Source organism: Cricetulus griseus, chromosome X (assembly GCF_003668045.3).
Source record: "Cricetulus griseus strain 17A/GY chromosome X, alternate assembly CriGri-PICRH-1.0, whole genome shotgun sequence".
Taxonomy (NCBI): domain Eukaryota; kingdom Metazoa; phylum Chordata; class Mammalia; order Rodentia; family Cricetidae; genus Cricetulus; species Cricetulus griseus.
The window spans coordinates 38998553-39421864 of NC_048604.1; the positions used below are offsets into that span (position 1 = coordinate 38998553).

The 423312-nt window shown below is 40.0% G+C and overlaps 4 protein-coding genes across 12 annotated transcripts; 2 read left to right on the forward strand and 2 right to left on the reverse strand.

Annotated features, from left to right (window-relative positions):
* Positions 1-113428: 113428 nt before the first annotated feature.
* On the forward strand, positions 113429-280233 carry LOC100772869 (collagen alpha-6(IV) chain). Its single transcript, XM_035449710.1, has 44 exons — positions 113429-113512; positions 121163-121246; positions 209411-209545; positions 210658-210702; positions 217194-217310; positions 219682-219750; positions 221874-221909; positions 226076-226138; positions 227192-227227; positions 227405-227446; positions 228423-228515; positions 229975-230028; positions 237095-237154; positions 238248-238292; positions 238846-238899; positions 239572-239641; positions 240617-240724; positions 241742-241891; positions 242895-242999; positions 244227-244387; positions 245080-245259; positions 245768-245951; positions 251795-251866; positions 252122-252229; positions 253216-253437; positions 253804-253965; positions 255594-255764; positions 256478-256621; positions 257536-257661; positions 258089-258270; positions 261256-261319; positions 261985-262059; positions 262513-262620; positions 262714-262821; positions 265313-265384; positions 265707-265832; positions 272042-272158; positions 272494-272655; positions 272803-272901; positions 274806-274952; positions 275424-275540; positions 276815-277006; positions 277698-277984; positions 279947-280233. The coding sequence occupies exons 1-44, from the start codon at positions 113429-113431 to the stop codon at positions 280205-280207; spliced, it is 5097 nt and encodes a 1698-aa protein (XP_035305601.1). The 3' UTR covers positions 280208-280233.
* Positions 280234-283348: 3115 nt separating this feature from the next.
* On the reverse strand, positions 283349-338377 carry Atg4a (autophagy related 4A cysteine peptidase). Of its 7 annotated transcripts, none has more exons than XM_027433579.2 (14): positions 338238-338350; positions 311549-311764; positions 309097-309207; positions 305789-305874; positions 303923-304021; positions 298879-298980; positions 298632-298704; positions 294489-294568; positions 293707-293894; positions 293507-293585; positions 288851-288996; positions 287484-287540; positions 284944-285052; positions 283349-284303 (listed from the first exon to the last, which is right to left on the reverse strand). In XM_027433579.2, exons 5-14 carry the CDS (start codon positions 303981-303983, stop codon positions 284233-284235), a joined length of 966 nt encoding a protein of 321 aa, XP_027289380.1. In that variant the 5' UTR covers positions 303984-304021; positions 305789-305874; positions 309097-309207; positions 311549-311764; positions 338238-338350; the 3' UTR covers positions 283349-284232. The 7 variants fall into 7 exon arrangements, with proteins under 7 accessions (XP_027289380.1, XP_027289375.1, XP_027289378.1 ...); XM_027433574.2 differs by lacking the exon at positions 305789-305874 and adding an exon at positions 305916-305987 and having other exon boundaries at positions 338238-338349; XM_027433577.2 differs by lacking the exons at positions 305789-305874; positions 311549-311764 and adding exons at positions 305916-305987; positions 331818-331860 and having other exon boundaries at positions 338238-338307.
* Positions 338378-338399: 22 nt separating this feature from the next.
* Psmd10 (proteasome 26S subunit, non-ATPase 10) lies at positions 338400-347285 on the forward strand. Of its 2 annotated transcripts, none has more exons than XM_027433581.2 (5): positions 338400-338655; positions 341415-341513; positions 342665-342811; positions 342902-343068; positions 346474-347285. In XM_027433581.2, exons 1-5 carry the CDS (start codon positions 338542-338544, stop codon positions 346625-346627), a joined length of 681 nt encoding a protein of 226 aa, XP_027289382.1. In that variant the 5' UTR covers positions 338400-338541; the 3' UTR covers positions 346628-347285. The 2 variants fall into 2 exon arrangements, with proteins under 2 accessions (XP_027289382.1, XP_027289383.1); XM_027433582.2 differs by having other exon boundaries at positions 342902-342989; positions 346474-346558.
* Positions 347286-359596: 12311 nt separating this feature from the next.
* Vsig1 (V-set and immunoglobulin domain containing 1) lies at positions 359597-393831 on the reverse strand. Of its 2 annotated transcripts, XM_027433585.2 has the most exons (8): positions 393780-393831; positions 384220-384383; positions 381729-381836; positions 373497-373695; positions 367544-367699; positions 366831-366950; positions 362370-362511; positions 359597-361040 (listed from the first exon to the last, which is right to left on the reverse strand). In XM_027433585.2, the coding sequence occupies exons 1-8, from the start codon at positions 393829-393831 to the stop codon at positions 360719-360721; spliced, it is 1263 nt and encodes a 420-aa protein (XP_027289386.1). In that variant the 3' UTR covers positions 359597-360718. The 2 variants fall into 2 exon arrangements, with proteins under 2 accessions (XP_027289386.1, XP_027289387.1); XM_027433586.2 differs by lacking the exon at positions 381729-381836.
* Between the last annotated feature and the right edge of the window lie 29481 nt (positions 393832-423312).

Below are 423312 nucleotides of genomic sequence, written 5' to 3' on the forward strand. Positions count from 1 at the left end.
AAAGAAAGTCCTAGCATGTGTCTTGAAGATGGAGAGCTGGAAATATTCAGGGGACAGAACTAATGACCTCACATTGTTCTTTAACTCGCCATGTAGAAAGATTACAGAAGTCAAATAATTTTTATTCATTTGATACCTTTTGTGAATACTGCAGGTTTTGCTATTTAGTGCTAGATGCTTTTGGTCTTTTTTTTTTTCTCAATTTGAATTCTTTCTACCATTTGGTGTTGTGGCTGCTGTGCCTCCCATTGATAAACAGATACATTAGCTTAGAAAATTCAGTGTCAAGGAAGTAGGCTCCCTTTGGCTCTCACTTACCTCCTACTGTTTACTGCTGTGGTAAACGAATAACTATTATTCTGTGATCCTTTGACCATAAAGATAGGATTAAATGATTTGCCCAAAGGTATGTAACTAATTGGTCTTGCATTAGAGGAACCTGAACTGGAACTCAAAATTTCTGAATCATGGTCTGCTTTCCTTTTATTGTGCCAGGCCCTACTATAAAGAAAGTTGTCTAACTGATTGCTGTGATTTACTCCCAAAGACAAGTGGCAACAACAGAATCTGGCCCTTTAATCTTGAACAGAAGAAAATTTACATCTGAATGTCTTCTTTTAAGTATTTAGATGAGTTCCGTGTCATAAAATCAGATTCCCAGAATTCCTATGTCAACAAACTTGTGCTCTTTCTTGAAACAAACAAATAACTGGCCCCATGTGGATCAGCCACAGGATTCAGACATTTGCTAAGACTAAAACAAGTAAGAATTTATATCACCCTTCCTGCATTTCCATAGAATACAAGCCATTGGATATATGGTATTATTCTAGGTTAGTTTCTTACTATTATTTAGGATGTCAAATAATGATCAGGATTAAAATTGTGAATAGAGTCAGTAAACATTTAAAAGCATTATGTAAACATCACTGCATAGTCATACTGTCTCAATTTGGAGTTATGCTTCGTGTGATGTGCTGTTGTATATATCATAAAGTTCTTCAAAGATTCCACTTACCTTAAGTATATTGTCTAAAGATATGTTAGTAATAGAGATGTCTCCTTTATCATCTGTGGTTTTTAGCAATGGTCTAATAAAGCTGGGCCCTTTTCTTAAGCCATTATCAAAAGAAAATATGCTTAAAGTAAGTGGCAGAATCCAAATTATTTTGTGTGCCAGCATGAACCCATGAGAAGAAAACTCTAAACCAGGAAATTTGGTTTCATGTATGAAATTTTAAAAATATATAAAATTACCTTCAGGTTATGAATGTAAGGTATATATGAATGATACATGAATTTGGTACTTAGACTTGAGAGTAATCCCCTAAGATTTCATTATATACACATAAATATTCTATCCCATCCCCTAAAAAAACCCTAAACACTTCTTTTGCTAAGCATCAGGTAAGAGTCACTCAACCTATATCACATCTCTGCCTTCCTCAGGACATAGAGAAGGAATTCGATTTTTATATGATTCAGTGATTATAATTTGTAGACTAGGGACATTGACAGAAAAAAGTCACACAGAAACTGTTCAAATATTGCTCTAATATTTTTCCAAGACTTATCCTGTGGTACCAGGTGATCTCTTTCTTCTCCACTCTGAAATGGGGGCTTTTACATGTAGAACCACAAGGCCACCAGTGCAATGTCAGTTTTGTTCATGGCATGTGTGTGGTAATGGAGATCTCATTCATATTTTCTTAAAGTCCTTTATTATATTCACTTAGTCATAAGGTCACTTTTTTCTTATGGGGAATTTCATACATAAAGCAGAGAGAACGGTGCCATGTGATTCCATGTTCTATCACCCATCTTGAACAATTTTCGACTCTGCCTATCTGCCATGACCTTTGTGAATATTAACATAATCATTTGCATTTTGTGGCCATTGCTTGTCTTTCAGTGCCCTTTTACTTTCTGCAGTGACTATGTATTTAAAAGTTAGGTTTTTGCATAATGAAGGAAATTTGCCCAAACCATTTAAAAATAGTCTCCAAAATTCGCACACCATTAGAACAGCTGGATTATGGATGCTATAAACAATTTTTTACGATAAACTTAGACGTGAATGATCTAGCATTATTCTATTAGACTTACTTATTGTATCAAATCATTTAAGAGCTGGAAAAATATTCTTGCTTCTTATTACTAGAATCTCACATGTAGGTGTCAGCGATGTGTTCATGGAGATCCACATGTTCTTAACTTTAAGAAACAGTCTTGTAATGCCAAGCAAATATTACACACACAACAAAATACAAGTAGAGAGAAGGAAGTATCATTCTTAAATTGATGAGTTAAAAGAATAAGTTAAATTTTAAGTACATATTACCACTGGTTAATATTTTTCTATTCATTAATCTTCCTAAGAGCTCTTCACTACAGAAGGGTCCCGCATATGATTCATAAGGCTACCAAGTGAAGGCACTGGAATTTATGCCAATATTTAACTAGGCTCTAATCAGTGATTAATCATTACCATTCACTGTTTTATTAACGAATGTAAGGAAGGGCAGACAGGAAGAACAGAAAAGTATTCAAAATTCTATGCATGCCAAATATATACTTAGGTCTCTTCAAAGACTGCAAATCTGTGGGTTTAAGTTCAAAGCAGATATTCTAGCATGATTTCCCCTATGTGACTGCCTCTGTTACATTCAAAATTACTGTCCACTTCACTTTTACCAGTCTTACTCAGGATCTTCCTTGGTCCTCAGTGTTCTTTCTCAGGTTGAGCGTGAATATTACAGTCATATATCCTTTAGTTGTCTTATCTCCAAAATGCATCTCAAAATGCATTATGTAGAAATTCTCTAATAGCCAGGCAAGGAAGCATTCTTAGTCACAGCACTTAGGAGGCACAGGCAGGTAGGTCTTTGTGAGTTTGAGACCACAAAGGGCTATACAATCAAACTTTGTAGAAAGAAAGAAAGAAAGAAAGAAAGAAAGAAAGAAAGAAAGAAAGAAAGAAAGAAAGGAGGGAGAGAGGGAGGGAGGGAAGAAAGGAAGGAAGGAAGGAAGGAAGGAAGGAAGGAAGGAAGGAAGGAAGGGGAACTGAAAGAAAAGAGCAAAAAAGAAAGAAGAAATTCTCTTTAGGTTAGGCTTCTAAATTAATAATAACACATAATGGGAAATATTTTAGCAAGTAATGAATTGAAATGATTATGATTCTTCCAGAGGGAATTCTAAGCAACCTATTTTCAAAGACTGAAATGATGAATGTAATAATAATAATATCATCACAAATCTGAGGCGGGTGGTGGTGGGGCATGCCTTTGATCCTAGCACAGGAGAGGCAGATGCAAGCAGGACTCTATGAGTTCGAGGCCAGCATGGTCTACAGAGCGAATTCCAGGACAGCCAGAGCTGTTAGAAACCCCCTCTCAGAAAAAAAAAAAATAGAGAACGAAAGAAAAAGAAAAAAGAAAAGAAATCCCAAATCTGGTTAAAGAACACTCTTTTATCTGATTTTAACTAGGTATGGGTTATGATTCCCATTTTGTAGAAGAAAGGGATTGGAGCTTAACGACAAGTGGAGTTCAATGATATGTCAGCTATAAGACAGACAGAAATATAATTTACACAACCACAAGTTTAATTGTTTTGCTACAATTCTATATTGCTTATTATTTTATCCATCTTGTGACCCAATACATCCCATCTGACAAAAAGGTCTCCTGTTTTATTAAAGCTTCAAGGTCAACCACATTCAACCTTTTGATTTTGTCACATGATGCTGTCATCTACAAAGTCCAAGCTTGAACTGTGTGATCAAGTTCCCAAAGTAAAGTAGTGGAATAAGTTTATAATGTTTTTATTGACATTTATTAATGTTATATAATAATGGGCTTCATTGTGGTATTTTCATGTGTAGATATATTTTGATACAAAATTAATCGTGTTTTAAGTAAGTTTACAAGTTTTTGTTAGGCTGCATTCATAGCAATCCTGGAGCTGCAGGCTAGACATATTTGGGGAACGTTAAGTACAAATACAATTATATTTGTTAGAGTGACTGAGGTAAAACTCAGTTTGAGACCACTATAACTAGAAAAAGTTTTCTTAGCAGGATTTACATTTTAGTTATAGCTTGAAAAAATGGTTTGACAGCTTTCCTCATTCATTTATATAGCTCTTATAGGTGGGAAAAATGATGTTTCCCTGACTCTAAATTAAAGAGATCTTGTAGAGTTGGGTATGTGCTCTTAGAGCGGGGCTTGTATGTGTGGGCTTGTGCACATTCTCTTCAAAGTTCCACAATAAGGTATTATTGACCTTCTATTTTCTTCAACTAGGAACAAATGAATCAAATGCTACAGACTGTGCTTCAGTGACTAATAAATCCTTTCAAAAGAAAGTTGCCTCCTCAGCCTTGATTCTCTGGCATGAATACAGGCCTCCAGGCTGTACAGACTTTTTTTTATTATAGAAGAAATTTGTTAACTGTAGTGGGAAACTCCGGGGAGTGCCTCCTGGTTCTAGGTGGAATTTGTACTATGCAGTGGTTAGTTGATCAGCAGCTGTGTGCCCACTTGACTCATTATAAACTGGCTATCTAAAAGCTCGATGGAGCTCATGGATGCTGGACCAACAGTCAGGGAGCCTGAATGGGACAGACCTAGGCCCTCTGAATGTGTGTGACAATTATGTAACTTGGTCTCTTAGCAAGGCTCCTAGCAGTGAGATCAGGATATCTCCCTGGCGCTTAGCTGGTTTTGGATAACCTGTTCCCCATGTTGGATTACCTGTCCCTGCCTTGATGTAAGGGGAGGAGCTCGGTTCTCACTCAACTTGATGTGCCATGCTTTGTTCATGCCCATGGAATGTCTGCCCCATTCTGAATGGAGGTGGAGATGTGGATGGGAGGGGGGTAGATAGGAAAGGGGAGGGGACAGGAGAGGAGAGGAAGGAGAGGAAACTTGTTGGTATGTAAAATAAATGAAAATGTTACTTAAATAAAAAGTAAAAATAAAAAACCCACCTTCCTATGTCTCCTTTTCCATTCATTGGAATTGGGGAGAGTGAGTTGCTGCTTGATTATCAGGTTACAGTAGAGCCAGAAGCATGTAGGGCTTTTGCCAAATTGGTGGGATGGTAGTAGAATGAAAGGATGGCGCCACAGTTCTGGGTGGCATGTCAGGCTCATGCATCCTTCCCTTCGGCCTTCTGCTTCATGCTCTTTGTGAATTTATGACTGTCCTAACATTGAATGCTTTATAACACAATGTGATTAGTCACAGCAAGCAAGAGGCTGTCTCTCACCATATTCCCAGGGAGGAAGGGTTACAGACTGCCTGGCCAGTGTGCTGTGCTCTATCTGTGAGGATGTAAATCATTGTACTGGTGCTATTCCAGATCCTCTCATATAATTAGAAGCCTGTGTTACATACAATACTTGTTTTAAGAAAGATAGTTATGCCTTTAAATCTACTGACACCATCTATCACTCACAGAACAACCTTTTTGGATGGGGCCCAGAACACATTTCCTGAGTTTCTTTTAAAACAAACACTAAAGCTATTCTTGTGAGACTTTTCTTTCTTTTCCTGATAAGGCTTATCTCTTCCCTGTCTTCATTAAGATCTAGGTTTGCTTTTGTGAAAATGCCTGTTTTTGCCCATAAAATCCAGCCCCCCACAAGAAGCACCCCTGTGGCCTCCCTTGCATAGTCTCCATAAATCTTTTCTCCCTTTGATCCCATCACTATCCTCAACATTGAGCAGCCTTCCTCCGAATAGCATTAGTGGGGGGAAATGAAACTAAAGAGATGCACTTGAAATGCCTTCAGGTTCTGCAATAAAGCTTAATGTTCTAAGCATCAATTTTGGCACACACAGGCACCTGGATTTTCAAGTCTCAGATAACTGCAATTCTAAGAAGTTGAAGTATATATCTCATTTTCTCTTTTTGTTGCCATTATATTAGAACATTGTGAATCAATTAAATTAACAGATGACCTAAAATCCTTATCTAACCCTCTATTTTAGTGGGTTGGGATTAATGGAAACTCAGTACCAATTCGGAAAAACTTTTGACTGCCACTCTGACCCTTCATCACTTTCCAGGTTGCTTCATTTATACCTTCCCTGTTCATCTGCTAAGGTTCTAGCCAAGTTTCCACATTATCGTGGATGAGTACACAAAGCCCTATACATTTTCATAGTCTTATTTAAGACTTTTCCCTTCTATATCCCAGGGAGAACAAATTTACCTAGCTCTTTTATCACCTGGCATATTGAAATTAAAGGGGAGACTTATTAGCATGATCATCAATTTTTGTCCTTTTTGTTATCTCACATTTTAAGATGCTTTGCCAAATGAAACGTAGCTCCTCAAAAAGACGTTGTGACCCTGGTATGTAATTTTGATTTACTGGCAAGATTTTTAAAAGGAGACATTAACTGCTGCCTGCCTTGGTTCACCTCTGATCTTGTTTTTTTCTGAACATTAATCACCACATTCAAGTGCAATTTATTTACTTTTTCATTTACTTCTCCTGTGTCCAAATTTTTCATCTCCTCAGATGCTGATCATTTTACCCTCTGACATGTTTCTCTGCGTTCTTCCTATGAGTTGATGTCTAGACAGATAACTGTTATTAAAAGTTTGGGGAAAATTGTTTTGGAATAAACAGTCTCTGTTTAAGCTTTAGCAACCCAACTCATTTGTCATTCATACAAGGGGAAAATTGAGGTTGTGGTACCAATGTCACTTGGTAACACAGGAGTATGAACTAAAGTGTTTTAAATGGCAGGAGATTTACTATCGAGTGTAAGTTAAAGCCCAGTTCACCTTACATAGTGACAATACATTATTAAAGAGACATTTACTGAGAAGATACAAGAATGACATGATTATAGCCAAAGCAATACAATATAGCATAATTATTTTAAAGTTAAAGCATAGTTCCTGTCTGAAAGAAATTGAGTACAGACAGCCTTTGAATTATCTTCTAACTTTGCTATTTCTCCATTCTCTCATTTTTATGTAAAAACTATTGTCAACCAGTGAACTTAGTGTTTCTTTATTTAAGCCAATATTTTCTTAAAAACTCTAGTAAAGGCCAGTATAGGATAGTGTCTACTTTCTATGTCTACTGAACACTACTTTGAACCCTTAAGCTGTTTTTCTGTGCTCTTACCTATGCACACAATAAAATGCTCTTGCTTAGAATACATGTCCAGTAAAAGTGAAGTTGAATCAACAGGTAAAAATACTAAATTATGAAGGGCCATCAACTTAATGGCTCCTGAACTATGCTTTCCTCTGGCGTTCCTGTTGTTAAGCTTTCTCCACCAGGGTTTGAAAGCATTTCATGGTCTCCACTTTAACCTCTACCCTTGAGATAGGAATCTTCAGAGAACATACTGACCCCTTCTCTAAAATTCTTTGGCCTGTTGTTTGCCAATCACTTGAGGAAGTTCCTTAAAGACTCAGTTTCTCACCTTCTCTAGGTTTATTTTCCTCCTGAATCCCCAAGAGGAAAACCCTGGGGAAGTCCTCAAAGGATGCAACTGGATGAGCTGCTTAACATAAACAGAAAATTGACCATCCTCAGCTTAGGGAAAATATTGTTGGGGACAGTCTCATTAGCCATTCAATGGGAGAATTGTGGGCCGTCTTTACCTTTGATCATACAATGTCACTGATGGCCTTGATACGGGTACAGTCTTCAGCACAAAATTTGCCATCTAGTCTACTCTCAGCCTAATGCCTTCCCTACTATCTTTGACAATCAAAATGAACAGCACACTGGAGTTTTTGGTTAGCTAACTGTTGGGGATTTCCTTTTCTCATAGTACTTAGAAGCACAAAATGTAGTAATAGACACAGGTCCTTCTTGTGCTCCCACTTCCTAGCAGTGAAACCTTGCAAAAGTGACTTCAGTTTTTCCGAACTTATCGAAGCCTGAGATTTGGGCACTGATAAAGTAAGATTCCTTATCTCACAGGATTGAGAGAAAGAATAAATGAGAGAATGCTACGTACTATTTAGCATACTAACTGACTGCTGCTGAGAGTTGTTCCCAACATTATTGTGTCACAATAACAATTATAGTAACAAATAATAATATGTTACCTATCTTTGTGGCCATTACAGTAAGTCTCTAGGATGCTCTATTAGCCATGGTTTAGTGAGATCAGTTTGCTAGATTCATTTCCTCATATACTTAGACCCAGTCATTCTAACCAAAGTAATTGTGTCCTCTGCAAACACAGCCTGCTTAAAGGCTGGATATAGTACATGCAAAGTTCCTAACTAATGAAGACCAAAAATCCCAAGCATTTCATTAATTTCAATAGACATTATCCCTTATTAATTCCAAGAGTCTACACCTTAAGTGGCTCAAATCTGTGATTTTTGAAACTTTTAACTATAACTTTCCCTGTTGTCACCTACTGGAACAGTATACAAAGGCACAATATATAAAGATTGCAAAAGCAATGTATTATTAGCATGGCAATTTTCATATGTTCATGTATGAAGTATTTTATGATATTCTCTACAAAAATGAAACTAGGTGAAAAGAAGGACACTTTCTGTCATTTATCAATGCCTTCAATCAATTTTGTTCTTTGTTTTTTTCTAAATGTAAGTGAAAGAATTAAATTTCATATACATGTGGTAAGTACTAATAGCTAGAGAACCAGGTTTGATACCAGAGAAATCAGTGTTCCCTTTTAGGATTTTTAGTCTCATAAATAAAGAATTTAAAAAATGGACTCAAATGGAAACTTGGGGACATTTTTATTAGTGTTTAAAAGAAGAACACCCTGGGGCAAGCAAGCTGTAAATCTCTGTACTGGCCAGGATGAGGAAAATAGAAGAGAGAAGTAAAAAGCCTTGCTGTTGGAGCTTTCATGGAGGTCAGACACATGGCAGCAGTCAGCCATGTGGTGAGGATGGGGTCTTTAGAGAAAGAGGGACACCCAGGGTGTTATGGAAAAGTGTGCATAGAAAGGCAAAGTTATGCTTAAAGCAAGCCAACTTAAGAAGCTGCTTAACTGTGGACCTGTGAACTAGGCAGGCAGGAATTCTGGGAAGGAAAAGTGTAGTACCTCTTTAAATGATTCATTATTCCACCCATCTCTTTAGCATAGACCTGTTATGTCTCCTTCCAGGCCAGAGATTTTACTCCCTTGACCAGAAATTTTTCCTGAATGGGCCTTTATTGCTACTATAACAATTTCTTTTTAAATAAGTGATATATAATCTTAAGATAATCTAAGATTAAGTATGTATCTTAGTGATAAGATTGCTTAGACTGCCTAGAATTCATGAAGCCCTGTGTCTATGCACTACTACATCCCAAAATACCAATAGAAAAGTGTGGGGTCTAAAATAAGCTACTTAACTTCCTCAGGACTTTCCTGATGGGGAAATCAGGGTCATAAAAACACCAGCTCACACTTTTGTGAAATCACATAAATCATTGTATATATTCTTCGAGGAACATGGTGGACATTGCAGTGTGCTAGGTATAATCATCACTGAATGCCATTTGATACTGTCATGATTTCTCCAATCACCACTCTCACTATCAGCAGCATATGTTTGAATTTCTCAAATTACACTGAAACAAAATTATTATAGATTCCTTAGCCCGATATGTTCTTAGGGTTCACCTGAACACTCCTAAAAATGTTTCCCTTGAGAGGTAAAATGCTTTGCCGGCCATTAAGTTTAGTTTCCATAACGCAAGCTTGGAACATTGGTATAGATGTCTGACTTGGTCTTTGTAAAGGCCTTGAAAGCAAGGACTATGTTTTATTTCCTCATGAACTTCTTGGAGAGCCCTGAATAACTGATGTTCAATAAATATTTCCTGAATTGCATTCAGGTTTACTTCTCTGGATTTTAAAGAAGTTCCTCATTGCCCTGAGCACCTTTCCATTTAAAGGAAAATCTATGCATGGTTCTTTTCTCTATTTCCCCAACATTACTATAAACTGCTAAGTGTTTCCCAATTGAGGGTCTTGAACTCTTGGTGGTAAGGATGTGGCCAGTTCAAACTTCCAGAGTTTGAAAGCTTTAATGTCATCTGAAGAAGGGAAGTAAATTTGCACTGTTTAATAATCACTAAACATTCAGTCCTTCTGCTTTTCAAACTACAGTTTAAGGCTCTCTCAAGAACTCTTCATTTAATATTAATCTCTCATGGGAGAAGCAAGAACCATTTGATTTTAGACTAAATAGTTTCTAGTTATAAAACTCACTTTTAGCACATATCTAAAAGGCATTAGCCAACACAGAAAGCCATTCTCTACCACATAATTTGCTTCCACAGTCAGGATTTCTCATAGCAAAACTCCAGATGCTATTACAACCCTGAGAGTTAGATATTAATATATTTCTTTACATTTTGGTACATAAGATTAGATTGCTATTTCTTAAACACTCAGAGAACACTTCTCTACTTCCTTCCTCCCCTCTCCCTATTTTCTTTCCTTCCTCTCCTCCTTCCTTCCACAAACATTCCATCACCACCAGTTTTTGACCTCAAGAATTTAATCTCTTGGGGGAAAGCAGGCCCACAAATTGTTTCCACATTATCAATGATATTATTGAATTACACAGAACATTGTAAAACCTCAGCACAGATGCATGTAAGGCACCCTTAGTGGGATAACCTAGGGGACAAAGAAGGTTAATGCACAAAACAGGTGAGGGTGAAGATAGGAGTGACTCTGTCAGGTAGAAGTTACTGCACTGAGCCCAAAGTCAAAGTGAGAAACAACATTGGTATATAGGTGAGGAATTTCAAACAATTCAGTGTTTGTAAACCAAGAAGTGGCAGGTAGAAATCACACTATGGAGAATCTTGGATAATAAGATTCTCCTATAAGGCTAAGTACTGGAAGCTGAATAGACTGGTTAAGTAAAAATTCTGTTAAGTATTTCCAATTAAGTAAGAGATTAAGATAAAGCAAGAACAAGGGCAAGGATTATAGGAGTTGAGTGGAAACACACATTAGAAATATTTAGGAGATAAAATTGACTGAATTTTATGATTTAGTACCTTTTGGGTAAAGGCAAGGGTTGTTATTGAGGACAGCTCTCATCTTGGGTTTCTAGCTACGTGATGTCAATGACTAACATGAACAAAATGGGAAAGGGAAAGATTTAGAAAGCATTATGCAGCCTCAGTTTATGTAGGACTCTGATATGTCCACTTGTTCATGCAAGTGGAAATAGAAAACTATTAGAATTAGTAAATTTTGGTACAGATGTGAACTACATATGGATACCAGAATGACAGGGATATTGCTGAAACTAGAAATAGATGAGCTTCCTCAAGCAAAATATGTGGTATTAAAATGAAAGAGAATTAAATTAGGAGGCAACACCAATATTTAACATGTATGTCCTGAATGAGTATGCTAAATATTGTAGGCCCCAGACTTTAATCATGTCCCATTTTAGTTAAAGATGGCAATAAGTTTGAAACTATTCTCCTAAGTGCAATGTTTCTGAGGCGCTTTAGAGAACAAAGATGAGGATAAACAAGCCCTTTTATTAATGATTTAATTGTAACAGTCGCATATGTGTCTGTGAGTACCTCATATGTTCATGCATGTGTATTGTGTGTGCATGTGTGTATGTGCGTGCGTGCGTGCGTGCGTGCGTGCGTGCGTGCGTGCGTGCGTGCGTGCGTGCGTGCGTGCGTGTGTGTGTGTGTGTGTGTGTGTGTGTGTCCATTTTACTACTGTAGGCTTGTTTGGTAGGAAAGGAGATGAGAATGCCCCTGTTTTAAAAGGCATGATTGACAATCATTGGTCTAAAAGATTGACTTAAAATATAGCAAAGTAACAGAATATTCAAGGTGAATATATGGTTTGACCTATAGATGATAAGAAAAATGATTTATATTTTAAAATGGTAGTGATATATGACTAGTGTTCACTTCATTTCATTCACCTTGACATTACTAAATCCACATCTGTTACTAAGTATCAAAGAACACAAGGAGGTTGGGTGTGGTGGCACATGTCTTTAATCCCCACACTCAGGAAGCAAATGTAGATTTCTATGAATTTGAGGTCCAACTGGTCTACATAGCAAGTTCCAGCCCAACCAAGGCTACATAGCAATGCCTTGTATCAGAAAACAAAACAAAATACAACTACAACAGAAGGTGAATTATAAATTGTTTAAGAGGTGGAGGCCCAACCCTCCACAAAGATCTATAGGCAACTGAGAAATGCTAGGAATGGAAAATGTGGCCTTCCCCAAGGAAAAGTACATCAATTAGCTGTCCAGTTCCAAACAGTCAGCCCTTAAAGCACACATACAGGTTATATTTAGGAATATATATGTGATAACAATTAGTTTTTAAAAAGAGGCCATGAATTTGAAGGAGAAAAGCAAGGGAATATTGAAAGGTTTGGAAGTAGGAAAGGGAAGGAGAAATGTATTAAAATTATAATAGCAATTTTTTTTTTTACAGAGGTGGAGGCCAAATGAAGTGTTTGGTCCAGGAAATAGGACCAAATAATGTACATTAGTGTATACTATGCTTCTGAGTTTGACTATAATCAGATGAAGAGCTGTATCTCATTGCTTGCCAGTGAGTTCTGTCAGTATATGTACTTTTGACTCTTTGGTTTTACTGGTTACATGTGATACATGAAGTGAACTTACAGTTGCCATTCCCAAGTGATGAACTTTCTGTAAATTACTCCAGTACATTGGTTAATAGTGCTTCTGATATCCAAGGAGTAGAGGAACTCTGTAGCAGGGTAACAATCTTTGTCTCCTTCCATCCTGCTTCAGTAACCAAATGAAATAGGTTAGATGTGGCATGTCTCCTAAAGGCTTATGTTTTAAAGGCTTGGCCATCAGCCTCAGGTGCTACTGAGAGATTGTGAAACCTTTAGAAGGTGGGGTATATGTAGAGGAAGATAGGTTGCTGTGACGCTTTCCCTTGAAGGAGATAATTGGGATCCTGGTCACTATCTCTTCTCTTTGCTTTCCAGCCAGCAGGAGATGAACATCTTCTCTACACTACTGACTTAACACCAGCATACACTGCCTCTTCACAGGCCTAAAAGGGCCAAGTAACTATGTACCAAAACTTCTAAAACCATGAGCACACAAACTTCTTTTTTCACCTTGGATGTTGTTCATCTCACAAAACTAAAATCTCACTAACATAGGAAATGGCACAATTTATATCAGCTTTTGGATTTACCAATAGAGGAAATAATTCCGAAGAAGTCAAATAGATAGCAATAGTCAAGTTATAGTTATGTGATTGTGTGATAGAGATAAATTAATTAACAATATATTTGACAAGTGAAAAAATGAAGTCAATAATTTCCAGTCATTAATTTTGTTAGTTGAATGAATTGCCTGTGCTGTTATAATGGAATAGCAGACTGGGTAATTTATAAAGACTGGATGTTTATTTCTCAGTTCTGAAAGGTATATGATCTAGTAAAAATGCATACTTAGCATGCCTTCTCCACAAAAACAGTGTGATTGTTAATACAATCTAGTTTTGTGCATTTCTGAGATCAGAAGAAGCACAGAGACAATTTTAAGAACCACCCCCAAGTCAAAAGGAATGAATTGTGAACCAAAGCACAAGCTCAAGAAAGGAAGCAATGGCCAGTTCAGAAATATGCACATTGAGCTGATAGGCCGGCCTAACAGGGCTTTGTTTACAGTTCACTAACACTTCCAACAGCATCAAGGTTGAGAGCACAGGGAAGGGGCCTCCAAACCTAAGACTGTCGTCACTAAATAGGATATGTGAAGGGACAATGGTGATCTCAGGTTGGTATTACATCTTCCTCAGCACAGAAAAATAAGAATATCCCTTAAAAAATTCACAACCTAGACCTGTAATCATAGATAACAGAAAAGGAAAAAGGAAAGTTCACAATAGTAAAAAAAACCATCCAGCACTGAAGAGGTAACCCAACACAAACAGAAACAGTTCATTTGCAGAAACAGTAAACAATTTTCTATCTTCAAAGGTATTCAGAGAGTTTATATGTTTTTAAGAAGTTAAGAACACATCACAAGGATGAGCAAGCACTATGAGAAAATAGCAACCAAGTTCAAAAAATCAACTCAGTTGTACATGAACAATATATATATATATATATATATATATATATATATTTAAAATAACAATGCAATAAATAATTAAAATAAAAGATCACATCACAGGTGAACAGAAAACTTGAAAATTAGAGGAAAAACCATGTAAATATCTACAATGGAAACAGGAAAATGAAGAGTTGAAATAAATATTTTAAAAGAAAGAAATGGAGAATACAGCATTTAATCATCTTAACTCATACTAATTAGAGCCCCGGAAATGGAGAAGAGGAGGAGTTGAGGAAAGGTACTCTATGTAGACATAATTCTTGAGAATTTAGCATCAGAACAGATAAAAGATGTGAATTCTCCAATTGAGGAAATAATATCTTGCAAAATTTGGTGAGAGAAAGAAAGAGCACCCACACTCTGAAAACAGCCCACTGAAATTTCCAGATATCATCAACAAAAAAGAAGACCTTAAAAGCAGATAAAAGCAACAATCCTACAGCTATCATCTTACAAGTGCATTTTAAAATATCTTCAATTATTCATACTTCAATTAGATGGAAAATTAGTAGAAATGTTGTACATTTGAAGAACCCAGCAATTAGAAAATATATATTATTCTTAAACATATGCATAAAAATTGATGTGATGTATTGTATTCTAAAATTGAATGACAACAGAATTAAAATCAATTGTACTCACAGAACAGGATATATAACCACACTGAAATTAAATGAAATGGCAATCACCAAAAGACAACTATCAAAATTCCTATTTGGTGTATTTATATACTAAAACTACATAAAATGTCAAGAAAACTAAACTTTGGAACTAAGTGATGGAAATACTACATAAGAAAGCTTTGACATGAACTAAAATGCAAGCATATAGAGGAAATATATAATATTCAATGCTTATATTAAAAAAGAAAACCAAGAAAATTAAGCATATAGATATTCAGTTAAATTAAGAAAATTATAATGTCTTAAAAATCTAAACAAAATTAAGGTAGGAAAAGGAATCAATGAAATATGGAACATACCTGCAGTGGAGAAGATCATTTACCTAAAAGTTGATTTTTAGAAGAGGTCCCAAATACTCAATATCATAAAGAGAGAACATAACTGTATATGTTCCAGTAATTAAAAATATAGTAAGAGAAGTCTGTGAATGACATTGTGCCAGTAAATTTCAATTCAAATAAAATGAGCAAACTCTAATAATAATAATAATAATAATAATAATAATAATAATAATAATAATTTCAAGATGGAGCTTCTCTGTATAGTCCTGGCTGTCCTGGAACTAGCTCTGTAGACCAGGCTGTCCTCGAACTCAGAGATCCGGCTGTCTCTGCCTCCTAAGTTCTTGGATTAAAGGCTCCATGAATAATTATTAAAGAAATAGTTCTCTAGGGAGTGTTGCCTGTCCTTTATAAAAACAAACTGATTATCCAAGTCTGTATATAAATTCATATGTAATAATTAAGAATATGAAAAATGAGAGGATGCCAACTTTTCATTCTACATGATCAAGAGGAGGGGTGTGAGGAGCTAATGGTAAAAAGAGAAAGACAAACCAATGCTCAGCTTCTTTTAAGTATCCTAACAAAATATTAGGAACCTAATTCAAGCAGGCTATAATAAAAAAAAGTCCACCATGAAATGCAAATTTTTTTCAGAGCTCATATTAATAGATTTAAGGAAGAAAAAAACCTCACTGAAGGTATTTTAAACAGAATCCTGAATTGGCCTCCATAGAGAATGAAACATTTTTAGAGCGGCAAGGGCTTTTCAATATGCATATATAATTCATTTCTTTTTCTTTTTTCTTTTTTAAATTTAAACTAGAAACAAGATTGTTATTGTCAATCCCCGTTCTCTCTCCCTCCCCTCTTCCCCTGCCCTCCATTAACACCCTACCTATCCAATACCATTTCTGCTCCCCAGTGAGGCCTTCCACAGGGGGGTGTCAGAGTTTGTCATATCCTTTGGGATAGGGTCTAGGCCTTGCCCCGTGTGTCTAGGCTGAGGTAGTTTCCCTCTATGTGAAATGGGATCCCAAAGTCCATTCCTACGCTAGGGATAACTACTGATCTACTACAAGAGGCCCCATAGATTTCCGAGGCCTCTACACTGACACCCATATTCATGGGGTCTGGATCAGTTCCATGCTGGTTTCCCAGTTATCAGTCTGGGAGCCAAGAGCTCCCTCTTGTTCAGGTCAGCAGTTTCTGTGGGTTTCACCAGCGTGTTTTTGACCCCTTTGCTCATCACTCCTCCTTCTCTGCAACTGGATTCCAGTTCAGTTCAGTGTTTAGCTGTGGGTATCTGCTTCTACTTCCATCAGCTGCTGGATGAAGGCTCTGGGATGGCATATAAGTTAGTCCTCAATCTCATTATCAAGGGACGGCATTTAAGGTAGCCTCTCTACTGTTGCTTAGATGGCTAGTTGGTATCATCCTTGTAGATCTCTGGACATGTCCCTAGTGGCTGATTTCGCTTTAAACCTATACTGGATCCCTTATGATGGTATCTCTTATTTTGCTCTCCTCTATTCTTCCCCCTACACAACCTTCCTGCTCCCCTATGTCCTCCTCACCCTTCCTATTCTCCCTTTCTTATTTTCCAACCTCCATTTCCCCTCACCCCATGCTCCCAATTTGCTCAGGAGATCTTGTTCCTTTCCCCTTCTCCGGGGACAATGTATGTCTCTCTTAGAGTCCTCCTTGTTCCCTAGCTTCTCTGATTGTAGGCTGGTAATCCTTTGCTCTATGTGTAAAATCCATATATGAGTGAGTGTATACCATGTTTGTCTTGTTTGTCTTTTTGTGACTGGGTTACCTCGCTCAGAATAGTTTCTTCTAGTTCCATCCATTTGCCTGTAAATTTCAATATTCCATTGTTTTTTCCCCCGCTGAGTAGTACTCCATTGTGTAAATGTACCATATTTTCTGTATCCATTCTTCAGTTGAGGGGCATCTAGGTTGCTTCCAGGTTCTGGCTATTACAAATAGTGCTGCTAAGAACATTGTTGAACAGATGTCCTTGTTGTATGAATGTGCTTCTTTTGGGTATATGCCTAGGAGTGGAATTGCTGGATCTTGTGGTAGACTCATTCCCATTTTCCTGAGGAGTCGCCATACTGATTTCCAAAGTGGCTGCATGAGTTTGCACTCCCACCAGCAGTGGAGGAGTGTTCCCCTTTCTCCACATCCTCTACAGCATAAGTTATCATTGGTATTTCTTATTTTAGCCATTCTGACAGGAGTAAGATGGTATCTCAGAGTTGTTTTGATTTTCATTTCCCTGTTGGCTAAGGATGTTGAGCACTTTCTTATGTGTCTTTCAGCCATTTTAGATACCTCTATTGAGAATTCTCTATTTAGTTCTGTACCCCACTTTTTTATTTTTTTAATTTTAATTTTTAAATTTTTTATAATTATTTTTTAGTTCAAATTAGGAACAAGCTTGCTTCACATGTCAATCCCTTCTCCCTCTCCTCCCCTCATCCTTCCCCCACAACTCCTCACCTGCCCTCCACCCCACCCACCCTCCACTCCCCACGCAGGGTAGGGCCCTTGACCGGGCTCCTCAAATTCCACCACATCATCCTGGGCCGGGGCTAGGACCTCCCCCAAGTGTCCAGGTCAAGAGTGCATCCCTTCACGTGGGATGGGTTCCCAAAGTCCCTTCTTACACCAGGTAAAAATACTAGTCCACTACCAGGAGCCCCCTAGAGTGCAGAGGCCTCCTAATTAACATCCATGTTCAGGGGTCTGCATCAGTACTGTACTGGCCTCCCAGACAGCAGTCTGGGGTCCATGTGCTCCCCCTTGTTCAGGCCAGCTGATTCTGTGGGTTTCAACAGCCTGGTAGCAACCCCTTTGATCTTCATTCCTCCCTCTCTGCAACTGGGTTCCAGAGTTCAGTTCAGTATATATCTGTGGATGTTTGCCTCTGATTCCATCAGCCACTGCATGAGGGCTCATGTTTGTACCCCACTTTTTAATTGGATTATTTGGTGTTTTGGAAACTAGCTTCTAGAGTTCTTTGTAAATTTTGGAGCTCAGCCCTCTGTCGGATACGGGGTTGGTGAATATCTTTTCCCAAACTGTGGGCTGTCTTTTGTCTTATTGACATTGTCCTTTGCCTTGCAGACGCTTCTCAGTTTCAGGAGATCCCATTTATTAATTGTTGATTTCAGTGTCTGTGCTACAGGTGTAATGTTCAGGAAGCTGTCTCTTGTACCAATTCGTTCAAGGGTACTTCCCACTTTCTCTTCTAAGAGGTTCAGTGTGGCTGGATTTATATTGAGGTCTTTGATCCATTTGGAGTTAAGTTTTGTGCATGGCAATAGACATGGTTCTATCTGCAGTCTTCTACATGCCAGCATCCAGTCATGCCAGCACCATTTATTGAAGATGCTGTTTTTATTCTATTGTATAGCTTTAGCTTCTTTGTCAAAACTCAGGTGTTTGTAGGTATGTGGGTTAGTTTTAGGGTTTTCAATTGAGTTCCGTTGGTCTACCTGGCTATTTTTGTGCCAATACCAAGCGGTTTTCAGGATAATAGCTCTATAATAGAGCTTGAAGTCAGGGATGGTGATGCCTCGGAAGTTCCTTTATTGTACAGGATTGTTTTGGCTATCCTGGGTCTTTTGTTTCTCCATATAAAGTTGAGTATCGTTCTTTCAATTTCTGTGAAGAATTGTGCTGGGATTTTGATGGGGATTGTATTGAATCTGTAGATTGCTTTTGGCAAGATTGTCATTTTTACTATGTTGATCCTACCTATCCAAGACCATGGGAGATCTTTCCATTTTCTGGTATCTTCTTTAATTTCTTTCTTTAAAGACTCAAAGTTCCAGGAACATGGGTTTCAGTAGGAAACCTTGGAAATCTTGTAGTAGTTCAGTACTTATTCCTAGCAAAGGTGTGGACTTTGGAAGCCTATTCCACATAGAGGGATACTCCCTGAGCCAAGACACTCAGGGGTGGGCCTAGGCCCTATCCCAAAAGACACAATAGACTTTGATGACACCCTATGGAAGGTCTCACCCTCCAGGGGGAGCAGAAAGGATATATGATAGGTAGGGTTTTAGTTGGGGGGTTGTAGGGGAGGAGGGGAGGGAGAGGGAACTGGGATTGACATGTAAAACAATCTTGTTTCTAATTCAAATAAAAAAGATGGAAAATACAAAAAAACCTCTGAAATTGTAAGACAGCCCCAATTAAATGTTTTCCTTCCTTTATAAGAAAAAAAAAGACTTAAAGTTCTTGCTATACAGGTCTTTCACTTGTTTGGTTAGTGTTACCCCAAGATATATTATGCTGTTTGTGGCTATTGTAAAGGGTGACATTTCTCTGATTTCTTTCTCAGCCCTCTTATCGTGTGTATATAGTAGGGCTAATGATTTTTTTTAGTTAATCCTGTATCCTACCTCTTTGCTGAATGTGTTTAACAGTCGTAAGAGTTCCCTGGTAGAGTTTTTAGGGTCACTTATATAAACTATTATATCATTGGCAAATAGTGAATGTTTGACTTCTTCCTTTCTAGTTTGTATCCCCCTGATCTCCTTTTCTTGTCTTATTGCTCTAGCTAGAACTTCAAGGACAATATTGAAGAGATATGAAGGGAGTGGACAGCCTTGTCTTGTTCCTGGTTTTAGAGGAATCAGGAGCAAGACAATCAGGAATCAGTTTCTCTCCATTTAGTTTGATGTTAGCTGTTGGTTATTTTTCTTTTTTAATTAAAAGATTTCATACAATGTACTTTGTTCATGTTTCTATCTTCTCTCAATTCTTCCCAGGTATCCCCCATCTACCTCAACTAACTTTATGATCTTATGTTGTCACTTTGTCTATTTCTGTCTCTCTTTCCCTCTAAATAAACAAAAACAAGAAACAGAAACAAATAAGAAATGCCACCCCCAGAATCACGTAAACAGAGGCAAATAAGAGAAGAAAATGCTTAAATGAAACAAAACCAAATAAAAAGCCAGAAAATTTAACACTGAGTTCAATTTATATTGAGCATGTGTCATGAATTTTATTTATTTTATGCAATGAAGCTGGTTTTCAGCCATCTGTGCTCCTTAAGTAATCCCTTACCCATACTCCTGTAAGTAACGTGGATAAATAAATAAATGAATAAATAAATAAGTTCCTTGGCTACAAAAATATATTAATTGGAGAAAGCAGAGAAACAAAGAAAAAACAGAAAAAAATAAGACTACTCATTATTCTATTATTGTTATTTTGGGAGGATTTGTAGTTGTGTGTGAATTTACAGAAACATGATTGTTTTCATGTATCAAAATTATCAAAAAAGTCTCCATCTTAGATCTAACATCCTTTTAAATTATTTTTAATGGTGACATTATTTCATATCAAATAGCTATGCCATAATTTACTCATTTACTGTATCATTACTCGTTTAGTGTTTTCATCATAGGACCTTTTAAATAATCTCACAAAGAGTATCTTATGGCTGGTGCTTTATATTTTTTTGATCTTCCAAATAATCACATATGAAAGTACTGTCAAAAAATGTGTACATTTCTAATGACTCAAAACATTATCAAAATGAACATATTCTATTGCCTTTTGATCCATTTTTAAATACATTTATTTTTAATTTTATATTATGTGTATGAGCGTCTTGCCTGTGTGTGTGTGTGTGTGTGTGTGTGTGTGTGTGTGGTGCCTGCAGAGGTCAGCATAGCATGTCTGTGTCCCTGAAACTAGAATTATAGATGGTCCAGATCTGCCATGAGTCCTCTACCACTGAACCATCTCTCCAGCCCTTCAGATACCCTTTTATATCCAGCCCTTCCTTTTATATCCAGATGGAAATTTCCTCTCCCTCTTCCCTTTTCTTCTCCTCCCAGTGCCTTTTTCCCTCCCCTCCGCCCCCCATCCACTCTTCCGCTGTTTCTGTTCAGAAAGGTGCAGGCTTCCCATGGACATCAACAAAACATGGCATATCAAGTTGCAGTAAGACTAAGCTCTTCCCCTTGTGGGCAAAGCAAGCCAGTATGAGAAATAGGGTCCCAAAAACCATCAAAAGAGTCAGAGACAGCCCCTGCTTCCACTGTCAGCAGTCCCCCAAGAAAACCAAGCTACACAACTGTAACAGAGTGTAGGTAGAGTGTCTAGGTCAGTCCCATGCAGGCTCCCTGATTATTGGTTCAGTCTCTGCAAGCCTCTATGAACCCCAGTTGTTTGATTCAGATTCATTTCTAAGTACACATATGCACTTAAGATATAGTGGATTACCATCTTAAAAAATACTGTAGGAGAGAGTTGTCTATTAATTTGCATGAAACCAAGATCATAAAATAAAACAGAATGTATGACAGGTATCATAAATTTTAAGTGTAAGAAATAGAAAGTGTGAAGTCTTGAGGTCTACTGAGAGCATGATAAATATGGTTGATAACAATATGCTATATTTTAAAAGTTGTGAGATAGTGAGATAGTATACTTTAAGTGTTCTCAAAACAAAAATGATGAATATGTGTGATATAACATGTTAATTGGTTTAATTTGGCCGTGCCATTGTGAACATACTGTATTGTGTATCATAATTGTGCATGACTTTATTTATGAGCTAAATAAATGAATGAAAAAATAAATAAGAAAAAAAAGAAATAGAAAGTGCAAAAAAATAGACTTGAGCAGGTAATATTCTTTTTTTTTTTTTTCGAGACAGGGTTTCTCTGTGGCTTTGGAGGCTGTCCTGGAACTAGCTCTTGTAGACCAGGCTGGTCTCGAACTCATAGAGATCTGCCTGCCTCTGCCTCCCGAGGGCTGGGACTAAAGGCGTGCGCCACCAACGCCCAGCGAGCAGGTAATATTCTAATGATTGTAGTAAAGGGAACAACTTTCTAAGTATATGTAAACATCTGAACACAAAAAGGAAGTATCAGTATATTGGACCGCTTTTTAAACTTGTTCTTATAAAAAAAGCTTTCATAAAAAGTTTAGTAGAGAAATGTTACATTTAGGGAAACATTTAACACATGTGAAAGAAAGGCTTAAGTTATTACTGTCTGAGGAGGTTATGATTAACTATCATTTATGTGTATATATGTGCTTAAATACAAACACACACACACACACACACACAGGCCTTTAAAAGATAGAATGCAAAGCTTTATCTTTTGGCCCTTTTCAGGCTTGGAATTTCAAAGAGTTCTTTTCAGAGAGCAGTCTGTAAATTGCAAAAGGCTTTTTACTCTGACGTTCAGATGAGATGAGGCAGAGCAATTTCACATAGTTACATTTGGACACCAGATAGAAGGTGCATTCCTTTCATCATTGCTCAGAGAGATAGCTCTAGTTTTAAGTTAAGGGCAAAATAAGTGGGCTATGAAAATCTTGTGGTGACTATTAAAATGCTGAAAATGTATTCCCTGTTAAAATGAGTAATGAGATGGTACTATCTATGTATGATTTATGACTAAAGTCTTTAGCATCGTAGTGAAGAATTCCTGCATTTTAAGAGACTCTGAAAATGAGAGAAACGGAGAAAAGGGGTGAAGGGGTTAGTAAGGAAGATACAAAATTAAACTATGAACTGAAGAACTTCTATTTCTTGCAGTTAATGACAGACAAATATTAGCTCATCAGTAAATGGGATCAAGGAATCACTTCTTAGAAGATTTCCTTAGACACATTTTCCTAGCAAATATGAAACTTTACTGACTTCCATTTTATAATAAAGGAGGCTTAATATTGGTCCTCAGAAAGGATGTTTTATAGGCAGCCAAGTAGTCTGGATAGTACGTCTTCTAGAAATAATAAAGCATGCCTTGACTGGTAGTCACGATGACAAAGACAGAATGACTTTTAAGTGCTAGGTGAAAAACACATACACAGTATACTCCCTGAAATTTGCCATCTCCACTCTGTTTCTCACTGTGAAAATGTCAATCCCTAGCTTACAACTCAGTGTGACCTCCACTTTAGACGAGTGAGATGAAGAACTGGCTGGATATTTTGGAAGCTTCTCTATTATCTTCGCTCATCAATTTGGATGGCTTTTTTCCATGGTCCCTTTTTATTATCAAACATTCAAATTGTTGAATAAGGAAAGATGAATCATCATGTTATTCAATGCTTATTAAAGTCTGATGCTTTCTCTGAGTGTCTCATCCTCCTTCCAGCCCAAGTTTTCTATGTGTTCAAAAGAACGCTGCCTGGAGGGATAACACTTGGACAAACAGTACACTTGGAAACAATCCAATCGAGATCTGTGAGGCATGTTCCTGACCCAAATAGGAACATATCTTATTGTCCTTTTGCCCCAGATTTGCTTGATTTGTAGTATCTAAAGAGTCTTCAGTTTTTAATAAATTAGTCTATTGTATACCAACCCACAATGTAAAAGTCAGTTAGCAATTCTACTTAAAACCATTAACCAGCAAACAGTATTGCATAACATTTAAATGTTTGTTATAACTCATAAAATATTATTCTTTCTTACTATTTTTGCTGTGTGTGTGTGTGTGTGTGAGTGTGTGTGTGTGTGTGTGTGTGTGTGTGTGTGTGTGTGTGTGTGTGTGTGTGTGTGTCCTGCACATATAGAAGTCAGAATACAATCTTTCTCTCCTCTATGTAGATTCCCAGGGTTGAATTCAGGCCACTAGGCTTGGTGGCAAAGCAACTTTACCTTCTGAGTCAGCTAACTGGCCTTCTAACTGCTTTTCTTAAAGCAAAAACAAAAGCAAAATCTGGAGTGATGTTCTACTAGTAAGAAACCAAGAAAATGTTCTTCTTCTTTTATACCAAGACATAAGTACAACTTTATTTCCTACTTATCAATGTGCCTCGGTCACTGTGGTGAAGTAGACATAGGGCTTCCCCAGCATTTTGTTGGATGCACTACCAAAATGATGCTCCCATTTTAACTCCCCTCAAGACTTCATTTCATTCGAATGTGGATTCCACATTCTTCTAATTCTTCTCTAACACTCTAGCTCCTGAGTATTTATTCTCACTGTTCTGTTTGACTTTCCCTCTCAATTGGTTCTTCATGAAATGCCATATACTTAGTGGCACATTTCAGGCTCATCAATGGTCAGATTATTAGTTCATACAATCAAAGAGATCCTGTCTCATACCTTTCTCTTTATCTTGTTTTACCTCTTTAGTCTGGTTTCTTTGTTTCTTTGTTTTGTTTTGTTTTGTTTTTCAAGACAGGGTTTCTCTGTGTAGCCCTGGCTGTCCTGGAGCTCACTTTGTAGACCAAGCTGGCTTCAAACTCAGAGAGATTCACCTGCCTCTACCTCCAGAGTGCTGGGATTTAAGGCATATCCAACACCGCCTGGCTTCATCTGGGTTTGTAATTGAGGGTCTTAATATTCAAAGGAGAGCCCTTATCGTTATGAGTCTAGAACTGCATTTCTTCTTTCTTTCTTTTTTTCTTTCCTTCCTTCTTTCTTTCTTTCTTTCTTTCTTTCTTTATTTTTCTTTCTTTATTCCTTCCTTTCTTCTTTCTTCTTTTCTTTTCTTTTCTTTTCTTTTCTTTTTTTGAGACAGTTCCACCTGCCTCTGCCTCCCAAGTGCTGAGATTAAAGGTGAGCACCACCACATTCAACTTTAGAACTGCATTTCAATGCAATCAATTTTATTTGTAATCTTTCAGTTCTTAGCTAATTTTTTGAATCTTGAAACTATAAAGTAATCAAAAACATGTAGTTCAAAGGAGTTTTATAAGATGATTCTAAGTACAGCTAATAGTCACCCCAAATAAATACCAAAAATGTTATCATCACCCTAGAGAGCAGAGCTGCAACAGGTAAAGCTTACTTGGTCTGAGTCCCTACAGGACATATTGATTTTTCTTCTTATTGACCTTTCAGTATTAGGAATTGCTGTGAAGTGTTTTGCCCCATGCATTTAAAAACATTTTTTTTCAGAAGGTGCCCAAAACCTTCACTGTCAAATGAGTCAGAGACAGAAAGGACAAAGGAGTGCAATGCAATGAACAGTCCTAGCCTCATGATTTTAAAGAGTCTATTCTTTACATAAAACAAGGGGAAATTTGCAGAAGTAATTGCAAAAGTAAAGTGACTCATAATCTGATAATGCCTAAAATAGATGGGCAGCGCCAAGGGCTTGAAAACATTGATTCAGCATTAGTCAGTTCTTACAATGAGGGCAGGGTGGGGAGAGTACCTTTTAGCTAAGCCAAATGAGCTGCATTTAACTTGAAAAAATATATGGCTCATAGTTTTGTGGTTCTTTCTTTTGCAGTAATTTTATGAATTACTGCTTTGTAACTAAATTCTCATCTGCTTTAATACAGGGCACAAAATTATCTCAATAAATACATGCTTATCTTTTGGGACCTTGTTAACCATTTTTAAAACAATAAAATATAATGTAAATACAGCAAATATTTTTAATGTTAAGTCAGTAGCCTCCCTTTACAGAGGTTGAGGAAGGACCCAAGACATTGGATCGTCACTATTGTGGTTAATTCATAAGCTGATTATAGGCTTTGGAATTATGAGACGAAGGCGGAAATGCAGATACATTACCAATTAAATATATGTGGATTACGTCTTTACTTGTACTGAACCTCTAAGTAAAGTTGGCATGGAAAAGAGATGGTCTACTTGCTTCAGGATTTAGACTCCACTGTGTGTGTAGACTCTTTGTGTGGAAGTTGCAATGTCTAAAATATTTTTTAAGGAAAGTTGTACTCGCCTTGGAAAAGAAACATATGCATAAATAGAAAGACCTAACAAATGGAAAGGATGTTGAGCTATGTGTTACTTGGAGGAGAAAGAGAGGTTAACCTTTGCTTTTGTTGCTACAGAAGCTTCCTGAGTTGGATGGAACTTGAGTTAGATTTTAAAGGAAACTGAAAGAAGAGGGAGCCCACGCAGGACTACACTGGTTATCTTCCTTGCATTTCCACTTGAGTCCGTTACTTTGACTAAAATACCTGATATAAACAACTTACAGGAGGGAAAGTTACTTTTAACTCAGTTTTTCACAGAGTTTGAAGGACCTGGTGGAGTGGCCCCAGTGGCGGCAGAGAATGGGACTGGAGCAAGCACAGGGATAGAATCGAACAGTCAGAGGTCTGCCTCTAAGGGACCTACTTCTGCCAGACGGGTACTATTTCCTGAAGGTTCTACGAAACAGCACCATGAGTCAAGGTGTAAATGCTCAAAATTTGAGACTGTGGGGGACAATTGAGATTCACACCACACTAGTCAACACACATTCTCTTCCTGTGGTTCACTACCTGGATGACATCACTTTCTAAACTCTTCAGTGAAATGCATCTCACATTTGTTTTCAACTGCAAGCCTTATTTCCCAACAAGCCTGTTGAATGATAACTAAGAAATAATTCTGCATCATATGTTCCTGCACTGAAAGAGTTAACAGGGCTTCTATTGGTATCTCGCAAACAGGAGTTCAGGCTCTGGGCCCCAGACTGTAGATAAGAGAAATGCCTTTGTGCTGGAGTGCCCATAATAAGAGCCAGGCAACTCTGTCCAGACACATTTGATGAATTTCCTCAATTTGGGGAAACCCAGGCCAATGCACAGATGCTAAGATGAGTGAGGAAGAGGCTCTGTTCACCTTCTTCATTCCAAGGTTGTATATTTATTCTCGGGAAGCCTTGAGACACAAGTATGGAAAAAAAAGGAGGGGTGGAGTTGGGGGATACAGAGACTCTGACCTGAATTCCACAAGAGAGGAATGTGTGAAGAGTGAGAGGCACAGGTACAGGCTAGTGCTTTCACATACTTGGGGAAAACAGCTTTCATCCACCTCCCATTACTGCACAGACAGTCGGCAGTTTGCTGCAAAGTGGTACTGCCTTTAGCTTTTGAATTATTTTAGGGATTGTATTCATTAATATGTATTCGTATTTTCATTTCACGGTTTGCACAATAGGAAAGGAGAGAGAAAATTAACATCTTAAATACTTAAGCACTTACAAAAATTGGCTATAATAAGGGCCATGAGAATGATTTAATTGGTTAAAGCTGTCCTGGATCAGACATGCTTAAATGAGTAATATGAAGAACAAGCATCACGTTTGCTCTGGCTCCTTGGAAAACTACAGGAGGGTTAAGGATGAGGCCAGCTTCTCTTGCTATAGAACTCTTGGAAAAGTGATTAATGTCTGTCTTGCCAAGGGACTCTTCAGGCATAAGTTACGTTCAGAAAATGTCAAATTTTGGCTGGCAACAACAACATAATTTATTTGTTCAACTTGTTATGAAAGCTGGAGGATCAAACTTCAAATAGACACATGTGACATGGCTCGATGGGTTAAGGCCCTTGCCATTAAGCCTGTAAACCTACATTCAACTTCCTGAGACTCACATGGTAAAAGGAAGAAGTCAACACATGCCAAGCTGTCCTCTGATCTCCATATATTCAAATGTGCATGATGGCGTGTGCACATGCACACACACACACACACACACACACACACACACACACACACACACACACACACACACACACACACACACACACACACACACACACACACACACACACACACACACACACACACACACACACACACACACACACACACACACACACACACACACACACACACGTCATTTTAAAACTTTTTGGAGACAGGGTCTCTCTGTATATCCCTAATTGTCCTCGAACTCAGAGACCCACCTGCCTCTTCCCCCTGAGTGCTGGGATTAAAGGCGTGCGCCACCACTGCCCACTCATAATTAACTTTACTTTCTTAAAAAAATCAGACAATATGATTTAGAAATGTAAAGAAGAGGAAACTGGTTCTTCTGCTTAAATCTCAAGCCCAGAAAAATCATCCATTCTCTTTTCTCAAATGTGAAGCTTTCTAGATATTAAAGAACAAAGTAACATAACTTTAGTTATAGTAACTATTAACAACAACAAAAACAAAAACTAGATTCGAGGGGCTGGGGATATAACTGACTTGGTACAGTGCCTGACTATCATGCATCAAGCCTTGGGTTTGAACCCTAGTACCTCATAAAAAAGGCATAGTGCTAGAAGCCTGTAACCCCAGCACTCTAGGGTAATCAAAAAAATTAAAAATCAAGGTCATAGTTAGACCACTAAGCAGTTTAAAGTCTGCCTGGTATATGTACGACTTTCTCAAAAAAAAATAGACACAAAAGAATATACCTTGCTGAACAGCAATGGAGAAGTGGATGGGGTGGGTGGATATAGGTAGGAGAGGGAACAGGAGGAGAGGAGGGAGGGGAAACTCTGGTATGCATGTAAAATAAATGAGAAAAATAATTAATATAAATTATTAAGAGGGAATATACCTTGTTATGATTGCATTCTCATGAATTCAAGAATAGGTAAAATCAACTTAGGGTGACCAATACAAGCCTGTTGCAATTCTGGAAATGCCCTACATGTTGATTTAGGTGGTTATTTTATATATATTGTGGAATAATTATTGTTTGTATGCATTCAAGTATATCATTTGTAGGTTTTAAAACAGTGAAGATGATGCTTACATGAATACAGGCTTGGGGTTTGATGCTGCCAGCAGTACTTTCTCTGTGAGGGTGTATTCAATGAGATTGTTGGATGATATTTTTAGTACTAATATTACCATTCTAACCAAGCCACAACAGATTTACCATTTGACCCAGGCCTTTGTTACTCACTGTACTCCAAAAAGAAAAATAAAGACCAAAGTACTTTTCCAAGAAACATTTCTAACAGTTTTTATCAAAGGCTAAATCTGTGTTCCTGCATAGTCTTCCATATGCTATCTCTGGAACATCAGATTCTGGCAGGGAGTTTAAAGCAGGAAAAATATCAGTTTTAGGCTGTTTTGGTCCATTTTCCATTGCTATAAAAGATTTGATGCGTGCTAATGTTAAAAGAAAAGGAGCTTATTTAACTTGCAATTTCTGTGGTTCAAAGGGCATGGTGCCAGCATCAGCTCAGCTGCGGTGGGGACCTCATGGCCAACAGTGTTATCATGTGCAGTGAATGATGACATGCTAACAATCCCTCCCATGTGCAGTGTTTCCAATGACCTTTGCAGTAGACTCCACCACCTTAGTATCACCACACTGAAGTTTAAGCCTCTCATGCATGAGCCACTGCGAGATAAAGTGTATCCAAGCTATTACAAGGGGCTTAGCCGACACAGTGTCTGTGATAGCATATCCAGTGTGCATTATGAAACACACTCCATTAGCTGAAGGAATCACTTATTAGTTGGCAATAAGAATTACCACATATATATTGAAATAAATAAACTTCACTCCAAGTACTGTTTGAGCTATATCATAAAAATTGTGGTGGTTGTGTTAACCATTTTATTCATGTTCCTATTCCTCTATTCCAATATTTCTTGCCTTACATTTTAAAATGGCCTGGCTTTGTCTTTATGTAAAATGTAAGTCTTATGGACTATGAGATAGCCTAGCAGGGTAAAGGTGCTTGCTTGAAGCCTGACAACCCAAGTGTGATCCTCCACACCAACATAAGGGAAATTCTGGCTATACTTATATTCACAGTTCATAGGAGGCTGAGTGTAGTAGATCAATCATGAGTTCAAGGCAAGATTATACTACAGCATGGCAACCTGTTTCAAAGAAAGAAAGAGAGAGGGAGGGAGGGAGGGAGGGAGGGAGGAGGAAGGAAGGAAAGGAAGGAAGGAAGGAAGGAGGAGGAGGGAGGGAGGGAGGGAGGAAGGAAGGAAGGAAGGAAGGAAGGAAGGAAGGAAGGAAGGAAGGAAGGAAGGAAGGGAGGAGGATAGTGGCAGGGAGGGAGGAAGGACAGAAAGAGTTGGAGGAAAGAAGGAAGAAAGGAGGGATTGAGGGAAGAATGGAGGAAAAAAGGCTTTTAATTTTCTGTTTTGCTTGTTTTACTTTTCCATTCTCTCATTCATATTACCCTTTAAACAGTAATTTTTGGTTGTTTTTTTTTTCAGGAGATTATTGGGAGATAAGTTCTGCAGTGCTTATCCTCAGAATTATAACTAGTCAGTCACAGTGAAACCTGGTTATAGGCATGGAAGTGTGAAATATTTTCATATGTTTAAGACAGATTTCTTTGTGCCCAAATCTTAGGGATTAATGTAAGCAATGAGAAGACTACAGTGAAGGTACTATTTCCATATATCAAATTATATGCCAGAAAATTGTGGAGATTTTCTTCATATTGTGGTGTTTTGAGTGAGAATAAACACCATAGGTTCATATATTTGAATGTTCAGTGTCCAGTTGGTGAAACTGTCTGTGAAGGATTAAGAGGTGTGGCCTTTCTGGAGGAGGTCTGTCACTAGGGGTGGGCTTTGAAGTTTCAAAAGAGCCAATCTTACTCTCTGTCTCCTGCTTGTAAAACAGACATAAACTCTCAGCTACTGCTCCAGCACCATGTCTGTCTGCCTGCCTGCTGCCATGCTGTCCACCTTGATGGTCATGGACTCTAATCCTCTGTAGCTGTGAGCCTCGAATAAATTCTTATTTTTCTATAAGTTGTCTAGGTCAAGGTATTTTATCACAGCAATAGCAAAGTTGCTAAGGCACATATTAAATTAAATCATATAGTCCTTACAAAAACCCATTGGAATAGATATAAAAAACAAGGCTCAGTAACTTCCCACATGTTACTTAGCAATTAAGATCCAAGGTTAAATCCCTAGCAGATGCAATGGATACCAGAAAGAAATGGTATCATGTTGTTGTGGCACATTTGCAGATATCTGGATGGAAACAAGATGTGTGTAAATTTGTATGTTAGCACCATCTCCCTGGCTGCTGTGGAAATGGAAAGGGTACCAAATCCATTTTCACAACAGCCAGAAAAGCCAAAGAAATATAGTCACCAAAAGGCCAGTGAAAAAATGCTATTGTTGCAGTTTTCTGGAGAAATGATGAAGACCTAAGATGAAGCCATTATAGTAAGGATGATAGAAGAGAAAGTTCCTGTTCAAGAAAAAAGAGAATGTGTTTTAAAAAATTAGTATTGCCTGATATTAAATTAGCCATAACAAAAAAGAAATGGGGAAAGAACTGAAAGCAAAAGTTTCCACTTTGTACCTATTACTGTACTACCCTTAGGAAGAAGGAACTAAAAGTGTTATTAATAAAAAATCACCAATGTCTTATGATTGTAAATACACATTAGGCTGTATGTTCATGCTATCAATATTAATGACAACATTTATCGTTGTCCTGTTAATGATCCTCTTGCTGCCAATAACTTTTTCATTGGTTATTATTTTGGACATTCCAGTGGTCACTATCTAGTAGGCACTACTATAATTTTTCTTTATGTATTTTACCATATTTAATCCCCATACAGTCTTGTTAATTAGACACTAGTATATGCATCTTGTAAGTGTGGAAGCTGTGGTACAATTAAGAAGGTAAGTAGCTTCCCATTCACACAAGCCACTAAAATGTACATAAACAATCTGGCATGAACCTATTCTTGTATTTTAGTTAATCCATACAGCACTTTTTATATAAAGGGTTTCAACATGTATGTCTTAAAAGAATTCACATTTTAAATTGCATTTTAAGATTATTTTAGAAAATATGCTAGAATCTGGTTATATTTGGCAGGCTTTTGTAAGTAAGAATGCTCCCTTGGACTTAACGGATTGTCCCTCTAGGCTTTTAAGTCATATAGCCCAGTTCTACTCACTTAATATTACTTTACCTTCCCCATGGAGATACAAATTGCAACCCATGTGGTATAAGATATACTCACAATTCTCAGAGAATTTAGAGAAAGACAGACAAAATGAGAATAAATTATAAGACCTATAATTTAAATATATATCATGCTTGATGATATATCATTTCAAGGGAACATTGACAAATGGAGCATTTTTACCAGATAGTTTATATTTTGAAAACGATAGCAGATAGAATTGTAAGGATGGTATTGATGTACTTTTTATAGTTTATATTTTGAAAAAATTACAGCAAATAGAATTGTAAAGATGGTGTTGATCTACTTTAGAGTGAATAATCCACTAATAATATCATAACAGTTTCATTGCACCTCCAACGTTGTAGTGATTTACATCAATACAATTCCTTGAATACTGTTACCAACCCTTTGAAGGAGATTATCATTATCCTCTTTCTTTGCATGAAGAACATAAGGCCAGTGCCAGTTTAGTGATTTATTCAAGAACACACAAATATTTGGGAATTCAAGAGCCTGTGTTTCTAAATTCTGGATCAGTGTCCTTTATAGTGTAGTTTCAAAAAGTCCTGAAAACTGCATGGCTTCCTGGTTCCCTAAGGAGCATTTGTAAATGGAGGAAGTAAGTGTTGGCAAGAACTCACAAGTGTGATTTGCCTCGGGTGTTCTACTATTGCCTCGAAATTTCTTCCTGGGAGCTGTTTAATAAAAGATGAGACAGATCAGTAATGGTAAAAGAGATCCCCAAAGTTAATCAATACTTCAGATTGTTCTGGATTGAAATTGATGTCATTGCCATACGGAAAAGCTTCTAGGTTCAATGTGTATCCTCTCCCCTATCTACTACAAAACTCAGTAAATAACCTGCAGGCCAATGGAGACTTCACTTTTTACTCTGGCCAGTGTATGATCTATGCCTCTAGCCCTGAAGAAAACCCAGTTATAAAAAAAAAGTGATTCAGTTAAACTTTTTTAAAAGGCACTTCAGCCATTTCAGCCATTTGTGAACTAGTTTCCTGAAATAATCTTGTTAAGCTGTAGAGAGCAGTTTCTATGGAAAGAATATAAACAACCTTTTTGACTCATAGAGGTAAACAATAGCCTTCTTATATTTAACCTATGTTAATTAAATAAAAGAAGCTCTATTAGCTTGTGTTCTTAAAATAGTGGATAGCAGGAACTCCCCTGCTTAAGAATTTCAATGAATGCATAACTCCAGGACATCCCATGTTGAAACTTCAACAGATTAGATTGTGGATTCTTCGACTCATTATCAAATCTTAGGGACAAGGGACTTTAAACCTTTAAAACCTGTTACATTTACTACAGAAATTATTGTACATAAGCAATCTAACAGGTAAATGCATATATATTCATACATCTTTACATATATAAAATATCTGTTTTAAAGAGGAAAGGTCTTGTCCAGTCAAGACACAGTCTTTCGATCATTGGTAATAGTGAATGAAATGACAGAACCAGAAGAGTCAAGGGCAGAGCAACATGTTGGGCTCTACAACACCTGGAGGGAGTGTTCTTTCTCTACCATCTGTCTTAGTTACATTTTTATTTCTGCGATGAAACATATAACCAAAAGGCAAAGGGCTTATTTGGTTTATTATTCAGCATTGCTGTTCAACATTGAAGGAAGTGAAAGGCAGGAACTCAAACAGGTGGAAGCTGATGTATCGGCCCAGGAGGGGAGACACTTACTGGCTTGCTTACCATTGCTTGCTCAACTTACCTTCTTATAGAACGCAGGACTAGCGCACCACCCACCATAGTCTGGGCCCTCCATTTGATCACTAAGTGAGAAAATGCCTTACAGCTAGATCTCAAGGAGGCATTTCCTCAGCTGAGGCTCCTTCTTCTCTGATGACTCTATAGGCTGTGTCAAGTTGACCCACAAACCCAGTACACCATCCAATCTTGAAAACTTAAAAAAAAAAAAGTTAATATGGTGCTGGGAATGTAGCTCAGTGGTAGAGCACTTACCCCACACATGTGGAATCTAGAGTTCAATCTTCAACACTGCAAAAACAAAAAAAAATCATTTTAAATGTGAAACAGAGCAGAAACTAGTTATTTCCTCACCTTCAAGGCACTAAAATTGCATCCCCATCAGCTGTGACATATGCTGTAGGTATCATATTAACAATACAGACTGAAACTTCATGGGGCTTTTTTTTTGTATGAGTACTTCTTTTAGAGATCTTTTGTTTTTGTTTTTTTGCTTTTTGTTTTTTTGGGGTTTTTTGGTGTTATTTGGAGACAGGGTCTTATTGTGTAGCTCAGGCTGGTCTTCAACTCTTGATACTCCTCCTCAGCTTCTAAGCACTGGGTTTTGGATTTTATCACCATGCCAAGTTTAAATTTATAGATATTTAAGAATATAAATGAAATACACTTCACTGTATCACATACACCAATGAGGTTCCCAGCAGGAAGCAAATAGAATATGCAAAAGACTAAAAATAGTTCATTGGTGTGGGTGTCCTTCTTCCTCAGGGTCCATAGGTCAATGAGGGAATGGGGTTCAGAATGCTTTCAAGTATATTGGTAACAGCTTTTGGGAACACAGTTTTCAGGGTTACAGCTCAGCTTCATTCCAGAGTGAGGGGAGATATTTAGTATTGGTACAGCTGCTAGGGCATCACCTAATTTGCATTTAGCAGCATGTTCCTATCATACAGCTAGGACATGATACCTAGTTGTTATATGGATAGCAGGGGCAGAGTATCTGCAGGGATCTGTGGCAAAGGTCAGGCATCCAGGCTTAGGGACAGCATCCATATAAGGTCAGGCCTCAGGGCACTGGGACGTTTCCTTAATTGGTGATTAATGCAGGAGAACCCAGGTGGCCTTCCCTAGGCTAATAGTTCTGTGTTCAATAAAAAAAGTTGGTTGAGCAAGTCATGGAAAGCAGACAGTAAGCACTATTCCTCTCTTCCATGGCCTCTGAATCAATTCCTGCCTCCAGAAATTGACTTCTTTCAATAATGAAAAGTGATATTGAAATATAGGTGGAAAAAGAAAACATTTCCTCCCCTAGTTGACTTGGTCATGTTGATTCATCAAAGCAATGGTAACCCTAACTAAAACAAATCCTAGAGTAACATATGAGGAGTCTAACCATACGTCATTAGCCAAAATTCTGTCTAGTGCCTTTTTTATTTTGAGAATTTCATATATACATACAATGAAATATGATCATATCTACCCACCATTTCTCCTTTCTTACTCTCTCATGCCTCTTCCAACCTGTCCTCTCTCAACGTCATGACTTCTTTTTCTTTTTTGATGACCCACTAAGTCCAGTTAGTGCTGTCCATATTTGCATGGGTGTGGTGGGGCCATCCACAAGAGCATGTGGAACCCACTAGATGTCACATCATCAGTAAACAACAATTCTACAACCCCAGCAAGTATCCACTGCCAATAGTTCCTTAGGATGGAGTGAGGCCTGGAGATCATCTACCTCATCTATGCCAGAATTTGGGCAGTCTTGATCTTAGGTGGGTCTTGAGCAGGTAACTGAAGCTTCTGTGAGTGCATAATTGCAATAGATACACCATGTCCAGAAGGCCGCATTCCACAGCACCCCTCCTCTACCCTCCAGGTCTTAAATTCTTTCTGCCTCCTCTTTCACAACCTTGGTTAATACATTAGCATACCAAGAAATGGATTTCATTATGTTATTTTTACACTCACAGGTCATTATTCATTCTTCTTATTTGTCCTCCTATCACACTGCACTCCCATTGACTCCTTTTCTCCCATTGATGGTCTTTTTCCTCTCCCCAATTGGTCCCTCCTCTGCTTTCATGTCATATGAATTCAATTTCACACTAATTCTCCCCCTCCCTTCAGATCCCTTCTTCCTCTTTTCATAATCTGCTTTATTGTTTCATTCCTTATATATACATACAAATTGAGATTCTGCATATAAGAAAAAACATGTAATTTGTCTGAGACTAGCTTAATTTACTTAGCAAAATGATTTCTTTTTTGTATTTTTTTAATTCAAATTAGGAACAAGCTTGTTTCACATGTCAATCTCTTCTCCCTCTCCTTCCCCTTCCCCACCCCTCTCCCCTACGCCGACCTCCCCCACCCCATCCACCCTCCACTCCCCAGGCAGGGTAGGACCCTCAACGGGGACTCTGCAAAGTCCACCACATCATCCTGGGCCTGGCGTAGGCCCTCTCCCATGTGTCCAGGCCGAGAGAGCATCCCTTCACATGGGATGGGCTCTCAAAGTCCCTTCTTACACCAGGGAAAAATACTAATCTACTACCAGGGCCCCCCTAGAGTGCCGAGGCCTCCTCATTGACATCCATGTTCAGGGGTCTGGATCAGTCCTGTACTGGCCTCCCAGACAGCAGTCTGGGGTACATGTGCTCCCCCTTGTACAGGCCAGCTGTCTCTGTGGGTTTCACCAGCCTAGTACCGACCCCTTTGATCTTCATTCTTCCCTCTCTGCAACTAAGTTCCAGAGTTCAGTTCAGTGTATATCTGTGGGTGTCTGCCTCTGCTTCCATCAGCCACTGGATGAGGGCTCTAGGATAGCATAAAAAGTAGTCATCAGTCTCATTAAAGGGGAAGGGCATTTAGGGTAGCCTCTCCACCATTGCTTAGATTGTCAGTTGGTGTCATCCTTGTAGATCTCTGGAAATCTCCCTTGTGCCAGATCTCTCCTCCGACCTATAATTGCTCCCTCTGTTATATCTCTCATCCTGCTCTCCTCTATTCTTCCCCCAACTCAACCTTTCTGCTCCTCCATTTCCTCCTCTCCCCTCCTCTTCTCCTCACATTCTGGCAGCTCCCTCTCCCCTACCCTCATGCTCCCAATTAGCTCAGGAGTTCCTGCCCCTTTCCATTCCTGGGGTCCATGAATTTTTCCCTTAGAGTCCTTCTTGTTTCCTAGTTTCTTTGGTGAAGAGGATTGTAGGGTGGTAATCCTTTGCTCTATGTCTAAAATTCATATAAGAGTGAGTACATACTATGTTTGTCTTTTTGTGACTGGGTTACCTCACTCAGGATGGTTTCTTCTAGTTCCATCCATTTGCCTGTTAATTTCAAGATTCCATTGCTTTTTTTCTGCTGAGTAGTACTCCATTGTATAAATGTACCACATTTTCTCAATCCATTCTTCTGTTGAGGGGCATCTAGGTTGCTCCAAGGTTCTGGCTATTACAAACAATGCTGCTATGAACATGGTTGAACATATGTCCTTGTTGTATGGACATGCATTATTTGGATATATGTCCAAGAGAAGAATTGATGGATCTTGAGGTAGACTGATTCCTATTTTTCTGAACAACTGTCATACTGATTTCCAGAGTGGTCTTACAAGTTTGCACTCTCACCAGCAATGGAAGAGTGTTCCTTTTTCTCCATATCCTCTCCAGCACAGATTGTTATTGGTGTTTTTTATTTTAGCCATTCTGACAGGTGTTAGGTGGTATCTCAGAGTTAGCATAATGATTTCTGGTTCTATCTATTTTCCTGCAAATATCATTAATTCATTTTTCTTTGACAATAAAATTCCATTATATATATGTATCATATTTTCTTCTATATATCTATTAGTAAATTTCATTCATTTACTGATGAACATGTAGGCTGGTTCCATTCCCTAATGATTGTTAGCAATTTCCCAGTAAGCATAGCTGATAATCTTTTAGCTATATGCCAAGAAGCGGCATCATATGATAATCTTATCTTCAGTTTTTTGAGGAACCTCCATGATGATTTCTATAGTGGCTATGCCAGATTACAATCCCACCAGTAATGAATAAGGGATCTTCTCTTGCTCACATCCACAATCTTTCTTTTCATTTGTTTTCTTGATGATGTACATTCTGACTGGAGTGAGATGAACATAGAACAGTTTTGATTTGTATCTCCCTGGTGACTATGGACATGCAATTTTTTCATTTTTTTTAATTCTGGGATTTTTTTATTTGAATTACAAACAAGATAGAATTACATGACAATCCCAGTTCCCTTCTCCCTCCCTTCCTCCCCTACCACCCTCCCAACTAAAACCCTACCTATCACAGGATATGCAATTTTTTTCAAGTATTTACTGGCTATGTCTATTTCTTCTTTTGAGAACAGTCTATTCAATACATTGGTCCATTAATTTATTGTATGATTTGGGGAGTTTTATTTTTTAAATATTTACATGTTCTAGATATTAACCCACAGTTTTTCACCACTCTGATGGAAGCCTTTTAACTTTATGCTGTCACATTTGCCGATTCTTGAGGTTATTTCCAGGGATATTCAGTGTCTTTTTCAGCTAGTCCTTGTCTAGATCTATATTTGGAAGTGTTTTGCTTAAGTTTTCCTCTGGTTTCTGGTCTCTCAATTGAGTCTGTGATCCTAAGTGGAGATACACATCTAGCTTCATTCTTACTCATTTAGAAACCCACTTTTCCAGCACCATTCGTTTCAGAGTCATCTTTCTTTTTTCAATGTATATCTTTGTCATCTTTATTTAAAAAATGAAGGGCTGAAACTATGTGGATTTATTTCCGCATTCTCTATTCTGTTCCACAAATCTGCATGTCTCTTTTCTACCACTATCACATAGGTCTTCGTTCCTATGGCTCTGTAGTATAATTTTTTCTCTTTTTTTATTAATTTGTTTTTTACATTCCAATCCCAGTTCCCCCCCCTTTCTTCCCACTCCCTCCACTCCCCCTCTTCCCATCTACTCCATGGAGAGGATAAGGCCTCTCATAGGAAGTCTACTAAGGGTGTCCCATCATCTAGTTGAGGCAGGACCAAGGCACCTCTCCATCCCCACACCCCTGTGTCTGTAGTACAATTTGAGAGCATATATTATAATATCTCTAGCTTTGATCTCTCTGCTTATTTAATTTGGATATTCAGGGGCTACACCAAACTTCAAGTAAAAGTGACAGATATAGCCCAGCCATTTTCCCAGAAAGAAGAAGAAATGAGGCTGTTTAATTTGTAGTAAGTCTCTTAGCTTAAAACTCTAATGTTGACCCCAATGTGGTGATGTGTGCCTTTAATGCCAGCACTCTAGAGGCAGAAAGAGAAAGATCTCTGTGAGTTCAATGTCAGCTTGACCTATGTAGGGGAACCTGTAGCCAGTCCCTAAGCAGGCGTGACAACAGGTTCCCCTACAATTCCCCTTTTAGTCTAAAAGAGGATTAAAACTTAACAGTGCAAAGTATCCAAAATTAACAATCATAAAGGTGAAATATAAGAAGATACAACAATCTGCTTATGTCACATTCTAACTATCTAGTTTAACTAAACCCTAAAGTCATCTTAAAGAGGTGTCCAAGCCTGAACACCTCCTTCCAATCCCAAAGGGGAATTGTAGGGGAACCTGTAGCCATGCCTGCTTAGGGGCTGGCTACAGGTTCCCCTACAGACCTACATAGTGAGTTCTAGCCCAGTCAGTGCTATATAGTAAGACCTTAATCTAAGTCAGCATTTCCCAAAGAATATTATGTATATGCAGCACATATACTGAAGAGTTTCCCAGAGGAAAGGTAAGTTTATTGAATTCTCTACATGGAGATTCACATGCATATTAACACATCAAAGCTTCTAAAATGCTCAGCAGTATAAAACAAAACAAAGTTTCCCAAATGCTTAAGTGTAAACAGTACTTTTTTTTTTTTTACTAAAGTTGCTGGTATTCATGTGCATTCCAAGTAGAAGATAGAAAGGTTAGAGTCTAGATTGTACTGGAGGAATCATTATTCAATGCATACTCAAAGCATTTCTTGTGCACAGAACTCATAACACATATATACAGAGGGTGCATTGTTGGTAGTATAGCAGTGAGTATAGCTTCTTTCAAAACACAAATACAAAGTCAGTATGTAGCATAAAATTGTACCATCCCTTTCAATCCATCTCTATTGCCTACAGCAACAGAGTGTTTCCTTCCTTCAGTATGTTGTCTGTGTGTCTACTGCTGTGCCTCATATGATGCTGCACACTGTCCACCATGCCCCCTTCACTTTCCTGCCTTCCCCCACCTTTCTAGTCTCTCTGATATTAAGCCCTCTTTATTTTGCTCTGTGTCTGTGGAAGACAGTCTCTGAGCTGATGAGGATCCTCAACTCTGCCTATTCAAACCTCTCTGTGGTCTCCTCCCACTTTGACTCGAGACTCATTTGTATGACCAATAAAATGTTGCAGAAAGAAGTGTGTGACATTTGTTAGGGTATTACGATATTGCAGCTTCAACATTAGTGTGAACACTCCAAAGGCCACATGAAGACGCCTTCATGGAAGAAGAGATGAGATCTTCTGGTAACTGTCACTGTTAGATTATGTGAGTCAGCTAGCTACCTTAGAAGTAAGCCTTTCCATGAGGATTACAGTCCTTTGATAACTCTACAGTGTTCATACATATTATGTTCATACATAATTTTTGTATCAACTAAGAAATAATTAGACCCTCCAGCCTTAGGCAAGCTTTCAAATAGCTGCAGTCCTGGCCTAAAACATCAAGATAAGCTTTTTCCAAATCCCCCACTCAAAGAAGCTATAACACACATATGATTTTTTTTAAATTTAGTGTAACTGAGTTTCACACATGCTAGGTAAATGTTCTACCAGCAAGTTATATTTCCAACCCCCCTTTTTTTCTTTTTTAGACTTTAACAATTTCAAGATGTTGCTTTTTTTTTTAAAGCCAGGCTTAAACTTGTTATCTCCTTTGTCTCAGGCTCCAGACTACCTAGCAACGTATACTATGATATATGTATCACTATGTTATACGTACCACAAGGCCTAGAAACATAAAATATAACACATTTACTAAACATATGTTTATATTCCTAAAATATGAAGTTAAGGTATGTCTGTAACCCTCCAACCCTACAAATACTAATGGACTCAGCTAAGGGTACTTGGAGGCTCAGGCAATATGAGCAATTGATAGTCGGGTAGAGGACTCCATTATTAGTGAACACAAAAGGTGATGACTAAGTCCTTCTTAGACTAACAGCACCCTGGATATAACTTTATGTCAGGACAAAGGCTATTACATTTTAAGATTACATCTCAGAACTCTGACTAAGCTGTGCTATCTCCTCGTGCTGACTAGGGGGCCTGGCACAGAAGTGATGCTCATTAAAGCTTTCTGAAATGAATTGAATAGATGAACCCTCAATTATGAGAACTGGAGTACAGACATGCAGTTAGCCTAGCAAGGGCAGTGATTCCTAAGTGGCATTAACTATAGAGAGTTGGATTGTGGTTCTTTAAATGCTCCCGTCCTCCACAATGATTTAGACTCAACCTAGGGCTCAAAGCATGATTGAAGCTGCAGGTGGGAAGCAAATAACTGTGGAAATGCAGACTGCAAATGCTGGAAATCAGGCAGGGGTCTGACTCACATGTTAAGATGCCCCGAGAAAAGGTAGCATTGGAATAGGTAAAGGCACTTATTCTGTATCAGAATACAAAGAAATGGCTTAAAAGCAAGGGACTAACAGCATTCCTCAAGATTGTCAGATGCTGTGTTAAGTTTTTAAACTCTCACTGATTCTGGTTAGGAAATGTCTTTTCCACACACAGCCCAGGGGAAAAATACTATTTTAGCACAATGCTATTTCCCTTCGTCATTCAACAGTTTCAGTAGATTCTGGAGCCTCACAATGTGTAGCCACTGAAATGTTAAGGAGAAGCATGCTTTTCAGCACAGAATGGTGATATTCACTAAGAAGGGAGATTGTTGCACAGACCCAGAGAAGCCAATGTCTTTCATTAAATAACAAGTTGGGGCCATTCAGAGAACACCTTAATTTCTGAGATAAGCATCATTAAAATGACTGAAAAATCTACGGTTCAAATCACTTCCTACTTCCTAGAGATGCTCTTTCTCTTCAACCTAGCTGAGTGAAGAAGGCACTTCCCTGGAGATGGCAATTAGATTAGAAAGCCTGGAGTCTTCCCCTTGATTACTTAAAATGATACTAAGCCCTTGAGCTAACTTAGATGGATGATAATGGCTTCCAGGGGACAGACAACTCTGAAAAGACAATGCCATTACACTTTCTTTTTCATTTACTCACTTAATACTTCGAAAATACTTTTGTAAATTTTATTAAAGAGACTGCATGCCTTTTAAAAATAAATCAGAGTGTTCTCTCCACATTTCAAATAAATGAATGAAATTCTGCCAGGAACTAATAACGACAATCCTTCTGTTGTGGAGGGTCAAGCCTTAACTCTCATCCTTAAAGTGAGTGTGAGGTCTAATCAGTATAATGAATCAAGTAATCATTAACATTTTGGAAAAACACACCTTAAATTGCAGCAATTCTGAGATTATAACTGGGCTTTCTGGCTCTTTTTCTTGGTCATGCTGCTTGTCAAGGGACTTTGTGATTGAAAAGGAAGACCACTCTTTACCAAATGTATAAATGAGAGACTTGCTTACCAAGAGATTAGCCTACTACTGAGAACATTATCTGTGTGTTGAAAATAGGATTTGACTTATACCCTCATTTTGTTTTGTTAGGGATCAAACACAGGGTGTTTTATGGACTAAGTAAGTGATCTATCACTGAGTTTCATCCTCATCACTACATCCCTTTTGAACTTATCCTAGAAGATGAAAGTGTCATAAATACTTGTATTTAAGGACAATTCTTCTAGTACTTTGTGAACATTTATACAGGAATAGAAAATCCATTCCACATCTAATGTACCTCAGATATCCACATGTCACTTGGCCTGGTAGTCTTAGTTTCTCCATTTTCCAATATCCAAGTTGTGATTTGAGAAGTAAGTATTTAGTGAGCTATGCAGTTGCTATAGTAGTTACTATAATGAAGAAGATGGTGTGTGCCAGATGGACTTTGGGGTTGAGGAGATGTAATGTGCATTGTGGAGAGAGTTTAACTTGAGAAGGTAGTAGGAATTAATGAAAGGGGGATTGCAAGAAAGAGGGTTGATTTGGGGTTCAGGCACCTGGCTTTAGTTCTAACACAAACTTCATCATTCGGTAGTTCTTTGACCATGTGCTTGTATGTAATATTGTAAATGTATGTTTGGTTTTCATGGGAGTATATTCTTGAAAACAACATTTGCTTAACGTATTTTCCTACTTCTCTGCTTTTGGTGTACAAAGGGCTTGTGATTAATTGGCATTATTAATTAATAAGTCTTAATGTCAGCCTTTGCTAAGGGCTAATTAACTAGTGTGTACTTTGTCAAATTGTAATGAGAACTGATAGTCTTTTTACCATTTTGTTTTGTTTGGGGGAAGATATATTATTTTAGCAAACATTTGTTTTGTTTTTTTTTTACCGAGATAATACTTTTTAATTTAACCAGTGTTTACTAGACAATTTTAAGCCCAGCAGAGCACACATAGAAAATAAAGAAAACAATGTAAAGAGCTTATGTATCTGAAGAGCATACATCAGTCGTAAAAATATGTAAACCTGCAAACAACATATACCTACATATACAAGTGCCACTAGAGTAAATGAACACTGACATGAACTCAAGTTGACAGCCTGGACTGTAATAGAGCCTCTGCTTTGGATAGTAATGAAGAAGATGGTGTGTGAAAGATGGACTTGGGGGATGACATGATGTAATGTCTAATCTTAGGAGGTAGTGAGAAATAGTGAGAGGAAGGCACCAAGGAAAAGCATGTTGGCCTGGGATCAAGGTTACCTGGCTTTGGTCCTGATACATATATTTGATAGCTCTTTAATCTTAGACTTGTCACTTCTTAGCTCCAAATGTTAGGGCTCCTTAGTGCAGGAGTCTGCAGTTAAGGAAGTTCCAATCAGGGATTCTAGAATTTGAAAACTTCTTTGAGAGACATGAACTGTAAATTTTAAATCTTGTACATCTTTTAAGTTGCCAACAGGCTCAAGAATGAAGAGAAAGAGAAAAGATTATAGGGAAGGGTGATAATCTTACATTCATGAGGGCCTAGAGCCAGAATAAAGAAGTCTGACAGGACAAAACACATATGAGATAGAAAATTTTGTATCAAATGTTTTTTTTCAAATGTTTTAAATAGCTTCCTGGAGAGATAGGACAGTTTTAGCTTCCCTAACTCCAAATCTAAATCCCCAAAGGATCCCAAACCCAAAACTTTTTGAGTACTGACATGATGTCACAAATGGAAAATTCCAAACTTGATTTCATGTGATGAGTAGAATTCAAAACGTAGGTACATTTAAAAATATATAATTATCTTCAGGATATTTATATAAGTTATAAATGAAACATAAATGAATTCCGTGTTTAGAATTCTGTCTCATCCCCAAGATAACCAATTGGGAATACGTAAATACACTGAAATGAGAATAAATGAAAAAATAACTACTTCTGGGCCTGAGCACTTCAGATAAGGTGTACTGATTATGTTCAGCTTGTCTCATGTGGTAGGACAAACACAACCTTCGTAATTGAATAGCCAAGGTTTTAAACTCCTTTGCCTATTTAGTTATGGTTTCAGGCAAGTTCCTTACCAGAATTTTCTAAGGCATACCTTGTTTTTTATTGTGCTTCGTTTTATGAAACTTCCCATATACTTTGAATTTAAGAGAGAGAGAGAGAGAGAGAGAGAGAGAGAGAGAGAGAGAGAGAGAGAGATTTGTAAGAAACCTGGATCACCCAGGTCTGTTGACACCATTTTTCCCAACAACACTATCTCTGTATTTATGTCTCAAGCTTTTTAACTATTTCATATCTGGTATGGTAAGATGTAATTTTTTTCATTTTTTCTAGATAATCACTGTACTTGATTTGCCATACCACAAACCACACCCTTATTAAAATGTAAACTTTATTATTAGTCAACAAATACAGTATGTTCTGACTGCTCCACCTACTGGTTGGTCCCCAGTCTTTCCCTCTTTCCCAGGCCTCCCTATTCCCAGGGACACACATTATTGAATTATGGACACACAGTATTGAATTATGGCAATCAACTCTGCAATGGCCTTCAAGTGTTCAAGTGAATGGAAGATTTCAGTTCTCTCACTTTAAATCAAAATCTAGAGACAACTAAGCATGGTAAAGAAGGCAATTGAAAGATGAGGCAGACAGAAATTGGGCTTCTCCTTGCTCCATAGTCAAGTTGTGAAGTTTCTGAGAGAAATCAAAAATACTATTTCACTGAACACAAGTATGGTAAGAAAATGAAACATCCTCATTTGCATAGATGGAGACCTTTATAAATTTTTATTAATTATTTTTTTCATTTATTTTACATTCCAACCATAGTCTCTCCTCTCCCCTCTCCTCCTATTATCTCCCCCTTACCTCTCTTCTATCCCCCCATCCACTCTTCTCCAGCTCCAGTTCCGAAAGGGGCAGGTCTCTCATAGGCTTCAACAAAGTATGGCACACCAAGCTGAGGCAGGACCAAGCTCCTCTTTCTGCATCAAGGCTGGGCAAGGCAACCCTGCTTGGGGAATAGGTTTCCAAAAGCCAGTTCAAGTGCCAGGGACAGGTCCTGATCCCACTGCTAGGAGCCCCACAGACAGATCAAGCTACATAACTGTCACCTACATGTAGAGGGCCTAGGTTCCATGCAGGCTCCCTAGCTGTTGGTCCAGAGTAGGTGAGCTCGCATGAGCCCACGTCAGCTGCCTCTGTGGGTTTCCCGTCATGAACTTGACCCCCCCATACAATCCCAGATGAAAACATTTTTAATGCTATTTATAGAAGACCAAACTAGCCACACCATTACTTTAAGAAACTCAATTATGTAAAGGCTGAAGGAAATAAGGATACTTAGGAAACTTAAAGCTAACCAAAGTCTGTTCATAGGATTCTTTTTAAGAATTTATTTATGTGTATGGGTATTTTGCCTGTCCACTATGTACATGCCTGGGGCACTCAGAGACCAGAAGACGGTGTCAGATGCCTTATGACTGGAGTCTCAGAAGGCTGTGCATTGCCATGTGCATGCTAAGTTTTGAAGCTGGGTCCTCTGGAAAATCAACCTGTGCTCCTACCCACTGAGCCATCTCTCCAGTCCCTGGTTTAGTGATTTAAGTAAAACAAGGGATTCTGAGAGTCTGCAAGGTGAAGCGGTATGTCTTTGAAGAGGTTGCAGCCATTATACAGACGATGTAGTAAGATAATAGATGAAGATGGTTACAACATTCCAGTATATATGAGACACCTTTATACTAGAAAAAGATCCAGCCTAGGACTTCTGCATTTAGAGAGGAGAAGCCAGTGCTGAGTTTCTAAGCCTTCAAATACCAGAGGGCCCTCTTTTTAAGGAATGAATCACAATGGATGACTTTTAGAGGTAACCAATGCTCATAGTCTTTGTTACTATTCTATTGTTGGAAAGAAACTCTGTAACTAAGACAATTCTTATCAAAAAACATTTTTATTATTTTATTTTTTATTTGAATTAGAAACAAGATTGTTCTACATGTCAATCCCCGTTCCCTCTTTCTCCCCTCCTCCCCTACCACCCCCCAACTAAAACCCTACCTATTACATATCCTTTCTGCTCCCCAGGGAGGGTGAGGCCTTCCATAGGTACCATCAGATTCTATCATATTCTTTGGGATAGGGCGTAGGCCCACCCCCGTGTGTCTAGGCTCAGGGAGTATTCCTCTATATGGAATGGGCTCCCAATGTCCACACCTATGCTAGGGATAAGTACTGAACTACTACAGGAGGTCCCATAGATTTCCGAGGTCTCCTCACTGAAACCCACGTTCCTGGGCTCTGGATCAGTCCCATGCTGGTTTCCCAGCTTTCAGTCTGGGAACCAAGAGCTCCCTGTTGTTCAGGTCAGCTGTTTCTGAGGGTTTCACCAGCCTGGTCTGGACCCCTTTGCTCATCACCAAAGAAAACATTTAATTGGAGGCTTGCCTACCATTTTGGAGGGTTAGTTCATGATTGTCATGGTGGGAAACATGCAGGCATGGTGATGGAGCTTTGCATCCTTATTCACAGGTATCAGGTAGAGAAAGACAGAGACAAACACAGACACAGGGTTTTTGAAACCTCAAAGGCCACCCTCACCAGTGACACACCTTCTCCATCAAGGCCATACCTCCTAATCCTCCCCAAACAGTACAAACAACTGGGGACCAAGCATTCAAAAATATGAGCCTATGGGGACTATTCTCATTCAAACCACCACATTCATTTACCATTCCAAAATGCTAGGTTATTAAGACTTACACTGAAACTACTCTGCCAGTGCTTTTTTAAATAAATGGAATAACAATGCTTCTATGACAGTACTTCTGTTTGTGACATGGCTTACTGAATATTTTAAGCCCACAGTTGAGACCTACTGCTTATTCACAATGCCCCTGGCCACCTGAGAGTTTTAATGGGAATGTACAATAAGATTAATGTACCTGCCAATACAACATTTATAATATAGCCCATGGTTCAAGGAATAATTTTGAATTTAGGGTTTTTTTCCTCAAAAAATACATTCTATAAGGCTGTAGCTGACATAGAGAGATATGCCACTGATGGATATGTGAAGAGTAGATTGAAAAATATTGTAGAAAGCCTTCATCATTATAGATGCTATCGAGAACATTTTTTTTAATTCATGGGAGGGGGTCAAAATGAACATTAACAGGAAATATGGGGAAAATTTGTTTCCAATCCTCATAAGTGACTTCAAGGGATCTAAGACTTAGAAGGAAAATGTAGCTGAAGATAATGGTAGAAATGACAGTCAAGCTAGAAGTAAGAGTGCTGCCTAAAACTGACTGAGCTGTTGAACTCCAATAACAAAATGTTAACAGACATATAAATTAGTCATCAATCTCATCAGTGGAGGGCATTTAAGGTAGCATATCCTTTGTTGCTTAGATTGTTAGTTGGTGTCATCTTTGTAGATATCCAGAAATTTCCCAAAAATCTGTAAACCTAAAATGTCTCCCTCTATTATGGTATCTCCATTCTTGTTTTCTTCAACACTACTGAGATGGCAAGAAAGCATTTAGACTATCAAACAGACTTAGTCGGCCAAGCAGAAGTAGGCTTTTAAATAACTGACTCCAATTTTGAAAGTTCTATTGTGTATAAATGCTGGGAAACAACATTTTGTGCTGCAGGAAAATATTTCATGAAAGGAAGAGTCATTTGATGTAATGGACTCTATTGTTGTCTTATTTGAAAATATTTCCAAAGCCACCCCATCTTTTAACATCCACTACCCTGATCAGTCAGCATCCACCACCATCAGAGTAAGACCCTCTACCAGCAATAAGATTATGCCCTTTTTGGAGACTCAGTTGATATCATTTTAGCAAGAAAATGTTAAATAAAAGCATACAGTATTTTAATGATATTGCATACTCACTGGATGAATATAAATTAAACACAATGTTTATATGTTCTGTAAAACTAAAAAAATATCCTATTTGTTTTGGTGGTCTGGAACTGAGACCAAAGTCTCTCCAAGGTACACCTATATTAAGTTGCCATAATAGTATAAAATATCCTTAATAAGATCATTTTGAAGACTAAATGATTTATTTTGAACCATGTTGCTACACTTCTTGTAACCTTCCATAAACATTTAATACATGTCAACCATTTATCGGTCCAGATTGGCAGGGCCCTTGTTTGGCTGGAGTGTTTTGCTAGACAAGTCAGCATATACAAAAGAGTCTGCTTTAGCTCCTCTTTAGAACCTGAGATTTTATCTGTGGACTTTGGTATTGGTTTATGCACTAGCCCTCTTCCCCATACTATGAGACTTCTTCAACCTCTGGACCAGAAAACAAGGTTTGAGGCATCTCTGCTATTTTCAATTTGTCACTACCTCGATTTGTATGGCCCTAGTCATTCTAAATGAAGAGAATTCAGCTGTATCTGTGTTTTCAAAATGCTGTTAGATGGATCTGATTTAACTTCTGTCAGCAAAGAATTTTCACAGAATACTAAGGAAGACTTTTCCCAAAGACAGGCTCCAGAGCCACACTTCCTCTCATTCAAGGGGGCTTCCCAGGAGCCCCTGCCATGGTTAACAACCACAGGTCCTTTATTCAGATATGCCCAGCAAGATTTGTCTCATGATTAGTTTTGATTAGATAGGATTTCCAAACAAAAGGAGATGCTTTATCACTCTGGAGGTGGTGGAACCTGGGAGAATGGAGGTGGCCTGAAGTCACATCAATAGCCAACTTTATTCAAAGCATCAGACAATTTATACTCTGAAGGTTAAGAAGAGTCACCTGAGTAAAGTATACAACCACAAGGGCAAGGAACATATGGAAAAAGAAACAGATTTTTCCACAGAGGCATATAAACAGATAACAATAACCAGTTGTAATGAATAATCTGAAGTAAACTCACTCCTATCCACTATACCTGAGAAGCACAAAAACACATTCAAGAACAATTCTGTGTTTTTGAAGAAACTGAGGTCACAGGACACTTGTCTTGTTTTCTTGACGTTTTGTTCAAAAGCACTCAGAATCTCCTCACACAATCTCATAGTTGGACCAGGTTCTGACAGAAGACTAATGAATTTATTGTAGATATTTAGATTGTGAGAGGCAGGTACTGTTTTGGGAAGATGCTCCTTTAAAGAGGGCTCATCCTTTGGTGTTGGGCAGCATAAACTTCCCCAATGAGGAAAAAAAATTATTCCTTTCTTTGATGATGCAAAGCATTTTAAAGGTGTTTTAATCACCCCCTTAGTTTGTTAACTCTCATTTCAGATAAGGGATATAATTGTGTGTGGGGAAAGCAGAGACTGTTTTTCCTTGTTTTCTGTAATTTCCGCAGCAGCTCAGCTGAATTGGTCCTCCATCATTCCTATTCCTTGTCTCCTTTGCTTGTCTCTCCCTGCAAGTACCACTTCTGTCATGCTCCACATTGTTTCAATTCCATCTCTTTCGACACAGTTCTTACTCCTATGGCATTCGCTGAATATGTATCTGCTATTCACTGGGGCATTTGATTAAGCATTTACTGTGTCAACGACATCCATGAGCTCATTTCTCCCAAGACAGAAGCAGTTCCAGACAGCCTCCTTACCCTTGGTAACAGTGTAATCCATATGAAGGCAAAAAGTCACCTGGCCCAACACAAGGCAACAAAAAAGCCATCCAAAGGATTATTGCAAATGAATTTGCAACAATGTCTAGGGCCAGTTTGTGTTATCTAGCTGTCACTGTGAATGGTTATAGTGAAAGAACACTTTCTGAGCAAAGGCAGATCTTTTTGCAGTGGATACATGATTTGGTGGTTAGTTGAAAAACAACAGCCCCAAAACAGGAGAAGACAAGCAGCTAAGCAAGGTCAGTAAACAAGGCAGAGCTAGCTGAATTCTGGCCTCAATTCTGAGTGGTCTCAGCTGCATCTGTGGAAGGAGAGCAATGTTTTTCTTGTATTCAGTACCCAACACTGCACATGTCCTCTTTTTTTCTTCCTGTTCTTTAGCCTAGAATTGCAGCTCTGGATAGAAAATTTTCTTTTTGGATGGACTTGTACTTGAAAACTTCTAATTTCTGAATCCAATAGTTGCTGGAATTCTACAGTATATCAGAGCTCTCCAATCTGGAAAACTGGGAAAGTGTTTAATGCATTGATCCTCCAATCATACTTCATTAATGAAAGCTAAGTACCACTGCTTTCCTTATCAATTAAGGAGTTGGCTATTGCCAACTAATTGCATAATATTAACAAGAGTGTAGGGAAATGGTTCTTTCCAATCTTGGTGAGAATAAAACTTTATGTAGCCATTTAACAACTTTGTCAAAAATTCAGTTCTCTTTTATTCATCAATTCTATTTCTTGGTGAATGGTCTGCCAACATAAAATATTTAATTGAGTATATAATACATATTTATTATATAAATGAACTTGTATGTAAATTTGAATAACTTGGAAATCAGGATGCATCTTTGATATGGTATAAGCTCACATTCACAAGGAGAAATTTTTATAGCTTTTTGTTGAAGTGTCAGTTATAATGGTAAGATTTAGAAAAGCCTAATATGCAGAAATAGAAGCCTGGATAAGTAACATATCCATACCAAATAATATCCCATGTATCTATGAAAAAGAATGAGATTATGCTATGTGTGATGATTTGAATAAGGTGCCACGAAATATATAATTAATGGAAAACATTAAGGCATATAGCATTAAGCTTAAAATTGAAATTTTTTAATAAGGCACAACATATACATAGTTTATGATATGTATGTATATGATTTTCTGATGTAACAGGTAAGAAACTATTGTCCAGAATTCTTCTTGAGTGAAGGTTAGCTAGTAGGAGGCATTTAATTTTCATTTTGTATGTTTTTGAACAATTTGAATTTTCCTACTATGCTCACATATTGAATTTTTCTTTAAAGGCCACAAGAGGTTTCTTGGAGATAAATTACTATTCGTTTTTTTCCCTCTTTTTTATGCTTCCCTGTATTAAAAACACACAATAGATGTTATTTTAAAAAGGAAATCAATAAGACAGGCTCTGTCTCGGTAGAGTTCATAATGAGTGTGATAAACCAGAGAACAGATGGTTTCCTAGATCCAAGAATAAAGGCTTGAACAAAGTGCCTGGGGGGTGCATGGAAGAGAAACTTACACTGTCTCTCTAGAGACATGAATAAAGTGTCAGGGAAGATGTCATATTTGAGTTGAGGCTTGGTAGAGCAGAGGATGTTGGTGGGAAGCAGTCCAGAAAGCACAGACAGCCCATCAAACACAACAGTCTGGGGGCTATAACTGGGTCAGGGAATTTGGAGGGATACAGTTGGGGCAGAGAAACAATAATGTGTGGGCCCGAGTTAGCATGTGAACAGAAGTATGTATATATAGCATGTGCTCTGTTCTTGGAGCTTCCAGTTCTTCATCTCTAAGCATTAAGGAGTCCCTGGCCCTAAGAACAGCAGTAATAACAGAGACAGCCCAGAGTTTGAAGGTCTGTCTGATTCTTTCCTACAGTGGTAAGTTGGAGTTCTAGAGAATCTGTACAGACTGTATTTTACATGCAAACAGAACTCCCAAAACACTGGTAGTTGTTAATATTCTTATCTATAGCATTCCTGTTTCTAGACTCTGCCAATATAGTGGGGACTCAGTAAATCTCTATTGCACAATGATCTGTGGGAGATTTAGTAAGATGTCTGAAGAGATACGTTATGAGAGGTCTTACTTCCTAATTATCCACCCACCCCACAATAACACAAGATCTAGAACATTTACAACTCCAGATGGCATACCATCCCATAGATACAATACACAGAAATACATATGATTAAATGGGAAGTAAAAATTTTAAAATAAGAAAACTGATTTTTTTAAGTTAATCTTGTATCCTGCCACTTTGCTGAAGGTGTTTATCAGCTGTAAGAGTTCCCTGGTAGAATTTTTCGGGTCACTTATGTAGACTATCATATCATCTGCAAATAGTGAAAGTTTGACTTCTTCCTTTCCAATCTGTATCCCCTTGATCTCCTTTTGTTGTCTTATTGCTATAGTTAGAACTCCAAGTACAATGTTGAAGAGATATGGAGAGAGTGGACAGCCTTGCCTTGTTCCTGATTTTAGAGGAATCACATTAAGTTTCTCTTCATTTAGTTTGATATTGGCTGGTTTTTTTGCTGTATAGTGACTTTATCATGTTTAGGTATGTTCCTGTTATCCCTGATCTCTCCAAGACCTTTATCATGAAGGGGTGTTGGATTTTGTCAAAGGCTTTTTCAGTATCTAGTGAGATGATCATGTGTTTTTTTTTTTCTCAGTCTGTTTATATGGTGGATTACATTGATGGATTTTCATATGTTGAACTATCCTTGCATCCCTGGGATGAAGCCTACTTGATCATGGTGGATGATTTTTCTGATATGTTCTTGGATTCGATTGCCAGTATTTTATTGAGTATTTTTGCGTCAATATTCATAAGGGATACTAGTCTGTAGTTCTGTTTCTTAGTTGTGTCTTTGTGTGGTTTAGGCACCAAGGTAATTGCATCCTCCTAAAAAAGAGTTTGGGAATGACCCTTCTACTTCTATTTTGTGGAACACTTTGAGGAAAATTGGTATTAGCTGTTGTTTGAATTTTTGGTAGAATTCTGCACTGAAACCATCTGGCTCTGGGCTTTTTTTGGTTAGACTTTTGATGACTGCTTCTATTTCATTAGGGGTTATAGGTCTATTTGAATTGCTTATCTGTTCTTGACTTAATTTTGGCACGTGATATCCATCCAGAAAATTGTCCATTTCTTTTAAGTTTTCCAGTTTTGTTGAGTACAGGTTTCCAAAGTACGACCTGATGACTTTCTGGATTTCCTCGGTGTCCGTTGTTATGTCCCCCTTTTCATTTCTGACTTTGTTAATTTGTGTTTTCTCTCTCTCTCTGCCTTTTGGTTGGTTTGGACTATTACTCAGTGGAAATAAAAACAAAGAAATCTTGAAATTCACAGGCAAATGGATGGAACTGGAAGAAGCCATCCTGAGTGAGGTAACCCAGTCACAGAAAGACAAACATGGTACGTACTCACTCATATATGGATATTAGACATAGAGAAAAGGATTACCAGCCTACAATCCACACTTCCCGAGAAACTAGGTAACAAGGAGGACCCTAAGACAGAAATACGTGGTCCCCTGGAGAAGAAGAAAGGGACAAGAACTCCTGAGAAATTTGGGAGCATGCCGGGGAGGGAGGAAAAAAAGAAGGATAGAAGAGGATGGGGGAGGAGAACATGAGGGATCAGGAAGTCTGAGTCAGAGGAGGAATAGAGGAGAGCAAGAAAAGAGATACCTTAATAGAGGGAGCCATTGTAGGCTTAAAGAGAAATATAGCACTAGGGAAATGCTCAGAGATCCACAAGGATGATGCCAACCAAGTATCCAGGAAGTATAGGAGAGGCTTCCTTAGATGCCCTTCCCCTATAATGAGATTGATGACTACCTTAAATGCCATCCTAGTGCCTTCATCCAGTAGCTGATGGAAGCAGAAGTAGCCTAAGCAATGAACCATACTTCTGGAATCCAGTTGTAGAATTGGAGGAGGGATGCACAAAGGGGTCAAGACCATGTTGGAGAAACCCATAGAAATTGCTGACCTGACCAAGTGAGAGCACAGGGACCCAAGTCGTAAAGCTGGGGAACCAGCATTGGACCAAACTAAGCCCTCAGAATGTGGGTGCTAGTTAGGAGGCCTGGGCAGTCTATGGGACCTCTGACAGTAGAACCGGTATTTATCCCTAGTGCACAAACGGACCTTTGGTGCCCATTCCCTATGGAGGGATATTCTTTCAGCATAGATATACGAAGGAGGCCCTCCTCCAAATGATGTGACAGACTTTAATGATCCCCATAGAAGGACTCACCATCCTTGGTGAGTGGGTAGGTGGTGAGATGGGGAAGTCTGGGGGGGGGCATGGGACGATGGTAAGGAGAGGGAACTTGGAATGATATGTAAAATAAGATTATTTCCAAATTAAATAAATGAATTTTAAAAAAGACTCTTCCAGAAGCTATTAAATTCTAGTAGGTTTTAGGAAAGTGTTTTGTTTTTGTTTTAACATAAATGCAGCAAATATTTCAGTACCCCAAACAAATTGTGTCATGATAGGTTGCCTGATTGACTGGGTTTATATCTGGGTCTTCGAGCACCTTTAGTTCTGCACACATGTGTTAGTTTCTTCCTCCATACAGATGGAGTACTTATTATGTCCTAGGAGCTAGTCTGGACTAAAAGCTAAAATATACTACTGAAAAGGATAGACAAAATCTTTGTCTTTTGCATCTTACATTCTAGTGGGAGGGATACAAATCAATAAGAAATCACACGAACCCAAACTTATCAATTGTAGTAATGGATCCAAGGAAAGGAATGTGATCATATGGCTAGATGAAACATGAATATGGTCAGTTCTTGGGAAGTCCTGGGGTGCTTTCTATGGAAGCGCTGCAGCTGCAATTTGAAAGGATAAGTAGAACCACTAGCCTCCGTAGCTCTGAAAACAGCTGTTTCTTTTCTTGATCCACAGAAACGGAGTCTGGGGACCTGTAAATCAGTGTTCTGCAAACCACGGTTTGAAACCTCTGTTTAAAACTCACTGGTATAGATCTTGGCCAGCATTTGTTGACTAATGCAGTGTATAACCAAGTGGATAAGGTTGAAATAGAATGGAATGAAATTTTCTAGTATCATTCCTGAGAATAATTATCTTGTGAAACAATGTAAAACGAATATGTTTCTCTAGATCTCAGTCCAAATACTGCAAATCGCTGATCCAGATGCCGTGCCTTCCCTTCACACAATTATACCTTGTTGGATAACAGCTGGCTTCTCTAGTTCCTTTCTTTTACAAACAGTAGTCCTTCTATGTCTCTGCTCATATTCTTTTCAGTAATAATGAAAGTAAGTAAGACGGTATCTATCACCATTGACTGAGTACCTACCTACACTTTGTGCAGTCACACAAAGTGCCTTGTAAACACAATATTACTCATTTGTCACAGTAACCCCATGAGGTAGGCACAATTCATCATCCCACTGTAGGAATTAATAAGCCTCAAAGGCTGCTTAAGAACCTGTTAGGTCTCTATTACTAATATTTGATGATCCAAGTTTTGTAGCGCTTTGAATTGAGTTGATCTTTTTCTAGAAAAATCATTTCCTCATTCCTGAGTTACTGTGTATGGACTTCAAAGGCATTTCATTCTGAAGCAACAAAACACATTGTTTTCAGCTAAAAGCCAGCAAATATAGGACACTAGTGGCATATACTATCAGAACCTCACCATGCTTATATGTAAATAAGAAATATCTGAAGAAGGGAATTTTGAAGTTCAATAAACTTCCTTGATGACGTTAGCCAGAAACTGAATGATACTTCTCGAGGTTGGGAGACATAGTGCTCTGCAAGTGACACCTCAAGAGCAAAGCCTCAATGAAAAGACACCAATGCTATCAGGGAGTCAAACTATGTCCTGCGCGATAGTCTTGCCGGCAAGAACCACACAGGACATTCGGATCCTTCTGCAGTAAAGCTTTAATGCGTCTTGAGAGGAGAGCATAAGCTTACCAGAGCGGAGACCCCGAGCCAAGAATCCCGTCCCCTAATAAAGGCTGGCAACCGCCGCCTTGGACGTGTCACCCCATGATTGGCTGTAGCTCATCGGACCATATGACGCCACGGAATAGGCAGAGATCAAGGAATGGAAAGTTACCCAGCGCCTGCGCGCATTAACTTGTTTACATTCGGTGCCTGCTGGATGCAGGCGCCATCTTGTAATGGAGAATGCAGGGACGGCTCCCTACAAAACTAGCTTTATGAGTTCCCCCTCACACACACACACTGAACAAAATAGGTGAGCAGGTGCCTCTGTACATTTGTACTCCAATTACTTCATTCTTCCTCAGCAAACAATGACAACAGATGGAGGCCAGAGTGAAACCCCTCAATGACTAAGTAGAAGGAAATTAATAGTCTGGGGGGGTCACAGAATTAAAACTCCAAAGGCAAATTTTCCTTAGCCATATAATGAGCTGTAGTTAAAGAGTTGATTGGAATAATGTGAAGATACTTTCACAAGGGGAAACCTGCAGGATGATATGATGAAAAATCCCTTTGGCATGGGAGTCATAAAATTCTGGTTATGGTACTGACTCTGATCCAGGTTTGGAGAAAGAATCTTCAGTTCTGTGGACCTTAGTTTCCCTAACCTATAACGTGAAAATGACAAAAGAACTGACCTAACTCTTAGGGTTGTGTGGGACAGATATTGGGATTATATGGGGAAATATGCCTTTATATGCTGAACAGTTCTACAAGAATATAAAGTATGAGTATGATAGCCAAGTTCTTGCACCAGGACTTACAGTGCAAGTCCAAGTTCTTGGAAGAGTTTTCAATGAAGCCCATAACTTGCCTTACCTAAGCTCTCTAGAATGATCATGATGGTCATGAGTGACACCCTCTGCTCCATTGTGTGGTTCTCTCCACTTTTCTCTGAATCCAACATTCTTCCTGCTTCTGCTACTTTATTTGTACTGTCCTCCATGCTTAGGTTGCCCTTTCATCTAACTTAAACAGGTAGGTGCACCTTAGATAAGCATCCTCTCCAACAAGGCTTTGTGTACCTTCCTTGCTACTCAAAGTATGGTTAGCATGTCCTGGGAGTCTCATCAGACCTTTAGCAGACCTATTGAATCAGCTTTGCATGTTAACAAATTACCCGATGATTCATCTGCATGTTGCAATTTGAGAAAATTCCCTAAGCACTTTCACTCCACTCTCCGTTCTCTGAATATCTTGAGCATTTGGGCTTATAAATCTTGTTGTTGAGTTTCTTCCCAGTTGATTCTTTTCAACTTTGAAACTATAGACATTTGGGTGGCAACTAAACATTCAGCGATTTTTTTGTTACAAGAAAATTTTAATTGTCTTTCAATTCCACACAGGTTTATTATGAGTATGCAGAGTGCAAGCCCCAGTGGGCATAAAAAGTAAGATGTAGTACCTACACCTAAAGGGGCTCAAGGTCTAATAGAGAACTGGCTTGCCCGCTTCCTTCCAGCCATTGTTCACCATTTCCCAAACCTTACTTTGCCCCAGACCCTTGAACAGTTGTTAAGAAGATGAGGCCTCACATCGATAACCTTTCACTTCTGAATCTAGTGGAAGTATATTTGAGCATTTACAAAGTAGCTTTAACAAACAACTTACCAACGCTGTAATACCATTACATTGGGAGTGCATTCAGAGACTGCCTAATTGGGGGCCTGGTAGTGAGGCAGGAAAAGCTACAGAAAGTAATTAGGGTTGAATTTGGAGTTTAGTGTGAACTTACAAGTAGGTAGTGATTTCCCACATAGATGGCATGGCATGAGCACATATATACTAAATACGTGGTTTTGTTTAGAAAACATCAAGTCATAAGATGTGAGTTTGACATGAAGACATATATGAGTGCATGCTGGGAAGGAGGACTTAGGGCTCAAAATTGTTATGAGGATCACATTAAATGGTCTTGTATAACATGTATCATGTGAAAAACCAGCATTTTTCCTTGCTTTCACTAGACAATGGGGACTTTTCAGGGGTTATCTGATGTATTATCTCAGAATGGATTCAGTGAAACTTTCTTGAATTGATTTGGAAGAAAATAAAGGCCTCCTGGGAGTGGAGGCAAAGTGTCCTGTAATTTGCTCTTGGTTCCACAGTCTTAATGATTGGACAATGAAATATGCCTGACTGACCATATGGCCCCACCTGACACACAGTCAAAGCACAGCAGATTTACCAGACTGCAATGCAAACTATTGTGTTTTACACACCTAGACAGAATATCTGATATGAAGAGATAATCATTGAAGGTCCCTACACAGGTAGCAGGTGTGCAGGAAATGTGAGGTTCAAGTACGTGTGTTTGGCGTTGAGATAAGCTTGCAACTGAGAAGCTAAATGCTTGCTTGTGCTTTAGGGTTAGGACACTGAATTAATTTCTAAGCCTCTTCTAGTGGTGTGCTTGGGGATGCCCTTCTTGGGAGCTGACAGCAATACATCTTCTTTTTATCATGATTTCCCACTTGGATGAAGACACCAGGATTGCTGCAGCATTAAACTACCACTTGATAACTCCTGTGAGTATGTTTCACTAACTGGCCTTTGAGGATTGTGTTAGCTAGGTTTTATGCTAGCTTAATACAGACTAGAATTATCTGAGAGAAGAGAGCCTCAATTGATAAAATGCTTCCAGATGATCCTGTTGTAGGTGGGTAATAACAATACGGATATCTGTAAAAGCCACGAGGAATCCTACTATTAACTATTTTTAAAACTTTATTGCACATAACTGTGTACAGATACACATACACATATTAATGAACTTTTCTCATCTGCGCTGATACTGCTCCCTCCAAGAGACAAAGACAACCTAATAAAAATCCCAACATGAGACATAAGAAGTCCTCTTCTGATTTGTTGGCCAGGGCTGTCCAAGAGACTCCCAAAACATACAGCCTATAGCTCCTGCCCTTGTTTACCTCCCAAAGGTGAAAGGTAAGTCCTTATTGCTGAAGACACCACGCATTTTAGAAACGGGCCTAGAGAGTCGTGAGCGGAAACTGACCTGAATGCTCCTTCCCTCAGGACTGCTTTTCATGGTACAAGAAGGCACCATGTAAGCTTCCAAAGGAAAGAGCCAACCAATAGTCTTACTCAGCTGTGGTACCTATAAACCACATCAAAGAATATCATGACACGATAAACCAAATGGCCCATTGGAGTTTCTATCCAGCCTGGTCCCGCCATCCTTCAGCCCAAAATAAATACAGAGAGACATATTATAAACTGTTTGGCCAATAGCTCAGGCTTCTTATTGGCTAGCTCTCTCTTAATTATTAACTCATTTCTCTTAAACTAAGTATTTCCATGTGGTCTTATCGTACCAAAGAATGGCATGTCCTAGCTGGACGTTGGTGGTGCACACCTTTAATCCCAGCACTCAGGAGGCAGAGGCAGGAGGATCTCTATGAGTTCAAGGCCAGCCTGGTCAACAGAGCGAGTGCCAGGATAGACTCCAAAGCTACACAGAGAAACCCTGTCTCAAAAAAACAAAAAAAAGAGAAAAGAATAGAAAAGAAAAAAGAATGGCATGTCCTATCTTCCCAGTAGTTACATGGCGTCTCCCTGCTACTTCTCTCTGCCTCCTCTCCCCAGAATTCTCCTCATCTGGTAGCCATGACTATACTTCCTGCCTGGTCACTGGCCAATCACTGTTTTATTCATCAACCAATAAGAGAAACATATACAGAAGGATATTCCTCCATCCGTAGAGACACACATACCTTGGTGCTAACCAATAGCTCCCTGATTGGACTTAATACACACTCAACAAGAGGGAGGCCATGCCTAGTACTAGTTGAGCTAACAGTTTTTTTAAAAGAGGCAAAGGATGTATAAGAGGGTTTGGAGGGAGGAAAGGAAAGGCAGAAATATTATAATTTCAAAAAAACCTGCTGAATACCAGCCAATCAGTTATTTTCTTAATTAGTGATGATGTGTGAGGGCCCAGACCATTCTATAATAAAGCATCCACACATGCACACACACAGTACAATACACAGCCAAACTGAGGAAATTGAGAGCAGAAGATGCCAAATATGTTTTCCTAGAACAACATACATTTCAATTATTTCAAGTATGCCTGAACCTTCTGAACAGAATGTAAATCATTCTCTATGTATTTGATGAATACTCAATTACTTTATTTAGATGTGTCTTGCTAACATCTAAAACAGCATCTGATAGCATGACTTCTTTGATCTCAAGTCAGTGACGTTTTACTGGCCTCGGATGCTGCCATGATCCTAATGCAAGGGACTTAAATGAATGTGGTTATAGCTGGTACTCCCACACTCTCTTCTGTGAAAACATTCAGGGGTGTTCTTTATGCATGCTGTCTAGGTTTTACAACTTGGAAGCTGCATCCAGATCCAGTTAAAATCCCTTGGCTAAAATCGAATACTGTCCCAGGAATGACTTAGTGCATTGTGCCTGAGAGAGAGAGTTTCCTCTCTTGGAGGGCTGAGTAGCTCCTTTAATCTATTTACCACAAGTGTTCATTGCTCTGGGGCTCTGGGATTCTTCAGGATGAAAGCCCTCTATAAATATTTGTTATTGTTATGATAACCAGTATGGCTTCCTGAGTGAGATAAATTTGTCTTCTGGCCTCTGCTTCTTCTAGCTTCTCTTCCTATCCTTTTATTTCTCTCTCCAGATAATTTTTGTGTTAGAAAAAGAATCTATTTGTGCAGTTAATTAAGCTGAGTACAGTGTGATAGGCCTTAGTGACTTTTCAGGTTGCAACTGCTAAGGGATAAAAGCCTGAGAGCTGAGGTTTCATACCATAAATATATTATTTTAATCAACCAAGGGGAAAAATCCTTGGAAACAGAATTAAAGGTGATAGCAGAAGAATAATTAAATATTGTATGGAGGGGTCATGGGGACTGGTTTCCACAAAATTAAAAATGGCAAATCAATGTTCGTAATATCCTGTAGCCTATCATCAGGATAGTTCTTGTTTTCAGGCTTCTACAAGATGACAGAATCTTTCTTCACTGAGAACATGAGTCCTCCCTGATCTATCCCCACACTAATTTTCCAGATACATCCTTCCCTTGCTAATAAACCATTTTCATTCCTCCTTGTATCAAGAAACCCCTCCTTCAAGATGTCAAGTGACAATTCCTTCATAATACTGCCCTGACTATGCTAACTACAGGACATCAGTCTCTCTCTGATGCACATTTAAATCCTGTATTCCTATCCCATTTTCATTTGCCATGTCTCAGGTAGGGCAGGAAATCGTAGTAGGCTTGTAATGTAAGTTACGTTTGTCTCCCAAAATATTATCAGTTTGAAAGCTCATGAGAAACAGAGCCCAAAGCAGGCTAAAACGATATGAACTGTAGTTCCTAACTATATCACTTCATAGTAGCTATTGGATTAATTGGTTTGTTGATAACTGCATCCTGGAAGAGAATCATAGTTGAACACAATGTAGGTATGAAGCATGCAGTTAGATACTGATATAAATAAAAAGATGAGGTGGCCTTAGCAATTGAAATGAGAGAAAACTAAATATATCTCTAAGGCTTGGGGATTTATTTAGCAGTTGTGCAAGGGCATTCAATACTAGCTACCACCCAGACACAAAACACCTGGTTACCTCCAAATATGATTGACACAGCTGTTGGTGTGCATAGAGATAATTCTCTTCTGAAGTTAATGAGTTCTTCACAGCTGTGTCCAGTCTTCTAGCAGTGGCTGGATCACATTTGTTGATTCTATACAAGTAAGATACATACAGTGGACTTCTTTATTTCCTTAACTACAAATATGTTATGCCTGTGGTATTGCCCTGAAATCTTCACTTCCCAAAGGCAAATGATGACAACTTCTATCTTTTAACTTTCCAAAGCACATGGCCATATAAAATGAATAGCATTCATTTGTCCACTTGTTCCCACTCTTGCCTTCTGCATTATATATTGCTCCCACTTCAAGTCAGGAACTTGAATTAAGCCCAGAAAAACAGAAGGGGCACCTAGTAGGAGCTTAGTAACTGTTTCTGAGTAGGACTGATTTAATTAAAGAGCTGCTGAACAGTTTCTAAATGGTAAGCCATCTGTGTTTAATCTTAAGGAGAAATGAGTAGCGCTAGCAATCATGATGAATTTCCTGGTACCAAGAAAGGTACTGCATGGACAGTGTAACAGTGTATCCTCCATTACCATGGCAAGACAGGATATTAAGAAAACTGCAATTGCAGCTTGCTTGAGTTAGATAAGAAGGTAGCATTAACAGAGTGGTTATAAGCAAGGAATTTGGCATCAAACAGATCTGGATTAGTCACAGCTCTAGTTTCTGAGTACCTGCACAGTTTTTCGTAATATAGTTCATTCTCTGGCCCTCACCCTTCTCATTTCTAAAATGAATATAATGACATTGCCTACTTTGTGGCTTTGATTTGGAGACCAGAGGAAATAATGCTAGGGACTTGCACACTTTAAGGGATGTATATGGTGCCACTGGAGAATAAAAAGGTATTGATTCTGGAATATGAGGGAACTTACTGGCAATGGCTTAGGGGTAGTATTTTTAAATACTGTTAATAGGTTTGCTCCCACAGTTTATGATTCTTCTCCATCTCTAAAAATCTTCAGGTCTTTCTAGTGGATGCCTTCTTCCCTTATTTCACCTAAAAACCCCACTTCTAGAAGCTATCAGACTTTCCTGTTTTTCACCTCACCTTCCTTATGCTACCATATCTTATCACATTTATATTGCAAGCTGATAAATAAAATTCAACTTTTCTACATCTGTAGTCCAAGTCAAAAAGAATATTGATTGAGTAATGCCCATAACCAACAGAGTGAGATGAGAAAAGTTATTAAAAATCATTATCAATTGAATTTAAGTCTGCTTAGTTATTATAGGTAAAACAAGGTGACGTCATATTAGTCCTTGAAGGAATTCATATCTTTTCTTGGTTATTTTAGCTGTCAGAATTCATGTTCCTGTTAAACCAATGTCCATCAGGAGCTGTGCTTAGCACTGGAAACACAGAAATAAATAGTATTTTCATCTTTTCCAGGAGAAACTCATAAAAGGAGACTTAGAAAACTGATGAATTTATTGCAGAGTTCTGAATGATACAACAGGGATACCGTGGGCATTCAAGGCCCTATAAAATATTGGCAGATATAATAGACTAGACTTCTTAAGGGACCTGAGTGTTATTAATATATAGGGATAACCTTACATCTGTATATTAACTATTATTTGTGATAAGTTAGTTGAATATAGCCTGTAAGTGACTTTAACTGTTATATGTAATGTAAGGGCTACAAGGTGATAAAATACTTTGTTCACTGGTCTCTTGGTCCCTATTAAACACTAGCCCAGACCATCATGTACTTAACTGCAATGATCATTTCCCAAAAACATTTCAAGGAAAAAAACACGAGTTGGAGACTGGGAAAAGGGTGTGTGTTGGGGTGGGGGACAGAGAAGATGGAAGTCCCTGTAGGAAGAATAGAGAAAGCAACATTTAGTATTTGGAGAATTTGTCACAGTAACAAGAGAAGGTGGACTTCTTCTAAGGAAACCAGAAACCAAACAAAAAACACCAGAGTGCCCATCTATGTTTTGTCCCTGTCTTCTCTCAGTGGTTATCAAGTAGGGAAACTGAAGCCTGGTATGTAAATGGAATTTTAGGAATAATATTTAAAGGCCAGTCCTGAGATGGCAAACTCATTGCATCATACTTGTATTGGTAAGGCACACATCTCTGGGCTTGGGGTTGTGATGTAGCTGCAAAAGAGCCTGGTCCTCTCTGGTGCAGGTGTGGGGATCTTGTGTGATAACATTCCTAGTGTGGATAATGATAATATTCTACCAGATCATTTTTATTTTGTTCTAGTCTCTAAATTTACAAGCTCTCTACCCATCATTTTAAGTATACATTACCTGGAAGTTCCCTCTCTCTCTCTCTCTCTCTCTCTCTCTCTCTCTCTCTCTCTCTCTCTCTCTCTCTCTCTCTCTCCCCTCTCTCTTTGTGTGTGTAATCACAATTATAAGCTTCATGAGATCAGAATCTCATCTGCCTTGCTCACTATATAGATAGCATTTTAAATGTTATTATTGGGTTGAGTTAATAGCAAATAGAGGAATTCTGTTTTCTGAACCAAAACCAAGGGCATTGCTTCTGCCAATGAAGCTTTAAAATGCCTTCTGGTACCATGAAAGCTAGTCTTCAGGTTAGCTTCTGGTCCTGTGTCCAAAACCAGTATTCCCCAGGCACCAACTGGCTATCCAATGCCAAATGGTCAGTCCTGGAAATATATTTATAAAAGTAACATTGTACATAGTAAGCAGGTTGTATTTATGTATTTATAAGTACATATGTATATATTTATATATGTAACAACAATTAAAGAAAAAGATACTATGTATTTGAAAGAGAGCAAGGGGTAGAGAGGAACATGAGAAGGTTCTGTGGGAGTAAAGGGAAGAGGGAAATAATATAATCATATTATAATCTTAAAAAATTAAAAGAAAATGGACATATTTACTGGGAAAAAAGAAAGAAAGCTTTATAGCATTTTTGTATAGAAACAACTGGAACATATATTTCAAATCTTGTAGCACTGAAGATTCTTGGATACTTTTTAATAGTTAAGTAGGTATAGTAGGCAAAGAATGTCACCAGAACTGGTTTAGGAAATCAAGGCATATAATCTCTGTAATTCCAGCTGTCATTGAAATATAAGGACCTGATAATGTTGGCCACTCTTCTCTCTGTCCTTAACAGTCTTTTTTTTGGTAAATCTTGATATCTCAAAGGATATAATTTTTGTCATTTTTTATTATGCTATCTGTAGAGTACTTAGCACAAAGATATGCACCAAGTGGCTACTCACTAATTGCTCACCCTGTAGATGAGCCTGAGCCCTTTAGCACCACAACTTCATTTTTCAGTGCAATCTGAAAAGGAGAGCGACCACCAGCATAGGAATACTAAGAGGCATGGCTTATATTTGTGGGTTTGAGACACAGATGCATTAAAAACAGCCAACCCTCTTGTTTAACGCCAGCCATAGAGATTTCTCAAAGAGACTATTGTTTGGTGATTTCAAGGTGGGCTCCTTCTCAGACATTCGCGTTGCCATAGAGATAGCATGTTTTTCTTTCTAAATGATATTTACTTGTACTCTCAGAAGTCTGTTCAGCAAATTAGCACAGGTGATTTGAGAGTAGAGACGTTGGCTATGTCAGATTCAAGATTTGCTACACCACAAAGGCGTGGGCTGCCAAATTAAGCTAGGAAAAAGGCTTTAAAAACCATTCTAAAAGAAAGGCTATTTTGTGAGTTCTTGCTTTTGCCCCTTCTGAGTGAGGAGGTATTAATACAAGAAAATAAGGAAGGATTTCTAAGCATGAACTTCAAAATTCAGGATTGGAATGTGCCTGTAATGGCTGTGGCCAGAGAAAATAGCACATGAGGAGAAAGTGCTCAGGGGTTGTATAGTTGTGTAGTCCAAACTGGACTGAACAGCATTGGGTGCTGGTTGATCTTAGTTTATATCAACATGTACTCCTTAAAGACAGTGACCACATCTTGATACTCTCTCATGGCCATAAAGTACCTTAATCTGTCTCATCTGCAAAGTCTCTCTTTTCCCTGATACCTTTATTAATCTTGCTGACATAGTTCTTATATAGCATCACTTCATACTGAAAAAAATCATAGTGCTTTCTTACTAGTTGAATAAAATCAAATCCTTAAGCTTGATTGAGAAACCTTTTTAAGACCCATCTCTCTATCTTGCTTTCTCAACACTTCCATGGCGTGCGGTAATGTTTCCCATCCCAGGGTGCTTACTCTGTGTTTCTTGTATATACTCTGTACTGTTTCCCTTAGCTCTTTCCCACCACCTCCTCCTTCACTGAATGTTGCTTCCCTTCTCCCAGATGCTGCTTCTTCACCCTATAAACTTTTGCTAATGAAATTCTTACCCTCAGTTAAGGCTCACTCAAAAGTCCTAACTAAACCATAGCTTGATTCACATTCATGTCTAGTCCACAACTGTAGGTCTTCTGGCCATCTTTGAAGGCTGACCAAGAAGTAATCTGTATGGTGAAGCCTGTTGTATTATTTTCAGGCAAAGTGAAGGAGGTGTATTTGAGTATAGCTTAGGATACTACATTGAGGCATCATACCTAAGCTTTAGAATGAAGAACATGACAACCTAGAAACACTGAGGACAGTGGCCTTGCCTGACCTTTTTTTCTTTCCACAACTGTTCTGTATAGCTCAGTAATTCTCTCTAAAAACTTCATGAACTCATAATCAATCACGGTCTCATAACCAATCACTGTTATGTCAAGGAGAGGATGTGATGAGAGTCCAACTGGTGGGGGATTGACACAATGAATACACACACACACACACACACACACACACACACACTTATTCCCTTAATTAAGATATCTCCAGGCCAGATGTGATGATACACACCTATAATCCTATTACATGGGAAACCAGTGCAAGAGGCTTGTGAGTACAAGGCAAGCCTCGGCTATACAGAAAGATCAGATACCTGTTTCAAAAACAAAACAAGAAAACGAGAGAGACAGAGACAGAGAGAGAGAGAGAGAGAGAGAGAGAGAGAGAGAGAGAGAGAGAGAGAGAGAAGAGAACCTACCAGACAAGGAACCCTAAAGTTCTAACAAGTATCATAGAATGATGAGCAAGAATTGCCCATTACCAACCTTGCTCAAAAACTGCATTGCATAGTTTAATGCTAATGGCAGGACAGAAATCATGGAACCCTTGAAGACAGTCTGGTAGGCAAAAGCACTCACAATCAATTCAGTTCTCATGTTTTCTGCTTGATCTAAAAGTTCAGAGTTATGTCATAACCCCCTCTCAAATGTAATTGTATTTGTTGTAATATCAAAAGTCTTATGTCTGTTACAGTTGATGCCTCAAAGGCTTATTCTATGGCTTCCAAGGACAAGTTGGAACATCACTGTGTGGCCAAGTTGTACTTTCTATAGGTGGCAAAGACAAAAGGAAATAGTACATGTAGCAAAGATAGGACTCATTCCTTTGTGGTTAGCTCCTCCTCAGAGGAGATTCTTCACCCATTCGATGAGATTACTATCCTCTTGGAAATTTTGTCATGAGGATTTTGTGGAACATTTATGTAAAACACTTTGACTCCTTGACTCCTTACTTCGATATGGGATGCCCTTCTGCATGCTGCAAATATGTGTTGCCTTTACTGGCCAAATCAGCTTTATTCATCAACCAATAAAAGCAACAGGTACTTGCAGTGTGTACAGAAGCACCTCCCACATTATTACTTCCTGGCAAAGTACATGCCCATCTTTAAGGAGAGCACCTTGCTGTTCACACAGAGGAAACTGTTAAGCCATATTCACACTAAACTTAGGTGTAGAATTTTATTTTGTACATTGAAGATGTCCCTCCCAGGCATGGAGGAAAGAAAATGGAGGCTACAGCTAGGGAAATAGCATTTGTGTAGACAAGCGCTTCCCCCATAGCAAGCACTCCCTCAAAGGCCTGCATTCTCTGTATCCCCAAACAAGGGCTGCAAGTGGTAATCTCCTGACCAAGATTCCTGTGTTCTGAAGACCTTGCCATTCTGGTGGAAAAGAGGAGATTTTATATTAAAATGTCAATAACCCAGGAAATATGCAATGGTTGTTTTTCCAGCCAGTGTGTTCTAATTATGAACTTTGTGTTGTGATTATACAGATGGCTTGCCATCTTGCCTCTGTTTGTGTTCACATGTGTGTCCAAGTGTGTGTTTATATTTCCCTGCTGTCTGAAGAGGTACAGCTTTGATGTTTTTCTTTGCATGTAATTTCACCATCCCTAGTTGGAAGTTACTTCTTGTTTTGTCGTTGTTGGCTTTCTCTCCTTCTTTCTGTTCTTCTATGAGTAAAGCTTCCTGTTGAATCTTGAGATATCTGACTTTAAAGACCCATCTTAAGAGGCTGTTACCATCTTTGAGCTTTCCCAGATGCCATAGGTCACAGCAACAGGGTTTTATCTGCTAAAGGCATGCCTGTGAGGTTCTCTCAAAGCTATCCTTTTAACAGACACACAGACACAAATTCTTGCCTATGTTTTCTGCTTATAACCTAAATTTTCCATACTAACCATCAAAACATACACATTGCTAAAATAATTCATTTTAAACTCAGAAAATGCAAGTAATTATGATGAAAAACTAAGAACATCTCACTCCTTGGAAATAGCCACTGTCAACATTTCTGTATTTGCAGAGCATAAATTCATTTCATTTCCCTTTGGTAATGAAAAGGAAATTGCTGCTCGGGCACAGCTCTTTGGGGATGGCAATGTTGTGACTTGAAATGAAGCAAAATCAAGGTGCTAGCATACATGGCTGAGATCTGACTGGGAACCTCTGAGGTTCAGCTTGGCTCTGGCAGCATTCACCGTGGAAAAACACAAAATTAAATGCCAGGACAGAAACCATTTCCTAAGGATTGACTGTCTTTGCCCAGGCTCAGTTGTACAAGCAAAACTTCCCCTGCTTATTGCTGCCTAAACCTGAGTTCTGGCTCTTGAGAAGAAATCTTTCATTTCATTTTCACCGCTATCCACTGCCCTCAAATGAGAAGCAGAGTTCATAGTCTATACTAAGATCTTTCAAAGATCACTTGTCATTTTTGGAAACAAGTTTTCAATTACAAGTGCTTGTGTGGTGACAAACAAAATCTCCGTCTTCTGTAAAACATAGTTGTTAGTTATGGAAAGATGACTTAAGTCTTCCTTGAAGCAGAAGCATTTAAAATATTCCATTATATTGTCACCATCCATAAACATGTCAAGGCAACATATTTCCAGAGACCATTTGCTGTGGAGATCTGAATTGAATTTGACTTTGATTCATTCCATCCACCGGCTACAACTCAAATGGTAACATGCCCCAGTAGCCCCTACTGGGCCCCAGGTTGGGTACAATGCTTCTAACAGGCTTTCTGATTCAGTAGGTCTGGGGTAGGGGACTCTTGAATTTGAATTTCTCACAAATTCCTAAATCATGGTGATGATGCTGGCTCGGGAATCAGATTTTGACAAGACTGTCCAGAAAAGGTAAGGTACAATGTAAAAGGATTTAGGAAAAGATGAAACCTAATTTTCTAAAACATTCCTGATTAGGTTAACTTTTATAGAGGATTACCAGGTTTTCAGGAGCAGCCCACTACTTTATGCCTATTACAGGTTTTATTTTTTTCATCTACGATGCTATTTTTGTTTCAGGGTTTCTTTTTAGCTATTCTTTTTCTGCTTGCTTTTTAAATTTTTATTTCTCGGAAAGCTATTGGCTTGTAGCCAGGCTGGCCTTGAATTCATGGGTCCCTTTCTTCAGCCCAGAGAGTGCTGAAATTGCAGGTGTGGGCCTTCACATCTGGCTGTTTGGTTGATTTGTTAGTTTCTGTTTTGCAATGGTCAACACCAAACCCAAGGCATGTTAAGCAAACACCCTACCACTGAGCTATACTTTGACTGACAGGAGAGTGGTTTGTTTGTTTGTTTGGTTGGTTGGTTGGTTGGTTGGAGGGATGGACGATTTGAATTGTTTTGTTTTGTTTTTGTTTTTGTTTTTGTTTTTGTTTTGCAGTAGACTTGGTCTGTAGGCCAAGCAGTGCGCAAACTCTCAGAACTCCACCTGTCTCAGGATTCCAGAGTGATGGAAAAAGTGTGTGTGTGTGTGTGTGTGTGTGTGTGTGTGTGTGTGTGTGTGTGTGTGTGTGTTGCTACCAAACCCATATTCCCACCTTTTGTGTAATCAAGTGAATCTGAATTTCCACAATGCTTGTCTTCTGAAAAAATACCATTTCCCAATCCCTTCAGTGGTGTCTGGCTGGTCTCTTTTGGAAAGGACTTTTGGCTCTGCAAATTAACAGCTGCAGATCTTTGAACAAGTTATCTAATATCTCAGAATCCCAACGTCTACATCTGTGAAAAGAAAGAAAACAAAACAAACAAAATAAACACATGGTTCAGCAAGGAGCATGAGCATTAGACAAAATAAGTGAATAAAAGGCCTAGCCTGGGAGACTGTATTGCTTAGGCTTCACCCAACCCCTTTTATTCTGTATATTTATGTTGCATGACTTGCTTTGCAACTGTGTCCAATGTTGATTTACTTATAATAGCTTTAAATGTCTCCCTAACACAGCCTAGGTAGTATCCTACAAATACTGTAGCAAACCAAGTTTACCTCATGGTTCTATGACATTATGTATCAAGAACAAGCAGGAACAGGTTTAATAATTATAACAAACATTTATTGATGTCTGGAACTGTGATTACCAAGAATGAGCTCATCTAATCCTAATGACAGCCCTATAATGAAGGTATTATTACTATTATTTTACGGATGAGTGAATGGAGGCCCAGAGAGGTTAGGTAACTAGCCTGAGGTCACACAGATGCTCATAAATACCTAGCCAAGATTTAAAGCAAAGGCTGTCTTTCTCCAAAGCCTAAGCCCCAAACAACACTTGCCTCTCCAGTTCAGAATAATTTGTCCCTGTTCTCTCCTAAGTAGAGATGAAAGAACAGAGGCCAAGGCCTGGGAATAAGATTCCCTGGCTCACAAACCGCAAAGCCAAAAGCTAAACTTGGGCTAGCTCCAACCTCTTCACTTTTTACAGCAATACAACTTTGCTTTGGTGCAAATAAAACTTTTCACTCCCTCATTTGGGCATCAGACAATGGCTCTGCTGACTAGAAGGTGAGGGAGTCAATACTTGCATATTTAACTAGCAGATCTCTGTGGGAGGAAGGAAAGCCTTGTTTTGTAGAATTCCCTGATTTCCACGGTATAAATACTCCAGCCTAGGCCCACTTCAGGCTCTCCTCATGACTACAGGAGATGCTGATATGTGGGCACTGAAGTGCTTGGACATGACAGTCCAGTATGTTGAATGCTATTGTTCCCATTCTTACAGAGAATAACAGACCAAAGCCCTGAGTATTTATTGATCCAAAGTATGATTCTAACAGTGAAGTAATTTTTTAAAAAAGTGATTATTTGTTATACACCAGGATTATGACTTTCAGTACCATCAGTATTCTGGGAAAGTCTTCTTTTAGAGTTTAGGACTGCCTCTACTAATGGTATTTAGTCCTGCCAAGAGCTTCTTAGAAATTACTTATAGAATTCACCCCCCACAATGGGTACATGAATAGGTTGTGTCATGCTCTATCTTTAGAAATGCTAATCTCTTGTCTCAAATGATTTCTTTGGGGGTGACTTAAAACACTCCTAAAATGGGTTTTGCTTCGTTTAATTTCAACAATATTTTTTAAAAAACTTCTAAAATGGCCCAAGAAAAATGTATTTATTTCTAGAAAATAGGAAATACAAGCAAAACAGAAAAGGAAAAAAATAGATTTTAAAGACATTTGTTCTTCCAAGATCCAGAGACAAACATGGCTAACATTTTAACATTTGACTATATGGGCCTTTCATATTTTTCTCTTCCTATATGCAGATATGTTCTTTGAAAAACAGCTTTCTGTGAAGGAAATACATTTACAAAATGAAAAGCTATCATAGATTATTATCCTCTCTGTACAGGTCCTGCCATTGTATTTGTATTCACAGAAATGGTATGTTAGCTATATTTACGCTGATGTTCCACACGCATTTGAAGATAATACTACTAATGGGGATCGTTATCTTTAGTGCAGATGGGCTGGAAAGACCAGGGAGGCAGTCTCAGACCTTTCCACTCCATAGACCACTACACATAGAGACTGATTTTGAGTTACAGTTGCAGCTGTACTGATAGGATGGCTGATTGAGACTCAGCTTCTAAGCCCTGAGGTCACCCCAGAGCCCAGAAAACAACCATGCCTGCATTCCCTCATTGCTGCAGTCAGACCTGCCTGCCTGCTGCTTGTTTCCCCACTGCCTGCAGCCTGGCCCCATTGTTTGAAGTGGGGCTTCAGAGCTGCTTTAATGGATTTTCTTCTGCCCTCCCTGCTTGGGGTTGCCTCACCATACAAGGCCTGATGTGGTACCCTGGGGCCATCCATCCTTCATACATGCCCAGCCCAGTGGGACACTGGTAGAAATGGAATTTGTTCATTCCCTCTACTCGCTCTTGACTTTAGTGAAACAATACCAGAGAAAAATGTGGCCGTCATAATACAATGCGTGATGACTGACTCTGGGAAATGAATGTTTCTTTCTGAAGGAGAGATCCCTTTTGAACCTGAGAACAGCAGCCAAAGCTATGGTAAAGGAGCAGCCCCCTCTGGAATCTTTGCTTTACTCTCTAGTATGGATTTGCTTGACAACTCCTCCTCTGCCATTTTTCCAGAGTTCTATTTCTTCCATGAAGGCTAAATCTGAAAGTCAGGTAACAGCATGTGGGAAAGGAGTGTACTTCTTGATTAAGAGTTCCTTTGAATTATTGTAAATTATAGGTGCAAAACCCAGTGGCATTTGATCTATTGACATTGACCTTTTCCTGGAGTGCACTGTTGTTGTTTTGTGACGGTAGATCATCAGATTCCCTGTAGAAAATAGAAACCTTCTTGATTGGGAAAAATGTAACAAAAGAGAACCCAGGCCTTTGAACAGTTCATCAAGAGAGAGTTTGTTTGCTTGTTTGTGTTTTTGTTGTTTCATTTGTTCCTCTTCGGGCACTCACAGTACTTTCAAATCATCTTACCTGCCCTTGCTTCAGTTTCCTCCTCAGTGAAACAAACCACCAATGTGAGACCAGCAAGGCAACCAGGCATGTAAAGGCAGCTTATTGCTAAGCCTGATTACCTGTGTTTGATCACTGAAGCACACACAATGCACTGACTCGAACAAGGTGTACCTAACCCCCACACACATGTCATGGTGCATGCTTGCACAAACATGAGCATACACAATCAGACTAAATTATATATTTTTAAATTAGTTTAAATGAAATTTTCCCAGCCTGGCTGACAATATTCACTCCCAAAAGAGCCATGGGCCATCTAACAAAAATTCTGACTCCCAACTTGTTGTTCAGAAATGTCTAAGAGACTCCAAGAACATAATAAGCTGATGCTATTGCCCTTGGATGCTCTCCAGAGGTGGAAAGTAAGTCCCTGTTGCTGAAGACACCAAGTACTTCAGACACAGAACCGATAGGACCTGAACTAAACCTGACCTGAAAGCCTCCTCCCTGGGGACTAGTTTTCATGAAACCAGAGGTGCCAATGCAAGCTTCCAAAAGAGTGGAACAACCAATGGTCTTACCCAACCATGATGCTGTTTTATTTTTCTATTGCTGCAGCAAAGCACCATGACCAAGGCAAATAGAAGAGTTTATTGGGAGCTAATAAGGGAGCATGGCGGCAACCAGGCAGGCATGGCCCTGAGGTAGTAGCTGAGAGCTTACACCTCAAGGTAGAGAGAACAAATTTGAAATGGCATGGGCTTTTTGAAACCTCAAAGCCTGCCCCCATTGACATACCTCCTTCAACAAGGCCATGACTCCTAATCATTCTCAAAGAGTTCTACCAATTGAGGACCAAGTATTGCAACATATGAGCATATGGGAACCCATTCTCATTCAAACTACCACAGATCCATATGAACCACAACAATGGCCATCATGGCCCAATAACCCTAAAGGTGCATTAGTGGTACTAATACCTTAGCAGTAGTCAGCAACTCTCTAATTGGACTTAAGACACACTCAATGAGAGACAAATTATGTCTGGTAATGAAAACCTACCCAAACCCCTAATTCTAGAAATGCCATAAATCTTGGGGATAAACCTACAGGTGCCACTTTACTAAATCAGCTTAATCCCTAACTACATTCTAAATATCAATTCAATACCAAGTGGTCAACCCTGAGATCATACACATACCAGTAGCATTATATAGACTAAGGAGGTTTCTTGATATGCTTAGGAATATATATCAACAAATGAAATGAACAATTATAGAAAGGTGGCTAAGAATTTGGGAGAGAACAAGACAGTTGAGGAGAAGAGAAGGAAGGGGGAAGTGATGTAAATTTATGATGAGTTTTTAAAAACTGAGTACTATAGAAAATAAATAAAATGTTACTCTGTTTAAAAATAATAAATGTCCCTAAAAGTCAGGTTCAGGATAAGAAATAAACAGGATAGGGGGATTGGAAGGGACCTTAAGTTTTAATTCTGATTAATTAACTCTTGTTCAAAATGGCAAATAGTACTTACTACTCAGACACCCAATAGATGCTTCTATAAAATGAAATCCAGAAAGAACAGTAGCCTTTTGTGTCTTCCTCTTCCAAATTAGGATGAACATGAACACAATTTGCCAGTTATTTCTGCCTTCAAAGGCAAATACTCCTCGAACCCCCCCCACACACACACACACCGGTAAAAATATAGACAAGAAAGAGGAAAGAAGAGCTGAGAAAGTGTGTTGTTTGCCATTTAAACACATGTATCCATCAACCAAAAGTGTTCCAATAAAGTAGCAGAGAAGAGCAACAATACTCAAATTGATTAGAAAGCCTCAGCCATCTATCCTTAAATGGCAGGGAAAAGTACAATGGCATGGTTTTTGTTGTTGTTATTTTCTTTTTTATGGATGGTCTCTCCATAAAAATCTACTCTTTGCTGATTGTAGTTAGTAAGTACTATATCTATTTTTTCAAACCCCAAGAATAAAAGCCGCTCCACTCCCAAAAGAAATGTTTCTTAAGGGCTCCGATGTGTATTCAAAACACCAAAACAAGACTCTAGTGCCTGAAGTCAGACCCTAAAAATCCCTGGAACATTAGTTTCATCTAAGAATGTGCTCAAAGGCAAAAGTTGCCTTTGCCTTTTTCTTCAAGGAAGCCGAATAAAGCTTTCAAAAGCCCTTCAGATGGCAAGGTAGTGATCCTAGCCAAAGAACAAAGCAATCCAGGACATCTCTCCTGGCCACCAAGAATAAACAAGAAAGGAGGAACAGCTTTACAAACAAATTGAACCTCAACTATTCTCCTTTCTGCTTTCTTCATCCTACTTGGCAGAATCCCAGAGTTTGGGGGAAGATTTTAGAACACAGATTTGTGAGTGAGCTAAAACTTCAATTTTTCAGAGACTCGGGACTTAGGGCCCTTTCGGGGGACTTTTATTTATTTATTTATTTATTTATTTATTTATTTATTTATTTATTTATTCATCTAGTTATTTATTTATTTTGAGATTTCAAAAGGACGCTTTTAATTCTTCTGAGCAACTGAAGTCCACAATAAAAGCTATGTTACCAATGATTTATTTCTAATGAACACTTAACAGAAAATGTTTTTGTTGTTGCTGTTATTTTTTTATTTTAATTAGAAAGAAGATTATTTTACATATCAATCCCAGGTTGTTGTTATTTTTGACACAGGATTTCGCTATGTAGTCTTGGCTAGCCTAGAACTCCCTATACAGAACAGGTTAACCTTGAACTCACAGATACATAACTGTGTCTGCCTCAGAACAGAATGTTTAAAGTTAATATAATGCTGTATGAACAGCCACCCATTATTTCTGATTCCAGATCCATTGATTTCAAAATGATGAATTTAATTGCAACTAGATTTTTGGGCAAAGTGACCCATTAGTTTGTATATTAACTTTGTTTAATTTTGTTGTTGTTGTTTCTGAGACAATGTCTCACTATGTAGCTCTGGCTGTCCTCACTCTGTAGACCAGGCTGACATCAAATTTACAGAGATCTACCTTCCTCTGCCTCCCAAGTACTGGGATTAAAGGCACGCACTACTATGCCCAGCTTGTGTATTAGTTTTGTAAAAACTAATAAAAATTGGCAGAAAAAATTGTAAGATCTTCAGAGGAAATAATCTAGGGAGAAATGCAAGTATTTGAGCCAGTATGATTTATAGCTAGACAAATACCACCGCAAGTGGAGGCAATGAATGTACCTGTATTACTAATTGACCCTGGACAGGATTAAGTGCTTTAACTAACCCAAACATCTCATAGACAAACAGATTGGAGACCTATTCTTAACTGTTGCCCTCTCAAGGTAGGGTTTTGTTCCCTGGCTCTGGGCCATCTATGTAAATGAAAGTTGTGTCACTTGTTTTTTAAATCTATGCTTATTAAACTCTAAGGTACTGGATTCCATTCCCCACACCACTCCCATCCCAGGAGACTTCATTAATGAAAACCAATCTGTTTTCAGATGATTTTCAGTATGTAATAATGAGGAGTGGATTTTACCACTTATCACCCACAAATGGGCCAAAATTACCCAAACAGCTGAAAGTCAGCATAATTACAGTTTATCTAAATAAAACACATGTAGTCATCTTCTGGAACTGACAGAAGCGCATGAGTTATAGCACCATCTGGAATCATGGACAAGGCAGATACATGTTGAATCCTAAATTAATAAAAGCTGAGCAACAGCTAACAGCCCAAGCATAGGAGATCAGCATTAATGAGATTAACTCTTAGACTACCTTGGTACATTACTCAACCTCATTATGAGGCCAGGTATAAGCTTTTTAATCCCCCCTTAGCAATAGCTGAATATATTTAGTGGAGAAGTACACAGTACGGATGGGTGATATTTGTAACTACAGGTGGGGACCAACGTACATTTCATGGATTAGTGATCATTACCCTGGGTCGAGAGATTTGGGAGGGATCCAGGATCAAGGAGGGTGCAGTGGTATTCTGCCTACTTCAATAAGTATAGTTTGGATTTTCATCATCTCTGTACAGATGTGCAGCATCTGTCTGAAACCAGGGGATAATCACCTCTGGTTGCCCATTAGAATCACATGGAGGCAGTGGGGTGAAACATCCCATTGCCCAACCAAGGCCCCACAGTAGATGAGTTAAGTCAGATTCTCTGGAAGTAGGGGTTAGGCATCCATATTTTAAATCCACTGCCTCTAATTTCAATAGGCAGTCAAGATATAGTTCATTCTCTTATTTTGGTACTAATTCAGATACTCGACACACAAACACATAAGAAAATATTAAGTAAGTCTGTCAAAAAGAAAAGAAACCTGGGAGCAAAATATAATTACTGCAATAAGGGAAAGCTGGAGGCCTGAGGACACCAACATTTACCTGGAATGTCAGCTGACTCCTTTACATACAAACATGCAAACAAGGGGCCAGCTGGGTGTAAAAAGGCAATATTTAGTGGAAATTATATTTACTATATAGTAGGTAGTGTGTATGAAATGCTTTATGTATCTCCTCTCATTTAATCCTTGTAGTATTCATGTATGTTATGTATTTTATTTTTGAAACTATAATCACTTCCCCATCCCTTTCTTCCTTCCAACCCCTCCAATGTACCTCCTTGCTTTCTCTCAAATTCACAGCCTCATTTTCTTTAGTTGTTCTTCAGTAAGCACACACACATTCCTAAGTATATAAATACAACCTGCTCCATCCATATAATGTTACTCGTGTGTATATAATCTCAGAGCTCACCACTTGGTGTTGGACAAGCAACTGGGGACCCTTCTCTGAGAAAAACCAATTTTCTCACCATTCCCTGTTGCCCATATTTCTCTGTCTAATGTTGAGGTCCCTCAAGCTTTATGCATCGCATGTTAATATGCTCATTGGAGTATTCACTGTTCAGGTTCTACTCTGGCAGCTGTGCTGATAAGACTGTGGTATAGCTTCTTTCACATATCAAGGAGTAGATACAATCTCACAACTAACTGATTGTCTGGTTCTTACAGTCTTCCCACCCACTCTTCTACAGTGATCATTGAGCCTCCTGTGCAGGAATTGTGTTGCAGATGTACAACACCCCAGGATTGCATTTTGGTCTGTTGTGGTTTTCTACAATTGTCTCTGTCTGTTGCAAAGAGAAGTTTCCTTCATGAAGTGTGAGGACTACACTTATCTATGGGTATGATAACAAATATTTAGAATGTAATTTGGGATGATACTGAGTTAGTAAAATGTTTATTGTAGGTTCTCCTCCAATAACTATGACTTCACTAGCCCTGGAGAGTTGCTAGGATTCCAATACCAGACATGATTTCCCTCTTATTGAGAGGTCTTAAGTCCAATAGAGAGCTATTGGTTACTTTCAAGTAATGCATGCTACTATTGCACCCATAGAGTTATCTTGCTATACTGGTCATTGTTCTTATTCATAGGCACCATTGGATAGGAATGTTGGTCGCTTCCTTTCTTTGAAAGCTTGCATGGGGCCTTACTAACAGCTCTTCATTTTGTTAATAATTAGTTATGTTCCTTTTTAAAAACCGGAATATTTTATAAGTACTAAGTTTTGTTGTAGAGTTTGACTCATACAACCAAAAGCAGACCTTGAAAAATCTCTTAATTTGGGGTTGCCATGGATTGTCAATTTTATCTACAACTCTGATTATCCTACAGTATTGTTTTCAACTTACAAGACAGAAAGGAAAGAGTCTCATTTTACTGTCTTATAAGTAGTAGATTTTTTACAATAGAATTAGGTCTACTTTTAGATTCTAAACAACATCTCCAAATTGCTACACATGTATAAAGTTGGTGTTAAGTTAATCCCTGATGGTCTGTACAAGTAGTGAGTGTTTAGATTAGAATAAGGTGGGATTTCAGAAGGAAGTTGGCTACACTATACCTTGTAAATAAATTTGTGATACAATTGGGCCTGGCATATTTTGCTAAAAAACTGGAATACTATCAAAGCATTCCCAAATTTAAAAGTTTAAGAACAATCAAAATCACAAGGTAGAAAGTGGAGTTCAGGAGCAAAGGTGAAGTGACTAAAACCCATTATATAAATGTATGCAATTGCCAAAAAATTAAGTCTAAATCAAATTTTCTGGTAACTCTTCAGCATCTCATCAGAAATACTTTGGTGTATATCGCCACATGATATTTGGATTTTATGGAGTCTCACTACTGGTATCACAACTGTAGATAATAAAATATGTGTATTTATTTAAAACTTAGAAATGCTTAAGTTGATTTTGCAGTAAAGTGCTTACCTAACACACATAAGGACCCATGTTCAGTCCTCAACACCATTAAATAGAACTATAAATGTTAGAGATTTTTAACTGTTACCCAGTGGTCCCAGCCTCTGCCTTTTGGGTGTTTAGCTCCTGTTTTCTGGTCCACTGTTACTTTGTTTTTTATTTCTTCACCAGTCCTTCATAAATGTGAGCTTCCTGTAGCTTTTGGTTGACTATATCCAGGACTTCAGAATCACTCATTGTGGGTTAATGAGGTGTTGAGTTAAGTCCTGTGAGAATGTGTATTGTTTGATATGAGTGCAGTCATGGTCCGAGGAACAATGCCTCAGACGATGGGTGTGACAAAGCCTTCCAAGGGTCTAAGTTCAAATATTGACAGTGCATGCAGGAAATGTCCACTGTAGAGTTTTTCTCTTGAATGTTTACCACCTGAAGACTGCTCCCCCTACAGTCATTGCTCCTACCAAGATTAGATGAACCTGTCTTCTTGTTCCAGCTGTATACCATAAACCCACCTCCTTGTGCTTCTGTATGTAGTAACCCAACCTCCATGCTCAATTATATATAATAAAAACACTGAGCTTCCAGGAAAGGCGGCGGGGGGAGGTGTAGAAGGGGGGCTTCAGCTTCTGCATCAGAAAGCCTGATCCCAGCTTTTCTTCATGTGTGCCGGTGTGTGTCATTCTTCATGATGTGCCAACCCTAGTCTGAGTTCCCACACTCAAGCTGTACGAGATTTTCCAAGCAGTGAGCTTAGAAAAGAAAAATAATTAGATTTCTTCAGTGTTGGAACACAGTCCAAAAATGGAATCATTCGAGGAGAATTCTGATTGTGAAAAAAAATACTCCAAGAAAACAAGACAAGAGTCTTCTGACCTCAGTTTCTTCAAAACACAGAAATGTTCTTGGAATGTGTTTCCCTGCTACTCCCAGGTGTATAGGATAGGAGTGAGTTTACTTCAGATTACTCATTACAACAGACTATTGTTATTTGTTTATATGCCTCTATGGAAAAACATGTTTTTGCCATATGTGGCTTGCCGTTGTAATTGTACCCTTTACTCATGTGACTCTCCTTAAACCCTCAGAGTATAAATACCCCGATTCTCTGAATAAAGTAGGCTATTGGATGAGACTTTATCAGCTCCATTCTCCTGGTTCCACTGGCCCTGGAGAGGTAAACACTTTGGGCTTGAGAGAATGAACTTTTTCTTTATATGTGGGCAGCAGGGCAGGAATGTGCATGCCACATTTCCTCACAATATTCATGCCAAGTAGATTTTTATCAACAATACCTGATAGTTGAGTTTTCTAAATGACCTTGTATTCTTTTTAAATTTATATAAGTCTGCTTATCTCTATGCACACCACATGTTTGCAAGTCTTTAAGTAAAACAGAAGAGGGCAAAGGATCACATGGAACTAGAGTTATACATTACTGTAAGTCATTGGTTTAACCTAAAACAGATCCTCTGGAAAGACATCTCTCCATCCCCTAAGTGACTTTTGAACACTGACTATGAGTAGGTGGGTGACCTGAGCAAAGTATAAAGAATAAACAAACACAATGAGAATTTATTGAATAATTATCTTAATCCACAGTGTACAGATAAACAAATTGAAATTCAAAAATGCTAAACATTTTCTTAATTTTCAAACCCTTAGTTCAAATCTGTAACAATTCTAAAGGAATAAGTAGAGTTAGTGGTATAGAATGTGTAAAGAGTTGTGCTTGAGTAAACACATAGTCTCCCCCTGAGAAGTCCATATCTTTTGTCTTCATTTCAAAAATTAAACTCAGCAAAGTTAAGTCACTTATCCAAGGCATAAATTTTCACTAAAGCAGCAGTTCTCAACCTGTGGGTTACGATTCCCACAGGGATAATATATCAGATACCCTTCATTATCAGCTATTTACATTAAGATTCATGACAGTAGCAAAATTACAGTTATAACAGTAACAAAATAATTTTATGGTTGGAGGTCACCACAACATGAGGAACGGTATTAAAGGGTCACAGCATTAGGAAGGTTGAGAACCACTGCACTAAAGTAACATAATGAGAACATAAGCTTGGATATGGCTCAGCTCCAAAACTTATGCTCATCCCATTGCACCATGCTGCTGGTTCTCCTGTTGCCACTAATTGAATCTGTGGAATTTTATTTGTACCTTGCTAATGGCAATTAAGATATCATGCTGTAGTCTTAAGATGTGTGATAGTAATCTTTCCTTGACTAATACAAGCTATGTGTGGAAAGGATTGTTTGTTTTGTTCACTAGTATATCCTCAACATTGAGAACTGTCCACGTACATAGTAGTTGCACAATAAATGTTGTGTGAGGATGTGTAAGTTTTACTCTTCTTAGAGGTACAACTCTTATAGATAAGTGAATATTGACAATATAAGACAGCCAATGACTAGCAAGCCAGGCTGTAGTAACATTTCCAAAGCAGTATCATGTATCATAACATCATACATATGAAATGTCACAAACAGGGTCATCGTGCCCCAGTTGGTAACACTATTTTGCAAGGTGATGGAAATTTCAGATGGTAAGTTCTAGCTTGTAAAAGGAAGATCATTGAAGACTGCCCTTGAGTGTTTGATCTGCTCCCCAATCTCTTTCTTTCTGTTCCCTTGCCATCAAGAAATGAATAATTTTTGTCACACACTTCCACCTCCATGATGTGCTCACCACAGGCCCAGAAACATGAAGCCAGAAGATCATAGACTAAGCCCTCCAAAAGTCTTAAAGTAAATCCTCCCCTATTCTCTCAGGCTTTAGGATTCCAGTTATGTAATAGTATGTATGTTAATATATGTATGTTAACTTTAGTGTTGACATAAATGTAAAGCCCATAGTCAGCGGTTATAGTAAGTATCAGAGAGTGGAAAGAGATAAACAGTCCCCAGAGGAAGCTGTGGTCCTCTGCATGCCACAGGAAAAGAAGAAAAGGGAGTGAACAACTTCCAGGGAAAGGGAAAGAAAATGCTCTTCTCTCCCTCTGGAGAAATCAGGAAGAATTAGCAACCCATAATTCTTAGTTTGAGAATTTGCTAGGGAACCCAGGCAAGGCCAAGGGTAGCCACAAATCACTGTGTGACCTGTGAAGGCAGGGTGACTGTGCCCTCAGTCTTAGTTCTCATAACTTCACCCATCCAAATCCCCACTCTGCCCTCATCAACTTGGCTTACACCACTGGAAAGAAAATATATTCTATGCCTGCCTCTGAAACTGGGCAGTTGCTGCTTAAGGAACAAGACCCATTATGCTTGTTACACATTCATTTCACTGGATCTCCATGATAATCCTATGAGATGATGGTGTTTCTTTTTTTCAAACCTTGTTCATTGCATGTATTTATTGTATGTGTATCTCTGCATGTGCAGATGCACACAGAGATGCCACAGGTATGCATATAGAGGTTAGAGAATAGGAATCTATTCCCTTCTACCTTGTGGGTTCTGGGGATAAAACTCAGGTCACTTAATGGCAAGTGTCTTTATCCACTAAACCATCTTGTTAACCCACAACAATGATTCTTATACCCATATTTGAGATAGACGAAATGAAATGGGGCCAGGGTGTGTTTGCTTGGGGCTTGTCTGAGAATATGCTGATTTTAGTTGGCAATTCTTCATTTGTTATCATTCCTTTATTTTTAGCATACTATCTCTCAGTAAATACTGCAAATGGCATTCATTTGGTTTCAGTATATAGGATGTGCAGGATAAGGGACAAGAGAAAGCAGAGCATTATTGGAAATAAACTACAGAGATTGAAGCAAGAGATGGGAAGCCAACACTTTACTGAATATATTATTCTGGAGTCCAATAGTGGCTTGTTGTTTGCCTTTATTATAAGAACTTTCATCAGACTACTCTTTTCCTGCATTCCTGGATGCTTCCCAAAATCTATTGTTATGACTTAGCTTCCTCTGACCTCCATATGATAAAGTCCCCCAAGGGCTTGGCTTTACACCTTTTCATTTTTCATTATTTGTTTCCTTAGGCAAATATAAGCAGTGCTTTACTGAGCTAGTATGCACTGAAGGCAAATTTATATTACTAGTCCAGACCTTTGCTCTACATTCCATACTGAGTAGGCATTCATCAAGTGCCTACTGTGTGCCAGGCCTTTTGTCTAGGTACTTTGATTCCAACATTAAACAAGACAGAAAACAACTTTCATTTCACTTTTATGGAAAGAAACAGACAGAATGTGTAAGTTAACTATACATTATGCAAGAAGGTCTTAGAAGTTGTCATAAAATAAAAAATAATGCCAGGCAGTTGTGGCACATGACTTTAATCCCAGCACTTAAGAAGCAGAGGCAGGCAGATTTCTGTGGGTTCGAGGCCAGCCTGGTCAACAAAGAGTTCCAGGACAGACAGGGATACACAGATAAACCCTGTCCTGAAAAGCCAAAAAATAAAAGTAATTAATTAATTAAAAAGGAAGAACTGGATAAGGAAAAGTAAAATGTGGTGAGTGATTTGCAATATTGAGTAGGATGTGCAACATAGGATTTTTATGGCTAGGGTTGTAGTTCAGTTGGGAAAGATGTTGATCCCCAGAACTTCACAAAACCAGGCATGGTGGTACATATCCTGTAATCTCAGCACCAATGTGCTGGAGGTAGGAAGATTGAAAGTTCAGCTTTATACCTACCTTCCTAGCAATTTCGAGAACAGCCCCTAACACACAAGACCTTGTCTTTAAAAAGTGATAGACTTCCTGAAAAGGATAAAACTTGACCCAAGATTGAAATGGAATAAGAAAATAGGTCTATGGCTGCCAAGAGGAAGAATGTTTCAAGCAACAACTAGTGCCACCATCCTACTTTTGAGAGTGAGATATATTTTAACAGTGAGGCCAATGTGGCAACAACGAAATGAATGAGAGGCAGAGTTGTAAATTAGAGAGTTAAAGGAACGTGTGGACAAAGCATCTAGAGTCTTAAAGTTGTTGTAAAGATTTTAGCCTTTAGTCTGAGTACAACTGGTAACCTTTGGTGGATCTGGGACAAAGGAAAGATGCTATCATTGTATGCTGTATTCCACACAGAACACTTAAAATGATCTTTTCAAAATTCAGGCTTGCACAAGTGTTTGTCACAACTCAATCCCTTTGTTGCTCGATACTTGACCCCCACAACCCTCAGGATAACCCATAATGGCTGGCTCTGCATCCATCTAAGCCTTAACCCAGACAATCCTTCTTTTCCCTGTTTAGTATGTTCTAATTGTACTTTTGTGTCCTCAACTACACCAAACCAACTCAATATGCAGGGTCTACATATTACTTACTACCCTCTTCTAGAATGTTTTTCTTCTTCCCATTAGTTTCTAAGATTAATTAGTACCAGTACTTCAGTTCTTATCTTAAATAACTTAGTGAGGCTGTCCATCCCTGAATACTCCTCTAACTTAAACTTGGTGCTTACACTTCTTTCTCCATTCCCTCATAGTATTTAAAACAATGTCTGATATTTTACATTGATAGGAACCAAACTGTCTATCAATATATGTGTAAATATACTACTTCATGCCCTTCTTTATAGTTGTTTCTTTAAATATGTCTTTGGGTCGTGTATATTTCGAGAGGCCAAGTACCATGTCCCTTCTTGTTTTCTAGTCCACATTGAAAGTGTGTGAGTGTGTGTGTGTGTGTGTGTGTGTGTGTGTGTGTGTGTGTGTGTGTGTGTGTAGCTATAAGATACAAAGATCTCCAAAATGCATGTTTGAAGAATTGAGTGAAGTCTCTGACTCTTAAGCTAGCCCCATACACATTTCAAATTCCACCATTTTGAAAGTAGATAGAATTATTTTCATTCAAGTTCTACTATTATACTCTGCTCTTTTGAGGGCACAAAGAATTTAGCAAAATATACTTGTTTCTGAAAACTTTCCTAAATAAGGATGCAATGTACCTGTGCAGCAAGATTTCTGTTAAGTTATTCGTAAAATGTGTCATGGCTATTCCCACTCACTGAATACCATGTAGTTTTGTTTCAAAAGTGGTGACAGCTTAGAAGTCTTCCCAAGAAGGAGTTTCTATCCCTTTGAGTGCCACCTTATCAAGCCCTCCACATTTCTGGGTCTGACACTAGTATACCGGGAAACAATCTTGTCAGTGCAAGGGCAATAGTGAATGTATCATAGTCTACACATCATCAAAGAAGCTTTTTCAACAAATGAATACTATTACAGAGATTCCTGACTGGTTAAGGTGCAGAGAATAATCAATCATAGGGTATCCAGTCCTAATTGGTACATCTACAGAGCGACCCCTGCATCTAAGGCTCAGAGAAAATTCAAGGAAGGGTGGGAGATTTTAAGAGCCAAAGGACCATGAGATAGTGTCTTCTAGACATGATAGAGATGTGGCACACATGAAATTACAACAATACAGTTGCCCAAACTAGTTAATGCATAATGGCAATGTAAGTCAACATACCAGTGTGAATGGGGGGGGGGTGGTTTACAAAGTCCCACACCCAGATAAAGAGAAATCAATGCCTGCTGAGAGAGGAAAAATCGGTTTTCTCTAGGAAGGAGCTCCCCATTTGTTGTCTTACCCAACCCCAACTGGTCAATGGTAAATATGTATACATATAAACAATAATAAATGGTTTTATGTGTGTATATGTATATTTATATATAACTTGTAGGTAACAGTAATAACTAAAGAAAAGAGATTATGAATTTGAGAGGGACACAGGAGCACTTGAAGAGGAAAGAGGAGGAGTTGAAATGATTTCAATATAGTACTTATGTGTGAATTTCTCAAAAATTAATAATTCCAATGTAAAACAATAATATTTTTGGATAGACCTCATGCTACCCACAAGAGGCAGACACTGGAAACAGAATACTGAATGATTGATTTTGCAATTAGAACAACATCATTTCAGCTGAGAAACAGACGGTTACATGAACAACTCTTCTGCCTGTAGGAAAATCCATGGGGGAAGGCAAGGATAACAAAGAGGACTCTTGGTGTACTTGGCATCACTGCAAGGACAGTTGGTTGTATAATGCTAATATTTTCTGGCAACTGTGTCAAATGGGATGATCTATCCATCCTGGGGATGAGCATGCTGACCTCAGAGAACAGAAGGTAGTTTTCTTGAGCCAGAGCTTCTTCCTAGCCTTGGCAGAGCTGTATTGCCAATGAGTTCCTTTTGAACATCCCACCCTTCAGTATTTCCAAGTCATTTTCTTCCTCCCTGTGGGCTCTCTTTCTAAGCCTGTGATAACAACATTCAGTGGGTTACTGTCAAAGTTGGCTGTAAGCCTAGAAAATCTGCTTCCTGTTTCCTCAAAGGTAACTTTGCATCTCCAAATCTTATCTATTTCATGTGTTGTAATTTCATTCATCAAATTCTCAAAAGTTTGCTCGGCGAATTGTTAGGTCCTCTGGGATTCTTTATATAATCAAGTACAATTCTCAAAGGAAGAATCAAGTAATGTGTTTCTGACCAAGAGTCATTGCGAAGTTTTTGAGTGGAAATTATTTTACAGCAGGAGCAATTAATTTTGACTTGTTGAGCTCAGCAAAGTTTTCCAAAGGGGATGTCATTAGAGTTCACTCTCAAATCAGAACACTTAAGGGTAGGTTGGAGAATATGGTAAATTTCAAATAGTAAGAAAAACGTGTATCGATTGTACTGAAGGCCTACTGTCTCATGCCAGGAGCAATCAAGTTTAGTCCATGGTGATTTAAGAAAAGCCCTAAGTCAGAGAGTACACATGCATCATCTGTTGTCTAACTCTCAGTAAGCCTTACACATACAAGGACACTGTATTTTTTTATTCTGAATGAATCACTTCACACAAGCCAACCCTTGACCCATTAATTGTCAAAATCACTTCTATGCACAAAAATGAGAGTAATTCCTCTACAAGCTCATAAAGTGTTTGATGGTATGTCTATAACCACTGTTTGCATTTATTGGAAAGTTATTTTCTGTATTTGGGGTTATAGATACAACCATTTTAGAAGACAACACACAAAATCGAGAAAAGTTGATAATTTTGATGTTTTTCAACTAAGCAAGTCTACTTAAGATATAAACAACATGTCTGAACTATCCAATATAGTAGCACAAGTTTTGTTTTTTGCTATGAAGGCTCTTTAAATATCCTGGCATGAGATGTGTATAGTTAGCAAATACTGTCCTCCCATTATGTAGGCTGATGATTACACATTTCCTTTCTTGTACAGAATTTAAATTTAATTAGTTAAAATTAAATAATATATAAATTTCACCCTGGGCATTGTGGCATGTATCCATAATACCAGTACACAGGTGTTTAGCCAAAAGAATCACAATTTGAAGTCTAGCCTAGACTATAATGTGAGTTGCTCACCAACCTGGACTACATAGGAAGACCCTGTCTAAAACAGTTCTTCCTGACCAAATTGGATTTGTATCAGAAACACAAAGATGGTTCAACATATGCAAATCAATAAATGTAATTCACCACACAGACTCAAGGACATAAATCACATGATTATTGCAGTAGATACAGAACAGGCCTTTGACAACATGCAATGTCCCTTCATGATAATGGTACTAAAGTAATTAGTAATGAAAAAACACATTATAACATAATAATAACTGTGTGCGAAAGGTCTGTGGCCAAAATTATACTAATTGGGGGGAAACTAAGAGCATTTCTTCTATATTTATCTGTAATATCTTCTACCTTTATCTATAATAAAGGTTGACAAGGTGGATGAGTGGACAAAAGCATTTGCCAAACAATGATCATAACCTGAGTTCAGTCCCCGCATCCCACTATGGAATGAGGGAACTAACTCAATAAAACTGTCCTCTGACCTCTACACATGTATAGCAGTATGCACTAACCTGTACCCCATACACACCTTACACAAACATACACATAATTAATGAAAACAATCTTATAAAATTAGAAATAAGACAGGAGTGTCCAGTCTGTCTACTTTTATTCAATAATTCTTAGCCAGAGTGGTAAGATAAAAGAAAGAAGCTACAAATGGAAAATAAAGATATCAAATCATTTGTATTTGCAAACAACATTTCTCTATATTGAAGAGACCCCAACTCCAATGTTCTACCATAAAACTCTTAGGACTGACACATATTTTCAGCAATATAGCAGGATAAATAATACAAAAATTAGTACCTTTCCTATGAATCAACCATGGTCATGTTGAGAAGGCAGTCAGTAATTCACTACCATTCACAATAAGTGCAAAAACAACAAAAATACCCCAGAATAAACCTAACCACGAAAGTAAAAGCATTCTACAATTAAAACTTTAAAGCAAAGAACTAATTGGAGATGACACTGGAAGATGGAATTAGAAGAATTCTAATTTTTCTAATTCTAATCCATTTCATAGATCAGAAGAATTACATCTACAGGTTTTGTGCAAATCCCATCAAAATTCCAACAGAATCAGAAACAAACTTTTCTTTTCTTTTTTTGTTGTTGTTCAGGGCAAGGGTTCTCTGTGTAACAGTCCTGGCTGTCCTGGAATTTGCTTTGTAGACAAGACTAGCCTCAGACTCTCTGAGACCCACCTGCCTGTGCCTCTCAAGTGCTGGGATTACAGGTGCCCACAGCTACCGTCCAGCAATCGCTTCTCACCCTTTTGGCTAAAATCAAGTATAGAAAGGCATTTTAATGCATATGGTGAAGCATGAAAACCCCAGATACTCAAAGCACAATCCTGGAGGTACCACTGTACTTGGTTTCAAGTTATATTACAGAACCATAGTAACAAAACAGCCTGATATTGACACAAAAGCAGACACATAAATCAATGGACTAGAGTAAAGGACATAAACCCATGAAGCTATGGCCACATCATGCTTTGATGAAGATATCAAAAATACACACTGTTGAAAAGAAAGCTCCACAAAAGTGGATATTCATATGTAGAAGAATTAAAATAGATTCCAGTTTTTTACTCTGTAGAAAAATGAACTCCAGTTATACAAAGATCTTACCATAAGGCCAGAAACTTGAAACTTTTTAAAGATCCAGGCATAGGTAAGCATGTTTTATTGACTCCAGTAGCTGAGGAAATAATGGCAATGATGGACATGTGGAATGTCATCAAATTATGAAAGCTACACAACAAAGGAAACAGTTAATCAGGAGTTGAAAAGGCCGTCCACAGGGTTTGCTAACTCTGCACATCTGACACCAGATTAATATAAAGGATATTCAAAGAACACAAAAAACTTTATAACAAGAGATCAAATAACTGAGTAAATAAATGGGTTGATGAGATGAACAGTTCTCAAAAGATAAATTGCATATGAGAAAATACTCAAATTCACTAACCATCACAGAAAAGTAATTTAAAATTATATTGAGATTCCATCTTGCCCTGGTGAGAACGGCATTAAATAACAATGCTGGCATAAGTAGGAACTAAAAAGAACTCCCATAGACTGCTAGTCAAAATGTAGACTAGTTGAACAACTACGGAAATCATTATGGAGGTTCCTCAAAAATCTAAAAATATATCTACCATCTGACCTAGCTAGACCACCCCGGGGTGTATATACTCAAATGCCTGAAAGTCAACATACTGTAAAAATACATGAACATCGGTGTTTATTGCAGCACTAGTTTCAATAGCTAAATTATCAGGAAACAAAGTTACATGGAAATAAAGAGAATGAAGTTGTAGGAGAGAATATATAACACACACACACACACACACACACACACACACACACACACACACATATATATATATATATATGTGTGAAATAGTGGAAACATAAGACTAAAGTTATAGGAAGGGAGACAAATGGTGATTAAAATGGGGTTGGTAAATGAAGGAGACTATTCTCAAAATATATTATATGCATATATGAAATACCCTTATGGAACTAAGTACCATGGTCAATGAACACACATTAATTGGAAAAAAGATTAAATGACACAAGATCCTAAAATTCATGTGAAGTCACAAGTATTTTGAATATCCAAACAATTTCGATCAAAAAGAATAATGCTAGAGCAATCATAATACCTGATATCAAATTATACACACACAGTAGCAAAATCACTATGGTTTCTCACAAAAACAGAAACATTGACAAATATAATAAAGCAGAGAACTCAGAAATAAACACAATCAGAGTCACCTGATTTTAGACAGTGATAATAAAAATACACATTGAAGAAAAGACAGCCTCTTCAACAAGTGGTTCTGGGAAAGCCAGATGTGTCCATGTAGATAAATGAAACTAGATCACCTCACCCTGCACAAAAAAAAAACAGTTCAAAATAAAAATCAGAGAGAGTTGGACATGTAGCTCAATGGTAGAGCACCTGTCTGGAATACACAAGGCTTTGGGTTAATTCCAAGTACCACTAAAATACTAAAAATACAAATAGTGTCCCACAGTTGCACCAGTTACACTTCAGATTTTTAGTGGCTCGTAGTTAGCTAGCATTTCTATCATCACATAAGGTTCTACTAAGTTTCTCAATGCCATCCTAGATAATAGATTTAATTGTATATTCCTCATTTATGAATGACCATAAGAATCAATCACTATGAAATGAGTGAACAGATGGGTAAATGATTTGAATGGAAGTATAGAATTACAAACCTATTTGAAACATATAAAATGAGTTCCAGGAATAATCACTATACTGTCTAGAAAGGTGGTTTGAACAGAGTGCCAGGGACCTGTGCAGAAGTTTGGAAAGTTGAGCAGGGTCTTGGTACGGGGCCATGAACTGTATCATAGCAAGAGAAAGAGTTGGAATAATTATTGAGGGGGAAATCAGATAGCTCAAAAACAGAGAAGCTGTAGCAATAATCAAATCCATGGCAATACTAAGAAAGCAAAGTAAGTGATGAGGTCAGGAGCCAAAATGATTAAAAGGAGGCCAAGAGGTGGTGTAGAAGGCAGGTCAGAAAGAGCAGTTGAGGACAGAGACATTGAACTACAGGAACAAAGCTGAACCCTAGGCTCTGGGATTTAAGGGCTGGGCAAAGTTTCATTCCTGAGATCAAAGTCTATTCCTTTCCTAATTATATCGCTGACTCTCACAAGATTCGAGGCATGTACACTTTTACTGGATGCTGTGTTTAGACAGTTTTCTGTAACTACATGCAAGAATAGGATTTGGCTCTGACTGCAGGTAGTTTTCAAAATCTGGAAGGTTGGGGATTTACATGTTCTAAGAACTGAACTTATGAGAGTAATGACTCTGGGCAGAGTAAAATACCACAGAGAGAAAGCAAGTGTGATAAGAAGAACCTATCAAAAGGCAAAGAAATGAAAAGTTAAAAGGGGTAAAGTTCAATCACAGAGAGAATATATTACGGGGAAATTCTAAGAGGTCTTAGTGTTGGTTGTAAATTATATATTATGTACATATATAATTTTCTATATGTATATGTAACTATTTTTAGCAGGAGTGTGGCATAGAATTCAGAAACTAGCATGTCTAATTTAGTCAGAAACTACAGAGAAGCTCCAGGTTTCTGCCCTGTTTTCTGAGCTATTCTATTGTCCACCCCTAATTGTCTTGAAAGCCTCTTTAGCTCTTTTCTACAAACTTACTCTCAGTCTGAAGTGACAACTATGACATCTGGTTCCAATCTTTTTTTGTGGGTTGGGGAAGATATTTGGCTACAAAAGAACTTGAATATGGGGAGACTTTTAGAGGTGGCCATTTTCAAAGCCATGAATCCAGCAGATATGATGATTCTCTCATATCATTGGCAATAAGACCATCTCTTGCTTAGCTTCTTTCATATTATAGATACCTAAAATTCATTTACGCTTTAAGCTATTTTCACACACAGCGTTCAGAATAATGCCCATCTTTTAAACACATTTCAAGAACTACAGCAAATAAAACTGGGTCCTACAAATGTTACCTATAGTGCAACCTCATTTTGAACCATGGACTTTGACATCACAGTGTGTGGTAGACAGGGATAGTGATAGTTCGCCCAACACAGTAGAAAAGCCTGTCTTCAAACCTTAAGACACAACAAGAAGTGTTGTGGCATTACTAGAGAAGCCAACTGTGTACCAACAGTGCGTTTGCAAGTCCTGGACTCTCTCTCTCTCTCTCTCAAAGATACTCTAACCCTTCCAACAATACTGACAAGAAGTTTAGATTCCTGTGTAAAACCAGTCTAAAACCACTATGTATGTGTAGAGTTAATTCCTTACAAAAATTACAGCTCTTTATTCCCAAGGCCGTTTCATGTTGTGACTCCACTTATTCTTTCTACCTCATGTAACTTTCCCTCTTCGGCCTCCAATTCCAGTGCTGAGGCATGAGCCAGTCTACTCAAATGTGGACAGTTCTCTTGGCATGCATGAGCAATCAAATGTCCAAAGTAAATTGATGACTAACCATGTGTCCAAGAGAGCCACAGGGCTTAGGGAATTAAAAGGCTTATTCTTATGGTTAAACACTGGGAATGCCATGTCATTCCTGTCCACTGATTTTTCTATTATCAGCTGGAAAGCCACCAGCAGATCCCTTGTTCATCTGCCAGGATGCAAACTAGCCCTTCTTTCAAGTCCCACTTTTGTTCTCAGGGTTAGGAATGCCACAACCCTTCCAAAAGGAATCTGGCTGGCACAGCTAATTGAAGATACAAGGTCATAATTACAGCGCTACCACATCAGCTGGAATTTTCTATAATTCATTATTGAGTTTTATAATATACATCTTTGGGTCCTCATAGCATTGTTCACAATGCAATAGAAAAACTATACTGTAGCTATTCATGGGAAAGTAATGAGTGTTGGTACTATCATTCATATCCTGATGTTTCCAGGTGAGGAAATTGAAGCTGAAACTGAGAGAGTGGAGGAGGTAACTTGCCCAAAATTACACAGCTTGTAAACCCTGAATCAGAGTTTGCTCCCATGCTTGTTTTGATTCAGAATATATGTCCTTGTCTTCTCTTAGAAGATAGCTGTCTACTCATAGTTGCACTAGCAGGAGATCACCTGAATTTAATTGATTGGAAACTGAAAACACACTAAAATATTTGTTTTCTAATGGAGAACTGGACTATACAGTACTTTTTGACATGTGGGGACCCATTGCCTAAATTAGTAGAACTTTTACCATAAGTATTTATTGAGAATCTATTATGTACCATCACTTGGAAAGGTGATGGGAAAAGGAAAAGAATCACAAAGTGTTACTGAAGAATATGTAACCAAAGAAATAAGACTAACAAAACCATCCCATAACAAAAGGAGCAACATGGCAGTTCCCCAATAAATTTTAAAAAAGAGTATTATGTGATCCAGTTGTTTTCAACCCAAATCATCAGATTACTGTCCACCTTTGAAGCAAATTTCAACAGTCAGAGAAAATGCTCTCTCTCTCTCTCTCTCTCTCTCTCTCTCTCTCTCTCTCTCTCTCTCTCTGTGTGTGTGTGTGTGTGTGTGTGTGTGTGTGTGTGTGTGTGTGTATACTAACTCAGTTAACAACTCTTTTTTTTTTTTTTTTTTTTTTTGAGACAGGGTTTCCTGGCTGTCCTGGAACTAGCTCTGTAGACCAGGCTGGCCTAGAACTCAAGAGATCACCTGCCTTTGCATCACGAGTGCTGGGAGTAAAGACATGCACCACCACCACCACATGGCCATTTTACAACTCTTAAGTGCTGTAAGAGACACTGGGATGTTACAGAAAAAGACACTGTCAAAATGGGTCTAACTTCAGCCATTCTACATTTCTTTTTTCCTTCAAACTCATGATCCTCTTAGCTTTCTAGGTGATGGGATTACAGGCCTGCACCATCACATCTGGACCTGGTCTTGATTTGAGAAACAAATGAATAAAAAATCAGTGAAGTCTGGATTGGCAACCTAGACTGTGTAGCATGGGTGATAGTCAGCATTCAGAAACCAATGGTCTAAGGAACCCTAGGGAAGGGATGGTAAGAGCTAGACAGAAAGAACAACAGGAACTCAGATTGTGTATGGACCAGCAGAAAGTAGACACTGGTAAACGCTTTAAGAAGTATTGCTTTTAGGCATAGGAAAAATCAGGGACTCGTGACTTAATTAACTGCTTTCCTGATTTAGTCTTGTTATGATAAAAATACCATTTGAATTATTTTAGTTTTTTAAGCAAAAAGTGTTGAATTGGGATTATGGTTTCAGAAGGTTAGAGTCCATGATGGTGGAATGAAGGCATGGTGACAGGAACAGCTAAAAGCTTACATTTTAAACTATAAGTGATAGGCAAATAGAACTAACTTGAAATGGTATGAAAATTTTAAAACCTCAAAACCTCCAGTGGCATAACTCCTCCATGAAGGCCACACCTCATAATCCTGCCAACAGCTACCACTTGGGGACAAAGTGCTCAAACATTTGAACAACTTTTGAAAGTACAATTCACTGGTATTAAGAATAGCCACACACAAATGGACTTTGGGAGCCCCTTCCACATTGAGGAATGCTCTCTCAGTCTGGACACATGGGGAAGGGCCTAGGCCCTGCCTGGGATTATGACAGAATTTGGAGATTCCCCCATGGATGCCCTTACCCTCCCTGGGGACTAGAGGTCAGGTGGTGTGGGAGCTTGGTGGGGAGTGGGGGCGGGGAAGGATGGGAGGGAGAGAGAGCTGGGATTGACATGTGAAGCAAGCTTGTTACTAATTTAAAAAGAATCAAAAAAGAATAGCCATACTACTTTCCAAATATCTCCATTATCTGATTCTAGGATTCTTTCATGTTCCAAAATGGAAACCCATTAAGCAGCCACTCCCTATTACCTCTCCCTCCAGGACCAATACTGGTCTCATGTCTTTATGAATTTATCAGCACTGAATATTTCATATAACTACATATCCTAATTCACTTTCTACTGCTGTGATAAAGGCCATGACCAAAGCAACATGGAGAGGAAAGGGTTTATTTGGCTTACATATCCCAAAGCAGGAACTCCAGGTAGGATTCTGGAGGCAGAAACTGAAGCAGAATCACAGAGGAGCTACTGAGACTCATATTCAACCACCTTTCTTATACCTCCCAGGACTGCCTGCCCAGAGACAGCACCACCAACAATGAGCCAGGACTTGGCCCTCCCCATCAATAATTAAATAAATGCTCCACAGACTTAGCTACAGGCCAATCTTGTGGAGGCAGTTTCTCAACTGAGGACCCCTCCTCACCAATGACCCTAGTTTGTGTCAGATTGACAAAAAAATTACACCATAAAACTCATGACTTTTGTGTCTGTATCCTTTCATGAAGCATAATGGATTCACAGTTCTTTCACGTTATAACATTTGCCATTCTTTTTATGGAGGAGTACTGTTTCATTGCAGGTATGCCATATTTAGCTATTGACAGACAGTTGGGCTGCTTCTACCTCAGGGTTCTTATGAATAAAACTTCTATGAATGTTGGCTTTACAAGATTTTGCCTGGACACTTGTTTCTAGTCCTTTGGGCACATAATCCTAGCTGTGGAATTGTTGGGTGGCATAGTCACTCTGTGTTTAAATTTACTGAAGAACTGCCATGTTGCTCAGGAAACCCACTCAGTTGATTTGAAACAAGAGCTCTGAGCTTTGAGTCGAATCCTGGCTTTGTTACATCCTAGCTTCATGACCTTAAGAAAATACATGACTTCTCAGCCTTCTAATTTGCTGAGTAAGATTATTTGGGGTATTGTATGGTGCAGTGTCTAGGGGAAATACAATTGCCTGACACACTGTAAGCACTAAATACATGGCAAATATTGGTATTAATTTTGCAAATTTAATCTAAAATATGATATGCAGTCAAGGAACCCAGCTAAGCAGAACCACAGCATTCTTAGTGAGTTTTCTACTTATCCTTGCCCCACCCCATTCCAGAACTCAGGAAGTAATTTGAATTTCAAGAAAAAAAATCTATCAAAAAAATATCTATTCTAGTTCTTTAATCCCTTAATTTTTTAAATTATCGGAGTGTGTGTGTGTGTGTGTGTGTGTGTGTGTGTGTGAGAGAGAGAGAGAGAGAGAGAGAGAGTATATACTTACACATATGCACACATATCACACAATAATTTTTCAATGACAAAATGCTTAAAACATCTTAAATACCAGTGTGGCTGTGATTAAAGAGGAAGGAATTCACTATTCAAGGAGAGGCAATGCAGTCTGCTAGTGAACAGTACATGTTCTGAACAGACAGGATTAAAATCCACCTCAGGGGTGATTAGCTGCGTGTTCCTGAACAATTTACCTCACCCACCCTCTGATTCAGTTTCCTCACTTGCAGATACAAAACCATGACAAGCAATACCTATCTAGGCTAGTGATGTTTGTGAATCTTAAATAAGATAGCCACATCTTACTGGCAGTCACATAGCAAAAGGGTCACCCTCTTTCTGGTGCTACAGAAATTCCCATGACTCAAACTGAGCTTGTTTCCCACACACTACAAGCCATCAGTGGCGCGTGGGAATTAAAGGACCAAGGGACTTCATCTAGACCTGAAAGCATATCAAATGATCATAAATATTCTTCCCAAATGAAATGAAATTCTGCCTTAACAAAAGAAGCACAAGACTCTCAAATGGATCTTCTCAGTTTCCTGCTTATGATTAGTGTCTGTTGGAAGTTATGTTTTTCTAAGAGGGATTAACTTTCCATCTGTACAGATGTTTCCTTCGTGTTAACATCTGTGATACTCTGTGCAATCAACTTGTCTTACTTGATCATCAGAACAGTCTGTGAGGTATTATTCCTACTTTGCAGCTAAAGAAACTTGCTCAGAATTAGTCTATATTGGAAGCAGGATTTGAACCAAGATCTTTTCTAGACTACACTTGTCTTAAAGAATTCCAGAGACTTCTTTTGTGCTTTTGCTTGAGCAGAAATCAAGAAATGTAAAGTGAGTTGCTCAGAGTTATTCAGACAGCCAATAATAAAACAGGGACTAGAAATCCGTTCAAGGAATGCCAGCTTGTTACTTTATTGCCTCTGAATGAATGAATAATGCAATGGTTCATTGGTTTTAAAGATGAATAAAAAGATTGAGGAATAGCTGAAAATAAGTTCCTCCCATTCCTTAATTCCTTCCATTTGGCCTTCCTTTTTTTCTCACCTACCCTTGAGCTCACTCATAAGGAAACACACAAACATAGGCAGTCCACAGTTGGTTTCAGCTCTAACATATTAATGAACATTAACCACTGTGATGGGTAGTTTTATGTGTTCACTCAGACTTTGGTTCACTGTTTATTCAAGCAGCAGTCTAGATGTTACTGTAAAGAAATTCCTTAGAAGAATAAACACTTAAACTGGTAGACTTTGATTGAACAGACTAAGCTCTGTAATGTGGGTAGACTGCATTCAATCATTTGAAAGCTTGAAGAATTTCCCAAGGAAAAAGAAATTTTGCTTCCAAAATATGTTTCGAGGGCCAGCAGGAATACTCAGTATGTAAAAGCACTTGCCATGCATGACTGATGACCTGAGGCTGTTCCCCCAGAACCCATGTTTAAAAAGCAGGGTGAAGTAGCAGGCATCTAGGAGGCAGAGACAGGAGAATAGTCTAGACGTTCACAGGCCATTTAGACTAGAGTATGCAGCCAAGCAGCATAAACAATCACATCCCTGCCTCCATAAGGTAGAAAGAGAGAACACTCTCAAAAGTTGTCCTCTCATCTCCAACATGTATGCATGACACACATACACCTACACGCATATGCAAATGACATGCACAATCCTAACATTTGTTTAAAATAAAGAGTAAGACAAAATATCTTTGGATTCCAGCCTCAGCTCCTCCTTGGGCCTCGATCCTCTCCTGTGGATTTCAAACTTGCTAGTACCTACAAGCATCTGTTCCATTGCCAGCTCTACTTCAGACTTGGATTTAACTTCTAAAATATGTATAGAGAGAACTGCACAATAGAAATTAAACACCAAGACCCCAAACTGCCAGTCAATAATGGGTCAATGAACCTAACAGTTCAATTCTCAAAGGAAGAAATACAAATACTTCGTATTTTTTAATTTTAATACTATAACATAGTTATATCATTTCTCTCTTCCATTGTCTCCTCATATATGCCTCCTTTCTCTCTTTCAAACTAATGGGCTCATTTTTCATTGATTGTTATTGTGTGCATATATGTATGTACGTATGTTCCTAAATATAGTGTGTTCAGTCTGTATAATGTTGCTTTTATGTATGTTTTAAGACTGACCGTTTGATTCCAGACAACCAACCAATATGCTTTTCCCTGGGGAGGGCCACCTTTCCTGCTCCCAGCTTTACTCAGTTCCCCGTAGTTGTTTGTGTGATGTTCAGACAATGTGGGCTTTTTCCCATGCAGTTTGGCAAATTCATTGGTATCCTCCTTGTTTAGCTCATGTTTGGGCAGTCATGTTAGTGAGGATTTATGGGTATAGTTGCTGGTGTTACTAGGAGACACAAGCTCACAGGACACTCTCTAATCCTCTGGCTCTTACAGTCTTTTCTTCACCATCTTACACAATGATCCCTGAGCCCTGAGTAACAGAGATTTTTGTAAATGCATACACTGTGACTATGCTCTACAAGTCTGCATTTGGATTGATTGTGATTTTCTGTCATGGTCCCTGTCACAAAGAGAAGTTCCTTGATGAGACGTGAGGACTACACTTAATTTAATTTAATTTAATTTGTATAAGAGCAGATGTTTATAGATTGTTGTTAGAGATTATGCTGGTTTAGAAAATAAATGGCTGTAGATTCTCCTCCAATCGCCATGACTTCACTAACATTGAGTGGTTATCTAGGTTTCCAGTATCAGATATAAATTCCCTCTTGTTGAAAGGGTCTTAAGTCTTACTAGAGAGCTGTTGGTTATCACCAAGATATACATGCCACAACTGTACCCTTAGGGTTATCACGCCATGCTGGTCACTGCTGTTATTCATAGGCATAATAGAAAGGTAGGACTGTTGGTTGGATGATGACTTCTGATACCATGAATGCTAGTCCTCAAGAAGAGCCATTCCAATCAATACTAGACATCTGGACCCTGTTTCTGAAGTGCATGGTGTCTACAATAGGGACTTAACATTCTACCTCCTAGTGAGGCAACAAAAGCAATAGCAACAGAATGCAGGTATGGGCAATGAAAAACTTTCACTATCTATAGCATCAGAGAAATATAAATTTAAACTGTATTGAGATTCTCTCTGCCCCCATCAGTTACTATCAAAAAATCGCTAGAGTAGATATGAGAAAAGAAGAAGCTTTATCCACTAGTTTGAAGATGTAAACTATTACAGCCACTATGAAAACCACCGTGAGGGCTTTTCAAAAGATCAAAACTACAACTATGTCACTTCTAGACACATATCATCTGACCTCTATGTTCACCCCATGGCATGCATGCACTTTACACACATACACACAAAATGAATAAATGCGTTATGTTAAAAAATTAAAAAGGGTTTGAAAATTTGGGCTTGCTTAGCATGCACAAGACCTTGAATTTCAAAAGGAAATAATTGGACTCTACTCTGTCTGCTAGACTATTACACAAATTGGTCTATATACTTTCATCATTATCAATGGACAAAATACCTGTGATATCTGTTTGTTGCCCTTTCAGTAATGTTAGCACCTTATGGTAATGGTATTCATTGTCTTCCTTCATTCATGTTGCTTCTATAATTCTATTTTTTCTTATGCACACTTAAACACTTCATTTTAGAGAAACATCCCTTCATTAATTTTATGATTTACTTTGAGTCGTACTTCAGTGAAAAAATCAGGAGAAATCCTTGACTCCACTACCTTTTAAAAACATTTTAAAAATACATTCTATTGTTTACTAAAAGTGAGAGTGGCATGTGCATGCACATTCATGTGCGTGTGTGGGTGGGGGTCACCATCTTGAGCTTATGGAGTCACTAACAATGTAATCATTACATTTACTTCAGATATCATTATTAATGCTCACAGTATTACTATTGCCAGATTATCTTTTGCCTCCCTTGAATGACCCACATACTTTGTTGTGTTTGTACAGTGTTGCTGAGTTACAGTATAGTGTTCATAAAATATATTTCACAAGTTTAGACACATGTACACAATCATGAATGATTCATCATAGTCAAAGTAACAGACTTATCTTTTACACTCCCACATTTCTTTGTAATCCTCCCCTCATAACTCTTCACTTCCCTCAATCCTGGGACAATAAAAGGTCTGCTTTCTAGTTTTCTAGAATCCTATCCTACAATAGGAAATTCAAAGTGCATATATGCTTTCTTTTCCAAATGCTTTTGCTCAATATAATTCTTTTGATGTTTATGATATTGCCTGTACTCATGAACCTTCATGACAGATTTATGGTTCATAAATATTTTCTCTGAGTTTTACATTCTAAAACCAATTTAATAGCTTCCTTATTGGTTTCTTCTTGTTGCTATGATCAAATGCCTGACAAGAAGCAACTTAAGGGAAGGAAGTAGAGTAATGTTTGGCTTACAGTTTAAGGGTATAGTCAGCCATGACAGGGAGGTCATGGGATGGTAGAGGATGAATGAGTTAGCAGGTCATATTGTGGCTACAGTCAGAAAAAAAGAGGTGTGCACTGTTTCTCAGCTTGCTTTCTCCTTCCCATTCACTTCAGGATCCAGATATATTGGTGTTCTTTTCTGTGACCATGATAAATACCATTTCCAAAAGCAACATAGGGGAAAGCTAACAGGTTAGACTTGGTCTCCCAGAGAAATCAGGACAGGAACTCAAGGCAAGAACCTGGAGGAAGGAGCTGATGAAAGGGCCAAGGAAGAGTGCTGCTTACTGGATTGCTCCACATGGCTTATTCATTGTTTTCTCATACAACCTAGGACCACCTGCCCAGCAACGGTGGCATGCCCCTACACATAGTAAGTTGAGCCTCCTATATCAATGGCCAATCAAGAAAATGCCCCACAGACATGCCCATAGGCCAGCTGATGGACATAATTTCTGAACTGAGGTGCCCTCTTCCCAAGTGTCTCTATTTGTTTGAAGTGGACAAAACTAACCAGCACAGTTCATGGGATGGTGTCATCCATATTCAGGTTATGGTTTTCCCTCCTCAATTAAACCTTTCTGTAAATACCCTCATAGACACACCCAGGGGTCTGTTTCCATGATGATTCTAAACCCAGTCAAGACAAACATTAATGATCAGATCTAGCACAAGTAATTTTTAAAAAACTGGATGGTGTCCAGTTTCTCAGTATGTCTCATATATCAATTTTATTATTATATAAAACATCTTTGCCCAATATAAAAATACAAAGATGGTTTTCCTAATTTTTCTATTGGAAGTGTTAAGCCTTTGTGTTTACGTTTTTATGCTTGTGATCTAGTTTGAATTGATTTTGTACATAGCATGATGTGCAGATCAAAATTCATTACTTGTTTATTTTGTATGTGGATACCCACTTGTTCTAGCAGCATTTGCTGAAGACTTTCCTCTTCTGAATTACCTTTGCATCTTCATAAAAAAAATCAATTGCCAGTGTATATGTAGATATGTTTCTAGACTCTCTATTCTGTTCCACTGCAGTATATTTCAGTCTTTAAAATGATAGTGTTGTTATGGTCTGAAACTGGCATGTATCGTGAAAGGTTTTGCATTGAAGGCATGGGTGCAGCTGATGGGCTTTGCATAATGTCTAAATCATGAGGGTACTCTAGCATATAGAAATACAACCGACTGCTTCATGGATCTTATACAACTCAATATTAACAAACTCACCTGTGGTTTCATACATTAATGTATTCATAATGTGATGACATTATTGAGAGGTTGAAAATAAATGAAGTGGATCAAGTGTCAGTACCTCCCTCTTCCTCTCTCTGCCTCCGTGAAATGAGAGGCTTTGTTTATCCACTCTTTACTCTCTGATAGTCTGCCTTAATACAAGCATACAGCAATGGAGTAAAGTGAGCATGAAGTGACTGTCTAAAACCATGAGCCCAAATAAATCTCATCTCCTTTGTTTTTTTGGGTACCTTATAGCAATGAAACACTGGTTAGCACAGATATTTTCATTGTTATTACTTTTAAGTCAGGTCCTATAACATAAAGCTTTTTTTTCTCAAAAGTTGTTTAACTATGCTGGATACTTTCCATTTTTGTATAAATTTTAATTGCATTGAATATATGATACCTCTTTTATAAGTTTCATCCTATCTTTTCTGTAGTTTATGTCATCTGTGAATAAGGACTTTTGTATTTCTTCCCTTAAAATCTGAATCTATCATCTCTACCCAGTAGCACTGGGTGGAATTTTGAATAAAAATGAAAATGTGATAGAAATGCAGAGATTTTTGTCTTTTTCTCAATATTAAAGTCTTCCATATTTGGGTATATTACTAGTTGCAGTATTGTTTTGTAGGTTCTTTGGTTTGGTTTGGTTTTGGTTTTGCTATTATTGCAGATTTGTTCTGTTTAGGTGTGGTTTGGCTTTGTTAATGGTTTTTATCAGGTTGAAGATGGTTACCTTCTTTGTCTTTCATTGCTTTGAGCTTTTTTTTTTTTTTTGCTAACACCAGAGAATATTTTTTCCAAATTCATTTTGACACCTACTTAGATTTTAGCCAGTCATGTATAGTTCTTTCTTTCTTTGATCATAAGTATGACTAATTACATTTATTGTTTTTGAGTTGTTAAATCAGCTTATAATACATGAAATAAATTACATTTGTCCATAATATCTATCGCATTTATGTGTTGTTGAATTTAAAACCTAAATTGTGTTAAGAACTTTTTAACTTATATATCTTAAAAATATTGCCATGCATGGCCATACCTATTTCACATCCAAGCATCACAGGCTACAAATGCTAAGAAAAAATGGGAATGGGAACCGGGTGAGACAAACAAAAGCAACAGCTACTCTCCACAGAGTTAGATATGACAAAAATGAGCTTTTAAAATTGGAAATATAGTCATGTTACCTTCCTGCCCCACCAACCTGAACCACTTATATTTAGTATAAAACATGAATTAGTTCTAAAAATGATTGTTCTATAATAGTAATACTAGATTCAGTAAATTAGAAAACAATTCCTCACAGTCAGGTTTTCAGCAGAATTTGTATAGGACCGGTATTTTTTCCTAAATACTTGATAGAATCAAACACTGAAGCCATATTGCCCAGAAGTTTCCATTATGGGGATATTTTTAACTCCCAATTCAATTTCCTTAATAGGTAAAGAACTTTCCACATTGTCTATTTTTTCTCAAGTGAGATTTTGGTATTTTGTTTTGTGAAAAAATAACAGAAGATGTAACTTAAGCTTTACCACAAACAGGCTTTCTAAAATCATTTCTTGTGTCACTTTGCCTAAAGATAATAAAAAAGTAAATGAGTTTTAAAGTACTGACACATGGAATGAGAGACATAGAAATACTGGACCACTCTGTGTGTGGGTTTGGCTGATTCCAAAATATTTGACCTGAAGTTTGACTTTGTTTTTGACATGTGATGATTTGTGTGTGGGGTGTATGTCTCTCGTCTCTCTCTCTCTCTCTCTCTCTCTCTCTCTCTCTCTGTCTGTCTGTCTCTCTCTCTCTGTCTCTCTCTCTCTCTCTCTGTCTCTCTCTTTCTCTTTCTCCCCCCCACAGAGAGGGATGTTTTTAAAGACAGTTCCTACTAACAAAGCAGACTACTTGACTAGTTTCTATTTTCTGCAGATGAGAAGGGATTAGGGCTGTCCCTCCTAATTTTAGAAATCCAGGCATACATGACAAGTTGATTTGCCTTGTTCATGATGCAAGCAAAGCTAAACTTCACTTCTGAAATATTTTTGTCTTAAAATTTCAGCCCTAAAATGAAGTAGAAATAACTTTGTATTCTTGGAAAATAAAGACTGAGGTCTTGATCTGCGATGTACGTCGTTTTTGTACTTGTGTGTGATTTTTCCCTTTTTTGAAAATACATTGTTTTCTCATACAATATATCCTGATTATAGTTTCCCCTCCTCTTTCCTCCCAAGTCCTCCTACCCACATCCCCTCCTACTGTCTTTCATTAGAAAAGAACAGGCTTCTAATCGATAACAACCAAACATGACAAAATAAAATAAAATAAGATGAAGCAAAACCTATCTTATTGATGTTGGATACCACAGGACAACACCAACTCAACAGGAGGAAAAGAGTCACAAGAGCAGGCACAGAAGTCAGAGACCCACGCATTCTCACAGTCTGGAGTCCTATAAAAATACTAAGCTAATATCTATATCATATACATAAAGAACCTGCTATAGAGCCATGTAGGCCCTGTGCTTACTGCTTCAGTCTCTGTGAGCTCATATGTGCCTTGCTTAGTTAATTCCAAAGGCCTTGTTATTCTGGTGTCCTCCATCCCCTCTGGCTCTTAAAATCTTTCTTCCTCCTCTTCTGCAGGATTCCCTGAGCTCTGAGGGGAGGGATTTAATGGAGACCCCCCAATTTGACTCTCTCTCTCTCTCTCTCTCTCTCTCTCTCTCTCTCTCTCTCTCTCTCTCGCTCTCGCTCTCGCTCTCGCTCTTGCTCTCTCTCTACAGTGTCTGGTTGAGGGTCTTTGCATCTGTTCCTATCTGCTGCTGGTGAAGGCTTCTCTGATGATGACTGGATAAAGCACCACTCTATGAGTATAGCAAAATATCATTAAATGTAGCCAGAACTTTTCTATATCACACCCTGTCCCACAGCCAATTATAAAATAATCACTCAGAGGCTTGATATTGATTATAATTGTTTGGCCGATGGCTCAGGCCTATTACTGGCTGGGTCTTACATTTAAATTAACCTATTTATATTAATCTATGTATTGCCACATGACCATGCATTACCTCATTTTCTATATATCTTGCTTTCAAAGTTGCTGGCTGGTGTTTCTCTGAGGCCTTCTTCCTCTCTATCTCTGTTTGAATTATCTGCCTAGATATATTATGCCCTGTCATAGGCCAAAACAGCTTTATTCATTAACCAATAAAAGCAAAACACAGAAAGACATCTCACATCAATTAGGGGTCATTTTATTGATACTTTGATTTCTTTTTTAGACCAGTAGTGTTTTGTTTTAGGTTAAGTCTCTAAGATATGTAGTCTCTGGTTCTTGGTTACCCAAACATTGGGTATGTATTCCTTCTTCTGTAGTAGGCCTTAATTCAAAACAGACATTAGTTGGCTCCTCCCATAAGTTTGGTGCCACCATTGCCCTAGCATATTTTTCAGGCAGGAAATATTGTAGGTCAGAAATTTTGTGGATTGGTTGGTGTCCACATTTCTCTTTTGGTAGCTTGCAGAGTACCTTTCCATACCAAAAAGAATAGGACACAGGGAAGAAGGCTCCATGACCAACTGGACTTCTACATGTTCAATAAGTTGTGTGGGTGTTGTCCTCAGCAATGGAGCCCTACTGTCAGTTTGTAGAGAGTAATCACTTTCTCTTAGCAACAACTTAAGTTGTTTGGGGATTTGCATGGGGCCTGCTTGGCCACCAACTAAACTGAATGTGCTCTAGTCACACCACTGGAAGTCTTGCCTATCTAGAGATGGGCAGTTGAGACTACAATTGCCCCTTGCTAGGTCCCCTAATTAGGATCACCTTCATAGACTCCAAGACATTTCCTCTGCACTAGGTTTCCACACCAACCCCACAAATGCTCCCCAATTCCAGCCATCTCTCCCTGCACTCTCTCCCTCCACCTTATTTCTACAACCACCTGACTTCCCCATGCCTGTCCCCAACCCACCTCCAGTCTACCTGTAAAATCTATTTGATTTTCCCCTCCTAGAGGTATCTATGTGCCCCCCTCCAGGTTTCTCCTTTTTACCTAACCTCTACTATGGGTTGTAGTTTGGTTATCATTTACTTAACAGCAAATGTCTACTTATAAGTGAATACATACCATGTTTATCTTTCTAGGTCTGGGTTACCTCACTCAGGATGAGTTTTTCAGTTCCATTCGTTTGCCTGCAAATTTAATGATGTCATTTTTAACAGCTGTGTAATACTCCATTGTGTAAATGTGCCACATTTTTTATCCCAGGTTGTTTCCATTTTCTGGCTATTATGAATAAAGCCTCACTGAACATGGTTGAGCAAATGACTTTGTGGTAGGATGGGTCATCCTTTGGGTATATTTCCAAGAGTGGTATAGCTGGATCTTCAGGTAGATTGATTCCCAACTTTCTGAGGAACAGTCATAATTTCCATAGTGTCTCTACAAGTTAATACTCCCACCAGCAACAGAGGAGTGTTCCCCTTGCTCCACATCCTTGCTAGCATGAGGTATCACTTGTGTTATTGATCTTAGCCATTCTGACTGGTGTAAAATAGAGTCTCAAAGCAGCCTTAAGTTGCATTTCCTTAATAGCCAAGGATTTTGAACATTTCTTTAAGTGTTTCTCAAGCCATTTGAGTTTCCTCTGTTGAGAATTATTTGCTTAGATCTGTACCCCAGTTTTAATTGTATTTGGATTTTTGACATCTAGTTTCTTGAGCTCTTTATATATTTTGTATATTAGTCCTCTATTGGATGTGGAATTGGGGGGAAAATCTCGCATTCTGTAGGCTGCCTCTTTGTCCAAGTGACAGTGTCCTTTGCCTTACAGAAGTTTTCAGTTTCATGAGGTCCCAATTATTGATCTTAGTGCCTGTGCTATCAGTTTTCTGTTCAGGAAGTTGTTTTCTGTGTCAATGTGTTCAAAGCTATTCCCCACTTTCTTTTCTATCAGATTGAGTGTATCTGGTTTTATGTTGAGGTCTTTGATCTACCTGTACTTGAGTTTTGTGAATATGACTCTATTTGCCTTCTTCTAAGTACAGACATCCAGTTATGTCAACACCATTTGTTAAAGATGCTGTCTTTTTTCCCCAGTGTGTATTTATGAATTCTTTATCAAAATAAAGGTGTTTATATGTATGTGAATTTATATTTGGGTCTTCAATTTGATTTCATTGACTGATGAGTTGTTTATATGCCAATACTGTGTTTTTTTTTTTTACTATAGTTCTGTACTACAACTTGAAATAGGGAATAGTGAGACCTACAGCAGTTCTTTTATTGTTCATGATTGTTTTAACTATTCCATTTATGTGAATTTTTTACTTTCTTTTATCCCCTCAAGTTCATGAAGGATGGATTTGGTTTCCATCACCACCACGATCATTATCATGGCATATCAATTATACAAAATATCTCATATACAGTAATACATTGATCATATTCAGCTCCACTTTAATGTCTTCCCTTTAACCTTCATGTCTTAAAATCTTGATTCTATGTACGGGAGAAAGCACATCTCTGGGTTTCTTTTGCCTAATGTGATGATCTCCAGTTTCATTTTTCCTGTAACTGATACAACTTCATTCTTCTATGCCTGGATAACCCTCCATTCTGTATAGATGCCACATTTCCTTTATCCACTTACCTGTTGGAAGCATTTAGACTGGTTCCATACCTTCTTATTGTAAATAGTCCATATTATCCATGGGTGTGCACCTGTCTCTATTGTGTCTTACTTATTCTGGCTTCCTTTCCTTTAGGTATATACACTCAAAGGTGTTATATGGTAGTCCTGCCTTACATTTTTTTGGAAGTCTCAGACTGGTTTCCGTAATCACTGAAGTAATTTACATTGCCACCAATTTTGTTTAAGGGTATGGGGTGGATTTCATGTGAGCCATTCTGTTTTTCTCTATTCCAGTCCCTTTTCAATGTCATCTTTCCCCATCTCTGAGCAAGCTGAAGCTTGTTTAGCATTCTCAACACTTACAGGACTTACAAATTATGTCACATGACTCAGTATCCTCACAGCAATAACCTAGTTTGTCTCCCAGTCAGTCTCCTGCTACTTACTACATTTGGACTCCATGTCTGTCTCAACTAGACATTCATTAGATTCCTTCCTCCTGATACAAAAGGCAGAAATGGCAGTGTCCTTGGCCATTAGACTTAATCACAAAGGAAACAGTCTGTTCTGGAATCCCAATCTTCTCTGTCCCTTTGGGATGTTTTTCAGCTTGCAGAGAAATAGTCAAGTCTTCTGTCCTAACATATGCTCCCATTTAGAAACACTAAAGGATTCTGTTTTCAACTTGCCACAAGTTCTCCTAAGGGCATCATATAATAAATGAGCAGTAATGTTCTGGGCCAAGCCACTAAAGCACATGAAATTTACCATGTAAATAAAGTCTAGCAGTAGAAAGATAAGCTCACAGTATGTAGAAGAGCATGCACAGCCATTCCACACATTGCACAGCTGAGGAAACAACTCAGTATAATCACCTGACATAATTGTGTATGTTTTAGTTGGAAAATACTCACCACAGTTCCTCTGAAGTAGTCAAAAAGGTAAGCTATTAGTGAGAGTAATGGATGTTTTAATTAAACATTAAAAGTTGTTGGAAAAGAAGTAAAATGGCATTTAAGAATGTAATAAATGCAGTATATGAGTTATATCTCAGTAAAGTGTTATAATAAAACTATTACCAGAAATTGAAACAGGGAGAACATGATGATGATTTCCCAAGCAGTGGATGGAATATGAAAAGTACTCCAGGAAAAATAATAGCTAGACAGGCTTTTTATTTGTTACTTTTCTGTTGCAATGATAAAACAACATGACCTAGGTAATTTATAGAATGAAGCCTTTCCTTTAGCTTATAGTTTAGAGGGGGGAAAGTCCATAATGGAGCAGGAGGCATGACAGCAGGCAGATAAATCAGGAAGATAAGAAATTACATCTTTAATCACAAAAGCAAAGCAAAGAGCAAAATAGAAGCGGGGCAAGGATATACACTCCCAAATCCCATCTCCACTGTTGTACTTTCTCCAGCAAGGATACCTCTCCTAAACCTCTCTAAACAGCACCACCAACTTGGAACAAAGTATTCGAAATAGGTAAACCTATGGAGGACATTTTGCAATCAAACCACAATTGACTCCCAGGATCAGAACATAGGATGCCAGAGATGGAAATGCAATAGGTAGTCAGATCTGATTTAGAGGTCTTTACATTTCATGCCTGGGTTTCAATGGAAGTGTATATTCATCAAATATATTTGAGAAAAGACATGACCACACCTAAGCTTTAGAAAGATGCTTCTCACTTTCTTATTTTCATAACTAGCTCCTTTATTGGGATTAAAGTTCCTCAGGGAATGTGTTTTTTAAATAATTAAAAAACAATCTTTTTCCTGCAGTGCCTAATGTCATGCCTTCGTATTCAGAAAAGGTACCTTAAAGCTTGTCTTCAGAGCAGTGAAGTGATCTTAGTGTGAGGAAACTTTGGTTCAACTGTGTACAGCTTCTAGTTGTATCCTTTCTATTTAAATATTTCCTAGGTCCATTTTCTATCTCTAGCAAACCCCCATATAACCCTTGCTCAGGCTGCCATCCTCTTTCATATAAATCTCTGTAGCAGTCCCCTAATTAGTCGTTCCTTCTCCTCTCTACTATCCATACCACCTCCAGAAACACATTCTTTTTTTTTCCTTTTACAAGAACTCAATCTGACCATGTTACTCTCTGATCAAAATTAGTGAGATCCCCCTTCTCTTGTATTAAGCATAAGATGTTTCTTTGCCTTTCTATACAAGACAAACTTTTGTCATCCCCTCTTGCCTTTCTTGTTTCAATTACTCTAACCTCTTTCTTCGCTGCGTGGTGTACTCTCTGTCACCCAAGAGCATGGCACGTAATGTTCTCTTTTCTAGAATGATTTTTGTCTTGCCCCATCTCTTGACCTAGCTGGCATTTCCTCACTCTTCATACCATACTTCTAAGATACAACCTCTCCTGTCCCAAAAATGAGGCCAGATGCTCATGTTGGGTGTTCCCATATCCTTGAATGAGTATCATTTGTTTTTCCAATATCAAATATAAGTTCCTGAGCTCAGAGCACCAAGTACGCTTTTTTACCCCAAGAGATTTATTAGTTCAAATTAGAAACAAGCTTGCTTCACATGTCAATTCCTTCTCCCTCTCCATCCCCTCCTCCCCAACCCCCCACCAGCCCCCCATCTCATGCCCCCTCTGCTCCCCAGGGAAGAGTAAGGCCCTCCATGAGGGTTCCCCCAATGTCTGTCGTATGATGCTGGGCAGGGTCTAGGCCCTCCCCCATGTGTTCAGGCTGAGAGAGCATCCCTCCATGTGGAATGGACTCCCAAAGTCCCTTCTTACACCAGGGATAAATACTGACCCACTACCAGGGGCCCCATAATGTGCAGAGGCCTCCAAGTATGCTTTATTTAAGAGTATGCCCCTAAGTTCAGGTATAGTGACTGAACCAAAGTAGGAACTCAGTAAATAGTTTTTTTGTTTGTGTGTGTGTGTGTGTGTGTGTGTGTGTGTGTGTGTGTGTGTGTGTGTGTGTGTGTATGTGTGTGTATGTGTGCAATTTCTGTCCCGCCTGATTGAAAAGTTTGTGTAAGTACATCCTTGATTTTACAATACTCGCATGCTTGTACATACTTAAAATTTTGGGCATATATGTCTCTAAAATGTTCTTGGCATTCTAAATCTTTATCTACTAAATCTAGCCACTCTAATGATTTGAAACTATGGGACCTCTTGCCTCCTCAGGTGTCTTCCAGCCTTAACACATGAACATCCCTCAGTCATGACCAGTAACTAGGCTTAGGAAAGTAATATCTTTCATGGGTCCTCGACAATATTGACAAAGGGAAAAGCACCATCTATTTAAAACATTATGGACATCATTTAGATTGTGTGTTAAGCATTTGCTAGGCAACTTTAGGTTCTAACCAAACAATGCTACATGTCTATAGGTCCTACCTCATTCTGGATATGTCAAACTTTTCCTAGACAATTCTGAATGCTCATTTCTCTCTGACTCTATGACCCTGTCTTTTATGTTTGTGTATGGTGTGCATACACTTGAGCAGATGTTAGAGAGAAGTACCTTTCAGAACTACTCAGCAGTGTCTGCTGTCAGCTTCTTCTTTAAGATAAAATGTGGGTGATAAGTCCTGTCTGGTGAGGAGCGAGCTCCCACAGCTCACTTCCTTTTCTTCTTTGTCTTTCATTCATAAAATCATGGGGAGCTTTTCTTCAAAGGGAAGTACACATTAAACCTGGGACAGAACTCAGTATGGTTTAACATGTGTGTTTGTTTATATTTCATTGAGCGGAATTTTCTTTAGAACTGTTCAAAGTCATATTGAATTCTCTGTACTGTTAGTACAATGTTGAGGAACATTAGGATGCTGTTAAAGGGGATCTGATTTACCAGACAAGCTCTGAGATTTGGAACCAAACTTGGGATTGAAACCTTGTGATCTTGGACTGATGTCACTTTAACTCCTGAAACCTTATTTTTCTCTTTTATGAAAAATGATACTAACTGCCTACCCCACAGTTCTATGAAATAAAAAGCTTAGTGCATTGCAGATGTTCATGCTGATGAATGTGGCCTCAGGAATATGTCTAATGCACTCCAAGAAGCATCTCTTGATTCCTGAACCCTCGGTCCATCAGCAAAGAATTGGCTGTTATAAAAATAGTATCTCACTGTCTTGTAACATCTTCCTCCTTTACATATGTAGCTGTCCACTGGAAAGAGAAGACCTAGACTCAAGTCTTCACTTTGTCACCTAAATGGAAAACGACAACATCTCTGAAACTCATAAATCTTGGTGTTGGTTTTTGTTACCTAGAAAGATTCTTTTGTTTCAAAATTAGTTATAAGACTCATATATCAAGGTTTGTCTAGAAAATGCAAAAGAGTAAGGTGAATGTGAAGTAACTAATATAATGTTGAAAACTACATAAAAAGACATATCTTGCTTCATTTGTTTTCCATGACCGTTCATTTTCAGACTAATCTTGAAGCTAGTAGCAATAGACCCAAGAGGAAAAAGAGAGACTAGAGATAGAAATATCTGGTTTCTTATCCCAACTCTGGTGTTTGACATCCTATGTTGAGAAAGTCATATAATAGCTGAGCCTTTATTTCCTCACATTTACATAGAATTGTCATTGAGTGAGCCCCTCTTAAGTATCTCAGGTACAGTGCTAGATACTCTAATTACAGTTAATCCCACCTTACATTTGCTGAGCATCTTATTATATGCCCAGCATTTTACCGGAAGTATTACGTTAAACCTCACAAAGCCCTGAAATATAGTGTCAGGCATTGAGACATAGAGGATTTAAATTGACTTTTGTTATTAAACCAACCAAGGCTTTCATCTCTAAAAACTCAACATCTGGAAGGATAGGTATAGATGTAAATCTAGAATGATAGGTATAGATATAAATAAATAATTGTAATGTCTCAACTTTCTTAAACTGATAGTGGAAAAAAAATCAAGAGATTTGGTTACCTCACAATGTTTATAGCTGCAGGTGGGAACAAAACTGTTCATTTCCCGGAAGCTCCCAGAGATGGTTGATGCTGGTCCAAGGACTTTGCTTTTGCACTATTTTCTGCTCATAAGTCACTACATAAGCAAGGTATTCTCTGATTTTCCCAGCTGAGCCACATTCTGACCGTGATGCTTCCTATTCTCCTTATCTTATATTAGTCTCTTCCATGGTGTATATCATCTGACAAATATGTAGCTCACATTTATTTTTTTCACTCCATGATGTCACTCTACATCAGTGGTTCTCACCCTTCCTAATGCTGTGACCCTTTAATACAGTTCCTCATGTTGATGGTCTAGACAGTGGTTCTCACCCTTTCTAATGCTGTGACTCTAACTCACCTCCTCATGTTGATGGTCTAGACAGTGGTTCTCAGCCTTCCTATTGCTGTGACCCTTTAATATAGTTCCTCATGTTGATGGTCTATACAGTGGTTCTCACCCTTCCTAATGCTGTGACCCTTTAATACAGTTCCTCATGTTGATGGTCTACACAGTGGTTCTCAACCTTCCTAATGCTGTGATCCTTTAATACAGTTCTTCATGTTGTGGTGACCCCAGCCTTAAAATTATTTTCATTGCTACTTCTTAAGTGGAATTGTGCTATTGCTAGGAATTGTAATGTAAATATCTGATATACAACCCCTGTGAAGGGGACATTCTACCCCCCCACCCCCCACACCGACCAAAGGGGTCATGACCTATAGATTAAGAAACACAGCTCTAGATTATCAATACCATGATAACAGTAACTTCCATTTCTCTTGTGACTTTGTGATATAGCCCCTACATTTCACATATAATGCATTGCTTAGCATATAGGAGGTGTTTAATAAATACTTTTCAATAACTAAACAAATTAAAATGGTGCACACCCAGGCTTTTGTGACTCATACTAGCTACTGTATAAAATTGTTCACAAAGGTAATTTGTGTTTACCCTGACTGAGCTTTCCTTATAATCTATCTCTTGCTTCCTTCTACATTGCATTGTAGAAGCAGTAATGATTTCTGGAAAATGTAATATAACTATTTAAATGAGGGACAAAGTGGGAATGCCAGGTGTAACTTGTGAAACTCACTTGTTCTGAAGGTAATTATTTCACATTCTTTTTCTGGCTGGTGACTGGTTTCAGAGTTACAGAGAGAGGAAGACATAATCCTGACCCCAGTCCAAGGGCAGAACCAAATAAACTGAGCAAAATAGGATAAAATGTCTTTTGAAAATGAAGGAACTAGAACTTCTACTGGAATTGTTAGAAGAGGGAGGAAATATTTTTGACATCTTCGTCAAGAAGTTGGTATTAAGGGTAAGTATGAATAACGAGATAGAAGTTTGTTTTGCAGTAAATAGGAAAGGGGGTATGGAAGTAGGAAGCAGATAAATAGTATTTACAACGAGGTAGATATGAAAAAGAAGAGATATTAAAACTATTTAACATCTGCAAATACAAGTGAACATTCTGACCAAGCCAAATATCTATTTTAACTGATAAAATGCCATGAAAGTGCCAGGGCATACGACATTGGTGGTCGGCTCAAGAGAGGCAAGGTCAAATGTTGCAGAAATATTAAATTAGTCTGACACAGTGAACCTCAACATAACGCTGAAAATTAACACTAGAAACTAATAGGCACTTCAGTATTTTGCATTATTTACTTAATGAATCTTCCAGTGGACTGTGCATACTATTCCCATTTTTTTAATTGAAACACTGCGTAGGAGATAACACATACACACACACACACACACACACACACACACACACACACACACACACACACACACACACTTACCCAGTCCAAAGCTTAGGGAGTATCATAGAAGAGGATATGGCAAGAATGTGAGATCTGGAATATGGGGAGGAGAGCTGTGAAATGATGGCCTGTCTGTTTCACGCACCAGTTCATAGCAGTTGTGCTTGTCTGCACAAGACTTGCACGAGATTAAGCCTGCAAAAAAAAAATACAGAGCAGAGGGGCTAATGGCAGTTAGTAGCTGCTGAGGTAAAGAGAATCACTCTCTTTGGGGGATGTATCTGCTAGTAGGTGATCCACACAGCAGTGGGTGGTCCCACACCTTTGCATGTATGCCTAACACTAATTGGACTCAAGTGATTGTTAATAACAATTTTAAAATGGGGACACGAAGCTAAGAGGTAGACAAGGTGGATGCACTAGGGAAAAGTAATAGTAGACAAATAAGAATGTGTGGATTTTTCAAAGGATCAATAAAAATATTTAAATTAATAAAAGAGATAAATTTACTTGCCTAGGTTCACCAACTACAAATATTAGAGCTGAGATTTAAATTTGTAGTGATCAACTATATAATTTGTACTTAAAAATTTTATATTACACTCATTAATTTATTTTATGTATGGATATATGTGTATATTTAAGAGAAAGAGAGAGAGATGTATGTGTTCCCATGTACATATGCCACCACATGTATGGAGAAGTCAGAAGACAACTTTCAGGAGTCTGTTGGTTCTCTCCTTTCACTGCGTAGTTCCTCTGACTTGAACTCAGTTCATCAAGCTTGGAGATTTGGCAGGAAGCTTCTTAATTCAATGAGCCATCTCCCTGGCCCCATAATGTATACATTTTAACTAAAATAATAATACCTCAGTCAGATAGAACATAGATTTTCCTCTTTGACAGTTGTGGGAAGAAAATAGCATGGTTTTTCTTTATAAACATTATCATCTGGCTGAAGAAACAAGGTGTTGTGCATCACAACCTAAGGACCATTGTAAAGACTGTCCCAGAGCAATATGTGATGCTTACTCAATGACAGGAACATTGACTGCTATAGCTTTTCACTGAAGCTTGAATGTGTTCTTGACATGTGTAGTAGTGGGATGGAAATGACATTAAGATCCTAAGTGTTAGGATATACTCCTTACCATTATATCCCAGGCCAAAATAATTTCATTAGAGCCTTTTACACAGGACTCTGCTCTTGGATGGTATTTCGGAAGTGATCAACCATATTTGGTTATCTAAATGCTGGCAACTGTGGCACAGAATAGTTTGGGGTTTTGACAAGTAGATGTACACGATAGTGAATTATACTGTATTCTGGCCTACATTCATGCAAGTAAAAACAGGTTATAATTCTCAAGAGTTCAGAACATAAGTACATTTTGCATATTGAAATGATTTTTCCATGGCATTAGTATTCCTTAGTAAAGCTACCAAATTAAAAAGAGACAAGATCATGTTTTTCCCAGAGTGTTATCATGAGCTATTTTACTGCTTCAGAGACTCACTGCACCAATCGTAAATGCAATCCTGATATTTGAGTTACCAATACTATAGCCCAGTATCACCAATTCAGCCAGATGTCATGTTTGTGATGATTCTATATACAACTGTTAGTCTCTGACTACTTCATTATACTTTCCATTATAGTTATGGATGCATTTTAAATACCAAAATATATATGGTTTCCTTTTAAATGACCTGTTTTTTTTCTTCACAATAGAATTAGGTCATAATGTATAGGTTTCAAATGATCAATAAAGTCTTCACTTTTTGCCCTGGGCATTACACCCAGAACTTTGTATATGCTAGGTAAGCATTTTATCATTAAGCTACATCTCTAAGCCATTTTTTCCACATTTTTAAATTTTGAGACAATATCTCACTAAGTTGCTCATACTATCCTTGACTTTGTGGTTGTCCTCAGCCACCCAAGCAGTTGTCATTGTAGTCCTGCACCACCAGATCAGGCTGCTTGCATCCTTATTGTAACTTATTCCTATCACTTTCTTTTCAATACTACAAAGGAAACTAATAAATACTCGTAACAGAAGTGATAATGTTGGTCTGGTAGAGTTTTAGCAAAACACTTGCATTAGACTATATCCAAAGATCTTCATAGTTTTCATTTTCTGTAGTTGTAAACGGAGGGTTCATTTTCCAGTAGAAGGTGAGAACAGCACTCAATAGTAGAAATGACTACAGAGAAAACTGAGATTTGAGTGGCCCCATACAAGTTGATAGAGCATAGCCTTTCTTAGGGCCTTTACTTTGCCCACTTCACTGTAACTGAAGACTCCTGCAGATACTGCCAGACTTGGCATTAGGGGAAATTGCCTTATGCTAATGGGACTTCACTGGTTACTTTCCTCAGTGATAAAAAACAGTGGTCCCTCCCTGTCTGTCAGCTTGTTCTGGAGTATTCCTAGGACCTTAATTTCTGCTCCTTACACTTTTGCTCAGCTACTGCCATTTGCATTTTAGTCTCCTGTCTTATTGAGCTCCATGACCTCTGTAGTAGAAATATGGAAACTCTTAATCTATTATAGACAATTTTTTTCACTGTTGCTTACCTCTCCCCAGTTTGATATGCTAATTTTATGGGAGACAAAACAGATGCCATATGGAAATGTAACATAGCTCCAAAATAAACCTGTTGAGTACTCTTAATCGAAGGATATAGTTTTCTACATTTAATAGCATGTTTTCTCTTCCCACAAATTATAAACATTCCCTGAAGAGTGATTTAGAATGCAGGAATATATAAGCAAGCAAATACAAAATAATAATAATTCTAAGAAGAATGTTCAATATGAACCAATATGACATCAAGGCTGAAATTTAAAATCAGTATATCAAACCTATCCCTTTCTTTTTAGCATTACAAAGGGATGTAATATATACATGTAATAGAAATGATTTGCTCTCTTCTTTTTATTTTTCTTTTCTTCCTTATCTCCACCAGTTTCAAGCTGCCTCCTCTCAGATTATCCCTTGATCTTACTCTCATGAAAAACTTGCCTGTGTATATACTGTAAAATGGAGGGCAAACTGGAAAGTGTAAGATACCACTTAGCATGTCAAAGGCATAGAAGAGAGATAAAATATCTCATGTTGGGAAGGTGTTTGGAATCTAAAATAGTAATATTTTGTCATAGCTCTGCCATCACTACCTTATTATGGAAGTGTTGTGTTGATAAAGTATTGTGGGAATGTCTAAAGAGATAAGAGACAATCTGAAAAATTCACAGTGTTCTCTGAGAATTAGGAAAAGGCACACATTACACAGAGAGGGCGAAGAATGATTAAGTGTGAAGGCAGCTCATAAATACACCTTTATGAGAAATGATCATTATTAAACAACAACAACAAAAAGTCAAACAATACTATATCCACTCTAGAGATGAAGTTTGTTTTGCAGATATTAGTTAGAATTTGTGCTACCTGTTTTTCCAAGGTGGGTAAAGTCAAAATGGCAGTTTTCTTCCATTTAGAGTCCTTGGATTGAGGCTCTAGTAGAGAGTGGTCTTAGAAAACACTAAGGCATGCATGTTAAAGTCAAGTCTTTGAAGTTAGTCTTAATTCATGTCATGGTTTCACCCAGTAGTAATCAATCATTACTTGAGTGTCATCTATTGCTTTAGGCTTTGAAGCTACAATGTTGTCCAAGACAGATGATGTCCTTAATAAAATAGATTCTGAGTTCTGGAAGGGAAGATAATGTCTAATGCTGAAAATTTAACTAGGGACCACCTCAAGGTGAGCTCTCAGGAGCAGCCTAAGAACAATCAAACTGAGATCTCATTTATGAAAAGAAGCCAGAAATAAAGAAAAACCATCTGGGGAAGAACATTTCAAGAAGTGACACTGTTCCTGAGGCAAATCAAATCACTAAATATTTGATTTTAAAGTAATTCTTTGGTAGAATATTTTAAAGATGAAAGCAAATTTGCATGCTAGTGAGACAGATGTACTGTTTACACCTGTTTTGTACAAAGAATTAAGTTTTGAATGAATTATCTGATAATGCAGGATATAAAACATCTTCAGTGCTTTTCAGAGTTGATCAATACTTTGATATTGTTAGTTGTCAATGCTGAGAACATTGCACTATGGAAATGTTTAGTGCGAATAAGTGGCAGGCACATATTTAGGACCAATTCAGAAATTGTTGGATTTTTTTGCCTTAATACCAAGTCAAAATTCATTTAATGATTATTTATAAACTTTAGTCAGCAATGTAAGCAAGAAATTATTTATTTATTTATTTATTTATTTATTTATTTATTTATTTATATTAGAAACAATCTTATTTTACATATCAATCCCAGTTCCCTTTCCCTTCCATCCTCCCATGCCTCTCACCCCCCATCCCTCCCGCCATCCACTCCCCAGGGAAGGTGAGGTCTTCCATGGGGGATTATCAAGTCTGTCACATTATTTGGGAGAGGGTCTAGGCCCTCTTCCACATATCTGGACTGAGATAGTATCCCTCCATGGGGGAATGGGCTCCCAAATGCCAGTTCATGCACTAGGGATAAATACTGGTTCCACTGTCAGAAGCCTCATAGACTGCCCAGGCCTCCTAACTGGCACCCACATTCAGAGGGCTTGGTTTGGTCCAATGCTGGTTCCCAAGAAATTTTAAAAATCAAACATTCTAACATGATGAAATCTAAAGACCTACTAATCTGATACATGCTGAAGGACAATGGCAGGGAACCATTAAAAGTCTTTGTTTCCTGTAATTAAGTCATCACATGTCTATAAAAGCAGGAAAACTTTCATTCCCTGTGAAAGTATTGCAGTTCATAATGTGCAATAGTCTCAAGTCTGTGCAGTGTGGAGACATGCACAGGGCAAAATATTCATGCTGTGTGTTCAGAACCAAGGCTGCAGTGAAGCCACCAATACAGCATGGGCGAGTGTGGCCAGAAACACCTTGAACACATTGCATGTTTGATTTTGAATTAGTTTCTGATGGTTGCAGGTTCCAAACAATTGTATTGTTGGGAAAATTGTTGTAACAATTTATATTCTCAGTCACATGACCCCAGATGAAGTTACAGTCTACAGTTTGAGAATCTGTGGTTCTGTGGGCAGGAAAATTCCAGATCAGGAATCTGTGTTTGGAGAGGTTTCCATGCAGTGATAGTGTGGCATGAGTGAAGGCCCTGAGCTGACTTGAAGAAGGAGCCAAAATCCCAGGGGAAAGTGTTTTATAGCAACCCATTCTGAAGTCACTAATCTAGTACCTTGGGACTCACCCTAGACCACAGGGACCACATTTCCATGCTGAGTTTTTAAAATAGAATAAATGCCTGCCCATGTGATTGAAGATGAATGAGCCAGGGAGCAACTGAGTTAAGTTTTGACAGCATGATCATATATCAGGTCATTTGAGGGGCTTGGAGAACTTCAACTTGTCATAGTAATCATCAACAACATCATCAAGCAGAGTAGAGGGGGAAATGAAGTTAGAGTCCCCAGGATACTGTGGGATACCACCTGAGCAATTTGAATCTGACTCATGAGATACAACAGTGTCACTATAAGATTGAACGATCTGCTGAAAATAAAGCCTGAAAAGATGGGAGCAGGATCCAGGGTGGCTGTTTTCATCTCCCACTATGTTTCTAGCATGTTCTCCCAGGTAGTCATCTATAGCTACTGCTTTGTCAATAAGTACAAATCCATAAATCTCTGGACACCTTCTTCCATACCAGCCCCATATAATACACATTCTTCTGTATTCTGTATCTGGAATTTCTACTAATGAGATAATATCAATATCCATTTCTCAACCAGCTACCAAAGTGGCTATTTGATGAAGTATAGACTTTACCTAAAACAATGCTCATTGTATTAGTCAAGGTTCTCTAGAGTCACAGAACTTATGGAATTAATATCTCTCTCTCTCTCTCTCTCTCTCTCTCTCTCTCTCTCTCTCTCTCTCTCTCTCTGTCTCTCTCTCTCTCCCATATGTGTGTGTGTGTGTGTGCGCGCGTGCGTGCACGTGTGTGTGTGTGTGTGTGTGTGTGTGTGTGTGTGTGTGTACTGGTCTTCTGGATGTGCTGACAAGGCAAGGGTAAGCAGGCAAAGAAAAAAGAACCCTTCCTTCTTCCATTTTCTTATTGAGGCTTCCAGCAGAAGGTGTGGCCCAAAATAAAGGTGTGCCTTCCTGCCTCAAGGTCTGGATTAAAGACATGTTGTCTTCTTGCCTTAAAATCCAGATTGTAACATGAATAATTAAAACCTAGAGACAAATATTGAGGTTCAAGCTTCAAGATGATGATCAGAGAAGCAAAGCAGCCAAGCCAGTAGATCTTACCTCTACCAAGCTAAAATGGCAATCCTATCTCCAAAAATCCTCAGAAGCAAAAACTCTGAGTTCCTATTTCCTCCTCCTTTTATTCCTTTCTCCACTTAGCCATATTACTCCTGTCTCCACCTCTATATTACTGGGATGTAGCTCTGTTACTCTTCACTTTTGTGTGTGCCACGGTGGCCTTAAACTCAGAGAGATTCATCTACCAGTCTCCTGAGCCCTGGGATTAAAGGTGTGTGCCATCACTCTATGGATTGCTAGTATGGCTACTGAGATTAAAGGTGTGTGTCACCATTGCATGATCTCTATGACTTTTGGCTAGCTTTGAATTCTGAACCCTCAGGCAAGATTTAATAAATCATAAATAATATATCACCACACCAGATCACAAGTGTGCCCTCCATTTCTGGATTATCATTCATTCCAGATATAGTCAAGTTGACAACCAAGAATAGCCATCACACTAGTGTAGAGGAAGCTGTAGCCACGCCTTCTTAGGGGCTGGCTACAGGTGTGCCTGACCACGCTTGTGAGGGCGTGGTCAGAGTGACATAGTGTGACTGCTTTTGCTCTTTCGGTCTCTCTTGTGGGCTTGCGTACAGACTGCTGCCACGCCGGCTGGCTAGGTCGCTCTGTAAGGCTTTTCCCTATTAAATACCCTTATATTTCTACCTGACTCCATATTGGTAATTTCCCACAACACACTAGCCTAAGATGAGTCTTTCTTTCAAATAATGACATCATCGGAAGACATCCTTAGTCTATTACTTGGTTAAGAGGAATATAACTAAAGGCTAGATTCCCTGGGGTAACATTTTTCCCTAGTTCAAATGATCTACTTATGTTTTCTCTTTTTTGTTAATAGGGACAGAAGACATCCTATGGAAAGCCATGTGGGGGCCAAGATTGCAGTGGAGGCTGTACATGCTCTCCTGAGAAGGGAGCAAGAGTAAGTTGCTTATTGCATTGTTGAAAGACAAATAGTCACCGGGGGTGTTATCTGTTTTATTTGTTTCCTTTTAAAATTAAACTGTGTAGAGCTTACTCTTATGACCTCATAGCACAGCAAAGTGATGAGAACAAGCTGGAAGGAGCTTTGCTCACTACTAATAAGCAAAAAGAGACTGGTCAAATCTCCGAGGGACCATGAAGAGCTTTCCTTCACTGACTTAATGCCAAGGCTCCCCCACAGTGTCATTGGAGTGTTTCCAAAAGCTAGTTAGATTGTGCAGAACCAAATTATGATAACGTTTGTAGATATGTGGAGAATTTCATAGCTCATTTATATCCACTTAGTTTCTCCCTGCTACTCTAGGGAACAGGTGATCCAGTTTTTATCTACAGATTAGGATGCAACTTGTCCCAAATCACTGGCTTATTGGGAATGGAATCAAGAGTGTGGGGAAGTTGTAATGTCCAGAAATAGGCAACTATAAAAATGGTTTGCAGATACTCTATTAAAATAAGGGATATTTTTAAATGCATTTTATACATTCATACAAAGTGTGATGTGAATAAACACAGCACTTCTTTCAGTGCCTATACACACTTAGCTACCATGTAATTTTCACCAAATAAACCCATGTCCTTAGTATAACATAGAAAATGTATTTAAGGGCATTTACTCTACTAAAGTTATACATAAATTTTCCCCAGAACTTATGGCTGCTGTGTAAAATTCAGATCTTCTAACTTCTAGAATTATGTTATGTTTGCATTCTCATCAAACTCCAATAAGCCAAAAAGCTTACATCATCAAAGGAAGGTAGTAGCATAAATGGGTCAACCAAACCTTCAAACACAAAGCCAAACAGGGAACACGGTGACCGTTCCTCCTCTTTCATTATCTTCCATTTGCAGTAAAGTGAAATGTCAAACTATGCCAGAATCCAAGGGAAAAGAATAAAAAGCCATCTCTTCATCAGAAAGGATCATGCCCATTATACATTAAAGACATGAACTTAGAGAATCACAAGCTATCAGAAAAGGAATGCATTTTAGGGAGTTCTTCATCTCATTCAATGACTGTAACAAAGAAAACAGATTTAGAGGGACAATGACTTCCTGGGGTCACACAGCAAATTGATGGCAGATTCCTTGCTATTACATGGGTCTTTTGATTTCGTACCTGTTCCTTCACTCACTTACCCACACCTGCCTTCTAATGTAGCTATGTTTATTGTAGCCACCAAGGCCATTTTGCTTTCTTTTAAAAGGATTTTTATTACATTGATTTATTTTGTTGGAGAGCTCTTCATGCATGCGGAGGTTGGCGGATAACAGCTCTCTGTACCATTTGGGTCTCAGGGATGGAGCTCTTTTCCTCTCTTTGTACCATTGGGGTCTCAGGTGTGGAACTATGGTTGTCAGTCTTGACAGAAAGCACCTTTAGCAGCTGAGCCATCTCACTGGTGGTTTACTTTTAATCAACATGCCAGAGGTACAAACAAAGCAAAGGTTCCCTTGATGTTCTCCTAGTACTGTCTTTGTGACTCCTTTCTATATGTAATCAGTACACTCTTCCCTTGTTCAAAATTTTATTTGCCAGATAGCATTGAAATGTGTTACTTTTTCAGATTTTCTTTTTATATGCAAACAGCACGAGGCTTTATTGCAGTTGTTTAACCAGCTAACTCCATGTTAGCTCGGGCCTTTCATCCATCGACCATGGTGGATGGCTGGGAAAAGGCCCAGATTTTTCTTGTTGTTGTTGTTGTGGTGGTGTGTGTGTTTGTGCATTAATCTTAAATGGCTTTTCTTCTACCTCTAGTTGAATGAATGTCCCCTTTGCTGGTCATTTTAGCTTGTTCTTTATTCTTGCCACTTCACAAAGGCAATGCTATATTGAAAACACTTAAACGGACTTTCTTGTGCTGATAGCTACACAAATACTAAAGATCAGAATTGTTATGTATACGTTTTAACTTTCAAAACAACTGGAAAATTACCCTGCAAAGTATCTTTGAATTCATATCCTAATTCCCTTGGTTTGTGTTGCCACAATTTTGCTACTATGATGAGTGAAATGTATCCTCATTCACTGACAACCCATGAATATCAGCACATGTTCATGTATTTACTGCAATTTTGTGCCTTTTGGGAATTTCCTTAACATATCCTTTGATATGCAAAGATATGGTAAACAAAAATGGTCCGTGTAGAAGCAGAGAAGATGTGAGGTTTGACAGCAAGAGGCATTTCCTGGATGGCTTGTGGTGGGTGGGAAATGGTGACTAAAACTTAACCATCAGAGAACTGAGAAACCCTTGAGGACTGTTGCTTTGGGAATATTTAACAGTCACTGATCTGAAGTGAGGTCAGTCTTACAGTAGGCACACATGCCTGTGGCTACTTCACTGTTTAACCCCAGGCTGACGTTGGGTTTTTCCAGATCTGAAGCCCAAATCTGGCTTCTTCTTTGCAAACACGACATGGGCAGAGGCAAAGGAAAATGAGATATCATTATGCAGAGTTTCTTTTCAGTATTAGGAAGACATAGACTCCACAGTTAAATGTGTTAATATCTGTTTGTAAAGTCTGCGATTTCTGAGACTATTTGCAGATTTATTGCAATGCACCGACATGTATTTTATGAGTCAAGAGCAAGAATGTTGTGTTTTTACAAACAGGTAAGACCCAATATCTTAGGACAAACTGTGAACATAAGTGCTTAATGCCACAAAACCTCTGTGTCCTGTTTGGTCACCCTCCCAGCACTCCTAAATTGCCAGGAACAAGCAGAGTTGTTTAATCTGGCTTCAGCATTACTAACCATGCAGGACAACCTCTTGGTCCGCTTTTTTGTGCAGATGTCAGAAAGATTTGAGACTGTTTTCTTTAGCTGAGCAGACATCCCCATTTGGATTTCAAGCTGTTCTTCTCCGACTGGGAGGGGAGAGGAAGATTGGGTCACTCCTGAGCAATGCTGCAGCCCCTGGCAGGTTGCCTCTTGCCTTGAAGAGACATCAACTACATAACTTGCTGGGCAGTATGTACTTTTCCTTTGCCAAAGGCCTCTTGAACTGACTGGGACATTTCTACAACACCTAGTCTGCCTACAAACAGCAATCCAACTCTTGGTTGCATCTGTCATGGACTGATGTCTTGAATTATGCCATGCCCGGTCAAAGCTCTAGCCAAATGTGAGGGAACTGGATGGCACTTTCCAAAGTCTTGCCCTGCTTCTTAGGGACTGTACTACATGACTTGCTTAAATCCTATTACTGAAATCTGAGCCTACTATAAAAAGGACAATTTTTAAAAGGTGGCATATCTCCTAGTGTTAAATAAAAGTCATTGCCTTAAAAACAAGACATTTACATTTAATGGTTGACTTTCAAACTTCCTTCTTCGGTATAAGTTTTGTTATTGAGTAGAACCATTCTTTTGACTTACTCTCTTGACATTTTTTTTGTTTTCCTGCCATTTGATTAACCAAAGCATTTTAGGTTGACATATCCATCCCTTTCATTTTTCCTTTACAGGATTTGAAATCTGTGTGTGCGTTATTGCCTGTTAGTGTGTGTCTGTCTGAAATTAGGACTGTGAGGAGGGAGTCTGTTTTGTTGTTGTTGTTTTGTTTTGTTTTTAATATTATTTCAGAAGTTTTACCTGTTTTCCCAGGTGATTGTGTACAGCATGGTAAACTCCTCACTGTCCACTGTAGCTAAAGGATCATTAAACACATGGTCCAACAGGATGATAATGAATATATATATATATATATATATATATATATATATATATATATATATATATCAGAGCCAGGTATGTGTTTCTGGTACCTTTACTCTGAGGGTGCTAGCCATTCATTCATTGGATGTACTTGTTCTCTGCTAACATGCCTTTGTTAATCCATCCTTCAAAACTAAATAAAAGCATCAACTTTCCATGAGCTATAAGACTGATCTTATCTACTTTATCATCCTTCCTTTTACCCTGAATTATGGTAAACTAATCACATGTTAGCACTGGCCAGTCTTATGAACAACTGAAGGACAGACACTGTGTCGTCTTATACCCTGTGTGGCTGGCAAGCATGATAAGCTGTTTCATAAAGGACTGACCAGTAGTTCCAGTCCTTCTTGACATGTCCTGAGTTAGGTATGAGATCACTACAAAGCCGTGAAAGTCTCCTACCCAGAAAGGACATGGCATCACTAAAAGGAGGATCCGGGCCAGGCACGTCCTCATGTTCACTGGATCCCACTGGTCATCAGGGTTTCACAGTCTGGCTCTTATTGTTTGCTTTAGGATCCTGTTTTTCTTTAACTCCTCTGAGATTTTTACTTTGGCTCTTCTTTTGCCTGATCACTTCTTATTTTGACCTTACAAGAGATTTGGCCAAAAGAAAATTGTTTTCTTTTACTACCAGCAATCTGCTCCACCAAGATAAGAGCATTCTCAAATATTTCATAACGTCTTGACACTGATTTCCTTCTCCTTTGCACCAACTTTTTCCTTCAGGCCTCTTAATCTTGTGCAAAAATGGTGGCCTTGCACTTCACTTGTTTCTTCCCCTTGATTGGGAATAGGGAGGCTGAGTCTGAGCAGGTAAGTAGCTGCTGGGTGGCAGTAGGGAAAGGAAGTAGGAAAGCTCCTTTGGTGATTACATATGGTTATTTAGGTCCAGGGTAATTGACGATAATCTTAAAAGTCAGTGTCTGTGTTCTGGCTCAAGGTGCATTCTCAGCCAAGCAGATGTTCACAGATGATCTTAATCATTTCTTTGATTGTATTGGAACATACGTGGAGTTTATTTTCCTTGCTGGGAGGGAGGCTCCTATTAGAAAGAAGTCATGTTGCTGGAGGGGAAGGTGAATACACAGCTGTAAAGACAAGAGGACTTCTTCAGCTCCCCGGAGACTTTTAAGTGTTATGCCTGAGCTTTGCCAACTACTGTTTTCTCCTTAGAGGGACTTAGTATACCTCGAAGTAAAATAAGAGCAGTGGATTGTATGATCTCTAAGGGCTTACCACATCCGGTGATTTAACTTAGACACTCTGTTACTGTGCTCTGAAGTTTTGTTTTTCCCAGAGTGACTTCTTGTGCTTTCTAGTTTTCTTTTGACATATGAAAAGCAGTGCTTGGCAGTCTTGACTTTTGGGTAGCTTTAAGAAGCTTCCTTAGTCTTTAATCACTCACAGTGTTTTTTTTTTCCTTTTGAGGTACTAGAGTTCAAATCCAAGGCCCTACATATGCCAGCAGGCAAGCATCCTATCACTGAACTAGGGCTGCAGCCCCCCAGTCATGGTTTCTTTCCTGCTGCTACCAGGGGCTCCTAACACTGAAGTTGGGTCATTTGAAGATAGTCACAGGGATTGCTATTTGCCAGAACCATAACACTATTTCCTGCCTTGCTTAGGAATCATGCTGTTTACAGTTTTTTAGTTAAAAATCACACTTGGTTTGGCAAGGTTCACTATCCTTGTAGCATGTAAATACATCTTCGTCTCTGATGAGAAGGACAAGGGTCACCCTACGCACCTGAAGCATTGAATGCACAAGTCATTTGTCTTTAGAGACTGTCCTTTCACTGACTCTGCTAATCCATATGCCAGAGATATTAGATATCAAACCATAGGTGAGCATCTTGTACATCGATCTGTGACATACCCTTTTATCCTAGAATCTGCCTTCTTTGTCCCTTGCCAGTTATTTACACCCATTTTTGTCCTTATTGTCTTTTCTGCCTAGTCTCTAATTTCTTCCTATACCCCTCTAAGACTTCCCTCACTCTTGCTTTAGCTTTGCTGTCTCTCCATCTTGCTTTCCCATTTTCCCCATTATGGCCTTCTCACACAACTTCCCTATTCTGCTTACAATTTTATGAGATCGATTCCTAGGTCCCCAGTCTGGGTCACCATCCCTTTATTCTTTGTCATCTAGGCAAGCATGAAAAATTCCTCATCAGGGTATCAGGAAGGAGTCCTTGAAATGCACTTTACAAAGGCATCCCACTTGTCCATAGATTCTAAATTGTAAGTCTAGATCAGTGGTCTTCAAAATTTGGGATTAGAGGTGGGGCTTGTAGGGGTGGGTAGCTGAATAGTAGTGGATGTTGAGCCCCTAAGTTTGATTCAGAGTAAAGGAAAGAAAGAAGGAATGGAGGTAGGGAAGAGAATACTATGTGTGCTAGCTAGTTTTGTCAAATTGACGTTAGATAGAATCATCTGAGAGGAGGGAACCTCAAGTGAGAAAATTCATCCATAAGATTCAACTGTGAGTAAGCCTATAAAGGGCATTTTCTTAATTAGTGATCAATGGGGGAGAACCCAATCCATGGTGGGTGGTGCCATCCCTGGGCTAGTGGTCCTGGGTTCTATAATAAAGCAGGCAGAGTAAGCCATGGGAAGCAAGCCAGTAAGCAGCACCAATCCATGGCCTGTGCATCAGCTCCTGCCCTGTTTGATTTCCTGTCTTGACTTTTTTCAGTCAAGATGAACAACGACATAGAAATGTAAGCCAAATAAAACCTTTTCCTCCCAACTTGCTTTTGGTCCTGGTGTTTCATCAGAGAAATAGTAACCCTAACTAGGACACAATCCAAGGCATTTAGCAGGCTGCTTCATCTTATATGTATGTATATAGATTCATGTGCATGTACAACTATTAGAACAGATATACAATTTATATAATTATTAATTATCTATTATAAGACATACATGTGTCAAAGACACATGCCTTTAGCGCTAGGCATTGAGCCTAGCTAGGACTTTATGTATATAAAATATAAGCACTATGCTGTGATGCTACATCCCAACTCCAAAGTTACTTTTTACTAAATGAAGGGGCTGTTTCATCAAAGGAATTTAGAGTCTACAAATTTAGACTAAGTTTTGTCCTACTTGTGCCCCTTTTTGCCCAACATACACACACACACATATATAACACAAATCAAACATTCACTAACAATAAATTAGGAAGAATCTTTAAAACAATTCCATATAGATAAGATTTCACTGTTTATTAAAGATGAAAGCAAATTTGCACAATAATTAGAAAAGTTTGTTTTTACATAAAAAACAAATCTCTTCTGAATAGTTGGTGCTGCAAGAAAAAGAGTATATTGATCTGGGCATGTCTGTGAGAGATTGTCTAAATTAGGTAAACAGAAGTGAGAGAGCAATCTGATTATCAAGATTCATTGATCACTTTCCTGACTGTAGAAACAATGAGAGCACCTACCTCTCGCTCTTGCCACCACAGTCTCTCTACCATCATAGACTGTACCCTTGGAACTATAAGCCAGTATAAACCCTTCCCTGAGTTGCTGTTATTAGGTATTTTGTTATAGTGATAAGACAAGTAACTGTTCTATAGAGCTATAGAGCATCTTCAACATTTTCAGAGTTGATGGATATTTTGATTGCGTAATTGTTGATGCTGAGAAAGGCCATTTCACATAAATAGTACAAAGAAGTACGTGTACAGCCATTTCAGAGATTCTTGGAAATAATATCCTAATCCTAAGCCAAAATTCGATTAATAACTCTTTATGAAACTAAATTCAGCAACTCAAGCATCATTTTAAAATGAACCATTCTACCACAATAAATCCAAAGGTATGTGCTGAGAAATGATGGTAAAAGATCTAAAAGTCTTTGTTTTATAATTAAATCATTCTATACGAGCAAACAACTTTATATATGTCCTAGTTAGGGTTTCTATTGCTGTGAATAGACACCATGACCACAGCAAATCTTTTTTTGTTTTGTTTTGTTTTTTTCTTTTTTCTTTTTTCTTTTTTTTTTTTTTTTGGTTTTTTTCAATTTTTGTTGTTGTTGTTGTTTTTTCGAGACAGGGTTTCTCTGTGGCTTTGGAGGCTGTCCTGGAACTAGCTCTTGTAGACCAGGCTAGTCTTGAACTCACAGAGATCCGCCTGCCTCTGCCTCCGGAGTGCTGGGATTAAAGGCGTGCGCCACCGGAATGCAGGGGCCTGTGCTCTGTCTCTGGACACATGGGGAGGGGCCTAGGCCCAGCACAGGAAGATTTGGTGGACTTTGTGGAGCCCCTGTTGGGGGCCCTACCCTGCCTGGGGAGTGGTGGGTGGATGGGGTGGGGGGTAGGCTGGAGGTGGGGGAGGAGGGAATGGGGGTGAGGGGAGGGAGAGGGAGAGGGGACTTACATGTGTAACAAGCCTGTTCCCTAACTTGAATTAATAATAAAAAAAAAAGGGAAAGAAAAAAAGAAAATAAAGGCGTGCGCCACCAACGCCCGGCTCGACCACAGCAACTCTTACAAAGAAAATATTTAGTTGTGCTGGCTGGCTTATAGTCTGAAGTTCTGTCCATTATCATCATGATGGGACATGGAGGTGTGCAGGCAGACATGGTGCTGGCGAGGTAGTCTCTACAATGTTGATATACAGGCCACAGACTATGACAATGGGAGTAGCTTGAGTATCAGAGCCCTCAAGCCAACCCCCACAATGACACTCTTCCTCCAATAAGGTCACACCTACTCCAACAAAGCCACATCTCCTAACAGTGCCACTCCCTTTAGGGGCCATTTTCTTTTTTAGTAATCTCAGACCTGAGTGGATATGCTTCAGACAGCATCCATTGACACTTGTGTGGCATGCTTAGTACTGAGTACTAGTGTTATATGTTCAGAATCAAAGCTCCAGTGAGGTTGTGTGACACCACAAAGGCAAGTTCTGCTGGAAACACCTTGGATTCATTATGTATTTGATTCTGAATTAAGTTTTTGGTCATTGTGCATCTATAAACCTTTACTACTGCCAAATTTTCACAAACCACGCATTCAGTTACAAAGTCCCATGTGGGGTCAGGACCCAGCATTTAAGAAGGTGTGGGATAGGCCATACTTAAACTACATGGGAACCAGTAAACAAGCAAAAGAACTCTGCATCTCTGCATACTAGAAAACAGCTATCACCAGATTACTTGTGCTTTCAATACACAATACTAATGCAACCAACGTTCAAGCCTCACCCTCAGAGCACCACATAAAGCAGCACAGTGAAGATCTCAGAGGTTGAATTAAGACAGCAAAAAGGACTTTTTTAAGATTATAGCATCTGGGCCTGGAGAGATGGCTCAACAGTTAAAAACACTGACCAGAGGACCTGGCTTCAATTCCCAGTACCCATATAGTGGGCCACAACCATCTATAACTCCAGTTAAAGGTAATCTGACACCTACACCAGAAATATACAGAATATGTAGACACACATTCAGGCAAAACATGCATATGCAGAAAATAAATAAATAGGTTTTTTTTAAAGATTGTAGAATCTGAAGCTTAGGAAAGTTGGATCCAGAACCCATGTTATAAATCATAGGCTGTAAAAGACTTTTATGGCACACCCAGAAATATTCTTTCTTCTCATGTTAAACATGAAAATGCTTAGAAGAAAGTTTCTGAAAGGTTAAGAGACTTCCTAGGCCTCCTAGAAGTGACATAGCTAAGGCTCTAAACCAAGTACCTCATCCCCCATGTGTCTTGTTCTTCCTATTACGTCAAATGGCTCTTCTACCCATTCCCATAGTCATCTCTCAACACCCTACATTATTCACTGTGCTTCAACTATTGTGAACTGAAGAATACTTGGAGTGAAGAAAATATGCTTAGACATAAAGCAGATAGTTACAAATCAATTGCCCTTCTTTTTCTAGCCCGCCAAGTTGTAACTCCATACTGACAGGACACCATCACATCATTGTTTGGATCTCAAGATGCTTCCTATTGTTTCGTCATTTAAAGGCTAAAGAAATGAACTTCATGCTTAAGAAAAGCCTGGTTTTCTTCTGTGATGACAAGCTTGGGGAGGGGTCATGTGATATATTATAGTTCTAAGCAGGTCTTTCCCTTTTTGCAGGCCACTCACTATAAGGAAACTCACCGCAATGAACTTAAGAGTATAGAGATAAAGTTACTGAATATATGTCCGAGAAGTCCTTTAGTGTCTACTTTGGGGATGGGCGTGTATTAATGGAAGTCTTCCAAGAGTGTTCAACAAAATTAATTGTGTAGCTTCTCCCTTGCACACTAGTGAAAGTCAATGGGATATGTACATTACTTTACAGAAATTGGCTTCATTGTCATCTTTTCAAAAGGGCTTTTATTTTAACAAATGTGGCATGTGTCCAAGTATTTGATGACCTCTTCCACTTTAAAAAAAATCTGCAGAGGTTGATGTCCTAGGCCAGATTCTCTATTTCACTTTTCTTATTGTGTTATGTGAGGTTCAAACCCTCTAGACAAACATGTGAGAAAGCACTCGGGGAACTAAATATTGGTGCCAGCACTGTAGGCAGTGCAAACATATTATAAATACCAGGCCTCTCCTGGAGGAAGAGACAGTGGAGTGCTTAACTTACCTGACAATTCAGATGGTTCAAAGTCTAAAGAGTAGAGCAAAAAACACAAAGCAGATACATTTGTATGATATGGTGTGAATAATGAAAAATTTTAAATAGTTACAAAAATGTTTCATTAGGAAGGTTAAGTTGGTGGGAGATAAATAGGGTGGATTTAAGTGAGAGACATAAAGGACAAATACCAGGCTCCTTGTTTGTAAAAGTTGAGTGGCATGTTCAAAACCTCTAGTTTAGAGAAGGTAAGGTTTACATTGTCTGCTGTTTAGATGCTAAATTTGTCTGAATGAGTCCCCCATAAACCACACATATATACATTCTCTATGCTTTCACCTGAGCTAGTGACTTGGTGGGGCCTGGCTTCTATTTAGATGAATGTATCACGTTGTTACTGTTTGAATGCTCTGGAAAATGGTGCTTTCTCCTTTTCCTTATGTTCCTCTAACCTCTTCAAAGCATTGCACAGCTTCTGCTGATCTCATTGAAAAGCATTCATCCTCAAGCCAAACAGAATCCACATCACAGAAGTAGACTGTGGGGTGGCTTTTCTCCGTGGGACACTAGAACCTCCCAAAGATGTCCTATGGTATGCAGGGAGGAAGATCAACTTGGTGGTTTCTCCAAGACCATCTGTTTCCTGTTCAATGAACTTTGTTGTAGAGACTTTGGATGAAAAACAGAGGTTGGAGTATCATGAGGGCAGGAAAAGGAAGTCTTTTCATATGAGACATATTTTAGTTTGGGCAGTGGAAAAATCAGTCAAGTTCCTTAGTGTTGTGCCCTTATCCTGAACCTGCTGTGACCACGGCAGGCTCATACTATGCACAGATTTCCTTTTTCCTTTTTGAAAACTCAAAAGAAATGCTCATTCCTTCTGCCTGCAGGAAGATTAATGTATATGATTTATTATCGTTCATATCAAAGACATCATGGCTTCTGTCCCTGTACATGTCTTTGCTAGTTCAAGTAATTGTAGTGACTTGGCATTCCACTGCTTTAGTTGGGTTCTCTCACAGAGCTGACACGAGTCAGTGATTTCTGTCCGCTTCCCATGTTGCTGGGAGAAATGCCAATTAAGCTAAGAGCAAAGAAGGGAGCTGTAGAGAAATATGCTGTGGGGCTCAGAATGGAGTGAGAGGTAACCAAGGTTAGGAGCCAGGTTTCCTCAGAGAGAGACAAAAAGAAAGCAAACAAAAGGAAGAGGCAGGTCTAAACAGGCTCCCCAGACAGGGCCTCTTTGCTGTAAGAATGGGGCCTTAAATTTCATAAAGTTCAACTAAGGGAAGAAGCCAGGAGTCAACCTGCTCTTTGCGATGCAGATGAAGAATTATTAACTAAGCATACATAGAGAGAAAAAGCCACACATACAGTGAGTGTTCCTTGTTCTGAAAACCTATTTAGGCACTCCATGAACTAAAATATGTACCCAAATCGGTCTATCCACATAGATATTAATATTACTCTCCCAAATCAAAAGAGCTCATGGAGAAGCAGAGGAAGGCTTAGCAGCAGGGAATCCCAGAGGCTCCAAGTGCCCCTAACATGGGTTACTTTTTGAAGCATGTGACAGGGGGTTGAGTGGCCTAGTAAAATCCATTATCAAAACTCCAGGAGCTACGACTCCAGTTACTTGTTCAGAATAAGAATTTAACTTCATCCGGAGTTGCACATTTTAAATCAGATCTAAACAGGCTTGAGCTCCAATAGAAGGATAGAATCTGTTCTCACCAGCTCCACTCCTATAGCAATAAGAAGCTAGATCCCTTCTACACTGTTTTACAGCTTGTAAGTTTGACTGGCTCCATCATAGCATCCATGGAGTTTCTCATATTCCTGGCAGAAATCTGATCCAGCCCTGAGGTCAGTATGGGATATTCGTAACATCCAGAGAAATCCTCACTTCTCAGAACCTCCCCCTCCTGCCTACAACACACATTGTTCCCAAATGTGGCAAACCCCACAATGCTGTCCACCTGGCCCTCGGGGATTTCAGGTCACCTCACAGGTCACCAGCAATGATTCTGAGATAAGGGACTCTGCTCTGACAGCTGATCCCAGCAGAGGTGATAATATTTTTCCACCAACCCATGCTCCCAGAGTGGCCCTGAACCACTGACCTGGTGGACCTGCTGCCCTAACTCACCCACCTGCAGTACAAGCCAAAGTAGCCCTTGGTCTTTAGAAGTGGGATAAACCAGTTAGGAAGAAGCAAACACGACATAAAACAAATCTAGCCTGGGAATTTTGCCCCAGCTTCCAAACTGGAAGCTCTCAAACATCCCTTGCTCCCCCCACCACCGCCACTGAAATGTTTACCTCATGAAAACAAAGAGGGCATATAAACAAACAGGACAGACGTCAGAGCCAGGAGCCACCTTAGGGATAATGTAGTCCAACCTTTGCATCTTCCATATGGGGAGACTGAGGCTCATAGTGGAAATGAGATTTACTCTGAAGAATTATGATGACCAGATGAAAGTGTGAACTAAGTCCGAGTGAGCGACAGAAAAAGACAGCAGATGAAAGAAGAAAAGAAAGAAGTAAGGAGGGCAAAAGGGGAAGGAAGAGAAGGACAATATTTAAATCCCAGCAAGGGAAGTTGTGAACAAGAAATCATACTTGAGGGCAAATAAATGAATCTGTAAGTCTAACATGCACTGAATTCTAGTGGCCAGATAGCATTTACATTTCCAAGGGACTCATAGGTACATAAAGCATGAGAGCAAAATTTGTCATCATGGGAGTCAAAGTTGAGTATGGAGTAAAGTTGAGAGAATAGAGTCTGGTTGGAGACAAGTAAATCAATCTTTTAAGTCTTGCCTCTACTATTTACGAGATCATCCTTATTCAGCAGTTCTCAACTAGAAGAAATGCCCCAGGGATCATTTTGCAATGCCTGGATATATTTCTGTTTGCCACAAGTGGTGAAACATCTAATTGATAGAGTACGTGGAGGCTGATGAACCCCTTACAATTAGTAGCCCTACAGTGTAGGACTCTCCAGCCAACGTGTTACTGTTGCCAAGGCGAAGAAACTCAGAATTAGACAAATGCCCTACCATTCTACACTTCAGTTCCTCCATTTGTGACTTGGAAATAATAACAGTGCTCTCAAAGGACTGCTTTGATCATTAAATATGCTGACATATATAAAACAAAAAATATCTCATTAATTATTAGGTATTAGTACCATTAAACACTTTCTATTCCTTCTCCCACAGTTAATCTTGCTATTTTTCAGTCCTCCCCAATAGGTATAGCTCCTTGAAGTAGTTGTTCACAATCAAAATCTCTACTTTTCCTATTCTCCCTTGAAACATTCCTATAAGTCACCAGCAGAACAATTTCTAGTTCTGTTTCCATTTTATTAAACCTGTCATCAACATCAGAAAAGGCTTTTGGGGTCTAGAGAGATGGCTCTGTAGTCAAGAATATTTGCTGCTCTTGAAGAGGAATCAGGTATGATTCCCAGCACCTACATGATGGCCCAAAACCATCCATCACACCAGTTCCATGGAAGAAGATGCCCTCTTCAGATATGATGCCCTCTCCTGAGCTATACAGGTACCAGGTACCAACATACAGGTAAAATATTTATACACATAGAATAAAATCAATAAATCTAAACAAAAAAGAAATGTCATTTTACTGTGTCTTAGAAAACAAGGAAGCAAAAACCATTTTGGGCTTAACTTTCAAGATGCCAATTCCTTTGATTCTCCTCCTGCCTGAATGGGCCAATCTTAACATCTTGTTTGTTAGAAAAAGAGAAGACCTTGGCCTGATTTGTTTGTGGAAGGAGTGAACAAATTATTATTTAGAATGAGAATTAAATGAGATGATATGTATAAGGTTCTTAGCATACATTTAACATTCAATAGTCATCATCAGTACCATACTACAATTGTTATTGTCAATCTTACTGATATTATTATTATTCTCTCTTACTGGATCTAAGTTTTTTGAGTTACGATTAATATGTACTTTGTCCTGAACTTTCTAATGCAGAGCTTTACTCAATAGAAGACATATGTCTAGCTGCTGGTGGTGGTGTGGGTCTTTAAATCCAACACTCAGGAGGCAGAGGCAGGTGGATCTCTGAGTTCAAGGCCAGCCCGGTCTACAAAGCAAGTTCCAGGACAGCCAGGGCTATTATACAGAGAAACCCTGAATCAAAATCCACAGAAGGGGCATTTAGGGTGTGTGTGTGTGTGTGTGTGTGTGTGTGTGTGTGTGTGTGTGTGTGTGTGTGTGTGTGTGTATGTATGTCTGTGTGTGTGTCTGTTTCTGTGTCTTTGTCTTTGTGTATCTGTGCATGTCAGTGTCTGTATCCAGAAAATAAAATTGCCATAGACAGAAGTAGCTGATAAGGGTATTGAGAGAGCCTTAGAAAAGAAAAGCTTAACTAGGGTGGTGGTGGCTAGAGGCTCATAGGAACAATGTTCCAGAAGGGAGTTACACACTAGCCATTTGAACTCCCTTTTTCATTAAAAAAATGTACCATAAAATGGAGGGAGTAGCCATGAGTACCCATTCATCATGCCAATACATTTGCCCCATGGGTTTGGAGGAGAAATTGGAAGATAGCCAGAATAGTGCTTATCTTTTGTATCTGACAAAAATGCACAAAACAAATCCACTTTTTTATATAATACCAGATTAACTGTATTTTTATTCATCTTGCACTTTGAGCAATTTCGTACACTTATCAGTTCCTATGGAAATTTGTATAAATTTTCAGATGGAATTGGTATTATTCTAAGAATATGGCCCCTTAGGTGATAGGCATTAGAAAAAAAAGTAGAGGAGTCAAATTTTGTTAGAAAACTTGTGAATATTCAAAACATCCATTAGGTGTTGATGATCTAATAACATAATTTGTCAGTATTTTGAGTGAGAATGAGGTAACTATGACATAGGATTTTTGATCCAAGTTTCTTTTTACCACTGAAAATAGAATATATTTTCTATTTTCATATATATTTTCTATATATCATTCAAGCCATTAGCTACTGCCAATTATGACATTACAGTATGGTCTCTTCCTTTACCTCTCACCACTCACATAAGAAAATTTGACAAGTTTCACTATGACTTTGAAATGTTACTAACTAAAACCAATGCAATTCTAGTCCTTGGCCGTCTAAACCCTAAATCTCCGTTTTACATAAGGGTCAGCCTATCTGCACATTGCTAGATGGTTCCTGCCCAAATGCAAAGAAAAATATCATCATCTGACTTACAGAGTGGAGGAAATGAATCCACAAAGCCAAACTATTCACTTTGAAAAGAATAATGACTAGACCTGCTGGTGTAACTCAGTGGTAGAGTACTTTCCTACCACGTGCTAAGCCCTAGCTTCTATTTCTGTCACTAGAGGTGGGGGTGGAGAAAATCTTATTAATTCTTGTTAATAATAATGCAAAAAGGGCATTTGTTGGGTCTTGTGACCACTTCTCGGCCTCCTTTTCTTTGTCCTTGAAGAGAGTGATGGTTCTGTTGTTGTTGTTAATGATGTTGTTGTTCCTCACAACCTATACATGTCTGGCCTACATCATATCATATAGCGCACAGGTCCCCCTTAAATGTCTAAAAGGTATGGTTTTATTAGTTTGTTTTGAGTTTTTGAGACAGTGTCTCAGTCAATAGCCTAGGCTACACTTGAACTAAGGCAGGCTTCCTCCTTCAGCATGTTAAGAGCTAAGGTTATAGAAATGAACCACCACACTATAAAGGAGATTTAGAAAACCCCAGTTCAATAAATTTTACCAAGCCTACTTTCAGTCAGGTTGTGTGTGTGTGTTTTTGTTTAACAAATATATTCAAAATATTGTATGATATGTAATCACTGTAAAAATCATCACTGGAGATAGTTTTACATCATTTGTGCTCATGCTGCCTTTTAAGTCTTGTGTGTGTTTACACAAGTCACTTATTTTATTCCATCTTATTTTTATTTATTTTTAAAAATATTTTTATATTATAATATAATTATACTATTTCTCCTTCCCATTCATCCTTCCAAGCCCTCCCATATAACATTCCTTGATTTCTTTAAAATTTTCAGCCTCCGTTTATAGTCATTACATGCATATATGTATAGACATATATATTTGTAAATACAACCTGCTCAGTCTATATATACTGTTACTTGTATATGTATTTTCATGGATGATCATTTGGTATTGTAAAATCAACTGGTGTACTCTTCGCTACAGAAGACTATTTTTCACACTCTCAGAATTACTTAGCTGCCTACAGTTCTTTGTGTAGGGTTGAGGTCTCCTGCCCTTCACCTCAAAACTAGGATGTCTATTGTCGTTGTCCTTGTTTAGCTCATGTTTATGTAGGCAGTTATGTTGCTGAACTTTATGTGTGTAGCTTCTGACATTACTAGGAAATACAATCTCACATCAAATTCCCTATTCCTCTGACCCTTACAATCTTTCTGCTCCTTCTTCTGCAATGATCACTGAGACTTAGTGCAAGAGTTCCTTTGCAGAGCCACTGAGACTTCTCTGCACAACTCTGTATTTTGATTGGTTACGGTTTTCCGTAGTAGTCACCATCTGTAAAAGCAGTTTCCTTGATGGACGGTGAAGACTGCATCTATTTGCAGGTATAAGACAGGTATTTGAAATGTAATTAGGATTATTCTGGTTTAGTGAAGTGGTGATTGTAGGATCTCCTCCAAGGTCAACTAGCTCTTGGTAATTTTTGACTTGGTTTCTAGTACCAGGCATGGTTTCCCTCTTGCTCAGCAGATCTTAAGTCCAATTAGAGAGCTGTTGGTTACGATCAAAGTATGGGTGCCAGTACTGCACTCCTAGGGTCATCATACCATATTGGTCACTGTGGCTCATAAGCATCATAGCCGAGTTAGACCTTTGGCTGCTTTACTCCTTTGGAAGCTTGTATGGTGCCTTCTGATAACCATGAAATCTGGTCCTCATGAATGAGACATTCAGATCCGTTCCAGCTTGTGGGTCTTTGGGCCCTGTTTATTAAGTGAATGTTATCTTCAGCGATAGGGATTTACCTTCCACTTCTGGAATGTAGCTAAAGACAATGTTTTAGAAGTCTTGAGGAAAACCCTGACCAGCAACACAAAAGAAGGTTGGGATATTTGTTAAATGGTCTTTGCCTCTTGGAGGGAGCATTGTCAGCCAAGGTGGGAAATTTTCACTTTAACTATATAAGTATAATTATACACAGATTTGTATGTATTATTATAGTCTGGGCTTTCGTTTGTTTGTTTGGGATAGATAGTTTGTGCTTAGACTTTAAGTTCTGGTCTGGTTACCCCTTGCCCATGTTAATTATATAATCTTGGACATTTAAAACCAATAAGCTTCAGTTTTCTCACCTGAGAAATACAGACAATAATGATACACACACATCACAGGATTGCTTTAATGTCTAAATTGAATGTACATGGCAGATGTCCCTCAAACAGCTCAATAGATGGTAGGTAATAGTGTCAGACAAGGGGCATGATAGAGAACCCATCATGCTACATGTCCTGAACTCTTCCTGCCTGCCCCCAAAGCAAATTTTATACATTAAAAAACTATTTATTAAGCAAGGAAGTACCTGCCATGTAATATACCAATCAAGTTAAATTGTTCTACAAATTCTTGCCAGTTTAATCAACTAAAAGCATAAAGATCATTTTTGGCATTAAATCCCAGACTGCTTTTCTCAAAACAGTCGTGTCATTTTTCCATCTTTAAGAATTACCAGTGATTCCCGGTTGTCATCAAACAGCAAAACTCTACTTGGCCTGGAGTATACATAGCATGAATAGGGGTGGCACAATGTCAATGTCAGCCAGGCTATGACCTGCCTAACTAGACCAAGCCACCCTGCCAGAGAAATGTGGTTGAGCAGAAGTAAAGGCTCACATCTAATGTGAGATTGCACTACGGAGATTCAAGCAATTAGGGATAAGATCTCAAATTGGATATAGGCAGGTTATCAGTTTAAGATTTACATGGGCATGGTAAGCAGTGAGCAGAGGTCCAAATAGCTGCTGTTGCTACACACTCTACAAGCAAGGATTCCCCAAATTTGACTATCAGTAGAAGTTGTTCTTAGGTACATAAAATTAGTGAGACATGTTGCTAAGGACTTTCTCCATCTAATCAGTAGTTTGCTCATATAGTAAGTACTATTATCATTTCCATTAAAAAAACAAGGGAAACAGAATTTAAACTGGAACATTGTAAAGCTAGGTTGCAATTTCAGAGCTGTCTAGTTCAAACATACAAGCCCTCCACCATCATAATGCCTCCCCAAACACAGTGTTGCTAGTAACTGGAAAGCATACACTTAGCCACTTGGACACAAGAATAAAATTGTCTCAGCAATAAATCTGACTTGTCACTTAACAGGATAGCTATTTGAAGTGAATGTCTTCCTTGTTGTCTACTGTGTAATCCTGGCAGTAAACCAATTGCATATTAAAACCTTTAGAGAAAGACTAAGAAATTCACCCAGCTGTATTGAAACAGATTACTGCAGTGATTTGCTTTGGGATTTGATTCTTTTGCTGCTGCTAACAGTTTGCTTTGGCCTATATATGCATCTTGAAATTTTTGTCTTAATTACCTCCAATAGTCTAAATTTTCAATGGTCACAAAACATAATGGCTTCTATCACTATAACTTTAAGTTCCTTATCTTCACTTCATCTATGAAAGATGGTGTAACAAGCTGGAGGAAGTGGCTGTTTCTTTCACTGAGAGCTCCTGTTAAAAAATGACAACAATTTCTGTAAGAGATGATGTCCTACTTTACAAGGATTGAGTTTGCTTTCTACAGAAATGGGACCAGAAGGGAACAGGTAAAAGAGGAAGACAGTATTAAGTGTCAGCCTCTGTTGGAAACTGTCTGGGTCCCTTTAAAGGATAGAGAAAGCTGAGCTGCCTCAGAGTGTTTTCTACTCTCTAGTGGTCAGTGGGAGGAGGAAAGAATGGTGCTATAAACTATGTCCATTTTTTATTCTAATACAATACTGAAAGTAACATCCAAAGAAGATGGCTTCCTTGAGATGTGAGCTGCAATGGTAACTCTGTTTCTGACCAAGAATACTGTGGTGAATGAAGTATAAATAGAGTCAATAATGTATCATGTTAGCAAAGGTACAACAATTACATTAGAACTATAATAATTATGAACAATTTAGTCATGTGCCTCATAGCAGGCACAGAAGTATTCTACTAATGATCATAAAAGAAACTTCTATTGTATTACCTTCATAATATGAATCTAAGATGCTCCCCACAGTGAATAAGGCAATACACATAGAAGAAACATTTCATTTACAATTCATTTGCCTTCTTAGATACTAATTTTAAAGTACCTTCAAAAATCATCTAAATGTTTTCCACATAGCCTTTTAAACCACAAAACCCAGGGCTGTATTTTAAGAGAGCTTGCTGCTCTTGCAGAGTACCAGTTTGGTTGTCAGCACTACACTGGGGTCCTCACCACTAGTTCTTACTCCAGCTACAGCGAATCTGACACTTTCTTCTGACCTCTGCAGGCACCTGCACACATGGATACACTCTTGTGCATGCACCACACACACACACACACACACACATACACACACACACACACACACACACACAGAGAGAGAGAGAGAGAGAGAGAGAGAGAGAGAGAGAGAGACAGAGACAGAGACAGAGACAGAGACAGACAGAGACAGAGAGAACCAACAATTTAGTAAAAGGATTCTAATAATACAAGAAATAGTCTCAAAAATTAACAGGATTATGTCAAGGTTTTAAGAAGCTTGTATACAGCAAAGGAAACAATAACTAGAGTGAAGAGAAAACTTATAGACTTGGAAACATTCTTTGACAGTTATACATTGGACTGGGGATTAGTATTCAGTATATATAAAGAACTGCAAAAGTTAAACATGCAATGAAATAAATCCAATCAATAAATAAACTAAAGAACTAAATAGATATCTTTCAAAGGAATTACAAATAAATGGCATCCTTATTCATTGAGGAAACTCAAATCAAAACTTTAAGAGTCTATCTCACTACCGTCTTACACCTGTCAGAATGGCTAAAATCAAAAACATTAATGACAATTGATGCTAGAGAGGATGTGCAGTAAGGTTAACAATCCTCCATTGTTTGTGGGAGTGCAAACCTGTACAGCTGCTTTGGAAATCAGTACAGTTGTTTCTCAGAAAATTCAGAATCAATCTACCTCAAGCTCCAGCAATTCCACTCTTGGGCATATACCCAAAGAATGTACACTCATACCACAAGGATATCTCTTCATCTCTATTCATAGCAGCATTGTTTGTAATAGCCAGATCCTGGAAGCAACCTAGATGCCCCCCAACTGAAGAATGGATAAAGAAAATGTGGTACATTTACACAATGGAGTACCACTCGGGGATAACCAGCCTACAATCCACAATCCAGACAAGCCAGGAATCAAGGAGGACTCTAAGAGAAACATACATGGACCAGCCAACCCACCCTCCAAAAGGAGAAAGGGACAAGATCTCCAGAGCAAATTGGGAGCATGGGGGAAAGGAAAGAGAGGTAGAAGAGAGAGGAGCAACACATTTTCCCAATGTACAGGAGGATTATACCAAGGCAGGTTGGGGAGATCAAACGTGCAAGGTTTATTGCACTTTCTGCTCTGTTTTTAATTAGAAATACACTTAATTTTAATCTTAGTGATATATCTACCTTGATTATTCACCAGTTTGTCAAACCATCTCAATTCAATTCTTAATAAACCTAGAGATTATTAGTAACAATAAATATGTCCTAAGCACTGCCTTTGCACAGTCTTAAGATCTAGGGTGTGTTAAAATTTTCAAATTTATACAATCATAGAAAAATGCATTTGAGATTTTGTGTCTCAATAAATTAGTTCAATGTTTATAAGTAATCATTAAATATCAAGTCTTTCTACCTACCTGTAGCTATACTTTGTGCCAAATACTGTGAAACCTATAGGATGTTTTCTTAGTAATCTTTAGAGAAGTTCAATATTTTACATAAAGTCTGTAAGCAACTACAAGAGCTACAGAATACCTTTCACAGGATAAGAATTAAAGTCACTAGAGTTCTGATGAATGCTTAACTACTAAATTAAGGAGAAGGTGAAGTAAGAAAACCTGGTGTACACATATCTGTGTTGTAAATACTTCTACCATAGTTAACTTCAAACTACTACTATACTGATTACTTTTGTAAACCAATGTTAGACAGTACAAGTTGGCCCAGGAAGTACTGGCACATCACTTCAAGAAAAATTCCAACTTTGAATTCATCGCCTTCCTAACATTAAATAAATACAGTGGGTGCTTATTGTGTGACAAGACTTTTCTTGGAGAGATGCAACACTCATGTCTACTCACCACAGATAGGAATCTCATGACAGATTAATTGCAGATATCACCAAAGCCCAACTTGATAAACTGATGAGTTTTATTCGTTTTAATACAGGAATATGGGTTAGGGTATGGTGGTTTGAATAGGAATGCCCCCCATAGACTCGTGTGCTTTTATTCTTGGCCAATAGACAGTTGATGGGGGAGGTCCTTCTGTGTATATGTTTGTCTTATTGGTTGATAAATAAAGTACTGTTGGCCAATAGGAAAGCAAGTTAGGCGGGACTAAGAGTCAATGAGGATTCTGGGAACTGTATTAAAGAGAAGTCTTGTGATACAGGCAGGAAGTGACAGAGCAGGCATATTCAGAATATAAGCAGGGACAAGCAAGAAATTGCTCTCTTCCTCATCCTCTCTTCTCTGGAAGTCGCCATGTGAGCCTGACAAGAGAGGATGTATATCGCCAGCATCCTCAATCAGGTAAGTCTTTATAAAATATATAGATTAATATTTATGGTTGATACTTAAGACAGAGATAGCAGATAAGAAATCTAAGTCATTGGCCAGCAGCATTGTAATTAATATAAGACTGGGGTGCCCACATGGTGGCGCAGCTCGGGTGGCACGGCAGAAAAACTTACCATTACAGAGAGTGACACTATTACAAGGTGTGGCATTGTTGGTGGAAGTGTGTCACTGTGGAGGTGAACTTTGAGGTCTCATAATCTCAAATTAAGCCTAGTGTGGCACACAGTCTCCTGATGCCTGTAGATCAAGATGTAGAACTCTCAGGTCCTTCTCCAGCACCATGTCTGCCTGCATGCTACCACGTTCCTACCATGATGATAATGAACTAAGCCTCTGAAAGGATAAGCCACCTCCAAATAAATGTTTTCCTTTATAAGAGTTGCCATGGTCATGATGCCTCTTCACAATAATAGAAGGTTAGTGTAATAGAATAAGGGTCACTTATAGGAGCAGAAATGGCTCAGAGACAGCTGAATCACCAAATTCCACCTGAACATACATGAAAGCTCACAAAATCTGGGAACCTAGAGCACAATGTGTGGCCTACAGGTAGCTCAACAGTTTGGAGAGCGTCCTTTCCAAGTGAAACAGTTATTTTGAACCTCTTCCAGGTTTTTGCTTATTCCAGGCAACTAGTTTGGTCTCAGAATCTTCTTTGCTGTTTGGCTTATGTGAGAGTGGCTCTCGACTGTCTTTTTTGTTCACTCTTAGGAAGGAGGGTCCTAAGGAATCTGATCAGTTTCAAGGACTTCTTGAAGCTTATTTTGAGTTGTTTACCCTCTGTCTTAAAGAGCTTTCCTGCAGGGTAGAATGTTTCAATCTCAAAGAAAACTGTTATAGAGTGGAGCTAAAGTGTGGATATCATTCACAGAGCTTGTTTTTAATATTAGGCATAAGAGTGGGAGAAGTAAGTATAGGGTAGTGAGTTAGGATATGTCAGAACATGGAATGAGTAAAGGGAATCCCAGAGGAATGAAGGAGCTGCTTCTAGTGGGTATTATGATTGGAACCCCACTGAAGCCTCCAAAGTAATGACAGTGCTTCATATTCTCTCTCTCTCTCTCTCTCTCTCTCTCTCTCTCTCTCTCTCTCTCTCTCTCTCTCTCTCTCACACACACACACACACACACACACACACACACACACGTTATAATCACCATACCCAGGAAGTACAACATTTACAAAATACATAGGTAGAAAATCTGTATTTCAATTTCACCCACTCTTCCCAATGAGATTTTCTTTCTTTCTTTCTTTCTTTCTTTCTTTCTTTCTTTCTTTCTTTCTTCCTTCCTTCCTTCCTTCCTTCCTTCCTTCATTCATTCCTTTCTTTTTAAATTTGAAACAAGCTTGTTTTACATGTCAATCCCAGTTCCCTCTCCCTCCCCTCCTCCCCTGCCTCCCACCGACCCCCTATCCCATCTCCTTTCTGCTCCCCAGGGAGAGTGAGGCCTTCCATGGGGGATCTTCAAAGTCTGTCTTATCATTTGTAGCAGGGCCTAGACCTTCCCCCAGGGTCTAGACTGGGAGAGTATCCCTCTATGTCAATTGGGCTCCCAAAGTCCATTCCTGTACTAGGACTAAATACTGATCCACTGCCAGAGGCCCCATAGATTAACCAGACCTCCAAACTGACATCCTCATTCAGGGGGTCTGGAACAGTCCTATGCTGGTTTCCCAGCTATCAGTCTGGGGTCCATGAGCCACCCCTTGTTCAAGTCAGCTGATTCTGTGGGTTTCTCCAGCCTGGTCTTGACCCCTTTGCTCATCACTCCTCCCTCTCTGCAACTGGATTCCAGAGTTCAGCTCAGTGTTTAACTGTGGGTGTCTGCTTCTGCTTCCATCAGCTACTGGATGAAGGCTCTAGGATGGCTTATAAGGTAGTCATCAATCTCATTATGGGAGAGGGGCTTTTAAGGTAGCCTCTCTGCAAACTAGTAAACAAGGAAGATCCTAAAAGAGACAAACTTTGTTCCCTGGAGAAGGGAAAGGGTCACCATCCCCTGAGCAAATTGAGAACGTGGGAAAAGGGGGGAGGAAGCTACAAGAGTGAGAAGGGAAGAAAAGGAAGGATGCGGAGGTCATGAGGAAGCAGAAATTTTGAGTCAGGTGTAGATTAGAAGAAAGGACATACGATAGGTAGGATTTTAGTTTGGGGGGTGGTAGAGGAGGAAGGGAGGGAGAAGGGAACTGGGATCATCCTGTAATTCAATCTTGTTTGTAATTCAAATATATAAAAAATAAAAATAAAATTTAAAAAAAGGTAGCTGCTATTGCTTAGATTGTTAGTTTTGGTCAACCTTGTAGATCTCCAGACATTTCCCTAGTGCCAGATTTCTCTTTCAAACTATAAGGCTCCCTCTATTATGATATCTCTTTTCTTGCTCTCCTCTATTCTTCCCCTGATTCGATCTTCCTGTTCTCTCCAGTCCTCCTCTTCCCTCCTCTTCTCCCCATCTCTTTCTTCTAACTCCCTGTCCCCTCCTTCCATACTCCCTATTAGCTCAGGAGAGCTTGTCCCTTTCCCCTTCTCCGAGGGACCCAATGATATGCTATTAGCTGTATTTTGTTTTTGTTTTAAGGCTGAATCCAATAAATACTGGGCATTGCATTTAGTCTGTTTCTTTGATTTCTGTTAATCTAGAACAGCAGCCTATGGGTCACAAAGCCTTGGTGGGGATCAAAATGCCCTTTCACAGGAGTCACCTAAGACCATTGGAAAATATGGGTATTAACATTATGATTCATAACACTAGAAAACTTACAATTATGAAATAGCAACGAAAATAATTTTATGGTTGGGGGTCACACTACATGAGGAACTGTACGAAAGGGGCACAGCATTAGGAATGTTGGGAACCACTGATCTAGAAGGTTCTCAGTTATACCTTTCTTCTTTTGATTTTTTATGATGTTGAGATTTTTTTTTAAAGCGTCCAGGACAGTATTTTGCAGATGTATCTCAATTGGACTTGTACAGTTTTTCCTCATGAATACATTGTGATTAAACAGGTTTTTTTTTACCACAATGTTATGTTCTCATCAGGAAGAATAGAATGCCTTTTTCCCACTAGTGGTGATGTAAATCATTCATTAGGATTGTGTCCAACATATTTCTCTATTGCAATGATATCAGTAAAGCTTTGCATTTGTGTGAATATATCCTGTTCAGGAGCAGCCTCTTTAGATTGAAAGTATAAATTAGTTGGTTCACTGCAGTTGGAACCCTGAGTTGAAAAGGCATTATCCCTAATTAAAATAAAAAATAGAAGAGATTTGTTTTAATAAAATAAGCTGGCACTAAGCTTCTTAGCCAAATTCATGAGCTATTCACATGACAAGGGACCTTATCTATATAAGAGGCCCCTTATCCAAATTGTCAATTGCTTGTGGCTGGTTATGTTTCATTCCTTTTGGACAATTCTTGCCTTGGTCTAAGTTAGTTCCCTTACACATACAGTTTGGTCAGTATATACGTGCTTATATTGTTAGAACTGAGCCTAGTGCCTAGGCTACAGTAGAAGCTCAAGTCTGGGGAGTACATTTTTACCCAATTACAACTACTGTCATCATGAATGAGAATCTAATCACACTAAGTGGGAAATACACTTGATTTTGTCAGCTGGCACCAGCTGGATTTAATTTGGCTGCTTGTGCGCTTGCTTCTCATGGGAAATGACAGAGCTTTCAGTTTTCATCCAGTTCTTTGACCTTCTTCTTCAGGTGTTAGTTATGAAAGGGATAGCCTCTTTATGTTTAAATTAGAAGCTGTCCTAAGTAAACCAAGGATCAGCCCTATGCATGTTGGGATTCAGTTTGGCTGCAAATGACAGAATACCCCAAATAACATTGGGTTAAATAATAGAGCCATTTATTCCTCTCTGATGTACAATTCCTCAATTCTGGCCAAGATAGCATAACAAGAACCAGATTTACTCTCCTGCTGAAAACCATGGAAAAAGCAAGACCAAATGAAATAGCTTTCAGACGTTGGAAATGAGGCAACAACAACAATCAAAAAGAAAAATACCAATGACCCCTGCAAGACCGGAAACAATGAAGGCGAGCCCTGTAAGTTTCTCCAGCTTAGTGCATGGAAGACTTCCAGGTAAAGATATGGGGAAGGAATACCAAAGCTGAGATAGCTTCACAGGTGAGGAGATGATCCTTGCTCAAAGGACAGGGGGATCACAGCAGCTAGAAGTTGCACAGCAAAGTCCTGAAGAAGAGAGGGCTAAATGAAAGACCTTGAGATCTGTGCAAAGTCTCCATTGAATCTTTGACTGAGTACTGATCAACGTGTGTGTGTGTGTGTGTGTGTGTGTGTGTGTGTGTGTGTGTGTGTGTGTGTGTGTGTGTGTGTAAGGAATCTAACCTAAACCAAGGAAAAGAACCGGCCAAAAGGAACAGTACTAGCTATCACAGTTCTCAGACACATTAGAGCTTCAACCAGAGTGGAAAAGCTCACTTTTCACAGAGTACTCAAAAGTTCTTGCTTCCAGAGGCTGTCAAAATAGCCTTAGACTCAAGGATATTCTAGACCTGGCTGATAAAACAGGCCTGGGAAGACTTTTCCAAGTAATTTGACTGTTTCCCAGAAAAAAATGTCCAAGGATATTTATAAAAACACAAACTGTCCAGCGACAATCAAGATAAAATTCACATCTGGAATCCCATAGAAAGCCATCAGACATTCAAATAAGCTGAAAATACTGACAACTAATGAGAAAAGTCACTCATTCAAAACTGTACTGTAAGTAACAGATGATAGAATCAGGATACAGATACCTTACAATAGTTACTGTAACTGTTTTGTACATATTCAAGCTCCTAAAGGAAAGACTGAACAGGTCAAGACATTAGAAAGACCTAAATAGAACTTGGAAAGATGAAGAACATAATGTTGAGATGCTGTGCAAGTCTACATAGGCAGTTAATTATTTGAATGACAGCTCCATATGCTCTTTCTATCTTGTTACCCTCCATTTAAATTTTCAAATTGAGTCCAAAGTTGTTACTCTGCCTTAAATCAATATATCTTCTTTGAAACAGAGCACGAGACTAGGAAAAACAAAATTACCCCTCCCTTTAAAGACATTTATATCGTTCAGGGTTTATAAGTTTGTTTTCACTATTACTGTGACAAAGCCCTGACCAAAAGCCTGCTTGTGGAGGAAAGGATTTCATTATCCAACTCTCGGGTTACACTCTATCAAGGAGGAGATTCAGGTCAGGAGCTCGTGGCTGGAACGAAACTAGAAGCCATGTCCAAATGCTGATTACTGGCTTCTTCCCCATGGCTTGCTCAGCCGGCTTTTTTAAATCATTCAGGACCGTGGTTCAAATTGTAGAACCACACCCAATGGCCCGGACCCACCCACCACATCACTCATCAATAAAAGAAAAATATGTATGTACTGCTCTGATTTGCCTCCAGGCTGATCTTATAGAAGCATTTTCTCAATTGGTGTTCCTTCTTCCCAGATGACTCTACCTTGTATCAAGTTGACAAAGAACTCAGACATGTGGCATCACTTTTTGCTTGTATTACAGAAACCAAAACTTTAGTGCCACTGTTGCATTCATCTGAAAGTGAATTTGAAAATTACAGTCTTCCTTTGCCCTTACTGCAAGAATAAAGACAATCCCTAGCAACAAGACTGTTGACACTCCAGAAATTATCAGCATCACTCAAAAGCAACACACAGTTATTATTAAGGGCCCAAGAAGTAATCGCTGGAGCGACAACAGTCATATAAATGTAGAACTCAGTCTCCTGAGAAAGGAAAAGAAGACATTGTCGATGAATAGTGGGGAAACAAAACGGGACTGGCTTCTGTTCATACTATTTGTACTATGTATGGAGCATGGTCTGGGGTGTTACAGTGAGATTCTGTTACAAGATGAAGAGTTTTTTCACTCAATTCCCCATCAGTACCCTTTTTTTCAGTGGAATAGACCTATTTTTGAAATCCAAATTTTCTTAGGTGAAAACACATCCTCAGGGTTTGGGTTAATACAGATGCCACCTGTTTAGGGTCTCAAGTCCAGAAAGATGAGTTAATCCTTGAAGGAAATGATATTGAACTTGTTTCAAAATTTATCTGCTTGCTTTCGTTCAGCAAACTACAAGAGTTAAGAAAAAGGACATCAGAACATTTTGGAATAATATTTGTTTCTGAAAAGGGAACAGCTGGGTAATGAATACGGTCTAAGTTCCCCAGCTACATAAACAAGACACTGGATTATTGGGCCAATTTGTGATATTTTAATGATGCAATAAAAGATTTCTATTGCTTTGGAGTGCATTCTTTTTCATCATTTTTTATTTATTTTACATACCACCCACAGTTTTCCCTACTCTCCTCACATTCCCTCCACCACTTCTCTTCTAACCCCCTCCATCCACTCCTCCTCTGTCTCTGCTTAGTAAGGCCTCCCAAGGGAATCAACAAAGCATGGCACATCAAGCTGAGGCAGGACCAAGATCCTCCCCACCGAATCAAGGCTGAACAAGGCACCTCACCATAGAGAATGGTTTCCACAGAGCCAGATCATTTGTTAGGGACAGGTCCTGGTTCCACTGCTAGGGGTCCCACAAAAGACAAAGCTACACAACTGTCACACACATGCAAAGGGCCTAGGTCGTTCCCATGCAGACTCCCTAGCTGTCTGTCCAGAATCTGTGAGCCCCATAAGCTCAGGTCAGCTGTCCCTGTGGATTTCCTTGTCATGACCTTGATCCCTCCTTGCTCATATATTCCCTCCCTCCACTTCTACTGGACTTCCAGAGCTCAGTCCAGTGCTTAGTTATGGACCTCTACATCTGCTTCCATTAGGTACTGGATAAAGGCTCTATGATGACAATTAGAGTAGTCACTAATCTGATTACAGGGGAAGGCCAGTTCAGGTACTCTCTCCACTATTGCTAGGAGAGACTATTAGCTGGGGTCATCCTTGTGGGTTTCTGGGAGTTTCACAGGAACCAGGTTTTCCCCTAACCCCATAATGCCCTCTCTATCAAGATATCTCCTTCATACTCTCTCCCTCCTTCCTGACCCAAACTTGATCATCTTCATCCCTCATGTTCCTGCTCCCTCTACTCCCCCCACCCCCAGTTTACCTAGGACATCTCATCTATTTCCTCTTCCCAAAGAGATCCATGTGTCCCTCTTAGGATCCTCCTTGTTACCTAGATTCTCTGGGACTGAGGATTGTAGCCTGGTTATCCTTTGCTTTACATCTAATATCCACTTATGAGTGTGCACACACCTTGTTTGTCTTTCTGGGACTGGGTTACCTCACTCAGGATGATTTTTCTACTTCCATCCATTTGCCTGCAGATTTCATGATGTCATTGTTTTTTTTTTTCCTGCTGAGTAATACTCCACTGTGTAGATATACAACATATCATGTATCCATTCTTCAATTGAGGAACATCTAGGTTATTTCCATGTTCTAGCTATTACAAAAAATGTTGCTATGAACATAGTTGAGCAAGTGTCCTTGTGTAATGACTGAGCATCCTTTGAGTATATGCCAAAGAGTGGTACTGCTGGGTCTTGAGGTAGATAGATTTCCAATTTTCTGAGAAACTGCCAACTGCCATACTGATTTCCAAAGTGGCTGTACAAATTTGCATTCCTACCAGACATAGAGGAGTGTCCCCCTTACTCCACATCCTCTCCAACATAGGCTGTCATTAGCATTTTTATCATGGCCATTCTGACAGGTATAAGATGGTATCTCAGAGTCATTTTGATTTGCAATTTCCTGATAGCTAAGGATGTTTAGCACTTCGATAAGTGTATCTTGGCCATTGGAGATTTCTCTGTTGAAAATTCTCTGTTTCAATCTGTAGCCCTTTATTAATGGGATTATTTGGTATTTTGATGTCTAGTTTCTTGAGTTCTTTATATATTTTGGATATCAGTCCTCTATCAAATGTGGAGTTGGTGAAGATCTTTTCCCATTCTGGAGACTGTCATTTTGTCTTACTGTCAGTGTCCTCTGCCTTACAGAAGCTTTTCAGTTTCAGGAGGTCCCATTTATTAAATATCTATCTCAGTGTCTTCTATGCTACTGGTGTTTTATTCAGGAAGTAATCTCCTGTGCCAATGCATTCAAAGCTACTTCCCACTTTCTCTTCTATCAACCTCAGTGTAACTAGATTTACATTGAGGTCTTTGATCCACTTGGACTTGAGTTTTGTGCATAGCAATAGATATCAATCTATCTGCATTCTTCTACATGCTGCCATCCAATTATGCCAGCACCATTTGTTGAAGATGCTTTCTGTTTTCCATTGTATATTTTTGGCTGCTTTGTCAAAAATCAGGTGTTCATTGGTATGTAGCAGGTTTATGTCAGGGTCTTTGATTCGATTCCATTGATCCACATATCTGTTTTTATGCCAATACCAAACTGTTTTTATTACTGTAGCTCTAGAATAGAACTTGTAGTCAGGGATGGTGATACCTCAAAAAGTTTCTTCTATTTGACAGGATTGTTTTAGCTACCCTGGGTTTTTTGTTTTTCCATATGAACTATTGTTCTTTCAAGGTCTGTGAAGAACTGTGTTGGAATTTTGATGGGAATTGCATTGAATCTGTAGATTGCTTTTGGTAAGATTGCCATTTTTACAATGTTAACGCTACCAATACATGAGCATTGGAGGTCTTTCTATTTTCCTGTCTCTTCCCCCAATTTCTTTTATTTATTTATTTATTGATTTATTTATTTTCAACTTTTTTTTACTTGAATTAGAAACAGGATTGTTTTACTTGACAATCCCATTTCCCTTCTCCCACCCGTCCTCCCCTACCGCCCCCCCCCAACTAAAGCCTTATCTGTCACATCTTTTCTGCTTCCCCTGGATGGGAGGCCTTCCATAGGGTGTCATCAGAGTCTTTCGTTTCCTTTGGGATAGGGCCTAGGCCCACCCCCGTGTGTCTTGGCTCAGGGAGTATTCCTCTATATGGACTGAGCTCCCAAAGTCCACACCTATGCTAGGGATAAATACTGGGCTTCTACAGGAGGTCCCATAGATTTCTGAGGTTTCCTCACAGAAACCCATGTTCCTGAGGTCTGGATCAGTCCCATGCTGGTATTCCAGCTATCAGACTGGGGAGCAAGAGTTCCCAGATGTTCAGGCCAGCTGTTTCTGTGTGTTTCACCAGCGTGGTCTGGACCTCTGTGCTCTTCACTGGTCCTTCTCTGCATCTGGGTTCCAGTTCAGATCGGTGATTAGTTATGGGTGTCTGCTTCTACTTCCACCAGCTGCTGGATGAAGGCGTATAAGTCAGTCATCAATCTCATAATCAGGGGAGGGTATTTAAGGTAGCCTCTCCTCCGTTGCCGAGATAGTTAGCTGGTGTCATCTTTGTAGATCTCCAGACATTTCCCTAGTGCCTGATTTCTCTGTAAACCAAAAACGTCTTCCTCTATTATGATATCTCCATTCTTATTATCATGTATTCTTCCCCGACTCATATTTTCTGCTCCCTCATGTCCTCGGCATTCCTCTTCCTCCCCAATTTCTTTCTTCAAAGACTTAAAATTCTTGTTATGTAGGTCTTTCACATGTTTGGTTAGAGTTCTTGGGGTGCATTCTTGATCTCTGTAAACTAGTTGGCAACTAAAACAGATCAACCCAAGGAAAACATATAGGGGGTATTCAGACAATTTATGAGGTAAAGCTGTTAATCCCTTGTACCCACATGGCAGAAGAAGGGACCTGACTCCCACAAGTTGTATTCTAACCTCTATATACTCTCCATGGTGGGTGTGCACTGCCCCTAACTAAATAAATACATAAAGAAATGCAATCTTTAAAAAGAACTTGTCTTTATTCTGGGTGGCTACTATTCCCAGCTAAAATATCAGAGTTCTATCAGTCAGTTAGCAAAGAGTGGAAGAGTAAGAATATGGAAGAAATAAACCATCACTTGTCCATTTCAAAGCCTTGTCACAGCTCAGAAGAGGTCCTTATCCATGTTTGAATAACATTATGATACTTGGCTTTAAAATAACCTTATTAAAATTTAAATCTATGTAATTTGGTTTAAGGCTGTTTCTTTTTTTTAATTCCAGCCCCCACACCTCTGTATACTTTGGGGTTTATCTCAAACTGCCAGAGCTATTCCATTTTCCAAGTCAATGACACCAAGCTAGAAATGGAACTTAATTTTGTTTAACTTTTAACTACATTTATCATGTTCCAGACACCAAGACCATTCAATGTGTTTATACCTTAGTCCTGAAATGACTTGCTCTCCTTCTTTCCTAATAAAGTCACCACCTCCTACAACTAAAACCAACTTTTTTCTTTCTCTCCATTTTTTATTTAAATTAGAAACAAGATTATTTTACATGTCAATCCCAGTTCCCTCTGCCTCCCTTCCTCCCCTGCCCCCGCAACTAACACCCTACCTATTCCATACCATTTCTGCTCCCATGGAGGGTGAGGCCTTCCATAGGGGGTCTTCAGTGTCTGTAATATCCTTTGGGATAGGACCTAGGCCCACCCCAGTGTGTGTAGGCTGAGGGAGTATCCCTCTATGTGAAATGGGCTCCCAAAGTCCATTCCTATGCTAGGGATAAGCACTGATCCACTACAAGGGGCCCCATATATTTTCAAGGTCTCCTCACTGACACCCACATTCATGGGGTCTGGATCAGTCCCATGCTGGTTTCTCAGCTATCAGTCTGGGAACCAAGCATTCTCCCTTGTTCAGGTCAGCTGTAAAACCAACTTTTACAAGGCCCTTCATGTTGCATGCTGCTGAACTTCATTGTCTTCTTCCTGAAAGAAATAGTTGGGCCCCAGTTGGTAGGACTTTTTCTCTCAAATGTATAACACCTAAGCACACTTTCTTCCAGTTGTCTATATAACTTATCTGAAGTGTTGAATCCCCTGGTTGCTACACCTCAATGGCCATTTGAACAGCTTTTCACTATTTACAGGGCCATTATCACTTTCATCATGTCAAACTGGGTGCCATTCTCTTCAGGGGATGGTAAGTTGCCATGTTGTCGGTCAATGTTCTTCCTCAAGCAAGAAAGTATTACAGTTCTTTCAAGATGCTGCACAAATCACATGTCATAGCTGGCTCATTAAATGTTCCCATGGAACATTTTGCACTAGCTTTGTGTGCTGTCTTGAGAACACAGACCAAAAACTCTGCGGGAAGTCAAGCCTGGGTGCTTTCCAGTTGCTAATGGGTTTGATTGCTTTAACAACCTTCCCTTCAGACACTGCAGTGTGACATTTTCACTTTCCCTCATAAAAGCTCTCTCTTCCTGTAATCATATTGCTTCTGTGTGATTAGCATCACAACCATCATTATTCTTTAGGCCAAGTCATAGTGAAGATACAACTTAACATGCATAAGGGTTTCGAATAGAAAGCTAACATCTTTTTTTCTTTTTTATTTAATTTTTACAAAATTATAATTTCACATGTCAATCCCTTGAATGCACCTGATCTCGGAAACTAAGCAGGGTCGGGCCTGGTTAGTACTTGGATGGGAGAAAGCTAACATCTTAAAGAAGTGCTTTGGTGGAAGATGTTAGGAAGGAACATTCAGTGCTGATTTGAATCTCAGATTATGAACTCAGAGGAGGACGCTTTCCCGCTCATTATTCTACTCTAGATCCTTAGGGCTAGCTTACTGTGGACCTGTCCACAGATGTCACAATGGAATCTGTCTAGCAGTTGTCTTCTCTGCCTTGCTGTGCTCTGTCTCAGTTGATTTCCCATTGAGCACCCAGAATCAACAGTCCTGGGCCACTTGGGAAAGTGAGGATTTTTGACTTGAAAAAACACCTTGTGTCAGGTGCCATTTTCCTTTTTGTAAGACCTTGCTGTTGCAGGAGAATTGCTCACACTGCCACTCCACTGCACCAATAAAGCTACCTTGAATCAAGGACAAAATCAGTGATTGCCTGACTGGTATTAGCCATAGAGATGTTGGAGGACTGAGGAAGTCAGATAGAAAGGGACAGGAAGAGAGAAAGAAGGGCTGAGGGAGGTTTCTGGGGATTTTGGACCAGGAAAACATGGAGAGTAGGGTCAGCAGATCATCTCTCTGCTGGTCCTTGGATTTATCAGGTTTATAATCTCAATTTCTGACTCATAAGTTTTTTTATTAATACTAGAACAATTAGATAAACAGTATACCTTGTGTCAAAGGCAGGATGGGGTAGAGAGCTGATGCAAAGCAAAAACAACTTATGAGAGTTTACAGATATTTTCATAATGAAGAAATGATATTAAAATGTTAAGCTGCTTTCCCGTACAATGGAAAGAAATCATTTTTCAACATGGATTTTTGAAACTTGATACAGCATGATCTCAAAATCTAGAACTTGGTTCCATTTATTTTAAGTATTATCTCTTTGACCATGACTATCAAATTTGAGGTGACAGTTTGAACTGTCCAATACTATTAGTACTATAAATTGAAAACACTTGCTAGCTAAGTACCTCTCTTTCTGACTGCTTTTGTTTTATTGATTTGGAAAATCTATCATTGTTTGAGCTGGATTGCACTAAATCTGTGAAGTGTCAAAATCCGAATAGTGATTCTTCCTCAGGGGAGGCAAATCAAACAGGGTTTTGTGGTCTTTCGGGGGGGAAAAAAGAAAACAACAACAACCTCCCCAACCTTGTTGAGAGTTTCATCTAATGAAACATAAAAGGCTGATTCAGCTTTAAGTTTCTGCACCTTTCTTTTCAGTGGATTATTCCTAAAGCACAAAAGCGTTAGTCCCCCACCAGTCAGATAGGGCAATGAAGCTGTATTAGCAAATCAATAAATATAATATTAAGCTCATATTTTCTGCCTCTGCATTTTGGGCTTCTTTGTCTTGCTCATATTTCTTTCTTTCTTTTGCCGTATTGTTGAGACAGGGTGTCACTTTGTAGTCTTGGCTGTCCTGGAACTTGATATGTAAATCAGTCTGACTCTGTCTCTTAAGTGCTGGGAATAAAGGCAGGCTCTACCGTGTGGGGCATTTGCTCACATTTCTTAAGTGTGATCCTTCTTTAGATCTATCAGCAGAACATCTTTTTAAAAACCAAATTAGTCTCTAACAACCTTCCCTCCCCCCGTCCCCACACTCTCCATTAAATCTTCATCCCACCTCCTTCCCCTTGAAAGTCCGTGGCAATTCTGGTCACCCTGTGTGTCATCTTTCAAACCCAAGATTCACCAGAGTAACTCACAAGCTGTTCATCTTCCCTTCTTCACTCTGCTCTTTCAACCACTGGCACTGCACTGAACTTTCCTAGCATCCCAAATTTCCCAAGCCACTAATCTAGTCAAACTCTTGCAGGATGCAGATAAGGAAAGCAGCCCCAGAAAAGGAAGTAAGTTTGGGAGGATGTTATGTAACAATAGAGTATGGGAGCACCATTTTTCTGCTTCTAGTAATCCACTTCTCCATTCCACCTATCAAACAAATGGAAAACACTCCAGAATGTCAGAGTGGGTTGTTGTGTTGGAAATAATCACTTGTCTGACAATCATGAATAAGTTGCTTTAGCTATTCTCTTTTAAGAAGTCAAATTAAAGGTGGAGTGTTGTCACACACCTTTAATCCCAGCACTAAGGAGGCAGAGGCAGGTAGATCTCTGAGTTTGTGATCAGCCTGGTCTACAGAGTGAGTTCCAGAATAACAAGTACTGTTACACAGAGAAACCCTATCTAACCCCAGACCCTGACACCAAAAAGGTCAAATAAAGAAGAGTTGAGTGATATTGTTCAGTTCCCATATCTATTTCACTGCCCCCAAATGCCCTCTTTCATTGTTAGGAAAGATTTCCTAGCTAGTGGAATTGTTATAAGATCGAAGACCATACATGCAAAGTAGCTGTCACATAGTATTGTAATTGAACAGCAGTTCTTAATAGTTACATGGAACTTAACATGTTATCTTTCAATGCTATGGTTTCTGATTAGTCTATGAACAAAGAAAATTGAGATTTACGGCTCTGAATGCCAGGTCAAGGTGAGAGCACCTGGTTTGTCACCATAGTGTCATTTTTATATGTTAATTGATAGCTATTTGGCTGTCCTCTTATTACCCCTCTTGAAAAAACAGAGTGCAAAACAGAGGATAGGGTATGAGGTTTATTTTAAGTTCAAGTCTGGAAAATACTATTCTTAGCTTTGACTTTCATAATCCTACTGGCATAAATGAAAAAGAAAAATTGTCATAAGGAATGGTTATTTTTCTTGGATAAGTTCACTTCTTGAGAATTCACAAACAAATTTTCCTTACTTGTAACTAACATGGTAGATTTCTACAGAAAGATCTCAGCAGAAGGAAGTATCTGTTTCAGAAAAGTCAAAGGCATCACTGATGGCATTGCCTGGTTTCATGATGCATTTACTTCCCACTTAGTTTCTATACCTTTTCCAGGGTATTCTCCAAGACAAAGGTAATGTTTGGGGCTTGAATGCCAAAGCTCAGTTCATTTACATCTACCAAAAGTTTGATTTCCCAAATTTCAATTCCAAACAATTATTTCTTCCTGAAGGCATACATAGTTTCTCCTGGGTTTTTGTCTTAAAGATTTTAATATACTTCTACTTCCAGTCCCTTGGATTTGGAATTTTACTCCCTCTACTCTCAATTGCCTTGTCTCCTTTGAGTGTCAGTTCTGGCTTTTTAAAGGTTAACCAATTAACCATAGATGGCCCAGGTAAAATTTCACAAGATCCAAGAGTATAAATGTAGGCACAATGACCCTCGAGTTTGAGGGTTGAGTTGTCTGCTCTATTATTCAGAAATTTCTAAGGTAAGCAGAAACTTCCCAGTTGATGAAATCAGGAATGACTTCATAGAGGAGACTGCAGTGAACTTTGAGTGATGGACAGGATTTTGGCAGAAATAAAGTGGTATAATATGAGTGTGCCACATAGGTAGAAAAGCACAGGATACATGTGAGCCAACGTACTTGATTTGTCTTGAGAATAAGATTGTCTTAAGGAGGTATTACTGGAAGAAAACTATTTGCACATACTTGGAATTATGCTAAAAATAACCTATTTGACAAGACAGACTTGTGTTTTAATTTAGTAATTAATTAAAGGGTTCCTCCTTCTACTTTTGTTTACTCCCTTCCATTTTCCTCCCTTTTTGGATAGTACATGTATTTCATAAAAGAAAAGTTAATATCATCTATAAATAATGCCATTCAAACTCCCCTAAACAGAACTGATTAATATTCACACGCACATACATACAATCCCAGACTTTCTCCCTTGAAGACGTAGTCATTCAGATACTGTCATATGGAGAAAGGCAAAATTCTAAGATTCATAGCACTGCTTATATGATTTATATAATCCCTTCTCTTCAATATTTTATCTACAAATATGACAGGGTCCTTCTCCTTGATGAACTTATATTACCTGGTAAAGGTGTTGCAATAGCCACTTTCAGGATTATGTTACATTATGTAAAAATTTTTATCTGACTCTTAAGAAATATCTTCAAGTTTCAAAAGACTCATGTGACTGGTACCTGAGAGTACCTCCTAAAAATAAATGTCAGCAGGAAACCAGCAAGAAAACAGAATTTCAGCCCCAAAGCCACAAAGAAGTCAATCTTGCCAAATAGCAAATGATCTTAAATTGTGCTCTAGCTGGTTCTGTGAATTCAGCCAGGTGAATACATTAATGCCATTTTCTTATATTCTACACTTTTTTATTCTTTGGCAAGTGGACTGCCACTGATGGAGGAGCAACTTCCCAGGGCAAGGCAAATCTTAGGGATAACAAATAGCATATCTGATACCATACTGCACCTATGCAAACTGGGCAATCCAGGATCCATACTCTAAGCCACTTCCTTCTGTCTTGTACATAGTTAGTAGACACTATTCCTCTGCTTTAGTCATCTTAGATCCAGGTACCAGAAAAGTAGAAATAACCTCATATGCCAGTGCCCAGTGAATTATTCAAATTAGCCAGTCCAAAACCTGTTACCTTGCCTTCCATTTTGCCATAGAAACCATATAAAGCTTCCTGCTCGGGATGCCCCCTCCCTCTCATCTCCTCACAGTCCTTAGTACTTCCCTATGTGGCTTTATTTGGTATAACAAACTACCTCCTCTTGGGAACTATAAGAAACTATATTTTAAATAGCAGTCACCTCTTGACTACCCTAATTGTCATGATAGAACCTACTTCCAGTAACTGATGGAAGCAGATACAGTAACCCACAGTCAAGCACTGAGCTAAGCTCCTGGAGTTCACTTGAAGCGAGGGAGGAGGGATCGTATGTACAAGGAGGGTTAAGACCATGATGGGGAAACCACAGAGACAGCTAAGCTGAGATAGAAAGAAATCATAGTCTATGCACTGACAACTGGGAACCTGCTTGGGACCGAACTAGGACCTCTGAATGTGGGTGACAGTTATGCGACTTGATCTTTTGGGGTGACCCCTGTCAGTGGCACCAGGACATATCTCTTGTGCATGAACTGGCTTTTTGGAGCCCATTCCGTATGGAGGGATGCCTTGTACAGCCATGATACAGGAGGGAGGGGCTTGGTCCTGCCTCAACTCAATATGCCAGACTTTGTGGACTCCCCAAGGAAGGCCTTACCCCCTCTGAGGAGTGGATGGAGGGTGGAAAGGGTGGGAGTCAGGGAGGATGGGAAAAGGGGAGGGAGGGGGAACTGGGGGTGGCATGTAAAATGAAAGATCATTTTTTAATTTAAATAAATAGATGACTAAATAAATAGCAATAAAATATTAATCTGGAGGGCTCAGGAAATAACCCAAATTAATAATTTTAAAACCCTAGATTTTAAAACAGTGAGAGACCCTGAGAAGAGGCCCAGCTAAATTGCGCTGATGAAAACTGTGACTTCATAAATTTTCATTGTCTTAGGCTCCAAGATTAATCTTATATAGATATTTCTTTTGCAGCACCAGAAAAGCCATACACAGGTAAAATTGTATTTAAGCATACTATATTCATCTCTATATTTAATATCACCATGTCATTGCAAGATTTTGAGTAAGTAAAAGAAATACACAGAGCTGAACATGAAACAGCAGTAAAATTTGGGGCAGATGAGAAACAAAAAATGGAGAAAAGATGGCAGGAAGGCTTGGTGATAATGGGAATCAGTGGTTCTTAACTTGGAAATTACCTGGAGTAGATTTTGGGACGCAGATTCCCAGGGCTCACCACCTCTAGAGGTATTCCCTAATTTGCCATGAAGAGAATGGATAATCAGTGTTCTATCTCCCTGATGAACTCTATTGCACACTAAAGGTTGAGTACCACTGGCAGATATAGGTAGTGAACGTCATTCTGCATCAAGGTAGTTCTGTTGAAAGAGAAAAGAAAGGAGACTGGCTGAAAATGTCATTGCTAAGGCACCAGTAACCCAACGAGTAAGAAGGCTGGGAATACTCCTGAATCTGTTTTTGCTCTTGATTTGTTTGCTTTTAATTAGGTTCCTATTCATCTAGTGGGTATTGTTTTAGGAAATTTTTCTTCAAGAGGTAGAAACTTTGAGCTGGCTACACATGCATTTACTAGAAAGAGAGCTGGGGTTTAAATAATACCCTGGGTGAAAGAAGTCATTTGAATAAGGCCTTAAATTGATAAGCAGTGCTCTACACACTGGCTTGCAGTTACTGGACACAATGAGTTAAGTTAGAGTAACTGAGTCACCATAGAGAGGCACTGATGCCATAGGAAACCAAGGATCATTCTCATTCCTTTAAAAGAAAGGAAATAGGCTGACTTCATGAAACAGTAGCTGGGGCAGATTCTTACGATAAATCTACCACCGCCATGTGTTTGCTTTACGCCAGCCGCCCGCCTGAATTAGGGCCCAAATTAATTCACAGAGAGACTTGTATTAGGTTCAAAGCTGCTTGGCCAATGACTAGGATTCTCATATGCTAGCTCAGTCTTTATTATCATAAATCTATATATCTTATCAGACGCCTTATTGGCATCCCTCCTTGCTGGTGGCTCACATCCCACCGCTGGAGGAGGAAGGGGAAAAGGGGACATTTCCTTTTTCTCCTTTCTTAAATATGAGTCTCCTTGCTATGTCACTTCCTGCCTGGAACACCACTTCTCTACTACATTTCCCAGAATCCTCTTTGACTCCTAGTCCTGCCTAACTTGCTGTCTCATTGGCCAGACAGTATTTTATTCAATAATCAATAAGATGAACATACAAAGAAGTACATTCCCCATCAGCAGATTATCTGAAATTCCATATGAAGAAACTTTGAGATCAAAGGCCTTCTAGGCTGTTACAGTATGCAAACCATAGGATGGAGATTCTGGATTAAAGCAGAGGAGAGGAAGGGGAGAGGACTGAGACAAATGAACACACAAATAGACCCAGGTAGTGGGTTAGTGATTGCCTAGGAGAGTGGGGCAGTGAGAAGAGGAAAAGTGGGTATTGTCTAGAAAAACAGGAAGTCATTACTAATGATAATGGAGTCTCCTTTTTATATGGTGAAGATGTTCTAAAGTTGTGATGTTTACAGAACTTTGCAAACCTCCTAAGGACCTTCTAAGAATTATCAGATTGCTTTGTGCTTGAAATGGGTGAATTTCGTGATGTGAATTATATCTCAGTCAAGCTGTTTAAAACAAAACAGAGAGATATACCTGAAAACCAAAAGATAAAATGAGGTTCCTGGGGATGTGGGAGTAAATGATGAGACAGGTTACAAGCTTTGGGCATGGTAAGACAGTGATAAGAAATTTGGTGATGAGAAATCTATTTTGGCTTTTAGGGTAGGAGAAGTGGAAATGTGTTCATTGGATTTCAGGTGCTGTTGGATGACACCAGGAATCAATCTACTGTCGAGTCTTCCTTGTCAAGGTGGGAGTGTGGTGGAAATAAAGTTGTTTGCTTTCTTCTCACCCTCTGTAGGATGATACTCCCACCAGATAGTTGCATGAAATAAGAACTAGCAATATCAACTGCTAATTAAGAGAGCCCAGGATTTCCCCCTTTGTAGACCCCCAAAGGGAAACTTTCTGGAACCGTTATCTGGTTCTGTTTCATATTTCTGACTGTAGTTTAAGATGTGCTGTGTGACACGTAAGCTGGTCACTTGTAGCTACAGCATCAGGTGGCCATTTCTCCCTGCCTTAAATGACCCAAGTTCTTATGAGTATAAATAATTTACTCTCTATTCGACTGAGTCCAGTTAATATTATTTCCCAAAATACATTGCCTGCACTCCTACATTTACTAATATTTTTCCTGCCACGGTCTTCTAAATATCTCATATATTTATTTTGTTAGTAAAAATACAGACTGACCCAAACTCTAAAGTAAATTGTAGATGATGGGAGCATCTTTAGTCAGCCCAGTGTTTTTTGTTTTTTTGTTTTGTTTTGTTTTGTTTTGTTTTAGAGTCAAACTGTCTGTCTCCCTTGGGACTAGAGACAACCACGTGAGCTGCTGCTTTCCATCCTAGGTTTAATGGTTGATGAGGCCTGTGGCTGGTGTGGTTTTCCTGTGTTTAGCTTTTAGAGCTCTCAGAGACAGTTGCTTGGAACAGAGAGCTGACAGAATTATTGCCCAGAAAGCTTGCCGGCCACAGCTCACAGCACTCTACCACCAGTGACGGATTTTATGGCTGATTTAATGAGCTGAAGAAGTACAGTGAAGAGCTGTTGGCATCCTGTTCTTCTGTCTGAAGAGGTCTGAAAGTCTTCTCATTAAGCCATCCTTTTTCTATTTCTTTTTGCTCAAGGTTTTGTTATCCTTCTGAAGTACCTGAACAGTACCTCCTGTGCAACTGTAGCTTCGCATGAGCTCATTGGGGTGGAAGATTGGGACTTAGCTGCCCCAGTTTCCATGTAACAAAAAGAAACCTACAAGAACAGAAAATGACTAGGTTTCTTGTCACCTTATTGTTCCAGGCCGTCAAGCTTCTTAGTCACACTTAGAATATTGATTTAATTTTTTAATAAACCTTGAAAATTTCAAAAATTACTTTCACACTATCATTACAGGTGAGACACGCCATATCTTTAAGTAAGTCTATCAACTATTTGTCATTATGTCACCCCCCCCAAAGTTTGCTGACTTAAAACCTTTATAATATCTCACTGGTCCCCAAGTTGGCTGAGCACTAGCCAGTCTAGGCTCAGTCATGAGTCTGTGGTAAGCTAGGAGTTCATAGGCTGGATTCAGTTCTGCTTCACGTTTTTCCTCGTCCTCCCCATCCCTGCTACCTCCACTTTTGCCTCTGCCTCCTCCTCCTCTCCCTCATCCAAACATCAGTGGACTAGACTCAGCATGTCCTTTTCATATTTAAGGCTGCAATGCAAAAGCAGATACACAGAATGCCTCTTAGGCATACACTATATAAAAGTCTTATGGTTAATTTCCATAACATTCTGTTAGCCAATGCAAGTTATATGATACAACCCAGAATCATTTAATGGGAAATACACCACATCTCTTCTAGGAAGAAAAAAAATCACTAAAATGCCACAGATAAGGAAGCAACAAATAATCAATGTTAGAAGTGCAATCTGCCGGGCATTGGTGGTGCACACCTATAATCCCAGCACTCAGGTGGCAGAGGCAGGCAGATCTCTGTGAGTTCAAGGCCACCCTGGTCTCCAGAGTCAGTTCCAGGACAGGCTGCAAAGCAATACAGAGAAATCCTGTCTCAAAAAAACAACAAAAAAGGTGCAATCTGCTATGGATGGGTTAAGGAGAGATGTGATTGTTTCTGTTTTACAAATGCAAACCATGATGCTCAGAGCTAAATGATTTGGTGACTCAAGGTCACACCAAACATTTGGAGACTGCCAAAATGTCAATCCAACACTCATAACTCTTACTTCTAGTTGCCTTTTGCCATTCTAAGTGTCTCTAATACAGTCTCATAACTAGGTAAAGGCCTCCAAGTATTTGATTTGGGGGAATGACTACCTGCGGCATGGTCCTGTTTCTTTCATTAACTTGCATTTTCCTCGCTCACAGTCATCACTACCTACCATTCAAACCTGACTGAGCATGGAAGACAAATGAAATTCCCTCAGGTCACTGGCACTCACGTGTTTGCACTTGCGCGAGCGCGCGCGCACGTGCGCGCGCGCGCGCGCGCGCGCACACACACACACACACACACACACACACACACACACACTGAAAAGCATACACACAAATTCTCCTATAGCTGGAACAGATAGAGGAAAAAGTCATCATTTTAAATAAAACTGGGTTGGAAAAAATAAAATCTAAACATCACATGGCAGTTGAACAAGAATAACGTTAAAGATAACATACTAGCATCCTTTCAAGAATGGAACTATTAAATCACCACATATCTGTCAGTCTATTGACTGCTGGTCCTGAGCTTCACTCAGATGTTAATAGGCCCAAGGTAGTTTGGGGTTAGAGCTCCCCTGCCTGTCTTTGTACCCCAGTGGCTCTCAAATCATGCATCTGCCCCTTCCTGCCCTGTCTGATCAAGGAGTATTTCTGACTATAGATTCTCATTCCTAGCCCAAAGAGATTTAAGCTGATCTTTCTGACACTAAGAATTTCTCTATGTAAGTCTCCATGGCAACTCTGTGCCCTTGTTTTTCAATACACTTGCACTCTCAAATCTAGCCTCTGGTATCCTGTAGGTAGAAAATACTATTTGACCTTAAATTTACTCCCTCTGGGTTTCTGACTGACCTATACTGACAATGTTCTTGGTTCCTGTAAAGTATCTATCCAGAGGTCCTTGTGACTTGAGGTTCTGAAAGCCTCCCAGCTCCATCCCCCATTTCCTTGACAGTTTTCTTTCCTGATCTATTTTACAGCACAACTTACAGCAGCTGGTTGATAGGGCTGGCTGGCTTTCCCGTTCAGTAAGGCTCAGCACTGTCTCTTTTCATTTTGATGGTTAACATGGCTGAGCCACAGCCAAAAGGCTGAGTTCTAATGTTCTATTTCCCCATGATTCCTTGGAAGACTAGAAGACTTATTGCTCACAGTAACTTTTGGAGACAGGACGTAAGTGAGTGTTCTATATAATGGTAGAACCAAGAGACAGTGACTGTCTATGAGCCTTCAGAAATGACAGCTAAATCTAGGGGAAAAACAAATAAAGATAAGGTTGTAGGGAGTTTGCTACTGGAAAAAAATTACTGATGTTTCAGAAAGTCAGTAAATTCAGAGAGTGTCTACTTTTGGCCCTGATGTTCTTGCTGGAGAGTGTCAACTTTTGGCCCTGATGATCTTGCTTGATCATCACACAAAAGAGAGCTGCACAGCAACCAGGTCAGCAAAGATGGAGAAAGAGAAAAGTCAGGCTATGGGTATTGTCATGCATGTGAGCCCCACTGCTTTGGAATGTTCCACCACTGGACTGTGGAATGGAAGTAAGGATTCTGCTGTCTGCTCCCAATTTGCTTGCCTGATGCTTGGCAACACCATGTAATAGTAATGAGTGTGTGTTCTAGACGGTCTTGACCTGAGTCTCTTGCTGTGTACAGTCTAGCAAGTTTCTTTACTTAGTTTATTAGTTTATTCATCCATAAAATGGACACAATACCAGCTACTTCATATGGTGTTCCATGAGGATTAAATAAAATAATGTCCATAATATTCTTGAAACCATGTTGTGCTCATAGTAGGCACTAAACAAACATTAGCAATTATTGATCTTAGCTGTTGTACATTTCAATTACTTTAAAAGAGGGGGGTCAATACCATGCTGGGAAAACATGCAGAAACAGCTGACCTGAGAAAGTGGTAACTCATGGATCCCAGTCTGACAGCTGGGGAACCAACATTAGGACCAAACAAGGCCCCCTGAATGTGGATGTCAGCTAGGAGCACTGGGCAGTCTATGGGGCCTCTGGCAGTGGAACCAGGATGTATCCCTAGTGCATGGATGGACTTCAGGGGCCCATTTCCCATGGAGGGATGCTCTCTTAGCCTAGATACACAGGGGAGGGCCTAGGCCCTGCCCCAAATGACTTGACAGATTTTGATGATCCCTCATGGAAGGATTTACCCTCCCCGGGGAGTGGATGGGGAATGGGATGGGGGTGTTGGTGGAGGGCATGGGAGGATGGGAGGGAGAGGGAACTGGGATTGATATGTAAAATAAGATTGTTTTTAATTTAAGTAAAATTTATTAAAAACATTAACTATAGCAGTGAATTGAGACTGTGGTATCTATTCACTATTCCCCCCCCTTTTTGAGACAGGGTTTCTTTGTGTGTCCCTTGCTGTCCTGGAACTCACTCTGGAGACCAGTCTGGACTGGAACTCACAAAGATCCACCTGCCTCTATATCCTGAGTGCTGGGATTAAAGGCGTGTGCTACTACCACCCAGCTCTGACTATGCCTTTTTAGATAAAACCTTTCAATATAACAAAACTTTCCTTACCTCTCCTTGATGGAAACTTGACGTTTTCCTTCCTGCTGAAATACATGTACTGACTAATGCTTGGGATACATTGTAAGCTCAAGGACAGTTTACTTGCTTCTCCTGACCCCTTATACTTCTGCATCCATACACAAAGTTGAATGATTACCAAGAAGCACTTGTATTGCTGCCAAATCCATTACACCAGTTATAATTAAGTAGTTGGATATGTATTTGTGAAATATGAGTGCAGGAAGAAACTGTCTCCATGCAATCTAAGTTCAGTGTTCAGTGTTCAGTGTTCGGGAAGACTTGATAAAGCAAAGTTATCTTAAAACTAGCTCTACTGCTCAAAGCAAAGCAGAAACTGGAACTCAAATGGAGATGCAGCTGGGGTATCACTTATTCAGGAAAACGCCTGTGATGTCCTGGTCTGAGAACTTTCCTATAAGAAAAAGACTTAGCCTTACAACTTATCACCAGACTGTGCGAGTAAGTGAGCTTCGATGCTTTAGGTCCTTTGCATTACTTTCATCCAGCACCATTCTTTCCCCTCTGTCTTGGGAACCTATTGTGACATCCACAGACCTGCCATGCTCTCTTCAAACAACCTTTAAGCCTGTCATCTTTCCCCGATTCTCATCTTCTGGGTCTTCTCCACTCCCTTTTCCCGCTCTCTTCACCTGCCTCACATCCCCTTCAAGTCACAACTGAACAGTGGTCCTTCTCTGCATTAGGCTTCCCTTGGTAACATCCTCTCGCACCGATAGCCCCTTGGCACCACATGCTTGTTTGTGACACTAACTGACCTATAAGCCGCTTGAATTTTTGTCTTCTTCTAGATAGAAGTTTTATTTTTTTATTTTTGTTGGAAGTGGATTTATGAATAAAAACACAACTTTAATTATTTATTGTCTGTCTCCTCCAATGTGAGCCTAGGGAAGGCAGGAGTGTTCTCTGTTTCATTCACTACTGCAATATCATCAGTATCTGGTTCATAGAATAAATCATACCTAATAGTTAAAAATAACTTTGGCATCTTTGTTGAATCCAGACAAAATATGCCTTATCACTTACTAATCTGCTTTGTAGATGAGTAGGGAAGCGATGAAGGCAAATGCTGTTTCAGAATTTCCCTGAGTCTAGAACCTGGGTTTTATTCCATGTCTTGTTACATCACCTACATGGTGTCAGTTCACATTCTTTAGAAAACCTATAGTGTCATTTGCATCAAGTGCCTATACATTGTTTGCCCCAGATAATGGAACTGTATCTCGTGAAGTAAACAAACCAGATGGTATCAGCTCTGTTATGAAGACTAGTAGTTCCTTAAACTTGAATGTGAAACAGAACCACCAAGATTGTTTGCTAAAACATCTGGTTCTCAAACATAAATCCAATTTTGAGTCATCAATGCAGAGTGTCATTTAGCAATCTATATGTGATGATGCTCCTTTAGGCTCCCTAGACCCTGATTGTCTAGGAATTGTCTCCCTAGGAAAGCTAATATAAATTTGAATGAAATGTCTACACGGAGAAATGACCTGCACACATACTAGCTGTCATCCATTCTTACTAATAGCTAGGCACTAATCTGTTTTAAGAGGCCTTTTTTTTAGAAAGGAACCATTAATTTAAAACTATGAACCAGCATATAAGGAAGTGTGTGGTCCCTTCCTTTGCAGTCGAGGAAATGGAGAGGTTAAGTAATTTTCTTAAAAAAATCACATAACTACTAACTGGTGGAGACACTCAATATAGTCTACCTCCAAACACCATGTGGCTTGCCTTCTTCCAGGCTGCCTGACTCCCAGAGAGATGTCCTTGTTTGTGGACTCGTGGTTCCTTGGAAGGTTTAATGCACATTTACCTCTCCAGTCTTAATCAAGATTATGATCTGCTGCCTTTAAAGTCACTTTATTGCAGCTTACCAAGAGGAAGAGAAGCCCAGGCTTCTTGCAGCTCTTGGTTATGCACTTGCTGAAACAACAGGCCCCAGGGAAAGAAGGCCTCTTTCAGAAGGAAAAAAAAAAAGCATGTTCTTTCTACCCTCCTCACATTCCACATAATTATCATCTATGGAAAACACTGCTGAACCTTTGCGCTTCCTTGGCTCTTCTCCAAAGCAGAAAACACCACAGTAAGAGACAAGTTTTATTCTGAAGGCCAAGTGCTCTCCTGCAAACCACGGCCTGAGACATAGATTGAGATTCAGTGCACTACACATGCACACTGTGAAAATAAAAGGCTTTAGTAGATGAAATGTTTATGCAAAGCAGACGGGGTTGTGATAGCCATTGAGTGCACCCTCTTCATGCTTGTCCTTTCCATTGATGCTAGATTTTCCATTAACCTGATATGAATAAAACAGAAGCATAAGACTTTCTTTGTGCAGCAAGAAAGACCTGAAGTGGAGCGTTTCAACTGCTAAGTGTGATAACACATGCCTATAATTGCAGCACTCTGGGAGCTGAGGCAGGGGGATCAAGAATTTAAGGCCAGTCCCAGATCCATAAGTTCCAGTGCAGCGAATCTCAACACAAACGAAAGTGCTTCACCGAGTAGAAGAGGTGATCAGAGGATAGAGCTCCCTCCTGTATCCACCTCTGGCTTCCACCTTCTTCTTCGGAGCAATGTATGGGCTGACAATCTTCCAGATATTTAAGTACTATGTTTAGAAAGAGAAGCTAGGGTGGGCTCTTCAGAGGTCATTAGATTTCTGCCAGACGGGATCTAAGATAAAGATAGCAAGTAGTCTTTGCCTGCCAATTCCTCCCGTGACTGTGGCTGGCTACAACAACATAATGAGAAGACTTTGTGAGGCCAAAATGGACACTATAGGAAAGAATGCCAGAACTGACTAGTCATGCCTGCTATGAAGATGAAGGCGGGCTCTTTTTTTGACACTCTTGCTCCAAGCCAATAGTTCCTTAGTCTGATTGCACACAGAATTACAGGGAACATTTTTTAAAAAATACTAATACCTGGGGTCTGCTACAGATAAATAAGTTCTCCAGAAGTGAGATTCAGATATTACAGCAACCAGGAATGGTGCTACTCTGCACCATTGCAGATTTACAGATGATTGAATTCTGCAGTTCCCAAAGGCATTCTATTCTCTCCTCTGATGATTGCTGGGCTGGCTGCACTAGAACCAACTGAGCTTATAAAATCATGGATTCCGTGGACCAACTCCTGAAAATTCTGATTTGTAACTACAGGAGAAAGGCCCAAGAATCTGAATGTTTGGAAGCCAGACTCAGAAAGACATATACTCCATGCTTTCTCTCATATTTAGATTTGAGTGAAAGCATTGTGTGTGTGTGTGTGTGTGTGTGTGTGTGTGTGTGTGTGTGTGTGTGTGTAAGAATCATGAAAGTATAAGTGTAACTATTTAGGAAAAGAAGGCTCTAGTGAAGAGAAAGGGGAAAGACAAGAGAGAGTAATGAGTACAAAAATATGAGCAAAGTAGTTGATGTGTGTGTTTGTGTGTATGTACATATGCGTGTATGTTCTAGTGAGACCCATCATTTTGTACAATGAATATACACCAATTAAAATTTAATACTCTCAGTAAGATGCTGTTTGGAACTACCTCTTAGCAAATGTGATAATCTGGGTTTCATCTCCAGCATCACTACCACAAAAAAAAAAAAAAGGCTACAGAGACAGTTCAGTAGCTAAAGTCTTGTCATGCACACATAAGGACCAGAGTTCAGACCCCAGATTCCAATGAAATGCCAGATGATTGTGGTGGCCCATCTTGTAAAGCAGAGTCAAGGGAACCCCAGAGCTAGGAGACTAGCAGTATCAGTGAGCTCTGGGTTTGATTCAGAGATGCTGCCTTGATGGATAAGGTGTAGAGAGATTGGGAATTCTTCCCAACATCAGTCTCAGTGCGCTCCACATGAACACATGTGTGCAATGCTCATTCTCTCTCTCTCTCTCTCTCTCTCTCTCTCTCTCTCTCTCTCTTCTCTCTCTCTCTCTCACACACACACACACACACACACACACACACACACACACACACACACACACACGAAAATGGAAAAGGAAAGGAAAAATTGGAATCACTGTTGTAATCTATTTGTAGCATTTTAGATGAATTAAGGAAAATTTTGAGCTGATCCTTGTGCTCTGGGGTGGTGCATTTCAATCGTGCCTGCATATCAGAGCCTCCTGGGGAACATTTCAAATAAAACCAGAGCCTAGCTTCAATGCCAGACCAATTAAGTCAGAATCTCCACAGGAGAATCTGCTTGATTTTGATACTCCAGTTAAAACTGAGAGTCACTATTCTGTGTAGTGGGAAACAGGGACTCTCGTTGGGAGAACCTTATTGGGATGATTTCATTTTTCTATCTGTGGGTTTAGCTTCTGAGTCAGTCAAACCACTTTGGCTTGATGCTAGTTTGTAAAACACCTTCTATTTACCAAAAGTTAGTAGAATACCTTCTATTTGCCAAAACAGGTTTCATTCCAGACTCTTATCATTAGTGACTGCTTGGGGTGGGGCTTGGGGATTTTCCCGAACTTCGTAAATATTTGCTAAGGTGATTCATCCATTTGTGGGATAGTGTAGGGAGGGGATAGCTGGGGTTTAAGCCAGAATCTTAACACAAGGTTAAGACTTGCTTCATCACTGAACTTACCCACAGGCCCTCATCCATTTCTTTTTAAACTCATTTTATTTGTTTATTTCTATGTGTATATATGTTTTGCCTGAATGTATGTCTGTGGACCACATATGTGCATGGTGCCCAAGAAGGCCAGTGGGGACTATCAGATACCCTAAAACTGGACTTGCAGATGTTTGTGAGTTTCCATGTGGGCACTGGGAATTGAACTCAGGTTTCCTGAAAGAGTACCAAGTGCTCTAAATTCCTAAGCCATCTCTCCTGCCACCACCACCAGGTAGGGTGAGGCTTTCCATAGGGGGTCTTCAGAGTCTGTCATATCCTTTGGGATAGGGCCTAGGCCCTCCCCATATGTCTAGGCTCAGGGAGTATCCCTCTATGTGAAATGGGCTCCCAAAGTCCTATGCTAGGGATAAGTACTGATCTACTACAAGAAGCCCCACATATTTCCAAGACCTCGTTTATGGGGTCTGGATCCGTCCCATGCTGGTTTCCCAGCTATCAGTCTGGGGACCAAGATCTCCCCCTTGTTCAGGTCAGATGTTTCTGTGGGTTTCACCAGCCTGGCCTTGACCCCTTTGCTCATCAATCCTCCTTCTCTGCAACTGGATCCCAGTTCATTTCAGTGTTTAGCTGTAGGTATCTGCTTCTACTTCCACCAGCTGCTGGATGAAGGCTATAGGGTGGCATATAAGTTAGTTATCAATCTCATTATCAGGGAGGGCATTTAAGGTAGCCTCTCCTCTGTTGTTTAGACTGTTAGTTGGTGTCATCCTTGTAGATCTCCAGTCATTTCCCTAGTGCCTGATGGGATCCAAAACACCTAGTAGCCCAATTCATTTCTTTTTTTTTTGCCATTTCATTGGCCAAACAGTATTTTATTTAACAGTCAATAAGATAAACATACACAGTACATTCCCCATCATCTCCTCTTTTCTGTCTAAATAAAAAGAAAGATAACTTATCTTTTATAATAACTGAGGAAAACTATAACCATAACTATCTGTCTTCAACTCTATCAAAGACCATAGAAGGCTAATATATAAACTCTAGAATTGACAGAGACATCTCGCTACCTGGACAGTCACCCAAAGTTCCTCTGTAACGTTGGGGCATCCATCTTCAGCCCATAGGCCATAGTGTGTCTGGCACACTTCTCCATTTTAACAGGAATCCTTCATTTCTTAAAGCACATAGTTACTGAATGTATCAGAGTGTTTGCTAATTTGAGAGACTCCAATATCTTCTACTTTCGTGAAGAAGGGTTTCATTTCTTTTTCACAAAATTGAATGAAATATGGGGCAACTAATTCTCTTAAGAGTAAAGGCATCCATGTTTAGTGGTTTACAATTATCTATCAGCAGATGAATAGACAGTAAAGCTCTATTACATATACCAAATGAACTACTAATTGGCTGTAAAAAAATGAAATTGTGAAATTTGCAAAGAAAAAAACAGAAGGACTTAGAATATCTAATATTCACCATGGGGGGTGACATTGACTGAAAGCAAGGGACTAACCCTCTTATTCACAACATATTTTGTATTGAGGTTGTCACTGCTGTTATTATTTGAGTAATTGGTAATTTTTTTGTTGTTTGTTTTCACTGTTTTCCTAAACAGGGTTTCAACATTTAGCTCAGATTGGCTTGGAGTTTGATGTTTAGCCCAGGCTAGCCTTGTAATCTAAATGATCATTCTACCTGAGCTTCTCAAGTTTTGAGATTAAAAGTATTACATTCACTTCCTAACTTACACTTGATTTTCGACCATTGGTAATAAATGTTTAATTTAAATATTTCCCCTTTAACTGACTTGTTTTCAGTGTAGAGGGACAGTCCCTAACATCTCCAGTCCCTTAGAAAGTAAGTTCTGGCATTAGCTTGGTAGAGGAATAACAAAACATTAATTTGAGGTTGATGCAAAACATATCTAGTACATGATAAGGTGCTAGGCTCCATTTCCAGAACTGGGTGGGAGTGAAGGGGAGGTTTTCTGGAGTAGAGAGGATAGACTCATTTTGTTTATGCAAGCTGGGCTTCTTTGCATGGGTACCTTTCTGAACCACATAGTTAAATGATCAATTCTGATAAGGAATATGAGAGCAGTGAAATGGGATCCCCCACTCATGATATATAGCCCTAAGGTTTTACCTCAGCCACTGTTTCTTGGTGGTAGACAAAAAGTTAGCCAATTAAAATATACCACCCTAGAACTGTCCTGGGGGTTTTGAACTCACCCTTGAACCCACTCAAATGGGACCATGCTTCCAGACCTCTGGAATACAGCCTAATTGGCCTTATAAAAATATCCATTTCCTTCAAGAGACCTAATAAGCCCCCTACTGATGCAATGCCATCAGTGTACACTAAGAACAGAGCATTGTGTTTTTGCCAGAGGTCAGCTACCCAATGAGTAATGTGTTCCTATACATTTATACTCACAGTGGAGTAGCCTGAGATGTGTTTATCATTGAGAACGGTTAGTATTAACGTTGTCAGGGAAATTAATCCATTTTAATTGTAAATGCCAAGAAGAAACCTGCTTCTTTGAGGCCCAGATTATGACTTTAGTTAAATATTTGTAGATCAGTTGGAAAGTTTACTTTTAATTCTGGAGCTAGATATCTACTTGCATAATTGCATATTCTACCCCATCTCTAGCCCTATCCAATGTCCTCCTGATGTTTCTCCCTGTAAAATACTGGTATGTTGGAAGAGGGTTAGTGGGAACATCTGGTCACTGGTCCAGAGCTACTGATACTGGAGAGAGATAGTCACAAGCTCATGAAGCACACAATAAAATCAGGAAGCCTGTGTTCTAGTCTCAACTCTGATATGAACAGATGTGACCATCTCTAAAACTATTTCTTCATTTATAAATTTAAAGAGATGAAATTGAATTTTTAGAACTTTTTCTAGCTATGAGTTATTGTGGCAGTTTATGAGCCCCTAAGCCATTTTGGAATCCATATCCATACCAGTTATAATTCTTAAACCTTCTACATGATCACCATACAGTATAACTTTCTGCAGTAAAGCAAAAGTCCTACATTGGTGATGTCCTACACAGTAGTCTCCTGTCACATATAATTGTTGGACACTTGAGATATGTGGTTGAGGATCTGAATTTTAAATTTTTTATTCCATTATAGCCAAATATGACTAGCAACTATTATTTAGGGCAACAGGACACTAAATGTTTAGCTCCCAGATGAAGGACATTGTATGTGTTAACAATGGCTTCTAATTTGGCAAACACTGCTTGGGTATTATTATTTTTTCCAGTGTGGAATGTAGAATAAAATCACATATTCTGGATGCCTTGAGATTTTTCAAGATGCACAGCTTCTTATTAGTTCGACTAAAAAGAGGAGGAGGTTAGTTAACCATTGAACTTATTTTCCTTTTCTTTTCTTGCCTTAAATAACATCATTGTAGGGCATTTTGAGACATATACAGCGGGTTGTGCAAAATAAAATTCCATCATCCCACATTAATTGAACATTCTTCAAATAAAAAAGCTTGTTTACATAATTTGCAAAATGTTTCCTTTCCATTCACTTATCGATCTGTATCTTTATGCATTGGCTGCATAAAGTTATTAATCCATCTGAAAAACAGTGGCAGGCCCATATTATACAACTCATTGAGTTGAAAATCAGCTATGCCAGATTAGATAGACAGAGGATATGTGGTCTTCCTTGACTTAGCTGAGAGTTTTCATCATAGGTTTTAGAGCACTGGTTCTCAACTTCCTAATGCTGCAACCCTTTAAAACAGTTCATGTTGTAATGACCTCCTCAACCATAAAATTATTTTCATTGCTATTTCATAACTTCAATTTTCCTATTATTACGAATCATAAAATAAATAAATCTGTGTTTTCCCGTGGTCTTAGGTGACCCCTTTGAAAGAGCTGTTTGACCTCAAGGGGTCATGACCCACAGGCTGAGAACCACTGTTTTAGACTTTGTAGCATCCTTGGGTAAGGATTGGAATGTTTGGGGGGAAAAGTACTAAAGTTCAGTTCCATAAACTGGGTCAAGCTGTTGATTTGTCGAATGCTCCCATCTGAAGCTAGTATTTGGCATATTTTCTCATGAGCAGGACATGAATTTCATTTTGCAGACACATGTATTCATGCCACCTTATTAGAAGGAAGACATAACCCCCTGTTCATTGAAACAATTTATTCTAGCTTAGCAGGGTGCTCTGGGAATGTAGACCTGGTTGAGGAATACAATCCTTGCTCTTAACCTTAGAAAATCACTGGGCGTTTGCCTTTGTTAATACGTTACTCTTCTCTTAATGATTTGTTCCTTAGACTCGTGGCTGAAACTCTTAATAGGGTTTCTATACCAAGACTGTGTTCATTAAGTGAAATAGCACTGAAAGCATTGTCAGACAGTTTCTAACTCCTCACAGTTTTAACGGAGAGGAGAGGAACCCATTTCACTGTTCTCTTACAACAGCAAGAACCTGGGAGTCTTTGTTACTAGTTCTTTAGGTTGTGTTTATGACCTAAAATTCAGTTTCAAAAATGATTCTTTAGATTTTCCGTGTTAAATGAGTTGTAAGGTGAGAACCATTACTATTTATTAAATGGCATAATTGTTACAAATGAACAATCAGAAGGGTATGTTTATGCTCAATGGCATTATCATTTTCCTGCCAGCTGTGTCTCATCTGCTTCTGAGCAAACAGTCAATGCTTCTGTTTAGAAAACGTGTTTACATCCCAAAGTTTATCCTGCTGTTGAACATTCACATTAAGTTCTATTAGGGAGGCTTACTAGCTACTAGCGATCTTTTTTTCTTCTTTCCTTCCTTCCTTTTTTTTAAAATGAGGGTTCTCTCTATGTATGCTGACTCTCCTGGTACTCACTATCTAGACCAGACCAGGTTGGTCTTGAATTCAGGGAGCTCAGCCTGCCTCTGCTGGAATTAAAGGCATGCACACCATTTCCATCCTGCTTTTTCTTGCTTTTCTCTTCTTTTCTTTCCTTCCTTCTTTCTTTTTCTTTTCTCTTTTTTCCTTTTCCTTTTCCTTTCTTTTTTGAGGCACAGTGGTCTCTCTTTGTAGTGCCAGCTCTGCTGGAACTCACTATGTGAACCAGATTAGCCTTGAATTCAAAGTGATCAAGCTGCCTTTGTTGGAATTAAAGGCAAGCACTCCATGCCTGGCTCTTTCTTATTTTCTTTCCTTTTAAAAGTTACCTTGTGTCTTAAAGACCCAATATTTGTTCTTGAAAATGGTCCTTTATGTTGCTTTAAGAAAGCCAAATCTCAGTGTGTTTAAAGAACTGCAGCTTCACTGAGGGCACCAGTAAGAATCCTGATCTCCAGTTTCCACTGGAAAACTCACTCTTCAGCTGCAGATACATACCTGCAATTTCCCTCACAAGACTGCCTTATCTTCTTCCGTATCCTACTTGAAAGAAGTAGGCCTCATATACACGGGTTTCCTCAACTGAGAAGAGGGTAGGAATGTTCTCTCTACCAACACACACGTAATCTAAAGGTAAAGCAAACATGTACGTTTGGGGCTTCTCAGCAGCTCGTTCAGTAAAAGCCTAAAGTTTACCTGAGCTCCAGTCTCCTTTGAAGGTTATCTCCTCTATGGTGTTGGCTTCTTTTCTATCTTACTTTCCTCCAAGACTTAGTTTGGCTTGCGAAAGAGGGTCTTCCCGGATTATATAGAAGTTTACACTCATAGAAATGTTTAATTATCAATACCGGTATCTTAATCACAACAGCTTGTTCTTTCTCTGTCTTGTTGTTGTTGCCATCCTTACACTTCATGGAATCTGACACCTTATAATCCACCAACACTGAAGTATTTCAATGCCCACCCACACCAGGATTCATCCATTCAGGTCAGTGACCCCATCTCACTAACACACCTTAAATTGAAGCTTTTCCTGTAGAATCTACATATAAAACACATAGTATAAAAGTGAGCCTTCCAAATGTTAACATCATATAAACATGATATTTGTCTCTAAATTACCAAGGGAATCTGAATAAAACAGGTCCTGTGCCTAAAACATCTGGAATTAAGCCTCTGAGAATCTCTACTTTTACCTCCTCTCCCTATATTTTTCTAACATTTCACCTCAAATCATTCAACTCTGAAATAGTTCCAGAGTCTACAGTTTTACTATAACACAGAAAATCATAATTGGAGAAGAATATTTTAATTTGGACCTTCTGTAATTCAGAGTCAAAGAGTTGTGTGTGTGTGTGTGTGTGTGTGTGTGTGTGTGTGTGTGTGTGTGTGTGTGTGTAGTTGTTAAGTCAGCATATGTTAAAATAGTAACAACAGCTGCACCACACCTGACAGGCTTAAAACACAGTAGTTGCTGGATCCTTGAGGTTGAATATCTCAGCAGCCAAGTAGTCCCAATCTGCCACAGAAAACCTGGAAATCACTGTGGGTCTCCCAGCACCAATTAAGGCAATAGGGACAGTTCCTCTGTTGAAGCTCCCTACTCAGGAAATTCTAATTTATGACAAGTTGACATTAAGACCAGTCAAAGGAAGTGTTTATTTGGCTTATACTACCCTATCCCAGTCCATCATAGAAGGAAGCTGAGGCAGGAACCTGGAGACAGGAACTGAAGCACAGACCATGGAGGAATTTTGCCAACTAGCTCACTTAACTTGTTTTATAACTCAGGACCACCTGCACAGGGATGGCATTGTGCACAGTGGACTGGGCCCTCCTGCCATTTAGTCAAGAAATTATCACCCCAGACATGTCCATAGACTGATCCGATGGAGGCAAATTTCCTCAAGTGTGGTTCCCTGATCCCAGATGATTCTAGTTTGTGTTGTTGTCTAGAACTAATTGACATTTGTTAATTCACTAAATACATTTCTTCAGATTGGCCCTCAATTTAACCTCAATAAAAAATTATTTTAAAATGGAGTTGTTTTGTCAATGTAAATTATTTTGTCGATGAATAGCAATCAACTAGGGGGTGGGGAGAAATCATCTTGTACTATCTAAAGCCACCAATGGTTTGGGTCTCTCTGAAAACCAATTTTGCTATAACCCTTCTTTTTCAAATAAGGAAGCTGAGATTCAGAGAAAACGAAGGACTCACTTATGCTCACAGAAAGTTGGCCAAATCTCTGATCTCACTTTAGTATGCCTAAAGAATAGCTCACTGCTCCCTCCTCTTACCTTCTGATGACTTCATAGCAGCCATGACTCTAATAGTGAGGTTTATAATTTCCTAACAAGGTTCTGCCATTTAACCTATTTTTATAAATTTTTGAGGGTCTGTATATGTCATAGGTGGAAGTGTGACAAATGAACATGGGCAAGTAGAGTCAAGGTTTGGTAACAGGTTGAGGTTGTCAGAACAAGTAGCAGAAGAGGGGCCTGGAGAGATGGCTCAGTGGTTAAGAGCACTGGCTGCTCTGCCCGAGATCCTGAGTTCAATTCCCAGCAACCACATGGTGGATCACAACCTCCTGTGATGAGATCTGATGCTCTCTTCTGGCCTGCAGCCATACATGCAGGCAGAACAATATACACAATAAATAAATCTTTAAAAAGAAAACCAAGTAGCACCAGAGAACTGTAGACCCAGAGTACTCACAGGACTATGATATGGAGAGGAGAGAGAAAGGCGCTCCTGAATGCTGTGTTCTATCTAGTGGGCCTGACACAGTGCAGCCTGGGCTCTGAACAATGAGAATCAGGCAAAAGCCAGTTCCTTCTCTGCAATTTGCTGATTATCACACCCCAGAGTGTGGGACTGAACAGCCAGGGCTGCTTGCTCTGGTTCTCATCAAGGCAGAATGAACACAGATCCTGACAAGGCAAATCTTCCCCCAGACCTCAGAGGTTGCCTTACAAAGGGCCAGGCTTAATATCTGACCAAGTGTGTAATTCATTCATCTGCATGGTCATGAATTCTGAGCTCCCAAGGCAGGAAGTGTGGGCATTGTGAGGGGTTCTACAAGTCCAGGGAGTCACTTAAGCCCTGATTGTACTACAGAGGGAAGGATTTTCTAGACAAAGGCCCCTGTCCTCCAGAGAATGGGCGAACTGGAAGGGGAGACTATGTACACAAAGAAATGGTGCTTTGGGGAAAGGGTGACAGCCTTGTCAACAATGCCCATGAAGTCCTTTAGATACTGGGAGTAATGACAAGGGGGCTGGAATTAATCATTACATAAACTGTAGCCAAGAGGAATTGAGATGAGTAAAAAGTTCATTTCAGGATGTTTGCCTGATGCTCAACCACCACTTGGTAGTAAAGGAAATTTTAAGCTGTACAGGTCATTTTCTCCTCCTGGGTCCCTCTCAGGAATTGTTGGGAGCTCTTAATCTTGGTATATAGCTATCAGAGCTCCTCTACCACCACCCAAAAGACTAAGTAAAACACAGTGTTCTATGCAGAACAAAGACTTGAAAGCTAATTGAAAATTGTTTGGCAATTTGATCTCCTGGACTGCCTAGCTGGCTTCTCCGCTGATCCTCAGGACAGAGAAGGCAAGGAACTGACTTTCCTGACATTTTATTTGCACAATTCTCCAATCCTGGGGTCTCGATTCATTGCAGCAAATGTAGCTTCAAATATAGGGTTATTTGGATTTTGAAGTGCCATTATTTGAAGCTTCGTGTCTTTCAGGACACTACAAACTACATGGAACTTTGCAATGAAGGATATTTTAACCACAGATTGTGTTTTATACAACTGTGGGCTCCTGGAAAGGAGGCAAATGTTATGGGAGGCAGATAGCACCAGAAAGAAAAGGAGACAATAGCGCTACAGAGCCTGCTTTGACCTCAGACAGCCATTTTGTCCCCTGATATGGTGAGAAATTTTCTGTTACCCTACTTACCTCTTTTGACTCTTCATTTTTGGGATGTGGGGTGATGTACAGGAGTAAGCGCCAAGCCCAGCTTTCCCCTTCACATCCTGTTAGTGCCCACACTGATAATTCTCCATCACTCCAGTGAAGGTCTCCATTATGGTTTACCAACCATTATCTGGAATGAGGTCGTGCATTAAATACATTATCAGTCATTAATGCTGTCCCCTGAAATACATTTATCAAATTAGTCATAACAGAAAATTGAGACCCCTGGAGAAATAGGCTGGAAGAACAAAGTTCTATGAGGGGACAGAATAGGATTTTGTTTACTCAGATGTTTTACTCTTTGATACCTAGTTTCTGTATCATCAGCACTACTTCATGTGAGTTCACTTACCTGCCAACCAATAACCTTATAATTGGTAGAAACATGGGAGTCTTTGTTAAGCCCTAATTCATGCTCTGTGGTAGGTCCTTCAGAGGATATGGAAAGTATTTCCAGGCTCCCTTTAATGAGCGTGTTTTCTCCCCCCTTCTTTCCCACACTTTCAGCTGTCCTATCCTCTCTTTGCAGGTTTCTAACCTTCTCCTCCTTCTCTCCCAGGAAAGAGCATATTTATTTTGATCTCAATTCTTCTGTACCATGTCACAAAGAGGCAGCGTCTAATCATCTAATCTTCCATGTTACTCAGCACTGCACGAGAATACTTTCTAGTTATAGGAGATAAGTCTGTAAAGCATGCAACATTATACAGCTAAGAGCTGTCTGTTTAAGCTTTGGGGTGCCTGCTGCCGAGTTTTGCAATGGTGTTTCAAATGGGGCAGTCAGATTGGGCTTTTGGATAGAGGTGAGAATTTGCCTAAAAACCTTGGGAAATGAATTTAATTCTAATGTGTAGAGAAGAGAATGACTGTATGCAGCACACAAAACAGTTGAAGCCTGGAAATGAACCTATAAGATATGTGGAAGGCTCAAATAAGAGATAAGGGTAGAGGCTAGAGAGGGCTCAGCAGTGAAGTGTTCTGGCTGTATTTCTAGAGGGCTGTGTTTGATTACAGAGCCCACATGACAGCTCACAATCATCTGTAACCTCCAGGTCCAGGGAGGAATCTAACACCCTCTCCTGGCCTTCCTGGTCACCAGGCACACAGGTGGTACACAGGCATATATGCAGACAAAACACCCATACCCATAAAATAATTTTTTAAGATAAGGAAAGAAAAAACAGCTTCATACCAGAGAGTGAAGAGGAGAGGAATTTTCATTTGGTCCTTTATAATAATATTCTTTAAAATATTTTTATCAAAATGAGCATGCCCCAATTAATATTGTATTATGAACTAAATACTTATACTAATATGCTAATATATTGCAAAAATAGACAAAAGTTGTGCCACCACCTTAGGTCATCAGTTAAGTATGAAGTACTACAAGTTTCTTTAAGAGTCTGGAAAAAAACCTACATATCCTGTCCTGTCACCAAAAATACACACATGGCTAGGCACTGGTGGCACATGCCTTTGATCCCAGCACTAAGGAGGCAGAGGCAGGTGAATCTCTGTGAGTTTGAGGCTAGCCTGGTGTACAGAGTGAGTTCCAGAACAGCCAGGGCTGTTACACAGAGAAAACCCTGTTAAGCAAAACTAAAACAAATACAAATCCACACATGGATGCTCTACATCTTCATTCAGTTTTCAGGGAGATAATGCAGGCTGTAGAGCCTCTGAATCCCACTCTCAGACCTCAATCTAAGTTACTCTGAGTAAAAAAAAAAAATCACCAAAGGTTTCTGAGCAATTTACTGGCCTAGGGAGTTTTCTTTGGGGAATCTGAATCTGAGTCTGGTCACTGTGTACAAAGTGAACTGACAGCAGTAGGGGCTATCAGAAGCAGAAAGCAGAAACAAGGAGACAAGTTTGGGAACTATTTCCATACCTTATGCCAGAAGTGCAGATGGAATGACAGTGGTATGTCTGAGGTCTCAATTTGTAAGTAGGGAAAGAAAAGCAGTGATTATTTGGGATTATGAACTCATAGTAGTCCTACCATCCCAACAGAAATGGTCTGGAGGCAATGAGAAGTGTATGGATAAAATTTAAGGGAATAATTGGTTTTGAAACACAGATTGGAAACTAGGAGCAGGGCAGTTATGAGAAGGAATAACCACAGTAGGCATTTGGGTGCCAGGCACCCACATGAATCAGGCACTGTGCCAGTTCTCTGACTGCTAATAATAAGCATCATCATTACCACTGTTATAATCACTGAAAACTTTCTGTGTGGAAGATAGCATGCCAAAAACTTTGTGGTGCATAGTAGACATTTGTCATTTGTAATTGCTTAGCATCTAAGTGTCTTTCAGGTTTGGAAAGATTCTCCAATTATGTGACATTTAGTATAAAGTTGGATTCCAAATCTCACAGTAAAAACCAGATACTCCCCTTCTGTGTCTTTGGGTAACTAGGACGTGGGCACAGGACTTATACTGAGTCAACAGGATGCATTCCATACAACTTTCAATCTGGAGCAACTGAAACTAAGATGATGAGACCGAATTCAATCACAGTGGTAGTCAGTGTCTGTGGTGATACTACTCTGGCCAGATTCTTCCTATCTGCCTCCAAAGTTTGCCTCATGCATTCACCCATTCTGGGAGTCTTTATGATTGGCAACTATGAATCTAGCCTATTGCCTGTTTTTATCTAAATAAAGCTTTTTTGGACCACTACCATGCAAATTCATTTGAATGTTGTCTCTGGCTGCTTTTATGCTTCAATGACAGAGTTGAATAGTTGCAACTGATACAGTATGGCCCACCCAGCTGAAAATACTTACCATTTTCCATTACCAGAAAAAGGTGTCCATCTCTTCTAGACAATTTGTGGGTGAATATATGCAGAGTTCTTTTCAGTTGCTTACAGTCAAGAGCTTTAACTGATACAAATGAATTAGCTCATCCAGTCCTTATAACAGTGTTGACTAGTCCATGCTCCCACTATCCCCAAGCAGAAGGCTAGAAAACTGAGTTCTGGAGACACTGCCTGTCCATGGTCATGTTGGCTAGTAAATACTACTAATTGGCACTGCTGAAATGCCAATACAGATGTGATTTGATCAACCATGAGAGAAATGAAGAAAATGGAGATGGAGCAGCTGATGGTTCCAGTTGTATTTTAGGATAGCAAGAAAGACAATCATTTCTCTCCCAGTTGTTCAGAGAGACACACAAATGATCAGTGCTTCAGAAACAAAGAGAGAAAAAGAATAGTGACAGCAGTGGCATGGGTCTAACAGGTTTATCTCCTTGGCTGTTCTGATGCAGCGAGTTTACATGTTGGTTAGAGCCTCTGTCAAAAAAGTGACACTGACCTCTCAACTCTTGGGTCCTCTGCCAGACTTTGGTTTGCTGAAAAACTAAAATATGTTTGAACTGTGGCCCAGACTATGCTATAGGCTATGAAGGTCCTTTTTTCTAGGTATTTGAGGCCTACACTGAATTCAGATGACAAAAGCCAAACTAACAATAGAAACCAATACTAAAAGCTGCACCCTATGAGGACAAAGTATAATGCTTGCCCTTTAACTGTACCTATATATTGAAATATGGAGTCTGTACCTTCTGTTGAGGAGGCTCACATGCAGATCCATAAAATAGTACTTCACAGGCATCCCTATCTTCACAGTGTGACTGTAGTGTATGATTCCCTTCATGGTATGTGCATGGTTGAAATGTCTTTGCTAAATGTAAAGATACTGGTCAATAAGCCACGGCTTTAGGATAGTGGGGTGGGATCTAGCACATGTACCAGACCCAAAATTCCTTGACTGAGATTCTTGCAAAATGCTGGTCATGGTATGTTCTCTGCACCATTTAATTGACCTAATTAATGGCAAAAGCAGTGAGCTTTCTGTTGGAAATGTCCATGAGTAGAAAGAATCCAAATTCAGCCTAGTGAAGGAAACTTCATGGAGAATGGCAATTGGAATGTTAACGAGCTAGTCTCATGTGTCTACACACTTATATAGGCGTACACTCTTCTGTTAAAATACTTCTTCTGTAAGTGAGGTGATAAAGTTTAGAAAGTTTTTGTTATAATGTGTTTTCCTTTGTGATTTTTGACCCTAGTAACTTATTTCTGGCACAGTTGAAGAAAACATCCTAACATTGCTGGTTGGGATCTGAGAATTTGTGAGGGTCTTGCATTTTGTTGCATGTGGCTATTCTTCCTGGAATATCTTTTTTAACTGTCTCTGATGTAATCAGAATATTTATTAAAGGTATCTGAAAGTAGACATGTCTTTTCTCGGGGTCAAGCCAAGCTCTGTGACCACATATGCAAGATCTTTTTTAGACAAGTGCCTGGGGCTATCTACCAAAGCATAAGCCCAAGAAATTGTGTAAAACATTAATAAGAATTTTCATTCTTATTTCTTGATTATCTGCAGGCAGGAAAAAAAGATGTGGTTCAGACAGTTGAACCAGTCTGAAGTTTACAAATCCAAACCACTTCAACAGCTTCCAATAACTTTACAACCTAATGACTATGCTCTTGCTATATACACCAAGCACTGAATCCTTTTCCAAAGCCCTTTCCAAGTGAAGCTTGTGGAACTTTACAGCATTCAAACAATGCTCCATGATTAGCGGTCACTTTGTTCAGCGGTTGTACCTTTCAGCAGGTCAAGTGCATAGACGTTTACATTCAGATACCCTGGGCCTGATACTTGAGGCAATGTGATATTATTTCCCAGCCCAAGAATAAGGATAACCTGAAGAAACAGTGCCCGGTAGCATGTTTTTATGATGTGTTATCAATATTATATAGTAAATGATGGTGAGAGATTTTAACTCATTTGCACTAATCCTTGATTTTGTTATAAAAGTCTTTCAAATAAAGTCTTTTCTGACCACACTCAATGTTGATCCTGAGCCCTCGTGTCAGATGCTCCATGAAGGTGAACACATACATGTTATGGCAGTACAATGATGCCTGATGTGATCAGAGAATAGTGGAAAATAGCTCTCCTATTGTTTTCCTAGAAAGGAAGCAAAATCATTAGCAAAACTTATGGGAATGGTTCATTCTTTGCAAGAGTCCCACATTATGAGTGGGAAAGGGATCCCATCCAGAGTTAAGCCATCAAACAGAAGTTAAAATTTTTAACACTGTCCACAGGCTTCCTCCTGAATAGAACCACAAGGTAAATATGAGAGATATCTCTTCACAGACATCACATGAACTGTCAGCTTTGGGTAAGGAACTCATGTCCTTGGTGGATATGACTCTATTGTCTGAACAGAAAATAGGATTGTGTCTATCTTGGAATTAATAAGTGATGTGATTCCAGGCATGATGGTGCACTCCTGCAATCCCAGCGCTTGAAAGGAAGTGGCAGGGAGATCAGGAAGGATCCTTGGCTACAAAGTTTGAGAACAGCTGGACTGCATGAGACCATGTCTCAAATAAAAATTGATGAAATTGATTGATGTTTCTCCAAGAGTATTCATTAGCTTTTGTGTTCATTGGGTGTATAAGTGAGTGCACCTTGGATAGTCCATTCACTTCGAATATTATTTAGAGTGGAGCTTTGGATGCTCAGATTGTACATTAGAATCACCCAAAGACTTCTGACTAAGCTAAATACTATATGGTTTAAACAATGGAAGTTAATTTTCACATGATCCTGAAAACTGTGTATCCAAGACCATCATGGCCAGACTCTGGCGAGCGCTCTCTTCCTAGCTTTGTAGGATAACTATCTTCCTATTGTGTTCTCATACAAAGACAGGTCTGATGCCCATTGATGGAAGTTTCTGTCCTGCCTGGTCCCACAGCCAGTTAGTTCCAAATTAACACACAGAGGCTTATATTAATTTTAAACTGTTTGGCCAATGACTCAGGCTTCTTATTGGATAGCTCACTCTTAATTATTAACCCATTTTCATTAATCTGTGTATCTCAATGTGGTCGTGGCTTACTGGTGATGCCTGAGCCTTTTCCTTCCTCGGTAACTACATGGCTTCTCCCTCAAGACTCACTCTCTATGTTCCTCTTCCCAGAATTCTCCTAGTCTGGTAACCCTGTCTATACTTCCTGCCTGGCTATGTCCTGCCTGCCCATTGGCTGAAACAGCTTTAATCATCAACAAATAGGAGAAACATATTCACAGCATCCAGAAGGACATCCCCCCATCAGATGCCTATTACTGTAAGGGCACCAATCCTATTGGATCAAGGTTCTACCTTATGACCTCATTTACCCAAATCACTTCGGTAAAGATCCTGTGGTTAAAGCCTCAACAAACGAATTTAGGGAGAACATCATTTGGTCTATAACACACTCTAAGTGAGAAATTAAATCAGAATCCCTAGAAATGAAACCAGGAACCAGTATTTTTTCAAGCTTCTAGATGATTCAAATATGAAGCCAAATTTAAAAAATACTAGTTTCCTCCTTTGCTACTGGAATGCAATCCATTGATCAGTAATGTCAGCATCACCTGGGAGCTTGTTAGAAGTACAGAGTCTTGGGTATCACCCTCAACCTATTGAATCAGAACCTGTGCTTTAATGGGATCCCTAGGTGATTCATGGGTAAAGTACAGCCTGAAAAGCACTGACTGAGAATATCTAACATGTCCCTGCACTAGATCAACTTTCTCCTAATTATGTAGTCAAATACTTGCAACAATAGCTACGTGATCTCATTAGACACTACAAGATTGTCCCCAGTATCAAGTAACTGACAGTACGGTCTTCTGACTGGTGCTCGATGGAATAGAATACATGAATTAGTATGCTAGTAGGTTCATGTGGACCACTAAAGACATCCATACAGGATGGCTGATCACTCATGCACATTGCTGGGTAACTTCCAGACAGTATATCAGATGAAAGTTGTAAGCTGTCTTCTAAAAACAGGTATATTATCCATTTTCTTCCTGGTGAATTTTCCTTTTGGATTAGTTTCACAAAATTGTCTTCTCTGAAAAACCATTTGCAGCTTCTTGTTTGGGTTGTAGATTCTACTCAAATGGTTTGCTTAGCTTATTATTGCCAAAGACTTGTTTTATAAGGAGAATTTGCTATTAAACTAGTCTAGATGTTTCCACATGAACCACTCATATTTAGCTGTTTCCATGGTTCCCATATGAATCAATTCCTTTGTCTGGTCTTGTTGCAACGTAGTTGTTAATTGCATGGCAGTGTTTCTCTTTGGCTCCTGATACACTGGACTATGTATTTTCTTTATTGTTATAAAATGCATTTTACTAGTTTCAGTTGTGGAACATTAAAAATATGATGAATGATAGTGGTGGTTGCACATTATAAATGGACTTAATGACACAAAACTATGCATTTAAGCATGGCTAAGAGGGAGAGTATTATGTATGTTACTACAATTTGAAAATGGAAATGCTTTTTACTCATTGTGGTACAGAATCCTTGTTTGGATCCTATAGTACAGAAAGCATTAATATAAAACTCTTAAAAATCTAAATAAAGTGGAGTGTACTGTTAACAGGATTATAGCAGTGTTAACTTCTTAAATTTAGGAAGTGTATAATGGTTATGCAAAGATACCCCAAATCAGATGATGGGTATAAGGTTGTTGCCAGAATTGGGCTTTCTGCAATTTTATAAGTCTCATATTCTTTTTAAAATAAAAACAGTTAAAAGGAAAAGGTGGACTGCATTTTGATCCAATATTTCAAAAAGATCATAGGAACAATCTGACTGAAAGACAGGAAGGAGGAGCTTAATTCCTTTCTTCTCTAGAGCTTCCACAGTAAGATCCTTGGAAACGATGGCAGCTGAAGTGCAGTGAAATAGCCCTCACAAAGCTATATTCTCTCTAAAAAGGAATAGCCAGGAGGGTGCTTTACCTTCAGGCATCTAAGACACACACACACACACACACACACACACACACACACACACACACACACACACACACACACACACACACACACACACACACACACACACACACACACACTCATATTAGTACTATTTACTGAAAGGTAGTTCATCATGGCAATTAAGAATGCAGAATCTGGGCTGGAGAGGACTCAGTGTTTAAAATCACTGGATGCTCTCAAGGGAGACTGAGTCCGTTTCCAGAGGCAACAGCTTACATCCACCTGTAACTCCAGTTCTAGGAGATTCATTGCCTTTTCCTGGCCTTCATGTTCACTATGTACATGTGGTACACATACATACATTCAGGTATACACAAATACGCATAAAAGAAATAATATATATATTTAAATGCAGAATCAGCACTTTTCCAAATCTATGAATGTGGATTTATCTAACCTTCTTTGCATCATTTTCTTCATATATGAAGGACAGCCAATAATAGAACTTATGCCATAAGGTATTTTTGAGCACTTAATAAAACCATCCTTATGGATGCTTAGTACCATCCTGACTCACAATTAGTACTAGGTGTTATTGTTACAAGCCAATATGTGTGTGTGTGTGTGTGTGTGTCCTCTGTCTCATGTATGCATACATATATAATTATATATGTATGTATGTTGTAAACCTCCAATAAGTCTCGTTGAAATACCTCTAAATTATAGGACACTACAGATACAATGAAGTGAAGTTGTAAGTGCACAGCACCAAGTATTTTTATAGTTAACTCCCCTATAATCCCAACCAAATCTAAGAATACTGCCTTCACATATATCTCAAGTTGGTATCTATCAGACCTTACTCAATTTGTTGCTGTTTCTATTCATGCAGAGATCCTTCTGTCTCCATCTTTCACGATTTAAGCTACTTTAGAGAGTATATAAAGGATTAGCATGCATTAAAAATAAAAACTATACATTAATAATCAAAATTTTGTCATTCCCCCAATATGTAGTTTGAAAGAAACATAGCTAATTTAGTTATAAATGAAAATTACATGGCATTGTTGCTAGGAAGTTACATGGATAAATATTTCCAAAGCATTCTGAAGTACTTCCCAGTCTCCCCAATTAAATTAAGCCAATGTTTATGAAGTGTCCTCAACCAGTATTAAATGAGCAATTACTCTGGTGAAACACTTTCTTTGGAAAGAAAAGTGAACTAGACAAAAGACCATCTTCAGATGCTCCATGTTTTACTTGGGAAACAGACATTTTAAATTTTAGTCCAAGACACATTTTGAAAATGGGTTCTACATGTGGAGTGACCATTCACAATAACAACAGAAATGAAGGCCTTTAACATAACTCTTTGTAACTGATTAACCCAGCAAAAAGAACATAAGATGTTTTATAGACACAGTTTGTAAATCCTCCTAACAATAAATGTAAATGACCTGAATACATGGTAGAATATTCCTTATTACAGAGTGGAATGATTTATCACTAAAAGTTGTCAAAATGTATAAATTAAATATCGTCACAATTGAAATACCAGTAGAATATGTATACATATATGTGTTGGGAGGGGTGTGTATAATGCAGCTATGCATATTTGAATTAGTTTCCAAACAAGAATAGATAGGTGCCTTACTCTTCTACGGTTTTTAAAATGATAAAGAAATGAGGGGACGGGGTGAAGACAAGGGGAGGAGGAGATGTTGCTAAGTGGTGGTGCAATAAAAGGCCAGTAAATAAAAGAGTCTAAGAAACAGTTAATGATGATGATTAAAATAAATAAAATCTCAAAGTAACTTAGGTATGGCTTTGTATTAGAAAGAGTGATTCACCAAATGACAGAGCTTACCAGTCTATGTCGCATTACAAAACACACATGGATTATAGTTGTGTGGAGCTGTTGGTCTTCTTGAGTTTTGAGCTATCCAAGCAGGATCCAAAGTGTCTGATGCTCCCAGCCTGATGACCTCCACCTCTGGCTTCACACCCCAACCTTTCCAGATTTATGCTAAATATATGATGTCATATTATCTTGGTATCATGAACCGAAAAATACGAAGATACACTAGTCTTTGAAGAAAAATAAAGCTGGATTGTCAATCACATCACAGGTTAAGGTGACCCATCACTGTATCAAAAACCTAATTGTGGAAAATAAAATTGCAAATGTAAGTGTTTCTTTATCATCAGGGATAAGACAAGTCTGTCCACTCTCTCCATTTCTATTCAATATAGAACTTGAAGTTCTAGCTAGAGCAATAAGACAACTTAAAGGAGATCAAGCTAATATGAATTGGAGGAAAAGAAGTCAAAGTATCATTATTTACAGATGATATGAAAATACACATAAGCAACTGCCAAAAATTCTATCAGGGAATTTTACTACAGCTGATAAATACCTTCAGTGAAGTGGTTGGATACAAGATTAACTTCAAAAAAATCAGTAGCCATCCTATATACAAATGACAAACGGGCTGAGAAAGAAACTATGGAAACAGCACCCTTCACAGTAGCCACAAATAATGCAAACTCTCTTGGGTAACTCTAACCAAGCAAGTAAAATACATGTATGATAAAAAACTTCAAGTCTTTGAGTAAGAAAATTGAAGAAGATATCAGAAGATATAGTAGGAATAACATAGTAAAAATGGCCATCCTAAAAAAAGCAATCTACAGATTCCATGCAATCCCCATCAAAATCTCAACACAATTCTTTACAGAATTTGAAAGAACAAAACTCAACTTCATATGGAAAAACAAAAGACCCAGGAGAGCTAAAACAATCCTATATAATAAATGAACTTCTGGAGGTAGCACTGTACTACAGAGCTACAGAAAAAAAAAAACCTGCATGGTATTAGATAAAAACAGACACATTGATCAATGGAACTGAATTGAAGACTCATACATAAATTCACACACATATGAACACTTGATTTTTGATAAAGAAGAGAAGCTAGAAATATACAATGGAAGAAAGAAAACACCTTCAACTAATGGTGCTAGTCTAACTGGATGTATGCATGTAGAAGAATGCAAATACCATATCTATCACCCTGCATGAAACTCAGCTCCAAGTGGATCAAAGACCTCAGCATAAAACCAGATACACTGAAGCTGATAGAAGAGAAAGTGGGGAGTAGCCTTGAATGCATTAACATAGGAGACAGCTTCCTGAACAGACCATCAATAGAGCAGGCACTATGATCAACAATTAATAATTGGGACCTTATGAAACTGAAAATCTTGAATAAGGCAAAGTACACCACCAAAGAACAAAATGGTAGCCTACAGAACTAGAAAATATCTTCACCAACCCCATATCTGACAGAGGGCTAATATCTAAAATGTATAAAGAACTCAAGAAACAACAAACCAAATAATCTAATTAAAACTGGGGTACAGATCTAAATAGAATTCTCAACAGAAGAATCTAAAATGACTGAGGAGCACTTAAAGAAATGTTCAACATCCTTAGTCATCAGAGAAATGCAAATCAAAATGACGCTGAGATTCCATCTTACACATGCTACAATGGCTAATTCAAAAATACAAGTGACAGTTTATCCTGGCTAGGATGTGGAGTAGGGTAACACTCATCCACTGCTGGTGGGAGTACAAACTTGTATAACCACTTTGTTAATCAATATGGTGTTTTTTTTCAGAAAATTGGGAATCAATCTACCTCAAAAGACAGCTATATAACTCCTGGGCATATACCCTAAGTGTTCTCCCTCCTATCACAAGCTTCAAGTGGACACCAACCCAACTACAAAACCTTCGACCTACAGCTTGCCCTGCCTGCATAGTATTCTGGGACCAAAGACTAGCAGAATCCTCATCAAAAAGACTTCATGCAGCAACTGAGGAGCAAATAGAGTCCCACAGACAAACATTAGACAGAACTTGGAGTGTCCTGCAGAGGAGGAGGGAGGAAGGATGAGAGAAGCAAAGGGGTCAGAGACACCAAGAGAACATGGCCCTCAGAATCAATTGACCAAGATTCATGAGGGAGGGGCTGGCAGAGATCACAGAGCCTGTAGGGGTAATATTTGTTATGGCTGAGTAGCTTGGTATTCTTGTAGGGTTCCTAACAGTGGGAGCAGAGGGGGTGGTCACTGACTCTTTTGCCTACTTATGGGACTCTTTTCCTCCTACTGGGTTGACTCTCCAGCCTTGATTTGATAGTATGTGCCTGATCTTATAGTAGCATATTATGGCATGTTTGGTTGATGTCCCTGGGAAGCCTGCTCTTTTCTGAGGGGAGACAGATGGAGGGTAGATCTAGTTGGAAGTCCAGGTTGGGAGGAACATCCAGGAATGGAGAGGGAAAACTGCAGTCAGGTTGTAATATACGAAAGAAGAATAAAAAAATAAGTTTATCATTTGAAATATTACACTTCTTAAGTAAGGCCCTCAAACCACAAATCCAAGGTTATAGAAACCTTGGATTTTGTTGCATCAACTTTAAGATTTTAAATCCATGAAGGACTATCATAGACAATGTCAGATTGATGATAGATTGAGAAAAGTTATTGGTTTTTGCAGTATCCAAGGAACTCTGGTAAATTAACAAGAATAAAGGCAGAAAACATAATAGTTACAATAGGCAAAATCCATTCACAAGATGGGGAACATAAAAGAGAAACTAGACTGGCCACCAAACCCATGAAGAGATGATTTTCTTTTACTGGTATTCAGAGGAATAAAATAAAAACAGTGAGATATTTATCTGTGCTCTTAAGATTGACAACAATGAAGAAGTCAGGTAACTCCAAGTGTTTATGAGCATGCAGGGAGAGAAAAGGAATCTATATATTGCTTGTGAGAATGTAAGCAGACATAGCTTTTGAAGAGAATTTTGACTGGATATATTGATAGAAATTATGAAAATATTCCTAAAGCCCCAACACTCTTACCCCTGGGTATAAATTTAGAGAAATTCTCCATTTGTTTAAAACAATGGGACACTTTCGAGGATGTTTATTATGGAACAATTTTTTTTATCGCAAAATCATCTGCAGCCAAACTAGATGTCTACCAGTACAAGTGAAGTGTGGCAAATGGAATGGAATGGAATATAATACATGGATCAGAAGCAGTGAAGTAGTTGTATAAATATCAATATAGATATTTAAGACATTCTGATAAACCTAAGAAATAGAATATAAGTAGCTCAAAGACATCTATCTTGATTTGAGTACATATACATACAAAGTATAGGTAGATGACAGGTAGTTATCAAGAAAGAAAGAAAGAAAGAAAGAAAGAAAGAAAGAAAGAAAGAAAGAAAGAAAGAAAGAAAGGGTGAATCACAGCATTAGAGAAGGTACCTGAGAAGGGAAGGAATGGGAACAAGGATGAAATGCTATAACAGGGATGAATAAGACTTTGTATTGAACCGAGAGGTCTGATTAATTTAGGTTTCTATAGCGTATTTCCTCCAAACAAAATCTTCTAAGTGATATAGGAAAGAAGACATTAACTGTACCCAGAGAAATCCATTTGGAAGTGATCACATTTGAAATGAATGTCTAAAGATCGATAAAATTTTGGTAGAGAATTCTGGACAAGAAGAGTATCTTTAGCAAGTAAACCACTTGCTTCAAAGCCAGGCCATGGGAGAGTAAGTTATCAGTAAAGAGTTGTGTCTGAAGTCTAGGGCAAGTAATGGTGTCTAGTAGAAAATAACCCTGTGAAGACAGGTGGAAGCTGAAGGATGAAGGGCTTTCAATGCCTGATGAAAGAGTCCAGTATTTTCTTTTAAGTAATAGATGTGACTCACAGTTTTGAACAAGGCTGCAACAGGATCATTACTAGGAAGGCGACTGTCCAGAGAATGTTAGAAGAATTTTAGCTATGGTTGGATACAGAGGCTATTGTCACTCTCTACTTGTGATCTAATTATGAACAAAATTAAGCTTTGATTACTGGCTCCTAATGGGACAATAAGAATCAAGGGATATTGGGAATTGACAATACTTGAGAAACAAATGAGTTTGGAGTCTTATTTGTGTAGCAGAGGTGGTAGAATCTACAGACAATGGATGAAATCAGAGGAGGGTGGCAAGAATGGTAGAGGCCAAAGAAGAGGGCTGTGAGAACACAGAAGCCTGAAAGCATTGAAAGCCATGGAGGAGGTTTCAGAAGGAAAAGGTAATGAGAAGTGCTGCAAACAAGGTGTGTGGCATAAGTATTTAACATAGTTCACTGTTTACTACCCCAAGAAGACTCTCAAGATAGAGATGTTTATCAACCTAGACTGCCAGTGGTTGGAAGACTAGGAAAGGAGAAATCAGGGGCTAGAGTTTTTTTTTTTTTTTTGAAGTTTTGTTTGTTTGTTTTTTGAGACAGGGTTTCTTTATGTAACAGCTCTGGCTGTCCTGGAACTCACTCGGTAGCCAGGCTGGCCTCAAACTCACAGAGATCTGTCTGCCTCTGCCTCCCAAGATCTGAGATTAAAGGTGTGTGCCACCCCCACCCAGAAAGGCACAGACTTAAATAGTCCATCAAAAGGTCTGTTCTGGAAAAGTGGTAGAGATATGATGAGATGGAGAGATGATGCGGCAGAGAGATGATGATGTGATGGAGAGATGATGATGAGGTACAGAGATGATCATGTAGTAGAAACATGATGAGGGAGAGAGATGGTGTGGTCGCTTGTGAGCAGTAGACATCAGGGAGTCAGAGAAAGGGTTTTGTTTCCTCATTTTGTTTGTTTTAGTACCAAACAGATCAGACTATGTTTAAAGATGAAAAGAGGATGAGATACAAGGAGAGGAAAGGTAATCCCTCCACTACAGTCCTAAGAGGTAAGAGACATAGAGCAGTCTTCCTGGCAAAAAAGGTCATTGGAATAACTTGGTGCATCTCAGTTTACACTTTCCTTCTCCTTGTGCCCCTTGACCTAGTCTTTCCTTCCAGGTGGACTCACAATGGCCCTCACCCCAACCCAATCCACTGCCTATACTTGTTTAGACTGGTTGAAACCAGACTAACAAAGAAGCCTGTGTCTTTGACAGTCAGCAAGTCAAGGAGTGATTTAGCTGCTTGGTTCTCAGTCCAGAGGACCTGAAGCACTCAAAGCCTGGGAGGGGAAAGTACCTGATATTTGTTTTCCACCCAGCTGTAGGGGACAATTGTTGCTAGTCTTGGCTGAGGCAGGCTTCCCTGGGGACTTTATATGCACAGAATTCTCTGTTAACTTTTTCTGAAAGATTGCCAGCACCAGATCTGGAAGCTTTGAAAATCCTCATAAAAGCAGAGAATGAAAAGAGGTAGAAGGGGAATGGGGCCTCCCAGGCTGAGCTCCTGACCTAGCCAGCCCCCTTTTTCTTCCATGAGTCCCGGGCTTTGGCCAGTTTTGCTTTCTGTTCTGGTCTATTTGCTTACTGTTTCGACCCTCCTTTCACAATTTCACCCGAGTTCTCTTGGAATAGTTTCTACATTGCCCTAGCTCTACTTTACCTGGGAACCAGATGACAAACATATTTTTAAAGTGTCTTTAACTGCTCTTCACTCTAAGTCAACAGTTAGACACAGTGAGTTCTAAAGTCAATGACAGGATGGAAGTGGGAAGATCTCTGACAAACCCTGATTGTTTGATGAGCCTTGAGCATGTAAGCTGTTTTTCTCCCTGTATGGACCATTTATCCTGACCTGGAAGTCAGAATCACTGTTCCTACAGTAGCAAAAAAACTTCTTGTGAGTGGACTGTTAGACTAGAGGCATCAAGTTCTTCAGCCTGGGCAGATGTGGTATGATATCAACAGTCTGATGGATTTTCCCCAGGTACCCACTTCTGTGATTCTCTCCCTGGCTCAAGACTCACTCAAAAGGAATTGACTAAAATACTAAACACTGTACATAACTTATACCTATAGGCAGTTCAGACTTCTCACTTTTGGAGAGGTTAAAATTTCTAATAAATCATCTTTTACCAGGAATTGATAGCTCCCCTCTAGATTACTCTCCAACCTCAGACCCAAGTTTAGCTATTTCCTTGATGCTACTATAATCTCCCATTTGAGTCTGTATGTCCTTCTGGTCAATTTCATTCTCACCTCTGGGATTCCTGATGCATCTTGCAGTTCCCAACTCTGGAAATCCCCACCACCTGCTCCATCTGTTCTTCCCCTTTGCCAACTACTATTTGAAGAACACATGCATACACACATTCTCTAGGGCAGTGGTTCTCAACCCGCTTAATGCTTCGACCCTCTAATACAGTTCCTCATGTTGTGGTGACCCCCAGCCATAAAATTATTTTGTTGCTACTCCATAACTTTAATTTTGCTATTGTTATGAATTGTAATGTAAATATCTGAGTTTTCCAATGGTCTTAAGTGACCCCTGTGAAAGAATCATTCGACCCCAAAGGGGTCTTCTTCACCCAAAGGTTGAGAACCACTGCTCTAGAGTCAATAGAGCTCTTAGTGCCCCTTGGTAAACTTCAACACTGCTCAGAGACCTTATGCCACGCCCTCTGCAGCATCTCCTCTTCACGTTAGTCACCCTAGGCTTGATTACTTCCTCTGTCTGCCTATGGCCTGGATTCTTATGGTCACTAAGAAAATTTAGATGAATTTGAAACCGATTTCTTCACTTCCTTCTTGATTACCCAAACCTGTCCTGAGTTTTTTCTTCACATATCTCCTTTCAGTCTCTCATATGGAGGACTTAAGGATGCTGTTTCTAAGACCAATGAATCAACAGTGCTTGGACTCAGAATCCTATCCCTCCTGCCCTCTTTAGCCCTTGTGTATATAGTTTATCTTTCTAGTTTAGACAAAGAGCTATATCTTAGTTATGTTTCTATTGCTGCAATGAGAAACCATAACCAAGGCAACTTACAAAAGGAAGAATTTAATTAGGGACTTGTTTACAGTTTCAAGAGGTTAGAGTCCATGTCTCTTATGGCATGGAATAAGACAGCAAGAAAGGAAGGTGTCCCCGGAGCTGAGAGCTTACATCTGATCCACAGCCACAGGGCAAAGGGAAAAAAACTATAGGTAGTTCATACTTCTCACTTTTGGTGAAGCTAAAATTTCTAGTAAATCATCATTTACCAAGAATTGCTAGCTCCCTTCTAGATTACTCTCCAACATTGGACACACCTTTATCTATTTAGCTAGGGATGGCATAGGCTTTTTAAACATCAAAGGTCATCCCCAGTGACACACCACCTCCAAAAAAAACACACCCCCTAATCCTTCCAAATAGTTCCACCAATTGAGGACCAAATATTCAAATATGGGGTCCATTCTGACCCAAACCACCACAAGCACATCATGGTAAAGGACTATGTTGTGACATTTATTTCTGTAGCCAACATATAGAATCATGGCTTGTACATTGTAGACATTCAGTAATTGGTCCAGCCCATAAATTGATGAGTTCTTATGGGACAGAATAGATTGATTTGAGTCCTTTGTTGTGTACCTACCTATTTAATAAGAGTACCTTTGAGCAGCCAGAAAGATGAAGAAAAAATTAAAGATGCTCCAGATCCAGGGTTTTGAAATAGAATTGCACGATATTTTAGTGGAAAATTTTAGCATAGAATTGACTCACTGCTTAATAAGAGAGTAGTGGAAAGAGCACTGGATTGGGACTAAGAAGATGTGGCTCTGCTAACATAAGTTGTATAACCATGGATACATTATTCAACCCTTCAGACTCATTACTTTCTCGCTCATACTTAGGATGGGGTCATTTTGATCATTAGATGGAGTCTTGGATATGAAAACACTTTTTGAAATCTGAAACTCTTCTCCAATACAGACATGTAAGTTTTAGTCACAACACCACAAATAGCTCTGAAGTTTCTATTTGTCATACCACTTCTAGTGTCGTGCTGACTTACCCTTTTTGTCCATACAGTACTCATCTCAACTGCCCATCATGTAAAGTGAAAATAAATCAGAATGTGAAGTATTTTCCCTCCAGATTCCCCCTTCCTGTCTCTTCTTTGGCCTATATGTGTCTATGTGGATGCTTTTACTAGGCCACAGGAATAATTGCTTACAATAGGAGCAAGGAAAGGTGAGGAGAGTATAAGTCACCCCAGTTTCTTGAATTCAAATTCACTGCTGAATGGGAAGTAATATAATCTAAGTCAGAGTATCACCTGGCCTTACCACTTTAGCAGACTCCTGCACCCTGGGCATATGTATTTAGATTAGAACATATATCTTTTCACCTGCATGAGTATGGATATGAATGCTGCTCTGATTCTAAATTAATACAGGGTATTCATTTGCATGAGAACAACACTAGGATTATGTGAATACCCCATTGCTATCCTTTTCTTGCCCCCCCCCACCCAGAGATCACTGAGTTTTATAGTAAGTGAATCCTGGTAGTGAATTCCTTTGATCCTATTCTATTCCTGTCTAAGAAGCAGTAGTTAATTCCTCTCCGTTACCTCTCAATTACCAAAACTTGATGGCTTCTCCCAAGAGAATGCAGGAAGCCAACATTGATCCAGACACAATCATCTCATACCAGCTCAGTATTAGACCCAAGATTGTGTAGTATAGCATTGAAGGATAATTTATTATGTCAGAGAAAAGTGTGGCAAGTATCCCTTATCTAATGGAATAGACACACTACGGCAAAAATTACTCTAAATTGAATCTCTGGCAGGTTATATGCTACTGTGATCTTCATTACAAACCCACGGCTGTTTTGATAGGAAAACTGAAAGAAAAACACTGGCTTTCAATGGTAATTAAACTATACGTTTAAAAATAGACCACATATTTTAGCACTAAGTCTAATCACTTGAAAACTATATAATGAGAATCCTGTGCCAAATCATTTGTCCCCGCTTTTCACTACTTTAAATTCTGCTCCTTGTTTCATTCAATCTTTTTCTGCCGAAAACTCTTACTGGAGAATCTTTACTCATTTAAGGGCTTATTGCCTTAGGAGCCCAATAAATGAGAATTTTGTTTTGAAATTGGAGTTTACTTATTCACTTTTGCCCCCAAAGCAAAGCTTTGCAAATGGAATACATGCATAGCTCCTTTTCACATGTGTCCATTGCAACTCACAAAGCACCCCAGGAAATAGGACAGAAAATACCCCCATTTTGTTGATGAAAAGACAAAGACCTAGATATTAATCGCCTTTCTCCAAACAGGAAATTGAGAGTGAAGACTTGAACATAAATCTTAAAATCTGTGTTATGTAAAACAGGAGGATTTTTCAAAGAGGCAAAGACAACAACAATTCATGTGTGCTGGAAATCATTGTAAAGAGGACTGCACAGTTGAATCATTCTTGAGGTGCTATTCTAACATCTAAGCAGGAGAAGAAAATTATAACAAGTTAAGTACTCCACATTCTTGCAACGGATGTACTGGTTGCAGGTTAAATTCAGCCAAATAAAGCCATATGTATTTTCTCATACACACTGGGACTCTTTGTATAGTCTATGCATTCATTCCAAGGAATGAACAGGCTCACTCAACCATTTGTAATACTTTCAAAAGATGTTTATTTTGTTTCTGCTTATATGGTCAAGTACTACAATTTTGTTTGACTTTTGGTTCTTGTAATGTTCAATTTTTGGAAAGTTGGTTCTGGTTTGGTTTCTTATACAGATTTAGGAACTTGTCATGGAGAAGACAGACCTGAAGATTCATCAAGTTATTTGCCTCTATCGAGACATTCTCCCAGGGATGAAGGAAAATTTGACATTTAGAAACTAAATCTTCCCGTTTCTGCTCTGCACAATGATATAAAATAAGCACATCATACCCATATTCCCTCATCCACTGGTAAATTAATATGTGGCCATTGGAATACTTAAAGCATCAAAATATGTCTACTAGAGCCAGGAAAATTATCCATTACCCATAGGCCCACTAAAGAAGACATTTTTGCTTGCACAACAAGAAATTGTTTTATATTTGTAAGTTTTAGGTAGTATTGTTTTTAGGTAGTATTTTAGGTAGTATTGAAGTATATTTTCTTACTTTATTCAATTATATTAGTTTATTTGTGTTTCTTAGTGCTTGTTCCAGTGAAAATTTTGTGTAAAGTGAGATAAAATTCTTTCATATGAATAAAATTCACATTTTCTGTCCAGAACAGCTCTCATTGTGGGTTTACATTTCTATATTCAGAGCATTGTTCAAGGTAGAGAAGTGGTAGAAGGAAGTCACCATTACATTTGGAAAGAGAACTGTGAGTATTGAGGCAGAAAACCGTGATGGAAAGAGTTGCCTAGCAAGAGTTAAATTTATCATTCTAGGATTTGTCTTTCCCAAAGTCTCAACATGTTGACAACAGTCAATGGAACTGGTATATGTGTGTCTGCAAACAGAACTTGTAGTTGCATGTCTTCATGCCAGGGCTGGCTGTTTCAAACACTGATTACAGCTAACGAACTAGGAAAGAAATGTTTTCATTTATGCATGGAAAGCCAGATTATGGCTTTCCTTTGCAGTGACACAGACAAGTTGGGAGATTGAGTCTTTGATAGATGCCACAGCTATCTACCCACAAATCCTTGTATATGTTGTTTTTCTGTTTATTTGCATAGGAAGGGTTATTCGTCTTGCTGTCTGGCAAAATTGGATGATGCTAAAATTATCAAATCAAACTAGAGCTTTGTGGATCACAAAATTCTGTATATCTACATAAGGAGATTTTTGTTTCTGTTGTTATTATTTGGGTTTTTATTTTTTGTTGTTTTGTCTGTTTATCTATTTGAGTCGGGGTCTCTCATGTGGCCCACACTGTCCTCACACTATCTGTGTAGCCAAGGATTGCCTTGAACTCCTGATCTTTCTGCCTCCTAAACTCTCAAATGCTATCATTACAGGGTGTTACTACCATACCCAGCTAAAGTCTTTAGCTGCCAAATACTGTTAATATCCTTCCACTGCCAGTATTCTTACACCTTGTTCATAGACAGTGATACTCTTTAAGTACTGCTACTAGGAAAATGACATTAGAGGGCCCTGTATTTGCCCATCTCAATTTGTTCCAATAAAGGAGCATAGAATTGATTGAAAAGCCCTAACATTAGCTCTACTACTAAGCAGCTATGGGGTTTTAAGGCCCATTGGTTAACTGCTTCTCAGCTTGATACTCATAGCCTGCACCTGGGAGGTATTGCAATGACTCAGAGGAAGGGCAAAAAGAAAAGTGTTGGTCTGAATTCCCTTAAGTATCTCTGCTCTTGAACATGTATTCATTAATATCTGATGTACTATATTGCATGGTTAGTCTCCTTTGGCCAGATTCTGTCAAATTTTTCATCCCCCAGCCCCATACCCTCTAACTAAGATAAGAATACGAATTACAATTGTAAATTAAGGATGATTTGTAAAATCCAAGCCAGCTAACACCTGACTGGAGCTCAGGAATCTTTGTATTCCACTTATGGGAGCTCCTGGGAACATTTCAGGCTAGCAACAATTATTTAATCTCATTTTGCCCCTCATTAATAAGATTTGCAAAGAACCTTCTAAATGAGTCCATGTGCACATTTTTAAGAGTTTGTTTATTATATTTCTTTATTTATTTTACATCCTGACTATAGTTCCCCTCCCTCCTGTCCTCTCATTTTCTCCACACACCTTCCTTCCACACCCCCATACCACTTCTCCTCTGTTTCAGGTCAGAAAGAGGCAGGCTTCCTAAGGGTATCAACAAAGTATAGCATATCAGGTTTTGGTAAGGCTAAGCACCCTAACCCCTTGTATTAAAGCTGGGCAAGGCAACCCAGTATGAGGAATGGTTTTCCAAGGGTCAGCCAAAGCACTAGGGACAGCCATTTGCTCCCATTGTTCGGAGTCCCACAAGTAAACCAAGCTACACAGCTGCCCCATGCGCACATTCAATTCTCTATTTTCATTTATTTCACAGCTAGGCTTTTCTTTTACAATTATGTTTCCAGTGTCTGCCACACCCTAGATACTGCATGTCCAAAGATGCAATGAGTAAAGCCACCTTCATCCCTTAACTTCTCGAATCTTCTAAGCTACTGCAAAAAGCAAGTGTTGAACAGCTGTTCGCAGACTTTTTTTAAATGCAAACTGTCCAAACAAGAACTCCAGGAACTCTTCATCTCCCACCAAGAGCTCTCTATCTCCTAGGGATCCTCAAGTCAGTGTATAGATCTTTCAGTGGCCCTAGCAAATAACATGGTAGTTGACCTTTGCACCTCCCTCGGTTTTACTCATCAAGTCCAATCTAACACAAAATTTTTGTCACCGTTAGTCTTTGAAATATTTCTCAATGCTGCTTTCTCCCCATCCCCAGTACTAGCAATCTAATCCAAACCACTGGCATTTCTATCCAAGAGGTCACAGCATCAATACTCCATCTCTGGCTGTACAGCCCATACACTTCACTTTCTCTTGTATTGTGGCAGAATGAGAAAGAAGTGGAAGTGCCTTGGACCATAGAAATAAAAGAATTCTGGGGGAGTTCCTGAAATTTTGAACTCCTGATCTGCACAAGCCATAGCCTACTAAGTAATAGAAATATGCCAATTATTATTAATTTTTATTGCACATTTATTCTTCTAGGTACCATGCAAAATGATTTTCAGCGGGGATTCTCCAAGTGTGGCCCTCACTCGAGCAGCATGAGTACCACCTGGGGACTTATTAAATGCACACATTCTTAGCCATACCTAGTCTGAAATTGTTCAGGTGAATCTGCTGCATTCTAAGAAGTAAAATCCATGGTTTCCATTAATTATTTTTGCAGAATGTCTGTAAGTGCCCTGTGAATTAGACACTAGCATCATCTTTATTTGATACAAAGATAAGGAAATTGAGGCCATCCTTTGTGTCATTGTCCTACAGTGATGTAGAGGGATGTGAATCCAACACTTTACTCTGAATCTTTGTCCCCTTAGCTACTATGCCAGGCTGTCTGTCTAAACTCCAGAGTAGGTTAGGACCCAATGTAAGGTTTAAAACATAGCTTGTGAACCACAGTAAATCCTCTAGGACCCAGAGGTTTTTACATCCACTCCCTCTCTCACTTCGATCAAGCTAAGCCTGGCGCCTGCTCACAAAAGTTGATTTCCTAATTTCCACAAGCATGTTGCTCTCTGTATTTGGAATGCATTCCCTACCATATTATTAAACCCTTCCTTATGCCTCTAACCTCTTGCTGGATCACACATCTCTGAATTCCTCTGGCACTCATGCAGAACATTTTTTAAAATTTATTGCCTACCACTTTATTCCCAACCACTTGTTATGATGAGCCCTCTCCTTCCCAAGAAGCAGGGTGGGCCATGTGGTGTGTTTTCCTGTGTATTACCATTTCATTAACCACACATAGCTACATACATGTGTAGTTCAGAACGCTACCAAAGATGAAAACTGGTGAATTAGCTTGCTGATGGGCTATGTACGCTTTTTTTCAAGTAAAAAAAAAAAAACTATAAGCACCACAAATACAGAAACTATTTCTTACCCACCATCTTCACCCAAGTGCCTGGAATAGGGTAGGTGCCAAATAAATTAACTGTTGTATAGACAGCTACCATTCAGTATAGGAAACAAAATCATTCCACTCAGAGCTCAAAACTGAACGAGTGCTCAGGAACCATATCTATCACATGTAGAGGAAATCAACCTTTAAAGGCTCCAAAAGGTATCATGATACTGTGTTTCCAAAAGTCTAGAGGTGATGTCAGATGAACTTGGGTAACTCGCTCTTTCTCAGTCCTGAACTGGGTGATTCCCAAGTCTTATGCAGCTCTTTTCTGTGGTCCTATGAGCAGTCAGGTCTTGATTAACTCTCTTGCAACCGTCTAGACTTCCCAAGAAGATACTACCCTTTCTGAGCTACTTGCTTCTCAGTGTGTGTATTTATTCATTTCCTTCTGCATCCATTCAGCAAAAATTATTGCCAAGTACTGAGATGAGCATTAGATAAGTCTGTGGGAAGTAAGACATGGTCTTAAGGAGCTCATTCTATCTTCAACAGGGGTATTGACATATTATCTGAAATACATAATACATAACCTAGCTACATTGTGGGATGGGAGTAATCATGGAAAGCTTCCTGAAGAAACTGGTATCTTTGCTAGAACCTGAAGGATACATAGAACTAGCCGGGACAACAGACACGTATCTAAAAGCACATGCAACTGCAATGTGTGAGGATGCTCAGCAAGAGCAAAGCAAGGCTGAGGATGGTGAGCTAATGTGGGGCCACTAGATACAGGGGAGAGATGAGAAGGTCCTGAAGTAAGACTATGGCAGTAGAGACACACACACATGATTGGCTTATATTTGAAGTTGGATTGGCAATCCTTGCTGATGGTGGCTTGGATGTGAGAAAGGAAGCAATGTGGGGCAATCCTGCATTTCTAGATGTATTAAATTTGTGATTTACTGAGTGATGTCTGATCATTCTGGAGAAAGGAGCCAGTTTCCGGAATGGGATTGCAGAGAACACAATAAGCCAATAAGCTCTTGTTGGGGTTGAATTAGAATGTTCCAGTGCAGAGACCATCTAAAACATTAGTTGTAGGCTTATGTAATATTCAGAGGAGAAATCCCACTAGAGGTTCACACTTGGGGGCGCAGTATTAAAAAGTAGCTTGTGTTACTTTAGGATAAAATATGGAAAGACACTGAGGACTGCAGTGTCTGGAAGGACTAAGACACAATCTCTAAGGAATGGAGAATTGGTCTCACAGATGTTGGTTGTCAGTTTACATGCTCCATCATTCCCTGATACCCCACCCCTCTGTCCAAAAAAAAAAAAAAAAAGAAAGGTTTCTCAATTACATTTGTACATCTTTCACTTAAACATCAGGTAAAAGGCATGGATTACTTAATCCTAACTTCTTCATTCTATCATAAACGATACTAATGAGAAAAGGGAATTGACATTTTTGTTCTAGATACCTTGTGTGTTTTACAAACATTGACTCACTTAAATGCTATCAATAATTCTACACAACAGTGAGTATAGTATTCAAACCCTTGACACTAAGTAACTTGCCTAGGAATACAGCTAAAATGGCTAGGAGGACTCTGAATCCAGGGTCATGGAAAAGGGCTGCCCCACCTTAGTATCTCCTAGAATACAACTGGATCCTCAGGAAGGCCTCCCTCTTCCTTTCCCTGCTTTGTAAATATCACTCGCATCCCTGGCTTAATGTTTTCTCTCCATTAAAGGACAAGCCTCCCCTTGGGAAAAGTAAACCTCAAAGTTGTCAGTCATTCATGCCTCAGTGGGAATGGGTTTCAGATTCTTAGGACCAAATTTTAATTGCATGAGAGAAGACCACTGGAATTTTGATGGGGGGGTATAAAAAGGAAGAAATACACCAAATTATGTGGTCAGAATCTTCCATCAGTTTTGCCATTCCACCTAGCTTCAGGTATGTGCTTCTAATAGTCTTAGATGCCACTTGTGCATATTTCCTCCTCGTTATGGGTATGTCCATTAATGGATGTATTAGTCTCTTGTCTGATTCTAATCAAAGGTAACCTTAAACTGCACACTGACTCCAAACCACCATAATCAGGAGGAGATGGCCAGCTTGAGCTGCAGACCTGTAGTCACGGCCTTAGGCACAATTCCCAACCCTTGAGAATTAGGTCCTGCTGTGCACATTAAAAAAGACTGAGCAGATGGAGACAGGAGAGCTTGTTGGAACAACGTGAAGGAGTCCCTTCTGCCCTGGATGGGTCCATCTGCCAAAATAAATGACATGTATCAGGGCATGGCATTAGTCCAAGCCCATTGAAATTCTGCTAGCCATCCAAACAGTGATGGTGCTTCAGATTGGGTCTGTGATCAGGGTTAGGAAGAGAGAAATGATGGGTGAGCATCTGGCTGCTGCAGCCGACTGATGGGATCAGTCCCAGAGGAGGATCTAGGGTGAGGGGGAGACAGCCTCAAGGACCCCCTAGGAAATCTGCCCCTAACAAACAGGCAGAGAGCCTAGCACTGAACGGAGATAGTCTGGTTTAAGTCTCATGCTGTTCCTACTAGCTATGTGACCTTAAAAAAATCCTTTTTCTCTCAGCCTACTCTACCCCCGTATAAAATAAACCCTGGGCTAAATGGTCTCCAAGGGCCTTTCTTGCTTGAACATTCTGTGACTTCTCTGACACTGGTTTGATTTCTCTTTCTCTGTGTGAGAAAGGCCCACCCACCCACCTGTTTATCTTCAATCTCTATGTTCTCACACTGACCTCTGCTGGCCATTAGAAAAAGTGTCGTAGGCAAGTGTCTTGAGGAAAAACAAACCAACCATACCGCAGTCTATCTGTGCTTCAGTATGAAGCTTTACGCAGCACACTGAAACTCTATGCACTGGAAGTGAGGGTGGGGGAAAGCCAAGCAATGCTAAGCACAGATCCAGAAACCCCAAAAAGTGTCTCTCCTTTTCTCATGGCTGCCTTCACCTGCTCTTGTTGCTCTGTGCCACCGGATTTCAGTGGGTGGGAAGATTCCTCTCAAAGCATCACAAGGCCTTGGCACCACACTGGGGAGGCAATTCAAGATAAGCAGCTCTTTGGAAGCCTCCAGACACCTATGAGCAGGATCCTGTGTTGAAGTCAGCCTGAGAGGTTTCCTGCTGGGCTGCTGACATAGCCAACCAACCTAAAAAATCTGAGACCAGCCCCAGAATCCTTGTTTGTCCAAGACATGCATCTCCAAAAAACCCCTTTGGGATTTGCTTGTTTGTTTGTTTTTAATCTCACGAATTCTTCAGGGGACTTATATGCAATATTCAGGCTTCCAAACCATCCTCTACTGGACCAAATCAGAATTCTGTTTTGTCCAGCATAGCATTTCTCAAGCCTAAGTTTCCTAGTTTATCCGTGCTGATGAGCATGTGTTCAGAAATCTAAGAGAGCAGAGGTGCATAGTGCCAGTACATGTGTCACACTGGGCACTGCCTAAGCTCCCACAGCAGCAAAAGCAGGATGGGAATCAGGCCACAAGACAACCCTCTCTCTTAGTAGTTGTCTGAGGATTACCAATGTCCCCCTACCCTTGATGGAAGAACCTCTTTGGCAGGGCTGAGATTTTGGACCAAACATTCTGTGGTCTGACTGGATCTTCTCTGTTAGTAATAATACAATCCATTAAGTTCACCCTGCCCCTATCCCACCAAGCAGCCCTCTCCTCCAACAGCTGCTGCTTATCCCCCTCCCTTGCTCCAACCTCAGGCAGGCTGCCTCAGTCTCCTGGTGATGCTCATGGCCCTCCTTAATGAGTTACAACACTGAACACTGTTTTCTGCCCAGCTGCATCTTCAGAGCTGATCACACCATGCCTTCACCTTTCCTGCCTAACTTTCCAGGCCCATTCCAGCTGGAGTTTTCTTGGCCTTCCCAAGTAGCCGTGACTCCCCCCAGCCATGGGCCATGTGTTGTGTTCCACAGACCTTCTCAGGCAACCTTTCCACTATGCACCTGAAGCTCTTACTCTCTATTGCATACTGGTGCTGTCAGGGTGGTGTGTATGTTCATCTTGAAACCTAGGTCCGTTACCCACTCCTTCACTCATCCTTAACAAATGCTAGCATAATGACTTTAAAGTATTGTGGGGTGCTTTCCTCTTTAGTAGTACTCATGCGTGTGTGTGTGTGTGTGTGTGTGTGTGTGTGTGTGTGTGTGTGTGTGTGTGTTTGAGCCAAGTTCAATGACAAACACAAGAATTGTTCTAAACAAAATTCCACCAACAGCACATGAGAGCTTAAAAAGTAAACACTCAGTATCTACCCCAGTCACTCCCAGACGTTTGCCAAACAGTTCATGGCCTGCACCATAAGCACGGGGAAGTTTGAGTGGTACACAGTGTTCCAGAGAGTTGTGTTTCATTGGGTAGAATATCTTTCACTTCTTTGCAAGAGTTCTAGGGCTTCAATGGGCCTGACTGACACTGCAAATTATGTTCCAAAGAACCAGAACAGCTGGTGGGCACTGGCATTATCAGAACATAACTCTAGACACTGTGTTTACAGCATCTATTCTGTTTTCAGCCTTTAAAAATGCAAAGTCTGAAGGAGACAGGAAAGAGCATGTTTAATGGGCTTCCTCAGAGTTTTCACAGTTTTTTAGGAAATTATGGACAGTCACTAAAGGGGTGGGGAAGTAGGACTGGAAGCATTTATGAAAATAGACTTTCTATCAGATATGAAGTTCTCAGATAGGCAATGCACATTGCTAATGGTTTTCACTTTGCAGCCAAAATAAAAGAAGTCCCTACTGGGATTTGTTCTAAATGATAGTCCAGCCTGTCTGTTTTTGCACCCACTGGGGTTAATTCTCTGTCTCAGTCTGCTTTAAAATGTCAGCCTGAACTCTCAGCCTTAATTGTTACAGACATTTTATAACCAAGGCATTCAAAATCTTCAGGCTGTTCACTCCTGCTACCATAATTGATACTTAATAGATATGCTCAGGCTCCTTGTGCTTTCCACATTGGGTGCTGTGCAAATAGAGGGAGGGGCTGAAAGGGGGATAAGAAAGAAGAATGAGAATGAGTGTGTGTGTGTGTGTGTGTGTGTGTGTGTGTGTGTGTGTGTGTGTGTGTGTGTGTGGTCCCTGTGAATATCTGTTGCTAGGTACAATGATGGGATCTTAGGATCAGCTAACAAAGATGAATTTTGAAGAACTGGCAGTTTCTGGAGTCACCCTTCTTTGGCCCCCTGGGGCAGCATTCTTTAGACATGGCCATTTCTGAACTTCACTACAAGCATGTGGTTGGCCATTTGGATGTAACTTATAAAATGCCATGATGCTCTCCAGTGTTCTGTTCTTTCACTATTTTGACATTCTGATGGATGGCCTGGCATTAACTGGGAAGAGGACAATATTATCCAGCCTGAATAACTAATCTCCTCAGAAGTACAAAGTTGAAGGATCTTGGTGCACATGAATCTTATTAAATGTGCTTATAAAATGTGTTCTATCCAAATAAGCTTAGCAGCCCCTAAAATAGCCTTTTTTGATCCATGTCTGGAACGCTGGCATGCTGCACTGATCTCTGAGCCAAAATTATTTAGTGAAGTGGTGCCTGTACTTTGTGCATGAGAAAACTGGAAATGTTGGCATTAAATCCTCTGATGACTAATTTTCAGCCATTCTGTCCATCTTTAGGGGCGCCCTGGACCAATTGGAACTCAAGGTCCAGCAGGTCCTGAAGGATTTGCTGGTCCTACTGGTTTATCAGGGTTGAAAGGAGACAGAGGCTTCCCAGGCCCTCTGGGACCATACGGATCAAAAGGAGATAAGGTAAGATGCACCTTTGATATAAGGGTTATAAGTATAAAAGTAAAATGTTCAGTCTCAGTTCTCAGGGGAATATGGTTGTCCCTAAATATTTTGGTGCCAGGGCACATACTTTAAGACGAGCTGAGCCAAAGTACTGTATGTACTTTTGTGATAATGTCTTTGAGAAACATAGTACCATGTGCAACAACTATACTGAAATAAAACTATGAAGAAAATAAAAGAAAGGAAGGCAGAAAAACAGAACAAGCAAGAACTCAGAAGACTTAGAACCATTCTGGGCCACAAATAGAAGAGAATGCACTACAGAATCAAGAAGAATGCTAATAACATGGTGACTGGCCTACAGAGTTTAGCAACTTTAATTTAGACCCTCTGTATTTTCATCACCGCCTATTAATCCCATATTGTAGAGAAGAAATAATTATAAGGGTAGATGAAGTTATAATACTTATCCAGATGCATGAGGTTGATGGCAATTTCCTACTCATGGATGGTGTGGATGGCAACTCACGGATCACATATATTCACATCTCAGGAAAGGAAAACATTGCATGTAAGGCCGCACAGAGTTATACTCGGGAACGGAGTAAACCAAGAGGCTACAGGTGACAGGCTTTATCATCAAGAAGTTGTGGTGCCCCGGTTCCTTAAAGCAGGCATGATTTGACCTGTTTGAATAAGCCAGTGGCCTCACCTGCACTGAAACTGTCATTCATGCATAAGCAAGAATTGCACCTGTCCTCGGATAAGAAGAGTTGTCTAGCTTAGGATCCTTATCTTAATGAAGGAGTAGAATGGGGAGAAATTCTTTGTTAGACTAGTCAAAGCCCGTCTGTTTTTATCTAGATGTAAAGGTTACCTGTAATATTGAGCATTAATTTTTAGGGCTTCCAAGATACTGTTTAACACAAGAACTGGTCTCTGAATATAAATAAGCATGCTCAAGATCTTAGATCAACCCCTTAGACTTGGGATCTATAGCAACACAGCATGAGGAAAGAGATGTAAAACCTCAACAATTTAAGTCATTGAATCCCATCAGCAAACATATTGAACCTAACAGGCATCGATTGGATTGGCTCACACATTTCTCTTCCTTCTCCTTTCTTTAGGGTCCCATGGGAGTTCCTGGCTTTGTTGGCCTCAGTGGAATTCCGGTGAGTATTACACTGAAGCAACATTTTTTTCTGTTTTTTTAAATTTATTTAATTTTTTACAGCCCAGTCACAGTTTCCCCTCCCTCCTCTGCTCCCAGGCGGCCCTTCCCCTGACCCCTTCTGCTCCCACCTCCCAATCTGCTCCTCCTCCTTTTCTGTTTAGGAAAGGGCATATCAATTGCAGTAAGAGTAAGCACTTCCCCATATATTAAGACTGGGCAAGGCGACCCAGTATGAGGAGCAGGGTCCCAAAGCCAGCAAAGGACTAGGAGACAGCCCCTGTTCCCATAGTTAGGAGTCCCACAAGAGGACCAAGTTACACAACTGTAACATATATGCAGGCTCCCTGGTTGTTGGTTCAGTCTCTGTGAGCCCCTGTGAACCCAGGCTAGTTGATTCTGTGAGTTTTCTCATGGCCTCTGGCTCCTACAATCCTTTTTCCCCTTTTCAAAAGGATTCCCTGAGTTCTACCTAATGTTTGGCTGTGGGTTTGCGTCTGTTTCCATCAGTTGCTAGAGGAAGCATCTCTGATGACAATTATACTAGGATTAGGCACCAGTCTATATGTATAGCAGAATAACATTAGGCATCATTACACTGACATTTTTTTCCTCCAGTCATGTTTGGTTCTATCCTAGGTCTCTGGGTCATCCAGTCTGTGGATCCTGATGCTCCAGGCATTGTCAGGCATGGACTTACTCTCCTTGCATAGGTTTTAGGCTAGACTGGTCATTGGTTGGCCACTCCCTCAATCTCTCGGTCACTCTTACCCCAGCACATTCCATAGGCAAAGCAGACCGTAGGTCGAAGGTTATGTAGCTGGGTTGGTTTCCCAATCCCTTCACTGGAAGTCTTGCCTGATCAAAGGAGATGGCCAGTTCAGGCTATGTATCCATCACTATTGCTAGGAGTCTTAGCTGGTGTCATCCTTATAGATTCTTGGGAGTTTCCCTTGTACCAGATTTCTACCTGGCCCCGAAAGAGACTACCCTTCCAGTAGTCTCTTTCAATACTCTCCCCCTCTGCCCCCCCACAACCTGATTACTCATGTTCCCATCCCCACCTGCCCACAGTCCACTCACAAAATCTCCTGAAGCAACTTCAATATCACCTTCTAGGTTCTGCCTCCTGACTCAAGTACTTTGACCTTAGAGCCATGTTGTCTTGTGCAAGCATGCTCAGAACCATGCACTGAGATAAGTGTGGTGAAGTTTGAAAGGCAGGAGTCCCACACATTTATCCTTGTACTCAGGTTCAGGCAACCATTAACCAGATGATTTAAGAAGAGAAGTGGCGTATCATCCATAAGAAAATGGCTACATCTTAGCCTAAGTAAGTTAATATGGGGGGTGGGGTGGGGAGAGCACTGAAGGGGAACTTCAACTAGACATAGAGGGGTTCCCTCTTAGTTGCAGAGAGGCACATTAGAACATGCATGTACTCATTACAGGAAAAGTAATAAAGTGCACAAAATTTGAGCAAAAAATACTTAGTGATAATTTGATCCATTTCATTTCAGTAATTGGTTCTCATCAGGTTTATCTCCCTTCAAGGGGAATTTCCCTTTAGTTTTTGTTGTTGCTGCTATTGTTGTTTGTTTACTTTTACAGATACAAGTCATGGATTTGAAGCTTGTAAATAGCCCCTAACCCCATCCCATCCAGCCCAACCTCTTAGATTTCCCATCTGTATCCTATATTCATGCTTGACCTAGTGCTTCTGATTCCATGGTGACAGTCTATCAGCTTCTGAAATGTAACACTTGGCGATTACTGACCGTCACTTTCTGCTTTTGTCCATACCACCTTTTTTTTCTATATTTGGTATATAACCTTGGTCATGTTTGTCTACAAGGCTTTTCAGTCTTGTTTAAGAGACCAGAAAGGGTGTGAACACTTGGACTATACAATAGAAAAGAGGAAAGCCCCGCCTGAGAGAAACTTAAGCTTGCCTTTATCCTTCTAACAACTCCTGAGAGGTTCTTTGAACCTTATCAAAGCACTATTGGGGAAACTCTAGATGACCCATTGTCTTATGTTATGCTATATAACCTTCTGGTATCACCAAAGATGATTCAGATCACTTTGTTCCAATCTCTAGGCAGTAATGTCTGGAACACCTGCTGTGTGCTCATACTCTACTATGAGGATATACAGGAAGAATATTGTTTTGCCTTCATAGATATTATCATCAGATCTATTTTTCTCTCAAATCTAGTAGACATTTGTAGATATGTACAGTACAAGACTCAATTTCTTTGTATTTCTTACTTAAATCATATCACCCATAAGATATATGTATTTCATTCAACTAGTGTCTAAAAAAGTCGAGAAATAGGCCAGTTGGAAAATTAAGTGGACAGGGATAACCTGTCCTTTTTTGGCATCCGCCTACGTTTTCTTATGGCTATGTACCTATGGCTTCACAGGATAGAATCCCTGTGCAGAGTGTATCTTCCAGGCTCAGGAGATAAGGGTAACTGCCAAGCTGGAGAGTAGCCTTGCCCAATCATCCCACAGACCTGCTGGGCCAGAGATGCACAGGTGATTGGAGGATAATGTTACTACCCCACCCCTATTCTGAGCTGGAACTGAAAACAAGTGAATCTTGTGCTGCCTGGGCTATTTCTAAATCTACGCTGGAACTGGTTCCCTAGTCCAGCTGGCCACTTATGCTTTCAACTTATGGTCAGTGTGGGCATTGATCACTTCTCTTTGTGGTTTCAAAAGAATTGCAGCTCTCCAGAATTCTCCAAATGAGTTGACTGCTCCCCAAAGACACACCCACTTCCTTGCCTTTTCCTTCTTCAAAGGTTGTCTGTTTTCCTTTAGACTTTTGATTTCTCTATTTTCTGACTTGCCCTCTCCCAAATAGCCAAGAAGTAGCTGTTGAGTACCTTTTGTTCAGTACTTCCCTCTTCCTTTCATCTTGAAGATCTCAGGAGTCCTTGGCTGGTGTTGTGATTCACTACTCTAGTTCCCTGACACATGCACTCCCCTGGTGTTGATTATTTTGTGTGAAAGTTTCATCTAGCTCCTTAAAAGTACAGGTAATATCTTCTGTTCCCCTCTGTGGCCCAAGAGTCCCAGTAACCTAAAAAAGTTTGAAGAACTGATTCCTACTTTTAGAGTCTGTAAAAGCTGGAATTCTCATACTGATAGAGCTAACTCAGATAGAAAAGCACAGACCCCCACAGGCTTTTTCCAACTAATCAACCTGTTCGACACACATTTAACTGTGCAACTGAAGCCAATAGCCTCTCTGATGCCTCTTACTAAACTGGATCACTACACAGATCTAGTTCCCCTCCTAACAATGGCTGGTCACTAACGTGTCACTAGTTTGGGTCTCCAAATTCCATTTTTTGCTATTATGTAGACAATTTCAACAGAATGGGTTTCATGATAACCCAATTCATTGTACCAAAGGGCAGGAGAGCCAGTGGAAAGGGCAAACAGAGTTTGCCTACCCACTAGAATATTCATCATCAGCATAAAAGACACTGGGAATGGTACCACTCAGGGCTTTGAGATATTCCAGGTGTGAGTTAGGGCTGTTGGCACCTGTCACCGATGGATATTCATAAAACATATAAAAACATTTATAAAAACGAGTTGAGAACAGAAGTTTCCAAGATGTCCTTGGAAAATGAGCTTTAGCCTTTCCCAGGATGTCAATCACAAACTTTTCCCTGTTTAGAGATTTATATGCAGAAAGTGGACACATAGCACTCATCACGTGGGAACTTCTTCCTTTGGACTTGGGAACATACCTTTTCTGGAACACAGCAGATCCCGTTCCTTTGCGGATATATAGAGCCATGAGATCCCCTCAAAGAGCTATGTCCTTGGGATGTGGCACACTTCAGTAAAATCATTAGCTACGGCCAAGGAGAGTGAAGTGCCAGACATTCTACGGCCCTGATAATTGAGAGGAGGTAGAACTCCACCGTATAGCTTATCCTTGCCAACTGTCCGGGATCAAGACTTAACCATTTGCCGGGCATTGGTGGCGCGCACCTTTAATCCCACACTTGGGAGGCAGAGGCAGGCGGATCTCTGTGAGTTCCAGGCCAACCTGGTCTCCAAGAGCTAGTTCCAGGACAGGTTCCAAAACCAGACAGAGAAACCCTGTCACAAAAAAAACCCGAAAAAACAAAAACAAAAAAAAAGAGACTTAACCATTTGATCACTTGCTACTTAGTAAACTTAATATCACTTGATATTAAGCATAGCACAATATTGTTTTTCATGTTGGCATCCTCTCTATAAGTTACATATTATTCATCACCAGTTTACCAATGGAGGAATCGAGTGCTCCAGCTGGGCAGTAGTAAAGCTGAATTAGAATATATGTCTAACAGGCTCAAAACCTGCACTGCACAACAGAATGAAAAAGAGGTGATGTGTCTGAGTTGGTGGTCAGAAGTTAATTCCAGAGAATTCCACTAAGGTGGAGAAGGGGTAAACAGGTTTCCCTACTAGTGAGAGTTATTGGGAGTTAGATGAGAAAACCAGAGACCCATAATTTATGGAGACCAAAAGGTAAAAGTCTAGATAAAAGTTTTGGTAGCCCAGGAGTAAGGAAGAGCTTTGGTACTGAGCTAGACTATTGCTTTATCTTATTCCTGCTACACAGCTGAAGGATAACCCTTAGGAAATTGGGCATCCCACCAATAGAGCTTGAGTAAGTAGAGTTGAATAAAGTATATTTAGAGGATGTGGCAGGATTAAGGGAAACAAAAATGGGTGATGAAACAACTGACTCCAAACCATTAATACTGGAACATTACAGACCCATTATAGAGCTGTTATCCAACAGATGCTAAGACAATAGAGAAGTCTGGCTAGTTAAAAAAAAAAAAACTAACTTTCTGTATGTAAGTTCTATATTGGAACTAATGCTGGATCTTGGTTAACAGAATGAATTAAATTCACACAACATCTCCTCTACAGAAAGCTGCTTGGCCACAAATTAGCAAGTCTTATAAAATCTCACTTATACTCTCAGTTTGTCACAATCACATGTCAGGTAATTGCTTCAGTTAAGGATCCCACTCTTCTCTTCTCCATAAGCACTACTGGGGTAGTTGTTTAGCTGGGGAGTTGGTAAGCATTTTCATCTGAATTCAGCAAGTTTCAGAGTTGGAGAACATAATGTTTTAATCTAGTAAAAGCCAGTTGTATTTGGGGCATGGTGCAAACCGATGAGCTTAATAGATCATCTAGACAGGTCAATGAAAGGCAGACTTCTACCTTCTCTTAAACATACTTTCAATAGGGAAATGTGGATTTTATGATTTGAGGGAAACGTGTCACTTCTTCAAAATGAGCCTTTCAAATTACCAGTAGTACCTCCTTATCCATGGAAATAACTCATGAATTCTAAATTGCACCTTGTTCTGACTGGTATAATGAACTCTATTGCCAACCCACTCCATCCTACCTGTGATGTAAATCATCCCCTTTTCCCAGCGTATCTATGAATATTTATGCTATATTCTCTAGCAGCCTGTTAGTCACTAAGTAGCTATCTTTATCCGATCAATTTTCACAGCAGTATCACAGTACTTGTGCTCATATAATCTATATTTCACTTAGTAATGCCCTAAACAGAAGATTACTGATGCTGGTGATTTGGATGTGACAAACAGAAGCAAAACACTTCTTTGAAATGAAGAGGCAAAAGTTAGCTTAAAGAGTAAAGACAAGACTCATATGCTGAGGTTTACTATGATATAACATAAGACAAAGTCTTCCCATCAAATCGTGAAGCAGGAAAAAAAAGGAAAGAGCCCAGACACAAAAGTAGTCAGGATAATTTAAGAAAAGCTGCCAAGAAACAAGCCAAACTGAGTCTGGGTGGGTGTTTATAAGTTTCTATGTGGATTTATTTGGGATCTGGGTGGTGGACCCCCCAAAAGAGTAAATAATAAATAAGACAACTACACTCTACCATGGAGGTCCCCTTTTCCTTTCATCTTCTAGTTATATGTAGACTTTTAGGGACTTAGGCTGTTGGTTGGACCAGGAAAAGGAAAGACACAGGTGTCTTAATTCTCCCATATTCTCCTTCCCCAGAAAGTTATCCCAGGATCTGTCTGGTCTGAGGAATCTCAAATCTTGGCATAGTTCTCTGTTAATAGCAGTTCAGCTGTCAGACAGCTACATCACATTTTAGTATATCTCTATAGTCAATTAAGGTGGTGTTGGAGTTCCTTACCTACTGTTATTTGTCCATGCTTGAGCCCTTTAGTTTCAGCTTGGAGCTTATTAAAGCACCAGCTGTAATTTTGAGTGGGATAACTTGAGCTGTGCTTGGCAATGTATATCTGGGTACAAAGGAAAACTTTGAGAACACACATGATGAAGCTAAGGGAGTAACAAGGAGCCAGAATTTAGGCAATGCAGTTGGCTGTTCTCATTGTGGAGCCTTTTGAATTAGCTGACAATCCTGTGGCTGACTGGATCCTTTCTTTTCTCTTTGAACAGGGCCACCCTGGACAACCAGGTCCCAGAGGTCCACCCGGCCTAGATGGCTGTAATGGAACTCAAGGAGCTGCTGGATTTCCAGGCCCTGATGGCTACCCTGGGATTTTAGGACCACCTGTATGTTACCAGATCTTTGTACCTTAATGCAAATGCACCTCCAAAAGTCTTCTTTTTTGTTTCTTTGGAAACTTTATTAAGTCTCTGCAGACAGTCACTCTACCACCTTGTCCAATGCAAGAGTTTACACTAATGGCACCACAATAGCAAAACTCTTAAATGGTAGTTGTGGGATACAAATGTTACATGGCTTTAGATTACTTTTTCATGCTACTTTTGGAATTGTTAAGATCATTCAAACAAACAAACAAATAATAGCTATAGTACATTTCAGAGCAAAACATGCACTTGGGTTAATTGATGTGTTCCCATATCAAGACATGCTTGGAAGACCTTCATGTGATCATGAGCATATTAACAAAAATCTAGAGGCGTGGCAGTATTGGTTTATGCCAGTAATTCTTAACCAGGGTTAATTTTGCTTCTTGGGGGACATTTGAATTAGTATTGATAACTTTGGCTGTCACAACTAGGAGCACAGGATAGCACACACTCTGCAACATCAACAAATCAATTTGTCCAATGTCAGTGATGCTTTACTTCATTTGTTTCCCACTCTGCATCATTATCCTTGGTTATAGGGTTAATATTCTATTTTTTGTCCAATATCTCTACTTTTGTTTAATTTCATTCGTTCAGGTAGAGAGCTAAAATATCCAGATATCTTGCCCCTTACAGATATCGTGTAAATAGTAGATATCAAGCCCTTACAAGAAGTAATTTATTAGCGGTTGGAAAGAGAAAAATAACACATTTAACCTAAATTGGAAAAACCTAAATCTATAAGAGTTGTGATGTGAGACCTTTTTCAAACTAGAAATCATGCCACCAATCCGACAGATCCCCTAGTTATGTGAGTTGCCTTCATTGACCAAGTTGTGGGGTGTGATAATACATGTGAAAATGTGACACAGAAGACATGCAAAGTACAAGCCCTAAACTGGCATAAATGGCATTGACACCAAGCCAATATACAGCAGGGCCATACCAGAGAAAGCTGTAGCCCTAATATGGGATCATCTGTATGAGCCATAAAGGCCCTTGAATGATGTCATGGCAATAGACAGGGGGATAGAGTAGATAGTGGAAGTCTAGCAATGCACGAGTTCCACCCCAAGAAATGGGAAAAAGATCTTGAAGTAACAGACATCCTCTGAATGACAGAACTCCAGAGTGGAACCCTAATCCTTGCCTAAACCATCACCTTAAGCTTAAACAGAAATTTGGGTGTGTATTTACTAAGCTGAACCTTACCTCTCACTGAATATCCATTCAGTAAGTGTCTTTGAAGCTTGTTGGAAAAGAATAGGGACCACAAGAATAAGGGGAAGCAAACAATGTTCAGAAACCAACTTGTATTTCTAGGTCCTTGTAGTTTTAATACACCAGTGGTCCCTGAACTTTTGAAATTCATCATCAATCAACAGTTTACTCCCCGAAGTGTGAACCCCTAATGCTAATCCTGACTCACCCTTAGATGTAAAATCATTCATTTATTTTCCCAAGGGGGACATAATGGTAGCAGATATGAACCAGCATTTGCTACTAAGACAGGGGAAAAAATCTCGTTGAAAGACTGGAATCAGGCACACTGAACTGTTTTCTATGATGCTAATGAGATACACCAGCCTCTACAAAGGTTTGAAGCTGAGTTTTTGTGGCAGAAACACAGGATGAAGTTGATTTCATAGTTATCTTTTAGACCGACAGCCTACATAAAAGGTCACAAAAGCACCTGGCCTCTAGTCTGTTTTGTTTTTGTTTTTGTTTTTTACATTTTAAAAATAAATAATAAGAAAATATATATAATAGATGCCAGATTTGACTCACAAAACTTAAATTGCTATCTAAATCCATAGAAAATTTTGTTGATCTTTGACCTAGAATAAGACCATGTTGGTAGTGTAGAATTGTGAGGGGTAGAGCTTTACTTAAAGTAGTGCTCTATATACAAGTCTGCTGCTTGCTAACCTTCATCCCTTAACAGACCCCAGACATAGAGATAGAAGAAAGGCAGCCAGTCCTGACATGAAATGAGCTCTTCAGAGATTGGGCTTTGCCCCTTAATACAGCCCATTTGTTCACAGCCTAAGACATATAATTTCAGGTTCTCATTGCCTGATCCTCTATCTAATCAGGTCATATTGCTATCAAAACTCTCTCTCTCTCTCTCTCTCTCTCTCTCTCTCTCTCTCTCTCTCTCTCTCTCTCTGTCTCTCTCTGTGTCTCTCTCTCTGTCTCTCTCTGTCTCTCTCTGTCTCTCTCTCTCTCTCTCTCTCTCTCTCTGTGTGTGTGTGTGTGTGTGTGTGTGTGTGTGTGTGTATGCAGAGTATAAACACGCATTTCTCACAAGTTTCTCACATTTACCCAGGGACTTCCTGGTCACAAAGGTTCAAAAGGAGAACCTGCTCCTTTTAAAGACAGCATCACAGGAATGAAGGTAAGAGCTCCCAAAGCAGGTAGCTGAATGTGTGGGACAGAGGTTCCCCAAGGCCGGGCCCCACCTCCGACCAAATCATTTCCAGAACTAGCATCTGTGTCCCTGCTTAAAGAGCAGCCCCAGCTGCTTTAAGAAGGATCCCAAGCTTTCTTGGTGATGGGAGAATTAGCAGAAATGTTTGCAACTGTGCTGTCAAGAGATTTGCTTTCCAGAGTCTGCACAAGAATCAGAGGCAGGTTGGCAAACAGTTTTGCATGATTATTATTTTCTTTGACTAGACAAAACCTTTTCTAGAGGCAGACACTTTCTCCCTAATGTTCATGCCCCATGGTTTGGATATGTGTCATTACACAGTTTAGTATGGCTACCACCCCACCATCCTGACCCTATTCTTCCCTAGATCCCTGAATGTCTAGAAAAACTTGCCTGTCCTCTCTGCAACTGATGGAAATCTGATATCCTGTCAAGGATCTTCTTTTATTGAGGGTTGCTCTGTGTGCTAAATGGTGGCTTCGTGGGGCCTCAATAAACCCTAATTCCAGATGATTGATTCTATTCCTCCCCAGACTTGGAAAAGAACTCCTTACTGCCCTGGTAGCAAATAGGAATTTATGTGCCATTGGAGTGGAGAACACCCCAAGCTTACTGAGATAATTAACACCTTTCCTCTGTCTTCCATCTCGGTACATGTTGCGAACCGGTGTTTGTGGGGCTGCAGTCAGGACCAGCCAAGCAGCCCCAGGTCTGTTCCTGAGTGGGGGAGTGTGGATGAGGGAAGGCTAGCTATAGACATTAAAGGAAAGATGGAGACATAGGATAGTGTCAGGAGGGCATTTTTCAGTACATACTGAATGTGCCTCTGTTTATTCACACATTCTCTTAAGTAACCAACCAAAGGTGGGGACAATGGCAGAAGACTTCTATTATCACCTATAAAGGGCAAATAGCAATTACTTCCCTTAATCCTAAAGACACTCCATAGCTGCATGTACTACTTGGCCATCAGGCGCTTCATAGTTGCACATATCATCTAGCCTTCAGGATGAGTGTAAACCTGCCTAGGCCCAAGTCTATTGCTATTTAGATAGGAGCCTTTTACCACCAAGGCCAGGGCATCCTGTAGCCATTATGCTAATATCTTAAAGACGATAGGAATGATTTGAGCTCTCTGAACTCGAGGCAAGATGGAATGGGCTTCCATATACCAGTCCCAACAGGTACAGAACCCTTGGAAAGTGGCTGTAAAAGCAGTGATGGGGATGGAACAGCTGGATAACTAGAGAAGAAGGAGGGAGATCGGGTTCTTGACTGTGAGTGCCATAGCAGAAAGATAGAACATTAAAGTTGCCAAGGGCTCATGGTTTTTGGATTCATGTCACTCATTTTACAGATTGAAAATCTAAGGCTATATGACTTGCTCAGAGACAGATGGCCAGTTCTCTGAAGAACTAAACTTCAGGCAGTGTTCTTTCCATGCTACAGGGAGTTCAGAGGTTTCTACTGTAAGCCAAGTGGGGCAAGACTAGCAGGTGTCAAAATACAACCATTGTCTTTGCAAACACTGATTAAATGGTTTTGCCAGAAATCAAAGAAACCTTGGATCCAATGGAACACAGCAATTTCCACAAGATGGTTATATTACAGATTCATACAGTGACTTAAGATGCTGCAAAGTAATTAAAACGTAATCAGAGTCTGTATGCTCTGTTGATTTTCCCTTGAAATGTCTGATTTGCATTGTATACATATAGGCACAGATTCTCCGGGGATGAGGGCACATGGGAAGGTAGCTTTGCTTTCCTCCAAAAAGAGCAGAAAATAACCAGCCTGCAGAAGCCGTTTCTAATTGATAAGTTCCTAGCAAATGTGAAAATTAATTAATCTAGGTAAAATAGGAAACCTTGTTCAGCCAAGGCTATAATATTTGTTTTCTAGAGTCCAGAATGTTCACAGGGGAAAAGTTAATGGTTAGATACAGCCAATTCATGCATTTTAAAACGCAAGGCTTTGACAGGGGCCCAAGTTGCAGCAATGTGTTTCTATCCCCATGGATCTTGGGCTGGTTGTCTGAAACCCTGTGGGCTTGATTAATCTCTTCTGTGTGTTCTTTGTCTGTTTCTCAGGGAAATCCTGGGCTGCCTGGACTGGATGGAATGGCTGTAAGTGCTTCTTGTGTTGACTTCTCATGCTTTGTCAACTCACAAATGAGTATCTCTTCCCTCTTCTTAGTGGAAATCAAAGGTCTTTGTAGAGTTACTCAAGGAAAACCCAGAATATTGAGATAGAACAAGTCATACTTCCTGCATTTTCCATACAGAAAATCCTGAGATGAACTGGCCACCTCAAGTTTTAAGACAGTCAGTCTTCAGACTTTAGATCAGGGATCTGATGCATCCCTTATTGGCAGGGAGTATGTTCCAAGGCCCCTAGTGGATACCTGAAACCATGGATAATACTAAGCCCTATATAGACCATGCTTTTCCTATGTATATAGACCTATGATAGAGTTAAATTATAAGTTAAGCACAGTAAGGTATTAGCAACAATTGCTACCTCTTCACAGTCAGTACCTGTCCCTAACCTACCCTAAAGGCAAAATACCATTGTGATTATTCTGTGTAGGTGAGTAGATCATGGCATCTTCATTTCTAGGGAATCTTCTAATCATACTATAGTAAGATAAGTAGTAAAAGTTATGTTAGTGTGATTCCCAACAACAACAACCTGAATCCTTTCTCAAAGTAACTTAGTGTGTTGCACTCAGTGTTTCTCTTCTCGTGAAGATGTGGAACACACAAAGCCTATGTGATGTGATGAGGTGAGTGATGTAGGCTATGAGACATAACAGCAGGTGACCATCTAAAGGTTACTTGAAGATAAGCCCTCTCATACTTTTCCTGTTTTCTGTGGTTGATGGGGTAACTGGAAACATGGAAAGGAAAACAACGGATAGGGAGTCCACTCTATTCTCTTGCATATGTTAGGAATGTACCCTGCCTTTCATTAACAACGATCTAGGAAGTGTTTTTCTGTGTATTCAGTGTTATATACACACTTTTTTATAAAGGTATCACATACAGAAATTTCTTTTAGGGCATTGGTAAGAGTACATGAAAGTCCACAAGTTGCACTCCTAAGAAATTTTTTCCCTGAGATTCCGCATTACCATCGCTTACTTTTGAAAAAGTCTAAGAACTGTCCCTGATTTCTTGTATTTGTTGTTGCTTATCTTCTCTTGTCTTGTTAGCTCTCAATACATATGGAGTACCTACTATGAGCAAAGTGCTATGAGTGATCCCAGAGATAATGTAGAAATTGTCCCTCCCACAAAGGATGTAAAAAGTGTAAGGGTGGAAATTTGTCAGAAGAATTCCAGAAGCCCTTAGGGAAGAACTATGTATCTAAATTTCTGGTAGGAGATATGTATCTATAAAAGAGAATGTTGTTTCTGAGGAGTATGGATGAAGTTTAGACTTGCTAGCAGTGGTTGTATGCTTATAAAAATATATGAAGTATGTAAGCCCACACAAAAAAACAAAGATGACTAAGGATCAAGGTATAGAGGAGTGCCAGAACTAAACAAAATTGGCTTTCAAAGTATGTTCATTAAATTCGTATAATAGTAACCACTCTGTTTGCTTCACAATTTCTCCTAGAGATTCAGTCTGCTGCCCACAGACATATAGTATTTGCCTGTCAATACAGACATGATGTAAAAAGGAGTTAGCTTTGAGGACAGGATGTTTGGTAGTTAAACAACAGGTTGTGATCAATAAGAAGACCATGGGTTGATACTGATTGTCAATCCAAAATTCTATTAAGTCACAGAACATTAGCATCCCCCAGACAATCCCCTCCTACCTCTTCACAGTCAGTACCTGTCCCTACCCTACACTAAAGGCAAATGCCATTGTGATTATTCTTCTGTGTAGGTGAGTAGATCATGGCATCTTCATTTCTAGGGAATCTTCTAAATCCTCTTTCTCTTCCTGTTGTCTGAACCTTGACCTCTCTTAGACTTTCCATCCCTTTCATGGGCACAAACAGCCTTCATCCTGCTACCCCACTGAAATGGAGCCTTACATTTCTCCAGACCAGCTTTCTCCTAATTTTAGTCTTTTTTAAGTGCTGATACTCAATTCTATACATTTTCTGATTTTCCATATGACTTTTTAGTTTCCTTTTGACCTATGGAATATTTAGAAGTGTGTTTTCTCATTACCAAGTATTTGGTTACCTTCCAGCTACCTGTCTATTATAAATTTCTAGTTTGATTTTATCAAAATTAAGAGGACACACTCTTCTGTTTAATCCTGTTGAATTTTCTGGAGTTGAGTTTATGACCAAAACTTTCAGAGAACACATATCCAGCAATGGTGGATTTAAGCAATATTTATTTTGTCAAGGTAGTTAATGGTGTTTTGATAATCAGTATGTTGTTTTTTTTTCAGTTCTATGAATTACTGAGGAAAAGATATTGAAAATTTTAACAATAACATGTTTTATCTATTTCACCTGTAGTTCTATCAGTTTTTGCTTTGTTAATGTTGAGAAAACTATATATATATATATATTATATATATATATATATATATATATATGATATAGATATGTATAGATATAGATATAGATATAGATATATATAGGTGTCTTCTGGAATTGACCCATTTATCATTAGAAATGCCCCTCTTATTTTCAAATTGTTCAATATTTTTTACTCCATTTTTATTTAAATTTGAAACAAGATTGTTTTACATGTCAATCCCAGTTCCCTCTCCCTCCCCTCCTCCCCTGCCTCCCCAACAAACACCTTACCTATCCCATACCCTTTCGGCTCCACAGATAGGGTGAAACCCTCCATAGGGGGTCTTCAGAGTCTGTCATATCCTTTGGGATAGGGCCTAGGCCCACCCCCGTGTGTCTAGGCTCAGGGAGTATCCCTCTATGTGGAATGGGCTCCCAAAGTTCTTTCCTATGCGAGGTACAAGTACTGATCTACTACAAGAGGCCCCATAGACTTCTGAGGCCTCCTCATTGATATCCACATTCATGGCATCTGGATCAGTCCCATGCTGGTTTCCCAGCTATCAGTCTGGGGACCAAGAGCTCCCCCTTGTTCAAGTCAGATGTTTCTGTGGGTTTCACCAGCCTGGCCTTGACCCCTTTGCTCGTCAGTCCTCCTTCTTTGCAACTGGATCCAAGTTCAGTTCCGTGTTTAGCTGTGGGTGTCTGCTTCTACTTCCATCTGTTGCTGGATGAAGGCTATAGGATGGCATATAAGTCAGTCATCAATCTCATTATCAGGGGAGGGCATTTAAGGTAGTCTTTCCTCTGTTGTGTAGATTGTTGTTAGTTGGTGTCATCCTTGTAGATCTCCAGACATTTCCCTAGTGCTTGATTACTCTTTAAACCTATAATGGAAATGCCCCCTCTTTATATCTGGTTAATAACATTTATCTTGAAGTTTGTTTTATCTGATACTAAATAACTACATTTTTTTCTTTTTAAAATACTTTAATAGTAAAAATTCAAATACAAAACAGAACCAAACACAAAAAATCAAATACAGAGCCAAGTATAATGAATTTTGCAACATTTATTCATAACTTTAATATTTTACTAGACTCTTTATTGCTCTCCTGTCCATTTATCACTGTCTATCCATTAGTTCATACTGTTTTGATGCATTTCAAAGCATATCACTGAATTACTCCTAAATACAATAGCATACCTAATATCAGTTAAACGTCAATATTTGCTTTGATTTCCTTTTTGTTCATAATGTTTTTTGCAAAGAAATCCACAAATATTAAATGTGTGTTTGCTGAATTTTGGCCGATGCTGACTCCTAGGTAACCCAGAATTCCATTAAAGCCACAGAACATAGATAGTATCACCCCAGAAAATTCCCTTTTGTCTCTTCACAGTTAATCTCCATCTGTACCTCACCCTAAAGGCAAACTCCATTGTGATTATTCTTCGGTGTTGATCAGTTTTCCCTTATCCTAGAGAGTCATATATAGGGAATAATATCATATGTAGGCTTTTGGGTCTAGCTTCTCTTACCACAGTGCTTTTGAGATTCATCCATATTATTCCAAATGTAAGTAAATTTGCTGCTTTTCACTGTTTTATGTCACAGTTCATTTATCAATCCCTGTATCAGTGACTACTTGGAAAAGTCTCAACTGTTTCTATTATGAATAAAAATGCTGTAGCAACTCTTATACAATTCTTGTGAACATACATGTTTGTTTTGTTTTGTTTTGTTTTGTTTTTTGTAAAGCTATCTTGCCTTTTGACTTTGATAAAAACTTGTCTCCAGGGTCCATCAGGATCCCCCGGATCTCCTGGAGATGCAGGACCCATAGGACCACCAGGCTTACAAGTAAGACCAACTTAAGTCTAGTGTGTGTTTGCAGTATTCACTGTCTTCACCATGCCATGGATCAAATACAGGCCTATGTAATAATTTAGGCTCCCTTGCAAAAGGGCAAAAGCCATTTCTGGAAGATTATACTGAAACATATTCCTTCTCTTTATCCATGTCCCCCTCCCTTTTCTCTCTTTTAGACACAGGCTCTCACTGTAGTGAGATTCTGTGTCCCTAAAGCTTCCTAGTATAGCTCAACCTTAGGTATAGCCAAGAGAAGACAGACACTTGACACATCTATTGGTGCTGTCTGCTCCCTCATTATGCTATGCATTGATAATTAATCATACCAACCACTATCATCACCCTTCTAAGGGTACTTCCAAATCTTCCCAGCCTCGCACCTTGGATAGCTGTACCTACCTGCTTTTCTGACCCTGAAACTATGTAGGGTAAAGGAAGAATATAGCTAGTCAGATCTGCTTCTGGGAAGGCCTTATCCCCAGGTCATTCTCACCAATGCCTAAATCCTTCAACTTATAGCTGAACTTCACCAAGTCATATTGAAACATTCCTAGCATGCTATGAGGAATAACACGTGCTATTTTTACTGTCTTTGCATAAATATGACCACCAGGCCAATTTACGAGATAAAAGAAACAATGAGAGGGACTGAAGAGATGGATCAAGGATTAAGAGCACATAGCACTCTTAGAGAGGACCCAAGTTTGGTTCCCAGCACCAACACTGGGTAACTCACAAAAACCAACAGCTGTCTGTAAACTCCAGGAGCACCACAGGATCCAATCACCATCCTTTAGCCTCGGTGGGCAGACACTGCACTCAGATGCACAAACCTGCACTCAGCAACATAATTAAAAATAAAAAACAACTTTTTAAAAGAAATCATGAGAGATGGAGCAAAAAGCCACTAATCCCAAGCTAATCTGCATTAAGCAGGGAGCCAGCATACCCCTGCTCTTGCCCAGCATAGCCATAGTTTTTATTTTGTTGTATTTTTTGTCTATAATGAAGAAATACTCACTCTTTTCTTACTTGCTAATCTAGGGTCCCCCAGGCCCCGCTGGACCTTCTGGTCCTGATGTAAGTATGCTTCGGGAGTATTTATGTCCTGCCACTAAATTCTGTAATATTCCCCCACAAAGATACTGGTTGAAATCTATTTTCTAGTTAAAAATAAAAATAACACATTCCAATTTAAGTTGCCAGAGCTTATTATTAATTGATTTTCTTTTTCTTCCCTGTACCCCTGTGCCCCAGGGAAATATGGGGTTAGGTTTCCAAGGAGAAAAAGGAGTCAAGGTAAATAGATTCTGAAAATACAATCTGCATCCCACATGCTGCAATAAATGTCTCTAGTTACACATATATGCGTGCTTGTGCAAATGGATTGGTTTTCTGTCTTAGAAAATGGCCATTTCCCATCTCACATAGTTCCCCTTTGGGATCCATTGAAAGCTACATGTACAAATGCCATACACAAAAATTTCACCCTGTTTTCTATGTATAAGTCTACATTTTCTACAAATATACTCTCTTAAAATTTATTCTTTCCTTTTCTCCCACCTAGGTATTTATCTGTGCTTTTGCATATTCTATTGCCTGCTCTTTCTGTTTCTCCACTTCCTGCTGTCCCTCTATTCTTCACCTTACCCTCCTCCCTCCCCTCCTGCACACACACACACACAAAAAAAAAACACGTATTTCCTAGCTCTTCTGTCTCTCCTTTACTATTCTCTTTTCTTACCTTCCTTCCCACCTTTGGACCAATCAGACCTTTTGACATTGTGACCCAATTTTACTAAAAGAATAACACAGGAAAAAAATCTCACAAATTTTTACAAGTTTACAATTTTGTGTTGGGAAACATCCATAGCTACCTTTGGCTGCATGTGACCATATGCAGCCTGTGGACTACAGGTCACACAAACCCAATAGAGTCTTCTCACTGCTGGCAAGAGGTAGTCATTCCCCTTGCCCAAATCCCATGTGGATCTCTTCTCACTACCCCTTTGTATATGAACATGCAACTGTGAGTCTGGTTTTCTTTCATCCATTTGTTTTTTCCCTGTGCCATGATAGTACGAAACTCACTCTTGGGCTTAGAGTTCTTATTATCTCTTATTAATGAAATTTCAGTTTTCTCCTTGACACAAGGTGGTAAAGAGTCCAAAATAATGGACATTTATTTGTGGATTACATCCAGAAGGCAAGCTTGCTTTTTGCAAGAATGATCTACAAATTATCTTTTGTTCAATGGTGTCTTTGATTTTTACAGGGGGATGTCGGCCTCCCTGGCCCTGCAGGACCACCTCCATCTACTGGGGAACTAGAATTCATGGGATTCCCCAAAGGGAAGAAAGGCTCCAAGGTAGCAAACATTTATTATAGAAAAAAAATAATTGACCCTTTCCTGTTAAAACTAGAATTCAAGTCTAATAATCAGACTAACCTGAGCCAATTACAAAGTAGGAGTAATGGGTTTTGGAAGGGAAGGCAAAGACTTCCTTGTTTTGTTCTTGATGGAAAGAATTCTGAAAATCCTGAGTTGTCTGGTGTATAGGTGTGAGTGTATCTGTATCTGACTATTCATGTAAGCAATATTTTTTGCCTCAGACTTGCACATTCAATTTTAATATGCCAAATAAATTAAAGCAAGCATTGCATGCTTGAAATTTTTCCTCAGAACTCCAAACCTCTCAGTATTTAAGCTGTCCACGAAATGTATTGAGTATAAATGTTTCCTTTTGAGTTATCATTTTGAAGAAGTTGTTTGCCCTTCAAGCTTTACTCACTGGTAGAGAGCTTAGCAGGGCCCTGGGTTCTATCACAGCACTGAGGGGAAATAGTTGACCTTAAATATCCGGAATATTGTTAACAAGTGGCAGGGGATGATCAAATTTGCCTTACCTGAATCACCAAGGTTATATTTCATAGTCTGCCCATTCCCATTAGGATAAACGTGTACATGCTTGTGTTTCAACAGTTCTATTCGGTTAGAGTGCACTGATAACCTTTCAGGAGCCTGCATTCTCTTCCTTCCTGGGGTTCCTTTGAATTTTGTGATTCTATTTCCATGATGAAAGGGCCCAGAGGAAAATGTAGTCTCACTTCTTTGATATTGTTTTTGTAGACAACTCCATTCCCTCTAGCTCAGTCGTTCTCAAGCTTCCTACTGTTGTAACCCTTTAATACAGTTCCTCATGTTGTGGTGACCCCCAATTATAAAATTATTTCATTGCTGCTGCATAACTGTAATTTTGCTACTGTTGTGAATCATAATGGAAATATGAAAAGGTTGTTTGACCTGACCCACGGGTTAAGACCACTTCTCCAGCTTTATATTAGGGAAGTCCTTGACTTGGGACCAATCTAGGAGTATATAGCAGATTATTTGCCCCTCTGGTCCATTCTAAACCATAGGGAGCTTTTCCATGGCCCCTGTAAGATAAATTAGCACTTAGGGAGAGAGACATTAGAATGTTATGTGTCTCATTTCACATTTTGATCCTTAGCCTTTGCTTGAGACCATTCTGTTCTTTGTAGCCTATGTTTTCAAAGCAGCTTCTTCCCCAGGAAATGAAACAACTAACTGTTCTCCTGTCCCAATTCATGTGTTTGAGATTATGTATTAGTCATTGACCTTCCATAAGCTAAGGGACTCTGTAAACTAAGACATCCTGGCAAGCATACAAATCTACACTACTATCCCATGCTGCAATACTCATACTGTGTTCCCTATCGAGTAGCCCAAGTACTTTGAAGGAGCTTCTATAGTTCATGTTCATTGCCTCTTGCTGCTACTCATTAGCCTTTGGTTAACTTTCCAGGGTGAACCAGGGCCTCCAGGTTTCCCAGGCATGAGTGGCCCTCCAGGTTTCCCGGTAAGTCTTCACACTTGGTAAACATGTATTCCAGGGTCTTATTACATAAAAAGCACTGTGTGGCTGAGAGGAAAATCTCCACCCATTGTTATGACTGTGAATGCTGCCATCTTCACTGAAGGCATTGAAGGAAATATTCTTGTTTCTTGACCTCATGGAACTTCTTAGCATGGCTCTCCATGCTCTAACTTTAGAGTTAAAACAGACCTAGGCTTGCCTTCTGGGCCAAGAATCTCTTAATATTTCTGACTTTTGTTCTCCTAGCCTACAAAAGAGGACAGTGATAGAGTATATCTGAAGATGAAATGAGATAATGCACATGAGAGAAGCTTTGTGCATAACTGGAACTTATCAAGTGTTCAGTAAGCAATATCTGCTTTGAGTAATCCAATCTTGACCTTCCTATCTGCCTTTCTAGCTTAGATTCTTATACTCAGCACATGTTTTTTGGAAGGCTCTGTGTGCTGGCTTTTCTTCTGTACTCAGAGGCTATAAAAGTTCCTCTCTGTCCTTGAGACTACATTCTAATGGAAAAGTGATAAAGAATGTGGAAAACAAGAGGTGACTCAATAGCAAATTCAAGAGCTTGTGGGATGACTCAGTGGTACACTGTTTGCCTAGCATGCCCAAGGCCCTGGCTTCTATTCCCAGTGGCACAAAGAAAAGTGAGCAAAAAAAAAAAAAGCCCATGCGATGGTGATATATGAAAGATGGAAGATGAATGCAGTGATGGAGTATAGGTGGGAGAGAGTGGTCAACCAAAGCCTCTCTGAAGAAGGAAGAAGTCCTGTGTAAGCTGAGACCTGTTTAATATAAAGGAACAAGTCATGTGCATATGAGAAAGAGCGCCTGTAGACTGAGGGAACCATAAGTTCCAATACCCTGAGATTGAGAAAGCTTGGCACATCAGAGACACAGAAGATAAGTGGTCAGGACCTGGGATGGTAGCATGGAACTCTAGTCCTACCAACTAAGAGGCTGAGGCAGAAGGATCATCATGAGTTCTCAGCTAGCATGGGCTACACAGCAAGACCATATCTCAAAAATCAAAATAAAGCAGTTGAGTGGAAAGGAAAGAACAAACTGAGAGAGAGAGGAGTCAGGTCACAACCAGCTTCAGAAGTCAATGTAGCTTTTATTTGAAGTATCATGAGAAGCTATTTGTGAGTGTGTATGTGTGTGTGTGCGCGCGCGCGTGCGTGCATGCATGTGTGTGTGTGTGTGTGTGTGCATGTATGTGTGTGTGTGTGTGTGTGTGTGTGTGTGTGTGTGTGTGTGTGTGCATGTGCATGGTGTGTATGTCTGTTTACATATGTGTAAGTGCACCTTTGTGTGTAAGTACCCATTCATGCATGTACACATATGTGTGGAAGCCCAAAGATGATATTGGATGTATTCCTAGATCACTCCACATTATTTATTGAGACAGAGTCTCTTGGGGAATCCAGGGCTGTCTCAGGGATCCCTCCCTCTATTTTCTGAGTGCTAGGATTACATACAGGGTGTCACCATGCCTTCCCATCTTTTAAGTGAGTTCTGGGAATCTCTCTGCTCCTGGCACTAGCATGTCAAGAATCTAACCCATCTCCCCATCTCTGGCTTGTATTGTTGAGATCATTCTGACTGGATGAGGGACAGATGAGAGGATCTGGAGCAGTAAGCACAAGTTATTACAGCAGCCCAGGCAAAAGATGGTAGTAATAGCTCAGGCTATGTTCATAGCCATGGAAATGGAGGGAAGCGGAAGAGATAAACATTTTATTATGGACCATTTCAGACACACACAAATACAAAGACAATGGCATAACGATCTTCCTGGGTACTCATTACCTTGCTCCCACAACTAGCAGCACATGGTCTCCCTGAATTATATATTCAACATATTTCATCATAAATACTTTAGTATTTCTCAAAATGGGGATTTTTGAAAACTTGATAATCAGTTATTATTTAGTATCAGTTAAGAAGGCAGAAATCTATGATCATAAATGTATACAGTTTTCAGGTGCCTTGTTTGCATAAGAACTGGAATGAGACCACTGCATTGCATTTGGTTGTTTCTTATGTGACAAAATGTGTTTTGAGGAAGCTGACAAAGCTTTCATGGATTGGGCTTAGAGACTGAGAGAAAGTGTATAAATCAGGACAAGGTCTTCCCCACTTTCTGGCACAGTGGGAATAACTGTGGATTCCAGTCCTTCCTGGTAGTACTTTGAAATACTCTGTGTCTCACCGTGTGGTCAGGAAGCAGAGCTGGGGGAGCCAGTGGCACAGATTGTTTCCATCAGGATTCCTGTTACCCCACAAAAACAAAGGGGCATAGAGAGTCGTTTGTCCTCCTCCCTTGATTTTAATCAGTTTTGCAGCTAGTGAATGGGAAAGGAAATGAGCCATGGTGTTGAAGGTAGAGTGCCCTCACCTTAGACTCAACTCCAGCTCTGGGACTTAGACAAACTGATGAACTATTTTCTGTACATATGCAGTGCGGTCCTAGCTAGTCTTCTTCCTTCTTTGTGAGGCCCACATTGCTCTGTACTGAAGATTCATTACAAAGCTTTCCCATGCAATGCCATCATCTGCAGCTACCTATGGAACTGTTGAAATGTGGTCCATCTGAAATGAGATGAGCTGTAATGTAAGCAAATACACACTGGATCTCCAAACACCGTATGGAAAGAGTAATTTGAGACAGCTCCTATTGATGATGGAGTCAGATAACTGTTAAAATCTCTAGTCATTTTTAAAATATAGCTACTAATAAAGCTGCAAGTACCATACTGGCTCACGTTATATTTCTATCAGGTGGCACTCTGCAAGGAGGTTTGGGAAGAAAGATTATCCCTTTCTTTGTAGAGCATTTTGTACAGACTCTTGTCACCTGGAGTCTCCTTGTGAGGTGAACAAGTGAGTCCAGGTTTGTTCCTCTTCTCCTGAGGCAGAAACCATAGCCTTAGCAGGTAAAGAGGCTTGCTGGAGTCACACAGCTGCTTACTCAGACTGCTGAGACTGCCATTCTGCATTGTTTTGTTTTGGTTTGGTTTGGTTTTGGTTTCTTGCTTTTTTCTCAGAATGAACAAGGGTTGTTTAATCATTTTTTTAACCAATTCTTTTTTCCTTTCATTGAAATAGATTTTTTTCTCACATAATATATCCTGATTACAGTTCCCCTTCCCTCTACTTCTCCCAGTTTCTCTCCACATTCCCTCCCTTCCATATCCACTCCCATTCTGTCTAACATTAGAAAACAAATAGGCTCCTATAATAAATAGAGCCAAAACTAACACATTGGAATTGGACAAAACATATAAACAGAAGGAAAAGAGCCCAAAAGAAATCACAAGAAATAGATGTCCACTCATACAAACACACACACACACACACACACACACACACACACACACACACACACACACACACACGGGAACCCCAGAAAAACACTAAACTGGAAGCCATGATATACACGCAGAGGACCTGGTGCAGACCGATGCAGACCCAGTGCTCCTTTCAATAGTGTTGAATGCTAGCCAGATCAGCATTTGTTTCCTCATACCATACTGCCCCCTGCAGGTCAGTTCACGAAAGTCACCCAGTGGAAGTATTTTGACTCTTAAATCGCCAGGATTTTGTGATCTCTGCTGCTCTGGGATTTGGGATTCACTAGCTCATGCTCCCTCCCGGTTTCTTCACTTAGACCTGGGAGGATTTCCTCAGCAGTGATATCAAAGCATTCCCTTCACTCCTGTAAAAGAGACTGACTGATGACAACACGTGATGATAAATCTCAGTACTGTCCCCAGCTCAGTGTTTTCAATGTTTCACAGCTCTGGTTGAGAATACAGAAACCCTGACTGGAAAAAAAAAACACATAGTACATAGCACACTGCACTTCATAGAATGGAAATCAGGGAAGCAGTTTTCAGATCACCTCTACATGGATTCAGTGGGTGCCAGTAACCCAATCATATACCACCTTCCCTTCTGAGATACCTACCTGCTTAATGTGAACACTCAGGAATACCTTAATGTGCTTGACAGCAAAGTTGTGAGAGGAAAGGTGATAGATACCATGTGTTGGGTGTCATGAGCTTTTCAAAAGAACCCAAAGCCTCCATCACACCAGCTTTCACTTACCCGTGCTTACTGAAAAACAAGGCCTTCAGAGGACAGAAATCCCTAGGGAATCCAAAGCATTCCCTCTTCCTTCCCTTTTTAGCTCAAATCTTTGCAGGAGATAAAATGGACAATCTGATAGAGATGTGCCTCACATTCTTTTTCTTGCAGCCTCTGTGGTTTAAAAATAAATAAGCAAGCAAAGTAACTAATTAATTGCTTTTTTAAAAAAAATCCCCAATTTTCTGGTTTGTTCCCAGCTTCGCTCATTTCACCTCCCCTGTCCCCAGAAGCATGCTCACACTTGTAGGCCACAGGTTCCTCCGTGGAGGTTGTCAGAACTGTATACACAGGTGCCCTTTGTCCAAGGAATGTGGACACATAGGAGAAGGTAAAAGGACAGTGGTTCTGGGTGAGAACAGACATGAAACCACCGACAAACCCTGAAGGCAACTATTGAGTAGATGTGAGGCAACTCCTGGGTAGGTGGAGTTCTCTGAGTCTCCTTAGAAACAGAAATGAACAGGTGCCCTGAGGTCTGGAGAGTAAGGCTGAAAAGAACTAAGCCAGTACCCTAAGAAGACTTCTGGGCCATGGGTAAGTAGAAAGGGTGGATGCACCATGAAAGGATTGTTACGCTCCAAGGCCAACTGTAATAGATCAGGTCCCAGGATAGCTAGCTAGAACAGCTTGTTCAGCGGGACCTCTGAACACTACCTCCCTGTGCTGGGAGGCAAGCTGAGCCCCACAACACAGTGGCTTGCCAAACCAAACCATTTGTTTTTATTGGCTCTAACACACACACACACACACACACACACACACACACACACACACACACAGAGAGAGAGAGAGAGAGAGAGAGAGAGAGAGAGAGAGAGAGAGATTTCCTTTTTAAGTTTTTCACATATTTATTTTTGTTCATCCTTTTTACAAACTCTGGACCTCGAGATGCTGAAAATTACAACTTTTTGAAGAAGTAAAAGACTGTCTTGTATTTATCCTCCTGGGAAAGCTGGATAGGGGCATATTATAGTTCTTGGGCATTTTGTTTGTGTTGGTTTATCTTTTGCCATAGTTTTATTCTCTGTGCCATGATTGCACTTAATTCGGTAAGTATTTCCTGGATCACTTTGCACATGTGCAGTTAGCAGTAACATGCTTCAGGGGGAGACAGGGAAGACTGTGAGACAGGTTTTTCACTTAGAAAGCTTTCATAGAAGTCTTATGAGTGAAGAGTTTGGAGCAGCACTAACTGCTGTAACACTTTTGGACAGGTCATGGAAGGTTACTTGAATTATTCAACTTTAGAGGCCACTAGACATATTCTGCCAAGTGGCAATATAGTTTTGTTTCCAATTTGAAATATGGGGTGGAGGAATTTAAGATTTCAGGCAAGTTTGCATTCCACTTAATATTTTCAATTATATTTTTATTTAATCTTTGAGAATCTCATAGAATATATTTTGATAATATTCACTCCCTTCCCCCAACTCCTCACAGATGCTCCCCCACCCCCCTATTCACCCCATTTCATGTTCTTTTTAAAAAGTGGGGAGGAGTCCAGATTGTGTTGGATGACCATAGTCCTTTTAAATTATATACTGTATTTAGCATCAAGGCTGGAATCTATGGAAGCAGAAAAGGAAAATAAGAAGTAGGAACCAAAGCCCTATTAAACTGCACCCCTCAATAATACCTTCTCCACAAGGAAAAAGCAATAGAAAATCCCACATTTGATTTTTTTTTAACTCCCGAGCCTACAAAGCCTCAAGGATACTCATCCAGGTTGCAGTACTTGTGATAATACACAGATTATTTAAGAGAAGAAGAAAAAGATACAGATGGGATCAAGACAGTGTCCTCATACCAGCTGAGTTAGATCACATCAAGGGAACAATAGGAGATACACCCCAGCTACAGTTAGCATCTTTCAACAAGCTTATATTTGAGAAAGGTTCATTTCCTCCTTTACTCTTACAATAGGAATAAATGCTGTTTACCAAAAAAACTATGTTCCAATATGTACAATTTTAAACAATTACAAATGGCTTCAGGTAAGTTTCCCATCAAAGATTTTATTCACTTTGGCAATGAATATTTCTATAACTTGGGGGCCTGGATGTTGACCCTGGACCCAGACTTCACAAGGTTCTCTCGATCAGCTTCTTAGATTTCCTACTTGTCTCTAGAGAGCCCAAAAATCAAACCCATGGCTGTAAGTTCTCACTTCTTGTAGCAATGCAAAAGGAACTGATTAAAATTTAAAAGTACCAGTATGGGACTGTAGGTAAAAATATTCCTTTCCCATCGAAAAGGATGCTGTGGTTCTCGTGTGTATCTAAAGGGGGAAATGTGTTCCTTATAGAATAAATTTCCAAACATCTATTCAATCTCCCATTGTTCTGTCAAAGTCAAGCTTCTAGATGGCAGAATGCAGCTGGGACTCATAGAAAGGACTCTGGAATCACAGAAGACTGGCTTTCTCATTGATTCTTACCTTTCCTGGAAGTTTTCCCTCATCTGTAAAATCATTGTGGGAGTTTAGGTACTTTATTATTCCTGTGCTGTTAGCTCATGATGCTACAAGTACATGGGAAAAGGCACTACTTCTAGAACCACAAAGCAATACTGAGTGAATGGTCTAAAGCATATTCATTCTCTGTGTGCTTTTTAGCAAGATGTTCAATACAAGGTTCTTCCCTAAGGACTCAGTAGAGGTGATTTGAATTTTCTTCTTTCTCTTGGATGGAGCCATGCAACAAATGAGAAAATAACTGATTGATTGAGTCTTGCTAACTCAATGTGGAACTTACTATGTAGCCCAAGCTGGTCTCAAATTCATGGCACTCTTCCTGCCATAGCCTCCAAAGAACTGACATTATAGGTATGTGCCATCATACTATCCCAATGAGAAAATGAGTGTTACAATTTCTGGCTTCTTTTTTTCCTTCAGGAGTTTGGATCTATTGGAGAAAAAGGAGAAAGGGGAATCCTTGGTTTGCCAGGACCTAGGGTATGAACCTGGAGTGTCATTTGCCTGTGTTTATCAAGTCACCTGATCCATTTTCTTTTCTTTTTCTTTCTCTCTTTTTTTAAAAGAAATGTAGGTCTCTTTATTGTCTTCATTTTCTTTCTTGTTCCATCCCTAGCTTGTGTAATTTTATGGGCTAAGCTTCTTTTATTTCTCTCCTCAACTTTCTGGCAGGCTCGCCTCTCCACTTATCCCCATTCTCTTGACTGATTGACTCCATTGCAAAAGGAATGATGTAGCTGCTACACCTAGGTGGCTCCCCAGTCAACTTCTGCTTCTGACTTACATACATAGTTTTCTACTGAGCTAAAGAATGGTGCACACATTTTCTTGCTTTTATTGTTCTAAAATCCAGGGGAATTCGGGCAAGAAGTAGATCAGGAATGAAAGAGAGCTAAGTGTAATCTTTATAAGACATAAGTCTGGAAACTTCTAGAACATGGTGAATGATATTTATAGTCAACAGTTTCCAAAATAATCTTCTTTTGAATGGAGAAATAATTATCATCCCTTTCAATTCCTAGCTTTTGGGAACTGAGAATTTGGGTTATAAGAAACTGTCCAACTTTTACCTTACACAAACACATTTTAGAGAATTGTGTTTTTAATTTGTCCATGAGGATGTTAAGTCTCTGAGTATTTAGTGGTATTTAGTCATTGCTCTGACATTTCTTTCTCTCCTTTCTCTTATCCTTTGTCTTTTAAAACTCATAATCACTAATAAAGCATATGTTTGGGGGTAGCAGACAAGAAGCCATCCAATAGTCTATTTAAAACCACTGACTTGAAACCAATACAGCTAAGTATATTATCCAACCCTTCTACTAAATCCCTCCTACAACTTAAAATGTTTCCATTTATTTAGCTCTTTAAAAATGTTCCATGAAACTATTCATCCTAGTGGAATGAATGCCTAGAAAGAAGTCATTAAGCCAAGTCTAAGAAGATTTTCTTAGCTGCCTGTAGGAGCTACTAAATCCTGAACTCAGATGGATAACTTTGTTATATGCGCTAACAGCCTTTATTTCTAGTATGATCTATTCAACTTTACAGGGTGTGGTTCTTCACTTTACAGGGTTCCATGGGTTCAGAAGGAGTACGAGGACAGCCGGGGAGACAGGTATTTGATTAATATCCATAAAGCATTAGTATACAAACTCCTAATCAAAAGATCATCTAGTTTTACTTAACATAGCCAAATGAAGACATTGCTGATAATGCAAATTTTCCACTCTCTTTAATAACATGTTATAATCCTAGTAACTCTCTCTCTCTCTCTCTCTCTCTCTCTCTCTCTCTCTCTCTCTCTCTGTGTGTGTGTGTGTGTGTGTGTGTGTGTGTGTGTGTGTGTGTGTGTGTGTGTGTTTAAGCTTGGATAACCACTATTAAATTACATTTTGTGTTTTGCCATGCCATAGTGTGGTAATATACTGTGGAATGTTATCAAGGGTCAGCAAGACTAGCCTGCTTATACCCATACCCTTGTGACTATTATGCACTTTAATACGCAAGTTTACTACATGATGCCATATTATCATCTGGAAGAATTTGAAAAGCTGTCTACACTTTGAATGACAGCAAATCCCTGAACTATTTGCCTTGGCATAATGCACAGGGCAGCCCACCTTATGTTCTTATACTTGAACTTAGTGATAACTATGTTTCTATCACAGGGAAAGAAGGGGACTTCTGGTTTTCCTGGGATTAACGGGTTCCCAGGAATTAAGGTAATAGCATTGGGAAATACAACTCCAGGATTTGAGAGGTGAAAAAGTGAAGGATTCCTATAAATGCTTTCTTATGATATGGAGTATTTTTTAATAGTTTGATGTTTTAGATGTCACACTTTTCTTTAAAAATGCATGTACCCCCATGATGTACACAAAGCTAATGAACATTCCTCAGACATTACCAACATTTAGTGTTTAAAGTTCTCTATTAATAATTCACACTATTATTAGCTACCCTAGCATCCACTCTGGGTATTCCCATGGATCAGATTCTAGTCACTGAGTCTGTCTTTGCAGAGAATTAGCACTCTTTAGACTTTCTTTGCCATCATTCAATCAATAAAGATAGTAGTAGAATCTTAGGCCTGGCTGAGATAAAAAAGAAAAAGAGATCTGATTGCTTCTTTAGCTGTGTTATTTGTGCTTGTGATACATGTTCCAGGCCCAGAAACAGAATGCAAATTTGCAGGTCAAATTTGCAGATCCAGCTACATTGTCACCTTCATCTTCGATTTCTTGTTCTTGTAAATTAACCTCTGAAATAGATGGCAATCAGGAGTCAAGGAAGAAGGAACTTTTCACTTTCCTGGGGCTTTGCTTTGAAGGCCTATAGATCTTAGGTGATGTAGTCAAGGAAATTTTTGTGTATAATCTATTTAATCTTTACAGGGTGAAAAGGGTGGCATTGGTCTGCGAGGCCCAGACATTTTCACCGATGCAGATGGTGCTGTGATCTCAGGTGCAACTTTTTGATGATTTGATTGGAGAACAAAAGATAAAGTGTTAAAACTTGTATCTCCTGAAATTGTTAAAAGGACACACTGTCAGCCACTGGATGACTGACAGTATCACGGGCCACTTATGAGTCCTGAGATTGGTGAATGAATCAAATTCCAATCTCTTATTCAGACAAGCCAGGCCCAGCCTGCCATTTTTGTATTGATCCATCAAGACAAGAATCTGGGCTTTCCTAGGCCTGAGTTTGATTAACAGAAAGGTTCTCATGGTGGTGCTTAGGGAAGAATTGATACCCTCCTCAGCTGGGCTGCCTTTAGCCTAAGATTATAGAATACTTTGATGGAGATGATCTCAAGAATGTTGCAGATCTAGTTGCTTAGAGCCCTGAGCATCATGATGATACTTAGAAAGTTTGTCCTTTTCTGTCTTTACCCTGGTTACTGGGTATGTTCTACCCTTCCTCTTTGCCTTCGCTAAACATCTAAATGCCCGATGTTGATAGCAGCCTCCAGAGTTCTACTCCAAAGAAACCTGCAGCAATAATGTAAAAAGTGCTGTTAATCAGCTTAACATCCCCAATAAGCATTTAAGGCTGTAGCAGTAGCAGAAAAATCATCCTAGTGCTTTCCAGGTCTTGTCAGAAAAGTAAAGTTTTAACAAGACCAAGTTTTAAGTATTAGTACTAACTTGGTATGATGGTTTGTGCCTTTGATCCTAGAACTTGGAAGTCTGAGACAGGAGGATAGTAAGTTCAAGGCCACCCTAGGTTACATAGTAAGATTCAGTTACAAAATAAAATACCAGTGGAGCCTTAGCTCTGGAAGGCCCATTATCTCTTAAGACCATTATCATCTAGATCTGAGAATACCAACAAAAACTACCAGGCCCATGACATCTCCCTGGACCTCTTCTCCAGCATTTTGTGGCAAGTGTGAGCATTGTTGTGTTTTTTACTCATTTTTCATTGTAATACCAGGTTATCCTGGAGACCCTGGTGTGCCAGGCCTCCCAGGCCTAAGAGGAGATGAAGGCATCCAAGGCCAACGTGGCCCTTCTGGCACCCCTGGCCTTCCATCATTAACAGGTGAAGCAAATTAATCCATTCACTGCATTGATCGGTCTTCTCTGTACTCTAATTCCTAGTATCTCCCTCTATAACTCAGGATCCAGGAGCATGGTCAAAGGAAAAGAAGACTGGTCAGTAGGTTCTCCCATAGCTAGCCTAAAGCTAGTGTATATGTAGAGAGGGCCGAAGTCAGTAGCTGTTCTTTGAGTTAAAGTGCACCACAGACAGAAAGAGAGTTCCAGACTGCCGTCGAGGCTGGAAGTAACTGGAGATCTGGATTGGGTGGTTGGAGCCCTCTCACTCTTCCCCTGAATGTGTCATTTGATATTATACTCACCAAGAGAGTTTCACAAAGAAGAATATGGCTATGGCTGGATCTTCAAGGTGGCTGCTAAAAGCCTTCATGAGGAAAGGCCCAATTACAGAGGTTTATGGCACGCACGTGCAAAGCAATGTTTTCTAGTCTCAGTATGAGATAGATAGATAGATAGATAGATAGATAGATAGATAGATAGATAGATCTGTACATAGACCCCCTTCTAGGCTTAACTCTAGCACAAAATGGCCCCAGGAGCCTATGGGTGACACTATTGAACTAATCATCAAAGGAGAAAACCTATATTCTATTCTATAGGGCAGAGAAAGAGCATGCCAGAGTCTGGAAGGCAGGGCTGTCCCTAGTATAAATGCTCAGACATGTCTATTAAAGTCACTAGTTGCTAAATTCCTTGGAATGGGACCTCTGTAAGGATATTTGTGTTTTGAAGGCAACCATTCATAGGAGGTATCATTGGGCCCAGCACTGAAGTGGAACAAATGGAGCAGTCAGAGGCTGAAAACCTAACTTTTCCTCAAAAGTTAACCACAGTTTCCCAGGCAGTTAGGCTAATTGGTTCCCAAGGGACTTTTCTAACTGTCATGAAAGAAAGGAGCAAATGGTTTCCCTGATTCTTCCCTTGTGTTGTTCTGTCTATATACCACTGATTGCATGGCAGGGTGCTATGGTGAGCATTTTGTGTGGGATTATCTTTCCAGGTCTTCCTGGTGCCCTAGGGCCTGAGGGATTTCTAGGCCTGAAAGGAGACCAAGGAAACCCAGGACGCACCACCTTTGGGGAGGCTGGCCTACCTGGCAAAGACGGTTTTCCAGGTTTACCAGGCCTACCAGGACCATCAGGCCCACCTCGTAAGTTATTCTTTCCTCCCTTTGGTAGTGAAACCTAGGTCTGGTTCGAACCGTTATGAGTCTGCCAGGGCCCCTCACAGGAGTGAAAGTTCAGTGAGGACAGCTAACAGCAGTGGGGCAACAAAGAAGGCTCCATCAGCCATCTGAGCCAGCTCCACCTCCACTGACAGTAACAGTGGTAGAGAGCAAGCTGGTGATGAGCAAACACTAATTCCCACATTCATCGGCCTTCTGTCCCTCACGGCTCTCAGTGGCCACACCCCTGCTACCTCTGCTAGGACTTTGGCTTTTCAGATTCTAGAGAAGCCCAATTGGATTTTCTGAGTTTCCCAAGCTCCAATCAGGTAGGCTGAGAATCTGAGAAAGGAGAGGCTGTGCCTTGATCTTTAAGGTGTCTGCTAACAGCCTTCATGGGGAGGTGGCTAGAGGTGTAGCTCAGTTTGATAGGGTTTTGGGCATGCACGAGGCAATGGATTCTGTTCCCACTATGAGATAGCTGGTAGAAAGACAGATAGACAGGCATGCATGCACACAGACAGACAGACAGACTGACAGGTAGGTAAAATATGCATGTCTACACAGTGCCTATTCTCCTTTGATGGGATTCTGGATTATGAGAGAAAGGCTGGAAGTACTGTCCAGCATGCATCTTTGCAGCCTAAACCCCCTGACCACTGCAGCTGGCACCTGCTTCCTCTTTGCCCAAATGAAGCTTTCTGGGATAGAGACTGGCACTGCTGAGTTATTGAGTTACTTTGTTCATCTCTGAATCTTGTGCAGTGTGTGGAACATAACAGTTACTCTGCTAGTAGAGTGAATAGAGCCAAATGAGAGTCTTGTTGGCTCTTCCGCAGTAGACTTGGCAGGGTTCCCAGGCTGGGATATTTTTTCCCTCCTACTCTACTCTCTGTGTTGAGCCTCAAGGACCCAGGCATTTGAGACTGAGGTGAGTCCTTGGGTTTATACCAGCCTTCAACCTTTTGTGTCCTTTTAAATCCTGCAGGCCACACATTTGAGACTGGACCCTTGCCTAGCACAGAGCCTGGGTTCCCTGGTCTCCAAGGAGAAAGAGGTCAAAAAGGACATCAGGGCCTCAAAGGAGTAAAAGGTGATTTTGTCTCTTGAATTTCTTTTTTGTCCCCTGCCCCAAATCCCTAGAGAGACTGTAAGGACTGATAAAACAATAGCCTTGAGAACCTGAACAAAAGCATTCTGGGCTCTTGAGAGAAGATATAGAGCTGTTGGAAGTGCTTTAATTAGGGTTCTAAGCATGAAGATGGAAATAGAGGTCACAAAGAACAAAAAAAGAAGGTTGTTGTCTGCTCTTTTCACCCCTCGAGCCTAGTGTCAGCATTCCAGAGTGCTACCCAGCACAGCAAACCAGTTTGCAAGGCTTTGTCTAGACACTGCTTCCCAACACCATTAGCCAAGGACTCTGTAGGTCGAGAAAAGGCCATTTAGCTCCACTAAAACAAGTAGGGTCCCAGCAAGCTGCCTCATAAACCAGCATCCCAGGTGGTTCATTCACAAGGCCTAGGATCACACTTGAGAAATAAAAATTGACTATTCCTCTTCAAAATCCTTGGGAACAGAAATTCTTGTGATTCTGTAGTCTTTGGACTTGGAAATATTCCATCAATATGGCCAGATAATCATCCCTAATCTGAAAAATCCACAATCTCCTTTGCCTAAGATTTCAGAGCATCTATGCTCAGTTTTCACTAATCCAAGGAATAGACCATTCATTCTCTTGAGTTTCCATGACCTCAGTTTTCTAAAGGTAAGAAGGCATCCTTCAGGATCACAGGGAAACATAACCAACTACATGTGTCATCACATGTCATTCTGCAGACTGCACTCATGGAAACACTGTAAGTGGTTAGGTTATATTCTTGGGACTCCTTGGGATGTCATCAGAAGTGCTTTGTTGAAACTGACCTTGATGGCACATGCCTACTTGAGTTTGAGGCCAACATGTACTACATGAGACCTTTCTTTAAAAGGGCACTTCACTGAAGCTCCTGTCATCAGTCACACCAGTATATGTGAGTGAACTAATTACATTCTAGACGTTCAGTTATTCACATGGCAATTGGTGGTTCTCAACATGAGACTCAGTGATACCTGGACCACATCCCAGACTAGTAAAAACAGACTCACTAGTACAGATGTCTTCTGATGGACAGTGAACTTAGGCTATTTGAGTCTCTGAAAGCCATTTGCTTTTCCCCCAAGGGAAGCTTGTGAGAACATAGATAACCACTCTTGGAAAAAGAACCTATTTTAGTTGTTATTGACATTTTCTATTTTTATTTGTTATCTGTTTTTCCTTCAGGAGACCCTGGGTTTTGTGCTTGCGAAGGTGGGACCCCCAACATTGGACCACATGGGGAACCAGGCCTGCCTGGGACACAAGGTCTCATCGGCCTTCCTGGTGTTAAAGGAACTAGAGGAGATCCAGGCTCTAGGGGTGCACCTGGCCCATTGGGGACTCCGGTAAGTCTTAATTGTACTTTGATACAGAGTGGAGAAATGTTTTTCACTCCCCATCAATCAGTTCCCTGATGAAAGAAAAACAGGGATAAAATAAATATATGATAACAATATCTGAAGACTTTGCTTAAATTCATGCAGTTAGCAAAATCAATTCTTGTTTACCATTGACAAGTAACAAATCACAGTGATAACTGGGTACATAAGAAATTTCCTCAACAATTGAAAAATTAGAAGCACTCCTTTTGTAAGTCTAAACTCCAACTGGAAATTGTGCGATGAATTAATGGAGAAAATCTTCTGCAGAGAATAAATGAAGAGAAACTTTGAAAACAAACAAAACCAAGGCCAAACTGAGGGCCTTTGTCACATAAAGCAGTCTGACCAGATGGTCTCTAAAGTCACTTTCTGCTTCAACTTACTTTTGGTCCCTCCTTCCCTTCCACACAGTAACTAGATTTTCCTGGTTGGGTGACACTGCTTAGAAATTAAGATGAGGTTCAGTCCTCATACATTTCAGAATTTAGAAAAGATACAGAAAATTCAAAGTAATTATCCAAGACAGCAAGGTAATCATGTGCCCAGAACACTGTGAAAAAATATTCTTAATCGCCAACTTTAGGTCATATCTTTGCAAGCACTAGAATTCTATGAAGCCTGCATCTCCTGATTATTGCCATTTGTTTCTTTATCAGGGGTTATTTGGATCTAGAGGTCATACAGGACTCAAAGGAAAGAAAGGAGAACCAACCATCAGTAGAGGATCTAAACTGTCAGGGGACAAAGGTGATCCTGGCCCCCAGGGGACCCCAGGAATGGCAGGAGCTCCAGGCAGGAATGGAATACCAGGTTTACCAGGCCTCCCAGGCATTCCGGTAAGTAGATCATTCCTGGATGATTAGCTCTATAAATAATCATACTGGTCATTGCATTATGGAATAAAGGGAGAACAGAGAGTCTGACTCCCACTGACATGTTGAGGCCATGCTTTTATTTTTTGTAAAATGAGAATTTTTTCTCAGAATACTTATCTCATTTGGTAAGCACTAGGAATAATTAACCATATCAATTTAAAATGATTCAACTTCCCACTGGCATCCTCCTCCATGTAATCAAGTTGCTTTCATTGACCTCAAAGGTTGTTGGTGCCATCCTCACTCCCTACTTTGTTCCCCTAGCCTCACTTAATAAAGTCAGATCACCCAGAGTTAGCAAGACTCATCTCCACTCGGCAAACTCAAAGGTTGATTGATCAACTAGAATGATGAAGAATGTTCACAAAGCACAAAACATTGTTCACTGGCTACCTTATCACTGTGGTTAGAAGCCTTTTAAGATAAGACTTAAAATGAACTCCCATTCTCTTTTTTCTTTGTTCTCTAGGGAGATAGTGGATCTGGCTTCCCAGGAGAAAAGGGGTCACCAGGACTTCCCGGTGAAAAGGGACATGATGGTCCAACTGGACCACCAGGAATTGGGCTGCCAGGACTTCCTGGGCCCCGTGGACTTCCTGGAGATAAAGGAGTAGATGGGTTGCCGGGGCAACAAGGTTTCCGTGGAGCTCAAGGTGAGTCATAGAATCAGATGGTTTAGACTCAGAAAATCAACCTTTCTTAGAATGACCATGACTCATATGCATGAAATGCGTCATAAAAGGAGATCTGGCTAGCTGTAATCATTACAGTCAATCCTCAAGGGTTTTCAAATAGGAAATGGATCATAATTGTATTGTGGTAAGTTTATAAGGTAGAACAATGTTGATTTCAGCCCTTCTTAATGAAAACTCCTAACTGAGCTGATGTCACAGAGCCACCTAGACAAGTTCTGAGCCCATAGCCCATAGAAAAGTTCAAGATGATGGATGACTCTATGTTGTAAACACCATCAAAATAGTTAATGGGAGGTTTGAGAAATCATTCTCTAAGTTTTATGGTTATACTATCAGCAAACCAAAACCTTTCCCAACCGACAGAACCTTAGATTGTTCAGAGATTTTAACCTAACCCTTATCTGATACTTGACTCCCTTCAATACATTATTTTCCCTCTTGAATTTCAAGGATTAGAATGGGTAACATTCCTGCTTTTATATTATGAAGGCCCCATAAAACCTTGTCTTTTGTGCAGTCATAATGTATCTTCATCACAGTCTTGTGTTCTGTGACTTCTACATTTATAATAATGGCACCACACTTCTCATAGTCATCGAAGTTTGAAAATTTAGGGTTATCTCATTCTTGGAAATTTTCTCCTGTTCCTGGTAAGTTCTCATTATCTGATACCTAGTTTATCAAACACCTATGTGCTTTCAGAAAAGATGGATGGATGGATGGATGGATGGATGGATGGATGGATGGATGGATGGATAGATAAGTGAGCAAAAGATAATTTCCTATGTAGTTTCTATTCCTTGTTGACTTTTCCCTCTCAATTCTATGTATGCACATTGCTGACAATTAAATACCTTCTGCCATTTAGAGTTCCCTTGACTTCTACACTGTGCCATTACTTCAATTATGTCTGCCCCCATCAATGATTTCCCTTTACAACAACATTGTAAAGTTTCTAGATACTAAGGAAGGTGATGTTTCTTACCCTCTCAACCTGCCTAGCAGGGTACAACATAGAGACTCATATTTACTTGCAGAGGAAAAGCCCTTCCTAATAACCTTGAATGATTTAACAAATAAAAACAAGATATAATGTCTTATATAGCTGGATTTTAAAATCTATTTTAATTAACGTGATAAGCACAATGGCACAGGCTAAAACTTCATCCAAGGTTCTTGAAACCAAGTCAGAATTTCATTTCACAAAGTTTTATGAAAGCTTTGAGGAATTTCTGTGTTTGTGTGCGGTGTTAAGGATGCAACCCTGGGCCTTGTACAAGCTAGGAAAGCTTTCTACTTCCCTAGTCTGTGTCTTATTAAATAATACCAATTTTCCTTTGAGAAGTTCTGGTTTCAACTCTATACCCTGGAGATATATTTATGGCCATTCTATTGGTCTTCAACTGTTGATGGATCACTCTCAACCCATTTTGAAGGCAACTAGGTTTTAAATTTAGTTACAATGCATGACACCTATAAACTTGTATACCCTCAAACCTTTTGGATATTATCAACAGTCTTTTTGTTTGAGATGAGGCTGCATCATGGAGAAAACCAGTAGGATATCTTCTATCCCAAACTCACTAGTTTGAGTTCCTGGATACAGAAAGTTCTCAGGAACACAGTGCTAAGAAGTCTAGACTGAAAGGCACCTTATATCGAATATGTTCTTTTAGAAGTAGCTGGATTTTCAAATAAATACCTTCTTTAGTTTTGTATTTGGGATGTTTGCTTGCTTGCCGGATTGATTGATTGATTGATTGATTGATTGATTGATTGATTGATTGATTGATTGGTTTTTTTGAGGCAGGATCATTCTACATGGCCTTGGCTATCCTAGAACTCACTATAATAGACCAGGATGGCCTTGAACTCATCCTACCTCTACCTCCTAAGTGCTGGGATTAAATATCTGCACCACCACACACAGAAAGTACTTCATTTAGATGTTATCTCTCTTTTTTCTCTTCAGTACCTAAATATAACTCACTAAATGTGTAGTATTTTTTTTCAAATCATTTAAAAGCACCTTTATGCATTATAGCCATTTCTATTACAAAAATTTAAGGTGCTGTTCCTAAATGTTGCCTATTCCTACCAGTGATAGCCCAGGAGTAGACAACTGAATTGCCGTGGAAGGACATGTAGTCATCAGAAGCTGTTCAACTTAGTGGTATGAATTACTACAAACTCTGGGAACACTGACAACTGATGGTCGCTATAGAGGCTCTGGCTCCAGATTCCCAATGTAATCTATCACGCAGGTTATTACTTCAAATGGCTTCTGTGTACTTAATTATTCCTGGGTGCCAGCACTCCACTCAATGCCCACAATGAATGTAGTTAGCAAGTGTATCTGGTCTGTACACAGACCTCCCTTGGGACTCAACAAACACGTGTCTTAGCTTCATTTTCTCTTGTCCATAATTGGTCTAGGTGATTACTGCTGCAGCAGGTGAAGAGACTGGTGAAAGAGACTTAGACACAGAGGGAGGTGAGAGCTCACTACATCTCCAGGTTCTCAGACAGTGATGTCAGCATAGCCTTTTCTCTTTTGTTCACCTTTTCCTCTGATGCACACAATATCTGAAATACCACATTGTACCCTTTTTGGAGGCAGGGTAATTGTGAGGCTGGGATGCAGAGGCTGTCACTGGCCACTGACACTGCTTTAAGGGCTCCTTTGTGCATACCTCCAGGGCACTAGAGAAGGAAGTGGTATGCAGTTCCTGAGAGGGGCTGATTTCCTCCACCATGTGTGTTGATGGACTGACTGATTTCTAATTGCATTTTCTGAACTGTTATTGAGTTATAACATGCCTTTCAAGGTACATGTGCAAGGAGCCCTGCATGTCTGGTCTCTATTATATAGTCTCAGAACAAATAGAAATAACAGAATCTTGAAAACTAGAGGTGCTTTATGTTCTAAAGATGAATTTTGGTATTCATGGTGAAAATTCTGAATTATGTGGTCATTTTTTGCATATCCATAACATAGCTAAATAGCATAACATAGCTAAAGCTGACTTCTGCTTTATTGAGAATGGTCTGAATTCAGGATTGTGAAGCCAAAAACATGACAATGTAGAGAAAAAGCCAGATACAATACGGAGTGATGGGAAGTCCTTAACCTTCCCATCATTTTAAACCCCTCCTTGCAAAATACAATGCAGTATAGTAGTCTGGGTCAAATTATAAGGGGGAAATCATGGAGGGGAATGTGTCCTTGATTTCTTCTGGATTCTACCTACTTCCTTCAGGTACCATTTTTCTTTCCTAGAGTAGCTGGCTGGCCTCATTCCATCTTTTAAAGGCTTTGCTCTGATTTGGTTCTCATGGGTGGAAAGAATCTACGAAACTAGTCTGATAAATTGGGGAAATCAGTGGCTTTATATTTACATTCCACTCAGGGATATTTATATTTTCCTTAGTTTGTCCTGGGACATATGAGTAAGTTAATAGAAATACAACAGTAAGACACAGACACTGAAACTAATGGGCTATGGAGTTAGTTGAGTAGCAGGAGAGTCTTGTATAGGGTCCCTTTCATAACACCAGCTACACGGGTAGTCTTTCCCCTTCATTCAATAATTCTGGGCCCTGGCAGAGTACAGGACTCCCTCCCAGTGAAGTGTCTCACTCTGAGATTCCTGTTAATAGAACACATTTCCACAATGGGGAAATACCTCTCAGAGATAGCTCTGCAACCTTAGTGTGTGACATGATGGCCATCTTTCTACCTGTGGGCAACATGATCAGAAGAGCGCAAGGTCTAGAAAGCTCTCAAGTACCATCACAAGAACGACTGAGGTAGGAAGTGAGGGATTGACTTACAGGAGCTGCTCTGGACACCTCTCAAGGAAGATAGGAACTGCCATTGGCTGAGCATGCAGCAGGGTGCCAGGCAGTGGATCAAGTGTGTCTATGTCTGTTTCATGTACTGCTCACAGACACTATTGGATAGGTAGTTCCCTATCTCTTGCTGGGGCCTAGGCCTGTTCTAATGCAAGCTAGGAGACATTCTCCACTGAGGCCATGCCATCCGGCAGCAATTAGCCAGCATCTGCAATATAATGGAGATTCAGGTTTCTGAAAGATGGAGCCAGAGGTATGGACCCCGAGGAACTTTCTAATTGATAGTTTTTGGTCCCCTACAGTTCCCCTTTCTCATACAAGGCTCAGAGAACTTAAGATTTTTCCCATACATGTATGTAATCAGACACTAGCTTAAGTTCTGTCTGGCTTCTGAGCCCAGTATAACCAGTGCATATACTGTTCAATTCCTGATCTTGACATAGGACTGAAACAAGTGAGTTTGTTTGTTTGTTTGTTTTATTTTGTGTTTGTTTTTCAAGACAGGGTTTCTCTGTAGCTTTGGAGACTGTCCTGGTACTCTGTAGACCAGACTGGCCTCGAGCTCACAGAGATCCACCTGCCTCTACCTCCGAGTGCTGGGATTAAAGCGTGTACCACCACCACCTGGCTTGTTTGGTTTTTAAACAGGACTTTGTATTGGAGAGCAGACATAAGTAAAAGGAGAAATGACAGTTGCTTGTGTAAGCAGTCTGACTCATAGGCTTTATATATAGTTTTCAAAAATAATCTTATTCTATACGAGTTGTTTTTAGAGTTGTGTTCTTTTGTTGTTGTTTTTTAACAAATGCTACAGAGTTTTATTGGAACCATTGGCTCTGTAGTTTAAGACAGACCTTGGGGAATCATTTTAATGAATAGGACAGGCTAATTTTAATTAGCATAGCAATTGTTTACAAATGGCATTTGAGGAAGTTCACAAACAATCTGTCACCAATAGTTTATTAAACCTCCCCTCTGTGATCCTACAGACTATTTATTCGCAGTATGAATGAGCAAAGAATTTCCTACAGAAAAAGCTGTGAATGCTAATTTCAGCACCTTGAATACCAAAATTGACTATCTCTATTCCCTGAGTAGCAGAGTTTACAGTTTCCAATAAGGAATTGAGGAGTCTCAATTTGTCATGACCAAGGGAGTGGTCTTAAGTGTTTCCTTAGTTTAGACACATACATATCTGAACAAGGACACCTGATAATGCGTTGAAGAAAACCCTCTTGCAAATAAAAGGGGGGTTGGGGCTGGAAAGATGGCACAGTGATTTGGAGCACTGGCTGCTCTTCCAGAGGACCTGGCTTCAGTGCCCAGAAACTACATGGAAGCTCACAACCATCTCTAACTCCAGTTCCAGGGGATCCAACACCCTCTTGTGGCCTCCATGGGCACCGGGCACATACGTGGTGCACATTCAGGCAGACAAAACACCCTTATGCAGACAATGTTAAAAATAAATTCATACTTTTTTAAAAGAGGAAGAAGTGTAGGTGTGAACTTGAATAGCTATGGCTTCAAGTTATCCACTCTAATAATGTAGACATCACAAACCCTCAAAGCTGAAACCTAAGTGCCCGTGCTGGCAAGAGACACTATCTAGGAATAGTGAGCACACAATTGCTGTTTGCTGCTGTTCCTGCACAGGCCACCTCTAAGAAACCTTGTTAGGTAACACCTAACCTAGGTGGCTGCTTGCCCATCAGGCACCAGTGGTTCAATAAGTAATACTCCATTTCACTAATAACAAGGATAAACAATTGTGCTAGTAATGCCTCCCAAGAGTTTCAGATGTTAAGCTTTATGTGTGTGCTCCTAGCTGCTGAGTGGGGAGCTATGGTTGTTCACTAAATAGAATAGAAGGAAAGGAGAATATGAGGGAAACTCTTCTTTGACTTGGTGAGTTCACAGTCCCATGTCCTATCATTTATTTACAGGAGTCACCTTGCCTTGTATTATCCCTGGGTCGTATGGTCCATCAGGATTTCCTGGAGCTCCTGGATTCCCAGGTATGGAATGAGGCCAGAGAAAGTACGCACACTTTAAAGGCCTTGAATCAAAAGAAGCAGAGGACCCCAATAGCACATGAGGGTACCACTCTAGGGTGTTCTGAGCAACTGAGGAAACAGCTGCTGGAGAGTGTGGTATGGGGAGGCAAGACTCAGGGAGAACGGCAAAGAGTACGATTGTTGACTAAGCCTCCTAAGTCTAGCCTATCGGAGGTAGTGTTCCTTTCCCCTCACTACCTACACTTGGGGTTTCAGGCTCTAAAGGAGCTCGGGGCCTCCCTGGAATTCCAGGCAAGCCTGGCGCTCATGGAAGTAAAGGAAAGCCCGGAAGTCCGGGGTTAATTCATCTCCCAGGACTGCCAGGTAAGGAAAAAAGTCACCCCTTGTGTGGCTGTCATTTTTGGGTTGTTTTCACTCTCCACTGATGACAATAAGCTAGGTCTACTCCCTGGTGTAGATGAGGTGGTTTGAGTTGACTTCCAGGCAAAATGCAATCAATGGAGAGCCATAGAATGAGGGCATAACATAGCAATAAGGGCCACATAAAACCAATGGAGCCAACCCCTTAACTCTCAAATGAGGAAACTGATATTTCACAAAGCCACTATTGACAAAGGCAGGGCTCTGCAGTTGTCTGCTTCCAAGTCTTGTGGAAATGTCCCAGATGAACTTCTGAGAGGTCAGAGAAAGGAGTTCAAATCAGTCCAGAAGCTACCCGTGTCTTCCCCTTTCTAGAGCTGTTCCAACCTGAGCTTCAGGACAGCAGGGTATCACTGCTTCTCTGACTATGTTCCCTGGGTCAGCACCTGCAGCACCTGGGAACTTGGTAGTCATGAAAATTCTCAGCCTGCTCACAATGCCCAGTGAGCAAAAGCTCCAGGATAGAGCCAATAATCTGTGTGTCACTATAAGTTCTAAACTGCCATTGTTCTAGTGCTCGAGTTCTATCCTGGGCCACCTGCTCTAGTGTTTAGCATCGCTTCAGGTCTTTCCACTACTTTCTGCCCTCTTAAGAGGGAGGGCATGATATCTGGAGTTTAATAAGTACAAGATAGCCTAAGCTTTGGACAGAAGGCCTTGTTGTGACTTGGGCTCTTAGTAACTACTGAGCCCCAGAAACAGGAGCAGGTTGCTAAGCTGTGCCTATTCCCAGCCTCCCAGAACTAGACTTTTCTCCCACTCATGTGGTGTAGTCCCTACCTCTGTACAAATCCTTGAAGGAATGGAGACTGTTAATCATTATTGTTATATTAGCTTTTGTATTAGAAAAAAACTGTCTCAGATCTCTATCCATATAAATTGCTTGTAAACATCCATGGCCTTTTTTACCTTTGCCTCTTTACTTTTAGGATTTCCTGGACCTCGTGGGGAGAAGGGATTGCCTGGGTTTCCTGGGCTTCCTGGAAAAGATGGCTTGCCTGGAAAGGCTGGCAGTCCAGGTTTAACAGGTTCCAAGGGAGCCACTGGTGACATCTTTGGTGCCGAAAATGGTGCTTCAGGGGAGCAAGGCCTACAGGGATTGCCAGGGGACAAAGGATTTCCTGGAGACTCTGGCCTTCCGGGACCCAAGGGTGACTCTTCTTGACCCCATACTTAACAATGAACAAAACTTTATGTAAAGTAACTGCTGTCTTTGCATAAATACATGCATGAAATACATGGCTGAATCTGAAATAATTAATTAGGCATCTAAAATGACATTTTATTCTCTCTTTGGGGAAAATTTTTCCTTCTGTGGTTAGAGTCCATTTTCCTATGATAGCAATTTCAGGGGTAGCTGTAACCAATAGTCAAATTCTTGCAAAGCTGTTGAGAAGAGAAGACAGTGTCACCTGAGGTGAATCGTGGGCCAAGCCCTTCCATTGGAAGATGGTTTGGTGACCCAGAGCCTCCCTGTAATCCAGGCTATAAACATCTGTCCCCTCCTTTTTTATTAGGTTTGAATGGGAAGTCTGGTATGCTAGGCCCCAAAGGTGAGAGGGGCAACCCTGGATCACCAGGATCACCAGGACAGCCAGGACCCACAGGGTCTAGTGATCCACTTGGCATCAAGGGCGCATCTGGACTCCCAGGAGCACCAGGCCTTCCAGGCATTTCAGGTAGGCCCATTGCAGGAAGGACCCCAACTTGATAGACTTTAGCTAGGCTTAGGCATCCTGGGGACTAATAGTGGCACTGTGACGTGGTCAGAATCGAGGAGATTTGATTTTCCTAACCTCTCTAGTGTCAGATCCCAAATCACCCTGGCTGTGCCAGGCAAAACACACTGCTACTGTTTAGCTTCTGAACTATGACAGCAAATCTCTGTCATTTTTGTCTTCCACGGCCTCCTGCCCCCTTTTGATGCTTTGGCCTGCCTCTGGCCTTTCTCTATTAAAGAAACCACCCTGTGTTGAGGTGTGTTGTACCCTCACTGGGGCTATGGTGAGCCTGATTTGACAGAGAGCTGGGGCTGAACTCCCCTCACCCTCACCCTCACCACACACGCACCCCTGCCCAGTGAGAGGGGCAACCCTGGATCACCAGGATCACCAGGACAGCCTGTGAGGGGAATATGCCTGTCAGGGGAACATGCCTCTGAGGATCCATAGGCAAGCAGGGGCTTTCACTCGGTAACAAGGACTTTGATACCATTATCCTCACTGTGCCTCCTTACTAAGTTACTGAAGCTGAGTTATTTGCAGAGCCGTTAATATTTGCTTTATCTCCTTTGTCCTTCTGTTTCTGGGGTCTTCATGTAAGCTACTGCCATAAAGAAGAAAAAAAAACAGCCCACAAGCTCACCAACTAAGACTCCCCACTGGGGAATTATCTGATTATCAACTATAACATGGCTTTGCTTACAAGGCCAGGGATTGCTGAACCCCTGCTAGAGGGTTGGTTCCCATTGTATTTCACTCTCTTGTTACAGAGCTTTCTTCACAACTTCCCAATGGAATCCTGGGGCTGGCAGCTACTTGACGCTTTTCATTTCATGGAAAGCTAAGTCAGCCATTCATTCAGGTCCTTGGGAGCCCAAATACTTGTGTCTCATTGATTTAATCCTTTGCTTTTTTTAATTTCCTTGCTTTGTACCTGGACATTCCACTTTGGCAGCAGCTCAGGAGGTTAATCCCATTGACCAACTTAAAGCATGGTGACAGAAGGCTCAGAGGGCCCAGGAGATCAAATGGGCCTTGTGGGTCTCTACAGTACTTGGCACTAGGGGGTCTTTCAAACCTAATGCCAAGGAACTGGCTGACTTAACCGCTTGCTTGAGGGATTAAAAGGGCAACCCTGTATCCAAGACTCCCTGGGAAGATAGAACAACAGCTCAGCTTTAACCTCTACTTCACCAATTGGCTGGGGAAACAACCATTGCAACTGGATTCAGAGTGTAAGTGCCAGGAAACCAGAGTCCTGTTGCCACCCTGGATTCCCAGAGCTCCATTTAGAGGCTCCAGTGTAAACCACATTCATAAAGAAGTTAGAATCACAAGGCAGTTGAGTTTCCAACACACCATTGTGCCATGCTAGAAGCCATAGGCATTTAGCATGTTGCTCTGGGTGGTAGGTACGAATGCTCTGAGCAATTTAGCACTCAGCTTGTTGACAGCTCTCACTGGGTATCGTTAAAGGGCCATGGACAAAACTCAACAAGCCAGCAATCAGAACCAAGGGGAATAAGCCATGGCCCAAATCTGACCAGAACCTCACTTAATGGCTGGCCTGTGTTCTTTCCATTCAGGGCAATCTGGAAAAAAGGGTCAAAGAGGCAACATAGGTCAACCCGGGTCAACTGGAAAACGAGGTCTTCCTGGAATAAAAGGCCTTCCTGGTTCTCAAGGGTCAGCTGGTTTCCTGGGAAGCCCAGGTTTCTCAGGAGTCACTGGGTTGCCAGGCATCCCAGGCCAAAAGGGTAAGTGAAATAATAGGGAAGACTAGTGAAGTGGACAGGGGCTACCCAGAAGGAGCATTCATTCTGCGCTGCCCAAATAGTTCCCTCCCCTCTGCCCAGGAACAGGAGGTAGGCAGGCTTTTTGGAGCAAATTATTTAGACCAGGCTTGTATTAAAGGAAGATGGTCACCTAATGTGAGTCACTCAAACTGCTTGTTGTTTGGGACAATGGGATGATTAACATGGTCAGAAAGGTTCAGGACAATAACAGCTGCATATAGATCACTCAGCACGACACATTACAAGGAGCCTAACAGCTCTCACCTCCTATGATTTCCATAGCAGTGGTTAGGCGTGTGGCATCTCTGCTTTAAATGAGAGAAAATGCCTAGTCTCAGGACGGCATACAACTGGTTAGCACAAAGGGGCAAGGTTGTGCTCACCTCTTTCCTCCTAGACCTAGGCTTTTTTGTTCTTGACATGTGCTCTGAACTTAATGACATAAAGCAAAAGAGCCTATATCTTCAAGTTTTTCCTGGTGCTTAGTGCTGTGTGCCTGTTCTGAGAGACCTGGGATGGATAATAACTAAGCAGCTTGGTAAAAACAGACTTTAGAGTTAGAGAAACCTGTTCAAATCCTTTCTGCAACTTCTTCTCTGTGAGATTGTGCCTCCCTTTCTTTCCTTGTATGTACAACAGAAACATTAATAAAAGAAAGTTTTGCTTTTCAACAGGTGAACGGGGGTCCTCTGGACCAGTAGGGTTTCCCGGATTACCTGGCCTTCCTGGTATCCCTGGAGCTGCTGGAATAAAGGGATTTCCTGGGTCATTTGGAAAGGTGGGACAACCTGGACAGACTGGTAGTCCAGGTGAAAAAGGTGAGAAAAAGAGATAGAAGCAGAGACACAGAGAGAGACAGAGACACAGATACAGACAGACACACACACACACACACACACACACACAGAGAGAGAGAGAGAGAGAGAGAGAGAGAGAGAGAGATTAAAAAAACATTTTGTTTTTCAAAGTGTATGTTGCTTGTCAACTTTGTCATTCATGTGATGAATGCCAACTCTGTATTAGGCAAATGTTTGAACTTCTGAATCAAGTCCTTTGAAAACAAAGGACTATTCCCTTCAGAGTCAACACTACATGTTATGGACTGTGTTAGTCAGCTTTTGACTACTGAAAAAATTACCTAGCATAAACAGTTTATAAGAAGGGAAAGGTTTAGTTTAGATCTTGGTTTCAGAGGATTCCATCTGTGCTCAGTTGAGCGCGTTGCCTCTGGGCCTGTGGGGGAACAGTACCTCAGTAGAGCATGGCAGCTGGGAAGCAAAACTGAGGAAGTGATAAGAACGAGAGTCTCACAGTCCCCTTCAAGAACATGTACTCAATAACTTGACTTCCTCCTATTCAATTCCAGGCATCAAAGGTTCCCTCTCCTTCCTATGAAGTCAATGGCTGAGAATCTAGCCATTACCACCCAGATCTGGGCAGGGACACTTATTCAAACCAAAATGGAGGCCTCCATTATATACTCCCAAACTCATCCTTGGGAAAGAATTTTGAGTAGGGTCTAAACTTACTGATGGCTTTGGGTTTGGAGTAAGTCAGAGCATACACAGAAACACAGAGTTTGAGGATGGGATAGGGAATAGGATAGAAAGGCCTAAGAACTTGGCTTGGGTTGGGGGGTAGTGTGGTAAGAAACAATATAAATTCAGCCCTAGTGTGACTTTGTGTGTAAACTGTCTCTCTCATGCTGACTGCTTGCTCTGCCTCCCTTCAGGAGACAGAGGGGATCCAGGGTCAATCGGAGTATCCGGCCCAAGACCTCCAATGCTGAACCTTTGGTTCAAAGGAGAAAAAGGCTCCCGAGGTTCTACTGGATCTGATGGATTTCCTGGACCTAGAGGTGCTGAGGCAGGGGCTATTCAGGAGTGATTTTCAAGAAAGGATTTACACCCATCCTAGGCTTCCTTCCTGAGAAAAGCAAAGCTTACCCCCCAAGAATGGCAGTGTGGGAGGCAACATGGGGTTCAAGGAGACTATCTTCCTTTTTCCTGAGCGCCCCTTGATCTTTGAGTACTATTGGCTCTGCAGAACTGAAATTTTGACCCACAGTCTGTGGTATCCCAGAAAGAGTCTGGTAGATAGTAAGGCATAGATATTGCCCAATACTAGATCTGAAGTGACATCAATGGTTCCTCTTTCCACCATCACCCCAAGCTAGCGTCCCCTCACCTGAGAGTACACTTGGTATATGACTTTGGTCACCTGAAACTAGACAAATATTATTGTTGCCTCTAGCCCTTTTCTAACAGATTTTGCTTCTTTCCCAGGTGACAAAGGAGAGCCTGGCATCCCAGGGTTACCAGGCCAACCAGGAGCTCCTGGACAGTCCAGTACCATCAAAGGACTCAGTGGGAGCCCAGGTTCCCCTGGATCTGTAGGAAGAATCGGATTACCCGGCCTGAAGGGGTCCCTAGGGATTACAGGTTTCCCAGGAATGCCAGGAAAGAGTGTAAGTTTATCCAGAGTCCTGTCTCTTCACCATCAAAGAACCTTTACAGCATAGGTGCATGCCCTAGGTTGCCATCTTCCAGATTCCAGGCTACTTCCCAACCCTTCCTTGCCCTCAAGATAACCTCAGAGGCCTCACTCTCCCCGTGTGTGTGTGTGTGTGTGTGTGTGTGTGTGTGTGTGTGTGTGTGTGTGTGTGTGTGTGTGTGTGAGAGAGAGAGAGAGAGAGAGAGAGAGAGAGAGAGAGAGAGAGAGAGAGAGAGAGAGAGAGAGAGATCTTCCCACCCTTTTCCTCAGCATCCTCTCCTCTGTGTCTTTACTCCCATTATTGGCCCCATGTGACAAGGCTTCCTGCCTACTTTGCAGTCTCCAACACCAACACCTGCCTGTTCTTAAGGCACTATCTCATCATGCATTGCTGAGATGCTGCTGAGCTGGCAAGGCCCTTTTCATTGCTCATATCGAACTGCTCCTAGTTGGTTCTTCAGAGAATCTCACTTGCTCAGTGAGATTTCTTGGACTGAAGAAGAATAGCCTTACAAGCCTTTCTATTTGCAGCCCAGTGTCAGCACCCTACAGCCAATATTAAGCTGGACATATTGTTAAAAAAAATCAGAGGACTGGAGAGATGGCTCAGAGGTTAAGAGCACTGCCTGCTCTTCCAGAGGTTCTGAGTTCAATTCCCAGCAACCACATGGTGGCTTACAACCATCTGTAATGAGATCTAGTGCTCTCCTCTGGCCTGAAGAGATATATGCAAGCAAATACTGTATACATAATAAATAAATATTTTAAAAATCACAGATTGTGGAGGAAGAGTGCTAAGGCTTGGTCTTGCTATGTTGTTAAGGGAGGCCTTGAACCCATAATACTCTTGCCTCACCTTTGCAAATGTTGGGATTACAGGTAAGCACCACCACACCACAACTAGAAATAAGTGTAGGGTTTGGATTTTACTCAGTATTAAACTTAGGGCAAGTGCTCTACTGCTAGGCTACATCTCTAAGTGTAGCATTCAGAGATTTCTTGATGGTTTAGTGGGAAGGTGTTTGACATACCTCAGAGGACAACTAACAAAGGCTCAAGTCTAGATTATCTGGGCTTTTAAAAGGCAGGTGAGGGGCTGCAGAGATGGCTCAGCAGTTCAAAGTGCTTGCTGTTTTATTTGGGTGGCTCACAACTACCTATGAACTACAGTTCCAGGGGATCCAAAACATTCTTTGACCTCCATGGACACCTGCACACATGGAAGCAGTATTCTCACAGTATTCTTCCCCCCCCTCTCTCTTTGTCTCTATCCCCTCTCTCTCCCTCTCCCTTTCCCTATCTCTGTCTTACAGACACACTTAAAAACATAAATAAGACAGAGTAAACTAGAGTGGGTTTGACAGATGGACTTGAATTTGAATGTCAGCAGGCTCCATCACTCATTTGCTCTGTGATCTTGTGTATGTTGCTTAATTAAGTTCACTGAGCCTTATTTCTTCATTCATTAAAAAGAGCAGACTAATACCCAAACTTCTTTCAGACAATAGTGAAGATTAAATGAGATGAGACATGCAAAGAACTTAACAATGTGTCAGACATATGGAATGTTCTACATAAGTAGTAGTCTGATCAAATGAATTCGGCGCAGAACACCTGTACTCCCTGCAAGAAAATTCTTGTCTTTCAAAATCATTAGTCCATCTGGTAGGGAGGATACACTGACATGGCTCAAACATTCTCCAAAGAAATCATTCTAGACTTAAAGTTCTGACAACTCACAGAAGGGGAGGGATAGAAACAAAGTAGGGATGCATTTGGGGAGGAAGGGGTCCTGGCATAAGCAGAGACTCACATTAGGAACATCCATATCAAGAGCAGTGTGCTATATGAAGCCAGGCCAGGAAACAGGCAGAATGGTGAGGGTACCATTGAAGATAGTGGTCCAATTAACCCAGTGATCCAGCTCTTTACCCAGTGTCCTGTGCAATGCACTAACTGGCATGCATTTTAACTGGGTATATCTCCAAATACCTCAGACCATACTAGATACCACGAGAACAACTAAAGTCAGCTGACATAAGCACTCCCCAGATGCAGAGTGTTTCAGAAAGCTGCCAGTGAGTGCTGGTGGCTTTTCCTGTGAATATGGAAGCTACTCATCTAAATGCACCTGCACAGTTACAGCCTGCTACCTGGCAACAAGACAACTTCATGTTCATTGTGTAGCCTGCAGCAGAGGTTTAGCCCTGTTTAGAAAAGCAAGAATACTGTTTTTGATTGGTTTTTCTTTCCAGCTTTGAGACGGAGTCTCACTAAGCTGGTCTGGAACTTGTGAAGTTCCTGCCTGTTTCCTGAGTGCTGAGATTATACGCATGCACCCTCACACTTGGCCAAAGCGATGATTATATGATATGACTCTATACCTTTGGCCAAAGTGGTGGTAGCTAAATACCTGCAGAGCAGATTGAACGCCTGGCTTAGGGTTCATGACTTATGTTTCCTGAGACTTAATAATTAATGAAGCAGAGCTGGAGAGATGGCTCAGAGGTTAAGAGTACTGACTGCTCTTCCAGAGGTCCTGAGTTCAATTCCCAGCAACCACATGGTAGCTCACAACCATCTGTAATAGGAACTGGTGCCCTCTTCTGGCCTGCAGGCATGCAGACAGGCAGAACACTGTACATAATAAATAAGTAAATCTTTTAAAAAATAATAATTAATGAAGCCATACATTGACTCACCGAGATTTCAATTCTGATAGGTTACAAATGACATGACTAGGAATAATCTGCAGATGGAATCTTCTCCTCTGCAAACCCTAAGTATGCATGTTGGTCCCTGGCTCATCCCCTTCCCATCTATATATCTCTTGTTCCACCTAACACAAAGTATGCAATCAGCATCTCTCAGGTGATGGCTAGGGGTTAGGAGAAAGAAGAAAGATGGTGAGCATCTCTGAGCTCTAGATAAAAATAATGATTTCTATTTTGCCTTGAAGGGTTCTCAAGGTCGCATTGGAACTTCTGGTTCCCTGGGAGCAACTGGTATCCCAGGTATAAAAGGTAGGGAACATTTTCTCTTTTAATATGTTTGCCTAGACCAAGGTGGTATTCTATCAATCCATCACTCAGGGGTTGGGCAGAGCTGTGTTTAGAGGGAAAATGAATTTGGTTTGTATTTCCCATTTGGCCAAATACCCTCTGCATCTCTTGTTCTTCAAAGACAATGCAAACAGCAGTGGCACCTGCCAAAATCTCTTCACAACCCTTTCATGTTAAAAATAAAAACAAAACAGCACCACCACCACCACCAACAAAACATTCCTTTGGCTTTTTATTTTGACCTATCTGCTTCAAAACATCAGCGTAAAAGAACTTCAGCTCAGAGCAACTCTTGCACTGATGAGCACAGCACCTAGGCAGGAGCAGTTCCCACCTTTACATGAATCATTATTCAGGTTGTGTTTCCAAGCCCAATTAGTCATCTTCTCAAACGTACTGGGCCTAGTGATGTGTTTCCAATGGACCGGTGCTCTGTATGAGAACATCTCCTGCCAGTAGCTTGGAAGAACCCCAGGTCCTTTTACCCAGTGGGTGGTTTTGTCAAGAACCCCCTCTGGCCATATTGAATCTGAATTGAGGAGGAAAAGATTGAAAATATTACTTTGGTGAAAAGAATGAACAATTGTTTTCCTAACCATTTGAAAAATTATGTTTTATACCTACAGGAGATCAAGGCCAAACAATTGGCATTCCTGGAAGTCCAGGACCCAAGGGACAGCCTGGTGAACTGGGCTTTAAAGGTAAGACTGGGATATCTTTGCATATACCTCACAAATATTTCAGAACTTAAGGACTAGAAGCAATTGTGGAGACTAGCCCCAAGTTCTTCAATGTCCATTCAGTGGATACCTATAGTTTTCCCAGGCAAACTGATTTGTACACTGATAAGGACCTGTAGCCTGGTATACCCCCGAAACGTGGTTTACAAATTTTCATCTAAACTTCAATGCACAGACATCTCAGTCCATCATTGGTGCTTCTGGAAGGCACTCAGAAAAAAGTCTACTTGCATCTCAGTTGAGAACAGCTTCCAAATACAAAAACAACTACCATAATCTTTCCCAGAGTTTCTTCGTTGAATCAAGTTCTCTCAACATCTCAAAATGCTTTCACCTTCCTACCCATGTTTTCCCATGGAGGACCACAATTCCAGAAATGCGGACTAATCATCCAGCAATTTTTTGACCTTATAGGTGTAAAAGGAAAAGATGGGCTAGTTGGTGACAGAGGTTACCCAGGGAACAAAGGTGATGATGGAAAAGTTGGTATTGCAGGAGATCCTGGTCTTCCTGGCTCCCCAGGTACTGTGCTACTTGACAACTTTATTCTGAAGAAATTCGAATTAGCTTCAAGCCATACCCTATTCTGAATGTCTTCCTTGATTTCACATCTAGGACTTCAAGGGATTTCAGGCATGAGAGGAGACCTAGGCCTCCCAGGCTCCCCAGGCCATCTGGGGTCAATAGGCCGCCCTGGACCCTCTGGCTTAATAGGACCTAAAGGTATGTGTGTTTGTGAGGAGGAACTGGGAGGAAGTGTCTTTTCCTCAACAAGACATGGTAACTACTTTATCTTGGAATATAGCAGCTAGGCCTAAGCCATGCTTAGAGTGAGATGTTACATGAGGATTAATGAGAAAGAAGAATGTAGAATGGGCTAAAGATATGGCTCTAAACTCCATGGGCACCAGGCACTTGTGTAGATTATAAACATACATGCAGGCAAAATTCTCATACACATAAAGTAAATAAATATTTAATTGGAAAAAAATGAAGAAGAAGGGAAGAGAGGTGAACAATTATGAATGTGAATAGAAGAACATGAGTGCTACAAAGAAAAGTATTAATAAGAAAGACACATTAGTTTTCCATTACTATAATGAAATCCCTGTGGTTGGTTACTTAGAGAAAAATAGATTCAGCTTATAGTTTTTGAAGCAGTAATACCAAAGAGCTATGGCACTGGCTTTAAGGAGGACCATACCCTAACTACATCACCTCATGAGGATGACATCATGGCAGATTGAGAGAGAGAGAGAGAGAGAGAGAGAGAGAGAGAGAGAGAGAGATCACAACTCAACTCAGTAAGAGGCCAAAGTGTGTAGGTGGAAGTTTCTGTCCCACCCCATCCTGCAGCTGTTCAGTCCCAAATAAACACACAGAAGCTTATATTAATTATAAACTGTTTGGCCTATTGCTCAGGCTTATTAATAACAAACCCTTACAACTTAAATTAACACATAATTCTTATCTATGTTTAGCCATGTGGCTTGGTACCTTTTCTTAGTATGGTATTCTCATCTTGCTTCCTGAGTCTGGCTGGTGACTGAGTCTCTGCCTTTCCTCTTCCCAGACTTCTAGTCTGGTAGCACCCCCCACACTTCCTGCCTGGCTACTGGCCAATCAGCATTTTATTAAACCAATACGAGTAACAAATTTTTACAGCATTACTCCACATCAAAAGGTGTAGAGCCAGTCATACTCTTATGTAACAATTCCCAATTATGAGAACTCAAGGTCCATGAGAACTACCTTGTCCATTTTGTGGCAAGTCTCAGAGATAAAATCAACTTTCACTAAACCTCACCTCTCAAAGATCCCACCAACTCTTGTCATATCACAACAGAGACCTTCAGGAACACATTAAAACTATGTTCAAGTGAAATGGTTAATATTGTTAACCTGACAAGGTCTGGAATCACCTAGGTGACAAGCTTTGGGGACACATTCTAAGGGACAATGTAGATTTGGTTAGCCTCCGGGAATGCCTATGAGGAATTATCTAGATTGGGTTAACTGAGGTGAATAGACCCATCTTAACTATAGGAAGTACCAGTCCATTGGCTGGAGTCCAGGACTGAATAAAATAGGAGAAAGTGAGCTGAGAACCAGCATTTATTACCATCTACTTCATGACTATGGATACAATGTAACCACTTGCCTCAACTTTCTGCTGCCATATTTTCCTCAGAATGATAGATAGATGGTACCCTCAAATTACAAGCCAAAAGAAGCCTTTTCTCTTTTTAAGCTACTTACATCAAGTATCTGATCAAAGAAATGAGAAATGTAACCACTACATGAAGCCAAGTAGAAAAGTTATTGCCCAAGCATATGTTGTCTTTCCTTGCTTTAATTTTCTAGAACCAGTTTCTTGTTCTATTAAAAACACCTGCTATTGGGGGAGGTGTGGCTCAGTTGGTAGAGTTCTTGTCCAACATATACAAAGCCCTAGCTTCAGTCCCCAGCACTGCATAAACCAGAGTGATGATACACACCTATAATCTCTGCAGTCTAGATGTGGATACAGGAGGATGAGAAGTTGAAGGTCACACCCAGCTACATAGAGAGTTATAAGCATCCTGGGGAACATGAGACTCTATTTCAAACAAACAAAAATAAGAAAAGTGGGCCAACCTATTTATTTGGCCTTGTGATTTTAGAGGTTTTCATCCCCAGTCGTCACATGGCTTCATTATAGCTGGACATGTGGTAAGGAAGAATACCATGATAGGGTTGCAGACACAGGAAGCAGTAAGAGGCAGTGCCAGGACAAAGTACCCCCATTCATGACATGCCTCCAGGTAGCTACTTCCTCCAATTAGTCCCCACTTCATAAAGTTCTTCTACCACTCAATAACTCAATAAGTTTTGAGTCTCATTGAATTAATGCATTTCTAAAGTCAGAATCATGGTAGTCTGATAATTTCCTAAAGTCTACACCTCTGAATATACTCTGATGGGGGAATGTCCGACAACAACTCTTACTAGGGAAAAAAGCCTTCAACACTTGGGCCTTTGGGAGACATTTTAGATCTAAACCTTAACAGCTAATTAACTGCCATCTTACTCTTAAAGTTGCAGTGGCCCTTATAAGAATCATGAGAACCCAAGGTGCAGGGTATATGTTTGAAACTGGCTAATCTTCTCTAGGGTACTGGGGAATTGAGTAATGTCTCAATAAAGAGCCATTTCTGATGTTTCCTCTCCTCAGGGTTCTCTGGACCTCCTGGTTTACATGGACTGAATGGACTTCCAGGCACCAAGGGTACCCATGGAACTCCAGGTAAGCAAAGCCCTGAAGGTCAAGTTTAAGGACATAAAGCTCTTCCAGAAGCCAGAAAGAATTCAGCCATGTGTTCTCGACTATAGCATATCCCATATCCTTGGACTCATCTCCTTACCAGTCTTCAATTGGAGGGTCTAAATATGAGGGGAAAAGAGGAGGTTTTGTCTTTCTGTGGGAATGAGCTTTTCTTCCAGGCCACAGGGGAGTCAATGTCTGAGGGCTGTCTCCCTCTGAGCTTTTCTTCCAGGCCATAGGAGAGTCAATGCCTGAGGACTGTCTCCCCCTGATCTCTGTCCCCTCCCTCTGCATTTCTTCCTAGGAGCCAGTATCACTGGTGTTCCCGGGTCTGCTGGTATGCCTGGTCCCAAAGGGGAAAAGGGAATGTCAGGAATTGTCATCGGAGATCCAGGAAAACAAGGTTCAAGGGGACAAAAAGGTGACCGAGGTAAGTGAGTCCAAGTCAGACCTCGCAGAAACTGAATGAGGCCTTGGCTGGGGAGTAGGATTTGGGATTGATCAGGGCCACAAGTTTCACAGGCTTGAATTATGATTGGCTTTCCATCTTTGAGAGTCTAAGAGCCCTTAACAATGACTGCTAAGAAAAGGATGGTAGACTATTATTCCTATGTGTTTCCAGTAAGGAATGCCAGAGAGCACTCTTCCAAGTGCCCTCTAGCCTCCAGTTTTCCCCTGGCTCTCTCCAATTAAGCTCTTTTTTCACAATTGGACAGAGCCAGGAAAATGCTTCTAAGGAGCAAAATTTGTCCATTTAGTGAGATCTTTGTTACGATATATCTGCCACGTGTGTGCTTTATGCCAGCCGCCCGCCCGAGTTAGGGCCCAAATTAATACACAGAAACTTGTATTAGGTTCAAATGCTGCTTGCCCAATGACTTGGATTCTCATCTGTTAGCTCAGTCTTAATTATCATAAATCTATATATTTTATAAGACTTATCTTATAGAGGATGCCTTCTGCTGGCGCCCTCTCTTGCTGGTGGCTCACATCCTGCAGCTGGAGGAGGCAAAGGGGAAAAGGAGACACTTCCTGTTTCTCCTTGCTTCAATATGAGTCTCCTTGCTATGTCACTTCTGGCCTGGATCACCACTTCTCTACTACATTTCCCAGAATCCTCTTTGACTCCTAGTCCTGTCTAACTTGATGCCTCATTGGCCAAATAGTATTTTATTTATCATCCAGTAAGACAAACACACAGAAGCACTTACCCCATCATCTCCTCTTTTCTGTCTAAATAAAAAGAAAGATAACTTATCTTTTATAATAACTGAAGAAAACTATAACCATAACTATGTCTTCAATGCTATCAAAGACCACAGAAGGATAATATATAAACTCTAGAATTCACAGAGATATCTCATTACCTGGACAGTCAGCCAAAGTTCCTCTGTAACGTTGGGGCATCCATCTTCAGCCCATAGGCAACAGTGTGTCTGGCACTCTTCTCCATTTCAACAGGAACCCTTCAGTACTGTCTTGTTTTGTAAGTTTAGCACTCACTTTCTTGTGGGTACTGCATGTCCAGTTCATACAGCAACAAACAGTCCAGGCAAGAGCAGTTTCTTGCCCAAATGGCTAATCTTGCCATGTTGAAAGCAAACTCCATAACGAGTTTCTTTGATGCCCATCCTCCTTTCTGACATAATTGGTGTGCCAGGAGCAGTTGTGTCTCACTGCCAAGAAAAACCCTAAACCATTTAAATGCCATATTTCTGTAGGTCTTTGAAAGGTTTGAAGAATACCTATCCATCTCAAATACATCTCTGTATATCTAGAAAACCTAACTAACCTAATTATAAGTTCTGACTATTAGAGGTGACTATAACCTGTATTTAATTATGCATATCATTTTAAAAGATCTGTATAAGCACAATACCTAAACAAAAGGCGACATATACATATATCACACAATTGACCTTAAAGTAGTATCAATAAATGAAAATACATACCAATGCAAAGTATTCATTCCTATATCCTATTCCCCCCTTTTTTTCTTTAAAAAGAGATTGACTATGCTCATTATCATTTATAACCAACCCCATTTAAATGAAAACAAAGATTTGGGGATTTGGGCTTCGTTTCTTCTAAACTGCTTCCTGCTGATTGGGGGCGATGTTCATATACCATGGGGATCATGATAAAACATAGAAATCTGACCAAGTCCTTGTTTTGTGGTCTGTAAGGCTGTATCATCTCAGCTGTTTTGAATGTAGGATCAGTTAGGTCACTGCTTCCGGGGGTCTTGCTTGATCAAACCATATTAATCTGGAAGGAATCCATAGCTTTTTATTTTCTGTGGAAACACAAGCAGAAGTTCTTTTTCCAAGTATTCTGTCCTTAGACTTAAATTTTGAAGTCAAAGAATTTTAAAATGTGTAAGTAGGATTAATTTAGCAGCATTTATAATCAAATGTATTTTAGCAGCAGTAAGTCTTTCCGTGGCAATCAAACAATTTAAAGACAGCAATATGGAAAATAGTATCCAGATTTTCTGTGTATTTTCCATCTTTATGGGGCTTTTTTATTACTTTTTTTTACTTTCTTTTTTTTCCCCGAGACAGGGTTTCTCTGTGGAAATCAACCTGCCTCTGCTTCCTTCAGCAAATCCTACCAGCGTGTGCCACCACAACCGGCTACTCTATTTCCTCCTGTTACTTTTTTTCTCTTACAAGCCTACATATACTTATAAACGTAGTGTAAACCTTTAGAGGTTTTTCTTTATCTGGATCTGTCTTTATCATCTCGGGAGTGCCGAGAGAAACCCCAAGAGCGCTGGGACAGTGTGAGCATATGGAAGCTGCTCAGATGCCTCTCAGCGGCCCGATAGGGCAGGCTGTGGCGGCAGGTTTCCCTCTTTCTCTGGGAACCTTGGGGCATGGGGTCATCCCACTCACTGACACCATTCTGTTATGATAAATCTTTCCACCAAAAGCCGAGGAGCCCCACCACCACGTGTGTGCTTTATGCCAGCCACCTGCCAGAGTGATCTTAGTTACAATTTCCCTAGTGCTCCATGAGGATGGGAGACACCAACTGGCAGAAGAAACCCATGACTGAGAGAATAAGGGCCAGCCAGGCATTGGTGGCACACGCCTTTAATCCCAGCTCTCTGGAGGCAGAGGCAGGCAAATCTTTGTGAGTTCAAGACCAGCTTGGTCTATAAGAGCTAGTTCCAGGACAGCCTATAAAGCCACAGAGACACCCTGTCTCGAAAAACCTAAAAAAAAAAAAGAAAAAAAAAGGAAAAAGAAAAAAAGAGAGAGAATAAGGGCCTCTTGAGGCCAGGTCCACAGTCTGCACTCTATCAGGATCAGTTACATTTTAATAAATCAAATTCCACCCTGATCTCAGCTCCCTACACTGCTTGAAGTCTTTCTGGATGTTCCTCTTGGAAAGTTCTCAAAAAGTAAAAATGAATCGCCATTCTTCTGGAGGCCCATAATGTCCCCAACTCTATGTAAAGCAGGAAATGAATGCAGTATGGTCTGGTGGCTAAGAGGATGACCTAGGTTCACATTTCAGTTCTCCTTTTCACTGAGCTATATGATCCTGAGTAGTGAAGTTACATGCCTGTCTCTCAATGCCAAATGATCTGGTAGTATTTTTTTCTTTCTGCCAAATGGATATCATCACAGAACTGCCTCACAGATTTTTTTGAGAACTCTATCAACAGTAGCCTAATGAGCCTCAAGGAACATATCTCAGTGTCTCGCGGATGCTCCAGAAACACTGGGCACATGCTACTATATGCAACTTGGGAAGTGATAGCTGTAATATATTTGGGGCCTTAGATCTCACGACGCTTTTGGTTTACATAGTGTACATATGTTTCCAGGAACTATATTCACACATTAATTCATTTCCTGCTGCACTTTGAATTGGGACATCTGTTGTTTCTGTGTTTAATCTTTCTGTTGCTTGGGACCAACTTGTTCTTTTGGGAAAGGCAGAGGAAGGGCTCAAAGCAGTGTCTGAGCCTGCAGAGCAATTGTGGCTTCTTTCCCAGGACACAGAGAAGACAGGACCAGAGGGAAGCATATGGCATTTCTTCTTCTGTTTGTAAATCTTGACTGTGAATGTTTGGTTATCAAATTATTCATTTACTTCAGCTGACATGAAATCATAATTACAATTACGGTAAACAACACACATCAAGATGGATATATTATAGAAACGTAATTATGAGGAGCAGCATATCACAAAGGAATATATTTGGTGTGGTTCTGTCATTAGATGTTCAAAATAAGCAAAACAACCAACATACTGTTTGGGGATGCAAATATTCATGAACAAATTATGATGAAAAGGAAGGAAGTAAGCACAGAATTTGGGAATGGCTGACTCTGAGAGGAGGGGGTGGAATCTATGGAGGCTACACACATAATTAGCAAGATAATTACATCTTCGTTTTTCCTTAGTGTGGCAATGGAGTGCAGATGTGTTCATCATACCTGGATTATTCCTTATTGAAACAATTTGTTTAAAAATAATACAGGCTCCCTTCAATAGCTCAGTTGCTAGAGCAAAGGACTGTAAAAAGAATGCAGTATGTATTGTACCCACCAGAGGAAAGTGTCTGTGATTTGCTAGTGGAAGTAAAACAGACTTAGCCTAAGAACACTTCATTCCCTGTGCTCACAATACCTTTAGCTACTCAATTTGCAATTATACTGTTGTTTTCATATTTGCATTAAATTCTTACAGCCTACATTTATGTATTTAGAGTTTCTCTGGCATTGGAATCAGTTAGCAAAACAGTCATTTTGCATTTGCAACACCTCAGTTAGAACATTTTAGTTTTCATCAAACAACATATGAGTGCTCACAAGACGGCTCCATGGGTAAAGGCCCCTAAGTTACAAGCCTGACAACCTGAATTCCATCCCTGGAACCAAAGTTAAGGTTGAAGGAGAGACCCAACTCCACAGAGCTGTCTTCTGAGCTCCACTCATGCACTGTTACACATCATCCCAAACACACACACACACACACACACACACACACACACACACACACACACACACACCATAACGATAAGTTGTTAACAATATGAGATTTGGGCACTGCTTTAGGTCAGCAGTATATTTATTTTTATTTAGTATTTGATTATATATTAGTATAACTATAACGTCAAGAAGCAGATAAAGGGCAGGCAAGACTTCAAAAAACTGACATGGAGAACTCTTAGAATCTGTAGGCTGCCCACGCTTACTCCATTGCATGCGGGTTTATGGTATTTTCCTTGTTGGCTTTTCGTAATTTGGGATGACATAAAATAGTAAATTTTCTATATGCACGTATACATGTATAAAGTTCTGTTTCCAGGAAAAAGCATACTCTGTATCTTTCTTTTCAGATCCTTACCTCAATGAAAAAGAAAAGTACTTCAAAGAGTCACCATGATACAATTGACAATTCTGCCAGTAGCAACATGTAGCTTTTTGGTGCTCATTTGTTTGTTTTTTTTTCTTGTACAAACTTAAAATTTAACAAATGCCTCTTCTCAAAATCAACCTTTTGATCTCCAGTTTTCTTTGTGAATCGGTGCATTAATGAGCTATTTTCAAACACTTGCTTTGGCTAATCTATCATCTCTCTTTACACATTTACATGGATTTATCAGTTTTAAAAGGTGGCTAGAAGATGGGAAATTGAGTAATAATATTTTGGATTTTTCTTCTCACACACAAAAAAAGAATCTCAACCAACAGATTTTACCAAGCAGATTACACTGAATTTTCTCATTTGACCCTCCATTAGACTACACCAGTTAACACATTTGTTGCATGTTACTGTACAGCAGGAATTTCCACATGTGTGTAGGTAGTTTTCAGGGTTCCCCATCAAGATTGCCATATGTGCATTTCACATGCATTAAATAAATATTTTGTCATCTGATGAAAGATTTTGTTTTTAACTTATAGTAGAAATTGTTCCACAAATCAAAAACATGTAAAGTAGTATGTGATTCTGAGCAAAAGATTCTGTAAATGCTCGATTACATAACTGTTCACTTTGGCCAAAGGGGAACAGGTATATGGTCAAGGCAAATGTGTTCAACAGGCAACTAAGCAGTCATCCCACTAATATGGTATCTACAAAAGACTGGGGTGTTTTGATTGATTGTTTGCCTAGAAGTGCCAGAAGATAGCCCAGAAACCTAGGACACACAGAGGGATCCATAGTAGTCTTGCTGCCACTGTTCCGGATGGTCTGGCTTGAGTCATACAGTAGCTGTAACTTTTGGACAACATCAGACAGCTGTTAGGAAAATTTGTTTGATGGACCAGTGTGTTTAATAACAACACTTGGGAAACTTACATTCCAGCTGCTCAGCCATGCCTTCTTTTATTTATGGTTTGGAGAAAAACAGCCTAAAATATTTCCATCACCGGTGAAATTGGGGAGCTAGAAATTTCCATAGCTCTGTCCGGAGAAGGTGAAGCTCCAGCGGGAACGGAAGAGTCTGAGTCTTTCTTGTTTACCATTGTCTGTTCGCTGGATGAAGACTGAAGAGCCCTCTGCTGGTGTAGGCTGGTCTTGCAGCTACCTTAATGGCTTCCATTTTCTGAGTGCACCAGGCCCTCTCCTAAACATGGGAAGCCCACCAAGCCCCATTTTATTTATTCTTTGCAGGTTTGCCAGGTCTCCAAGGTCCTGCTGGTCTCCCCGGAGCCCCAGGCATCTCCTTGCCCTCAGTCATAGCAGGACAGCCTGGTGACCCCGGGCGCCCAGGCCTAGATGGAGAACGAGGTAAAAAAAAAAAAAAAAAAAAAAAAAAGAAGCCCTAAATAGAACTGGCCAACCTACTTTGATATTTGCATACATGCTTTATATAATGCAGTCCTTTCCCTGCTGCTGGATATGCATGGATCTGCTTGGCCACAATTTATTCCCTTCTATTAAGATATCAGGGGCTAGAACTGGCTGCCTTTTGCTGAGGTGTTTCCAAAAGCCAGGGCATAGAGACTCCAAGGACAGCAACAAAAACACCTGAACTAGGAATGGACTTTGGTTACCCAAGTCCCTAGGCCTTCCCCAGCGTTCCATCTTCCTGCACTTCATTACGGTTCCAATCTCATCCCTAGGCCGCCCAGGCCTTCCAGGACCTCCAGGTCCTCCTGGGCCATCCTCAGACCAAGGCGACTCTGGAGATCCTGGCTTCCCTGGAATTCCAGGCCTTCAAGGGCTCAAGGGAAACCAAGGACTTCCGGGTTTCTCTGGCCTCTCTGGTGATCTAGGGCTGAAAGGTAAGTCTGCTCCACCTGTTGCAAGACACATCAGTCACCACTGCACCGTCCAGTGGCCCTGAACAGGCCTGTGGACAGTGTGCTTCCTGCCCAGCCTCCAGCACCACCATGTCAACACCTGACTTGTTTTCCTTTGGCCCTTGCCAGGCATAAAAGGGGAGCCTGGCCTTATGGGGACTCCTGGCAAGGTCGGGCCACCAGGAGACCCGGGATTTCCTGGGATGAAGGGGAAGGCGGGGCCAAGAGGTGAGTGCAGGGCAAGTTCTGGGTCAAGCCCGAGCTGTGGAGGGAAGGGGGGAAGCATGAGGCTGAGGTTCTTTTAGAAGCCATGCTGTCCAATCACACCACAAAAGCAACTAGAGAATCATGCACCCCAACCCAGGAGGTAGTTTCTCTACTTCGGAGATGCTTCTGTCTCCATCTGCTCCCAGGAATGAAAGTCCTCACTGCTTGGCTGCCTTGGGTCCTGCCACTGACCTCTGTCTATAGTACCTCTGCATCGCATCTAAACCACTACTCTCATTTTCTCAGCTCAGGAAAGAAGCAACATTCTATCCTCAAGCCAAATCCCAACCTAGGCATTCAATGGTCCATCAGCAGCCCCTGAGGGCTGTAACCCCTAACAGGCCTTGCACTTGCTCACTTTGCACCAAGTCGGCTGCTACATCGAGGTCCAAGCCATTAGCATTTCTCATATAGCACCTTTCCTCCCCAAACAACAACCATTTTTTTCACATACAGTTGCCAGTGAAAAACAAATGATTCTATTCATGGCATAGAAATGAACTAACTATAGCCCATAAAATCAAGTGCGACACCTCCCTTTTCATCCTCATGCCAGTCTGTCCCCTTTACTGCTCACTGGACTCTCAAATAGTCTCCCAATTACCTTTATTTTGCCACCTTCTCTCCTTCTTACTAGTTCCCTTCTCCCTGGTTGTCCCATCTTCTGTTTATGTCATATATATGTATTTTGTATATATCTCACATAACATGCTGTTTGCTATCCAGTGCTATCCATTTGCTTGTAAATGACATACTTCTCTTTTCTTTATGACTAAAGAAAATCCTTTCATGTATATGTGCCATATTTTCTTTGTCCATTCATCTGTTAGTGGATACTTAGACTGGTTCCAAACCTTGGCTATTGTGAATACTACAGGGATAACCACGGATGTGCAGATATCTCTGTGGTATGCTGACTTGGGAGTCCTGGGAGTATATTACTGGGACTTGTACAGCTGGCAATTCTACTTTTCTGAGGAGCTCCAATATTGATTTCCACAGTGCCTGTGCTAGTTTACATTCCCATCGGTACTGTATATGTTTCCTGATTCTCTCTTGCCCTTCAGTTCCTTCAATGTCTATCTCCTTCTGATACTTCCGATGCTTCAATAGTTTCAGCTAAACAGCCAGTGGTGATGAAAATCCACCGATGACTCTAAAGCAGACCCCTCTACCTATACTCCCATGTTCCCTCCCATTATAGCTGCACTCCTCATTTCCTTCACAGTTCTTCTTAAAATGTACATGATGGGGTTAATGGTATTTGTCAAATGGTGCATTGTTCATCTTCATCACTAGGCCACAATCTCCATAAATGCCCTCACTGCTCTAGTCTCACACCTCCCAGGACCTTGGCATATAGTGAGCACCCAAGAAACACTTACTTAATGAATTAGTAAACAAGTTGCTCTACTTGTAAGGCAGCTGACTTGGGCAGGTCTTTAGGCTGGGATACCAAATGCACTCCTGGGCTGGTTACATCTCTACAGCATCTTTGGTACTGCATTACGATCAGCGTGTAAGTAAATAACTGCTCCATCCCTGAGCCAGGACTCGGCCTACTAAATCTGCAGCAGACAACTGCTTGTCCTAACTGCCTTCCACCTAGTAGATTCCATACTGAGCTATGGGGAGTCAAAATGGATGTGACTTGCTCCCTTACCTTGCCCACAAGGACCCACTACAAAGGAGTCAGGGAAAAGAAGGGCCCATCGTGGGTTATGTGACCTGTCCTGGAGGCCTCAAGTGGGAATTGTGAGCACAAAAGAAAGAGCAGATAGTTGGTTACTGCCAGGCAGAGAGAGGGACATCTGTGCTGCCCCTTTGCTCCAGCCTGACACTGCTATTTCACCACCTGCCCTCAGGCTTTTCCGGCCCCCAGGGTGCTCCAGGACACACACCAATTTCTGAAGCTATCCAGGTTCCTCCAGGGCCTCCGGGTCTTCCAGGCATTGATGGCATCCCTGGCCTCGCTGGAGAACCTGGGCCTCAAGGTTCTGTGGGTCTGCAAGGTGAGAATGGCACCAGAGAAAGGGAGCTAGCGCCTGGGAAGCTGAGAGGCCTTGGTTGAGAGGTTGACTCTACTTCCTGGCTTGGCCTGGTTCTGAGAAGCTACCTTCATTAAGCATTACCCTTGCTACTTCACAAGGCTCCCAAACTCCTTGCCAGGGAATGGAAAAGCCAGAAAGCCAGTGGGGCTGTGTTTATAGTTGTCTTCAGAGAACAAGTGAGTCTCTCCCCTAGGTAGCTAGCCATCTCTAAAGTTCTCTTTGGAGATAGAGATGTGGTGAGTGACAAATGGGAGCACACAGGCGTGGAGAAAGCATGAGGACTGGGGACAGGAAATCTGGCTTCCAAGTCCTAGCTTTGTCCTAACAGCATGGGTTCTTACTCTCCCTGGGACTTCACATGAGTCTTGCGAGAGAGACTCTGGAACTTCCATACTGAGTCCTCGTCTACCTTGCGGATTTTTGCTCCCACAGGTTCTAAAGGTCTCCCTGGCATCCCTGGCAAGGATGGGCCCAGTGGGCTTCCAGGCCCACCTGGAGTCCTTGGTGATCCTGGTCTCCCAGGACTACAAGGACCTCCAGGATTTGAAGGTGAGGTGAAAAAATCTGGAGACTTAGTCAACCCTGTGGTGAATTTGCCACTATGAGAGGGCTCACAGGCTGAGTTCTTGTCTGTCTTAATGTTTTATTGCTGTGAAGAGACACCATGACCAAAGCAACTCTTATGAAAGAAAGCATTTCACTGAGGGCTTGCTTACAGTGTCAGAGGTTTAGCCCTTTATCGTTATGGAGGGGAGCATGGCAGCAGGTAGGTAAGTACTGGCGCAGTAGCTGAGAACTATATCCTGATCTATGGAGGCAGGGGGAGGGAGAGAGACCGTTAGCTGAGTTTGAGCTTTTGAAACCTCCAAACCCACCCCCAGAGAGATGCTTCTTCCAACAATGTCACACCTCCTATCTTCCTCAAATAGTGCCTATGTAGTCAACTATATGGGCCTATGGCGGCCATTCTCATGCAGAGTTCTACATTGTCCTTCTATTCACACTGCACAGCCTCCAACCTATGAAGGGGAGTCCTGCATGATTCAAGAAGGCAACAAACTTTTCCAAATCCTTGTCAAATTCTTGTCTGGGTTCTCCAATTTTTTTTTTTTTAATTTCTTGACCAGGATCTTGCTGCATGGTCCTGTTCGCACTCAAACTCACTTGCGTCAAACTTCTGGTCTTCCTGGCTTTGCTTTTCATGGCTTTCTGTCTTACTCTGACATGAATAGAGAAGTAGCTCAAGCAATAATGTTGGAGATGAGGTATATCTGCTCTTAGCTCCACTACTTATCCTCCCTTTTATATACCAAGGACAACAAATCACTTGTCCTTGGTAGAGAATACTTCGGAGGCTCAGTAGTAAAATGTTGCAGTTCAATTCATATCCACCATGGACAAGAGAGGCAAATGAAGCCTTGTCCTTCTAATGCTAATGTTATTCATAATGCTTCTGATTCAGCAGCTAGTTATGTCCTGTGAGATACTTCAAGGCTGGGTATGAGAAGGATTCCACTACCACTTACTCTCAGAATCTAAGGCCAGCTGTCTGGAGAAGGGTAATGGATGGTGTACTCTTGAAAAATGGGAACTATGGAGCTGGACGCACGAGTTGGAGTTCTAGCTCACTGATCTTCTAGCTGTGGCTGCTTCAGTTTCCTCATCTGCAGAGTAGCCTGCTAATAGTGCCAGCTCCTGGGGACATCAGGATCAAGTGGCTCAGCCCATGTATATGATGGGCCTTACACTATGTTTAGGACCAATGAGTGGCTAGTGTCACTATCATCTGCACCATACTTACTTGTCTGTTCTTTTCTTCTCAGGAGCTCCAGGGCAACAGGGTCCCTTTGGGAGGCCTGGGATGCCTGGGCACAATGTGAGAGTGGGCTACACACTGGTCAAACACAGTCAGTCAGAACAGGTGCCACTGTGCCCAGTCGGGATGAGCCGGCTGTGGGTGGGTTACAGCTTGCTGTTCGTGGAGGGGCAGGAGAAAGCCCATAACCAGGACCTGGGTAAGTACTGGCTCTGACATCCAGTCCTTGTTGCCTATCCCTACAAGGACTGAGAAGTGACCTCTTCTCACTACCTTTTAGACCCATGATTGTGAAGTAGGCTACATGCACTTAGCTCTGGGCTTCAAAGTATTTGGGCTCAAAGTCCTACTACTGCAGAGCCATATACCTTGGGTAAATTATTAAAGCTCTCCAAGCTTTCATCCTCCCTTAATGGGACTAAGCTATTTCCAGTACATGACACATAGAGTGGTATAGGATTCATGAATCACATAATGTAAAATATATTTAAGCCTCCATTAAGTATTAGTGATTAGTTATAACAATAGTAACATGACCTGCAGGGCAGTGATGATTACTCCAGGATTAATTGCGTTAGCAGCAGGTGTGCTAACCCTTAAATGTCAATTGCATCTATTGAATGTTAGTTTTACAAAGCAGATTAATTAGGGAGTGATTATTCACTTTATCAAAAGATTCTCATCATTATTCAACTCCCCTGGTACATTTATGAAACGATCTGATCCTCAAGCTCCAACATGTAGCAGAGTCACCGGGCTATACAGAGAGAGCCGTCCTGCTCTGAGCAAGCCTTTAGATGGAAAGTCACAATCTCAGTTACTCCAGGCCTTGTGCCCCTGCCGCCCATTAGCCAGCACTGACCTGCTCCTTGCCCATCTTCTCTTGCCAGGATTTGCTGGCTCCTGCCTGCCCCGATTCAGCACCATGCCCTTCGTCTACTGCAACATCAATGAAGTGTGCCACTATGCCAGACGCAATGACAAATCCTACTGGCTCTCTACTACTGCCCCCATTCCCATGATGCCTGTGGGCCAGACCCAGATTCCCCAGTACATCAGCCGCTGCTCTGTATGTGAGGCACCGTCACAAGCCATTGCTGTGCACAGCCAAGACATCACCATCCCCCAATGCCCTTTGGGCTGGCGCAGCCTCTGGATCGGTTACTCCTTCCTTATGGTAAGGCCTTGAACCATTGTGTCTGGCCCTCAGTGCAGACACAGAGATAGGGGTAGGAGAGAAGAGCTCAGGGAAGGGCCTTCCCCCTTGATCCCAGGCTCAAGGGACACTTTGAATTTAACAGGAAGAGACATGAAGATGTGAATTATGAAGCATTATGGTTGCGGGGGTGGGGGAAGAGTGCAATCTGAACCTGGTGTTCTGGACTGAGAACACGTATGAGTCACAAGCCAAGGCCGTACTCTGTGTGTTCTTCGGTCCTGTCACTACCAAAGGAAGAACATAACACACTGTAATGTGAGGAGATACTGAGGGAAATGCTGTCCTCAACTGAGGCCAGCGCATGATTGCACTGATGAGACTGAGCCTAACACTTTCTGCCTTGCTATCCATCCTCCAAGATCTGTCCAGCTTCTGCTGTCTCTTTGCTAACCCTTTTTAAAGATTCACATGAAGGCACCCTGTGCATGTATGGCTGTGTGAGCATTTTTGTGGCCTCTGTGTGTGTGTGTGTGTGTGTGTGTGTGTGTGTGTGTGTGTGTGTGTGTGTGTGTGTGTGTGTGTGTGAAGGCAATGGCCAGACATGTTGTGTGTCTAGCTAAGAAAGAGAACATTAATAAACCCAGGGAGATGATTCTATAACCATCAGGGATGTGTCTTCAAATAAAATCAGGAGTGAGGCTAAGATTACTCCCAGGAAAACTGGAGTTTGAAACTCCCGGAGGTCCCACGCTTGGTCAGGGCTTCTCCATGAATCACCAGAGGCCCCAGCATAATTGCACCACCAAACCCTGACATTTATCAAAAGCCTGAGTCATCAGCTAAGTATCACTCTCTGAAAGTTCAGCAAACTGGCAGACAAGTGGCCCCGCTGCTGGCCACTTGCTGATGCGGATGTGCATGAGGCCTCCAGTCAGCCTCCTGTGCTTCCAGCTAAGCTGAAGGGAGATGGCTGCAGTGTAGACCAGGAGGTCTGGAGGTACACTGACTGGAGACTGCCAGTATATGAATGGCCCAGAAACTGAATTCCCAGGACACCTGCTGAAGTGAGGGAGGCCTGAGACATTTGAGCTCAAATATACCCAGGCCTTCTTTAGTAAGGAATCATCAGGTAACAGATACTGTATGTCACCCTAAAGGGTGTGGCACAGCCTGAAAATAGAAATAATTCTAGAGTAGGTTATTTCAGGATGAGAACTATAGGGGGACATGATGTTAAAAGGAGCATTAGCCAGGGGGTGGTGGCACACACCTTTAATCACAGAACTCGGGAGGCAGAGGCAGGCGGATCTCTGTGAGTTCGAGGCCAACCTGATCTACAGAGGGAGTTCTAGGACAGTCAGGGCTGTTACACAGAGAAAGCCTGTCTTTTAAAAAAAGAAAAAGAGGCATTGGGGAATATTACATTCCTTTTCGCTTCTTAGAGGGCAGTGCACAGTGAAGGGCTTAAAGCACTGTTAATTCAGAAACTTAAATACAACCTTGCTCAGATGTATATCTGGGGCAAACAAGATGGCTCAGCAGGTAAAGGCACTTCCCACTAAGCCCATTTGATCCCAGAACCAGCCTGCATGTAAAATGAGTAACTATAATTTAAAAATTGTCAAGGTACACATGCCTGTAGAAAACACAGGTAAATGAAGCTAAATCTCACGAAGTCATGAAGCCTGTGACAGGAGCACATAGGGAAACAGTGTTTGAAATGTGACCACTGACCACACAGTATGATTGGGAGGGCACAAATGAGTCAGGAGGGGCGTGGCTCATCCAACAGCTCCTCCAGGGAGGATGGTCAGTGCCTGCTCCCAAAATGCAGCTTCAACATGCTGGCTAGAAGCTGAGTGATTCCTGGGTCCAGAGTTCTGGAATAGGGCCCATATGCAGTCCTTTAAGAACAGGCTACAGAGCACTTGCACTCTGTGTTCTGACACAGCTCACATAGCACCCTGTCTTCTGTTTCAGCACACTGCTGCTGGAGCTGAGGGTGGAGGTCAGTCCCTAGTCTCCCCTGGCTCCTGCCTCGAGGACTTTCGGGCTACCCCTTTCATTGAGTGCAGCGGCGCCCGTGGTACCTGCCACTATTTTGCCAACAAGTACAGTTTCTGGCTGACGACTGTGGAGGAGAGACGGCAATTTCGGGAAGAGCCTGTTTCTGAGACACTGAAAACTGGGCAGCTCCACACCAGGGTGAGCCGCTGCCAGGTGTGTATGAAAAATCTGTAGGGGCTGCCAGTCATGTAGCCCCTGCCCTCCCTAACCCCTCACAACAGTCACCTCACAAATTTGTGCTGTCTGAGAAAAGGAAGGCCTGAACCCATCTGCCTGTCAAATCATCCATCCGAGTCTCATTTGGACTGGACTACTTACTGGACATTAGTTCATCCCAACCCTCAGGCCCAACAGATGAGTCCACTGTGCTAGGATTTGCTGTTCTGTGTCCATCAATCTGGTGCTAATGTTCCATTTGGATATGTGTGTGATTATTCATGGCTACCTCAGAAAGGTGTACTGAACAACCATTTTCTAAGACTGCTAGAGCTCTCCTCAACGCCTTGACCAGGAAGCTCCTTACAGCAGCTAAGTTATTTCTTTATGATGAAATGTCACCACACATTATTTGACTTAAACTAGAACTCGGGGTTTCTGCCCTAAAAGTATGGCTCTGGCTGAACATCACAGACAGCTCAAGTCTGCCTAGGGCTAGGCCTCCCTCAAGGCAGCCTATTGTATCTAGGCAGGCAGTAAGATTGGAATGAAGAGCCAGCCTATAGCCAGAACTGAGCTGTGATTCCTTCTAGAGTTTGTTAAGTCTATGCCCCATCTTGACTAAGAAAGGATGAAAGGCTAGCATTTGTTCCTAGAAGGATCACTGCCTCCTGGCTGGCTCTCTCCATAGCCAGAGAGACGGACAACTTGCTCTGGTCCAAAGTAGAACAAAGGATGCAGTAAATGTGACCAAGTTCACAAAAGGAAACGAGAACCACTTCTCTTTCTTCTCAGCCTAGAGCAAGGGACGAATAGATATGGAGCTGTCAGTTTTGTTTTGACTCCAGAAACAAAAAGGTAAATCTTATGTCCTCATTTCTCAGAAACCCCTGATTACTCCAAATGTCACCCAGATCTGTGCAGGGTGGCAAACTGAAGCTGCAGTATGTTGACTCCTTGCATTATGAGGCTATTTGAGACTTTCTGATAAAATGGCCATCCAACTACTCTTTCATGGGTAGCCCTTTAAACTACTTGAAAGTTGTTTTTCAAAATCTCATAAAAATCTAGCACATACCACTGTTAGCAGACCCAAGGCACAGTCTGAGTTGGCCATGAGGTATTTTGTTCTCTGTTTGAAGCAATTCATTTTAATTACCAGTTGCATAGAAACCACTCAGTTACGTGGACACGAAGCACTCCCTTCCGGGTGATTTCACTTCTTTAAGTACTATGTAAACTGTGCCCACACAGGCAAAGCATAAGCAGTATAATCTGAGCTGTCATCATCATCACCTCCTACATAAGGAAAGAATGGTGTTAGCTTTGTACATAGCAAATAAAATTAATGAAATGTGAACGTTTGACTTTTTGAGACTCTTTTAAAACCTTTTTCTAATATCTATTCTCACTAAACTTTATAACTAAACATTGAAACAGGGAAAATTAGAAAAGTATTAAGTCAAAGAGCTGAAGGCGTCTTCTCCGGGTCAACAAAACCACAACATATTTTACAATAAGCATACAACTAATTTTATCTCTATCACATGCTAGAGTTCAAGAAAGGAGTTTTCATTCCTCAGTGGCCTCAGGTTCATTTGCAGATAAATTAAAAGTCAGGAAATATTGAAGTCAGTGAAATGAAATTGTGGCTGGAGAGATTGCTCTGCAGTTAAGAGTTCTTGCTGCTAAACACTGAGCTGAACTCTGGAATCCAGTTGCAGAGAAGGAGGAATGATGAACAAAAGGGTCAAGACCAGGCTGGAGAAACCCACAGAAACAGCTGACCTGAACAAGGGGTTGCTCATGGACCCCAGACTGATAGCTTGGAAACCAGACTGTTCCAGACCCCCTGAAGGAGGAAGTCAGTTTGGAGGTCTGGACAATCTACGGGGCCACTGGTAGTGGATCTGTATTTACCCCTAGTATACAAATGAACTTTGGGAGCCCTCTCCACATAGAGGGATACTCTCTCAGCCTAGACACACTGGGGAGGGCCTAGGCCCTGCTCCAAATGATATGACAGACCTTGAAGATCCCCATGGAAGGCTTCACCCTCCCAGGGGAGCAGAAAGGGGCTGGGATGGGGGTTGGGGGGCAGGGGAGGAGGAGAGGGAGGGGGAACTGAGATTGACATGTAAAAGAAGCTTGTTTCTAATTTAAATAAAAACAAAAACAAAAAAGAGTGCTTGCTGCACAATCTGTGGACTGGAGTTTGGATCACAACACCCAAATAAAAAAGCCATGAGTTCTGTCTATGCCTCGACCCTGGCTTCAAAGGAAGCGGAGACAGGAGAATGACTGTCTTCCATCCTAGCCAAGAAGGCTCCCAAGGTCCAGGGAGAGATCCTCTCTCAAAAGATTATGGAGAGAATGATAAAAGAGGACACCTAAGGCCGTCTTCAGGCCTCTACCTGCACTCAGAGATATGTACACACACATATGTGCATATACTCACACGGGCATATATACACAAAAATATTTAATATTAAATCCAAACTATATGTATGCACATAGGTATATCTTACAGGTGCATATAACTTAAACATGTGTATGTTTACATATGCATAAAGCAATCCTGCGGAAGGATAAACAAGAATATCCCAGGAGTTTTCAGGGAAGGATACTGACCTGTGGGAAGGAGAGATTTCATTGAATGCCATTTTGCATCTTTTGAATTTTGAACCTATGGAATACAGAACATAGTGACAAAAAGAAAAGGGAAGGAAGAAAGAAAGGGAGACATGGAAGGTGGGAGGGAGGGAGACATGGAGGGTGGGAGGGAGGGAACGGAGGAGGGAGGGAGGAGGAGGGAGGGAGGGGGGAGGGGGAGGGAGGGGAAATGATAGAACCTAAGGAAACAAGTGAGTTGGTCAGTGCTAGTTTCAAAACTCCAGATACTGGCCTCCTGTGCAACTCTGTAAAGGATGAAGATGAAATGCAGGCCCACGTGAGACACAAACTGAAAGGGACACCAAAAGGAAGATGATAGATACTGTGGAGAACTGAGCATCCTGCACAGCACAGTAATCTGATGAGTATGTGCTTCAAACCTTAGAAAGTTATTAGTCCTAAAATGACTCAGACATGTATTGAATGGGCAGATTAAATATCACCATATGAATAGTTCTTTCTAAATATAGTTATCATTCAAAACAGCATAATTCAAACAATTTATTTAGTCCTTCAAACCAAAAATGAACACTAAGTGAGTGATTGGGAAGGCTATGGCCAGCCCTCCACTTGCTTTTACAAATCAAGTTTTATTAGATTACAGCCATGCATACTGTGTAGGGCTGCTTTTATAGCACAGAATAGTTACAACAAAGACCACATGGCCTACAAAGCCTAAAATATTATCTACCTACTCCTTTACAGAAAAAGTTTGCTCACCTCTGATTCAAGTGATCATGGTTTGACTTAAGGATATGGTGACATCAGTAAGGGTGGAGACTGTGAACTATTGAATAGGTTCCTCCAAACCAGAAGACAATTAAGAGGTGTACGTTTGACATCATTTCTTTGACAAATATTTTGATAAAAATTATAATTATGTAAACTACATATTCAAATAATTTAACAAGAGTATTTCTCCCTGATTCACTTATTTTATTATTTGACCAAGAAAACAGACTTCTTCTTAGTACTTGTCCCCAAAGAGGTCACACCTGAAACGATGAAGAAGAACAGTACAACCATCTCTCATCTGCTGGTACTTGCAGCAAGATGGAAGCTGCTGTCTGTCTTCTAAATGCTCCCCATCCCAGCTGCTAAAGACTTACTGTCCCCATGTAAGAGAAGCTGGGAGCAATGGATTCCTAATCTTTCTTCTCCTAGATTCCATGATTTTTCTTTTTCTGTTCAGGGAAGGGTTGGTGCCACTGATTTTTTTCTAAAGAATCATAATTGGCTCAGTCATAATTGCTATTGAGTTCGTATGCTGTTGGCATATCAGGCACTTGCTGACCAGAAAAGTTTTATGTAACAAGTTCTTGTGGAGCCAGATGGAAGGCAGAAGACCTTCATGTTGAGTTCTCACTATCTTACACACTCAGAATCTCAAAATCTTCCTCCAGGTCAAAGTCCTCCAGGTGCTCAGTGGAGTCTATGAATTCTGTTGGAATACAGAAATGAGAAAGTAAAAATGCTTGACACTATGGCTGATGTTCTCAATCAAGATGAATCAATTTGCTAAAGCAAGGTTTGCCTGGAGGAAATATACAATTAGGGCTACTACAAAGTATTAGCAACTTTCTGTAAGCCTCGAAACAACCAGGCCTGTTTATATAGGCCTGCTCACAGTGATCTGGTTAACGCTCACTATGGCACCCTCTTTTGTCTGTCTGCTGGTTAATTAATTTGTTGAAACAAGGTCTTGGAATGTAGCTCAAGCTAGATGGGAACTTAGGATCCTCCAGCCTCATCCATCCGAGTGACTGCAGGCATACAAGTACCAACCCAAACCTCAAGATACTTTTAGAGTTCCCATGCCTCTGATTTGTTATTCTAAAACAAATTCTAGTCATCTTGAGTTTGCAATGACATGAGTTAATGTTCTTTTTGTCAGCATTCTTTAAAACCAACAAACATTGGCTTCTCCAAGGATTAACATAAACAGAAGCACTATTCTTTGATCAAGCTAGATGTGTAGAAATTTCACTTTTCATAAGTGATATGAGCCACAGTTGCTTTTGTCTCAGCAAACAGTTGCAACATACAGGTCTGCTGGCCAAGAGCTAACAGAAACAGCTTACCTGCGCCTGTGGTTGTCACTTCCGGCTTGGCTGGAGGTACAAAAGGAGGCCAATGCGATGGGTGTTTCTGAACTAATTCAAACATCCTCAAATTCTCCTTCAGAATTTCCTGGTTAGAAAAGAAATAGCTTTAAATACCACAGAGTCACTACACTTGTGTTTACTTGGTAGTTCAAGAACCTAAACCCTGACAGCAACCATGGTAGTGGACAGGTAGGCCAAAAAAACCTACCAAATACATTCATTCTCTGTTTAAATCATCTGACGACCTCGCCTGATTTGAATTCTGAATCTGGTTGACAAAGCAAAAGGAACACTGGTTCAGACAGCTAATGGAGCTGAGTATGGACTGATCCCATCACAGGGCTCAGGGAGCGCACCACATACACAGATTCGGCCAAATGTAGGGGTGAGGTATTTTAAAAAGTCATTTAATCAAACTGAATATGTCCCAAGAGAATTCTGGTACATATTTTCATGCCTTCAGTTCTAGCACAAAATTTTCTTGGCTTAAATGACACAGTCATCATTAAATTGTCACTCTGGCCTTAAACATCAATACAGCATTGCTACATTCTGAAATGGAAACACTTCATTTAAGAAAATAACTTTTGGGACTGAAGACATTGCTCCACGGTTAGGAGCAATTTCTGCTCTTCCAGAAGAACTGAATTTAGTCCCCAGCACCCATAATGGGCACCTCACAACCTGGATCTAAGACTCCAGAGGATCCAATGCCATCTTCTGGCCCCCACTGGCACCTGTATACACAGGGCATATACACAGACACGTAAGTAAAGGTAATAAACATGAATCTTTAAACAATAATTCTCTTGGTTGGATGTGGGGGGTTGTATTCCTCAGTGGTAGGTAGCCACTGGTAAGTTGCCCTTATTCAAGTAATTCAGGCAACCCCAATTAAATATAATGGGCTACAAACAACAAACAAAAAGAAGACATGAAGAGCCAGGCATTGGCTCTTTATCATTAGCACGCCTTTAATCCCAGCACTCAAGAGGCAGAGGCAGGCGGATATCTGTGAGTTCGAGGCCAGCCTGGTCTCCAGAGCAAGTGCCAGGATAGGCTCCAAAGCTACACAGAGGAACCCTGTCTCAAAAAACAACAACAAAAACAGACATGAAGATAGGAGGGAGATTTGTTTAGGAGAAAGAGTTTGGTGGGAGGAGGATAAGAAATGGCAGAGAATATGATCAAAGTACTCTCTCTCTCTCTCTCTCTGTGTGTGTGTGTGTGTGTGTGTGTGTGTGTGTGTGTGTGTGTGTGTGTGTGTAATGAAACTGGAAGAAGAAAAAAGAAAGGAAATATATATGTAACACATTACATGCCTTATTTGTGAACAATATTTCCATAGCCACATCAGCAAGACTACTTATTGCTTTTTCCATTAGAAAAGAATAATAATTCTCTTGGGCTGGGGATATAGATCAGTGACAGAGAACTTTCCAAGAATGTGCAAGGTCATGGGTTCAGTCCTCAGAACTGTGGCAACAGCGATAACAATAACAATATTTCTCTTGAACTTTGCATAGTGGCTCATATCTATAATTTTAGTATACCAGAGGCTGAGGAAGAAGTATCACAAGCTAAGACCACCCTGGGCTTCATACTGAGTTTCAGGCTAGCCTGGACCACATAGCAATAACTTCTCTCAAATAAATAAATACTTGTAAAATCTACATTTTTGTTCCACTAAGCTATTATCTGAGGTTACAGATTCATTCAGGGACATCAGTGTTAATCATTTGTTCACTGTAAAGAAAAAATATTTCCTCCATTTGCAGACAACACTCTGGGTTCCTGTAATCCTTTGGCTTTGGAAGATAGAACTTCATGACACTGGTACTCCACCAGACACTTTAAAAAGTGCTTACTATGATCTCCCTTAATTCATTCAGTGAACACATACCAACATATGGCATCATTTTGTATGTGTTAGATACTGACAATGAGGGAAATGGATAGAGATTGGAGAACCAATACAATAATTCTCTTTTACACAATGTACCAAATGTACCTTTTGGTACACTGATCCCTTTCAGTGGTCACATGCCTGTATTTTAGATAAATAACCCAGTTAACAGAAGGGAAAATCCTCTAAACTGTGATGAGATATAAATGGACCACTGAACACCTAGAAAACATTAGTCTCCTTAACCACCTCAATGCTACAAACACATAGGGAAGAAACTTAGGCTGAGCTATGTGAATCTGGCAGTTTGAGGTTAAAACAGCCTAATATTAGTGAGTGCTTCAAGTGCCTCATGGCCTTAGCGAGGTGCAGTGTTCGCATTTGTCACTGAGTCTATCACTTAGCTGGCATACTTACAGGCTTAAGTATTTCTTCACTTATCCAGAGTTCGCCACATCTGACAGGTTCTTTGTCACCTTAGTTTCCTCCCCTTGCAACCAAATTATATCAAACTGTTTTTGTATTATTTTAAGAATTAATCTTAAAAAGGAGTCAGATTTAGTAGTTTTCATGTTCATCCTTTTTTTAAAAAAAATCCATCCATCCTTACCTTCTGAACAAGGCTACACCAATTATCAAAGTCTTTCTCTTCTTTGCAGAAAAATCCCTTGGGTGGGGAAGAAGAACACTATTTAGAATTTCCCTTTACAAGATGGAGCTATTGTCCCAGAGTTAGGGAGTGGGCCACTCTCTTATCACACATCTTCCTGGAGGTACAGGAAGACTGACTGGCTGGGCTCTCTGTTCCCCAAATCACTGGATTACATATGCACATACATAGCCATCCTCTCTCTCTTCTTCCCTCCTTTCCTCTCTCCTGTCTCCACCCTCCCTCCATTCCTTACTCATTCTCCCCTTCCTCCTTCCCTCTTCCTCCTGATCTGTTTCTTTCTGGTCTTCTCCCTCTCCCCTCAACATTATTAGATATTTTAACCTGGAGATCAGTCTCCAAAGCATGGGGTTAATTTCACCACATTTAGTGCACACACACGCACACACACGTGCACACGTGCGCGCGCGCGCGCACACACACACACAATTCCATTGCAGCAGAGGACAAAAGTCAAATAGTACTTTTAGTTAGACTCATTACTTTAAAAGGTGGCTGACTCTTCAAAAAGTTATCTATTAGAGTTGTGAGAAGCTGCAGTATCCTTCTACCCTGATAGTCATCTCTCAGTAGGACAAGAGTGGTCCAAAACAAGAGGGGAATACTCAGTCCTTGGTCACTGGTGTCTGATGGATGAAACAGGAAATGAGGATGCAGAAGGGCCTAAGAAATGCTGGCTACCTCACAGGCAGGGGGCCTTTCAATATAAGTTGATAACAACCACAACAAACCCGAGACTTCCTGAATTTGGGCATCAAGAAATAGATACTACCTCTCGGATTCTTACTTCCTTCTCCCTTTCAAGTCATTTCCCACCTTATATTTATATATCACACATTTGAGGGCGAGAAGGATAGGAAGGGAAATGTTAATGCTACTACTAACATTCATACCCTGTTTGCATGTTTGCAGCGTGCCTGGTCTTGTGCTAAGTGAAGTGTGTGTGTGTGTGTGTGTGTGTGTGTGTGTGTGTGTGTGTGTGTACATATATGTACATGTATATTTATATATATATGTGTGTGTGTGTGTGTGTGTGTGTGTATGACACATCACATAACCAAATGATGGGGGAAGTATTGTTTCCATTGTTTCCAGATATGTGAAGACTGACTCAGAAAGGTTGTGACTTTTCCTAAGAGCTTGGGTCTGTACTTGAGCAGTTTGGAGCCAGGGTCAGTTCTTTAACTGCCATATCACAGTGCCTCATTTAGGGCTACAAAGCAAGTGCACTGTTGCTATGCTACCTAACAACTTGCCAAGGAATCCATTTTTAATAGGTTGCTGTCAGAGCTCCTTTAAATACCCACCAAGGCCACAGAAGGATCCAAGTTCAGGATACTCATTCGCTGTGGAGACTGCAGACAGTGGAAAGTCTCATCGTCTACTATTCCACTCTCCTCAGTGTCAACAAAGGTCTGGGTTGTGTGAGGGTCCAAGAAAATCAGCTCATCACCTGTTTTATGAAGATATGTTTAATCTCTGAAGAACCACTGGCCCTGGTCCCACTGCAATCGTAAGAATACACTTCCCCCACCACATCCAGAGTTCTCCTAACCCCTTCCCTTGCGACAATGAGAATGGGATGATAGGAAGCCCAAAGCCAGGGTTAAGCATGCTTGAGAGAAGGCACATGTACCAAAATCTAATCAAAGAGAAGACTTGACCTAGCACATCTCCCCTGAGTCCAAGTCTCAAAATGAAAAGTGATAGGTTTGGGGAAGGTGGGAATGAGAGAACACAGGATGACATGGCAGGCTCTGTGAGCAGCAGTTGCAAAGAGGTGATAGGAGAATCCCTAAAGCTGTGAGCTCCAATGCCACTAGGGGGCGATCTGCATCTTTCAGCATTGGAAGGCATCTTGAGATCAACACCACTGGTTCTCAGACCCATACTCAGAGAGCACCTCTCAAAATGGAAAAGACCTTGGCCTCCAGAGGATATTCTACCCACACACAGCAGGAAGCTAAGCTCGGTGGATCAGAACCCAGCATACTGATGCCTGTTCATGATTAGAAACTAGCTAGTGGGTTAGTCATATTGCAAGCAAGTCTATCAGTTTCCATTAGAAAAGACAGCCTCTGTCATGTAAACATTGGCATGGATGAACCTCACTGGAAAAACCTACTTGGAATGATCTCTCTCTCTCTCTCTCTCTCTCTCTCCTCTCTCTCTCTCTCTCTCTCTCTGTGTGTGTGTGTGTGTGTGTGTGTGTGTGCGCGCGCGCGCGCGCGCACACACACACACACACTCACAACTACATGCTGGAGATCAAACTCAAGACCTTGTTTATACTATGCAAGCATTCTACCACTGAGCCAAAAACCCAAGTCCAAGATGACTGAGTTTCACACATAAGAAAAAAGCCATGCTTCACTAAACTGTAAAAGTTCAACCTCAACATGACCCTGGAGGAGACAGATAATAAAATCTCTACTGTGAACCAATGTTTAGATGGTACAAGTTCTTATGCAAGTAAGTAGACATAAATGCCTCAGGAAACATCTGATCTCAATGTCCAAGTCTAAGGTCATCTGAGTCTCTGTCCTCAACTCAGGTGACAAAAGATTATTTACTGGCAGCTATAAAATGTCCCCAAAGTCTTTGGAATTCCATACAGGAGAGCACATCTATGTGATTCTGCTGGGAAAGAATATGTTACTGATGGCTGATAAAAAAAATTTCACTATTCTGTCTCATAGACAAAGACAAACTGCTTAACTCATTCACCTTTCAAACACTCTCATTTTCAACTGGTGTCATGGGACCTGTTCCAGTACCTTACATGGTATATAAGAACCAGGAACCAGAAATATTCACCTCTGTGAAATGTATGCAATGCATTACCTAATATAAAGCTATTTTAATGATCTCACTTTGGGTCAGACATATTTATTCACAAATATACAGCTATGAAGTATGGAAATCAGCATCTCCATATGATTTGCCACATAAAAGTCAAGGCACAAATTCCTCACTAGACTAAGGTGAGTGATATCAGTAGCAAATAGCCTCAGATCACACTGAAGAGCAACAACCAAGATGTTCAGCACGAAGCCTCTCTAAGACCTTACAACAAGGTAGTTGGAAAGGGAAGTTGGGGACATAAAGATAGAACTCCCAAGAGGGATAGGACCCAACTGGCCACCAGCGTGCTTTAAGTTAAAGTGTTGGGAATGATACTAGCTTGTCAGAGTACAGCCACAACCTTTTCCCATGAGTGGAGAGGACAGCTTTACAGGGGGTGCTTCTTTTCTGAGATTATCTGTAAGAGGTACAGCAGAAAACATCCGACATCCAAACATTGACATTGAGAGTAACTACAGGTGTCTACTGAAGCCTGTGGAGAACAGGCAGGCTGGTCAAGCATCTGCACAGATGGGGCTAATGCCATAGATCTCCACGTGGCAACCTGTACCCGAGAGCAAAGAACAAACAGTTCCTTCTCTCTAAGCAAGCAAAATCTGACAGGCAGAATATTAACATGGCCAGAGCCTCCCACATCTAGATCTTCTCCAGCTGCCCACTTGATGGGGGGGGGGGGCTAGGAAAAATGGGAGGTGGAGAGGGCAAACAAAGATGACCAAATTGGGATCAAATCCTGACTTCACTGCTTGTTAGCTGAGTGACCCTGAGAAAATAATCTCTCTTGATCTTCATTTCACTATGTGTAAAGTGAAAGTAACAGTCTGTCTCTCACACAGGAATGCCAAAGGTGATGAGAGAAGTACGGACATGTTCAGTGTGTTCAGTACAGACTCTTCCCCCAAAATACTTCCGATCCATGTTTAGTCAGCTCTATCCACGGGAAACCCACAGAAGCTAAGTGATAGTGATGGCTGAATATATTTTTGTATCACTTTGTTTGACAAGAACTCCAAAGTTTACACAAAGAAGGCATCTGGATGTTCATAGCTCCAAATGCTGGGTTTTTTGTTTGTTTGGTTGGTTGGTTGGTTGGTTGGTTGGTTTTGTTTTTGTTTTGGGGTTTTTTGTTTATTTTGGTTTTTTCAAGACAGGGTTTCTCTGTGTAGCTTTGGAGCCTATCCTGGAACTCGCTCTGGAGATCAGGCTGGCCTCAAACTCACAGAGATCCGCCTGCCTCTTCCTCCCTAGTGCTGGGATTAAAGGTGTGCACCACCAACATCCGACCAAATAATGAGTTTTGTACTTAGAAAAAGAAAAGGTACTATGAGCTACAGATTTTCCATTAAGTTGTAATATGAAGGCTGCATCAATAGATGGCAGCAGTACAGAAACAGGGAGTTGTGTGGCAACCCTCACAAGACAGGAACAAAGAACTAAGGAAGGACAGAGGTGTTGGGTGGGGCCATTTCGCTGAACACTTACTCTACATCTAACTCTTTGCCAAATAGTTTACCACGAGATGACCTAACAGAGAGTCAAGTGCTGTCTTATTTTAAAGGAGAGAAACATGAGCCTGCGTTAGTTTTCTCCAGTGGACAAGCCACACTACCTAGCAAGGGACTTGTGTGCAAAGTCAGTTATGAGTGTTACCATCCCACCTCCAAGGTCACCAGACAATGGTTTTTTGGGGGTGTCAGTGCCCTCTCTACCCTGTTCTCTGCATAGTCTCTTATGGCGCTTGCTTATAGCTATCCTAGGTCTTCTTGCCTGGCAAGCAGTTAAAGCTCCTGACTTTGTTGAATCCTAGTGTCTGACTGCTCTATTTCCAGAAAAGAAAGTCCTGTGCCAAATCTCTGTGGCTATACCCCTTCTTTCCTCATAGTCTCCAGCATTCACAGGGTGTCTGGGGCCCTGCTTCTTAAAGCATGGTCTGTGGACCAGCAACAGCACTGAAAACCCTTAAAAATCAAATCTCAGGCCCCACCTTAGACTTACTGAGTCTGTATCTTAACAGGTTCCCGAAGGGATGTGTGAACAACTGAAGTATAGATGGACCATCTAGCATTCTATGTGTTAAGGGCTTTAAATGTCTCTGGTCACAGCTAGTGAGTAAGGTGGCAAGATTTCCACCATATGCAGAAAATTATGGATTTATCATTAGGGCCCATATGAGGAGGTTAGTAGGTTTTGTTTTGTTTTCTTTTCTTTTTGAGACAGGTCGCACTATATAGCCCTTGCTAGTCTGAAGCTCACTATGTAGTCCAGGCTGACCTCAAACTCATAGAGATCCACTTGCCTCCGCCTCCCTAGTATTGGGATTAAATACTATAGAGATATAGCAAAAGGCACCCGACTTCAAAAGTTGACATTGAGAGTAACTACAGGTGTTTACTAAGGCCCGTGGAGAACAGGCAGGCTGGTCAACCATCTGCACAGATGGGGATAATGCCATAGATCTCCACGTGACAACCTGTACCCGAGAACAAAGAACAAACAGTTCCTTCTCTCTCAGCAAGCAAAATCTGACAGGCAGAATATACCTGTAGAACATAGACACCCAACTATAGAGGTTTGTATTTTTAAGGCCTAGTCACACAATTGGGGAAGGCACAACTCTGTCTTTGCATCTTCTAATTCCTACCCATTCATGACTCTGAATACTGAGACAGAAAGTCTATTCATGGTGACCTGGGAAACCAGTGGCTGCTTCAAGGCTATTTGCCAGAACTTCAAGTGGAAGGAGATCAGCAAAGGCAAAGTACTGAAACCCAACTGTCCTGGGACCCACATGCAAGAGGGGACCATTCTGGAGCAATGTTGTGACCTTGTATCTAACATGAAGAAAAGAGCAAAACTATGCCATCAAGACACAAAGAAATAGAAGCATTAATGGGGACCTAGTGTCCATCAAGCACAAAGAAGCAAGAATTACTCTGCATAGGTCAGGTTGGAGACAGAAGGAGCTGACCAGAGGCCACAATATCCCTAGGCTAAAGCAATGCCCACTCACCGGAACTTCCTATATCCCATGAACACCTTTGTCCCGCACCCTTCCCTCCTAGCCCATGACAACTTACTTGGAATTCATCCTTTCTTACCTAAGAATCCTATGAAATAATAGGCGTTATTTGGCTTTCCTCCTAAAGCCCCTAAAGACTGTGGCATCTTAAAACACTCCTAAAGGGAAAGAGAATGCAAGATTCTCAACTCACTTGTGGACTGCTGCTCACGGATCTCTGTGCTGACATGGCAGTGTGATGGGCAGGCAGCAATGGGTTCAAGAAAAAAAGAGACTTACTTTGAATGCTTCAATATACACAGGATTGATTTGGTTTATGCCCAGGCGAAGGGGCACAATGAGCAGCAGGGGTTTCCAGGCTGGGCATGTGGCAGAGGGACCTTTACCCTGACTGGAAGCAGGCAGAGAATCTGGAGGGCTCTCATCAGCTGTGTGAGCACCCACAGGAAGAACACAGCACATTTTCTCTAGAAACAGAAGGCAAGAGATCTGGATGAGTCAGGAGTATCTAGCACTAAGACCCTTTCCAAAGGTAAAACAGAGGGACCTTGCATGCTGCCCTTCACACCTGCAAGGCCCTCTCCTTTGCCACCATGGACCAGCCAGACCCATTTCCCACAGGAACACCAGGCTGTTTCTTCAGCTTCTTGCTCTTCATATTGGCCATTGAGCACTTGCTTAGTGCCCAATAGATATTCTAGACTCTTTCTAAGAATCTCATTTCTCAATTAGATTTTGAGGACTTTGGAATTAGGGACTGTATCTTCGTGTTTTCCTAACCTTCATGGCAGAAAAAGCAGGTCTGGGCAATGATAGGCCTCTATGATTCATCTAATTGTGATTCAACAGATTGTACACACTTTCACTCAAAAGGTGTAGCACATTTTTGAGAAAAGGTTTTCCCCTTCAGAAGACTGAAAAGAAAGGGAATAGAGCCATTCTGCTCTCCAAGGCTCCCCTATTCTTGTGGAGCAGGCCACAGCATCCTTTGAACTCCAGATTTCTGAATAAGAGAAGGGACTACACCCACCAATGAGAAGGCTAACAGCCTTTGCACTCACTGATATCTTCAATGACCACCGTGTTATCCATTGAAACATAAACAGCCAAGGAATTCCATTCATCAAATAAAGCGAGTTTTCTGTGAAGCAACATATAATGAAATCACAACTGGAGAAGATGAAAATATCAGAAGTGGTACAATATATTCCCAGAATTCCTAATGTTGCTGTACACTGAGCCACAGAAAAGCCTGCATTAGGGTTAGCTCTGGTTTGACAGCATTCTGGGAAATTTCATGTCCAGGGATTTGGAGACTATAACAGAAGCACTGTATGTGAACTTCTAAAAGAAGGTCCTGCTGTATAAAATGGAAAAATCTACCTCTATCAAATGACAGTACTCCTACTGGAGGAAAGGGAAATGGCATCTATTTATCTTTTTATCTTTCCTAAAAATTCCAACATATTTTGTTTCCTGAAATAAAACTTTCTGAATTATTGATTTTCCTTTTTAAAAATGAAAAATAGTAATGTCATTAAAATATATAGTGGTGGCTGGTGTGGTTCAGTGACAGAGTACTTGACTAGCATGTTCGAGGCCCTGAATCAAGCCATCCAATCTCTAGCACCTAAGCTAACATGTGTGTGTGTGTGTGTGTGTGAAAAAGAGGGAGAGAGAGAGAGAGAGAGAGAGAGAGAGAGAGAGAGAGAGAGAGAGAGAGAGAGAGAAATCTAGCATTCTCTCTCATATGGGAGAATTGATCATGGAAACCAAGAAGGAAAAATGGGATAAAAGAGAACGGGAGATAGAAGAAATATGGGGTTCTCTTCCCCACATGCACTGAGAATGCCATTCAAGGAGACTTCAGTTACAGACGACTTGAGAGGAAGCCCTACTAGTCAACAACAGAAGAGAGATGACACATCTAGTTACATGATTTCATGGGAACTTATAAAGTATGAGTTTTCTGGCCCAGCAGATCCTGCTGCCCTTGTCAGCCCCAAAGAAGCACACAGATGCTATATTAATTATGAAACTGTTGGCCAGTGACTAGGGTTTCTTATTGGCTTATGGCTTATTAACTCATTTCTAATAATCTGAGTATTCCCACATGGTCTTCTTTTACCGGAGAAAGGGTCTGGACCTGTTACTCCTTTTGTGTCCTACATAGTGACTGATTGTGCCTACATTTCCCAGAATCCTCCACCTCTCTTAGTCCCACCTATCTTGCTTCCCTATTGGCCAACAGTGCTTTATTCATTAACCAATAAGAGAAACATATTTACAGAAAGCCATCTCCCATCAGAAAGTTTTTAGCTGGGCATTGGTGGCACATGCCTTTAATCCCAGAACTGGGGAGGCAAAGGCAGGTAGATCTCTGTGAGTTCAAGGTTAGCCTGGTCTACAAAGCTGCACAGAGAAACCCTGTCTCGAAAAAACAAAAAAACGAAGAAGAAGAAGATGAAGAAGAAAGTTCTTTTAAAGGAGATATTATATCAGGTTTATGTAAAGTACCTGCCTATTTCTCCCTTTGCTTGCTTAAGAGGACACATTTATTCTTTCTACTTCTGCAAAGTGTAGGTAAAGTTCCAGTCTCAGTGGATAAAAGAAAAGTATCCTTTCTCCAAAGCAGCTCCCAAGAAGGGGTCAATCATCACTGCACAATTTTAAAGTGTGTGTGTGTGTGTGTGTGTGTGTGTGTGTGTGTGTGTATGTGTGTGTGTATACACATGTGTAGAGACCAGAGGATGGTGTCAGGATGTCTTTCCTCAGTTGCCTCTCCACCTTATTTTTTTAGTCAGGGACTCTCACTTAACCTGAAGCTCATGATTTCTGCTAGCCCATGAGTCCTTGAGATCCTTCTATCTCTGTCCCTTGGTGCTGGGGTTATAGGCACATGCTCCTTGCTCTTTTTTATTACATGGTTTCTGGTGATCCAAACTTAAGTTCTCATGCTTGTACAGTAGGAGCCTTATCTACTGAGCCATCTGCTGAACCCTCATTACACTTTTAATTTACTAATTTTAATTCATTACCTTTCTCAGAACAACAATGATTTGATTATATGGCCACTGATTTCACTTATAATTATCATTACTATTTTTTTAACTTTAGGATGGTGTAGAAGTGGCATGTATTCAGTGGAAACCAGACATTGAACTTTGAGTTGGAATCATTCCCAGGGCTAGTCTCACATAGTGTAAGACTTTCCAGTGATGCTCAGCAGTGGCAGGGAGCTGACACTCCAATAAGCCAGCTCATCATCAAGGGAAACAGCTCATTTGCTAAGCTGCAATCTTCAATAGCTAAGATACAGCAAATACATTTTGATTTCTAATATTTTCCAATTAGGATATCTGTGTTTTATTGTGTTAAGGGGCGTATATGCTATTGTTAACAGGGGTAATCACAAATCTGAACACACTTAAATTCTTATGAGATAAAATGGAGATGAAAGGCAGTGGCCAAAAGGACACATGGGACATAAAAGAGGAAAAAGAGTCTTGGGGGTCAGGATATCAGGGGAAGACAAGAATAGCCACAGGTGGAGAGATAGAGGAAAAGCATAAAAATGTTTGATTGCAAATGTCATAATGATATCTAACACAATATGCTTATTTTAAAAATAAATAAAAAAGAATGATCTTCCATTTGTTTATTGTTAAAAACCTCAAAATACAAAACATGGAAGAAAGAAAGAAATCCTATTTGAAACCAGATTTGGGGCTCAGCTTAGTGAGTCTAATATTTTATACATTCTTTTCTGGATTTGTCCCCTCTGCACATCTAGAATATTGCCAGTTCCTCACTCAGCAGAGAAAATGATTCCCAGAAGGTACAAAGCAAGAAAGTGGCCTCAGTGAAGTTGCACTGGTAGTAGGGAATAAAGCCAACATACAAGTGTTCCTGGGTCCCCAGGAAATCCAGACTACTCACCTCATATGCTCAGCGCCAAGCATGCTATTCACTGACGACTGGTTAACTGTTGAAACAAAGTCCCTTCTCTACTGTATATGGAGCCATAATAGCCACGAATTGAAATACAAAATACCAAAGGAAGCCTAATGATCTCCATCTTCTGATCCCTACATCTAGCCCCAGGTTCTGGCTGCCAATTTCATTTATTCATTGAGCATTTACCGGGCACTTATATGTAGTGGGCAGGTTTATGGGCTACTGCTACAGAATGAACAAGACAAATACAGTCTGCCTACAGGGAGTTTTCATCCACTGGCAGATTTTCAGGAAGGAGAGAGCTACAAGAGAGAAGATGGCCTGTAGGTACTGATGGCACTCAGTACATGATCCTTCTACCTTATTTATCTTCTGTGGTAGAAGACAAATTGTGGAATATAGGATGGCAATCATGAAAGTATCACCTTAAATCTAACAGATGACAAAGTAATTCCAAGACTCCATCGGGATTTGTATCCTCCAGTAGGAAGTGAGTTCCTTGAGGCGAGGACACATGGGACATAAAAGAGGAAAAAGAGTCTTGGGGGTCAGGATATCAGGGGAAGACAAGAATAGCCACAGGTGGAGAGATAGAGGAAAAGCATAAAAATGTTTGTATATCTTTGTATACCCAGTACTTAACACAGTAAATGCACCCAGTAAATGCTAAATGAATTAGTGAGGGTTAAAAACCCCATTTTATTTATGAAGAGGTACATGCTAGGGTGCATGTGTGGAGGTCAGAGGACAACTTGTATGGCTTGATTCTCTCCTTCCATTATGTTGTTTCCATGTGAACTTAAGTCATCTGGATTGGCAGCAAGCACCTTTACCCACTGAGCCATCTCCCTGGCCCATTAATGAAGTCTTTATTACATACAGGATGGAAGTCTATTTCTTGCCTAAGGAAGTTAAGCCTCTGCCACTTAGTATGAACCTTTTAACTTCAAAAGACCCTCAGTTCGATGATTCCCTGGCACATGAACATCCATCTGTAGGGTGAGAAACAGAATGAGTCCTGGAGTATAGCCACATGTATTGATACCCGTGACTACAGTTCTGATATACCAAGACAGAGGTCTACACTTATCCACATCAAGAAGTATCTGAACAAAATGGTAGAGATGTCTGATGGCTTAGCAGGAAGGGTGGGATTGCTAGCATACTTAAACTAATGGGATGTTTAGTTGGCTGGGGATGGAAGCATAAGAGCAAGTAGAATAAGCAGATACCAGACTTTTACTTACTTTAACACCTGTGCAACTGTATTTGGTCCAAACCATTCGCCAATTGATTTCCCTTCTCCTACACCCATTTGTGCTGTTTCATGTGGAAAAATTAATATGTTAGCAAAATACCTTCCATGAGCCACAGACTCCTGATTTTGGGGGGGGCATGAAAAAAGCAGACAGACTACTTAGTGAAGCCACATATCAGGCAGAGGAAGGGAAAAGTTTAGGTATTAATTTGAAACTACAAATTTGATGATCTTACCCATTTGATGGATTGAATAACAACAGTCTTTTCTATCTAGGAAACACTGCAGTATCCTTTGGTATTCTTTGGGTTGTTCTTTTTGTTTCTCCCAGTTCCAATCTTTTGTGGAGGAGGGGGAATAAAAAAAAGGTTTAAATCAGCTTTTACTGCTTATTACCAGGCAATAAATTAAAAGGAAAACAAGAGAGCTATATTTAGAAGGTAAGAATGGTGAAGTTGGTGTGTTTCTAAATATTTTTCATTTATATAGCAGATGCTGCAAAACTGACAACTTCTAAGGATTCGGTTGGTATAAAGAAAACTCCAGGGCTGGGGAATGTAGCTGCATGGTAGATTACTTGTCTAGCATGCGTGGGAAAGTTAAAAGCTGAGGATGAACTTGAACAGAGAATTAGCATGCCCCAAGCTGGAGCTGGCTAACAATTACATAACAAGTGTCACAAAGGTATTTCCTGGCAGCTACACTGCAAGGATATAACCCAGACACCATAGTGCCTCATCTCCATACAAACAGCAATGGCTTTTGTCCTTGCATTCTGGTGAAGGGTCTCATGAGGGGAAGTACTATTCTCACATACAAAAGTTTATATGGAAATAATATACATAATTCACTGCCGAGGAACTGCTTTTGAAAATTGTACCAGGCGCTGGTGGCACATGCCTTTAGTCCCAGCACTGGGGAGGCAGAGGTGAGTAGATCTCTGTGAGTTCAAGGCCTGGTCTACAGAGAGAGTTCCAGGTCACCCAGGGCTGTTACACAGAGAAACCCTGTCTCAAACAACAAAAAAAGAAGAAAGAGAGAGAGAGAGAGAGAGAGAGAGAGAGAGAGAGAGAGAGGGAAAGAGGAGAGAGAGAGAGAGAGAGAGAGAGAGAGAGAGAGAGAGAGAGAGAGAGAAAGGAAGGAAGGAAGGAAGGAAGGAAGGAAGGAAGAAAGAAAGAAAGAAAGAAAGAAAGAAAGAAAGAAAGAAAGAAAGAAAATGAAAGTTGTATACTGAGAAGGGAAAGAAAAAATACTGTAATATTGGTATTCAGGAGACTGAGGCAGGAAAATTTCAATATCATGGCCAGCCTAGACTATATTGTGAGTTCAAGATTAGACTAAGCTATATACAGTGAGACCTTTCTTTCAACAAAACAATGACAAAACCAACCAAGCATCCAAACAAGCAAAAAACAGGTGGGAGATGATCCAATTGGTAAAGTGCTTGCCAGCATGAGGACCATAGTTAAAAACCCAGCACCCATGAAAAAAGCTCAATGCAGTAGTAGTGTGCACCTACAATCCAGTGCTGGGAGACAGAGGCTTGATGGCCAGCCAGTCTAGCCAAATCAGGAAGCTCTGTGTTCAATGAGAGACCCTGTCTCAAAAAATAATGTGGAAAGAGGTTTAAGGAAGACATATTAACCTCTGTCCTCCCTCCATACATGTATATATGTGCGTGCATGGGCACACACACACACACACACACACACACACACACACACACACACACACCTGTGTACATGTAAATATCCAGGCATGGTGACATACGACTATGAAATAAATAATCTGGGATGGGGATAGAGGCAGGAGGATCATGAATGAATTTGATGCCAATTGGGTTACAGGATCAGTTCTAGGCATTCGTGTGCTGCATAATAATAACATATCTCAAAAAATACACTCTAACATTTTTTTACACCAACTTTTTTCCAGTACTGGGTATGGAAGCCTGGGCTTGTATATGACAAGCACTCTTCCACTAAACTATGACTATGGCCCCATTTTTTTTCTTTTTTGTTCAGATTTTTTTTATTTGAATTAGAAACAAGACTGTTTTACCTGTCAATCCCAGTTCCTTCTCCCTCCCGTCCTCCCCTACCACCCACCACAACTAAAACCCTACTTATCACATATCCTTTCTGCTCCCCCCTGGAGGGTGAGGCTCTGGTGCCATTTTTATAACACTATTTTTTCTTTGCTTTGGACGCAGGTTTCATCATATAGCCCTGGATGGTCTGGAATTTACTGTGTAGATCAGGCTGGCCTCAAATTTGTAGTGATCTTCCTGCCTCGGCCTCCTAAGTGCTAGGATTATAGGTATAAGCCACTACCCCTAACTTTCCCACCATCTTAAGAAAAATTCAGAACCAGCTTTGGAAAAACAAAACTATCTGCTATCAGGTGTTTATAGTCTCCTCAAGACCAAAATGCAAATCATCACAATTCAGAGGATCTCATCTGTGCCTTAAACAGACAGAGCTGCCAAATGCTACAGGGCTACATAGAACCTACTGAAGAGATCTGCAAAAGGCTACACAACAACCCATAGGGATAGGACACATTCTCCTCTCAGCTCTAGGAATTCTCTCTAAAGGGACAGATTGGGGGGGCTAAGTTTACATCCATGACACAAATTTCTCTCTGGAGGGTCTCAAAAGAGTCTGAATAAAGACTTTGGAAATGTACCTGAGTCTACAGGCCATCATCTCTGGATCCCTCAGTTCCCCATTGCTCCTAGTGTCTATGAAACCAAAGTCAAGTTTCAGCTCTATCATATCCATAGGGTGAACAACCACAGTCAACTTATTTCAACAGCTACTGAACAATCTGGTTCTGGGAAAATTTTGATTAACTGGCTGCTAAGGACCACCAAATATGTTCTGATGACCACCACATAAATACTTCATCTTATTTTATTTTTTTGGTTTTTTCAAGACAGCATTTCTCTGTATTGCTTTGAAGGTTGTCCAGGAACTGGCTCTGTAGACCAGGCTGGCCTCAAAATCACAAGAGATCCACCTGCCTCTGCTTCCTAAGTGCTGGAAGTAAAGGTGTGCTCCACCACGGCCCAGTTTTTCATCTTAATTTTAAAATTACTGAATAAGAAATAATACAAAAAGCCAGGCGTTGGTGGCACACACCTTTAATCACAGCACTCAGGAGGCAGAGGCAGGTGGAACTCTGTGAGTTTGAGGCCAGCCTGGTCTCCAGAGGGATAGGCTCCAAAGCTACACAGAGAAACACTGTCTCGAAAAAAAAAAAAAAAGAAAGAAAGAAAGAAAGACCTTACAAAATTGCCTCTCCTAATTCCTTTTAACTACAAGATTTATCCAAATCCTTCCTGCTACTTGATGTTATGCTGATACAACTGGGACTTCTGGCTGTGGGGATTTTCCAGGATGGCCCCTACTTTAAGAACTCACTTTCAGAAAAATCACCTTCAAGTTTTGGGGGTTTTTTAATGAATTAAAAAGGGCAGCAAGACAGCTCAGCAGGTAAAGGTGCTTGTTGCCAAGTCCAGTGACCCGAATTTGGTCTCCAGGACCCTCCTGGTTGAAAGAGAAAACTGATCTCACAAGCACACTGTGGTATAGAGTGCACACACACTTGAGCACACCCATGCACACACACACACACACAAAGTACATAAATGATTAAAAAAAGAACTAGCAAGGATGCAACTGGGAAATAAAAATATGATCAAAATATACATGTATACAATGTGTGGAAATGTCACAATAAAACCCACCACTTTGTACAATTAATATATGCTAATAAAATGTGGATTTATCCCTTAAAACAATAATAAGTCTAGATTAAGAAGTATGCATAGAGTACCTGCTAGACACAGAATCAGAGTATAAGCATTATATTCTCACATCTATGCGGCTTGAGCCTGGACAAATCACCTCATTGCCACAAACCTCAGTTTTCTCATCTACAACCTAGAAATGATGGTAGTACACAGAGAAAGCAAAACACAGAACAGGCAAAATCCTGGCAGGAAGGCAAAAAGCTCTACATCCTTCCCCAGCACTTCCAGATCCTCTCCAAAAACGGACACAGGACCTGTGAGCACAGACAACCATCAAGTTCAGCAGCTCGACAGCATGGGAAATTTGACTTTTACTCGAATGTCTGGACTGGTGTCCATCCAAGATCATTCTACAGAGGTCCATGAAGAAGCATGTGTATGTCCCAAAGAAAATAAGAACAGACAGTTGTTAAATAATGAAGCCACCTCCTGAGGAAGCTAATTTAAGGATTTCTTCATTATCAAATGGACATACTCAGTGACCCAAAACCAAAATAGTACTAGCTTCCTCATCAAGCACTTCCTCTAGGTCACTTATATCCTGAGCTAGATGGGTATTTTAAAAGGAGTTAAGAAACAGACTGATCACCACACCCTTCTTCCTGTTTTCTTTGTTATTTTTTTCATTTTGTTTTGTTTTGTTTATCGAAACAGGGTCTCGTTCTGTAATCCAGGCTGGTTGGAAATTTAGTATGCAGGCAAGGCTAGCCTCAAACTCACAGCAGTTCCCTTACCTTAGCCTTCTGAGTGATGGGAGTTAAGTGTGAGTCACCATGGCCTCAGTTTTTTGTTTTGTTTTGTTTTGTGTTTTGAGGCAAGGTCTTTCTAGGAAGTTTTGGCTGTCATGTAATCCCCTGATAGACCAGGCTGGCCTCAAACTCACAGAGATCTGCTTACCTCTGCCTTCTGAGTGCTGGGATTAAAGGTATATACCACCATGCTCATTTTAGGGCAATAGCTTTTCTGTTTGTTTGTTTGTTTGTTTGTTTGTTTGTTTGTTTTTTCGAGACAGGGTTTCTCTGTGTAGCTTTGGAGCCTGTCCTGGCACTTGCTCTGTAGACCAGGCTGGCCTCGAACTCACAGAGCTCTGCCTGCCTCTGCCTCCCGAGTGCTGGGATTAAAGGTGTACACCACCAACGCCCGGCCGGCAATAGCTTTTTAAAATCTGACATTATCTGACATTTTTGAGGACTAATTCCAACAGTATTAAAAATGGAAATGCTAAATGACACATCTACCCCAGGTTAATTCTGTCCCTGTAAAATAACTCTTGCTTCTTGAGTCATAAGGAAATATCAGCTATTTCATTCTCATGATGGGCTTGGTTGACTTGTCAGCCCATCACTTGAGCTATAACAAAGCAATTTAGGATCTGTAGTCTTGTTACTGAATGTTCTTAAACCACAGCAGCAAGTGATGTGGCAGATGTCTTTGAAACCACTTGTAGAGCAAATGGAACTCACCCCTTCCCAAGTGTCTACAGATAAGGGCTTGGGCCAGCATCATCTGTCCACAGCGCAGCATACATCCCCAGCCAGCATCAGATGAAGGGCCTGTTCCCCCTGTCGGCAAAATGGATGGGCATGAAAATGTATCCCTAAAATTAATCTTTCCTCAATCATTAGCATATTTGAAACTACAAGCACACATACATATACATAAACTATGAAAAGAGAGACAATAAATGTACTTAGAGCTCATACAGGGTTGAATATGGGAGTGGAACTTGTAAAGGCAAAGAAGAATCAATGGAAACATTCTACTGTCAACAACAAACACATGAATTAAACATGCCCCTTGGGTTTCTTGCTTGAAGACTTCAGAGCATGCATACCCTTTTTTGGTAAGTGACTTTCATGAGTAACTATCAACAAGGAGATTGCCGTGACTAAAACACAAATACTACCACAAGGGTAGACATCAAAATGATCAAAGACATATAAAAGGTCCTTGACTATTCTAAATGTACCTAATGAAGTTTACAAAAAATAGATGAAAGAACTCTAGATTAGGCAGAAAACTAACACCTAATTATACAAGCCAAGTCTCATCCATACATTGAGGATAATAGCACTTACTCTGCCAGTAAGTAGGCATTATAAAAATTACATGAGAAAATATTTAACAGCTCTAGAACCTACATAGAATGCTTGGTATTGTGAGTATAGTTTTATGTAAAATGCTATTAATAAGTTAGAAATGTATTACATCTTTAAAATATACAAAGACAATGGGTTCCATTTTAAGAAGATTTGATGTAAAGTAAAAATTCACACATGTGGCCAGGATGAGATCTACTAGGGTCCTATTCAAAAGGACCAACATAATCAGATAACTTGATTTTCTTTTCCAACTCAGAAGTAGAAAAGTATTATGGAGGTATGATCTCAGAAGTCTAGTTTTGAAGAAGTGATCACTCTTGTAAAACAAGTGGGCCAAGTCACTCTCCCTCATCCCAACCCCTTTGTTGTAGAGACTGAAGGAGCATTTCTACATCAAGACTAAGGGGAGGGAATCGATTTCTGAGCTGGAAGGAGAGCCCTCAGGCTCTGGCTAATGCTGGGATTAAGGTTAGATTAGTGCAGAAAGGGTAGGGTGAGGCCCACACACAAACAGATCAATTTTTTTCAAACACTATGAGAGTTGACTAAAACCTTACCCAGCTTTGTAAAGGTCTCTTCCCAGGCAAACACTAACAGTTTAGAACACTGGGATACTAAAGATTATTCTTTTCTGTTACTACTGCTTGAAAAGCAAAGAAAATGTTTGTGTGGACTTCAGTTTTGGCCCATCACATAAAGGTTCATTTCACTCCAATTACTAGGTCCAACCTTGGTCAGACAAGTTTCTTTTTAGGAAAGTAACTTCCGCCTCCTACAGACTCTTTTCTTATCTTTCCATGACACTAGGGAGTGACCACACTGCTCAGAAACATTTTACAAATCTTCTCAGATGGAGCAAATTCTCTTAACTTATCCAACTATCCTTTTCTTTTCACCTAGATGGCAGCTGGGAACAGACTAGGCTAAATTCTAAAGAAATCTATCTTAATTTATCTCTGAATGTCAAAATGCTTTCATTTCATGAGAAAATAATAGAAGGAATTATTTTCTTTCCTTTAATAGTCAAATAGTACCATATAGCAGTGAAAGGCTATTTGATAGCTAGATATTACCCAACTAAAGCTTATTTGATTTTTTAATACCATCCGTTGCATGAACACTTGAAGGTGGGTTAAAATTACTACTGGTTTAACGCTACAACACCATAGAACCACACGTGATGGGCTACTTCCACAATGACATTTTTGGATGAAATGTTAAACTTACCTGCTCCCCTAAATCAAATTCTTTGCCACAGTGAGCTGTTAATTCTGAGGTTTCTGTGATGTCATTGATAACCTCAGGCAAGCTATCTACAAGGAAGAAAGCACAGCACAACAAATAATATACCTACCAATCGGTGAAAATTTCCTTCTGTATGTAAACCATAGACGAGCACTTATATCAGACAACAGCTTAGATTTTTCTGTAATTAAATGTGAAATTAAAATTAAATCGCCATATCCCATCTAAAAAAAGATGCCTACATTTGACTTCTATGCCAGTAGCAAGCTTATTTTCAGATAGCCAATCAAATTGACTGTTACAGAACTAGGGAAATTCACAGGAAACTTAATCTTATTTGAGCCTAATAATTCCAGAACTTCTCTTTACCTTCATTTTCACCAGAGCTACTCTACAGGTTCTTCTAATGATATTAGATACATCCTGTCTCCTCAATGATTTTCAGGATCCCGACAGGTATTATCATGGCAGTCATGCCCAAATACCAAGAAATAGGAAAAGAAAGTATCTTAAATAATTCACTAAGACAAGACAATCATCTCCAGCCTGAATGAAGATAGTATTGGTTCCCATCATCTATTATCTAAAACTAGGAGTTCCTATGTGTGGAGGAGATTAATGTGCAGCAGGGGTGTAAGCACATACATTTAACTAAAAATGAATGCTCCTGCTAACTGTGGAAGAACTTTATCCATGGTACCTAGTGTCCTATTTTCATGTAAGTGAATGTATAATATCATAAATATCTTACATAACTTTTCAAAGCATTTTTTTGAATTCTATGATGCAAACTCCTTTTAATCACTACAATTATGGCTTCTTCATTTCCCTCCATACTTGGATATGGTTTGGTCTTCTCCAGTCATCTCTCTCCTCATGTGTATTCAGTATAGAATCTCTAGTCATTGTGTTTTCAAAAGCAAAAGGAAATTAAACCTTTATCGATAGTTTCTAATTCCATCTCTTTGAGCAAATCAATAGAGCTGTATGTATTTTCTTTTATTTTGTTGTCCCCAGTGCCTAGACCCCATTTTGGGAGATGTGTAAGAGTAAAAGTTCTTAGGCCTTGAAAAATGGCTCAGTGGTTATGAGCACTGTCTTCTCTTCCAGGGGACCTGGGTTCAATTTCCAGCACCCACATGGTAGCTTATAACCATCTGTATTCCAGGGCACCTAATGCCACCTTCTGGCCTCCTGGTGTACAGACATGAATGTAAGCAAAATACACAGCCATATAAACTGAATAAATAAACTTTGAAAGAAGAAAGAGTTCTCTTTTCTTGTCTTTTTAAGCACCACCCCCAAGAGGGTCTCATGTTCCCTAAAATGGCTTCAAGATTGCTAAGGATGATGTTAAATTTCAGATTCTTCTGTCTCTATCTTTCTAGTGCTGAGCTAACAGGCATGGCCATCAGTCCCAATTTATGGGTTCCTGGGGGGTTAAATCCAACACTTGGCCCATGCTAGGTATTCTACCAACTGAGCTGCAGCCCCAGCCCAAGAGTGTGATAGCACATTCTTATAATCCTAGTACTCAAGAGCCCAAGGCAGAAGAATTGAAAAATCAACGCCAGCCTGGGCTACATACTGAAACCTTGTAGCAGGGGTGGGACTTAACTTGGGTCTGCTACTTACTGTATATATAAATGTAATACTCATTTTTTCTGAGCTCTTTTTCCCCTCATCTGTAAAATGAGGAGCAGCAATATCTACTTCATTGAGGAGATGTGAGTATTCAACAAGATAATTGGCATAAAGTCAAAATATAAATATACATACATAGAAATTTATAAAGCACTTAGTTAATATCTAGTATACAGTAAGTTTATGCCAAACTTGTTAATATGTCTGACCCCTTAAATGTTCACATAGGTCACTCTTGCATCTTCAGGCTCTATACCTTACAGCATGGCTAGAGGAATTCAACAAACAAAAATTCATTTTGAAAGGCATTTCCCAGCTAGACATAGTGTCCAATGCCTAGTGAGATCTAGCGTTCCAGGTAAGCTTGAACTATAGAGTAAAACACCTTCTCAAAAAAAGAGGGGAGGGAAGACATTTGCAAACTTAGTACATGAATATGGGCATATGTGGCGCCTTAGATTTTCCTGTTATTTGAAAAGTAGAATAGAAAAAGTCCTCCTCAACCCTGCAAGTTCTGGAGAAGGAAGACAACGTTCAGAAAGAGAAAGCCCCTTTCCAGTGTTAGAATTAAACAAAGTCTCCCTAATGGGTGCAGTGAGTCTCAGCCTTCCTAATGCTATGAACCTTTAATACAGTTCCTCATGTTGTGGTGATCCCCACCTATAAAACCATTTCATTGCTACTTCATAACTGTAATTTTTCTAGTTATGAATCATAATATAAATATCTGATATTCAGGATATCTGATATGTGACCCCTGTGAAAAGATCATTTGTCCTACAAAAGGGTCACAACCCACAGGTTGAGAACCAGTGGGTCAGTGTTAAACAGTCTCCCTAATAGCTAGCTTCATGATCTGTCCACTGTTCACAATTCTCCAATAAAATACAGAAAGGCCTAACTACTCCTCCTGCCCTGTGATCAGCTTCCTCCTATCCCTTACTCTATGTTAAGAGATTCTGTAGATCTCTTCTTGGGCAGTAACACATCCCAGAGGTGCCTCATTCCCTGTTCAGGCTTGATGCACATGTGGAGTCCTTAGAGGTTTTAGAGCAGCAGGTCTTTTCTACTCTTTAAGAATGCTGTGGTAAATGGGAAAATTTGAGCCTCCTTTCCATCTACTGCAAGTAACTACAAGTTCTATACAAAACCAAAATCAGCTAGGACAGTGCAGTCACTACAAGACGATTTGAAACAGAAGACTTCTTGTATCTGCTATTGTTTCTGAAAGTCATAGCTTACGGAGAAGTCCCTGGGTGTTTTGTCTAGAAGCACAAAGACATGATAAGTGTAAGAAATATACAGCCCAAAGACTAGATATTGGTTAGTAATACTATGAATGATGTTTTTTTTGAATCCCAAGTCTTCTGGAATGGGAGCAAGACTTCTTTACAGAAAAGAATAAAAATATATTACTTTTGCAAAACATGCATAAATTTAAAAAAAATCCTGTATCATGTACATGCCTGGCCAAGGCCTCTCAGGGCCTTGTAAGGAACTGTGCAACAAGCAAGATAATCTGTCTTAAAGTAATGTTAGCCCTTATCAAGACAAAGTTTTGTCAACCCAAGAAGGAAAATGAGAAGCCCTTAATCTCAGGCACCCAATTCAACTGGGGCCTCCATGACCAGTGCTGCCAAGCTTACCTGTTCTAAGAAGATGCTGCTTCCCCAAGATCCATACCAGCTCATCTGTATCCGGGAATTCTTCTAGGTAGTCAGTGAAAATAGTAATCTGGTTCTCATACTTGGACATAACTAAAGGAAAATGAAGGAGAGTAAACATACTGTGATTTTCTGATTTCTACCTTTGCCCTGAAAGTAGGTCATCAGCTTGACTCGAAAGGAAGATTTCAATATTTAAATAAGTGGGTATGCAACAAGCACTTTACTGAGCCACCTCCCTAGCCCTTCATATTTCTTTTGAACTACTTTTCATGGTTCCATTTAAAATGATGTCTGAAAAGCTACATGCCCAGAATTAATTTAAAACTCTTTCCTTTCACAGACCTCTTTCATAAACATCCACTTATCTAGATTCTCCCCGCAAAAAGTAGGCCAAAGTAAGACAGCAAAGCTCGTGTACTTAGCTCCTGTCTGTTCACAGGTAATGCTAAGAAGTGTATGTGGTCAGGTTGCTAGCAGCCAAGGCCTTGGAGGAGGCTGGGACAAGCCTGGAGAGTGTACAATTGTCAGGATGATAACATTGTAGCTACAAGATTTGATTTTTTTTTTTTTTTTGGTGTTTTCGAGACAGGGTTTCTCTGTGGCTTTGAAGGCTGTCCTGGAACTAGCTCTCGTAGACCAGGCTGGTCTCAAACTCACAGAGATCCACCTGCCTCTGCCTCCCGAGTGCTGGGATTAAAGGTGTGCGCCACCAATGCCTGGCTAAGAGTTGATATTTTTACAGTGCTTTTATTTTCCATCTTCCCCACATATGGCTCCTACAAAGAAGGCTCTTGAGGCTAATCATAAATAGAATTTGTTCTTGAGATTCACTATTGTGATGTTGTGATATAAAAAGAATTATGTATTTGCTGCCCATCCCCGTTTTCTGGCACACAGCTCTGAAAATCCCTGTCATTTCCTGAGCACTAGGATGTCAGATTCATCTCTTTCTTTCTTTCTTTCTTTCTTTCTTTCTTTCTTTCTTTCTTCTTTTCTTTTTCCTTTTCTCTTTTTTTTGTTCCAGTATTTGATCTTCATCCCTAGTTCCAGACACAGAGTTCCTAATCTCTTGGGATTTCATGAGTGATAAGAGTGTCTTCAGTTCCAGTAAGGCCATTCTTGGTGAGCTCTCTGACGGGTCTAGTCACCTGCAAGGCTAAGCAGTAATTAAAAGCCTGGAAGCTTCATTCCAACCCCCGCCCTGCAGGAAGGGGAGAGAGGCTAGAGATTGAGTCAAAAATAGCTCATGCCTACATGATGAAGCTTCCATAAAAAATTCCTAAGCCGAGGTTTCTGCAGTTCTGGGTGTGGTAAACACATAGTCGTGCCTGCAGAGGAAATTGAGGCTTCTTGCCTCTCCCACTTCCCATAGGCATTTTTTGTTTGGCTGTTTATCTGCATCCCTTGCAATGTTTCGGGATTTTATTTTATAATAAATGAGTAAATGTCAGAGAGCACTTCCCTGAGCTCTGTGAGCAATCCTTGCAAATGGTTAAGCCACAAGTGGGGAGGGATGCGGGACAGTGGTCATAGGAACTTCACTTTATAGCCAGTTAGTAGAAAGAAGAGGTCACAAGTGGTATCTCCAGTATGGGCAATCTTGTGAGACTAAAAATCTTAACCTGGAGGATCGTACCCTAACCCCAGGTGGACGGACACTGTAAAATTAATGAAATCCTCGGAGACACAGTTGGTGTTTGCTAAGGAACTGGTATGTTGAAAACCCACCCCCTCTAGACACATATGCTTTCAGAGGTGCTGAGTGGTAAATGTGAGTAGCAAAAAGCCAGTTTTCCTGTTACATGCATCTATAGTTATCTCTTAAGATAAAGCAACCATGTGAAATCAAGGTAAATCCCATTAGTTCTCAGGCTCTGCTCTCAGAACTTACATCTCTATGATCTGAGAGGTATTCAAATTCACATTCACTTCTAGGGGTGGGGCAGACAGGTCTGCTAAAAGATTCAAGACTGACTTGTGTAGAGGTCCTGCCTCCAAATTGTTTCTAAGTAACCTTCTTCTGAGGCAATAATAATCATATGGGTAGTAAACAGGTTTCTAAGCCAGCGTGTCAAAATCTGTTTAAATCTCTAACTGGAAAAAATTAATTGATAGCTCTATTTCACAATTTATGATTCTATTTGCATGAGAAAATGCACTGTGAGTTCAAAACAAAAGCATCCAGTACATCCCATCTCAAAGCTCCCTAGCCCCTCTCCAAAAGGAAGCTAAGAGAGAATAGGGACCCTTTTGTTCAGCTATGAGTAGCAACAAGGGCCCTCCCAAAGCAGTCCCTAAGCTTCCCATGGGTGTATTTTCAAGTGTAAGCGGCATTGTGGGATATGTTTAAGTCACTTGAAAAGCCAGATTGTTTGTATTTTGTTTTCTAAATCCGAACTGTGTGGTCTTCATAGAAATAAAAGCTCTTAACTGTAAAGGAGACCTTGCCAAGAATGGAGGCAGGTGTCTCTACTCAAACGATTTTGTCGGGGGATGAAGTCACAATCCATGGAAACACGTTCAGAAACACGGCTCAGTAGACTTTCTTGAAACATATTACAGAATTCTCATCTTTCAGGAATGTAAGTAGCCTTTCTTCTTGGTTTGTTTTCGTTACTAAGATTACGGTCACTGCAGTGTTTCAAACCTAAAGAAGTTTTAAAGAAGTTAGCCCTGAGACGCTATCTCATTCCCCAGAGAACACCCTGCCAGAGAACCTGTGCCCTCTTAACCTCTCTGCCTTTGGCCTCAGGCCCTGGCCCACACACAGGAAATACCAGGCTAAAAATGATCATTCAGGTCAAGCCCTTCCCAGGGGGTGGTGGGTGACAGAGGCAGGGTAAGTCACATGGTGTACATCTCCACCCAACCCTCACAGGCAGGAGAAACCAGGTGGAAACGAATACCCAGTGCTCTTCTACAGAAAGAAAAGATGATTTTTTTAAAGTAGCTTGAGAGGAGCATGGGAAAATGACGACCTCTCAGGCATACTTGTAAGAGTGAGGACAGGTGACAATGTATCAATGTACAGCATGCATGCAGAGAAACCTTCGATCTGTTTTTGGTATGGCCTGAGGGAAATGATTTCTCTATTGCCAACTCTGCCACTGTGAGTCATCGGCCAGCTATCTGGTCAGTTTAGTACAGCCCTTTAAAGTCTGTGACAACTGCCCTGCTTCATTTAGGATGGCTCTGAATAAAATGGTAGCCAAAGAATTTGACTCTGGCTCTTCACCCATTCTCAAGTTGTGCTAGGCCTGCAAGAAGGTCATTATAGCTTCTATTTGAATCCTTTCTCCTCTTATAAGACAGACTCTCGGAATGCAGTGCCTCTGTCCTCAGGAAGTCTTGAGTCAAGGCTGCACATATAGAACAAACAGAAAATGAGTTTAGCATAAATGGCATGAATGGCCCTGGGTCTCTATCTATAAGTGCGCCTGGGAAAGGAAAACTAGGACCAACACCAAAACTCAGAAGACAAAACCACCTGAGAAAGCTTGAGGTACTGAGGAAAAAAAATCTCATTTCTAACACAATTACTTGGGACTACCAGCTCTTCTCATGCCACAAATTCCATTTGGCTAGGCCTTCATGTTTAACAAACAAGACACCAAGCTTATAAAGCCCTGTTCTTTCAGGCTATTTAAAGGAGAGGATACACTTATGCTGTTTGGTTGACCAAAATTAACTGCTACTACGCCTAAGGAAAAATAAACTCCACCCTGTTATTGTAATTATTGTAATGACGTCTCTACCAGATTAGCTTAATGATTAAGCCATGATTTCCTTTAACTCCGGTAACCAAAATGCCTCCCATCCTTGACCAAGGAGATCTATACATACGTTAGGGCATGTCTTCACCACCAACCCAGCCAGGAGATCTCACTATCTTCCCTTTTCTGCTTGTGTAAAGCTACAGAATGAGAATTTACAGCCTATACAAATGTGTCCTGAATATGCATGCACACAGCCTTGGAAATGCAACAGCCCTGTGTATACATGTGTTTTTGAGATTCTCAGAACTATCTCAAGCTTAGACCTCTGTTTCTCCTTGGAAGCATTCTGTTTAGTTAGCTGGAAAGGTTATCTACTCTTTCCAGCAACTGAGAAGTTAATTGTATCTAATGGTTTATAAAACAACACCCTGGGTAGAAGGCTTTCTGCAACCCAGAGTCGAGGTCAAGTAAATAAGACTTACAAGTGGGGCTTTCCAAGTAATGACTAGACAGAGGACATGGGATAGTTCTTTAGAACTGAAACTGCAGAGGGGTCATAGTGGCTGCTGAACAGCTAGAGTTTCTGTGACTGCAAGCTGCTGATTTTCAAGGATATTCTAGCTACAAAGTACAAGGCCAAAGATGGGGCCAGACAAGAAAAACTACCACAAAACTCTTCTTCCCAACACGTTACTGGTTTTCTTGGCTCTATGGCCCCTGAATTGGTGCAAATCTTTTCATTTCCAGCATTCTGAATAAATGGACACTGACATGTGCTGCCTGGTTTTTTAAAATGTTTTTTGTTTGGTTGGTTTTTGGTTTTTGTTTTTTCCATTGCCATTAAGGAGAGAATTTTCAGAGGCCCTGGCTCTGCCATTTTTGCTGATGTATACTTTATTCAGGGAATGACTGTATTTTCTCAGGGTTGTTCTGGAAAATTGCAAGTAAATGAAAAAAGAAGATTGCCTTGAAAAAACAAGATGCTTTTGCTACAGTTTAACAAAGACACTTACAAAACAAGACTCCAAGATACTGTGAACCTTGTGCTAAAGAAAGAAATGCCACAAGCTTTCCAAGGTGGAGTTAGAAGGCCACAGAATCTCAGGGCCAGCATGAATTTGTGATAGAGGTTAACTCCTTGTAGGTTCCCCTTTCTAAATACAAGCAAGGACTGCTGGTTCCAAATCAGCCTCCTCAGCAATAATGCTTATTTAACATACTGAATACATGCATATTTAACATACTGGTAGGTCACATCTTCAAAATCAAAACACTCACAGGAGAAAACACACACACCTGAATAGTTCATTCATCCATAGTTCATTCCATAAACTTCATAGGGTACCTACTATGTGTTTGGCATAAAGAAAAAACAATCAGTGAAATACAGTATTAGTCCTTCAAAGGTTTTTAATCTACAAGGGAAGATGGTTCTGGAATCAGATAATAGCAGAATGTAGAACATATTAAGGAGAATAGGGTAGAAGGTGACCAAAAGAAAGGACACAAGCCCAACTAGAGTGTAAACAGACCATTTCAAATTTAAGAAGTACAAATGTAGCACTTACAAAAACTGGTAAGCTGGGGCTATATGATCACATGGGCATATTAAAAGCATATCAGAAAAAACAGGCCCAAGAACTTACCAAACTCACCAGACAGGGAACAGGTACAACACCTGCACCTAGACCCTGAAGGACAACTTGCACTACAATGACAACAATCCCTACTAACACAGACCATCTAATTATCTGGTATGTTTGTCAGGGGACTAGCAGGTATGCGTGACTGTCCCCAGGGCTTCAGCTCAGCTTGGTCCTTACAGCTACTCAAATTGTTCTCCATAAGTCTGTTAGTCCATCTAGACCTGGCCCTAGACCTTGCCTCTACAGGTTCCACTCAGTCCAGCTGCAACCCCGGCAGCTCAACCCGGCAGCCCTACAACTCAGCTTTAGCAGCTCTCCAACAGGGTACCAGACCTGACCACTTGAAAGGATGCTCTTTGATTCTGCCCTGAATCTCTCTCTACCGGTCTCTAGTGAGGCCTTTTTGAACCCTTTGAACTCTGTGACAGCCTTTTCAACCCTTCTGTAGCTATTCTATAACCTTCATACATAAAAATAGAATCACTGCTTATTGTAAATGTATGATGAGATTTAATATTAGTAATGAAGACTGTAATAAAACCAGGGCTACTTGGCAAACTGTAGCCAGCAGGCTACCAGTATAACTTAGGAATTTGTTGTTCACTAAATTCTGATTTTGTTGAAAGACATAAACACATGCATCTGTTTCTCATATAGCACACTCGCAACAATGGCAATAAGATAGAAGCTGTAATGGGGAAGGGAGGAACTTCCTGGTTGAGGAAACACTGAATGGACTTGGCAAGCAACTCAGTGTAGGGTGGAGTAGGTGAAATTGAGAGACTAAAACATAACTTGTAGTTTTCAAGTGTGGGTGATGAGATGTTGACAGAAAACTATAGTGGTGGGTGGGTGGCCAATAAGCTTGGAAAAACCAGAACAGTGGTGACTTGTAGGCATGGGTGCCAGATTTAAAAAGAAAAGGAGAAGCCCACCTACAAAGGAATTTTCAAAAGAAGCACAGTAGATGGGAGGTTAATTAAAAAGGCCTAGAAGTCAGAAGAAAAATCCAGAACACCAAAAGTCTGGCACACTGTAGAATGCGCCTTCATTTCCTTCTGCTTCGGTTTATTTATTGCTCTGGTCTCTCCCAGTCTCTGCTGACCTCGGCACAAGTCCAGTCCCCTCTTCACTCATTTCCTTCCCTGTGCCTGATTCTTCTAACAATCAAGAACTTAGGAATTTTTAAACTGAGCAATGGCGAGTGTTGCTCTGACCATACCACCAACCGTCTTTGCTGATAAAAGGGCAGCACACTGGATACATGGATGCAGAAAAATATTTAGTGGCCATATGATGTAAGACTTGAGGCCCCTCTTCTACCATGGAGGTGAGACCTTGATTCTTAATGCTTTCTTGCCCTTAATCCAGCCACGAAGTCACTGTCACATGGAATGGGTTAAAAGTATCCTCCCTCCACACTATTATACGAGTGACACTGGACCATAGAAGTCAAACTACACTAAGGCAGCAGTAACCCTCCAATACCGAGCTCATGACTCATGCAGAAACCATGAAACTGACACTATCCAGTCACATAGCATGTTAATAGGTTTCCTGATTCTCATCTCTGATTCTCTGTGATTTTCCATACCTGGCATGGTAAAGAGAAGAAAGCTCTGTTGGAAATGGTTCTAGGCTAGTACCAGCCTCACTCTGTCATTTAGCTTAACCTGTGACCTTGGAGGACCAACTTTACTTCTTTGGACCTCAGATTCTACTTTAAAATCTATGATGTATTTTTTAAAACCTCAGGCCATAATTCATCAAGGGCCATGAAATCTACATAGTGTGCTGTAGTCAGTGAACATGGCCATTCCCTGACAAGGACTACTTAGATCCTTGGACCTCAATTTAAATTTTGATCTCATGTTCAGGTTCCCAAAGACAGACTTGTGTGTTTGTTGAATGTCTTTTTCCCTCTTCCCAGTGTGGCCACATTGAATAAATCTCCTTTTCCTGTTTTCCACTTAAAAGATAAATAAACAAAATTGAGAGTTGGAGAAGTAGCTCAGTGGGTAAAAGCAATAAAATTTGTGTCTCTAGCACTCATAACAACAAGAAATAAAGCAAGGCATGGTCTTGCTTGTCTGCAATCTCAGTGTTGGGCTATGGTAGGTGGGGGTGCATTGTGGAGAGATAGGCAAATCCCAGGAGCTCACTGGCCAGCCAGCCTAGCCAAAAGAATAAAGTTCAAGTTAAATGAAAGACCCTGTCTCAAGAGAATAAGGCAGACGGCAATAGAGGGAGCCACTAAACATCCTCTTTACCTCTATATGCACATACACACACAAACATATGACATACATGCCCCCCCACACACAAACAAGAAGTGAAATTGAATATCACAGAGGGAATCAATCAGCTGATTACATTTATATAAACTAGACTACAATATAAAACGTAAGCTGGGTGGTGGTGGCGTACACCTTTAATCCCTGCACTCAGGAGACAGAGTCAGGTGGACCTCTGTGAGTTCGAGACCAGCTTGGTCTACAAGAACTAGTTCCTGGACAGCCTCCAAATATATATTTCATGGTGTGATGATTCAGGTTAGAAAGGGTTAGAAAGCCACTTGTCCAAGACAGTAGCTACTAGCTACATATGCTTTTCAAAATGAAAATGAATTTAAAAAATCAAGAGGTTTGGAGCATAGTATGCTTAGCGGGTAAGGCTCTGAGTTCAAGCTTCAGCACCAAATTAAAACTCAGCTCTTCATAGCACTAAGCTACATTCAGTCACCCAAGAAGCACAACGAATAACCACTGTGCAGGGCAGCATGGACATGAAATATTTCCATCATCTCAGGAAGAGATCGTAAGCAGTTATATTCTAAGGGCTCTTCTGTGGTTCTGTAGGAAGTAGGGGTAGAGTGAGCTGACAGTAGGAGGACTCCAAGCCCTGGAAAGAGATGCATTCACGTGTCTCTTAAGAAAGTCTCTATGTGAATTTTGAAGTAAATGAACTAATAGTTATTTATGGCATTCTGAACTTGGTACTATGAGGAATACAGAGAAAACAGAAAGCAGTCTCATAAATATTCACCAAGTGAACCAGCTAAGGATCGTAGAAAGATTTAATGTGAGCCTTATGTGAAAGAAAGAGATAAGGATAAAAGGCAATTCATAAGGCAAGTACTGACAATCGCTAGATGTTGTCAAAATTCAACAAAAGGGAAATCAATGGGTATTGGAGGATAAAATTTGAACTAATGTTTAAATTTTTGCTTGAATTTAGCAGAGATAAGAGAAAAAAAGACTTCAGATGAGTAGAACACTATGTATATATGCATTGGAGAGGAGGTAGGTCCTGGACAATATTGAAATTTGAGATAAGAGAGGTAAGATGGGATTGTATTATAGAGTGTAAAACTAGCCAGTGCAGCCCAACTCTTGGTAAAGCCATTGATGGTTTTTAGAATACTTGCATGTAACCCTGGACACAGACCCTTCAGAAACACAGGACAAAAACCACTATTTCCATCTTAGAGATAAAAGAACAAAATCTTAGGAGAGGTCATACAACTGCCAAAGGCCGTTAAGCTAGTGAACAGTATAACCAGGACTCAAAATAAGTTAATCCTAGTTCATCCAACATTCTTCTTGCTCTATACTGCTATTATGATACAAACTGTATCCACTGTACAGAAGACAGAGAGAACAATGAAAATGTAGGCCTACAGTGTTTAAGGCCTGGAATTATATGGCTATAAACCAGATGCCATAAAACAAACTGGAATACAGTTTAGAGAAAGTAGACAAAATGAGGTTAGAAGAATATAGTTATATTTAACTGGAATGACCTAAAACTACCCCAAAACCAATAACTACCAGCAGTGCAATTCATATACTGTTCCAGACAGCTAAAGACAATGTTTTGGAAATGGTTCCTAAGCAAACAACATTTTATATGTTTCTGCATTTTTATAAGGCATTTCTGTCCTGGTAGTGTTTTTTTTTTCCCTTGTCAATTTCAATGTTCATTTCTTAGAATGCACTGGTCATATGATCTGTTATTTCATGTAAGTTTTCAATGAAAAAAGTATAATGTGAAAAGGTCAAAGTGCTTAAAGGACATGGGGTTTTTCTATACTATTCACTACAGAAATTATCTATAAAGGTTTCCTTGAAAGATCATATTTCATTCATAGATAAGAGAATCTCTGCTAATGTCACCAGGCTTTAAAAGAAACTACCCCAAACTTTGAAGGTTCTTGCACCTGAGAAAAAACAAATACATACTCATCACCTTAGTATTTAAGGGCTTCTCTAACAGGGCTACTTCACACAGCTCCAGTTGCTTCCTACTGCTCATTACAACTTCATAGCATTTACTCTCTTTGGCCACAAATAAACTGCACGATCCATGAGAGATTCTTTTCTTTGCTTATTCTTGTCTTAATTCCTTATTGCAAATGCTACTTCCTATTTTTCCCATTAGTTTTCTCAACACGAAATCAGGGAAAGCTCTCTCCTCTAAAATCACAGTACTTTATTTATATCTCCTTGATGTTACCGAGCCCTTTGTACTTTAAATTACTGCTATTCGTGGACATCTCATGTCTCTGTATCAAAATGATCTCTGTAAAGTCTCAGGGCATATAGGGATCATCTATCTCCTGTAGCTCTGGTCATAAAGATTTCCAAGAATCATCTCCAAGGTTAGTCAAATGTTTACCAAATACATGAGCACACTAAAGGTCTAAAAGTTTAGATATAGTATCACATGCCTGTACATACTTATAATCAGAGCATTTAGGAGATTGAAGCAGAAGGATCAGGAACTCAAGGTTAGCCTTTGCTACATATCAAGTTAGAGGTCATCTTGGGCTACATGAGACCCTCTCTCAAAAAAATTAAGCTGGTTGATACATTCATCTAAACATCAATGTCAATCTTTAATTAGTTAGTACCCACCAAGTGACCAGTCTGGGACTAAGCCATGGAAACAGAGCGTACTTTCTTGTATGAGAAATACAAAGTTAATTTTTGTATATTATGGTGAGTAAATATACTAAGGCCAAAGGGAGCACAGATGTAGTTTGCCTAAGACAAATTGGGGCCTAGAGGAGGCTTTGGAAAGAAAGGTGACAGTAACAGAAAGAAAGAGTTCATGAAATTGGGCAGGGAAAGGATGCTGCAGGATAAAGAAGTGTGAACCAGGGCCAGAGGGAAATTGCTCAGCTGGTAAACTGCTTGTTTGTCAAGCATGAGAACTGAAGTTCAAATGTGCAGCATCCACATAAAAGCTGGGTACAGTGATGTGTTCGTGTAATGTCAGTGCTGGGATGTGGAGACGGCTAGATCTCTGGAACTCAATGGCAAGCCATCTTAGTCAATCAGTGAGCCAGCCTGGTCTACAGAGCAAGTGCCAGGACAGGCTCCAAAGCTACACAGAGAAACCATGTCTGAAAACAACAACAATAATAACAATAAAAATGTGGAAATTTATTAAAGAATATACCCAATGCCAACCTCTGGCTTCCATATGCATAAAAACACAAGTGTACACCCACCACATGCATTCACTCACCTGAACACAACCAACCAAACATGGACACATATCACATACACACACACACATACACACACACACACACACACACACACACACACACACACACACACACACACACCCATGCACGTGTGTGCACACAAAGAAACTTGAACCAAACACTGAAGACAGAGAGAAAGAAGGAGAGACAAAGAGGGAGAGAGAGAGAGAGGGAAAAGGGAGAGGGAGAGACCATAGTGATGACATCATGCAGGGACTGGCAGGGATTAAGGCTAGGGAAACATTCAGCACCAGAAGATGCTGACCTTGGCAGCTTTAATAAGGATTCTGGACTTGACTCAGGATTCATGGAGCCTCTGAAGGATCTCTAATACCTCTGTAACTAAATACAGAAAAATTTACATGTACAGAAATAGTATATCAAGTCATTGTCCATTAAAAAAATCCCTGTGTCATTTTTTAATCATTCACCACTGATTAAATGATATTAAGAAAACAAAGACAGTGGAACAAAAGCGTTTTTTTTAAAGATGGTGTTGTGAAAATGGTTAAGGGTGGTCTCCCTCTCGTCCCTCTGGTAGCATGCTAAGTGTCAAACCACCAGTCTTTTCCAGAAACTGTAGTCCTCATTTTGAGCACTTTCCCAGTTTTATTCTCATTTACAACCACCTTCACCTCCTTCCCAGACCCTAGGAATTTCCCCCATACTCTTTCAATATCACACTTCATTAGAAAATGTTGCCAGCAGACATACGATGTTTAAAAATTCTTTACCTTTGAAATAATGCAAAATTAAGTTGCCAAAGTCAAGTTTGGGGATTACATAAAATCACAAGAGTGCCTTCACTTTCAAAACTAAAGATGCATTCCAAGTTGATCCCAAGGAACAATTCTATAAAGTAAACTTGGTTTTCCTGTTATTTTATTATCATTTGAAGCATATTGCCCAAGAAAAGACAATTTGAGCCTATCCAAAAAAGGTAGAGCTTACAAGTAAATGTCTCCTTATCCCTAATGTGCACGGTATGTACCAGACACCAGGAAAATAAATATCTCCCCACAAGCATGAAAGATTCAGCTTACTGACCAAAGAAAAATGTTCTCTAATGTTTGCCAGGCAGAGAATCTCAAATTCCCAAAGAAAACATGGGAAATTTTCATCTTTAGCTATGATTCTTCAAAAAATATGTCTCCTTAGAAGATTTCCAGACAAAAGTTCCTTCATTAAGACATTCCTGAAAGAATTTTTAATTAAATATATGAGAAAAATTCCACATTTAGACTCTAGTTCCAAGAAATCAATGCTATTGTGAACCAATAATATGGTTTAAAATGCCTAAAGCAGCTATAATTTATAATATTATAAACTTAGAAATAAATCAAAAATCCATCAAGAAAGAAATGAAGTTTAAAATGTGGTCTATCATACACAATAATATTGCAAAACAGTGGGAAAAAAACCCTGGATGTAACAGATATTAGGTTAAGCAAAAGAAGCCAGATACAAAAGAGTAAGCACAGTGGAATTCTATTTAAATAAAGCTTAAATCAAACAAAGGGAATATAAGATTATAGAAATCAAAACAGTTGCTACATCAGGAGAAGGTAGAGAAAGAAAACATCCCTGTACTCTCTACAGGGATGGAAATGACTATATCTCAATTTTGATGGTATTCACACACATAAAATTTCATTGAACTATACAATTAAGATTTATGTACTTAGTGTGCTATGTACCTACAGTTTGAGCACTTGAGAAACTGAGTCAAGAATATCACAAATTCAAGCATAAACAGGTTTACATCATAATTTAAGGATATTCTGGTTTACAAAGCAAGTTTAAGGCCAGCTTTGGTTACATAGTGAAATTGTTTTTTAAAAAAATTGTACTGGGGCCTTTGAAATGTGGTATGGAAACCTAGTGTACTGAAAACTTCCTAAAATATTTGAGGGCAAAACTAATGAAGTCTTCAAATAATGAAGGAGACAAAGTCCCAACTATCCATCTCTTGTCACCAAATAAAGCTTCCAGTACTGGGTTACATTCAATTTGGTTGTTGGCCAAGCAGATCCCATAGAAATCCCCAAACACCCAGGTTGTTGCCAAGATAATAGATTGCTCTCCACAAACTGACAGCAAGCCCCTATTGCTGAAGACAACATCCACACAACTCACTGAACATGGAGAGGTCAAGCTGGTGACTACATAGAACTTTCAACCCATCTTCTAGTGTCTTTAGAACAGAAAGGTACTCTTCAGGCTATCAAAAGAAAAATGTAAACATCAACCCAGCCACAAAACCTTTGATCTACAATCTGTCCTGCCTATAAAATATGCTAAGGCAATGGTGGCACAAAACTTGAGGGAGTAACCAAGAAAGCAATGTTTGACTTTAGGCCCACTCCATGAGATAGAACCCATATCCAACACTAAGTAATTAAGAACCAGAGACCAGATATCCCAGAAAACCAGGATAAAATGAAATACTATTAGTCTTTTTAAAAGTAGTGATAAAATTACTCCTAATGATATTCTTCTATACTCATAGATCAGTTCCCTTGTTCAGCCATCATCAGAAAAGCTTCTTCCTCCACCACATAGGAATAAATACAGAGACCCACGCAGAATCAAAAGAGTTAGAATCTATTTCTGGTTCACCTGTTATGGTCATGCCATCTTGGGCCACTCTTAGAAGTTCTGAGATTACCTTCCCCCATCCATAAAATGTTGATAATACTTTCCCTTCTGGCTCTGCAATGAATGTCTAATGAGAAAAGTAATGGGAAAAGTGCTTTATCATATAATGTTAAAGAAATGATAATATGCCAATGGAAACTGAACTTAGATTTCAAAGCTAGTTACGCAAGTCAGGACCAGCAATACTCAAAATTTAACATGTCTAAGATATTGAAATAATTACACTATAAGTTGATGGGGAAAATACTTCTGTGTATGTTTATCTCACTGATTGGTAAATAAAGTTCTGTTTGGCCAATGAAACAGCAAGTTAGACAGGACTGGGAGTCAAAAAGGATTCTGGGAAATGTAGGAGAGAAGTGGTGATCCAGGCAGGAAGTGACATAGCAAGAAGACTCATATTTAAAGAAAGAGAAACAGGAAGCATCCCTCTTTTCCCCTTCGCGCTTGCTCCAGTGGCACAATGTGATCCACCAGCAAGGAGGGACACCAATAAGGTGTCGGATAAAATAAGTCTTATAAAATATATAGATTTATGATAATTAAGACTGAGCTAGCAGATGAATAATCCTAATCATTGGCCAAGCAGCTTTAAACCTAATACAAGTTTCTGTGTATTCATTTGGGCCTAACTCAGGCGGGCGGCTGGCGTAAAGCACACATGTGACAGCTGGGCTCGGAAGCCACAAAGATTTGTCGTAACAATAAGTTCTGAAAATGGATGCATAAAGAGAAATGCAATTAATAACATCCTTGCTTGCTTTTTCCAGTTATAAGTTTTAGGTGTCTCTTTAGCCATGCAGCAGTCATTATATTAATTTCACACATGAACTTTGAACTGCTTTTGCACTACCCATGCAATATACACAGTACCATAGGGCCCCTTGAAGTCTGGATTTCACAATAACTGCCCCTGAAGGCCATTCTCATTTCTACCCCTTGACACCTACCATGCAACTTAAAAATATTCCTTACTCTGAATTCCTTGTCAACACCCCAAGTGCTCTTTTTCAGTGCCTTGAATGGAAGGTGCCTTTTGTTATATCACATTTTAGACTTTCTTTCTTTAATGAGAGGAAGTGATACATGCTAGAATTGCATCAGAATGCTTCCTGTTGCCATTTTCTCTTTTTAGCAGTCCTGTGGATAGCAACCCCCAATTGGATAGCCCTGTAGTATTAGGAGGTTTAAAGAAGAAAGAAAAATTAGTGTGATCTGGTTTCAGGAGCTCCAAGGGCTCATGTTCCTGGTAATGTAGTTCTTGGTCCCATAATGAAGCTCTCCAAATAGGGGCAAGCTTGCAGGTATCCAACCAAAATACCCAGAGAGTAAATCCAGGCCATCCCAAGATCCTTGAAAAGAATCCCTCTAGATATTAAGTCCAATGAAGAAGCTTATTGCTGAGCCTAAGGAGGTAAGAGGTGGGACCTAATTTTGCAAATATAGGTTAAAAGAAGCAAAAAGGAACAAGAGTCAAAATTAAAAAAAAAAACAAAACTAAGTATGGGTCTAGAGAAATGTCTCAGTTGGTAAAGCGCCCAACTAATACCATGAAGACCTGAATGTCAATCCTCAGGACCCATGTTAAAACCAAGCCTAGAGGTGTATGTCTATAACCTGGATTCCTGAATCTAACCTGTCAGCCAGTATAGTCAAATCTGTGAGTTTCAAGTTCACTTAGAGACTTTGTCTGAAAAAATAAAGATAAAAAGTCACTGAGGAAAGATACCCAATATTGACTTCAGGCCTACACACACACACACATGCACATACCCAACATTATACAGATACATATGCAAACAAAGAGAGAAACCTAATAAGAAAAGTGGGGCAATTTAGTACAAAAGCAAACAAAGAAAAAATAAAATTGCCTTAGAATATCATGGTTTTATAGGATAATGTAAAAATTATAGTCACAATAATGACCTTACTCAAAAAATGACTAAATTGTGGTCCATCTACTACTGCAGCAGTTCTCAACCTGTGGGTCATGACCCTTTGGGGTCAAAAGACCCTTCCACAAGGGTCACTTAGGACCACTGAAAAAACACAGATATTTACATTATGATTCATAACAATAACAGAATTACATTTATGAAGTAGCAACAGAATAATTTTAAGATTGGAGGGTCACCACAACATGAGGAACTGTATTGAAAAGGTCACAGCATTAGGAAAGCTGAGAACCACTGATCATGACTCATTCCTATAATCCCAACACTTGGAAGGCTGAGACAGGGCTGCCATGAGTTATAGGTCAATCTGGGCTATACAGTGACACCCTATCTCATAAAAGCCCAAAGGGGAAAAAACCAAGTCAAGAGAGTAGGTTTTTTTTTTTTTTTTAATAAAGAGAATTCTACTCAGGTGGTTAAAATGTTAGAAACTCATGATGCTCAGATTGGAGATGTGTGTGTGTGTGTGTGTGTGTGTGTGTGTGTGTGTGTGTGTGTGTGCACGCACACTCACATATATGATGTATATGTCACAGAAAGACAAAGACCATTTTTTCTTCCCTTATATGAGATATCTAAAGATCTAAGCAGTCAAATTAGTTGAAACACAATAGAATTGTGTTTGTTGGGGATTAGAAATGAGGGTCAAAGTGATTTTATCTATTCTTAACTTTTCACTGGGAGAGAATAACTAACACCATATCCATGTTTTCTTCAAGCAATCACTTACATATCCTGGTTCCAATAAAATATGGAGTAGATTCACCTTTCTCTGCTCCTCTTACCAAATACAGCTAAAACCACAAAGCATTGTAAATAAATATATTCATCTCTCCTACATCTCTGAAAGGTAGAAAGGACAAGTTATTCTGGTTGCTAGGGGCCTTGGGGCCTAAGTAATAACATGAAAGTGAGTTCCCTGGGTTTTGTGTTTTAGTAACATATGCTGAACCTTGTGACAGAGGACTCATGCAAAGCAGCAGTACAGGCACATACACACAATAAATGTCCCTCAAAGAAGCCACTATCTCCAGCCGAAAGAACATGACAGAGACAACCTATAAAGAAAACTCATTAGACAACAATTATCCACCCAAACACAATAGAAATTTAACCCCAATTCTCATCACAAAATGGGATGACTAGAGTTCTACCTTCATGTGGCTTTAGTCACACAGCACTTTCCCCATCTCCCTGAAGTAGTTTTAGAAATACAGAAAGGAGATCCAGAACTTTCATCCATCACAGGCATCAATGACAACCCCAGTGCATAATGGTAGTAGAGACCATTCTCTTAAAGTTAGGGTAGTGTCCATGGAGGCCTGCCGAACGACTTATATTTCACCCCTGCCTAGCAATAATAACATCCTTATTCCTACACTGATGATAAATGGATCATGAGTGGAGAACTTGACTCCCATTCCCACCCAGCAACATGGGAATCAATCTCAACAAGATCCAGCAATTCCACTCTTTGGCATATACCCAAAAGAAGCACATTCATACAACAAGGACATCTGTTCAACTATGTTCATAGCAGCATTGTTTGTAATAGCCAGAACCTGGAAGCAACCTAGATGCCCCTCAACAGAAGAATGGATGGAGAAAACATGGTACATTTACACAATGGTGTACTCAGTGGAAAAAAAGTAATGGAAACTTGAAATTTGCAGGCAAATGGATGGAACTAGAAGAAACCATCCTGAGCGAGGTAACCCAGTCACAAAAAAAAAATGGTATGTATTCACTCATATATGGACTTTAGGTCTAGAGCAAAGAAGTAGCAGCCAACAATCCACAACACCAGAGAAGCTAGGAAACAAGAAGGACCCTAAGAGATACATACATGGTCCCCCTGAGAAGGTGAAAGGGACAAAATCTCCTAAGCTAATGGGGAGCATGGGGGGAGGGGAGAGGGAGTTAGAAGAAAGAGGAAGGGAGAAGAGGGGAGAGAGGAGGACATGAGGGAACAGGAAGATTGAGTCAGGGGAAGAATAGAGGAGAGCAAGAAAAGACATACCATAATAGAGGGAGTCATTATAGGTTTAAAGAGAAATCTGGTGCCAGGGAAATGTACACAGTACTACAAGGTTGACCCCAACTAACAATCTAAGCAATTGTGGAGAGGGTACCTTAAATGCCCTTCCCCTATATTGAGATTGATGACTACCTTATATGCCATCCTAGAGCCTTCATCCAGTAGCTGATGGAAGCAGAAGCAGACACCCACAGCTAAACACTGAGCTGAACTCTGGAATCCAATTGCAGAGAGGAAGGAATGATGAGTAAAGGGGTCAAGACCAGGCTGGAGAAACCCACAGAAACAGCTGACCTGAACAAGGGGGAGCTCATGGACCCCAGACTGATAGCTGGGAAACCAGCATAGGACTGTTCCAGACCCCCTAAAGGAGGAAGTCAGTTTGGAGGTCTGGACAATCTATGGGACCACTGGTAGTGGATCAGTATTTACCCCTAGTACACAAATGGACTTTGGGAGCCCTCTCCACATAGAGGGATACTCTCTCAGCCTAGACACTGGGGAGAGTCTAGGCCCTGCTCCAAAAGATATGACAGATTTTGAAGATCCTCCATGGAAGGCCTCACCCACCCTGGGGAGCAGAAAGGAGTTGGGATAGGGGGTCAGTTCGGGGCAGGGATGGAGTGGAGGGAGAGGGAATTGAGATTGACATGTAAAAGAAGCTTGTTTTGAATTTAAATATAAAAAAGAAAAAAGTAATTCTCTCCCCCCCCCCCCCCCGACTATAGTGGTGTCAATGTAGTCTCGTCAAAACAGGAAAAAGAAATAAGATCCAGAGAATCACACTGTAAAGACTCAAGGACACAGCAAAAAAATGATTTGTGATACAAAGAACTGAGAACATATCAACTTGAGTGGGAAAGGGGTATTTAACAGACACCAACACTGAGATGGCACAAATACTGTAATTATTCAACAATGACTTTAAGCCACCCATGTCAAAATGCTTCAAACAAGCAACTCTCAACACTGCAGAGCCAATTTTTAAAAATTGAAAGTCTCAGTAAAGAAGGAAAGGCATAAAAACGAAGCACCATATTTTGTAGAATGAAGAAATACAATAATCAAGATGAAAAACTTACTGGCTGATCTCAGTAAAACAAAAGATGATGATGGGAGAATTAATGATAGAATGATAGAAAAGACTCAATATGAGCAACAAAGAAAAGTTGGAAAAAGTGGACAGAGATTCAGGGACACATGGGAGCATAACAGTACATTAAATATCCATGTCACTAGAGTTCTAGAAGAAGAAAAACAGTGCAGTATTTAAGAAATACACAAAATGCAATTTGCAAAAAAAATTCCCACATTTCAGAAAAAGGTAATTTATTTTTAAATTGACAGGCACATATGTTTTACATTTATGCTATAAAATATGTTTTGACCTATATAAACATTGTGGAATGGCTAAGTAAAGCTAATTATCATAAAAATATCCAAGATTTGACAAAAAATCTGAGCAACAATTAAGCAACAAGATATAATTGGGATACATGGTAATACATTTTCAACCTCCCAAGAGACATTCACACAGAGTCCATATCCTGAATCTGAAAACATATACAAACAAATTAGAAATATTTGAAATTATGCAAAATGTATCTCTGATGACAATGGGACCAAAAATACTTCCAAACAATTAGAAAGTATGTATATTACCTCTAAATAATCCATTAGTCAAAAGGGAAGTCTCAAGGGAAATTAAAAATACATCTTGAAATATATAACCTATGGATATAATGACAGAAAAGGGGGAACGTTAGCAGGTCTCAGTGGATATGCATGTTGGGTATAGGTGATGGGTACTGGCTATACAGGGATAAGTGGTACAGGAGAAATTTTAATACTGACAGAATAATTCCTGGTTGTGGTATTTGTTATACAATTCTATATATGTCAAGATAACTGGCCTGGCTAGAGAGACAGCTCAGTCAGGAAAAGGCATGAGGACCTGAGTTCAGATCCCCTAGAAGCCTCATAAAAAGCTGGGCTTGGTGATGCTCATCAGTCATCCCAGCACTGGAGAGTCAGACAGATACCTGTAACTCTGGCCAGCCAACCTAGTCAAGTTGGTGTACAGCAGACCAAAGAGACACCTTTTCTCAAAAACTCAGGCAGAGAGCAACTGAGAAAGCCACTGACATTGACCTCAGGCCTCAACATACACACCCATGCATGTGTGTGTATATATATATATGCATATACATACACCATACATATGAATGTACACACATATGTGCACACACACCTTGAAGCTTGTCACACATCATTCCACATATTAATATTCCACCATTGCTGCAAATACCTGAGAGAGACAACTTAATGGAAGACAGTTGCTTTTGGTTTCAGAGGTTGCAGCCAGTAGTTGGTTGGCTCTATTGTTATGGGCTTAGGGTGAGACTGAAACATCATGTGAACTGCATGACAAAGGAAAGTTTCTCACCTCATAGCAACCAGAAAGCAAAAGGATAAACAGGAAGAGGCAGAGATAAGGCATAACTACCAAAAGCATACATCTCCATCATCTGTTTCCTCTAACCAGGCCCCACTTCCTAACAGCCCATTCAGTATGAACTCATCTAATGAATTAATCCTCATGATCCAATCACCTCAACTAGGGAATCAAGCCATCAATACATGAACCTTTTGGTAGAGAGACACTTCCTATCCAAACTACAACATTCCACTATCAATTTCCTGCTTTTGATATTGCATTCTAATCTGTGGCCATACTACCCTGAATGTGCCTGATCTCATCATATATTGTATTATAATTCTGTGCAGTGTAGTGTGTGAGGTAAACATAATGAAGAGTATAGACAGCCATTTTGTGTTCTTATGATTTGTTGTGATTCTTTTATTGCTCATAACAAAACTTAAGGAAACCACTTATAAACAACCTAGAAACAAAAGTGTGAATGTGAAACAGTAGTAAATAAAATGATTTATCAAATTGCTATAACACTACGTAAGTTTTATGATGAAAGAGATTTTAAATGGGAATATTTTGAATAGACCAGTGACATAAAATAACAGGGACATTTGAACAGTGGCATCTAAAAACAAATATTAAAATGTCTCATCTTAAAACTGATAAATGGCAATTGTGAAGTACTGTCAATAAGACACATGAATTACATTTTCAAATAGTGAAAAATCAATTCCAAAAAGCTTAGGGTTGGAAATTCAGACCTTAGCTAGTAAGTAGTAAGAATGGAGGAATTTCATGCCAGATAACACAAAACTTATTCCTGTGGCTGTCATGAAGTTAGTTAAACTGCAGATATTCCCTGTATGGTATTCCCAAGTTGTCTATCATTGTTTTCTCATTTCTGCCATGGAAAGAATATTTACAATGAGTAAATTCTAATTTGGTGATAATTAGAAAGAAACAAATGAGGGATAATTACCTCTCTATATACAACCCAAAATGGTAAACACTAGCCATAAGAAGCTATTTAATTTTAAATTAAACAAAAATTAAAAAGCAATTTCTCAATGCATTTTAAGTGCTCACTAGTCCTGTATGGCTAGGGGCATCAAAGTAAAACAGTACAAATATAGACAGCTCTACTGCATAGCACAAAATCATGTCATTTCCACCACAGTCATGCAGGTACAGCCCAAAGCCCTCTGACAGAAATTGCTATTGCATTATCAAGGGTTTGCATTTACACATAATTCTATCTTCAGCAATATTTAGCAGTATGTTATAGCAGTTACGTACTAGAGCTTGGGAATAAAACTGTCTGAATTTTTATGTTAACTCCAATTTTTACTAAGCATGCTATTTTACTTCAACAATCCTGGTTTTTGTTGTTTGTCTGTTTCAAATTTCATTTTAGAAATTCAGGGCCTGGGCTGGAGAGATGGCTCAGAGGTTAAGAGCACCGACTGCTCTTCCAAAGGTCCTGAGTTCAATTCCCAGCAACCACATGGTGGCTCACAACCATCTGTTATGAGATCCGGTGTCCTCTTCTGATATACAGATATATATGGAAGCAGAATGTTGTATACATAATAAATATATAAAGAAATTCAGGGCCTTTGGCCCAGGATGATGTGGTGGACTTTGGGGAGCCCCCCACCCCCACCCCCACCCCCGTCGAGGGCCCTACCCTCCCTGGGGAGTGGAGTGGGGATGGGGTGGGGGGCAGGTACGGGGTCAGGTGGAGGGTTGGGAGAGAGGGGAGGGAGAGGAAGAAGGGATTGACATATGAAGCAAGCTTGTTCCTAATTTGAACTAATAAATAAATAAATAAATAAATAAATAAATAAAAGAATAATGGCCTTGTCACCAGGAACACATATTAGGTAGTGTTGAATTATTGTTCATCTTTTAATCGTTTGATGCCTTTTAGTCTATTAGAGAATATTTGAAACAAGCAGGGGTGGTGATGTGTTTTATGTAAGCAAAACTGTGGAGATCATTCAATACCTATCAGCAGAAAAATTAGGTAATGCACTGTACTTCCGTAATGATTTGATTGTATTATTTAAATAAAAAAGAATAAAACCAAGAGAAAAAAATTCAGGGCCTTATCAGGGCAGTGGTGGTGCATGCCTTTAATCCCAGCACTAGGGAGGCAGAGGCAGGCAGATCTCTGTGAATTTGAGACCAGCCTGGTTTACAAGAGCTAGTTCCAGGACAGCCTCCAAAACCACAAAGAAACCCTGTCTCGAAAAAAACAAAAAATAAAACAAACAAACATAAAAAAACAATTCAGGGCCTGGGGGTGGGGGTGGTACTAGTACCTACTTCAAAGGGTTAGTAGGGCCTGGGCAGGGGGTACTAGTACCTACTTCAAAGGGTTAGTATGTGGATTACATGAGACACCCTATCTGATACTTGTGCTAATTATTAGCATATGTTTTACTTTAGTCTGGAAGGCTAACTTGCTTGTTCTAGGACCTAGACTCTATGTAGCCAGCAGAAAAGGCAACAGGGAATAGTCAATCACATGAGTAGCAAAGAAGTCAGACCCTAACAGGGCCCCTTTGTCCCAAGATGAACATAAACAGCAACTGCATTGTTCTTTGATAACTTGGGGCCAGCACCACAAAAGACAAGACTTTTTCCTGTAAGATCTATTTATCATCTATCTTTCAAAACATAAATAAGGAGCTTACCCTTAGTGTCCAGGAACTCAGAATCCAATGGTAACTACCACATCTACCAAATAAAATAAAAACACATTATACTGTCTATAAAAAGATATGTAAACAAATCACTCGGCATGGGGTATGTGGGGTACTGTTGATTTCTACGCTGTTTCTAGCAATCACATTGCATTCCTTGATGCATTATTATGGTTAAATGTCAGTATAGCAATTCCTTTTGTAAATATAACATACCTCCTTAAACTGGATAAATATTTATAGATCACTACTACAAATGGGGCACATTTACTATACACTTGTCATTAGCAAATTATACCTACAAGACTAAATTTAGTCCAGATCACATGTTTTCTGTGGAAAGCAAAATAAAAATGATGTTTACATTTTTAAACAGTACAGGGACCACCTTCAACTATAATTGCTGAACACTGATGGGCTTTGGAAATTAGCTTTTGCTGCCAACTTGAAAATTTGTCCTTTCCAGCCTAAAGTTAGAAAACCAAAATTCTAAGTGAAGCTGGAGTAAAGCTATTAGGGATGGCAAGATGCTTTATGTAATGCTGGTGCTGGGACAAGCCAAAATGATGGAATGCCACTTCATACTCACTCTACTGGCTATAATAAAAAGATATTGATACATATAGTTAATTGCAGAAAACTTTTCATCCAAATGCATTACTGTGGGAAGACAAAATAGCCACTTTGGAAGAACCTGACACTCCCTTGAAAAGTTAAACAGAGTAGCTCATATGTCTATGATCCAAAAATTCCACTCTAAATATATACACAAAATAAATAAAAGTACATGTCTGAACAGAAACTCACACATAAAGTACAGCAGCCATATTTAAGAAAAACAAATGTAATAATAACCCAAGTGGCCATAAACTGATAAATGGGTAAACCAAATGTTACTGTCATAAAATAGAATATATTCAATCACAAAAATGAATGGAGTGATGATACATTTGTATAAATTTTTAAATGATTATATTAAGTGAAAAAGCAAGCCATGAAAGGCAACATTTTTTATTATCTTACTTGTAGCTAATACTCATAAAATGAAGTCCTATAGACTAATGTTTGTATAAAGACAGCAAAGGGAAGAATGACAATAGACACAAAGCTTCCTTCTTAGGTGAAGTATGTGAATTAAAACAAGCTTTTTGTAGTGGTAATGTAAATCTATAAATATTCATAGTCATTAAATTGAGTGCTTAAAAATGACAAGGTCAGATAGACTCCAAAGCTACACAGAGAAACCCTGTCTCGAAAAGCAAAAACAAAAACAAAACAAAACAAAAACGACAAGGTCAGAAATCAGTTTAGTAGTTGTCAAGATCAGTGAGTGGGGGGAAAGGAGTGACCACAAAGGAGCATGTGACAATTTATGGGGAGTATGGAAATATTTTATATCTCAACTTTGTTGTTGGTTATACAACAGTATATATTTATAACCAAGTACACTGAACTTCTACTACCTTGACACAATGAGATTTATTGCATACAAATTATTATTTTTTGTTTTTTTTGAGACAGGGTTTCTCTGTGTAGCTTTGCAGACAAGCCTAGCCTTGAACTCACAGAAATCCGCCTGCCTCAGCCTCCCAAGTGCTGGGATTAAAGGCGTGCACCACCAACGCCCTGCTATTGTATACAAATTATACCACAATATAGCTGCCTCTTAGCAAAAGTTAAAATTAGGAACAGTATCTCCAGTCACAGGCAAATTTAGAACATACATGTTTTCTGAGTTCACACTACAGTTCTAGCAGCAGCTTTTAGACTGTAAAGCAAATGGAAAGGTTATTTCTGAAGCCCAAGATCCATTTCCCTGTGCAGTTGAGGTGCTTTCACCTAACCTTCAGTTGGAAGTGATTAATCTGCCAAATAATGACATTCCCCAAAGCAAATATAACAATAGACTTCTTTCTCAAGCAGCCAATATACTCAGTGAAAATTCTATACTCCTGTACCCCACTCCAATCATAAGGAAAATAAACTTAAAAAAATATATCTAAGAAGTACACTTCAAAACTACCAAGGTCATCAAAACAAGCAAAATCTGAGACACTGTCACAAGCCAAAAGATTCTGAAGATACAGAAACAGTGTATGATTCACACTATTATGGATGGGACACTGCCCACAGATAAACTAATAAAACGGGAACAAGGTGTGGAGTAGAGTTTATTAAAATGTGTGTTTATTCATTGTGATATGATAAAAGAGTGAATTAAAATGTTAATAATAAAAGATTCAACAAATGCTACTAGAACAATCTGGATAACAACCTTCACTAACTGATGTTAAACCATATTAAAAAAAAGTTAACTCAAAATGAATCATAAAGGCAAAAGAGAAAACAAAATTTCCAGAAGAAAAAAAAAAACGAGGAAATAACTCTTCGAAATCTTAGATTCTGTAATCTTAACTATGTATGGGGGGGGGTCGAATTCATCAAAATCTAACCCAGTCACAAAAAGACAAACATGGTATGTACTCACTCATATATGTATTTTAGACACAGAGCAAAGGATTACCAGCCTACAATCCTCATCACCAAGGGAACTCGGAAACAAGAAGGACTGTAAGAGAAAAATGCATGGACCCCGGAGAATGGGAAGGGGCAGGATCTCCTGACCTAATTGGGAGCATGAGGAGCCTCATCCAGTCAGTGGCTGATGGAAGCAGGGGCAGACACCCACAGCTATACACTGAATGGAACTCTGGAATCCAGTTGCAGAGAGGGAGAAATGAAGATCAAAGGGGTTGGGACCAGGCTGGTGAAACCCACAGAAACAGCTGGCCTGAACAAGGGGGGAGCACATGGACCCCAGACTGCTGTCTGGGAGGCCAACACGGGACGATCCAGACCCCTGAACATGGATGTCAATTAGGAGGCCTCTGCACTCAATGGGGCCCCTGGTAGTGGATCAGTATTTTTTCCTGGTGTAAGAAGGGACTTTGAGAGCCCATCCCACATGAAGGGATGCTCTCTCGGCCTGGACACATGAGGGAGGGCCCAGGCCAAGTCCAGGATGATGTGGTGGACTTTGGGGAGCCCCCATGGAGGGCCTTTCCCTCCCTGGGGAGCTGAAGGGGGATGTGGTGGTGGGGACTGATAGGGGGTTGGGGAGGAGAGGAGGGAGAAGGGATTGCCATGTGAAACAAGCTTGTTCCTAATTTGAGCTAATTAAAAAAAAAATCAAAATGTGAGTGAGGCCTGGTGACTGACTGCAGTAATAGCAGCACTTGGAAGCCTGAAGCAGGATAATCACTGAGTCTGGGGCAAGCCCAGGTTACACAGTGAGTTGTAGGTCAACCTGGACTACAGAATGAAACCTTGTCTCAAAAAAACAAAATCACCAGGGAGTGGTGGCCAACGCCTTTAATCCCAGCATTCAGGAGACAGAGGCAGGCAGATCTCTGTGAGTTTGAGGTCAGCCTGGTCTACAGAGTAAGTTCCAGGACAGCCAGGACTGTTAAACAGAGAAACCCTGTCTTGAAAAACCAAAAAAAATCCTTTCCTTTCAAACACATACCATTGTGATGAAGAAAAATCTGAACACAGATGCCCACACCTGTAATAGAAAAGGCAAAAGGAGTGCAAGTTTGAGCCTAACTTGGGATACACAGTGAGACCATGTCTCAAAAACCAAAATAGCATGAACAAAAATAAAACAAAGCAAAAAGGGAAAAAATTATGAATTGTGGGTAAGTATTTGCGTATCATATACCTGAGAGGGACTAGGATTTAGACTATGGAATAATTGTTACAACTTAACAATTAAATGACAACCCAGTTTTAAAATGGAAATAAACAGAGAAGCAGATGCCTATGTATAGAAGATAGACCAATGTCTTAGAAAGCACTTAAAAAGATGTTTCCTACCACTCTACTCCTTATGGAAATAAACATTGAAACTACAATCTATCATTTCAGACCAACTTAAATGGCTATATTTTTTTCAAAGGCAAGGCACACACCTGAAATCCCAGAGTTTGGGAGGCTGAGGCAGGAAGAGGATTGTGAGTTTGATGTCATCTGGGTCTCATAATAAGACTCTCAAACAAAACAAGAGTCCAGTAGATAACAAAATGTGCCTGAGGCTGTGGCGCAGCAAGAAGCCTCACGCACAGAAAGCAGCTGCTGCTTTGGAAAACAATTTTGTAATTGCTTTAAAAGTTGACCATAAATTGTCCAATTGCCCAGGAATTCCACCTTCAGGTAACAAGAGATGAAAACAGAGGTCCACACAAAGATGTGCACACCAGTGTTCTAAGCAGCATTAGTCATAATAGCCAACAACTACCAAAAAGGCCACGAAATGTCTATCAATTGGTGAGTAGACACCCAAAACACATATTCCCCACACACTGTAATATTATTAGGTAACAAAAGTAAGGAAGTACTTACAATGCACCAATATGGTTAAGTCTCAAAACTATTATGCTAAATGAAAGAAGCCAGACTCAAAAGACCACATATTACATGATTTCATATATGTGAAATGTTAAGAATGGGCAATTTTATACATATACATATCTTTATATGGACAAAGAATACACTAGTGGCTGCCTGAGCAGGAAGTGGGGAATAAAGATTAACTGAAAATGAGCATGAAATCTTACTGGGATGATCAAAATATTCTACAACTGATTCATTGTGATAGCTGCATAACTCTGAAACTTACAAATAATCAATTCATACTTAAATAGGTGTATTTTATTTAGTTTTTGTTTTCGTAGTGCTGAGGATTGAACCTAGGGCCTTGCACATGTCAGCCAAATGCTCTACTACTGGGCACTCCTAGCCCCAGTTGAATTTTAGTCTATGTAAGTTATCACAACCAAATTGTTAAATAGGGAGGGAGCGGTAAAAATGGGTGGAGAATATGTAGGAATTCTGTACTATCTTTGCAACATTTGTTTTGAGATAGGGTCTTGCTATCTTAAAGAGATCTGCCTGCCTCCACTTCCCAAATGCTGGGATTAAAGGTGTGAGTCACAGCACTGTACTCTGCAACTTTTCTGTATATCTAAAACTACTCTGGGAAAATGTTTAAATTTGTTTAGATCAAAATTAGAACTTACGGCCTTAAAGATGGTTCCACAAGGAAGCCTGATGATCTGTGCTAAATCCCCAGGACCACATGACAGAAGTAGAGAATCAACTCCCAAAAGTTGTTCTCAGACTTCCACTTGGATACCAAGCCATGTACACACACTGTACACACACACACACACACACACACACACACACACACACACACACACACACACACACAGAGAGAGAGAGAGAGAGAGAGAGAGAAACAGACAGACAGACAGACACAGAGAGACAGAGATGCACACAATAAAATATTCTTTAAAATAATAAGTTCATGGATTATCAATATTTGGCAGTAGCTTTCTGTGTGAAAAGATATTTCAAAGACTTTCCTATGGACTAAAATAACTAAAATCTCTAACTTAAGAACATTTGCAACCTATTTTCATGATAGAGAATGTTAACTTTAAACATTAATTACACAAAACAGTACCTCTCTTAAAGAATGCTGGTCTCAGTATTTCTGTGTTAAAAATATATTCCACTATTATTACATCTTAAATTTCATCAGTTAACCTTGTGTTCTAGACTTGGTTTTACCATTTGCCCTGAAAAAGCCTAAAATACCTATGATCTGGCATTTAACAAAAAGTTTGCTAAGCCCGGTTCTATACCACAACAGGAGAGACATGAACATAATCACTTTTTAAAATATATTTTTAACATTTGCTTCTAATAGCCTTTCAAATATGCTCTAAAAAAAGATAAGCCTTCCATCTCTTCTGCTACAGCACTATTTGGAAGTTCCCTTTAAAAAAAAAAAACCCGCATTGTTAGCTTAACATTCTAGCAAGCTTTGATGTAATTTCCATTACCATGATATTTAAGTGACATCAAGCTCCGGTATCCCTAAGGTGACCGCAGTTAACTAGCGATGTCACCAGGCTACAGACTCACTGAGGTCTCTTAGGTATCGAGTGGCTCCTATGGCATCACACCCTGTCTTTAGCATCACTCTGGCACATCACCTCTGTATGGTGTCATGTGTAACCGCTGCTGTGGCAGATCCCTACTCTGAAGCCACTCTGCCGGGATGGCAGGCTAACTAGCCTGTACTTCTTTCCATTCTTTGAACAGTGGCAGGGAGGGGGAAGGGTAATTATAGTCAGTGGTTCAAGCTCAAGAGGTAGTACTCAACTCCAACTCAACTCCCTTCCGCCACTGCAAGTGAAGGCCCAGAAGAACAAGATCTTTAGGATCCCAGAACTCTCTCTTGCCCTGGTGTAGTTTCCGTTTCATGTGGCCGATTTACTGGCCCACCAACGACCACCCACCCTAGCTCTTTCTCACAGTGCCTCCAGAAGCCGCTCCCATTACCTGACTCCATTCTCCAGCTGTCATCCTGGGCCAATTCCACCGGCAACTTGACTACGGCTTTCTCAGAGGATTCTGGGACTTGTAGTTCCACATTGCTAGGAGCCAGAACCGCGTATCCGGCAAAGACGCCTCCAGGCCCGGAAATGCCTTCAAACTTCAACTCCCAGAAGCTCCGGGCTGTGGAACGAGCAACACAGAAAACAGAGACAAGAATGATTGGAGAACCTCTAGTTCTTTGATTGGGCCGACGGAGGAGACGTGAATGGGCGGGCCTTGAATTTCACTGAGATCCTGGGACTGCGAAATGGAGGGGTGTGTGTCTAACCTAATGGTCTGCAACCTGGCCTACACCGGGAAACTGGATGAGTTGAAGGAAAGCATTTTGGCCGATAGAACTCTGGCTACTAGAACCGATCAGGTAAAGCAGCCCGAGGGTCTGTCGCCTAGCCGCGGGCGTCAGCGAAATCCTACCTGGCTCCACCGACCTGAGTTGGTCTGAGGCCACTTCTGAGCTCCTCCCGCCCCTTCCTTGGGTTAGCTGGAGACTTGCTGTCCAACTCTTAGCCCCCAACAGACTTTTTATTGGGGGGAAGGAGGGAGGGGACAGGCGCTTAGCTTGCTGAATTTCTTACAGTTGTAGAACTTCTACCTCTTTTCTCAGAAGTGCCCTGGCTTTGAGAGAGTGGGAGTTTTGTGAAGAAAGCTTTTTATTGTGGATTTCTTTTTCTTTAGTTGTAATCCTCTTCAGTGGACCGCATGTCCACTGAGTGCCTGTTTATTTTGTGCCAGGAAGTTTGAGAGGAGCCGGGAGTTTTAGTTTAGTAGGAAAAGTAGGCATAAATGAAATAACCACAAAGCATATCTTATTACATATTGTGCCCCCTCAGAACTTTACATATTCATTTCAGAACATGGAAGGGGGAGGCTATTTACACCGTGAAGGAAGAATGGGATTTCCACGTCTCAGGCAAACAAAATTGGATGGACATTGGGAAGTGATTCTGTTGTGATCAACAACATCTCACGTTTTCTCCATGACTTTCTAAGTCATAGATTGCTTTCTGTTTGATACAGATGGTGTTAAACACTAGCAACAGAATGCATAATACTTCAAAATCTCCATGATGTGTCCTTTTAGAAGCTAATTCAAAATGAAGAGACTGTTTTCTGTGGAATTTTCCTTTATTACTCAAAAGGAGAATTCACCCGTGTTCACCCAGTTTGCTTTTGTTGTTGTCTGGTAATATGGTTTAAATTTAATAAGGTGAGCTAATTAAGACTTAATCCACTGAAAATGTAATTTTCATGAAAACCATTCTTCAATCAAGTCAGTGGCATAAAAGGGAGAAATCGTCAGGGTCATGAAGCTTAACACAACCAAATACAATTAATTTATGAATTTTATTTGCATCCAGATGTAAATCACCTGAAAAAAGGCTTGTAGGAGACAAGGAAAACGGAGGCTATTGGTTATTTTAAATGAGTTAATGTTAGTTTTATTTATCTTATTTCCCTTGTTATTTAAGATCTGATCTCCCTATGTAACCCAGGCTGTCCTACTCAGGAGCTGCTATACACCAACCTCCCAAGTCCTGAAAGGTTTGCATTCTACCCATGACAAAGAGTTAATGCTACTTTTAAAAGTCTAATAATGCTCTTGTGGCTACTTACAAAAGCACTTTTATTTTTTAGGTGCTGAAATAATTAGAGGTGAACAATCCTGACATGTAGGGTTCTGTTTTAAAGAAACCTCAGCGATGCCAAAGAGGTGGATTGATGGTTCAGAGCATACACTTCTTTATTGGCGGACCAGAGTTTAGTTCCTCTGGCCTCCCCATGCACGTGTAGTCACATGCACAAACCCATATACATGTACACAAGTAAAAGTAAGATAACTTTTAAAAAACAGAACTCAGTAACAATCTAGAGGTAAATATGGCAGGGTATTTTTTGTTAATTCTAGGTAATGGGCACACATGGATCTCTGTCATATTCCCACTGTTTTATGTGTATTTGAAATTTTCATGAAGTTGCTGCTGTCTGGGCACACTGACAGGGAAGGCCACTGGTGTTCACAGTAGTGAGACTTCCAGCTGGATCCTCTCTGGGCATCAGCAGAAGCATCAAGTGATATCGGTTCTACTCTCCTTTTCATTCTTCCTAGAGCCTCTTCCCCCAACCAGGCAACTCCCTAAGTGTCACAGTTAAGTTACTTTAAAGGCTGGGCTTATAGCTCAGTGGTAGAGTACTTGCTTTAACTTGCAGGGGGCCCTGGGTTTGATCCACCAGCACACACACACACACACACACACACACACACACACACACACACACACACACACACACCTACCTTACGTGCATACATGCAGTCACCACTTTAAATTACTCAAGGCTAAGAAATACAGCAATCAACACAGGGACTCTTTGAGAATCGTGATTCCTATATTGTTATAGGAACCACAATTTTAATGCTCTGATTCTGTGGGGATGTGTTTTTATGAAATACTCTCAACTACTTGTATGAACGTTTCTCCATAACATTCCTGTGTTCACCAGATATAGTAGCATATACCTGTAATCTTAGTACTTAGAAGATGGAGGAAAAGGATTGAGAATTTGAAGCTATATATATCAAGACCCTGATCAAAAAAGAAAACAAAAGTTTACATCTTCTTCATAGAACCTCTCACTTGAAGGTTGTGTGGTAATAGAGATTTCACGGTGACAGAGCTTGGACAGATTGTGTGACCCTGAATAAGTTGCTTATGGGAAGTAGTCTTATTTTGTTTATGTGTAAAATGGGGGATACTAGGGACCATACAAAATTTGAGGGTCAAAAGCAATGACGCATATACAAGCATCACAGTGTTTCACGTAAGCATGTATAAGTATTGGAATTATACACAGTACATCACCTTCTCTGCCACTGTATTGAAACCAATGCTTTCATAACTATTCTGCCCAGAATTCCTTACATTCATTGATGTCATTCACTCCAAGTTACTAACACCTTGGCCTCTCAAATGCTAGGAAGTAATATGGCTTAAGGTTACCTACCTGAGGACCTGTTGCTCTCCATTTCTTATGTTCAAACTATAGGTTTGCCAGCATCAGTATGTTTTCTGCCTATTTGTCTTCGGGAATGTTGATAGCTCTGTTCCCCTGTCTCCCACGTAGGACAACAGAACAGCATTGCACTGGGCATGCTCAGCTGGTCATACAGAAATAGTTGAATTCTTGCTGCAACTTGGAGTGCCAGTGAATGATAAAGATGATGTGAGTACTAGGCAAATTCCATAAACTCTGGGTTATCTTTAGACTCCAGCCTTGTATTTACTGGAGCCTGGATATTAAGCTCATAAACAAAATTTGAACCTTTATTTATACGTAGAAAGTTACAGTATTGCCTTAGTGAATAGGCAGGAGGCTAGCTAATGATTGCATTATTTTAGAACAGTAATGAAACTCTGTAATTCAGTGCGGAAATACAGATCAGGGTTTATTATTATGAACTCAAAAAGACTGAACTTTTTCATGTTGAAATTGTTGCTGAATATTGCCTGAATAATAAAAGCCTAGGTATATGAATGTTACATAGAAACATCTATTATAATGCTATTATATTAAGATAAGACTTGTGGGAGCTGGGGAGATGTCTCAGTAGTTAAGAGTGCTTACTGAGAACCAAACTTCAGTTCCCATGTTGGGTAGCTCACAACCTCCTGCATGCATATACACATAAGTAAAAAGATAAGGCTTGGAAAAAACTGAGAATGGAACCTGTTTTATAGGCACAGGTTAGTTTGCAGAGGTGTTTACTGAAGTAATATTTATAAGAGAAAATAGAGCAATTTGTGGGGGAATGATTGAATAGAGCATGGTATACATACTTTGTAAGTTAAAATGTGAATGGTAGAAAAATTTTTCAATGGTAAGTAAAAATTGTGGGACAAACACCACAGAACTTAGTTTTTATTTTTTAAGAGCTATTGTATGAAAGAAAACCTATTAGAATTAGTCTAATATGCCATATCTGTGTTATAGGATTGTGGCTATTCTTAAATGATTTATTTTATTTTTATTTGTGTGTATATGTGAGTGTATGCCACCTATATGCAGTTGCCTTTAGAAGCCAGTGGAGGGCATCAGATCCCCAGAGGCTGGAATTACAGACAGGTGTGAGCTGTCTGAACCAAAGGAAGGTCCTTTGGAAGAGCAGTAAGTGCTCTTAACCACTGAGCCATCTCTCCAGCTCATTTTTGATTTTGTATAAATTTTTGTTTCTAATGTTTCCACAGTGCTTAATGGAGTGGGAGGAGAATGTTGTTAAATTATCCACACAACTCTATAAGGCTTGGATAAATGTTCATGTTCATACCTTTGTCCCTTTTCTCCTTGGCTTTTGTAAAAACCCACCTTTTATACAGGCAGGCTGGTCTCCTCTTCATATTGCTGCTTCTGCTGGCCGGGATGAGATTGTAAAAGCCCTTCTGGTAAAAGGTGCGCAAGTGAATGCTGTCAACCAAAATGGCTGCACACCTCTCCATTATGCAGCTTCAAAAAATAGGCATGAGGTATGGTTTTGTCCCTGCATTATTTTCCTTGAGTTCTAAGCAAGAGCAGAAACACAGATTTCCGCATTGTTTTCTTGTCCTCCTTTCCAGATTGCTGTCATGTTACTAGAAGGTGGGGCAAACCCAGATGCGAAGGACCATTATGAGGCTACAGCAATGCACCGGGCAGCAGCCAAGGGTAACTTGAAGATGGTTCATATCCTTCTGTTCTACAAAGCATCCACAAACATCCAAGACACTGAGGGTAACACTCCTCTGTAAGTGACAAATAGCAGTCGTTACTATCCTGCTTATAAATGCAATACATGCTTAAAACAAAAAAACAAAAGGACACTAAGGCATAATGACAAAAACTAAAGTTGCCTACCATTTTGCTATCCCCAAAAAATACTGATAGCATTTTTGAGTATTTCCTTACAATTGTCTATATGCAGATATGTGTATTTAGCATATATATAATAGCAAAATTGAGATCGTGTCATAATTTTGTTTTAATCTCATAGCACATTTTGAGCATTTTTCAAAGTCATTAAATACATTGAAAACATTTATGATGGCTATATACAATTCCGTTTATGGATGTGCCATGATTTAATCATTTCTGATACTGTTTACTTAAACAGCTTCGAGCCTTTGACTATTTTAAGTAATGCTGCATTGACAAATTTATTTTAAAAAAAACTGTCCATATTGCTGATTATGACCTTAGTATAGATTCAACAAATACACATACTTCATGACAAATTGCTTCCAGAGGAGTTGTCTCATTATACCCTCCCAACATCATAACAGTACCTGTTACCTCCCCATCACCACTAAAAGAACCCTCATGTTGTACGAAATGTGACATTTCATGGTTAGAATTTACATTGGGTTACTGATTTTGAAATTTATTGATGCCTAAAATTGTAGCTTTTCGTGGCCTTTCTGTTCACTTTTAGGAGAATTCATTCATTTTGACAGACTTTTTATTTTATTTATTTATTATGTATACAACATTCTGCTTCCATGTATATCTGCACACTAGAAAAGGGCACCAGATCTCATAACGGATGGTTGTGAGCCACCATGTGGTTGCTGGGAATTGAACTCAGGACCTCTGGAAGAGCAGTCAGTGCTCTTAACCTCTGAACCATCTCTCCAGCCCCATTTTGACAGACTTTTAAGTGCTCTTGGCACAGTAAAAACAGGAACATTATGCCATATCAGTTGAAAATATTTTCTCAGTTTTTCTGTTTATTTGTTAATGATTTTTCAGTAATCACAAATTATCAACTTCTATGTAGCCAAACCTATTAATGTCTGTCACAACTAGAAAGTTTTCTTTCATAGTAAGATGAATGAAGTATTCACTTCTGTAACTCTTAAATCTACCTGGGATTGATTGATGTGGATAACGTGAAGCAACATTTACCTTGGTGTGTGTGTAGTGTGTAGTGTGTGCATGTGGTGTGTGTGTATGGTGTGTGTGCGTGTGCATGTGTGTGTTTTAGTTTTTCGAGACAGGGTTTCTCTATGTAGCTTTGGAGCCTATCATGGCACTTGCTCTGGAGACCAGGCTGGCCTTGAACTCACAGAGATCCGCCTGCCTCTGCCTCCCGAGTGCTGGGATTAAAGACATGCACCACCAATGCCCAGCTTTGTGTGTGCGTGCATGCGTGTGTGCGTGCGTGCGTGCGTGCGTGCATGTGTGTGTGTGTGGTTTTTACCTACCCATTTTTCTCCTTTACTGAATAATGACCTTTTTTGAATCAGAAATTCTGGTCTTTTTTGTAGTTCAGAATAAGGCTAACCCTTTCCCCCTCTGACTTTAAGACAGCATTTGAAAGTATTGTTTTCAATGGCTGAACATGGTGGAACATGCCTTTAATCCCAGCCCTGGGGAGACAGAGAAAGGTAGATCACTGTGAGTTTGAGTCAGCCTGGTCAACATAGCTAGTTTCAGTCCAGCCAGAGCTCCATAGTGAGACCCTGTTCATAAAAACAAACAAACAACAAAAAAAACTGCATGGTCTTAAATACCTATAGTCCCAGCATTTGGGAGGAAGAGGAACAGACAGATCTCTTCAAGTTTAAAGCCAACCTTGTCTACAGAGCAAGTTCCTGTGGTAGCTAGGGTTATATAGAGAGATCCTGTCATTAAGAAAAAGTAATGTTTTGTTTTTTTAATTAAAAATAGATTCTTGTACAATACATCCCAACCACATTTTTCTCCTCCTTCCTCCCCCTACCTCCCTTCTCCTCCATAACCACCCCCCCTCCACCATTTCCTCTTAAAGAGCAGGCTTCCAAAAGATATCAGCCAAACAGCACAACAAGGTGCAACAAGACAAGGCAAAGGCCCTCATAATGAGGCTGGACAAAGGCAGCCCAGTAGGCAGAAAATATTCACAAGACCAGGCAAAGGAGTCAGAGATACACCTGCTCTCACTGTTAGGAGTCCCACAATAACAAGCTAACAGCCATAACATACACACAGTGGACCTGATACAGACCCATGCAGACCCTGCTTTGCTGCTTTAGTCTCTGTGAGCCTGCTTAGTTGTTTCAGTGGGCCATGAACCCCTGGTTTCCTCCATTCCCTGTGACTACTATAGTCTTTCCTCCCCATCTTCCACAGGGTTCTTCCCTGATCTCTGAGGGAGAGACCCAGTGGAGACAGGAAAAGTACTGTGTTCTTAATTTTTCACTTTAAAAATCTTTCTTGTAGGCCTAAACAACTCTCTCTCTCTCTCTCTCTCTCTCTCTCTCTCTCTCTCTCTCTCTGTGTGTGTGTGTGTGTGTGTGTGTGTGTGTGTGTGTGTGTATGTGTGTGTGTTTTAATGAATATTCTGGCTTATTTGTTCATGACTCACTAATCACATTGGCTTGGAAATAGTCTAGGGTCCTTGGGAGAAAGGAGAATTTAGAATTGATAGATACTGTTCATCAATACAAATGCTGCCACTTTTCAACTACATTAAGTGTGCATACTAAGGAACTTAACCTTCCTTCCCCTCAACTTCCTCCTCTGTTATATTGTAGTAGTAATTGCTTCTTCACAGGATTACTGTGAGGCTTAAATAAAATGCTGTGTAAAATGCCAAATATTTTGCCTGTCAAACTCTATATAAGTGACTAGCAGAGGTTGGTTTCTTTCTCAACCAGTTAGCTGTTGAGCCCTGTTATCATAACAAGAATTTTAACCTCTGTGACAACTTTTACTGTAAAACAGTGCCAGCTGTGCCTTGATTTATCAGTGTAGATATACCAGTCAAGTGAGATCAGATCTTTTCAACTGTCTTTCCAAAACTCAGGAATTGTGCTAGAAGCAGAAATGAATTGAAGCTTCTCTCAGTCCTAACTCTGAATTATTATTACATTAAAGTGTTTGCAGTAAATTACCATTACTCTCCATTGAATGAGGAAGTTGTGCTTAGGCCAGCATGTAGAGCCAACTGTCTGTTTTAGTGGGACCAGGATTATGATTTATGATCTGGTATTATATAGCTATTCTAGTTAAGTTTAATTAACAGTCTTTCCCATGCCAATTGATTTCCCCTTCCTGATGAAATAACTTTCCAGTATTACCACTGTCCAGTAATTATCAGTTTAGACTGGAAATCCTAACCAGTATAAAGAACTGATAGTGACTGATTGATCTCTGTGATCCCCAATTTCAGACACTTAGCCTGTGATGAGGAGAGAGTGGAAGAAGCAAAGTTACTGGTGACCCAAGGAGCAAGTATCTACATTGAGAATAAAGAAGAAAAGACACCCCTGCAAGTGGCCAAAGGTGGCCTAGGTTTAATACTTAAGAGAATTGTAGAAAGTTAAGCAGCTTGGATTTATTCTTTGTATGTCTCATTGTACTTACTATCCTGGAAACTGTTGTACTACACACAAGGCATCTTGAATAAATGAAAATGTTTTCTCACCTTCATAATCTTACAACATGTTGTATTGGTCCTGCTGAAGTACCTGTCCTAAGCTTACAGCCCATTTTTCAGGCATCAAAAAACTGCTGAGGTTGTCCTACTGATGTCATTTATTGTTCTCCATTAAATCTTGATAAATTTGGAGTAAGTGGTCCTGTGGCTGCCATGAGTCTTGAGCATCCTCCCATCCACCTGCTGTCCTGTTGTGGAACAGAACAAGTCCAGAAGCAGGCAGCCAGTTGTTCTGTCTGATGGTTCTAGGTGGCTTCTGTGCAGGTAACACAAATCCTGACTTGTTTTTCAAACTCATCCAGAGACCTATGCCAAATCTCTCTTTTCAACTATGAGGCTAGTTTATTTTTGTTACAGAGGGACATTCTGTATTTTAGTGGACCAAATTTTAAGTTGAATTGTATATTCCTAAAATGATGAACAAGAACAATAGCCTATGCGCCATGTACCTTTTTGACATTTTTTTAAAGAAAAAGTGTCTATATTGACTCACCTTGTTTTGAAAAGAATTGTCAAGCTTATTAAAGTAATATATAACAAAAATATATTTTGGTTTGTATTTCAAGAACTACAAGCAATAAACTGTTGAAAGAATCTCCCAAATTCTCTTTCAAGTTAGTTACACATTCACTTAAACCTTTAAATCTTGAGCTAAGCTATATTTTTCAGTTGGGGTAGTTCTGAAGTCAATAAAATTAGTGGAACTTGATCTGCAACTACAATCCATAAAAATAGTAATCTTTTGAATTGCCAAGATAATGTAGAGTGAAAGGAAATTAATAATTATAAACTTGAACTCTATTTAGGGAAACATCTTAATTGATTAGTAGTCAGCAAATGTAGTCCAAGTGACACTCTTAATTTTAATTCTGTACTGCAATTGTTGCTTGAAATGTAGTAATTTTCATTAATTTTGAGTCAGAGACTTAAATTACCAGTAAATAAAATGAGTCTTGTACGTATGAGCTGCATTATTGTTAACAAAACTTTTGACATGACCATTGTGAGTGCTAATCTTTATTGGAACCAATCAGGGAAGTATTTCTTATGAAATGAACATTTGTTAAATGTTGGTAGAATTGATGAAATTATTCATTTCTAGTGTGTTTTTTTTTCTACTAGGATCAGAAAGTAACTCTTGTCTCATAGGGTCTGATGAGGGGGTGGTGTTTAGAGGCCTTTCTTTTTACAAATTTTGAGATTTCTTTAATAAACAGTACAGATCAAACGAAGCTTCAGGAAATTGGTAGGCTCTTAATATTACTTAAATCATTTAATTATATAAACCAGGATATTAATTATCTCTGACATTGATCAAATTGCTAGTTGTTCCTATAGGAAAGCAAAGAGCAAATTTTTATGTGTAGATGCATTTGTTTGGAGTCTGGATTTATGTATATTAATGTAGTGCCTTCTGTGGCAGAAGAGGTCACTGGATTCCCTAGGGCTGGAGTTAAATGCAGTGAGGGCTGCCTGACATGGGTGGTGTGAATTTGGGTCCTGTGCAAGCACAGAGCCTGCTCTTAACCACAGAGCCATCACTCCAGCCCTGAAACTGAACGGTATTACATACTTAAGTTTCTGTTATAGAAAGTATAACATTTAACTTATTAACATATGAATTAACATTCCATTTAGGTTCTATATTTGAGGTAAATTTGTGGCTCACAATGATGCCTTAGTTTATCTCTATGGCCCCCAGCATTTTGATTCCATAGTTCCGCAGTTACACCAACTCCAATGAATTTCTTACATGGTTTTGTATGGTTCTTGTCTGTTCTCATATATTTCATCATTTTTATTGAGCCCCCAAATCAGACTGATGGTATGTTTACTGGAGTATGAAAAGTTCTTTACTTTGGGGATGATGGCTCCAGTTTTACAGTTCTATTGACTGTCTAAAATTGAAAGCAGAACTTTTGTTTATAGTTTTCATCACACTCTCAAAGGGAGCTATGATTCTCCCAAAAGCTCCCCTAAATGATCATAATAAAGAACACTGAATCAATTGCCAGAAGATATAGTTCAACAATAGTAGTAAGATTTTTTTACATCCATTCTCACTGTAATCTTTAAGACAGAAATTCATCTCCATTTTGAAGATAAAACACCGAGAGCTGCAGAAACAGCCAGTCACAAAACCCAGTTTCCTTGGAACCCAAACTATTTTTGTGGTGTATGCTCAAACAATGAACCAAGTAGATGGTACTCTGGCCTTTTCATAATCACTGGGATTAGTTGTGACGCCTTACCTTGTAATTTTCTTTAAATTAGCAGTGGCATGCATTCATTTGGTTTCCCTTCTGTGTTCCTGACATGCAACTCCTAACACCACTCTGGGTTCTAAGTGCTAAAAGTGAAAGAGTACCTTAATACATAGCTCCTACAGCCTTTTGAATTTCCTGGGAGTCCAGAGCAACTTGTTTCAGTGATCAGATCTTGATGGGTTCAGGAGCCTCAGGGTAAGTAGAGACTGTTCACCAGAATGGACTCTGATCAAAGTCTTGGAACGCTGGGTTCTGCCCTTCTAATACTTCATCCTCTGGTACTGGGCTGGAGGCTCAATTAAGCTAACACATGAGTCCTCTACATGAGGCCTTCCAAGTTGCTGAATTCATCCACATGCCAGGAGAGTAATGCACCCTGACTCCATAGGAACAGAAGTTCCTATGCACAAGACGCTTTTGTACCTCACTCTAGGTTCCTATACTGGAAGTTGCTTTATAGACCAGGCTGGCCTTGAACTCACACAGATCTGCCTGCCTCTGCCTCCTGAGTGCTGGGATTAAAGGCATGTGTAAAGACAAATGGGGTTATTAACCGGTTTTTTTTTCTTTTGATACTTTTATGGTACCTTGTAACTTACATAGATATATATGTATATCTATATATACTTGTTTTTGTTTTTCAGACAGGGTATCACTATGTAGCCTTGGCTGGCCTGGAACTTATTATGGAACCCAGGCTGACCTTGAACTTCTGGCAATTGTCCTACCTCTACCTCCTGAGTGCTGGAATCAAAGACATGCACCACCACACCTGGTCTGAAAACTAACTTTCATTATGAAAACTCGTGTTTGTTTCATTGTAATTAGGTTGGTGCCATTAAAAGAGCATTATTACACTTGGAATCAGCATTAAGGTCTTTTTGTCATTTCAGACCATTTTACCCTTTCCTCTGGGGTAGGCACTTATATCTCATGGGAAGGAATTTTAGCAACAGCATAGTATTAAAATGAATCCTAATGATTTATCATTATACCCATAGAATAGTACAACATCAACCCTTACCAGAGAAGCTTTTTTGCAGTAGATGGCAGTTACATGGAAATCCATGACTGGCCAATGTGCAGATAATAAGAGACTGTAGAATATTCGTCCTTATATGTGATATCTATATTACACCTCCTCTTCCCAAGGCTCAGGAATTGTAGAAGAAAAAGGCAGCAAGAAAGAGCCAGAGGCAGTGGGTGAGTACAAAGAAATGGTGTTTTCCAGACACAGCCAACCAATTCCACATAGAAACTCACAGGGTTGTGACAGCATGCACTAGACCTGTGCAAGCTCATGCTAGACAAAATTCTAGCATTGAGAGGAGAGGAACAGCCAGGTTGTGATGACTCAAAAAGCCAGGCAGTGTTGGTGGCACACACCTTTAATCCCAGCAAAGGCAGATGGATCTCTGTGAGTTCGAGGCCAGCCTGGAGTACAGAGTCCCAGGACAGGCTCTAAAGCTACACAGAGAAACCCTGTCTGGAAATGACCCACCCCCCCAAAAAAGAGGGGAGGAACATAATGTCTCACCCTCAGCTAAGGAGCTAGTAACTACTTGCTGCCAGGAGAGTTGATTTTCTTTAAGTGTATGATCCTAGTAGGTTGACCATGCTCCAGTGGAAAGCCATACACCCAAGAGTATATGGGCAGCACAAATTATACTGAGTATTTTTTTAAGGTCTCAAAGTTGGGTGGGTCAGGGAGAGGATGGATATGTTATGAGAGGAGTTGGGGGAAGGTAGTGAATATGATCAAAATACATTGTCTGAAATTCTCAAAAGAACTAATAAGAAATGAGAAAAATTATAATACTAATTCAACAGGGTATCATTATATTCCCATTAGAATGTCTAACATCAAGCTGGGCATGGTGGCTACACCTGTAATCCCAGCACACAAGGAGGCAGAGGAAGGTTGGTCATGACCAGGTCAAAGCTAGCCCTTCCAAGTCAACCAGGAGAGAGGCAGCATCTGCTACCTAAAGAAGCTGTTCCATTAACTTCAGCATATACTTGCTGAAAAATTAAGGAACAATAGGATGAAATAATTGTCTGGAAGGCATTTTGTGACAAAAAAGCATGGCAAAGCAGCCATGATTTAGCACTCTGACTTAATGAGCATTTTGCCAAAATAATTTTGTCTAAGATGAAATAGAATATTTTCTGATTAAATGTTGATAAAGTAGAAAAAATCCATGCTGGGTCCTAGCTTGAAAGCTGCTGTAACATATAACCCCCTTTCCTGCACCAGTGAGATTTAATGAACAAAATAGTTATGTCACTATCTTTCAGAGGCTCAGGATTTAACACAAATATACATATAGGGCAGATTATGAAAGAAATTGAGATGGAGATGAAATTGCCCTGTCCAGAGTGGCCTTAGAAGTAAGCTGAGTGGACGACAACCATATTGATTGTGTTTGAAAAAGCTAGAGGAGTTCTCCCTTTTCTAGATATTCCTCTTCTCTGGATTGTTCCAATACCTGAAATCCCAAAATTGTAGACTCTTTGGATTAAGGGTTATTTGTGTTCAAGAGTCTTAATTAACAAGAAAATACTGAGGGTACAATTGCTGCCAAGTCTGATGGCCTGAGTTCGAATTCTAGGCATTGGAGGAAGGAAAGAAGCAGCCAAGCGGTGGTGATGTACAACTTTAATTCCAGCACTTGGAAGGCAGAGGCAGGCAAATCTCTGTGAGTTCGAGACCAGCCTGGTCTACAAGAGCTAGTTCCAGGACAGCCTCCAAAGCCACAGAGAAAATCTGTCTAGAGAGAGAGAGAGAGAGAGAGAGAGAGAGAGAGAGAGAGAGAGAGAGAGAGAGAGAGAGAGAGAGAGAGAATGATAAATAAGCTGGAAATAGTTGTAGTTCACATCTGTAATACCAACACTCAAGAGGCTGAATCAGGAGGACTATCATAGCTTCAAGGTCAGCCTGAGCAACATAGTGGGCCCCTTCCATGACCAACCAAGGTAAAAATCCTAAGGCAGTATGGTGGAATACACCTGCAGCTGCAGCTCCTCAGGAGGATGAAAAAGAAAGATCACTTAAGCCCATGAGTTTGAGACCCCACCTAAAAAAAAAAAAAAAAAAAAAAAAAAAAAAAAAAAAAAAAAAACACGAGAGTGAGTGACAGCAAGGTGAGGGGCAGAAGGAACACACCCTACAGTTCCCTTAGCTATTGACTTCTGAAAACAACTGATACCAGCTTAAAATGGATAATTATGGGCCTTCAAAGACTCACCCTAAGAGGTTTAATTATATGTATAGTATAATTCTGACCTCTTAGTGTCTTACAGGCTTATGAAGGCATCAAAATTGTCATCCAGATAATCTCGATAATTAAAATGTGGATATATACTTGTTTATTCTGACAAAATAAGCATTTGATATTGTGTATGTGAAATATACTTGCCCATAATCTGTTCTTAATAAGTAGCACTTTTTCCTCAATTTGTCAAGAGATTAAAATTCTTGTCAGTGCTACAAACTTATTCTACTAGATCAGAGTCTAAATTTTTCTTCAGAAGTAGTTGTATAGTTCTGTGCCATGGTGTTAATTACTTCAGGCTCTAAATGTAGATGCCTCTTTAAAATTGATAGCTATCAAATATTTGTAAATGTATATAGTGTTACTTAATTTTTAAGTTTGCCTCTTGTTTCTGTAAAGCCTTATCGATGACTCTTGGGTTTTACTTGATAACTGTGTTTCTGTAGAGCCTTTTAACTGTCTTCTAACCCTCTACAAAGGAACATAAACAGCACATTTGAGATGCTAGGATATTACCTACAGAACAAGCAGAATGGATGTCAGGTATGCCTGACCTAAGGCACTCCTTCTATGCCATAGGTAGATCCTTAAATTGGGCTTAGAGGGTTTATTGGCACGAATTCCTTGACACCTGTCATTTACTCCCACAATGTGGGATCAAATCAGACCAAACATGATAAATCACTCCCTGAGATCATGGAACCATGGAGATCAAACCAGCTTTTGATTAGTTAGCAGTGTCTTCAGAGAATTTTGTTCAGAGACAATGGGGGAAGTTGTGAGAACTAAAGTAAAGTCTCAACATGCATGGCAGCACTTGGCTGTAGTCCTGGAAATTAGAAAGCTGAAATAGGAGGACTGTAGATTTGAGGTCAACCTATGATAAGACCCTATCTCAAACCAGCAAGATGGAGCTGCTTATGCCAGCCCTTTCAAAAGTAACTAAAAGTAAAGAGGTTAAAGTAAAATGCTTTTTGTGTATGGCTACCTAGCATTAACTAAATGTGTTCTGACCTTGGTCTCTACTTACATTCTGTTTATTTTGTTTCAGACACAGACATCTTCCACCTCATCAAGGTTGATGTGTTAAGGCAGAGACGGGGGCGGGGAGGGGGATTATAACCACCTAGCAGAAATGAAGTTATTCTTAGATACACTTGTGTCTCTCAATCAGACTATTGAAGCAATGGACACCAAAGAAATAGGAATTTTCCAAGGAATCTGGGTAGTCTCACACACACACACACATACACACACACACACACACACACACACACACACACACACACACACACACACACTGTACCTGTAGCACTGGCCACTCCCATTTGGGCATGGTCACAGGTGCGGAGGTGACCAACCGTGGGATTAGGTCTGGGGTCAGGACCTGTGCTCTCTCTCTTTCTTCCTGGTCATGTCATGGAGAGCATCCTGGTGGCAGGATCGGCATCCTTGGAGCGGGAACCCTCGGCAGTCCTGTGTTTCCTGTGTCAGTGTATTCTCCCCAAATAAACTCCACTTAACCTGTACTGAGTCTAATGAATCTTGATTCCCATGCAATAAATCTGATAACGTAGGAAGGAAGGGAAAGGGTCCAGCCAGAAGGAGAGTATGTCTCCCAGAAAGGGATTTCACATAGTTCTAACAATATAGCAGACCACCTTACAGGATGGGATCCAAGTCCAATGGAGCCAATAGTAGACAAGACCACACCTTGATAGAGAATGCTTAAATGTGTGTATGTACATTTAAATGTGAGTGTGTGGGGGGGCAGTCCTTTAAGTTTTAATTTTACTTCAAGACCACAAAGACAAACTTAGGGATTCGCTGGATCTCTTTGTCCCTATTTTCAAAGTAGCTACATTGAATAAATATTCTTTTTTTGGTTTCTACTTTTTTTAGAGCAAATACTTCTTGAGATGATTAACTTATTCATCAACCTGAATGAGATCATTGGATAATGAAATTTCATGTTCATCAGACAAGAACAGTTACAGAAAAGCCACAGCTTAAAAGGTGGTAAGAGTTAATGTAATTCCTGAGAATTGAGTCTTGTCTAAGGGATGAGCACCCAAGAAGTTCCCTAAGCTAACAGGAATATGGATACCCACAGTTCCACAAAGGCCAGGAAGATGACTAACAAGGAAGACCAAAATGCTAGGGCTTTCACATGGACAACATGTATTCAGAATTTTAAAATTCTTCATTTTCCTTCCATTACTATATAATTCATTTTATTGATTTCAATGGGTTTCCAAGCCACCAAAATTATTTTGAATCAGTTTTTTCATACATCACAATAGCCATTCAAATCCCCCTAGACAAAGTCATCCACAAATTTACTCACTGTGCCTTCTGTGCTGACATTTAAGTTAACTGTCAATATTTGGGTTCATGGATTCTGTAAGTCTATTAAAACTCTATGTGACATCCTGATCTTGGTTGCCAATGAGAAATCAAGGGTAAGACCCTATTGTTGAAGATACCATAGCAGAGGACACAGAGAAATGAAATTGGTACTGATGAGGACCCAACACAGGGGTGAATCTCCTACTAGTATTTTGCTAAGTGGATATAGTATAAAATCTTCTTCAAAATTTGTATCTGTCTACCCACAGATTAGCACAGTCCTTAGACCTCATCAGATAAGATTCTTTGTGCAGTGCATGATGTTAATGCAGAAGCCCACTAGTAAGAGGGCAAGTGGGTGTGTCAATCACACCAAGGCTCAGAGACCACATTAGAACTTGGGAATAGAGATTGAGAGATTGTAAGAGCCAGAAGGCAGGGAAGACTGGAGTGAAATAATGTTCTCTGGATATAAAAATCACTGAACATTTATGAACATTCAACAGCAATGGTTACCTGCACAAGACTTGTGCAAGAGCAATTCTGAAATCAGCCCCAACCATTAACTGAATAGTTAGTGACAGTTAATGGCTTCTGGGGGAGGGACAGTCAGTTTTAAGGATGTGGACTCTGATTGGTTGACCATACTCCAGTAGATGGCCCCACACCCAGGATTATATAGGCAGCACAAATTGAACTTAATGGTTTTTGTTTTGTTTTGATACAGGGTTTCTCTTTGTAACAACCCTAGCTGTAGGCTGACCTTGAACACACAGAAATCTTCCTGCCTCTGGTTCCCAAGTGCTGGGATTAAAGGGGTGTGTGCCCACTGTGTGGAGTGGGTTTTTCTTCTTTTTTTAATTTATTTATTTGTATTTTATGCATGGGTATTTTGACATGGGTGTCTGGTCCCCTGGAAATAGAGTTGCAGACAGTTGTGAGCTGCCATATGGGTGCTGGGAATTGAACCCAGGTCCTCTGGAAGAGCAGTCAGTACTCTTAACCCCTGTGCCAAGTCTCCAGCCCTGATTATTCTTTTAAAAGCAACATTAAGTTAGGAGGAGATTAGAGATAAGGGTGAATCTGAGAAGCATTTTGGGAGAATGTATAGGGGGTGAACATTATCAAAATATATTTAATATTCTATGAAATCCCAAAATAATAAAAATACTGTATTAACATTAAGTATACATGTATTCATGTATTCATATTTATAAGTATATATGTATATATGCAGTGTGTGTGTGTGTGTGTGTGTGTGTGTGTGTGTGTGTGTGTGTGGTTATGCTACTCAAGCTGATAATTCTAACCCCAATAGTCACTGACTGCTTAACAAACACTAGTACCCAGCATGAGAAGCCTTCTTTAAAGTTATTGGTCGGGGGAGTCCAAGAGACTCCCAAAACAATAAAAGCTATTATTGTTGCCCTTGAAAAAATACTGTATTAAAAATATAAATCAACTGTATATGACATCTTATGGGTATAAGCATTTTCAAAAGCTAGGGGTCCATAGTCTTCAGCAGATTCACAGTGTGATCTGTGATCTCAAAAATGTGAAAAAAAATCAATCAACTATTTGTCAGTATTCAAATGTGATGCTCTAGTAAATTCAGGTGAATTTAAAACCACCACCAATTACAGCCTTCATAGTCAACGCTGATCTATCAGAGGTTTTGACTGGACCAAGCCCCTCTCCCATGCATTAAGGCTGAGCATGGCATGCACCAAAGGCAATGAGGCTCTAGCTCATGTACCAGGGTTATATCATGGTCCTACTGCCAGGGGCCCTTCAACTAGTCCAAGTTTGACAACTGTCTCCCACATATGGACGGCCTAATTCAGTCCCCTGGAGTCTCCACAGTTGTAGGTCTAGAGTTCATGGGTTTTCATGAGCTTGGTTCAGCTGTCTCTGTAGATTGCTCCATCATGATCTTGACCTCCCTTACTCACATATTCCCCTCCCTCTCTTCGACTGGATTTCCAGAGCTCAGCCTAGTGCTCTGGTGTCTGGTTCCAACAATTATTGGATGAAAGCTTTATGATGATAGTTGGGGTATTCACCAATCTGATTACAGGGGAAGGCCAGTCCTGGCCCCGCTCCACCACTGCTAGGAATCTTAGCTGGGGTCATCCTTGTGGATTCCTGGGAATTTCCCTAGTTCCAGGTTCCTTGATAACTCCTTAATGGCTCCCCCTATCAAGATATCACTTTCCATGGGAATCAATCTACCACAAGATCCAGCAATTCCATTCATAGGCATATACCCAAAAGAAGCACATTCATACAACAAGGACATCTGTTCAACGATGTTCATAGCAGCACTATTTGTAATAGCCAGAGCCTGGAAGCAACCCAGATGCCCCTCAACCGAAGAATGGATAGAGAAAATGTGGTACATTTACACAATGGAGTACTACTCAGCAGAAAAAAAGACAATGGAATCTTGAAATTTTCAGGAAAATGGATGGAACTAGAAGAAACCATTCTGAGCTAGATAACCCAATCACAAAAAGACAAACATGGTATGTACTCACTCATATGCAGATTTTAGACATAGAGTAAAGAATACCAGCCTACAATCCACACTGCCATAGCAGCTAGTAAACAAGGAGGACCCTAAGAGAGACATACATGGTACCCTGGAGAAGGGGAAAGAGACAAGATCTCCTGAGCAAATTGGGAGCAAGGGAGGTAGGGGGAGGGAGCTAGGAGAATGAGAAGAGGAGAAGAGGAGGGGTGAGGAGGAATGAGGGAGCAGAAAGGTTGAGTTGGGGGCAGAATAGAAGGAAACAAGAAAGGAGATACCATAATAGAGGAAGACATTTTAGGTTTACAGAGAAATCAGGCACTAGGGAAATGTCTGGAGATCTACAAAGATGACACCAACTAACAATCTAACCAACAGAGGAGAGGCTACCTTAAATGCTCTCCCCTGATAATGAGATTGATGACTGTCTTATATGCCATCCTATAGCCTTCATCTAGCAGCTGGTGGAAGAAGAAGCAGACACCCACAACTAACCACTGAACTGAACTGGAATCCAGTTGCAGAGAAGGAGGAGTGATGAGCAAAGGGGTCAATAACAGGCTGGTGAAACCCACAGAAACAGCTGACCTGAACAACGGGGAACTCTTGGTCCCCAAACTGATAGCTGGAATACCAGACCCCAGGAACGTGGGTTTCAGTGAGATCTCAGAAATCTACAGGACCTCCTGTAATAGTTTGGTACTTATCCCTAGCATAGGTGTGGACTTTGGGAGCCCAATCCACATACAGAGATACTCCCTGAGCCAAGACACACGGGGGTGGGCCTAGGCCCTATCCCAAAGGATACGAAAGACTCTGATGACCCCCCCCCCATGGAAGGCCTCACCATCGAGGGGGAGCAGAAAGGATATGTGATAGGTAGGGTATTAGTTGGGGGGAGTGGTAGGGGAGGGAGTGGGAACTGGGATTGACACGTAAAAGCATCTTGTTCCTAATTCAAATAAAAATTACATAAAGAAAAGATATCTCTTTCCTTGCTCTTCCTCTCTGTCCCTCTCCCCTCAATCATTCCATTCCCTCATGTCCTTCTATCCCCTCCCCTTTCCTTTACCCCTTCTCCCAGTTTTCCCAGATCTCACTTCATTTCCCTTCCCCAGGAGATCCATGTGTCCCACTTAGGGTCTTCCTTGTTACCTAGCTCCTCTGGAGCTGTGGATTGTAGTCTGGTTAGCCTTTGCTTTACATTTAATATCCACTTCTGAGTGAGTACACACCATGTTTGTCTTTCTGGGTCTGGGTTACCTCACTCAGGATTTTTTTTCTAGTTCCATCCATTTGCCTGCAAGTTTCATGGTGGTGGTGTTTCTTAATCTGAGTAATCACTTCATTATGTGAATGTACCACATTTTCTTTATTCTTTGGTTGAAGGACATCTAGGTTGTTTCCATGTTCTGGCTGGAATAATGCTGCTAGGAACGCAGACTTTGTTGACTCCTCATGGGAACCCTTACCCATGCGGAGGAGTGGACTGGGGGTGGGCTAGGGGGGAAGTGAGGGGCAGGTGATAGAAGGGGTGGGAGGGAGAACTGTGGTTGGAATGTAAAATGAAATTTTAAAAATAGATTATTTGAAGAAAGAAGTTTGGGCCTATAGTTACTGACTATTAGAGGCCTATCTCTTTTCAGGTGATTTACCCCATCATAGAAATAGGCAAGAAAAATACATTTCAGCTACTTAGCCATTTTGGTAATTTTGGTATTTAGTTTACAATATCTAAAATTAGGGTCATTCTCAGGACATTCAGCAGTTTTCTTCCTATACCCATCAGGCACTATATATCACAGCATTATATTGTGTTTTACCTGTCAATGGAAACATTGGTGCTTCAAAAATCCCCAAGAGCAGCTACTAATGGACACATCAAAGAAAATATACAAGTAAAAGCTTGTTATCTCTTTTCATGACCTGGCACAAGTGATAAACATTAGTTCACTTCACCTTAAACTGTGACAGTCTACATCAATTGATAAATGGCATGGTCTATAAAGAGAAGAGGTTAAGGGAATCATTTACATCAATCCTAAATGTGACAGAGACCCATTTAGTTGAGAAGAAAGTCAGACATAAAAGCACATACTCAGCCAGGCCTTGGTGGCGCACACACCTTTAATCCCAGCACTTGGGAGGCAGAGGCAGGTGAATCTCTGTGAGTTTGAGACCAGCCTGGTCTACAAGAGCTAGTTCCAGGACAGCCTCCAAAGCCACAGAGAAACCCTGTCTTGAAAAAAAAAGCACATACTCTATGATACCATTTATACAAAGGTCAGGGAAAACAAAAGCTAACTATTAGAGATGTAAAACAGATCAGTGGTCATCTAGGTCCAGGGCCCAGTGGAATTACAAAAGGGGACACAAGAAAACATTTTGGGTAAGTGAAAGTGTTCTACTTCTACATAGATATGGTGGTTTCATGGGCGTGTACAACTGTCAAAACTCATCAAATTATACAATTAAAAAAGATACAGCTTATAGTACATACATTGTATGACAATAGTTATTAAAAAGTATTTATCTTAGTAGCCACTAAATGAGTTTTATTGAGTATTATTCATTGAGCCTTAATATTTCAGTTGTGATTGATTACACAAGTACAAAAAAGTAAATCTGTAAATTTCTTCAGAGTAGGGTATCAGTGAAATATGATCATAAAAAAGCTTTTTTAAAGTGAAGGGATTTTTTTCAATGCATTCACTTATTGTTTATCATTTACATAGGAGTGATGTTTCTATTAACATGGACTATAGAAACAGCAAACAGATTGTTTAGATTGCCAGTTTAGTTTATCTAGCCCACCACCAAAACAAATAGCATCAGACGGTGATACCATATAGCTTATTCAAGGATATATTCTAAACTGCCTCAATACCAACACTTTATGTTCACCAAGAAAAGTTTATTCTAAATTGTTTGCCTGTACACCATTTGGCAGGGAAAAATAAGTTATCAAAACATTGCTATGCTCAAGTTTTGGACACTGAATTGATTTATTAAAGATTTAACATGATAAATTGTAAGACTTTGTTTTAGATTGTATGTATCAATTGATACATACCCTCTTATTTAGGGAAAATTTTTTTTCTAATTTAGGAACAATTAGTGTTAAATTATTTTCTTAGTGGTAAATATAAAAAACGAATGGGGAAGACAAGTAATCCTAAAATATTCAACGAAATGAATTCAACTTTATCATGTGTACATGTGAACCATGAGAAAGAGTGACTACAAAATATAGAAAATGCTTTTGCAAATACTCTAAATTAGAAATGAACCACTCATCTTGGCCTTGTCATTTGTTATGTTTACATGTTAGTACAGTTTTAAGTAGTCTATACCAAGAACAAAGAAACCTTTTCATTTCTTTAGTGTTACCTTGATTTATTTATTTTGGGTTAATGGTGAATATAAGCAGGTTGTTAGATATGGGCTGTCCGTGATGGAAAGACAAGCTGGGGGCTGGTTAAGTCCACCGAATCTTGAAGGCCAGGAATGGGTTCCTAAGTGAGAATTGCTATGCTTAATGCTGTGCCTCTCTATGCTTATGCTTTAACTGTAACATTTCCCTCCTCACGCAGAGACCCAACCATAATTCCGGTCTCGGACTCCAACTCAGGCTCTGTCTCAGTCTCCAGCTCCAGCTCCAGCTCCGGCTCCAGGTGAATCTCCATCTCGGGCACTAGCATACGCACTGGTTCAGTGTTAGGCTTGGTGGCGGTTTTAAGCTGGTCAGGCCCTAAGATGGAAGTGGTAGGTTCGGTGTTGTGGGCATCACCGGTGGAAGATTGCAGATTTACTCCTAGCTGGATGACTTCAGGTGGAATTGCTTCATTGTCTCGGGAATGGCTTGCCTTTGTCATTGGTCTATAAGAATCACCAGAAAAACATTAGGGAACTTCAAACTTAGGAATTTCTCATGAAGCCATACACTGGTAGCTTTATTGATCAATAGGCCCTACCTAGTCCAGTGGTTCTCACCATTCCTAACGCTGTGACCTGATATTATAGTTCCTCACGTTGTGGTAACCCACAACCATAAAATTATTTTTGTTACTATTTCATAACTCTAATTGTGCTACTGTTATGAATCATAATGTAAATATCTGATATGCAACCTTCAAAGAGGTGGCAACCCGCAGGTTGAAAACTAGTTTAGGCCATCTGCTCATTCTTATATTTTGACTTGCTGTCAGACCACAGGTGTCCATTTTGGAGTTTAGAAAGGTTAGGTTTCAACAATATGAATATCCAAGAAAGACACACCAGCATTTAAAAGATGAAAAACTGATATGAAGAAAGAGTCTGAGAAGCTAATAAAGGTTTTTGAGGGTCAAATCTATGACTCAGTTGCATCTGTGTCTCCAACTCCTTAGGACAACACTTGGCTCCTGACTGGTATATAAAACATATTTGTGGAATCAATTAGATTAAATTAATGAAATCAATTAAATTAAATCCAGGGAAAGACACACGAATTGGTTATCTAATACCAAGTGATCAGTCATGAGAACTTGCACACAGGTAACATGATACATACAGAGCAGGTTGTATTTAGGATTATGTATGTATATACCTATACACACATGCACACGATAACAATTAGTGAAAAAGGAGGCTGTGAATTTGAAAGAGAGCAGGGAGAAGTATATGGGAGGACTTGGAGAGAAGAAATGGAAGGGGAAAATGTTTTCATACCAAAAAGTAAAAATAAATTTAAAAAGAAGAGGGAAGGGTGAGCAAGTGGATGAGCATTCCCCAAGCTGCAGAAGAAGCTGCAGTGTAGCTAAGAGCACAGGCCATGGGCCAACCGAATTCTGATTTCCCTAGGCCTTATGTATACTTGCCGTCCTAGGTCTCCTGTTTCATTAAAACACCCACGATTATGTTTGTGATTGTGTTGGTATAAAGATAAAGATTTTAGTATCATATCTTAAAACATTTTTTCCTTTGACGTAAAAGGGCTTTTGTGATGATTAAATTAGTTGATGAAAGTGCTTAGAACAGAGTCCAGCACACAGGGCTCAATAAATAGGCATCATTGTGCTTTTGGTAAAAGCAGTGAGAGCAAGCAGAATGTTAACCTTGATATGTTATGCTGAAAGGAGTGCTTAGTACTACAAGTTACTTCCGGAAGAGTGCTTGTATTCAGGTAAAAAGCAATGGGGATGTGGACGTAGGTCAGTGAAGGCTTACTCAAGTTCCGTGCTGGGGTCTAAATTCCTCTTCCTTTGCTTTGATTTAACTTTGCTCCTTGCAAAGAACACCACAGAGATGATGACAGCAATGCCTATCAGGGCACCAACCAAGGCACCAATGATGACCCCAACTTCTGGATCTGGAGGACACAGGTAGATAGTTGGTAAATCAGAACACATTTTTTTCCCATGTACATGCATTTGAGACTGGTGAAAACCATCTGGAAGACTCACAAAGCAAAAAAGTGACGGGCATAGGTGGAGGGAATATAACTCCCAGAATTCTTCTAGTTATGTTCCTGATGGATGAAAAGTGTGAGGCTCTTGGCTGTGTAGCTTAATGTTGACATGTATACAAGTGAAGGAAAATATGGCCACTTGGCAGGCAAGTTTGTTTCTAAAGCAGTATTTAAAGAAGAAAGTTTTCAGTGTGCCTTTATGTGGCCAGAGACATGCCATGACAATCTGGTAACTAGAAACATGCTCTGTTACAGGCAGGGACAATTCATCAGCTTTCCTAGGGCCTAAGTGAAATCTCCCCACACTCCTCACTAATGAAGGGGCTACCTGAATTCTAGCCACTGGGAAAGGCTATGGCCATTTGGATAAACAGGCGTCTGGTTTATTACATCAGTCTATGGAAAATTGAATGAGTCTGAGACAATTCAGCTGAACACCAGACCTCCTAGTCTGGCAGTCTCCTCCCTGACAGAACATGTCTGACTCATAAACCAGCCCGTACCCATCTATTTCCCCTTCAGCAAGGATCAACAGTTTATACTTTGAAATAAGAAAGTGAGTTTGCATAAGTCCTCTACCTTCTTATGACTGAAGGAATCTATGTAGCTCTGGGCACAGCAGTGCGTGCTTATGACCCTAAAACTCAAAAAGGCTGAGGAAGAAAAATCATGAGTTTGAGGCAAGCCTGGGTTAGATACATGGAAAGACCTTGTCTCAAACAACCCTAAATGGGACAGCTCAGCTATATATCACCAAGGCTCGGGGAACACTAGAGAAGAGGGGATGGAAGAAGAGCCAGAGTATGAGAGATTGGGCAGCAAAGGATGTCTTCTGGGTATGACAAGCTGCTGCACTCATGAATGCACCACAGCTGTGGTTGTCTACACAAGATAGGGCCCTTTAACATTTCATCATGTATGAGTGAAGAACCCATGAGGCTCAACCCCCCTCCAAGGGACTACCAGCAACCAAAAGCTGACAGAGGAGGGAATGCTTTTTTCTTCAGTGGTTTATCCATTAATAAACTTACTTTGCACTAGTAAATATTCTCCCACCAATGCTTAGGCAAGAAACTCCAAACTCAGTAGACCCCATACAAAAAGAAAACATGAAAGGAGGAGGGGACTTGCTGAGAAAATGAGTTGTAGTGGGAGAAGGGCTGGTGAGAGAGGGGGATGGGGGAGTGAAAAGGACTAAAATTCATTATATAAATGTATGAAACTGTAAAACAATAAAATTAAAACAGAAAGGAACACATGTGAATAATTTTAACAATTAAATAATTTTAAACTTTTAACCAAACAGCATTTCTCTTGATCCACTCCAACCACTGTTGGGACTTCCAAAATTGCTCTTGCCTTCATATTTCTGTTATGCTTGGTCTAAGATGGCCCCCCTTTTCCCAGTGTTCATTATTCCCTTCTGATTTCTAAGCACTCCTCATCTCCCACCACATTCTCCTAATACAACCATAGTCCTATTTTAAATTAAATATTAAGTTTATGAAAATTAACTATTGTTCACAACTCAGAAACATCCATACTACAAGTCTCTGTTGTACAGCATTTTAAAGTGTTCTCCCTAAGGTTATTAACTGCCTCATATGGGGGATTGTTTAGTTTTAAATACATTCTCAATGATTTTGAAATTGGAAGGAGATAATAAATGCCTTTCAATAGATTCCAACACAACACTATATCTTTATTATGGTTCCATCTCCCAGTGCTATTTCCTGTGGCTCTCCTTCTTCTCCCCTCATCATGAACCAATTGTCTTTCTACAGCTGCTTCTCTGCTTTTGTTCTCCCATCCAACATCTACACTTTACAGAAACACAGCCTTTGCTAGTACCTTCAAGTATTAGCTTAAATAGTACTTGGTCAGCACAGCTGCTCCAGATCTGTAACCGTAAGTGTTCCTCTTCTGGTGCCTATACACCCTGTGTATACCTCTATTACAGCGTTTAGCACATATGGCCTTTGTTCGGCCCTCTAGCTGAATTGTGAGCTGCTTGAGTGAAAGACATATTTCTTCATAACTTCTGTCTCTTTATCACTTATGATGATCCATGGTAGGTATCCAAGAGGTGACTTAGGAATAAAAGGAGAACAAGGGGGCAAATAAAAGAAAGGAGTCAAGAAGGAAGAGGAGAGGGAGGGAGGAGAGCCAGGAAAATGATGGAGATCGCTGGAAAGAAGACTCAGTACTAATCTTACATGACTGAACATCTTCAGTGTGATTCTATCTCTAGAACAACAGACAGCAGTTGAGTGAGAACAGAGATGGCCACAGGAAAAAGAGCTGAAAGTGGTGAGAATGGAGGACAGACAACAAGGCTCAAATTGTTGTCAAGTGATCCCTAAGAGGTTTGGCAAGACATCCTTCATGAGGGCTTGTCCCAGGATTGGCTTAATCTGTAAATTCCAAGGCTCTTACGTATGAATATTAGAGAACAAGTAAGTACCTTTCAACAGGAAGACTGAAATATAGAGGCATCCCAGCTATAGGAGTTAGTAACAGGATGAACTTAGGCAAGTCATTTACCTCTCTAAGCTTCAGTGTCCCCTTCAGGAAAATAAGACTATCAATGTATTTATTCTGCCTCCTTAAATAGGGTGGTAGGGATTGTCAAGTGAGATGTTGCTCATGTAGCACCTGGCCAAGTGTCTGGGAAATAATTTAATACTACTAATAATAGCATAATCATTAGGTATTGTGATTGTAGATGAGACTGTCTGGTTATTGTTACAGGCAGATTTTTTTCTCTAAACTTTTGGTTTTATTTATTATTAGAACATAGATGTTGAATTATGGGTATAAATATGTTTCCTGAATGCAGACACATAACTTAGATCATATCCACATTCCTGTTGCTTTCTCACATTCTACTTCCATTCTTCTACTACTGCTCCCCCTTTTTCTTCCCTAATAGTCCCCTTCTACTTTCACATCTTCTTAAAAATCTCGATTCTGCCTATGAAAGAAAGCTTTCGGTATTTGTCTTTCTGAATCTGGCTTATTTCACTCAATATGGAAATTCTCACTTCCATTTTCCTACAAACAACATAATGCCACTGAACTGGAGTGTTTGTTTATGGCTGAATAAAAACTCTACATTTTCCATTCATCGGTGATGGCAATCTATGAGTCTGTTACTTGGGTGTTGTAACACTGAAAAAAATAAACCAAGCTTATCAAGCTACCTCTGTGGTGTGCTGACTTGAATTCTTTTAGTTTTAGACCCAGAAGTGATGAAGCTGGAGCATACAGTAATTCTATTTTTAGTTATTTTGAGGAACCTCCATACTGACTTCCATCATGGTTGCTCTAAATCACATTCTCACATCAGCATATAAGGGTTCCTTTTTCCTGCATGGCCTTGCCCATATTTGTTGTTTGATTTTTTTGATGATAGTCTTATGGCTAGGCTGAAATGGAAGCTCACCACAATCCTGATAGCATTTCCAAGATGGTATAAAAACACTGAGCATTTTTTCATACACTTGTTGCCTATTTGTAATTCTTCTGAGACTTGTCTTACAAAACATCTGCCTATTTGATTGGCTTATTCATGTTTCATTTTTTTAGTTATTCATCTTTGCTGAGCTTCAATCCTCTGTCAGCTAAATGCCTCTAATGGATTGCCTTCCATTCTCTAGGTTGCATCTTCCATCAGTTTGTTGTTTTCTTTGCTGTGCAAAAGCTTTTATATTCCATGCAAGAGCAAGCTCGTTTCTCAGTCCTTGATATTATTTCCTAGTCTACCAAAGTCCTTGTCAGAAAGTCCTGCCTGTGCCTGATCTTGAAGCATTTCCCTGTGTTTTCTAGATACTGATCTTAATAAGGCAGTCACGAAGCAGGAAGTCTGGGAGCTGTGTATTTGAAAAAGATCACTAAGGGGCTAGCTGGATTTATCAACTGCCAAAAAAAGAGCATTCTAGACTGTTAATAACACTGCTGTTTTTATTTGTCAGAGAATAACCTACTTACTAATGATGGTGTGATGTCTAAATAAACTACTCTGTGAAAATTTAGGGAACACATTATTATGTAGAAATGAGAGATTTGGATGGTCTTCATCATATCAACTTACCAACAAAGTGCAGAAATCTCCAGAGAAGCAAGAAGGACTAAGGAGAGATCCTAATTAATCTGTTCAACTTGGAGGCTCAAGCTACTTAACTGAAGGATAAAGTATGAAAGCTGTATGGTCAACTCACGTGGAGAGGTTAAGTCAATTTCACAGGAACTATTGCCGAGACTGTTGACAGCAGTACACTGGTAATAACCTTTTTCAAAATTTGTCAGATTTCCGATAGCCAGAATTCCAGTGGCCGAGTCTGTAAAAACCAGGAAACAGATTTTTAAGATCTCTTGTCATATCAGTTTACACGGTTTAATGTCCACCTGCTTTTTTTACTTTTCTCTCTTGACTTTTCTTTACTTTTATTTGTTTTTTTGAGACTGGGTTTCTCTGGAGACCAGGCTGGCCTCGAACTCACAGAGATCTGCTTGCCTCTGCCTCCCAAGTGCTGGGATTAAAGGACTGCACCACCACCATCTGGCTTTTTGCCCACCCGCTTTCTTATAGTGGCGTCTCTTGAGATGAATAGGATCCAACTGGATCTCTTGAAATGCTCTACAAGTAGCCCAACAAAGGCCCTCCATATTCACCATCTGTTAGTTGAATTCTTGACTCTGGGAAACAGACACACCACAATCATCATGTTAGCAGACAGGTATCATTTTAAGTACACCTCTGCACACACACACACACACACACACACACACACACACACACACACACACACACACACACACACTGTGACATCAAGGGAAGAAATGTTTGAGAACTTCAGACAAGCATCCAGCACACACTGTTAGGCAACCCAACCACCAGGCTAGACAGGAAGTTATGAAAGGCAATACTCACTGAAGCTTTCTTTTACTGGAACAATGGTGTTTCCCTCAATCTTAGCCCAGTAATACATAGGAGATGGTGTTCCAAAGGCAGAAAGGCAAGACAGGGAAATAGGGTGGCCTGCTTCTGGTCTTCTCTGGATGCTACAAAGGGGCTTGGAAGGTTTGACTGCAAGGCAATGACACAAAGTAAGGTTCCTGCAAGAAAATGGCAGTCTGTGACACTGGTAGTCACTTTCTTGCTTTCATTGTACAGAATATACATTTATTTGTTCATTTATTTTATTCCTTAAAAACCATGTTTAGGGCAGTTTTCTGGTTGTACCACCAGATGGGAGTAGAGCACTTCAGCTGCGGGGACCATCTAGTCAGGAAGCCATTAAGATTCAAATAGTGTCTCTTCTGTCTGCCTCTTCCCCGGATTTATAACCATGCATTTCCTCATTGTATCCTAAAATATGCCTTTATTAAAGCAGCCAAATGTAAGCAAACTCTGCGTAGAAACGTAGCTTGTGTTTTAAAAGCCATCTTAAATGAAAACAGAGCCTTAAATACTTGGAGATAAAAACCTTTATAGAAATTCTTTTGAAAATATGCCATTAATACTACATTTTTTCTATTCCTTTGTGAGGCTAAGGCAGTTTTTCATTTATTCATCTATAGGTGACTCAAAATTGCTAGAAGGTTGGAATTTGCCTGTGTCCCTCCTCAGCAGAGGAAGCCCATTTTGCGTCTGCGCTATATGTTACAGACTTGATTTTTCTGCCACCCAGCAAGAATTTAGCTATGTGCCTTCTGTCTATCCAGCACTGGAATAGGCACTGTAGATTCAACAAAAACTTGGTTATTTCCAAAGTGGGTTTAAGGGGAGTGAGAGATGAAATCACAGCACACTGGGGCTGTATCGGGAAGGGCTCTATATTGCATGTATTTTGCACTGGGTAATAACAATAGTATAATAAGATAGTAATAACTTCACATGGAGCTCTCTCTGATACTGAGGGTTCCTGAACCAAGGGAAAGGTGATTCAAGAGGTATTAAGGAAATAGACTCACAGGAGCTAGGGACCAGACCACTACAGAGGATGAGGAAGAGAGTAAAATCTATGGTGATTCCCAGGCTTCTGATTGTGTGTCCATTATCCTGCCACCACCCAAGAGAAAGAATTAAGGTGGAAGAACAAGTTTTAGAGGAAGGGATGAGGAGGAAGGAGTGATACTGGGGGATGTTTGGGAAATGCTGATTTTTCAACCTGTCTATGACAACAACTGGATGGAGACGTTCTCTTGGTAGCTGTAAATCACAATCTTCCCTATTTTCCTTAATTTGTGCCACTTAGTCTGTCCTTAATAATATATACAGATTATGGTCGTAAGTTCTGTGCTTTCCAATTAACAATCCTCCTTTTGTTTTACGTTTGGTTGGTTGACTGGTTGGTTGGTTGATTGGTTTGTGGGTTTGAACTTGCTAAGTGGCTGGAGACAGACCTTCAATTCATAACCATCTGGCCTCTACCTCCCAAGTGCTAGAATTACAGGTATATGCTACCATAACTGGCTCTTCTTCCTTATCTTAAATTGGATTATTAAAAACACCCTTCTAGTGGCTAACTTATGAAACATATACCTTAAATGCTTCAGACTACCCTTTGGTTTTCCTGGGACACACAACCACAGATCTGGATCCGCACCAAACTTCACCGTCTACAACTTCACCCTATAGGTATTTGGGCAAGCTACCTAGCTGAACTAAACCTCAAATTGTCTCATCTACAAAATATGAACAAGAAATGATCTATCCTCTGGCCAGCCAAAAGAAAATACTATAAACAGGGCCTTGCACATGGAACTGCTGTTGGCTATGGCCTGGACTAATTTTTGCCACTGAAATCAATCTTCTAACAGGTTCTGTTCTGGTAAGGCACCTCAGACTCAAACCCCTGTATGCATGAAGAAGATAGGCATTTATAAGCACAACTCTTCGAAATGTTTCACTCTCCTTTGAAAACTGGAGTCTTTTGACTTAGAGTACTTTCCTATTTAGATTTCAATCTTCTCTTCCTTCTCAATGGCTTGCTGAGATGGGAAAAAACTTGACTCACCTACCTTGAAATAGGCCATCTAACCATCCTATTAAACCCTGACTAGGCTTAGTGTCTTTAAAATGTGGTCTGAGTGTTATAGCCCCTGTATAAGAACAGAACAATTTCAACATATAAAAGTGGGGATTTCAACATTAAAAGTCCGGCACCAGGGCTAAATTATAGACAGCAATGTAGAATAACTGTCACTCATTTACTGAGTCTAGATACAATCCAGATTAGGCCTCTTCTTGTTGTTTTTTTTTTCTCCTTCTAGCTCCCCTTTTTATTAGTAACAAAACACTAGGTGACTCATTTTGAGACAAGCTGCAAACCTATATATCTTCTAAAACTACTGAATCAGAATTGAGCTGGCATTTCATCCAGTTAAAGTACCCCCAAAGAGCTAGTATGTTTTACTAGCAAAGGCATTGATCTACCCTTTGGCTTTATTGCTTTCATCAGAATTGGAGTGGAAGGAAAAGGCTCATCTCAGAAGACAAATGAAAATGCTTCAGTGTGTTCACCAAGCTCCTCTAAATTAATAATTTTTATGTGCCAAACTGCAGAATGGAGATGGTGCTCATTCCAAATGTACACATAGTAATTATTCAGAGTTGATCTGGGTTTTTTCAGAGATTGATTTTCCAGGGTTGTCATAACTAATGGAAACCTCTTAAATGAATGGCCACGCAAACCACCTGCCTCATGGCTCACTGCTGCTTTCTTCACCTGAACTGTACCCTGCCATTTCAGCCTGTACTGTGCCTGGCACACTCTTGGGCATCCTTCCTCAGCCAGCACAGAAGTCTCTGTTCTTGGTAAGTCTTGTCTAGTCCCCTCCTGTAGCTTCCCCGCCCCCTGCCTGTGCCTTCACAGCTCTCCTCCCCCTGAAAGCTTTCCTGCAAACTGTCTCTTTCTCTAGATTGGATTTTTGGAGGGCTGGAGCCCTATCTTTTACATTTTCCTATTCCCATTGCTTAGAACGATATTCTGCATGCCCAGTCTGGGAACTCCTGGCCCGGGGACTGCAGGCAGATTGACTCAACCCCAGTGGACCAAGCAACCAGAGTCTGCTGACAGCACTGTGCTAGTCCAGCTCCCACCCACCACGAGAGGGAGTGCCTCAGACCCATCTGCACCCACCATGAAACCCATCAGAGTATTGGACCCATAGTAACTGCAGCATGTTCTCGGGCTTTGATTAAGGAACTCATGAATGCAAAGCAAATACAAGGGATTGATTGATAGCCATGCTGGGTGAGAAATGTCTCTTAAAGATGCATTGCTATGCTACACCCACATTCACAGCTATTTACCTATAAACATATACAAATCACAGATATAGTATAACTTTGCATAACATGCACTGTTAGAAAGGAGACCAAGGAAGGGTACTATTAGGTAATGAGAAGGCATGGAATGTAAGCAAAAGGACACATGAATCATAAAAGAGAATATAAAGCTAACAGTTTTTCTAGTTTCAACTCTCAGAGATTTTTTTTTCTTTTTTGCAGTGAATACTTTCATAAAAATGTAACTGACAGTGAAAGGGGAAAGGCCTAAGCAAAGCCCCATCCATGGCTTCAGCATGGCCAGTCTAACTTTTCATGAGTTCATTGGGTTGCACTGAGTTCAGGCCTTGATAAGTGTTTTCATGGTTACCATAATCGAGCTGTGTGGCATGATTTCATTACAATACAGAGAATTTTTAATGTAGTGCTATGAAGAGCCATCCTCAATGGAGTATCAGTAACTCTCTCTACAACTGGTCCCCTTGACCCATCCATCTATATTTTGCCCAGTCCCCATCAGAGTGTTCATATTTAATGGGGTTTGAGAACTGTAAACAGACTTTGAAAATTTAGAGATAACTTACTATCACTAATTTCTGAAAAGTTGAAATTCATAGGATAGCTTTGGTTTTTTATCTGAATTAATAAAAATAGAATTTTGAGTATTTCTGCGGAAGAAAATTCATAGAATGTTCATTATCTTTATTTTATGGATTCTGGCTGCTTCACGAAAGATCATGGCAAAGTCATGGCAAGACTTATCTGACCCAGAGACTCAGGAAACAAAAACAAAAACAAAGCCAGAACTAGATTAAGCTATCTTTAGCTCATGGAAATTCACTAGGAATCCTCTGAACTTCAAATTTAAGAATATTAACCTTCTTGTCTAGCTTATCTCAGGGCTATTTCCAAGCCTTTTCTTGAGAGTTGCTTCTGCTCAGATCACCCCACAGACACAGAGGCAACAGAAAATCATTAGACGATTAATCCCTCAAATTACTTGAACATTAAAAGGCTCTTTAATCCCCAGTACCTAATTGGATTCTCATAATAAATCAGTAAAGAAGACAGACTTACAATGTATCTTACAATGGTCAGAGAGTGGTGAACTGCATTGTATAAAGTCATTGAGAACTAAGAAAGGCCTAGAACCTAAGCTTTGTGATTTTCAGTCTCATGGTTTTTGGCATTCTTGCCCTATTATTTTGCCCCATATATATGACTGATCTTCTGAACTGCCACATCAGCTGTCCTAAAAGCAGGTTCATCTATTCCTACACCCCAAGGCCAAGCACAAGTTTCAGCACAGTAAAACACAACAGACTGAACAAAGCCTCCCTTAAACATTAGTTCCAGAATAACTTTCCCGCTTTTTTTAGGAGGCTAAATACAAGGGCAGACCTTACAGTAAGCACCAATTGGTTCCTTTTAGAATCACATGTGTAGCAAGACAACTGTGGATAGTGCTCATAGATGTGCACCTCATTGTCATTTGTTGCTTCTTTAATCCATTCAACTATCTAATCACTGATTTGGCCTAGTACTGCCTTTCCAATGATGCATATTCTCAAACTTCCAGGAGCAATTACAAGATCTGCTCCATTTGGGCTACTGGTAAGGGTTTCAAGTCACCTGCTGTGTTCTCAGGAGTTTGAAGGATCTCTAGAAATCAAACAAATTGAGCACTCCTCAAGGGCAGAAGCTATGTCTTCATCACTACCAAGCTTTTATTTCCTTCCACAAAGTATGGACACCATAAATCCTGAATGAATGAACTCTTCCAAGTCTATTTTGAGAGCAAATGTGATTTGTTCAATGTCATATAATATCTATGTGTCTACCATAACTTAATTATTAATAATGGCTTAACAAGTAACAATTTTTCAAATAGCATTAGCATTTTTAAAAAGGGAGTCACCAGGCTGATCAAAAGTCAAGATAAAGAGTCAGTTTTGCCAGGCGTTGGTGGCGCATGCCTTTAATTCCAGTACTCAGGAGGCAGAGGCAGGCAGATCTCTGTGAGTTTGAGGCCAGCCTGGTCTCCAGAGCGAGTGCCAGGATAGGCTCCAAAGCTACACAGAGAAACCCTGTCTCAAAAAAAAGAGTAAATTACACAGAAAGCACAAGGCTACCGATGGCTCCATGAGACTCTGCCTCAAAACAAAACAAAATATAAACATAAACAAAGTGGACTCTTCTGCCTTTGTTTGAAAGAATGATTTCATGGTAGGAATAGTGGTAGGCTTCAAAAGGGAATAAAAAGGTTGACAGTTGTTTCTTGTAGCTAAATGTGGATCTAATTACAAGTTCCTCCCGAAAGAGTTACTGGTGATCAGTGAATCCTTCCAGGCTATGGATGCTACTGTTTCTGTGTATTTTATGGTAATTTTTAGGTTATCACTATATGCATTGAGTTGGAAAACTGTCTCTACTAATAAGATAAAACTTAAATTAATAAAACAGTTTCTGATAATAAAAGGAGCAGGAGGACAATTAGCCCCAGGGACATAATTGACACCATAACTCAGTGCTTTGACTCATTCACTGCCATAAATTGCTTCAAGAAAAGGTATGAAAAGAATGTCCATACCTAACACAGTGACATCAAGGATGCCTTGGTTTTTGCCAGCAAAATCTGGAGGATTGTTGACATCACAGATGTAAATTCCACTGTCCACTGGTTGCATATGCAATATGGTAATCGATGCATTACCTGGATTATTCCATCCTATAATTCGATCCTTGAATTGCCCAATAGCCGAAGCTTGCCCACCTTCAGAGTAGTAAATCTAGGGTAGAAAAATAGTAAAACTGAGAACATGAGAGTATCCAGGATGACGATAAGGTACCAGGAAGTCCCTTCTATCTGTGGTCTTTGTAGCCAAGACTTCTCAGTTCATTGGGGCATTTAGCATTCTGACTGCAGTTGATAGTCATTACCTCATTTGCCTCCAACAGCTCTGTGATGTCACTAGAGCAGGGACTGAGAAGCCTATTTTACAGAACAGGGAACAATTGGAGTTCAGAGGATGTAACTTCTAACCTTGGGCTAGGAAAACAAGACACTAACCTGCCCAGTCTACCCAGTAGAAACTCTTCAGCATATGAGATATATCTCAAGAGAAATTATCACTTCATGAACCTCTGATTGGAGTTTACCTTGCCCACTGAGACTGTTCTCCCTAAAAGTTCAAAAGTTCATGTTCCTTTCATGCAAAGCACTCTTGGATTCATTCTGTTTGTTAGAAGTATAAAACTTCAGGACAGACTATTCCCTGAGAAATCAGTTGGTCTTACTCTCTCCCAGTGCTTGTGGTAGGATAAAACCAGGTAAACCAAGCTACCATCTTTCTTTCCATGTCAAATCAGAGAACTAAGCACTTGGGGTGAGTCATCTGAAGGCACAGGATTCATTTGTTGCTGCTGTTGTTATCGTTACAATGTCCTGGACTGGAGCCAAGCAGGGGCATGTACCTGTAGTCTCAGTCTCTTGGGAAGCTGAAGCAGGGGCACCACGATGTTGAGGACCACCCAAGTTATTGAGGAAGACTATCTTTAAAAACACTCTCATGCATGCTCAAGCAAGACAAAATTCCCTCATGGAGAGGGAAGGTGGGCATGAAGTCCCCTCCCCCAGCCAAGGAGCAATTGGCAATTGATAGCTGCTGGGAGAGAGGAAGAGTCGGTTTTAAGAGTGTTGTCTCCCAGCCAGAATGGCTAAAATCAAAAATACCAATGACAATCTATGCTTGAGAGGATGTGGAGAAAAAGGAACACTCCTCCGTTGCTGGTGGGAGTGCAAACTTGTAAGACCACTTTGGAAATCAGTATGGCGACTCCTCAGGAAAATGGGAATCAGTCTACCTCAAGATCCAGCAATTCCTCTCTTGGGCATAAACCCAAAAGAAGCACATTCATACAACAAGGACATATGTTCAAACATGTTCATAGCAGTGTTGTTTTTAATAGCCAGAACCTGGAAGCAACCTAGATGCCCCTCAACTGAAGAATGGATAGAGAAAATGTGGTACATTTACACAACGGAGTACTACTCAGCAGAAAAAAGCAATGGAATCCTGAAATTCACAGGCAAATGGATGGAACTAGAAGAAACCATTCTGAGTGAGGTAACCCAGTCACAAAAAGATAAATATGGTATGTATTCACTCATATATGAATTTTAGACATATTGCAAAGGATTACCAGCCTACAATCCTCTTCACCAAAGAAACTAGGAAACATGAAGAACTCTAAGTGAAAAATGCATGGAACCCAGAGAATGGGAAGGGACAGAATCTCCTGAGCTAATTGGGAGCATGAGGGTAGGGGAGAGGGAGCTGGCAGAATGAGAGGAGAAGAGAAGGGGAGAGGAGGAAATGGAGGAGCAGAAATGTTGAGCTGGGGGAAGAATAGAGGAGAGAGAGCAGGATGAGAGATACCATATCAGAGGGAGCCACTATAGGTCTGAGGAGAGATCTGGCTCTAGGGAAAATTCCAGAGATCTACAAGGATGACACGAACTGACAATCTAGGCAATGGTGGAGAGGCTACCCCAAATGCCCTTCCCCTATAATGAGACTGATGACTACTTTTCATGCCATCCTAGAGCCCTCATCCAGTGGCTGATGGAAGCAGAGGCAGATACCCACAGCTATACTCTGAACTGAACTCTGGAACCCAGTTTCAGAGAGGGAGGAATGAAGATCAAAGGGGTCGGTACCAGGTTGGTGAAACCCACAGAAACAATTGGCCTGAACAAGGGGGAGCACATGGACCCCAGACTGCTGTCTGGGAGGCCAGCACAGGACTGATCCAGACCCCTGAACATGGATGTCAACGAGGAGGCCTTGACAGTCTAGGGGACCCCTGGTAGTGGATCAGTATTTTTTCCTGGTGTAAGAAGGGACTTTGAGAGCCCATCCCATGTGAAGGGATGCTCTCTCGGCCTGGACACATGGGGGAGGCCCAGGCCCGGGCCCAGGATGATGATGTGGATTTTGGAGAGCCCCTGTAGAGGGCCTCTCTGCTCCATGGGGAGCAGAGAGGGGGAGCATAGAGGGGAGGGAGTGGGGGCTGGTGGGGTGCTAAGGGGAGGGAATGGAGAGGGAGAAGGGATTGACATGTGAAGCAAGCTTGTTCCTAATTTGAACGAATATATATATATATATATATATATATATATATATATAGAGAGAGAGAGAGAGAGAGAGAGATTGTCTCTGCTAAGTCAACCATACTCCAGTGGGAGGCCACCCATGCAAGAATATATAGGCAGCATAAATTAGATTTGATGGGCAGGTGGATGGGTAGGGAAGGGAGTGGATCTGGGAAAAGTGCACAGGGGGTGAATATGATCAAAACAAATTGTACAAAAAAAAGCTATAAAGAGTTAGTGATTGTGGAGAGGGAGAATCAGTCTTCCCCAGGGATGAGATCCCTAATTGTTTATTCAATACCAAGTGGCCAGCTCTAAAAATGCATACATATGGAGAACACTACATGGACTCAGTGGGTTGTATTTACATATTTACTCATACATATATGTAATAATAATATTTAATGAAAAAAGCATGAATTTGAAAGGGACCAAGGAGGAAGAGAAGATATAGGAGAGGAAGCCAGGAAAGGGAAGGAAGAAATAATTTAATACAATACACATATACACATTTTAAAAATAATAAAAAGATACTATCATATATCAAAATTATTAAAAATAAATTTTACAATATATAATTGAATAAAGAAAGATCTGAATTCTACTCCCATTACTTTCCATTAAATTGCATGGATCTTAGATATTAATGACAACCATGAGATAAGAATGATGTATAAAGAGAAGTGTGGCCTAGGTGTCACATGACCTAGGTTTTCCCCACAGCTCTGCTTCTGACTATTGTAGTCACATGAGTTATCCCTTAGCTATGCCTCCATAGCAACTTGCTGAGTGATAAGCAGCAAAGATAGCTAATCTCTCTAACCTTTAAGTTCCCCCATGTGAATGAGAATCCAGAGCAATGGTTTTCAAAGTAGGACATTGATTTTCGGTGATGTCTAAATGAAAGCTCACTAATTTTAATATGCTCAAGAGAAATATATCTAGCATACCAAATATGTTCCTTCATGGATATTGCTGCTTAGGTGACACTAAGGTCTTAGGATTTTAAAAGTCTCAGTCAATATAGAAACTAGTAACTAAAAAGTAGTTCTGGGGATACACAAGTATGTCAAAAATTATGAGGCAGGGGCATGAGCAACTGCAACTTGGGAATCACTAGATGAGGTACTAACACCTGAGTTCCCTTCACAATCTACACATTCTGTGTACACAGTTTCCAAATGAATTCAAATGTGTGTCATTCTGTGATCTGTGTTTATGTCCCATAAATTGGGATTGCTGTAGCCTAATGAGACAAGTTATTTTCATAAAATCTTCTAGATGGTTCTTCCATTTCATTTAATTCATTAGCATCACTTTAAAGAAGAAACTGAAGCCAGGAGAGGTTTTAAAAAAATGGCACAAAATTAACAGTTGAGGGACAAGAGTGAAGCTGAATGGTAGAGCATTTGCCTAGCATGTATGCTGTCCCACTTTCCACACTCAGCTGAAAAAATAGGGGTGGAAACAAAGCAAAATCACTTTAAACAGGAGTAGAGCCAGTTCCCCTAATTCCTTGCCCAGAGCTTTTTACCTAATCAATCTATTAAAAAAGAGAAAACAGTTAGAAAAAACAAAAGAAGATACTGTCTAGTGGAATTCAAGCCTCTTCCCCTTTATGCAGAAAGGCAATACATTTTAAAGCAAGACTGACAAGCAGAAATTTGAGGGAAATTTTTTAAAATGAGCATAATTAAAGTGAAAATAACTAACCCTCTCCTTTGTTTGCTCTAACATTCCTCCCTGCCCTAAACAGTGTCCTACACTTCATTTATTCATGCCTCCTGAACTTAGAAACCAGAAAGCTATGATTAACTCAAGGTATTCAAATGAGACAGGTCCTTATCAAAGGACTTTGCTAGACTGCCAGGCAACATGGAATCTATTTTCTTATTAATGGACAGTGTGAGACAGCCCTTTCCAACCTGAGCCTCTGACCAGTCCCTCTGCTCCCAAAGGGAGACAGGCCAGCCCTGCTAAATGACATTTGATGATGTCAGAAGGAGATACAACATCAATCCTGCCACAACACCAATCCTGCCACAGAAAGTTCTAGAGGAGCCAGGTGATGGGGCCTTGATTATTTAAAAATGAGGGTCCCAGAGTACTTTTTTAGGCAAGGACTAGGACACAGAAGGGTGCAGCAGAGACCAGGCATGGGGGCACACGCCTAAGTCTCAGATATGTAACTTATACAGGAAAGGGCACCCACCAACCCTTCTATCCAGTTACTTACACTGCAGTCTAATCAGAATTTCCCTCACAGATGAGAGATACTCAAGGGATGCGACAGGAGACCTAAAAGGTAAAGGCCTTGAGTTCAGGCTGTTGTCTGAGGAGGAAAGCCCCAAACATTAGCTAGCCAGACATACAGATGAAGGGACTTTCTGCTTGGGCAAGTCCACTGTGTAAACTCTGTCCTTGGGAAGAAAAGAAGAAAGGAACGTTTTCTCCAAACTGCTTATCTAATCACTCTGGAAGGGCTACAAGTTGGTTTCATTTTCCATAAAGAGTAATACTTTTAAAAATCAAGGCTAAGCAAAAACAATTAAAGCTGAATAATGGCTGAGGCATGGCTCATGACACTATGTAGTTTATATCCTTTGCAAAGAAAAATTATTGTAAATTTGGAGATCAGAACTACTGAGACCAAGGAAAAGCCTCATGTGGTCAACAAGCCACATCTTTAGCCGGGATGAGAGGAGCCCTGCTTTAAGAAAATCCATCCCAGGCTAGAGAGATGGCTCAGTGGTTAAGAGCATTGGCTGCTCTTCCAGAGGCCCTGAACTCAATTCCCAGCAACCACAAGGTGGCTCACAACCATCTGTAATGAGATCTGGTGCCCTCTTCTGGCCTGCAGGCATACATGCAGACAGAACACTGATCCATAATACATACATACATACATACGTAAATACATAAATAATCCATCCCAATGTTTCCTAAAGTAGTAATTGTTAAAAAATTATAACCACTGCTGCCTGTGCCTGTGTTCATGATAAAAAGCCCTGCTTTCTCTCAATGTCTCCTCTTTCTGCCCTCTTTGCCATGCTGGTAGCTGGTGGGTAGAGTCACAGAAGGCTATTACTAGTGATTAGATCCTCTTTGAGATCACTTAGTTCATGTCACTAAGGTTCAGGAGCCTTCAGGAGCCAGATAGTTCTTGGAAATAAGAACAAGATGGTGCAGGGTCTAGAAGTAGACGTAGGTTTCTAAAGGCCAGAGGGGACCATGGAATACTGAGGAACTGGCATAACCTGTGGGAACAAAATGCCAGCCTAGCCAACCAAAATACATCTGTTGGCCAAGTCAGTCTCTGAGGATTCCAGTTCATAAATTCTAATTCAGTCTTATCTATTACAGAGGACACTGAGGCCCTAATAGGGGAAATGATTTTTCCCAAGATCACACAGTAATTTATAGTCAAAACTAGAATAAAAGGCTCATGACTCCCACTGTAAGCATTAAGTAGCACTCTCAGTCCTGCCCAAGACAAGGGTGATGATTTACCCTCCCTCTGGGGCTGTTCCACTGTCTATGGCTGTCTCCCTTTCCTATCTTGTGCCAGCTGCTGCTGTTCCCTGGTCTGCTGCTTCCTATATCAAACAGTTCAGATACACAATGCATGCCACAGTCTCCAGCTGCACTGCAGGCTTCTTGGTATCTTTACACAGCAGCCTTCCTCTGCCTATCACGCCAAGTTCCTAGTCACACAAGGCTGTGCAGCTGGCAGCCAGTTGTTCCCTCCATTTTGCACCACCACTCTCAAACTAGAAGCTTGATGCATAAGCAAGAAAGCTTGAAAGGATCCCATCTGCTTTCTATTTGAGTCCCGAGTTGGGTTTACTAAATGCCATTAGCTTTCAGAACTGCTTTCCAGGTTCCTTTGGGAGATATGGAAGCCTGGAAGTCCACAGCTAAACCACACATTCTTTCCTTTTCCTCCCTTCCAGCTCCTTGCTTTCGGTATTGCTCCTAAAGCAGCTAGACATGGCTGGGAAAGTAGCAAAGGTTTCAGACCCAGACTGTTCTCTGGTCTGTACTATGAAGGCTAAGATTTTACATAATAGAAATAGAATACCATAAGAAAGGCTCTCTTGCCCCATTTTACCAGCTGGTTATTTGCTTGAGTCATCCACCATTTGAGTGACTATTTTGCATGATTTTTGGCTGAAATAATGGGAGATCCCTGCTTAGCTGCACTTGTTCAGCAGAAATAAAATGAAGTCCAGAATAGATAAACATTAGTGAGAAGAGACAGAAGAGTTGTAGTGTTCTCCCCTGACCACAGTAGCATTTGGGACAATTTGTTACATGGCTCTGCTGCATGCATTGTGGAGCATTTAGCAGCTTTAAGCCAGAAACCACCAAATGTCACTGAGGGATGGAGGTCCTAAAAAAATAAAAGCAATGCCCTCTCCATTATTAAATCCACCTGAAGTGATGGATTACAACCCCTGCCCTGCCAAGATTACAGAACCATTTGAAATAATAAAACCTACAGAAACGACAGAACAGTTTTAAAAATGTAAGAAGCCAGAAAATATGAAGACACTAGATTCTGGGGAAGGAGTTGTCCAAATTTTAGAGATGTTATGGATATGAGGATGGTGAAGGATTTCTATTGTGAGGACTCTGGGAGAGCACTGTGTAACAGACCCATACTAAGCAGGGTCAGTGTGCATTTTACTCATGAGTAAGTGTTGTCTCTAGTTCTAGCATAACAAGCTAGATGGAAAAGGGAAGAATCTATGGCCAAGGGGCACCAGATCTCCCCAAACTTCCTTGTTAACCTGCTTGTGTCACATGAGTTTTCATAGATTACCCCAAGGGATGGTGTGAAGCTGTCCATATTTTTGAAAGGAAGGCCAAATGGATACTGTCTGTCCTCAGGATCAGGGGAATTGTGGAAGAAGCAGTTTCCATGAACCAAAGGAACCTCCCTAGACAGGACATTCAATGAGACACAGTATCTGGCCCTGGGTAAGTGAGAAACACTAGGACCCAGTGTCAGTTGCTATTTAATGCAAATGGGTTTGAGGTGGCAAAAGATGGACACCAGCCTGATCAGAGCAGCTATAGGGCCCTGAATCTTTTTGGAGGAGGATTAAAAGTGTTCCAGGCATGGACATGAGAAGGTAAACTCAAAACTTCTCTAGGTTTTATTTTATTTTTTAAAAATTATTTATGCGTATGTACTCATGTGTGGTTATGTGCATGGGAGTGAAGGTGCTCAAGGAGGCCAGAAGAGGGCGTTGGGTTCCCTAGAGTTAGAGTTACAGGCAATTGTGAGCCATCTAGCATGGCTGCTGGGAATCAAACTCAGGTCTTCTGCAACATCAGAAAGCTCTCTAAACTGTTGAGCCACCTCTCAAGCCCATACTTTCTAGTTTTTATTAGCATAAATGATACACACCTATAATCCCAGTACTTAGGAGGCTGAGGCAGGAGGATTCCAAGTTCCAGGCCAGTCTGTACTCTATGGCAGGGTCCTGTCTCAAAAAACCAAACCACAAGAAAACAAACTTCCCCAGATTTATATAGGGCTTACACTAATCTGTGTTGTTATCAAACATAAACCCTTCCACCCCAGTCCTAAGGCAGGGGCTAGTGTCCTAGACTGCAACTGGTAGAGGGATCTAGTAGTACATCAATGGGTTTTCTTACCTGAGAGGTCCAGCTACATCTTCCCCGAGCGTCTCTTGCATGCACCATTTTTAGACACTGACTGACTGCCTTTTCCTCCATACCCTCAGTATTGGGGCGCGAGCCATGCTGTGTTTGAGCAGAAATGGGTGGATCTGAGAGCAGAATGCTACATGCTATTACCACATCAACCCAGGAGTTGACTTAAATCACTCAGTGGTCAGTCTAGCAACACCTTACTCCCATATGTCACAGAATGCTCTATAAACAGCAGTCTCTATTACAGATACATGTGGGGGGATGGTGGCTTGAGAGAGCATTTCATGTATCACTGGCTCGCTTTGAACTTGATAGGAAGTCATTAATGATGTCTATTCCTCCTTCTTCCACCACCCGAGTTCTAGTATTACAGGCATGCTCGTTTATGCAATGGTAGTGAATTAAAAACAGGGCTTCATGCACACTGGGCAAGCATACTACCAATTGAGCTACCTCTATCGACTAGCGGTCTCTTTTTGACATCCCCAACCATCCCAGCTGCATTCACTAGATGAACTGACAACATGTTCTACAGAACAGGCATTAAATAGGTCTCAAGCATTTTTCATTTGATCGAGGAGCTCAGGGGAAAGGACCTCATTTGATCTGGCAAGTAAAGAAAGCAATTCATCAAGTACTTGTCAAAGATTTTTTTTAAAAGTTCTTTCAAGAGGAGTCCAGAGCTCGAGCCAAACTCATTACAATTGCCTAAAGCTTCTTCCCCTGCAGTCTCGTCCGAAGAGAAGTTCACTGCTAGTCACAATTCTTTCCCAGCTTCTATGTGGCTAGAGTTCAATCAAAAGTAGCTCTGTAAATTCGACTATCAGGGGATACAAAATGAAGAATCTAAACTGTTGAGCTCAGATTTGCTTTGCCTGGCCTCCAGAAAATTAAGGACATCTTGAATTGAGTATCAAGCACAAGACATTTCAAAAGATGCTGAGGTCTCTCTAAATTCAGCTACCACCAGAAAAATGAGAAGGACTCCATGTCTACGAACAATGTATTGAAAAGACTACTAAGAAACCAATTTTTTAGAAGAACAGACCGCGTGACTATTGCTATCTAAGTGAAAAAAAACCTGTGGGAAAAGGCAATTATTTCTTAGTTGACACAAACATGTTGGAACACTTTGGATGATGGAAACTGGAACCATTTGTGTTATTTGTTGCTGCTGATGGTCCTGCTGCTGCTGCGGATGTTTGCATGGGATAAAAGTGAGAGAGCTTTGTATTTTTCAAGTGTTTTCATATGTCTTATGTCAGATCATTTCCCCATGAGTACTGTCATTGTACTGTATTTTAAAGAGATGGAGAGGCATGGCATGATACAAATGTCTAACTATAACCAAATGAAACAAAACTGTTTAACTTTGAATATAGACTAGATCTCCCTATGGATGTGTTCTCTGATAAGGAAATATTCACAATCTCAAGTAGAGAAATTCATTACTTACAAAGAATCAGTGATAGCTGAATCTTAACTGGCCAAGATACAGTTCCTCCACGCTAATACCTTTCTTCCCCTCCACTACTGCTTCTAGGCTCCCCTCCCTTGTCTTTCTAATAAACAAATCTCCCTTTCCCCCAAAGTCTAACTCAGGGCAGTCGACTATTCCAAACCACCGGTGCTTATCTCTTCACTATTTGGGGTCATGAATCATTTTGAGAATCTGGTAACTGTAGACCTTTCTCTTCAAGGAATGTAGAGAGGCATGAATTGTATATGTTTGCATACACATATGCACAGATGTACACACACACACACACACACACACACACACATTTATGTAATACAATTTTAGCTCTTGGGATCATTTTCAAAAAGAATTACTTTCAAAGCCAAATGAAGAAAATCTGGTGATAAGCATTTGCCTGTGGAATCATCCTTCCCCATAGGTACTCATCCACCCTATTCTGGCAACGTCTGCCAAACCTTTGGTCCACTCCTTCCATCCTTTATCTTCTAACTGCATGCTGCCTTCAATTACAAAGGGTTCATTACTACCATGGCCCTTCTCCACTGATCTGGGAAACCTCAAACTGTCAGGACTCAATCTGGAACAATGACTGAATTCCCCTGACAGGCAAATCCCAGTTATTAAATGAGGCAGATCCATTGGGGTTTGCATGTGAACTCAGGTCTTCTGGAAATAACGGGGGGATATTTGGAAGATACCCTTTTAAGCTACTGCTTACTTCACCTATGAGGAGGCCTGTGGCTATTCTGGAATATGTGATACACATAATGCTGACTAGTCAAAATTGAGATAACAGACAAACCCGGGAATACAAAGACCAAGTCGTTTAGATAAAGACTGTCTTCCCTAAAGAGCTATCTAAAAACTCTGTGTCTCAAATTTTGTCACTGTTCTCACTAGTTCCTTCATATTTCACTGTTCCTTTGTATTCTCATCCCAACAGTTTTCAGCAAGAACTACTAAGTGAGAGTTACTTAGTTAGAGAATCCTTACAGAAACTGGCTCCATGTCCTTATTGTGGAAGAAAGACCATTGTATTGTAAGCTTGTCCAGGGACGTCACAGTGGTGGTATAGTGGCAGAGAAGAGTGACATTAGATCCAACAGTCACATTCATGAAACTGTCTGGGATGGTCACCTGAACCAAGCTAACCTGACCTGAAAAAAAAATCAGGAGATAGTTAGTAGTATATATATTCTGATGACATTTTTTATCACAAAATACAAAATATCTTTAGAGACTCTAAGACGGAAAAGAGTAGAATGAAACATACAGGTGACCTGTTATGACATGAAGATGATTAAAAACCTAGGTGATGGTGAGGTAATAACACTGGACTGATAATTCATATATGGCTCTTGCTATATACAGCTTCTTAATGTCTTACCCAGGGACACTAAAAGGTCTGAGTATATAGCTGGGTGGTGGTGGCGCACGTCTTTAATCCTAGCACTCGGGAGGCGGAGGCAGAGGCAGGGGGAATCTCTGTGAGCTCAAGGCCAGCCTGGTCTACAGAGCGAGTGCCAGGATAGGCTCCAAAGTTACACAGAGAAACCATGTCTCGACAAAACCAAAAAAAAAAAAGTTTGAGTATGGAGAACAATCAAACCAGATTTCCCATCATACAGTGGTCCTTGAATACAGAGAATTTTATTTAAAGAACTAGATAAGTCAGAGGCAATGGCTTTTCAAGGCCCAAACTAGGAAAATTCCAGATGAGTTGGCTGTCCTACACCTAAGATCACTGTATGTGGGGAGCTTACCAGGAGACCTAGATTATATCCACGGTAGTATAAAGATGTCAGTTTTCTTATATACTTTCATCCTTTTATGACTATATAGTGGAGTAAACCAAAACCTACATAACAGGTAATAATGTCACTGATCTGGAGACTAAGGGAATATGTGTTGTATATTTTTCAAATTTTTTTGTTTTAATTTTTAACATAGTAAATATAGGTAGAGATGTTGCACATAGAGAAATCACTTTGAGGGACCTCGGTAACTTTCCAGGGTGTTGAGGACAGGTAAAAGGAGGCTTGTGTATGCCAAGTAGGCACTGTACTTGCGAGTTACAACCTCATGCTCTCATTACTAGTTTGTGTTTGGTCACATTATACTGAGATTCCATGCTTTGTATGATTTCATTTATTTTAAATTTAGGTTTTTATGGCTAAGTATGTGGTCTTTCTTAGTCCATGTTCTGTAGGTATTTGGGAGGAAATATCCACTGTAGCATCAATAATAAAAACCCAAAGGCAGATATTGGGGTTCAAGCTGCAGATCAAAGAAGCAAGGCAGCCAAGCCAGTAGCTCTTACCTCTACCAAGGCTGGAAGGGAAATCCTGTCTTCAATGTGGCTGGAAACTAATTGCCAGAATACAAGAACCTCTCTAGTGCTGGGATTAAAGGCGAGAGCTCTGTTTCTCTTTTAGACTGATTCACTCTCATGTAGCCTTGGGTAGCCTTGAACTCACAGAGATTCATCTGTCTCCTGAGTCCTGGGATTGAAGGGCCCATGTTCTATGGCTGTGGCTAGTTTTGCATTCTGATCTTCAGTTTATTAGATCATAAACAATATAGCACCACAGTCCATTATGCTACTGCTTGATTGTGTGCTCTATACAAGAAGATGTAACTTAAGGCATTGCAATCCACCTAACATGCACAAGGCTCTGAGTTCAATTCCCAGCACTGCAAAATAAAAGACTAAATGAACCACTATGAATATGTGAAGTATAACAATCTACTGGTGTCAATATTTTACTAGTTGGAGTGTTATGTGTAAATTTCACTTACATTTAGATCCACTTACCATCTCAGCATTTAATGTCATTGTCTCAAGTACAAGATAATGGTATAGGAGAATGCTGGATTCTTTGTTTCAACCATCACATATGATATACAGAACTCATGAGTTAAAGCAGACACCCATATTTATTCATATTTCTGCCCTTCCTTTTGTTCCTTCTGTCTCCATAATGTTTGAAGATCCTTCCTTTCATCATTTTCTTTATTTCAGAAGTAATTCCTTTCGCCATTCTTCAAGGGCATGCCTGATAGGTGAAGGTATTTTCCCCCTTTGACCGATAATCTCATTATTATTTCCCCTTAACTCATGAGAGATAGTTTCACTAGATACAGATTCTATATTCTGACATCTCTGCTGTATTACTGAGTCTATCAGCATGTTTCTTATTTTTATTATTGTATTATTTAGTACTATAATTTCCACTGGGGTTTCTTGAGAAGACAAATAATCTAATTTTACTTAAAAAATAATTCAGAGTAGAGAAAATGAAATTAAAGGTGACATTATACATTAAAAAAGTCTTCAGGACAGGAAATATGGCTCAGGGATAGAGTACTTGCCTAGAATGTGCAAAGCCCTGATTTTGATCACCAGCAATGTAGAAAAAGTCCTCAGAGAAATAGATGACTGCAATGTCTGACTCTTATTTATTTCTTAATTTAAAATTAACTGAAAAATACCTGTACACATGGGATGCATGTGTGGTATCCTTGATGTTCTGATATATTACAGAGTAATTATGTCATTAATTGATATATCCATCATTTAACACATTTATCATTTTTTGGTAATGAAGATATTTAAAATATATTCCCTTAGCCATTTTGAAATACATAGTATGCAATCACAATTAATGAAAAGATAGGCCATGGATTTGAATGAGAGAGGGGCAGCATATATGTGAGGGTTTAGAGGGAGAAAAGAAAGGAAGAAATGTAATTAAATTATAATCTCAATTTTTTACCAAGAAATATACAATATACTAACTATGGTCACCTTGATATACAACATGTCTTTAAATGGCACCTCCTGTCTAACTAGAACTTTGAATATGTTGGATATCAATTTTGTGCTAAATACTGGAGAGACAATGGTGAACAAGTGTCCCAATCTCTGCCTGCCATTACAAAGCAACAGAAAAGCATTTCTAGCACAGATCAGTGTGGTAGTGAATGAGATTCAATGATATTAAGCAATATAAATCTGATTCAAACATTTCCTGTTTTTTTATAAGAGACACATGTGGCTGCAATAATCTGAGGTCTGTAAAAGCTCAGAAGTTACATACTGGAATTCAGATAGTATTTTCAAACTTTAAAGTGAGACATTTTAAAGAACACTGCACATTGTCTCACAATAACAATTGACAAAACAAAATCACCAGACCATTTTATAGCCCATAGTGCAAATATTCAGCACCATAATCAATACTCAAATTCTGAGGAACAGATACTTTTCAAGCACTGGCCAACCTTAATATAGTGACAATAAACATGAGAGCTTAGAGCTATGGAATTGATATTAGTTTCTAACTTCTCAAATAAACTTCATTATAAAAACCTCAGTCCATGCCTGTCCTTCTGTCTTTCTCTCTGCCTGCTGCCTGTGGATTGACACGTAAAGCTGTTGGCTACTGCTCCAGTGCCATGATTGGCTGCTTCCTGCCATAATGATAATAGACCAACCCTCTAAAACTGTTTATATTGTTCCAGCACAGGCTACCTAGAGTTCATTCGGTTTGCTTTGCGTCTCTCTGACATGCATCAATCCAAACTTTAGCAAGGAACATCATTTACACACTGGTTGAGAAATTTAACATTTTAAATATATTGTATGTTTGGCTGCTCATCATACTCCAGAAGTCCTTGGAAGTGAACCATAGGCATGTGTATGGTTTCTCTGCTCTACAGAAATCAATGAAATAAGCAGGACACCTGAATGCAAAATGGAAAATATTTTAGAAGAAGTGGACTTGAAAGATCACCAAAACGCTGAGTCTGTAAAGAAGTAAATGAGAAAAGAGAGCAAAATAATGAATATAATTTGGTTTTCCCAGACAATATGAAACTGATTCACACAACAGACACTTAATCCACATGCCTGAGACAGAAACCCTTTTATCTTCTTTTTTTCCCCTAGAAGTGAAGTCAGGCAGTGGTGGTGCACACTTTTAATCCCAGCAGGTAGTGGCAGTCAGCTCTCTGAGTTCAAGGCCAGCCTGGTCTACACAGGGAGTTCCAGGACAGCCAGAACTGTTACACAGAGAAACCCTTTCTTTTTTCTTTTTTTTTTTTTAAAGATTGTATTTATTTATTTTGTATACAGTCTTCTGCCTGCATGCCAGCAGAGGGCACCAGATCTCATTCAAGGTGGTTGTGAGCCATCATGTGGTTGCTGGGAATTGAACTCAGGACCTCTGGAAGAACAGTCAGTGCTCTTAACCTCTGAGCCATCTCTCCAGCCCGAGAAACCCTTTCTTTCTTTCTTTCTTTCTTTCTTTCTTTCTTTCTTTCTTTCTTTCTTTCTTTCTTTCTTTGTTTCTTTCTTTCTTTTTTTTTCGTGGCTTTGAAAGCTGTCCTGGAACTAGCTCTTGTAGACCAGACTGGCCTCGAACTCACAGAGATCTGCCTGCCTCTGCCTCCCAAGTGCTGGGATTAAAGGCATGCGCCACCAAACCCGGCTGAGAAACCCTTTCTTAAACAACAAAAACAACCAAACAAAAAATTGGAATTACATCTATTTTTTAAGATTAAAAAAATGGAGTATTTCAGGTATCAAGTACCAACAACAGCAAAAGGCAGAAAATATGTCCTTTATTCCTTCACACTGGTGGGAAATGTAAGGAGCTCTATTGGGAAAGAAGTCATGGGAAGAAACTCTGCTGAGACCGATGACTACTAAAAAAGAAGTGCAAATGCTACCACAGAAACAAGTGTTTAAAACCCCAAGTGTAAATCTAATGAATAGTCTTGTTTGTACAAACTGGCTCTTAAAGGTTGTGAAGGAATATGTACAGAGGAGGAGTGAGATCCCAGGAGAGACAAGTCAAGCTCTAACGGATCCCATCAAAAACATTGCCTTTCAATGATAGTAATATAAATGGAGAAGATGATTCAGGAGTATGCCAAAGAAATCTGACGATAGAAAGATAAAACATGGAGAAACAAGAGTCTAAAAGATAGGTACTTATACTTACACTTCTGTTGAGCCTTCAGAAATGGATTTTTCTTATGTTTTAATTAGGGAACCATCAATATTCTTAAAATGCTTCTTTCATGGGGGTCGGAATGATGGATCAGTGGTTTAGAGCATTTGTTATTCTTGAAGAGGGCCCGGTATCCTTCTGAGCACCCACATGCTAACTCACAACCATCCCTATCATTCCAGAAAATCTGACACCCTCTTCTGACATCTATAGGCACCAGGAACATACATCACACAATACATTCATGTAGGTAAAACATTCATGCACATAAAACAAATAAGTAGTTATAAAAACTTTATAAAATACTTCCTTCACAGTACAACTGTTCAATTCATCTGTTTAAGGAACTTCGATATTTCAGTGCTTTGTGAAACACTCTAAACATCAACATTTTATCTATTTTTAAATGCATCATGCTAACCTATAGAATGTAGCACAGAGTTTAGATGAAATGTACACACCGCTTATTCTTTAACATCAATAGTATATTGAAAAATATAATTAAGTATAGCAAGAATCTTCAATGGCCTTAAAATAGGATTAGTTGAATAGAGTGCCACTAGCTAAATGGAGCAGAGCATTCAAACAACTGCAATGATAACAACAGAGAGCCTGAAATACAACTGCCAAAATCATTTTGTTATTAGAGGATAAGAAACAAATATATACCAAAATGATATTTCTTAACCCAGAATATCAAAGTGATTTCCATTATCATTAATTTTTTCCTATTCGGGAATAATATGATTGTGAGTTCAAGGGCATTTCATTTCTAGTTTTAGCTATAATCTAAGTATTATTAACTCATTCATTTTAATTTCTCAATTTTTGGCATTTGGCCATTCTTTCAGTTGGTTCTTATGTCTCTTTGAAGAGCCCCACAAATATACTTTACTAGCCCGGGTCGGTCTTATGTATTTTCTGTCTTGTAGACAGAATAAACCATGTCTGTAAACAGCCTTATATCTTTGGATTGGGAAGTGAGATTGGAAATAAAGATCCAGATAGTTAAAAAATGAAGGCATTCTGTTACTGCATTTTATTTGATTCTCTAAGATCATCCTCTAGCTCATCATTGTCCAGCAGAACTTTCTGTGATGATGGTGGTGGGTATGGAAATGTTCTGTCTGCACCCTAATTCAGCAGTCACTACTCATATAGAATGTGGCTAGTAAAACTGATGAGGTCATGTTATAAATTTACTTAACTTGAATTAATTTAGATTTAGATAGTCACACACAAATAATGAACAGAGAAAATGTAGTACTAACCAGGAGGCAGGTCTGTGAAATTTGAAAGAAAAAATTCTTTCTTTGTATTACATTTATAATATTTAAAATTGAGACAATAACAAATACATTAACCGAATTGTGAATAAATAACGGACTAAAGACTAATATCCAATTTAAACAAAACTCTGGCTTACAATCTTCCTCAGTAACTTGACTGAATTAATAAATAAAGCAAAACTGCATATGCAGTTGAAATGAACATGACTGATTCTAAAAATAAGTGCTTATCATCTAGGGAAAATAACTCAAGATGCATATGCTTAAATTAATCAACATTCTAAAGAGTTTAAATGTGCTCTATTTTGGTGATGATTATTCATTCATTTAATGCCTACAATGTGGGCAAGTTCCTGGCTTATTTAGAAGATTATGAGACTAGTACTGTACCACAACAAAAATCTGGCCCAATGGTCTGTATTTCCCAATGGTAATCTCGTTTCTATCCCCTTCCATGTAAAGTTGCTATGGGTTTGTTTTTTGTTGTTGTTACAAAATAATATAATCAAATGATCATATAATTTCTGTGTTTGACTTCAAAACCAACATTCAATATATTACTTCTTTCAAATGTATACCTCCATTAAATGAAAACAAGAGTGACATATCTTTCCAATAGGTGCCAAATATATATATTACAAGGAGCTAAAACGATATGCATCAATTTTTGCACAAGAAAGTTTTAACTACAATTAGTTTTGCTGAAATGGAAATTAAAGTAAGACCTCAGACATTCCTGCGAGTATTTTGATTAAAATAACATCTTTCTGATTAGCTGTGCAGAAATTTGATTTTAAATATGAATAGGAAAATCATTTCCAGATGTTTGGATTTGGGGGTGATGAATTATTCTTTCAACATGTTTACTGGGTTCCATGCAACATGGTTGACACAAAAAAAATAGTCTTTGTATGAAACAAATACAGATTGAGCATGAAACTGAACTTTTATGTAGACATTATCAGTTCTCCTATGGCCATAATATCCACTGATGGCTGAAGATCAATGACGTGACTTGGATCTCTGTGAATAACATAAATAGATTACCTAAATATTCCTTTGTATGCCTTCCATATGAATGTGACCACAGCAGGTGCTATTATATTATACTCCATCTTTATGCCACCTGCTATGCTATCAGATTTTGCTTTGTGCCAGCTAAAACATATATGCATAAATACACAGCATATGTCAAACAACAACAAAATCACACCATTACTTAAGAAAAAATACCCAGGTATTTATGGCTCACTCAGGTTGGGTCATCTACTGAAAGTTACAATCAAGATCTCAACATCGCTGGGCATTGGTGGCACAAGCCTTTAATCCCAGCACTCAGGAGGCAGAGGCAGGCAGATATTTGTGAGTTCCAGGCCAGCCTGGTCTCCAGAGCAAGTGCCAGGATAGGCTCCAAAGCTACACAGAGAAACCCTGTCTCGAAAAACAAACAAACAAAAAGATCTCAACATCATGCTAAATCATTGTTTAAATAATAGACCATGAGGTACAAGGCACAGGCCCCATTTGAATATAATATCTATTCTTAAAAAATTAGGTAATTTACTCAAATCTGGGTGGTAAGATTATATTTTATTGATAAATTCCCATATTCTCAAATAGATATAGTGAATATCTATTATATTTATCATCAGTAAAATTACATAGACGTATATATTTATAATAAAAGTCATTCAGGTACCTGTTATGCTCCTATGTCTAAAGTAGAACAAGGTTTACATAAAGAATTATGTTAACTAAAGGTGTGCTCATAGAGGTTTGGTACGGAGCACCTATAGTTTGACCCAACTAGCTAACAATTGAAGGAAATGACAGAGATTTTCCTCACCTATTAAATAGAAACAAAATTCTAAGGTAAATTAACTAAGTAAGATGTTTCCAACTCTATGACCAGGACAAATCATGGAGTAAATTCAAAATTGCTTTCTGGTGACTTTTGACTTCATATAACATCTTTGTTTAGACATTTAATAATGGATATTTAGAGATTCACTACTAACCACAGGACAGTATTAGAATTAATATTTTCCTAATCATAGAACATCAGGGAAATAAAATCAAAATCTTTAATCACATAACCAAGAAGTAACCATGATTACTATATTATCTTCTTTTAATTTATTATTATTAATGTTTGTGTATCTTGACTTTTCACATTTTATCCTGAGCATAGGTGTTTTTTGCAGATCTTTTTTATTTGAATTAGAAACAAGATTGTTTTACATGTCAATCCTGTTCCCTCTCCCTCCTGTCCTCCCCTACCACCCTCCCCCAACTAAAACCCTACCTATCACATATCCTTTCTGTTCCTTCTGAAGGGTGAGGCCTTCTCTCCGAGTCTGAGCATAGTTTTACATCATTAAATATGCTTATAAAATTGCATGATAATGACAGCCTAACATTACTCACGACTTAAAAAGAGCTCCCTTGTTTGATACACAATATTATTGTAGCTACCATAAACTTAACTAACCATTGAATCAAAACAGATTCAAAATATACATGGCATTAGCTTTAAAAATTCAGCCAAGGGCTACTTTCCAAATTAATTACTTCTGAGCTTAACAAACCCTGGGAAGCTCTAAAAATGATTTTGTTCTGCTCAACTCCCTAAAATCGACCATACTGTTACATGATAATTCGATTGTGTAATTTCTGTAATACATTCCTACAACTTGAAAACCACACTTTGTAGGAAATCGTCGCTAACTGAGCACTCCATTGGTCTCTCTCTCTCTCTCTCTCTCTCTCTCTCTCTCTCTCTCTCTCTCTCTCTCTCTCTCTCTCTCTCTCTCCCCCCCCTCGTCTCTCCACAAATATGCTCATGCAGTCTTGAGTTCCAGCTCTGTTTTCTGTGGCAAAGTGAGTGAACCATGGTGAGCTTAGGGGAAACACTAAATTAAAAGAGAAACCTTATCTTTAAGCACAAACTTTGATTTTCTGAGCAAATTCACTTGTTCACCTTTCGAAATAAATTTTTAAAAATTGGAAAATAAAGAAACTGGGAAACTCATTTCAGAAGCTAAGTCAATTTTACCACAGACTGACCTCCCAATAATCATCAACACGGAACATAATTGCTAAACAAGTGTTCTGAAAATAACCAGCACGCTAATCATAATCTCTTGGAAGTCTGGGAAAGGAAGATTTTTCTAAAAATTTACAATTTTAGTCTAGAGAAAAATTCGACTTCCAGTTGCCGTAGGTGGTTGGAAGATCCATTCCTTACCTGCAAGGCAGTTGAAGATCAGAAGGACCTTCCAAAATGCAAATATTATCATGCTGAGAATCGCTTGGAGCAGCAGGTGCCAGTCAGGAATTTGCCTGAACAAGGCTGAGTTTCAAACTGGCTTCTTCACTCACACAGAGAGGTTTGCCTGGCTTATCTGCTGGGCATTACCAAGCAAATAGGCCTCTTCCAGCTTGCTTATTGGGTACAGCAGATCTGTGTTTATTTGAAACGCTTTTCCCCGGGTGTGTTCCCTTGATATATTTGCTACTGTGTTAATAATAAACTCATGGATTTAGATTCTTCCAGCTCTTTGTACAGATTCTCTTAGGTCTCATTGTTTAAAGTCAATTTTATTAAAAACGTGTACTTGGAGGAGAGAAGACATAGTTGGAAGAGAACGTATGCAAATAAAATTTGACAAGGCTAATTAATAGTTCCACAAAATTCTTAGAGCACTGATCCATGAAGCACCTTTCTTAAACTAGGTTAGTAAATCGGTGACATAGCCGTTCCTGGGAATTTGAGGTTCAGAGGAAGGGCCCAGGGACTATGAAGTATTCCTATAAGCACATCACTTTTTTTAAGGACCACCAGTATAAATACTATCAAAAATGGAAGTAAAATTCCATTCTCATGTCTCCCAAGCTAGAAACACTATAACTCACTAACCTAATGTGCAAAACCAGGTGATGACTAGATGCTCCAAGTCTGCCATTTGATGAGTATGCTTGTTTTTTTTTTTTTCAGAATTAAGTTACTTTATAGATGCCACAGGGTTTCTTTGGAAATTAGAGGTTCACTAGGAGAGCATGGGAGGATGTGAGCATGAATTTCAGATAGAGTTCCCCTCATGCTTAAGCTACTCTGGGAAACCTAAGGGCCTCCTCCAGTCCTGCTGCTTCCATCTCTACAGTGACTCTCAGATTTGTCCCTTCTCCAACCTGCTGCTTTGGTTGTGATCTAGCCTACAGCAGCAGTCTCCTGAATGAATGCTCCTCTGGATTTTTTTCTCCTTCATCCCGTGTACCAGTCTCAGGCTAATGTACCAACTCTAATAAGACACTCTCCATGGACTGCCAGCAAGCCTAGAGTCCTTCATCTGGATTTCCAGTTTCTCATTACATCCAAACTTTAGCCACATTAAATGCTGCAAAGATTTATTGCTCAGTGTGTTTAGTCAGATGGAAAGCACTCATTTCAAATGATATGTTTTATGAACTTTAATTTTAAAAACTACTTTACTTCCATCTTTCTTTAGCCAAGTGAATTCCTCCCTCTTCAGAAAACCATTTCATGTCTATCAGCTCTAACTCCTCCTTCTAGACTTTCCCTATCCACACCCACGTCTGATGCCAAACCTTAAGGACTGCCATTCCTCTGAATTTTCCATTCCCTCATTTTGGTGTCTAAGCATATTTTCAGACTTTGTAAATGTACATGCCAGCCCTCTCTTGGATACCCCTGTCAAAAATTCACATTTTGTTTGCAGGTAATCAGTATTGGACAGTTGGTACTCAACGGTTCCCTGTAGTTTCCTTTTTATTAACAGTCTCACCTAAATTCAATGACTGTGAGTCCTTTGAGGGAGAGTGAGCCCCTTCAGGGAGAAATGTCAGTCCTTATATAGGAAGGTCATAACTTACAAGTGTGCCCCCAAAATGTACCAAATAATCCATATTCTTGCAGAAACAATATGATGAGTCATAGTCCCAGACCTGTGCAGACCTTACTTGAGAACCAGCTTAATTCCACGTACTAGGCAATAAAGAATGGGGAGAAAGAGAAGAAATAGCAGATGGTAGAGAAAAACATGTTTTTCCCTACAAAGCAGGGATTGTGCACCAGATGTTTTTCTGCAAATAAGTATTGCATGTCCCTGAGGCCTCCTTTCCTTTCTGAACCTACCTCCACAGTCTCCTGAGTTCTTAGGTTGTCATTAAAGGAGAATTCACTTCACAGATATCTCATACTCCAAATTTCTTTTTCCTTTCTATTTGTATTCCTCCAGGAAACATTCCCTTCTGTAAAAGAAAATCCCAGCTTCTAGGCAGGAGGGAACAATGCTATTCATGAACAATTTGCAACCTTTTCCACTATTTGATGATCAATTGCTTCTGCCCTCTAAATAAATTTCTGATCAGAAGAATTGATCAATGTGATAAGGAGAAAAAGTGTAAGGGAAGTTCTGCACCAGAGGATAACTCATAGGGTAGTCCTCTGGAAGTTTCCACCAGTTCTTCTGAGCCCTGGATAAGTCTTGGCTTCTAAGGCCATCAAGTCTCCAAAAGACGCACTGTTTTCACTTAAGTCATTGGCATTTTGATTGGTATGAAGGTGTGGTAGAGAAAGAGAGCTTGTTTAGATTCAGCCATTTTCTGTTTTTTCTTTTTGTTGAGAATCAATGTATGAGTAGTGTATTTACATCTTTTCCATTCCCTTTACTCCCCCTCTAATTCCTCCCATTCTCTCTTCCACTCCCTCTCAAATACATGACCTAGTCTTCTTTTTAGGTATAGTGGTTTTCAACCAGGGGCGTTCTATGCTTCCTCCCATGTTCTATATGTGGCCATAGTAGAGTGTCAATATAACTGAATGCCTAGTTGGTTTCTATCAACTTACCAAAAATCTAGACATACCTGGGAAAAGAGAATCTCAATTGAGAAAATGCCTCCATAATTGGCCTGAAGGCAAGTCTACATGACACTTTCTTGATTAATGATCGACATGGGGGAGTGACCAGACCACCGTGGTCCTGGGGTGTATAAGAAAATAAACTAAACAAACCAGGGGAATCAAGGCATTAAGCAGCATTTTTCCATGGCTTCTGCTTCAGGTTCTGCCTTGATTTCCTGCTTTGGCTTCCTCCAGTGGATTGTGACCTGGAATATGTAAACCAAAGGACACTTTCCTCACGCTGATTTTGGTTATCTTGTGTTGTCACGGCAATAGAAACCCTAAGACATTGACTAGGAAACTTTTGGGGACTGAAAAGAGCATTGCTGGCAATTACAGGAGATGGACAGTATAAACTGAGACAGACCCAGACAAACCTGGGTATTAGCCACCTACCCACAGAAGAGTGCTAGACACTGAGCATGGAAATGCTTACTGACTAATGCAACATGACTCAAGTAGTTGGCTCTAAGATTAGTAGAATAAACAATTTGAGGGTTTTGCCAAAACCTGTCTGTATCAGGCTATTTCACACAAGACATTCTGGAACGTCCAAGTAAAATATCTATACTGCTGCTATATAAAACCTAAGAGTTCCATTTAACTCTAGGAAATCATGCAAATTCTCTACTTGAAACTGAATTTTTATGTTGCTTGACTACTGCTAAAAAGAAGTAGGCCATTAACTGGCACATGAACTATTAGTCTTCACATTTTTAGAGGGCTTTATAATTTTTAAAATGCTTTTCCATTTTATTCCTATGACTAGAGACAAAATAAGTAGAGCAGGTATTATCTCCATTTTTTATACAAGAAAACCGATGCTCAGAAATATTGTGTTCTTCCCAAGGCCACACAGCGATATTAGAGGCTGTGTGCACAGCGGCACACTGATTATATTGTAACAAATATGCTACTGCCTTCAGAGCTTTTCCGTGAGAACTTTGAGAAACATGTGGTAGTGGATAACTCCCTCATTTTAAAAATTATAAAAGTAATTCATTTAGAATGCAATGGAATTTCAAAAAACAAGGTGTACAAAAGAAAATCCCACCACTAGTCTAGGTTGCTGATGGAGCAAAATAGACTCCAAGCTAAAATCAATTCTACTGCTCTCTCTGTTTCTCTCAGAGCTATGGATTCTGAACTCTTGCAAGGTAGCTAGGAATTTCTTTATTTTTTTCCATTTTTCATGTTTGTAGGCATGTATGTGACATATGTGTCTGAGTGCATGAATAGGCCCAAGGTTAATGCTGAGAACCATCCTCAATCATTCTTTAAAGTGGCTAGTTTGAATTGAGATGTACAGCACACACATTAGATTACATGTTGAAATAACATTTGGAATCCATTGGATTAAGTAAAACATAACCCTTTTAAAGTTTAAAAAACTGGAGTATTTTAAAGACACTGAAATCTGTGTCTCACAAATAGCATTACCTCTGTGACCTCGTCTACCATACTTCCCTCTCATTCCTCTGCATCAGCCATACAGCTCTCCTTAGTGAGTCACCAGCCCATAAGGCAAGTTCCCACTTCTTAGAACACTCCTTCTGGTGGCTCACACTCCATACGAATATTTTCTCTAACATATTCCTTCATTATCTTCTAGTCTTCACTAAATTGTTTGTTTTTTTCCTCCAAGGTGTCCATTTTTATTCACTGTTTTAAAGGACAGCATTTTGCTATGTAGCCCTAGCTGACATGGAACTCACTGTGTAGCCCAGACTGGTCTCAAACTTTCAATGATATGTCTGCACCCGAGGGTCTTCTGAGTGCTGTTTATACAACTTCCAATTTTGACTTCTGGCCAGACCTCCAATCACCCTGGACCTTTTAATTTATTCCAACATACAGTATTCTCCCCTCATCTATGCTATTTTCCCCATGTTTTAAGTTACTCGGGGTCAAACATACCCCAAAACTACTAAATACTAAATTCTAGAAATTAAAAAAAGACTCATTAAATAACTTTCATTATATTCTAATTAAATTGTTAATTTTAGCCATCTTCTTACTGAAATTAATCTGTAAATCAAACTTTGTTTTAGGCATGTGATGTAGTATATGCAGTCTCAGGCTTCACCATGGGTCTCAGAATGAATCTTCCATTAACAAGCAGGGGATACTGTACTAGTTTACCCAGCAAGAGTGTATGATTCAAAGGATAAGAATTTGTAGGTTTTGTTCACTATTTATTCTGAGGGCTTAGAACAGTACCTGGCACATACCTAATGTATAAGAACTACTTAGTAAATGGAAAAGCTTATGAATATGGGTTCAAGCAATCTGAACTTTATTTTTCTGGATTACCAGATAAAGTAAAACAATTTTAAATATTCTAATGCCCCGGATGTATCCAAACATTATCCGGTGAATGAGATTTGCTCTTTGGAAACAAGTCCCTTTAGGTAAGTCTCATTTGTAAGGCAGGTGACCATTAAGTAGTGCTGTTTTGTAGTTAAGAAATGAGGTGAGATTATAGTCGTCGTCGGTTGCCTTTGGTTTGGGAGCTGGCTCCAAGGCGATCTGAGATTTCTACAAGAGATCTATGATATTTTTATGGAAGCTACATGTGAATCAGAGAGACAAAGACCTACAGAAACAAAAGAATGAGAGTGAACATCCTTGGCTAAAGCTTTTCCCACTACAGTGTCTGTTCACCGAAATAGTTATCATGAAGAAATTGGAGTTATGGAACTTTTAAAATATATTTTATAGCTTGTATTTTTAGTTTTTAATTACATATGAATAGGCACAATATTGTCAGTGCTTAGAGCCTACATATTATGTTTCTGTTGAATGATTCCAAAGGAGGTGTTTCAGAGATCATATAAATGAGAGAGCCAGGACTTCCAAAGTCAGCTGGCTCTGAAACAGGTGCTCTTAGCTTGTGGTTAAATCACCATGGCTTTAAAGACCTTGTTTGACATTAACACCTACCAAATTCTTAAAAGCAGTATGGTGAATTCTATTTTTCATATTCATGGTATCTCAAGTTCACTATTTTGAAAGATAACACTCATTTAGATCCATTTGATGTTCCCAAGCTTACATTCTTGCCAAGAAGACAAATACACACAGCACAGAGGTTAATACTAAACAATATAGGATTGTTTTTTTTTGTTTTTTACAAAATCAGCTTCAACAATAACAACAGGTTAACCCTGGTTTGCCTTGCCAAGAATAAAAAGAAGTACCATGTAATTTTTGTGGGTTTGAGATAGGGTTTCTCTGTATAGCTTTGGAGCCTATCCTGGCACTCTCTCTGGAGACCAGGCTGGCCTCGAACTCAGAGATCCACCTGCCTCTGCCTTCTGAGTGCCAGGATTAAAGGTGTGCGCCACCAACACCTGGCTAATTTTTATGGTTTTATCAACAACAAAGTTGGAAGTTTCATGGTAAGAACTCCAACAAATAAAACTCTCAAGTGAATTTTGTGACGTTGTTACACAAGGAGAGTAACCCTTGACCTGCTGTACACACGCACAGGCCTGGAATTCCTGTCAGCAATGAACCTAATACGAACTTGCAGTTTTCAAGTGTACACTCTAGATAGCTGACTGAGAATATGCCAGAAGCTTCTAGAAAAATGCTTAGTTGTATTGTGAAGCAGGGGCACTTTGGGTGTATATTTGAAGACAGCCATGAAGGTTCCTGTCCAGTTGAATTTGGGAACTTTTTGTTTCCTGTCCTAAAGGGAAGAACTATGCAGAAAGTTCTTTGGCAAATCATGTTTTAACAGTAAGAATGAGTCAGCTTCCATTGAGTAGTCTGGGATTGCTTACCTAGCGATAGTAGAGAGGCTGGAAAGGGTTAGTACCAGGAACTCTATGTTAACCGATAGTGTGACTCAACTGGCTGTGTACATTAAAGTGTTTGGGGAAGCCTACTCCTAAGTAATTTGTATTGACGCACTGTACAAACAAATGCCATAAATTCTGCTTTGGAAAAAAATCACACATATGAATATCTGCACAGAACCCCTGTGGATAACACACACATGAATACACTTATCTATGTTTAACACAAAGGCATCCTCAACACCCCCTTGTTGTTTCCATTTAGGAGAAGTCAAACTATGAAGAATCACATTCTAATGTATGTGTAGGGCTCTGAATTTTTTTATCAGTTACGTCCAATACTCTCTGAAAAGCCATACCTGATTGAAAAGAATCTTAAAAACTGGAGATACTGAGACTAAAATGAAAATATTGAAACATTTCACAACTGTACAAGTTGGTTAAGGGTACCTGAGATATATTACAGACTATCCAGTCAAAACAGCCTACTAGAAAACAGTTAGCTACCTGGCTAAGTATTTTATATGCAGTGGTTACATAGCTTGCCATTGGCAGCACAAGGACTTGCCATTGGCCTAGCTGTGACTGATCCAAAGCTCATGCTTTTCCCCATTATGTTCTAAGAGCTCTTGGTACCCAGAAAGAAACAGGAACATATTTAGTTAACATCCAGTCCCTGCTTCCGGAACAAGCTTATGTTCTTGCTGAGAAGACAAGACAAATACAGCACAGAGGTTAATACTAAGTAATACAGGGCTGTGATAGGCTCTGTCAGGTGACACAGGCAACATACAGGGTAATGTGGCCTGTATCAAGAGATGCTAGTGATATCCAATTATTGTTGCATGAATTCCACAGAAGTCTACCCGGCAGGAGATAGGGAGTCTAGGAGGATGTGAACAGGATATTATTTAATTGACTGACACATAGTAGTTGTACATATTTATGAGGTAACCTGTGTTATTTCGATACATGTACAATATGCAATAGTCAGATCAGAGCAGTGTTTTGAAGATGGAGATTAATAATGGATGATGAAGAGCTAGAGCTGTAGCATTTCTGAAGGCAGGAATTACAGGCAAACAGATAAAATCAGTTATGTAAAAGTCCCAGAAAAGCCATGCAGTGGTGGCACATGCCTTTAATCCCAGCACTCGGGAGGCAGAGGCAGGCGGATCTCTGTGAGTTCGAGGCCAGCCTGGTCTACAGAGCAAGTGCCAGGACATCCAAGGCTACACAGAGAAACCCTGTCCCCCCCAAAACAAAAAAAGTCCCCAAAAAACAGATTGAATATATCAAAAATCAAAAAAAAAAGTGGCATGGGGTTCAGGCATGAAGAAGCTCACAAAGTACACACACACACACACACACACACACACACACACACACACACACACACACAAACACACACGTACGTGCGCGCGCGCGAGCGCGCACACACACAGTAGAAAATAGCAAAGTTGGTGGATTCCATTCAATACTTTAAAGAAGAGATAACAAAAGGCCGTTTTTGTTGTTGGTTGGTTGGTTGGTATGTTGTATGTTAGTTATGCTAGTTAGGTATTGTTGGGTTTTTTGTTTGGTGTGTGTGTGTGTGTGTGTGTGTGTGTGTGTGTGTGTGTGTGTGTGTGTGTGTGTGTGTGTGTGTGTGTGTGTGTGTGTGTGTGTGTGTGTGTGTGTGTGTGTGTGTGTGTGTGTGTCTGCACAAGTGTACCCTTGCATGTGGAAGGCATCAGCCAATCTTAGGTATAATTCCATGGGCACTAAGCACCTTTTTGTTTATTTATATTGAGACAGGGCTTTTCACTTGTCTGGAATGTGCCTAGTAGGCTAACCTGAGTGGTCAGTGAGTCCCAGAGATTGGTCCATCTCTGTCTTCTTGACACTAGGATTACACACACATACTACTGTGCCCTTTGTGTTTTGCATGGTGGCACTGGAACGATCCTCAATTCACAAAATGTCTCCATAAGATGAGGCTGTAAGCAAGTCTCTATGGCATTTTCCTTTTTCTTCTATGTTCTTAACTTTTGGGAATTGCTTTAATAAAAAAAGTTCACATTATTGTAAATACAAATTAAATTCGATTTTTCTTAATTAGTGATTGATGAGGTGGGCCCAGCCCATTGTGGGTACTGTCATTTCTGGGCTGGTAGTTCTGGAGTCCACAAGAAAACAGGCTGTGGATGTCTTCCACTCAGAGCTCAGGGAACCCTGTGGAAGAGGAGGCAGAATGAATGTGGGAACCAGAGGGGATGAAGGACACTAGGAGAACAAGGACACCTAAATCAATTGAACAAATCTCTTATGCAGTCATAGAGACTGAAGCAGCAAGCCCAGGACCTGCATGGCTCTGTACCAGGTCCTCTGTGTCCATAGCAAAGCTTTCAGCTTAGCATCTTCATGGAACTCCAGACTGTGTGAATGAGTGGATCTCTGATTCTCATGCCTTCTATTTGTGTTCTTTGTTTTCTGTTCGTTTGTCTTGCCCAACTTCTATGTGACCATTTTTTGTTTATCTTACTATATTTTATTTTGTTATGTTATCTTTATCTCTTAGCGTGTTCTTTTCTAATGAGAGACAGGAAGGGAGTGGATCTGGATGGTAGGTGTGGTAGGAAGGAACTGAGAGGAGTAGAGGGAGGGAAAACTGTAATCAGGATATATTGTATGAAAAAAATCTGTTTTTTGGGGGGTCTTTGGAGACATGGTTTCTCTGAATTGCTTTGGAGCCTGTCCTCGAACTTGCTCTGTAGACCAGGATGGCCTCAAACTCAAGAGATCGGCCTGCCACTGTCTCCTGAGTGCTGGGATTAATGGCATGCACTACCACAACCCAGCAGAAAAAAGTCTACTTTTAATAAAAGGTGTAATATAGAAAGCAGGCTGAGGAAGCCATGTTGAGGAAGCCAGTAAGCAGCACCCCTCCATGGCTTATGCAACAGGTATTGCCTCCAAGCTCCTGTCTTGCCTGAGTTCTTGTCCTCACTGCTTTTGATTATGAACTAAGCTGAAATAAACCCATCTTCCCCAACTTGCTTTTGGTCATGGTGTTTCATCACAGCAATAGTGACCCTAAACTAAGACACATGGGTTCCAGGAATTGAATTCAGGTCCTAGTGCTAGCAAAACAAGAACTTATGCACTGAGCTAACTCCCCAGTGAATGTGTTTGGTTTGTTCTAATGAAGCAGCAGCAAAAAAAAGTGACAATGAGCACAGAATCTATACAGGTTCTGTCACCAACTGAAGGGTCGTGAGCAACTTAACATCTTTTGCCTTGATTTTCTCAATCCTTAAGATAAGATGTAACAAGGCCTACTTCATAAGGATTATAGAAGAAGTTACTGTTTGCAAAATGCTTAGGATAGTGTCTACAGGTACTAGGTGCTATCAATATGATTGCATAAAATTATAAATGCAATTCATTACCAACACAGAAATGTAAGAAATTCTAATGTCACTTATAAATATCTTTCCTCAGTGGATAATAGAATAAAAGTATAAGCAAGCAGAAGGAAATACTGAGAGGAAGGAAGGGAACCAGTTGAAGTAGGGGAGGAGTCCTGGGGAAACAATGGGGGATGGGTATGAATGAAAAGAAAGTATAATGAGAGTCAGGAGGATGAAATGCTAAAATCCATTACATTGTAGGCTAAATTTTAAAATTAATCTAAAAAATAGTTTAGATTTACTGGACCTGGATTATCTCACTTAATGTAAGCCCCAGTTAAACCCAATGGGCCACAAAGTAAAAACAAAACCAAAACAACAAGATATGAAAGTGGCATAATGGCAAGTTAGTAAGAGGAAGAGAAGGTGGTAGGAGTAAGAGAAGGAAAAGAGATGGTAGAGGGACAAGTGTAACCAGAATGTATCATATACATATACAAAATTGAATAATTTAATAAAATATTTAAAGGAAGAAAATAAAATTTAATTTTTCAGCATGAATTTTTATTAATTCTTTGAGAATTTTGATGTATTATATTTTGATCAGATTCACCCCTTCCCCCAATTCCTCCTGGATCCACCCTCTTTTTGTTACTTTCCCAACTTTGTGTCTTTAGCGTTGTAAGTACATTGAGCCCAATTTGTCCTGCCTATGCACTATTGAGTGTGTGGCCATTCACTGGAGTGAGGAAAATATACCAGGGGCCACACCTTTAAACAAAACAAGCTTTCCCTCTTCCAACAGCTATCAATTACCTCATCTAGAGGTGAGATGTTGAGCCCACCTCCCCACTCTATACTAGGGATTTTTATCTGGCTTGAGCTTGCTCAGGTCTTGAGCATGCTCTCATCAGCACTGTGAATTCATGTAACTGCCATGTTGTATATGGAAAACTGTTTCCTTGTAGTCATCCACTGCCTCTGCTTTTTACGATCTTGCCATTTCCTCTTCTGTGATGGTCCCTGAGCCTTGGAGGAGGTATGTGATAGAAATATCCAGTCAAGGCTGAGAATTCTACATTATTCTTTGCACTGTGATCAGTTGTGGGTCTCCGTGTTAATTGCTATCTATTGCAAAAAGAAGTGTCTCTGATGAGGGCTGGGAGATGAACTAATTTATGGGTATACCAATAAGTCATTAGAAGTCTGATTAATATATGCCCATATGCAGGAAAAAAACAGTAGTAATAGGTTCTCCTTAGAGGGTTTCATCTGTCTAGTCATAGGTTCTTGGCTCTGATAATGGTGTATCAGAAAGTAGCTGGTCACTCTCATGACGTTTGTATCACTTCTGCACCAGTGGGGATATCCTGCCAAGCTAGTTGTTACTGCAACTCTGACCATTTTATCTTCCAGTCCATTCATGGGACCTTCTAGCACTATGGAAAGCTAGCCAGTAGAAGGCCTCCAGCCTTCCCCATGTTCTATGGCACAAGCTATGTGGTACATTCCATAGTTGAAGGTCTATGGTATCTCACTGGCCAACAATTCCAAAAAAGGGTTAGTCATTCCTGGCTCTTGGCTTTTTAATTGTTAGCCATGGTGTCTATTATGGATACCATTTCCCTGCTATGGGGTAACTACATTAAAATGCTTTTTGTTTTATATATCTTCAAATTCTCCCACAGTATAATATTTCCATATGGCCTTTTCAAAAGCTCTGTAATAATTTAAAAATCATTCATAAACTGGGCATGGTGGCACAAACCCCTTTACTTTGGAGGTATAGGCAGGAGGATCCTAAGTTCTAGGTCAACCTTGGCTTCATAGCAAGTTCAAGGCTAACCCTAACCCTAACCCTGAACCATATCACTCAACACACAGTCATACACACATGCATGCACACATACAAATGCACAAAGGAAAGCACCATTGTCTTAAAACAAAGAAACAATACATAAATATGTCATCCAGGTGGGTTGCAACACAGCAATGACGAGTCTAGCTAAATAGTGGCTGCTGCCTCTAGATGAGACACGTATGGCTCTTACAGATCCCACTAGCTCTTGGGGCTTTTACCTGTGCCACATCATATGACTCACAGTTTAAAGTAAAATGAACATCCTGGTTCATACTACACTCCAATATTTACAAAGAGGGTTCACAAAGGAGGCTATCTGAGCCTGTAACCTGGGCCTGGCCAAATTCACAGGCTGTTTTAATTCTTAAGAGTGTAAAAGAAATTTCTGTCCTTCCTTGACAGAGAGATGTCTCTGACTCTAGGTTCCGGACCACTGGGTTACACAAGCACCCCAATTGCAAAAGCCTACTCCATGCCAGTGTTGTGTCTTTCTGCTCTGCTTAGAACTTCGGATGAGATGGGTTTATGGGTTCTACTGTGCTTTGCAGCAGCAAGGCAGCAGGAAGTCCAGAGCCAAAATCAGCCAAGTAAGAACATGTGGCTTTCTTCTGAGTTGTCAGGCCCTGACAAATTGTGTCCTCCTCCATATGCTCATTTAGTGGATTAAACTGGGCCTCGAGGCCTGAAATACCCACAGCTCGGGAATCTTTTGCACAGTAGCTTATTCCAGAACAAACTAGCTAGATCGAGCAAGTTTCTCTTTAGAACAACCATCTGTTAAAACATATTCCCAGGCAGTGAGTTTCCTCTCCTGACTGATCTTGAAGGGGAGTCCGCTTGAGGCTCTCCTGAGGAACTGCAACAGTCTCGGAGTCTGTGTCCTCTACCTTCCAGAAAGACACACTTCTTCGTGCTTTCTAGGTGATTGGCTGAGGTATGATAACAGCTCTGCAGACCTGTTGACTCCTAGGGGTTACCCCTAGACACTCTCCCACCCCTGTTTGTCAGACATGACTAATGGGAATGTCAGGACATGCGGGAGAGGGGAGGGGATGTTTTGGAGAAAAGAGTAGTTCAGTTCAGTTGAAGCCCAGATCTGTTCTGCTTTCGAATAAACAGGTCAGCTTTGCTTAGCCACAGGTGGGGCAGCCTGAGGAGAGGCTTCAAAATCAAGTGGCCTGCCATGAGCAGAGCATGGCTTGACAGCACTGGAACATGGAAGCTCAGGTCTTTCATGCTACAGAAGGCCACATTTGTCACAGCTTGTTGCTGAGGCAAAGCTGGGGAAGTAGAACCTGGGTCTCCTCACTATTGGTGCAACTTATTGAGAAAGAGGTAGGTGTATATGTGAGAAACTTGTGGCTTCTTTTATACAGCAGCATATCAGATGAATAACAGGTCTGGAGCTCTTTCCAACTGGGTGGAGGTAACATAGCCCGTTCCCAGGCCTGAGCAGCAGGAAAGAACTTTGGCCACTCTCCACCAACTCATGGTCCTCCCAAGGCAAACAGTTCCTGCTCTGCTGTGGAACTGACATCTGAGAACCTGAGGGATTCTGGGTAAGGAGACTTCTAAGGGAAACGTTTATCTGTAGGGAAGGCTGTTTGGGCCTATGCATATTTCCCTGGAGCTGCCACCGCACACTGTAGCAAATCAAACATTCCTTACCTCAGTACTCGGCTAGGCTTTGTGTTCAGTGAAGGTTGGGTAGGTTGATGGTAACATGGTCTGACCCTTCAGTTTCTCTTTCGGCTCTTCTCTCCACCACTCTACTCTTTTCTCTTTTCTAGCATTCTGGCCTCTTTGCTATTCCTCAAACACAATAAACATGTTCTCACCTGAGGGCCTTTGGACTTGTTGTTCCTGCCACCTGATATGCCCTTCCTCAGGTATGAGTTTGTTGTGCGCCTTCCCTTCCCTCAAGCCTGTTTAAGTCCTACCTGTTTCAAAGATCCTGTCCCCAACTACCCTCTCTGAAACTTCAGGTGCAAACACTACCTTCTTATTCAAAACCTTTTCACCTTATAGGTTTCATTGCTGTTTTACATTATAATACAGACTGTGCTGAGAATCTTACTGCTGCTGTGTGAGAGCCCAGATGTTTTCTAGTATGATCAGTCATGTATTCCCACCCCCCCCAACAAGAATAGCCCATGGCATCCAACAGGTTCTTCAACATTGTTACAGAATAAATGTATGAGTTGCTAGAGAAGGGAAGATTTCTATATTTTTCTTGGTGCATATTTGCATGCAGCAGATAACATATTTATTCATTTTCCAAACAAATATTTCTTACACACTCTTATGACTCAGGCTGGTTATCTACTCAGTGTAGTGTGAAAAAAAATGAGTAGACAGGAAATGGCAAAACATTATCATAAACACTACGTGGGTTTTCAGAAACACAGCAAGAACTGGTGGAAACTTTTCAAAGGAGAGATGGCCCATGAAGGAATACAACACACTAAGCAGAAGCACTCTGAGGTGAAATGTGTAGAATAACACTTGCAACAGAAGGTGCCACATATGTAAAAATACAGAGGGTGGTATGACCCACGGCTCCAATTGTATTAGGCCACAAAGTATCAAGAAGGAAAGATGTAGGCGGAATGAAGGCTGGTGACCAGGAAAAGGCCATACTTTGAGACCATTGCCTGCTAGTCAAAGTATAGTAGCTCCCTCCTATCCATATGGGCTATGTCTAGAGGCCTCCAGTGGATACCTGAAACAACTGAGAGTGTCAAGTTCTATTGCTATTGTTTGGATATGTAGTATCCCTCCAAAGACTCATATGTTCAAGTCTTGGTCTCAAGCTCATTGATCCAATCACTTAAAGTGGACATCCTCATAAGGCCTCTGCCCAAAACAATGGGTCCCCCTTTCGATAGATTTGTAATCTGGTGGCATCATTAGGAAGTGGTGAAAATCAAGTGGTAGTGTCAGGTCTGAGGAAGTTTGCCATTGAGGATACGAACACCTCCATGCTGGCGTTTAATTTGTTGGGGGAGAGAGTTGGCTCAGCAATTAAGAGCTCTTCCAGCAAACCATATAAAGTGGTTCACAACTACCTCTAACTCCAGCTCTAGGGGACCTGATGTCCTATCTGGAACCTATGAGCAATCACACATACATGTGACATACACTCCCACAGACACATATACACAAATAAAATTAAATATATTTTTAAAGCTTCATTTGTAAATTACATACATTAATTTATAATATTTATACATACCATAAGAGATTAATAATAATAATAACTACAAAATATACCAATATAAATCATTTAAAGCATATGACTTGTCAACTTCCAAAATTTTATATGTAATCATTTTTTGGAACATGGCTGAATGCAGATATTTGAAACACAGACAATTAAACCTTGGATAAGGGAGACTACTGGAGAGTTAGCTTTTAAGACTGAATGACAAACATCAAACTTGCAGGGATCTGGCCTAAAGATGTGTACAGCTAGTCCTACAAAAATTTTTCCTCGGAGTGTAATGGCTGGCATTTTAATAACTGGAGATATTCCATGGGACCTCTTTTTTGTTGTTTTGGTGAGACAGGGTCTTGGCTGGGGAGACAGTTCGGTGGCACTTGCCAATCAAGTATGCTGGCCTGGGTTTGGATCTCTAGAGCCCACACAAAGAAGGGGCTGAAGCAGACATCTGTAATCCCAGCATTCTCACAAGATAGGGGGCAGAATGCTCCAAGATGTTCCTAGGCCATTTCCAGTGTTCTCCCCACCCAAGACTCCTTTGCAAGCCAGTTCTCTTGCCCTCATCTCCTCCAACTGCAGCCATAAAACAAGCTACAGATTGAAAATGGGGGGGGGCAGGAAATAATGGAAGACTTAACTGAGCAGGTGGTATTAGAATAGGACAGGATTTTCCAAGACAGATATGAGGGAAAGACCTTCTAGAAGAGGAAGCTACAAGGATATTCATTTTTCAGTTTCATAAAGTACCATCTATATGCCAGGCATCATTCATCATGTCCTAAGTAACAGCAACGTTGTTCTGCAAAGTACAAAGGCTCAGTTGCCAAGGACTGACAAAGGTGCCATAGCATATTTGCACCCAATTTGAGCACATAAATTGTCTGTCTCTCCCTCTCTCTTTAAGATACACACACACACACACACCCCTAAGGCTAAGACTCTAGGAAATACCTTCCAAGTGTTTGGATTATTGACATAAACTTTTCTCACAATGCTACAGTATCACACAGCCAGGTCCCCATGGCTGTAATTGCCAGCACCTGAGTAGTTGTTTCTGTTAAACAGCAATTTTGCTCTCCAGTTTGCCAGGGGCTCCACTCAACCCCATGCACTGATCCTATTATATATGGCTTATTACTAACTCTGGTATGGGCAGGAAGTGCTAACACTAGGTACTTGAACCTCTGTACTTAAAGCCCACACTATTACTCAGGACATGCTGAATGCCTGGCATAAAGAATATACAATCAGCAGGGCTTTGGTGGTGCATGCCTTTAATCCCAGCACTCAGGAGGCAGAGGCAGGTGGATCTCTGTGAGTTCGAGGCCAGCCTGGTCTCCAGTGCGAATGCCAGGACAGCCTCCAAAGCTACACAGAGAAACCCTGTCTCAAAAAACCAACCAACAAAACAAACAAAAAAGCCAAAACCAAGAATATACTTCATAAAACTGTAAAATGAACACAATTGTAGCATCGTCTCATTCTAGAAAGTCCCCGCCTCTCTTCCAGCTCTTACACCACCTCCTCCATAAAGGTTCTTTTATTTCCTGAATCCCTGTCTCCCTTCACAGCTCAGCCTTATTCCGTGGCTACAGGTGAAGGAAATGAGGGCAACTCGGATGCAGAGGGAAGCACTGGAATGACTGGAGTTGAGCTGTGGGTAGAGGGGAGATCTACGGTTTGAACTGTGGAGTGTATGTATTCAAGGTGAAGGTGAACTAACAAATGGCTCATTGAGAAGGAGAACTGAAACTCTGAAGCAGATGCAGAGATCCACAGCCAAGAACAGGGAGGGCCGAGTTCTGGAAGTCTTCCTGAAGAAAGGGAGGAGGGATCGGACGAGCCAGGGGGCCAAGGTCATGAAGGAAGAACCCACAGAGATAGCTGACCTGAGCTATCAGGGACTCTGGAGCAACAGTTAGGGAGTCTGCATGGGACTGAACTGCATAGGCCCTTTGCAAGCATGTGATAGTTGTGTAGTGTGGTCTGTTTGTGGGGCTCCTAGCAGTGGGATCAGGACCTGTCCCTGGGGCTTAGCTGGCTTTTGAGGACCCATTTCCCTTGCTAGGCTGCCTCACTCAACCTAGATGAAGGGGAGGAGCTTGGTCCTGCCTCAACTTGATGTGCCATGCTTTGTCCAAGTCCATTGTTGGCCTGTCCCTTTCTGCATGGAGGAGGAGGAGGAGTGGATGGGAAGGGGGGATAGATGGGAATGGAGGCGGAGGGGAAACGGTGTTCGGTATGTAAATATAAAATTGTAATTAAATAAAATTAAACTTGAAAAAATAATCTCAAAAAGTAAATGGAGTTAGTGACTTCAGTCAATGAGTTAACTCTTTCAATGAATCAAAATCTGCAGCCTCCATGCTATGACAAGAAACTCAACACACATGTATGTGAGCAGAACTGCAAAATTAAAACACAGCCCAGCTTTTATTTTTCTCGCTTACAACTTTGTGTCTTTATTTTCTGGCCTTCTTTCCTTTTGTTTCCACCTCTTCATCACCATGACAGTCCCTGTCATTAGATGGATGGGATAATCCAGCCAGTGCCTTACAAAGGCTTTTTTTTAATTTTTATTTTAACATCCTGGCTACAGCTTCCCCTCCCTCTTCTCCTTCCAGCCCCCCAACTCTGTTCCCACCCACACCCCCCAATCCACTCCTCTGTTTCTGTTCAGGAAAGGGTAGGTCTCCCATGAGTATCAACAAAACATAGCGAATCAAATTACACTAAGACTAGGAGAGCAGCTTAAGTGGAACAGCACCCATGGTCCCCAAATGAGTCTTGATCAACAAGAACAACTGTCCCGTGACGACCGCAGTAGTCCTTTGGCTCAGAGCATTAGCTAAGGTCTGGGTGCTTGCTCGATTGATGCACAGAACTGAATAAACTATGTCCTCTCTGTTTGTGTCACAACTATTTTTATTCTTCAAGGCTTGGGTTCTATAACTCAGCCTGAGTCTAGATAAGCCTTCCAATGAACTGAGGTTTCAGGTAAGCACAGACCAAGCTAAGGAGTGTTCTTCCTTCCATTAAGGAGGCCCCTGCTAAGTCAAATAATTGCTGTTCCTGTTTATGTACTCCAAGTGTTTCACTGTGGCATGAAAATTGCAGGGTTTCAGTCTCTAAAAGGGTTAATGGATTGTGTGTCTGGTTTCTGCCTCTAGTTTCTTTTCTGCCTTTTTTTGTGTATAAGAGAGACAGAGGCCTCACTATGTAGCCCTGGCTGACCTATTACTTACTATGTAGACCAGGCTGGCTTTGTACTCCCAGAATTCTCTGCCTGCTTCTGTTTCCTGAGTGTTGGGATCAAAGCTGTATGCTACCATGCCTGGCTCCTTTTGCCTTTTGAGCTTCTCCAGCTTTTCAGTTCCTGGGAGCAGAGAATTCGCTGACAGTCATGAACTAGGACACGGCCTTTTCCTTTCTGTCACACTGGCCCTTGGTTATAATGAACCAAATGGTTCGTTTAGAACACAATTGTGAACTTCGTGATATGCAGAAACTCCCGCATCTGTGCGGTACCTGAGGACAAAGTGGAAATAAGACAGACAGCTAATTATAATGAGTGTCTGTCCTGCAGTGGGAAAAAAAAAACAGAGAAAAGAAATGATTGAGAAAGGTTCTAGTGTGTTGGGTCCTCTCCCCAAAGTCCTTTCTAGGGAACTGTTTCTGCCTCCTATTGCCTGACTCAGTACTGACACCCTTCCCGCTCCATCCTCTGTTCTGCCCTTTCGCCTTCTCTCTTCCTCTCTCAGCTTTTTTTTCACCTTTTGATCTTTCTCTACACCCTCTGCAGATATCTAAATTTTATAGAGACAAAATTCTTTTAAAGATCATCAGTAAAAGTCATCAACTCTTTCACTGACTGAGGAATAATCCAAACCTGCTAACCAACCTTAATTTCAGGGACCAATAGAAAACAATCTACACCTTCTTCTATGAATGACCTTAAGCTGATGCTATTTAGAAACATAAAAATGAGCTGTCAGGGCCACGCAGTGATGGCGCAACCATGCAAACCTTTAATCCCAGTGCTTGGGAGGCAGAGGTTGAGTTCGAGGCCAGACTGATCTATATAGAGTGAGTTCCTTGATCTATAGAGTGAGTTCCAGGACAGCCAGGGCTGTTACAAAGAGAAACCCTGGGGGTGGGGGTTATAGCTATAGCAAAGCTCTACCAAGTCTATATTATGTGCCACACTAAGCTACATGCTTGAGTGTATGTGTGGAGGTCAGAAGTGGATGTCAGGAGTCTTCCTCAGTCTCTCTCTCTCTGTGTGTCTCTCTCTGTCTCTGTCTCTCTCTCTCTACCTTTCGTTTTTGAGATAAAATTCCATTTAATGAACATGAAGCTTGCTGATATGGCTAGAATAGCGGCTATCAAGTCCAAGTGATCCTATGGCCTCCATCTCCCCAGTGCTGGGATTACTGGCACATGTTACCCAGCTGACTTTTTGCGTGGGTGCTAAGGTTTCAGACTCAGGTTCATAAGTTTTCCCAACTGAGTGATTTCCCTAACTCCTCTACTTCAATTTTTAAACTATGTTTTTTAAAGAGAAATGTTTTAGCCAGGCAGTGGTGGCACATGCCATTAATCATAGCACTTGGGAGGCAGAGGCAGTGAGTTTGAGGCCAGCCTGCTCTATAGAGCTAGTTCCAGGACAGCTGGGGCTACACAGAGAAACCCTGTCTCAAACAAAAACAAAAGCAAAAACAAAAACAAACACAAACAAACAAAAAACGGGCAGGGCAGGAGGCAGTGCTGTCAGACAGTACTGTCTTACAACAAGAGTCCAGAACTCTCTAGTCAGTATTTTATGGAAAGCACAGTAAACACAGAAAACAAACATGAGGCAAGTGTGTGTCACTACAAAAGGGCCCGTGCAAATACCACACAGATGGGCATAGCTACTCACAGAGAAGAGACCCTGAACCCACAACTATACTGCTTTGGCAAGAACAAAAGCATCAAGATTTTTTTAACTTGAGATAGTCTTTCTACATAGCCCTGGCTATCCTAGAACTCGCTATGTAGACCAGCTGGCCTCGAACTCATAGATATCCACTTGTCTTTGCCCCCTCCCCCAAATGGTGTGATTAAAGGCATGCTTCACAATGCCTGGCCAAGTATTGCTGTATTTTACAAAGAAAGGTAAAATTTTAATTTCAGATAAGTGATAATTTAGCATAACTATTATGGAACATTTAGTACACTATTATACTAAGAAAGGATTTATTTTTTCTTCTTTATATTTTTTATATATTTGAATTACAAACAAGATTGAATTATATAACAATCCCAGTTCCCTTCTCCCTCCCCTACTCCTTGGAAAGGATTTATTGATTACACTATATTTGCATCAACTGGACTACCTGTATTTTATCTGTCAACCTATACAGACAATTCAATCCCCATTATTTCAATCTTCTTCAGATCAGCAAGGAAAAATAGCTCCATTCCTAAATGGTCATCTGATCTAGTTTTTAGTAGACACTAAACTATACTCCTCACCATTAACCCCTTCTAGTTTCCTGCTACATACATCTGAATTGTAATTCCAGTGGTAGAGTTAGCAGTGAAACACTCTCTTCCACTAGTCAATCCTCTGCCTGTCTAATCCTTAACTTCTTACCATATCATTTCTTCAGTCTTTCTACTTCCTTATCAACTCAGAAAAGGCACTCAAAAGAAGTCCCTACTTGATTTTACTCAAGTAACTACTTCAGTATCTCTAAAACTCTGATGTCTTGTACACCATGTTATGGTGGCTTCCCTGAACTTTGCTGCTCCCCACCCTTTCACTTCCCAAAGCATAGTTTCTGTTAGTGCCATGTTGGGAATACTTGAATGTTTAGTCCATAAACACTGCTATTTTGTTTAATGTACACTGCTCTCTAATAGTTTTACTTAACACAGCTATCACTAAAAATCGATTGTGGAACATTTTTATCCATACAAGATCACTTGTGCCTAATATTAATTCCTGCTCACACACTCACCTCCAGGATCCAATAATTTACTCTGTGCCTCTATATATTTGCCTATTCATGAACTTAAATGTGTGGAATCATATAATATGGGACACTTATTTCACTTAATGTCATTAAAACGAGCGCCATCTGATGTTGTGCCAAGTGTTGCTACTACTTTTTAAAAAATTCTAAGTAATTAATTTGTTTGTATGTATATGTCTGTGCACCTTGTATGTGGAGGTTAGAGGACAACTTGCAAGACAAGTCCATTCTCTCTTTCCACCATGTGGCTTCTGGGGATCAAATTCAAGTTGTCAGGCTTGGAAGCACCCTGCATTCTTGAGAATCATATTCCCTGCAACTTTTCAACCATAATCTCAAGACTTACAGTTTTGTGGACCCTCTCTCTACCTTTCCTCATTAGTTGTCTGACCTAACACACTTGCTTTAACAACTTCACATGACTTTGTCTCTTGGACATAGCTATAAAGGGACATGAAGTTTTTAAGTTTGTAAGTGCTGTGCGGGCATGCAGGCATGTGTGTGGGGGCAGGGTTAGTGTGGTGGGTGGATCTTCCTATGGAACCCTGGGAGGCAAAGAACTCAAGGCCTTCTTCTCCCTTTCTCTTGAATGAAGTGATTACAGGTGTGTACCTCAACATCCAGTTCCTTTTGTGTTCTTAATCATGTCACTACATTCTCTAAACCATGAGGTCAAGATTCATCATCACTTGGACAGTTCATACAGGAATGGAGAGCTGGGTCTTCACAGATTACTTATTCCAGAGTATCCCAATCTTAACACTGATGACTTCTGAGGTAGCATAATTCCTTGCCAAGCAGAAGGGAGGGAGCTATCCTGTACACTGTACACTGTATCAAGTACACCGACTGACGACTGATATTTGGAAATATACTAGTCTCAACTCACTGGAAATAAGAATTAATGACAACCAAAATAACTGTTCGTTATCGAATGTCTCTGGGAAGAAGAACAAAATGGCCTCCAGTTGATAACTGCTTTGCCTTCCTCAAGCAGATTTTTAGAAGGGTTTGAACTCAGGGCAAAGGTCTAGATCAGAGTACATATTTGAAAGTTTATCAGCAGAACATAGTGGTTGAAGCCATGAGCTTGGATAAGGTTATCCAGGCTGGTGTTGAGAATAAAGAAAACATTAACGAGAATTGTTTATTATTTATTTTTTTGGTTGGTTGGTTTTTCTGTGTAGCCTTGGCTGTTCTAGAACTTGCTCTGGAAACTAGGCTGGCCTCAAATTCAGAGATCTTCATGCCTCTGCCTCCCAAGTACTGGGATTAAAGGCAGGCACCACTACCACCTGTCTGAGAGAATTGGCTTTTACAAAGGAAGCTGAATGAGAATTCATAGAACTACGATTAATAGCAATAAAAATATCAATACCACTTGCCCTGTGCCAATGGTGGTGTTAAATGGTTTACAAATATCACCTTTTCAATACCAAGCAAAACTTTATAATGTAGGCATTATCATTCCCATTTTACTAAAGTGGAAGTTGAGGCTCCAAGACATGAGGCAACCTAATCAAGTCTATGCTAATAATTGGTAGCAGTGACAGGATTCAAATTTAAATTAGTTTGCTTTTATGGTTCAAATATATATTGCAAGGATACTTCAATGTCCTGGGATCCAAGGAATGGTGGAATACAATGAAGAATAGAGAAAAATATAGTATAATATCAAATTCAGCCCAACAGTTTGGTCAGAGCCAGACAAGTACAAAGACATTCAGTAAATTAGCAACAAGGCTATCTTAGAAGACCTTGGGAGGACAAGCTTAGGGGGAGACTAGTAACAATTGAGAATGGAGAGAAGGAACAAAATTGAAACAGCGAATGGGGAGTATTCAGAACATTCAGATTTGAAGAGAAGGACTGAGATAAGGCTAGAGGATAGGGAAGAATAACCTAGTATCTAGGGAGGCCATGTCTTCTTTCTTTAGTTCTTTCTTTTTGTTCTTTCTTTAGTTCTTTCTTTTTTCTTTTTCTTCCCTCATTCCTTCTTTTAAAGCAAGTTATATCTCATGGCTTTCTATTGCTTTTTTCCCTTTTATTGAAAATAGCTTTTTTTCAATTAATATATCTTGATTACCCTTGGTTTCCCCCTTTCTCTGCTCCTCCCAGTTTCTCCCCAAATCCCCTCCCATCTGGATTCATCCCCTTTCTGTCTCTAATTGGAAAATTAACAGACTTCTGTGGGATAAAATGAAATATAAGCTAAAAGAAAAGCTAACACATTGAAAGAAAACAAACAGAAGAAAAAGAACCCAAGAGAAGGCAAAAGACAGAGACCCACTCATTCACACACTCAGGAATTCCATAATAAACTGGAATTTATTAAACTGGAAGCCATAATATACATGCAAATGAGAGAGGGGTAAAATGTAGGGTAAAATGAGAGAAGAAAAATATATAAACAAATACTAAGATAAATTTTAAAAAGAGCCCTCATACAACATTGTGAGACAAGGAACCTCCAAAACATAACAAGTTTTCTGTTGGCCACTACTGCTGGGCGTTTAGCCTACACTTTGGAGTAGCTGGTTTCTCCTGCGAGACTCCCTTGGAGAGAACTAAGTTTTCATTTGCAAGTGGTTATCAATGTTGATTGCTTCTGGTTTAGGAACAGGGCATGTGTCCACTTCTACTTCAGCTCTAGGGCCCCATCTAGTGCAGACCCATACCGGCCCTGTGCATGCGGCTTCAGTCTCTGTAAGTTGATATGTGCATCAACCATGTTGGTTTAAGAGGGTCATGTTTCCCTCGTGTCTTCTATCACCCTCTGACTTCTCTTCTACGGGGTTTCCTGAGCCCCTAGGGAGAGGTTTGATGAAGGTCTCTCTGCATAATAGCTGGTGGTGGATTCTGCATTTGTTCCCATCTGCTGCAGGAGGAAGTTTCTCTGACGATGGCTGAGAAAGGCACTGATCTGTGAGTATGAGGCTGTATTGTTTTTGCAAAATTTGTGTGTTTAGTGTAAGTGAGTCATAAGATATTCGGGAACTAGTATTATCACCTAGACCAGAACAATCACTGGTAATGTTTTGGCATTTATCTTTATGCCCTATCGATACATACAACACATTTTGGCATTTATCTTTATGCCCTATCGATACATACAACACACACATTTTTTTTTCAATAATGAAATCAAACCATATACACTGTTTTCTAACTTTTTTCAATTCAAAGGTATTATAAATGCTTTGCAATGTTAACACATGTGCTCTATATAAACATCATCCTAATAGCTGTTTAATAGTCCCACGGTTGTAGCAAAGCATCCTTTCTTACACTGTCAGCACCCATGCTGTTTTTCTCTTCCCTTTCTCTCCTCCTCTTCTCCCTTCTGCTACTTTACTCTTTCTCCCCACCCCCATACAAGCTGTTGTGCAGTAGAAGCAGAATTAATTCAGTCAGAATGGGATTAATAAATGTCAGAGATATATTTGTTTGAAAGGACATTTTGTTGTTTTAGGCTGAATGACACTAGAATATATTTACACCTGTGTGTGTGTGTGTGTGTGTGTGTGTGTGTGTGTGTGTGTGTGTGTGTGCGTGCGTGCATCAGAAACAACAGTAAATGAGTAGCAAAGGGAAAGTTGGAGATCCAGCTGGGGAGCAAGAAGGGTTGTTAAACAGTACCAGAAGATTCTTAAGAAGGAAGAAAGATATGGAGCACAGATGCCATGACTAAATTTATGTTGCTAATTTTGTGAAGATGGATTAGGTTGGCTGGAAAGAAGATGAGGTTATTTATAGCCTCTACATCTAGAGTTAAGTGGGAGTTCAGGTGATATGCTTGTTGAGAGATGTGAAGTAGAAGATTTAGAAAGAGAGAGGAGTCACTTAAATGCTTCTTGGGTGAAGATAAGACAATGCTAGCAATGGACACATGGTCCCAAGGTACTGTTGAAAGCCCAGCTGAGACTAAAGCCAATTGCTATGTATAGATGGTAGAATTTTTCTATGAACTAGACTTGGATTTTTGCTATTTTTTAAGTGAAATGGATATACCAGAGGCAAGACTATTGGAAAAATTGGGGAGGTAATTGTTAGAACTGAAAATAATTTGTTTTGAGACAGAGTCCCCATATGTAGCCCTGACTGAACTGAAACTCACCATTTAGATTAGGTTCGCCTTAAATTTATAGTTATACTCCTGTGTCATTGTCTTAAGTGCTGAGATTTTAAGTGTGTGGCACCATGCCTGGCTAGAGATGGAAATAAAGAGGGTTGATAGAGTGCTTGAGAAATGAGGGACAGATCACAAGACAAAGGAGTTAAATGACTTGGAAAAACAGCTACAGTTAAAACAGAAAGTAGAGAGATAGGATTTGGTTAGAGAAGTACAGCTCAAATCACTAAGGTTGCTACCACTCCAGACCATAAGGACAGAGACTAAAACTGTCTCTCCTGGGGCTGTTGCCACTCCAGGCTATACCAGCAACAGTTTTTGCATTATGAACTCCAGACCATACCAGTAACAGTGTTTGCACTATGAAGTGCAGGCTAGAGGAAACTCCAGTCATTAGACCTAGTTACTATTGTCTTCTAAGGGTCCCAGATCTAACTTTAATGTACAAACTGACTTAGTGGAGCCCATTCTATATGGAGAGATACCTTGCTCAGCCTAGACATAGGGGTGTGGGGGTGGGGAGGTGCCTGGGTCCTGCCTCAGCGAGATGATGGGACAGACTTAGTAGACTTCCTAGGGGAGGCCTTACCCTCTCCGAGGAGCAGATGGGATATGGGGCAGAGGGAGTGGGAGGAGAGAAGGGAGAGTGTACTGGGATTGGAATGCAAAAAATAAATTAATAAAAAAGAAATACCACCCCCTAAAAAGAATCTGCTGAGACTAAATCCATGCACAGGCCATCTCTCCACCTACTTGTGGCACCTACTTTCTATTTCACTATCATCCCCACAATGCCATGCACTTCCTTGACCCTGCTCCTACCTGAAAGTCCTCTCCCAGAAGCAGAAAATTGGTTTTGTATCTTTGGAATTGTCTCACCACGTTCAGCAAACTTTCCTATATCCCCAGTCTCATCAAGAGTTCCCTTCACCCCCCTGAACTTCACTGAAACCTGGTGGCTTAGGTTGGTGTTCTACTTGCCCTAATTTCTGCTTTCAGATCATTATTTTCCTGTGTTCCACAAACAAAAGAAAAGACTATACAACCAAAGCCTGATCTTGTCATGTCAATCAATTATAGCCCCTTTCTGTCCTAACCATTTATGCATTTACCCTGGGATTCCTCACTTTCATTAATCAATGACTTTGGTCCTTGCTCAGTATTTTCTCTTCTCAATGTTTACCATTATCGTGAATGACTGTGACATCCCTAAAGATAATCCATCTCTCTCCCCCTCTCTCCCTCTCCCTCCATCTCTCTCCCTGTCGTTCTCTTCTCTCCCCCTTCTCCCTTCCCTTTCTCCATTCCTTTCCCTTTCTTATAAAACTTATTCATTTAAAAAAAAGATAAACCATCTGATGACTCTTGCCACTCAATTCCTTGACTTCTTATAAAAGGACAATATCTTTCAACCTATACACACACAGAGGGGGGGGGAGCCACCCCTGAAATCTTCCCCGATCCAGCAGAATCAGGAACTAATCAGCATTATAAACTAAAGCACCCCATCTTCTATTCCCAGATTTTCCACACTAACACTATGACCACTCCATTCCTTAGGTCCTCAAGTCCATGGATAGCCTCTACTTCTCTGCTAAAAATCACCATTATTATGTAGCTATGATTTCCTGGATTGTTGATTCTAGGCCTTAAGTTTCTTAGCCTCTGGCTTCTCTTGTAAAATCCTTACCCTCCTAACCTAGATACCTGTGCTAGTGCTGTTAAGACATTTAAACTATCGGGGGGGGGGGGGTTGTTGAGGCAAGGGGTTACAAGTTCAAGATCCTCCTGGGCTGCTCAAGGCTACCTTGAGTTACTCAGGAAGGCAATACACAGAGACTGAGAGACTTTGGAACACTGAGTCCTAAATAAGATGTCTTTATCAACCCCCTCCCAGCAGGGCTCAGGAAGCTATGTGGAAGAGGAGGTGGCAAGATTGTAAAAGTCAGAGAGGATGGAAGACTCCAAGGAAGCAGTGGCTTCCAAACACAAGATTAATGCACATATGCACTCACAGAGACTGGGTCAGAATGGACATGGTCTGCACAAGTCTAAGTCAGATGAGGTTCCATCACTGAGAGGGGGAAGTGGATATGGTCTGCCACCCCCAACCAAGAAGTTATGTACAATTGATAGTTGCTGGCAAAGGAAAAATAAGTGTTCGCCAATGGAGTCTCACTGGGTATATTAACCATACCTCCGGGCAGGTCCCAGGCCCAGGAAGAGCTGACCAACAAAATGAACTCAGTGTGTTTTACTTTTCATCTTGTTTTGCTTTGTTTGGGCATTTTCCTTATCTATCTTTTGCTTGCTGGTTTCCCTCTTTGTTTTTATGTTTCTTGATTCTTTTGCTTATGTTTTATTTGTTTTTTTAAAGAGAGAAACAGAGGAAGGAAGGAAGGGAGGGAGGGAGGAAGAAAGGAAGGAAGAATGTAATTTTGGGTGGGTAGGGAGATGGAGAGGATCTGAGAGGAAGTGGGAAAGGAAAATATTAAAATATATTGTGTGAAACAATTTTCAACAAAAAGTTCTAAGAAAAAGAAATGTAGTTAGAACAACTGAGGAGCTCCTCCAAAAAAAAAAAAAAAAAAAAAAAAAAAAAAAAAAAAAAAACTCCTTTAACCAGAAGTTAATTTGTTTCAGCTGGTGTGTGCCTCAACATGGTCTTCTTTCAGGCTTTTGACCCGAACTGCAGAAACTTTCTGCAACCATACAGGTTACACTTGGATTTACTAAAAATTAACATTACATTTAAGGCAAATATAACCTGCAGAATACAGAAATTCTGACTGTGAATAAGTTCATTAAGTTATATAGACTTTGGGTCTGGAAATTTGGGTGTCTGATGTTTTTATTTATTTGCAAGCATTTTTTAATAAGGTTTATAATAACATGAACATTTCATTTCATCTGGTAAAGTACACATAACATAAAATTTACTGTTTAATGCCATTTAACGTATAGTATTCTGGCATTCTGTGGCACTTTTTACACTCATTAATTTTAAACAAAAAAGGGTGGTGGTAGGCACTTGTGGTGATGACTGATGGTGGTAATTAGGGTCCCTTCACTGTTCTCAAGATTGCAAATGGAATGTGACCCAGGTAGTCCACTGCTTTGGAACTAGTGCTGGCTGAGGTAGGTACAAGTGACATTTACAACACTGGTGGTTCAGGTTTACAGTCACTGTGGTGGGTGCACACACTTCCAGTTCACGCCAAAAGACATGTACACTGAGCTTATTCTTCCTCTTAGGGTCTAGTAGCACTGTCTTCCCAGCTGGAGAAATTAATTAACCTTCTACTGCACTTATTCACTCATGTATAAAACACAGCAATACTCTCAGAGTCATCATGAGAATTAAATATATGCAGAATGCATCGTATCCGGTACATTGTATGTTCTCAATAAGTGGTAGTCATCATAATTATGTCATGGTACTGATCCAACTTTGCTTTTATTACAGGCATTTAAACAGTGGTCCTATCTTCTCTGCCCAACTAACTTTATTAAGGGCAGAGAATATGCACATTTATCCTTTTATAATCCATACACCTTAGTCCATAATAGGGAGTACAAAAACATTTGCTAAATAGAAAGATTCTTTAAGTGTCCACCCCACTTCCTCTACTTCTAGCTGGAATCTAAATAAAGGGATATGGTTGTCAAGAGCACAGGTTTTAGTGTCATAGGTTTGAATTTTCACTCTGTCAACTTGCTAACCCATATGACCTTAGGTAATTATTTGATATAGCTGGGCTTCATGCCCAGTATCACAAAATAAAATCTGCTTCACACAATTAATTGCGAAAATAAGGTATGAGGCCTTCCAAAGATGTTTTTATACAGTAAAAGTCCTATTGCTTTTTATTAATACCTATTTCTTCTGTGAAAGGGGTCATATGCCCAGTCTCTTTTATTCTTAATTAAAGAGTGGCTTGATGGAATGGAGCACAATACAGTCACACTAATGCATGAAACATGCCACTGCACTTCCAGCATTTTCAGGGCTTATGGCAGTTGGAAAAGCAAGAAAGTAAAGTGAGCAGAGAAATTCAAACAGTTGTTTGAAAGTCACACACAATGGAAAGCAGCTAGAAAGGCAAGAAAGAGAAAGGGGAGCAAGAAAGAGAAAGGGGAGCAAGAAAAGTCAAAACAACCAAGCCTTGGGGCTGAAGAGACAGCTCAGCATTAAGAACACCCGCTACTCTTCCTGAGGATCCAGATTCAATTCCCAGAAACCACATAGTGGCTCACAATCATCTGTAACTCCATTCCCCAGGGGGATAAGGCGCCCTCTTCTGGCCTCTACAAGCACTGCATACATGATGCACAGACGTACATGCAGGCAAAATACTCACACACCGAAGATAAAAATTTTTAAATGAAAGTAAGAAAACCCAGCCCCTACCTGCCTCTTGTCCAG

Bases quoted from the DNA above. Each gene is read 5' to 3' on its own strand.
- Vsig1 (XM_027433585.2), bottom strand. From the start codon at position 393,831: ATGATAATATTTGCATTTTGGAAGGTCCTTCTGATCTTCAACTGCCTT. The intron at 373,696-381,728 runs GTAAGAAAACCC...TTTCTACCCTAG, and splicing joins GATGTAGCTGGACCTCTCAG to ATTTACTACTCTGAAGGTGG. The intron at 366,951-367,543 runs GTGAGTATTGCC...TGGTTTTTACAG, and splicing joins TCCAGTAAAAGAAAGCTTCA to ACTCGGCCACTGGAATTCTG.
- LOC100772869 (XM_035449710.1), top strand. From the start codon at position 113,429: ATGAAGGAACTAGAACTTCTACTGGAATTGTTAGAAGAGGGAGGAAAT. The intron at 245,952-251,794 runs GTGAGTCATAGA...ATTTATTTACAG, and splicing joins AGGTTTCCGTGGAGCTCAAG to GAGTCACCTTGCCTTGTATT. The intron at 265,833-272,041 runs GTAAGTGAGTCC...TATTCTTTGCAG, and splicing joins GGGACAAAAAGGTGACCGAG to GTTTGCCAGGTCTCCAAGGT.
- Atg4a (XM_027433574.2), bottom strand. From the start codon at position 311,672: ATGTTTCAAGAAAGTCTACTGAGCCGTGTTTCTGAACGTGTTTCCATG. The intron at 294,569-298,631 runs GTAAGTAAAAGT...GTTGCTTCACAG, and splicing joins ACAGTTGCACAGGTGTTAAA to AAAACTCGCTTTATTTGATG. The intron at 285,053-287,483 runs GTAAGGATGGAT...TTTTCTAACCAG, and splicing joins GGTGTAGCCTTGTTCAGAAG to GAAATTCTGAAGGAGAATTT.
- Psmd10 (XM_027433581.2), top strand. From the start codon at position 338,542: ATGGAGGGGTGTGTGTCTAACCTAATGGTCTGCAACCTGGCCTACACC. The intron at 341,514-342,664 runs GTGAGTACTAGG...CCTTTTATACAG, and splicing joins CAGTGAATGATAAAGATGAT to GCAGGCTGGTCTCCTCTTCA. The intron at 342,812-342,901 runs GTATGGTTTTGT...CCTCCTTTCCAG, and splicing joins CTTCAAAAAATAGGCATGAG to ATTGCTGTCATGTTACTAGA.